The sequence below is a fragment of the Lycorma delicatula genome, chromosome 1, assembly GCF_047948215.1.
Source record: "Lycorma delicatula isolate Av1 chromosome 1, ASM4794821v1, whole genome shotgun sequence".
In the NCBI taxonomy this organism is placed as follows: Eukaryota; Metazoa; Arthropoda; class Insecta; order Hemiptera; family Fulgoridae; genus Lycorma; species Lycorma delicatula.
Genome location: NC_134455.1, coordinates 224,847,820 through 225,413,993, shown reverse-complemented (window position 1 = coordinate 225,413,993; position 566,174 = coordinate 224,847,820). Strand labels below are relative to the sequence as shown.

The window sequence follows — 566,174 nt, the reverse complement described above, 5'->3', positions numbered from 1 at the left end:
ATTGAGTTAGAAGAGTGAAAATCTATCGTATTATCTGTAACTAAAAGTTATATTTTTAACAAAAAAATACATACAGAATTGCAAAATATGTCAATAAATAATAAAAAAGTTTCTTTTTACCCTGAAGAAAAAAAATTAGTCAAATTGCCATATATCAAACTATTTTCGGGAGCTTTGAATTTTCATTAGAAAAACAGTTTCTGTACAGTTTAGGACGCGAAATATTCTCAATGGCAAAACACATTTCTGAAAACCATTTTAAAAGTTTATGAGCCCGACAATGTTTTTAACATGAATGAAACTGGTGGTTTATTTCACTGTTTGTCCGATAAAACTCGTACTTTCAAAGATAATAAATGTTTTGGAGGAAAGCCTAGTAAGAACTGAATCACGATTGTCATTTGTGAGAACATGACCGGTAAGGAGAAATTAGAACTCCTTGTTATAGGAAAAAGTAAACGGCTACGTTGATTCAAAGGCTTGTACTTAACGTTGATAAATGGATGATAAAACAAAGAAGAAAAGTTTCTTCATTTGTTTATCATTGCCCGGTCCGTTCACTTGAATTGAACGAAAATGGACTAACATTTCATTTCATTTCTGCCTAATAAAACCGCTAAGTTTCAACCCATACACCAAGGGGTAATTAAAAATTCGAAAGTTCATTACGGAAAAAATTCTTAAGCACTTGAATTTTGCATTTGAAAAATACGAAACTACAGAAAAATTAGAAAATCTTCAATTATGTATAAACGCATTAGCCAAAGCATGGGAGAATGATGTCTTATCCAGTACGATAAAAAGAACTGTTTTGCTAATGCTGGTTTTGTAGAAGAAATTTAAGAAAAAACAGATCCAGAAAATACAAAAGCTGCATGGAAAAGACTGGTTACATTAGGACAAATAAATGACCGTATTGAATTCGAGCGAGTATTGCATTTTTATATGTGGACGAGAACTTAATTGGGTTGATTACCCCACCGATCAAGACGTATTGGATAACTGATTTGATCAAGATGAACCAAGAATATGATGGTGTTGACGATAATGGATAAATTGAAACGCTATCTAGAAAACAAAAAATTGTAGCATTCCAAACTGTCCGACACGACTTGAGGTTTATTTCTAACGTTTCTGAAGGAATTTTTACTTCAGAATAAAAGTGAATAATATTTTAAACGGGTTCTGCAAAAGATTCTGCAAAGGTTCATTGAGTACTTTGTCCAAAAATAAATAAAAATTTCGTTTCATTTTTTATATACAAGTATACATTTATTAGTTCATTGTAAACAAATATTTTATAAGTTTTCTTAACCATAAGAAATTAATTATATATAATATTTTTGTTGATTAATCAAATTTGGTTTTATTTATGTTTGATAACCTTCTTTGTGAACCTGTAACAGCAGAGAGATCTTCGACCTAAAGTGTATTGCGAAATGTAGTGTTCGCTTCGAAACAACACACAGATCTGGGATAGCACAATGCACACGATATCAGCAATATGGACACACTAAGGGCTACTGCATCCACTCATAAATATACGTAAAGTGCGCAGGTGAAACTACAACTGTGGCAAGAAGAATACCAATTTTTTTTTGAGATTGTTATTGTGATTATTATTGTTATTATTGTAATTGAGGTTAATTGTTATTATAATTTTAATTATCTTTTTAGCTTTGTTAATCTATTAGTTGGAGGCTAATTATACTTTTTGTACTAAAAAGATTTAAATTTTATTTTCCTCATCAGTAAATCGAAATGTAAAGGAATAATCAAATTACATCTACAAAGAGTCCACCACACCGCGACAACATGAGAACTCTGCTATTCGGATCATCCTGTAAATTACAAGGGATGTGGAGTACAAGGAGATCTTGGAAGAAAGGAGAGGCAAAGAACTACCTAAGAGAGGAAAAATACTCCTACGGAACGCAAGCGCGACCATTTGAGTAAGTAAAAGTAAATTTAGTTCTTTGAATAGGAGGTCGAAACAGGACTCGAAAAAAAAAAGAACAGTTTTTCTGTTCTTCCCCGATCTTATGCCGCGGTTACAAATAACAACGACTTTGTTTATTCTGGTGGCAAGGATAAAATAGACAACCTAGCAACTAAGATTGAATTCTTGGTGCAACAAATTGGTAGTCTTATAAGCTTACTGATAAAAGTTATTGCCAAGATTTGTTGATGGCAAGGTCTTTAAGAATTATGATCTGCAATAACAATGTCCTAGTGAATTGAAGGGAGGGATTGGAGGCAATGATAGGTACGGAATTTTTGGACTCATACTTATTTTCGAAACGCACTTTACTGACCGTAACAATTTCTGTGTTAGAGATTATATGGTCTACACCACTAATCACCAAGATGATAGAGCACATGGAAGTGCTACAGTCCTGGTTTATTTTAAGGCATCACCTGTTTCCAGTTTTTAGCAGAGACCATATTCAAGTGACTATGATTGAAGTATTGGACTGGATTGGACCTATAGTATTATTTGCAGTTTGTATTGTTCTCCTCATCGTTCAATCACAATGACTTGTTTCCGGAATTTTTCGGCACTCTAGGTCCCCGTTTTATTTTGGGGTGATTTGAACACAAAGCACGTATTCTTGGGATCTCGGCTCAAAACGACTCGAGGGAAGTCCTTGAAGGGTAGTATTGACAACCTACTGCTAAAGGTAGTTTCTAGACTGCAGCCTGATTACTGGCTTATAGATGTAACGAAGGCGCCTGACTAATTAGATTTTTATTTCTTCCCGGGAGTTTCTCTTTTTATATTAATGTTGTAAATAATTAAAATACTTCATCCGATCATTCGCCATTTCTATTGATTATTTGCCATTTTTATATAGCACAATAGTTATAAAAAATAAGAGATTACCAATATTGCATAATAACTACACACACTGAGAATAATGTCGAAGTTGTGTGAAAGACAGCCTGCCTAGAGCAGTTCCTTTGAAATGACTAAATGACATCGATGATGCGACTCGGCAAGACCTTGATTTTATAAAAGACAACTTGGTATTCGACTCATAAGGGGAAGCATGCGGGTCGGAAGGTACAGACTATCCAAGAGAAATAATGAATCTTATTGTCACTAAAAAAATATTTCGGAGAAGATGTGAATTATACACGAGGCCTAAAGATAGGACAGCTATGAAAAGGTGTGCTGGTAAGTTAAAAAATCTGATAACGACTATCAAGAAAGAGACGTTTAAACACTATGTGGAAATTCTTCCCCTTTCGAGTGGAGATTGGTGATGACCATTCATTGAAAAAGGTCATAAGGATATTTCTTCAGCCTCCGCTTTCAGCTTAATGGTTACCCGAATGGATGAGCAAGTAGTGACGGTGAGAAGGCAGAACTATTACCTGAACACATTTTTTCTACTTCCCTGGGCTGGCTCAACAATCAAGTATTATTCAACCCAGGGTAATACCTGTCAGGTATTACCCCAAGTCGCCGTGTTTCCTCCGCAGCCACAATACTATCTCAGGAATAAGCTTCTTTATCCAAGTCCCAGTTGCGACGTTCCACTTCTCTTGCCATTCTTGTAGCAAGAGATTAGTAAAATCTTCCTTGTCCATGCCCTCATAGATTCGTTTCATTCGGCTAGCCCGTGTCTGATTCGGTGGTACCCCGGCCAGGACTTCGCCGAATCCGCCGATACAGTTCGGTACGCCACCACGATCTTTAAATTCATTCGTCTCTGCAGTGATTTCATCATCTTCACATTCCTCTTGCTGTTTAGTGCTGAAAACCAGGCAGGCACTGCATACAATACCACAGAAGTCGCTGATCTCATAAATAGCTTTCGTTTTTCTGCTGTGGGTCCCCACTTAGCGCCATCAATCTATTCAGAAGGTTGACGATCCGATCCGCTCCGCTTTACTGCATACTTCATGAACACCTTCCTGAACACCTAACCAAGATATTTCGGCAGAGTGAGATGAAGGGAACAAATGATGGAAAGATTTATGGCTTTTTGGATAATCCAATTCCTCTGTGTCGACCTATATACGTTTCATATGTGCAGAAGTGTGTGCGGTTGCATCATGGTGGAATAGGGAGCTGTCCGGTATGAAGAGGGTTGTATGTCGTTTGCGGAGAGCTTCTCAACGTGAGAGTGATCCGGAACGACGGCAATCCTTGATGCTGAATTCAGAAATCTAAGATTTCATAACTTTCATAAAGTCCGGACTGCGAAAAGTGACTCCTGTCGTTCCTCTGCTCATGAACAGAGGAACAGGGATCCCTGAGACGTAGTATATTCGGTCTTGGGACACAAACGACGAAAGAACGTTCTTCTGTGGTCTCTCGAACATGTTTGGTGTAATTTTGGTTACTTCTGAAATTTTGCACAAATTTCTAGACAATTTACTGCCAGATGATAGTGAAGCTAGAGAGACCGCATACCATTTGTGGGTGCGGCGAGAGGTTACTCAGTTCCGCTGAGGTGCAGTGTCCTTGGAGATTACCGAGGCTGAGGTGCGTCAAGCTATTTACAGTTTGGGTAGGGGTAAGGTCCCAGGCTTTAATGGAATAACGGAGGAGTTTCTTGTTCGCTCGGTCGGGGTAAGTGTGAGAATTGTCACTCGTGCATTTAATAAATTTTTGTTTGGAGGATACTTCCCTGATTTTTGTTGGAAGAAGGGGATTGTGAAATTGTTGTTTAAAGATGGCGACAAGGATCTACTGTGTTCGTGGTATAAACTTCTGACGTTACTTCCGGTTATTGTCAAGGTTTTTGAAAAAATTCTTCTGTATCTGCGTATAAATCAGAGGTTAATCTCCCAAAGATTGTTGATGGAGAATCAGTACTGGTATCGTCCCGAAAAGGATACGGAGGACGCCATACTCCGTGTGATAATTGTGTTAACGACCAGTGAGACGGAATATATACTGGGGACTTTCCTGAACATTTCCAGAGTATTTAATAATCTATGGTAGCCTTCTGCTATTTACCAACTCTAAAAAAGAGAATATACTCTTAATTGAATTGCAAGTTATGCAAAGTTACTTCAGTCATCGGGATGTGCTGCTCCACGAGAGCAGCCACGAGGTTGGCAAGACGCTGTCTAAGGGTTGTCCCCAGGGCAACGTGTTGGGTCCTTTATTGTGGGTGGTGGAGTTTGATTCTCTCCTGCGGCTGAGGTTGCTCAGCGTGTGTTGCATCGTGACTTATGCTGACGATGGGCTCCTGCTAGTCGAAGGAAACTTGCGGAAAGAGGTTGAACTCCAAGCTACTCGGGCTTGCAGGATACTTGAGCTGTGAGGTCATCAACACAAGTTTTTGTTTAGCCCAAAAAGATCACGATGATTCTCCTCAAAGGCCGTTTGGCAGTGAGTCGGCGAGTCTATTTCGATGGTAGGCCAGCGTATAAAGTATGTTCAGGTTCAAACGTACCTCGGGGTGTTTTTTGATGAGAAACTGCAATTTAAGAAGCACCTTCAATACGTCGCAGAGGGGCCCTGCAATGTCTTCTTCAGTATTCGATGTGTGGTCAATCCTGATTGAGGTCTTAACTTTAAGACCATGAGCATCCTGTATAAAGGCGTGTGCAAGGCTATTATACTATACGCGGCGCCTGTTTGGGCGGATATGCTAAAATATAAAAGTTATTGGGACATATTATTAAGGGTTCAACGCCTAATATTGTTAGCGATAACGGCTGAATACTGTACTATTTCACGGTAGGCAATCTTAGTGATTGCATGCGTGAAACCGATAGACTTCATTGCGTCTGAGAAGTACCAGCGGTATGTTGCTAAGAAGTCCAGTGAGTTGACTTCGAATAATTTGAACAAGAGTTCGAGAAATTGAACAACATGGCATGCCTTGCGGCAGGCGAGATGGGATGAGACAGTGGGTGGGTGTTATACGCATGATCTCTTTCCAAATGTTGTTGGTTTGCGGGACGCCTCTTGGGTACACCCTAATAAATGTGACGAAATTTCTTTCCGGCCGTGGTGCCTTTAGGGACAGACTGCAAAAATTCGGCCTCGTAGATTCTGGGATGTGTCCTCAGTGTGGACAATGGGATGACACCTACCGTGTTCTTTATGAGTGCTCGAAGTACGAGTTAATGCGCACGGAGACAATGTGTTGACTTAATTTTATCGGGTTTGCGTTGGATCTCTGTGTAAACTGGAGAAGCCAGGCCGAATGGACAACAGGGGAGAGTTTTATAGTGTACTTAGCAAAGGAAAGGATTGCTGAGGGGATATAGAGCTCTGCATGGATTTCTCTTGTATTCTGTTTTTGTTGAGGTTTTTTGTATTAATTATTTTTTGTAGTTGTTTTTGTCCGTTGCATTGTTTCACTGTTACTGTGTTGTTATTGTTCCTTGTAATATTTTTATGTTTCGTGTTGTGTGTTGAACTTATATTTACCTTCTACGGATAGGTAATTCAGTTCCTTTGTTTAGTTAGGTCCTTTCAGTCTTACTTAAGAATCGGTAGGATGTGTTTATTTTAGAGTTCATTAAATAGTAGTACACAGATGGAAATCTCAGTCATGGCATTCGCATCGGTGTTAATCTGGCCGAGGAAGACTGAAATATATCAAAAGCTGAGGTTTTGAAGATGACCTTTGGTAATGTCAATAAAGGCCAGGAACGGAGGGGGTGGTGAAGGGTGTCTTTCCCTACGGGGGTCAGAATGATCTTCCTTGCACAGCAAATATCATTCTTGCGTCCTTTGCTGATTACACTGCGATTATGACGTTGATGTTAACCAACAATAGCGTCGGTGAAAATGCAATCGGAGTTAGAACTTTTCAGTGAACGGCTAGCTAATTGGAAGGTAAATTTAATATTACCAAGTCGAGTCATACGACGTTTGTGATGAGGAGGGAAGTCTGCCCACGATTCTATTTAGACTGAATGCACATCCTTCAGTCGGACAAGGAAGGGTATCTAGAACTTCATTTGGATCGCCGGCTAACAAGGAAAAATCACGTGAGGGAAAAGGGAAAGCAATTAAATATTAAACTTAGACGGTTGAACTGGTTAGCGGGAAGGATTTCCGTAATATTGTTAAATAACAAACTATTGTTGTATATGGTGTTTTCAAAGCCAATATGAGCCTACGGAATCCAACATTGGGGTACGGCAAGCAATAGAAATATCGACATCATCTAAAGGTTTCAGGACAAAAATCTGAGGAACGTATCGTAGGCTCTATGGTTTGCAAAGAATAAGGAGATACACGATTACCATCTATTCCATTTATTATGCTATCTAGTATGCCATCTATTCGTGAAGAAATTCACCCGTTAAGCTCAAAGTTTATATTTAAGCCAAACACGCATGAAAGCCATCTGGCTGTTAACCTATTGTATAACAGTGAGGATGTGAGACGACTGAAAAGGTTACATGTATTGGATATTGAGACTGTTGTGCGGTGAATGTTTTACTTTGCTTTATTAAGAATTTAACTGTTGTGTTGACCATTTATCCACATAAATTTATGTGAACTTTTTTACGGACTTTGTGTGGATTTTTGTATTATTTTTAATCTTGTACTTTTAATTAAATTATTCTTTCTTTAAACTTTTATTCCATTGTCTTGGAAAGTATAACTGGATACGTTTATTTCACGTCATTGTTGCTTTAAACGATTTACTTGTTTCGTTATTAGGGAAAAGGATTGTAAATAAATCAGTATTAAAAAAAAATTGGCAACGCTATGCATCAGATGAGAAAAAGATTGATAATTTCAGTCTTAAAAATTGTCAAATGTTACATATCAACACATGAATAGCAGAATATTAATTAATATAATTGTATCAACTATTTTAAGTTTGGTGATTATTTTAATAAAGTAATTTTATACAAACTAATTCTAACGGTTATTCAAAGAGTTATTCTAATAATTTTTAGTAAAAAAATGATGAAAAATTTGCAATACGACTTTCTGTATATCGAAAATTATAGGTGGCGAATTTTTTTTTTTTAAGGATTCTACAAGTTCGGTATATAAAGGTTCGAATGTAATTCTAAAAACTGGCGTTTCTGTTATCAGCATTACATAGTTTATATTACGAAATATGAAATATCATATGATAGAGATTACTAGCAATTATGAGACCTACAGGATGATAATTTTAGATTAAGTTTCTATTTGTTACAGTTCAGAATTTTTGTCGATTAATAATCTGTAAATACGAATTAAAACTATTGAGTACTATAAACATACATTTCTTACTGGAGTATGGAACTACTTTTCATTCCCCAAAGTTTCACCTATCATTTTTTTATAATCACAAGTAAAAGTTTACACTTATTATATTATAAGAAACATTATGTACACCGTCTGCACTGTTGGCAACGATTGTGTGTGTGTGTGTGTGTTTGTTATTTGATACTTTGTATATTACAAAATTATTAAAACTAAAGATTTAACTTTTTGATTATTTAATTATTTATAACAATTTTTAAAACTATCAAATAATTTTTTTCAATCAAATTTATTATAATTTTTTTATAAAAATAATATACAACAGATCAGTGACCAGTTTCTGTGAATGCATTTATTTAAAACATTTAAACAATTTCTATTATTTCAATAATATGCTCTCAATTAAATAAAAACATTAATAATACATGTAAGACAAAGTTAACAAAAAAATCATTTCTAAGACTCTTGTTGTATAGCATACAAATATATTAGAGATAACCATATACATATAGTTCCTATACTAATGTGCGTGAGCCAATTTTATGAAATTTACATTTTGATAAACCAATAATCATTTTATTGATTATGTATATATATATTTTTTGTTTTTATAACGAGGGATTTTACATACGTCTTATTCAATTTAGCATACCATGCAAACTGTACCCAGATGGCATTCAATCTTTTATTAATTTGAATATTTCAGTTTTTTTTTTATAAAATATTATTTATAAAATTCAAATAAGTGATTTGCGCATTTAGTCAGTAATCTAACAGTTTACTTATTTTTGCTTGGCCATTCGTACTTATTTCTTCATTAAAATAATTTACAGAAACACATATCACTAGGAATCTGTTTCTATACTTTTCTGTTCATGCTATAAGCCTGTGAATGAAAACTATTTATCAAGTTGCATGATGTTTAGATCATTTGAATCCGAGAAGAAATGGTTCTGTACATGCAAGTTAATTATTATCAAGTAGAAGCTTCAGTGAGAGCCATTTTTACTATAGTAATGTGTGTGAAAAAATCTTGCTAAATCAGTACTTCGATGCAGAAACTTAAATTAAAAACGTTTTCCTCCGTCATAACATATACTATTTCATTCCACATTTTGTTTGAAGCTTTGTAAGCCCCGAATTCTGTGAACTTGGAATTTAAGTTATTGATTTAAAATGTTTTCACCATTTTTATCCATTTCATCTTTTGTTGGTTGCTTGTTTTAAGCAATGATCTCTCCCATCATTTCTCTACAGCTTCGTTTGCTGTTTTTTCTTCTCTGTTTTTTCTTCTTAGAAATAAGAGTATATAAGTTAAAAATAACGCTTTAAACTATACAGCTTTGCGAGGTTCATTGGTTTAATATTATCGATTCAAATTCTAATTAACATGTAACTAACAATTACTGATATATCGAACAATATTAGGTTTAATCAAAACTGCATGAAATTCCCAATAGAGTATGAAAGCCAGACTTAATCGCATTTTAACTACCACAAAATAATCAATTTCTTCATCATCGACAAGCTAATTATATATCTACAATATTTATTTATAACGAGGAATGGATAACAAAATTGATTTTTTTATGTTATGCTATGTAAAGGTTTCAAACGATTATAAAAATGAGGTACTTAATTTGTTTGATTCAAGTCAACTAAAAAAAAATGAAAATAATAGATCTATTGTTTGGGTCATCATCAAGAACTAAAAATAAGCAATACAAAAAGTAAACCATTAAACAGAAACAATATAATAGTTGAATTGAAGTATAAATAGATCCTTTGAAACCTTATGATCTTTGAGTAATGATTTGGTATTTTTAGTTTTATAAAAGAATAAAATAAAGTAATTTAATAATTAGCCAACACATAGATATAACAAAATCTGAAGGTAGCTTCTTAAAAAACAGTTTTTGTAGGTAAGCTAGTATTTATTTGAGGCAGTTCTAGAGAATAATAAAATTTGAAAATATAAAAATTTGTGTCAATGTTTTCTACTTTAAATTGCATAATACATAAGAAAAGTATATTACACCTAAATTGTGTAATTTTGTAAGAATATCTATTTAAATTAAATGTTAAGTGCCTAAATTCATTGCGTATTGTAATTTGATATAACTATTATATATGAATTCAACTTAATCCAAATCACCATATTTTTATTTTTTATGCTAATCATTAAATCCCACTTTCGTAACGACTGTCTTTTTCTACAGTTTTACTTGCTACAAGACTCTCCACTACCAAATTAACTAAACCCGGATATCTTAATTCATTAACAAACAACCTTGTATTTTTCGTTACAAGATTTTCAATCTATTCTGCCATTCAGCAAAGAAGCAAAGAAGATTTGCTGAAAGGAAAAAGGAAAGGACATTCATCTTCTGAAGGAAGACGAATGTTGAATTTTATCTACCCACGTAACTTTCAATATTGCTCTTAACATCAAATTTCAAAGGAACTTATTCTCTTCCTTTCTGTTTCTGTTTTTCCTATTGTCCATGTTTTACTATCACAAAAGTTCTATACTAAATAAAAATATTTATTTATAATTATTAATCCTGTATCTGACACTAGTTTTTTTGCATGAAAGCTTTCATTATTTTAAAAAGTCTTTTTCCTACCTTTTCATTACACATTATATTGATGTCTGCAGTATCCACCAGTTGAAAATTTACAGCCTAAATAACAAAATTCTTCTGCTTTTGATGATATGTTGCGTTTTTCTATTCTTATTTATTTTGGGCTGATATTCTCTCCTAGTAATGAATCTGTGCTCTTTACTAATTTCTACTACATCTAGCATTACCCTAGCAACCTCTTTTTTTCAAGAAACACAAGTTATTTCAATTTTATATAATTGTTATTTTTATTTCTAACATAATATTCTCCGATTATAAGAATTTCATTATTCTTTTATTTTCTGTTGATCTCTTCTTGAGAGGTCTCTACTTGGAGATCCCTCAAGATGGCTATTCTTAGCTTCAGAATATCTTACACAAGAGGTAAAAAAAAGAGATCACATTGATTAAAGAAAAAATAGAATGAAATGAAATAGGAAAGATTTCTTTGAAAAACACAGCTTTATATTCTTTTAGCCACACAGTACTCAACACCTAAAATAAATAAGCTTTAAATTTATTATTCAAATTTCATTAAAAATTTACTTAGCACTCTCAACAACTTTTGAAAGGATTACTGCTTCTTTGTAAGAATCCGGCTTTGTGGTAATTTATAGTCCAGCTTCCTTAGACATTAGCCTTATAACCAAAGATTCTGCTGACTCTTGCCAACTACTAACAATTCAGTTTGCTCCTCATTTGTAGGTGACTTACTTACACTAATGGTAGTCCATTATCATTATAGTATAGAACCGGTACAATTCTGCAGCTTCTGCAGTTTCATATTATAAAAATGAGGATAACTTCATGACAGACACTAATTCAGATGGTCATCAAACAAAATATTATCTTAAAGTAAATTTGAAGTATCTGTTCATCATTATGTGTATATTTCTTGATTAGCAACGTTGTCTCATGATACATGATCAGTAGAAATGCTAAAACAAAAATGATATAAACTTTTTTAAACTATTTTTTTCTGTGTTTAGGATATCAGGTAAAACGTTACTTGAAAAAAAGGGAAAATGCGCTGTACAAATTTATTTATTGTAATTTATATTTCTTTCAGTAAGGTATTTTTGTAATTTACTGTTATCAAACAACTTAAATAATATTAGAACTATTCAACACCTAATTTAGAGTAAAAATTACTAATCATTATGAAATTAAAATCATTAATAAATTAAATGACCTCCTGATACATATATTTGCTGGTATTAGTTATTTTACTGGTATCTGTTTGTTTATTTTTGAAAATAAAATGTTAATTTAAAAGTTTTGTTAAAATATGAAAGTTATGAAAAAAAATAAATTTTGTTTATATTTTTTACCATAAATGTTCAATATGCTTCTCCTCAGCAAGTTGGCAGCAGTGACATGTTTTTATTCTCAAATGAGATGTGTTATAAAACTTTTTGTACAAAGTTGGTTAAAACTTGTTGTACAATGTATTCAACATTTTATCCTACTTCCTTAGGTCATTAGTGTCCTAATGGCACTAATTTGGTTTTGTAAATTTGTGTTTCTAATACATAAAAAAAAATAATAATAATCCAGTGGAGTTAGAAACTTATTAAGCAATTTTATTAATCCTTTTTGATATATCCACGATTATAAAATGCGTCATTTAAAATTTATAGACATTAGTAAAGTGATGCTTCACCATTTTGCTGAAAACATAAATTATTTAATTATTTTTAACATTTTCCTGGATTGCTGGTAAAATCTACTTATAACATTATTTGATAATTTAAGATACCTTTAAAATTTCTATGTAAAATAAAGGCCCTAAATCCCTGCCCAAAAGTTTAGTATTTAAAAATTCCGCATATTATCCTCTATAATAAAGAAAAATCGGAGATTATTATTATATTGGAGACAAAAGTTATGTTTATTAATTAGACATTTACCTTCTTGAATATGATTGAATTAAACAAATCAGTATCTGTATAAAAGTTTTACATATACAACAGATAAAACTGATTATCAAAATTGTCCTCTAAAAATTAAAATTTTGAAAGATTGGCAAAATCCATAAATTTATTACTCTTCAGGGAGTATAATTTACTATTTTAATTTACACCTTTTGATTTGAAGATTACTTATTGAAGGGTAGTTTTCCATATAGTAGAATGAAGGTCATTAACCAATACTACAATACATTTAATAACTTTTCCAACTGATGATTGACTTTAGATTTTCTTTTTAGATTTTCTTGAAATCAAATTTTTTAATATTATTAGACAAGATAAAGCTTAATTAAAATTATTAGACAGACCCAAAAGAAACACATAATACGGTGTAACGTCTAAAAATCACTAGGTATTAGATTTTAGCTTGATAAAATTGGACCTTCCGTTTTTGAGATATCAGTGAAACATTTTCGTTATCTATAGCATTCTATGTAGCCGATATTTCACGGATGTTTATTGTAATTTGATTGAATTTAGAATGCTGTTAAAGAAATTTTAAATAACTAAACGTATTATGTTCATAATGTGACAACTAGTTAGAAATAGTAAGTATTTCTGACTCCTCAAAAATCTGTTATTATTTTGCTAAAGCATGTATTAAGGACTAATGCGAAGTATTTCCATGTGTAAATTACTGTACTAATGCTCTTAGTGACCCTTAATATTATCAAAATATTTACAAATATAAATTATTCATCTTCATCTAATAATGATTTTTTTCCATTGTTGTTAACTTGTTAATGCTAAGCTTATCAAAATGAATATCCGCTTATTTTTATTTTTATAATAAAAACCTCCAGACCAAAATATCTAATACTTAAAAATCATAACTGGTGAACCATTTCTAGAAAAATTCTTAAAATGGGCTAAAATAGTGAGAAGGAATTAGTTATTATACAATATATAAGCATATTTGTAAACTTTTTATCCTCTTACACGTATGAGAAATCGAGTTAGGTTGAAGTACCAAAAAGGTAGTAATAGAACTGCATAAATTGGAATGAGAAAAATAAGAGCTGCAGAAAAATTTGACCGATGTTATGAACCGAGTTTTAAGTTTCGAACTAATCGGCAAAATAAATTGTTTTTTATTTTTTTATTATAACGACACAGCAACTTAACAATTTGTTCAGCAAGATAATTTAAAAATAAGTAAATAAGATCTATATTTGAACTAACAATAAGTAATCACAGGCCCAGTGGCTGGGTTTGATAACGATAACAACGAAATGAAATAGAAGAGGATTCCGTACACCCAGACCATAAAGTCACCTAACTGAAACGATAAAGCCAACCAAGAAAATTGTTTCTTAGCAATCTTGAAAAATCACTGATCGTGTTATCCAATAAATTAACAGCCAAATAATTTGGGTGCCGATCCAAATAGTTTTGATACCGTAGGCTGATCAGTGACATTTCTGCCGAACGATTCGCAACTTAAGATCATTATATATCAGACTATTGCTTATGTACCAGAGTATGTTTAGCATTTTTCGTATTGTTTTTGTCTAGTAGCGTTCAAGTATGTCAATACTGGAGTTGCATGCTGTACCCCATAATTCAAGTCCGTAAGTCCAAAAAGGCTTCAAAAGTGTTTTATAAATCAATAATTTACTTTCTACTGTATGCCGAGATCTATGTCTTATCAGCCAGTACATGTTTTTTAACTTGAGATCAAACTGTTCCGCTTAAAATTTATATATTTCGCTCAAGTAAGTCGTCGGTCAAGATGGAAACCCAAATATTTACAGTCCTGAGATCTCGGAATCGGAACATTGAAGATAGAAACAGGAGGATAGTATCCTTACGAAGGGTGATCGTGACGTGCCGTAATTTTATTTAGTTTATTTTTATTTCTCAATATGTAAGCAACGATTCGAGGAGAGTGATATAATCTTGAACAAAACGAGACGCAGTAACCGGATCCTCGTGGATAGCAAGAATTGCAGTATCGTCAGCAAACGTTGCTACTGTGGTATCTTCCGTAATTGGCAAGTCAGCCGTAAACAGAACATACAAGATGGGTCCGAGAACGCTTCCTTGAGGTACCCCTAATTGTATAAGGAACAAATCCATCAAAACTTCTCAATGTTTAACATGAAAACATCTGTATTCTAGGGAAGGTTTTAGCACTACGTAGAAAACTTGTGGTAAAATCTTTTTCAGTTTACAGAGCAACTTTACATGCTAAATCTTGGCAAAACCCTGATTGACATCAAGGAAAATCGTGCCATACAAATAGTAATTTATTTAAAGTGTAGCAAGGATATATAATAATATAGGGTGATTAGATGATTCTTAATGAAATGTAAATTGCATTGTAGTCCCCTATTGTTGAAAAAGACTCACATTCACAAATAATTTCCTTACTGGAGACGTCTAGATACCATGACTACTGGAAAAAAACTGTTGGCAGAGCAATAAGATTTTATTTTACATTTCATTTCTTTAATATTAACTTAACGTCGATTAACACAAGCTAACAGCTGCATACTATCGAGGAGCAATTACGTAAAGAAAGTGCTATTTTTAAAACTTTTTATGCTTTTTGATAAATAAATGTGTGTATTTTATTAGTCTTTGCAAACTCTATTGTGCACATTTTTCTAATTTTAAATTTTCAATTAATATCTTTCATTAAAATTTATTATGTGTTAAAAAGTTTGCTATCGCCTGACGACATTAAAAACAATCTAAAAATATATGCGGCTAATTTTGATATTTCATCGTAACATTTATCTCATTGATGAGTCTAAAATTAAGACATTGACTATAGAAATATATAGTAAATACCAAAGAAACAGAGAGTGGAAAATAATTCGCTTCTATTTATTCGTGAAAAGAATTTCCTTTTCATTTCAAACGCGTCAAACGATTACAGACTAATAAAAACAAATCAAATAATAACTAATTACTGTTTTTAATCGATAATAAAATTATTAAACAAAAAATTCTTTGAAAGCAATTATTTTTTTCAATTTCGTTAACAGAAAATGAAGCAAGATTGGTTGTAAAATGATGGATTATATATTAAATTGTTTAATTAAAAAATTTTGTTTTACTTCTTTTTTTTTAATATCTTTTAAAGTAAGTTCTTCTTGTTTAAATGAAGGTTGTCAAGTGTTTTTTTTTTTATAGTTATTAAATGATCGGAATAAATAATGATAATATAAATGATAAGTATAACGGAAACTGTAGTGTAGAAAAAAAGTTTTGAGAAAAGTTTTAACTTAACTTTTAACATTTAATTTTGTTTTTACTTCCTTGTACGAAGTAAAGGAAGTTTTATGATCGCGAAAGAATTCGGGATCCACGGAAATATCAATTTGAGCATCCCTGAATCCTTGACTAGTTTCGGCGTGACGTCTGTACGTACGTATGTATGTGCGTATGTATCTTGCATAACTCAAAAACGATTAGCCGTAGGTTGTTAAAATTTTGGGTTTATGATTGCTGTAACATCTAGATGTGGATCTCCCCTTTTGATTGCAATCGACTGGACCAAAAGTGTCCAAAAAAGCCCAAAATCAAAAAAGTTTGGATTTTGAACTTTTTTTAACTACAGTAATAAGTCCTCCATTGAGAGCTTTTCAACGATACATCATAATTGGTACTTATGTTCATTGTATACCCAAATACAACCATTAACCATTTTATACCCAAATAAAATTTTAATTAATGAAAATTTTTGATCTTACTATGGGAAGGCAGATCGGTTCGAATTCGACCTTATTTCCTTTTTTTTTTAATTTAAATATATTGATTTATTAATAATTATTAACCTGCGATTGTTAAAACGATTTTTACAAATAATAATTCAATAATAACAATAAAAAAATATGAAAAAATCAGACTTTTTAAAGAAATAAAATTCGATGCACTTTTTATTTTAATTAAAAAATGTAAAATATGTATATGAAGTCGCATTCGAACTGATTCGTGTATGGTTGCGGATCCGACACGTTCTCACTTACATAACATAACTACTTGAGCGACGTGAAACAATATTAATAAATAAACTAATAAAAAATGTTGATAGGACACCACACAAAAATGTGATCCAATGTGATGTCCACCACAGTGTAATTGTGTAACTGTGCACTTTGTTAAAGAATTGGAGGATCGTATCTCACTTTCAAATGGAATAAGTTTAAATGAAGTGCAGCAAAAAATATGTATATGCAATTTAATAGGCGTACAAGGAAGTTACGTGGAGTCCACATCAGCTTTTTTTATCAATTTTTGTTGAATATTATTTTTTTTGTAAGTTTTCTGCTGTACCTACAATGTTATAAAAACTCAATAGGTACATGTAGATGTACTACATGCTGTGTAAAATTTTCACCTTCCTAGCTTCAGTAATTTTTGAGGATGTACCTTTGTTTTAAAAAAAGAAATTTGCGGGAATATTAAAAGTAAAGAAACTGTGACATAACTCATGTTCTTATCGCATTCCTGCTCCATATTCAGGATCATCTGAGTCATCTTCTATTCTAAGTCTTCTCTTAGATGTATTTGCTTCATTTCTTCTTGAAAGTAACTTTTCCACTTCCTTTCCTACTTTTCTCACACTTTGTGTATCAAACCGTTCAAAGCCTCGCAGTGTATTTCTCAGTCCCAGTTTCTTAGTCCCAGTTTTTCTAGCACTTTCACTCTTCCCACATTTCCATTATTGAAAGTTAATCGGAGTCATAAACACTTAATTCTAGTGTATTTCGTCCAAAAAATACTGATTTTGTCATTTTATAACGGAATTAAAACAATCATTAAAGTTTACGTTTGTAACAAAAAAAGAGAAATGGTAAAAACTGGTAAAAATAAATGTCATAACTAAATAAATGTTCATAATTAATTTTAAAGGACTAAGGTTTGTCCACTAAGATTTCTGGTACCGTGAGAAAGCCAGGTACATACATATATAAAGTTTAATAATTTTGTAATTTAATATAAAACAAAACGTAAAAAAGTTTTACGTTAAAAAATGTTTCTTGTAAAGTGAATAATATTTACTTACAATAACAAATAATTGAGCATTATTTATAATTTTATTTGATTTGTATGGTATATATTTTAATTATTTTTTTTAATGTAATGTAAAAGAATAATTTAATAATTTTTAAAAAAGACAAATCCATTTTTCTATTTTTTACTAATGTAAAAAAGTCCTTCTCTCGATGCAATTCCCCTTCAATCCGTATTCTGGAGGTTTTTAGGTGCTAGTGCCTTTTGGTCTAGTAGGAATGCGCCTGGTGGGCCGTAGTTTTGTGAAGGGACTAATGCACTTCCTTCGTTCAGATGGTTCCAAACAGTTTGTGAAGGTTTGTCTGCCTCTTAAATAGTTAAATGTGAAGAAAAGGGAACCTAGAGATTTTTTCTTCTTCTTCTGGTGGTCTGGGCGTTCCAACACTGCTTTCGTGAGATGGTCTTATTTCTATTGATTCTTCGTTCTGTTATTTAACCTAACTCTCCGTGTTTGTTGTTGTTATTATTTACAACCAGTAATCTCAAATGTCTTGCAAACACTGAAAAGAGAGTCACAGCTAAGAATGTAGATTTCTTTTTTTCCAGTCGAACGGTTGCTGAATTTCTTCTCAGTTTTTTGTTGCTGCCTTCCTGCGTCTTTCTTCTTTATTATTGAGTAATCGGATAGGACAGAAAAATCATAATACTTAGTTCTCTTTAATAAGTCTTTATGAAGGCGTATAGTGATATTTTCTTGTGCGCAAAGATGGGAGTTCTCACAAACGCGCTGAGACAAATGTAGTAGATGGATAAGAAAGCAGAAGAACGTTCATAATCCATGTATGGGAACTCAAGGACTTTAAAATGTTATTTAGGTTATAAGTAAACTGATGTCAATTTTTTTTTTGCGTATTCAAAATCGATTACGATCAAAACTGATTTTGAAAGTAAATTAAATCAATAAAAATAAAGAAAAAATTAATAAGTAGTTAGTATGAATTAATATCATATGGAAACGCGTAATTTTTAATAAATTCGTAATTATCATATCAAGCAATGGGGATTGCATAATTTCAAAATTGCTTTCTTTCTATTTACCTCTTTTATGAAAGTTATATATTATTTTAAACCGTTTAAATTTCAATACAACTCACTTTTATTTTTAATTGTTTGGAATCTATATAAAAATTATTACACAATCATTTTTAAGTTGGTTATATTTCACGGTACTTTGTTTATTATAAATATTATTTTTCTTAAATCCGTATTTTAAAGGCATATTACTAACCTTCATTACTATTACATTTGAGCCCAGATTTATATACGACATAATTAAATGTGATATAATGTAAGTAAAGGTCTCAGTTCACACGTCCTTTGCTTTTTTATCAATAGAGTTTTTAAATCTCAATTTTTGTTCTCATATGATGTACAACAATTATCTCTTCTCTAGAAGAGAAACTTGCCTGTTCTTCTCGGTAACATTTCTTTATGTTATGTGGATATTGTGAGTAATCTATTACTCTTTCTTGATAAAAAAAAGTTCTCTAGTTTATTCTTTATTTCTCCGGCTTAACTCACAAACTTAATCTGAAATAAGACTAAGCTTTCAATCTTCTATTGTATAGAAAACACATCTAAAAATCTCTGTGTTCCTTTTTACCCCAGTCTTCCTTCTTATTTCGTTTTCCTTACTGCTAAATTTAAATTTAAAAAAATAGTAACTTTTATTATATCAATCCAGTTATTTGAAAAAAAATTAAAGTACGTAACTTCAGGCTATTTTCAAACAGCCTTAAGAGTTAAAATGTCAATTTTAACGAGTTTCTTGTTTCCAGTTATTATGAACGGTTATTAATACAACCTCTGATTGTAAAAACCTTTTACGATAAATAATAATTCAGTAATAACAATAAAAAGAAAAACGTATGAAAAAATATCAGAAGCTATTAATGAAATAAAATTTTATGTACTTCCCATTTAAAAAAAAGTGTATATGTAATTTAATAGGCGTACAAGGAAGTCATGTGGTGTCCACATCAGATTTTTTTTGTGAGTTCAATAAAATATTCTTCCTATTTTTCTTTATCTAATTTAAATAAAATTTGCTAATAATATAGAATCGGACGAACGGCTTGTAGTTTACTACAGTCATACTTTACCGACCTTCAGCAGACATTTAAAGTTTCATTTTTTAAACTCATAAAAAAGTAGGAAGATAATATGCGTTGCACATTTACAGTGAAATGTGAAATAAACGTGGTGCAGGACCTGCAGGAATTAATTTGGAAAACAAATTTTACGTAACTGTCCGAGTGTGATTTTAGGTAAATGATTTATAAAGGATGATAATTCAATCTGAAAAAGTACTTTTTCACAACTCATCTTCTTCAAAGTGAAGTTCTTAATAAAGTAAGAACCTGGAGGATTATACTGGGAAATTTTTAATAAAAATTATTGAAATAAATATATAAAAATTATTCGTTTATAATATTATTATTATTAATATTATTATATAGCCTAGATGTATTGTATTGCACTACTTCGAACTATTAGTTATTCTAGCGCTATTATCTCCTTCTATTATAATTATAGCCACGTAATAACAGTTCTCAATATTCAATCGGCTGAATTTTCAAAACTAAACATATGGTTAAGTTTATTATTTTTTTAACAGAGAATCTAAACATTATTTTCACTGTTTGAGAGTAGATTTTAGCTGTTACTTTTTAAATATTTGATTATTTTTTTTTTTTTACAAAACCATGTTGCATCGAATTAGATTATTACAGCGTTACATAAAAGGGTTTTTACAAAAATTGAAAGAATCTCTGTTTAATAAAACATCCAAAGTCACTGTATTACATAAGAAATTATGTAAGTGTAGACAAAGACCCTCAGTGTTTTCAAGCTTTATTGTCGGTTGTCAGCCAGGGCTTCGTCATGGTTAATTACTAAGTCTATTTGTAACTTGAAGTTTTGCTTGTGAATAAAACATCATTTACTTACACAAAAATGGTAGTAATAATTTCCATACAATAAAGGTCTTGAGAAAACCTCTACCTTAAATTTTACGCATCAGCAACGGTTTTCTGTAGATTATCGGGTACGAACCTTTAGAGACTTTTCCTTGTCATACTGACACACCAATGATATGACACTTTAATAAACACTCCGGACTAATTGAGAGCTTAGATAGTTCATTTTTGCCTAAAAATTCAATAGTTACCAAGAATATTTCTTTAAAATATTTATTATTTTTATATTTTTTTAATTTTATATTTAAAATATTATGTTTTTTAATTTAGCATCAATAAACAAATAGGTCCTAAAGCTAAGTAAACGAAGGATGCATTTATCGTCTAATCTAAAAATAATTTTTCTTTATTAAGAAAGTAATACGTTTTCAAGTAAAATTAAGTGAAATGGTTTTATTTAATTTTTCAATCATAAAACAAGGATTGGGATGCTTAAACCCTCGTTAAAATCTCAACTTGTTTAAGCACGTCAAAAATTTCAATGATGAAAACCACTCCTTACTCCCACCAAAAAAAGCAACTAGATTGAACTCTAGAATACTTTGAACGCTAAAATACTTAGATTATGAAAGTAATTTTATGGTTCAATCGATTGATGTGTTAAAACAACGTCTAGGAGCGCTATACTTCACAGAACCTGCCTCAGAAAGAATCTTAGTCGTACGGTCATATGCGCGCATTTTATTTATGAAGTTTTAATTTGACAGTTGAGTAACATAATACAGTTATATCAGCCTCCATCAGGAAAAAGTAATGATATATGAACTGAATCTACTGATTAAATTTTTATCGATTAGAAATATATTGATAAATGATTTATTAATAAAAAATTACAAAATTTTATAAACTTTATAGTCTTATTCCTGACTGAATGGCCAAAGGCAATGTTTATAACTACGCCTATTATAATTACTGAAAATAATTTATACCAACATGTTATTTTTTCACGGGAATAATAAATCCAAAATGGATTTATTATTCCGTGAAAGGAAAATAAATAAAAAGGAAAATCTCCATAATGTAACTTTTGGCTGCACCAGCTGTGTAAGTGTTGCTACCACATGCATGAGTGTGTTTGTGTATGTGTGTGCTTGTGTGTGCAATAGTAATTTGATGTTACTAAAAATTACATTTAAAGTTTAAGGTTTTGTGAACACTTTTACTTATAATTCAGTACTATTTTCTTCACTGATTAAATATTTTTGCTGGTTACTGAACTTTGAAGTTATGGGTTAGAAAATTGGCTTATCATCAAGAAAAATTGGTATTTTTAAGGCTAAGTTAGAAGAGAAATATTATACTCAAGTTGATATTGCTAAAAGAGTGAATATTACACAAAACTTTCTATGTAGGATTAAACAAAGTATTGAATGTGTACCGTAAACCAACAAAATCGTGTCTGAAAGTGTGAGAGAAAGAAAATTTTGACCTAGAGAAGTTTAAGAAAACTGAAAAATATAGTTTAAATAATGGAAAATCAAAAATTAAGAACTTGAGAATGAAGATACATGGTTATGATGTCAACATATCACCTCTCAGTGTGCGTAGAATACTTTTCAGTGAAGGTCTCAGTGGTTGTGGACTACGGAAGAAAGCCAAGGATCAATCCAGCAACGGCAAGAAACCGATTGGATTGAGCAAAGAGTCTCAGACACTGGACTGTACTGATTTCACAAAAGGTAAATAAAATTACTCGTACATTTTATTTAAACAAACTTTTGGTTTTCCACAATATTACAATGCTTAATCACAAATGTACGGATAAGGTTAATTTTGGAAAAAATCAAATTTTATTAAAATTAGTAAAAATAATCCGCATAAAGTAGAGATACAAAAATTATTTGATAATAACAAAATTAGGATAACGGTAGAAACATTTGAAAATAAATTTTCTTAGGAATATTATTAATTTTATAAAAGAATATTTAGTTTCTAATGTAAAATATAGTTTGTATTTTGAACGTGATTTTTACGAAAGATTTACAGCAGTTGTAGCTGAATACTTTACGAGTTACCAATTACAATTAATAAGATGTACAAATAAAATTTTAGATACAGCAATGAAGAAGATTGCAAGAAATAATAATTTGCATATAGATAAAACCAATCACAGAGGGATACAAGAAACATAAATACATTAAACGAAAATATTGTTTCCCGAACTTAAAAGTCCATAAAAATATTATGTGAATAAATATAAAATTTGTTTAAAAACAAAATATGAAAGAATTCCTTTAAATTTAGAAATGAATTTGACTCTCACATCTTCCAAACAACTACAAATAATTCATATCGACAGTAATTCTTTTGAAAAACAAAATATTTTGTCAGTTGTAGATAATTTTTTTAGATTTTAACAAGTTCATTTGATTGCAAGACTACAAGCAACTGATACAAGTAGCTGATAAATTGTTAAATTATTTTACACATCATGGAATACCTGAAACAATTGTTTCTGAAAATGTTACCGAATTTAATAATAACATAATTAAAGAAAGAATTAATACAGTTACATAAAATTGAAATACATTTTACAAGTACACAACATCCACCGACCAACGGAATGTGTGAAATATTTCTCTCTACACTAATTGAACATATTGGAATTTTTAATAATCGACCAGAGTTTAAATTGAAAGTACTGTAAATAAAATAAAACATATAGTTATCGCGTACAACAGTGTTCATTACGTTAAAAAAATTAACACCATTTGAAATTCTGTACGGATATATTAATTCCAATTCATTATTCAAAGCAGATATACAACAGCATGTAATATACTATTATATTAACCATAAAAAAACGTGAAAAAATATATGAACATGTGAAGGAAATTAATGAGAAAAAAAACTAAAAATTCAAGAAAAAATAAATATAAATAAACATTTACCGAAATCCCACCTGATTTTATGTCACATAGTTCAAAAACAAAGTAAAAAAAATAATAAATATAATAAATAAAAACATCATTTCCATAAACAAACATCGAAAAACAGTAGACACTGAAGCAAGATAAAAATGAATACAAAAAGTAAAATTAATTTTTCGAAAATTAAACGATCTCGAAAAATTAAGCAGATGCCAAAGAAAACCCCTTCCTCCAATATAGAAACTAATTCTTATTTAAATCCTGTTGCAGTCCTTCCTGTTCCTAAAAGGAATTCATCCCAGAGCAGCCGAAATAAGAGACATCTATTGATTCCGGAATAGTCCCGATAGAATTAGGTCTAGCTAAATTAGAAGCCTCATTCATACATTTATATATTATTATAACTTAGATAAATTATTTAATTATTTAAAAAAATTTAATAATATTTATGAAAATCTATTAAATCATTTTAATAATAATTAATCGTATAATGTAAATAAAAAAGAAGATTTTGTAACCTATAATAGTCCATAGTCTAGAGATGAAAGTAATTATTTTAAATTTATTAATTATACGAAAATGTTGATAAATGAAAAATTAGAAATAGATTTGTTTAGTAGTAAAATAAGAAATAAAAGAGGAATTATTAATAGACTCTGTTTAATTGTTAAATTATTTACTGGTAATTTAGATTCATATGGTGGAGAAAAGTATGAAAAATGGTTAGAAAAAATAAACAAGATGATGTAGTAAGGCAAATTAATAATCAATACTCTGTTAATATAGATATTAATAATTAATTCGATAAAAAAGTTAATGTAATTGAAAATAATTTTAAAGAATTAAGTTATAGCTGTTAGTAATTAATAAAAAAGAGAATAATTTTATAGAATTAGAAAAACCAAGATATTTTCTTAATCAGTTAAATATTTTGTATAATATTATTTTAAGCTTAGTTTAAGATATTGATAATTTGTTAACATTTTTTTAAAATAGGAACACTGCACCCTAGTATTATAACTAGAGAATTATTCAGTAAAATAGAAAAGATTTTCAAATGTTAGGTAAGATAACTGTCATTGGAACCAAAATTAGAGAACATTTAAAATTTTGGAAATTCGTTAAAAGTTTGCTGTAAGTTTAGTTTTACGGATATAGTAGATTATCTTAAATTGCCAATTGTTGAAAAATTAGATTATCATTTTAATAATTTTATTTCTATTCCAACCCAAAAACATTTAGACTATATTACAATAATAACAAAAGTAAAATATGTGTCACAACAAAAATTAAAATTAGCTAAGTCAAAAACTATAGGCTTAGACAGTAACAATGATAAAATGTACTCAAAATATTTATGTTCATTTAAAAATATACCACATCAAGAAATAATTGTGAAAAATCTATTATTTCAAATAATTGTAAATATGTTTCTTTAGAAGTTAATAAAAATTTAATTAAATTGATACCAGAGATAATACTTCTTGGTAACACTGCCGCAAAAAGATAAAAGAAAAATTATAAGGAAACAATGGAATTTAAAGGAAACATTTCAAGGAAGTGTTTCTTTTACTATTTAAGTAAAATTGAATAATTTTAACTTAAATAGTTAATTTGTCGAATTTATTTTTGTCGAATTACATTCTTATATGTACTATTTTTTTCATTCCTGAACTAATTTCTGAACAAATGGTTTATTTGACGTAAAAATCCGTGTAAATTTTATTTATTTTTAAAATTACAGAGATGGTTGGTTATATTCTAAATAGGAGGTATTAAATTTCGTTGTTTTTTAAATATTAAAACATTCTTTACAAGAATTTTTAATATTAAAACATTAAGTAACACTGAAAAATCAAACAGAATTCAGCAATGGTTGTAAATCACATCACAGTATCCATAGTGTATGTGTATTAACAACCTGACCGTATTTTACATATCTTTTGGATGTTAACGGCGCAAGATTTATTTATCCGATTTCGATTTATTTCACTCATTTAAAAAAAAAAAAACCTGTGGATTCAATATTTTTTCAGTTTTTCTTTACTTTCTGATGGATTGATAACAGTGTCTGAACTATTCGCTATGTTCTTTAAAATAACAATAACAATTTGGAAATAATTAGGAAATACAAGCAAAAAACGCTTGGGCGTTATCATCGCCCGATAGTTATTACTAAAAGGATAATATAACTCCAAAATAATAAGCTGTACAAGGTGTAAACATAATATTAATCATATAATAAAAATTTACTAAAACAAGCGAAGAAGGCAAAATAAAACCCAAAACTAATACCACAGACAAAGTTGATAAAATATTAAAGATAAAATAATAGAATAAAGAAAGTATAAAAACTTACCTAACTGATGGGTTGTGCAAAAATTCAACCCCGGATAGTAAAATTAAACACATAGAACTAAAAAATCAAATCGAAAATAAAGGTTAAAATTATTAAAAAACTCTCCTTACAGAAAAACATATATGAGTATATTAAATCCTTTGCAGTAACCCAGTACTATGCAAAAAGAGAAACATTCGTTCCAAAACCCTGCCATCATTGCCCAAGAAATCACGAATGCTGCTGGGTATATTAAATTGACGACGCAACGCCGCATAACATACACAGTCCACGAGAATGTGGTGCACAGTCATGCGACAGTTGCATCGTGTGCACAGGGGTGGGTCTCGTCCTGAGATTAGATATTCGTGTGTGATCCTCGTATGCCCCAACCGTAACCGGCAGAGGACCACTTCCTCACAACGAGAGTTCCTGCAAGAGGAGCCCCACGGCAACACTGAGTCTTTAATCCGTCTTAACAATTAGCATTAACTTGGGAAATTGGGGAATATCTTACAATCGAGAATCTATTTCTATAAATAACACTAATTATCATTTTCAATCTGTTTTACAGGGCTCAAAACATAGGTCCCAACTGTGAGCGATAGTATTTATCCTACACCAGTAACTAACGCATCTTACTTTCCATTTCGTACGTAAGTATTGAGGAGGAAGTGAGGGCCACTCAAATTATAGCTTCTAAACGTTCGATTCGGGAGGATTTTGTTGTTGTTCATCTGCTCCTTGACCTATTTGTTTTATTTAATTTTGCACTTTAACTGATTTTCAAAATTATGGAAGTTATTAAAGTTATTTCTATTTTTAACTATAAGTACCGAAAAATGATAATCACTATAAGTAAAATGTTTAGAGCAGTAACAATTTAAATAGACAAAAATATGACCTTTTCTTGCTTTTACTTACTACTCAAAAAACGTTTTTCTTTATCCGTATACTTAACGCTTACAGAGAAGCAATGAAATTTAAAAAAAAAAAAAAAATAAGAAAGTTGATGAGAGATGTTAAACCTAAACGTTTAATCAATATCTTAACTTCCAAATAAAAATAAATATTTAATGCTAGTTTTTTATTGACAAATTAAAAAACTGAATCATTTTGACAGATCTAATGTTATATTGCCACCGGTGTTGTCAATTAAAAAATTCAAATTTAAAAAAACCGCAGTGTATATTTAAATTACTGCTTTAGTTTCATTTATACTTTTTTGAACAATAATTATAAATTAATTTTGTATGAACATGATGAATATAATTTGATTTTTAATTAATATTTTCAAATAAAGAAAAAGTAATTAAAATTACATATCTAATATTTAATTATTTTAGCTCAGATGAATGCAAAAACTCACTTGTGATTTTATCAATATTCAAAAAAAAATTCAATTTGAAATGAAAAAAGTAGCTATTAATAAAAGTAGCATAATCCGAAAGTTTTAATATATTATTATTCCTCAAATAGCTCTGCAGTGAAAGTCAGAAATTTTGGTAGTATATTAAAATATTTTACATTCTTAACATAAAAAGAAAGCACAACTAATTGTATTTCATTAATTTAATAAAGTGTCGCAGATGGATTTGTTTTTAAAAAACTTTATCAGGTTTCAATTTTATGAAAACAGTACTCTTGTTTTTCACAGTAACTTGGTGATATTTACATAATCTCATTAAAAAATATGATTAATATAAAATAACTTTATTACTTTGTTAACGTTTAATAACGCCAAGATTAAGATTTCATCATTTATTTTACACATTTAGCCTTACATTTCCACGTACTGACTTAAATGATGATTTTCATAAGCATTACCAACACAGAAGCGAGCTGCAAAATTCAGCTATCAAAGGTAAAATTGCTGCTGTGATTTGATAAACCAATGACATCGACCCTCATAATTTTATTTTTTGCTTCAGCGGAGGATTTTTACACAGGCTGATTTAAAACAGTTTTTCAGTATTTAATTCAGTATAATTTATATTTAATTTTATTTTTAAATCCTCTTTCCTTTGTTTCGCCGGACAAATTATTACGGAAAACTAATGGAAGTTCCTGGATGTAATGTGGTTAAATGTATGCTCCGCAGAGAAATATCTCTACAGGTAATTATTGAACCTGGATGAAATAGGAAAGCCTTTACCCAGGACAAAGGAACTTCTTAAAAATAAAAAATTAAAGGAAATTTTTACAGATGTTGACGCAAGGGAATTTGCTCCGAGCTGTTTTTTCTGTTTCAGTATTAATTAAAACTCGCTTTATCAGTAACTAATTTAAAGTATTTTAACGAAAGTAAAGTTATAATATATGAACTGTTGCTATTAATAACTAAACTATTAAATCAGTTATTTGTTATTATAGCCAACTGTTATTACAATATTTTTATATTATTATTTTTAATTTTTAACAGTATTAATAATATTTAAATAAATAATAAACAAAATATTATTTTTCCATCAGTCATTTGATCGGTTAGATTCTATTCCATTTATCTTTTCTATTCTGTATTAATTTTCAACCTCATCATAATTACTGACTGCATTCCATATCTTCAAAAATATGTTTTATATACTCCAATCCTAGGCTTTTTCTATAGGTTTAACCTTCTATCCATCTCTTTATTAGCAAAATAAGAATTGATTGATGTATTATCGTATGATCTATCGACATATTTCATCAAATTCTACCCATCTTCTTCTACTGGTGTTGAAATCTTCTCAATCCTTCTTATTTCATCCCAACTAATTGTCCGCTTCCTCCTGTAATTTCATATTTTTTTCTTTTCACCTTCTGTTTTCTTGTTGCCCTTGTTTCGCCTCCCTAAAGCACTGTCCCCTACACAAGCGATTGTAAGTAAATAATTGTAATTCCTAAACCCATAAGCCTAGCAGATATCTTTACAGCAAGACATTTCTCCTTACATTTGGAGGGTAGTTTTCAATTTTTTTCCTCACTACTTTCCTATCTTATTCTTCATTATTTTTGCCTGTTCTTAACAATTTACTAAGAAATATTGCACAAATTCTGTCACATTATCATTCAATATCTTAACTTCTCATTACTATCTGTTCTGTTACGTTTCATTACTTTTCTATGATTCTTATTTATTTTTTAACTAAATTTTTTTTAGAAAACTTTTTATTTCGTCTAAAATTTGTTTGGCTCATATTTGGCTACTACCAAAAACGAATTTGGCTGCACCAAATATGAGCCAAAAGAAATAGCTCGTAGAATTTAAAAATAGAAATTTCATGTGACAAATGCAGCTTTCATTCGAGAAGGTCTATAGTTATTAATAATGATATAAAAGTTTTATTTATCTTTCTAAGCATTATAAGGCTTTAATTTAGCATTAACTTGGGAAATTGGGGAATATCTTGCAATCGAGAATCTATTTCTATAAATAACACTAATTATCATTTTCAATCTGTTTTACAGGGCTCAAAACATAGGTCCCAACTGTGAGCGATAGTATTTATCCTACACCAGTAACTAACGCATCTTACTTTCCATTTCGTACGTAAGTATTGAGGAGGAAGTGAGGGCCACTCAAATTATAGCTTCTAAACGTTCGATTCGGGAGGATTTTGTTGTTGTTCATCTGCTCCTTGACCTATTTGTTTTATTTAATTTTGCGCTTTAACTGATTTTCAAAATTATGGAAGTTAATTAAAGTTATCTCTATTTATAAAACAGATGCAAAGCCCGATATTTGTAATTATAGATGGAGGCGCTCTTATCTGCTTCGGCCAAAAGATTTGAGCATTTATTGTACTCACGGTTACTCTAGGAAAAAAGTATAGAATTCTTTTGGGGAGTCTAATGTGATTAACTTATTGCAATTTTTTAATTATTTCAATGCTTCCAATTATATCTCAATATAGAAGATATATTACATAGATATATACATAGATTATTCAGAACTTTCACAAGTTTTGCTCATGAAATAGTTTAGTGGGTTTGGTTTTTCAGATAAATACATCGGTTAGTCGAGTTGAGGATTTCATAGTAAGTAGACGTGATTTTTCGCTCTGCGTTCGGATGTGTTTTTTTCGGGTTTTGGGTTTATTATATTAGTTTGGAGTATAAGGAATTGTTGGCAGAAAGTTAGTGGGCATCCATATAAAGTTTTATAAGTTTTGGACTAGGGATTCACTTGTAATTTCGTTTTTTCTAGTGTGTGTTTTTCTCCATTAGAGATATTGTAATGTAGGAATTTATAACGAATATAATTATAAATTACAAATGTAATTCAGATTTTTCTAGTCATGAGACAAGTTTGTACGAGATCATTACATATTCTAGGTTGTATACAACTATTTAGAATATTCCCATTATTCTACTAGTGAGTGAACATTTATTATTCTAAGTGCTACGAGAATGTAAACCATGTTAACGCTGTATGCTTATATGTGCAAATAGAGTAACTGACCCATGAAATATGATGTCTATATATCTTCTATTGTATGCAGATAAATGATTTTAGATAAATTGTATGTTGTATGATAAATGATGATAATGCCTATGTATTCTTTAATTGTTGTGACACAAATAAAAATAATGATGTAAAAACCATGTTTATCTATACTGTATTTCCTTGAAAAGAAAATGTGTAATAGTTGGACCTGGCCACCACACTCTAGGAGCTAGAGGCAACCAACCGAACAGAGAACTGACCTGTAACATACACTACTGGCGGATGGAAAGGCCAGCATCTCCTGCAAAACAAGACGAAGACTAACCAGAGATCGAAGGGGTGAAGGACAGCCTTCTACGGAGCCATCACTCGTCTGCACCTGAGCGGATGGGTGCTGATGATGAGGCACGGGTATTCTTGATCCCTTGTGCTTCAAAAGTCACCCCCGAGATTATGCTATGCATGACTGCTTATTCGGCCTCGGGTGGGGAGATACGGTGAAATAGGAGATTTAGTCGGGAGGGTACGGGCATACATAGGTTCTGATAACAACATCTAGCCGAATATGTACGAGTCCGACACTCCCCCACTTTTTGGGGGGTACGTAAATGGTATTTCTTCGCAACACTGTAAAAAAAGAAAAAAAAGTGCTACGAGAGTTTATAAGGGGAAACTACCTCCCTTTGTATCTCCTACACTGTTCCTTACTTTTCCTTCCCCTTCCAGATCTCCACCGATCCGGACCTTTCCGAATTTTTTTTAAACCCCCCTAAATTCGACCCCGGATTTGGGGAGATATATTTTCCTGACCCCCACCACCCCAACCACCCTTAAAGTTAGCTTGTGGGTTATGGTTGGACGCGGGACGAAGTTTATATCACAGATCCAGTGAAATTATCCGTCCAACCCCCCATAATGGAGAAAACTCCAGAGAAAGACCTGGAAACTATTATAGAGCCGTCTACATCGCGGCAGGAACACAAGGGGGCCCTGGCGATGCAGGCTACCACCGTTGAAACTACCCTAGAAGCTTTGGTCGAGGTTCTTCTCAGGTTCCCCTCTCCGATACCTTCTGGTATCGTAGAGGGGAAAATTAAAAGATCCAAATAGTATACGGTTTTTTTAAACTTGCTTTTAAAGAATTGAAATTTTAAAGAAAACTTAATCATTTTAGGGTAAATATAAGAATTGATGATTTTATACAAAATTTGGAATTGTATGAAAAATCTTTCAATACGTTGAATATTACAACACCAAAAGTACAAGACGAATAAATTATTATGTAATTTAATTTTTTTTTATATTTTAGAATGTCTATTAAAACTGATTTGGCAATTGAATTTCACAAGCCAGCTAGACGTAATTATCCTACTTGAAAGACGGAATTAAAGGGTCTAGACGACCTAGTACAAGCAGATATAGTGGAAATGCCTTATTCTCGATGCAATAAAGGCTATAAATATTTATTGACCATCATCGATTGTTTAACTAAATATGCATACGGTGTACCATTAAAGAACAAGACGGGTAAAGAGGTGCGTTTGCTTTGGAACCGTTATAGAAAAGACATAAAATGAAACATTTTCAAACAGATCAGGGAAAGGAATTTTACAATCCACATGTGAAAGCCTTGTTGAAAAAATTCAACATAAATCATTATTCCACCAATTCAGATAAAAAGGTCGCCATTATTAAACGTTTCAGTAGAACGTTGAAAACAAAAATGTGAACTAAATTTACAGAATATGGCAACTATAAATGGATTGATATTTTGCAAACACTTTCAGATGAATTCAATAATTCTATACATTCGGCTACATTATTTAAACCCAAATATGTAAATAAGACAAACGAAGCTCACGTTTTGGCAAATTTAAATAAAAAATACGATAGAAAAAAGTTGTAAAAATTAAATTTAATGTGGGCGACTGTGTTCGTATAAGTAAACATAAAAAAGTATTTGAAAAGGACTATCTACCAAATTGGACAAATGATGTATTTAAAATACACACTGTTCATACTGAATCCAATCCGCGGCGTAAATATGTGCTTCGGCTTCTTCATAGTTAAAAGCCGCAGTATCAATAATTTATTTAAATTGAAATTTATTTATGAACTAATTGATTCCCGCGAACTCATAAAAGGGCGTTTTTATCATCACGAACTACAAAAACTCAAACATAAAGATGTATGCCAAATTGAGAAAATTTTATGACAAAAAGGTGACAAAGCCTATGTAAAATGGTAGGGTTTTGATAAAACGTACAATTCTTGAATTGATTTGAGCAATGTAGTTTTGTAATGTTTTATTCAATTTATTTTTTTCATTATATGTCGATTGTTTCACTCTCGGCGTTGTTGTATTTCTACATTTATTGACATTATTACTCAATTACAGAGGATGTGAATAGAAACGAGATAAAAAAAAAATTTTTTACATCGTCAATAAAGTATTAATTTTAAATAATTTTACTTTATATATAGACTAGTAAAAATGTCTAATATTTTCGATAAATTGAATAGTTTAAATTATTGTAACAATATTAAAAAGAAATGATGCAAAATAGGCGTTAACGAATTCAAAAAATAGCGTTTATAAAAACAAAAAATGGAGATACAATTATGGCTGCAATTGAAGGATTTGGAAAAATATTTTTACCACAAATGTTCTTACGCTGTCAGATTTGAATGAAATTAATAATTCTAAAGATGTTTATATAATATACATGTGTATGAGAAAGCGGCTTATGGTCATAATTACCATGATATAGAATTTACATATGGTATTGTGTTGTATAAAAAAAGGTTAAAATAAAATAATCGAATATTTAAAAAAATTATTTATTGATGCAAATACACAATACATTTAAACTAGTTTCTCTCTTTTTTCAATTCATTTGGTGGTGAAGATCTTCACTACCAAAATAATTCATATAAAATCGTTTCAAAGGGTACAAATCCACTAGATTTAGTAATTTCTGGTATTTATTTTGTAATAAAGAATCTACAAAAATGTTAGAGTATTTTGTCCCGCAGATTCGAGTGACCAAAATAATTTATATAAACTCGTTTACTAAGATTATTGCCAATACAGAATTAATTGAGATTATTATTTACAAAACTTACTCGGCTGGAATTCCAGCCAACAAAATATATAAAGTGAATCCAAAGGGTAAAAAATCAATTAGATTAGTAATTTCTGGTTTTTAGAAGAAAATTTAAACTTTTCAATTACATTTTTGCAATTTTACATACTATTTAAAATTAACATTTTATTGTTGAATTTTACAATAATAAAGCTTTTCCTCATATATATAAGAATCGCGTATATGGGAAACGATTTAAAAATTGGATTCAAAATAAAGAATCTAAAGATTTAATCGGCTCGAGTTCCGATAGGGCAAACACTATTTATGCAGAAACTTTGGCTCCTTGGAATTCCGATGGGCAAACACTATATATGTAGTTAATAAAAATCAATTAGATTTAGTATTTTCTGGTTTGTAGACGAATAACTGATAAAATAATAAACGACAATTACAACTTTGAAACATTTTTCATTTATTTTGATTTACAATCATTATTAAACAAATAAATTACATTTTTACATATGATGTGGAAAAATTATAAATTCAACATACTAGATGTACTTGACGATCTATTTACGTAGTGCAAAACTATTTAAAAATACATTTCATTTCATTTTTCAACTTGCAATCATTTACAAGAAATTTCTCAATGGCGAGAGCAAATTTAAAATTCTTCGACAATCTTTACTATCTTGAGAATAATATTAGAGACTTTTAGATACTCCTAGAGACTTTTAAAGATTTCTAAAGACTGTTTAGAAACTAGCGGCAATTTTAAAAACTAAAAGATTTAACATATTTTTAAACTTTTAAAAACTGTTCGTTTTGACATTTTTAAAGACTTGAAGACGGTCCAAGACATGGCGGTATTCTCTAATTTTAAAGACGGTTTGCTCAAGTCTGTATTATGAAATAAAATGAAAATGTGTTTTTATTAACTAATAACCACTCGGTTAACTGTTGATTACTTTTAAATAAATTTTAAAATCGGGCATCATTACTTTCAGAAAAAAGCGGATGATGGATGATGGAGATTATAGATTGTTTATTTTATTCATTGATGAGATGGCTAATGACACCATGATTGTGTAAATTTTATTATGATGTTTGGTCATCACTACTTTCAGCAAAAGTGTAATATGGCATTGATTTTTTTTTAATGTAAGCAATAATCATTATTTAATGTCTATAATGTCAGTTTAAACTTCAAAATCATTGTTAGTTTTGATAAAAAAATGTAAAAGGGTTAATGGTACAAATAAAATTAATATAGACGAAGATGGGGCGTTTACTTTATATATTCCCTTTTCAATGTTGTTGAGTTTCGCCGAAGATAATAAGAAAATAATTATAAACAACAGGCAAGAATTGTTATTGAAACGTACTAGTGATGATGTAAATGCTACACTATCCACGGTTTCAGATATTAAATCTAGACTAAAAATAACAGATGTTGCATGGCTTGTACCATATTTAAAGTTATCAAGTCAATATCAGTTGTAATTGGTCAAATAGAGAGAAAAAAATGACGAATTGCGTATACCATTTAGAAGTTGGGAAATCCATCAGAATCCAACAGTGCCACAGACAAAATCTATGGTTTGGAATGTAAAAACATCATCATAATTGGCCAAACCTAGATACGTTATTGTAGGGTTTTAAACCGATAGATTAAATAAAGCTACAAAGAATGCGTCGCAATTTGATTCGTGCAACGTTAAAAATATTAAAGTATTTATAAATTCAAACTATCATTCATATGAGGATTTAGAGAGTGATCGGATGTTGATGTACAAAATGTTTGTCGATGTTAAACAATTGTATTATAAATTGATCGATTCGCCATATACGTTTTCAGACTATAAAAACAAATATCCCTTGTACGTGATTGATTGTTCGCGACAGGATGAATCGATAAAAATGGACATTATTGATTTGAAAATTAATTTCATAATTTTATTTCATCATCAATTTCAAATAATGATGAGAAAAGGGCGTATCTCGAGAACGGCTGGATGTAGGCGGATAGAAACTAGTGGAACCTACTGGAAACTAGTAGCTGTAGCTGTAGGTTCAAAAACCTGGAAACTACCTTTTCGGTTAAGCCTCTCAAAATCCCGTTAAAAATCGTCTAGGACGCACTGTTTTCCAGATACGCCCTTTTTTAAAATTTTATTTAAAATGGAGACCTTTTGGATTTAAAATGGGCAGGTGACTGGAAAGTGGCGGCCTGAGGTTCTCGACTAATCAGCACTCGTGAAAAAAATGGTGAGGTTCAAGCACAGGTGGTGGTAGGGGGTGTAAGTGTTGGGAGGAGTATCGACCAATCAGCGCTCGTGAAAAAAATGGTGAGGTTCAAGCACAGTGGCTGATGGTGGGGATGTGTTAGAATGTAAACAAAATATACTACTGTTATATTCTTTCATGTAATTTTAATAATCTCTTGCGGTTCGTGGTTCGTACGTTGTTCGTATTATGTTCATTTTTGTCATTTTTATATTTGGTTATGTTGGTTTACGATGTTTTTACGTTTGTATCATGATTGTTAATGTTCATTTCATGATTGTTTACGTTATTTTCGTGTTTGTATCTCGTTTGTGAATGTTTGTAACATGTTTCTTTCATGATTTTTTATGTTCGTTTCATGTTTGTTTAATGGTGGTTTACGTTCTTTCATGTTCGTTTATGATGGTCTAAGATGTTTATCAGTTTGTGCGATGATCGTTTATGTTCGTTTTTTATAGTATTATGTACATTTACGTTAGTTTCATGTTCGTTCATGTTCCAGTTATGATCGAATCGCATTCGTTTATTTTTGTTTTACATTTGTCTAATGATTGTTAACGTAGTTTTTTCTTTGTACGTTTATGTTTGTATCATAATCGTTTTGATGATATGTAATCTGTACGACATTGGGTGTGACGAAATGAGAGTGTAAACTACCCTGAATTACTTGTTGTTAAATAAAATACTTTAACTTATATATTATAAATAATATTACCTTATGTTTTATTATTTATGTTTTATTCTATTGTTTTGTTTGTATCAGACCATCTATCAGAGAGGCACAAGGACACCTAAAAAGTCCTTTTCAGGACTACAACAAACATTTACACATAAAACACAAATTTCCACATACATATACAAAAAAATTACACTCTAAACTCACTCGTACAGTAATGTACGACTATTGTTTTTTAATAATAGTTATTCCCATACCTGGTAGAAAAGGTTTCATGGCGTGTGATATATCTGATATTGGATCTGTTCAATGTCAAATTACATTACGAATAGTGGGAAGAGTGTTTTATACATTTATCCTTTTTAAATTAGGCGCAAGCCGACAGCTACAACAGCTGATGTGCTACCAACCTTTGAAATATTACATTTATATATAAAGTTTAAAACATAATTAGGATAACAGCACCCTGAGGGAATTTTGAAAATGACGGACTGTGATACTAGCGCTCCCTGCGGTCACAATGTTTGTTGTTTATGTTTCTTTAATGTTTGTTTATGGTCGACTTTTAAATTTATTTTATGAACCACTTTTATATATAGTGCAATGCCGCGTAAGTTGTTTGCGATATTTCGTTTCTTAGAAGTGTCAGAGATAAACATGTTCAAGGTTGACCTAATGTGTATGTGTGGGAAATAACGTTGTGTATGTGACCGGATTTATGTTGGTGATAAGCTAGTTTCAGCTGGTCTGATTGATAGACTTTCGTAACCTTAACCTTGATTCAAACAAATAAATGTTTTATTCATATAGTACACAAATCTTTCATTTATGAAACATATACGCATTCACAAGCATACGTCTTACTACATCCATCAGTTGCTGAGAAATAGGTTACGTAGGTTCCAAAAAACTCCTTGAGGTCTAGCTCCACACGAGTGCATGCACCAAGACTTACACAGAGTCCCCACAGAAATTCACTATTCATCCGATTGAACTGGTTGTGAGGGGTGGTGAGTGGTAAGGAAGGTTGGGTGGGTATATGTGTGTGTATAAGAGAGAGAGAGAGAGATATTGTAAGATAGAATGTCCTTGAACTTGCGCCTAAATGCACATTTCTATACTACTATCATAAAACGTAAGCTACTATAGAATAGAAAAAAGAACTATTCTCCTTTTTTGGCAAACAGTCTCGTCCACCGTTCCAACTTGAATTAGCGGTTCAAAAGGCAATCAATCCTTTTTTCAATTTAGATGTAGATTTTTGTTATTGTGATACTGTATCTACTATTTTATATAAACCTATATAAAATAATAATAGACGATTGACAAACAGTTTTTTTAACTATAATCCAGTGGTTAAAACGCCGCACAAATTTTTTTTTAATGTTAAATAGTTCGGGCTTGGGGTACACTTGGATGCACACATTATTATTCATACATTTAGGAAAATAAATTATGAATGTATTCCTATATACAGAATGATTCAGGCGGAAAGGGGAATAAATAATTTGGGAACTGATTCTGGAGACTGAAATAGGAAAAATCTTCATAAAACACGACCAAAAACGCTTTGTTATCGAGTTATGGCTAGCGAAAAAAATTCTAAAGAATAATATCAATGAGGTAATATTAAAATTTTTAAGACGTTAAATACGGAGTAGACTTAATAATTTCTTATGTTTCTTGACCTGAGAAATCGAATAAAAAAAGGTCCTCGAACTTCATTTACAGTACTTTTCATGTTATTTAACAGAAAACACAAAACTTCGGTGACGAAAGAAAAGGTTTTTAGGTTAAGAGTGCAATAACTTTGTTAAATGACATTCTTGTTTTTTATTGGAGCGCATTAAAGTCCCACAGTAAATACTATAAAAATATTCAGACTTTAAAAGTAGTCCGACCGAGATCAGCTGATACTGATATGTCAAGATCAATTCAAAAAATTTACATCAAATTTTAACATGTATATCTCAATTTCAGTAAAACTGATGTTTTCATTGAGACATCAAGTTTGCAAATGTTTCAAGTTAGGAGATTTTTGAGTCTCAAAATTTTATACATAGGCACTATTTTATATATAGGCACTAGATAACGACTAGCACTAGATAGGGAATCTTGGAGAGCTGCATCAAACCAGTCAAATGACTGAAGACAAAAAAAAAAAAAATATATATATATACATATAAATATATAGACTATTTAAAATACATCCGTCAAATATTTTTAATGATATAATATTTATACGTAACACTGCTCATACGTATAACCACGCTTTTTAAGAACAGAAGTTTCTGTTCGAATTTATTTAGTGATTTTTTTTTTTTTTTTTACAAAAAATATTATTTAGGAGCGAATATGACTCTATCTACATGGAATTCTATGGACGATTTCATCTTCAACTCTGCAAAAAATGAAATGAAAACAAAAAAAAATGTTAAAAAAATCTGCAAAAAATGTTAAGCTTAAACTTTCATTTGTTCATTTTTCTACTACATGAAGTTTCAAGTTTTGTATTTCAATATAAGTCTTTTTTTTACACAAGTCTATGCCTAAACATATTTTATTTTGCGGTAATGTTTTTGCATACCATTTATATACTAATCTCAACGAAAAAGATGTGATGAACAAAATGTATCTCATCTTATTTTTAAATAGTATTCTTAATAGCGTTTCGTATGTTACTGAATTCATTCTGTACTATTCGTTATAGGATAAAACCAATACGTCCCGTATTAAAATGTGATCACTATAGAAAAAATGGAAGACAAACTGGACTTTGACCATACTTGACCGGTTCGCCGGTAGTATTATATCACCTTTTTAAGTATATTACAGCTAATTACTTTCGCTCTCAGCGGATTTTGAAGAAAAACCTATTATATTCGTAGTTGTATAAATTATGCCATTCGTCTTCTTTGTAGGCAAATTTAGAAAATTTGTTAGTATATTTTTCGAAGTGGCACTATAGTCGGCTAAATATTTAGAATTGTTTCATGCTCTCATACATAAAAAGCTTACGTGGCGTCAAGTTTACATAAAAAAAACAATAATTTTGTTATATATCCTCAGTCTATTCACTTTATGTCATTCAGAGTTTTAGATTTTCAAATCGGAAATGTTTTTCAAGAGGACAATCGATATTTAAGACATTAAACTAGTGAGTTCATTAATCAACATGCTCTAATAAAAATTAGTTGTCATTTATTTTATTTTATGTTTTATAAATGGTGGCCCTAAGTTTTTTCTCTATCACTCAAAATGAATTACAGGTCTGTAATGCAGAAAAGAGAAACCTCAAAACAAAATAAGCTGATTACAAAATTTGATCATCATAGAAATTGATGTTTGTCATAAATGTTTTAGAGTAAAAAAAATATAAAACCTTAAACTTCAGTAATTTTTGACAATTTACCTACAAACGATTTACTGTAATTTCGTGTTATTTACTAAAAAAAGTAAACTAATATTTTAATGCCGTCTGAAATCCACGTATTTGTAGTAAAATTCGTTTAGTAAAACGGTTACTTATTCAGAGGAAAAGAAAGTTTCCCATATTTCCCAATTTTCTATAAGATGTGGTACACGATTCCTAATACTCCTATAACTAATTACGTTACTATATTTGAATTGTTACTGACTGATCACCAAGCAGGACTGAATATCTTAATCCTGTCGGTTCCGGTTTAGAAAAGTTTCGAGACTATGACCACTCTGTCGTGCTGTGTTTGCGGTTTGAGTACAAAATGTTAAAAGTTTGTACTTCACTGGTTTCATTAATAAAAACGAAATACGATATAACGATACAAGTATAAATTTCTGACTTGATATAATTTCATTAAAATGTTCATTGATTTTCAAAGGAATTGAAACGAGTATATATTTATAGATTATTTAATCTACACTTACCCTGTTGTAATTATATTTCCCTGTTACACGTGTAAATATATAATCTTCACAATTTTATAATATCAAAATTAATTTCAGAAACCCACTAATAATGTTAAAAATTTTCCTTTTATTTAAGGAAACATTTAGTTTGTAACATTTTCTTACTGAAATAAAAATATTTTATAAAATTATGTAGTTCAGTTATCATTTCTCAAAAACTACAAAATTTTCTGAAATTAACAAAGTTCTGTCATGCTGTTAGTACGAGTAAGTGTGTGTTAGTGTGACCGTAGCAATCGCTAACGCGATTTAGAGAGCATGTGGTATGTAGGTTTCTGAGTAAATGGGTGAGCTAAAGAGAGGCTAATGGGAAAGAAAGAAAGAGTGAGAGAGAGAGAGTGAGTGATTGAGAGAGAGAGAGAGCGAGAGTGAATCCCTGAACGAGTTGTTTGCATGTCATACATATACGTGTTCTAAGAAAATTAATACAAACTTCTATATTTTTTTTTTTTTCACTTCTGCCCTTAAAGGAAAATTATACTGCAATATGTTCGAAGGTTAAAATCATTCATGTAATGCCTCAACGCCTTCACAGTATATGGGTTCCAATTGACATAAAATATTCCGTCATTTCATTGTAATATTTACAATATTTACGTTCTTAATATTTACGTACTGTAATATTTACGTTCTTCTGGCACTGAACTCCTGTATCGACCAACTTCCCTTACTGGTGAAGTTACAATATAAACACGCACACAGGTTGGTAGGATTTTTCAACTCGTAAAACAAGCAAGTGATAAGAAGAATAAATTTGTAAAATTTAATCCGCAATTCCTGGGAACTAAATTTCAAATTCTCCCCAGTGCTAATAGTACTGCTGTTAGTTTTAAAAATACATATAAATTAAAAATGATAGTAAGTTAACTTATCGGCTCCAAGAAACTGTTTCTTTTTAAAAACAAAAAATATGTTTTTTAAATATTAAAAAGAACAAAATCCGTAGAAATGCATGATATATTAAATTTAAAACTTACAATATATGTATGTATACGAGGATAGTGCGTTGTATACATATACAGATATTGAATCATAAACGGATTTGGATTGGTAAACTTTGAGCTTACAAATAATTTTATTACTCTCATCGGATGTCATAATGGTGATGGTAATTAATGCCTTCAATTATATTTGGTTAAAACTTCTTATTATTGGAATGGTTATCAGACTTTTTACTGATAAAATGTAAATTTTTGTGAATGGATAGCATAAGTCTGTAAAAGCGGTTCATATTTCGTATGTCAAAATTTGTTGTTTAGTGATTAGAGAGATTTATTCACACCTGATGATTTGTTTCAAAGCAGGGGATTGTAATTATAATTATTATTATTGTGATTATGAACAAATTATCATAATAAAAATAAAAAAATAAAAAGAATTAATCTCTATTCCACAAAACATTTATACAAACAGGAAAGGTATTTTCTAAACGAAAGCTTATATCTTGTTAAAATAAAAATTAAAATATAGTGAGAGGAATTGAAATAAAGGTAGACTCAATTTAGCTGTATTAATTTTGAATTAGGTATTACTTTATCGCTTATGATTTATTATCGCAAAGCAGATAATAAAATCTATCGAATTAAGAATTAACTTTTTTCAATTTTGTTCTAATTCTTCTTTAACTTTTTTTAAGATATGCTGAAGAGCATTTTTAATTATTTATTCAAAATAAACCCTTCTGTTATGACAACATATTGTCATGATTTAGAGTAAATTCCTAACGAAGTAATTGTAATGTTAAGAATCTAACCGGTGAAGTGCTTGATTTGGAACTCATCTTGTAACTTATTTACTCATTAATATAAAAGTTACTTTAGTAAGAAAAAACTTTGGCTGTTTAGGAATATTTTTCATAATTGTTATATTACCTTAGCTTGTTTAAAGCATCTTACAAATAATATAATTTTCTTATTTTATTTTAATCATTCTTGCTTTTACTACTACTACTACTACTACTATGTTATTTTTTTTATCTGAATTTTTACGGGCATCGACTGCTAAGGTCATTAGCCCTCGTCACAATCTTTAAAAGAAATTACTATCACCATCTGGATCGTCATATGTAAGGGTGTAAAGGGCCCTTACATTTTATTTAAAAGCACAAACTACACAAAACATTAAGACATAAAAGACAAGGACAATCACAAACACTTACGGGCCCCGGTAAAGGGCCCGTAAACACTTACGGCCTCGTAAAGGGCCCCGGTATTAAAATTTGAAATAAGGTTCTCAAACGACCATGAAATTAAAATTAAAATTAAACTTATAAATACCATTTCTTTCTTTATATATATATATAAACTACCGTTAGAGATTTTTTTTTTATCACAGCTTTAAACTTTCATTTTATAGACTTTTAAGAAGTCCACTGGCGTGTAAAAATGTAACTATATTTCCTTCATTTCCATTATCCAGATCAGCAATAATATTATCTGTAAGATGGAACCTCTTTCTGAGGTCCTCATATATGGTACACTCTTCTATTAGATGCTCGATTGTCAATGTTTTATTACAAACACAGCACATTGGTCTCACTTCGCCGGTTAACAAATATAAATTTGTTAATCGCGTGTGACCGATTCTAAGTCTGGTCACCGCTACTTGTTCACGGCGAGTCAACTTAAAGTCGCTTTTCCATTTATAAGGAGAAGTTTTTACTGAGTTTAATTTTGTATTTAAACTCCTCCATTCAGCATTCCACTTGTTTTTTACTATGTTTGTTAGACGGTTTTTAACATCTGCCACTCTTACAGGAAATGCATCCAAATCATCGCAGACTGTTGCCTTTCTGGCAGCTTCGTCGGCGATTTCATTACCTGTAATACCAGCATGCCCCGGAGTCCATACAAATACGCATCGCTGTCCTCGTTGTTTTAGAACGTATAAAATGGACAGGATGTTTGCAATTAGGACATCCTTAATGTTCTTGTTCCGAATTGCGACAAGTGCACTTAAAGAATCGGAACATATTAGCACTCTCTCTTTGCAATAGTGTTCAGTGTAGCGAAGAGCTTGCTGAATTGCAGTGTGTTCTGCCGTGGAGACACTGGCCACATCTGGTAGTTTCCAAAAGTGGGCTTCTCCATTTACATATATTGAGCATCAACACCATGTTCGGTTTTAGAACCGTCGGTATAAATTCTGATATGTTCTTCGTAACTACTGACGGTTGCCAAAAATTCCTATTGGATGATCATTGCTGGTTTCTTTTTTATTTCTCCTTGAGAGAGAGCCAAACTAGTATTTACCGCTGGCAAGAGCCATGGCGGTATTTCTCTAGTAGAAATTGCCAATGTATCTGGAATGGCAATTTCGTATTTACTTCTTAATTCGTGGTACCTAATTCCGGTTGGTCTGGAATAGGTAGCACGACGTTCGTATAATGCAGCCATAGGATAGTTGTTGAAAAGTTTATTATTTATATGGGCAGGATAAACCCATATATTTGCTGCGTATCTTAGTAAAAGGATCTCTCTTCTATAATGTAGTTGCATTATTCCGGCTTCAGCCATCAGACTAGCCGCTGGACTTGTGCGGAAAGCGCCTGTTGCATATCTTATTCCGCTATTATGAACTACGTCTAACTTTATTAAATGCGACTGTCTAGCGGATGAATATACGATACATCCGTAGTCTAGTTTAGATTGAACCAATGCTTTATACAATCTCAATAATGTCTCTTTGTCTGAGCCCCAATTTAAGTTCGATAAACATTTTATAATGTTTAGGGCTCTTTTGCGTCTACCACTCAAGTTCTGTATATGTAATCCCCTAGTAAGGGATTTATCCAATACTAGTCCTAAATATCTTACATTGTCTTTATATTGTATTGGATTATCATCAATTGTCAACGCAGGACTTTGATGAGGAATTCTCTTCCTACAAAAGTGTACACAGAACGTTTTTTCTGGTGAGAATTGGAATCCGTTACTCCTTGCAACTTCATTTTGAGCATTGATCGCTCGTTGCACTTTGTACCTCACCATAGCAGTCTTCTTGCTGGCATACACAATTGCCAGATCATCAACATAGACGCTTTTGCTGATTTCTACTGGAATGGCTAATATCAATTTGTTAATGGCAATAGTAAACAAGGTACCGCTCAACGGCGAACCCTGCGGTATGCCATTTTCCAAGATTCTTTCACATGAATATTCATTGTTGACGCGTACTTGAAGGTACGGTCATTCATATAGTTGCTGAGCAGTATAGGCAGATTGCCACGAATGCCCCATTAATGTATCTGGAGCATTATACCATGACGCCAGGTCATATCGAAAGCCTTCTGAAGATCAAAGAAGACCCCGACACAATGTTTCCTTGTAATGAAGCTGTTTTATTTAATGTCCTCTAAGCTGATCATTTGATCAGTGGCAGAATGGTATTGCCGAAAACCTGCTTGATACGGTGATATCAGGTTTTCTTTTTCCAAAACCCAGACGAGTCGATTAGTAATCATTTTTTCAAATATTTTTCCCATAGCACACGTTAGAGAAATAGAACGGTAGCTATTGGGATCTGTTAAATTTTTATTTTTCTTTGGTACTGGAACAACATGAGCTTTTTTCCACTGCTGCGGGCACGTTCCATCCCGCCATATTTGATTATAAAGTTCTAATAATCTGCGTTTTGCAGTGGTATTCAGCTGCCTGATCATATTATAATGGATTTCATCCGGACCAGCAGCTGTGTTACCTGCTTTTTCCAACGCTTTCAGGAATTCTTCCATTTTAAATGGTACATTATATGAGTAATTATTCTCAGTTCTAAAATTTAGTAGACCTTCGAATTCTTCTTTTTTGGTTCGAAAACCTTCCTCGTAGTTGGCCGTTTTGCCGGCCTTCTCGAAGTGATTGGACAATAGCTCTGCTATTTCGTTTGGAGTATCCTTAATTCCATCTTCATCTTGAAGGCATCAATGGGAGTTATGGGAGCAAATTTTTTACGCCCACAAATCGCCTTCACTTTCCTCCAAACATCTGATGCAGTAGTGGTTCTGTCGATGGATGACACGTATTGCTGCCAGGATCGTTTTTTCGAGTCAATCATAAGACGTTTTGCATACGCCCTGTATTTTTTAGGGCAACAAGATTTTCTATGCTAGGACGCTTCTTGAAGGCGTTATACGCTCTTTTCTTTCTTTTAATAGCTTCACTTATTTCATCGTTCCACCATGGAACGGGTTTCTTCGTAAGTTTCCCAGATGTTTTGGGAATATATCTCGATGCCGACTCAATTATTGCATTTGTTATGGCGTCGACATCATCTCCGATAACTCCAGTTGTTTCAGGGAGTATCGTTCTAGCTGTGAAGCTCGTCCAATCTGCCTTTTCAAATAACCATCTTTTAGGGATGGGATATATTTTTCTTGTAACATCAGTTACAATTTGCACCGGGAAATGATCGTTTCCATGTAGATCGTCTAAGACATGGAAGCTGTACCTCGGTGCTATCGAACCGCTTATAAGTGCAAGATCTATACAGGACGTCGATCCATCTCTGGCATTGAAAAAGGTTCCTGATCCATCGTTTAAAATAATAAGTTCTGAATTCATAAGGAACCCTTCCAGTTCTCTTCCGCGGGGATCTATTCTTTGGGGATCCGATCCCCAAAGAGAATGATGAGCATTGAAGTCACCCACCAGTAAAACAGGTGGGGGAAGCTCAAAAATTAGTCTTGCTATGTCATCCTTATTTCAATCAAAATTCGGCAAGTATATGCTGCAGACAGGGATCTGAAGCGGACGCTTCATTCTAACGGCGACCGCTTGTAGGTTTGTGTTTAGAACAACCGCTTCGGTGGTAGCTCTAGTCGATGTTAATATAGCTACTCCACCTCTAACTCTTACATCGTCGCCCGTGTAGCTTCTGGTCCCCGAATCGGAGACCACCGAAGCCGCCGACGACGACGGGCATGGATCGGCCCCGGATTCAGGCGCCGATTGAGAGGCTGCAACCTGGCCGTTCCCCGACATGGGGATAGTACCGGTCACCGCCTGTGGGAGGGGGGACACACACCCCTGTGTGATTTTTTGTGGCCTCTGGAGTTTAGAGGCCAACTCAGTTGCAGGAGGCTTGGGAGCCTCCATAACAGTCTCTGTAGGTATCACCTTTTTCTTGCCATCAAGAATCTCACTGAGACGGACTTGACATTCTGCTTTGGCGCCGTTTTCTTCAGAACAAGAGCAACTTTCGGTGTTTTATCTTCAGGAGGCTGTACTAATATCTATGGCTTTATAGGATCTTTACTATTGAAAGGTTTCATTTTATTATCAATAATTCTTTCAATCATATTAGCCAAGATCGGAGCAAGTTTACTGATGAGTTGACCTTCATCGACAGCAACTGGAACAAGAGCAGGAACAGCAGCTGCAGCCTGAGGATAGGTTGTCGTTGCTCTAGGCCTGCGGGCATTAACAATCTTCTTAGCATCGAAGTAGCTGACCTTTTTCAGGGTTTTAACTTCCTGCACAACTACTTCATCTTTGTAGACAGGACAGTTCCTTGATCTACAAGAATGTGCTCCTTTACAGTTGATACATGTAGGAGGCTCTTTACACGGCTCTCCCTCATGTACCTCTTCACCGTACACGCATATTTGCGGTCTTTCACATCTAAGAGCGGTGTGGCCAAAGCGTTGGCACTTAAATCACCTCATTGGCTGTGGGACAAATGCCCGCACATCCAAACGATGAATCCCTGTTCTTATCTTTTCCGGCAAAGTAGGCCGGTTGAAAGTGAGGACATGAGAAGCTGAGGGTAAAACCTCACCGTTCCTTCTCATGTTCAATCGACGGCACTCTATTACTCCTTGTGCTGCCAGTTCCTCTACAATCTCTTGCTCCGAACAATTTAAAAGATCCCGACAGACCACAACACCTCTTGAGGTGTTGACTGTGCCATGGGAATCAACACGTACAACCAAATCTCCTATTTTTTCAGGCCTAGGATCGTCTGAGACTGTATATCATTTACAGTCTCTACATGAAGACCCGTGAAAGTTTTTCTTATTTCCTTAACAGGGCCTCCAGCGCATTTGGTTATCTCCCGAGCGATGAGAAAAGGACTCACCCTCGAAAAATTTCCATCCTCCTTGGTAATGACCAAATATTTGGGTTTCGGTACATTACTATTCTTAAAAAAAAGCTTTTCGTAAGCTTTTTCTAGCCTCAATCTCAATCTTTCTTGATTCAACACTCTTTCGGCGTTTCGCCTCAGGCGAAACGGCCGGTTCTAGACGAGAGTGTTTACGTGAACCCTCTGCCACGTTCGATTGTTCAACTTGCATAGAAGAACGATCCCTTCTGTAGTAAGGCTAGCCGCCGGGGTACACCCCCAATCCAGGGCTACCAACCCTGGAGGTCCGTTCCGGTACTCCGGTGGAACCGGCATATGTCCTGGCAGAGAGCGGATGCGCAGTCTCTGCACTGACTCCAGGCCCCTACACGCCGAGGCTTTCAGGGCTCCCATGCCCCGAACTACATGCTTGCCATCGCGAGGGGCATGTGGACAACGAAAGGTCTCCATTACACCTGCAAATAACTTCGACCGTGGCCGCCACATTGCCAGCTCTAAAGGTGGTATTAATCGATGTCCATAATCGTTAAAAGTTTCGTACATGCAGGGGGCCGCGAAATCCAGTCCTGGAGGTCAGCCTGTAGATGTAATTCGGCCGAAAATGAAAGTATCCGAGAATAACACTCGGAACCCCGTTAGCCAGCTATATGTAATGTACGTGAGTACAGCTGTTGCCGCCCTGGACGTGGAACGTAGATGTTGTGTTCCTGACGTGGGGATTATCTACCTCAGGGCTACTACTATGTTATTATTATGATTAATATTATTATTATTATTATTATTATTATTATTATTATTATAACCAACTTCCGTGGTACAGTGATAGCGTGTCTGCCTTTCAGAAGATTCTAGTTCAATCCTCGTCAAACATGACACTTATACTCAACGAAATTCATCTCTCTCAACTCACTCTAACAAAAAAAATAGCAAGTGTAATACAACGTAATCCTACAGTATTAAACATAAATAAATCAAATTTAATTCAAAACCAAAAAATAAGTGTCAATTTTTTAGTTAACCGTTATATATATAACGGTTAAGTAAAAAACGTATATATATATTGTTAACTTTTTAATTGTTTGTTCAATTTTTAATTATTATTAAGAGATTTATACATTCAACCCTTTTTTATAATGAAATTTGTCATTATATTGGAAAAAGGGTTTTTGAAAATTAAAATACACACAACAGCATGTGTATCAGCAATCTATTTTTTTTTACTGCAGCATATTACTGATAAAAATACTTTTTATTTGTCTATCTCGAAACAACTAGCGCATATATTTTTTTATCCTTTCAATGTAATAAAAAATTTTTCCGTCTTTTTAACATTGATCTTTGAAATAAGATTGTATTTACCATAATTAAAGAATTAATTTCAATGTTGTTGTTGTTTACGAGTTTCCATTTAATATCGCTGTAGTTCACAAAAAACACTTTTTTACCGGTATCATCGATAACAGCTAAGATAATGCTCGAAATATAGGCCAAAAGCAGAATAGTAGTGAATTATAAGACAAAAACTTTATTTAAAAACAAAATTGGTACGTTTATTATAATTACTTTAGTGATATTTTATAATAAGATAAAGTTTCACGATCCTAAGATTATAATTAGTTAATAAATAAATACGTACATAATATAATTAACTAAACCTAATTACTTTTAGTCTAACTAGTAGCATAAAGGTCCTTGGAAAGAGTTCTTTAGGATAACACGATATTCCTCGTAAAATTTGTATTTTTAACATCAATTAAATTATTGCTATTATAATTGGCAGGCATGATTGTTTTATGATAAACCAAGCGATGGAATTTAAGAATTCATGCAAACAAATGATTCAAGGATTAATATCTTCCTACTAATCATCAAGGTTTAAAACTGTAAACACAAGTGTGGGGAAGTTCTTTTATGACGTCTGAAGTAATCTTGCTGTCACTGCTAATAGTACAGTGGAGAGAACAGTGTGCCATGACAGAACGTCAAAGATAGTATGAACTCAGTCGCCAGTCCACTTTTTCATCTTCGCTCAGCAGTTCAACTTAGCTTTCTAAACTTTGAGAGTAATGTATACATAGAAACTAGGTTTGGCTTTAACTCAAATACAATTAAAATATCTCTTAATAAAGAAAGTATCAATTGGAAAATTTATTCATTCTAGGATTGTTGTTCTGAGAATAAAATTGTCATTTATTTCTAATCTTAATGGAAAATATATATAATGGTGATTAAAAACATAACAACATTTGTATATTCTTCTCTCTTTAATCACCATTATAAGTGACTCTATTGACCTTAAATATTTATAAATTCTTCAAATAATTGGATAAAAAAGTAGAAGTAGCAACTGCCAATTATCTATTATTTTCAATTTTAAGTTTGTTGTATTAATTATTTATCCTTTATTAATGCTATTTTAATTGTTTAATTATTCTAAACATGCTACTATCAATTAATATCTTATTTTTTGAATGGTGTTCACTTTTATACTATGTATATTATCAATTATTTAAATTTACATTTGAATATTTGACAAATGATAATTTTGCCTGACGAGCGGAAAACGTTACACTCACTTCTTAAGAAAAGAAAGACAAAAACAAAATACAATCAGAAACACCTAGAAATAATCATAATATAACTTTAAAATATTTATTAATTTTCTTAACTTGCCTTTTTTACTTCTTGTACGGAAGTATTGTAATTGCAAAAAATTTCGGTTTTCAGATTTCAACGGAAATATCCATTCTGACTATCCCTGAATCCATTTTGATTAGTCTCAGCGTGTCGTCTGTACTACGTTCGTATCCACGCACATACGTATGTATCTCACATAACTCAAAATCGATTAGTTGTAGAATGTTGAAATGTTGGATTTAGGACTGTTGAAAAATCTAGTTGTGCACCTCCCTTTTGTTTGCAATCGACTGGACCAAAAGTGTCTAAAAAAGTCGAAAATCCAAAATAATTGAATTTTGGACTTTTTCTTAACTGCAGTTATACGCCCTCATTGATAGTTTTTCAACGATATGTCATAAGTGGTACTTAGTTTCATTGGTACCAGAGTTATACCCCAATAAAATTTTAATTAATGAAATTTTGATTCTTACAAGGAGAAGGAACATCGGTTATAATCCGACTTCATTTCCTTTTTTTAACTTTTTATATTATTTAAATATATTGATTTATTAGTAATTATTAACCTCGGATTATAAAAAAATTACAATAAATAATTCAATGTAGCAAAAAAAAAAATATATGAAAAAAGTAATAAAAATATATGTAATTTAATAGGCGTACAAGGAAGTCATGTGGTGTCCACATCATATTTTTAATATTAATTTATCTAATAGAAAAAAGCAAAACGATATTTTCAATAATATTCATCATTAATTTTTCAATGGTTAAATAATCATAACGATATATATTATTTAAAAACGATTAATAGGAATATTTTACGAAATTTTGAAACAACAGGATACGTAATAATATATTAGGGCTGGTAAAAAAAGTCCAAGTTATAATTTAAAAAAACATTAATTATCTACAGTAATGTGATTAAAATGAACTCATTTTAAATTTGTGTCTCATTGATCAATAAAAGCTCTTTCAGTCTTTGAAACGTTGTGAGCATAGAACTAGGGTACGGTTGCAGTTCTACGTGAAATTTTTGTAATCTACAACATAGCAAGTAACCGTTGTAAGCCTATTTCTCCCTCAAAACACTTATATCCAGATTTAATTCCAAAGAAAAAAATAAAAAAATCATATTAATTCTAAGATGTACAGCTTGTTTAGATAACTTAGACATAAAGAGATGGCATTAACTAAGTTTGTGAGTATAATAATGTTTTACATTTAACATTTGAACCTATTTTTCCACCTACCGTCATTCAAATTATCATACGTTCTGCTTATAGCTTATTTTCCAATGTATATATAGTCTATATAGTAGTTCCATACGGCCTTTTTCATGTAATGTCGATAGGTATTGTCTAGTCGATCTAGAAAAAAAAGTAGTTGGTTAAGTTGTATTGGTTACTCGTTCCGAGCCTGATTAATTTCATATACAAAGAACCAAATTTTCCATCTAAATAAGTTATTTTTGAATACGTATAGATCCTTGACTTACAAATTTATACGACATATCCCACAACTTAAATGCTCATCTACTTTTGTTTACAACTTTGTTTTTGAAATTAAATATTTCTTTCGTTTAAATTTAAAAGAATAAAATTATTTAAACGAGTTTTGCTTTTCTGAAAAGAATAATTTTTGGTTTTACTAAATAGTTTTAGGTACCGCTTTATTATGTGATCGTTTTTAACATGGAGATAGTAAAATAACTTCTATATACGAGTGTATATATAAAGTAACTACATTTCTTTAATAAGGGATTTGCCGCGCTCTGCCCAAATAAAGCAGTGACCCGCTTACACGGTAGAGCGGGCTACCGCTGGTAAAAGCCTTAAAAGACCTTAAGGAAAAAAAATTCATACTGAAGTTTACGAAATGCACATTTACATCGGATTCAGTAAAATGTGTGGGTCACATAATACAAGATAACTCAGTGAAACCGTTAAAAGACAATATAGTTTTCATAAAGGGATTCCCTATTCCAAAGACTCGAAAAAATATCACACAACTTTTATAGAAGATCAACTTCTATCATGACTACATACCGAAGAGTGCTATGATCCAGGATCCACCGCATTATCTGCTAAGAAAAAATCAGAAATTTGTTTGGTCTGCGGAATGTCAGAGAACATTTGATACGATAAAAGCCTATTGTGCTCAAAACCAATTCTAGAAATCTTTCCAATCAACATTTATACGGATGCATCTTTGGAAGCTATTGGAGCAATTTTGGAACAGACACAATCAGAAAACACGGGAAAACCAGTGGCATACTTCTCAAAAAAATTAAATGAGGTCCGGAAAAAGAAAAAAGCAATATACTTAGAATATTTAGCAATTAAAGAAGCAATAAGATATTGGCAATACTGGTTAATGGGTAAATCATTTACGGTTTATTCAGACCACACAACACTGGAAAATTTGAATATAAAATCTAGAACCGATGAAGAGCTGGGTGACTTAACATACTACCTACCGCAATATGACTTACAAATAAAATATGCTCCGGAAAAACAAATTTGGAAGCAGACTATCTTAGCAGAAATCCAGTATTGGGATCGGATGAGAATTCGGAGGACAGATCGTAAACTGGATTAAACTGGAAGATATCCAGGCTGATTAGATCAATAATGAACATGTACAGGTGGACAGAGATAAGTTACTTAAGAAACACGATGTCTATTTCAAGAGGTTCAGAAAGAAAGAAAATATATTTTTGTCAGAAGAATTTAGTATCAAATCTATAAAAAGCGTACATAAAAACCTATGGCATATTGGAACCAAATGTGGAAATAGATCAGTCCACCATACACAGCCAAACATTTAATGAACAACATCCAGAAAATTTATAGAGGCTATGATGTTTGTATGAAAAACAAGTCAACAGGGTGCGACAAACGCGTCTTGCAGTGACCCGCTTACACGGTAGAGCGGGCTACCGCTGGAAAAAGCCTTAAAAGACCTTAAGGAAAAAAATTACATACTGAAGTTTACGAAATGCACATTTACATCGGATTCAGTAAAATGTGTGGGTCACATAATACAAGATAACTCAGTGAAACCGTTATAACTTTAAAATAACAGGGCGCTTGATGTTTCATCTAGCCCCGGCCACTAAACCTTTTATCTTTTTTAATCAAATTTATTAATCAATATACAGGATAAACGCTGGTCACAAGAAGGCTGAATCGAACCTTTTCCAAATCACAAAGATAATTCAAATTACTACACAACTAGGAGGAAAAGACAGAGAAAGTTGATGTCATTGGGAAAATTTAGGTGTGAATTTTCTTCCCCAAGCGGGGAGATGTAGAGAACTACATTTCTTTAATATGGAATTTGCCGCGCTCTGCACAAATAGAGCAATGACCGGCTTAGAGGGGGCTACGGTTGGAAAATGCCACATGGAATTTAATGTATATTATATACAAGTATAGTATATACAAGTAAGAAAAAGTATAAATAGTCTAAATAGAAAAATAAAATTTGAGTTACAAAGCAAAGAATTATAGTTTATTTGTTTAACTCAATACAAAAATTTAAAGATTAATCTATATATATATATATATATATATATATATATATATATATATAGTGAGCAGATTGTTAGTTTCTTTCTTCCTTCCTGTTATTGGTTTCACTTAGTTGTCTTTAAATTGCTGAGAGTTAAATAATTTGCTTCCCTTTCACTATTTATGACAACAGTAGTAAAATATAATTTTAAAAATTCTTCATCGAAATTTTTGTTCAAGAACACACTGATAGCAGATATATTTTTGCTACAATGGTACAATAGAAATGTCGTTTCTGGGAAGATCTTGGTTTATGTTCACCACGTGGAGATCACGTGAGCCATACACACGTGCTGATCATGTGATCAGTAACACTATCAAAAAATTCTCACTGATCAAAAAAATAAAAATAATGAAATTCTCACTTGCTAGAAATATGTAATAAACCGTGTTCGGAAATTTTTAGGAACGTGTGCAAAACACACGTGCTTGCTGACATTACAATAATGTTTTTTACTAATTACCTAGTTTATTTCAGTTACCTAGAGATAATAAATTTGCGTGAGTGACAAAGTCTGCAAATTCAATGATAAAGAGTCTGCGAGTTCAGGCATTTTCGTTGCTTCAGACTTGTGTACTTTTTTGTCACAACGTTATCGAATGATAATGCATTTGCGTTAATCATAACGCTTAACGGATTTATATAAATACCCGTCAAAATTTTCATTGAGATCTTTGTTTTTTTTGCTGTGTGTAACTGTGACTCAACTTCTTAATGTTATCAACGTCATCTTTGCTCATCGCTATCTTCATTACCAACAGGTGAGTGAAACGCAATTTTAAATAATAATTATGGATTTAAAATATTAAATAATAATTATGAACTTTAAACATATTTAAATAAAAATTACACACTTTAAATAATAACTATAAAATAGATATTAATTAGAAAATTATGCACTTTATTAAATGTAATTAAATAATACGTTACAAATAATTACGGACTTTATAAAGATGCTCTGATGAGGACGAAAAACGCCAGACGCAGATGTTAAAGAAAAGAGTTATTGCGACTGCTTCCCTCGTCGTTATTGTCCAGAAATCCATAATCTAATCTTGGATATTAGATTTTTTATCTTAGATATTAGATTGTTTTTTATCTTCTCAAGAAGATGACGAACGAGAGAGAAATAGTATTTCGTGGTTATCATCAACCTGTGTATGATAACGATGAAGGATTTATTTCCAGCGCTGACGAATGGGAATAAATCTTTCAGTTGGAAAGTTTTTAAGTGAAACAGTTTCTCCATTTTTGTTCGACCCTTTCCTTCTTTGATAATAATAATGCCGTATGTTCAAAATGTGTTACCTTTTTATCAGCACAAATTTATTTCTTTGTGTATGATAATTTAACAGTTAATCTAATTTCAGCCTATGTTATAAGCAATATAATTATTTATTTTATCGTTTTGGTTGTTTGGAGTGAGGATCTATTTTTCTGTTGTAGTGGTCGTTGTCATCCTAAGTAATTAAAGACTTACTTGTGAGCTTCGTGCAAAAACTCAAATTTAAATAAAACACAGAAACAAAATTTTATAACAATAAATTTTTAATAAACAAATAAAATAAACTTACTATGTTGGGATTTGCGAAACAATGTACAAACATAGTCCTATGTTGCTTATGCTTCTCTCTCAAGTAAAAAAAAAAATTACAATAACTTAACACATCGAAAAATATTTCTAACAGCGATGGATAATACACATGACTTATAAAAATAAAGAAAAATGACAATAAACATATTTGACTCAGAAGTCCCATAACTAGTCTACTTAAGTTCGTAGAACCGCTATTGGATAACTACTTGTATACATCAAAATTTAACAAAATATCTTATTAATACTTATGATAGTATGGAATATGCCAATCCAAAATTAATTTTAATTACAATTTTAAACATAATTTGTCATTTTAACATGTTATAATTTCAATAATAATATTTTTTAATGATATAAAAAAACATCGACGGATTAGAAATCTTGTGATAAATCCATTAATGTCTCTATGGAATGGCTTTGATATCAAATTATCATACCTGTATTCAGTAGAAATCACAGTCTATGATTTTCCTGATCAGTTTTTTTTTTAAATATTCACAACACTCATCTAACCACGACGAAGTCCCGCATATAACTGACGCTTTCCAATGGTGTCACAGGTCTAACCCCACCACTATTTCTCCAAATTGTCCAAGTCTGTGTACTCTCACAAACTTAACCCTATTTGTATTGAAGACGTTTGCTCATTTTTCACGCCTGATGTCATATTTCTTAAAATTTTATTTTAAGAAGGAATTTGATACCTAATGAATCATGCTGCTATTTATTTAATTTTTACGTTTATTAAGAAATCCATTTAAAAAGTAATTTACAATAAAATAAAATACAAATAAATTCACCAGTTTAAATAAGCCAATTCAATTTAATTTAAATTTAGGTTAGAATTTATAATGGTTACACTATGCAGTATATACTAATATAACAGTAATAACATCATCAACAAGGATAGCAGCCACATCAACAAATAAGGTAAGAATATTTTCTCAGATATATTATTTTGAAGTAGAAGGATTTATTTGTTTTAGTTTAAATTTTTGCATAAGTATTACCACTATTATTCTTTTAAAAAAAATTATTGATAATTATTACACGAAACAGCATAATTGAATAATGTAATATTTGATAAATAAGTTGTAGGAAATTGGATATTTATTAATAATTTTAAGTATATCTCTTTTATTAAAAATTCAATCAATTATAAGAACTAGTGAAAGGTTGAATTAAATTGTAATTTATTTCATATATTCTTTTCCAAACTACAGAAATATAACCGAAAACACGTCTAGTAAAAACGGCTTGCTGATTTGGAGTGTCTCTCTTTATTAAATATCTTATTTTAACGGTAAGCTTATTTACAATATGAAAGAATTTTAAATATAAATTTCAGTATTCTGCTTATTAGTCTGCAAGATGTTTGCAATATTTTGTATTCTGCTTATTAATCTGCTTATGTGTGCAACATGTTGCAGACATATTCGATTCAGATGGTGAAATTTTGATAGCTGCTTAAGGTAATGCTAGATACCAATTCCTCTTCCTTCGATTCCCCCGTCTGATTGGGAGTGCCCTTTATCAGTTTTGGATGAGATACCCCGATTGGGGAAGCGGTTACCAATATCTTATCAGATGCGCTCACCTCAACAGTCCATCTCCTTGTCGGGCGAGGAGAAGATTGGATTTTGAATATGAAGTAGCGAAGGAGAACAACCATCATCAGATGCTACGATTGCTCAGGCAGAACTTCTTCAGGTGAAGAGAGGATTGGATATAGATTTTGAATCTGACAGAAAGGAAAGAAAACATCCTTGGGCCGCTGAGGATGGAATCGAATGCTAAATGTAGTAGCTTAGCAGCTAGAGGCAGAACAAACATTAAGAATAAGCAGAACAAGGCGGTGTTGCAGCTGTCCAGGTAGAAGAATCTGTTTAAGATGAATCCTACCGTCTTAAATAATTAAATCATCCTCATACTCATTGAGTTCCGTCGCAGCTCAATTTAGAGTCGAGAGAGTCGTTAATCCTTAAGAACTATGAGTTTGAACACTTATTCATAAATGAAATTTTTAAAGATAATTAAGCAGTTTTAATTTTTTTCCAGGAGGGAAAGTCTTATAATTCCTGTATCATTGTGGCATGTGGCTTAAATACCATCGTGTACTTTATTAAGAATGTGGCCACGGAACTGACTTGTAACCTAATCACCGAAGTAAACAAAACAAAAATATTAATCGTTAATTTAAAAGAAAATGTCACATCATCCTTCATTGAAAGTTTTCCTTTTGGAATCAAACAAGTATAATTTTTAAATGCTTTAATTTGTGTGGGTTAAAAAACGAAATAAATAACGGATCGATTTTAAGAGTAAAAATTTGATGAGGTGTACCTTTTGTAAGTAAAATGTGTAAAGTATATTAAAAAACCTGCGGACATCCAATTTGTAATTCACATTAAAGAAAAAAACGATCCACTGATCGAATGTTTAGTATGCGGGGGGAATTACATTTTTTAAATAATTTTTTTTATAATAAGGATGTATGTTATTATATCATTTCTATTTTGTTTCTTTTTCAGTGTGGTAGTAGAATATCTGATAGTGTGTACCACATTCATCCTTATGAACAAATTGTCTTCATAGTTAAGGATGGTAGAATTGCAATCGAGGAAAAGGCACAAGTCTCGTGGAGCTTAGAGAGGAAGACATCAAGGAGAAAATATTATTTAAAATATTTCTAATATAAGACATCAGCATTAATTGTATTGATACTATGTGATCACACCTCATGTCGGAAATGCGCTACAGGAGTATTTGTAGGTAGATGGAGAAGTTGGAAATCAGTGCCCGTTTTGTAAGGAGATTGTTTTCTTAACCAGTAGAATTCAATAAATGAAGGTAGATTTAATTCAAAGAGTTAGAGTACATTACTTAAAAACTAGGTTTAATTTAAAACGGATTATAATAAGAAGTTTTTCTATTTTCCATGTGGTTTTGATATTTAGAGCGGGGCTGTGAAAGATAAAGATGGGTTGAAACTCAATAGTAACTATTCATGCATATACATTTGGTTATAATTGATATAGTATGTTTCAGCTCAAGATCGATATCACAAACGGGAAAAAACGCTATAGAAAAATTGAGCAGCAGATTGTATATACTTGCGAAAGAATTGGAAAAATTAATTAGAGTTTATCTTTAAACTTTATGGTATTAATATAATTTCGAAAATATTCATCTAAAAAATATTTGTCCCGTTTGTAGTGCTAAGTAAAAGTTGAACGCACTTCCGTTCAAAATGTTTAATGAATGTGGTTTAATTCGAAGTGAAAACATTGAAATCGTTTCGTGCAAGGAATGTGATTTGAGTGTAACTTCTGAGACTAATTTATTCATTATGAAATTGATCATAAAATGTTCAATCGTGCATGTAAAGTAGCCGATGTATTATATAGATATTACAGATTTTTTAAAGTGAGTCTAGTCTGCAATGACTTATTGTTGAATGCCTTTCATAACTGGACCTTACTTCTTCGAAGACAAAATTGATGGTGGAAGCGGGTCTCTATTTTACAGATGTTCTAGACGCGTTGCTTGCCATTATTGTTACTACAGAAGTATTTCAATGAAGTTTTAGAATGAAAATCTATTGGATGAGCATAAAAAATTAGCTCCGAACTGCCCAATAACCAACTGCATGGAAGAAGGTGGGTAAAAGAATCATTTCGATGATTGGTATCAATAATAAATATGTTGAATATGTGTTTGTTGACGTAATGATTTAATTTTATTGTTTCTGGCTATGTTGGAAGGTGAAGGTGAACAGATGTCTTTGTTCAGATATATACTTCTTCCTACAAGGAAGAAATGTTTACGACTTTGCCAGTTGGAGAAGTCACTAGATGGAATGAAGAAGAGAACCTGATTGGCAATACCTGGTCCATCGTTTACGTTATGGGTGGAAGAATCATATCAACTCAGTTAATCATCTCATTTTCATTCTTAAAAATAAATTTCCAAGATCGAAATTGAGATTAATATACTTATTCATTTGAGAACTGTGTGGTCGAGCTGAAACTTCATACTGTAATTTCATATGATGAATTGCTGAACTGCGTTTTGAATTAGATGAATATTATTTTGTTGAGTATTATTTAATTTTTATTTTTAAATAAAAACAATTGTGTAAACAAAATAAATTTGATGATCAATATATGGCTGTGATTATAAATAAATAGTTATAAGCAAATTTAGTCTCTTTCTTCTACTTCCTTTATTTATATCATGCACAAAATATTTACACCATAAATGCTATTTTGTTATTTTTAGTAATCGTTACACCGATGGTAAGTCGGCTGTGGCATTCGCATCGGTAGCATCATGGGCCAAGGTGTCAGAGATGTCATATGTCGAGGTTTATAACATGACCTCCGGTAAAGACCATCAGAGCTAGTTACGGAGGGAGTGGTTGGAAGGTGTCTTCAACTAGGGGATCAGGATGGTCTTGTGGTTAACTCGTCATCGTAAATCAGCTAATTTTGAAGTCGAGAGTTTTAAGGTTCAAATTCTAGTAAAGGTAGGGATTTGAATACCAGATTGTGGATACTGGTGTTCATTGATGGCTGGGTTTCAATTAACTACACATCTCAGGAATGGTCGACCTGAGATTGTACAAGACTACTACACACTTCATCTACTTTCATACATATCCTCATTTCACCTTCTAAAGTAATACCTAACGGTGGTTCCGGAGGCTAAACTGAAAAAGATAGAACGTCTACAAAACCTGTACGTCAATGCTGTACTACCGCTCCTTGTACCACAGGGAGCGGTACTTGTACCACTTAGCCGCTAGTTTATTTAGAGCGTTTTTTGGGGTGGGGTACGAGTTTGCAAAATATTTTTTTGAAAATATTATTTTTTAACTGTTAAAAAATGTGCCTAAGAAAAAGAGGACCTTAATTAGGCAAAATCTCGAGATACTGAAGGTGGCCTTGCTCTACAGCCTCACCCCTTTGACTCTTCAAGTTGAAGTTTGATGGCATCAATACCCCACATATAGAAATAATCTGACCAAGTTTGGTCAAAATCGGTCGAGTAGTTCTGGAGATATAAGGTGTTTCATACCGAACACACACACGTACATGTGAACATTTTCATCCGGTTTTTGTGCTTTTTGAGTTCCTTAGGTGTCAAAACGTAGAGATCCAGTGAAAACCGCGTATGCCCAAATTGGACCGATTACAATACTTTTCCTTCTAATGATATAGCGCTATGCGGGAAATTAATACATTATATATATATATATATATATATATATATATATATATATATATATATTTATCAACAAAATAATTAAATTTTTTTCTTGACCAAACACTATAGTTATTAACATAATCAAAAATAATATTCGACGCCATTGGAAGTGTTTTTCTATTCTTATAGGTAGCTAAAGTTGAAAACATCTTCCATGTATACTTTTTGTATCTATTAGTAAAATTTGTATCGTTGGGTAAACAGGTAAATTTGACATCACGACTATAGGCGTTTTATATGAGATTTCATTTCAACATTAACAACTAGTGTGTCACCAAATAATAAAGCCAACACATCACTATAGAATACAGAGTCTAGTCTACACTTCGATATTGTAAAATGTTTACCCACACAATTCATAAATGAAAACCGTTCACTTTTATTAGGGTTATTTACGTGCCCTGTGCTCCATATAAAATAACCTAAACAATCTATATAAAAATATTTCCCTGCGTCGATTGACTCTTTAGTCATACAGTATTCAATTTGGTATATCTGTTTAAGAATTTCGTTGTATATATTAAGAATTAAATTAAATCATCTTTAGGAATACTTTGAAAACATAACAATTCAAGAAATATTTCAGTTGAATCTTTAACATTTAAATACAAGTTCTTTAACTAATTTTTATTTTTACACTCAAACAATGGATCACTCAACAGGGTAATCAGGAAAACGTTTGAGTTTGGTAAAACATGTTGAGAACGGTTTTAAAATTCAAAATCTGCGTAAAAAACTATAGGAAGTGAAAGGGAATAACGAAAATGTTTAAATTCCAATACGTGCTGAGATCTCCATCTCTCTACAGGTCGGGGTGTATAACTTTTCCTGGAGGATTACTGCTGCTCCTTTTTAGATTTTTATTATCTTTTCTGCACTGTCGTTTATATCGTTTTTGTAGAAAGTGAAACATCTTTTACAAATTTTTATTGTGGTCGATTTTTTGATTTTGTAGTCATTGAAAATTTCGAAATTTAGTTTTAAACCTACATCTCTATACTCTCTTACTACAGGCTTTATTAAAATATTTTGTTTTATTGACCGTAACGCTATCGATTCGGACAGCAACAATCCGATTTTCCCCCTCGCTGTTGCTAGAAGTATCCAAGCATCTTTCTGATTCGTTATCATTTTTATAGTAGTATGTACTTAAGTTGCAGCTGAATGCATTTTCGATAAGGATAAGTCGCCCGACTTGCTCGACCGATGTAATTCTTGCTCTCTTGTAACGGTATTCTCCGTTACAAGTTTAAAGTAATTTTAAGTTAAAACATGAACATTCACGAATCGCATACATAACATCTATTCAACTTATTCACTATTGAGGGTAAATCTGTCTAGTGCCTCTTTTGAAGCCATTTTCTTTAGACATTTTAGTATATGCGGTTGAGATCATATCGTTGAATATTTCGAATTGCCGTCATGTTTATCGAATAAGATCTCAGCCTTCGTTTAATGTTTTTGCCGCGGTCTCTGCATGAAAGACTTTCTATCTCTATCTCTCCCGTTTCAAAAAGTCCCAGTTTCAGTAAATACTTGCCCTTCTTAGGCAGCGCTCGCGCTAGAAACTGTTTGTTCTGACGCTTTATATCAACCGATTGCGAGTGAGTTAATGGAATTCGTTGTGGGATTGCCTCTACGCCTAATATATCATCAATCGTTCGCTTTCTCATCAAGAGTTATAAAGAATCATAAAGGCTCCTAAAGGTAGAATCATGAAGGATAGAGTTTCATAAAATTCTATATTTCATCAACCTCAGTTCTTTCAAACAGTTTAGAATCTACCTGGTTGATTGGTCATGCTACGTCTAAAATTTTATTAATGTTAACGGATCGCAGAGGGCGTTCTCTAACGCTAACTAGTTATCCTCTTATAGCTAACGGCAGAAATATCCTCGTTTTAAAAATCTGGCTGAAGATGTTTAAAATTGGGAAGTGGGGCTGAAACAGTGGGGCTGTTTCAGCCCCATTTCCCAACGCCTCCTGCCACAAGACCAAAGACGTTAGACCATATATGTAATAACATTACAATTATAATGTAATAATATTTCAATTCTGCAATGAATAACTGTAATATACAATTATGTAATATTAGAATTAGAATTCGTAATATTATAATCACAATATAATGTTACAATGATAATGGATGTAATAACAATACACCAGTAAACTTATGTTTACGGCTATGTCCTCGTCTAAGGGCAATTGTTGCCCATTGGTTGAGGCAGGAAGAGGAAGCTGCCGAGCTTGACTGAGATAAACTGTTGTCTCCAACTGATGAAGACCTGATGGAACCGGCTACGGTTCATTGTTGCGTCTCAACAGGTTTTTAATATTTTACTCTGCTGCAGCCGGTAAAAGCTCCTCCACGTCAATAAGAGGTCGCTTTCTTCCACTTACTGATCTGGAGGGACCAGGTTGAGGTTCTTGAATGAGATGATCGACAACGATAACCTCTCCATCATTGGAAATGATGTGTCATCCTGCTCGAGACATCTACAGAAAAAATAACTGTTTCAGAATATGTTCTGTTATTACATTAACTACATTGGAATTAGAAATACCATAGCCTTCATCGAAAAGTGCGTCCATTTCAATTTTTGAAGCAATAAAAAAGCTAGCAGTTGCACATACGCAAGCTGCTTTTATCTATAGATAAAATTTTCATACCTATGAAGATAATCCGTAATCACTTTGTGAACAAAAGAGGATATAAATGCAATAATACCACAGCTATCGATTTTAATGTTAATCTATTTACAACAGCATAATTTATAAAAGACGAGCTGATGCGGATTAACGAAAGCTGCTTCCCATTTCAGACATCAAAAACGTTAATTTCATACTCTAACAATTTATTATTACTACACGCATCATCAGTTAAATGTATTAATTTGCCTATCCTGAAATACTGATACTCTTATAGTAGAGTTTATCAGGTAGCAAGTCCTGGCAAGCATTTTTTCAGCTAGTTTCTACTTTCATCCTACATAAACATTCATTAAAATAGATAATTACCATAGTTCCTACACAGTAGTATGACTTTAATCTCGCAAAAATCCCATATCAACCCTTCAAAATTTATTGCATATAAGAATGAATATACGAATTAATAAGGTTAATCTGTTGATATGTCATCGCTTTAGGTTGTTAGTATTAAGAGAAGAAAAAGCTGTGCTAGTTAAATTCCTATCAGTCACTGTTATCGACTCTTGATAGGACGGTTCCCGACAATACAGACCAGTATCAGATTAATGTGGTCTAAAACAAAGAAAACGTAAAATCTTTCTCAATCGTACCACAATTTAATTTCTTTCTGTACACATATAAATTAATGAATATACTTACGTTGATTTTATTGACGGTGGCCTTAATAACTGATAGAACGGAGAATGGTGAGAATAGGTTCGTTGGAAAACTAAAACAGAAAAATAAATCTTTACTGCAAAAATCCGCAACACGAATACAAAAGATTTTTTTACCAAATTATATTTAAAAGAAAGGCTGAAATTAAATTAACTGTTAGATACATTTCACCGACTTATTTTTGTTTAATTAAAAATAAAATATTTTGAATTAACCGTATTATTACCTTAAACGAAGCAATTGATCGGACTGCAAAACCACTATGCACCGATGATGTTTATTCACAGATATATCCTGCAAACGATTTGTAGGCATTAGGACAAAGAAAATTATTAAATAACGTAAGATAATTTTAAAGTTTGCATTAATTTATAAACATTTAAATATTATTTAAATTTAACAACATCCAATTTAATTTATTTTAAGTGAATAATTAAAAGCGTTTTCTTAAAATTTTACCCTAATTTGATGTTGCTATTCTTGCTGTTGATTTTGTTACTGTTGTACAAGTAGTGGTTGTTAAAGCACTGTAACAAAACAAATCCATTTTCTTTTTTAGTATTTAAAAGGACTAGTTTTAGAACAACCTATCATTAATCTTATTTCCAGCGCATTACTTTACGTCTAGAAGCGAGCAAATATAATATATTAAGTGCATAATTATACAATTTATTAATATCTTATTTCATAGAAACTAAACTCCTACATGTACATATAAGTATTATTTAAAGTGTGTAATTATTATCTGGATAATATAATACTAGTATATAAATTCACACCACAGACATACAAATCAGTATTAATTTTATTACTAAGCAAACATTATTTAAACGGTCAATTTTAACATCAACCACAAATATTAATTTTATTTATAATGTTTAATTAATATTTTATATTAAAGAAACTTAACTAGTACATTTTCTTATAAAACTTTCCATATAAATTTTGTCTATTGATTATTTAAGGTTCGTAATTAAACTGGAAAGCAAAATATACAAAGTACGTAATTTTATAATTAATATCTTATTTTATAAATATTATTTAAATTGTGTAATTTTATTTAACTATATTTAAAGTCCATAATCATTATTTAATATTTTAAATTGATAATTATTGTTTAGAAGTAGTTTCACTCACCTGATTGATAATGAAGATAGTGCTGAGCAAAATTAGCGCAGATAATATCAAATAGTAGAATCGCAAATGTAGTATACCACGGAAACTCAGAACATGGTACGATCAGATTGAAAATTTGTCGGGTATTTATTTATATAGATCCCCTAAGCTTTATTATTGACGGAAATGTATTAACATTCGATTACTATGTAATAAACAAGTAAACAAGCTTGATGCAACATAATAGAAATTATTGTATAGCACGTGAATTTGCAGGCTTTATAACTAATGCAAGTGCACCAGATAACTTTGAAATAACGAGGTAATTAGTAAATGAGTTTCCTGCAATGTTAGCGCAAGTACGTGTATTGTGCACACGTCCCTAAAACTTTCCAATCACGCGTTAAGACGTTTTTCCAGCTCGTGGAGATTTATTTATCTTTTTTGTTTCATAAGCATTTTCCCACGATGAGTCAGCTTTTTTGTGGCATTTTGGTGAGTCAGCATTTTTTCGATGAGTTAGTAATTTTTTTTTTTATGGCATCACTGATCGCGTGATCAATACGTGTGATGAAGTCATTGATCATATGATTATCTCACGCATACAAAGTCCTAGGTATTCTCAAAAAAGCCATTTCTATTATACTTACTATATAATTAATTCTAAATGAAAGCAAGATTTTTTCTTTCTTTGAAATGAAAGTATGATTTTTTAACTTAATCATTTCCTAAACTACCTCTTATATGAAATACCCTGAATTAAAACCCATTTTTAATTTGACTCATCTTTGTTTTTCTTCTTTATGAACTATTAAAACACAATATATTTGTGATTTAAAATCCGTTATTAATTAAAATGGTTATTAATTATTACTTTAGTAATAATACGTTTTACTAATAATTATTTACTTAATGAATTGCAAGAAAATTTAACAGCTTGTGAAAAAAATTCCTGTTGAGCAAAGTATATATATATCAATTTCATATTCTCTATAAAAAGAGTATATATGGCAATATACGACTGATTGAAGAGCAGCAAAGTTTATCTTCTCCAACCAACCTAACAAATCCCCATTACTAACTAAAGTAGCCGTCAACACTTCTTACTTTCAGTTATCTAAAAAAATAACTAACATAAGCCTTAAAATTATGTAGTAAAAGAGATCTTAAGGAAAGTAGAGTAAGGACAAATGAGTAGTATGCGTATACTGGATTACGAATGTATTAAGGATTCTTTTCTACGTCATTACTTTTACCTAAATTTAATTTAACGGAAAGAAAGATTATACAAGAAATCTTTAACGAAAAAATTTAATATTTTTAATATAAGAGTGTTTTATTTACAACTCGATAAAAGATCAGAAAAAAATGCCTTGTTACTTCAAACACCTAAATAATTTTGTTTATTAATTATATTGTTCTCGTATATTTATTATATTAGAAATTTAACAGGAAATCTATTTCAGTTTGCTACGTTAACAATAAGCACGTTAAATGTAAAAAATAAATAAATAACTTATCCAATTTATAAATAATAATAAAGTTTTTTTTTTTATCAAATCTGTAGTTAGTGAACCTTTTTGGGGGTAGATATATACTATAATTTTACTGGACAATAATTTATTCAAAACGTTTTATATAAAATGACAGTATATTAATGAGAATTTTAATAACTTACATACGTATTTTTTACTGCATTTTTCTTATCTTCGCAGAGGTGCAATAGAACAGTCTCAACTAAGACCTGAAGATCAACAACGGTTTTCGTAGCGTGAGGTTGTGTTTAGCTAGTGCTCCAGGTTTTTTTAACCCACCGGGTTGGTCTAGTGGTGAACGCGTCTTCCCAAATCAGCTGATTTGGAAGTCCAGAGTTCCAGCGTTCAGGTCCTAGTAAGCTATTTTTACAAGTAAGCCAGCTATTTTTACACGGACTTGAATACTAGATCGTGGATACCGGTGTTCTTTGGTGGTTGGGTTTCAATTAACCACACATCTCAGGTATGGTCGAACTGATAATGTACAAGACTACACTTCGTTCACACTCATACCATCCTCATTCATCCTCTGAAGTATTATCTAAACGGTAGTTACCGGAAGCTAAACAGGAAAAAGAAAGAAAGTGCTCCAGGTTTTTGTAGTGTATTTTCTTTTGAGTTACTTTTGTTGCTTTGTTTCGTTTTCATTCGTTTTTTGTCTTACTTGTTTTTATACTCTATTTTCTGGTGTTTGCCTTCCGTAACCAAAGATTGTTTGCTTGTTTACCCAGCTGTCAGTATTAATTTGCTTACATTAGAATTAATTACATAATTGACTGAGTTGATTAATTTTGTTTTATTTAAATTTATTTTATTGTTATTGGACTATGACTGAGCCAGGTTCGTCCGAGAGCATATCCCCACCTGTTGGAGTGGATTTTACTCCTGCTGCGAGAAGACGGTATGGAAGAAGGGAGGCTTTTCGGGTTTCGGTGGGTGAAGTCCCCTCGGACAGCAGTGGGACCGATAGTGCGGCGAAAATGAAGATTGTAGAATTTCGGCAAGAGGAACGACTGATGGAAAGACGCAGAGAAACCAAGAAAAAGACCCGTCAGCTCGGCGGCAGCGACAGGCTGTAATTTTAGTCGCTGCGGGTATCGCAGGTAGTAATAGCCTAGAAGGGGATTTATCGCCTTTTTCATAAAGTCTGATGACGATATGGCAGTGGGGCAAGGATTTTTGAAGACATCTGGAAAACATAGATTACAGCGTTCTCCACCGGTTGCTGAGGAAACAAAGAAGTCAAAGGCTGGTGGTACGGGAACTTTATACTCGGAGGAAAAGGCCTCTGAATTGGAGTAGTCTGGGTCATTTCAGGACATCTTCCGCATGGGGGTGGGGGAGTCGGACGGGTGGAAGAGTGTAGGTGGTGTACGTTTGAGCCTTACACTCCAGAACAGGTTTGCTTTGGTAATAATATGACTTTTGTTTAACCACATTAGGGAGTTCAGCTCACTTGTGCAGCAGAGCATACGAGCACGAAAGTAGAAATCAAGGAGTGCTCCGAACGCATGGTTGCCTCTGTTCATGTGATGAAGATGTTTCAAGTTGTTCTTGATGAAATGTACGTTGAGCCTCAGAAGGAACAATCAACTCGGTCGGATATGGTGGAAGAGGCTACCCAGACGTATTCATTGTCATAGACATGGCTTCGCAGACTCCAGATGCTGGTCTTGACCGGGTTGCGCCCTGATCAGATGCGGGCTCCGTCGAATGATTGATGATGGTGTTGATGACGAAGACCTTGAAAGACTGATCCTTCGGGACTGGCCTGAGAATGTTATCCTGTTATCCAGTCTTCAGTCCTGAAGGAGGACACCGTTGGAGTTGAAAAGGGCACTGGATTTGCATGGATAATTGACTTGGCGGATGGAGTCAACCACCCAAATCACACTCTGGTATTTCGTAAGGCACCATGGATTGGGGATCTGGCTCGTTCGGGTAAATTGACGGCGGGCAATTTACCGGTTCTTGTTGTACAGTCATCTGCTCGAGACCAGTTCAGGGATGGCGGTGGTTCCAAAAGTGACCTTCGTCGTACTGATTATGCCCTTACAATTGACTCGGTGGCTGGGGACCGTGAGGTGGTCTCCTTTGTCTGTCAGTCGGTTCCTCAGGTGATGAAGGATGAGCACAGTCGGGCAGTGCATTTTTCGGACATTCGGAACAAGTTGGCTAATTTTTGCGCCGCACAGTTGAATATTTCAGTCGACCCCTCAGGAAGAAGTATTTTTTGCACTTGTTAGTGCTGATACAGAAGGATGTCGGTAGGAAACGGCCGGTAGGCCCGCCGACAACAACAGTGGTAGTCAAAACTACCACTTTCGTTGGGAAAACTTAAAACCTCCTCCGCTCAGTGAAAGGAGCTGTGTCGCCAGGGAGCTCGGGGTCCTCTCCGCGCGTAAGGGTCAGGGTGAGGACCTCCACATCTGGATGCGGGCCAATAATGGTGTAGCTGAACGGATAAGCAAGGATATTTCCGCAAAGGTAAAGAGCGCGACTACAACTCTGACAAGGAGGGTTGGTAGAAGGGTCCACATCCTTGCTAAGGGTGTGGATATACTCACCTCTCAGGATGAGTTCATTGAGGAGTTTCGGAAAATCACAGGAGAGTTCGCGTCGATCGACGTTATGTCCATGCGACCGGCCTATGGTGCAACGAGGTGGTCGTTGTGACTGTGCTGCCCATCCTTGCGGATAAATTATTGGCTGGCTGATGAACGTATCCGCATTGCATAGGTGGCTTGTAGAGTTATGAGACGTCCATTTGACGACCTTTATTTTCGCTGCTGGAAAACGGGCCACGCGGCCAATTCTTGTATGGGGCCCGATCGTAGTGGTCACTGTTTTACCTGTGGTGAGGGCGGTCACCTACGGAAGGACTGTCGGCGAGAAGCTCGGTGTCCTGCACGGACACGGAGCTTCTCGGTCGGTTACATGACATCCACCGGTGGTTGGGGATGCAAGGCTTCACCTACGACCGTGGTTCCGGTGGGGATCCCCTTGGGGTTTTCCATTAGAGGCAGAACATAAAAACCAGAGTCCCGGTAAGGGAACTCCTTTTGAGGTCCTCTCATTAGAGGCGTGGCGTGTACTGCAAGACCGAGTTCCGGCTACCTCGGCAGGACCTTGTGTTCTGCCGAAGTAGTTTGAGGCGAAGGCACCCCCTCGAACTGAGTAATGCTTGGATTCGGGTCCGGCTCAGGGAGGTGAAGTAAATAAAGGTGAACAACAAAAGAAACTAAGGCCTTTGTTCACTGCATTCTCTGAACTGAAACAGTTTGAAGGAAATTAAAGTAGAATGTAAAAATACATATTCTACATACTATAGAAGTTACAGTAGAAGATTCAATTTTGTTTTAATGAAACAACATAAAATAAACAAAACACAAGAGTAAATAATTTTATAAGTATATATATATATATATATATATATATAACTCCATCAAGTGTATCACCGACAATTCATTAGGGAATATCACAGCCGCATGTAACACATTTTCGGCTAAGGACAAAATATGGCCAGAATAATCTGCCAAAGTCCACCACAATAATAATAATTGTTTCGTTATGATAACTGGACTATGAATAAAACAAAAACTGATTCGTATTAAAAATTATAATCTAATACATCTTGCGATAATACAGTAACATTGAATGCAACAAGTTTGACGATCGTATTACGTATTGTATTTATCGTGTTACGCAATATCAATTAATGAATAAAACACACGTCTAATAAAATACAAACAATTCATGTTGAAACGAATAAAAAACTAATATTTCAAATTACATTGTGCCAAGCAGCAGTTGCCTGAAGAAAAACAACAACAATAATTATAATAATAATATGGACAACCTAATGAAGAAACAATGGATATTCAGAGTGCGACCTAATTCAGGGAAAAAATTAAAAATGCATCATAACACCAGTTGCCTTAAGGATATGAGAACGTAACCAAAAACAAACAAAAAATGTTTTTTTTTTTCAATTATTGTCTGCACAGAGCCAGTGATTTATTATTAAATAGCACAACTCGATAACGCGAACTAAGCTCCTAGGTATTGCAATGAAAATGCGGAAACTAGAAACAACAGCGTAAAAAACTCTTACATAAATATTAATAAGTTGTAAGATATATAAAAAAAAAAACCCATAAAAGACCTTCTTGAGAACTCGTTTTACCTCATTACTGGAGCAATAATGTCAGTCTTTTTTTTATTCCTTCTTACGCGATTTTTTTTATATGTATGACCTATATTTGGTGTGCTCAGCTTAGTCAGTCATTCACATCGGTTTTTTTTTAAGTGTCTGTTTCTCTTACTAGTAATTATTTTTTCTTCTTCAATTTTAGTCCATAATTTATCTTAAGTCAAACTACTTTGATAATTTTATTAATTCATTTCAGTCCTGCCCTGGGCTTTCCAACTTGACTTACAATAAATATATTAACTACGCACCAGATGATTACCATCTACGCAAAAAAGTAAAAGAACTGAAATTATTAAATTTAATTTATAAAAATATAATACAATAACCGATAAAAAGTAAAAAAAAAGAAAAAAGAAAATAAGTAAAGTAGAATAAAGTAAAAAATTAAAAAGATAAAGAAATCAGTAATCTACAAAAAAAAACCTCATCTAATAAATATAAAACTATGTTATTTATTCAATTTAATCTTATAATTTCAAATTATTCAATTTAATCTTATTCAGTGTGGAATGTAATGAACCATCTACAAAAAATACGTTTTCCTCTATGAGCCCCATCGAGAAGAGGAAAAATTTCCTGATTGTTATATTTCTAAAGAAAAGAATATTGTTGGATAAAATTTGGTAAATTTATACACTGATTGGCGGACCAAATAATAATCAGACCATTTGTTTTACTCTGGAAATAACGAACTTAGAGTTCAAGCTGAAAAGTAATACCATACCTGCATTGTGAATTCGTTAGTGTAATATTTCCGTAAAAACACTAGTATCGTAAGGAAATAATTATACGATTACCATACGCTGGGTTTTAGTCTACCCGAATCTTAATAACCGAATGGTTGAGTTAGCGTTGAAACAATTTTTTCAGACTGCTGTATGAGAAAATCGAGTCCCGCATAGCATTGTTTAACTGGGAAATTATTTCAGTTAATCGAAAATAATCGTCCGATTCGAAAATAAATCAGTAATATGCTTTTAATTTGATGTATTTTTAAGCATATCATAAGTTATAAAAGAGTAAACTATTTACTGTTTTGTTATTTGGACGATACCTTTTAACAATGCGGCAATAAAGCATCTGGAATTTTTATTTGGACAACGGGAGGACTGACAGTAATAATCCGTAGTGGTATTGATTTAGGGATGCAGTAAATAAAACAGTACAATAAAACACCTGCATTTTATCCGTTTTTTATTTTGTGAATTGGGCTACTCTACTCGACGTTTCTCACAAACAAGCGACTTGACTGAAAAATCTGGTGGTGACTGGCAAACGACGTTTCTCGGTCTTGCCAGTCATTTTCTGTGAGTTCTTTGTCCATCACTATAAAGGCACATTGTTCTATGACATTCTTCTTTTACTATAAGCAGTCTTTATTTTACGCCTTATATGGCCATAAAGAAATATGGCCATATTTCTTTATGGCTTTTTTTATATGCTCCATATACCGGATAAATCTCTTGATTTCGATTGTTTTAATGATGTCTATCAAAATACCTACCTCTTCTCTGATTTTTCACGTAATATTTTGACATAATATTTTACTGTATTTAATCTCCCATCTTCATAATGAATGTAGAATTATTTCTGCGTAACTCAACATAAGATTTAGGATTATGAGAAAAATTTCTTTATTAAGATTGCGTTGCATTTCGATAAATTATCAAACAGTTAAAAGGTCTTCCCAACAATCTACCTAAAATAAAATTAAAAGATTTTTTATACGGAAAAAATATTACTCTTTAGATGAATTTTTAGATTATAATAATTAACTATTATTTACTTTATAGTTTTGTTAAATATTTAATATCTTCAGCTATTTACTTTGACTGAGATATAACCATATTTATTTTAAGAATTTTCAATGTAATTATAGTTTCCTTCCAGTCATAATATTTTATTTTTTACTCAATCTCGATTTATTTACTTATTGTTCACTTCTCTTACTGAACAGATTGTAAAGTTGCTATGATTACAATAAAAAAAATTTTTTTAAATCTCGATTTGTCAACAAGCATGCAAATGAGAGCATATAAAGCGCCATCAACCCTTCGCTTAATCTCTTCTCTTCACAAAATCTTAGAACGGATTTTATCTGTAAAATTTGATAGCCGTGTTAAATGATTACATAATCATATAATAGTATAGTGCACACTACTTGTTTTTTATATAACTAATACATAATACATATCAGCCGGACGTTTACATTTTTTTACAGAAATATTGTACGCTAAAACTTTTAACAATTTGCAAGTGTTTACAGATTTCTGGCTGGCTAGTAAATACTTCAAAGTATTAATCGAAATACTTCTGTCTTTAACTAGTATGGAGTACATTTTAGAACTTAAAATGCAATATTAAAATTAATAGTGGATGCAACGTGAGAGATTCATGACGTTTAATTGCAAGAATAAATAAATTGAATGAAGGACAAAATAAATGTGTAGTTTACTCTAACTGCTTGAGGAGAAAGATCGTAGAAAAAGGATACAATAAAAACTAGTTTCTTCAATTATTTAACGAGAAAATAATGTAGTTATATGCCGCATTCTGATACATGGTATACATATTTTCCGTAGATTCGTATTTTTTGCGATTGAAAGGAGCTTGGAAATAATAGGAACAGAGATTAACCAGTAATTATTACTTTGTTTCCAATTACTTTTGACCCTGAAGGTGCATAACGATCTTCCAATTTGTTGAAATAAAAGATCACTTACCGAAAAGCATGTGATGAATCGATGAAAAAGAATTCTTCATCTCTTAGTTACGATGACCTTTAAAAAAGTCATCCGAATTTCACGTACCCTAGGATGTAAATTCTTTATATTAATTTAAAATTTCTGGTTCTTAAATAGATATCAGTTAAATGTTTCTTCATATCATTTTCTCCAGGTCATTCTCATGAAAGAATGAGAAACATGTTAAACAGATGAAATATCTGACTGAATATATGCCAGCCGAAATTGATAGACGTTACATATTTTAATTTATTAACAGGTTTTCATTATTATAATTATCTTATTTCCAATTACGATACTTAACACTGTATAACTCATAGGATAATGTTAATAGAACATAAATAAAAATAAATTGGTTTTTTATTTATAATTAAAAACATAAATTACGAAGTAATTTTTCAGAGATTTCATTTAAAAACAAAGTAAAAATAAAAATTAAATTTTAAAAATATTACTGAAAGATAACAAAAACCAAAACTTAGCATTGTTTTATATAAATGGTATCAAGTACAATTAAATCTGAACCCACACTAATTATTTACTCGTGTTATATCCTTTGCGATGTGGAGGACCATAAAACCTTTGTGGTAGGTTTTAGAGCGAGTATGCATAGGCGATGAATTGAAATAACGCCTTGTTGCTTATTGAATTGTTATTTAATTTCCGTCGTCTTGACATTTCGATAACATATAATTGAGTATCTAACATATAACGTAACACATATAATAGAACTTAATAATATATAAGTATAGAAATAAAATAAGTGTTCATCCGAACATTAGTATGCGTGACCATCCGGACTGAATGTACAACACGACCGCTCAGGATCAGATTCTGGCGCCGAATGAATAGAAGCCGCTACATCATAATGACCACTCCTTGCGGTATTATGACGTAGGACATCGTATGTCCACGTCTAGCCCTCGCTATCTAGCAGCACCCGATGGCAAAAGTGGAACGTAACACACTGCCCACCAATTATAATTTTCTTAATTATAATTTTATAACATTATAAATTAACTTACAAATTGTTATAATTATAATTACATATTATACTTATAATTACATACAAATAAAGGCGTGATACATAAAATTAGTTACATATAAGTTTTAAATTAAAGTAAATTCAACAATACAATGTTGATAAGAGCAAATATTAAAAGCAAATAAATTAACGAATGAACAATTACATTAAGATGATGTTAAATAAGTATTATTGATTGCATTAAGAATCACTCATGACATCACAATCATTTAAATTTGGAAGGACAATCAATTTGTTAATGGTTCTTTTTATTATGGTATGGTTGGTTTTTACATCTGCTAATCTAACGAGTCCATCCTTACCTGAATGTACTTGAACAATTACTCCTAATTTCCACATCAGTGGAGGAAGGTTATAACTACATTACCAACACAAATGTTAGTATTTGAAATTTTGCACTTATTTCTGTGTTGCAGAGAATGTAAGTAATTATTAGACCATGCTTTCCGAAAATCCTTTTGTAATTTTTTTATAAGCTGCAACCTAGCGAGCTTATTTACATTAATACCTGAGAAATCAGGATCAGGTAGGGAAGTTAAAGAAGCATAAATTAAAAAATTTCCAGGAGTAAGTGGAGCTGGATCAGATGAAGGTAAATATAATGGTCTGGAATTTAAACATACTTCTATCTGGATTAACAAGGTAGATAACTCTTCGTAATTTAGAACGTAATCTCCCATGACTCTTCGCAGGTGAAACTTCATGCTCTTCACAGCAGCTTCCCATAAACCACCCCAAGTAGGAGAGTACGGTGGGATGAAAGACCATTTTATGTTATTTGAGGTGCAGAAAGATTTAATTTTGGAACTAGCGGTATCGGTTTTAAGAAAATCATACATTTCTTGAAGATAACGATTTGCACCGCAGAATTTTTTTCGATTATCCGAAAAAATATGAGGGGCAATCCTCGACGTCCTATAAATCTCGTAGGGTAGCTATAAAACTTTCTGTAGATAAATCAGTCACAAGTTCAAGGTGTACTGCTTTGGTGCTGCGACATACGAACAATGCAATATAAGCCTTAATAGTCAAAGGACTGGTAGATCGAGTACGCCGCTCAGCATGAAGGATAAGTATTAGACCAGCAGAATCAACATCAGTTGACTGGAATGGTCTGGAAATTTTGACTCTCCCTTTAGGCAGTTGACCAAGTAACTGACTCTGAAGCTGAGCTCTAAAAACAAAACAAGTTAAATATTTATGTATGACAGAGCGAATTATGATTTTGGAATTGACAATCCAATATTTCTGCCTAAGTGAAGAATGAATTAACTGTAATCCTCCATGGAATAATTTTAAATGTTCATAAAGAATAACCAATCGAATGAGATGACTATGAGGACTTAAAATCATAAGATGTTTAACAATTAAAGACAAGTTTGAAAAACTTAAACGACCTCCAACGCGAATAATACCATTTTGATCTAAAAATAGGTTAAGAGTAACTAATTTACTTTTCCTTGATACAGCAGAATTTTTGCTTAAATCGCTTAATCCTTTAGTAAAATATAATTCTTGTGTTTGACGAACAAGAACTTCTAACGTGGAATTGACTTCTTCTGGAGAAAGATCTGAAAACATACGATAATTTGTATTTCTTAAATTATAAATAAAGCGACGACAATATGAAAGTATGTTTAATGTTCGTCTGAACGAAGAAAATGGCTTTGAAAGTTCTACAGCTTCTGTAGTTTGAAGAGCAGCTAGAAAACACATTAGTTTTGCTAGACTTCTCTTCCTTGAGCGAATCTGGCGGAATCATAGAAATGGTAGATTGATTGGATGGCCAGGCGTTTTCATCTTCTTTCAGAAAAGACGGACCATTCCACCAAAGTTGTAACGAAGTTAATGCATCCGGCATACAACCACGTGACAAAATGACTGCGGGGTTATCCCTTGAAGGAACTGCTTCTATAAGCATTCCTTAGTTAACTCTTGAATTTCGCATACTCTATTTGCTACGAATATCTTCCATGTATTAGAAAGCGATGACAACCAATAAAGTACTACTTGAGAGTCCGACCAAAAATGGATTGAATAAAATCTTATACCTAAAGTACACTTAACCTTATTGAACAAACAAGATAAAAGAAGAGCCGCGTTCAGCTCTAATCTTGTCATAAAAATTTGCTTCACTGGCGCAACTCTAGACTTTGAACACAATAAGTGGATTCCAACGCGTTCATTGTTATCAACAGATCTAATAAAAAGACAAGCACCATATGCTTTACTACTTACATCACAAAATCCGTGCAATTGACAACTCTTACTTAAACTAATTTTAACTAATCTAGAAGTCTTAACAATACTTGATGATTTGAGTTGAGAATAGAGAGAATTCCATTTTTCAGCTAGCGAAGCGGGAAGAACTTCATCCCATTGAAGGTTGGTGCACCATAACTCTTGTATGAACACTTTAAATGGAACGATTGCAGGAGCAAGTAGACCCAAGGGATCGAAGAATGAAGGATCATTTGGTGTAAGAAGCAGTATTATCTTTTGGTTTGATTTAATAAATTAAATTATCTCCTTGAGGATTCCAATATAATCCAAGTGTCTTGATATTTTCATCCTTGTCTAATTTGATAAAGGAATGAGAATTGTCAAACATATCAGGCACATTTGAATGCCATTTATGCAGTGAAAGTCCGTATTTGCTAAGCAATAGCGAAATATCATTGTATAATTGTTTTAACTGATCGATATTGTCACAACCAATGAGCAAATCATTGACATAAAAATCTTGCTTGATTGATTGGCCACCTTGATGAAAGAAGGGTTCATTTTGATAAGAAATTTCAATCAAACATCTAGTTGCTAGAAACTTGAAGGTGCTAAACCGTAAGTAACTGTTTGAAAATTTTATGGAATAATTGATGAGTTTTCATTATCATACCAGAGGATTCTTTGCAATAGGAAGTCCTGAGGATTGACGCAAATTTTTTTATACATTTTAGAAATATCTCCTGATAGCGCACAGCTATGAGTTCTAAAACGAATTATGATTGAAAATAAATCTTGTTGTAGTACTGGACCAGTAGCAAGAATTGAATTGAGTGATTGGCCATTCGAAGTTTTCGCACTACTATAAAATACTATTCTAGTTTTGGTAGTGGTGGAAGATTAACGAAACACTGGGTGGTGAGGCAAATAAAAGGTTTGAGATGGAACCTTAGACTGAGATGAATCTACAGGTTGCATGTGATCTAATTCTTGATACTCCTTCATGAAATGGAAGTAGTCTTCTTTAAGTTTAGCGTTCTCTGAAATCTACGATGTAACAAATTGAAACGATGATTTGCATTCTCATACGAATCTCCTAAGGCACAGTTTTCCTTACGAAATGAGATGCAACAAATCTGCCTTGTTGATCATGAAAGGTATTTTCATCGAAATGTTTTTCGCAGAAGGATTCCTCCTTAGTCGGTAAACGATCTTCGATCTCTTCAGTTCTCCAAAATGACTCTAATTGAGAGGAAAGATGTTCGTTACTTACAACAAGTTATATTGAATCTGAATTATTTTTCCGTTTACTAGATTTAGTAGGGATTTTTGCCAGAGATTATGAAACCAAGACGAGTTTCTTGAAGTATGGTATGATTGGAATTATGAGTCAATTGAACAGACTCAAGTAGAGAAAGATAGCATTGAGCGCCTAAGAGAATATCGATTTGCCCAGGAATATTAAAATGAGGATCGGCCTGAAAGAGGTGAGAAGGAATTTCCCAGTCAGTTACGTTTACAAATCATTAGGTAACAGACCTGTAATAGATGGCAGTACATGACATTTGAAATTAAAATTAAAGTTTTCATATCTAGAATTAATATTTAAATCAATACAGCTTAGATTTAGTACCAACATTACTAATACCTGTGAACGGCATTAAAACAGGTTTGGTTTGAAGCCCAAGTTTAGCAGCAAACCTTTCAGCACAAAATGAAATCATCGAAGCGGAATCAAGTAAGAGCCTGGCTTCGATGAAATTACCCTTTTTATCTTTTACATCAACTACAGCTGTTGCACATTTGTTGGATTCTGATTTTAAAGTACAATATGAACTATTAGCTAGAGGAGCTTCATTCGGCTTAGAAGATTTAATTGCTGGCTCTTGCAGCGTTTTATCTAAATGAATCAGTGTATGATTTTTCTGTGAGCATTTTTTACATTTACTATTGCTTTGACATCTTTTTACAATACGCTGTTTAGTTAAACAATTAAAACATAATTTTTTCTGAAATACAAATTTTTCCTTTCATTAACATTATAACTTAAAAATTTATTACATCGATACAATGGACGGATGCTAGTTTTACATAATGTACACATAGAATTATTAGAATTATTTACATAAAATACATTTTTACAAGGTTTTGAATAATTATATTTTTTGCCGCCAAAACCTACATTAGGTGCTGTAGCTTTTCATTACATTGAATCGTGTCTGTGGATTCAAGTAGTTTACGCTTATATTCTAAGAAAGAAATAAGTTGTTCTAACCTTGGTAATTCATTATTTTCCAATGTTTTTCCCAGTCTCTTAAAGTATTTAAATTTTAATTTTCAGTAATTAATTGTATTATAATTAATTCTAAATAATCAACATTTAGATTCTTCAATGCATTAATATTTGAATTAATTTGGTCATTCAATTTAGATAAATTTTCAAAATTTTCTTTTTTTAATGGTTTTAAATTAATAATTTCGAAAGCATGTTTAGCTGCAATTAGCCTTTTGTTATCATAACGATTTTTAAGTAATTTATTGCAGTTTTATAATTTTTAGACGTTACTGATAAATTTTTTATTACATCTAAAGCTGTTGATATTATCCGCCAAAGATTACGAAACCAAGACGAGTTTCTTGAAATATGGTATGATTGGAATTATGAGTCAATTGAAGAAGCTCAAATAGAGAAAGATAGTACACAATACCATAGTTGTTTAATAGGGCACTTACTAAAAACGGGAGTGAAAAATTCGTTGGAAGATGAAAAAAACATTACCCTTTAAGAAATTTGAAAGGTAGTAAATTTTTTAACCTCAGAAAATTCTTTGCGGTTGTGAACTAAACTATTAAAAAGATCAAAGAATTTATGTTAAGCTCTCACATCACCGTGAAAGGGCTCAATTTGTATAGTTTTTAACGTAATTGTATTAGGTTTATTAATCATTTTATTTAACTCAGTTACCTCTGAAATTCTGAAAAGATTTTCTAATTTTTTATGTTTTAATTTAAGTTTGTCGAAAATATCATATCTGTGCCTATCCTGTAGGTATTTATCTGAAACATCTTTGTGTAATTCTATTTCAGATTGAGCTTCAAAAAATGCTTTTTCGTATTATAATACTTTGTTGAATTTAATAGTAAACAGATCGTAATCGTTTGATTTGGAGTTGAAGTTGTCAATGAATGTTTTTAATCTTAATATGCTATTATTTATAATACCTCTTTTATTATTAAATATTTTAATTCTATTTTGCTAGAATAATATTAACAGGGATAATACTGAATCTGTATGAAATGAAATTATCATAAAGTAATGGTACAAAAGCTGTTTAAAAAACAATACCTGAAAATTATTGTCTATGTCTAAAGTTGAATGAACAAAATAACTTGTACGTATATTTAATACGAGTATATCAGCTAACATCTGCCTGTCCAGGTCAATGAACAATGTGAAATTTGAACTATGAGCGTGAGCGTGAGTGCTCAGTACAGCTTTACAAAGAAATCTCACCCAAACCGGTAAGGAAGTTTATTTCGTATACCTGTTATCTTTATAGCCACAAACTTAACTTATTTCAAACCATTGAAATATTTAATCTGATTATTTCACTAATGTTAAGTGTATCATTAATGCACTTTTAATGTACCTTTTTATTTTTTAAATACACTGCTTATAAATAAATTATAAATACCGCTTAATCCGGTGGCTTGATTTGACCTTACGAAACTTGCGTTGAATATTGTTCTCCGATCCGACTACTTGACTATCCGGTGACTTGACCATGAGTAAATGCTGTAGCGGCGAAATCCGGCAATTTGACTATCCTGTCCCTCAATCCGGCAACACCTTGATCCACTTGATCCGGTCCGGAGGACCATAAAAGTATGTTATATCCTTTGCGATGTGGAGGACCATAAAACCTTTGTGGTAGGTTTTAGAGCGAGTATAAACTGTAGATGCATAGGTGATGAATTGAAATAACGCCTTATTGCTTATGGAATTATTATTAAATTTTTTTTGTCGTCTTGACATTTCGATAACATATAATTGAGTATCTAACATATAACGTAACACATATAATAGAACTTAATAATATATAAGTATAGAAATAAAATAAGTGTTCATCCGAACATTAGTATGCGTGACCATCCGGACTGAATGTACAACACGACCGCTCAGGATCAGATTCTGGCGCCGAATGAATAGAAGTCGCTACATCATAATGACCACTCCTTGCGGTATTATGACGTAGAACATTGTATGATCATAGCTTGCCGGAGTGTTCTAGCTCCGACGGCAAATGTGGAACGTAACAAATCGGTAAATAAATAAAATTATTATTTTTAATATATCTGATATTAATAACGTTTTTTTTTAAATTGATTAAAGAAATAATATTATATAAAAGTAAACAAAATCTGGATAAATATTTTTTTCGAGAAACTACTCTATCAGCATTGAAATTAAAATATATCTGGTTTTATGTACCTTAATATGTAAACAGAAAATTTAGATTTTAAATAGAATGTTTGATTTAATAAAAATAATAATCCAAATTACAATTAACAAAACATTATTATTAAACTTTTTTTTTAATTATTAGTAGTCAATAAATTTTATTTTAAATTATAAAATACGAAAACTACACAACCATCTCACATCTATTATTGGATGTTATAATAACTACAAAGTAGACGTGAACAAACAAACAAACAAAACAAATATTTTATAGCACTAGTATTACTTTTAAGAATAATATATTTTCCAAAATTTATAAAATTAAACTTCCAGTTTTGTGAAATACAAAATTCTTCGAGTTAAAAATAGAAACAAATTAAAACAATAACAAGAATACGAAATTTATAAAATGTTTTACCTTTTTTTAAAAAAAATAAAAAAATTATGTACATACTCTGAATACATCTACATTTATATTAAATAATGTTTCACTTTTTAGGATTTAGCGTTCACATATACCTGCATTGACAAAATATATATTTTTACAACATTAGATAAACATAGGTTTACATTTTTTATAATTACATTCGTATTCGTACAATACCAATCATTGATGATAAATACAATTATTTTTTTCATACCAATAAATGATTTGTTATATTTGTACAAATATAACAAACAGAAATAAAGAAAGCCTGATAGCAATAATTGAATTAAGAAAGTAAGAAAGAGTAAAAGCTAAATACCGGTTTTTAGAAATAATGTTTAAAATGAAAAATAAAGGTTAAGTTTATTCTCCTAAAAATTTTATTATAAAATACAAATCGGAGAATAAACAATAAAAAAAAATCATGAATAGTTACAGACTGATTAATCTAAATTTAAATATTTTTCTACATTAATCTACTTTTCAAGTACTTGGATATCTCAGGAAATATTTTTATAAAAAATATAATTCTACTTCCAATTTCCGGTGTGCTCATTTAATATATATTTTTAATAACTAGGAATAGAAAAAACTTTAATGAATGTAATACATACGATATATGGCACCATTCATTAAATATGAATCTTTATAGACTCGACCTTTGAAAAACATGAAAATTCTTTGAATTTTAATCTGTATAACATATAAACAATCTTGTGAAGTTGATACCATAGTGGTTTAATAAGACACTAAAAACGGGAGTGAAAAAATCGTTGGAAGATGAAAAATCCTAAACATATCATTCTTTTCATTTTATTCACAAATTTTTTGTTCTTCTATTAGTTCAAAAGCGAGATAAAAATGTTGAGTTATTTTATTTGGTTTTCATAAGCCGTCGGCTTACAATCAGAACCTGTTTTATCAATATTAAAGTAAAAATAAATAAGAAGTAAATTTAATTGCCGTTTTTTTATTTATTGCTGAGATAGACTACCTATTACCCACTCTTTACATGAAATGCTGAGATTCCTTGATTTTTCAACTACCAAATGGTTTTTGGATACTTGAAGATTTGTAAGAAGATATATAACGTCCGATCATGACACTTTTCTATTAGAAAATTTAGAAGATAAAACATTAACTCCACAATCACAGTACTCGTATAAAATCTATATCTCTCTGCCAACTGCCATATCACGCGGCCCCAGAGTGTTTTAACAATTGGTCTTTATTACAATTAAATTAATATTCTTGGTTATTCTGCTTCCCACCCAGTATTCCTGAAACATATCAGTTAGCAGATTTTCTATTTTCATGGTCGACTGAATTATTTACGTTTTACAACAAAACGTTTTTATTTCAATAAAAATCTTTATTGTAAATTCGTTTTTAAATGATGAATTTACTTACTAAAAAAAAGTAATTTGACTTTTTACAAATTTCACTATGTTTATTTATCTATGTTTATTTGTCTTGTGTATAAATCCTAACATTTATATTGCCAAGTAATAACCACATTTAAAAAAAGTAAACAGTTCAATTTTAACAAACTTCGTCTGGTGAGCTTTTTAAGTATACTGTTAAAAACTCTAAAGTCTAACAAATATTAGAGAAAACATAATTTAAATTAATAATCCATCTGGAAACTTAAACGGCAGATTTTATCATCAATTTTTGTATCACAACAAACACAGCTTTGATACAAAGTAAATATTAAACAGAAAAAGCAGGTTTCACTTTCATAAAACCACGCGAAACTGATATCGATAAATAAACGACTAGATGAGCTATATTATTTTAAATTTTCCTAAATTGTAGCGGCTTTAGTTAATTCTCTCGGTCAAAAATTACATTTCAACTTTGTATTTTACAATTATTGTAACAATCATAAAAAAATTAATTATCGTTGATAAATTACAATTATTTTTTTTTAAGTAAGCATATTGGTATAACATTACTGGTAATTTTACCGGTCAAAATGTAAAATTTTTAAGTATTTAAATATTTATTCTACCTCTGGAATTAGGTGAAAAAATTACTTATTTTGTGATTACCGTTTTATCTCTTGTAATTACCCAATAATTACAAGTCTTTTATACAAAATTTCCATTAATTTACACAAACTTTCTTAACCACTTTATTCTTATTTCACTCTTTCCAACAATTGGAGGAGGCTCACAATTCTACCCGTATATATTTTTGTTTTTTCTTTTTTTTATTGTGAATATTTTTATTCAATTTATCTATTCTGAACCATTCATTTATTCCACTCAATAATTTTTTCATCCACTTTGTATATGAAACTTAATTAAAATTATTCATATAGGTATGCTTCCAGTGACATCTATCACTCAATCTATCGTTAATGAAATAAATTAATTGATGATTGATGCTATTAAAATGATATAAATTTTAGTATTAGCTATATAATAAAAAAATAATAATATTTCAAAATTATCACACATCTGGAATTATGATACAGTAGGTTCAAACAATTTTTAAAAGATGTGGTATTATTTTATATTTACTTTGAGAAAAAATAGGAAAAGAAAATTACATTAACAATTTTGTAAAAGCTTTAATCTGATGTGCACTATAATTTTTTTTGTCTTCCATTAGAACCCCATACGTAATCAAATTACAAAAGTCTTTAAGGTTCAAAAATTTATTACAAAAATATTTTTGAATAATCTAAGATTTAAAAGATATCAAAGTCCTGTAATTCTGTATTTTTAGACAAATAAGATGAAATTTATTTACGATTTTAAATATTCAAAAACAAATTCTATTGTCCCAATAGAAGACTATTTGAAGACATTTTCTTTTCAAGATCATTGTTTATTATTTTATTGTTATAATATAATTTTATATGTAACCTGATGTAATTCTGATATTCAAAAGTATTTTTCAACAAAACTTCAAGAAAATTTGTAGAAACCAACGATAAAATAATAATGTCAATCTTTTTTTCCGTTCTATCATACGTTTAACTATGAAACTATATATGATATATATGAAACTATGAATATACGCTAACTATACGTTTAAAAATGAAAAAATCCTTTAATTAAAATTTAATAATTTTTCAAAAACGGTGGGTAATAGAAAGATTCTGAGTTCATATTCGTTTTTAGCATCAAAAAACAGGTTAAAATCATGTATCGCATGTAAGGAAACAAAAATTATGTTTATCAGTGTTATCTATGACAACGAACAGATTATTATTGCCTTAAGAAAAACCTTAGTAAATATCATAAATCTTCGAAGTTTTGGATAGTTTTGATTCAAAAAAATTATTCAGCGTATTGTTTTATAGGTGTTGAATTTTTTTTAAGCGAATTTATATTTTTCCAGTTAATATTTTCAATATGACTTTTAAAAAAAATATTTTATATAACCGAAGAGGTAAAAGAATTTAAAAATTACAAAATATTTTAATATATGTCCATTATATAAAAAATGATTAAAAAAATTATAATACATCTCCATTAAAAAAATAATAAAAAAGTAATGAATTAATGAAAATAAAATTAATTAAATATTTTTATAAAATTCCTTGGATGAACTTGCGTGTTGCTCGATATCAAAATACTCCCAGAGTGAGGATTGGATATTTATAATAATAATTAATTTGTTTTAGAAAAATTTATGAAACAGTAACTGTTAAATTACATGACAAACAAACAAAATAACTCAAAACAAATTATAATAAAATATCCACTATAGACATAAGTGAATCCGTCAACCAGATTGAAAAAATTGGACAAATAATACAAAAAAGAAATCACTACATAACTTAACTAAAATTTAAAACTTTTAATTGGTAATTAAAATCATAAAAATTATTTTATATGAAGTAAAACAAATATGAGGAGGTTAGGGTACTTAAAAAGTATGTACTGTTGCAGATTGTGAATTATTTGTAATCTTTTACTCGTATTTAAATAATTTTAAAAAGCTATACCAAAGCAATACAAAGTTAAGTAGAAATGGAATAAAATTTTATTGGTTAACCACACCAAATAGAACAATCATAGAATTAATATTATTATTATTACTTTTTTTTTTAATGAAATTAAGGCCTTTTATATAAAATGTATGTAAATTATAGATACATATGTTTATACTGTACATTATATATATATATATATATATATATATATATATATATATATATTGTCGCCGAATGGTTTCGATGGCGCGTGGCACTTACTAATCTTATGGTAGCCCTGAAAATGGCCGTTGTCGTTGAATGCCTTTGACGACTCGTAATTCATAACCTTGTGGTGGCCCAGAAAAGGGCCGTTTTTGCGTTAGGTCTGTGATGAGCTGTTGGGTCTGGAAGCTGGTCTCTGGCGAAGTCGGGGAATTGCGGCTCGTCCATTGAAGTCAGAACGGGCTTTCCCTCAGCATTAGTCGGGTCCCCACTACAGCGTGGCAGTGTGGCTCTCAGAGCCCCACAGTGTCGGGTCGGCATCAATCGTCCTTCGCCGGCGCGGCCGAGGCGGTTCTCCCCGAGCGATCCCATTCTGAGCCGACCATAGAAATGCCTTGATCGTAGTACCAGTTCATAGAATATTCTACTCAGAGATATCTTTAATCTTGATGGAATTACACTTTGTGCAGAAGCAGTAGAATTAGTTATTCTACGAATAATGATTAGAATTAATCAAATGAAATAATTCATTTTCTTAGATTTACTTTTTTTTCTTAGAACTCTACTTTGTTTAAACTTGGAATGTGAAATAGAATAGTCCGCCGAAGGAGCCGCTGGACGCGGACGCTACCTTCCCGCTCCAGCTCGCGGGGCTTCAATCGCCTTGGCCGGCAGACTCAGCTCCAGTAGCTGGCTCAGAGTGGGATCGCTATCTTCAAATTCAGATTATTTTATTTTGCTTTAAAATGTGATAAGCGAGTATCATATCCATCTGCTATAGTAAAACATAATTTATTTAGGTTAAAAGAGAAGTCATGGTACCCAACAATAGAGTTATTCGATTTTTTTGGTTTATATATATATATATTATAAATTATTAAATATTAATAAAATTGGTTAAATAAATTGGTTACGAAGTATACGTTCTTAGATAGAAACAACTAAAAGTTACACAATCTAAAAGAATATCCATTTTTTTATGTCTAAAATTTTGTTTTCATTATATGAAGATTCTCGTATTTCTACTTCTAATACTTGTAATTATTCATTAGTAGCTAATTTACCTTAGAGTTTGTTTTTATCTATTTATAAAATATTGAATTAAAATATTGTCAGTTTTATAGTTAATTTTTTTTTTCAAATATACTTTTAATCTGTACTCGTAATTTGTACTTATTTTAACTGATATTTTCTTCACTTAGAATTTTTATCTCTGTTTGTAACATATTTACAAGGTTTACTTGTTTAATTTTATTACATATGTGTGTTAAAACCCGATAGGATGTGCGTTAAAAATTAAATTTTTAAAACTCATATTCAGGATATCTTAAATTTTATTACATACGATGTTCACCTCGCAATGAATAGAATTTTTAGCCCCTAGCGTAAACTGATTGATCCGATCATAAACCTATCTTAACAAATACTTGAAGAAATATACTAAACTTGGCGTATGATAGTCTAATTTTGCTTTTAAACGTCACGTTAAATTATTATTTTGGGTAGTTGTGAATCTCTAAATCAATCCACACATCAGTAACTGAATATTTTATTTTTTCCGTTAAATGCATGATATTTATTTTTTCTGTAGTTATGGTGACACAATGTAGTGAAAATTAATTAAAATTCTGTTCTAGTCATCTTTTTATTGTTTTGCTGTGATGACAGAATTTTTTACGTTTATTATAAAGTTTTAGTACAATCGAATGTGGAATATGATGGATACATTTCTTTTTCATCGAAGAAAATATTATATGTAGTCATAATTTTGGCACTAGATTACTATAAAGACTAGGTAGACCATTTGAATTAAAAAATTCTGTTTAATCCGCAAATGGAACTGTAGGACTTGAGATACTTGGTAGATTATTTGTAGGTCTTTGTATCGTTTGACGAATCTGATTTTTAATTCCCAATACTCTCGCAAGACCTTCACTTGTCTTTCTGTCAGTAATACGTTTATAATTCTGATGGCGAGATCTGACGCTTACAATGGGGATTATATTCAACTTGGTGAGTGAGGGGAAACAGGCTAGGCTACTTCTAACACGCACTAGAAGTTTTAATGCCTGAAGATATTTTAATGCCTAAAGATTACAGAAAATTGGTCTATTAAAGTTTTCAATACCCTAATAGAAAACATTCTCACCTCTCAGAAACTTATCCTAACTCTTCAATACCGCCTTCTTACTATCGCTACTGTCATCAGAATCATCATCAATAGAGTCACTGACACTTCCTGCATTCATCACTTCCGACAAGAATTCTGTTAAAAATTACTTTTCTCCTACTCTTGTATATGCCTGCATCTTTGACATCATTCATCCTTATTTATAAATCTTACTATTTCTTGTTCTAAAATTGATATAGTAATCCAGTTTAAGTCCCATATTTGTTAGCAACGTGATTTTTTTATTCTTCTCAAAATCATACCGATGGGGTTCAAGTCGGTCGACGAAACGGAAGCTATAAACCACATTCAGAAAGTAAGACGTCTATTTTATATACATTGAGTTACTGATGAAAATAAATATGTAAGGATCTAGTTTTAATATGTTTTTTAAATCTAATTCTCAGTAAGATTTTTAGTCATTTCACTTTTTTCGTTGATTCTGATGCAGTATACGACTGAAAATTATGATAAGGTGAGTTGTTAAAAGTTAAAAGAGAGTTTGATTATAAATTTAAAATTTGTTTTGTTAATGATTTTTCGTGGTTTGGAAAGTTCAGAGAGGCGTGGAAATCGCAAGATTTTACCCACAACTAAAAATCAGGAAGAGAGTGTAACAAACATTTCTTCATCATCAGGCTGTAGAATAATCACTTTTTGCTTAGAAATTGGAGCAAGTAATTTTGCCATCTCTATGAATCGGATTTATTCAAGAACTTAAGAGAATTTTTTTTTTAGAGCGTGGAATCCAAGATAGTTTCGCATGTGTTTATAATTAGCTTACCTTTTGTTCTGTTCACTAACTTGAGTAGACATTATAATTTTTCGTAAATGTCACTTTTTTTAATTTTTAAGTAGCTTTTTCCATCTATACCTTAATTTTCTTATGACTTATGGCAAAGCACATTTTCCGCCTTCAAAATTAGTTCTGCTTTTTAAAATGCACAGTAAGCTTCTTAGTGTGGTACATTAAGCTAGTTTGTATTAAATTAGTTTATGGTTTGCCTAATATCGCAGAAATCGTCAATTTACGTTTTTGTTTTCTATCGAGAACTTTTTTGGGCCTGTAGAAAAGTTCAATATTCTTCACGCCTTTAAATTGTGATAAAAAAAAATACATATATATATATATTCAAACTATTATTTTTCAGCCTTACCACATTTTCAGAGGAAGGAAAATAGTTATTATGTAAATCGTCGGGACCTTCCTTACTTCCCTTTTTTTCTTTTTTTTTAACCTCTGGATCCACCGTTAGGTATTCTCCAGAGGATGAGATGAATGATTTATAGCATGTGTGAAAATGTCATGCCTGACCGGGATTCGAACCCGGGACCTCCGGGTGAAAGGCCAAGACGCTACCACTTGCGCCACAGAGGTCAGCAATAATAATAATATTAATAATACCCTGAGGTAAACAATCCTCACATCCGGTACACACCACTTACGTTCCACGTCCAGGGCGGCAACAGTTGAACATACGTACAATACATACAGCCGGCTAATGGGGCTCCAAGTATTTTTCTTGGCAATGTGTTCTTTTATTTGACCTGTCTTCTACCTTCAGGTTACCAAGTTGCATTGAATTTTTTCGGCCACGTGCAGATCATGTACATTCCAAATGATTTGGAAATGGACTAATACCACATTTAGAGCTGGCGATGTGGCGGTCAGGGTCGATTTATTGCAGGTGTAACGGAATCCCTTCCGTTTTCACATGCCCCCTCCAATGGCAAGCATGTAGCGAAGCTGCCCATGTATGTCGGTGCATGGAAGCTCTAAAAGCTTCGGTGAGTAGGGACCAGGAGTCAGTGCAGAGATTTCGCATCCTCTCTGCCAGGACATATGCCGGTTCCACCGGAGTACCGGATCGTACCTCCAAGGTTAGTAGCCCTGGAGAGGGGGTGTTCCCTGGCGGCTAGCCTTGCTACAAAAGGGATAAAATTTAATGGAACATCTTGAACAAATGCACTTGGCAGAGAGTCCACATAAACACTCTCATTTAGAAATAACCGATTTGCCAGAAGCGAAGAGGAAATGCAGTAAAGAATCTGAAAGGATTAAGAAAGGTACTGACAGAATTAAAAAACATTTGCGGAAAGTTATGTTCGGCAGCAATGCGCCGAACTTAGAAACTTAGACATCTAGTGATAACGAGAGAAAATGGAAACTACCAAAGTCAGTTCATTATTAATTGCTCGAGAAATTACCAATTATGCTGGTAGCCCTGTCAAGGAGATTCGCAAGACTTTTAACGGTTTGTACATCGGAACCGTGAACGAATCACTGCTTAACGATTCAAGCTTTAAAGAAGATCGGTGAGTTCCATGTATCTGTTCAACGAACAGTACCCTTAACTCATCGAAAGGAGTTGTTGTTTGCCATCACCTTCTTAATTGCACTGAAGAAGAAATAGTAGAGGAAATGTCGAGTGAAAGAGTGATTCAATGACGCAGGTTAACCATGAGGAGAAATGGTTAGGTTCTTTCTTCGGCGTCACATGTGTTGACCTTCAGTAGACCTAATCTGCCTGAAAGAGTACGTGCTGGCATCCAGATGTACTCGTACTTATCCCGCAATCTATGCGATGTTTTAAGTGCCAACATTTCGGACACACTGCAGTCATTTATATGACTGCCGGCGACCAGGGACCAGTCCCTAGTCGCCGGCAGTATTTATCTCATGATTTACAGTACCAGTCTCCGACCCGTCCTTTTGATTTTTCAAGGGTAATAATTTTCATTTTCCGCGCCTTCTACGCTTTTCTATACGCCCTTTTCTAGAAACAATAACTTTGTCATTTCTTTTAGAGTCTTCTTTCTTCATCTTCTCTTTCTTTCTTCTTTCTGGAAGGTTCTCTACCAGTTACAATATATTTCATTGTAATTATTATATTTTGCTTAATATAGTGTTTTTTAAAATCATATTTATATGCTATAAAGTAAATATCTAAGTTAGTTTATTTACCGCAAACTCTTTTAAAACTAATAATCAATAATACATTGAACCTAAAACATTATTCTATAATAAAAATTATAATAATAGCAGTATAACCCCTTCGATTAAATACAAGCTGCAGACGGCTATTAACAAACTTGTCGTATTAGCAAATATGAATGAATTTCGGTTTTCAACTGAGAAGACTTGTTTTGTGCACTGTACTAGGAAAAGCAAAGGCAAATATAAAATCGGTAAAGGAAAATTGTTAGTAGTAGAAAAACAACCTCGACCAACAACGACTTATACTGACGCAGCTGCTGCTACTTTCATCCAAAGATAACGTGGAGCAGTTGCTTTTCACGCTTACACCAAGTCTTACGACCATGATGGAAGAAATCATTGAAACAAAGATTGAATCTCGTCAATGAAAGGAAATAATTAAATAATTATACACAGATGGACACTAGGATCAAATCCTCTCAACGAAAAGAAAGAGCAAAACCCACGATGATGACACCACCAATCGTTGTTGTCCATAAGGATAAGGGAACATCTGAAAAATACAAAAACATCGCCAATCATAAGGCGAAGGAGGGTATGGCAAGAACTCAGAAAAAGGGTTAAATTAGTCCGATGGAGTTGCAAATAATAATGGAGAAAGCATCGGAGCTAGACGCTATAGAACCCGCACCTACGGAACCTCTAAAAACCCAGAGGATACCAAAGGAGAATGTGAGTAGTTCAGTCGCCTAAGTATACCATTAGAGATTGAATCGAGGTTGGATTCAGTAACATCCATGCTGACCGCTCCTTCTAAATTATCATCACCAAATGCCATCCGCAGAGCATCGTTGGTATCTGAAAGGGAGGAAGATGCTATGTCCGAGACTTCAGACACATTGTCATCTGAAGTAGAAGCTGTAAGGAGGATGGAAAAGAGACTCAAGAAAGGATGGCCGAAAGGAAAGCCGAGGAGGTAAAGCAAAACAATACGAGTGTGTTCAAGAATCATGCTTTAATGGTGATCGCATTTCTTTATTTGCTTTAGTGTATAATCAGGAATTGGTCGAAAGTAACAGTACTTATTTTCGTGCTAAATATCCCGATTTAAGTCGTTTTTTTTTTCTTTTTGATGTGGAAGGGCTAATAGTCTTAGTAGTCGATGCCCCTAAAACTTCAAGAAAAAAAAAATATAATAATGTCTTTAGAAAAGGGCCGTTTAATTATTATATTATAATAATTATAGACTGTAATATATTATTATTATTATTATTATTATTATTATTATTATTATTATTATTATTATTATTATTATTCTCTTGGGCAAGCCCAGTAAAAAGCATCCTGGCCGGCCCATAGGCAAGGCGCAGGAGCTATAACTATTGTTCTGACGTGCATTGTATATGGTAGCATGAACTATTGAAAAAAAAAAAAAAAAAAAAAAAAAAAAAAAAAAAAAAAACTATGGGTAAAATGTAAGAATGAAAGATAAAATACCAGACATAACAACTTATGAACTGCCAGATGTTAACGGCCATTGTCCCCCGTCTGCAGTTCCATCTGATGACGATCAGGTGGCCCCTCAAGAACAGGCGTTATCTTTTCGCTCGAGCTTGTGATGTACCGACGGACCAAGCGGCATGTATCCAGCAACACAGCCTTCTGCATTGGTCGGAACAGATTTGCTGGTGCTCCAACGGATCTTAATGAACCATGCAGAGAACGTGGAATCTCTCCCATCGCGCCCAAAACCACCGGGACCACTGTTACGCTCTCCTGGTCCCAAATCTCCCTGACTTGTTCTGCAAGATCCCTATACTTCACTAGTTTTTCCGTGTACTTCTTCACTATGTTGGTGGACAATGGGATTGTGACATCAATCAGGAAGGTGATTTTTTCCTGCTTCTTGGTCAGAACGATGTCTGGCCTATTATGCTCCACTATCCTGTCCGTCAGAACAGTACGATCGTAGTACAGTTTATACTGATCGTCCTCTAATACAGACTGAGGAGCATACTTAAAATACGGGACTGAAACGGAGAGAAGACCCAGGTCCAAAGCCAGTCTCTGATGAAGTATCTTCGCCACGTTGTTATGTCGGACTGTATATTCCCTTGGAGCTAAAAACTGACACCCGCTAACCACATGTTCGATGGACTCGTTGGTCGATCCACAGAGACGGCACAGGTCAATGGTTACAGCAGGATCCTTGACGACATGCTTTCTGTAGCTGAGTGTGCTGATGACCCTGTCCTGTATAGCAAATACAAGGCCCTCCGTCTCAGCAAACAACTCGGCATACTTCAGCCAGGCCACAGACGCACCTCGATCAACCGCTTCATCCATAAGCGCCGCATAGTACCTCCCATGCAACTCCCTCGAACGCCACCTATCCATCACACTGATCTCGGAGAAGGTATCCTCAAGGGGCTGAAATTTCTCATCCCCGAGGCGCAATGGGGTTAGATTACTGTCACTTTTTACTATAACCCCGTGGAGCAAGCTGGATTGGCTCTTCTCTAGGAAGTATTTCCGGAAATTCAGCAGTTGTTTTGCATGAACCTCCCGCAAATCCACAACGCCTCTTCCTCCTCTATTCCTGGACAGGTGGTATTATTATTATTATTATTATTATTATTATTATTATTATTATTATTATTATTATTATTATTATTATTATTATTATTATTATTATTATTATAATTATTATTATTATTATTATTATTATTATTATTATTATTATTATTATTATTATTATTATTATTATAATTATTATTATTATTATTATTATTATTATTATTATTATTATTATTATTATTATTATTATTTTTTTTTTTTTTTTTTTTTTTTTTTTTTTTTTTTGAGGTTTTTAGGGGCATCGACTACTTTGGTCATTAGCCCCATCCCACTTCAAAAAAAAAACAAAAAAAAAGGTTCAAAATTTCACATTTTATTGTTCAAAAAAAAATGATCAAAATTTTGCTTTTTCTTATAATTTCTGATTCAATTATATCACTTTCTAGGCTTTCCTTTCGGCCAACCCTTTTTACACCGCTTTTCCATTCTGCGAACGGCCTCAACTTCCGACGACAGAGTGTCTGAGGCTTCGGACATGGCATCGTCTTCTCTTTCTGACGCCAACGACGTTCGCCGGCTTACATCAGGTGATGAAAGCTTGAATGGTGCTGTGAGCATCGTTGCAATTGAGTCTAAACTTGCAACCGATGCACTTTCGGCGGCTGATGAACTCGATTCGATGTCTAAGGCTGTGCTTGGTCCGGCTGATACAGATGCTCTCGCCACAGTTGTTCTCTGAGCTTTTGGGGCCTCTGTAGGTACAGTTTTAATATCGTCTGTGTCTGGTGCTTTTTCGATAGTTACTTGCACCTCCATTTTGGTTGACGCAGATTTTTCCTGTACTCTTGTCACAGTATCCTTAGCTATATGACTCGTCGTCGGGGTGATCTTTAGATCTTTGTTGGATAGATCAAGATTTTTCTTCATTACGTCTATTGCTGGAGTTATAATCGAGGATTTTGGCCGGTTTTTTAAACTGCGCTGGTGCGGGTCTTCTGTCGGCGACGTCAGTCCGGGATTGAGCCTTCTCATGTTTACTTTGTTGTATCTGTTGAGTAGACTCGATCTTGGAATCAATGATTCTTTCTATTATTGTCGCGAGACTTGGTGCCATCGTATTAAGCAACTGCTCCACGTTGATTTTAGGTGTGGGGGGAGCAGCAGCTGCTTCTGCGTATGAAGTCGATGGTCTAGGTGTACGTAGGTTAACAATCTTCTTCGCTTCAGGGTAGCTGACTTTTTGAAGCGTTTTAACCTCCTGAATGGCTGTTTCTGATTTGTATACTGGGCAGTTCCTGGATCGACAGTTATGATGCCCTTTACAATTAATGCAGACTGGAGGGTCTTTACATGGATCACCCTCATGTATCTTCAATCCGCATATACAAATTTCCTGCGCTTCACATCTAGCTGCAGTGTGTCCGAAACGTTGACATCTGAAACATCTCATCGGCTGCGGAATAAATGCCCGTACATCAAGCCGATGGATGCCAGCTCGTACCTTTTCAGGAAGACTCGGCCTATTGAATGTCAATACATGAGAGGCCGAAGGAAGAATCTCACCATTTCGTCTCATAGAAAGTCTGCGACAATGTGTCACTCCCTGACTAGACATTTCCTGCACTATTTCTTCTTCAGTACAGTTAAGAAGATCACGGCAAACAACAACTCCTCTAGATGAATTGAGTGTACTATGCGGTTGGACAGTAACCGCAAATTCACCGATCTTCTTCAACGCCTGGACTTTCTGACTTTGCATGTCGTTTATAGTTTCGACATGTAATCCGTTAAACATCTTACGGATATCCTTGACAGGACCACCAGCACAATTTGTAATCTCTCTAGCAATTAAGAATGGACTTACCTTTTGGAAGTTACCATTCTCTTTTGTAATGACCAAAAATCTTGGTTTGGGAACATTATTACCAAACAAAGCTTTTCTCAAATCTTTACTGATTTTATCAGCATCTTTTCTAATCTTATCACTCTCCTTGCTTTTTTTCCGCTTCGCTTGTGGCGAATCGGCGGTTTCTAAACGAGGGTGTTTACGTGCACCCTCTGCCACGTGAGTTTGTTCAGGAAAATTCATGAACATTGATCCCTTCTGTAGCAAGGCTAGCCGCCGGGGTACACCCCCACTCCAGGGCTACTAACCTTGGAGGTCCTATCCGGTACTCCGGTGGAACCGGCATATGTCCTGGCAGAGAGCGGATGCGCAGTCTCTGCACTGACTCCAGGCTCCTACTCACCGAAGCTTTCAGAGCTCCCATGCACCGACATACATGGGCACCATTGCTACATGCTTGCCATCGCAGGGGGCATGTGGACAACGGAAGGGTCTCCGTTACACCTGCAATAACATTGACCCTGGCCGCCACATCGCCAGCTCTAAGAATGGTATGAATCCATATCCAAAATCATATGTTACTCCATTTCCTGCAGGTAGCCAAAAATCCAGTCCGTTTAGTGACCTGAAGTTGGAACCAGGTCAAACTTAACAATGCATAACCGAGGAATTTACTCGGAACCCCGTTAGCCAGCTATATGTGATGTACAAAGGTACAGCTGTTGCCGCCCTGGAAGTGGAACATAGATGTTGTGTTCCGGACGTGGGGATTATCTACCTCAGGGCATTATTATTATTATTATTATTATTATTATTATTATTATTATTATTATTATTATTATTATTATTATTATTATTATTATTATTATTATTATTATTATTATTATTATTATTATTATTATTATTATTATTATTATTATTATTATAATTATTATTATAATTATTATTATTATTATTATTTTTTTTTTTTTTTTTTTTTTTTTTTGAGGTTTTTAGGGGCATCGACTACTTTGGTCATTAGCCCCATCCCACTTCAAAAAAAAACAAAAAAAAAGGTTCAATTATTCACATTTCTATGAATCAAAAATGTTCAAAAATTTATGTTCTCCTAACTTCGAATCCACAAATTACCGCCTAGGCTTTCCTTTCGGCCAACCTTTTTTACACCGCTTTTCCATCCTGCGAACGGCCTCAACTTCCGACGACAGAGTGTCTGAGGCTTCGGACATGGCTTCGTCTTCTCTTTCCGACGCCAATGACGTTCGCCGGCTTACATCAGGTGATGAAAGCTTCAATGGTGCTGTGAGCATCGTTGCAATTGAGTCTAAACTTGCAACCGATGCACTTTCGGCGGCTGATGAACTCGATTCGATATCTAAGGCTGTGCTTGGGCCGGCTGATACAGATGCTCTCGCCACAGTTGTTCTCTGAGCTTTTGGGGCCTCTGTAGGTACGGTTTTAATATCGTCTGTGTCTGGTGCTTTTTCGATAGTTACTTGCACCTCCATTTTGGTTGACGCAGATTTTTCCTGTACTCTTGTCACAGTATCCTTAGCTATATGACTCGTCGTCGGGGTGATCTTTAGATCTTTGCTGGATAAACCAAGATTTTTCTTCATTACGTCTATTGCTGGAGTTATAATCGAGGATTTTGCCGGTTTTTTAAACTGCGCTGGTGCGGGTCTTCTGTCGGCAACGTCAGTCCGGGATTGAGCCTTCTCATGTTTACTTTGTTGTATCTGTTGAGTAGACTCGATCTTGGAATCAATGATTCTCTCTATTATTGTCGCGAGACTTGGCGCCATCGTATTAAGCAACTGCTCCACGTTAATTTTAGGTGTGGGGGGAGCAGCAGCTGCTTCTGCGTATGAAGTCGATGGTCTAGGTGTACGTAGGTTAACAATCTTCTTCGCTTCAAGGTAGCTGACTTTTTGAAGCGTTTTAACCTCCTGAATGGCTGTTTCTGATTTGTATACTGGGCAGTTCCTGGATCGACAGTTATGGTGCCCTTTGCAATTAATGCAGACTGGAGGGTCTTTACATGGATCACCCTCATGTATCTTCGATCCGCATATACAAATTTCCTGCGCTTCACATCTAGCGGCAGTGTGTCCGAAACGTTGACACCTAAAACATCTCATCGGCTGCGGAATAAATGCCCGTACATCAAGCCGATGGATGCCAGCTCGTACCTTTTCAGGAAGACTTGGCCTATTGAATGTCAATACATGAGAGGCCGAAGGAAGAATCTCACCATTTCGTCTCATAGAAAGTCTGCGACAATGTGTCACTCCCTGACTAGACATTTCCTGCACTATTTCTTCTTCAGTACAGTTAAGAAGATCACGGCAAACAACAACTCCTCTAGATGAATTGAGTGTACTATGCGGTTGGACAGTAACCGCAAATTCACCGATCTTCTTCAACGCCTGGACTTTCTGACTTTGCATGTCGTTTATAGTTTCGACATGTAATCCGTTAAACGTCTTACGGATATCCTTGACAGGACCACCAGCACAATTTGTAATCTCTCTAGCAATTAAGAATGGACTTACCTTTTGGAAGTTACCATTCTCTTTTGTAATGACCAAAAATCTTGGTTTGGGAACATTATTACCAAACAAAGCTTTTCTCAAATCTTTACTGATTTTATCAGCATCTTTTCTAATCTTATCACTCTCCTTACTTTTTTTCCGCTTCGCTTGTGGCGAATCGGCGGTTTCTAAACGAGGGTGTTTACGTGCACCCTCTGCCACGTGAGTTTGTTCAGGAAAATTCATGAACATTGATCCCTTCTGTAGCAAGGCTAGCCGCCGGGGTACACCCCCACTCCAGGGCTACTAACCTTGGAGGTCCTATCCGGTACTCCGGTGGAACCGGCATATGTCCTGGCAGAGAGCGGATGCGCAGTCTCTGCACTGACTCCAGGCTCCTACTCACCGAAGCTTTCAGAGCTCCCATGCACCGACATACATGGGCACCATTGCTACATGCTTGCCATCGCAGGGGGCATGTGGACAACGGAAGGGTCTCCGTTACACCTGCAATAACATTGACCCTGGCCGCCACATCGCCAGCTCTAAGAATGGTATGAATCCATATCCAAAATCATATGTTACTCCATTTCCTGCAGGTAGCCAAAAATCCAGTCCGTTTAGTGACCTGAAGTTGGAACCAGGTCAAACTTAACAATGCATAACCGAGGAATTTACTCGGAACCCCGTTAGCCAGCTATATGTGATGTACAAAGGTACAGCTGTTGCCGCCCTGGACGTGGAACATAGATGTTGTGTTCCGGACGTGGGGATTATCTACCTCAGGGCATTATTATTATTATTATTATTATTATTATTATTATTATTATTATTATTATTATTATTATTATTATTATTATTATTATTATTATTATTATTATTATTATTATTATTATTATTATTATTATTATTATTATTATTATTATTATTATTATTATTATTATTATGATTATTATTATTATTATTATTATTATTATTATTATTATTATTATTATTATTATTTTTTTTTTTTTTTTTTTTTTTTTTTTGAGGTTTTTAGGGGCATCGACTACTTTGGTCATTAGCCCCATCCGACTTCAAAAAAAAAACAAAAAAAAAGGTTCAAAATTTCACATTTTATTGTTCAAAAAAAAATGATCAAAATTTTGCTTTTTCTTATAATTTCTGATTCAATTATATCACTTTCTAGGCTTTCCTTTCGGCCAACCCTTTTTACACCGCTTTTCCATTCTGCGAACGGCCTCAACTTCCGACGACAGAGTGTCTGAGGCTTCGGACATGGCATCGTCTTCTCTTTCTGACGCCAACGACGTTCGCCGGCTTACATCAGGTGATGAAAGCTTGAATGGTGCTGTGAGCATCGTTGCAATTGAGTCTAAACTTGCAACCGATGCACTTTCGGCGGCTGATGAACTCGATTCGATGTCTAAGGCTGTGCTTGGTCCGGCTGATACAGATGCTCTCGCCACAGTTGTTCTCTGAGCTTTTGGGGCCTCTGTAGGTACAGTTTTAATATCGTCTGTGTCTGGTGCTTTTTCGATAGTTACTTGCACCTCCATTTTGGTTGACGCAGATTTTTCCTGTACTCTTGTCACAGTATCCTTAGCTATATGACTCGTCGTCGGGGTGATCTTTAGATCTTTGTTGGATAGATCAAGATTTTTCTTCATTACGTCTATTGCTGGAGTTATAATCGAGGATTTTGCCGGTTTTTTAAACTGCGCTGGGGCGGGTCTTCTGTCGGTGACGTCAGTCCGGGATTGAGCCTTCTCATGTTTACTTTGTTGTATCTGTTGAGTAGACTCGATCTTGGAATCAATGATTCTTTCTATTATTGTCGCGAGACTTGGTGCCATCGTATTAAGCAACTGCTCCACGTTGATTTTAGGTGTGGGGGGAGCAGCAGCTGCTTCTGCGTATGAAGTCGATGGTCTAGGTGTACGTAGGTTAACAATCTTCTTCGCTTCAGGGTAGCTGACTTTTTGAAGCGTTTTAACCTCCTGAATGGCTGTTTCTGATTTGTATACTGGGCAGTTCCTGGATCGACAGTTATGATGCCCTTTACAATTAATGCAGACTGGAGGGTCTTTACATGGATCACCCTCATGTATCTTCAATCCGCATATACAAATTTCCTGCGCTTCACATCTAGCTGCAGTGTGTCCGAAACGTTGACATCTGAAACATCTCATCGGCTGCGGAATAAATGCCCGTACATCAAGCCGATGGATGCCAGCTCGTACCTTTTCAGGAAGACTCGGCCTATTGAATGTCAATACATGAGAGGCCGAAGGAAGAATCTCACCATTTCGTCTCATAGAAAGTCTGCGACAATGTGTCACTCCCTGACTAGACATTTCCTGCACTATTTCTTCTTCAGTACAGTTAAGAAGATCACGGCAAACAACAACTCCTCTAGATGAATTGAGTGTACTATGCGGTTGGACAGTAACCGCAAATTCACCGATCTTCTTCAACGCCTGGACTTTCTGACTTTGCATGTCGTTTATAGTTTCGACATGTAATCCGTTAAACATCTTACGGATATCCTTGACAGGACCACCAGCACAATTTGTAATCTCTCTAGCAATTAAGAATGGACTTACCTTTTGGAAGTTACCATTCTCTTTTGTAATGACCAAAAATCTTGGTTTGGGAACATTATTACCAAACAAAGCTTTTCTCAAATCTTTACTGATTTTATCAGCATCTTTTCTAATCTTATCACTCTCCTTACTTTTTTTCCGCTTTCGCTTGTGGCGAATCGGCGGTTTCTAAACGAGGGTGTTTACGTGCACCCTCTGCCACGTGAGTTTGTTCAGGAAAATTCATGAACATTGATCCCTTCTGTAGCAAGGCTAGCCGCCGGGGTACACCCCCACTCCAGGGCTACTAACCTTGGAGGTCCTATCCGGTACTCCGGTGGAACCGGCATATGTCCTGGCAGAGAGCGGATGCGCAGTCTCTGCACTGACTCCAGGCTCCTACTCACCGAAGCTTTCAGAGCTCCCATGCACCGACATACATGGGCACCATTGCTACATGCTTGCCATCGCAGGGGGCATGTGGACAACGGAAGGGTCTCCGTTACACCTGCAATAACATTGACCCTGGCCGCCACATCGCCAGCTCTAAGAATGGTATGAATCCATATCCAAAATCATATGTTACTCCATTTCCTGCAGGTAGCCAAAAATCCAGTCCGTTTAGTGACCTGAAGTTGGAACCAGGTCAAACTTAACAATGCATAACCGAGGAATTTACTCGGAACCCCGTTAGCCAGCTATATGTGATGTACAAAGGTACAGCTGTTGCCGCCCTGGACGTGGAACATAGATGTTGTGTTCCGGACGTGGGGATTATCTACCTCAGGGCATTATTATTATTATTATTATTATTATTATTATTATTATTATTATTATTATTATTATTATTATTATTATTATTATTATTATTATTATTATTATTATTATTATTATTATTATTATTATTATTATTATTATTATTATTATTATTATTATTATTATAATTATTATTATAATTATTATTATTATTATTATTTTTTTTTTTTTTTTTTTTTTTTGAGGTTTTTAGGGGCATCGACTACTTTGGTCATTAGCCCCATCCCACTTCAAAAAAAAACAAAAAAAAAAGGTTCAATTATTCACATTTCTATGAATCAAAAATGTTCAAAAATTTATGTTCTCCTAACTTCGAATCCACAAATTACCGCCTAGGCTTTCCTTTCGGCCAACCTTTTTTACACCGCTTTTCCATCCTGCGAACGGCCTCAACTTCCGACGACAGAGTGTCTGAGGCTTCGGACATGGCTTCGTCTTCTCTTTCCGACGCCAATGACGTTCGCCGGCTTACATCAGGTGATGAAAGCTTCAATGGTGCTGTGAGCATCGTTGCAATTGAGTCTAAACTTGCAACCGATGCACTTTCGGCGGCTGATGAACTCGATTCGATATCTAAGGCTGTGCTTGGGCCGGCTGATACAGATGCTCTCGCCACAGTTGTTCTCTGAGCTTTTGGGGCCTCTGTAGGTACGGTTTTAATATCGTCTGTGTCTGGTGCTTTTTCGATAGTTACTTGCACCTCCATTTTGGTTGACGCAGATTTTTCCTGTACTCTTGTCACAGTATCCTTAGCTATATGACTCGTCGTCGGGGTGATCTTTAGATCTTTGCTGGATAAACCAAGATTTTTCTTCATTACGTCTATTGCTGGAGTTATAATCGAGGATTTTGCCGGTTTTTTAAACTGCGCTGGTGCGGGTCTTCTGTCGGCAACGTCAGTCCGGGATTGAGCCTTCTCATGTTTACTTTGTTGTATCTGTTGAGTAGACTCGATCTTGGAATCAATGATTCTCTCTATTATTGTCGCGAGACTTGGCGCCATCGTATTAAGCAACTGCTCCACGTTAATTTTAGGTGTGGGGGGAGCAGCAGCTGCTTCTGCGTATGAAGTCGATGGTCTAGGTGTACGTAGGTTAACAATCTTCTTCGCTTCAAGGTAGCTGACTTTTTGAAGCGTTTTAACCTCCTGAATGGCTGTTTCTGATTTGTATACTGGGCAGTTCCTGGATCGACAGTTATGGTGCCCTTTGCAATTAATGCAGACTGGAGGGTCTTTACATGGATCACCCTCATGTATCTTCGATCCGCATATACAAATTTCCTGCGCTTCACATCTAGCGGCAGTGTGTCCGAAACGTTGACACCTAAAACATCTCATCGGCTGCGGAATAAATGCCCGTACATCAAGCCGATGGATGCCAGCTCGTACCTTTTCAGGAAGACTTGGCCTATTGAATGTCAATACATGAGAGGCCGAAGGAAGAATCTCACCATTTCGTCTCATAGAAAGTCTGCGACAATGTGTCACTCCCTGACTAGACATTTCCTGCACTATTTCTTCTTCAGTACAGTTAAGAAGATCACGGCAAACAACAACTCCTCTAGATGAATTAAGTGTACTATGCGGTTGGACAGTAACCACAAATTCACCGATCTTCTTCAGCGCCTGGACTTTCTGACTTTGCATGTCGTTTATAGTTTCGACATGTAATCCGTTAAACGTCTTACGGATATCCTTGACAGGACCACCAGCACAATTTGTAATCTCTCTAGCAATTAAGAATGGACTTACCTTTTGGAAGTTACCATTCTCTTTTGTAATGACCAAAAATCTTGGTTTGGGAACATTATTACCAAACAAAGCTTTTCTCAAATCTTTACTGATTTTATCAGCATCTTTTCTAATCTTATCACTCTCCTTGCTTTTTTTCCGCTTCGCTTGTGGCGAATCGGCGGTTTCTAAACGAGGGTGTTTACGTGCACCCTCTGCCACGTGAGTTTGTTCAGGAAAATTCATGAACATTGATCCCTTCTGTAGCAAGGCTAGCCGCCGGGGTACACCCCCACTCCAGGGCTACTAACCTTGGAGGTCCTATCCGGTACTCCGGTGGAACCGGCATATGTCCTGGCAGAGAGCGGATGCGCAGTCTCTGCATTGACTCCAGGCTCCTACTCACCGAAGCTTTCAGAGCTCCCATGCACCGACATACATGGGCACCATTGCTACATGCTTGCCATCGCAGGTCATCACTATTCACACACACCACCACCACCACCCACCACCAGTCCCATCTTACTCACCACCCCCCTACCTTCCCCCCCCCACACATAACCCCTGACCCTTTCTTCCCCCTCAGACCCAAAGTACCACCCCAAAGCTGCTCTCAAAAGATCAGTAAGTGATGTACAAAGGTACAGCTGTTGCCGCCCTGGACGTGGAACATAGAAGTTGTGTTCCGGACGTGGGGATTATCTACCTCAGGGCATTATTATTATTATTATTATTATTATTATTATTATTATTATTATTATTATTATTATTATTATTATTATTATTATATTATCATTATCATCATCATCATCATCATCATCATCATCATCATCATCATCATCATCATCATCATCATCATCATCATCATCATCATCATCATCATCATCATCATCATCATCATCATCATCATCATCATCATCATCATCATCATCATCATCATCATCATCATCATCATCATCATCATCATCATCATCATCATCATCATCATCATCATCATCATCATCATCATCATCATCATCATCATCATCATCATCATCATCATCATCATCATCATCATCATCATCATCATCATCATCATCATCATCATCATCATCATCATCATCATCATCATCATCATCATCATCATCATCATCATCATCATCATCATCATCATCATCATCATCATCATCATCATCATCATCATCATCATCATCATCATCATCATCATCATCATCATCATCATCATCATCATCATCATCATCATCATCATCATCATCATCATCATCATCATCATCATCATCATCATCATCATCATCATCATCATCATCATCATCATCATCATCATCATCATCATCATCATCATCATCATCATCATCATCATCATCATCATCATCATCATCATCATCATCATCATCATCATCATCATCATCATCATCATCATCATCATCATCATCATCATCATCATCATCATCATCATCATCATCATCATCATCATCATCATCATCATCATCATCATCATCATCATCATCATCATCATCATCATCATCATCATCATCATCATCATCATCATCATCATCATCATCATCATCATCATCATCATCATCATCATCATCATCATCATCATCATCATCATCATCATCATCATCATCATCATCATCATCATCATCATCATCATCATCATCATCATCATCATCATCATCATCATCATCATCATCATCATCATCATCATCATCATCATCATCATCATCATCATCATCATCATCATCATCATCATCATCATCATCATCATCATCATCATCATCATCATCATCATCATCATCATCATCATCATCATCATCATCATCATCATCATCATCATCATCATCATCATCATCATCATCATCATCATCATCATCATCATCATCATCATCATCATCATCATCATCATCATCATCATCATCATCATCATCATCATCATCATCATCATCATCATCATCATCATCATCATCATCATCATCATCATCATCATCATCATCATCATCATCATCATCATCATCATCATCATCATCATCATCATCATCATCATCATCATCATCATCATCATCATCATCATCATCATCATCATCATCATCATCATCATCATCATCATCATCATCATCATCATCATCATCATCATCATCATCATCATCATCATCATCATCATCATCATCATCATCATCATCATCATCATCATCATCATCATCATCATCATCATCATCATCATCATCATCATCATCATCATCATCATCATCATCATCATCATCATCATCATCATCATCATCATCATCATCATCATCATCATCATCATCATCATCATCATCATCATCATCATCATCATCATCATCATCATCATCATCATCATCATCATCATCATCATCATCATCATCATCATCATCATCATCATCATCATCATCATCATCATCATCATCATCATCATCATCATCATCATCATCATCATCATCATCATCATCATCATCATCATCATCATCATCATCATCATCATCATCATCATCATCATCATCATCATCATCATCATCATCATCATCATCATCATCATCATCATCATCATCATCATCATCATCATCATCATCATCATCATCATCATCATCATCATCATCATCATCATCATCATCATCATCATCATCATCATCATCATCATCATCATCATCATCATCATCATTATTATTATTATTATTATTATTATTATTATTATTATTATTATTATTATTATTATTATTATTATTATTATTATTATTATTATTATTATTATTATTATTATTATTATTATTATTATTATTATTATTATTATTATTATTATTATTATTATTATTATTATTATTATTATTATTATTATTATTATTATTATTATTATTGGAGGTTATTATTGAGGTTATTATTGGAGGTTAGGAAGTGCTAGAGTGAAGAAGTGCTACTCGTTGTGCTACTGGAGTTTTGTTAAGAAAAGTGGTTTTTACTTCGATTCTCAGTGAATTATTGTGTTTGGTGTGTGTAGTAGTGTGTGCTGGTTGTTTGTATGTACTTTTTTGTGTTTGGTGTGTGTGTGTTTTTGTGTTTTGAGTGTTTTTCGCGGTGGTCTTACGGGCCACGTGGTGTTAGCTTTTTAAATTTTCCGTTTATTTGCTAAACATCCACACTCTTTCTTTCTTTTTACTTTTTCTTCATCTTATTTGTGATCTTTCGTGATTTCGTTTCCTCTTGTAGTTATTTATTATTATATTTTCTTTTTCTCCTAGCAGTCTAACCTATTAATTCACCTCGTGGCGAATATAGGTTAGGCAGCACCAGCTTCCCCACGGAAGTGCTGTCTCGTGCAGTTTTTGTGACGTGCAACTCTCTAGGCAAGTGACCTACTTATCCACCTCGTGGCGGTATAGGTTAGGAGTAACTGCTTTTTGAGGTTAAGCACGTGGCTTCTAGATTGGTTTGTACGGACGGTTGGCGCGCTCTCTGTGTGACGTAGTCCAGGGGTCGCTTTCCGGTATCGTCTGCTAATCTAGCAGCTGTAAACAACGCGGACAGCTGTTACGTTTTGGTGCGTACGGGATACGCCCTAACGCTCAGTTTGTAATATATTTATTCGGAAATAATAAATAAATAAACATACTGCAGACAGAGTTGAGGAGGTTAAACCCATCTCAAGTCTTACCTGCCCAAGCGTAAGGGGGGACTCTGTCAAAATTTTTTAACCGTATACAGGGTGTTACACGAATCCTGTCCCTTATGATATTTTTATTGTTTATTTTTTTTCTCGACTTTTGGTTAACCAAATTTAATTAAATTAAATAATTATTTACAAAATTTCTATAAGAAGATTTTGGGTACAATGGCGAACAGCCAAGATGCTGTTTCTTACTCTTTAAACACCTTGGAAGGAGGCGCTGCCAAACATCTACAAAGATGCAAGGAAATTATCAAAAACATGGTCACCGTTACAGGCAGACAAAAAAACGTGTCCATGGAGATAAAGAACGGGCTCGCTGAGCTTTCTGCCTTAATAGAAGACATTGAGGCGGAAAGCAGGATCACACGAACAGGAGTTGTGGTGGATGCTGCCACGAACACTGCGGAGTCGAAGGATAGTGTAATATCGACTAGCCAGAAGCAGTCCAAGGCAGAGAAGAAGAAGAAGAAGAAAAGAGACTCTGGTGGAAACAAGGCACCAATACCATCCACGAGCGGGACCCAACCGAGTCCCCTTACATCCGAGGACACTAGTGAATTTCATCCGTGGACACTAGTAGGAAATAAGAACGGAAAAAAGAAGGACCAGACCTCTGATAAAGATGTTGCAAAGGAGCCACAAAAATCTCCCAGAGGCAGCAGACAAAAGAAAAATCAGAAAAAGAGGAAGAATCTTAGAGAAGCGATTCTCATTAAAAAGACCGAGGGGAAATCGTATGCCGAAACGCTCAGTCAAATTCGGAAGGGGGTGAATCTGGAGGAGACTGAAGCAGAAGTAGCGGCAATAAGGAAAACTAGGGCGGGAGATGTCCTGATTGAACTCGGCAGGGCTACCAAAGACAAAAAGACCTTTAGCGCTGTCCTAAAGTCTGTCCTCGGAGAAGGAGCCGTAGTCCACAGTCTGGAACCGAGGGAGACCCTCGAAATCCGAGACCTAGACTGTGTCACAGAGAAGGAGGACGTGGAAGCAGCACTGAGAAGAGAGCTCGGAGATATAGGAGACTGCCGAGTTAGTGTTACCAGTGCTAATTACAGGGGGCAGAAAGCAGCATTAATACAAATTGGAGAGAAGGCTGCTTCCAGACTACTCAGCCAATCAAAGATAAGGATTGGCTGGTTGTACTGCCAAATCAGATCCAGGGCACAGGTCCCACGGTGTTTCAGGTGCCATGGGTATGGACATCTGGCTCGTGGATGCAAGGGGCCTGACAGAAGCCGGCTCTGCCATAAGTGCGGGTTAGGGGAGCACAAGGCTAAGGAGTGTTCGGCCCCCCTTCGGTGCATGCTCTGCCAAGAAAAAGGGGTGAACGCTTCGCAGCTGGCTCACGTACCTGGAACAAGGGAGTGTCAGGTCTTCCGGGCAGCCCTGGAGCAGGCGAAGAAAAGGCTCCGTTAAAATGCTGAACATAATACAGGCCAACCTTAACAGGAGCCGGCTAGCTGATGACTTGCTGCTGCAGCTAGCCAGAGACAGGGAGGCCGATTTGGTGCTGATCAGCGAGCAGTACCGGGACCGTGACGACTCCCAATGGTTCCGAGACTCGCTCGGGACTGCCGCGATATGGATTCCGTATCGCAGCAGAGCCCAAGTTCGGAGGCACGGCGCAGGCGAGGGTTTCGTTTGGATCTGCTGCGGTGAGGTGACGATTTTTAGCTGTTACCTCACCCCAAATGATTCGATAGCGGACTTTCGCCGGAAAGTTGACGCGCTGGAGGATGTCATCCTCGCTGCCACTGGTGAGATGGTGGTAGCTGGGGACTTCAACTCCAGGGCGGTAGACTGGGGTATGGCGCATACCAACTCCAGAGGGAAATACATTCTGGACATGGCGGCACGTACTGGACTCGTGATTCTCAATACAGGGAACACGACGACGTTCCGCCGCCCAGGATATTTGGAAACCATTCCTGATATTTCCCTCGCCTCCGAAGAGTTGGTCACGCTCGTCCAGGACTGGAGAGTCCTCGAGGATTATACCGGTAGCGACCACCAATACATCTCATTTAGAGTCCTAGATGGTACACGAGAGCGCCCGGGGCCCCCACAGCAGGCGAAAAGATATAACATCAACAAAATTGACGAGAATAAATTCTCCTCAAAGATCTCGTCAGGGGTGGTAGCCCCTGAAAACTTCGCCAACGGGGGGGACGCTGGCGCTGAAGCCGTAGTTGCTGCGACTATGCGGCTGATCGCTTCTGCATGCGACGCCTCCATGCCCCACGGGGGGCCGAGGCACCAGAAGCGACCCGTGTACTGGTGGACACCGGAGATTGCGGGGTTTCGCCGGGAGTGTCTTCGACTAAGACGAGTGGCGCAACGTGCGAGGAATCGCATAGACGCGAACGCCAGGTCAGCCGAGTACAAGACGGCAAAGAAGCGGCTCCGTCGAGCCATCAACGTGAGCAAGGCACGCTGCTGGAGAGAACTGACGGAGACCGTGGATGCAGACCCTTGGGGGCTAGGTTACAAGATAGTAACTCGGCGATTGGGGGTCTCGCGGTCACCAGCTCCACTAGACGAAGCTAAAGCGGAACACGTCGTTAAGACGTTGTTCCCGGCGCACTCGGTCCGTGCCGAGCGGGACTTCAGCGACGTGGGCGACTTTTCGCTCTTCTCGATGGAGGAATTGGAAGGAGTCCTACGGTCGCTGAAATGTAGAAAAGCCCCTGGTCCCGACGGTATACCGGCCGAGGTGCTCAAACTAGTGGGGCGCTGCAGGCCCCGTCTTCTACTAGACATGTATAATGCATGTCTGAAGGCTGGGTCTTTTAGCGCCAGGTGGAAGACCGCGCGTCTTGTGCTAATTCCCAAAGGAAAAGAAAACCCAGAGTCGCCGTCCTCCTACCGCCCATTGTGTATGCTTGACACAGCTGGGAAGGTATTGGAGAAGCTGTTAAAGAAAAGACTGGTTACGGCGATGAATCAGGCAGGTGGCCTGTCACCTAACCAGTACGGTTTCCGGCAGGGTCGATCGACCCTAGACGCAATTCAGGAGGTTGTTGAGGCGGTGCGGCGAGCAGAGGACCACAATCATTTTTCGCGACGTGTGGTCCTTCTCGTTACGTTGGACGTAAAAAACGCGTTCAACTCCGCACGATGGAGCGATATGATTCGGGCCCTGGAGCATTCGTTCCATGTGCCTCAATACCTTCTGAGAATGGTAGACGCATACCTGAGGAACCGCGGTCTCATTTACGAGACCGCAGCAGGCTGGCGTAGGACTACGATCACGTCAGGGGCGGCGCAGGGGTCGATTCTCGGCCCCGACCTTTGGAATGCCGTCTACGATGGCTTGCTGAGGCTGGAGATGCCTGAAGAATCTGCCTTGGTTGGGTACGCTGACGACGTTGCGCTACTTGTCGCAGATCGCGACGTGGAGCGCGCCCAACTGAGGCTCAGTCGGGCCATGCACAGAGTCGGTGCCTGGCTGGACGATCATGGATTGTCTCTAGCTCTCAGCAAAACGGAGATCGTAGTTCTTACGAAGAAACGTATCGACACCCTTCTTTCCCTGCGGGTCGGGGTAGAGGTTGTCGAGACCAAGCCGGCCGCAAAGTACCTCGGTATGATGATTGACCGGAAACTCAGCTTTGCTGAGCAGCTTCGTACAGCCGCCGACAAAGCTGCGAGAGCCGTAACTGCTCTCAGCCGGCTGATGGCGAATGTCGGCGGACCGAAGGCCAGCAGACGGCGATTGCTGATGTCCACGGTACATTCCATCCTGCTATACGGGTCGGAAGTGTGGGCCCAGGCATTAAGAGTTGCGAGAAACCGGAAGCGGCTCGCGCAGGTGCAACGCACCGCAGCCTTGCGAGTCGCTTCCGCGTATCGGACGGTCTCCGAGCCTGCAGTACTTGTGGTCGCCGGCGTCATACCCATTGCTACTTTAGCAAGGGAGCGCCAGGCGATCCACGGGAGGCGGCGGGCAGGCGGAGACCGGGTGACCATTGCCAACGAGGAACGCACTCGCACATTCCTCGCATGGCAAGAGACCTGGGACCACGAGACCAGAGGACGATGGACCGCAAGGCTTATTCCTCTGGTCAGACCGTGGACGGAGCGACGGCATGGAGAAGTGGAGTACTACATGACCCAATTTTTAACGGGTCACGGGTACTTCCGCGCTTACCTCCATGTCATAGGGAAAGCGCCGTCCCCCGACTGCCTGTATTGTCCCGGTGTACGGGACGACGCCGAGCACACCTTTTTCAAATGTGCTCGGTGGGCGGCAGATCGAGGGACATTAGAGGCGGATCACGGAGCAGTGAGTCCCCACAACGTGGTTGCGATGATGCTCCGTGACCTGGGCAGCTGGGAAAGCGTAGCCCGATTCGTCGGCAACATACTCAGGGCCAAAAAGGCTGACCTGGACAGTCCTGAAAATTAGGTAGCACCAAACAGGCTAGTATAGGAGGACTCGACCGGAAGTAATGTGATAAACGGTTCCGGGTCGAGCCCTGGTAGAAAGGGGGGTGGTTTTAGTCGGTAGTCCGCTGATGGTGATTGGATAATACCATCAGCGGGAGCCCGACACTCCGTGCGTAAATGCATTTCCACCTCCCTCCTCAAAAAAAAAAAAAAAAAAAAAAAAAAAAAAAAAAAATTATTATTATTATTATTATTATTATTATTATTATTATTATTATTATTATTATTATTATTATTATTATTATTATTATTATTATTATTATTATTATTATTATTATTATTATTATTATTATTATTATTATTATTATTATTATTATTATTATTATTATTATTATTATTATTATTATTATTATTATTATTATTATTATTATTATTATTATTATTATTATTATTATTATTATTATTATTATTATTATTATTATTATTATTATTATTATTATTATTATTATTATTATTATTATTATTATTATTATTATTATTATTATTATTATTATTATTATTATTATTATTATTATTATTATTATTATTATTATTATTATTATTATTATTATTATTATTATTATTATTATTATTATTATTATTATTATTATTATTATTATTATTATTATTATTATTATTATTATTATTATTATTATTATTATTATTATTATTATTATTATTATTATTATTATTATTATTATTATTATTATTATTATTATTATTATTATTATTATTATTATTATTATTATTATTATTATTATTATTATTATTATTATTATTATTATTATTATTATTATTATTATTATTATTATTATTATTATTATTATTATTATTATTATTATTATTATTATTATTATTATTATTATTATTATTATTATTATTATTATTATTATTATTATTATTATTATTATTATTATTATTATTATTATTATTATTATTATTATTATTATTATTATTATTATTATTATTATTATTATTATTATTATTATTATTATTATTATTATTATTATTATTATTATTATTATTATTATTATTATTATTATTATTATTATTATTATTATTATTATTATTATTATTATTATTATTATTATTATTATTATTATTATTATTATTATTATTATTATTATTATTATTATTATTATTATTATTATTATTATTATTATTATTATTATTATTATTATTATTATTATTATTATTATTATTATTATTATTATTATTATTATTATTATTATTATTATTATTATTATTATTATTATTATTATTATTATTATTATTATTATTATTATTATTATTATTATTATTATTATTATTATTATTATTATTATTATTATTATTATTATTATTATTATTATTATTATTATTATTATTATTATTATTATTATTATTATTATTATTATAAGCCTTTAGGAAGATGGAGGAGAAAAGAAGCAAATAAGGATGGCCGAAAAGTAAGCCGAGGTGATATAATTTTAGAAGAGATTGATTTTATGTTTTTTGTAGAATTTCTTTAACATGAACATTTTACGATGTGTTTTTTTTTATGTTCTTTGAACATCTTCTATTACAAGTGATGTGTGATCTTAAGTGGCAAGGGTGGCAAGAGTGAAGTTACACTCTTGTCATTTCGTGTTTAACACTATTTTTTATATATTAGTGTTTTTTTTTTTATAATTTTGTATGGTGATTTGCAGTGTTTACTTGATATAAATTTGATTGTTTGAAAGCGTTTCATAAGAAATGGTTTTTGTTTTTAAGTGGCAAGGACCATTTATACCCTTGCCATTTTGTGTTTCTAATGGGGTTTTAATCCCATGACAAGTCTGTTCTTTAGATGATCTCTATTGACAAGACTAGTCTACTGACTATGTCGCTTGTTTTTTACCGAGAGGGAAAAGTATGCTTTTATCTTTTTTTTCTTTTTGATGTGAAAGGGGCTAATGACCACATCAGTCGATTCCCCTAAAACTTCAACAACAAAAAAAATAATAATAATTTTTATTATTATTAAATATGGAACTCGCTGAAAGAAAAAAAAAAAAATAATAATTTGCTTCATCAATTTTGTTGCTTATATTCAATCAAATTTATAATTAAATCACTTTTTCATACACGTTTTAAGTTTTTAAAATAAGGTTCCATTATAATTTTGTACTAACAATCACGTTTGAAGGATGTTTGTCAACTTTAAAGATATACTACTAGTCATCATTGTCAAGCAAGATATATTACTTAAGGTAAGAAAATCAAACCTTAAACCTTCTTTTCCGTTTATAACAAAGTATTATATAACAATATTCACGATCTCCGTGGCGGAGTAGTAGCGTTTTGGTCTTTCATCATGAGGTCCCGGGTTCGAATCCCGGTCAGGCATGGCATTTTTCATAGGCTACAAAATTCCATTTTCATACCCCACGCACATTTTCAAAAAAAAAAAAAAAAAAAAAAAAAAAACTCAAAAAAAGTATGAATATACTTAAGACTAGTTTAGTTAATTTGAGCAATGAAATATTATAATTAGTATATATCAAAATAATTAGTTTTGTTTGTACTAGGTTTCTTCTCGAATATTTGTGAAAGCAAAGAATGTCATTTCTACTATTATGAAATTTATGGAAACGACAGAATTTGAATTTACATTACAACCTTCATTTGTACTCCACAAACTGTTAATAAGGATAAAAAATCTGATGTAAACACCACATGACTTCCTTGTACGCCTATTAAATTACATATACACATTTTTTTTAAAATGAAAAGTACATAAAATTTATTTCATTAACAACTTCTGATATTTTTTTAATATTTTTTTTTTTTTTTATTGTTAATATTCAATTATTATTTATTGTATTTTTTTACAATCAGAGGTTAATAATTATTAATAAATCAAAAAATTTTAATTAAAAAAAAAAAAGTTAAAAAAAGGGAGAAAAAGTCTGATTCGAGCCGATGTGCCTTCGCCTTATAAGATCCAAATATTTCAATTAAAATTTCATTTGGCTATAACACTAGAATCAATGAAAATAACTACCGCCTATGATAGATTGTTGAAAAACTCTCAATGAGAGCTTGTTACTGCAATTAAGAAAAATTCCAAAATCCGAATTTTTTGAGAATTTTGGGCTTTTTTGGACACGTTTGTTCAGTCAATTGCAATCAAAAGAGAAAAGGTGCACAACTAGATGTTACAACAGTCCTAAACCAAAATATCAACATACTACGGCTAGTCGTTTTTGAGTTATGCAAGATACATACGTACGTACAGATGTCACGCCGAAACTAATCAAATTGGATTCAGGGATGGTCAAAATGGATATTTCCGTTTAAAAAATCGAAATTTTCGCTATCACAATACTTCCTTTACTTCGTACAAGGAAGTAACAACAGTACAATAATTAGAGCATCGATATACTAATAGCTGTAGCGATAGTGATAAATGATTTTGGGAATCTCTTAAAAATGTATTTGATGACGTTTAGATTACATAACAATCATATTTTAAAATAGAATTTATAGGTGTTATTAACGATACTATTTTTAAAAAAATTATGAAATATTTCACAGAAATTCAAGTTATTTAAATTATTAAAAAATATTTTAGAATAAAGTTGTTTTCATCGTTTACTGAAAAAAAAGTTTACATTTGAAAAATAATCATTAATAACTTTAATGCATTTCGTAACTACCAGTTTATTCACTTAGAGAATAAACAGAAAAAGAGCAGTTGAGTACACGTGACATCGGTTGTGTAGTTATAGGGTCCTTTTGAAATAGGTAATAATACTGCGAGCAGCTAATATAAACGTTGCAGTAAGCAGATCAAATCGAGGAAAGATAATTAAAAATATAATTCTACTTTGATAAAAAACTCGATTACAAATTTCCTTATATAAAAGTAAAAAAAAAAACAGTAACGAAAATCTAATACAAAAACGAGAAATGGATTGAAAGTAGCTATTATATTAAAAAAGAAATAGTATTTAAGAAAATTATTGTAATTAAAATGGGCGACAGATAATTTGAAAATAAATAAAAAAATACCTAAATACGAAATTAGTCGTTGTTCTATTTCTGTAAATGATAGGAAAAATTATGGTTCTGGAAGATTCTTTTCGAATACTGTAACAAATTGAAGAATGACAAAAGTAGCTAAATGAGAGAAAGAATTGATTAACAAATTTTAATGAAATAATAGACTATAAATATGATTAATCCACGTATAAATTACATCAGTGGAAGAAGATAAGAGGAGCGTCAATGAAGATTTTTATTCAATAACCTAAAAAACAAAAGGAAGTGCTGGACGATGCTAATTCAAAATAATTTGATTAATTTAATTATTTTTGAAAATTTCATTTTTTTAATTTTTTTTTTTTTTTTTTTTTAATAATTACATTTTAATTTGAATATTACGACCGGTGGAAAAGTTTTACGGATGATGTTATTTATATATAGTGAGAAAAAAGCAACATGATTAGATTGAGACAATATCAATTCGTCAGCGATACTGGAATCTTCAAGTATTTCAATTGTTGCAAATGCATAAATAAATAAATGTAAAAATATCAATATTAAATATGGAAAATGTTGTAAAAAATTTCATTCCAAATATTACTGTAATGCGAAAGTGAAAATGAGTATCGTGTAAAGATTAAACAATAAATTAGAGTAATAAAGCTCAGGGCAGAATAAATGCTAATCCTAAAATAGGGATTTCCCTATTTTTCAACAGAGGTTAAATGTAAATGAAAACATAGCAATTAAATATAATACAAGCTCGTAATACAACTTTTATGAATGCTCAAAGCTTATTGAATAATTTTGTAATTACTCGTATATTCTCATTGATAAGTATAAACTAAATATTTTTTCTATTGCTAAGTGAGGTTAATATATATATATATATTAAGATGTTACAAATAAAAAAATAACAAAAATAAAAACTGAATGAATAATCTAAAGAAAAATTTAATTTTTAACCAATTACAAAAAGTGATGGATATATTTTTTTTTTCCAGCACGTCAATATATATCATTGACGTGCTAGAAAAAAATATACTGAATTTATAATTTTCGCTACTTGCATAGATTAAACTACTCGCTGGTTACATCCAATGTGTTATAAATAATAATGATTGGAATGTTTATGAGATTCACCTTTCACAGAGTGCAGATGTGTGACATTTTTAGATGACTTTATTGTTTAAATTAAGAGAAAACCTTAGGTTGAAAAGATAAACGTAATATTAATAATGAAACATTTATCAATTTGTATTTAAGTGCAAAAAGAACTTATAAAAAAAAAAATTCTAAGAATGAGTTCAAAGTTGTAGAGAAATATATGGTTCAAGTTTAGTAATTAATGGTACAGCTATAAATTATAAGAATGAAACTGTAGAGGTGTTAAACAGCTTTTTTTGTAGAGAGTGTTTCTTATATATATATATATATATATATATATATATATATATATACATATAAAGTTTTATAGTAAGCTGTAAAAATATACAAGATTACATTAGAGTCCAAGGTATCAACAAGTACGTACATTTTTAAAATTATAAAATGTAAGTACATTATTTTTAAAATAAAGTAATTTCAGTAAACTGCGCAATACATTAGCTTTAAGCCATAAAGTCTACAAAAATTGTATTTAAATTTAATAATTTTAGGTCATTTATATCAATTAACCGGCCAGTACGCTTGCGCACCGTAATGTTAGCTGATAATTATTTGCCTGTTATTGTTTCCTCTACTAAATGTAATAAAAATTACTAATTATAAATAATAATAGTAAAATAATAAAAATGATCATCACGTATCTCGAGATGAGAATTCGTAAGAGGAGTAAATTTGTATCAGTGAGTGATTATTAAAGAGGAATAAGAATGCATAAAACAGCATTAATTTTTTGTTTTGTTGTAGCATATGTAAAGATTTAGTACAGGATGAATATTAGTGTCAGTTGTCAAAACAAATTTTTCACTTCCTTCATCGTTGACGCGCAACTGCTGTAAGCCTGTAGCTTCACATATTGATGTTCACTTTTTATATTGATGTTCATACTTTTCACACTTGGTTGTTTTCTGAAGCTTCAATCTTCGACTCGATGTTACCGCCACCATTCAAAAAATAACAGCGCATGAAGTCTTACTGCCGGAAAAAACTTTCCTTCAGCCTTCTTCCTAGAAATAGGACTAAGTGAGAACTGTCTTAAAATTGAAATGAGAAAATAGTGTCACGTGTTCGCAGTTCAACAAGAATATTCAAAGATAACACAAGCAAGAAATTCCTACTTATATTTTATTACTATTAAATAATTTATACAAAATAGCAATTCAAATTAAATACAAGTTTAATTTAATTATAAATACCAAAATACAATTATTACTATACGTTTTATAATAACTAATAGAAACTAATATTTAGTTAACAATAAGATAACAATCGAGAAATCTACAATTCATTTTTACTTATAAGAAAGACTAACCCTATAGTTATGAGTGAATGGGTTAATGTTACTTTCACTCTTGTTCACAGATAACTCACGGAACAGCATCTTGTTTTCAAACATTGTCCAAAATGGAATACTAGTGACGCACTCTTCACTCGTTTGTAACCAAGCATTTACTGTGATTGCTTTTTCATCGCACGCCACACCAAACTGAAGCTTGAAAAAACTGTCTCTGGTCGACGGCAGTATTTATATCTCATGAGTTACAGTACCAGTCTCCGACCCGTCCTATTGATTTTTCAAGGGTAATAATTTTCATTTTCCGGGCCTTCTACGCTTTTCTATACGCCCTTTTCTAGAAACAATAACTTCGTCATTCCTTCTAGAGTCTTCTTTATTCATCTTCTCTTTCTTTCTTCTTTCTGGAAGGTTCTCTACCAGTTACAATATATTTCATCATAATTATTATATTTTCCTTAATATAATGTTTTTTTTAAAATCATATTTATATGTTATAAAGTAAATATCTAAGTTGGTTTATTTACCGCAAACTCATTTAAAACTAATAATCACGAATACATTGAATCTAAAACATTATTCTATTATAAAAATAGTAATAATAATAGCAGTAAAACCGCTATGATTAAATACAAGCTGCAGACGGCTATTTACAAACTTGTCGAATTAGCAAATGTGAGTAGATTTCGGTTTTCAACTGAGAAGACTTATTTTGTGCACTTTACTATGAAAACAACAGTAAATAGAAGCCCATATTTGATAATGGAGAATATACTATTAGAATACAAAGAAACAGTTTATTTCATAGATCTCACTTTGGACAGATATCTTTCATGGAGGGCGCACATAACAGAGCTAGAAACTAAGTGTCAGAAAGCTTTAAATGACATCAAGTATTTGTCAAATTTCAATTGGGGCCCTTATAAAGAAGTATTGTTGAGACTTTACAAAGCATTGGTCCAATCTACATAGAATCATGTAGAATAAATTATGGATCAATAGCGTATGGCTCTGCCAGAAAGTTTCATTTTAAGAAACTCGACTTGATCGATAACAAAGGAATCAGGCTTGCTATATGAGCTTTCCGTACCAGTCCGATTGACAGCGTATTGTCAGAAGCAGGAGTTATACCGTTGAACTACAGAAGGGAAACAATCCTGCTAAGATATGCAGCTTATGTCTTGGCCTCCCCAGGGCATATAAATTTTGTTTCAAAGCACAGTTTGGCTGAACAGTATTGGAAGAGACTCACTTTTTCTAGACCAGCTGGAATAAGGAGAATGGAGATCTGTGGAGGCTATGGTATTGATCTGCCAGAAATTCTCCCGGTCTCCAGAAGAGAAGCCTCGCCGTGGTTGATGTCTACGGTGGAGGGCCGAATAGACTTGAAGGAAAAGATAGAGCAGAGGTTGCTAGACGTTTATAATCCAAATGCTTTTCGACGACTCATTGCAGAATTTAAAAATTTTACCCATGTATTCACTGATGGATCGAAGACTGAGAACGGCGTTGGAAGCTCATTAGTCTTATATGACGAATCCCACTTTTGGGGCTTATCTGCAATAGCCTGTAATATCAGCAGAATTATATTCAGCTTCGTTATGTATTGCATTACAAGGAAGAGAGAGTGCTCTCTGCCCCAATTCCTTAAGTGCAATTACTGCTTTAAGGAGGGGATTCACGCATGATGCATTTGTTCAGGATATATTGGCAGCATTTAAAAACCTTAAAGATAACTGCAAACAATGCATCTTGATATGGACACCTGGCCACGTCGGTATTTCTGATAATGAAGCAGCTAATAAAGCAGCCAAACTAGCGGCAAACAACAGTCGATCTTCCATTAGTTCGACTGGATGACCTTAAAAACTGCAGTAAACAGGTTATAGGAAAGGAATGGATAAGGAGGTGGGGTGCGCTTACTAGGAGGCTTAATTGCATTAAGAATACCGTACTTCCCATTAAGACAAAAAAAATTCTAACTCGTCGAGAACAAGTAGCCCTTACAAGGCTTCGAATAGGTCACACCAGACTTACTTTTCGACCTATATGCTAACAGGAAAACAGAGACCAATATGTGGAAGCTGTGACACATATCTCACAGTGAAACATATAATAGAAGAGTGCACGTTGTACAGAGACCTCAGAATGAGGCTCAATCTAACCGGCAAATTAGCTCATCATTTATCATATAATGAAAAAATAAAATGATCAACTCAGAAAGCGGTTTATTGGAGCAATTATGACTCATTCATTATCATGAATAATCCGTTGAAAGCAATTTAAATGTGTTTGTGTCTTAACTCTGATTTTGTTTTCTCCAGTTTTGAGTTTTGGTGTTTTTCGTGTAATTAACGAATTTATTTAAGCATGTGTTTTAATAGTTGCGGGCCCTTTACACCCGTTTTGATATTTTAACGACATTTCTTCAGAAATCGATTAAAAACTTTACTTAACAAGGGCCCTATACACCGTTGTCACCTGATGTTAATCTGGGGTTTTATTGTTTTGTGACAAGTCTGCTTATCTGGATGATCTGTTTGACAAGACTGTCAGTTGACCTAGTCAGTTTCATGGGAGCGAGAGTGCTTTTAATTTGTGACAAGGGCTAATGACCATAGAAGTCGATGCCCAATATTTAAAAAATAAAATAAAAAATAATAATATTTTTAAATAGAATTTAATTAATTCATTTTTTAATTTATTCTTACAGTAGTATAACACAACAAATGATAGTGTAAGAAATTATATTAATGTAATATTAAAAGCTCCTTGTTGTCATTAATGAAAGTTAAAAAAATATTGAAAAACTTTCTTTGTGTACCAAAACAAAGAAGGAAGTGATAATAAACATTCCTATTCAAGTATAGTAGGAGTAATTTGTTTCATTTGGGAAGGATATTCCTATGGAGGAGGATTAAAAAATACTTAAATAAATAAAGGGACTAATTTTAATTGGCGCGTTATTTATAAATAAAATATAGTATATGTACAGCATATAGTATGTATTTCTGAGAAATATATATTATATTTTTTACTGATAAATTCAGTATATATTTCAGTATATCAATTAAGAAATATCTTAATTAATTAAATATTTGTAAGAATATTGGGTTTTAATTAATTATTTTTTTATTTTTTAAACAACCATACCTTGCAGCCACCTGCGTTAACTTAACTTTTCATAAAGTGTCTTAACACTACGAGAATGTTTAATCCACACTGGATGAATGGTACCATTCAATTTTCTAATAAAAATTTACAGTAACTGCCGAGAAATATTCGGCACTTACCATAAGGAGTTGGATACTTAGTTAATAAAGAGATTGAAGAATAATTTATTGATCCTTTTTTACAGCATGGGTCCAGTTTTTTTAGACACAACATTAAGCGTCGGTAGTTGTTTGGACTGATGATTTAACATGAAAAAACATCGGAAGATAATAAAATGGAAATAACACAAAAGAATACACATTGATAAAAAAGATATTATTTTCATAATTGAATTTATAAGATTTTAAAAATAAATTTTTATAGATATTAATAAAAGATCTTTAAAAAATTCTGCAATGTAAATGTAAATTCTAAGGGTAATAGGAAGAGAGTTTGCCGTGATTTGTGTGCTGTAGCACCTGAGGCGAGATGGAATCTGAATGGTGGCAAGCTTTCCCCAGGCCTATTTATCAGAGCCGTCTCCGAAGTGACCATCCTCAAGGAAAAGGACGATCTTATTAGTAGAGGAGACAATTATATGATTGTTGTGGAGGGTGAAGGCAGTGAGATGTTACTGACCTAGTGAAGGGCCTGGACAATATACGAGTAGTTGAAGAACATGATATAGTGTTTGCGATCACCAAGGGCAAGTTGGAGCTGACAGTTAGAAAGACACTGGAGTACTGGCTCAGGAGGCGAAACTTAACGGCCACACTCTTCCTAGCTGATGAGGGATCCGGATCGATCCTAAGGGAGGTTCCAAGAACGGCAAAATGGTGTTGCGCCAACAGGCACCACCTACACAGGCCTTTTTAGGACATCGGTTGGCGAAGCCATAGCTCAGGATATCCTGTACGTTAGGAAGGACAGGGGTGAAGAGCTAGAGGTTAGGCTTAAGGTCAGGAGAAAAGCGTCCCAGGCTTTGAAAGACAAAATCGTGGCTTCTATTCTTAGTGCGACAGTGGCTGAAAGAGGAGCCTTAAAGACAGCTGTAGTGCACATTAAAGTCATGAATGCCGAGGTGACGGGCGACGAGGTTATGGTCACGGTCAAGAGGTCACTAAGTGACACCACCTCTGCCAAGGTTACGTTGTTGAGGACGGCATTCGGTTGCACATTCGATGGTTCTATCACCAGGTGAAACACTGCGACTGACGGCCAACGGGAGAATACTCGTTGGTTGGCAGTCATGCCGAGCTCAGATCTGGAGGCCAGATGTAAACTGCTTCAGATGCTAGGAGGTTGGGCACACAGCGTCCACATGTAAAGGAATAGACAAGAGCCGCCCCTGCTATAACTGTGGTGGACCTACTATAAGGCAGACTGTAAGGAGAAACCTAGGAGTGTTCTATGTGGCAAAGCCGATCACAGAATGGGTAGACAGGAGTGTGAGCACAGTAAATGAGGTGCTTACATATGGAGAGCTAGATACTTAGGAACACACCTTTTACATGTGCATACGCTGGATACAGACAAAGGGGAGACTGGGACTAGGAGTACTCACTCCAGAAAATACTGTCATACTTCATGCTGACGGGGAAACAAGAATGACCTGCGGTTTGAAAGCTTGCCGCTAACAACAGCAAAATGTGGTAGAACTTCGAGGATTGATTGCAGATTAATGCGGATGTACCAGCCAGAATCTACGTTTGATCTACGTTTAGATCTACGTTTGAGCATAGATGCCTGGAATAAAACCTCCAGGGCTGAGGTGAAGAAATCGACTGGATAACGAAGGGGTGGAGGTCAGCTCCCTGCGGAGCCGTTGTTAGTCCCCGTTTGCGTTGATCAGGGACGGTGATGAGGCACGGAGACTCTGAATTTCCTGATCCCGATGGCACCTAACGAAACTGAGTGTACTAAATTGCGTGTCCGACCCCGGAAGGGGTGGTATGGTGAGATAGGAGATTTAGTCGGTAGGGCTCAGGTACCCATACCTAACCTTCACAACATCTTGCGGAACCTGTTAGCGAGCTCGACACTTCGCCCGTAATTGGAGTTCCTCCAACTCATCGAAAAAAAATGTTAGAAGCGTGGTTCGTTACGATCTGCAAGTTGGAACGTTGCCTTCTTTTTTAACTGCGCTATCTATTATCAATATTGTTCGCTGTAGTGTTTCCTACTTTGAGGATCATGATGACTGCATATGTTTTTTATCTAAGGTTCTGTTGATTGTGTAGCGATGTATTTTTCATACGAGCTTATGTACTATGAGTTGAAACTTTTCCAAAAGGAAACAAATAAAATAACGAAAAGTTTGTCTTCTAACGCAGAACTGCGTAAGAGATTTTATTTTGAATAATAATAAACATTTAAACAGGTAAGTATACGCACATTATTTTTATCAATATCCTCATCATCAAAAAATTTCATCTCTATAATTTAGTGTACAACCGCTGAAAGAGTAATTAAGTAAATAAATTTTTATTAGTTACTGAAAAGTTTTCTATAATCAAGTTACCAAACTGTACATGTGAAGAGATGAATTCACAGAATTTAAGCTGATTTTAAATAAGGTTTCAAAAATTAAATACATTGTAAAGTACACAGAATTATTATATGTTTTACAAAAATAATTTTCTATAGCTCTAAGAAAATCTCAATCATTTCTCAGCTTAATAATTAGAACTTTAAATAGTTATTAAAAAGTTAATTTAAGTCTGATTTCTAATTAATTAAATCGTGTTGCTAAAAATTTAAGAAAATTCTTCCCTGTTTCATGAAGTTCATATAAGTTTACTATATAATTAACAGCTTGTTATTTTTTATTTATTAATATCAATTTTTATTTCTCTTTATTATTTCTCTGTTATTAAAATTGTCTTCCACAGTTAAGCAACGACTAGCATTTTATTTTCTAAAGTAAATAAAACAAAATTATTATTATATCTTTTATGTTGACGATTATCTGTTTGGTTCTTTGCCTTACGGTTTCTGTCGTATATGTATACGATTGATGACATTTTATTATTATATTTTAAACGAAAATAACATACAAAAACAAAAGTCCAAAGCACAGGGAAGTGATTCATATGAAATGCTCTAGCTTTTGATGGGTACGGTCGGGTTTTCCTTGCTCCGTGTATTTGGTGTTGTAATTGGGTTTTTTCTTTACAATCTTGTTATTTTTTCGTTTTGTTCGTTTTTCGTTGTTTTATTCTGTTTTTATTGAATTTTTGTGTTTCGTTGAGTTTGTTTTGTTTACGGTAAATTATATTTGGTTAAGGATAATTTACTCGTTTTTTGTATTTTTTAGTTACGTCTGATTTTGTTACGTAAAGCCCGGGAGGATTGTTTGGAAGGATTACGGGCTGTCGAGCCGTCATTTGTACATGGTCTACCGAGGTGTCTTCAAAACTATGACCTATTATGCTGCGATCGTTTGGGCGTATAGGTTGGAAAAAATCAAGCACTTATTCAAAATTTAAGGAGTGCCCAGAGCAGAGCCTTAATCGTATGCACTGGTGTGTTTAGAAGAACCTCCTACAAGGCTAAAACCGTTTTGGGAAAGGCTTTCCCAATCGATTTAGTGGTGAAAGTTCGGGCGGCTATGTGGAAATTGTGAAGAGCTAGGGAGGCCAACGTATTTGGGATGCGATTTCGAGCCGGGCCTGTACCGGAGTGGAACGGTGATCACAATGCACCGGATCTAAATTTCGTTCAGGTGCCCATCTCCCAAAGCGTAAGAGGCAGCAGAGATTTGCGATAGAAGAATGGCACCGCACAACAAAAAGTAGGTACTTGTATAGATTTATACAGGACTTGGGTTGATAGTACGCCTCTAGTTCGTTTTTAAGGGCAACGGGAGCCCAAGTGTTCTCCAGCCACGTGAATTTGAACCAATATTTGTTTCGGTTCCACCTGGCATATGATGAGCTGTGCGTCTGAGTGGTGATTCAGTCGAACGAACACATGATGTTTGACTACCCAGCTCTTAGCGGGGCCAGAACTCAGGCCACCCTGGAATTTAGAAGTAAAGGGAAAAATTAGCCACTCATAAGCGGCGAGTCAATGTGGCGTAAGCCGCATTGTCAGACCGTGTGGGAGTTCCTTGATGCCGTTGCTTTGTTCAACCTGTAGTTCATGGTAGTTTCACCAGTAGTTTAAGGGATGTATAACTCCTACCACTCTCTGTAGGAAGCTACCGTCAAAAGATTGCTGGCCATCGTTCAAACATAGCTCCAAGCATTATAATATGGTGGACAGCTACTTGCTGGCATTCATGGACCTAGGTGTGGCAGCAAATTGCTGTCCTTGACGGAATAAATTTTAATTTATTGAGAAGTCATATATTTTAGTATGTAGACAGGGTGCTGTCTACATTTTATTGCACTACCCATTTTATTAATGTATGTCAAGTAAGCGGTGGGACACGCAAGCGAGTGGTGTAAGGCACCATGCTTATTCCGCTCCCGCAGTTAGGTAAGCTGTAGAAGCTAATTAGGATATTGGTCGCTAAACCGTTTTGATGAACAGTAGCCGTTTATGGTACGGACATTCAGTCTATGCTTTAGGCCGATCGAATGGAGTGGTGGTATGAGAAATGCCAGACAAACCTAAATCCCTGATGTGGTGATGGCGAATAATGTGATGTATTTTTGTGGGCCTGCTGGACGGGTCGGTGGAATATTTTGGTAGGAGGAATGGCTGTAAATTGTAGGTGTTCCTTGATGACAGGGCATCGAGTGAGCAGGTGCTTAAGAGTTGAGGGTTCCGAGGTTACTTGTTGTCAGATTGGCTGAGTCCATCATCAATTTGTATGACCTTTCAGATTCTTTACGAGGTGCGTAAGAGTCGTCTTCACCGAAGAGGCCGGTGGGGCCGCCTGCAGTGACCGTTGTCGTTAAGGCAGCGGGGAAGTCCTATGCGGATCTTCTGCGAACAGTGAAGGACAACGTATCGCTGGGTGAAACGTGTCCTGTCGGCCCGTCACAGTCAGGAGGAAGACCTTCTCCTTCGAGTGTGGGCCGAGGGGGACAATGCTGAGGGGCTCCGTAGGGAGATTGCGGAGAAGGTAGATGGTGTCACAATGGTGGAGGGAGATTGCGGAGAAGGTAGATGGTGTCACAATGGTGGTACGGGAGGTAGGCGGGTCCACGTCCTTATTAAGGATGTAGATACCTTATGCACAGAAGAAGAGTTCATGAGAGATCTTCGTAGTTTTACCGGTGTCTCTCTTACGATTGATGTGCTTTCGATGAGACCTTCCTACGGGACCACTCATGTGGTGACACTAGTTTTGCCTCCCATCCTGGCGGATTGATTGCTACACGACGGCCGGGTGCGGATTGGTTGGGTGGCCTGCAGAGTAATGCGCCGGTCGCTGGAAGAGCGGAGTTTCAGTTATTGGGATACGGGGCACATGACGAAGCTGTGTAGTGGTCCTGACAGGACCGGCTAATGTTTTAACTGCGGGGAGGTTGGCCATGTCAAGATGAATTGCCAGAAGGAAGCCCGCTGCACCTCCTGCAAAACCTCTGGCCACGCTTTGGGAGGCCGAAGTTGCAGAGACGAACACTGAAAGTGAGGTATACTCGTTGTGCAGCATAGAATTATGGTGGCTCCGGCACAGGATAGCCTAGTCCAGGAGGGCTGGGATGCTCCGGCGTTCATCACCGATGAGTGGACGGGGACTCCAGGTGGGGGTAAATAAGAACGTAGTCCCTGTCGGGGATCCCTTCGGGGGTCCCCATTAATAGTAAGGCAGGGGGAATGTAAGACCGTTGTCCCTGTGGTGTATCTCTCTGGGGGTTCTTCGCTAGTGACGAAGCGTAAAGACCGGAGTCCCGGCGGGGGATTCCTTCGTGGACCTCTCATTTGAGACATGGCGACTAATTGAAAGACCGGTTCCCGGCTCTCTGGGTGGAACCTTGTGTTCTGCTACGGTAGTTGCGAGGGCACCCCCCGGAGCTGTATGTATGCTTAATTGCGGATTCGGCTCTGGGAGGCGGGGTAAAAAAGAAAGAAAAAAAGGGGGCGTGATTTATAAATAAACAACCTACCCGGCCACTAACGTAGGTTACGTATAGGACACACAAAACCAAGACTCTTAAATTAAACTATTAAATCAAACTAAAACCGCAGAAAAACACAAACCAAAACAAAAATTAAACAATTCCTAAAAACCCTATAACAAAACTAGTAACTATTAATAAATGCTCAATAACTGTTAACCAATAAGTCAGAGCTAACTTAAGCACGACCTACTCCGTCAAAGTCACAAGCTGAACTTGACCGTAGAGATAATAAAGTTATTCCTAATCTTCAACTCTGTGATCTTTGTCAAACCCCAGAGATTAAAAATTTTAGTTTGATTTTCTATTCTAAAGACTACTGTCTAATGGTAAAATGAAGTTGTCAAAGCTTATTTAACTCGATTTGGCATCTATTTCGATCTGGCGTACGTTACTGTCTCTGATCAAGTTATAAACCTATGATATCGTAAAATGTCGTGAATTTTTGGCTTCTGGAGCTATGTCAAGTGCACTTTACAATTTCTACCATTCAATGTCACTTTGACAAAAAAATATTGTTATACTGATCTAGGCGTACTGTTATCATAAAAATCGGCATACGGTTAGAACTGAACAGTGTAACAGGTAACATATTATTGATGTTGCACAATACATCAGTTGATCCTGAATGGCTAACAGATAACTAGGGGTCATGTTGGAATTTTCAGTCATAGTCGTGTAAGAAGACTCCTCTATTCTCTTTACTGAGAAAAGTCATTGGTGAAGTTTCATCGTTTTATTTCCATGTTTTTAGCACGGCCGCTTGACAGTATTGATAAATCATACTGTTTCATACGGCCAGGCCTGAATGAGCTATCCGACGTTTTTGTCGTTTCAGAGGATTGCCAAGTTTCCATATCGACCGCTTCATTACTGAAGAAACTGGATTTGACCCGGGAACTTTATTTGAGATCCGAGTCACTGCTTCGCTTTTTTATGTTTACAAAATAAAAAAAATTAATTGCACCAATAGAGATGTCGATTACAAATACTGACCAACTTACAGTCTATTCATCGAGTCACTGAAAATCAGGAATTTTCTTACTTCATAGCGGTCGCAGTAACAAATATCCTACCAAGTAGAAAAAAAGTTCAGAGCTCAGCAATTTATACTATTATGAAAGATGTAGTTATGACAAATATTTCGTCATTATTATGGAATACAATCCTAATATAGTGTATTATATTTCACCTAACCGTATAAAATATGTGGTCTTCGTAATTTTACTTTCCGAAATAACTGGATAGTTATTAGGAAACTTAAAGAGAGAAAAAATTCGAGAAAGTGCAGACTAAATCTAGGTGGAAAATTGACAATGGAAGGAGCTGGCGTAAAACTTTTAACAGTAATTTTCTTCCTATTCACTGTTGAATTGAAGCACTGTATTTAACGCATTGTCTTATATCAAAAAGCAGTATATTAATTTGTTGCTTTATCCGTGCCAGTGTTTCTCACAGTAGGGACAGATATAAAGCTACTGGGGTACAAGACGCAGTTTTCGCTTAAAATAACGGCATTTTCTACTCCCTGTGGTAAGAAGAATAATGTTATCTCTTGTACGGCTAAATGTTTACTGCAGTTCAGTGAGCTTGCCCTGCTAATATACAGTATTAAATTAGGCTTAGTGAAGAAGGCAATGTGAAACCGCTTCACACCTTACTCTTCCTTAGTATGCTTGGAATGGCATGATTTTCACTATAAGAATTATTATATAGTTAGTGGGAGTGTCTTATTTCACTTACGTAAATTTATTTCAACTCTTACATTTACTGTATTTAAATACATAACAGTTTTCTTACTCAAATAGTAAGATTTAATATATATTTTCCAAAATTACTTTTATGTTTCTAAAATAACAGTTGAACGATTATTACACGTGAAATTAGAATAATGAAAATGGTAGTAATTATCTGTTAACATGGTTTCTTAAATACAAATTTATTACAACAAAAATTACATGGCAGTATTTGACGAATTGGGACTCTATAAATAGATTAATTTATTTCGAACATTACTTTACATTTATAAACACGACGACCTGGGTTAACAGGATGAACGGAGCTCTAAGTTGCAGTGTTAAAATAAATTGATTTTTAAATGAATGAATTTATTTACAATAACTAAGCACTAGGTGAAATAAGACAATTCTGACAAACTTTCTAATTTGTAATGTCATCTTTGTTAGACTGTAATAATTTAGCATTGGTTAAGAATAATATTCTTTGATGAAGACTGTTTCAGTAATATTTATAATGTTTATATCGATTCATTTTGGAAATAGTTGCTACTTTAGGAGTAGTTGCTACTCAGATTAATGAAGGAAAGGAGCGAGAATTAAGAATGAATAAGTAATGGGTAGATTTAAAATCAGAAAGAATAGTGAGAACAATAAAAACTAAATAAAATTGTTTTTCCAGGTCCATAGATAGCCTGAAAAAAATTGATTATATTATACTATACCAGTTTTAATACTTTTATCATATTTTACATAAAATAAAAATCGAATTACATTAAGGAAAAAGTCACAGAATGAACTTTTCTTTTGTTTTCTTTCGTTCTAAGATTTGGAGACACAATTTAACAATAGGATAAAATTTTAAATTACGAGGATGCAATTAGAAAATATATACCAACTACAGAATTTCCTGTATATATGCACGCCATTACACATTTAGTCACAGGAAAATTTATGAATATAACCTACTATTTTTAACTGCTTTATCACCAAGATTTTAAGCTTCCTACTCGAGAAAAAAGTTAATCTCAAAAATGAAATAGCCTTTTTTTTTAAGTAGCAAACATCTCATGCCAGACTTACCAGAAAATTAAGATCTGAGCTGATTTACCGTTCCTTTTTACTTTGCTACATACGTATTTAACTACACTGCATCATTCCAAGCCCATTAAGAAATGCAGGTTACAATCACCTCTACAAGTGACGTCTCACTCTATTTTTAACATGGACTGGTTCTGTACTGGTCTCAATTATTCTCAGAGAAAGCAATTCCAAAGAATTCATCTATTAAATATAGTAATTTAAGTTTATTGTTCGGAACGATAATTGGAATGAATAGTAACAAATTAATTTCCCAACAAATTAATATCTCCTTTCTTAAACTATGCCACAAAACAGTAACACTGTTCGGAAGACGACTAATATATCAGACACAAAATTATTCCAATATTTTTACAAAGTAATCCAGTGATTCACAAAGCAGCTTTTTTTTATCCTATGCGGTTAGAGGACTCAACATTACAACGGATTCATAAGAATGTGCTAATATTTGCAGTAGATTGGACAGCCGTAATGTTTGCAACAGATCTATTTAAAATTTACATTTTTTGTAATGGAAATATGTTGATAAATAAACATATTTAAATTATTCCAATACTCGAGTTTGAAGTGAAATGTAACATCCAATAAAAATTAACATCGGGTCTCTCTAAATAACTGTTTAGGATTAGCCAAATTTTGATTTTCAATATTCGAAGAATTAAAGAAAGTTTTAATACCTATTTTAATATTTTGCCCTTATGTTATTCATAGTACCTTTTAATCAAATCGTAAACTCGTAATTATAGAATTCTTTTTAGTGCATGTGTTGTTCAATGCAATTTTAGCTTTATCACTGTGACGAAACAAGAAAATAATTTATATTTAAATAATATTAAGCGGCTCATTTTAAAATTAACTCCTTCTATGAAGTATTGTATGTTTTTTTATTTTTTTATTAAACCCATTAATTGTCTTGAATGACTTTGAAGAAAATTTTCCATAATTTATAAATAACTCTATTTCCATTTTGCTGGTTTTGAATTATTGTTATCCAAACATAACACAAGTGCCAAAACTGTATTTGACTTTATTAATTTATAATTATATATTAGCTGTAAAATTGGAATTACATATCGACTATCGTCTGTTAACACCTCGTGTGTGTTGACACGTAAATTTATATTATATGATGATGTAGTTGAAGAAAAAAAGTTATTTAAACTGCAAAACTACATTTAGATTTAATTAATTTAGTTTAACTTTTTTCTATAAATGATAAACTTTTTGGAGGTTTTATCATAAATTTTCTTTATTTAGCGATTTCAAGTTTTAAGGTTTCACAGCGTGGATATTTCTTATTTGTAAATAACGATACAGCTGTTTAATTTTAAGATTAATTTTAAAGTCTAATGTTCCTTTTTTTCCCTAGGTACTTTGAAAAAGTTGTTATTTTAGATCTGACGACCCTCAGTTACTTTAAGGCAATAAAGAAACAAACAGCGTATTGAATTTAAACGATAAAAATAAATTATTCAGTAGAACTTTTGTAGTGCATGTTTTCTGTTGTAAGTTATTACAATATATTCTGTACATGATTATGATCCATTAATTCTTTGTGTATTAAGTTCATTTAATTGCTTTCTTTCTTTTTGAATGATTATTTAAATTTATTTGAATCTGACTTGAAGCCAAAATATGCTATTTTGATTTAAATTCAGTTATTTTTGTGAATGTAACAGCATTAAGAAGACTATTCACCTAGAATATATAGCTTTTTCAATAATTAAAAATAAATATATTTTAAAAGCCTGAAATCACCCTTTTATAGTAATATATTCCCACTGAACTTAAAAATCTGTAAAACAATCCTATCCTGAAAAGTAACAGCAAAACATAATAGTATATTAATAGTGACTGCAATATTTATTATTTTTCTATTTGTCATTTATTATTTTTCAAGTTCTTTAAAAGGTAATGGATAAAAGGTTATTGTAAAAAAAATAGAGAAGCAGAAAGGCATATTTTTCTTATTCTGAAAAATGTTTTAATTAGAATTAAAAAAATAAATTGTCGAGCGAAAATGTACGCTTTTATAATAACTTTTAATATACGTTTAACAAGAACGAACAAAAAGTTCTTCTTTAACGGATAATATTTAATGCGAACTGTTCATGTGTATTAGAAAAAATTGATGTTTACTTCATGTAATGTCGGTAACTACGTTAAAATGCGGGCCAGCTGGTGGTTAAGAATCGATATAAATATGTAACCGTAACCGAACAAATCGTTAGTATCTTTACAAAGTAATAAAAGTAGTGTTCAATATATTTAAAATTTTGGAAAAAAAAAATACATATATATACATATTCAAAATGGGACTTCAGTATTGCAGTGATTTTTTCTATGTACCAGTTTGATTTAACAAGGCTAAAAAGTCTCAACTTAAATGTAAAATTGAGTAAACCTCTAAAAAATGAAGATTTTAAGGTATTATACACTTAACCGAACAAAATCATTAAGGTATGTTTCACAATTTACAAAAGTTCTTTCTGAAGGTGGAGCCTTTCTCAGGGAATGTGTGTTGCCGTTTTCACTCGGATCTTTAAGTGAAATATTCGAATATATTAAAATCTGCAAAGGCTTACTCAAAACCTTTATTGTTTTTATTTTTTATGTTTACTTTTTTTACTGTAAAATGTCTCCTACCGTCTTTTAATAAAATTGCATTTATAATTTACTGCCCAAAACGGGACCAAGTTAGTCACTGATAATATAATAAAAATATTAATTCAACATGAAATAGCAATTTTATTTAGTCTTACATTTAATATTTTCAATTATTATAGACCTAACTGAGGTACTGGTGGATACCATTAGCTCAGAAAGGTGGCTACCACCTTTGTATTTACTTTAAAAGAATAAGTATGAGGTCATCAGCATGGTCTACTCTTTCTTAAAGTAGACCATAACAATATCTATAACGGTTTACAATATCTTTGATCAACTAATTAAATTTACATAATTTGTCCATCTTGAGTGTTAGACAAACCGTAAAAATTCGATTAACATAATGACCAGTGTAAAGGAAAAATAATGATTTAGAAAAATACTATACTATGAGGATGATGAGGATCTTTGTGCATGTATTAGCTTTTATGAAGGAGGTCTGTGCCACTTTGCAATCACATTCTCTCTCTCTTTAGAATGTTTGTTTGTGTGTGTGAGTGAGTGAGTGAGTGAGTGAGTGAGTGAGTGAGTGAGTGAGTGTGTGTGTGTGTGTGTGTGTGTGTGTGTGTGTGTGTGTGTGTGTGTGTGTGTGTGTGTGTGTGTGTGTGTGTGTGTGTGTGTGTGTGTGTGTGAGGAGGAAGATTATATTTTTATTAATTTAAGCCAAATATTAGTGAATAGTTTGATGACTATTCTCCATTTCTTTTTGTTCTCAGCTGTTTTAAGTTTACTAGAGAAAAAATATAACCTGTGAAATGTTTACAACACCAGTAGATAATAAAAACTTTGAGCATACTTGTAATTTAGATTTTTTTATCATGCAGACAATGAAATATGGAAATGGTCAAAGTAGTGACTAGAAAAAAGATAGCTAAAAATAAAAATTACGAAAAAACGGTACATGTAACTTTTTATACGGTATGATGCTACTTTAATACAAAAGAGAACGATTTCTAGTATACCTAAATTTAGTTCTACTACCTTAATTTCTTTATATCTTAATTCCTTTATTTACTTATTTATTTTTTATCTTATTTTATTTTTTACTGGATTTAACACAATATTGATGATGATTAAATGTTGGTAGGAGGCATAAAAATAATGTAATGTTTTAGGTCGACTGAGATGAATGAACGTCACATAATTATATAACGACTAAGTTTTTTAACGTAGTCATCAATACTATGCAGGCAGTAGCATACCAGCTGAAAACAGAAGTAATTAAAGGGAAACTTTAAATCAGGTTAAAAGTTAGGAAAAAGCAACTTATTTATTTTCTGAAGTGGAATGGACTGATAATTTAATTTACCTCATTATGGTTAGAATAGTATAACGAAGGCTTAGATGAGACATCGGTGAGTGACAAAATTTCTCTCAATGTTACCTTTGGTTGGTTTGGATTCAGTTTAACCCATGTTTGCAATTTAAACTTACGAGTAGTAAAATAGTTATCAAAGAGGAATAACGAATCGGGAGGGGTGCTATTTGTTCACCATGGTTCACGTAGTTCCTACCTAAAAACTTGGTATAGATTTAATCTAAAACTGACCTTGTTGACTTGCATTAGAAGTCAATAGTGGCGTTATCATTGATTAATCATTTGTCTTATGCATAATTTTGTAATAACTTTATGTCCTTTAAAATATTTTTAATATAACTGTATAACCGGATAAAATAAGGATAAAGAATTATCAAAGAATACATTATTAAATTATTTTACTATTGATCCGCCATATTCCGTAAAGATCATACGTTGATAAATGAGTTATCATCAATCAATTATTTTTTAATAGGTGTACTTTATAATAAACACTGCTTGACATAATATGTACTTTTAACCCGGCATTGCTTTCTTTCTTTTTCCTGTTTAGCCTCCGGTAACTACCGTTTTAGATAATACTTCAGAGGATGAATGAGGATGATATGTATAAGTGTAAATGAAGTGTAGTCTTGTACATTCTCAGTTCGACCATTCCTGAGATGTGTGGTTAATTGAAACCCAACCACCAAAGAACACCGGTATCCACGATCTAGTATTCAAATCCATGTAAAAATATCTGGCTTTACTAGGACTTGAACGCTGTAACTCTCGACTTTCCAAATCAGCTGATTTGGGAAGACGCGTTAACCACTAGACCAACCCGATGGGGTAACCCGGCATTGCTGGCTAGGCCATATCTTACGCTGTTACTGGCTGGTGAGCGCTCCGTTCACCGTTCGATTTTCTCTTCTGTAGCTCGATTATTGTCAGTTTTACGCAAATAACTATTTTTTATTGTTTATTATAGCTAATTAATGATAAAAAATTAATTTTCTGTTATGTATCATTTAATATTAACTATTATTTACTTACGTAAATTATGTATTTAGTTCGGATTGCTTCTGGAAATTTTAGATACACCGTATTTTCGTAACACAAGTAATTTATTCTTGCAGTTATTCTCATTTATTATACAAAAAAACAAAAACGTATGAGTTTCCAGTTTGAAAATTAAAAGATAATAGTCAACTGTTACAAATTATAAGAAACCCCTTTTTACACTACCAATAACTAATTTGTTTCCTAGAACTAAAAAAATTCAAAGTTCAGATTTTTGAAAAAAAATGTATCCATGTAGCTGAAATAGTTCAATTATTATAAATAGAGTAATATTTTAGCTAATCATCACTTTCGGTGTCTGGTTCCTTCTTTTTATTGCGTTTTGTGCAGATTGTAACTGTATGCTCTCTACAAATATCAGAATGACATTTTACGCACAAACTTACGTAAAAACGTAAGAAAATATTAAAACACATAAATATATACTTGAAAAACTGAATTTTTCTGTAACACAATTACTAGCTACTGAGCGCTGCGCCCAGCCCACCGATATTACTCTCAACGAACAAAATTTGCATACATCAACAGAAAATATAGTAAGATAAGAAATAATGATGACTAATATCTCCAAACGTCCAGTACAAAAGGTAAGAAAAAAAACAGTGAGAATACAGTAAGAAAAAACTATAACAAAAAATTCATGTAGGGTGAGCACAATGCTCTCTAGCCAGCAACGGCGGGTTAATATGATCAAAAGAATAACACTTAAAACAAAGCTTTGCTTTATATCCCTTGACTCGTTTTTCGGGCACTGTAATATTTTGCTTTCTTTCCATTATTCTGAACACGTCTAAGGAATAAGAAGTCTTTTAAGTATAGCCTCTTACATACGACATACATTTTTTTAAGAACTCAGCGCAACAATGACAAAATAAAAGAAAACAAACCAGATAATATGGAATACTAATAAAATGAATCGCATTCAAAGTAAAAGTACTAAACAGTATTAATCTCGGTACAATACTCGTAATAACAGTAATAATACAATCTAAAATTTTACTATAGATACCATAGAATATTTTTAGTTTATCTTCTTATGAGATATTCTTTTAAATTCACTGAGTAAATAAATAACATTTACCGCATAAAGGCCACCTAATAATTTCCGTTGATATGAGAACTTTATAAGTTAGCTTGTATCATAATATTGTTTTGTTTTTCACAGATAATACTGTAAACCAGGGCTTCTTAAACTGTGGGTCGCGACCCCCAGGGGGGTCGCGAGACTACTGAAAGGGGGTCGCAAAGATCTGATACTTTTCAATCATTATAAATAAAATTTTAAAATTAGTATACACACTACGTACAAATATAAATACAAATAAAAATCATACAAAATACTATTGTAGTTTTATTATAACTATTTTTTGAAAAAAAGTGGCAATGCAAAACTGTTATGTAGGGCCTATAAATGAAAATATGGAAGTAGCATTTAAAATAATAAATACAACGCGCTCGTTGAATTTTCAACTGAACGTTCGACATTGATGTCTGGCCGCCGGCGTCAGTGTTTGCAAGATAACTTAGTGATTATAAGTACCCAGATGCCGCGTCCCCTTACAGCTTATACATACAATATGGAAGCATTATCAAGCTAGGCTAGGCGAATTGGCATATTATTTTTATAAAAGAATAATAAAAAGAATTAAATGAAAGCTTCTTTTTCGGCGTCTTTGTGATACGGTGCCTTTGTGCGCTGCACACTTTGAACACGCCATGCGTCGGGGTTGATCTGATCGTAATTTGTTGTCATTGCACTGGTAAAGATTCGAGTGTAGTTATTTTTCTGTTTGTACTTCAGTTTGGACTCAGCTTTGTCTTCGTAGTGACATGTGTGTATTTACTGTGTAATTTTCAGTTGGTGTTTTTAATTATTACGTTAAAGTTCAACTACATTTTGTTTAATTATTTATTATTATTTAACCATCATGGATAAATGGCTAATTAAAATTCCAACTAATAAGTCTGCCACGCCGTCACAACCAAGTTGCAGTGCTTCAAATCCGACTTCTAGCAAAACAAAAAAAAGAAAATATGACGAATCATATTTGCAGTATGGCTTCACATGCTCTTCTCACAACAATGAAGAACAACCAGTGTGCTTAATTTGCAAAGAAGTTTTGGCTGTAGAAAGCATGAAACCGTCAAAACTGCAACGACATTTGAATACTAAACATGCAACGTTATCAAAAAAGCCAATAGAATATTTTGAGCGTCTTTTGCAAACATCAAATAAAGAAAAGAACACTTTGGAGAAGTATGTTACTTTGAATGATAAATATCTATTGGCATCGTATGAAGTTTCGTATTTGATAGCAAAAACGAAAAAGCCTTTTACTATTGGAGAGCAACTTTTACTACCTGCAGCTATAAGAATGTCTGAAATTGTTCATGGAAAACAGTATGCTGCTGAAATTAGTAAAATTCCATTATCAAATGACACTGTGTCCAAAAGAATTTCAGACATTAGCAATGATCAATTTCAACAGCTTCTTATGAGGCTTAAAGACAGCTCAAAGTTTGCAATACAACTGGACGAGTCGACAGACATTTCAAAAATGGCACAGTTGTTACTTTTTGTAAGATATATTTATGAGGGAAGCATTCATGAAGATATACTGTTTTGTCGTCCTCTGGAAGGTCATACTCGTGGAAAAGATATATATAAAAAAGTAAATGAGTTTTTTGAAAAAGAAGGATTAAATTGGAAAAATTGTGTTGGTGTGTGCACGGACGGTGCTGCAGCAATGACCGGACAAGATCTTGGTTTTACAGCATTTGTTAAAGCTGGAAATGATCATATTACATTTACACATTGTATGATTCACCGAGAGGCACTTGTTAAAAAAATTGCACCAGAATTAAACACTGTGTTTTTTGATGCAGTCAAAATCATTAACTTTATTAAAAGTCGAGTACTTAATAGTCGATTGTTTAAAAATTTGTGCATTGATATGGATTCGGATTATACAAGTTTATTGTTACATGCTGAAGTTAGGTGGCTATCAAAAGGTCGAAGTTTGAAACGATTATTAACTTTAAAAGATGAAGTTCTTATATTTCTAACAGAGCAAAATTCTAATTTGGCCGATTATTTTCAAGATAATTTATGGCTTCTCAAGCTATGCTATTTGGCAGATATTTTTGATAAAATCAATGATATGAATTTATCAATGCAGGGAGTCTGCGTTAATATGTTTATGTTAAAAAATAAACTTGAGGCCTTTGTTAAAAAAATTCTTATATGGAAGAACAGAGTGGAAAGTGGATCGCTCGAAATGTTTCCATTTACTGACGAGTATATAATTAGTAACAATATTTCAAAAAAAAGATACTCCTATAACAAAAATTATAGTTAATCATTTGAAGGATATGGAAGTTTACATGCATAGGTATTTTCCCAATGATATCGATACACAACAATGGATTTGCAATCCATTTTCAATTGAAATGGAAGAAATTAATTTTTTAAACTTAAAAGCACAAGAAGAATTTGCCGAATTAACAAGTGATACTACCTTGCGACTTAGATTTTCTCAAGTGCCTGTGCATGAATTTTGGATAGAAATCAAATCAGAATATCCCCTACTATCGGAAATGGCAATGAACAAATTACTGCCATTTTGTACAACATATTTATGTGAATCAGCCTTTTCCACATTAACTTACATAAAATCAAAATACCGTTTAACTTTAATAAACGTTGAAAATTTATTACGATCTGCACTAACTCAAATTGAGCCTAGATTTAATTATTTGTGTAAAAATAAACAATCACATCCGTCACATTAATATTGTTTGATGTTAATAATATGTTTTTATTAAAAAAATTGTTACAAAAGTTTATTTTTTCTATTGAATATATAGATATAGTTTTATGTTTTCTTATAAAAAAATTGTTACAAAAGTTTATTTTTTCTATTAAACAAATATATATATAGTTTTATGTCATTCTATTTATTGTGTTTTATTACGACCGATATCCCGTCAACGTTTCCAATTATATATATGTGAAATGAATGGGTACGTATTCTTTAATCCTTATTTTATTTACATTGTAAAATAGTGCGATATTACATCTACATCTACGGTTAATATATATTTCATTATATGGAGGAGGGGGTCGTTTAAAATTTCCTAAGCTTGAAGGGGGTCGCTATATAAAAAAGTTTAAGAAGCCCTGCTCTAAACAATTATTAATTTTTAATAAATTCTTAGAATTGGCAACGAAAAATAAATATCAAATGATATTTTATCAAAAACTTTTACAAAAAACAAATAAAAACTTTTACTAGGGATAGTATATTCATCTGGTTGATTTATAAGGATTCTAATTTGCGCATTCGGTGTATCGAATTTATCCAGAAACGGATAATGTAGTTTTTGTTTATAAATTAACGATTCGTCTCAACGTTAATTATTTTCAACACTTAATATATTAATTCATTTAATTATTCATTATAGAATCTATATAAGAAAAAATTAATTTTTCATTTCAATAATTCGTTGCTTTTAGTCGGCGGATAGATTTTAATTTTCCGCCATTGACTTCAAATTGTAGAGATTTTAACTTTTTAATGCTTTCGTACTCAATTTAACGTTTTTTTTAACAAAAACATCATTATCATCACTACTGAATAAAAGAGGCATATCATATCTATCTATGATGAATAAAATTTCAACTGCAATAGTTTATTTTTTTACATAGGTTGAATTACCAACAACGTGCTGACTTGTTCACCCTGCAAATTTAATAATTGTCGTTTTGATCGGTCAATTGTATCTTTAAATCGGTAATTTTTTTTCACATCTACCGGTAAAAATATAATATTCAATGGATATTCGTCAACCACATCACCGGGGTTGGCGACTAATGGAAACCCATACAAAATATTGTCTCGCTTACCATCTTTGAAACTACCGGTAATGATATTATATTTTACACGTATTTCATTTATAGGGGCGACTATTTATCCGTTGATCCGATACACGTGATAGGTTCTGTTTAAGTAGTCTCGATCCACAACCTGCCGATACTGCAACCTTTATCTGAAAAATCTATCCACTGTGATTTTAATTTCGGTCTGTATTGTATTGTTGTTCGCTTTAGTGGAAACGGTTTGTTTAAAGTTTTTCATTTCGGCTTGTATATATTCACCGATACCGTCAATCTCATAACTACTCATCGGTATGGTAATGTAATGTCTTTTATTTAGCACATATTTATTATTGTTTTCATATTTTTTCACATATTCTTCAAACGCGAAACAAAATTTATTGCTTTTGTTTCCTTCGACATTCGGAATACTGTTACCCGTCGTCAACAATTGTAAACCCATTTTATATTGACTTTTGAAAGATCGACTGATGGGTAATGTGTTTTTTAATCACCGAACTAGTACCATTAATCGATAATAGAAGTGTCATAACTCTAATAGAAATAAATAAAACAAATAATAATAATATACTATTTGAAACAATCCGCAAAAAACTATAAACATAATCGACCGCAAATTACATCGTCATCGGCTTGATATTAGTGTTATTGTATGTTACATTAGATTCTCCGAAATAATTCATTAATTCTGTAGGAGGCTGTACACCTCTGATACTTTCAAAATACTCTATATTTTTATCGATTTCTTTAAAACAAACCGAATGTGTACAAGTCCGTTTGAAGAATCTAAGTCCGCGTTCATTTTTTTTAGTTTTTTTCGTTAATGCATTTCGCTTAAAACGCCTCTAAAATGAGGAATTTTCAACTGTTTTCCCTATTCAACCAATTTGTAATTATATAAAGCGCGTTTCGGTATTGAATTTATTATTTTATTTTTTTTTTACTTTTACTTCTAACTTTTTTCTTAGCAACTTTTCTCTTAATCGTACCGCCGTCTTTCTATAATTTTAATCTACTACCTCTTTTCACTTTCAATCTACCGCCAAATTTAAATTTAAGTTTCATCGCGTTAGTTACAGCGTAAGCCGCCACTCTTTCAATTAAACTGCTATCTGGCGCGATCACACGTTCCCAAGCTCTTTGATTCGGTACTTTATCGGCTCCAGATCTGGTTTTATTATCTGAACATTTCTAATAAACTATATCGTGCAGTTTACAAGCATCATCCAATTTATTGATACCTTTGTCGCCACGCTTCAGCCTCTTATCTAATTTTTTACCCGGACCGTATAAACTGTAACCTGGAATATGCGCCTCAAATGGTAATACATCTAGTTTTATTGACTACAGAACGATAATACCACGTCCATTCTTCGTATTCTTCTTTTTCTTCATATCTATATATATCAAAAATTGTATTTTTATTCAAATGGATTATTGGTTACAGTTTCAAGCCGATGCTCAAGACCTTCGGCTTTAAACTAGGAAAAAGCCGAAGCCGGAATTCCGACCGCAACTTTTTATGAGATTAAATAACATAATATTTTATATAAATATACAATAATTTTTTCATTACATTTTTTACATTGTTTTTACACTTTAAATTTTTAAGGGTTAATGTTTCTTTATTGTTTCAGTTTGGGTCCCTCAGATTTGTGGGACCAAAATATTTCATATAAAACAAAAAAATACAATAGATTTATAGATGAAACAGATTATTTTGCAGTTTTGAAAAAAAAATATTATTTTTCATAAACGATATTAGTTTTTAATTTTATTTTGTTTTCGCAAATCATTTCTGTGATAATTGATTTAATCTCTTGCATTTTATTTTGATACCTTTGTCGCCACGCTTCAGCCTCTTATCTAATTTTTTACCCGGACCGTATAAACTGTAACCTGGAATATGCGCCTCAAATGGTAATACATCTAGTTTTATTGACTACAGAACGATAATACCACGTCCATTCTTCGTATTCACCGATCTACACCGCAGCTATTTATCTCATCATCTATATAGTTATCAAATTTTGTTTTAAGCAAACTGTTTGCATCTTTCATAAACTTTCTTGTTTCTTCAGCTTGTTTGTGCTTTTTAATGTTTGCATCATAGTCGGTTATCGTCTGATTCAATATTTCCAAACCGACAAACTGTTCACTGAGATTGATTGTGTATTCGTTAAACATATTTTTAAATCGTTTAAAATTCACCGCATTCACAATCGTCAATCAGATCAGATACATAACACAAGTTATGATTTTTCATGTTATAATTTCCATTATCAGTCATTAATAAACCGATTCCCGGAGAACCTCTTCCTCGTTTCCCCTTTTTTACCGCAACCTAATTTTTAAAGTGACATTGTATACACATAAAAAATAAAAAATAAAAACAAAAAACTCTATTCAAATTCAACGTTTTTCGATTCATTAATTATGGATATAATTTCATTTGAGACAGCGGTGTTTCCGGCATCGTATTCACTCACAAGTGTATACAACCTGTCCACCAATTCGTTGTATCGTACCAATACTTATAAACCGGATTATAATTTAATTTCGCGTGTAGTAGTCCGCTACCGCTGAACGATGTCGAAGGTGTTTTGTCGAAGGTGAAGCAAATCTATCGTTTCCTTTTGGAGGAGAAAGTGTTCTAATCACTTTAATTTATTTAAAAGATTTATTTATTTTTACTCCACCGGAATCTGTTAAGTGCGCAGCAGTATAGCCTAACATTCCACCATAAGTTTGCATGTGTATCGTGTGAATTTTATTAGGTCTGGATTTTTAAAAATTAACAATTCTAAAATACTAGGGGTGGGATTACACCAAGTGTCAACGAAATAGATTTTATCATCTACAAATTCAATTTTGGCGCTACCCGATATTCTTGTATTTGTATTTTTATCATACTTGACGCCATACACATCATCTAATGATGTGTATGGCGTCAAGTATGATTTAGAGCTGATTTTACCATTTCTAAATATGGTTTTGTAGTTTTTTTACTTGTAATTTCAAAAACTTGTTTAAATGGACTGTACCACAATATATATATTGTAAATTTAAGGGGTTCTTCATCACCATATGCGGTTTGAGTTTGTTCAATTAAAATGTTTTTTTTAGATGATATGATTGTTGAATGGCCTACAACTTCTTCTTCACCTGAATGTTCCAAATCTTGCGCCAACAAACTACAAGTCTGTTCATGACTTTCTGACTGAGCCGACAATTTATCACTCAATTCGCAACCTACTTTAGCGATATAAATTTCAGTATCAGTCAGCGGTGGTGGTGCCGACTGAAACTGAAATCTAGTTATAGTACGACTTTTTTATTAATTTCTTGAATAGCTTCGATTATCGATTTAAAGCGTCTGGCAAATAAAGAATCTTCTTCGGCCAAACCCATAATATATGCTGCATGTTTACGTTTAAAAGCTTTATTCAATATATCGATTTCGGCCAATTGTTTTTCATTTGAAAACATGGTTCTACAAAAAAAAATTGGTTTGTGTGGAACTACGTTTCGCACGAGATTTGAGCGTGACGTCTTGCAAAAACCGACGATATTCTTCGACCTTTGATTGTAATGTCGCAAAATAAAAACTTGTTATCCTTATGAAGTAAACACATGTTTTTTGAGAAACTGGCGTTGAGCTAGATGAAAATACTAATTAATTAAATTCATCCATGATTTGGATATTTTAAAAAATTACTTGTTTAAACAAACAAATTGAATCGAAGTGATTATTTAATTAGCTAATGAAACACGTTAATATTCCATTTATCATTTGATTTAATAATATTAATAATTTTTGCAAGTTTAAATTGAATGATTTATTCAAAGATAATTATGAACAATTTGTTATAGAAATAAACTTTAATCAAATCAATGTTGATAAAGTGTCAATCTAAAACGATGAAATTGAAATCATAAATCAAATTCATGAAATTGCTGTTTTTGAAAAGCCCGCCAAAACCTGCTTGACATGATAGTGTATTCCATTGCACGACGGTTAGGCGGTTCAACTTGTCATTAAAACTTCTAAATATTTTTTTTTAAATTCGTATTAAGTAAATCGAAATTCTGGTTAAAAAACATTAATATTCAATTTTTAAATATTATTTATAGTATTTGCAAGTTTAACTTAAATAATTTATTTAAATATAATCATAAATAATTAATTATTTACCTGTTTGATAAAATAGTCGATTTCCTCGCACGGCGGTTGGGCGGTTCACATTGTCATTTTAGACACATTGTTATGACATGTGTGAGGTTAAAAATTAATTTTTAATCTTACATTAATAACAATCATTTACGCACAATCATTTATTCCATTGAATAATAAAGAAAAGCAGTTAACTTTTCATACCATTGTTTATATGAATCATCATAATTTTTTAGTCAATTGTAACATAACCTATTATTACTGCACTCGCCGACCGATGCTACTTTTTTTTTAATAATAAAAATAAATACATGACATTATAACACTAATTAGATATTTAAAATGTAAAAATTATTTACCTATATTGCCGCATTGTTGTGTAATGAACAATGAAAACCACATTAACTTTTCAGTTCACTTTATCAACAGTTGACGAAAACAGTTCACGTGTAGGTGTAAGTTGTGTGCTGCTGCTGTCTCTCTTCTACTCGGACGCATGGGCCAATCGAGTGATGCATGGGCCAAGAGAGATAGATGCGGCACAAACCGAACGCTTAGACCGATCGTGCCTCTCTTTTGCCCGTGCCGCGCTCTCGCTCGTATGCTCGGCTCAGGCGGAACGGGACAATGAGTCATGCTTTTTCGTGCGTGCTGCCGGCGTTCATCGATTTATAAGACGTCACGTCAAAAAAAATTAACATTCGATAAAACAATATATGTCTTTATTATTAACATTACTCACAGCCTTTCTTTGTTTTATTTTATTGGGTAAATATATATATATGAAGAACCGCACAGTGGCTAAAAATTATTTATTCGTAACACTAAACCATCGATATTGATTAAAGGCCAACCACTGTCTTTACCTTAAAATTCAGACTCTTCAACTAATAGCTTTTCAAACGCTTCGTCTATAGCTTGATCTAAATTATTACAATTATTTATGGGGATATTTTTAGTTTTAAAAGCTGTCTTGATTATCGATTTGGTCGCTATGAGTTTTTTCATATGCACTTCCAATAATAAATTAAATTTTACAGCACTGTTGTGACGTGCGATATTAAATGTCGAAAACGCAATTTCTTATATTGTTTAAGAATAAATAAATATCTATTTTTTCATCTAAATGTTATTAATAATAAGTGATTAAATTATTTTTAAATGCGTTTTCTAAAATTTTAAATGAATTCGAGTCACAGATAACTAATCTGGTTTGTTTTTTTAGTGGTGTCATTATCATTCTCTAAACAAAAACGTTTTTCTGGCCTCCGTGACGCGAGTGTTAGTGCCTCGGCCTTTCATCCAAAGGTTCCAGGTTCAAATCCCTGTCAGCCACGGCATTTTCACACCACGCTACTTGTCATTCATCTCATCCTCTGAAGCAATACCTAACGGTGGTCCTGGAAGTTATAAGAATAAAAAGAAAACAGACACGTTTACAGTTCATGGTGTCTATATAATAAATGAATAGAATTGTAATGTATAATAATTAATATGCTATTGCGCATGCTTAAAAACTATAATTTACAGTAAATAGAAATCATAGGTCAATGCTATATCTGCTATATTATTAATATCTATCTTAAATTTAATTTTTATCATTTTCATTAAAGCAACTAATTATTATTTCAATGTTACATCGATGAAATATTGTTTGTTTAGTATGAATGATAGACAGCTGACGTCGTCGAAAACTGCACAGAAGAATTTCCTTGTATTGTGGAGCCCATGCAAAGTGCGGGTAGTTTTCTAACTAAACAAATTTTGGCCAATGTGATTCTTATCCGAATTTGGGTGCTATAATATATAGCATTATTTTTCAGTCAAAGATGTCCCAGCACGCACCCTTTTCGAGTATTTTTGGGTACCGAAGAAAATACATTTAACAATCATTAACTTGAAAATGATGCTTACGAAAGAGTGTGGGAATCTCCATCAAATTCAGATATATTAAAGAATCATTAATGAGAAAATTATGCTTGGAAAGATCGCAATTTTCCCTGTAAAATACTAATAGTTGGTTAGGTTTGATGTAATTTTGTTAAGGTAACTTAGGTTTGGTTTGATGAGAAAATTTGCGCTAGAACATACATAATATATTTACTTAGTACTGCTGTACTTAGAGGTTGTGATGAAAGTTATTAGAAAATTAAATTGTGAGTAGACGATACAAAATTGAGTAATTTATTCTTTGCTGATATAAACTTGCCGTAAACAGAAAAAGAATACTCGTTTTCATTTAAATTCCAAAGTTATCGGTTGAACCAAGATCACTTTTAAAGTTATTGGTCTTCTATTTTTGGAAGCCAAAATAGGAAATGATGTTTTAGAATTTAAAAAAATTATTATTGTCTTCGTAGTAACTTCCGCATGATTATATCTAAAATAAGTCGATTTAGATCTTTTAGTTGAGTCTAACGATTTGGTTGACAATAAAGTTAGATTATTTGATATAAATACTTATGCTCGTATTAATCCTCACATCACAAGTTTTACTTTGGATATATCCCCTGGAACATAGTGATTAGTTCTGCAGAAGAAAACGGTAAGGCTTATAGATAGATTGAATATAAAAGTACTTGCAGTAATATAGCAACATAACATGCTACTTCAATCACTTTTGTGTTTTATGCTTATTTTTTGTGAAATACACTACGTATTTACAAATTTATTATTCAGTTTAACATTAGTAAAAATTTATTGATTATTGCAAATTGTCAATTAAAATTAGGATGAGTTTACAGGATATCCCCTGTACGAAGTTTTAAGCCTGTGTATTTTGTTCCATTTAAAGATCAAATATTTTTAATATTTAAAGAGGAATTTTGCTGGATGTGATAAATAATATCAGTATCTTCAATATTTAATGTACGTATGTAATCTATCTGATTGAATGTTACTTGTAAGAGTTAATAGTTAAAAGTTAACGTTAATAGCTCTAAGAGGAAATAGTCGTGATTTTAATTTTTATATGCTTTAAAAGGAAGTAAAATCTAAGAAAAATAAATTTGGAATGACATTATCAAAAAGGCGAGTGCTGTTAGCGTTTCTTTTATTGCAAGAGGTTCTGGAATAGGTTCAAAAACGCAGCATTCAAATAGGATCTGCATAGAACGGTTTAAATGTCTCTTCATAAAGAAAAACGAAATTTTATACTGCTTTATATACTTTTTCTCCACCTCTCGATTCGTGAAAAATATGCAGCTAACAATCATACAATCTGTCAATCAGAAAATCGTTGCCTGCATTTAATCCTCTTCAAATATATAAATTACATGACGTTTAAAATGAAGGTTACCTTCACAAATAATAAAATTATTGATTTTATTGGCTTGATGTAGCATTTAAATGTTACAATGTTACTTGAAGAGCTGCTAGGATTTAGGAAGAAGTAAACTAATTCACATATTTTATTCATTAATTGATTTTCCATTGTCCTTTCACCAAACTTTTTTATAGCTGTTAACAGCAGCATTTTATCAACTTTAAAGCCTTTTTAGCCTAACTTTACCATTATCTATTTAATATTTATTAAATAAATATTTCTCGCAACCGCTTATTTCATCGACATCCATAAAGAGATACTAATGTGAGTTTCATAGGAATCATTAAAACGAATGTAAAAAGGTAAGTGTGAGTCCCTAACGACACCTGTCAAAAAGTTTAATTGAAAGGAAACTTAGAAAATGTATTTATAAGAAAACGTAAAATGTTTTTGTAAGTCTCAAGAAAATCTTATACTGACTGCATTGAGGTAAACAAAAGAAGTTATAAAAATTACTTCATCGAAAAAATAAAATAATTGAAAAATGTTAACTTTTTTTTTATAGCTTAAAATAACAATTTTTTTTTATTTTAAAAGTTACATGTTTTACGTTTATGAAATAATGCATTTATGAAAATAATAATCTACTAGTAATTCATCTAGCGGGAAAAATATTGCTTTGCACAAAATATCTTAAATAAATTTTATATAATTATCGTTCTAAAAAATTATTTTTTACCCGAAACAGTGCGAAGAAAAACTTTTTCAAATTATTTCTGACTGTTATTTATTTATATCTTTCTTGAGTTTAAAAAAATTATATTTTGATAATTTTCATCCATGGTTCTTAAAAGATTTTATTTCTTCATGTTTTAAATTTATTATTTTACATCTATGAAGTTATTTTTTTTCTATCGTTTATTTATAGTCGCATCAACGATTATAGCCATTAGCGATTTAAATGTAACTACATGATCATAAATAATTAAACAATAAGCATCAAACACAAGAAACAGTAAACACAAACTAAAACAAGAGTAATAAATGGATAATAAATATTGGAATATCACCACTAGTCCATTGCGCATACAGTATTGGAATATCACCACTAGTCCATTGCGCATACAGTATTCCTTAAGGTTACTCACGTAAGCAAAACCGCTAAATTAAGATCTTCATCCCACTATCAGAGAGAAACCTCAACAGTCTTTTTATGTTTTCCTTCTACTTTAGTAATCACTTCACATCTGAAACCAGGTTTAATTGTTGTCGAATAAACCTAAACATCGGGTAATCTATGAGTAAGTGATTTATTAACTATTTTACATGCACGGCTCACAGCTCTGCTGAGGAGAGCCAGACAGATGGGCGTGGGTTAGTTTTGTGTGTTCAATTCTCAGCCTAGTTACGATGAATTGGTCTCTTCCGTGTTGTTTGGGATAAAAGGTTTCTCAAATACATTCTCCCGTATGCTATGTAAGGCCGCGGGAGGACGTAGCAGCCAGAACTTAATTCCACTGAGAATATAGTTTAACACGGACTGTTTTCATGAAGTCGCTCTCAAATTCTAATCGGAGGCCATTTGTTGCTGCGCTCTTAGGTGCCTCATCAACCCGTTCGTTTCCGAGGATGCCGCAATGGCTCGTGACCCATACAAATACCATTGTCATATTTATTGTTGAGAGGGAGTTCTAAAATTTGATCACCTTATCTAATTACAAGTAAAATTAACATATTATATATATATATATATATATATATTAATACTAGATTAAATACTATGATGCGTTTACTTTAAAAAGTCATAATTGCAGAAATGGATGTAAAATAAAAGTTATTAGATACAAATCTTAATTTCTGTCCATTATTAGAAAGTCAAATTGTTGCTATCACTAACAGAATCTCTAGTCTACAGATTTTTAAGCTTCATAAAAATATTCTAAACTTCTTGTGATTAAGTAAATAGTTAATTTATCAACAAAATAAAATAACCATCTGTCTTAATTTAATAAAAAAAGTTTATTCTAAATCGTTCCTTCAGCTTAATACGCAGTTAATTACTTCAGCATAGATTTGATTTAACAACAAAATCAATGTCAAATAAGATAAAACAAAACGAACTGGATGTTAAAAATACTATTACTTCGAACAACATATCCCTTCCACAAATTTTTGGAGTATTTACATATAGTGTTCTTTTTGTTTATTCGCCGTTTATAAGTTACGACTATATAAATAATCGACTTTAAAAGATTTTTAAAGTTTTTAGGAGTTTAAAAGATTTTGGATAGCAAGTTGAATTTTCATTTCCTTAGCCCGGATGTACTACCTGGATATGGAAAAAAATTACATAATATCTGAACGTGTATCGGGTAAACGACAAAAATATAGGGAAAACACGAAGAAATATGAGTAGAAAGAAGGCCAGAAAAAATAAAAAGCAATAGTAGATCAGCGACTTCTTTATTACTAATTGTGTTTGTCCCAAAACTTGATTTCAAAAGAATCTCCATTTGAAAATCTATCTAATGATTTGAAAAATAACCTCTCTACATTTATTAGAGAGGAGATTGATTTACATAGAACCAATATATCGCAAGTTGATTGTTAATCGTCTCCTGCCTTTTACTATTGCAGAGAATCTGAGTTTGGTAGTCAACCAACTTCATAATAAGTTCTCCGTGCATCACAATTTTTTCCAGATCTGTATGATTGTGGATATATATGCGAAATGTGGATAGGGTGATACTGAAATATGAATTGTGGTCTAAGGATATACTTTTTTTGCCATTTTTGGGTCGTTTGAAACACAATTCTGGTGATGATACAGTTAACAGCAAAAATGTAAAACTTGCCGAGATAGTTAAAGCCATGATAATAGTCAATAAAATAATATTTAACAACATTTATGTTAAAATGTTAGAGGTATAGGAACTAAGGCCAGTAAGCTTTTTGTCATTGACGATTTGCTGTTATGCTACTGTCGCTGGGGCTGAAACCTTGTTTTATTCGAAAATACTGACACCTTATGATTTTCTGAAACTTTTTTCTGTTTTAAACCGGTAAAAATTTTTATTCGTGTAATAATTCAGTTAAAGGAGGTTCTTTTACGGTCATTAGTACAACACACAGTTTGCAATGAGACTGATCTTGAGGCATCTTCGGGCAGAAGTTAAAATATTCGATGGAGTTAATCTTCTCCCCGTTGGAAATCATTACTTTGTCCTTGTCATATTATCTAGAAGAATAAAGGAGTACCTTGGAAAACTAGAAAGAAAGCTGGATAATTTTAGTTATAGCGTACTCATTCTGAGCGATTTTAATACTTCTATGGTCAACTGGTCAGAACATGCGCGGAGAAGCATGAAATCTTATAAGAAAATTAAAGCCGAAATTGTATTGGTATATCTCAACTGAAATATTTCTGTAAGTGGGAAATCAGTGTTGGATCTGGTATATCCAAATGTTGAAATCGTGATAAGCTTTGAAACTTGTCTTGTAACATCTGACTAGTAGCATGGTCCACGAATTGGGTGGTTAAATGGGTGGCTATAACTGTGGTTATTAAATAGCGCTTAAAAGTTCTGATTTCTTTATAAGACTGTTAAAATACACGCTTGAAGAAAACTTTATAATGCAAGAGATATTTCAAGGCTGCAACTGACTATCATAATATTCTTAAATCTACTATTGTTCGTTAACGACTTTCGCTGAAAATCATGTTCACTCTTGTAGATAGTAATGAGGAGAAATGAGACAAACAATTCAGAAAATTATATTTTAACCTTATACAGAAAGTCCAACTCTACAAAGAACGGGAACTGTAAATGTATACAGAAAAATGATTATTAATAACAATCTCTAATACATAAAAATTCCTCCCAACAAAATGATAAAAAAAATTCGTTCCCTTCCTCTAGAAATAAAAGGAAAAAATTCGAATATAGATCGGTCGTAACATCTAATAAACAGGATGTGTTCATAAAAGGAGAACTCTGAGAAAAAATTCTTAGCCTTCTCTTTTGGACATAATTTTAACGTTCAATTTTAATTACAGAAATCGTTGATTAATGACTGTAAAAAATCCCTGGTAGCCATTTAATTTTTTTTTTTGGCTTGATGGGTGACCCAAGTAGAGAAATAATTATCTCCATATTCAACGGAAATTTATAGAATTTAATCTGTTCAGGTGGCTCTTCTTCAAAGCCGAATACTTTTACTTAAATAAAAGGGACTACGAATTGAAAAGTTGTATCTATCTGACCACTAACCACTATCATGGTTATTAATAAAGAAGAATTTTAAATACCATGATTCAACCGTCTCAGAGAGGCCACAATTTTGAAAAATCACAATGTCCTTTATTTTTTATCTCTAGAAACTCACGTAACATTTACAAATTCGAGATATGATTAGACGGTTATGCCTCATACCGTCTAATACGATTAGACAGTTATACGACTCATTCAGCAGTTGTTTTTTAATTATTATGTCTGCACCAATATGAACTGTTTATCAATTTACTAAATTTTTCATTTTTGTATAATTTCAAAAGCTTCTAGTGTTTTCTTTTCATGCTCCCTCCTATTATCAATATACTACTGTCATAAATCCTTGCACCACGAAAATATTACTATGTTTCTTTTGCGTTCCTGAAACTATGTTACTATTTTTCGTTAAAGGGTCTTCTTCCTTGAAATAACCGCCCTTTGATTTCTCATCATCAACGTAGGACTCAATTTTACAGCTTAACTAAGACTATTTTTTTGAAACTAATATAATAATATCTTCAGTTACAGCTTATACGTCAGTGATATCTTTCATTTTATCACAATTAGTTAAATCTTTTTTACCCATGTTTACTCTGAAATTGACTTTCTAAGCAAATCTATAAGTTCTGACGATAAGTAAAATAGTATAGTAGGGAAATATCTCATCAACTCTTAGTTTCAGACAAAAAACAGCGGATTTTAAAATCTAATCTTTTCCCATTGCAACGTTATTCAACGGTATTGTTGTTTATTGTTGTTTTGTTATTGTTTTTTAACGTAAGTCACCGTAACAGTTTTATTCTGAATACTAAAATAGATGAACTATTCTATCCTTCTTGATTTAAAAATCAAAGTAATTATTAGTGGAATAATTTTAATTTCCTACACAAATGTTTTAAATGTTTAAAACGTTTAGAGTTCAGTCAATCATCAGTCTTAAAAGTACAATAACTCTTAAAAATTTATAAATTCTTTTTCTTCTTTTAATATCTCGTTTCATACTTTATTTAACTTTTATTATTATTATTTTTTTTTTAACTGATAAAAAATTTGATGCTAGGAGTTCTAAGGGTGCTACAGGAGAGATAATGACATATACGTGATATAAAAATTTATTTGGTGTGAAATTTAACTTAATGCAGACTTTTCACAAATGAATTTACTTCGTTTAATTACGAAAGATAAATTTAAAATTATAAAGATAAATTGAGTATAAAGTTAATTTTGTTTAGGAACAATAGAAACAAAAAGAATAATTGTCTTATTAAGAGAAAGAACAGGTTATTTCTAAAAGAAATCTAATATTTTACATGATAGAAAATTATTGCTATAATGGATTTTTATGAAAATAACATTAAAAGATTCTTGTGATAATTAGATCTTAACCTTCAATTTTTTTCAAAAATCAATAAGTAAAATAACTCTATAAAAAAGGACATTTTTAGAAAAGAAGATTAATTCTTCAATAATATGGATATCAGGATAATAATATCATCTTTATATTGTACTACATACACTGTATGCATTCAATATAATTATTTTCAGACATGTACCAGTATTATTGTTGTTTTAAATATTTGATTTTTGTGTCTTGTAGTTGCTTCTTAAAAATTCAATTTTAAAAATTTCCATTTTCCTTAACTGAAGTTATCGAAGTTTTCCTTAACTATTCAGCAACAGAAATCTTTGTTTCTTTCGGTACAGTTCTTTTATAACTCAAGTCGGCTGCTTCTGTTTCTAGGTCTTATAATATTTTTCAGCTTTTTGCGACTTAATCTTGGCTTTAACATTAAATGAAATTACAGCAATAAAAGCAGCAAATGAGATTTTCGTAAAATATAAGATTTAAAAAAATACTCATTTCTCATAAAGGTGAAATAATTCAACGGCATATTGAATTGAAATATCTTTTTAAAATTAAAAATGTTTAATTATGTATCATGCTGCATGTATTACTGCTTTCCATATCATCGAATTAATTTTTTTAAAAATCAAATAGGGCTATTTTATTTTTTAAATTATGTATTCTCAAAATATTTTTTTATGATATTCATGTATATATAAAATATTTTATAATTAATTAAAAAGCTATTTTAATATTATTATTGTACAATTTTGTTACACAATATGAACCTTTTTGTAGAAATCTCGTGTTTAATATAATCTTAATACCTTAGAAGGCGTTTTCGATGCAAACTTCATCATCAGAAAACTTTTAAAAACGCAGACTGTTTAAATTGTAAACCCTACTCATTACGCGTCTAATAATAGTGTGATTAAAAATATTTTACTCATAAAAACTAGCTTGTTTAGGATATTAAGACTGGTGTAGTCATTTTATTAAAAATAAAACTATTAAATTTTACAATTATTACTGTTTTATTTTATAATAATTAATTATATTTATTTATAACATATATATATATTTATAACATACATATATAACATATATATTTATTTTATAACATAATTAATTTTATAATTAATAACTGAATTAATCGATATCGAATGCACCATGTTTCTAATTAGTTCTTATCTTTACAATAAAATATTTCCTCCCGTATTATGTATTTTCAGATATTTATAACATTATTTTCAAGTTTATTGGTTACAATTATATTTTTCATTTAATGAATTCATAATATATATATTAATTGTTAATATACACAGTTATTATACATTGTTAGTGCTGTGTATATTTTTTTATAAAATTATTATATTATTTTGTGTGTGTTGCTAAAATTTAATTTTAGGCTATGTATTTCCAGAATTATATTTATTTAAGACATTTTAAATAAATTATTACATTATATGAATCACATGTTTATTTTAGTAAATTTCCTTCAGAATATATTAAAATATAATTAAATATAATATAAAGTATTTTATATAAATATAAGTATATTCCTTAAATATGAATAATAAAATGAAATAAGTAAATAAATATATAGCAGTATTTTTCTTTTGTAATTCTTTAGATCTCTGAAACAAAAATTAAATACTAGCCTATAATTTTTATTTTCAGTTAAATGGAAGAATTTTAATTAAGTCTTATCCACTTTTTAACCTATTTATATATCTGACATCTAATTTTTTTATAAATTTTAATTCTGTCTAATTAATAATATTGAAATTTCTATATAAACTATAAATTATATTTTCACCTATTTATTTATATAAAAATAATGATATAGTTTAAAATTTTCTTATCTAAATTAATGTCATCCGTAAATTCCTGATGTCATTTAATTTAAAGACTAAGTAAATTTTATAATTGGATAGGTAATAAAATCTTACTAAAAGTAATTGTTTTATTATAATCATTTAATTAAATTTATAAACTACAGATGTTGGCAATGACGAAAAGGTGTTGTTTAAAGTATTTTTAAATGAGAGTGAATTTAAAATTAAACAATCACTACATTTTGTTTAAAATTCATGAAACTCTCTAAAAAATCGTACGAGTTACACACGCACGCGCGCACTCACACATACACACACACACAAAAAAACATATACATATATGTAAATCAGAACAATTCAACAACTAACGTTGTTGAAATAAAATCTTCAACATACATAGTATTATAAATTAAATTAACTGTATTATATGTTATTATAAAATAAGTTTGTATGATGTTCGAAAAATAATAAAAAAAATATATCCATACTGCTCATGAAATGAATTTTGTAGATATAATCTATATACAAACAAAATGTCGTGACTAATTCTTAATCAACAACCAGCAAAATCTACTAAAGATAGATTGATGAAAATCTGTATACACGTTCTTCTTAAGGTGAAGTGCAGAATAAGAAAGGATTTTTTAAATTCCGAGTTTATATGGAGTAATAATGAAATTTACTATTTTTTAATTTCTCGATAAAAATGAAGATATCAACTTGATATTTGGTGTGTAAATCTAAAACTTTTTAGATTTTTCGAAATTCGACCTTGAAAGGGGTGAAGAAAGGTAAAAAACTTTTGAATAATGTTTGCAAATTTTCCACTTTTACCACTATACTAAACGAGATATTCATTAGATTTGAACTTCCAATGCTCTTCCGACAAATATCCATTTTCGGGTTTTTTGTTTAATTTATTTTTTTTAAAGGTTGCGATGATGTATGCCACGGCCGTTCAACCAACACAATCGCTGCCATTACCTGTATGTGCGACGCGACTGGGTGCACCTGCCTCCGGTTACTAACTAAAAAACATAAAATAAAAATTTTTCTGTGACTGGAAAGCAAGTAATCATAAGCACAGGCGTACCACGATAACCCACCGGGTTGGTCTAGCAGTGAACGCGTCTTCCCAAATCAGCTGATTTGGAAATCGAGAGTTGCAGCGTTCAATTCCTAGTAAAGGCAGTTACTTTTATGCGGATTTGAATACTAGATCGTGGATACCGGTGTTCTTTGGTGGGTTGGGTTTCAGTTAATCACACATCTCAGGAATGGTCGAACTGAGACGGTACAAGACTACACTCATATATATCATCCTCATTCCTCCTCTGAAGTATTATTACCTAAACGGTAATTCTCGGAGGCTAAACAGGAAAAGAAAGAAAAAGGCGTACCATGATGGGGATGCTAGTTATATGTGAATGCTTTCTTCATATTATTCCGTAATTTTTTTACATCAATCACGTCAGGATTGGTTATGTGTGTGCTGTGAGGTAAAAAAAGTACAGCCCCAATATTTTCCTGGAAGTATTAATGGTTAAAGAAATCCGATAAACTTGAATACAGGAGCATTATAAAAATTAAAAAAAATAAAAGTATAAAGTAAAAGAAAATCCATATTAATATATGTAAATAATAATTTTAAAACATTTATAATGGTTATGAAAATATATTATATCAATGGTAATGAATTATATTGGTGTAAAATAAAATTAAGTTTTCAAGTTGTTCATCGAAAATGTTGAAAGGTATATTAAAGTAATTAATACCGGGATATACAGAATCCAGTTTACTTTAATTAAAATTACTTAAAACCTCATCAAAAGAGTAATAATACCTTTTTAAAGTAACATTTTCTTAATTTAATTATAAATTTCTCACATGTTTAAGTACCTTTTTTTTAAACAAAGATAAAGAATACAAATGCAAGAACATGTTATAATATTTAGGTAACTAAATATAGAAAATATATTGTTAGGAAATATCTTGTATAGGTAGTACAGAAATATGTTGTTAGATATACAGCAAGGAGGCTCACCATGTGTTGCCAAATAAAATTCTCTCGTCCATCTTACAGTTACGAAAAGAGCCATGTATGCATCATATCCAAATAATCAACTCCTGTTAAGCTTGCTTCACCGAAAAAGAGCTACTAGTAAACATGCAGTCGGGATATTTCACGAAAAAAATTTAATTTTGAAGAACTCTTTGCAGTCAAAAAAGTTCACCTTGGTTTTCTGACCCCAGTTACGGGCATTGTGTGTTTACTTTTCCTTTAAGATGAAATGTTGACTCATCGCTAGACAATACGATCAAAGAAATCGTCAGTTCATGCTGAAAAATTTCGATCGCGAAGTCGGCATGCACAGCGTAGTCGATAAGCTTCAAATCCGTATGCATATTCAAAACCATATATTTTAAGCCTTTTACAGCTGTAAACGGTATGGGCGCATATATAAGCGTTTCCTTACAACATTTCACAGTGTCCCACCGGTATCATATTTTGTGGCTGGCCTTCCAAATAGATTTTTTAAAACTTCGCATGAAAGACTGACTCAAAAAAGCAACATTATCTTCAGACAACCTTAGTCGTCCTACACACAGACATCCAACCGTTTCCACCTGATTATGCCACCAACGAACATTATTGTCACAGAGGAATGCAATTCAACCTTCTACGGAACGCACGTTGATTTGTAACTACAGATTCACATTTAGCAAACAGTAAAAGACTTCTGTTTAGAAGCCCCATCTTTGGTAGTAGCGCTGTCAAGTGGATAGACAGAGAATCGGCATTCGGTCATGCGCGCAATTAAAACTGTTCTTTTTGTACTTTGATTCTAATCATAAATCAATATTGTACACCTCATCCAATTACAACAAATAAGAACTTCGTTATTCTTTTTGTTCCTCTGTTGAAGTAAAACTGCAAAAAAATGTTTTTGGTTTTATAATCTAACTTAACAGGAATTTTAATTTAAAAGGATTTCCTTTTTATAGCAACAAACACTAAAGATACAACTACTTAAAACCAGTACTTAATACAATTATAAAATATACTGTAACATAACTACATAAATAGTTGTAACTAGTTTCATTTTTACAAGAAACAATAATTTAATAATCTTAATCATTATATATATATATATATATATATATACACGAGGGTTATTTTTTTTCAAGGTCCGATCGGTCGAGAAATAAAAACCCGCGCAAAAATCGGATGAACCTTTTCGCATATGTGTGTATATATATATATATATACACTATTTTTATTTAATCAATTAATAAGACCTTTTTAAGTTAACAATGTAGATGTTTCAATATTCTCCAATCTTTAGACATACAGGCCTTAAGCTTTCATTTACTACGTCAAATTTCGTAGGTGAGGGTCATATAAAAAAATAATTAAAGTTAATTAGATCACCATTTAGTTTTATGTAACATAATTTTTTGGAGAACTTCCTTCTTTTATTAAAACCACAAAAATCGACCAGTTAGCCAGTTACAAAAATAATGCAAAATCTTTTAATAAATCTAACTTTTTTAATGTTATTCTGCAAAGAAAATATCATACTAAAGAAAACTTTTCATGTGTATCTATAAAACGTTTCTTAAGTTTTATTTAAAACAAAATATCTGAAAATATTTGCACACACATAACACAATGTTTTATTTCTCTGAAAAATTACACTGAGACAATGCAATAATTCAGTAAATATATATAAAATATTGTTTTAACCCTTACCTTACCATTGCGGAAGGACAAAAACATCCTAAAATTAAATTGTAGCGTATTTAACGAAAGATGGCAACCGAGATTCAGCATTAAAATTGATACTTTTTTATAAAAGAACATAAAAATTATGTAATTAAAACCTGTCTGTTTTACCTTATTTTATTAATATTTCATTTAAATAGCAAGAAATGTGTCATTTATATTTTCAAGGCACCATGTGAGGCAGTCACAGTTCTTCGTAATATCATTTTTCAAGCTCTATTACTTTTAACAATAATTATGTTAAAATAAGAACATCTACCTTTATTTTCATAAAGTTTCAATTTTTTTTTTGGTGATAATTATTTTGGTGATAATTTGGGCTTTTCATAGAAATAAATTTGTGAAAGTAGTAAACAGTTTTACAAAGGCTATTTGAAAGTATGGCTTCCTAAAAAATTAGAATCACATCTATTTTACTTAACTAAAAAATTAATTTTTAAATTTTTGTTTCGATTCCGTCACTTGTTTGCATAAGACCTGAATGATGTAGGCCTACACTTCAGGAGTGCAAAAACTACAACTTGCATAAGAAACAGCAACCATATATAATGTAATTTACATTTAGAAACAGTTTTTTCTCTTAAGAATAAAACTGCATAATGTTCCTTTAATTAACCAATAGAAATATTGTTATTCTTGCCTATAACAATAATAAACGCTTTATAATGCCAACTAAAACAGATGTAAGAAAATATTAAATGAATTTTTTTATTATTAACAAAATTAAATTTATATCGGCATTAGAACTATGATTTGCTTTAAACGCTAACAGAATTATAGAAATATTTATTGTGAATTTTATTTGACATATAGATTGTTTTTTACGTAACATTTTTCTTTGAATAATAAAACTTCCTATCTCAAGTTTTAATAAAAAGAAGGTTATTACTATTCGTATAAACCGAGTCATTCTACATCTGCTGCAAAAACCTTCTACACCTCAATTCAATTTAACATTCGTTTCTGAAAAGGGAATTCTTGTTTACGCCCTATGTTTCATTCTCAAACCCTCTATTTTAATAGGCAAGATACTCGAGGTTTTGTTACAGAATTTTATTTTCTTGCACCAGATACCCATACGTCACAACTGTTATTTTGGCTGATTTTTTTCATCAGCTCAGTTCACAGATTGGATGCATATCGTATCTACATAAAATTGTTGATTGATTTTGTTATTATAAATTAAAAGCAATTTATAGGAGTGTTTTAGTACGGCGAGTAACGAGTTTGCGATAACTTTAAATTATCAACCGAAATTAATATGATCTACTGACCAATAACCTTTATTTATTTTTATTGTAGTACATTATTCTGTGAATTTTTCACTGAACTGATTATGGAATATCACCTTGTAATATTAATATTTGAAACTGGGAAACACAACACTACGTTAAAAGATGTCAGTCAGCGGTATCATAACAAAATTTAAATATTTTCTAATGGGACGGAATTAACTACCACGGATCATGATGTGTTTGTAGAATTGAATGTATTAAAAAAACTACTATAATCAAGAAAAAATTAGTTTATTTTTTCGTTGAAAATGTAAATTGTACACACAAGCTCTTTTCTTCGCTTCAAAAAATTATTAAACCATCTGAATTAAATTTTGTCATATATTTTTAACCAAAATATTAAATTTCACGTGAAATATTAGACTCTTTCGGAACATTTTTGAAGATATAGTTTTTGTGCTTTTGGAACTCATGGAGTCGTTTGAAAGCGTACTATTAAATTTATTTTTATTTTCTTATAATATTTTAGTTATTGCAATAAAGATCAGTTATGATTACAACACTACAAAACAGATATCTTATAATGAAAGTGGTAATACATGTTCCGTATTAGTAAGGGTGATTACAGTAATTTTAACATGCAACTATTCATTTTCCATTATCATCCAAACATCAGTCTGAAGTGGCAATAATTATACTCAGTATACATTGATACACAGAGTTCCAGCGTTCAAGTCTTAGTAAAGGCAGTTACTTTTATACGGATTTGAATACTGGATCATGGATACCGGTGTTCTTTGGTAGTTGGGTTTCAATTAACCACACATCTCAGGAATGGTCGAACTGAGACTGTACAAGACAACTCTTCATTTACACTCATACATATCATCCTCATTCATCCTCTGAAGTAATACCTGAACGGTAATTCCCGGAGGCTAACCAGGAAAAAGAAAGTATACACTGATAAAGGTATATTTTTCTAAATTGTTGAATGAGAGACGTATTATTCTTTTCAGTAGTTATGGAAATAATTAAGTTTATCAGTATAAGTATAATAAAAATGAAAATTTCAGAAGACGAAGCTAATGGAGGAAATGATGAGAGGATTAGGTAACTGAATTTCAGTTCTGCGGTTTGTCTTTTAAAAAAATTAATGAATAATAATCCAAAAGCTAAAAACAGATAATCTTGTTGTGGTACTCTCTACCGAATGTACTCTATCCGAATGCACGGCGTAGTAGCTAACATAAATGTTTTCACGCAAGAACATTGTTTCTGACATAGCACTATTCCTATAAGCTTTAAGAAATCTAGGATTATTGAGCACGGCTGATATATTTTGCTCTGTAATTGAAATAACTATTGATTCCGTAAAATTTTAACTTTATAAACTACACATTCTCTCAAATAAAATTTTGTACCTAAATCTTATTTATAATTATCATTGCTCGGCAACAATATTAATAAGTTTACATTGACATGTGTACATTGCAGTACGAAGTTAAAATTTATTAAAAGAGATTAAGTGGAAAAAACGTAGGTATTTATCAGTACCTTTTCATTTTATGAAGTTTCATATGTAATGAATTTTTTTATACAGAAAATCATAAAAATTTAAACAAATGAGTTTTAATTTCTTATGTTAACTTAAAATATGAGTCTGTGTAATAATTTAAAGATCAATATAAACAGTAAGATGTTAAAAATTAGCATAAATTCTTTCTATTTAAAAGACCATGTAAGTTAGACAATTTTCTACATTATCTCAATATATTTATTTAAAGAGTAAATTGCTTTTCTATCTCTAAAATACTAATTTCATAAAACTTATAATATTAATAATCTAAAACCAAGAACATGAAGGAAAAGAAATACAAGGTGTGTTAAAAAGTAACGAGAATTTTTGTTTTTTGGAAAGAATTCTATTTATTCGTTTACATTAATGTTATCCCCTTCCCCATTAGATATTATACACTTATGCCAGCGCTTTTTCCCATCACCGAAACACTTTTAGAACTTGATCTTTGGAAGTGATTAGCTCTTTCAGCTAATCGCTTTTAATCTCATCTATGCTTATAAAACGACGCCCCTTTAAGGTTCTCTAAAAGTCACACGGGGCCACGTTTGGAGAATATGACGGCTAGGGTATCATTACAGTGTTGTTTTTGGCTAAAAATTGACGAAGAAGTTTTAGCGTATGATGAAAAAATAATGGAACTTCATGAAAATCGGTCCCACTATTCTGTCGCTACAGTGGAAAACATAAACAAACATACCCATTCTTTTAAACGTGTTACCCTTTTCCTGATGATAATTCTGCCAAATAACAATAATTATGCCAAACTATATTTCTGATGAATGCCTTACCTACATTTTATAATAGCACGATTTAATTTTGGCCTTAAATGCAGCATACAGTTTATGCTGAATATTAAAAATCAGCAGGGATCCATCGTCTTTGCCTTTTTTCAGAAATGGTTTTGTCGTATTCTTCTGCCTAGAATGTCATCGCAATAAAAATTATTGTAACATAATTTTTACCCTTCATAAAATACCTGAAAACTTAAATCTAAATAATTTTTCAATAAACTGTAAATGATTTAATAAATTAGAGGCGATGGAAAATTGTGTTACGTTCATTAATTAGAAATAGCTTCAGAGAGAAAGTATTCATTCTAAGGAAGCTCTTATGGAAAAAAGAACAATTAAAATATATGTACCTCGCAACTTTGCTAGCTTAGTAAAATAAGCGTGAAAGGTTGTTAAAATTCTGCACTATCCAATTTCATTATTGAAAGGATTCTACCCCAGCTACTCGTTGGCAAGACCATTGGACGCCAATTGACTACTGACATCTCACAACAACTGACATACTGACGTATAAGCTTACTTTAAGCATGTAATGAAAAATATCATCAAAATGAAAATGAAAAATGAGGCTTCAGGCTTCTAGCAAATGATTATTTTCTGACTTTTTCATATATACGTACATAATTACATACATACTAGACTGTCTCAAAGATTGTCTTACTTGACTAACATTGTAAAAATGCAATCTTACTAGCCAATAGAGACGCGGCTGTGGAAGGCCAAAGGTAGTCATGGGCGTTGCTCGACTAAAATTAGTCGACTAATTTAACATCACACAAATATTAGCCGACTGACTTTGATAATTATTCGTTGCCTAGTACTAACACACTGACAATATTAGACCTTCACACTGACAATATTAGACACACACTGACCTTCATTTAACCTAATTTGACAATATGAGTTACATAATGTACCGTACTTAAATTTTGCGGTACGTTTGTATTTCGAAAATATTTTAAACGCAGGCGTATGATTTAAATAAACCTGTACTTCCACAGTTGTATGTTACAAATTCTCAGTTTTTCTGAAGATATTATATATTTACATTTAAATTAACATATATTTGTTATTCACCTGTTAATTAACTTGCTTAGTTTGACATTTTTCCGTTACGGACTTTTTCCATTAAGAACGTAACATATACTTCTATAACCACAACTTTTATCAATAAATAATAGTCTGCTAATGAGTCACTACTAAATTAAAAAGTCAGTAATTACACTGTATTTAGATTTTCTAACTCACAGCTCATCTTTTCCATTTAACTGAAAAACTACGGCGCCGTACTTAAACCAAACCAATAGTTATATGAAAGAATATTAAGCATCCTACTAATAAAAAAGGAGAAATAATATTAAAAATATAGAAATATCAAAAAGTTTTGCTGTTAGATAAAATACCATGAAAACAGGTGCTTCTGAAGTTGTCTGTCGCTATACATTTTTATTAAAAAAAAAAAGTTTGGCAGCATTTTTTGATCTGATCCTGCTTTTTCTTTCCGAAAGAATTTTGTCTACTTTGGTGAAAACTCTTTTCGTCTCTACAGAGGTACCAAGAATCTGTAAATATCTTGTAGGTAATACCAGCAACTATGGGAACGTCGCTTTATGTTTCATCCAAAATCTTGTACAACTCGCGTGTCTGTCCTCATACGGTTGTTCAAAACTTTCCTCAGAGTAATTAAAGAGTTGCTAGATGATTAATCACTTTTTGAAATTTCATGAAATTTACTGCGTAAAATATTCCGTAAATCCGATGTCTTTTGCTGTTTATTGGGATTCTTTCCATCTAGTTCTTCAGCTGTTAACTGCTGATTTTTTTCATCTGGTTTTAATAACAAAGACAATTCATTTGTCAATGAATCTACCATCTTTTAAGTTGCTGTCATTCCCAAAAGCAGCTTTTTGGAACCTATAAGTGTGGATGCAATAATTTTATTTTTTCCACATTTCCCAAGCGGTTGCTAATCCCAGAAATTAAACCTTTTTTTTACTTTTTCGCCTATGGAAGAAATCACGGTTTTCCGATTAACTGTATGCACAATTCCTGTAGCAAAGGAAATAATTTTTGATAAGGTGGGCTAATTTTCGGCAGATATAGATCTCTATTGCCATAAACTCGAATTGTTTAAGTAAATTTACATATTCAGTTAAAATATCCCCCTGAATATCTTTTATAGATTGTGGACTTTTCGGCAATGCTGTAGTGCAGCTGACAGAGATTCCTTCAGTTATATTAACCGTTCAAACATCACAAGCGTTGAATTCCACCCTGTAACAACGTCAGCTTTTAATTTTTTTTTCCCCCATTTGTGACTGTACTAGTCTTAATTTATCAACTGCAACCACACTATGCCTGAAATGCGATACAATATTTCTACTTGTTTTAATTAAATTTGGTATATGAACTACACACGGGATGATAAGGAGACCTAAAGGTTTTACGAAACATTTCATATTAGCGCCCCTATTAAAAATTACTGCCACAATTTTATTACTAATAATCCATTCGTGGAAAATCTCTTTTAATTTTTCGGCCAAATACTTTCCTGTATGATTTTCTCGCTGTTGTGTTGTACATTAATCGAAGGGCATTAACTCAACCCGTCCTAGTTCAAAAAAATGACTAGTTACGGTCAGAAAAGAAACTATATTTCTTGATCTCCAAATTTCCGTTGTTATAGAGAAATAAGAAATTTTGTCTAATATGTTTTTAACCATTGATTCTGCATTTTTATGAATGTTTGGTATAATAGAATCCATTAATTTTTTCTTGTTCGGAAAGTTGTAGCGCGGCTCGAATTCTTGTAACAATTTTTTAAACCCTTCATCTTCTATAACAGGCAGGAGCTGAAAATCTTTAAAAATCAGTTCTGCCACTAAATTATCAATTTTATTAACTTTCTTTACAGACAAATCTTTAGATTTACGTTGTAGGAACAACCGGGTTAATTGTTTAGAAAATATGGAAGATGACATAGACAACGGAAGAGAGATACGGAAGTTGATGTGAATGTCATGGACTGATTATTCTCACAATTTGCAATCTTTGAGAGTATTTCTGAACAGCTCGGCTCTCCCGTGGAATCGAAACATTCAGTGATTTTAAAATCAGCTTGTGGCGGTACAATCCCAATTTCGTAAACTCCTACAAGTTTTCGCTTTAGGCGTTCTCTTAAATTTGAGGTGATATTGGATATTTGAATTCTTTTTTACATACGTTATATATTACTGTTGTTTGAGAATTATTCAAAAAAATGTCAAATACCGGATCGTTTACTCATCTTAAAAAAAAAAAATATATATATGTACAACGGGAAGGCTAGAAACTAGTAAACTACGAGACCAGGTAATTTATAATTACGGAAAAAATGAATTTACTTATATACCGGACCTAATAAACTACACCGACAGATAATTATAAAATATTAAAGTAAGAATGAATTCAGTTTTTCCCGTCCAGCAAATATAAAGAGCAGAAATTATCATTAAACACACTGTTTAGTATAAGGTACGTTGCACTAAATATTTATGCGGATAAATAGAAACTGTGTTGGAATATTAATAATGTGTGGAATGATTTATTTGTAATTAATTGCACAATAATGGACAAAGCCGGCGTCATCTGAGCTGTGTATGGGTGCGCTTTATTTATTGTTATTTACTTTTACCGAATAACGACTAATATCAGTCGAAGAATTAAGCCTTCCGTCTTCGGCTAACTCAACTCCATACGGCTACTTCGACTAATATTAGTCGAAGTAGCCGATTATAGAAATTAGTCGCCGAATAATTAGTGATTAAAGAAATTAGTCGATGGTCTCATGCCTACCACAGAGTACTTATGAATGTTGCATTTATTGTTAAAATGAACATTTTTGAGCTAAAAGACGTTACTATAATCTTAAATAAAATATAGAATTTCTACACAAAAATGTGATGTAAATGCATCCTCACTTTTAGGGACCGGAAGAAAGCAAGTGTACGGAAGATATTAAATAAAGCTAGATTAATGAATTATGAAAAAAAAAATATGAATACCAGTTTGATTCTACACTATTACAATGAAAGGTTTCCTTTTACTGTACTTACCATTATTTTGTAAATTAATAATTTATTACCATACATCACTGAATTTTTTTAAAGTGAAAATCTGTATAAATTTTATTTACTGTTAATTATCTATGGTAAAAAATTGACATATGTATAAGTTTTCATCTGCTTCTGAATAATTCGAAATAATTAACAAAAATAGCTTTATACATAGTGAATCCTTACAAAAACAGTTTCATGAGAGAATGACTTATTCCAACTGTCAAATGGTACACGACTCTGTTGCTTAATCATTGTGTGTATTTCAGCAGAATAAAAGATGTGTAATATTGATTTTTTTAACGTTGTACAATGAAAAGTTGTATAGGGATTTACAATTTTTCTGTGGATTCTTAATGCTTGTTCCACTTTGAAATACTAAATCGAATCTTCCGATAGACGGTATTCAGATGTAAACGAGCCAGATAATTCGCACGTAGGCTATTCAATAGTGAAGTACTCAATGTAGCTTATAGTCTAAATTTATTTAAAAAACAATCATTTAAGAATTAAATTCAGTTGTAATTCCTAGTGCTTTTAACTGAGAACAATGTCTATTTCTTACTCTATATAAACAATTAAAATGTATTTTAATTATACACTTTTTAAGTGGAATCAATGATCGTCTACAAATCAACGTAAAACGTATATAGTGATTTGTAGACAGGAAAACGAAAACTGAATTTTTGAGTTATTTTTACAGGAATCTTAATGATGAAAATAATAGCGGAACATCCTAGAGCACTAGCCCCCACAGGAGCCTAAGTTTTCAGAGAGTGGCTCACTTTCTGCAAACAGCTGGGCCCCAGCTGTATAACTGTCGATTATTTTATATTGAAATTCCTAGTATTAGTTATCAGTGGCCTAATTGAATAATTAATAAAAAAGAATCAAAGATATAAATGATGTAATACAAATTTCGAAACTTAAGGTTTATATATTATTTATTTAAGATAAATCAGCAGAAGGAAAACCTTTAGCGGCCGCAGAATCGTACCAATACAAAGCCTACATAATTTGAATAATGTGAGCTATATTATTCGGGTTTAAAACATTACGTCAAATGAATAACGTGTTGGCTCTTGCTAAAACATATTCTTTTAATAAGGGATGTGCTATAATTGCATTTATTCAATAAGAGTTTTTTAATTGTTTCTTTACTTTTTGTAAATATAAGTGTCATCTGGACATAAGTCTAAGTAAAAAATCATCATATGTTTTAGACAAAACGAACTGATTTTACTTTGATTATTTTAATATCGTATCAACGGAAATAGTTACAATTACTCCAATGGTGGAAGTAGTAACTTTACTGTCAATAATTGATTTTGCTATTATTTTCGTGGGTACGAATATTAATTAGTAATAACTCGACAACTGAACTAACTGCCAGAAGAGACTGACTTTATAATGATAAAAAACTTCTTTTTTTGACTTGAATTTTGTTACTTTAGAATTGGTTTTCAAAAATTTATTTGTGTTTGATGGACATTAATAATAAAATTTTTATATCCTTAATTTTACATTTTATGTAAATTTCTAAAATAAAAATAGAAGTTAGTAATATCTTAAAAATAATACTGTAATATTTATCATGAAAGGAAAGGTAGAATTTGTAATAATATTTTTCAGATAGTGAAAAATTGAGGTTTTACTATGTTATATCTTTCTGCTGCTTTACTCTTGAGAGATCCTCAAGAAAGATTATAAAAATTAGGCCAATTATGCATATAATGCACCGCATATAGCACTTGGTCAATGGGAGTGGTGTAAATTCAACGTTTCCCATTCCACATCTTCATTAATACATTATATACGTTACATAGTATTATCTAATTCTATTAGAAAATAATTTTTATATTTGTCTGTTTAAATACGATGCCATTTAAAAGATAAAAGCTATTATGGTTCTCGCTAAAGACAGAATTTCCTGTCGCTAAACTATGTGTTTTAAAACATTATTATTGTACAGCATTTCATAATTTTAATCAACAATAGGGTAAAAATCTGATGTAGATAACACATGACTTCCTTGTACACTTATTAAATTGCATTTACACATTTTTTTTTTTAAATGAAAAGTACATAAAATTTTATTTCATTAAAAACTTCTATCTTTTCATTTTTTTTTGTTTGTTATTATTGAATTTTTATTCATCGTAAAACCTTTTTTACAACTAGAGATTAACAATTATTAATAAATCCAATATATTTATTTTTTTTTTAAATTAAAAAGAAAAAAAGGAGATAAAGTATGATTCGAACCGATGTGCCTTCCCTTAAGTTCATTAATTAACATTTTATTTGGCTATAACTCTGGACCAATTAAGTTAAGTACAACTTATGATGTATCGTTGAAAAGCTCTCAGTGAGGGCTTATTACTTACTGCAGTTAAGAAAAAGTAAAAAATCCAATTATTTTTTTATTACAGAGTACTGTGAAGCATTTCCGTTCATTATCAGACGAATAAGTTTGCAGAAATTATAATGAAAGATTCTCTTTCTTTAACAATCCTTTTGTGTTTTTAAATCAAAATTATACAAGTCTACATAAAAAAAAATAAATTTTTAAACACATACTTCAAAAACAAATTCGTTTTTTTACCAAGAGATGAAATAACATTTTTACATCATGTTTGCTTTTGTTTCACCTTCTACATTTCCTTCCATTACTAAATCAACTAACCCTACATGCTTTAATTCATGGCCTGCCAAGATAGTTTTTTTCTGTAAGACTGATATTTTATTATATTCACCTGCTTCTTACAAAATGTATTAACCCACATAATTTTCGACAATTTATAAAATTCTATAATAGCCACATTCCAAAAGTTCTATGTTGTGGAATGATATTAGATAGATATAAAAAAATTCTATTCTATGTTATTTAGTTTTTCTGGTTTTTTTAATTCTACTATTAAATAATTGTTACACTTATAGTGAAACGTATAAATAAATAAATATATATATATATATTATTTTAAACTCGAGACCTGTATTTATATTTACTTAGATTCAATGAATATCTTAAGTATAAGAAAGCATTTTATTTTTTTCAAGAAAAAATGTGTTTCGACTATTTTCATTCTTTAAGTAAAATTTATTTTAAGTGCAATGTTTTCAGTTTCCTGAGTTTTTTCAGTCTCCAGGACGCGTGTGGTCTGCTGGAGTGGTCTATTATATCGCCGGATCTCGTGGGACCAATATTTCAGTTCCTTCAGTAAATTCTATGATGGTTGGTGATCCATCTGAAAAAACCACCAATTTCAGTCTGGTGAAAAGGCCTCGGTCAGCTTCGTCTGACGAGGATAATCTTGCTATAGTGGACGAAGATGGTGTCAGGTGTAACAATGTTCGCTTTGTTGTTCTTCGAAATAATCAGGAAGGTAGCTCCCTTCAAAAGGTCTCACCTTTCCTGATTAATAAATGCGTCACAGGTTGTATTGGTTCTCCGAGGAACATTAGGAAATTACGTGATGGAACAATTGTGGTGGAAACATTTAACAATGAGCAGAGTCGCTTCCTATTACATTTCACCAATATGGGCGGCATAAACATAAGTACGACATGCCACAAGACCCTAAATAACAGCCGAGGAGTTATTTTTCGTCGTGACCTTCTGGAAATGAATTTAAGTGAAATTGCTGATGAACTTCGTACTCAAGGTATTGTAGAAGTGAAACGTATAATGAAACAGCAGAACGGAACAGAAAAACCGATACCGTCTCTTATACTGACATTCAGTCTTCCTGTTCCACCAGAGAAGATTAAAGTGGGTTAACTCTCCGTTCGGGTACGCCCATTCATACCCAACCCACGGCGATGTTTCAGATGCCAAAGGTATCGCCACACTACAACATCTTGCTCGAGAATGGAGATCTGTGCTCGATGTGCTAACGAAGGTCACAATGATACTAACTGCGAGAAAGTGAAAAATGTGCGAACTACAGTGGTTCACATACAGCCCGTTCCCGAAATTGCCCAACCTTTAAGGAAGAAAAGGCAATTCTCAAAATCTGTTCTGAGCAGAAACTATCTTTCCCGGCTGCACGCAGGGAATATAGAAAGATAGTTAACTCACGGAACCTCGTCAAACCAGATGTATCTTTCGCCACCGCTACGTCAAAACAAACTCCTTCAAATGTTCATAATCAGCAGTGCGGATCCTGCAATGAACTTAAGAAACTCGTTCAGATGCTTTCTGATCAAGTTACTTCGCTTGCAGCCACTATATCAGAGCTGACTAGATGAATAAAAAGTCCTACGTCGCAGTAAATGAATCTAACAGTATGGTCCATACGAAAGTTCCTGCTCCCAAAGTCCTACCGGTTCGGGCAGAGACTACCACAGCTGGCAGTAAGCCAACTAATAAGCTCTCCGTAAAGGGAACCCACATAACCACCCCCTCCGGGATGTCAAATTTACAATGCAATCGCTAAGTTGAGTAATCGCAACACAGAAGTAAGTTTTTGCTGGGTTCCTAGCTACGTAGGGCTTTCCAGGTAATGAACAAGCAGATTATGCTGCCAAAGAATCGTATATTCAACCTTCTTTCACCACCGGAGTTACTACCTTTGATTTTATTAATCGTGTAAAACAACCACTGAGGGCAAGGTGGCAAAGTGACTGGGCGACTAACGTCGATAATAAACTCCGACGGATTAAAGATTCAGTGTTGCCATGGGACTCCTCTTGCAGAAAAACTCGTCGTGAGGAAGTAGTCCTCTGCCGATTACGGATAGGACATACGAGGATCACACACGAGTACCTAATTCAGGAGGACACGCACCCCTATGCACACGATGCAACTGCCGCATGACTGTGCACCACATTCTCATAGATTGCATATGTTATGCGGCGTTGCCTCGTAAATTTAATCTACCCAGAAACATCCGTGGTATCTTGTACAATGATAATGAAATTTTGAGCCGACGTTTCTGTTTTTGAGTAGTACTAGATTACTGCAAAAAATTTAATATTATCATATATATTTTATGCTAGAAGAGTTTTTGATAACTTTTGTTCCTTTACTTTAAATTTTGATTTTGTTGGTTCTATATCTTTAATTTTATTATCCGAGTAGGGAGCCTTTTGCACTCCTACCGGAATTAGTTAAGTTTTGTATCGTTTCCTATTTCTGTTATTTTAGAGTTTATATTTTAATGACTCCGTCTGCGGTATTAGTTTTGAGTTTTATTTCACTTTTTTAACTTTCGTTTTAATAAATTTTTTATTATATAATTTATATTAGTTTTAAACCTTATTTACTTTTATTATTTCAGTGTTATTTTACCTTTTTATTAAAGAAAATTCCGGGCGATGATAAAGCACAGGCGTTTTTCGCACCCCACCCCCCAAAAAAAACCAGTTATAACAATAGATCTTTAAAACATTATTATTGCACATTAATTCATAATTTCAATCAACAATGGGGTGAAAAAAGGATGTTAAAGGAAAGAAAGGTTTCTATTAAGTTTCTGACTGATTTGCGTAATACTCGTATTTTTCTTTAATTAAAATGATTTGTATACATTAATTCCATTATTAGATTAATTTCAAAATAAAATCTCATGTTATTTCTACCTTCATTACTGCGTTACACAATGCTACAATGGCTGTCACATTTCTCTAAAATGATTTGCAGTTAATTAATCTAATATTATTGCTTAGTATTTAAACAATAACGGAAAACTATTTCTGAACATAACAAACATCGTTTTTAATGAAAGTAATTGGTAATCTATTATTATATAACAAATATTTATACAAAATTATCCGTTTATAAATAAAAATATTCTATTATTTAAATTTATTTGTATTTAAAATAAACTTTCATAATATTAAAAAACGGGCATCAGAAAGGCAATAAATTTTATTTTCCTGTCTAGCACTATAGCAGAGCAACAGCTTTAGGAGGCAAAGTATTATAATCGGTCTAATTTGGGCATATGCAGTTTTCACCGGATCTTTATTTTTTTAACTCCTAAGGAACTCAAAAATCCCAAAAACATATAGAAATTTTCCGGTTGTTCGTATGTACGTATATATGTTCGATGTCGCTCTCTAAATCACCTTATATCTCCAGAACTACTGAGCCGATTTTGACCAAACTTGGTCAGATTATTTCTATGCATGGAGCATTGATGTCATTAAAGTTTCAACTTAAAAGGTCAAGGGGGTGAGGCTGTAGAACAAGATCAACCTCAGCAACTCGGTATTTCGCCTAATTAAGGTCTTATTTTTCTTAGGCACATTTGTTAACAATTAATAAATAATATTACCAAAAAACGTTTTTTTTACATAATCGCACCCCATCCCAAAAAGTGTACTAAACAAATTAGCGGCTACGTGGATATACTGCGTCAATAGTTCCTTCTCTCACCACAAAGAACGCTAGTGTAGCACTGACTTACAGCGGCTGTAGTGAGTACGGCGGCTGCTATTTTGTGACGTTGCAGGTGAGCGGTATTATAGAAATATATTTAATAAAATTCTAAATATTTTAAAGTTAGTTGTGTGTGTAAGCCTTACATCAGAAAGAAAAAAAATGCGTTACAAGAAAGTCCTACAAACGTGTTGTCAACTTTTTTTTAACTAAAATATAAAATTCATCACTAAATAACACCATACAACTTCTGCAAAATTTTAGTATGTTAAAATGTATGCATGGATGTAAGGGTGGGAAACCTTTTTCTGAATTATAAATAATAATTAAACTTTTTAAGCTATTGATTTGATAAAAAAGATTTACTATTTTCTTAATTTCTCGGTAACAAATAAAGATGATGATTTTTGATATGTGTAATTTTCATACGAATACACTAATTTCACTACCTAATTTAGTATAGAGTTTCATTAATTACATTATCTAAACACTTAATTCTAGATTTTTGAAAATTTCGAGTTTAAAGAGTTAAAATGAATTTTGAATTATTCTTTAAACCCGGTTATTTATTTTAATTTCTCCGTAATAAATGAAGATATCAACTTGGTTTTTGATTTGTATAATATTCATGTAAATATTTTTTTTTAAATTCTAGATTTTCAAAATTCGTTCTTAAAAGGGTAAAGAAAGGCAAAAAGAGAATTGAATAATTATTGCAAATGTTTCCCACTTCCGATTATACTAAACGAGATATTCACTGATTGTGGAAATACAAATACTCTACAAAAAAATATCTAAAAACCATTTTTGGGTTTTTTTAATTTCGATTTTTTAAGGGGGAGCGAGGGTGTACGGCCGAGGCTTAACCAAAACAGCCACTCTTACTTTATGTGCGACGCGACTAGCTGTACCTGCAACCGGTTATTTGATTAAAAAACATAAAATAAAAGTATTCAATTTAAAAAAAAAAGAAAAGACAAATGAAGTAGTCACCTGCTAGTGGTGTTTGTCGGTTAACTCTAAGAATCAGGCAAAATACATTTTCGCCCGTACTTCGTACGGGTAGCCAGTTATAAATAATCTTTTTAAGATGGTGGCAGACTGTTTTGAGATCCATATTCTTAAAGTACTCAAAGTTTTGTGTCCTGTACTGACCAAAATGTTGCTCTGCAGAAATTGCAATACACTGATATTTTTATAAATTGATCAGGCTTTAATTTTTATCTTAATTATTATTCTCACAAGCATGTGTTGAATGAACACAGTAAGGTTCAAAGGTCAGAGCCCTCTGGCTAGACAAAGGCGAGCGAAGCGAACCGTGACCGGCTAAATATTCCCTTACCGCAACTGCAAACGCAAATAACCATATAGTGCGGGCTAAGCTGCGACCATAGGAAAGGGGGTAAACTTTTTCTTTTACATTTTACATTTTTAAGCATTTCTCCTTGGGAGGGGTGAAGAAAGGTAAACAAATTTGAATAATAATAATTGTAGATTTTTCCCATTTCCTACTATACTAAACGAGATATTCACTATATTTGGGCTTGAAAATACTGCTCAGACAAATATCTAAAATCCAGTTTCGTGTTTTTTGTAAATTTCGATTTTTTAGGGTGTGCTATGATGTCGGAACAGCGGTTCAATCAACATAGTCACTGCCACTGTTATTGCATGTGCGAGACGAGTGGCTGCACTAACCTCTGGTTACATAACTAAAAAACGTAAAATAAAAAAATTGACCGCGATAAGAAACGCAAGTAACCATATGGAGCGGACGAAGCAACGAGGTCGATGCTATATATACGTACACACACACTGTTTGTGTGTGTTTATTTCAAAAAAGATAGACAAAGTGCCTGATTATAAAAATAAACTTTTCTTTTTAATACCTTTTACAACATTCCTTACAATCAAATTTAATTATTTTCACTTAAAATATTATGTAATTAACGTCCCAAGTATTGCACTTTAATAAATAAAGTTTTAGTATTCATAGATAAACAATATAAATCTATAAATAATAATGCAAAATACAACAATTAACAGTTTTTAATTTTTTTTTCTTTAGAATGATCCTTTGTGTAATCCGTAAGCGCAAAACGAGATAAGATATAAGATTATATATATAATAAGATATATATATAAGATAAGATAATATGTATATATATATATATATATATATATATACTATTTGCATAAACAAAATATATATTTCGGGATATATATTTTCGGTACCATTTGTAAATATAAACAGATATAGGAATTCTAAGGGAACAACACTTTTAATTATTCCTAAAACTGTGAAGTATTTGTACATAATTGAAATAAAAACCATACGATTAGACTCACACTAATGGTATTAAAGTCTCATGTGAATTTTTGTTTTGAAGATATATTATAAAAAATATACTTAATTTACCGGAAGGATACTACACACTTTGTAAGAGAATGTCATGTAACTTAGTCGCATCTAATTTTGTTTCATTAATGATAGTTACTTTCGAGCGTTCGCTCTTCTAATTTTCTTTAGAATAATCTGGCAAAAAGATTTTAATTGTTTACACAATCCCAGTCTGATGAAATGTAAAAAATGCCTTCAGACCTGTAATTAATTCCTTAAGGAAAGTTTATCAATTGATAGGCTGTAATTAAGAACGAAGAGCAAATTTATCTATGTTCGGCCATTGACTGGACACCTAACTTTTTTTAACATTTGATAATAACATGTGTAACTAACAAAAAATAAACATAAACTTTGCACATATAATGAAAAAAAATAAAAACACTAATAAAATATTTACTGAAAACATCAAATGTTTATGTACCTCCTTGTTTTCATTCAAGTTATTCCTAGTCAAAATACCTAAGCAATATCAACAAATTTTGGAATGGTTTTTAAAGCATCCATACTTAGCTTAATAGTGGTTAAGTCTTATCTTCTGGAAGTTATTAAAAAAAATAGGCTTAATCTATAAAAATAGGCTAAATTTTTATAGATAAATTTATTAATTTATCTATAATAATAAATGTATAAGACAGAATTTGTCTTACAAAAAGATTTCAGTGATTATCAGATACATGATTTAATCTTGAAACCTGAATATGATTATCGTTTAAATCAGTGAACTATTACTTTATAAATGCATTACTATCAATAATGCATTATTGTTCATACTACTGTTTTTTTAAAGAATAACAATTTGCAAGTCAACTTATGGAAAATTGTACTTGAAAGTTTTTCTACAATGCTCATTTTTAGAAAAACACTTTAGATAATCAACAATTTTCTACCAAGTTCCCATTTTGAACCGTGTTGGTAAACAGACCCACAATAAATAAAAAATAATCTCTTCCTAAAAATAAACTGAGTTTTTTAGTTTTAGTATATTATTCAGCGACTTACAATTAGGTCAATCCCAATTTAAATTTAAATAAATCAAAAAAATTGTCATTTATTTATTTTTTTAATAAAATTAGAAGATTAAAAGAACTTGTTGAGGATGCAACTTATTTAAACATAATAAAGCATGACTGCAATATTGATTTAAAAAATTAAAATAAAACCTTAACCGGAGATCAAATATAGACTATAATAGTTCAAAATTGTTAAAAATGTCAACCAATAAAAATGTTAACCCTAGTTTAAATTTTATCAATTCATCTTTTAAAAAAAGTATTAAAGATTTTTTTTGCACATTTTCAATACTACTATCTTGAGTCTGAGAAGTGGAGTTATGCAAAATAAGGAAGTGTAGTATTAAATTAAATGTTACGTTCAAGAACATTGCAGCTAGCTAAACTAGGCTAAATCGTTTTGCGTTTAACTCAGATATTTCACACTTGCAAATAACAAGCTTTATGTTACCCCTTAGCTTATACCTTTGTGTGAGTGTGTGGATATATGTATGTGTATGTGTGTGGAGAAGAAAAATGCGCGTCCCATTTTTATTTATGTTCTTGTATTTTATAAAATGCCTTTTTACAAGGATAAAAAAAGGAAACAACCTGAAATTTATCTCATTAGGTAGAAGGTAATTACATAAAAGACTCGGTTGACCAACTTTACTGTCAAACGACAGTTTATCATTAAGTTTACAATAATTATCATTACAAATTTTAATTATATAAAATAAAAATTTTAAGTTAAATACTATTTATCTAACATTTTAATCCTTACTGAAAATTTTACGAGTTCAAAATCAACTCCCTGAAATAGAAAAATTAATACTGTTAAAACTTCGATTGGAGAAAAAAATTAAGCGCTACCATGACTTTTTTCGACCAATATTTTTAATGAAATTTGTGATTGGATATTTCAAGTGTGGGTTGGGATGGATAACCTTTCTGCAATTTTATAACATAAAATTCTACTGTTTTAAAAAATTACAACAGATAAATATTAAAAAACTTGACTGCCAAAAAAACATTGCTCATTAACATAGTATAATTAACGAGCACGCAATTAAAAATTTTGTATATCGTACAGACTGTTTAAATTTATTTAAACATGTGTGTGTGTGTATATATATATATATATATATATATATATATATATATATATATATGCATATTTATATAGCCTGTGACAATCCCGGTAATGCAAAATCGGTTCAGCTGTTGAGCTGATACGGTGGAACAAAAACACATACATATCCAAAATACATTACACTCCATGTTGGGCATTCGTATAAGAATTATTAAATTGCAGTCTAAAAATGGTATTATTTCTTCCTTCTTTTACTATTCCAATTTTCAATAAATAAATTTTTATAATGCACGACTTCCTACAGTATTACCGGTTAATATTTGTATGTTACCTGCGCTAAACTAATTTAATTCTCTAAATAGACTGTGTCTAAATTAATAATGATATAAAAAAGTTTCCAGTATATATATATCACTCTTGTGAACACGATAACTGCCATAATTTTACGCAAATCACTTTCAAATTGATGCATAAAATATAACGATCCAAAATCTCGATTGCGTTCGTTAATGAGTAAAATCGGACCATGGGGGTTGGAAATGGGAGGGGGATATTTTTTTCGAAAAAAAATATCGCTATAACTTTCTTATTAAGTAAAATATCGATTTAGTTTAAAGTTCTTACTATTCCTTGGATAAGGGCCAAAAACGTATTTAAGTATAAAACTAAAAAAGTATTAAGTATAATGTTTTTTTTATATCACCAACCATTGGCTTAGGGAGTGGAAAATATTGTGTTTCAAAAACAAAAAAAATCATACCTCCCTTAATAGGCGCAGTATCGAATCGGTTTAAAGTGGTCGTTACCTGAAACTTTTGTCTGAAATAAGTTTTGATATGACCAGCCCTCACGGCAAGGGATGATCAAAATATTACTGGAATTGTAAGAAGATGGGAGCTAGTCGTATGCTAAACATGTAACTTATTTTCACATGGAACCATTGTCGTACTGAGTAAATTTGAAGTTTTTCTTAACTTTAAGGTGGAAATATTTTTTATCCGCTACTTAGCACCAGTGAAATCTCCGCCTTTCGGCGTGCCGAAAGGGATTCTTTTTAATTATTTTAGCTTAAACGGTTTATGTTTAAAAATGTTTAAAGTGTTCTAAACAGTTAATATCTTTTAAACTGGATATAGACTCAGTCACATAAAAATTTTCAATCTCCTTAAACTTTGTGGTGTTTTAAACATTTTTTTTTTAATATGCAATCTGTTATTATTCCATAAAGAACTACTACTAGATCCTATAAATCAGATGTAAACAGGTATGATCCTAAACGATATTGTATTTTATTGTCGTTAGACTATATTTATAGTTTTTAGTCAGTATAATCTTTTACTCTGAAAGGTCAGTATGTATCTAATGTGTTTGTGGTCGGATGGTTAGAAATTTAAACAGTTCAGATAGTTACTCGGTCATTAAGGAATTCCTAATAGATGTTACTTTTATGTGTCAATTACTTTTTAGAAAGGGCTGAAAGAAGTATTCAAAACTCCAGAATATTACGATTTTTTTCTTTGAAAATAGTAGTTTGATCAGACTAGGTCCAAGAATGTTTTAATAGCCTTTATCTAGACACAAATTGTGTTTTTTTTTAAATTTATTTACGCGATCAAGACTATATACTTGAGATGTTTTTTTGTTTTTCATTTGTTTAATTCTCAAACATTTCATACAAAGCCGTTCCTTTTTTAGCTTCTCAGTAGAACTCCCCATCGAAATATTCTTATCAGTTAATAACTTCATAGAGTTTCTTATGTGGTAGCAGTTCAATTACTTTGTCACTTTACACATTATATGCTTCGAATAATGACAAGTACTAGTTTTATGCAGGAAGTTATGGCTGAATGTTTCCCCTTCATGGATACTAAGTAAGTAAATTATTATCTTCTAATAGCACAAACAATACGTTCTCTATGAATTATGACATCAGATTTTCTTCATTTCCACTCTAATCTATTATTTAGAAAAACGATGATAGAACTCCTGCTGAAGTGATTTTTTTTTTCATTTTCACTAACTCAATCGCCATCTCATTTCCATGTATTTCTTCTATATGCGATGGTATTTTTTGAGTCATCGACTTGGTTCTATCTCCATTTCTGGAAAAGAGAACATCTTATTTATTTTACACTATGTGTGAAAGAAACACACTGTGTTATCTGGTCTTAAAGCGACATTGTTGTTCGAATGACAGAAACAGAGTCGTAATATATCACAGCCTTTTTGTACTCATATCTGATTGAAACTTGTTTTTAACAATCAATATTTTTTTACATGTGTAATAAGCGATCAATGAAGATGAAAAACAATTTAGTATACAACATTAAGTTTATTTTTTAGATAAGTGCTTTAGTTGATTATTTTATTTTTCATTAGATTATATTGCTTTTAAAAAATTAAACTTTAAAAAAAATTTGGTGTATCAGCAGTTTATGTCTAGGATCCAGATTGCCAAAAAATTGTTTTTCTTACGAGGTATCAGATCGTTTATCGTATATTAGGTATTTCGAAAGCAGCAATGTTGCTTACGTTTATCAACGCAACGTTTTGCTGTATTTACGTTGTAACCACCATTAATCATTTCCCATATTTTCCACACTGGCATTTTTCGAACCCTCTTAAACCATTTTCAGAGATTATTTTAATATATTATACAATATTATAACACACAGAGGCCATTAAATATTAATATCTTAAGTCTTGTTAATCGATATTAAGGTTAATAATAAAAGTAATATACTAAAGTAAAAAAAAAATCCATAATTGCCTAAAATTGTCAATTTTTTTATATTTCATTTAAAAAACTATTTTTATAACTGAATTAGTAAAATTATTTAATACATGTAAACCTGTATCATTCAGTACACGGAAAACTTTTACTTGAGAGAATAGTTTTTTTTTAAGTTTCTTACTCTTTTATAGAAAACAATATTTTGAAAACTAGCATAAAAATACACCTATTCTTCTGAAAGTATTTATAACAATAAATATATATTTCAGTAAAGTTAAAGAACACAAAGAAATAAACGAGTAAAAAATATTTTTTTTATTTTGTATTTAATCATCCGTAACTATACTATCACTTAATCTATGCATTATTAAATACGTCATTAAGATTTTGTACTAATGAAGAATTCATTTACTTTTTAGATGATGATATTCAACTTTTCCATCCAACTTTCTTAGTATCCATCCATAATTCATTAGCACAAAAACTTTAAATTAAGCCCATTCTATGCATCAGAAAAGAAAAAAATATCTGTCTTTTACCTTCCTTTACTATCATTTTTAAACTTATAATGTTTTATAATCACCCACCAATAAAAAAAAAAAACAAAGTAATATAATTATTTTTCAATGAAATTAAAGTATTTATATTAAATCTTACACAATACTTAAAAAAAAAAAACAGAGAAGAAACGAAATAAGATAAAACACAACTTTGAAATTGTTTTTTTTTTACAAAATAACTAGCGAAGAGTCGCTCAAGAACTATTTACTAAATAAATACAAATTAGATTAAAATTTCACAGTTAAACAACGAGAAAAGTTAATAAAAATAAATATACATTCAAAAACTATACTATTATCATATGATCTTGCTGTTTACGTATTTATTTATTTTTTGCAATGGGCGCTACGACAATTTGATAGGAAGTAGTAAAAGAAGATATTTACCTAAAAAAGAAACTTACAATCTCAGCATATGAACGGACAGTTGAATGAAATTGTTGGAAATACTAGCGTTAGTAATACATGACCCATGGATTAGACCCGTTCCTTGTAGACTTGATGGGTAGGTTTTTAGTGGGTGTGAACCTCACGCTAGTCGTCAGAGCGGGCCTGGGCGAGGCTGGTAGTGCTTTTCCTCCCCCCCCCCCCCCGCGGAAAACAAAATCCACTTCTATAATATAAGCGTAACTTATCAATATTTTGCTATAAATTACTTTTAAGTAAATTTCTTATCAATGGATTCACGAAATGAATAAATATTGTCAGATGAATGGCCTCTGACTATTTTAAACCTCAATTATACGAAAATAAAATAAGTAAAAACCAAAAACCTTTCAGTGTGTAATATGATTAGAAATATATATTCTAAAAATGATTTCATGATTATCAAAAGTTACAACTGCTATATCAATAATAAAGTTATTTAAGTAATAGAGTACCTATTGTAAAAAATATATATGTAAAAAAAATAAATTTCTGTCATAAATAAGCTCGTTTGAACGATTGATCGCATTATCTCGAAAATGCTATTAACTCTTTCTTCATATTAGTATTTTATTTTGTAAAATAATAGATTTTTATTATTCTTAACGGTTCTAATACAATTATTTTGATAAATTGCACATTATAGCGCAAAAATAAGTTTCATATGGTTTTTTTTTTTATAATTTCTGTGTAGAAGCGTATGAAACCTTTTCAATCTTTAAAATTATTAAAAAAAAATAAGTTTTTACTTACGCACATATCTCCTCGGGAAATTAATCATCCGTTGTACTGAATATGGAAGAAAATTGTGCACAAAATAGTTTATTTACATTTTCACTCTTTATTCTGAATAAAAATGAATTATGATTGTTTATTATCAAAATCAAATGTATACTCGACTAAAACTGAAAAAACAACTTAATTTATTTGTAATTCGCTAATTTTACCCTCTCCTGTTTATATATTGTTCAATTGGTAGATATACATTTGAAGCGATATATACTTCAAATATTATTGTTATATTTTAATTTACTTCAATCGATATACAATTAAACATAATCTTTTTGTATTTAACTTTTTATATCTTTTATTAATAGTTATTCAAAACAGCAGATAAAAAAGTAGTATGTAAAAATAATCAATAATACAGTTTACTAAGCTTATTTAATTAGTGAATTATTTTGTATTAAACAATTAAAAAATCTACATTGAATAATTTTATTTTCCGCAGAAAAATTTTCAATTAAATAAATTCAAGATTTCTTATGAGAAGTTTCATCTTGAAGTCGCTAGGGGTTTTTTTAATAATGTAATTTTACGTCTGAAACCTTTTTTCATTTATAATTATTACTGATTTATTTAATGACTTTTCATAAAGCGTATATTTCTTTTCAAGATTGCAGTCACAAAAACCACAAACTACACGTTTCTAGTGCGTACAATAAGTATAAGTAAAACATAATTTAATAAAATATATTGTCTCACTAGATAAATAGATTACCCCATTTTATTTCAAGATATCCCGAATTTTAATTACTATTTTCTTCTTAAAAAAAAAACCGTTAAATTAATACGCGGTCGTCAGTGTCGTTAATTATTAAGGATAAATTATTTTCACGGTTATTTCCGTGAAAATATAACAGTGTTTAGAGTTATTTGAAATTAATATAAAACTTAAGATGAATTTATATCTTACATTTCATATGAATATAAGCTTACAATGTATTATTAATCACATTTTTAATTATAAAATAAAAACTGAATTTAATCTACATTTTTGTAATATATACATTTAAATTATTCCTGACTTTTAATAACAAAATTAATTTAATGTGTCCATAATTTTACTATTACTTTTAGTTTTGTAACTCAAATTACCTGAGAAAAAGAGAGAAAGAGTGACTGAGAGGGTAAAATTAGAAATCCACTATAAATCAAAATTATAAAGTTCTTTCACACTTCAATATACTACAGCGACGATAGTGCGCCAATTTTTGCGCTCGAAGATACAACACTACCGTATTCGTTGCCAACTAGGCGGGCTCTGAGAGAGTCGGGAAGCTTTGTAACCAGCAGCGCATGCTTAATTCTTCACCGATTATTTCTCCTCATCGTAACCAAATTTATTTTGATCAGTTTACTTAAGATATCATTTCTTGCTATTATAATATTAATGGTAATTAAACACACTATTTATTCATCACTTCTAGCTTTGTTTAACATATCTTATAATAGCCCGTGGTGCTCAGATAGTATCGATTATTCAAGTTCACACAGCAACCACATTCAATAAAAATTTCTAATTCAATAGAATGAAATTCTGTTGAAAGTTTTTTTTTCTCTTTCGCTACCTTAGTACACTTCAATAAAATAGCAAAAGTGTAGGTTTTTTTTTTTTTAATAAAGTTTTTCCATAAAAATTTACTTTTATAAGGCAATTTATCTCATTAAAATCAACTTTTAAAAAGTTCTTATATACCTCTATTAATTTTAAAATGGTATTCTCTCTAGTAGGGATCAGTCTAAGTGGCTTTAACTCGGTAGGACTCTCCCATAATTCTGTATGATAATAATAATAATAGTAATAATAATAATGATAATAATAATAAGTGCCTTTATTTAAACCGAAAGTCTTTATATTGCACAGAGAAAATTGTATCATATAGAAGCAAAATCAAGGCAGACTCTTGGTCATAAGATCGGTAAAGATAGAGATCTGTAAACAAAAAATAAACGAACAAAAATTTATTACATCCCAGTACATTAAAATAAACAAATTAGCGTCCAGAAAAAAACATTATAATTAAATTTTTTAATTAATAGATAGCTATTCTTCCATGGTACATGAAAATATTGACTCAAAGCATCCCAGTTTATTTACCATTAAGAAGTTCACCTTCCATTTTCAAACCTTCGAGCAAAATACCTCGGGTTATACATAAATCATAAATTTTATTTAATTTATCATATTCTGCAGACCAAAAATTTTTCCTTTTTTATAATTTCTTCAGCCAAAATACACCACCATTCAGTCATTTAAGCACACACTGGGCTACTTTAAGTTGGAATTTAGAGTATAAATAAAAATTGTACAGATCGTTCTTATACTAAACAAAGTTCAATGTGTTTACCAGGAAATAAAAATCTTACTTCCGCTTATTAAGCGTTAGGCCGCTTATAATATCCTAGCGTTATTCTATATCCAAACTTCTGAGCCTGTAACGGACTATCGCTCTCGAAACTATGTTAAACACCTGGAGATTGGCCGAAAAAGGAATCTTCCAGCTGAGCATAATACCACTGAAAGAACTTAACGGTAGTTTCTTTATGAAGTGCTTATACAAAGACAAATTTGATGACAAATTAACTCCCAACTACAGATAATTTTTAACCACTTCTATCACATCATTTCCGTACCTCAACTCTTCACTTATTTTAACCTTAGAACCGTCTGAAAAATAATTAAATTTCTTATTCAGCTTTAAATTCCTCAACTCATATTAGAAATCCAGGTCATTAATCATTAATTCTAGCGTAATTCTATCAGGCGCCAGAAAACGATATCAGTGGCATAGTTTTATCTAAGTATCATTTGTTATCAATCCAATATAAAAATATTGATCAATATCATTAGTAGATAGGGAAGGAAACACTCAGTAAATAATCCAGCATAAAACTGAATCTCGTTTCAAAGTGTCGAATAATCAGTCCTTTGTCATGCATACAGATGCACTCGAACCGGTATAATAAGTTTTAATACTCTGAAAGACGTACTTCATTCTCGAACTACTTGTAAAATACAGCATCTGTCTCGAAGGCTGAAGTAAAGTCAGCAAAACCTTTTGACACCTAGTTCTTAATTTCAATTCATCTAATACAGTTTAAGAACTGATTACCGTAGTTTAAAAGCCTTTTGATCATTTTAAGAAATGATTAATAAAAATAATAATACAATCTCTTGCAAATAAGTGTAACAAATATTAAGTTTTAATGATGCAAGGGATACTAATACATTTTTCTGACTCAAGAAACACTAAAATTGTATAAATTAAGATTGGCCCGATTTCAAACTGGATGCCACACATAATTAATCGTAAGCCGCATTTAGTACCGTTTATCTAATTTATATTTTAAAGATAATTTTTGTTTTTAATTTCAGTTTATTTACCGTCGGTTTCATATGTATAAGCCTTGAGTAAATAGATCACCCGCGCAATCATGTAATAAAAAGTTTTACCCAGCGAAACACCTTAAACGTTATATACTAGTATTACAAAGAACTTTTGTGGCAAACAGTTCATACACTAAGTAATTATGAACAACATTTAATACCTAACAGTAAAACAAGAGAAAGCAAAATAAAATAAGTCATAAATAGAAAGAAAAACTATAAAACAATGAAGAAAAAGATAAGGATATACAAGAAATTTGAAAATAAAAATCGAAGAGATAATGCACAACACTTACAGCTGAAGTTGCACTTAAAACACTATAAAATCACTTAAGTCCAGAACGTAAAGCCATTTTAATCGTCTAACGTCATCCCCGATGTCTAGAAGGTACACAGCTAAATGATTTACCGTTAAATGAAAGTTGGAGTCGCAGTTCGTACTTTGAACTGAAATGTTTTATTTCCTCCCGGACGTATCTTAAACCTAAATACTCGTGTATTTCACTGTTGTTTGCAAATCAAGGCGCCTCTATTACACACCACGCCAGTTTATTTCGAAACCGCTGTAAGATTTCAACATTGAACTTGCTCACAGTACCCCAAAGTTGGATCCCATACGTCCAGATAGGCTTTAGAATTGTTGAATATACATGTACCAGCGGCTTATTAGATAAAAATAATTGAGAACCTCTTCCCAACAACCAGAACATTTCCTTGAACTTTATCTCAAGTTGCTTTCTCTTTTGTCTTTCATGAACATTCTACGTTAGTCGACGCTCAAGGTGTAGTTCGAGATACCTCACTCTCAGTTTCAGAAATTACAACGGATCAAGGTGGATCCGTGGGAAATCACTTCTCATCGTGAATGTTACAACGTTCAATTTTTGTTGGTTAATGCAGATTCTCCGGGTACTAGACCACTTGTTAAAGATATCCAACTCAAATTATAGGCTATTCGATGATACATTTGAACTGGTATCAACAGCGAGAACAATTGTGTCATCTGTAAAGGAAGTGAAAGTAACCTCGTCTGTAGTCGGAAGGCATGCAGTAAAGATGGAGTATAATACGGGTCCCAAGTCAGAGCTATGAGGAACCCCCGACTTGATTTCGAAGAGCATGGACAATTCCTGGTATAATTAAATATATCTTATATATATACACACACATAATATATATATATATATATATATATATATATATATATTAAAGGTTATATATTATTGTTCCCCGTATGCTAAGAACGTTTTTGTTACTCCAAATCACTGGCTGAGCGTCGCCGTAAATTTATTAAGATGAACATACGCTTTCTTTAATTCATATTTTATATTACATTATGTATGTTCACGGTAACAGTACGAATTTGCAGCTAACGGGAATTTACTTGTTACTTAACCAGCAAGCTGAAATTACATTTGTTTGTTATAATGACAGTAAAATGTCATAAAATACTGCAGCATTAAAATATATTTTTTAATAAGTTTAAGATTAAAACTACTGCATTAAAATTAAAAGCTGAATCGTTTTAGATTAAAACATACTTCAATTCACTAGAGGAGAGAATGGAATGCTGAAGAAAAGTGGGATAGTTTTCAGGGACTATGTTAAAATAAACCAGTTGACTAGAAGATATATTTGTTGTTGTTATTGTGTGTTTTTGTAAATAAACAGTTTAATAAACCACAAACTCGTTTTTATAATTGTAATTTGCTTTTGAATTGAGCGTAATTTTTTCTACCTACATTATATCTATGATGGATGTAGTTCAGTTTCATAAAATTAATAATCCCGTCAACTGAGAATGCTACTTTGAGATACAATGCAAGACCAGAAATAAAAAATAATTTTTGTAGATTATTAAAAATATGTTTAAGTTATTATATGATAGGTCCAATTCAATAGATGAAAATCTTTTCTGATTCAAACTCGGGACCTACGAGGTCTGTAAATAAAGTAATGTGCCTGGTTAAGAAAAACTCTTTATTTGCAATACAAATATACATAGACTCTATCACCTTCGAAATAGTTTCCTTAGGAAGCCACGCAACGCTTCAAACAGTTTTCCCACTCTCCATAGCAGTGTTGGAACTCAGAAACCGGAATATCCTTCAGATGGTCGGTTACATTTTTTAAATATTTTTTACTGTTCGAAAATGGTGTTCTTTGAGGTGTTTTTTTAAAGTCGGGAACAGGAAAAGTCGCAGGGACTCAAGTCAAGTGAATAAGGTGATTGAGGAACTGCAGGAATGTTTTTCTTTGCCAAAACCTCATTAATTGAGAGTGCATTGTGACAAGATGCATTGGCTTGATGAAGCATCCAGTTGTCTTTGATGGATGGTCTCACGCGGACAACTCTTTTCCGCAGTCTTTCAATAATTTCTCGGTACATATTGATTTAAATATCGGAACATGTTGATTTACAGTCTGTTCTGTAGACAAAAACTCCTTGTGGACAATGCCATTAATATCGAAGAAACTAATTAGCACGGTTTTGATTTTTGATTTGCTCATTTGTTCTTTTTTGGGACGTGTGAGATTGAAGTGTACCACTCTCCTCCTTACTCTGGCGTTTTGTTTCTGGGTCGTACTCAAATATCCAAGATTCATCACCACTAATAACATTTTTTTAGAAAAACAGGATCAGTTTGAATTCGCTCTAGAAGATCGCGACACACTTCCACTCTGTTGGTTTTCTGTTCAACAGTGAGGTTTTTTGGAATCAATTTTGCACAAACTTTTTTCATGTCCAATTCGTTTGTCAACATTTGATGGACTGTGATATGGTCTAAATGCAATGTTTCTGCAATCATTCTGATAGTTACTAGCCGGTCGTACCATTTCAAGTCTCTGATTCGCTCAAGATTGTCCTCACTTTTTGACGTTAACGGTCCTTCAGAGGGTGGATCTTCCGCAACTGATTCCCTGCCATTTGAAAGTGATATAAAAAGCTTAAAAAGCTGGGCTCATGACAGAGCGTAATCTCCATACGCCTTTTTTAATTCTGAAAACGTCTCAGTAGCATTCTCACCTAGCTTAACACAATACTTTATTGCACAACGTTGTTCGTAATTAGTATCACAAATTTTTGTAACGCACAACAAAAACTCGTTTCACGAAAAGTTTGTTTACTTCTCACGCGACAAAAATAGGCTAAAAATATTAATACCTAATATAAATCGGCTGTTCACATAACTATACGTTTACTAGTAACTTTACAGTGTTACCACTTTGGCCGCAAAAAACTAATCTGATTAATTTATTTACTGACTTCGTATATTTCATTATGAACAATTAAGTTTAAAAGAAATAACAGTATAATTTTATATTTTATTTTGATTGAAAATTATTACATATCTTTATGCTAACCAGGCAAACTAGACACCAGTCATTAAATTATGATGACTAGTTTATAGATAACTAGGTATCAGTTTTAAGATTTTATGGCACTTTTATTGACATTTCTTGGATTCACTTTAAAATAAAATATTATTTATTGCCCCCTATAACCGTTACCAGATTAGAAAAGAGCTCCAAAGTATTTTATGGTCTTCCTCCTCCTATTTTCGTTAAATAGATACTTTATTTACTCTTTCCGTAATTGGAAAGAAATTATTTAGTAAGGAATTGACTGCAACAATGGACTTTTTTCCTTGTTTGTCGGATCTATCGGTCACTTCACCATGGTTTGGTAATTTTTAACATCCTACTTTTCTTCGATTAATTTGAACTAGAAATTTTAAATATTTTCCAAGTCATAAAAATTAACCATTTTTTATTAATTTTTGAAATTTGTTTATAGCCACATGATATTTTCTTTTTATACCATCGTATTAGGATACGATCGTTTTTCACGCATTAATATCTCTTTTTAGATAACACAAACATAAATTACAAGTTTCGTTGCATTACATACTTTATCTTTGTTAAGTTCAAATAGTAACTTTTCTGGTTGTTTACTCGTTACAGTATTTAAAAATAATAAACTACATTTTTTTGCAAGTACACTGTAAAATTATTTTATTATACATTTAGAGGCTAAACTTTTTAATTGAATTCATTACTAACTGTGGCCTTGATTTGTCTAAATATATATTTGGAGATAAACATAAAAAAGAACAGATAAGCCAAAAAATTTTTAAAATTCATCACGGTCCTTCATTGTAAAATTAACTATTAAAAAGAAGTGTATGTATTTAATGAAGTAAGTGTATTTAAAAAAATTATGAAGAACTTAATTGCAAATTCATGCAGGATAATATTGTAATAAATTAATGTATAGTTGATAAAAGCTTTTTTAATCCTTTATAGAATTTGAAAGTGGAACGTTTGATCCCTTAAGTAAATTTTATAAAAGCACTGTTAATTTAATGCAGTTTTAATGACATTTTTTTTTTTTTCATTAGACTGCATTACCTTTTCGTTTCTTTTTTTCTACATTTCGATCAGTCATCAAGAAAATATAAACAGTGATTATCCTGGAAAAGAGATAAAATCATACAAAAAGTTCGTTGAAAAATAATTATTATTTTAATTTAATTACTAGCCTCACTAACAGTTGACGAACCATTCTAACGAAAATTAACGCATTTTATTGATTTACTAATAACTTAAAAACAGATTTTTTTATTAAATAATTCCATACTATATTTTCAAATACATGCTTTGAGGTTTCATAATGAACTCATCTTCTAAAAATACAGTTAATTTCAGTATCCTCCTCTATGGATCATGAGACCTTGCCGTTGGTGAGGGGGCTTGAGTGCTCAGGGATACAGAGTAGCTGGACCGAAGGTGCAACCATATCGGAGAGGTATCTGTTGAGAGCCAGACTAAGGAATGATTCCTGAAAGAGGGCAGCAGCTCTTTCAGTAGTTGTTAGGGGCGTGAGTCAGGACGACTTAAACGGCCGTATCAACATCACTCAGTCCTCTGAGTACTGCGCAGCTGAAAGCAATGGAAAACTACAGCTGTTTTTTTTTCCAAGAAAATGTGGCTCTGCATTTTCAAAAGCAATAATGGAGGCGCCTTCCTTGGTAAAATATTCCGGAGGTAAAATAGTCCCCCGTTCGGATCTCCGGGTGGCGACTACTAAGGAAGGGGTCACCAGAAAATTAAAAAATAACATTCTACGAGTCGGAGCGTGGAATGTTAGAAACTTAAAAAAGGTTGGTAGGCTAGAGAATTTAAAAAGGGAAATGGATAGGGTAAACGTGGATATAGTAGGAATTAGTGAGGTTCGGTGGGAAGAGGAAGGCGACTTTTGGTCGGGTGACTTTAGAGTAATTAACTCAGCGTCAAATAATGGGCAGGCAGGAGTAGGTTTCGTGATGAACAAGAAAATAGGGAGGAGAGTGGAGTATTTCAAGACGCATAGCGATAGAGTCATTGTAATAAGGATAAATTCAAAACCTAAACCGACAACGATTGTTAACGTCTATATGCCTACAAGCGCCCATGATGATGATGAGGTAGAATGTGTATACGAAGAGATTGATGAAGCAATTAAACACGTAAAAGGAGATGAAAATTTAATAATAGTTGGAGATTGGAATGCAAGCATTGGAAAAGGCAAGGAAGGAAATATAGTGGGTGAATACGGGCTGGGCAAAAGGAATGAAAGAGGGGACCGACTTATAGAGTTTTGCACGAAGTATAATTTAGTAATTGCCAACACCCAATTTAAAAATCATAATAGAAGAATATACACTTGGAAAAAGCCAGGCGATACTGCAAGGTATCAGATAGATTATATCATGGTTAAGCAAAGATTTAGAAATCAACTCGTGGACTGCAAAACTTACCCTGGAGCAGACATTGATAGCGACCATAATTTGGTGATAATGAAATGTAGATTGGGGTTTAAAAACCTGAAGAAAAGGTGTCAGATGAATCGGTGGAATTTAGAGAAGCTTGAGGAAGAAGAGGTAAAGAAGATTTTTGAGGAGGACATCGCTAGAGGTCTGAGTAAAAAAGATAAGATAGAAAATGTAGAAGAAGAATGGGAGAATGTTAAAAAGGAAATTCTTAAATCAGCAGAAGCGAACTTAGGCGGAATAAAGAGAACCGGTAGAAAACCTTGGGTTTCAGACGATATATTGCAGCTGATGGATGAACGTAGAAAATATAAGAATGCTAGTGATGAAGAAAGTAAAAGGAACTATCGGCAATTAAGAAATGCTATAAACAGGAAGTGCAAACTGGCGAAAGAAGAGTGGATTAAAGAAAAGTGTTCAGAAGTGGAAAGAGAAATGAACATTGGTAAAATAGACGGAGCATACAGGAAAGTTAAGGAAAATTTTGGGGTACATAAATTAAAATCTAATAATGTGTTAAACAAAGATGGTACACCTACATATAATACGAAAGGTAAAGTCGATAGATGGGTGGAATATATTGAAGAGTTATACGGAGGAAATGAATTAGAAAATGGTTTTATAGAGGAAGAAGAGGAAGTTGAGGAGGATGAAATGGGAGAAACAATACTGAGATCTGAATTTAAGAGAGCATTAAAAGATTTAAATGGCAGAAAGGCTCCTGGAATAGACGGAATACCTGTAGAATTACTGCGCAGTGCAGGGGAGGAGGCGATTGATAGATTATACAAACTGGTGTGTAATATTTATGAAAAAGGGGAATTTCCGTCAGACTTCAAAAAAAGTGTTATAGTAATGATACCAAAGAAATCAGGGGCAGATAAATGTGAAGAATACAGAACAATTAGTTTAACTAGTCATGCATCAAAAATCTTAACTAGAATTCTATACAGAAGAATTGAGAGGAGAGTGGAGGAAGTGTTAGGAGAAGACCAATTTGGTTTCAGGAAAAGTATAGGGACAAGGGAAGCAATTTTAGGCCTCAGATTAATAGTAGAAGGAAGATTAAAGAAAAACAAACCAACATACTTGGCGTTTATAGACCTAGAAAAGGCATTCGATAACGTAGACTGGAATAAAATGTTCAGCATTTAAAAAAAATTAGGGTTCAAATACAGAGATAGAAGAACAATTGCTAACATGTACAGGAACCAAACAGCAACAGTAGCAATTGAAGAACATAAGAAAGAAGCCATAATAAGAAAGGGAGTCCGACAAGGATGTTCTCTATCTCCGTTACTTTTTAATCTTTACATGGAACTAGCAGTTAATGATGTTAAAGAACAATTTAGATTCGGAGTAACAGTACAAGGTGAAAAGATAAAGATGCTACGATTTGCTGATGATATAGTAATTCTAGCCGAGAATAAAAAGGATTTAGAAGAAACAATGAACGGCATAGATGAAGTCCTACGCAAGAACTATCGCATGAAAATAAACAAGAACAAAACAAAAGTAATGAAATGTAGTAGAAATAACAAAGATGGACCACTGAATGTGAAAATAGGAGGAGAAAAGATTATGGAGGTAGAAGAATTTTGTTATTTGGGAAGTAGAATTACTAAAGATGGACGAAGCAGGAGCGATATAAAATGCCGAATAGCACAAGCTAAACGAGCCTTCAGTAAGAAATATAAGTTGTTTACATCAAAAATTAATTTAAATGTCAGGAAAAGATTTTTGAAAGTGTATGTTTGGAGTGTCGCTTTATATGGAAGTGAAACTTGGACAATCGGAGTATCTGAGAAGAAAAGGTTAGAAGGTTTTGAAATGTGGTGCTATAGGAGAATGTTAAAAATCAGATGGGTGGATAAAGTGACAAATGAGGAGGTATTGCGGCAAATAGATGAAGAAAGAAGCATTTGGAAAAATATAGTTAAAAGAAGAGACAGACTTATAGGCCACATACTAAGGCATCCTGGAATAGTCGCTTTGATATTGGAAGGACAGGTAGAAGGGAAAAATTGTGTAGGCAGGCCACGTTTGGAATATGTAAAACAAATTGTTAGGGATGTAGGATGTAGAGGGTATACTGAAATGAAACGACTAGCACTAGATAGGGAATCTTGGAGAGCTGCATCAAACCAGTCAAATGACTGAAGACAAAAAAAAAAAAAAAAATTTCAGTATAAGAGTATAACATTTCAGTGTAAATAAAGTTGTTAATTTTTTTTTCATTTTTAAAAAATTGGGATAGCATATAATTTTCTTAATAAACTGGTTTTAACAATCTATCGACCGTTTGAACTTATTTTTACAGTTTAGTAAAAGCAGCTCACAGCCACTGTGTTGCTCACTTTTTAACGCCCAACGCGGGTTGCATGTTACTTTGGAAGCAGGCGTTACTTTGGAAGTAAATTTGTTCTGCAAATACGTAAGAATACAACAATTTACCGCGAATTTTAGTTTTTATTCATTTGTCTGTTTTTATTATAATACTATTTTCTCTGTATTATTTCATAACTATAAAAATTACTATTACTTTTATTATTATTTGTTCGGTGTTTATTCTAGAACGAGATATAATAATTCATTCTTTAGTAGATCATTTTCTAATTTTATATTCTTCATTGAAATGTGTAACTAGATCACTTAATAAATCACATTTCTCATCTTGGACGGTATCTTTCATTCACGTGAGTCTGATTTTTTCTTAAATGAAGAATAATTATGTTTATTATTTTTTTTAATAATTTTATTTTATAGTCCCATCTACAATTGAAGCTATTAGTGACTTGTCACTAACTGTAACTAACTGTACCGGTAAACGTTTTAGTCTTGAACAAATTCAAACCGATCATTCCTGAGACATGTGGTTAATCGAAACCCAACCACCAAAGAACATCGGTATCCACGATCTAGCATTCAAATCCAAATAAAAGTAACTAGCTTTATTAGGATTTGAATCCGTGAACGTCGACTTCGAAATCAGCTGATTTACGACGACGAGTTTACCACTAGGCCAACTCGATGAGTCATAATTATCTTGGTTTTACCCATTAATATAATAAGCTTTTCATTGTTTTATAAAATTAGATTAACCTTTCTTTTACACAAAAAACGTAAAATTGTCTATTTTTCATTAAATATAATGAAACATTATATAAAGCTGTTTAGTTACTAAAAATAAACAAACACTCAAAATACCATGACTATTCTTCCAAAGACTCGTTGGAGCAGATATTAAGTCCAAATATCACTTATAAAACAAGTTTCGTTATTCGAAAATAAGTTTTTATAATTTTAAATTTTCTTTTTTCTTTTCAACTTTTTCCTTGTTCTGTTTTTCCTACTGCTGTTATCCATTCTAATTCTCAGTTATTTATCCACCTTTCTACTTAAGGGTTGTAATCAATTAATTTTAGTAGTTTATTAATTTATCATATAATTAAAACTTTACTAGAAGTTTTTCTATATTTTTATAGTAAATTCTTCCTAAAATTCAAGATAGTTTTCAAAAATCATCAAATTTTAGATAATTTTGAATAGTTTTATTGGTCCCTGATGGTGAAAAATAAGAAAAAATATATTCGTCGTTGTGATACTAATCCAGTGAAATAATTTCACTAAGGCGGAACTAATGTCTCATAACATCAGCCATATTATTTTATAACACCATTAAAAGAAGTTTTTATGAGCTCACAAAGTAAAATGGTTATAAGCGATACGAATGAGGTAGATGACATATGCCAAATGTTACATCGAGAAGATAACAAGTATATTAATATCGTAATCTGAACTCTCTCAATCCGTTTGTTCATTAATCCTGCTACTATAATATAATACACATACTATCCAATTACCCACACCACAGAGGCAAAAGTAAATTTACTTTTGGCTTAGTGACACGTATGAGCATTATGATATTAAACGTTATATCTAGTTTAAACAAAAATAACTAAAATGCGGGGTGTTATTAAAACTATCGTTGAATAATAATGCAATATGCGTATACCATAACGTTTTAACTATTATTAATTGAATTATCTGAATAAATTGCATGTAAAAGATATTCATTTCATTTTTTTTTGTTGTAATTTATAAAAAAATTAAATTTGTATAATAATAACAACAATACAGTTACTAATAAATTATTAATATTTTGTTTGATGAGAAGAAACAGTTATCGACACGAAAAACATACCTAATATTTGTAAATGTTAAAAATACATATGTTAACATGTTTCAAACCATAAAACTATTTTTATCGTTTTCTTTTATTAAATAGAATATAGCAATAGAAATTAGACAACAGAGTAGCGTATCCAACAATATTGATATAATTAGTTTTTTAGGCTTCTCTCTGAACCAAAAGATGTGTTAAGCTAGAGTATATACTGCTGATATTTAACGAGAATTACTGGTTGCGTAATGTCGAATTCGTAAAATTTTCGTGAAATTTTCCAAAACTGCTTCTTTTTAACGTGTAAGCTTTTTTTAATTACAAGTTATAGAATAAAAACTAAATTAAATGAGGTTTTTTGTTATAAAAAATATTTCTAATACACTATGATGAATCCTATTAGAAAGAAGTACATACGAATAGAGCTGAAATGATATTTTCAAGATTATGGAAAAGAAAAATCTTGAATACCTGGTAAGACATAGTAATTGATTTTTTGATTTTATTAGAAGGGGTATATAGATCAAAATATCTTTTACATAAACAATTTAGATATTGGGATACTCAAAACAAAATATTTTTTAAAGAGTTGTTTAAAATATACTTTTCAGGAAATTACTTAGTTTTTGTTTTGTGTAAAAGTTACTAGATTATAAGTTCATATTATAGCACATTATTTTACATAAAATCGTATTTTAGTGATTGTATCTTTGCATTAACACACATTAGTATTTACGTATGCTAGGCTATACATAAATATTACAAATTTTGGGAGTTTCAGTGTAGAAAATAAATTAAGACGGAATAAATCGAATAAAAAAATGTTATTTAGTGTCATAAAAGTTTTATCGACTGTCAAATGAATTTTGGTATAATACTGATAATTCATATTTTCGATTACTATGAAAGCGACATAAAATTTTGTTCAAAAGTGAGGTTTTCTGATGCTATCAGAATAATTAGCAACTCTGTATGAATTTTCGATCATTACAAGCCAATTGGAAAAAAGTTTTAATTAATTATTCAAGGTTTTTGGTGGATTGTTTTAATGGAAAATTATACTTTCAGTTGCGGTTGGAAATTATTTGCTGCTTGAATCTTATTAGTTTATCACTGTCCACTTTGTTCATGACTCCAATAATATTATTTTTGACCAGTTAGTTGATATCTGTCTCTTTTTAATATTCTTTCACCAGTTCAAAACGTTCACACCTTTCTGCATATAACGATTCCTCAACTTAAAGATTTAAAATTGTTTATTTTTCATTAGGTACAATGAAATCGTATATACAAAACTATTAAACTATAAAACAAACTAAGAATTAATTACAAATTATAAACAATACAGTTTCAAATTTTCGTGATCATTCTTCTACAAAACTAAACTTAACTTGTTGGACGAAAGATCAAGTCCCAAAGTAACTTATAAGACAAGTTTCGTTAATTTGAAAATAAACCTTTATAATTTTTTATGAGTTAAAGGTTTTTTCTATTCACCTTTATCTTACTCCTTCCTGGTTTCCTTTTTCCTACGGTTATTATCCATCATAATTCTCAGCTATTTATTCACCTTTTTATTTGAAGATTGTAATTAACTAAAACTTGTAGTTTATTAATAAACTCCCATGTAATTGAAATATTACAATAAGTTTCTTTCAACATTTATCTCGCTTTCTAAAATTCAAAATAGTTTTTAAAAGACCAGCAATCATTTATATAATTGTAAATAGTTTGTCTTTCTTGGATAATTATATAACAAGTAAATAAATCAAATCTTACTGGTTTCAGCATTAAAAAATATCGCGAAGATAGGAGCTTTTATAAAATAAAAAAAAGATACAACTATGAGGAATAACTGAATGTTTTTTTTTGTTCTCTAAAATTCAATTTTTTTAATTTCGCTAGTCTGGTTTTAGGCCCTCCTTATCTCCTTATAGGGATACAAAAGAAAGACATGGAACTAACTAAGCATAGGTAAAATTTTATTATCACGAAGTTCGTAAGAACATCGCCGGTAAGAGTCCGCAAAACTGGACGGCACGGCGAAGTCAACGATCTACGTTTACAGTTCAAATATGACCTAACCTAAAAATGAAATGAAAATGGGAAAAAAGATTAAAAAATAAGCACTAAAACATTATATTTCAGTTCAATTAGATTTATAATATAGAATACTTTTAAAAAAATACCTCGAATTTTGTTAGATAATAATTTTTTCTTCCATTTGATGAATCGCGGGACTCGAATATATCACTTTTCCTCAAAAAGCTGGGCTTACGAATCCCGCCGCTAGGTAGCAGTACTTGATAGTACTAGGTAGCGTATAAAACGTCGATAATGTACTTGAAATAATAAAATTTAAACCAGAATATACTGCAGCTTGTTTTAACAGTAAATACTCTTGTGTAAATGAAAGCAATGAAGATGAAACAATTTTTTAATTTCCATCACTTCATTAAAAACAAATAAAAGTATTAGTTTAAAAGAGATTATAGCCGCTAATAAAACACAAAAACACGAACAGTAGGAAAGTGTTGCAAATGTGACAACAAAGATTTGTTACATAAAACAGAGATATATTCGATTGGTAAAATCTTTATTCTACAATTAGAACTATTTGAACTAGTTGATGGAGAAATAAAAAAAAAATCATTTAATAATAATACAAAAAATTGTGCACAACGAAACGATAAAAATCAAGGGTTATACTTGCAAATAAGCTGATTTTATTTGGGCTGTTTATTGAGTAGCAAACGCATAAAGTTCGCAACCTAATTGTATTCTAAGTCTAGGATCTATCTCTTCAGTTAATATGTCATTTTAGTATCAGTGGCCCTAGTGTGACTAAACACTTACTTAAAATTAAATAACAGATGAGCTGGATGACTTTAGCTCCCACTCGTAGTACAAAAGTGTTTAACAGTAAATAAAGGATATAGATTTCAACTTACGATAAATAAAATTAAATATCACATTACCTGACAGAGCTACTGGCTTCACCTACCACTTCCTATCTGTTGGTAGATGACTAATCGATAAACCGGCCCATTCATTTTTAAAGTATGTCGCAGGAGGGGCTTGTTCGCTCAACATATTCATAGAAAAAAGATAAGAAAAACGATATGAATCAAGAAAAAGAAGATACTGTAAACCGGCCCTGAATATAAATGTTAAAATGAAACTAATTTTCAATTAATAGGCATGAAAAGAGAAAAAGTAAAAATTTTCAAGAGAGCTACATCGACTTGCTGGAAGGAAGATAGAACGACTTCAGGATATGTTAATGAGGGTTAACAGCTAAAGAAAAACGTTCTATACTAGTTACAAAGTAGAATCAAAAAAGGAATAGGTGTGTTAGCAGAGAATAAACAATTTATTAAGATAATAAAGTAATCGAAGCCAGAATAAAAAATGAATGTGAAAATTACTGAACCAAGGGGATTACTCCCAAGAATGATAATATACGAAATACTAAAGGAAATGAAAGAAGATTTTGTAAAATGCATCAAAACAAAGAAATCATACGCAGAAGACAAATAAAAAAAAGTTTTAAATAATTTTTAAAGATAGAAAAAAGTTACAATCAGTGGCATACTATATTATAGAATGCATTACACATCAAAAAAATTGTTGACATATTTTTACAAAGAATCTTCTGTTCCTAGATGAGAAAAAAGAAAGGATAACTGTAGAATAATTCGACAAACGATAGATAGTATAATACACAATCAAAAAAAATAAATAAATAACCAGACAGAAATGACAAATAATTGAAATTAAGTGAAAGCAATTTTCGGTTTATGACAAACTTATGTATAATTATTACAAAAAGCGTATAGAATATTAAAGAAGGATTTTTTTTTGTCTTCAGTCATTTGACTGGTTTGATGCAGCTCTCCAAGATTCCCTATCTAGTGCTAGTCGTTTCATTTCAGTATACCCCCTACATCCCTAACAATTTGTTTTACATATTCCAAACGTGGCCTGCCTACACAATTAAAGAAGGATATGTGAAGACATAATATGTTTAAAGATGGCTAGAACAAATGAATCGCATAAGAGTAGCAGAGAATAATCACACATTAATGTGTGACTATTTTTTTTTGAACATAGTGTTCCATGCCCTTCGGCAGTGCAGCCGCAACCCGCCTACAGTGTCATTTGTTAATTCTACAATGCTATGGTCAAAACACCGCTACACCTCTCGGCTGCATGACATGCCATGCTCATCGGCAGAGCAGTCGCCGTTCCACCGACAGCTTAACAATTCAATTGACACCTCATATCTGACTAATCGTGGCTCGCTGCCAAAGCGCCTACCTTCGGCCAATCAACTGTCCAAGCGGACCCTACCCACCCAGGGTCCTACTCTACTACCCAATAAATGCAGTCCTGCGCAGGGCGAGTAAACGAAGGAAGCCAGATATGATTATCCAGTCTCTGCGAATTCTCCAGTTGACCCGCAGATCCAAGAAGGAGTTAACTCTCTCAAGTTCCCTAACAACTCTGGTAGTCTCAGCTTCGTACCGGAGACAGACATACAGGACATCGTCCAACCTATCATCGACCCTACAGTCCGGACACACGCCGGAGTAAACCAACCTAAACCTATCCAAACTATACCTAAAAGCACCATGTCCGGAAAGAAATTGTTTAGTATGCCGATTGGAGGATACCCAGCTAATCGCTCACAACTCTCTAACATTGGGAAAAATACCATAAGCACATCAATCAGTAGAAGAATCGTTCCACCTACCTTGCCAAGAATCAAAACCTTGGTCTTCGATTTACCGCATACGCCCTGACGTAAGAAGGTCTCCCTTCTTAGAAATGTACCGTTGGCTAAGTTCCGTAGCAGAAATGTCCAGGAGTTTTTTGCCAGCGATCACAGTTACTGCCTCTCGCGAAACAGTCCTGTAGCCGCCGACAACAGCTAACAATAGAAGACGCTGGGCTCGCAAAAGAATGCCCCTATGGCATTGCAACTGTAAATGATGAACCCAGACGAGCGCAGCGTACAACATTATGGCCTCACAGACACCTTTATAAAGAATGCGCATGGTACGATAGTTCAACATCCAATCCGGATGAATGACCCTACGGACACCGAAGAAAGCATCAATGGCCTTCTTCGCTACAAACTAGAGGTGATCCTTGAAGAGAAGTCTCTCATCAAGGATACACCCAGATACTTCTTAACGGTGACACACCTAATTGAAAGGCCGTTCATCACAACCCGCGGGTGACGAGTTGCGGCCAGATGACCCTTCAGAACATCATAGTGGTTTTCTCCGCACTCAAAACCATCTTATGCTGAAGACTACACAACCTTAGCACCTTACATCCCTGTGTCGCTCTGAGCTCGATCTCGGCACCCGAATGCCCTCGACCAGCAGCAGCCCATCGTCGGCCTAAGCCACAATGCGACAGCCGCTGGGCATCTGCAATCGCATGAGAGAATAGAACTCAACGTCCCAGATGAGTGAACCTAGAACACTGCCCTGTGGACAACGTTTAGACAGGGTCTTTCCTACTTCCAAACTGGCATCACGAAGAACAACAATCCTGTCGCTGAAGTAGCTCAAGAAAGTTCTGATCTCGTTTAGCGTGCAACCACGCTACTGCAGTTGAAACAAGGCAGAGGTCACCACAAGTTATTGAACGCCCTGGATATATCTAAGAATACACCGAGTACATACTTGCACTCACTGGCTGAAGCCAAATCCATGACCCTAAGAAGCGCGACCTTTGTGCCCTTGCCAGGGCGAAAACCATACTGATCGTCCATCAGCATGTGATTAGAAGTTAACCTGCTGTTGTTAATGCGGAGGTACAAGACCTTCTCGAAAACCTTACCGGAAGGAGGAACGTACAGTGGGATCCTTGTCACCACCCATGAAGAGCAAATTCAACACATCACGTTTCCAACATGCTGGGAAGTGCCCAGCAGACAGCAACCTATTGAAAACCCTAATCAACGGGTAAGAATAACAGGCAAGTTGTGAACAAAAAGCTCCATCATATATCATTATAGCCAGGGACTTTATTCCTAGCCAGATTATAAATTACTTGACGGACTTCCGCCTCAGTAATTTCTGAAGACCTAATCTCAGAGCGAACTTCCCTTCAGACACTGCGATGATACCAGGTCTTACCAAACTTGGTATCATCTGTAAGTAGATCCTCCATCAGGTAAGTGAGGACAAGATCTTTATCTATAACTGGGTCGAGGGAGCCGACAGAAGAATGTCTTTATTCCGCTTATGACCAAGAATTCGATAAACAATAACCCACGGGTCTTTATTCACCTGCTCTTGCACAAAAGAGCGCCAGGAATCACGTTTAGAAGACCTAACCTTATGAAAATACTCGGTCCTCTTCCAACTATAATCTGCAATAAAGACTGCATGTCGATCACGATCATCCGCACTCTGTGCGGCTCTCCTGAGCCGGCCTACAGTCCGCTTCATCGCAGTCAATTCCTGAGTCCACCATCCAGCAACTATTTTTCGACCCTCACTTCTGAGAATAGTGTTCAGCGGCTTCAACTACCGCAGAAGTGAAATTCTCTGCCAGGTCTTCTAATGGGACCTCGTCCAGACTACGAGTAAAAACTCGCAGCCTGGCCGCATGAATGTTAGAAAACTTGGGCCAATCTACTCGCTTGTGCAGGAAGCGCCTCTGCTGAACAATAACGTTCGCCCTAAAGACATCGTGCATCCCACCTACCCAATCAAAAACTATTATAACCGACCAATTTATCTTCACGTTTGAAAATTGTTCAACTTGCATGATCTGTCTCTTCTGTAGCAAGGCTAGCCACCTGGGAACCCCCCCCCCCAATACTGGGGGCTACCAACCCTGGAGGACCGACCCGGTACCCGGTACTCTGGTGGAACCCGCATATGTCCTGGCAGAGAACTGATACGCAGTCTCTGCACTGACTCCAGGCCCTTACACACCGAAATTTTCAGGGCTCCCAAGCACTAACATAGATGGCCACCTTAACTACATAATTTCCATAGCGGGGGGCATGTGGACAGCAGAAGGGTCTCCGTTACACCTGCAATCACTTCGGCCCTGGCCACCACATTTCCAGCTCTAAAGGTGGTGTGAACCCTTTTCCTTATTCATTACACTTTTTCATATCTGTAGGTGCCCGAAAATCCAGTCCCTGTGTTAAGGCCCTAGGTGGAATCAGGGCGAAGAAAATTTCATTTCCGAGGGAAAACATTCAGAGCCCCGTTAGCCAGCATTATGAATAGTATATATGTACAGCTGTTGCCGTCGTAGACGTGGAACGTAGATGTTATGTTCCGGACGTGGGGATTATCTACTTCAGGGAATTATTATTATACGAGCCTGCATTACTGATGGTCGCCGGCTTCATACCCATTGCTTTTTCGGCAAGGGAACGCCAGGCGACCTACAGGAGGCGACGGGGAGGCGAAGACCGGGAGACCATTGTAAACAAGGAACGCACTCGCACGTTTCTCGCATGGCAAGAGACCTGGGACTACGAGACCAGAAGATGATGGACCGCAAGGCTTATCCCTCTGGTCAGACCGTGGACGGAGCGGCGACATGGAAAGGTGGAGTACCAGATGACCCAGTTTTTAACGGGTCACGGGTACCTCCATGTCATAGGGAAACCCCCGTCACAGGACTGCTGTATTACCCCGGTTTACGGCATGATGCCGAGCCCACCTTTTTCAAATGTGTCGGTGGGTAATATCGAGGGACACTAGAGGCAGATCTTGAAGCACTGAGCCCCCACAACGTGGTTGCGATGATGCTTCGTAACCTGAGCAGATGGGAGAGTGTAGCCCGATTCGTCGGCAGCATTCTCAGCACCAAGAAGACCTGGATAGTCCTGTAAATTAGGTAGCGGCCTTCTCAGACCAGTATAGGAGGACTCGGCCGTATGAATATGTTAAACGGTTCCGAGTTGAGTCCTGGTAGAAAGGGGGTGGTTTTAGTCGGTAGTTTGCGGATGGCGATTGGATAATACCATTAGTGGGAGGCATTTCCACCTCCCTCCGCAAAAAAAAAAATTATTATTTTTATTAAAAGTGTGGCTCTTTATTCGGATCTTTGTTGACAATTCATTTTGCATTAATTAATTTCTTTCTGGTAATAATATTATTTATGCTAAAAATTAATCCTTCAAATAGTTAATTTTACTAATGTTCAAATATTCTCGTAATGTGTTTTAATGACGTTAATACGATATTGGAAGAGTCGGTTGTTTAATAACATAATTTAAAGAAGAAAAATATATAATGCAAAAACTAGGAAAATATTGTTAAAATGGTTATTGGTTAAAGTAACTACTGAAGAGGGTATAAAGTGTTAAAAAGTACAGTTAACACAACGAAGCTAGTGAATAGGTTGTGGCGCCTGAGTTGACCAGAAGCACTTATTTAATTTAAAGAACTAAAAAAACTAAAATAACTCTTTTACATCAAAACAGACATCAGTTTGATTAAATTCAATACGATAAATGAATGAGATAACATAATATTATATTTTATCTTTTTTTCATGTATTAAAATGATAACAATTTCAATGTCATGGTTTAGATACATAAGTACATAAAATATGTAGTAAAGATTAAATTTAGTCAATCTCCAAACGAAAATGAAGAGTGCAAATTTGCTGGTTGAAGTGTAAACCTAGATAGAAAGTACAAAAAATAAATAATTTTTGTGAACTTTTGCAAAATGTATCCCTGTCTAGTAGGTCATAAAAACTTGTTTCATCTAAAATGACTGTGTTACGACTAGGAGTTTTATTAATCTGTTCTTATATTTATCAACACTTAGACGTGCTGCATATAAATAATTTTAACGAGGAGAATGAACTGGATAATAATGATGGTAAAAAATGTCAGAACATTGCCAAGAATCAAATCAAATCATAGTAAAACTGATCTAGCAGTCACGGAAGGGAGAAAGGGTTCTGAAATATAACGGTTCGAATTTGAAGTATTATAATAAGTGCTAATGTAAAAGATTGGGACTATTAGATTCCAAATTTTACGACGTTATCAATTTTTTTTATCCCTTGAAACACAACAATTTGTTAATAAAGCAGTTCGAATTTTTCAATATTTAAATTTTTATTAAAGATCCTCCTTCAATAAAAAGGATACTGTTTATGGACAAGGATCAAGGACCTCTTTCATATTATGATCATTTTAAACTAAAATTAATGTTTTACTCTTGAATCTAGAAAGATTCAGAGTTCTAGCTAAAGAATGATTTTTGATAACGCTTAACGTGAGAAAAGATTACAAAATTAATTTTTTTTATTTGAGGGGGCCAGGAAAGCTACAGTTCTGGACTGCAAAGAAACTCAAAACCCCTTTTTGATCTCAAAACTATGGGATTTTACAAGCTCCCAGAGGAGGAAACGCGTGATAAAGAAGTGTTTGAATGTTTTCATTTTTTTATAGATCGAAGAAGCTCAAGAGGTAGAGAATTTGAGAGAAAATTAAGACGGAAAATCTTTGATCCTACGATGTTGTTTACTTACGTCAGAGGATGTATGAGAAAAATAATTGATATCATAATATTTTTAACTGTTATCCATCTTAATCTATGGGAAGGTATAAAGGAGGTTCTCGGGAACTGAAGGTTGCTCTGAGAAAAAAATGGTGATGGTCCTCTACTCTGATTTCAAGAATCAAATACCGATGACCAGTAAAAGTAGATCTAGGATAATTATTTTTAACCCATCGCGTTTTATTTTTTAATTATCACATATTTTATACATGGTATTGTCATATGATACAGGGAGAGGTAGAATGTCGTATTCGCTACACATATATCTCATTTACTTCTGGAAATAAACAGAGAAAAGATAGGGACGCAGAAGGATGATTTTTTTTTTAAATCAGTTCAGATTATCCCGAACAAAGCATTGAATGTAATAATAATACGTGTAAATATCACATTCTAAATTGTTTCAATAATAAATACAATTTAGTTGTGAAGGTTAAATTTAATGTTATAATAAGTATAGTAAACATCACATCAAACTAAACATTTAATCACTTACGCTTCACTCATTTAAAATAATATTTTTTTTAATGTTTCCAAATTATTTCATTGAATTAAAATTGTAACAGTATATTCTACTTACCCCAAAAATTAAGTTTGGCTGAGTATGAGAAAAATAATAAATAATGAATAATAAAAAAAAAATTCTTAATAAAAAAAACACACAAAACAACCTCAACTCTTCCACAAAATAAGGCTGTTAATTATGTACATTTTAAAAGGGTTATTAATTGAGAACACATCCCGCTCCACTAAAATTATAACCACTTTTTTAACTATTACACGATAAACAAAACACAATCAACTACGTTTTTCGCATGATTTAAAACACCTACAAAGCAGCATACATTTAAATGGAAATAAAGCTTCGACTTAATTAAAACTTTTAATTGAAAGGAAACCGAAATTTGATGAAACTCTATCGAACGTTTAGCGTGAAATGCGACCGCCTTAACAATTTATCAAGCGAGAATAATAGATACAATTGTATGACCAAAACAATACACTAAACTAAAAGTACTAGAGATGGATTAACGACTAAAGTTGTAGTGACTTCCTACAAACACGGTAAGACTAGCTGCCGATCGCGGAGTTAAAGAGAGAAAAGAAATCGGGCCGGCTACCTTGTCAAGGATGAATGGTTGACAGCATTCTCATAAAAATTCTAAAGGAGTCTGCTAACTCTCCGAAAGGTAACATCAAATAACTAACTAGACTATTTTCTTAATGCTTCATTTCAAAATGAAGATTACAACAATATTTTTTAAGAGAAAATATTCCCTAACATAAAAAGAGTCCTGATGTTACGAATAGTAACTATAATTAATGGAATTACTTTTTAAATATTCAAGAATTTTTATTAATGTACTTCTTTTTCAACCTAAATAAACTCGTTTTGAATAACTTAATTATTCATCGATTCTGAATCTCGGTTATACACTCATTCAAAGGTCAAGTATGAGTTGTAAATTACATATTAATTTATTCAAAAGCATTTACCTGTTACTAGTCCATATAATAGTTTATTCCATAAAAGTTTAAAACCCAGATAGATTTTTAACCCCAAAAAATGTCCATTTCAATTAACTTCTTTTTTAATTAATTTCTTTTCAGTTGATAAATTTTCAATTTCTACAGCCCATTTGCATATTTTTAATTTCCTTTATTATTGTTGTATTTTGGTATTTCTGTGTACAGAAATACCAATTTAAATGTATGTATTTAAACAACCTGCAGTTAGTAAAAAAATTTAATTGAATTGACTAATTTTTTTTTAAGTTTGATCACTTTTTGTGTACCAAAATTAATTCAAAAACAAAGATACTAATGTTTGAAAATAGGACAATAATTTATACAACTCTCTAAAACAATAGAATTTCTATTCTGGATACAAACATTAGATTCTGCGTACATTATCACTCCGTATACAATCTGTACACAGGGTGATGCAGGAGGATAGGGCAATACTCATAGTAGGAGGATAGGACAACTTATTCTAGAGGCTAAAAATAAGAAAAAAGTTCAGATAAACATATGTCCGAAAACGCTTCGTTAACAGGGTGAAAGATTTCGCCCGAGTTTCAGTTCCTCCGGGTAAATTAACGCCTTCTGAAATTCTGGGAAGGTCAATTAAGGGGCAAATTCAATTGTTTCTCATGGGTTTTGAGCTGGGAAATCGAAAAAAATAGATTCCAGAACTGTATCTCTCTTAGTTTCTAAGATATCCTATGTAAACGCCAAAAATAGGGTCAAAAAACACATTTTTTTACGTTTGACGTACAATAACGTTGTTAAATTGGTAATAAATCATACATTTTTTAAACATATATTGTAGAGAATTTAATTATAAGAAGATTGATGTAAATAATCTCAACAGAAAATAAAATTTTAAACATGTCGCCTCTTATTAACAACAAAACCGACGAAAACTTAGAAGAAAATGTTACAAAAAAAGAAAACAGATGTGTCTAGTAGGTACAATAATTTTAGACCTACGGAAAGCAAGTTGGCAACACTGATTTTTTTCATCACAATTTGTTTAAATATTACTACTCATTGTTGTCAGTTAATTGTGGTAATGTGTTAAATAACCTTTCGCTGATCAATCGTGTTTGCAGTATTACGTCGAATTCTTATCGTAAAAATTCAGAAAACTGTTAAGAAGTGTAATTTTGTACTCATTTTATAGTGCATAAAAATCAGGTCTGTTAAAAAAGTGAAATTCTGTTTAGAAAGGAGTTATATTAAAAACCGGAAACAGGCCACGAGACGAAGGAGAAGGGGTGACCCAGCAACATATGAGAGTGATATAGCACAAAGGAAGCAGGCCCGAAAACAACAAAAGGCGATCATCAACGCTAAACTGGAAAGATGGAAAGAAATATGAAGCCTGTAAAATATGTACGCGTTTAAATAAAAAAAAAAGATGTTCCCTTCGGAGATGCGTATCGAATTGTTATGGGCAGATTTATAAAAGCGATACCGAGGTTGCCGACCGCACAATTGGTCGAGGTCGTACAAGAACTCTTTCCTAAGGATTTAAGTTGAAAAAGGAGAGAAATTGTCGCCGAAGAAATTCCTCGACTCACAGTTGAAGAATTAGGATTTGTAGCTAGCAAGCTTGAACCTCGGAAGGAACCGGGACCAGATAGGATGTTGGCAGAAATTATGAAGGTATTCGTTGAGGCGTCACAATTGACATTCCTAGAGATGTTTGATACAGCTATCAACCAAGAAAATATATCCAGGAGCTGGAAGTTGGCCAGATTGATTTTGGTACTTAAGAAGAAGAAGGGGTATAAACCCATAACACTAATCAATACATTAGGGTGGCTCGTCGATTGGAGATCGAACTAGAAAGGCATGGCTTCTTCTCAGACAGCCGATTTGAATTTACAAAAAGGTCAACCATAGGAGCGATCAATATAGAGCAATGTAGTCGGTGAATGTGGTGGCGGTATATAACATAGGAGAATACCTCTAATGAACCTAGTTGACACAGAAAACGCGTTTAATAGTGTTTATTGGGACGCAATTTTGAGACCCTTCATGGAGAGGAAGGTGACTGACTCCCTATCTGCTCAGGAGGTCCAAGAGTACCTGACAGGTAGGGAAATGATCGCTGTTTCAAGATAGGGGGAGGAGATAATCGTAGCTAGGGAGCGGGGGGTTCTCCAAGGGTCGATAGTGGGGCACCTGCTGTAGAATATTTGGGTTTTGATGGCCTTTTGAGCCTAAAAATTCCACCTGGAGTGAAGCTAACGGCGTTTACGAACGACCTGGAGATGGTTGTTAAAGCACATACGGTAGAGCAGGTAAGGCAATTAGTAAATAAAACTTTAGAAAGGGTGGCGAGATGGATGGCTGAAAACGGCTTAACGATCTCAGCCAATAAAACAGAAGTGGTGCTCATGACGGGGCGGAGAAGGGTGCGACAGTGGGAGTGGAGGGAGCCGAGATGACCCCCTCTAGGAAAGCCAGGTTCCTCGGTGTCTGGCTCGACAAGACGAGGGGGTTCACGGCACACGTGGAAGAGGTATGCAAGAAGGCTGGAAGAGTCATCTCGGCGGTAACCAGACTGATGGCGAACTTGGGGGCTCAAGAACATCTAAGAGGAAAGTTATAGCGGCCACGGTGACCTCCGTCATGATGTACGCGGCACTGGTATGGTATGGAACCCTTAACATTAAGCGCAATAAGCAAAGGGTGCTCAGTATTTATCGGAGACTGGTACTCAGAGTAGTCCAGTGCTAAGAAGGGTGTCCCTAAAGGTGGTCCTGGTGATCGCAGGAATGCTACCGGTGGATCTCCTGTAGATATGAAGGAAGGGATCCCAAGGAGGCTAGGAGAAACGATGTGGAGACCGGAAGATGGACGCATCGTCTAATACCATCCATAAGGGCCTGGATCAATAGGGGACATTGGGAAGTGGATTTCTGGACGGTCCATTGGCTTTTGATCTATGAATCATTTGAGGTCTACCGCCTTGTCAGAAGAAGTCTTGCACGACGATGTGCAAGTAATCCAAGGGTACGGACCAAATATTGCAAGTATTGCTAGGGTACGGAGCATACCTTTCGCGGTGTCCAACATGGGAGGCAGAAAGACCATTCGATGAGGACGTATCACCTGAGGCGGTGATGGCACCGACAAGTTCTAAACCTTTGTTTAAAAACTTTCTTATTTTATTTATACCTATAAGTTAATATATTAGTGAATACAATTGAGCTTTTACAAGAAATTTTATCCCTAATTCTTAAACTCATTTAATTTAACTTCATATAAACTAATTTTAATTTAATTTAATTAATTAAGACATTAAATTGTACTTTATATAAATTAAACATAATATAATAAATAATTTTATTGTATTATATTAAATTACTTCTAGTTTAACCTCTTTACTTTTTATCTTAAATATTCTACGATAGACTTTTCATCGAAGTCAAAAATAGTTAAATAACTTAATATTAATTTAAATTTTAGCAGTACTCTTCGGACGATTCTTTCTTAATGGAAAGCTATCTAATCCGAACCCGTCCTCCTACCCCTCGTTCACCCTCACCGGAGTTTTCTGATGGAGGAGAGGATGACGGTGTGGGGGCAAGAAAACGTCTAAAGTGTAGGTCGGTAACCACGGGTGATCAACCCTCCGAGGAGCCCAAAACTACGAGGGGCAACTCAGAAACGGCAGCTGCCACCATGGAGGTTAGCGATGGAAATTCCTAGCAATCTCCGGTCACTAGGCGGGAGAAAATCCCACGTATCATGCTGGACTGTCCCAAGGAGTGGCCAACGCTGGCGAGAGCAATCTCCGCTATTATAAGAGAGCGCCTGGTAGCCAAAAGTACCGGGCTATCTGTAAGGCTGCAGCTAAGCAGCGAAGGCGACTTCAGGAAAGTACAGAGTTTTCTGCATTCCAAGGGAGTCGCCTTTCACTCCTTTCAGCTCCCAAAAGATAGGGAGCTCAAAGTGGTTATCCGAGGCATCTCTTATGGAGCCAACCCGGAAGAGGTAAAAGAGGAGCTGATCTCGCTCGGTTATGAGGCAGTTTCAGTTAAAAGCTGACGACAAGGGACGGAAGGCAGACTCCCACGTGCCTCGTCGCCTTAAAACGAACGCCAGCCACCAGGGGCATTTATGACCTGGAAAACTTATTCTATTATAGAATTAAGGTGACCGCATTTGTGTCTCGGGGCGGTGTGGATCCGCCCCAATGCCACAGATGCCATAAGTTCGGCCACTCGTCGAACTATTGCCGCTTAGCACAGCTCTGCATGAAATGTAGTGGAGACCAGGACACGACGACGTGTATGAAGCCACGCGAAGAGCCTGCCTCGTGTGCAAACTGTAAGGGGCCCCACACCAACAAAGCCTAAACTGGCTATATATAGTTACAAGAAAGGTGGAGGCAAAAAAGCCGAACAAGCCTTCGACGAAGTCTGCTGGCAGGGAAAAAAGGCAGCCGAACAATCGACAAAATCAAAGAGGGCGGGTGCCAAACCCACGACGTCTAGCAAACACACCAAGGTCCGAGAAGCCCCACGCCCCACTAAAAAGGCGTTAACGACTCCCGGCCCCTCCAGCGGCAAAATAAATATAACCGCAATCCCGAAGGAGAGTTCCGGCAAGGATTTCTTGTCACGAGTGACAATTAAAGATGTCCTACCAGAAATTCTAGCAATATTGCTCCGCCTGCTCCAACCAAAATCTCATAAGGACTGCATTCAGTCCATTATAGAGTGCCTCATGAACCTGCTATCTAGGTATGGTTAGGCAAACTCTCAGATTACAACAGTGGAACGCCAATTCGGTAGTAGGCAAGACGGCAGAACTATGCCGTCTGGTCGAGGATCTACTAATAGACGTGATACTGTTGTCTGAGACGAGTCTGAACGCAAACAAACAACTGACCATTCGGAATTACTTTACGTATAGGACGGATAGGCCAGTACGACCCGGACGCCCTGTCAACGGCGGAACCGCAATTTTAGTCCACAGACGCCATATACACACGCGGGTCGACCTCCTCACTAACGTAATGAAGCAGACTTGTGTACATGTGGAGCATCTAGGCACGGTGTATCGGCTGATTTCGGCTTGTAATAAACCAAACTCAGCAGTACCCGGCGCAGATCTAGATGCAGTGCTAGAAAATTGGGATGGGCCCATGATACCCATGGGAGACCTCAACGCTAAGCACGAGTCTTGGAATAGCAATCTGACAAGTGCAAATGGCAGATTGCTATACAAAAGGGCACGAGCACGCCGGTTAGTCGTCATAGGCCCCTGGTGCCCACCTTCGTTCATCGAACAGGCAGATCGAGACCTGATGTACTCGACATCGCAATCATGAAGGCGGTAACAACTGCGGTCATGATTGAAACGATAGAAGATCTCAGCTCGGACCACTCTCCTGTATTATTGGACTTGGGCCAAGTAGGAGGCGGCCGAGACCCCCCGACTATACCCCGAAGGTCAATGAATTGGAAAAGGTTCTATGAAACGCCCCAACTGGATTAAAGACCAGCGCATCCTGAACTCCTGACCACACCGGAGAAATCAACGACACGGTCGAACGCGTCACATTGTCAATGACCGAGGCTCTGTTAAACAGCTCTACGGAAAAGTCCATGTGGCCTATCCCTAATAATCTTCCACCTCAAGTCTCTGATGCTATAGCATATAAGCGCCGATTGAGGAGGAGATACCGAATCACCCTGTCCCTCGATGATAAAACGGCTTTTTATATTCAAACGGACAGAGTGAAGCCGCTGCTGGCACAACATCGAAGGGATTCGTGGAACGAATACCTCGCCTCAGTCTCAGGCGATCACTCCTCGGTGTTCAGGCTAAACAAAAAACTACGAGAAGGAAAGAAGCCCTGCCAACAGGTGGTGGGGAAAGGAGTCCTTCTGGCATATTCGAAGGCGGACAGGGCGGAGGTTTTCGCCGACACACTGGAGAATCAATTTACTCCAAACCCCTCTCCCGCCCAGAACGACGACTACACAACGGACGTGAAGTCCTTCCTCGTAGATCATTTAGCACAGGTGGAGGACGCCCCACTAGAAATAGACCAAGTAACTGAGGCGGAGGTTTCCACTGCAATCAAAGCAACACGCCCCGACAAGGCTCCGGGTTTTGACGGGATCAGTGCCCGCGCATTCCGGAATGTTCCACCCACTCTTATAGCGACCATAACCACAATATTCATGTCAATTTTGTAAGTTGCATATTTTCCTAATTGCTGGAAAACTGCAAAAGTGGTATGACTACCCAAACCTGGGAAAAGTCTGCTCTTTCCCCAGAATTGCAGGCCAATTTCCTTATTACCAGTGTTAAAGCAATTCGAAAGGATTTTCCTGGAGAGACTTAGGCGACATTTGGAAAAGGAGTTCGGCCTGAGCAATTTGGGTTTAGTGAGGGCCACTCGACGACCCTCCAACTGGTTAAAATAATCGACGGTCTTGTCGGAGGCCTAAATAGAAAAGCGGCAACTGCAACAGTTTTCCTAGATGTGGCTAAAGCCTTTGACAAAGTTTGGCATAGCGGCTTACTGTATAAACATGCATATATGACGATTCCCTATCGCTATGTCAGACTGATACGGTCTTATTTACTAGACCGACAATTTGTTGTACGCGTAGGGGGAACAATCTCCTCCACCAGATACGTAGCCGCTGGAGTCCCCCAAGGAGCAGTGCTTTCGTTGTTCTTGTACACGGCCTACGTCAACGATATGCCGCTGTCGGAAGGAGTCAAAACAGCTCTATACGCAGAGCTGACGTATATATATGCCGTAATATGCCGTACGACACGGCATATTATTATGAATCCGGAAGTGTAGATTACGCGATCGAGAGACTCCAACGGCAACTGGATCTATTATAGCCGTGGCTCGATATGTAGAATCAAGGTCAACGGTGAAAAATTGGTGGCAGTGATGTTCACATACAAGACACGTGCTCCAGCCAGGCAGCTGGAAATCTCAGGAAAGAAAATCCCCTTTGGGAAAACAGTCAAGTACCTGGGAGTAGTCCTGGACAAACGGCTTACCTTAGGAGAACATGTTAAATGTGTGACCCAAAGGGCAAAGGCCGTCAGGGCCTCACTATACCCAGTACTGAACAGTGCCAGCCCATATCCACTGGCGACCAAATTGTTCATTTTTCGGCTATAGGTCCTGCCAATTCTAACATATGCTTACCCGGCATGGGGAGCTTTGTTGAACTCCACGCTTCAAAAGAAACTAGAAGCCATCCAAAATATTGCGTGCGGACGATATTTGGAGCACCGTGGCTCGTGAAAAACGTCACTCTTCGCTACGATGCGGAAGTACACACCATATCCGAGGTGGGAGTGGTGCAGGCACGCAGACTGTTCGGGAGAGCGGCCGTGTCCGAACACGGCCATCTCCGGGACATCTGCCGAGAGGACCGTACTCCACAGGGTATAAGAAAACGGTCTCATGCCGAATTAAACGAACCATCGTGAAGAGGCAGTACGAGAGTCAAAAAAATGACAAACCAGGCTTAGGAACCTCTATATTGCATAACCTAAAAAATGAAAACGGCACAAAAATTCCAGCCGCGAAAGTGTACGTTTTCGCAATTAAATTTTGTTAAAACTATAAGAAGCTAGACATCACCCTACACCGTCCCCCGAAGAGACCACAATTTCATTTAGTCAGCATATGCGACTCCCTCTGGAGAACAGGGCGCATTTCACCCTCCAAATAACTAGAGCTCCGTAGGCTCACTCCTGCTAGCCCATAGGTGCTGCTACCGAAAGTACTTCAGTGGAAGGACTGAAGGAGAATCACGCCGGGATTACTAGGCTCAAAAGCTTAGTCTATCACGGTCAGAACCAGTAAATAAATTACACCATGGTCCATACGGACAGGAACGCAAATTATCAAATCCGTCCATAAATAAAACTTAAAATTTATAACCGCCACTAAATACCCCATGCAATCCGCCCGATAATAGAAAGATAATAGCAAGGGGCATTGTGCAGGCTCTGCGATCTGAAGGGAGAAATATTGAAACTCCCGCCATTCTGCGTTCCGTTCCGAGAAGTGCCCGTTGACACGCGCGGTAGCGACGAATACCTGGGAGTAGTACCGTTGTTGCGTGATGGGAGGGGGAGGGTTTTTAATGGGTCATTGCTACGGCAGGAAACACCACACATCATCCAGCAGTACGGGCTGCTGGGCGTTAGTTGCAGATTTTCCTTCCTCCTACGTAAAAAAAAGCAAAAAATTAATTGTAGATGTATAATAACTGTAGAAGTAAATATACTTCTACAGTATACTTGAATATAATGAATATACTTCTACAGTATACAGTATAATGAATATTCTTCTTGGTATAATCATTGATCGGTACTGCATATTTTAGTTGTTATAATCAACCTGATGGCAAATTGATAATTGTGAGGCTAATGCTAAAACAACATTTAACGAAATTCAAACAATAAAGTGTTATTAAATATTAATTTTAATGGGTTTATCTTTCCATTCCGAGATTTAAAAAAATATTTTATAAATAGATTTTACTTTACTCATGAAAGCTGCTAAATATCTTGAAAAATTCCGGTTTAATTACCAGTTATAAATATCTAAAATGATAGAGATTACACCGGATTTTGTGAATTTTATTAGAAAAAGAAGAAAACGAATTTAAATATTTTAGATTATTCTCTAAGATCTAATATCAAGTTAATTAAATAAATATGCATTAGTGATTATTGTCCGAGAGTTTACCTCTATTTCATAGTATAACTATACTTTGAAATAATTCTATTAATTACAATAACTTATAATCAAAGTAAATTATTACTTTGATTATAAGTAATACATAAAAATTAATAATTTTTAATTAATTTTAAATTAATTTTAATTAATTTTTAATGTATAATTTAGGCCACATCCATGTATCTAAACGCTATTTTTTTCTTAAAAGAATTCCTTCGCAGGTTGGAAATTAAGGGATCTCTATTTTGTAATGGTTTCAAAGTTTCGTTCCATGTATCGTAAAGGAATTAATGATCAATGCATTGGAATGTGCAGGCAATTCTTCTCGAGTCCGATATTACCGTTTCTCACGCTAGGAATTTTAGCGAAGTAGAAATTGTAAATAGATATTGTGGTATTTCATATTTTATCAAGGAATACTATGACATTTAAGGAAAATAAATAAGAATAGGCCTCCGTGTTTACTCAATTTGATTGCTGTTTGTAGTGATGGTTATTGCTTCTTCTCGATTTAATATAAATCAAAAGTCACAACTCAAAAGTTGTATTTTAGTATTTAACTCCCTCAGTCGCAACATACATAGGAGAGAACATGGAAGAAAAGAAGTAATTTTTCAATCAACCATCGGCTTGCATCTGAAGTATAATATACATTGATACCCACTATCGCAATTCCATTAACATTGTAGACAAAGAGTGAGTAACCTTCATATTGTCGATTGTCTTTTACTGTTTTAACACAACTTATGTGAATATTAAATTGATCCAACTATATGAATAAGGGTATAATATCTATATATATATATTTTTTGTCTTCAGTCATTTGACTGGTTTGATGCAGCTCTCCAAGATTTCCTATCCAGTACTAGTCGTTTCATTTCAGTACATCCCCCTACAACCTGCCTAAAAATTTGTTTTACATATTCCAAACATTGCCTGCCTGCACAATTTTTTCCTTCTACCTGCCCCTCTAATATTAAAGCAATTATTCCAGGATGCCTTAATGTGTGGCCTAAAAGTCTGTCTCTTCTTTTAATTATATTTTTTCCAACTGCTTTGTCCTTCATCGATTTCCCGCAACACCTCTTCATTTGTCACTTTATCCACCCATCTGATTTTTAACATTCTCCTGTAGCACCACATTTCAAAAGCTTCTAATCTTTTCTTCTCAGGTACTCCGATCGTCCAAGTTTCATTACCATATAAAACTACGCTCCAAAGATATACTTTCAAAAATCTTTTCCTGACGTTTAAATTAATTTTTGATGTAAACAAATTATATTTCTGACTGAAGGCTCGTTTCGCCTGTGCTATTAGGCATTTTACATCGCTCCTACTTCGACAATCTTTAGTAATTCTACTTCCTAAATAAAAAAATTCTTCTACCTCCATAATCTTTTCTCTTCGTATTTTTACATTCAGTGGTCCATCTTCGTTATTTTTACTAACATTTCACTACTTTCGTTTTGTTTTTGTTTATTTTCATGAGGTAGTTCTTGCGTAGGACTTCATCCATGCCGTTCATTGTTTTTTCTAAATCTTTTTTACTCTCAGCTAGAATTACTATATCATCAGCAAATCGTAGCATCTTTGTCTTTTCACCTTGTACTGTTACTCCGGATCTAAATTTTTCTTTAACATCATTAACTGCTAATTCTATGTATAGATTAAAAGCAACGGGGATAGGGAAAATCCTTGTCGGACTCCCTTTTTTATTACGACTTCTTTCTTATGTCCTTCAATTATTACTGTTGCTGTTGGTTCTGTAAATGTTAATAATTGTTCTTCTATCTCTGTATTTGAACTCTAGTTTTTTTTTAAATGCTGAACATTTTATTCCAGTCTACGTTATCGAACGCCTTTTCCAGTCTATAAATGCCAAGTAGTTCTTTGTTTGGTTTTCTTTAATCATCCTTCTACTATTAATCTGAGCCCTAAAAATGCTTCCCTTGTCCCTATACGTTTTCTGAAACCAAATTGGTGTTCTCCTAACACTTCTTCCACCCTCCTCTCAATTATTCTTTACAGAATTCCAGTTAAAATTTTTGATGCATGACTAGTTAAACTAATAGTTCTGTATTTTTCACATTTACATCTGTATTTTTCGTAAATATTACACACCAGTTTCTATAAGCTATCTCTTCCACACCTGCACTGCGCAGTAATTCTGCAGGTATTCCGTCTATTCTAGGAGCCTTTCTCCCATTCAAATCTTTTAATGCTCTCTTAAATTAAGATCTCAGTATAGTTTCTCCCCTTTCATCCTCTTCGACTTCCTCTTCTTCCTCTATAACACACATTTTCTAATTCATTTCCTCTGTATAACTCTTCAATATATTCCACCCACCTATCGACTTTGCCCTTCGTGTTATAAATCGGTGTACTATCTTTAACACATTAATAGATTTTAATTTATGTACCCCAAAATTTTCCTTAACTTTCCTGTGTGCTCCGTCTATTTTACCAATGTTCATTTCTCTTTCCACTTCTGAACACTTGTCTTTAATCCACTCTTCTTTCGCTAGTTTGCACTTCCTGTTTATAGTATTTCTTAATCGTCGATAGTTCCTTTAACTTTCTTTATCACTAGCATTCTTATATTTTCTACGTTCATCCATCAGCTGCAATATATCATCTGAAATCCAAGGTTTTCTACCAGTTTTCTTTGTTCCGCCTAAGTTTACTTTTGCTGATTTAAAAATTTCCTTTTTAACATTCTCCCATTCTTGTTCTACATTTTGTACCTTATCTTTTTTACTCAGACCTCTTGCAATGTCTTCCTCAAAAATCTTCTTTACCTCCTGTTCCTCAAGCTTCTCTAAATTCCACCTATTCATCTGACACCTTTTGTTCAGGTTTTTAAACCTCAATCTACATTTCATTACTAAATTATGATCGCTATCATTGTCTGCTCCAGGGTAAGTTTTGCAGTCAACGAGTTGATTTCTAAATCTTTGCTTAACCATGATACAATCTAGCTGATACCTTGCAGTATCGCCTGGCTCTTTCCAAGTGTATATTCTTCTATTATGATTTTTAAATTGGGTGTTGGCAATTACTAAATTATACTTCGTGCAAAACTCTATAAGTCGGTCCTCTCTTTCATTCCTTTTACCCAGCCCGTATTCACGCACTATATTTCCTTCCTTGCCTTTTACAATGCTTGCATTCCAATCTCCAACTATTATTAAATTTTCATCTGCTTTTATGAGTTTAATTGCTTCATTAATCTCTTCGTATACATACTCCACCTCATCATCATCATGGGCGCTTGTAGGCATATAGACGTTAACAATCGTTGTCGGTTTAGGTTTTGATTTTATCCTTATTACAATGATTCTACGGCTATGCATTTTGAAATACTCTGCTCGCTTTCCATCTTGTTCATTACGAAACCTACTCCTGCCTGCCCGTTATTTGAAGCTGAATTAGTAATTCTAAAATCACTTGACCAAAAGTAGTGTTCCTCTTCCCACCGAACTTCTCTAATTCCTATTATATCTACATTTATCCTATCCATTTCCCTCTTTAAATTTTTTACCAAACTTTTTTAGACTTCTAACATTTCACGATCTGTCTCGTAGAATGATATTTTTTAATTTTCTGGTGACCCCTTCCTTAGTAGTCGCCACCCGGAGATCCGAACGAAGGACTAGTTTACCTCCGGAATATTTTACCAAGGAAGGCGCCTCCATCATTGCTATATGAAAATGCAGAGAGCCACATTTTCTTGGGAAAAAGTAGCTGTAGTTTTCCATTGCTTTCAGCTGCGCAGTACTCAGAGAACTGAGTGATTTTGATATGGCCGTTTAAGTCATTCTGACTCACGCCCTTAACAACTACTGAAAGAGTTGCTGCCCTCTTTCAGGAATCATACCTTAGTCTGGCTCTCAACAGATACCTCTCCGATATGTTTGCACCTTGGTCCAGCTACTCTGTATCTCTGCACTCAAGCCCCCTCACCATCGGCAAGGTCTCATGATTCATAGAGAGAGATATCTATATTATTTGATATCAAAACTCTGGCAGTAGGTTCCGATCACCAGGCTGATTCAGAAAGGATCACCAAATGCACGATATCCACAGAAAAGGAGGATTTTCCCTTGGAGAACAACAAATGGAAAAGCAAACCCATCTCTAAAAAAAAAAAATTGGAAAAGGAAATTCGTCCCGCTTCGCTACAAATCATACAAATAAATAAAGATTGAAATATTTAACGACCAGTATTTATAACCATTATTACGATGAATTTGCTGACAATAATCGTTGATAACAGTCAAATGCTTTAAAAATCTAAACGAATTATTCTTATCCATCACAAAACTGATAAATTACTCTGAGGAAGAAAAAATAATCTTTTTATCTCAGGATAAAATGTATGATTCTGATAGTATCTTTTCTTCTGAATTCAAATATGTATTGGGTTTTCCCCATCACAATAGGTTTCCGAGAAACAGGCATTTTTAAAATATTTTATAAACATTTTAATACAAACAATTTTAATACTTAAAACATTTTAATACTTTCTGCATTCTTAACTACACAAAATTCAAATATTTGACTCGCCTAGAAAGTGAGAAATGACGCTATAATTCGCCTCTGGAGCATCCCTCTTGATGGTCAAAACAATAATCGACCAGTATATTAGGATTCCATTTCCCTTGATACCTCTTTTCCATAGCTGAAATCTCCTGATGAAAGTGTCCCGTGCTCATAAACGCTCACTGCGCCAAGTTTTTCCGATAAGAAATCTAGATGTGAGTGCAGGAAGTGTACCTTTAAGGACATATTACGACTCAAATTTTTATAAGATGTTATAAATTCGTTGACAATATCAAGGTAATTTTCCGCCTTTCGATTTCCCAAATAATTCTGATAAACATTTTTGAATGCTTGCCAAGCTGCTTTCTCCAGTGGATTCAGTAGTTAAACTTTTCATTATGCATAAGTGATCGTATTTGTGGACCCACAAATATCTCTTCTTTAATTTTTGCATCACCAATTTTAGAAAACTTTTGCATTAAGTACATTAAACCAGGAGTATTGTCCATGTCCTTTACAAAATTCTTCATTAATCCTAGTTTGATATGTAACGGAGTTAGATTATACAACGGATTACTTAGGTTACATTTCTAGGATTACACAACGGATCTTGTTTCACATTTTTCTGTTAAGAAATGAGTGATTCGTGTTTAGGTCATTCTTTTCTAATGAAATTTTTTTCTGCCCCTACTATCCCATTCACACAAAAAATAACAGTACTTTGTGTAACCAAGCTGGAATAAGTGCAATTACCTTCAAATCATTACAAATATTCCATTCATACACTGCATGTTGAAGTTTTTCCAATATAAATTAAAGTTTTCATATGTTTCTTTCATACCAGTAGAGTGAGCTACAGGTACTGATGGGAATTTATTGCCATTATGCAGAACAACAGCTTTTAAACTAACTTTAGAGTAATCAATGAATAAGTCCCATTCTGTTGGGTTATATTCATTACTAAGTGTCTCCATAAGAGAAGAATGTCATTACAGAACACTAACCCATTTTCTTCAGAAAAGTAGTCTTCAAAATCAGAATGACGATTACGGTAAGTTCATATCTTTGTATTATTTTGAAGAAGATTCCATCCTTTTAGCCGGGAAGTAAGCGTAACAGACTGTTTTTTGAATAACTTTAAATCTCGAATGAGATTGTTAAAATTTTCATGAGTCATTAAATAACGCTCAGAATCTGCTTCTTTTTCTTCCTTACTTCCATCAGACTCTGAGTTCTCTTCATCTAATGTCTCATGTTCTGAAGGCTTTGGTATGGGCAATTCTTCGCAATGTGGAACTGGTCTCATTGCAGATTGCAAGTTAGCATACACCACTGTATGTTTTGATTTTGACGTAATCCATTTAATGTTTGTTAAGCAGAAATAACAGTCAGAAGAGTAATCTTTGGGTTCCCTCCAAATCATTGATATAGCAAATGGCATGTGGCGTGTCAATTTTTTCATACAAATGAAAAGTCTAGAACACGATAAACAACAGATATGTGGGGCCCAAGCCCTTGTTTGGTTCCCGACTTTACCCCCAAAATAAAGTTCATAACCATTTTTTACTTATGGAGTAAGGTTTTGCCTTTGGGATTGAGTGTCACTTCCCCACATACATAACAAAAATTGTTAGGATGATTTAAACAAATTCTAGGCAATTTGTAACTAACGACTAATTAAAAGAAATAAAGTTGTAAATATGTAATACACAATAATTCAGACACACAAAGCACTTACAATGACGTGCTTACTGGTTCACTACTATCTTACAACTGACATCGTTCTGATGAAAGTGGGCTACGCTAGATCACGTTTGTACGTGTCTATACACGTCTGAACCTGCACAATAGTAGCAACGCTACCCTTTAAGTTACCTCATTTGGCATATTCATCATATTTACAATGCCCTAGGAGGTTTTACTTGACAATTAACAAATGGACGAAAAAACGTTTTAAAATATTAAAAAAAAAAATAAAATAACAAAATAAAGTGTGGATGATGGAGAAATTCCGAATACATATTTGAAAATAGAATAAAAACTGCATTAAATACACCTATTGGTACTCGTGAAACAAAAAACATGTTGACCATTGTTATTAACTAATAATTTTTTGCCTTCTATAATATAGAGGCCTAGTTTTACATACCGCCTTTCGTTAAATTGCTTTCACAAATTAAGGAAAGTAATATAATATAAAAATAACCCCGAATTTTAATAGATTATACTTGAAGCATATTAAAACCTACAGGTAGAAATAAATAATTTTACTTCCAAATATTTCGCTCTATAACAACCTTGACTTTTAACCTAGTCTGTCACAGAGGTAAAGGTTACCCATTCCCCTCAAAGTCAAGGGTTGCCCCTCCACAAACCAATACAGTATTTTGGTCAAGCCCCTCCGTCACCTTATCACTACTCTCAGTTATTTAAATAAACAAATTTCAAAACGTTTATCTGGGTAACGGTTGGGCGTAGTGCGATGGAGCAAAGTCTCCTGTGATCAGGATGACGTTATCTATGTTTTTTTAGGGAGAGAGGTACTAGGTTTTCGAGTCGGGGTACACTTGCGCTCGAGCATACATGCACGAGTGTTGTTTCGAGAGTGTGTGTATTAAATTAGATGTTTAATACGTTTAAACCAAGTCGCGCTATAGAGTGTTGTAGGAAGCAACTGCCAACAAACAATGACTAATGTAGTGAAAGCAAATATCTTTTACGCCATTAGCTAGCGGTACCACATGGGGTTTTAAGTTTTTGTGTGCGTATATATGTATGTATGTATGTGCGTGTACGTGTAACTGTGTCTGTATATATATATATATATATAATATATATATATATATATATGTTTATGTGCGTGTGTGTGTGTGTGTGTGTGTGTGTGTGTGTGTGTGTGTGTGTGTGTGTGTGTGTACGAGTTGTGTTATAGTTCTGAAAATCACTTTTTTCAAATATCTTCACTCGATAAAAGAATTCAAAAAGTTCCGATACCGTGTCCATTCTTCACAACCGTATTCTATTAGTAGCTCTTCTTCAGAAAGCCCTACATCGATGATATTACATTTTCCATATTCACTAACCTCAGGTCCCTTCATTCTCCAGCATTATTATGTTGTTGCGTTTCCCCAACACAACAGAAATAAAATTTCATGTAATATCAATCTTGAGATTTTTTTACGAACGAGTGAAATCTCTCCCCAGGAGGCCTACAATAAAACACTTAACATTTTTATTTGTTATATTTTTTATTATTTTATTATCACTGAACAATTAATTACAGTCTCAACCGAATATTATGCGTCTTTTTATCATTTTTCAATCCGAAATAAACCTGTTTCTTGCAATAAAATTTTGTTCTAAATCTTCGTCGCTAAACCGATTTACATTTTTAGAAGTTAAATAAACTTAAAATTCGTTCTTTATCGTATCGTCGCAACGAATATTTTGTAAACACGCTTTCATGTCCCATACAGTATATTCATGGAAAAAACATTGTATTCTTCTAACTTTTTATCGAATAAATGATTGTATACGAGACGTCGTTAACGACATAGATGAACATGACTCTATTCATTTGGATGCTTGTTAACAGCTTGATGATACTCTAAAGAGCGATAAAATTTACCGAATTCGTAGGATTTGAAAAATAAACCCTCCACTTTCCATAGCAGAATGCGATAAGCGTCTTTTTTTAGAATTAGTCTTGTGATTGCGCAATTTCTTGAAACAAATTTTCCAACTCTTTAGCGTCAATGACTCGACCGTTTTGTGCTCCCACAGCAGTTCGATTACATTTTCCGTGCATGGATCTCAGTATCTTGACATAACCCAAATATAAAAAATACAAAAATTTTGGAAATATTAAAAATAGAAAAGTTTGTTATAGAAAATGGAAATAGTTGGTTATAAATTCACACGCGCCTACGAGTGCACACAACCAACCAACATACATACACACATATAGATGGTGTTTGACCGCACACTAAAAAATATGTACGTTAATATTATAACAATTATGTGCGTTAATGTAGTATAAAGTAGGTTAAGACATACTCTCAAAAAATTTTAACTTCTCATTCTTGCAAATTATTGTGTCGCCTTTTTTTTACTACGATCTGTTACGACGTTCATTGTATACAAAACTCATTAGATGATGAATCATTACATGGTTAAAGTAGGTGAAAGGTAGGTGAAAGTAAATTTTAGGAAATCGTTTATTTTAAAAATTTGAATATCGTGTCAAATTACACCCTCTAACCAAAGATATTGTTTGGCATTAGTCTTTTCTACAATTTTATCGGCTTGTGAGGTTTTAATTGAAATTCAACAATCAATTTATTAAAATCAGATTAGGACTAAGCAGAGGCCTCCATGTCTTAAATTGAAATCTTCCTCCTACCACCATGTACAATATCATGACTGCTGAACTATATATAACGTTTCTATTTCAAACACTATTTCAGTGACTCTGAATATACTTTTACAAAATATAAAGTACACCTCAGTATTTTTTTCTTAAATTTACCAGTGTGGATAAAAAATTTGAAAAGAAGTATTATGACTAACATAGTAAAATTAATTACTTAGGTTATGTATAATTATTTCAGATATTAAAGGGGATATTAAGTATAAATTAACTCAAATTTGATTTTTTTGCCTTGTGTTACTGTAATTTGGTTTCGGGGTGCAATTACTTATTTAAGATTAGCTTTTTTGTAGACTACAAAATAACCTATTCATGAAATTGGGTTACGAATCTGTTTGTAGAGTGTATGCTGGTATAACAAAAGATAATGTTATATTGCGAAATTCACTTAGCTTAAAAGCTTTACCGCTCCTTTATTTCGGAATTTCTGCGTTTGGTTGCATAACATTCTAGTAAAATCCAAAACGTAAAACAGTTCTTCTCATGAAATATCCATAACTTTAATAGACCTAATAAATTATTAGACGACATATACATCAGTTCTGCGCAACGTAAGAATTTAAATTGTAAGAAAAAGTTAGCGTAACTTTTAGAATGTTATCTAAAACAATGTAATCTGAATTGAAGATTTATGGCAATTTTTTTCTAAAATAAATCCAAACCGCACCGTATTGTCTTAAGCTGGGCCATTATCATTATTGTGTGGTAATAATCATTTCTATATCAATATTATTTAAATAAAGCTTCTTTTTTTACTAAATCTGTATAACGCAAAGGGAGGAGGCGCTCATCACAGGCAAGAGCTCTACCCGTGCCCCAAACACCTCTACCTTAACTTGTCTGTTGATCAAACAATAGTCGTCTTTCTTCCTTGGAACATCTTTTTCAATGCAATATAAATCCATAAAAGTTGGTTATAGATAGATCCACATACTGTAATCAAATACACTTATGAAATTCATTTAATATATTTTAATCATTACAAATATTCCTAGGCTTTCTTTCTACTTAAATCATCATAATAGCCATACACATTAGAAGGAAACTCTGCTAAAAAAACAATAAGTAAATTTTAACCACGTATTCTTAAATTTCTCACCCTCTGAACCCTTCATCAATGAAATTGCTTTGAATCTCTATCGTTTCCTACTGAAAATTAAATCTAGTCTCATTTAAACTCAATCTTTAACTCTACGAGTGGATAAAAAATATTTGCATCGTCATCACTGAGGTCCCTTGATAACCAGAATAAGATATCAAGAATAATTTCTCACTGATGTTTGAATTTTCTACTCTCATTTAATACCTAAGACTAAAAATAATGTAGGAACTGCGTAACTGCCTACAAAGAAAGGTTCATTTGCTGATTAATCAACGAATAGAAATGCGAATGAGAAATGAACAAAATAAAGCGATGCTTATACCTCATCAATAGCACTGCCATACCTTTCCTTCCGCAACTCCATAATTTCCTGTTCTGTAAACATAAAAACTACTATTTTATGCCAATTTGCTACTTTCTTCGTAAATATGCGTCGTAACAAAGCCTCCTGACCATTTGAGGTATATTTTAAGAGCCATTGTGAATCATTTTTAATAAAACCTAAAACATAAATCAAAATTACGATTAGAATCCATACTAGAAGTTAAGTTCTACTATAACTAGTTACATTTAATAGTGACACCTGAAAAAAGTCAGAATTATACTGATTGATAACAATCTTTTATTTAGACGGAACAGAAATTTAAAAAATAATAATGACAAAAAAATGAACATATCTATATTCAGTAAACCTTATTTTGAAAATCCAGTTAAAAATATTTTGTAAATATTACATATTAAGATTGAATCCTAATTTAACGCAGATAAAGAGCTATTTTAATGCCTATTGAAATAAATTGTCAAAAAAATAACGTTAGTGTCAAAAACCCGTTTTTAAAACCACATTTACTAAAAATCTAAACCCAGATTGCCATTTCCATTTTTAATCAATCATCATCAATGACATGACTGAAAAAGTATACATATATAAAAATGAGAAAAGTTCCGATATAATAATAACTAAAATAAAAATAAACAACTATAGTCGCTAATGACTGTAATTGTTGATGCGACTGTAAAATATATATATTAAGAAACATTATAAAGTAATTTCTTTTTGTCTTCATTCATTTGACTGGTTTGATGCAGCTCTCCAAGATTCCCTATCTAGTGCTAGTCGTTTCATTTCAGTATACCCTCTACATCCTACATCCCTAACAATTTGTTTTACATATTCCAAACGTGGCCTGCCTACACAATTTTTCCCTTCTACCTGTCCTTCCAATATCAAAGCGACTATTCCAGGATGCCTTAGTATGTGGCCTATAAGTCTGTCTCTTCGTTTAACTATATTTTTCCAAATGCTTCTTTCTTCATCTATTTGCCGCAATACCTCTTCATTTGTCACTTTATCCACCCATCTGATTTTTAACATTCTCCTATAGCACCACATTTCAAAAGCTTCTAATCTTTTCTTCTCAGTTACTCCGATTGTCCAAGTTTCACTTCCATATAAAGCGACATTCCAAACATACACTTTCAAAAATCTTTTCCTGACATTTAAATTAATTTTTGATGTAAACAAATTATATTTCTTACTGAAGGCTCGTTTCGCTTGTGCTATTTGGCATTTTATATCGCTCCTGCTTCGTCCATTTTAGTAATTCTACTTCCCAAATAACAAAATTCTTCTACCTCCATAATCTTTTCTCCTCCTATTTTCACATTCAGTGGCCCATCTTTGTTATTTCTAGTACATTTCATTACTTTTGTTTTGTTCTAGTTTATTTTCATGCGATAGTCCTTGCGTAGGACTTCATCTATGCCGTTCATTGTTTCTTCTAAATCCTTTTTACTCTCGGCTAGAATTACTATATCATCAGCAAATCGTAGCATCTTTATCTTTTCACCTTGTACTGTTACTCCGAATCTAAATTGTTCTTTAACATCATTAACTGCTAGTTCCATGTAAAGATTAAAAAGTAACGGAGATAGGGAACATCCTTGTCGGACTCCCTTTCTTATTACGGCTTCTTTCTTCTGTTCCTCAATTGTTACTGTTGCTGTTTGGTTCCTGTACATGTTAGCAATTGTTCTTCTATCTCTGTATTTGAACCCTAATTTTTTTAAAATGCTGAACATTTTATTCCAGTCTACGTTATCGAATTCCTTTTCTAGGTCTATAAACGCCAAGTATGTTGGTTTGTTTTTCTTTAATCTTCCTTCTACTATTAATCTGAGGCCTAAAATTGCTTCCCTTGTTCCTATACTTTTCCTGAAACCAAATTGGTCTTCTCCTAACACTTCCTCCACTCTCCTCTCAATTCTTCTGTATAGAATTCTAGTTAAGATTTTTGATGCATGACTAGTTAAACTAATTGTTCTGTATTCTTCACATTTATCTGCCCCTGCTTTCTTTGGTATCATTACTATAACATTTTTTTTGAAGTCTGACGGAAATTCCCCTTTTTCATAAATATTACACACCAGTTTGTATAATCTATCAATCGCTTCCTCACCTGCACTGCGCAGTAATTCTACAGGTATTCCGTCTACTCTAGGAGCCTTTCTACCATTTAAATCTTTTAATGCTCTCTTAAATTCAGATCACAGTATTGTTTCTCCCATTTCATCCTCCTCAACTTCCTCTTCTTCCTCTATAACACCATTTTCTAATTCATTTCCTCCGTATAACTGTTCAATATATTCCACCCATCTATCGACTTTACCTTTCGTATTATATATTGGTGTACTATCTTTGTTTAACCCATTATTAGATTTTAATTTATGTACCCCAAAATTTTCCTTAACTTTCCTGTATGCTCCGTCTATTTAACCAATGTGCATTTCTCTTTCCACTTCTGAACACTTTTCTTTATTCCACTCTTCTTTCGCCAGTTTGCACTTCCTGTTTATAGCATTTCTTAATTGCCGATAGTTCCTTTTACTTTCTTCATCACTATCATTCTTATATTTTCTACGTTCATCCATCAGGTGCAATATATCGTCTGAAACCCAAGGTTTTTTACCAGTTCTCTTTATTCCGCCTAAGTTTGCTTCTGCTGATTTAATAATTTCCTTTTTAACATTCTCCCATTCTTCTTCTACATTTTCTACCTTATCTTTTTTACTCAGACCTCTTGCAATGTCCTCCTCAAAAATCTTCTTTACCTCCTCTTCCTCAAGCTTCTCTAAATTCCACCTATTCATCTGACACCTTTTCTTCAGGTTTTTAAACCCCAATCTACATTTCATTATCACCAAATTATGGTCGCTATCAATGTCTGCACCAGGGTAAGTTTTGCAGTCATCGAGTTGATTTCTGAATCTTTGCTTAACCATGATATAATCTATCTGATACCTTGCAGTATCGCCTGTCTTTTTCCAAGTATATATTCTTCTATTATGATTTTTAAATTGGGTGTTGGCAATTACTAAATATACTTCGTGCAAAACTCTATAAGTCGGTCCTCTCTTTCATTCATTTTACCCAGCCCGTATTCACCCACTATATTTCCTTCCTTGCCTTTTCCAATGCTTGCATTCCAATCTCCAACTATTATTAAATTTTCATCTCCTTTTACGTGTTTAATTGCTTCATCAATCTCTTCGTATACACACTCCACCTCATCATCATCATGGGCGCTTGTAGGCACATAGACGTTAACAATCGTTGTCGGTTTAGGTTTTGATTTTATCCTTATTAGAATGATTCTATCGCTATGCGTCTTGAAATACTCCACTCTCCTCCCTATCTTTTTGTTCATCACGAAACCTACTCCTGCCTGCCCATTATTTGACGCTGAGTTAATTACTCTAACATCACCTGACCAAAAGTCGCCTTCCTCTTCCCACCGAACTTCTCTAATTCCTATTATATCTACATTTATCCTATCCATTTCCCTCTTTAAATTTTTTACCAAACTTTTTTAGACTTCTAACATTTCCTGATCTGTCTCGTAGAATGTTATTTTTTAATTTTCTGGTGACCCCTTCCTTAGTAGTCACCACCCGGAGATCCGAACGAGGGACTAGTTTACCTCCGGAATATTTTACCAAGGAAGGCGCCTCCATCATTGCTATATGAAAATGCAGAGAGCCACATTTTCTTGGGAAAAAGTAGCTGTAGTTTTCCATTGCTTTCAGCTGCGCAGTACTCAGAGGACTGAGTGATTTTTATATGGCCGTTTAAGTCATTCTGACTCACGCCCTTAACAACTACTGAAAGAGTTGCTGCCCTCTTTCAGGAATCATACCTTAGTCTGGCTCTCAACAGATACCTCTCCGATATGGTTGCACCTTCGGTCCAGCTACTCTGTATCCCTGAGCATCAAGCCCCCTCACCAACGGCAAGGTCTCATGATTCATAGATGGGGCCTATAGAGTAATAAAATAAAATAAAATTTGAAACTGGTGTACATGTACACTACATCTTCTACAAAAAAAAAAAAAAATAGTTGAAAATTTTACCTTTGAAAATCCTAAAATTGTGGTTATTAAGACGTTTTTACCATTAATACCTCCGTAAATATTAGTTTTTTTAATAATTCGATATAAATTTGTTTTATTCGCCAAAATGTTAAGCTCTGTAATGTTAGTGAAATAATACCTCATTTGTTTAAATCTGTTGAAAAACACTTGAGATATGGTTGAAATTATTCAAGTGTATGGCAAATTATTATTTGCAGTCTGTCAATTTTTTGCCCGTTTTCACTTCACTAATTGAATTAAAAATATTTTCTAATACAATTATATATATATAAAAAACACAAAATGGCGGACAGAGCGAAAGTAAAGCGAAGTAGGACATTTGTCCTGATGAACTTATTTATTTATTTTTGCGTCATATATGCAATATATAACAATTTTGTTGTTTTATTGACGTGACGTCTTTTAAATCGATGAACGCCGGCAGCACGCTCGAAAAATTGTCCCGTTCCGCCTGAGCCGAGCCGAGCCTAACCAAGCCGGACCGTCGTGCAATGGAATATACTATAATGTCAATCAGGTTTTGGCGGGCTTTTCAAAAACAGCAATTTCATGAATTTGATTTATGATTTCAATTTCATCGTTTTAAATTGGCACTTTATCAATATTGATTTGATTAAAGTTTATTTCTATAACAAATTGTTCATAATTATTTTTGAACAAATCATTCAATTTAAACTTGCAAAAATTATTAATATTAATTATTATTATTATTAAATGAAATGAAAAATGGAATATCAACGTGTTTCATTAGCTAATCAAACAATCACTTCGATTGAATTTGTTTGTTTAAACAAGTAATTTTTTAAAACTTCCAAATCATGGATGAATTTAATTAATTGGTATTTTCATCTAGCCCAACGCCAGTTTCTCAAAAAACATGTGTTTACTTTATAAGGATAACAAGTTTTTTTTTTTTGCGACCTTACAATCAAAGTTCGACGAATATTCTTTTTTAATTATTTATTAACTTTCTTTAAAAATTTCACATGTAATCTGCCATAAGGACAATGGACAATATAAAAAAAAACTGAGTGTTACTTAAAATTGCATTTAAGTCCTACCCTACTAAAGGCACTTGTATGTGTATCTGTCTGTGTATGCGTTCCTCTTAGCTGAGAACATGCTTTCATAATCGAACATACTGCCCGTCAAAAAATCATGTTTTTTCTTAAATCTATATAAACAATAAGTAAGAAGAAGCAACACCAGCAAATAAGAGAAAAAAAGAAAGAAAATATTTACATGGTTGAACATACTGCCTGTCAAAAAATCATAAAAGTTTTTCTTAAATATTTATAAACAATAAATAACAACAGTAATAATAATTGCAAAATAAATTAATAAATTTTACTATCCTAATTCATTCATTTAATATCGCAGCAGATCTTAAACAACTACTCTCTATACAAATAAATCGATACTGAAAATACTATGAACACTAATACCCGAATAATAATAATAATAAATAAAACACAATAGAAAATAACAAAAGTATAAATAATGAGGGTTAAAATCCTCATTATTTATACTTTTCATTATTCAATTACTTTACTTTTATATTTTTTCATTATTTATTCTTTTGAAGGATAAAAATAATGAGGCCTTGCTTTCATTTAGAATCGTAAACATGACTTTTTTTCTGCATTGCAATTACAACTAAACGTACATATAGGCTAAACACGAGAGTCAAAAAAAATGGTAAACAATAAAGGTCAAAATTAGAAGAAACAATAATGGTCAAAATTAGAAGAATTTTGAATCCTATATTTTTCCTCCTTAGCGATTTATTGATTTTTAAGCTAACTTCTCTTTTGTTATTGTGTCAAGGAAGGTTAGTTTTATATTACGATAATTTGTTTCGTAAACTGGATATAATATATAACGAATAAATAAATTAATTTAATTTATATTTAAGCTTCCAGCTCTCGTATTGAGTGAATTTACATATGGATATTATAGATCTTAATGAAAATGTTGAGAGTGTGCAATCTTTAAAAGATGCCTAAGCCGATCTAATCCAAATTTAATTGGAAAGATTTGCTGCTATTTTTTCGCTTTTCCTTGATCAATTTTCATCATTCAAAAAAAAATTTTACTCAAGAGGTAATCAATTTTGTACACCTAATAATCCCATTCCTAGACGTCGCCCGCAAGGACGACGTCTGTTAGCGTTATTTTTAGAAATCTGTCTGTTTTTTTACAATTACCATCTGTTTTTTTTAAATCATTATTTTTAATAGTTTAATTTAAAATCTGTCAGCGTTAGTTTTAGAAGTAATAATAGCTTTGATTAAAAAACATAATAAATGAACATTTTTTTGTAAATAAAAATTATAAATTTATGATTTCGCTATTGTGTATTTTATCGAACTCCTTAACTTTGCTATAAGGTTCTGTTTATGGCGTAGTTTATTGATAATCGTCTAGTATGCCTTCAGCTCTTTGGGGTCGATTTACATTGTCGGTCTTTGCAATACGTTGTCACGCTCAAATCTCGTGCGAAACGTAGTTCCACACAAACCAATGTTTTTTTTATTTAATTATTGGTTCAAATATTTATGTACATTGTTTATTATAAGTGTAATTAAATGAAGATTGATCTTACAAAAGTTTACTTCATAAAGTTTTATAATCTTTAAAACCTTTAAAAAGCACGCATTTTAAAAATATGACTCGATAAATTAAAGCTACTGCTTACCGCTACTGCTTATTCAGTAAGTTTATATTTATTTTTTATATAAGAATGCTGAAAATTATGAAATAACGAGCAATTAAACTACCACTTAATGCGAATCGAAAGAGGGAAAATGAATTGTTGAATTTTATTTTACTGAAAAACAAAAGAAATTGAATACCGTTAACATAAAACAAAAGAAGCAGAAAGTAATGAAAGCTTGTTCAAGTTGTTAAATGTAGGAACCAGAAGATAAATTTGGTAAAAATACTATAAAATAGATGAGGTGCCATTAAGATTTGCTGAAACATTAGGGAAGAGTTTTTTCACACGTTAATAAATAGTAAATTTTAAGCTTAAAGTGATAAAGATAGTGATGTTTGTCTACGGCATCCATGATACAGATTCCAAAACAAAGAAAGTGATCTCAAACAAAATAAACACACATTTAATAAACTCTAAAATGAAAAAAAAACACAAATAGTTAGGAAAAAATATATGCTGGTTGTATTAGGTAGTCACGGATAGAATTTTGATCCCGTACTAAATGAATAACTTCAGTTCTATTGAAATTATTAATCAATAACCCTTATGAATCTTTAGCTAGTTTGTAACTTAAAAAAAATGTGTACGCTATTATTGGTGATTAAGTTCTGATGATAATGCCATCATTTGGTGGAATATTGCCTGAAGTGATAGTAATATATTGATTTGTACTCGCGTAAGTTTAACTAAAATTATGAAATTAGGGTTAGAAAGTAATGTTCATTTAATGAAAACTACCTAATGAAAAGGCAAACCTTTACTAGACACTGAAATACTTAAACGAACTGCAAAATTCAGTTTTGATAAGCGTTCATGTTGATTAATTCTTTTTCATGTTTTGATTAATTTTATGTTGATAGCAGTCACACCGGTATGGCTTATTAAAACAGACTTCACTTAAAAAGCGAGGGAAATATGAATTTGCAAATTAACAGTTTTATTGAAATGGGTGATTTTATTTAAAATAAACCTTCTATTTTGAAATAAAAGGAAATTATTGATGTTGATTTAGAAAGGTGAATGATACTCTTTCTGGTTTCAAATTATCTAACAGAAACTGTGTTTACAATTAAAAAACACAAAAAATAATTTTTGTATTTGATTATTTCATTTGTAAATTACATAATAAACAAAGCTGTCAATAAACATCGATTAAATTTAAATATATAATTATTAATACCAAAATTAGAAATAGGCAGCTTATTTTGTACGCAGTACTGTAATTTTATAAGGCAAGAATCATGCTAATCCGTAATTCTGACTTTGAACCTACAGTTAGTAAGGATTTAAACGTTTATAATGAGAAACTTAATTTACAGTAGTTACATGAAATTATTCTATTTTTTTTATCTATAAAAGCCGTTTCTGAAATGTTTGGAAAACTGTTGTATAAATTATGTAAATAGGGAAATAACGTGGTTTGATCTAAACTGATCTTGATTTTAATAAAATGATTTTCAGTTACATTGAATTATTTACAAATTTTAAAACGAGACAGATAAAAAATTAATGGTAAAATTATCAGAATTGACATGCAATTTTTAGCAGTCATCGGTAATGTAGTTACTAGATTTGGAACAACGGAAATCAACAATACTAACTTTGACCTAGGATTTCTGACATTTGTGCATAGCAGGTGGCATTAAATATATTTTTAACAATTTGTTTTGTAAATATTGAATCCCACAGAAAAAGGTAAATAACTTAAAGTTAAGAATGTGAATGATTTCAGATTTAGTAGATGTTTTAATTTATACAAGAAAAGGATATTTTCGGTGGTAGACTAGGGATTTAATGGTCCCTTAAATCTGATTTTACAGTGAATTTAAAAAAGTACTTAATTTTGAAGATGTTTATAAAAAAAAATTGAAACTGGTAAACGCATTAAAGCACAGATTATGATTCATCATGCTTTATGATATTATTTTCATAAAGTGTATCCAGTTGTAGTGATAATGGGGATAATTTTGGTACATTTATTAGAATAATTGAGAAACATATTATTAAAAAAATTTGTAATATATTAAAACATGAAATACCGTTTCAAATTTGACTATTCTTTCCCAAAGTTTATAAATTTAAAATTATATAATCTCAAATCGCAAACTCAGTGTATGATATAGCTTAGCGATATCATACATATCTGTATATATTACATACGTACATGTATATATTAATAATATATACATATTATTCAACACTGTATCTGCGGTCAATTACATAAGACGTAGTGTTAAAAATGTTTTTAACATTAATGCAACTGGCTGTATTAATGTTTTCAAATAAAATGTTTATTTTTTAATTACTAATGTATTTTTATTTCAGTATTACTGCTGAAAACATCCTTTTTTTAATTATTGAGGTACCAATGAAGATTTACAAGTAATATGACATTAATAGTACTACTATTTTTCCCTACTTTAACAACAGATGGAACGGGATCTTGATGATTTTGTAAAAAAAATGATGAAGACAGAGCAGAGTAAAAAGCTCGATATAGGTATAATAAACGAAAAGGTAAAAGTGTGGCTAGTGATTAAACGTAAACAATTTTTTCTTCTCTTATTAATACTTACTTATTAATTATGATTACAGCAAAAATATATTAAAATAAAACCTAAAGCTTCTGTGGTAAAAATACTCTGAGCTAACCTTGTACCACCTAAAAGTATTTTTTCAAGGACACTTTATTTATTTACTACCTCTAATTTAAATTTTAAATTTTAAAATAATTTCAAACCATAACTTTTTTATTATGAATAATTTGAGAAGACAGCGTTACTAAAGCACATTTAGATGACTAGCAAGATATTTACACCGTGCAATCTACGATGAGGATAAAATCATGACACTATTGAAAAAGTAGTGCACCGTGGTAACAACGGTTATAAATATGAATTTTCTTGATATCCATATTCTGATATCTTGTGCTAATTACAGTTGCAGAAAACAATCTCTTTGCTAATCAGTCTATTGTAATGAAAAAGAAAGACATCACCGATTTAGACTGTGTAATCAGAAAAAGGATTAAGATAAATACGGCCAAAGAAATGATAATAAAAACTTTTTAGATTTTCTCTGAATGAAACATTACCAATTTCTCTATTACACAGTTTCTCTATTACACGTTATTTAAATTTCTATTCCTTTTGAAATTTTCTTTACGTATCACACTGGCTTTCTTTGATGCAATTAATTTATCAAAAACTCATGGAATGATTACCAAGAAAATTTTCATATAGGAACCAAAGGAAAAAATTCACTACTGATTTATAAATCACTCACTCTTGATAAGAAAATGCCCCATGACTCTACAATTCATGTTTTAAATATATACAAAATATCTTAATTTCGTTTACAAGATGGAGCATAGTTCGAAAAATTAATTTTATCGCAATTAAGCTTTTTTCTACTTAAGCTGAAGATGAAGAGATGGAAGTTAAGTTACGTTTCGTAGGAAAATTATGTACCTATTTTAATATTAACATAAAGTCCAATATAAAATCGCTCTGTGTTTACGATTTTCATTAATAAGTAAAATATAGTCATTCTTCAATGAATCTGTGGGTCTTTTATCTTATTTACCTGTGTATCTTTATTTTATTAATTAAATTATAATTCCTAGTTTACTGGTTCTACATTGCAAAAAAAAACTGGTTTGATTACATATTTTTAGATTCAGCGTAGAGTAAATATAAAACCGCAACAGAAGATCCTTAAAATTAGTTGCATGTGAAAAACATTAGTACTTGTCTCAAACAGCTGTGAAATATTCCCTATAAAACTACAGAATAAGAATGATAGACCTTAAGAAAATAGGTTGTTTTACTCAACGTCTATGTATATTTTTTATCAAAAAGAGAGAATCTTATAACAGGCAAAGTCATCAAATAGAGTGCAGTTTAAAAACTATGAAAATTATACAAAAAAGACCTTTTAAACATCAACTTCGAAGCAAAGTTTAATACGGAAAACACTGAAGGAATACTGAATAATAAAGTAATACAGAAATAATAAATCTAAGATAAAATGTATGGTTGGAAAAATAAGTTCCAATATGCGACTGATTTTGGTTTACATATATAATATAGATTTCTACGATTAAATATGCAATAATATTTAGGGATAATTAAAAATTGGAAAAAAAACAAACAATTTTTGATAAAATTAAAACTACACAATTAATGACAAAACAAGTTTCAGGAAACCGTGTATATAAATGTCTAAAATAATAGACATATTTGATCCTTCTACATACTGGAAGTACAGTCTTATTTTTACATATTTTAGTACATTAATAAAATAAAAAACAATTTTCCAATCAGGTGCAAACAAAATCTTTCATTTGCAATATGAAAACTAGAAATTTTAAAAAACTCCATGTACTATTTCTGTTAAAATATTTAATTGCCAGGAAATCAAATCATGTAACAAAATTATAAAATACAGGATTTTTATATTGACACATGTAAGCTGCTGGATTTAGCATCATTTATATAATGTTATTTTAACGTGGCGCTGTACTGGCTGTTACTATGCTGTGATTTTTTAATTTTCGTATTTCGGTATTTCATGTAAAATATACTATACAAATATAATTTTATGCATTTTGCATTATAGCAAACCATGAATTATAACTTCAGATATTAAAAAAAGATACACAGGCAAACATACAGCTTTTCATTGAAGAATGTTTATATTTTATTTATTTATGAAAATCGCAAACGTAAAGCGATTTTATATTGGATTTTATGTTTATATTAATATAATTACATCATTTTCCTGTGTAACATAATTTAACTTCCACCTTTTCAGTTTCAGTTTAACTAAAAATTTTATTTGCGAGAAAATAGAATTTTCGAACTGTTCCAATCTAGTAAACAACAAAATTAAGATATTTTATACGTATTTAAAATATGATTTGTAAAACATTTTTTCCTGGGTCCCTATAGGAAAACTTTGGGTTACAAGAACGTTTTCTTGGTTTAATTTCATGACTTAGATTTCCATAATTTTATCATTGTACCTAGTCTTATAAAATGGCGATTACACCCACCTGTAGCAATGGAATTCTGTTTTGAAAGAGACATTAACAAAGTGAAAATGATAAAATTATCGTATGTCTGAAAACTTTTTTGTAACTCAAATTTTATTAATCCATTCAAAAATAAAGTTTAATTTTGCAAAAATATTTTTAGTTATAATACAGTAGTAATTAGAAAGTATTTTTTTCCTACAACCAAAAAATTAATGTTAATCTTGTTTACTGATCTGCTACTAAAAAGTTGTTTAGCTCTTAAGAAAATGAAATTAAAGATTTTCTAAGAAAAAGGAAGTGTTAGATCCTTACGCTTTTAAACGAGCTGTAGGATATATACTTTATTTCGCTAAATATTTATATCTCAAAAGAATGTTTTATATTTCCCTAAAGTTTAGATAATCTTAAGATTATTATTTTAGAGAAAATTTTGAAATAGTTTTTATAATGGAAATGGCTATTATCCAAATCAATTAAATCCATTTGAATATAAATAATGTATTTTGGCCTATATATAAGATTAAACAGATTTCACCATTTTTTTTTTTTAATTTACCTTACCACAGGATGGTCCTGCGCCGAAGCAAATTGAGCAGCAACAGTGGTTGTCTTGGCCTCTAACCCCCAGCGGGACTCCATGAGATCCGGCTATGCCGTGCCTCACAGAGGATCCCCCGCTGGCCGACACTCGGTTCTTTTTATGTTGCCTCGCCTCTAGCCGGTGCCCTCCCGTGAGTGTGGGCTCCACCCGGGACTACGGTCTTCTGCTTCCCAGCAAAAGGGGTCCTCGGTCGCTCATCAAAGACGGCCCACCTCAGCCAGCCGCCTTCTCCCGAGCAAGGCTACCCTCGAAGTCCCTATCTAACAAACATCCCAATCTTTAGGCTTAAGAATCCGCGTAGTTAACTCTACAACCGCTCCCAATGTCTCCTTCCAGTTAGCATGTATTCACAGGTCAATTCAGGGGTGAGCCAACTTGGCTCCAAACCCTGTCGGACAACGTCCCACCTATTACACTGAAAAATAGTATGTTCAGGTGCGTCTAACATACTACAGTACCTACAGTCAGAGAAATTCCTATTACCAGAGCGATGAAGATAGGCTTCAAAATCCATGTCCAGTCTAAAGTTGGGAAAGTTACGTAAAAGCCCACCGCCCCAAATCCTCGCTGCATCCAGCCATGTATTCGGTGTATTATTCGCTTCGTCCATACTCCCATTGCGGAGGCATTCCACTCGACGAGCCATTTATCCAGTAAGACACGTTTAACTTCAGTCTTAGGCGTGCCGTTGTTTACGTAAGTTAACATCTTAGCAGATGTACAAGGCAACAGCATTCCAGACAAACGCATATAAGTATTCAGTTTCCTTAAGTAAATGTATGTGCTATATTAAGTAAATAATTTAACTGCATAGTTAACTGAAATAGTTGTATTAGCTCAACGGATGTTCAACTACTGTATTTCTGTTAATAAAATAGCTGAGACGAATAATATATCTTTCCTTTTTACTTATTGCCGCAATCATATTTTAATTCTTTTTCATCTTTCTGGATGTTTTCTGAAAACAATTGAAGTAAAGACGTCAGAGTTTTGAACTAGTAGCAGCTCTGATTTGTAACATTCACGTGTTCCTTTCTAAGCTTCATATGTTGTGTTAGCTGAATCCCAAACATAGCAAATGGTGCAAAATCGCCGCACACTGTACAAAACATAACATATTGTAACAAGATCGGTATAGCAAGCCTATACTCGCTACAACCGCTTATTATTAGTATAATAATTGAAAGAATTCAGAAAGGGGCAAAACGGAGTACCCTTTTGTGTGGTTAATTGAAACCCAACCACCAAAAAAAACTGATATGCATGATGATCTAGTATTCAAATCCATATAAAAGTAACTACCTTTACTAGGACTTGAATTCTGGAATAATCGGTCCGTTTTACAATCATCTTTTGTTATACTGCCCGCTGACACATAATGAACACCTATTGTATGGCGAGAAGAGACCAGGTTTGAAATTAATGGGAACAAAAGCCTCGGTCGACTGTTCTTATACTTCGACTTGGGTCCGGTCCGACAAGTAAAGAGGCTAACAGTATAAATAGCCTAATAAGACCAGCTAAAAGACTGTTTCTATTAGAAACAGTCTGAGAGGCGAGTTGTGTGAGTCGACGGAGTTATGCGAACCAGTCCAGCGACACGTTACGACGTCAGTCCAGCGAGGAAGTCCTGAATCCAGTTCGATACGAGTAAGGTGACGCCACTAGTAAATCCAAGTATACAAGAAATACTATTGGTGAGTTACAATAAAAGTATAAGTGTATAAGTCAAAGAAATAATTCAATAGACTTCATTCATAAACTGTTAGGGTAGAGAGCAAAGGTATTTGCAGGTGAATACTATACGATTGTTTGTTTAGACAAGAGTAATGGTCAGAAAAGGTTAAGACTAGCGGTTTCATTTGTTAATGGGTTTAGTTTTCTATTTATCTACCTGGAATAAATTTCAAACGATTATTTATTTTGAACTGCCTTATGTGTAATCTGTATTTACAACGTATTATTTACATCTGTAATCTATATTATTTACTAATGACATTTATCACAATTTGTATTTAATATCTTGATTGTTATTCTTTATTGATTACGCACTGTTTTTATTATGTATTGACATGTAAATTGTTATATATTTTATGTTTGATTTGTTGTTATTGACATGTAATATTATTATCGTTTACTACTATTATCCTAATTATTATTGCGGTTGTAATTACTATATTAATACTGATGTAATATTTTTGTTTATTAATTGTTTTATTATTGTCACTTATTATTATTATTATTTTTTTTTTTTTTTTTTTTTTTTATCTGGTATTTTACGGGCATCGACTGCTAAGGTCATTAGCCCTCGTCACAATCTTTAAAAGAAATTACTATCACCATCTGGATCGTCCTATGTAAGGGTGTAAAGGGCCCTTACATTTTATTTAAAAGCACAAACTACACAAAACATTTAAAACATAAAAGACAAGGACAATCACAAACACTTACGGGGTGTAAAGGGCCCCGATATTAAAATTTGAGATAAGGTTCTCAAAAGACCATGAAATTAAAATTAAAATTAAACTTATCAATACCATTTCTTTCTTTATACATATATATAAACTACCGCTTAGAGTATATTTTATCACAGCTTTAAACTTTCATTTTATAGACTTTTAAGAAGTCCACAGGCGTGTAGAAATGCAACTATATTTTCTTCATTTCCATTATCCAGATCAGCACTAATATTATTTGTAAGACGGAACCTCTTTCTGAGGTCCTCATATATAGTACACTCTTCTATTAGATGCTTGATTTTCAGTGTTTTATTACAAACACCGCACATTGGTCTCACTTCGCCGGTTAACAAATATAAATTTGTTAATCGCGTATGACCGATTCTATGTCTGGTCACCGCTACTTGTTCACGGCGAGTCAACTTATAGTCGCTTTTCCATTTATAAGGAGAAGATTTTACTGTGTTTAATTTTGTATTTAATCTCCTCCATTCAGCATTCCACTTGTTTTTTACTATGTTTGTTAGACGGTTTTTAACATCTGCCACTCTTACAGGAAATGCATCCAAAACATCGCAGACTGTTGCCTTTCTGGCAGCTTCGTCTGCGATTTCATTACCTGTAATACCAGCATGCCCCGGAGTCCATACAAATACGCATCGCTGTCCTCGTTGTTTTAGTACGTATAAAATGGACAGGATGTTTGCAATTAGAACATCCTTAATGTTCTTATTCCGAATTGCGACGAGTGCACTTAATGAATCGGAACATATTAGCACTCTCTCTTCGCAATAGTGTTCAGTGTAGCGAAGAGCTTGCTGAATTGCAGTGAGTTCTGCCGTGTAGACACTGGCCACATCTGGCAGTCTCCAAAAGTGGGCTTCTTCATTTACATATATCGAGCATCCAACACCATGTTCGGTTTTAAATCCGTCAGTATAAATTCTGATATGTTCTTCATAGTTATTGACGGTGGCTAAAGATTCCTATTGGATGATCACTGCTGGCTTCCTTTTTTACTTCCTTTTACTCTGAAAATTCTTAAATTAAAAGTTATTCTTCAAATGAAAGTTAACTATAACAGTCATGTCATAAGCTATCAAAATTAAACAGCATATGCATGCTACCCATAGTGTGAGATACTAAATCACTAAATTTCTGTCGTGGTCCATGTGATTCAATCCTGACCGAGATTCGCATTTAGAAACTTAAAATTCAAACAAGTGACATTTCCACTGCAGCTAATCGCACTGCTAGGGTAACCTTTTTTGTAGGTTGAAAGACTGATAGTTATTCAAGAATAGAAGGGAATGCTGACAATATACTTACTAGAAATTTTCTTTTCCGAATGCTTATCGGAAATAAAAATAGTTATAAAGTACATAGTAATTTGTTCTAGCCTAGAAACACTTCGCGAAGACTGTCACATACATGAGTTCACACAAGTTTTGTATATAATTATTTTAAAGTATTAAAAGGTTTTGTATTATACATTAAAACCAAATTATATCAAATGAAACGTGTTACAAACACTTTTAAAAGCATGTGGCAAACACGCCAAAGCTACACTTTTAAATAAAAGTAGATACTCGGCGTTTCTTCTGATCTGTTTTCCGCAAGTCTGTTGTCATGAAAAAATCTGTTAACATACAAAAACATAACATTCGTTAAGAGGTGCTTTTTTTAATCAAAAGTACATTCTAGACATCAAGTAAACAGCAAAATTCTATGAGAAATTTTAATAGATATATTGTAATTAATTGAAAAAAGGCAAAAATCTTTGACAGCCGAAAATTTTTATAATTCCTTTATTCTTTTTTTATTTTATTATTCATTTGGTTAAGATTAATACAATTTTTCATAAAAAAAAATAACTCTGAAGCCTGTAACTTACAAAAACGTTGTTTTATTTATGGTTATTATTCATTTATCTATTTTTTCCGTTTCTTTATTTTGTTAATCTATTTTTTATAAAATAGAAAATATAATGAAAATTTTAAAAAACCTTTCCTTTTTGTTTTAAATATAATGTTTTTTATTATTTCTCAGTTTAAAAAAATTCTGTATCTTGTAAAAAAAATAATCTTTTTTTTATTTACATCATTACTAACAATATATATAAGAAACAAATAGCAAAACACTGCCATTAAAATTTATTTTTTCTTTTCGTTTTCACTTTTTTTTTTTATCTTGCAAGAAGTAAAATTATATTATCCAAAATATTATTTGTACAAGCATATTTTTAAAGTAATAATAATCATTTTGTTTTATTCTGTAAATCTTTCTTATTATATATTACTGATATACGGTGTAAATCAAATAAATATTACATAATAATAGTTGTAAGTACAGAAATATATATTTATAGTTTAAAAGGCTATTATTTACAAATTTTAAACTTTGTCTTAAGAATTTTTTGTTATCAGGAGCTGAGAAATACACCATCTAACGAGTTTAATAACGTCAAATTTTCGACTGACGTTTTACACTATTTAATACGATTAATCATCAAACGTTACTAAATCAAATATGTAACAAAGAATTATAATAATACTATTAAAATTTGGAATTAATCTAATTACTAAAACAAGTTATAAATTGTAAAGCAAATGATTTACAAAACCCAAAATTTTTTATGGTGATTCAATAAAGCAGATAACAGATTTTTGCAGAAATAAATAAATTAATATAACGATGACCATCTTTATTTCTGTCGTAATTCTCACTCCTACCAAGATACATCTGAGCACAAATTTAAACGATTTGAAATGTCAGGAATTAAATAAAATGATACGAACACGTAGTGTAGCTTAACAATAGCTGAAATAATTGACGTTTCAGGCAAAATTGTACCGAAGGCTTTATAGTAGCTTTTTAAAATTTCTAATGGACACACTGTAAGAAAAATAAACTCAGTTTAAAACAATGACTTACCGAATAACAAATATATCGTTTTAGTTATAATAAATATACTAAAAAATAAGCAGGGTTCAACAGAATTTTAATCTATACCAACATAAATATATTTTTAATAGATCTATCTATTTATTTAACCACATTACATAAGCAGATTGACATTCCATTATTATTATTGTCCTTCTTTGTTGTTATACTGATCAAGTATAAAAAATAAGAAATTGTGGAAATCTAAAAAAGCCAGTTTTGAAGAAAAAAAATTGTTTTAATTTTTATTTTTTCATTAATAAGAGAATTATAAGGAATAATATAAATTTTTAAATATTACATACAACAATAAAAATAGAAGTGTACACTGTATAACCTTCATTGTGTTTACGACAAATAAAATAAAATAGAATATAACACAAAGAACCCAAATAGATAAGGCGGAAGATATTTATTTATACATTTATTGAAAAGCTTATATTGTTATTTGTGTTAATCTGTTTGAGCGTGATAGAATTGTTTGCGTTCTATTTCTACAAACGTAATTGCATATATTCTCTCCATTACAGCAAAATACCGTTTGTACCTATACCCTCCGACAAGAAAACCATAAAACCACAGTTATTCAAGTTGTATTCATTACGTTAATAAATAAATAGCACGCAAAATAAATATATATATTGAAACAACATAGATAAAAATATAATTAAGCAAAATAATAAAATATGAAACAAGCACTAAATTAAATTTAAAAAAAAAACCGAAATAGTAGTAGTGGTAGAAAAATTAAAATTTATGAAAAAGTAAAATTACACACATTTAAACACGGTGTAAAAAAACTATTTAATACCTATTTATTCTGTTATTAATGAATCGAAATAAATTGAAACCATAATTCTTACAGTTTTTCACTATGGGTATTCAATCTGAACCTTTTAGTCACGCGGCACACATCCAACCGATAGGAGAGCTCGTCCCATACCCTAACCAAGATTTCTGGTATAATGGAAACGACCGCTACTTGAATTCTGTGCTTTAAATCGGGTAGATCAGTAGCTAGCGGAGGCACATACACAAGATCATCGATAAAACCCCTTTCGAAAGAATCAGATGGGATTAGATTAGGTGTTTTTGGAGACCACCACAAACAAGTTCTGTTATCAGGTTCATGCCGATTGATTCAACGTTGAAGAAAACACCATTTAACCAATAGTCGTACAGCGGGGTTTTAGTGATTAGGCGCACCATTCTTTTGACAAATAAAATTCTCTGATCCATCTTGCCGTTGAGGAAAGTATGATGCATGCAGCTATCCGAATAAGCATCTCCTGTTACAGTTTAGCGGAAAACAACTGCACAAAAACTTTCTGTCAGGATATTGCACGGAAAATATTTCATTTTGGGAATTTTTTTTACATTTTAAGAGTTCATGGGGATTTTCTGAACCCCAGATACGGATATTATGTGTGTTAAAGTTTTCACTAACATGAGATATTGATTTATCTTTAAACACAAAACGGTCAAGGAAATCGTCATCTTTTTGTTGCAATATTTCGATTGAGAAGTTGACACGCATAGCATAGTCAGTTGGTTTTAAAGTCTATAATAGCTGTAAAAGATTATGACGATTATGTAAGAGACTCCTGAAGCATTCCACATTGACATCACCGGCATTTCTAGTTCTCGTCTGGACTTCCTAATAGACTTTTTAGGACTACGTAGGATAGACTCCCCCTGATAAGTTCAACAGTTTCTTCAAACACCCTTTGTCATCCCATACTATTCCCTTTACACAGACATCCAATCGTTTCTTCCCTATGCCATCGATAAATGTTGTTGTCTCTCGGAGAATAACAATTAAACTTTCTGAAAAACGCACATTGTATAAATACAGATTCACAATTAGTGAATTGTAAAACATAAAAGGCTTTCTGTTCAGGGTCGCTCTCTTTGCTAGTGGCGTTGGAGATCACTTTATTGTCATGCGCTCAACCAAAAAAGTCTTTTCTGCTCTGTCATTCTAGCCTTAAATCAGCACTTTACACCTCACCCAAAAAATATTATAATCAATTAAAACCCCGATATTCTTTTTTCTACACCCGTTATATTCTATCTGAAATAAGAAAAGATACATATTATATACTCGTAAGTTTGTGTTTTATTAATAAAGTTCATTATGTAATAAGATTCAAATTAAAAAAATAAAATAAAATTATGTTATACGAATTAAGCAACTAGCGAGTAAAATTTCTTTATATAATCTAACGATGGTATAAATAAATTGTTCTTTTGAATATTCCAGAAGTAAAAACTTTAGTTAAATTTTAATGAAATAAGAATCAAAGTAAAGTAATGATTCAGAGAAATAGTATTATTACTCGTACATTTAGTAATAAAATACATCAAACTGGAGCTGATCTTTACTGCAAAATATTAAGGAAATTTTTGTATTGTAGTTTCTTTTTTGAACTGGAAGTTAATGAAAAAATGTACAAATTAATAAAAAAAATAAATAAATAGGAAAGTGCGGTATGTATAATGGTGCAGAGATTGAGAACAAAAAGCCTAACACGTATACAAAATTACTTTTAAAAAAGAAATGTCCTTCAATAAAAAGTACAGCATGTATGGAATTGTAAATTTTTTATAATCTCTTTAGTCGACAATCTTCTTCAACGTTGTTTAGCAAGCCCAAAGTATTAAAATATTTCGTTTACCAATTTGGATTTACTAATTTTTATAAAAAAACCACTCAGTAAATTATGAAGCATAAAGACTCGGTCGTCAATTCAAGTTGTAATTCTTCATATTAATACAAATTAAAAGTGTATTGGTTTGTCTGGCGTTTCTCTCACCACCACCTCATTTGGTCGCCATAAAGCATAAGACCGAATATCCGTACCACAAACGGCAACTGTGCATCAAAACGGTTTAGCGACCAATATCATAATTAGCTCCTAGAGCTTACCTAACTGCGTGAGCGGAATAAGAGCCCTACACCACTCGCTTGCGTGTCCAACCACTCACTTCTCATACATGACTAAAATAGGTAGGCGCACCCTGTCTACATACAAAAATATATGACTTGTCAATAAATTAAAATTTATTCCGTCAAGAACAGCAATTTGCTGCCGCGCCTAGGTCACTGAATGCCTGCAATTACCTGTCCACCATATTATAGTACTTGGAGCTATATTTGATCGATGGCCAGCCATTTTTTGAGAGTAGCCTCCTACAGCAAGCAGTAGGATTCTTATATCCCTTAAACTACTGATGCCGGTTGAACAAAGCGACGGCATCAAGGAACTCCCATACGGTCCGACAATGCGGTCACGCCACATTGACTCGCCGCTTATGAGTGACCAATTTTTTCCCTGACCTCTAAGTTCCATGGTGGCCTGAGTTCTGGTATCCCCAAGAGCTGGGCAGTCAAACATCATGTGTTTGTTCGACTGAACCTCCCCGCAGACGTACAGCTCATCAGCTAAATGGTAGAAACGAAATAGATATTGGATCAAATTCACGTAGTTGGAGAGCACTTGTGCTCCCGCTGCACTTAAAAACGAACTAGAGGCGTACCATACCCCCAAGTCCTGTATAAATCTATACAAGGACCTAGACCTACCCTTAGTCGCGGGATGCCATTCTTGCTGTCATACTTCCATCGCGAAGATGTAAAGCCTCCTCCGCAGGCGGGTGAAGGGGAAATGTGCGAAATTTAGAACCGGTGCATTGCGATTACCGTTCCGCTCCGGTACAGGTCCGGCTCGAAGCCGCATCCCAAATACATTGGCCCCCCATCCTCTTTGCAATTCACACATGGCCGCCCGAACTTTCACCGCTAAATCGATTGGGAGAGCCTTTCCCAATACGGTGGTAACCTCGTAGAAGGTTGTTTTAAACACACCAGTGCATATGATTAAGGCTTTGCGATGGACACTCCTTAAATTATTATTAACTGCTCGATTTTTTTCCAACCTATGCGCTCAAACGGTCGCAGCATAAGAGGTCATACTTTCAAAGAAAGCTCGGTATACCATGTACAAATGACGGCCCGACAGACCGTAATCCTTCCTAGCAATCCTCTTAAGCGTGTACATCGACGCGATGGCGTCCGCCACTACTTGCCTAATGTGGTTGCTCAAACAGCAACTTCTCATCAAACAAAACACCTATGTACTTATGAACTCTAACTCGGCTAATTGCACAGCCATTATACTTAATATGGGGGGTTACGACTATACCATAATTTGTCTGCACCCTTGAGCAGCAGACACTTTCTTTTGGGCACAGAAATCTTTAAATTTTGCATGTCCATCCAGCCCTCTGCGGTTGACAAAGCCGCCTCCACCTTGTCTTCTCGCTGTGGTCGAGAATTACCACGAACTAACATAAGACAGCAGCGAGGAAAGCCTGAGCTGTGACCCATTCTGGGAATGCCAATCCCAGAAATCCCTCGAATGCCATATTCCACAGCAAGCTACCGAGAACGGAACCCTACGGGCATCCCCTGGCAACTGATTTTTTATAACTAGGTGCGCATCCTTAAACAGAACCATACGGTTAGACAAATAGTCTCGTACCACTGACTGCAGGTAGTGGAACATGACTATTTGCGGCGGTGAAACATTGCGGCGTTCCAACTCATAGAGAACAGAACTCCAACACAAGGAAGGAAATGCTGCCTCTATATCTATAAAAATTGCCAAAACATATTTACGGTCGGCGCATTCCACCTCAGCAAGAGCATTTAAGATTGCAATCCTCGGCGCTAACCCCTTTCATGAAGCCGTATTAGAAAATCGTTCATATCGATGTCTTCCCAAAGCCGTTCCACAATCAGCCTTTCAAGCAACTTGCTGATTACCGGCAAGAGGGCGATGGGTCGAAAACTGCTGACCTCACTCGGATCCTTTCCTGATTTTAAGAACACCCTCACCAAAGCCACCTTCAAACAAGTCGGAAAGAAACCCCAGGTAAGGATCCCCGAGAACAGCCTGCCAAGCGGCTCTCTTATGACAGATGATAGAATATATCCGGGTCAAGCTGCTCAATCCCATGTGTCTTTCTCAGTGCCATTCGAGAAACCATTCGGTCTAAATCTACAGGATTCACAACCCGTAGGCCAGGGAATGGTGTCTCACCCGCCCTGACGCCGATTTCTGCTTCACTCTCCGGACCATCTGGAAACAAAGTACCCAGGAACACCTAGTAAGTCACCACAGATGTTATAGTGTGGTCTCGACCACCAAACCCGCATCGGGAATATGACAGCGAGCTGCCAGGGGCTACGTTGCAACTCGCGCATAGAATCATAGGATCTGGCTTCCTTGATGGCATGAATGTACTCATTACGGGCGCGCCAAAAGATCCGCAGACCCTCAGCCCGCACGTCTTCAACGATAAACCCCGTTAGGGGGCGACGCTGATATATTCTACGCGCGGTTCTAACTATTGCGCGCAGCACGCTCAGGTCAGAGAACCTCTTTTTCCCGGTTTCCCGCCTGCGTCTAACAGACGACTTCCCGGAGGTCATGACGTTCCAGGCACTCGCAGATCAGAGGACTGGCTACTACCCAAGGGTCCGTCCATTGGCCTAGGCCGCCTTAGAACCCTATAGGAGCCAGTCTTGATGACCCGGCCGAGTTTTCAGCCATAAATTCCACCTCCTTTCTGTGCTCCATGCGCCATTCCAACTTCAGTAAGGCAGCCACACACTCACGCCGCAGCCTATCCTTATACAGGCCTCTTAGATTATAGCGACCCGAAACTGGAGCTCTTAGACCGCCTCCATAAGCGATCTCATGTGTTATAAGCGTATGATCACTCACTGCCTGGCCTAGGGCCAGACAGTCCAACTACTTTTACTAAAAAATGGTGGGCTTATAAACTAAAAATGGTGTACTTTTAAACTAAATGAATGATGTAAACTAAGGTGAATGGTGTATTTTTAAACTACGAGTGTAGTTACAGTAGGTCCAGAATTAAATATCAACTAGAAGAAACAAACGTTCATAAAAATTTATTTTAAAAAAGAATAAAAAGGAACACCCATTTCCTCCTTATAGCACTAACAGCTGTCGCTGACAGCCGTTAATTTTTTACTTACCAATCAATTCCAAAGAATGAAATGATTGTAAAGCCACCCGGTTTTTTTTTTTTTGTTGGACGGAGTGGATACCATGTGCTACGATCGTTCCGTCAGGAGCATAGTCCTAATGATGTTCTCTGGGGCACACAAGCCTATTCTCCCCTGCATGCATGCATATCTCATGTAGAAGGCGGGCTCACCTCTGTTGAAAGAGGGGCGTCAGCTTAATTTTTTTTTTTCCCCCCTACATTCCTGGGCCGGACATCCACTCAAGTATACACGGCCCAGGAACGTGTTCATGCGACTCGAAGGAGGCCTCCCCATCCACCGGTTTTACACCCGGCACGGCAGGTTGGCCCACCCGGTTCCGGATCTTTTCTTTTCGCCTGACTCTAATCCCCCACGGGCGATACGTGGTCCGGCTATGCCGTCCACCGCCCCCCTCACCACAGGGAACCGGGTCTCGGTCTTTACGCCTGCCTCTAACCTGTAGTGCCAGCCCCAGAAAGCGCCGTAGCGCCCCCGAGAACCGACACCACCGGCCGGGACTCAGTCTTTACGTTTTCCCCTTTCTGAATTCCCCAGGAGTTCCCACCTCATCACCGGAACCCGCATACCTAAGCATAAGGGCCCTCCGAGGTGGGACTGACTGTCCTCCCTTTCCTATCTTCCTACCTAATATCTCCGGTATTTCTCGTCATCCTCTTTAGTTTTAAGGGTAATACTCACGAAGTTAGCAAACCAGTTCCAGTTGTTGTTGTTTAGCAGTAGCCATCTGACCAAATTATCAGGTGTTAAGTTGTTATTCGTTATCTTATATCTGTGTCGTTCCCATCTGTAGCAAACAAAAACGGTGTGCTCTGCATCATCCTCTTCTTGGTAGTACATACATTGCGGCGTCGGTCTTTTTCTAATTCTGTGTAGATATTTACCAAACGACCCATGCCTCGTCATAATCTGAGTCATGTAAAAGTCTAGACTACCTTTTTTCTTACCCAGCCAATATACCAAGTTGGGTATTAGTCGCCTTGTCCATTCTCCCACCAGGGAGCCGGACCATACGGTTTGCCAGTTGTTCAAGGTTATGGCATCCGCCTCGGATCTGGGCGCGCCTGCCGCTTTCATACTTCGACTTTTGATTTGCATCTCGATAGGTGGTGTTTCGGCCAGGACACATAAAGCGTCATATGATATAGTGCGATATCCTGCAATAAACCGTATCAGCGCGATCCTATGTACACTTCTTAATTTGCGTGCATTTCTTTATATATTCATCGCAACTCCCCACACTGGAGCCGCATACAAAATCGAGGACATCATTGCTGAGGTTATTAACCTCCTAGCCGCCAGTTTCGGTACACGATGATTATTAAATAGTCCCCTTAAAGCTTTGATGGTGGGGGCTACCCTTTTACATATCATTTCTATATTTTGACCAAATTTAAGACTCTCGTCTAAAATAACGCCCAGGTATTTGGTGTTGTTAACTTCCTGTATATGTTCCCCTCGTATTTGTACGTTGATACCTCTTACTCTTCTCCTTCCAGAGAATAGAATACATTTGGATTTTGATGGAGATACCTGTAGCTGATTGTTGTCCAGCCATTCATCGATCAGCCGTAGGACCTGATTGGCCTTAACCTCTAGATGTTTAACTTCTCTATCCTCTACCAAGACATCAAGGTCATCCGCGTAGCCAACTATGATCACCCCCTCCGGATAGCGGACCCTGAAGATTTCGTCATAAAATATGTTCCAAAGTAGGGGTCCTAGTACAGACCCCTGTGGAACCCCTCCGAACATTTGGAAGGCTACTGTGCCCTCGACCGTTCTTACTTCAATATGTCGTTCATGCAGATAATGATTGATCTGATTTATTAAGTATCTACTAACATTCATCCTTGTTACTGGATTAATTATCGCAGGCCACGGGACCGACCCGAAAGCGTTCTTAATATCTAATTGCACCATTAATGGGAGTCTTCTTGTTCTTCACGTGCCCCTTCGAGTTGCTACTGCCCATTCAGTCACTCTTTTTATTGCATGTAACGTGGAGTGTCCTTTTCTGAAACCGTACTGCTCATGATGCAAGTATTTCTTCTCTTCTAGCTCCTGCTGCAATCTACCGGCTATTAGTCATTCCACTGTCTTCCCCATGTTGTTGATCAAGCTAATGGGACGAAACTCGTCTTGTCCAATATTAGCTCCTGACTTGGGCAGGAAGACAGTTCTGGCTACCTTCCAGCAGCTCGGGAAGGTACGGTGTTGCAATCCGTAGCTGGCAACATCTACCACTTCCCATGGGACTGCTTCTACAAGCCACTTTATGATTGTCGCCGGGATCCCATCTGGTCCCGGACTTTTTTTGTTATTAAGTTTTTATAAGCAACGAGGTAAATTCTCCCGCTTTTTGTGTTCCTTTGATCCTTACTTCCACCTCCTGGTTTCTGCCTTTCCTGATAGATAGCACCTTGCCTGCCTCTTCTACGTTGACTTTGTCCTTCATTGTTTTAACCAGGTCCGTGTACGATTTACCCTGGGCTTTCACCACTATGGTTTTGCTTTCAGTTATCGGTGGCGTTCCTCTCCTTGCTGAGGTCGACCTGGACCTAGCCCTTGCTTGTTCCCCCAGATTGGGCAGGACCATTCTGGGCAGTGTCCATTGCATCGCCAGCGAGGAATCCAGCGGCGATCTGTCTACAAGTACCTGACCCGGTTTCATCGGACCTCCTCAAAAATATAACCAAAGCCAGGATCCTGGTGAACGCCTGCTGCACGTAGATATACTTCGAGCTGGTAGGCAGGTCGATGTCAATTGTGTTGCCCGCCTCATGGTAGTTTCAAACGGATTGCTCCACGAGCTCCGACTTCTGGAAGCAATCAGTCGACCAGCTTTTAGAAATAAGGTTCACAACCTCGTCATCCCAAAACCGCTGTGAAATAACGGAACGTAGTTCATCGATCCCCTGCTTTCTTATGGCCTGGGTGGCAGCTCCCGCAATCTCTTTTCTTCTGACGACACATTCTGATTCCTTGTTGGGAGGAGATCATCAGCCGCTTGAAGGAAGCGGGCACCGCTTTCCTTAATCTCCCACTTGATATTGGAATTAGCTTGCACCAAGACGTGAAGGGATTTGATCTCCGATACCAAGCTAGAGATAACGGTATCAAGTCCTAATGAGAGGTAACTCCCTGATCTGGACTCAGAAGATTTAATTAATTAGTTTATTTAGTTTGTTATTTTTATTAGATTATTTTATTTTATTAAATTAATATAAATAGTTTAATAATTGTATTAATTTCTATTAAAGTTAATTAATTTTATATAGCTTTAATTATTATTATTTATTTTATTTTAAATTTATAAAAGGATATTTAGTTAACGAAAGCGTAGGAAAAAGGGGTAAAATAACAGTTGCCGTAATCAGGTAGAACTCTGCTTACAATTGAAAGATTTCCCCCTCTCTTATATAAAGAGAGTATATATAAAGATTTCGGCATATAAAGAGTTCCCCTCTCTTATATGCCGAAGGTATTCAACTCCCACCACTCTGTATAACTGATAAAAACAACAAATCGTCGCCGAAAGCAAAATGCAGCTGACCGCTAGGGCTAACGCACCAAGACCGCAACAGCAAACCCCGAATCACAACGCGTAATTATTACTAAACAAGCACACACTGCTACATGTGCGAACACGGAGATTGGAACGAATAAAACAACAAAAACAGTGAAAATTCTGGGAGCTTCAAAAAGCGCTTCTCCCTACGTCAGTATCCACAAAAAATACTTTATTTTGAACTCTATATCGGTACCTATGAAACAAAATATCCGACTAATGATAACACTAATAAACAAATAAAAAGTTTTTAATATTTCTCTAAGAGTGATACTATTTCTTGAATTGCTTTTCTGCGTACGTCACATATCTACATATACAATTTTTCTATCACCTTTAGTTTTAAGTAAATTACACTTCAAAAACAATTAAGGGAAAATATAGTTAAAATCTATAAAGTTTATAACTTTGCATGGCCATACATGTGTTACAATGATTTCGGTGATGCTTTTCTTTTATAAATAGCTTCAGGCACATCCCGAATTAATGTCCAACAGTAATCGACTGGCATGTTAGTATTCCATTTCCCTTTTTAGCGGCTTTCCATCACCGAAATGTCTTGATGGAAACGTTCCCCGAGTTCGTCACTTACGTCTCCGAGGTTATCCGGGAAAAATCCAGATGTGAGTGGAGGAAATGTAATTTTCAAAAACATATTACATCCCATAAGTCTGTATGAAGTAAGAAGTTGATTAACAATATCGTGGTAATTGCCAAGAAAATGTTTGCAAAAGTCTTTAAATGTAGCCCAAGCTGCACTTTCTACATTATTTAACATTAAATTAAATACATCATCTTTGAGCAACTCTTATTTGAGAACCAGCAAATACTCCTTCTTTAATTGTTCCTTCACTTAAATTCGGAAATTTCTGCCTGATGTATAAAAATCCAGGACTATCCTGCATTGGTTTTACAAAATGTTTCATTAGTCCTAGCTTGATATGGAAAGGGAGTAAAAATAATTTTTTGGGTTCAACTAAGGGTTTATGAATAATATTTATCCCATTTGGAGTTAAGTTGTCTCATTTCTTCCACTCTTTGGTAACATAATAATCCCTAGCTCGGCTGTCCCATTCGCAAAGAAAACAAATGTACTTAGTATAGCCTAACTGCATGCCTAACAAAATAGCTGTAACTTTCAAATCATCACATATATTCCAACTATGTTTTTTATAATTTATTTTTTTCAATATAGTCTTCCATCACACCGTATGTCTTCCAAATTAATACCGTAAGCGATTGGTATCGAAGGATATTTGTTACCGTTGTGTATTAGAACCACTTTTAAACTATACTTTGACGAATGGATGAAAAGGCGCCAGTCCTCAGGTTTATGAACTTGTCCTAAATGCAACATAATTTCATCAATACTTGTGCAATAAAACAAATTATTTTCATCAATAAAGTACTGTGTAAGTTCTTTTCTTCGGCTTCGAAAGCCCAAAATTTTTGTATTTTTTTGAGATAAATTCCAATCTTGTAGTCTTGATCCTAACAGTTCAGCTTGATGTTTTTGATAAATTTAAATTCCTAACTATGTGATTTAACTCACCTTGTGATATAAGATGTTGCTTATTGGAAGATAATTCAAAATGAAAATCATTGTTGTCATCTTCATAACTGCCTGATTCTTCATTGCTGTTTTCCAAACATACATTCACAAGTGGCTCAGGAGCTGGAATAATTTCACTGTGAGGTACAGGCCTGATTGTAGATTATAATGAAGGATATTTTACATATCATGTGATATTTGTCATATGAAGAACATACAGACATATGAAGGATAGTTTACATTTTTTTGGAAATTCCAGACACACTTGTTAAAAAAGTAACAATCGGTTACATGATCCTTTGGTTCACGCCAAACCATAGGAACACCAAACGGCAAAGCCTTTCGGGTACTTTTCAGCCATCATCTTAAATATACAGAACAATTAGTGCATTCCATATGAGGAGCCCACGTCTTGACCTGATCACCAATTTTACACTGAAAGTACAAATGACATGCTTTTTTAATTAAAAGTATAATGTTTTTTTCTATTTGATTTTACGGTAAACTCACCACATAAATAACAAAAGACATCCACATCATTTACACAATTTCAAGGGATTATGACACTGCAATGTTAATAAACTTAAGACAGCAATAAAACGAAATAAAATTAATTTATTCCTAAATCCAGTGCTTAATACCAACAAAACAGCTGAATTTTTAGCTACAAGTTTTGACTTGCACAGACGTGATATTGTCCATGAAGGCTCACTCTTCACTATTAGATATGATGTCATAAAATGTAACTATGATATGATTTAATTAACAATGTTAAACAATAAGAAATGTGCTAAGAAAATACAATATAGGAGCTTAAAATGCTAACTATACATTAAAAATGAAAAAAAATCCTATAATTAAAATTTTCAAATTTTTATAAGATTGGGGTGATAGAAAGATTCTGCGTTTTCGTTTTCTGTATAAAAGAAAAAAAAACAGATTAAAATCATGTGTCGCATGTTAGAAAAATTATGTTTATCAGCGTAATCAAACCCAGCAGAAACTATTGAGGTTTAAATGATGAAAATTTGTATTCACATTCTTCTTATGGTGTAAGTGTACACTAAGAAAGGGTTTTTATAAATTTCGAGTTTGAAGGATTATAACAGAATAGCTATGCATACTAATACGAACAGTGCACATATTATTTAATATTGTCTTAATCTAATTGTACTGCAATAAGTATCTCCGAATTTGTAGTATATTTTTTATCGGTTTCCTACGTGCGTGTGTAAATTTAATACTACATATTCAAAAAAGTGTCATATTTTCACGCATACACAAAAACATGCGTACTTTAATCCGTATTATTTACACAACTTCAAAAGCCTGCCTATTTGCGTGCATACACGCACGTATAGTGAACACAAATGAAAAATAATAACTCAAAAAATACAAAATTATACTCACAAAAAAAATTATAAAATAAGAACAAAGCTTAACCAGCACCGACACCTACTCATTACTTACCTATACAGATGATGAGAAATGATGGTGATGATGGGTATCCACTGTTATCCCAGACTTTCTTCAGAAAATGCTGGTTTAACCGTAAAAATCAGTGGAATAGAGTTTGAAAATAGATGGGTAGTTACTTACAACCGTATTCTATCACTATTTTAGAGGCTCAAATAAACGTAGAACATAGTATATCTGTGCAGTCCTTAAAGTACGCTTGCAACTACATCAGCAAAGGTAGTTACAGGTAGCTTTCACTTTGAACAGTGACAAAATCAATGACATGAGGATGTACGAGACTGGTCATTTATATCTGTAGTTCAGAGACTACCTGGAAGACTTTCGGAATTCTACTATAGAATTCCGATATTCGACTTATATTATTTGACTTTTATATTATATTTCACTTATATATATATATTTCACTTATATTATTCGACTTATTATTTGATATTCGACTCTCGGAGATTCTACTATAGTTCATCTCCACATACATAAATCTTGATAATAGTCAGCATCTATATTTCAAATCAGCAGTTTAGTAGATAAGATCACAAATCCACCTAAAAAACACTTTCTTTCGAGTTATCCAAATCTGATGAATTTGCAAAAGCTCTTTTGTAGCTTGAGGTTTCTTCATATTTTATGTAGCAAACAAAACCTATGTTAGAAGAAAGCGAGGCGATAATATTGGAAGGAAGAGTATACCTTCCTTCCAAACAATTTCGAATATTATCATTGTCTACATTTTGTTTGAGGACCAACGTCTTTATCCGGTTTAAAAGTAGTTGTTGTATCCTACTTCAGTGTGTAAGGTAGTAGGTTTACTTTAGAATGATAAAAAGTGGGATTTTACATTGGAGGAAGCTGGCTTAATACAAATCTTCATACAAATTTCGTGATCTTCTCAGCGTGATACTGGTTTTTAGTCATCCTTTTGAACCAGTAAAAGCATAAAGGCAGTCTGTCTGAGTATATCATTTGTCAGTTTAGTAGACAACGATAGAGCTGTACTCAAGCAGTTGATGAGGTCAATAATAAATTTTTGATTGAAGTTACAGTTCTGGCTTTAGGAAATCAAAGCTTGTTAGAATATGGCTTGTCTCAACCTAAAAGGTATAATGAAGTTTTAAGGAATCGAGTATATCTGAAAGATACTACTTACGAAAACATCATTAGCTCAAGTTGTATCTATTGGCGAAGCTTCTTTAACAAACGAACAGCTCTTATCGTCAGATCCTAGAAACTATTCATTCTAAAACTGAACAAGTATTTTTCTAAACACCCCTACTTGTACAGAAAACATTGCTGTTCAATATACTTCCGGCCGAAATAATATTATATAACTCAAGTTATGGTATACATATAGGTTCTCTGACCCCTGTTAATCCCCCTGCAAATGTTTAGTTGTGGACCTTAGGGGCTCCTCTGTATAACTGATGGAATCGTTCTAAGCTTGTTGTCAGTTGGTTATGTATATTTAAAAAACGGGCTGTGCTCTTCGAGTGCCATTGTAATCTGTGTTGCAGGGGATGCTATCCTGTCGTGTAGCTACTTTTTGTGTTTTCTCTTCTTCATGTATCGTGTTTAAGTGCAAACGGTGTAGTGGTGGTGTAATCGTGCTAGATTTCAATGTGTTTTTTTGTGTTGATCGTCTAATGCAGCTAATGCTTCTATGTGTTCATTTTATCGTGCTATTTTAGGAAAAAAAATATGTGTATACTTCGGGTGCTGCAGAAGTTTGTATTGTGGTGGTGTTATCGTGCATCGTAGTGTATCGTGTGTTCGTGTTGTATATAGTATCGTGCGTGTTAGTTTTATCGTGCTATAAAAAAAGTATATATATATATATATATATATATATATACTTCGGGTGCTACAGTAATTCGTGTTGTGATGGGGCTATTGTGCAAGATTGTAATGGTTGTATTATATGTGTGTTGCATTTCATGAGGTTTAATGTTTCTGCTTCTCGTTCTTCATCATTCCATGGAAGAGGAAAAAAGTGCGGAACATAACATTGTTCAGTATATGAAAATTATACTGAACAATTATTTGCAATTGTGTGGCCGAAATTATTTGGGGTGGCCGTCTTTTCAGAGGTGGTGACCTCTTACAAGTGGGGACTGAGTTATGCTTAAAAATTGGGTCCGGTCTCCACCTGGTACAATTGCAAAAAAAAATCACATTTTACGGAGTTAGCAACATAAAACCGAACCCACAATGAAACGCTACCCAAAACTATTTATGAAAGACTGTCACACAACTAATGCGACTAGTGGATGTCTATGTTACTACTGATTGTTGCTGCCGTTTGTCAGGTGGTTACCTGTCAGTGCAGTATACTTTTTGTTGCAGGGAAGTATTATGAGTGCAGTTGTGTTTGTGTAAAATGCCTTATTCAATCCAGGAGAGGATAGCTATAGTTGAGGCCTATATTTGTTCTGGATTGTTTAAAGAATCATGTCAAGTATTCGTAGAAATATCTCGAATGACTGTATTCCAACGACAAGTAAAATACACGATTTAGTAAAAAAATGGTGTACAACAGGTTCTGTTTCCAATGCAAAACGAAATAGGCAATCTTCGGTTAGGACTTCACAAGCCATTGCCAATATTGAAAGGAAAATTAGCCAATCCAAAAAATCACTGCGCAAGTTATCCCAAAAATCTGATGTTAAATAAACATCTTCTCATAAACTTCAGTCTCCTGGGGAACTTCAGTCCCTGTCGAATGGGGATGTCTTTGAAATGTAGACGTTCTCTGTATTCCATTCTCTGTTTTCCAAGAGTTTGTACGTGTTTGCTGTTTTGTTTTTTGTATAAATGTTTGATCTTGTGTTTACACAGAAAATAAGAATCTCTGTGTGCGTGCGTCCGTGCGCGCGCATTTTTTTGGGTGATTTTAATTTTTTTGAAGTAATACTTACTGGTCTTTAAGGCCTATTATTGCTTATGTTGAAATAAGAATAAATATTTTTGCCTATTTGCAAAAGACTTTATAAAAATTTGACTAGTATAAAAAGAGGAATTCTGTGCCAGTGATGTATTCATAAATAAGATGGAGCTTGGTATTTTCTTCCTTATAACACAGAAAGGAGGAGTCCGATAGCATTGAAGGATTTCTATCAGTTAGGAATAAGTGATATGCAGGGCCCTTTAATAGAAGGGCGAAGGTCATCAGAACACTTTTAACCACGCCGACAGATAGTGTGACGAAGTTGTCACATGTGGATATGTCTATGGTGGAATCATCTTCAATAGCAGCTTAGGATGTGGTACGAACATTTGATTGTGATCCAAAATGAAAGCGTGTGGAGGAGAAGATGAACAGTGAGCTACCAGCATAATTGAAGATATTGCATCAACCTTCGATGACATATAGATAAAATTACAAAAAGGGAGATAAAACAGGTGGAGGCCCAGCTAAACATTTTTCTAAAAGAGTTAGTTAAGCATAAAAATGCATTGGTTGCTGTAGATAAAAGCACGATTGCGACCCAGACCGACATTTTCCTTATTGCCTCAAGCATTAGGGGACTGGTTGAGGAAGGCATACCGGATAAAGAACTTAAATTAATCTTAAAGAGATGGTCTAGTTCATTGATTGAACTGATATGAACTTTAGTTCATAGATTGAAGTTCATTTAGGAGATGAATTAGTTGTCTGAAGGTGAATACAATTATGTTTACATATGACTTGCCCAGAGGAACAAACCAACAGTGGAACAAAAGAGATGGAGAGGTCACTATGTTTGATACAGTTATTCAAAGATAAGAAAATTAATGTTGGGCAACTCATAAGGGAAGAAAATGATGGTGCCGTCTAATTAGGTGAGGACTTAGCAATTAGGACTGAAGCTGTGTTCATTTTAATGCTAGACACAGCCAAAGGGAAGAAGAAAGTTATGTCTAATGTCAGGAAGGCAATGGAGAAGTTCTTTGATGAGTTGGAGAAGATGATTTTAGCTTGCCCGGGAACAAGATCGCGATGTCCTCAAGGAGGAAGGAGTAGAAGGAGTAGAGGAGAAGAGAACAAATTACAAGAGTTCATAAAGGACAAGAAAAAAGAGGGTATTAATAAACTGAAGAAAATGTGGGTAGTAGAGAGTAAGATGCTCGTTGTCAGTGCAGCCGGAAAATCCGATTCCGAACTTTTCAAAGCGGTAAAGGATAATATCCCTCCCAAGAAGTGGGAGAAATGTTGTCACTGCTAAAGGGTGACAAAAAAAGTAAAGATAAGAATTAACGGAGAAACTAGGGTTACGAAAGCTCTGAACAGTGATACAAAATAAGATGGAAGCTGTTGAGATGAGCACCGGAGTAGAGCTGACAGGAAGTGTAGTACATATCACATATTAAGAATATAAATGAAGAAACTGAGGATCCTGAGAAGTTGGAGGATATATCCAAAGCCATCAGTATCGAGGAGACTTTTAATCTGTAGGCTATTAGATTTTCTTACGGTAGCACAAAGAACTACAACATTATATTAATAGGAAGGCCTGCAAGGACAATTGAAGACCAGAGTATACGGATTGGCTGAATGCACTGATGTGAGCTCCCAGCAGAGAGGACGATGAGAGGCGCTATAGGTACTGGGAAGGAGGGCATGTTGCATCAAAATGTGCAGATCCTGATCTGTCCTCCCAGTGCTTCAACTGTTGTAAGGCCAAGCACAAATGGCAACAATGCACCGAACAAGTTATTTGTGTGTGTTATACATGTACTGAGCCAAATTCGTGTAAATGTCTCATATTCAAGGCAAATGAATAATAACGTTATACCAAAAAATGTGTTCACAACAGAATTTAATCCTAGTTCCTTAGTGAACTCAGAATTTTAGTGAACTCAGAACCACTGACTTGGTTCTGTATGGACTCCGGTCTGGTCTACCAGGGAGAGGGGGACAGACCTCCTACTCTCACTCAGCTCCATCTCAGAGTCCCACGTGGCATTTGCTTTACTTACTACCACCGGGTAGTAAGTGCTACTGTATTATACCCTTACAGACGTTCTGCTCAATGCGAGGAAAAGGAAGAAGCCAGCCACAATTGTCCATTATCTGCGAGTCTTCCAGTTGACTCGCAGATCAAGAAAGGAGTTCACTCTCTCCAGCTCCCTAACAATGTTGGTACGTTCAGCCTCGTACCGGGGAAAACATAAAGGACCGCAATGTCATCGACCCTACAGTCCGAACACCAGCCCGTATCAACCAAACCAAATCTAGCCAAACTATTTCTAAAATTTCCATGTCCGGATAGGAACTGAGTTGTGTACCGATTGGGGGAGACCCACCTAATTGCTCACAGTTTCTTAACATTTGAAAAAATAGCATGCGCGTATCGACCAGTAGAAGAATCGTTCCACCTAGCTTGCCAAGAGTCAAAAAAACTTTGTCTTCGATTTCTCGCGCATACGCCCAGCAGTAAAAAGGCCTCCCTACTTTGAAAAATACCGCTGGCTACGTTCCGTACCCAAAATATCTATGGGTTTTATGCCGGTGATCACAGAAAATGCCTCTCGAAAGACAGTTCTGTAGCCATCGACAACAGCTAACAATAGAAGACACTGGGCTCACAAAAGAATTTCCCTACAGCATTGGAATTGTAGGGTACCCGCTCATCAAGGATAACACCCAGATACTTCTGAACGGTAACATACATAATAACGGAACATTACAACCCGCGAGTGAAGGGTTGCGGCTAGACAGTACTTCAAGAATTCGCACTGAAAAGCATCTTATGCTAAAGATTCCACAACCTTAGAACCTTACATGCCTGTGTCACTCTGGGGTCTATCTCGGCACGCTAATTGGCCTCAACCAGAATCAACCCATAGTCAACATAAGCCACTGGGCATCCGCAATCGCATGAAAGAATAGAACTCAACAATACAGACGAGTGGACCTAGAACACTGACATGTGGACAACCTTCAGACATGGTCTTTCCTACCTCCAAACTGCCGTCATGAAGATCGACAGTTCTGTCGCTGAAGTAACTCAAGAGAGTTCTAGTCTCAATTAGCGTGCAACCACGCTGCTGCAGTTGAAACAAAGAAGAGGGCCACCACAAGTTATTGAATGCCCCGGATATTTCCAAGAAGACTCTCAGTACATACTTACACTCGCTGGCAGAAGCAAAACCCAAGACCCTAAGTAGCGTGTCCTCTATGCCCTTGCCGGGGCGGAAACCATACTGATCGTCCATCAGCATATGGTTAGTAGTTAACCTACTACTGATGTGGAGGTACAAGACCTTCTACAAAATCTTACCTAATACAGGCAAGAGCGTCAGAAGACGGTAAGAGGAACTTACAGTGGAATCCTTCTCACCATCTTTGAAGATCTATTTCAACACACCACGTTTCCAGCACGCTGGGAAGTACCCAGCTAAAATCAACCTATTGAAAACCCTAGTCAATACGGGTAATGTGCGAACAAGGAGCTCCACGGTGATACCACCATATCCGGGGCTTTATTGCTAGCTAGACTACAAATCACTTGACGGACGTCCGCCTCAGTAATTTCTGAAGACCTCAGAGCGAAAACCTACAACTTCCCTATGTAGATCAACTTCCCATGTAGATGATAAGAGGTCTCACCAACCTCGGTATCATCTAGAAGTAGATCGTCCATCAGAAGAGTAAGGGCACGATCTTTTTCTATACACCATGCTGGTTTGAGAGAGCCACAGAATAATGTATTTTTTCGGCTTATGACCAAGAACTCGATAAACCATACCCCACGGGTCTTTATTCCCCTGCTCTTGCACAAAGGAGCGCCAAGAATCTCGTTTAAAAACCTAACCTTATGAAAATACTCGGTCCTCTTCCAACGATAATCCACAATCAAGACTGCACGCCGATCAGGATCATCCGCACGCTGTGTGGATCTCCTGAGTCGGCGCACAGTCCGCTTCATCGCAGTCAATTCCCGAGTCCACCATCCGGCCACTCTTTCTCGACCCGTACGTCTGGAGATAGAGTGTTCAGCGGCTTCAACTACCACAGAAGAGAAATTCTCTGCCAGGTCATCTAATGGGACCTCGTCCAGACTTCGAGAAAAAACTCGTAGCCAGGCCACAATAATGTTAAATAACTTGAGCCAATCCGCCCGCCTCTGCAGAAAGCGCCCCTGAACAGGAACGTCACCCCTACAGACATCGCACAGCCCACTACCCAATCAAAAACTATTAGCCGATGATCGTTTTCGCAATCATAGACGAACGACCAATTTAGAATCCTACCGGAATATCCTTACCAATGATAACATCAATGTCGGTAGCATGGAAGGCTCTCCGCAAACCAACTGCACCGTCAAAGGTAGTTAATTCGCCGGCTACATTGAAAACATCAAACTGATGCTGCGGGATGAAACCTTCGATTAATTTGCCCCCATCGTCCGTGATTCCACAGTGCCAAAGATGCGATTTGGCGTTCGCATCACTTCCTAATAGAATTGGACGACCAGCTACCAACCTAACAATTCTATCCGATCTTTCCAAGTGCTGTTGAGTGGGATCCCTGTACTGAAAGTACGAACTAACATCGACCAGGTCCAAACCATTCAAGGCAAGTTAACAACGACGTGATGCGTGTCAGAGTGCTGCCGTATGAAGACTCTATCTATAGACTTCCTGCACAGAACGGCGAATTTGTTATCACCAACGAAAAACTTACTACAGCCTGAAAAATCTTGCAGATCAACCTTAACCACATACAGGTGCTGTAGAAGAAAAACACCGACGCTCCGTTTCTCAGCATCCTCACCTAAATCAACTTGGACTGCATAGGCCCCATGCGCTTTAAGCTGACCGACCCTAACCAACGAAATTGTTAAAATACATCTCAATTGCTCTCAAGCAACAACCACACTCCTTACTATTCACCGAGTGCCTATGACTTTTGCGCAACCTTTACAGTTAACGCAAGACGGAGCCTCTTTTTTCTGCGGACCTTCCTCACGCTTGAGACCCTCCTAGCCACAATACGCAGAGACCGACGCATACTTACAGAACTTGACCCTGTAGCCAAACTTACAACACTTGAAGCTCCTGTACACGTCAAGGTACTCCTTAACGCGACAGAATGCAAAATACAAGAAGATTCGTCCCTACGACACGAACTTCTAGTGGAGACCAGCCTCTAACTTACAAACTCCGTAATACCTCGGGGCATCACACTTGCCTGTCTTGAAGACCAACCTACACTGGTTCTTGAACGAAGTTTTTAAATTATGACCCGGGGACTTCTCAATCGTTTGAGGTCAACCTTGAACCTAAGCTTCCTTACAGCCGGACACTCCGTGACGACTCGGATAGTCTCCTTGTTATCGGCAACCACAACCAGCCCTTTGCTGGTCTCTTTTATGTTCCTAATGCAAAGCTCCTTTCGGTTACCGCGAAGGGAACCTGAAAGTCGCACTTAATTTCCTGGCTCGTGGTCTTCGAGCTCTCCGCCCTGTTAACAAAAATCACCTCTGGGTTCTTAGCCACCTTACTGGCTTCCTGTTTGGATTTACGGACGTCTGCGAAGCGCCTGGGCTGCGCTGGGGCCTGCAAAACGTTAGGGGGAGCCACCATGACATCTTGCGCTTAGAAGCCAAGGATTCGAAACCATTTGCTAACGCAGACACCACCTCTTTAATTTTTAACAACGTCGGAAGTATAGTCTTTCTCGTCCCAACGCTGACCCGCGAAAGGAAAGAAATTCTACGAGGTAGTCCAGGAGGACCTGGACTAATTTAGATAGCGGGGCAAAACTGCCAGGTCTGCCCTTTCCTTTTCGGAACTTATCCACAGCCGGAAGTGTTTTGATCCGGGCGGGTGCGCTCGTGGTTAGCTGGAAATATTCCAGCTAACACAGCGTAGATCAAGAACAACGAGTCTATAATTTGATGCCACCGTTGATAAAGCACTCAATTCAAAAGCCAGGAACTGCAGAAAGAACACACACGACTGCAGCTCAAAACACAGATAAAGAGACTCAAACTCAACGTAACTTTATCCGCATCGAAGGAAACCAAAGTCCAATGCTAGGCTCCGTGCCATTTTCCCAACTCCATCACCACAACCAGAACAACACCACAACGCCACACCCCCACCACACCCACGACACCGCCATCACCCACCAGCTCCACCACATTCCCCCACCCAACCCCTTGGGCTCACTCTAAGCCCCCCACCGCATTCCTACCATATCCCACCATTCCCACCACAACACCACCCACAACCACTTACCCCGCCACAATACCCATCAATTCCCCCACTACAACCATCGCCTCCTACCACCACACTCTAACCTAACCAAACTGTTTCGTCATCTTGGAATTTTCCTTTTTTCCCTGTGGGAAATTTACTTTCGCCTCGTCCGTTTGACCGAGATATTTTAAATTCCGCAGGATAGCCAACGTAATAATTTTTCTCGCTGTAAATACTACTATTTATTTAAAAATGTTGGTAGCATATCAGTTGTTGTCATCTGCTATGACGTGTGACGTCACAGGTGAGCGGTAGAATTAAGTAAATAAATAATATTTAAAGCGATAAAAGTAACTGGCTAGGTTTCGAACCGGTTGACTACGGAACGCGGCTGACTGACGCCTTAAACGAATCGACTACAGTGGCTCTCTGAGATATTGAGTGAAAATTGTTCTACATACGTCACGCGCGGTAGTACTTAACGACATCTTGTAACGTCATAAACCGCTCCCCATTTAATTGAATATTAAACAAGTAGATTCCCGCAGTCTAACATTTACGTAAAAAAAAGTTTCATCTGTCTTGCTATAGAACAATTAATCAGTTTTCTAAAATAAAATAAATGATTAAATATACTCATAAAATTAAATAAAAATTTAATAAATTAAACAGATAATAGACTAATTTTAAATAAAAAAATAAAAATAGGTAAATATACTAATCGTTTTTCTTTTTCCTGTTTAACCCGGTAATTACCTTTCAGATAATACTTCAGATGATGAATGAGGATGATATGTATGAGTGTAAATGAAGGGTAGTCTTGTACAGTCTCAGTTCGACCATTTCCGAGATGTGTGGTTAATTGAAACCCACTACCAAAGAACACCGGTATCCACGATCTAGTATTCAAATATACTAATCTAATGAGATAAAATTTAAAAAAATAATACTATTTTAATAAGTCTCATAATTAAATAAATTCCCTTAAAAAATTTCCATCCGTCTTTCTATGGAACAATTAATCATGTTTTATAAAATAAAAGAAATAATTAAATATCCTTATATAATTCAAAAATTTTATCAATAAAATAACAAAATTAGAAATGAAAAAATAAAACAAATAAATAAATATAAAAAAATATTAAAATAAATAAAATATAAAAATTAATAAAAACAAATAAGGTAATTAAATTAGATATACTAATTTCAAATTAAAATAAGGTACATATATTAATAAAATTAAATTAGAAATTTAAAAAATAAATAAATGTAAAAAAATATTTTAAAAAAATTATGAAATATCCTAATAAAATAAAATAAAATTTTTAAAAATTAATAAATTAGGTATACTAATGCTAAATTAAAAAAAAAATCATCTTTCTGAATCGTAAACCTCTTTTATCTGATTAAGTTCCGTAAGTAAAAAAAGATGTACAGAGTAAACTTTTCTGAGAATTTTGGTGTAATTAGATTTTTGATACGACGAATAGGTAATATATAGAATTTTAAAGAATTAAAATAAAACTAATTTCCCGACATCTTGTTAGCTGTTTCCTCTCCGTATATAGTGCCTGTATACGTTGCCTGGCAACGAATGCATAAAAATACACTGCAGCTTAGAAAACTCAATCTTCATTGGTCATCTTCAACAATAATAATAAACTTATGATAGAACGAAAATATTATTTTGGAGTTTTCTTCACTACATTGAATCTGGGTTCGTAATTTACATTAGCACCATTAGCTATGTAAGATTATTTGTTTAATTAGTTTTACTTTGTTTTTTTGCCATATCAGTTATTTAAACATTATGAATAAAGAACAATTATTAAGATAAATAAAATCAATTAAAGCATCCATTACAAGAATTGGACTATTTGCAGACAAATTTGACGCGTCACAAGGTAACAGCTATGCCTTGTAAGTCAAATTACGAAATCTGCTTGAATTCTACTGTAGATATGATTCCATTCAGTCACAATTAGAAATGAATGTTGATAGTTTGGCTTTAGATCGAGAACAAGTCGAAAAAAAATTGTGCAACATGAATGTACGTTGCAGCATTTATTAGTCAACATAAAGTAATCAAGAACATTCTGTAAACACAGCTATTAAACAATTACAATTGCAACCTATTAACTTACCATTGTTTAAATGTGACATTCTTGAATGGCTCACTTTTTTATTATATTTAATGATTTAATCCATATTAGAAAATATTTAACAAATATTAAAAAATTACATTATTTACATTCGTCGCTAACAGACGAAGCCTTAGCAATTGTTCAAAATCTTCCAATAACAAATGAAAATTATAAAATAGCATTAGATTTATTGATAAAACGATTTGATAATAAATTCATAATTGCATATTTTAATGCAGATCGCAGTTTAAAAATAAATTATTTGAAAAGGGAATCGTTAGATCTTCTATCTAAATTCATTAATGATGCTTCTTCATTTGTCAACTCAAAGCAATGAAACTTCCATTTAACGTATTCGAATTTATTGTAATTCAGTTTCTAAAGTAAAAGCTAGATTGTAATAGTGCCAGATTATGGAATGAAAGAATATCAAATAAGAACTGTTTAAATTTTCAAGAGTTCCTAGAATTTCTTGAGACCAGACGACATATCCTGGAAAATCTTAGTTTAAGAACTACAACCTCACAATTCAGTATTTTTTTTCTTGAATTTTTACGGGCCTCGACTACTAAGGTCATTAGCCCTCGTCACGTTCTTAGAAAGAAATTAGTATTACCATCAAGATCGTCATATGTAAGGGTGTAAAGGGCCCTAACATTTTATTTAAAAGCACAAACTACACGAAACATTAAAACACAAATAACAAAGACAAGCACAACATTTACGGGGTGTAAAGGGCCCCGATATTAAAATTTGAGATAAGTTTCTCAAAAAACCATGAAATTAAAAATACAAGTTATCAATACCATTATCTTCTTCTACCTGTCTCGATTATTTGTTAATTTTAGCACCTTCAGGGCGACCAGAACCGCCATTAAGCAGAATATCAGTCGCGCCAGGATGCTGTGGCAGTTGACTCTCTATATAAACAGGCTACAGGCATGCATTGCGCCCACCCCTAGCCTCGCGCCTTCAGTCCACCCTTGAGGATCCCCCATGCCATCATTGGACACACCCCGACTCACTGCTCTTGAATGCAGACAAGCCAGGGTGGCCTAGGCAAGAGGGCTACCTCCCGTCACTATACGTGCCACGCTTCGAGACTCCCATATATGGATGAAAGTACCTCTTAGAGACTCTTTAACACAGCTTTAAAATTTCCATTTTTATAGACTTTTAAGAAGTCCACTGACGTGTAAATATGCAACTATTTTTCTTTCATTTCCATTAGCAAAATCAGCAGTAATATAATTTCTTAGACGGAACCTCTTTCTGAGGTCCTCATATATTGTACACTCTTCTATTAGATGCTAAATTGTAAGTGTTTTATTGCAAACACCGCACATTGGTCTCTCATCACATTGGTCACAGCTAATTGTTCTCGGCGAGTCAACTTCACGTTTTCCATTTATATGGAGAAGTTTTTACTGAGTTTAATTTTGTATTTAAACTCCCCATTCAGTATTCCACTTGTTTTTTACTACGTTAGTTAGACAATTTTTAACATCTCCCACTCTTACAGGAAATGCATCCAAATCATCGCAGACTGTTGACTTTCTGGCAGCTTCGTCTGCGATCTCATTACCTGTAATACCAGCATGCCCTGGAGTCCATACAAATATGCATCGCTGTCCTCGTTGATTTAAAACGTATAAAATGGACAGGATGTTTGAAATTAAGACATCCTTAATGTTTTTGTTCCGAATTGCAACAAGTGCACTTAGAGAATCGGAACAAATTAGCACTCTCTCTTCGCAGTAATGTTCTGTGAAACGAAGAGCTTGCTGAATAGCAGTAAGTTCTGCAGTATAAACACTGGCCATATCTGGCAGTTTCCAACAATGGGCTTCCCCATTTACATATATGGAGCATCCAACACCATGTTCAGTTTTAAATCCGTCAGTATAAATTCTGATATGTTCTTCATAGTTATTGACGGTGGCTAAAGATTCCTATTGGATGATCACTGCTGGCTTCTTTTTTTACTTCTCCCTGAGAGAGATCCAACCTTGTATTTACCGCTGGCAAGAGCCATGGCGGTATTTCTCTCGTGGAAATTGCTAGTGTCTCAGGAATAGCAATTTCGTGTTTTCTTCTTAATTCGAGGTACCTAATTCCGGCTGGTCTGGAATAGGTAGCACGACGTTCGTATAATGCAGCCATAGAATGATTCGTAAAAAGTTTGTGAATTATATGGGCAGGAAAAGCCCATACGTTTGCTGCATATCTTAGTAAAAGGATCTCTCTTCTATAATGTAGTGGCATTAATCCGGCTTCGGACATTAGACTTGGCGCCGGACTTGTGCGGAAAGCGCCTGTCGCATATCTTATTCCGCTATTATGAATAACGTCTAGCTTTCTTAGATGCGACTTCTAGCGGATGAATATACAATACATCCGTAGTCTAGTTTTGATTGAACCAATGCCCTATACAATCTCAATAATATCTCTTTATCTGACTCCCAATTAATGTTCGATAAACATTTGATAGTGTTTAGGGCTTTTTTGCATCTAACACTCAAGTCCTGTATGTGTAATGCCCACGTAAGGGATTTATCCAATACTAGTCCTAAAAATCTCACATTATCCTTATATTTTATTGTATTATTGACGATTGTCAACGTAGGACTTTGATGAGGAATTCTCTTCCTACAGAAGTGTACACAGCACGTTTTTTCTGGTGAAAATTGGAATCCATTATTCCTTGCAACTTCATTTAGAGCGTTAATCGCTCGTTGCAATTTGTATTTCACAATAGCAGTCTTGTTGCTGGCATACACAATTGCCAAATCATCAACATAGACGCTTTTGCTGATTTCTACTGGAATGGCTAATATCAATTTATTAATGGCGATAAGGTACCGCTCAACGGCGAACCTTGTGGTATGCCATCTTCCAAGATTTTTACAGATGAATATTCATTGTTGACACGTACTTGGAAAGTACGGTCATTGATATAGTTGCTCAGTAAGACTGGTTGATTGCCACGAATGCCCCATTCATGTATCTGGAGCATTATACCATGACGCCTGGTCATATCGAAAGCCTTCTGAAGATCAAAGAAGACTCCGACACAATGTTTCCTTGTAATAAAGCTGTTATATATAATGTTCTCTAAGTTGATCATTTGATCGGTGGTAGAATGGTATTATCGAATACCTGCTTAATATGGTGATATCAGGTTTTCTTTTTCTAAAACCCAAACGAGTCGATTATTAATCATTTTTTCCAGTATTTTTCCCATAGCACACGTCAAAGAAATAGGACGGTAGCTATTGGGATCTGTTAAATTTTTATTTTTCTTTGGTACTGGAACAACATGAGCTTTTTTCCACTGCTGCGGGTAGATTCCATCCCGCCATATCTGATTATGCAGTTCTAATAATCTGCGTTTTGTAGTGGTGTTCAGCTGCCTGATCATATTATAATGGATTTCATCCGGACCAGCAGCTGTGTTGCCTGCTTTCTCCAACGCTTTCGCGAATTCTTCAATTTAAAATGGTACATTATATGAGTAATTATACTCAATTCAGTATTAGAAATGTTAAAGGATAAGATTACAACAATGATTTTAAATCTCATCGCAAACATCCCACTTCAAACTTTAACAAGAATCATAAACAACATAATGTTAGTTATTATTCCACATCTAACTTTAAAAATTGTTTATTTTGTAAGCTCAGTCATCAGTTACAAAAATGCTATATTTTTTTAATTTATCCAGAGATGAACAAAGAGACGATTAGAACATAACAATTGTTGTCTCATATGTTTTCACAAAGGTCATACTAACAATCATACTTAATTAAATAACTTATGTGATTCATGTCAACAAAGACACAACACATTCGTTCATACTGATAAAACTGATTTTAAATTAAGTAATAGTAAATATAATAGTAATGACTATTGTTCACAATTAAACAAAAATGTTTGTTTACTGTTGTATGTAATGTAGATGATGTTTTGGTCATTCATAGTCTTGTTAGACTCAGGCAATCAATAAATGTTTGCACGTATAAGTATGCTCGAAAATTGGGACTTCAACTCAATAAAGATATGACTATTTCAGGCATAAATAATGCATTAGTATCAAATATTATTGTGTCGTACTTACATTGCATTCACAATACAAAAACCTTTCATTCAAAGTGCATTGTGCTTTGCCAGACATAACTAATAACCTTCCAATATGTATTTGAAACTTCTCATCTTAATGTACATCAAAATCTCTATTCTTTGAAAATCCCAAATTTAATATATCAAATAATATTAATATTTTAATTGCAGCCCATATTTTTTTTTAATTTTATTTTGCCTCGTAAACTTATTCGAGATTCAAGATATACTATTATTCAAGACTAAGCTAGGATATATTCTTAGCGGTTGTCTTCCTACTAAATTTAAACATAAGAATGCTGGTACATCCCTTTTTATAAACAACAATAACTTAGATCATTCAACTATACTTGATGCTTGTGTTTCAGTTAATGAACTTCTACATGTGAAACACTTCCAACTTCATACCACTAGGAACAATCAAGGCAGATTTATCGTCCCATTACCACGTGAATCTGATAAACTCCGGCTAGGTGATTCTTTCAATAACGCTAAAAATAGGTTCTTATATCTGGAATGAAGCTTATGCAACAATTCTAATCTTAAAGCAGAATATTCCGCCTTTATACAAGAATACTTAAGATTAGGTCATACGTCATTGCTTAATTCTGACGATTTATTAACTAATGAATCAGATATATATTACTTACCACACCAACCAATATTTAAGCTCACAAGTCTAAGTATTAAAATGCAAGTTGTATTCGATTGCTCAGCTGAAACCTCTAATGATTTATCTCTTAATGGTACGCTATTAGTTGGGCCTGTTGTCCAACAGGATTTATTCTCAATAATACTTAGATTTACAATCCATAACTATGTCATTACATCTGACATAGCGAAATTGTATCGGTCAAATACTATTTAAACCTTAATGACATTAATTTACAACGCATTTTGTGGCGTGAACCTCCAGATCATTAACATTTTGCACTTAGAACTACAAAATATGGAACCGCTTCTGCTCCATACTTAGCCACTAGTAATCTAATCCAAATATCAAATGAAAACCAAAGTAAAATCATTTCACTTAACCCATTTCTGGATGACTTAACACTACAAAGAGTAGGAAGTAGATTACAACACTCTTATGTTATCAAGCTAAACATCCTATTATCCTACACTCAAAGCAAATATAATTAAATTAATCATTATTGCTTTGCATTTACGTCTTTTACTTTCTGGTATACAATTAACGCACCATTCATTACGCCAGAAATACTGGATTTTAAATACTAAATCTTGATTTAGTATTAATCATTAATAAATATTTGAATTTTTTCGTTTTACAGCAAAAAACTTAAGTGCAAAAATTAGATCAGTTACCCGTGGTAACATTCCCGTCTATTTTTGTCTGTGCAATAGACTATGGAGGGCCACTTACAATTTTTCATGGCGGGCAGCGGTCCAAAGCCATAAATAAATCTTATATAGCACTTTTTATATGCCTCAGTACTAAGGCAATTCATTTAGAATTAAGTCTCAGATTTGACTAGTCATCCACAGCAACTCTCAAGAAATTAATATCACAAAGAGGTATTCCTACTTAAATCTTTTCCGTTAATAGTTCCAACTTCCGATCTGCCAAGAATATTTTGTATGACCTATTTAAATTTTTAAATTCGGAAAATCTAAAATCAAACATTGAAGTACGTCTTTTCATCCAAATAAAACATATCGTGGTTATTCATTCCACCCTCTAAGCCCCATTTTGGTGGCTTATGGGAGAGCGCAATTAAAAGCGTGATATATCTACATCGTTTTGTAGGATAAACAATCTTGAACTTTGAGGAATTGCATACGGCTTTAACACAGGTTGAAGCATGTCTTAATTTTCGTCCCATTTTTACTGTTTCTACAGATCATAGGGACGCAGAACCACTATCGCTTGGACATTTTGTTATTGTTTGTTCACTTATGTCTTTACCAGATTACAAAGAAATTCAAATTAATCAACTAGGTCCTTGGCATTTACTCCAGAAATTCGTCCTCTCCATTTGGAAACGAAGGTCTAAGGACTATCTTCATTATCTCCAGCAGAGAAATAAACGGAGTTTTCCTTCGCGCAATCTGTCTATTGGAGAGTCTGTAAGGAAAAATGTTGACCAGTGCAATGGAAATTCGGAATTATCATTAAGATTTACCCAGGTTCTTACCAATTAGTCGTTGATTTAAAGACTGCTGATGGCCAACTCCGAAGAGCTGTACATAAGGTGTTTGCTGTCCGTGTCTGATAATTAATTGAATATTATTTATTTAAAATTTAAAAAAAATACATCACATGTTACTAATTGAGAATAATGTTAAAATAATTAATATTATACTTATTGTAATTTATTTATTGAATTTTATTAACGTGCCTTAAATTGTGATTTATATTATGGTAAAAAATGTTCTTATTAATGTAATATTCAGATATATTTATACCTTACTCATATGCTCTTCTAACACTCTACTCTACAGACTAATTATTATATTACATTTAAATACACATAAATACTACATGCAAACACATACTCAAACAACACACACACACACAACATACAGACATTGTATGTATGATGCATAAGTCACTAAATATTCAATAGGTCGTCATTATTTACACTTTAAAACCAATGGAAACATGGTTAGTCGGACCATTGGACACATCTTCTCCTGCGTCACGAACAACATAATTAAAGAAATCCTAATCGTTATAGATTATAGGTACAAGTGTGCAAGAATATATATATATATATATATAACAAAGTAATTAATATTCTGAGCATTATGATTATTCTGATATTGTCATTGTATTACTATTATTACACATTCTTATGATCACCACTATTATATATTGATAAAATATATATATATAAAATAAATGTATATAACTGTATTATATAACAATGTACTTGGTTTATCTTGTATTATTGAATAATATTCATGATATTTATATTTATATTACTGTAACATTTATGTACCTTACATTACATTCTCATGTTATTATAAGAAAAAAATAAACTCTTTTTACGGGCAGTATTTTCAGATTCATGTGTTTTTTTCATACTCTTGATAAATGTAAACATATCCTGTCATTTTCTTATTTCTTGTTTTTTAATAATGAACGACTGTGATCTTAAGTATTATTAAGCAATTAATAACTTATGACCTCATTTTCCTTTAAAATAAGAACTAAACAACATTACTAATTTTATAACAGTTATAGCTAGACAGTATGTTTAATATTATTTAAAAATGTGTATTTAACTAAAGTATAGAATTTTTGGATTTAATGTAATGATTACTTAACTCAATGTAAATTTAAAAGTAAATAAAGGAAGTGTAAATTATCCATAGTAATTATCCGGTAATTGCTTAGTGTATTACCACAACCAGTGCGGCTGGAATCGCTGTACAAATAGTATAATATATTTGATATATTGAAACACGCTAAACTAACATCTTCCATTTTACGATCCATGTCAAGTGCGTATAGTTTAACAACATTATTTTGTAGCTTGTACAGTTTAAGCAACCGTTGAAGTTTTTAAATCGGACATACTTTTCCCGAGTTATATAGATTTATATTTTTATGACCCGCGCGAAGTGTGGCTAGTTTAATGGTATTATTCTGCAGCTTGGACAATTTAAGGATCCGTTTGAATTTTGAAAATCGGATTAACGATTGCGGAGATATAATAAGTGGACTCTATACTAAAAAAAATTAACTACCAAAATAGGCCTTTCATGAACAACTTGATGTCACCAAACGATTACATTTCGTGAAATCAGGTAGGGTCAGTGACTAGCCAAGGGGGTCGAAAAATTTTTTTAGAGTTCTAGGACCAACCGTTTTCGAGATGATGGCAATTTTTGTCTGAGAATTCGGCTTCGATTAAAAAGTACTAAATTTTCCCAAAATTTCAGTAGCTACTGTACAGAATATCTATATTAATTTTTATATGTAAATAATTATTACACTAATCTTTATATTTAATATCTTGATGCACTTTTAAACAGTACTGATGGTGATCTTTCAAAGATTATTACCAGGGTTATTTTTTTTCAAGATCCGATCTGTCGCGAAATAAAAACCCGCGCAAAAATCGGATGAACCTTTGCGCAGCGTCTCTAGTATGGCCATCAATCACGCCGCGTCACTTCGTTTAGTTCTGAACACGCAGCTAGCACGTAAGCATGTCTACAACAATAGCATCTCTCGCCAAGTGTGAAGTGCGTGCGGTAATTGGATTTCTTCAGGCTGAGGGGTGTAATGTAGCTGAAATTCATCGACGAATAACTAATGTGTAGGGTGAAACTTCAATGAGTGACAACAAAGTGCAACAATGGTGCAGGGACTTTAAAGCAGGACGTACAGATGTTCATGATGCAGGCGGTCTGGGAAGGAAGCAGGGAGGGATGCAGGCGGTCGTCAACCGATGATCTCGTTAGCGAGTGGATAAGGCAATTCGAGAAAATCGACGGTTCAAAATTTCTGTATTGAGTGATTTGTTTCCTGAAATTTCAAGGTCAGCTCTCTTCACCACTGTGAGTGAAAGACTTCAGTACTGCAAACTGTGTGCGAGATGGGTTCCCAAGATGCTGTCCGACCATCACAAAATAATGAGAATGGACGCCTCCCTAACGTTTCTCCAGCGCTACCACAATGAAGGAGAAGATTTTTTGAACAAAATGTCACAGGGGACGAGAAATGAGTCTATTTCAAAACTAAAGAAACAAAAGAACAATTCAAACAGTGGATGCACTCTCGTTCTCCCAGTAAACCAAAGAAGTTCAAGCGAACCTTCTCCAACAGAAAGTGTGTGGCTACTGTGTTCTGGGACCGGAATGCAGTTCTCTTGGTGGAATTCATGGAACGTGGCACGACCATCACTGCAGCCTCATACTGCGTGACTCTTCAACGTCTACGAAGGACAATTCAGAATAAGCAGAGAGGAATGTTGTCATCAGGCATTGTCTTTCTCCATGACAATGCTCTGCCGCACACTGCAGCTGTAACAAAGAAGCTCCTACAGAGTTTTCGTTGGGAACTGTTTGATCACCTACCATACAGCCCGGACTTGGCTCCATCCGATTTCATCTCTTTGCTCACATGAAACTCTGGCTAAGAGGACAACATTTTGGCACAGACATCGAGCTGCAAACCAGCGTAGAAACATGGCTGAAAACACAGGTTGCTCCGTTCTATGACGAGGGTATTGGAAAGTTGGTACCACGCTACGACAAATGTCTAAATCGGAGTCGCGACTATGTAGAGAAATAGCCTAACTATGTAAGTACTTGTTACAAATAAATTTTTTTAATTTTCACTGTGGTTTTAATTTCGTGACCGATCAGACCTTGAAAAAAAATAACCCTCGTATTTGATATTTTTAACAGTATATAAAATACATCATTAGATGCTAAAATAATTACAAATTAGTTGATTTGTCTACGGTATAATTAATGAATGAATGTTGGTGTTACACAGAACCTTCTCATTAACTTAAGTACTCTCCTCAATGTCCTCAACCCTTCCCCTTCGGTTAGCACGCTGTAATCTCCTACGAGCTCGTATGCACTTCAGCCTGGCCACAGGTACCTCGGGAGACCACCAATAGACACCTTTTCTATAGGGCCTCTTCGTCTGCAAAGTATCCTCACAGGCCTTTGCCGCTACCTTCGTAAGGAACTCCGAAGTAATCGCTTCCATATGTCCAATTCTTTCATTTATAAGATCCATTACTTTCACCAGTCCCCGCTTACTTATAGCTCTCGTAGCAGACTTCACCTCACCCAGCGACCACGAGGCACCAACTTCAAAATATACCGCCTTGTAGTCGCTAAGTCTCTTCTTCCTTCAAAACCGACCAACACCTACCCGTTCTCGCAAGTCCCGGTGAAACAAATGACACGTCTATAAAGGACACTTCATTTACCCGGACTAGGGTTGGTAACTCACCATCATTGAGACAAATAAATCCCAACCCCGAACTAGTGGAACTGAAACTGTACAAGACTACCCTTCATTTACACTCATACATATCATCCTCATTCATCATCTGAAGTATTACCTGAAAGGTAATTACCGGAGGTTAAACAGGAAAAAGAAAAGAGGATTAGTATATTTACCTTACTTTATTTTTTAAATTTAAATATATTCTATTATCTGTTTAATTTATTTAATTTTATTAGTATATTTAATTATTTATTTTATTTTAGAAAACTGATTAATTGTTCTATAGAGACAGATGAATTTTTTTTTACGTAAATGGTAGACTGCTGTAAACTACTTGTTTAATAGTCAATTAAATGGGAAGCGGTTTATGACGTTACAAGATGTCGTTAAGTACTACCGCGCGTGACGTATGTAGAACAATTTTCACTCAATATCTCAGACAGCCACTGTAGTCGATTCGTTTAAGGCGTCAGTCCGCCTCGTTCCGTAGTCAACCGGTTCGAAACCTAGCCAGTTACTTTTATCGCTTTAAATATTATTTACTTAATTCTACCGCTCATCTGTGACGTAACACATCATAGCAGATGACAACAACTGATATGCTACCAAACTTTTTTAAATAAATAATTAGTATTTACAGCGAGAAAAATTATTACATTGGCTACCCTGTGAATTTCCCATCTCCCGGTCCAATAGGACGAGTGAAAAGAGACTTTTCCACAGGGAAAAAAGGGAAATTTCAAGATTATGGACAAGTTAAATTAGGTTAGAGTGTGGTGGTAGAAGAAAAATTATGCGGGCCGGTGAGGGTGTGCTTAGGGTGCTTGGTGGGACGTATGGCGGAGGCGTGGTTGGGGAAGTCGGTGGGAGGTGGTGGGTTGTAGTGGGGCAGTGGGATTGTTGCCGGGTGTGGGATTAGTGAAAGGGGCGGAGCCTAGTAGTGGAGGGGGTGAGGTCATGTGAAGAATGCTGCAATCTCATTGGCTAGTGGCGCGAGATCCCCACTTTAGCACTACGTTTGCCCTTTATATTTTTAAAGCTTTCATAAAGGTTACCTAGAGCATTAAATAGAATAATTGTTAATTTGCAAAATGAAATAAATAAATACCTCTAGCAAGAATTTGTAACCGTTATTTTCCTTCCTATTTTATAAATATGAATTTCTAGTGGACAGAATAAGATGAATTATTGAATTCACTTACATGAGAAAAACATTTTTATTCGAATTCAAGCAATAAAATACTGCTTTATAAAAATTTATACACGAGTAATAAGGAGGGTAACAGAAACAGAATAAACTTTTTCTTATTTTTATGAAGATATAATCTATTACACAACTCAACACTTCCAATTGTGTTTTAATTTTCATCAGTCATTCTACTTGTTTGATCCACTTTTCCACCTCTCCTGATCTCGCCTAATCTCTTAATTCAACATGTCTATTACTTTCTGTATATTCTTTAATTATTTTAATATTTGTCTTCTCTTAATCAAAACTTTTCTCTTTCAACCAGTTTTCCTTAACGATTGTTATCGTCGAATTATGTATTCCTAAAACTTGATACATTATCCATCTCTTTTTCTGTTATTTCCTTTACTAGATAGATAGTAATAAATTTCTCAATTAGATAGGTAGATGATCTATTTTATGACTATCTATCTGTAACATGTCTACTGTTATCCGAGAGTTTCTTCCTATCACTGGTCTACTCTCTTCCTCCAATCTCTTGTGATTCTTTAACAATATCCGGTTATATTCATCCATTTACTTTTCATTGTACATGCTAGTGCAGCGATTTATAGATCTGCTACAACTAACTGTTTGCATAAATTTTGCCTTTCCAAGTTAGTTAAATAAACTACTATTTTTATCCTTAATAAAATACAACAGAACTATCTATTAAACAAATGTAAAAAGAAACGAAAAGCACTTATTATATAATCTTATTAGTAATTTCATAAATACTAGAATGGCACTGTACACATTCCTTACCCATACAATCTAGTAGCTAAATTAACGTACAATCTGTATTACTTAAATATTTACATGCAGTATAGTCTTCTTCTCAGGAAACACGGAAAGTTAATAGAAAAAACGTAATATTTTTCAAATAATTTATTACGAAAAAAGTAAAATTATAAATAATAATAACAAAGTACAAAAACATTACATAAACTTTTAATTATAACGATAAAACCGTGTATAAACAAAATAATAAAGTTTAAAGTAACTTTTCAAAATACGGTAAAAAGATATAAGTAAGCATCACAAGTCTTCCTTTAGATCTGTCGCAGATTCTACATCTTTTATGATGTTTAAACCTTTTCCATGTCATCTATTGCAACAACCTGTAAAAATAACATTTTTTTTCTTTTTTGTTAGGAAAATTCTGCTTCTATTTAAATATATTATACTTCATATGCTAAAAATCTGAATTACAAACTAAAGCTTTTGGTATTTTTTATTACTATTACACTTTACAGAAAATATTACACTTTACAGTGTAATATTTTCTTCTAGTAATGATAAAAGCAGATTTTTCTTTTTACTGATAAAGTTTCTTTCAGTCAAAAATATTTTTTTCATTTTTTGGGCACATATTGTTTTTAACAATTCTAAATTATTTTGTTGATAGAAATATTTTTATCCTGATAACCAGATAAGTATGATTCATTGGCTGAATGATTAATACATAGAGCAGCAACATACCACAAATTACTCAACTGTATTAATGTAATATAATTATAAATCAAAAACTAATGAATGGCACTAAGGAGTAAAATGAAAAAGTAGTAAATCAAAGACATTCCGGTCAAATTTAAGAATAGAATTTATCATGTTTTTAATTTCTATTTATGATCGTGAGATAATGAACGACGTTAAATAATTTTGTTTACGTATTTCAGTTGAATATAATTGAAGATTTATTACTTTTTACAAATACTATTGGAAAGATAATTTTAAAAAAGGTAGGTGAATATTTCAAAATTATTCTTAAGGCTATTTAATTTTCATATTGTGAGACCAAGTGGTGCTATAAATAAAATTCAAAAATATTTATTCATCATTAAAATTGGCCGTAAAATACTTGTTATGCAACACTTTAATTTGATGAATTATTATAAAACGAACCGAAAAACCCTACTCTCTTTCAATTAATTTTTTATAGGTACAAATAATGAAACAAAAAAGAAGTTAACACAAAATATTAATTAGACGGTTTTGTGAAGAATACTAAATTTTCTTTACGGTAATTAAAAATAATTTAGAAGATTTAGCAACAAAAAAAATATCTAACAGTGCAAATATTTTGCTTTTTTTTATCAATACAGAAATTGCTATGAGAGTAAAGATTTATCTTATTTCTTCTCTCGTATTATATATATATATATATATATATATATATATATATATATGAGTAAAGTACATACATAACATATTATAACAATATGTACGTACATAGTACAATATTGTTTCAGACTAAATATTTTAATAACTTATTACATAGTGGAATAGAAATCGAATGTATAAAAACGGATGCAATACACCAAAATCGGGACATAGAAGTTCTCAAAAAATACTTTTAAAAGATATACAAAATGTTATAAATAAAAGTATAGAACATTTTTAAACATTCAACTAAAATCCAACTCGATAATATTTAAACGTACATAGTAGAAAGGAAAATGTATTATCTACTTCTTGTTAAAGAAAAGAAGGAATATTGGAGAGGAAAGCAACAATTCGTGTTAGCTAACATGCAAAACGTATTAAATAACAAGCTAACGTTTTATGTTATTTTAAATTGCTGCTACTTATATAACAGTCGAGTAAAAGAAATGAAATTCTAATGAATTTCTAACCGTTACTAGATTTTTTTAACCATATTCAAATTAATTCACAATTCAATTAAATTAATTTTTTTATAATTTAAAAAAAAATTGATTTATTGTTTTTTCCTGATTATCTTTGAAACAGGCATCAGAAAGCGTTAAATTTCTAGTGTAATTCCTATGTTAATCGAAAGGTAATAAATTTAATAACGGGCTTTTGTTCACGCGTTTCAAGTTACAGAACCCTTATTTGTTAATACTCTCGCTATATTCATTATTACACCAAATATCGTAATGCGAGATAGTTTTCAACGTTAAGTATTTTCTATTTAAATGGAATATTTTAAGAATATATTATTTAATTTACTTCCACCGGAATATGTTTCAAGTCTGTACATTCGCTGACTAACCGTGAAGTTGCAAATTTGGTAGGGTGAAATCTGTATTATTTTATTTAAACATACCGGTCGATAAGTGTATCCTCACCTTAATAGATTTATCTATACTTATAAAATATTTTCTGTGCCGCATGAGTTCGATCAGTGATTTTTCTGGTTACATATTTCTCCGATAAGGAAGTAAGAAAATTGTGGTGGGTTACCATGATAAGAGCTTTTGCTGAGAACGGAGAAGTATTGTTTAACTGATAAATGAACGATCAACAGCTTGAACATCAAATGCAGCTCTGAAAACACATTAAATCAAACTAAAATCGTTGTACATACTTCCCAATATATTGCGATTCAGTTACTATACTTCAAGCATTATTATACGTAGATCTAGGTTATAAAATAAAAAATGTCTGTAATTATTGACATCCAACACTATCTCTTTCAAAGAAGACACATGCCAATTACTAATGGGTTTCCATCCGCATAGAAATCTCAGGAAAAGGCAATAAACAGTCGTTGTTGCGGACAAACAAATTTTTTCTCAGCGGATCTATACGGAGCTTGCGAAATATTCCGAGCATCCGTACTTTATAAAAAATTGTATGCAGGACTTTCAGCATAGTGAGCGGTAGACCGTTATCGACAATCAACTACGACATACAAAATACTGTATGTAGTATGAAGGTGTATCTAGTTAGTGTAAAATCGTCACAATAAAGAAATTGTGCGAAGACGGTTGAACTGGAAACAAATAAGATAAACATTGCTTTGTGATGTAGTCTTTTAATGTTCATGTCTGCTCCGTAGATAAGTACTTATAAACTGTACATCCTGCTTGCCTATTCATTATATCTTGGTGCTAAAATTTGTTTTATCTTTTACATCATTATACATTTTTACTTTTGACATTACTAGAAAAATAAACAAATGTAAACTTTAGGACGCAGTATAGGGGTTTTTCTATTCTTAATCGGTTATTCAAAAGTAACCTAAATGAAAAAGGTTTATAACTTACAGGATCATATTAACTCATCACTGAATACAGTATATCTTCAAATTTAATTTCCGCCTAACAGTGTTAGATCCCGAAGTTCTTAGTTGGTGGCACGCGCGAATGAGTACTTCCATCAGTTATCATGGAGTTGTATACCGGTCCAGAGCGTGTTCAGTGTTTTTCATGGTCTCATGAATCCAAATAGACTACTATACTTCATGACTACATATCGAAAGTACCACTACAAATACAGTTTGTTATTGAACTGTACAATCGTTTCATTGAAATATGTTTTGTGTCACAAAGGACGCCAGCTCAGGGTGGACCTTAAATTTCTGAAGCGACAATCGAACAAGTGTGGCAGAAATTCATTCGTAGTCCGGTAAATCAACGGGACGAACCAGCTCAGAATTGAATATTCTTAGGTTTACAGTATTGAAAGTATTGCGTAATCAATTATCATTTAAACCCTACAAATTACAATTGATACAAGCTTTGAGTAAGATGACAGAAAAAACGAACTGAGTTTTCTTTAAATACGTTAAAATTGAGGTTAAAGATAATTATCTTAATAAATTTATGTTCAGTGATGAAGTAACCTTCCATGTCAGTGGTAAAGTGAATAAACATAATGTTTGGATATGGGGTAAGCGGAATCCACGTCACACAATCGAAAATGTACGAGACTCGCCTAAGGTAAATATTCCTTGTGCTGTAAACTGTCATAAAATGTATGATCCTTTTCTTTTTTCGAGTCAACTATAACTAGCATACCGTACCTGGACACGCTTGAACATTATCTAATACCGCAACTAAAATAGGATTTGGGCATTAAATCTATTTTCCAGTAAGATGGTGCGCCACTACATTAGCTTTGCGCAGTTGTCGCATATATCAATAACAAAGTTCCGGGATTTGATTGGACATGTGGAACAATTTCCTGGCCACCACGATTACCTAATTTAACTTCAGTGAACTTCTCTGTATAGTGTTACGTTAAAGACAGACTGTTTGTTCCTCTGCTTCCAGGAAATGTCGACGAACTGCGACACCGGATAACAGAAGCAGTTGCCTTCATAAATCATAACATGCTAATTAGGATCTGGCAGGAAATTGATTGCAGATGGGACATCTACCGAATTACAAAATATAACTACACTGAACATTTGTAAATGAAGCTTGAAAATATACTGTAATCAGTGTTTTATCAATTTTTTCTGTAAGTTATTTACTTTTTTCTTTATTAAAGGTTACTTTTGGGTAACTAATTAAGAAATATCTTGTATTTTGATTTTATTCGGGTGAAACCTCTCTAACTGTTCGCACAATAAAAAAAATATATTACCTTAAAAATATTTGATACTCCTTCGTACGGTTCAATTTGTCCATAAAAGTATTTGTGGTGTCCAAGGTGTCTAATTCGATACTCTCCAGGCGGTGTATCTTTAGGTACAGTCCATTCGATTCTTGCTTGGCTGGATCCAAGAATGAATGATGAACGTTCCCAAATGAACCTGGTAAACCAATAAAACAACAATAAATTCATATTTTATAAACGGTACCGATCAAAAACTTCTAAAAATGAATAAATAAATCACTTATTCTGATCGTTACGTTTTTTATAAGATACGTAATTATAAATATAATACCGTAAATTATAAGATGAAAAGTAGATGCGATTAAAGTTCAACTAATTTAAAATATAATCACGTGAAATAATGTTAAGAGAAATACGGTTAGATGTAAAAAATTGCTACAACATAATTCAAAATTCAAAGGGCTATATCAAAAATAGCACCTTTTAATCAAAAAGGCAAAATAAAACTATTCTATCATATATTTATTTTCACATTGAACGCGATGAAGAAATCAGGGATTTTTAATACATTATTGTTATTATTTAATATACTAATATTAAATAATAATAATAATAAAAAATTTTGCAACAATAATATATTTTCTGCAAATATATTCCCGTTAAAACTAATATTTAAAAAATCTACAAAACAAAGAAATTTATAATTCGTATTCAGTTAACCTTGCGTGAAACAAAAATTAATATTTATCACCACTGGTGCATATTAATGCACAGAGAAACGAAAATGTTAAAATAAGACTCACACTGAATATTCCATAAATAATTTGTTACAGGCTTACAAAATTTTATATAATGAAACACCGAAATAGAAATAAAATTATAAATTTATTTATTAGGGAACGGACGATGAGCAAAATGAGAGCTAAAATAGAGATTCTCTTTAGTCTCTAGGATAATCTTGCCAAAGAAACAACCAAATGAATCCTAATAAATTCCCAAAAACAATACTTAAATTTTAGTGAAGACTAATGTAATCGATTAAATTTTAAACAAATAAGCTATGAAGTCTAACGAAAAAGCTGATCAAATTACATACTGGTCCAGAAAAAAAAACAAAAAGTAAAATAACAAAGTAAATACTCTTCAAGAGAGTCTGCTTTCATTCGAAAAATCTGAGAAATAAGCTTCAATTTTATTATTTCAATTATTCAATAAGGTGAAGAAACAAGACTACTCATTTGATTAGTTGTGAAAACGTATTATATCAAAAGTATGTAATTATATTTAAATTATATAACCTGGATATTTTATTATCTACTAGCAACTGATGTTTTGTATTTTCTATCACAACAGCTAGCGTCTAAAAAATTAACTTTCTTATTCCCTTTCTAAATAAGAATCTAAAATGACTCTATTTTAAAGTTTAAAATTCTCTAAATGAATCTAAGACTAAAGCAGAGTCTTTGTGATCTAATTTTATTTCTTTATTAGATTTCAAGGACGAGTAGTTTTCATTTTATTTAATTTTATGAATTAATTGGTAATTTGGAATCATATAAAGATAATAAAAATACATTACGCAATAACAAAATAAAATAGACAAGAAATAATGAATAATTCAAAAGTAATGAAAGATGTGATTATTATTAGTTTCAAATATACGAGAAGAAATATTTATTTTAATAATAAAATGAAGTTTCTGATAAAGTTACAGTAAGTAAATTTACATTCTTTATGTAACTCGCTTGTAGAATATAACTGAGTTTACGAAACTATGTACATATGCGTTAACAAAGATCGGGTAGATTTCTTGTCAGATTAATTGTAGCTACGTGTTACGGATCAGTAATATTACGTTTGGAGAAAATTTCTTTGAAGCGACAGCAATTTTATAAAAACGATAGATGGCTTTTATCGTTCTACTCTTAACTTTTCCATGCATTAAATTTAATCACAATACAAACGACAGTAGTTTCTAGATAGAGAAGACAAGTTAACTAATAAATTCATATAGCCTTACAGTAAAATTTACTTGGAGAAAACTTTCAACTTTATATTTTCATTCTGAAAAAGTTTTATTAAAATTGGACAAATTCATCGTAACATGAAAATTTATATAACAAATTATTCCAAGAATTAACTACTGAGACACGGCAACACTTCAATAATTATAAGCTCATCGTAATGATGAAAAATATTAATATTATGATAAAACACAGAAGCTAATGCAATTAGTTCACGATGTGAGCTAATGTGATTAGTTCACGAAAAAACAAAGAATGAGATTAATGAAGACTGGCAGAATAACTGGTGTCAAAGAGTGAAAATATAGAAATGTTTGAAAACGGAAAAGAGTGAGCGATCTGTTTATTTTCTTTTAATTTAATAATGAAACTAAACTTATCTTTAAATATAAAACACAAAAAATTATGACAATAAGATGACAACTGATCATTGGTGTTTAGCGCAAAGAAAAAATATTATTCGGCTGCTGGAGTTATACGAATCAGCATAGTAAATAGAATTAAAAATAAAAGAATTTTGTTTTTTAGAATTATAAATAATCTGTTGAAACAACTACTTTTTCGTTAAACTAAGTATAAAAACATTAAAATTAAAATAAGTAAGAGTTTATACAGATTAAATCAGAAGAAAGATCTTTTTTTTTACTTTTAAGACCATAATAGATCACTTTAGTTCATTTTTTTGCCATGTTCTTTCTTTTCTTGCTGATTTTTTGTTTTTCAGTTTTCTTTTTTGCCAGTAATTTCTAAGGATTTCAGATCTTCTTGCCCTTTCTTGTTCAGAGTACACCCGGCTTATTGTTTTCTTGGGTTTTGATAGGAATCTTGTTTCTTTATTTTTTAATTTCTCATAGTTTCCGGTTTTCGTTTTTAGGTTTTCACGGGTTATGTCTAATTCCTCCATGTCTTTCTGTACTTCGCATAACCAGTTCGGTCTGCTTTTGTTGTTCCCGATTTGTTGATGTTTTTCCCGATGCATCGTCGTAGAATCTGTCTTTCAATCTTTTCCAGTTAGTCGGTAAACCTTGTCTGGTACGGTCCAAATATGGTTTCGCATCTGTAAAGTACTTCTGGTTGAATAACGAGTTATAATGTCTTATTTTTGTGTTTATGGACATGCATTTTTTGTTATAGATGTTTTGTGTTTTTATTGTGGCTTCGATGAGTTTATTTATTCTTTTATTCCAGTTTGGATTTTCTTGGACGTTGTGTGTGATGTTTTGCCCTAAATATTTAAAGTTTTCTACTAGTTCTATGTCATTATTGTTTATTTTTACTTTACTTATGCATAGTGGGTCTCTCAACATGAAATTAGTTTTTTCGTATGAAATTTTTAGACCAATTTTTCCTGCAATCTCTTCCAGTGTTGACAGTTGGTATCTGGCCTCTTCTATATTTTGAGCTAGTAGGGCTAAATCGTCCGCAAAGCCTAGGCAATTTACTGAGATATATTTTCCTATTTGAACGTTATCTTTATTTAATTTTTTCCAATCTCGTATTATAAATTCAAGGGCACAGTTGAATGAAAGCGGTGACAGACCATCTCCTTGTCTCAGTCCTGTTTTGATGTCGAATGGATCAGATATTTCTCCCCTGAATTTAACCTTGGATTTGGTATCCGTTAGTGTTAGTCCGATGATTTTGACTAGTTTTGGGTGAAGCCCTAAATTTCTCAGGATTTTTAGCAGGGATTCTCGATGTACACAATCATATGCTTTCTTTAAATCAATAAAACTCACTACCAGTTGTTTATTCCTTAGGTTATGATACCCTATAATTAATTTAATATTTAGAATTTGTTCGCAGCCTCGCCGTGGTCTAAATCCCCCTTGGTATTCCCCTAGTTCTTGTTCCAGTTGGTCTTTGATTCTGTTGTAAATTATTCTTGATAGAATTTTGTAAGTGCGATCTAGTAAGGAAATTCCCCTATAGTTGTTAGGGTTGGTTTTATCACCTTTTTTATGTAAAGGGTGGCTTATTGCCGTAAACAAAGATCTTTGTTTAATAACTCAATTATGTAAATCAACAAAAAATTTATTTTTATCTCGCTGAATTAATATCCGACAAGAGCGCTGATTTATTGCTTGCAAGCTTTAAAGTATAATTGTTCTCTATCTAGAAAATTGCGAAAGATCTATTATTTCTTCTCAAAATTTTATAAATTACAAAATACCTGATCTCTACTGCAATGACACTGATTAAATGAAAATGCCATTATTTACAAAAAATTTTAACTAATCATTATTCTATTTCATGAATAAATTCATTCAACAATTGGATTTTACTTGGAAGAATTAAACAGAAAAGAAGGTATGTCGGATATGAAAATATTACGCAATGTAATTTGCAAATTTATGTAGTTACTTAAAAGAAATCTAGCACTGAAAATTTCAATCTTCCAGGATGGGGATTAATGGGCAGTAAACTTACTTCACTTTCACTACGATTATCGAGAGAATGCTTTAGAGAATTTTACATCACAGTTGTAAATTTCATAGCTCGAAGGATAATTATGATCTCTCTAAGAAAACCCGTAAAATTGTAATTACTGGTGGCGTGTGCAAGTAGCATTCCTGTTGCAATCATCCCATTTCAAAATTTTCATTATATCTCTTCACATTATCGTTTAATTGTTGGACCAAAGAATTGAAAAACTCTCTAATTACTTAATAAATACTTGTATGACAAAAGACAACAGGAATTTGGTAAAATAAACAAATTTAATAGTATAAATAAGTTGAAATAATTATCGAGTTAATTTGTGAGGCATCATTTATTTAAATAAGTTAGAATCTCTAAAAGAAATTGTACCCATATGCTAAGTAAAAAGTATTAATTTGATTCTTTATTTTGGATTTTCATCTTCTTCTATTTCCTTATAAAACATTTGGAAAACATGATATTTTTCAACTTTTCACTACTTTACATAATTGTAAAGGCAAGCAGAATTTAGGAACTTCAATTTTTAAATTAAAATTGTATTTTTTGTCATACCTAATAGGAAACAGACACTTTTTAAGTCTGAATTAAATTATTTTTCTCCTAATGAACATATTCTTAAAATGCAGTTTTCAATACTCTACCCATACATAAAACTTAAACAAGAGTTTTTACTCCTCTTTAATTCTGGGTTTTTATACCTTAAAGTTTTAACTCAAATAAAACAATACTTATTTCTTAAAAGGAGGAAGGATTTATTTTTGTTACTAAATAAAGTCGGGGTGTCTTCCTCATCACAGTAACGACAATCCACGGAGGGTGGAGTTAGTGAACGCGCCCACAAGTACGCTTGAAACAACTTCTACCCTAGTTCCCCGAGTTTTAGGCACAGCCATCTCTAAAGGTCCAGGATCAGTCTGTAGGTCTATTTGCCTTTTGTCAACTGAACCCATCTCTCCTGCCACCTCACAATACATCGCCTCCCTCTTCCGAACGAATAAATTCAGGGACGCATCCGGTCACTACATCGGCGGAATCGCTGCCGGCTAGGTACTGTACCTGTACTATACACGAAGGGAGACAGCCCTGTGCACCCTGCTAAGAGTTGCACGGGTTCTTCCCCTCTGCAGCGCGGCGGACCAGACTAGGGGTCCATACAGTACTTTTGAGAGCAACACCTGAGACAAGACCCTCCGTTTCGATGTGCAAGGACCCCCCGATGTTGGCCATTATCCGACCGATCGCGGCAGCCGATTTTCGGCTTTGGCTTACACGTCTTCTATGTGCCTCCGGAACGAGGCTTTCTTACCTATCCACAAACCTAGATATTTCATGTCAGGGATAGAGCACACTACCGCAGTACCAATTATAATTAAACCGGGGTCAGCTTAAGCCTACCCGAGACTAAGACCACTTGAGTTTTCGCGGTGAATGCTAACACCGGATAACCTGCAGGAGCGAAACAGTAATGATTATCGCCTCGTTTCCAGTGTTTTTCACCGTCCAATCCGACTTCGGCGTCCCAATAAGGGCTGCCCCAACGAGAAGCGCGACGAACAGAGCTTCGTCATAGTGATATTTCACAGTGTTGTCCCCTACACTGAACTCTGTGGAACATCACAACTCATCCAACTCATCCTTATACTCGGCGGAAATATCCAACGTCGACTTTCGGTGAGGTAACACAGAATTATCCTCTTAGGTATGGACTGACCCCACGACTCTTCAGTGGAATATCTCCCGAATTTCGTAATATCGTGCCCCACAGTACTTTGGTGAACTCGTATTTTACATGAAACAAGATTACTGCCGGAATCAAACGCGTATGCCTAGAGACTGATCTGGCCTCCCGGGCGTTCATGACATAGATATGGCATCTATAGTTGACCTGCCCTTACGGAAGTCAAGTTGGAGTCACTAAGACCACCAGTTACCTCCAGCTGTTGGTTGAGCCTGTTAACTAGCACCCACTTAAAAAGCTTACTCAGTTCGTTGAGCAAGTAGATCGGCCTACAGGATGCTGGTTCGCTGCCTTGCCTCTCCTCCTCTCTGAGGAGCACAAGCCGGACTTCCAGGAGTCTGGGAAACATTTCCGAGTAATAGCATAGTTTTAGGCACCAAATCAACCATGCACCACGAAGTTAGTTTTACAATTGGTTCGACCGCCTCCTAGGGCACCGCGCTTAATATTACAACTCGTCTCCACGAGCTTTTCTGCGGTGACAAGTGGGATGTCAACGTCAGCTACTTCCTTGTGGTACATCTCACCGCATCTAGGAAAGAGAACCTCTTCAACTTAATAGAGCCTGTCAAGTACGGGTAGACGTCTACCAGATTTTTTGATAACAATTTTGTAGCCAGTTACAATCGTCGAGTGAATCACAGTATAGCCCTCCATTTCTGCCGTTTGCTCCTGGATATTTCGTATTTCAGATCCTCCCTAGATTTTTTGAGCTTGTCCCGCCAGTAGGTACAGAGTTTGATATCATCCCTCACATTGGCCCTCTGTAGTCTCCGCCTGGCGTCCATGCAAGATCGCCTTGCAAGATCGGCAGTCCATCAACAGGCATGTTTCCTATGGTGGCCTGCCAGACTGCTTCACTGAGTTTCCTTGAAGGTATCAGCTAGGATGCCCAAGAGTCTGTCAGAGTCCGTGAGGTCACTATCGCCGAGAAGCGCCAGGAATTTGGCTTGGAATGAAGTCAAAACCTCCTGACTGACTACAGAACGAAGGGTCTTCTGCTGTTCCCTCTCGAAAGAACTGATAGCATACAGAGTCGCGTCATGATCTGACAGCGTCTCGTCCTCCAGAACTTTCCACTCGTGGTTAACACTTTACCTCTGGGTCTCAAGAATATTGCGTTAATGTAGGAGGCGAACTCACCTTTGTTGAAAGTAAGGACATTACCTTGATTAAGGCAGGTAACTCCTGCCCCAGCCATCCCCTCATAGAAAGCGCAGCCGCAGCGGTCACTCACCATTCCGCCCTAGAGCGGGGAATTTTTAGCATTGAAATCGCCTCCTATCAAGACGGTTTTTGCCAACTGTCTAATTCCTCCAACATTTAATCAAAGTGATTTGCCGTTAGAGGCAAGATGGCCCGTATGCCATCATTTAAAACACTTGGATTCTTCCAAGTGTTCCTTGAATTCCTGGCAACACGTAGTTGACCCATCCGATTTTTGATCCTGCCCAAAGCGTGGAACTTATGAGCAGCATCCAGACAGTACCACAGTCGCCTTATGGGTATTGCCATAAGCTTGAGGGTCGTAACCGACACCGAAGTTTTGTCCCCAAGGGGACGCAAGACGCCCTTTTGCAGATCTCAGAACGCAGTCTCGGCATCTAAGTTCTTCACGTGATCGAAATACTTCTTATCGGCCTTTCTTCTGAAGGTCATATCAGTTCCCATAACCATTTTCTTTATTATCTCACGTAGCGTCTGGACAGCGTTGCTTTTCACGCGGATTTGCACTTCGTCGTTCCTGCTCTTCCTTATGGACAGGATATCTTTTACCTCCATATGGGGGAACTCCTGCCTAACTGACCTCAAAGGTAAAAGGAATCTGCTACCGCAGATTCCTTTCACCTTTCCTGTTATCTCCCACCACTGTTATCTCCCTTACGCTACGGCGTAAGGGAGATAACAGTGACTATCTGCCAAGCAAAATCCCAGATGATCATGATGATAATTTATTTTTTATATTGAATTTAAATTAAACATAAATAACAGAAAACTATAGATTTTGTTGCATCTTACTTCCTCTTTTAGTATTGCTATTACTATCGATTTTCACGAAAGTTAAATGCAGGTAAAAATGAATTAAGATAGTTGTCTTGTTCCCAAAAGATGTTAAGTTAGTGAACTTAATACATTTAAGAAACATCCTACTGATTAGTGCAGTAGGATATTTCTTCGTAACCAACCGGGTTGGTCTGGTGGTGAACGCGTCTCCCCAAATCAGCTGATTTGGAAGTCGAGAGTTCCAGCGTTGAAGTCCTAGTAAAGTCAGTTATATTTACACGGATTTGAATACTAGATCGTGGATACCGGTGCTCTTTGGTGGTTGGGTTTCAATTAACCACACACCTCAGGAATGGTCGAACTGAGACTGTACAAGACTACATTTCATTTACACTCATACATATCATCCTCATTCATTTTCTGAAGTATTATCTGAAAGGTAATTACCGGAAGCTAAACAAGAAAAAGAAAAGGTAATTCTTGGTAATGAGACTACTTGGTAATTGATCTTATTTTCAGTTCTGAGGTATATATTATAGTATGAAGTTTTTAATCATGTTGTATACACTTTTTTTAATCATTGTATTGAAAAAAAAAGCATAATTAAGAGTAGCAAGGTTTTGATGCTGTATATCATATACAATAAATAAAATAGTTTAGTGAATAGGTTTAAATTGATGGTGATAATAGAAACAAAAGTTAAAAATTACTTTTATTTGTTTTAATAATTTTATTTCTAAAAACAACTGGTTAGATAATTTGAGGTAAGCTATTCTCCAGTTTGATAATTTTTATCATAGAAAATTATTTCCAAACACAGTATTTACTTTTTTATTTGTGAATGTATCTTAATCGTGAAGAGTGTTAAGTTTCATGAATAATTTTCATTTTAAAAAAAATCATAAATATCATACTAATAGTATACGACTCGCTATTTATCTTTAGTCATGGTGATAAAAAATACATTCCTCTTTAAAAGAAAGATTTTATCACAGTTTGATTATTTTTAATATATAAATGTTACTGCGTAACAATTTTTAGAATCACGAAACATCTTAGAAAGGAGGTTTAAATTTATGGAATTCCTTATATTTCAGCTTCACAATTTATATAATTTTCATTTTTATATTTTTTTATTCCGATTATTTTATAGCTGAAAATTTTTCAAAGTAAATATAAATAACTTAATCGTTTTCTGGATAAATTTTCATAACCTTATATTTTTAAAAATGTATGAGTTAATGAACACACAATCGTGAAGTAAACATTAACGTCTTTATTTTATGGTCGTGCAAGATATGGCTGGCTATCAAATTTTAATATATAACTTAATACATTTTCATAGAGGGTTGATGTTTGAGAAATAAGGGTTACAGAATTCTCAATTCATACTCTGGCGTAGCGCAAGATGAACTTATTGGAGCCGATAATATTTGTAAGAAGGAATGAGTTAACTGACATTAGTATTGTTTTACATTGCTATTCGCTTACTCATAGTGTTTGGATGTTATAAGATACAAAAACAAATAATTCAATAACGAAAAGATATGTATAGCGTTTCCAGATTTGGGTAAACAAGTGTAGATTACCTAACTTGGTTTGTCAGTTGTTCTCCCCCTTCCCCTAACAACAGTATTTAGTAATTCATTTTGTTTACTTTTTTATTGTTATGACATTGACAGACACATCCATTTTTTTCGGGGAATATGAAATTAATAAAATAATATCAGATCAATACCTGGAAACACTGTACATATCTTTTCGGAATTAATAAACCGTTATTGATTTATTTGTATTGATATCTTTTATTACGGTCTAGTTATTTCTAAATAACATTTATTTTTTTCCAGAAATTTCATGTTATTAATTGTACTACATATAGTCTGATTAATTCACTTTTGAAAGTGAAAATTATTATGGCATTTTTTCTAAATTCTGTTGCACGCAACCATACAATAAGAAGAGGATACATGTTTTATCCTTAGCCAGGAATTGGATTTACATTTTTCGCACATTGGGAACATAGTAACGCTACATGCAGGTGTATAATGATACAAAACTATTTTCGATTGCTCATACAATATATGATTTCTGAACGATCGTAACTGACATTTGTGAATCAAGGTAGTGGATGTGAAATCATGCGTTGTTACTAGAAATACTGTTGGCAGTTATTATTGTTATCCGTCGTGATATTCCAAGGTTGTCGCTGTACATGAAACGGATGTTAAAAAAATATAATTAAAGCAATATTTCATTGTCCGTGAAGATATCAGATCCTTAAGATGAATCGAGCCTAATACCAGCTGTTCTAAAAGTTATCAACTTTACCCCAGTAATCAACTAAACCTCTTGATCCGTCAACGATGTTAAAAATACTTTAATGTTGGTAACATGTTTAGAGAAACCTTGTAATAAAATATACTATTAGTAATTTTTTCCTCTGTATGCTACATTGACCTAAAACAAAAATATGTTTTTTACAAATAAATAATTTTTAGCTCAAAGATTAAATTATTAAGACATCAAAAGAGTCTGTAGTTTTACTTCTCCATTGCTGAAAATTACAATTTACATAAGGCTCAGACAATAACAAAAAGGTCTATAAATCAAAAGTTTGGTATATTAGAAGTTCCGTTCCCTTTTCTCGTTTCCCTTTGAAGTAAAAATTAATATTAATTACGATTAATTTTATTTAATTTATTCTGGGAAATCAATAAATTATACCCACCATGTTTAAACTAACAATCGTCATTCAGTCGGTCAGAGAAATTCACTTACAAAAGCAATTAAACTGCTGAAACGCTTCAAATTATTTTCCTTTTGCTACGTTATTCCTTTGTTTCAGTTTAATTTCCGTTGAATTTAAAACCATTAGGTCGACTTTGCATTTAAATTAATATTTCAGCTCCTTCTCAACTAAAAAATTATTAGGTTAAAATTAAAACGGGCCGGTAAATTGTGAATAGTTATTCTATCAAAATAAATCAGTGAGAATAGAACTACAGAACAAAGTAAAGAAAATTTGTAATTAAACAAATTTTAAATTACCTACAATATTAGGCAATAAAAGTATTTATTACTAAGCATGTACACGAAGTATAGGGAAAAATTTTGTGGTAAACGCTCATTAAAGTACTTCATCTTGTTCTAAAACAGAATATTCCAATAATCTTCATTTCGTTCAATATTTAATTAATAGTTACTGAAGTTCCGATATTCAGAAACAAACGATAAACTAGTCTTGCAGGAAAATTACCGAGTTCTAAGATTAACTCACAAACAAGTAAATGAATTTTACTTTACATTAATCACATTCAAATAAAAGAACTCAATCTTATTCGTTTTCACATCAATTCATAATTTATAAAAATAATAACATTATAAAATTCGTAATATATATATAAAATAAAACAAAGCAAAAAAAAAAATCACTTTTTACGCAACACGAAAGCATAGAATTCTTCAATCATTAAGGTAATTTGGCTTAGAGGCACTAACTCTTAATTGCAATTAGATAATTAATAACAATAAGGTAATTCTGTTTAATGATGATAAAAATATTAAGCAGACCTGATACGATGTTGCGTAATGGCTGAGTCTAAAATGAGTGAAAATATTTTTTTTTGTTATAGAAATAATGTAAACATCAGCTTTACCGAAAGTTTTGGATTTTCAAAAAAGTAAATTTGATACTTCATTCCATAATACTAATACGGAAATTTTATATTATAAGTACTATAACGGAATACATTGAATATCATTATCATTTTAATATCATCTGCAAAACATTTTTCATCGAAAACGTTATTAAAATAATACAATAATAAATATTATTGTATAGTTCATATTGTGAACAAAAAAACAAAAAAATATGAAATTAAAGCAAAACAAAAAATCTGATATGTAAACCACATGACTTCCATGTACGCCTATTAAATTACATGAACACATTTTTTTTTAAATGAAAAGTACATAAAATTTTATTTCCTTAATAACTTCCGATATTTTTTCATATATATATATATATATATATATATATATATATATATATATATATTATTGTTATTATTGAATTACTATTTATCATAAAGATTTTTTTTTATAATCAGAGGTTAATAATTATTAATAAATCAATGTATTTAAATTTAAAAAAATGTGAAGTCTGGAACCAATGTGCCTTCTTTTAAGACCCAAATATTTAATTTGACTATAATTCTGGAACCAATGAAAATAAGTACAACTTATGATATTTCGTTGAAAAGCTCTCAATGACGGCTTATTACTGTTGTTAAGAAAAAGTCCAAAATCCGAATTTGTTTTTGGATTTTAGACTTTTTTGGACACTTTACTTTAGTTGATTGCAATCAAAAGGGGAGGTGCACAACCAGATGTTACAATAGTCCTAAATCCAAAATTTCAACATCCTACGGCTAATCGTTTTTGAATTATGCGAGATACATTCGTGCATACATACATACATACATACATACGTACGTACTGAAACACGCCGAAACTAGTTAAAATGGAGTAGGGATGGTCAAAATGGATATTCCGTTGAAATCTGAAAACCGAAATTTTTCGCAATCACAATACTGCATAGAAGGAAGTAAAAATAAAAATAAAATATATAAAATATTTTTTTTTTTAATTTTGTGAATAATTTTTTTATTTTATATTTGGCAAATGTAAACTTTTCATGTATACATATAAGAAAATGCAAACAAAAAGTAAGAAAAGGGTTATTTGTAGACGTCCATAACTGTATAAAATAAACCATATTTACTGATTAAATTTTCTAAAATAAATTAGTATGACTAAAATTTTCTAACGTTAAATTATTTAAAAGCAAATCACATCGCAGTCATTGGGTTGGTTGGTTTAGTGAAAAACTCGTCGTCGTAAATCAGATGATTTTGAAATCGAGAGTTCTCAGGTTCAAATCCTAATAAAGGTAGTTGCTTTTATATGGATTTGAATACTAGATATTAGATACCGTTGTTTTTTTATGGTGATTGGGTTTCAATTAACCATACGTCTCAAGAATGTTGGGCCTGATTTTTTGAAGACTACACATTTACCGGTAAAATTACATTACACTGGTAAGTCGCTAATGACTTTAATTGTTGATACGTTTATAAATAAAAATATAATAAAAACATAATCACATTGCATTCTCCGCCATTATCTGAAATCAGCTTTCCACTTTCAAATTAAAAATCATCAAAACATTGCTCATATTTATTGTAGAAAGAGTTATTGCTCATATTTATTCTAGAAAGAATTCAACAACTAATTATTTGGATGATATGGATAATGGCAGAAACATAAATTACAAACTGAATATCTATATAAAAAGTTCAAAAATTTAATTGTGATATTCTATTAAGGTAATAAAATTAAAGGTTGTAATATTATACGGCAAATATGTTTTGCACAAACTGAGACATTAATACAATATTGTATAATTAATTTCCTGCTGAGTAGCATTAAACAGTCATATTCAGAAGTTGTTTGATATTCATAATCATATATTAAAAGCGCTTTCTAATGAACCCCAGATTATTTTCTTTCAAACCCCTCTTTGAAATTTCTAATATACAATCTATATAACAGATTTATACAAAAATCTTATTTTTTTTTTAGTTAATTAAAAATAAAACAGTTTTCAAAACCATTATATTAAATACGTAGTCTCCGACCAGTTTCTAGTAGACATTCGAAATTCCTGAAATTAAGCTGACGATTTCAAGAAAACAATTTTTATACTACGTACATTTATATAAACATGTCATTTATTTATGTAAAATAATTTATTTATTTACTCATTTATTTTTTATTTATTTATATAAAAATACTTAAAATGTTTCTTTTGAATAAAATGTATTTAGAAATGTAGCAGAAATATTATGATTGGATTTTTAATATTCAAGTAAAGTTTGATGTTCTACATTACACCGGTAAAATGGAATAAGAAATTCAGAATAGACCATCAGAATACTTTCAAAAAAATTTTGTTTTAGGAAAAAATACAGAAGCAATGTGATTGATATTTATTTGTCCGTATCTAATATCTTCGGGCGTGATATCATCAAGGGAGCACTGAAGCAAATAATGAGGTCGGTTTACAACCGACTCGAGACGTTTGTCTGTTTCCGTTGTAGCTGCAATTATTAAGGAACCTCCGACCATGAGGAATAGGTAACAATCGGATTTTATTCTGGACGTATTCTACATTATCAGCCACATAAGGCATTATTAATTTGAAACAAAAATATTATTATCAGAGTAAAAATGATAAAAAAAATTGTACAGTTAGAAAATGAAAAGTATCTTCAAACTTTAAATCGTTATAATAAAGTGTAATGAAATAACTAGAAATATAATAACTAGAAAGAATAAGAATTTAAACTAATCCTTTTAAATCAAAATCTATATGCCTGTTAAGAGGCTTAATCGTAACGGATAAGTGAACTGAGACGAAACAAATTCACTTCCAAAACGGGTTAGCCATTTTCAAGAATAGAAAATCATTCCGTTATAGATTTGCTAAAGAAGGTGAGGAATAAACAGTCTCCTCTAGCCTTCTTCATTGAGATTTATATACATTGCGCATCAGTACGCCAAGCTCCAGATAAAATTTAGCACTTCAATCCTAAAAGTAACATTCACTGTCTTCATCACATGTATTGCCTGTGCAGTAAAATCCGTTACGATACAGTTGCCTCTTACGATTTTACCATAGAAACTTTAAATATGTTACAATAATGAACGAATGGACGGTTGATGTAAAGAAACAAATTAATAAATTATTTTTTGAAGATAACTAAGAATTACAAAAAGAAGCATTATTTGTTTCAAACGTTTATCTCACTACACAAAATGACATTATGAATTTTCTTAAATTTATGATGGCACATAAAGATATTTTATTGCAATACTAAGGGAAAACAAATCATCACAACTGTTTTAAAAGTATCATGACTTAAACCTTGTTTTTACCGAGGCATTTTATTTTATTACAAACTCCTAAATCCGTTATAACATAACAAGCAGTTTTATATTCAAATTATCAGATTTAAATGCAGAATTCTGGATTTAGATAACACAAGAGACCGGATAACATAGGTTTATAATTTTTTTTGTATGTATTTATTCATACTTAACAGTTGTCGAGCAGCTAAAACATGTATTGTTACAGCAAAATGAGAAACTACTTTAAAATATCCTTAACCTCTTACTCTATCTGAAACGGCTTTAAAAGTAAATGAGAAGTTATTAAAACCCGTATTATACGAGTAATAATATAATTCTATTTTACAGCTAAATCAGAATAAACATACGAAAGTTTTATATTAGCACATACATACATGGTTTCGAATTACATTAAAGTTAAGATTAGTGTAAATAGTAAAGCATTAACCTAGTAACATCTGTGAATTTTGTTACATCGACCTTTTAGTACAAATTCAAAATTAAGCATTCATTCCTATCCTGACCTCTTCCACATTGTTAAGCAAATTTTGCTTAAATTTAATGATTTAAAAGCTTGATCATAAAGTAGTAGGTTTCTTCACAATTTTCTGTGTTTTATGAAGTTTTTTGCAACATCAATAACGCCACCGCCAATTTTATCTAAAAACATTTAAGTACTAACCAAGAAAGGAGCAAAATAATAAAATGTGAATAGAACAACGGAAACATTAGTATTCAGGTAAATAAAGAAAGAAATTTAATAAGTTACATAGTTATCATAAAATGATGGCACAAAATTAGTCGTACTATCGTCAGAAATTATTGAATTAAAAATTGTCTACTGTCTGTTTGTGTTAATTTTTTCTCTCTCAGTTGTTTGTTAAAATTTTTTAATAATTTGTTTCCTGAAATAATTTATTGTTTTTATTTATTGTTTGTGATTATTTTTTAAATGACTGCCCAAAAAGTAGTGTAATGTATTTAGGGTATATGTATGTGTGTATGTTTTTTGTCTGTTCCACCTTAGTAGCTCAACGGCTGAACCGATTTAGATTTATGACCCGGGGTAGAATCGTTACCGAGAGAGTCATAGGCTACAGAAATATCTAAACACATGATGTTTAAACAAATTTTAAAATTAAAAAAAATATATACTATATACAAATACTACACTGAATTTTCGCCCGCACGCTCTATTACTATTCTATATTAAAGAGCAATGTTTGAAACGCAAGCGCAAGTTGTTGTGAAATGATGAGGATTATGAGAACGAATGTAGCGATTTAGTTGATAATATGTATGACGGTGAAGTCATTACCACTAGTATAAAGCCAATTGATACGATATACCAAATGTGAACTATAATTTACCTGATGTTACCAATGACCGTCCGATACCTATTTATCAGTTGAAGCATAAAACAGCTCCTGCCATCAGCGTTTTGAGATAACAAAGGGCAGAGGAATTGGCATGGGTCAAACTGTTTCCATGCGGTAGGAATGGTCAGTACCCATAACTCCACTTGACTACTTCCAATCAAAGGTAATGACTACCAAAAGGGGATTACAAACCGACGAGTATGTATTTTACGCTCTCTTAACTGTAGAGTTACATAAAGCTCAGCAAAATGTTTCTGTTTGTGGTTACTAACGCCAAAATGGAGTTGGGTTTAATAATGTTGTTCAAAATGTTTACTTTGTGATGCGTTACATTCGAGGGACTCAGTCAAATTGGCATAACCCACCGGGTTGGTCTACGGGTCCGGGTTGATGAACGCGTCTTCCTAAATCAGCTGATTTGGAAGTCGAGAGTTCCAGCGTTCAAGTCCTAGTAAAGACTGTCCTTTTTACACGGATTTTAATACTAGATCGTGGATACCGGTGTTCTTTGTTGGTTGGGTTTCAATTAACCAAACATCTCAGGAATGGTCGAACTGAGAATGTACAAGACTACACTTCATTTACATTCATACATATCATCCTCATTCATCCTCTGAAGTATTATCTGAACGGTTGTTACCAGAGGCTAAACAGGAAAGAAAGAAAGAAAGAAAGAAGTCAAATTGGCATAAAGCCTTCGCCAATTTAATGGCAATGGTCAGAAATTTAGGGGCTCCGCATTTCCACATTACACTGTCGTGTAATAATCTGCAATGGCCGGACATCCTTTTTTTTTATAATTTTGTTGTGGCAGTCATGTTCATTAATTTTTAACACGTTTAAAACTTGTTATATGTTTTGTTATTACGGTTATGTTGATATATACTCATAGAGAGGAAATGTAATGTAGAAAAAAAACGTAAACTATTAGTGTCGGTATTTCACGAGGAGTATATCTGCGTACTTTTTATTCATTCATTCATGTTATTATTCATCAATCCATTTATTTATGATTTCGATGTATGTAGGAACCGATTGCGAATAAAGCATAGTAGCAAAAAACGATTGTGAAAAAAAAGAATAATAACGTCATTTGATAAATAAGTAAAAATTTATATCGTCAGTTTTACTTTTAAGTAGGCAGACATTCATTTAAAATGCGATCAGAAGTAGAGTTGATTTCATTTGTGTCTGTTCATTAAATAATATCGTTGTGAGTTTGTTATATCTTTGTAAATAAATTCTTCTATAGTGAAATTCACTAGGCTTGGCCGAACGGTTCTCTGACACGTTATACAGTTATCCAAAGTATAAGTTTTGATAATTTAATTTCTAGAGTGTACTTTTACGTACTTTCTCAAATTTACAATTAATAGTCACTTCAGCTGTTGAATTATTTTCCCTTTTCTATCTGTACACTCGTTTATACCGTGTTTCTAATCTGTTAACAGACCTAGTACTCGTTTTTCCAACTTCTTGGGGCTGTATCACTTCACTTCAGGCTGTATAGCATTAATGTCAGAATACCTTTGTCCTTTTAGTCAATTCATTAATTTTTTTATCAGCAGAATTCACAAGGGATTAGAAAATCAAATGGTTTTCTTCTTTTAGAATGAAAATAATTTATCTTTTGTGATATTTTATTTCGGGATAGCGGAAATCGATTTCTGTGGTTATTAGCCCCTGTATCTTAAATTAAATTTCCCATCCTGATAAAAAATAGCAACCAAGTCAAAAGACACAATTATTACAAACAATTCATCCTGAAGAACAGAATTAACAGAAAACTTTAAACACCCCTAAAAAACCAGGTTACAATGGTGTATAAGAAGATTCTTGCGACTTAAAAAAATACAATCCATTTCTAAATAAATTTTGTCAAAACTATCAAATCGGATACAAGGGGCCTGCAGTTATTCAAAACACATTCTTAAAATAAATTCGTCACTAGTTTAGAAATCACAAAACACATAAAAAAATTAATAAACAGTTCTCTTGGCATTAAACGCCCAGGTTATATGTATATTGCCCAGGTTTTTTCCTTAGGCCAACCTTGTTTCTTCTCTCTATCCTCCTGATGCCCTCCACCTCTGAAGAAAGGATGTCTGAGGCCACAGAGATAGAATTTTATCCATCTCCGACAGCAATGGTTGTGGTTATGAGGATGTCTTGCAGTAGACATCGGATAATACCGGACCATCTCGATTCCCCCCACCCCGCGGGGAGAAGAACCCACCTCGTAGCGTGTCCGGTCGCTACACAACCCCCTCCGTTCCTAGCCAGCAGTGGCTTTAACGGAGGACTTCTTCTCGCCCTCAAACTGATGCGCACCACAGCTTACAGTTTAGGCCCCGCAGAGATGCTACCGATGCAGATGCCTCAAGGGACATCTACATCGGTAAAAATTCACCCCGAGATAGATTTACATGTTTATGCCTTCAGAATGAAGACAACGGACTCCTGCAGCTACCACGTTGCCCTCAAGAACTAAGCTAGAAACCTAACGGCGGAAAGAAGACCCTGCGCCTGGATCCTACCATAAAGAGCCACTATCTGAATGTCACAGATCCGCACTAACAACCTCAACAATAAACTTCCCACTAAAGTTTAACATCGAAATTTAGACCTACTTCCCTTAAGAACCCCGCTCAATACTCAATGAGTTTCTATCAGACTCCGTTCCGGTCTGCCCGGGAGAGGAGAATAAACGCCTACTCCCGTACAGCGCCATCGCGGAGTCCCGCGCGACATTCACCATCTTTCGCAATTGCCGCCGAGACTCCCCTACGTACCACCTAAGCAGCACCCAGAGAAGCCCCGCCGACAGTGACTTTAGCTCAAAATGCCCTCGTCGGAGCGCGACCGCACCCGCCGGGCAAGAATAATCTCGCCCGCCGGCAACGGCCGCAACTCCGCCGACAGCCTGATTCAATGCATACCACCAATACATCTAACCGAGGCACGCTGCCTAAGCGCCTACCTTCGGCCAGTCAACTGCCCAGGCGGTCCCTAGCCACCCAGGTTCCTATTACCTACTAAATTCCTTCGGCGGTCCTGCTCAGGGCGAGAAAGCGAAAGAAGCCAGCAACTATTTTCCACTCTCTACGAGTCCTCCAGTTGACTCGTAGATCCAAAACAGAGTTTACTCTCTCGAGTTCCCTAGTAACTCTGGTACGTTCAGCTTCGTACCGGGGACATATGTATAGGACATGGTCCACAGTTTCATCGACCCTACAGTCCGGACAGAAGCCGGAATCAACCAACCTAAACTTAGCCAATTTGTCCCTAAATGCACCATGTCCTGAAAGGAACTGAGTGGTATGCCGATTGGGGGATACCCAGCTAATCGCTCGCAACTCTCTAACATCGGGGAATATACCATGCGTATAACGACCTGTCAAAGAAGTGTTCCATCTAACTTGCCAAGAGTCAAAACCTTGGTCTTCGATCTCACGCATACGCCCAGTAGTAAGACCAGTAGTGCCTTCCTAGCAACATACCGCTGGCTACGTTCCGTAGCCGAAATATCCGCAGGTTTGATGCCTGCGATCACAGTCACTGCCTCTCGCGAGACAGTCCTGTAACCACCGACAACCGCTAATAGAAGAAGACGCTGGGCTCATAAAATAATGTCCCTATAGCTTTGGTGTTGTAAACGATGAGCCCAGACGGGCGCAGCGTACAACATAATGGCCTCACAGACGCCTTTATAAAGAATCCGCATGGTACGGAAATTCAACCCCCAATCGGGATGGACCACTCTACGGACGCCGAAGAAAGCATCAATTGCCTTCTTCGCCACATACTGAAGGTGCTCCTTGAAGAGAAGCCTCTCATCAAGGATAACACCCAGATATTTCTGAAAAGTGACATACCTAATAGACCGACCGTCCATCACAACCCGCGGATGGCGAGTTGCAACTAAACGGCCCTTCAAAAACATCATAGTGGTTTTCTCCGCACTGAAAACCATCTTATGCTGAAGACTCCACAACCGCAAAACCCTACATGCCTATGCCGCTCTAAGCTCGATCTCAGCACGCGAATTACCCTCAACCAGCAGCAGCCCATCGTCGGCATAAGCCACGACGCGACAGCCACCAGGGAAGCGCAACCGCATGAGAGAGTCAAACTCGATGGTCCAGACGAGTGGACCTAATACACTGCCCTGCGGACATCCTTTAGACATCCTTTGGTCATACTTTACTACTTGCGAACTGCCGTCACGAAGGACGACACTTCTGTCGCTGAAATAACTCGAGAGAGTCCTAATTTCTTCCTGCGTGCAACCACGCTTCTGTAATTGGAACAAGGCAGAGGGCCACCACAAGTTATTAAATGCCCCGGATATGTCCAAAAAGACACCGAGTACATACTTGCACTCGCTGCCCGAAGCCAGATTCAGGACCCTAATAATCGCATCCTCTGTGCTCTTACCGGGTCTAAAGCCATACTGGTCGTCCATCAGCATGTGATTTAAAGTGAGCCTACTATTAATGCGGAGGTAAAGCACCTTTTCGAAAAGTTTTCCAACAACTGGTAAGAGCGTCAGAGAACGGTAAGAAGAACTAACGGTGGGGTCCTTGTCGCCACCCTTGAACAACAGCTTCAGAATTCCTCGCTTCCAACAAGCCGGGAAATACCCGGCAAACAAACACCTATTGAATACCCTAGTCAACGGGCCAAGAATTACGGGCAGGGTGCGAACAAGGAGCTCCACCGTGATACCATCATATCCGGGGGCTTTGTTCCTAGCAAGGCTACAGATTACCTGGCGGACTTCCGCCTCAGTAATCTCCAAAGACACAGAGTCCGTAGTGAAACTTACAACCGCCGCTCAAACTCTCCGGTGATACGAGGTCTCACCAACCTCGGTATCATCGGGGAGCAGATCGTCCGTCAGAAGAGATAGAACCCGATCTTTCTCAACAACAACGCCGTCCTGGGTCGAGAGAGCCGACAGAAGATTGTCCTTTCTATGTTTATGACCAAGAACACGATAAACAACTCCCCAAGGGTCTTTATTCCCTTGCTCTTGGACAAAAGAGCTCCAGGAATCTCGTTTAGAAGTCCTAATTCTATGAAAATACTCGTTCCTTTTCTGACGGTACTCCGCAAACAAGGCCTCGCGCCGGTCAGGATCACGCGCACGCTGTGCAGCTCTCCTGAGTCGGCCCGCGGCTTGTTTTACCGCAGTCAAGTCCCGAGACCACCAACCAGCTATTCTCTCTCGACCCGTACTTCGGGGGATTGAGAGTTCTGCGGCTTCAACCACCGCAGAAGAGAAATCCTCTGCCAGGTTATCTAATGGGACCTCGTCCAGGGTATGAGTGAACATCCGCATCCTGGCCGCAAGAATGTTCGAAAACTTGGGCCAATCCGCCCACCTGTGCAAGAAGCGCCCCTGCTGAACAGGGACGTCCGCCCTAAAGACATCGCGCAGCCCACCTAACCACTCAAAGACAATGAGCCGATGGTCGCTTTCGCAATCATCGACTACAGACGAGTTCTGAATCCTACCTGGGATATCCTTGCCTATGGTAACATCAATGTTGGTACCAAGGAAGGTCCTCCGCAATCCCACAGCGCCGGCGAACGTTGCCGACTCGCCGGCGACGTTAAACACTTCTAATCGATGCTGCGCGATGAAGCCTTCTAGCAATTCTCCGCCGTCGTCTGTGATCCCACTGTGCCAAAGAAGCGATTTGGCATTCGCATCAACACCTATAAGAATAGGACGACCCGCTACCAGCCTGATAATTCTATCCCATCTTTCCAAATGTAATTCAGTGGGATCTCTGTACTGAAAGTACGAACTAACCACAACTAGGTCGAAACCATCCACAGCAAGCTTAACAACGACATGATGCGTGTCAGAGGCCTGCCGTATAAAAACACTATCAATAGACTTCCTGCACAGAACGGCGGATTTTGCTATCACCTACGTGGAACTTATTCCAGCCTGAAAAACCTGGCAGATCACCCTTGACAACATACGGGTGTTGAAGAAGCAAGACATCGAGGCTCCGGTTTTCAACGACGTTACCTCGACTTGGACCGCATAGGCACCCTGGGCATTGAGTTGACCGAACCTAATCATCGAGCGAGTTGAAGTAGACCTTAACCGCTCTCAAATAGCTACCGCACTCCCTACTATTGATGGAGTGCCTATGATTTCTGCGTAACCGCTTGCAGTTAACGCAGACCGGAACCTCCTTCTTTTGCGGACAATCCTCACGCTTGTGGCCCTCTTCACCACAATGCGCGCAGACCGACGCATATTTACAGAACTTGGCCCTGTGGCCAAATCTACAACACTTAAAGCACCTCTGCACAGCAAGGTGTTCCTTGACGCGGCAAGAGGCAAAATCGATAAAAACCCTACCCTCGGACAAAAACTTCTGGTGGAGACCAGCACCTAATTCGAACACTCCGTGATACCGAGAGGCATCACGCTTTCCAGTCTTAAAGACTAACCTACACTGCTCTTTGAACGTGGCCGCATCCAAATCAGTGTTCTGCTCTCGGATGAGAGACAGAACCTCCTTATCGGAGAGACTCCGCTCGATGTCATATATTATGACTCGGGGCTTCCTCAATCGCTTGGGGTCCACATTGACCTCAAGCTTCCGCACCGCTGCAGAGTCCTTGATGACCTGGACTGTCTCCTTATTGTCAGCAACGACGACTAAACCCTTGCTGGTCTTCCTAATATCTCGAATTCTAAGCCGATTCCGGTCGCCACGAAGGGCTTCGCGGAAATTGCGCTTCAGGTCTTGACTCGTGGCTTTGGAGCCCTCCGCCTTGTTCACGAAGATAACCTCAGGCTTTTTCGCCGCTTTGCTGGCCTCACGCTTGGTCTTCAGTACCTCGGCGTAGCGCCTGGGCTGCGCCCCGGCGCAGCCCAGGCGACCACCTTGAACGACCACTTTGGGAGCCTTGACCTCTTGGGGCTTGGAGGCCAAGGCCTCGAAACCCTCACTAACCGCCAAAAAAGCTTCCCTCAGCTTACCCAGCCGGGGGAGAATTGTCTGCCTCACTCCCGAGCTGAACCCGCCTGGAAGCGAAAGAAAATCTACTAAGTAGTCCAGGTCCTCCTGGACTACTTTCAACAGCGCGGCAGAACTACCAGGTCTGCCCTTAGAACTTTTAAATGCATCAACTGCAGGGGAGGACCGCACCTGGGTGGGTGCCTCTGTGTCCATCGCCTCACTTACCTCGTCCTCGGAGGAGCTTGTTGATGGCACCGGCGCTGGTTTCCTCTTCCGCCTGGACTGCTTAACTACTTGGAAATCGGACATGGCCGAAGTTTCCCTAAAAGAACTAGATCCGAAAGTCTCGCTGTCTCCTATAGCTGATTTGGGCAAGCCCACAATGTGACGACTGCCCGCAGCGAGTACGGGCAGCTGGAGACCCTTACGTTCTCCTGTCACGCTACGTACCTCTTCGCCGCTACTGGAACGATTGATTGTAGTACTAGACGTACAACGATGAACCACAGATTATGGCCCCCGCTCTGACAAGAGCGCAGAAGGACTAAGAGGCAAAGCCTCTTTTCTGTCACAGGGACTGATGACCAGCAGTCGTTGCCACCCTTTCGCCGCGTTGAGGCGAGTACGCGTCGTACAAATCCATGCTAATCACACCGTAGCAGAGCTACAGATGCTGAGTCTAAATTAATATGCGCTTTTATATGATAAAGCCTTAAATTCAGAAAACCTCGATACTGTCGGAAGGTACACACACGACCGACAGCCAAAAAGACACTGACAATAAGATATACCACTAGGACACTCTGAGACGCACAAGGGACCAGAGTATATATAATACCGGACCAGATGAAGCGAGGAGTATTGCATCCAAATCTCGTGGGGCGAGTGAAATTGTCGCCCTCTCTTTTGAAGACCTCTGTGCTTTTGGAAGCCCTATAGATGCATGATCAACAGCCCTTTTTATGTGCAATCACCATTCTATCGTTCTTCCGAAACCCTCTGACTGCGGTTTTCTCCATCTGAACTTTAACCTGCATCACATTAGGCCCAGACTTCTTCAACATCCTTGCCAAATTTTCCTTCACCTTATGACAAGTCGGAGGAATATTCTTGGGCTTTTCAAAAGTCTCTACAATACCTATTGGCGGCTGTATCTTGGCAGGTCTTAAAACTTCTTTTGGAAGGGGAGATTTCGAAATATTTGCAGATGGTTGAAACTTCCACGGTCTTATGCTTCCTTTTTATTGAGATTTCATTTTATTATCGATGATTTTCTCTATCATGGCACCTAAAATGCCACACAAATTTTTAAAAATTGTTGTTTGGTGGATAGTTCCCTCTGTGTTGGAAGAAGGAGATTGTAAAATTTTTGTTTAAAGGTGGCGACAAGGATCCTGTTGTTGCTTCCTTGGACGGCAGCGTATAAAGTATATTCAGATTAAGAAGTACCTCCTTCAATACGCCACAGAGAAGGCCTGCAGTGTCTTCTTCGGTATTCGACGTGTGGTCGATCATGATTGGGGTCGTAATTTTAAGACGTTGAGCAACCTGTATGTATATGCGACGTATACTGTATGCGATGCCTGTTTAGGCGGATAGGCCAAAATATAAAAGTAATCGGGACGTATTATTAAGGGCTCAACTTCTAACATTGTTAATAGTAACGGGTAGTTACCGTACTATTTTACGGGAGGCAATCTTGGTGAGTGCAGGAGTGAAACCGATAGACTTGATTACTTCTGAAAAGCAGCAGCGGTATGTTGCTCGGAAGTCTGGTGAGTTGACTTCGGATAAAGTTCTAGAAATTCAATAACATGGCAATGCCTTGTGGCAGGCCAGGTGCGATGAGACAGAGGATGAGCGTTATATGCGTGATCTCTTTCCAAATGTTGTTGGTTTGAGAGACGCCTCTTAGGTACACCCTAATAAATATATGATACAATTTCTTTCCAGTCATGGTGCTTTTAGGATCAGACTGTAGAAATTCGGCCTACTAGAATCTCCGTGTAGACTGAAGGAGCGAGGCCGAATGGGGTATAGTGGAGAGTTTTATTGTGTACTTGACAAAGAAACGGTTTGCTGAGAGAATCTAGAGCCCTGCTTAAATTTCTTTTGCATTATGTTTTATTTGATTTTTTTTATAAATTATGGTTTCGTTGTTGTTTTTGTCCTTTGTTTTGTTTCAGTGTACTGTGTTGTTATTGTTCTGTGTAAATTTTTATGTTTCGTGTTGTGTATTGAACTCACTTTTACCTTATACGGGTAGGTAATTCACTTCTTTGTTTAGTTAAGTCCTTTCAGCCTTACTTCAGACTCGCTAAAATGTGTTTTGTTTTGAGCTCATTAAATAGCAGTATATCAATGGGAATGTTACTCTTGGTACTCGCATCGGTGGCATCCTGGCCGAAGCGGACTGGAATATGTCAAAAGCCGAGGTTTCAAAGATGACCTCCGGTAAAGTCCATAAGGGCCAGGAACGGAGGGTGTCTTCCCTACGAGGGTCAGGATGACCTTATTACTTACGGTAGAATCAGTGGCCGCTGCCTGAACGTATATTGTCCAAAAGAGCCATAAAGCCCAAAAGAGCTTTTAAGCTCTTTTGGTTTCGTGAACCCTCAGCCACTATAAATAGTTCAAATTGCATAATAAATTTTTTCTTCTGTACCAAGGCTAGCCACCAGAATACATCTCATTCCACAGCACCAAGCCTTGGAACCGGTATATGTGCTGGCAGAAAGCGAATACTCAGTCTTCAGTCTCGCCACTGATGACTTCAGGATCCTGCTGACCGCTTCCACGCACCGACACACACATGGGCACACGTGCATATGGACAACGGAAGGAGTAATCCTTTCGTTGTCCATGTGCTGTGATAGCAGGTTTACACCTGCTATCACACCTACTCTGCCCGCCACATCGACAACTCTAAAGTTGGTGTAAATCCTTTTCTAAATGGTTCACATTAAGCATGATCAGCAGGTGACAAAAAACTTCCAACCCCTGTCGTGATATGAAGAGGGAGGTTAGGTGAAAAAATAATCACGAGTCCGAATACCTACTCAGAGCCCCATTAGCGAGCTGTTTGTGTTGTATTTATGTGCAGCTGTACCGTCCAGACCGTGAAATGGTGGTGGTATGATCCGGACGTGAGAATTTTCTGCCACAGGGTGATTATAATTATTATTCTGTGGAGACACGTGTCGTTTGTTGCTCTGCGTTATAACTCTTTTTGATCGGTTTTTTGGTCGACTTTACGGATACGGACGCTGGATAATGTGGGTGAATAGCTAATGGACACGGACACCAAGTTTTAAGATTTTCAGTTGTGGATTACAAAAGTTATAAAGGTTTTTTCGAAGATAGTTCATTTCGAGTGCTAGTGAAAATTTAAACATAATTAATGCTGAGATAGTGAAGAATTTACGTTTCATATAAACACTATATTATAGAGAATTTTTCTTAATTAATCTCACAGGCCAATATTGGTCTGTGACGTCACTCTAAGTAATGTAAACAAGGACTTGTAAAAATTTTTTGTAGTTGAGTTTCTCTAGAGTGAAATTCTCTAAGTCCTTAAGAGAATTATAAGAGGGAACGTATTTTCATCCATACCTCCTTTCACTTCAATCCTACATCAAACCCCCCAGGGATGTATCCGTCCCGGGCCTTCTCTGGTCCCTGCCCCCCCCCCACAATTTATTTTTCTCCCGGTGTTTTACATTTTCCTTGACCCCGCCCACCACCACCATAATTTTTTTTATTCCATTTTTCGACAGATACATTTTACCTACACCTCTCCACCAAAAAAATCCCGTCCCCCTTTTTCAACCTCCCCAAACCCCATCGATTAGGTACTCTGAGAACTTGGGTTAAGGCGCAGAACCCAGGAAAAATATAATGCGTCGACTTGGATCACTCCCGTTGAAGGAAAAGACGCCTCAATGTTCTGGGACGGCAGCGAGTTCCGCCACGAGGAGACCAGAGTCTGAAGGGAAGAAACGCTTACGGCAGGGATCCTGAGAGGAGAAGAACCCCTCCCCGGAGAGCCTGGGTGGATTAACATACCAACTCGGTATCGTTATGTCACCTGGGCTCAGGGCTGTCGAAGTACATTCCTGAGCACGAGAAAGAATTGAAGAAGATATATGAAGGCCTAAAAACGTTGACTGAGGTGTCGGCGCCATTAACGGTGATTACCCAGGCAACACAAACAGACCTCACTGTGGATGAAAAGTAGGTGACAGAGACACTATCAGGAATACTCACTGACGAGGAACTGGTCGAGTAAATCCCAAGAAGATGGCTCACGACATATAGAGACAAGCTCTGTATATTGAAGGAACTGCCGGAGAAGTCGTGTAATGCGTGTAGCTTACACGATATTCCTAAGAAATCTGGAGTCGCAGAAGTTACAACTCGCCGTTCAGAGCATAAACCAGGTGACATACTGAAGGACGATACTACAGTAATTGGCGAGGAAACTACAGAATTAAGTAAAAGCAAATATAGGATATTCTGTGACACAACAGTACCAGAGAAGTCTTCAATGATTGTTATCCTCGGAGCGATAAGAGAGTACTACAGCAGTCACCGGAAGTTATATTTACATTACCAGCAGGCACAATAGGAATTGCCGTTAAGAAGGCTCTTTCATACATCCCGAAGGACCGAATAGAATGAGTCCAGGTGTTGATTTCAACATACAGAAGTACCCAACAAGACAGGTTAGACCAGGACATGTCCCGATCAAAAAGGCCACTCCGCCTTCTGAATAAAGCAGGATTGTCATAGTAAAAGCGAGGGAAAAGTGTTTCGCAGACCTACTCCGCACAATGAAGGCTGCAGTAAAAAAATGACGAGGCAAGCGACGTTATCTCACTTCACAGAGAGAAGAACGAGGAATTACATGTAAGGATCCAAGGAGCTCAGAAGGCAGTGAACTTTGCAACGGCTCTTCGAGATAAAGCAGCTGATCTGCAGGAGGAGTTGAAGACGAGGGCTGGTAGAAGAACCATCGTGCATATTCGTGATGTGGAGATGGAAACATCTGAGTCCGAAGTCATGGCCGCCATTAAAGACATAGTGGTCATTATCAGTACTGACAAACGAAATTATGCTCGGAAACTTTAATAATAAGGCGATAGCCACAGATAGCAGTTACACGAACAGGCGAGGGGAACTCTTAGTCGATCTAATGGATCTGATCGACTCTTAGTCGATCTTCGTCGGGTCATTGTGTTAATGATGCCACGCCTACATATGAAGCCAGAGGGCACACCTCTGTGTTATATTTAGCTTTTCTAGACAACAGGTGGAGCCAGGAACAGTGGCAGTGGAGGATTCTCCCAGAAGATATAGAAGGTGATCACTTGGCCGCGCTTCTTATAATACAAGACCAGTCCTTCAGATTGTTCCAGAAAGAACCAACTATGAGATCTACGGCTAATCAGGTTGACGAAATAGTTGGGTGTGTTGCAGACAGACTAGCTGGAGTAGAAAACCTCACGCCAGAAGCATTAAGAAATATAATTCAAGAGATGGGTAGGGTCTTAACTGGAAATGTAAGAAAACGCAGAGTGTACTGGTGGTCACCAGAAATAGTTAATCTAAGGAAACCTCTCCAGTCTCATAGGAGGAAAAAACAGAGACTCAGGCGTACCGGAGGTGAAGCTTATGAGGAAGCGGCCTTAAGGTATGTTGAATACAGGAGACTACTCAACAAAGAAATAAGAAAATCGAAACGAGAACATTGGAAGCGATTGAGCCAAGAATTAGACAATAACCCAATGACCCAATAACCCTACAGGATTGACCCAACGGTTCAATCCCAAGTCCCAAGTCCAAACGGTTTGGACTTTGTTGGAAAGACAAACGAATTCTTTCTGTTTTCGGAACTTTTTTAGCCCTACCTAGTTAATATCCTTTAAAATGCTTCCTATTTCCAAAAACTGTTCACCACTTACGTATGCTTTTATTTCTCGGAGAATTTCTATGATAGACTCGCGTATAATTTCTTTGTACGACAGTCACTGATTTTGTTTTGCCATCCAGTACACACACTATGCTTTCTTTTGTGGCTACGCCCCGGTACAGAAGCCCGGGCTCACAACATCTTGGCTAGTCTATCGCATCTGCTATCTGATGGAGAATGTGTAAAGAAAACCTGAATTGTTGTCGCTTTAAGATTACCCATAAAAACTACTGATAGCTGTTGAATAATATCTGATAAGTTTATGAAAGCTCGGAATTCTTTTCAGGATTCCCGATAAACTATTTTTTACAAAAAATGTATCTTCTGACAACTAATCTCTATTTTCTACATGCAAGCATATAATCATCATAGTTTGCAGATTAGCCAGTTCGATTTAGAAAGTAAAAATAAAGGCTTACTTTAAAATGATAAGTTGAAAATTAAATTAAATAATGAAATCAAAACTTCCTTCTGATAACTAACATCTACAAGCACTCCCCTATACGTACGCCTTCTGTAATATAGACAACTGAGTTTCCCTAACTTAAATTATGTACGTAACTTAGGGTTTAACTTAAACCCTAAATTAAATGATATTCGTCTTCGTTTATCGTTAAGTTACTTCCTAAATAACAGCAACATTAGCCAAAACGACATTAATTTAAGAAATTTAATTAATAAAAACCAAACTAATAAAAAACATAATTGCTTTAATAAAAATCACTTTAGACAGGGAAGGTTCTGTTTATTAATCAAGATGATTAATATAAAATTAAAAAAATAAGTTAACTGTACTGTTTTGAAAATTTTTATCGCATAAAAGGATACAACAAAAACACCTACTAAAAATATTTTATTCAAAAGACTTTATACCTAAACTTTTATGCGCCTGTTTGTTGCTTTTCTTAACTGTTTTTTCTTTAAAATACTAATAGTAAATTCTAAGTCACCTTTTTTGCGTTTTATCTCGATCAGGGCCTTCTTCTAAAGTATTTTTTGAAGCGAAAAGCGGTAGACATCCTTTTTCTTGCAACGGTTCTTTCAGGCAGCTTAGTTCCGCTATCAATATAATTTCTATAAATCCCGTATAAACATCATTTTTATCATTAGCCTATGAATCTACTATATGATTACTAAAAATTGCTTGAAAATATAAAATTTCAACTTCTTTATACACAATTGCAGAATATATCGTTTTGAATGTTATCCCAATTTTTTTCTGTCTTTAATCTATCAGTTATTTGTTTATTTACAATTAATTATAATTGAAGGTAACAGGCATCAGCCCAGATATACCTTCTTAACATTAAACGAATAGATAGTTTTTTCGCATAGAAAACAATAAAATTTTTTAAAAATAAATAAAAATATAAAAAAATCTATAAACAATATCTGGATGGTCAACAACCAATATTCTTCAATGTATGTGAACCGCAGTAAATTTAGTTTAATGAGATTCAAAAGTTTATAAATATTTTATGCTGTTTAGGTCAGAGACAGTGAACAGAAAATGGAACACTGTAATACCTTAATTAAGTTTTTTTTTTTTTTTTGTCTTCAGTCGTTTGACTGGTTTGGTGCAGTTCTCCAAGATTCCCTATCTAGTGCTAGTCATTTCATTTCAGTATACCCCCTACATCCTACATCCCTAACAATTTGTTTTACGTATTCCAAACGTGGCTGCCTACACATTTTTTTCCTTCTACCTGTCCTTCCAATATTAAAGCGACTATTCCATGATGCCTTAGTATGTGGCCTATAAGTCTGTCTCTTCTTTTAACTATATTTTTCCAAATGCTTCTTTCTTCATCTATTTGTCACAATACCTCTTCATTTGTCACTTTTTCCACCCATCTGATTTTTAACATTCTCCTTTAGCACCACATTTCAAAAGCTTCTAATCTTTTCTTCTCAGATCTTCCGATTGTCCAAGCTTCACTTCCATATAAAGCGACACTGAAAACCAATACTTTCAAAAATTTTTTCCTGACATTTAAATTAATTTTTTATGTAAACAAATTATATTTTTGACTGAATGCTCGTTTCGCTTGTACTATTCGGCATTTTATATCGCTCCTGCTTCGTCCATCTTTAGTAATTCTACTTCCCAAATAACAAAATTCTTCTATCTCCATAATCTTTTCTCCTCCTATTTTCACATTCGTTGGTCCATCTTTGTTATTTCTAATACATTTCATTACTTTTGTTTTGTACTTGTTTATTTTCATGCGATAGTGCTTGCGTAGGACTTCATCTATGCCATTCATTGGCATATCAAACATTCTTAATTAAGTAAGATAGTTTAATTTTTAATATAAGTTTTGTTATTCGTTTTCTTCTTTTTAATAATATCCAGCACTGATACTTAAAACGGAAATTGAAATTTTATTAATTCGATTAAAAAAAAGCAAGTCTACTTTCCAATAGATGCAGTTGTCAAATTTCATTCATAATAAAATAAAACGGGAAAAAATAACCCTCAAAAACTCTTTTTGGTTCATTTCCTTTTTTATTTAAATTTTTTTTAATTTAAATAGTTTTTATGGTTATTTTAATTATTTATTTTTTAATTTTCTATTAAATAATTATTTAATGTTTATTATTTTATTTTATTTTTTGATTAGGTTTGAAAGTATAAACAGGTTGTAAAAAAGTAAAGTAAAGAAAATACTTAAATTAAGAAGTTTACCGTTAAACAATTTTTTCATAGTCTAATATGAAAAAATATTGCTTTGGACTATTTTTTCGTTTTTCGTGTTTATAATTTATTATTTAAGATCATGTAGTTATATCTAAGCCATTAAATGACTGTAATTGTTGTTGCGACTATAAATAAAAGAAAAAAACAAACAATTTGATCTAATATGTAAAATTTTCTACATCTCAAATGTCAATTTTTTTCAAACGAGTGATTTTCTGAATGTAAAATAATAAATATGGGTCGGCATTTTATGATCAATAATAACATTATTTTTACATTCATTACTGGTTGAACGATAATTTAAAATTATTTACATAAAACGAATCTGTTTTAATAAATAATACCTCAAAGAAAAAATTATGATCGTATTGAATTGTAACCAGACTTGAATAACTCAAGAATTTAATACACATCAACCTAACAAAAATAACGGAAAAAATTACGCCGTATTGGGAATTATATATTTGAGTAATGTATTGCTAGAAATAATCCTGAAATAATTTGAATTATTAAGCATATTCCTAGAAGTGATCCAAAGTTACATCATGATGAAATATTTGATGGTCTTGGTAAATCAATTAAGAAGGAATTTATTGGTCTTAATTTACGTATTGATTTAAACATAAGTTTTTTTCAGTGGCCATTTCATTGGTTGAGTAATATAACAGTACAGAAATATATTTACTAGTGATCGAATTCTATACGTAAATTAAACACATTAACGTATAAAAATATTTAACCTTTTACATACGTTATGTGTAAAAAGTAGTAAAATATTTTTTCATAATAAGTTTTCATAATAAAATTTATTTTACAATTAAATTCGCATTTCAATTAAAATCTATTAGAAAAAATTATTTTAAGCAATACTGAAATCTCATAAAATAAACAATATTTAATTGCCTTATTTTAGAAAATGCCAGTATTTAAAAGCAAACTCAACGATTTAAAAGAAATTACGTGAGATCTCTTACGGCATACAAAATGCACAGTGTAAATGACTAGTGGTGATGTTTCAATATTTATTTTCCATTTATTATTCTTGCTTTAGATTATTTTTTCGTTTTTCGTGTTTATTATTTATTATTTAAGATCATGTTGTTATATCTAAGCCATTAAATGACTGTAATTGTTGTTGCGACTATAAATAAAAGAAAAAAAAAACAAACAATTTGATAAATTTGACGTAAAACTTTGAATAAATAAATTTTTTACATGGATCAAAATTTTACTTATAAATTTACAATAACCTTAAAATAAACCACCCTAACATTGTTGAATTTATAAATAACTCTTCTTAGAACTACTCGTATTTTGTTTACTTACAACTAAATTTTGGAAGCTAATTTAATTCATTTAGCTGTTAAGGACGTTAGTGAATTAATTTGATGTCGCATTCAATTTTGATGTTAGTGGCCTGTCGATGATTTGTTAATTAGCTTATGTAGTATATACAATTCTTAAATAAGAAAAGTACATATATAAAAATCAAGACTAAAGTAAAAAATACACTTTTTTATCCTGTTGCGTAGACGATCCGTAGCCTTCAATAAAATGTAATCTGTCAATAAAATGGAATATACCATGCGAATGTAGCTATTACATTTTTCGGCATATTATATATATTTAATATAAATTTATATATATATTATTTAATTATATAAATTTATGTGTATCATCATAAAATGGCAATTAAACATTTAAATGGCCTATTCGATCGTTAAGTAACCATCATCAGTGTTATAATGAAGAAATAATATATAAAAAGATTAATAAATAGATAAATAAAAATATGAAATAATAAATATTAATTACTGACTACACCACTCTCAACGTAACAATCAAGATTAGTATGGAGCGTATTATTTGTGTTTTGCAAGTATTGTTTATTTGTTAATTCTTTATTAATTCTTTAATTTCAATTATTTATTTATAGATTATTTCCTTAGTACCTACTGATTATGGTTGTTTAAAAGCTAAAACTGGCATTTAGTTTTAAAATATAAGTTATGCTTTGTCAAAGGGCTTTTTTGATCTTTATCTTATTCTTTTGAAACTTATTTCGATAATCGTTTAAAACAGTTTTATATGCTGCTTCAAATATCGCTAAGCATTATGAGGTATTTTATTTATATTTTTGTACTGAACATGTAGATGTGCTGAACATTGGTTTCCCCAGTACACAAAATGTTGTTGGACAGAAACGTAATACCTGTTAAACCTGTTAATAAAGTCAGTGTTTCAAAAAGGAACAACTGTGAGATGTTTTACCAGAACGTCACGAGAATATGGATTATTGTGAGTCCCCCTCCCGGAAATCATCCATCAGAAGCAACAGCTTCTTTGTGACCAGCCCCTCAGTGGTCAGCTAGATATGGATCAGTAGATCAATGTGGCACGTGGCCATTTAGAATTTCCAAAGAAGTAAATTTCACTGCTCTGAATAATGTTCTGTATCGGATTTGAAACGTTTCTGGAGATAGGAAACTTCTTTCAAATATAAGTATTATTGATATTAAAAAATCTTCCTGCTAAACTGTACTCCAGAATAGAAAATTTTCCAAATTTTTAATTTCCTGCATAGATCCTATCATTTAGCTAGTTCTACTGATAAATACGTCCAAACAAACAAAACGTCATTTGGCACATGATGTATGAAATCCTCTTCGTCACAATATAGAATGGAAACAAAGCTATATGCGATCCTCAATTTTTTACTCTAATTTCATAAGTTTGGTGATGAAGGATTGTAACATCGAGGATTATATTATCAGTTCTACCAGAAACTATAATTATTAATTATATTTAATTTTAAATATTTCACGTATGCAAGGTAGGTGAAAAACTTTTTAAATAAAGAAGTCCAATTTTACCAACGTGGCCTAGAAAATAGTTCTAAAAATGATACATTATAAAAAAAGTGCATTGAAAACTTCAGTTCATAGATAAATAACTTAATTTTATTATTTTCAAAGAATAATTCTACAAACTTCATATTCATCTCTCCTTTACTTGTATCTATATACACATATATCTATCTATAATGATCTACATTACATTATATTACTAATAAATAAATTTCTTGTGGGTTTCTTATTCCTAGAATTTCAATTATATCTAATAACGTTCCTTTTCGATTTAAAAGACTTCAGTTTCCAGTTAATATATGTTTTGCATTGATCATCAATGACAGCTGGTGTAGATTTACGCACTGCTTACTTTTCTCCCGACCAATTGTATGCGGCATGTTCTCAAATAAGCAAGAGCAGCGAGCTCTTTATTTGCTGTGGTAACGGAAGAACCAAAAAGATAGTTTACAAAGAAACGATGGTGTAAAAATTTATATAAAAATATTATTTACATTATTCTACAGAAATAAATATTTCATCTATCTCTCTATTTATATGAATCGTGTTACTGCATGTCTATAAATATCTCAAAATTATCAAATATCGATTTTATGTATCGAGGATGAATCTATTACTTCATACTTTGGATACTTATAAATCAAAATAAGAAATATTTTATAGGTACTATTAGCGATCTATAAACTCAGAAACTGGTACAACAATCATAACTCGCGTGCGAAGCTGTGGGTACCTGCCAGTAATTTTAATATTGATTTTTTATAAGAGTTTTAGTCCTCCTATTTTTAGCTATTTTTCTTCCCTTTAGTTTCACGTTTCGTTTATAAGCGTGAAATAACTTTAGCTAATTCATACTTTGAAACCATGTAAAATTATTCGTAGTTATTATACAACTATAATTTTTCATTTAGCTTCTCATACGTAACTTTTACTACTTTTTCATTCTTCATGTAGGGTTCACAAATATATATATTCTAATTAATTAGGTTATTTATTTAACCACCCGAGTACGAAAGAGGTTAACATGTTACACTTCAGGCAATACCAACTCAAATTATATAACTTTTACACATAAATATTTATTTTTACTTCCTTGTACGCAGTAAAGGAAGTATTGAAATCGTGAAAAATTTCGGTTTTCAGATTTCAACGGAAATATCCATTTAAACCATCCCTGAATCCATTTTGAAAAAAAATAAATATTTCGATTTTGGACCTTTTTCTTAACTTAATAAGCCCTCATTGAGAGCTTCTAAACGAGCATAAGTGGTAGTTACTTTCATTGGTTCCAGAGTTATAAGCAAATATAATTTTAATCAATGGCATATTTTGATCTTACAAGGGGAAGGCACATCTGTTCGAATCCGACTTCATTTCCTTTTTTTTAACTTTTTTTTTTTATTTAAATTAACTTTAAGTTTTAAATTAATTTTAATTTTAATAATGTTTGTTTTATTAATAATTATTAATCTCTGATTGTAAAAAACTTTTATATTAAATAGTAATTCAATAATAACAATAAAAAAAAATGAAAAATCAGAAGTTATTAGTGAAATAAAATTTTGTGTACTTCTCATTTTAAATAAATGTGTGTATGTAATTTAATAGGCATACAAGGAAGTCATGTGATGTCCACATCAGATTTTTAACTAACGCAAATATGGTAATAACAGAGACCAAATTTACACGGTACACTGTGAGACGGTAAAAGTAAAAACAAATAAAAAGCAACAATCAGTTGACAAGCATCAATACGTTCGTCAAGTGAACAAGCAGAAAATATTAGGAGGTGCATCATCAAATACGTCTCTCTTTTAATATAAGATAATCATATTTTTTCTTTATCTTTGTAATATATGTATCTTTATTGCTACAGTAGTATTGAAAAATAGCTGAAAATCATCACTGAAATTCATAAATCTATTGACAATTACTGATGGGAGAATAACGGAAGAGAACCCGAAATATTATTAAGGTTAACTAATCCATAATTTTATTTGCAGGTATTTATAATATCGGCAATTATATATTTTGTATATTGCCAAAATAGAATTGAAATACTAATAAAAGCAGACAATTGATAAATTAACGCAGTAAAATGGGCATTATCCTACTTAAAGATGACCTTAACTTCTAAAAATTTTTTGTAAATTTTAAGTTTTTAAGATTTTAAATTTTAAGGTTTTTTGTTAAGGCTTAATCTGCTCACTGTCATAAATAACACTGATAAATATAATTTTTTTCCTGTCATGCGATACATAATTTATTCTGTTTTTTGGTCCTGAAAACGAATATGAACTCATAATCTTTCTATCACCCACCATATCTGAATAATTTTCTAATTTTAATTAAAGGAATTTTTTTCATTTTTCAACATTTTTTAGCATTATAAGTTCCTATGTTGTATTATGTTAGCTCATTTTTTATTGTTTCACTTTGTTAACATAATTTTTAAGCTATTAATAAACAATACCAGACAAAGAATTAAATCATATCATAGCCGCATATTATGACATCATATCTAATACTGAAGAGTGAGCCTTCATGAACAAGATTAATCACATCTGTGCAGGTTAAACATGTAACTGAAAACACAGCTGTGTTTTTTCTATTAAGCACTGGATTTAGGGATGAATTAATTTTATTCATTCTTATTGCTGTCTTAAATTTCTTAACAGTGCAATGTCATAATGCCTTGAAATTGTGTAAATGATTCACACCAAGGAGGTTGAACAAAACACCAATGGCCTTTAACTGGAGGTAGCTGCATTATGTAACCAAAAAACAAACTAAATCCACCGAATAACTTATTATTATTAATCATACACAGAAAATTATGAAATAACTATTTTTAAAAATGGGACAAACTTCAAAATGCGCAAAAAGTAATAAATAATCTCGTCTAAATACTTAATTAATTACTTAGACCCCATTTTGAATCGACGCCAAAATGCATGATCATACTTATGTGGTAATTGAATGGACCTGTAGATGGGGTATATAAAAAGACGTAACAATCCCAAACGGAAAAGTAATCAAAGCACATAAATATGAATTCCTCTGACGTAATATCGGAAGATGTAAAAATCTGATTAATAGGAAAAAGGTATGCATGCGTGTATAAACATAAAAGCCGGACGGCGAAAATCCTTTTTTGTTAATTTTCAGACCGATTTTTTGGGTTTAAAAGTGTTTCCAACGTCATGGTACCACCCCAAAGGCCAGTTGCGTCGATTGCAACAAGATTTATTTCAATCGGATAAATAGGAAAAATGTTATGCGCGAATAAAAATTTCAAAAAATATATACGGGTCGAATATTTTTTAACCTCCTTTTTTGAAGCCGATTAAAAATAGAATTATTCTTGATGGAAAAAAAATACAAACATGAAAATTTTGTCAACATTTACTTGTTCACATATTAATAATCTTTAGAAGGAAATAATATTACATATGCATTTCCGTGTATTTTCCAAGATTACACATTAATAATTTTTTAGGATCTCTAAATTATAATAATAAAGGGAAATTGTGATACTGATTCAACCGCAACAGACAACAGAATTTAACGGTTGTGATCAAGGAAAGCGTTTAGTAATCATAATATTAACATAATATTAAAAATATTATGTTACTTAAAATTAAAATTTATGACAGTATTCGTGCGCGGATATACTAAAATTATGTCGGCAAAATTAAACAGAATGTAGTTTTCTCTATGTACGAGTAAATACTAGACTGAAAAAATTATATAGACGTAAACGCTAACTAAAATACTTTCTCTGCTACTCACGTAGGACGGAAGACCGCGGCCTTGCGTCTTGGCAGGTCAGGTGGGACGAATACCCCACAGGTCGCTACACGCATGGTATATTTCCTTTAGTGTCTGATTTAGGTGCGATTGGATGGATCTCCCCCAATCGGTATATCACACAGTTTCTGTCCGGGCGTGGTGTCTTTCGGATGAGTTTGGCTAGGTTTCGTTTGGTAGGTACAAGTCAATGCCCGGATTGCTGAACTGATGATGCAGTGGACCACGTCCTCTACGTCTGTCCCCGATACGAGGTCAAATGTTCACGAGCTGTTAGGGTACTTGAGAAAATACATTCCTTTATGGATCTCCGTATTAACTGGATGATCCGCGAGGAGTGGTCTATAGTGGCTGGTTTTATTCACGCCCTGCCGTGTGTTGGTCTGCAGAGGAAGTTTAATCGAGGTACTCGACCGTGGTAGGATCCCGGATGGCTAGGGTTCCGGGTTAGGCATTGGATTGGTTGGAGGTAGGAGCATTGGCATCGTGCCACTGTTATATTGATATTGTTTGTGATTCGATTTGGGGCTCCCGTTGGTGGGGGCGGCGTCGTCGCCGGGTATCTTAACCCGTGAGACCTCGGTGTGGCTTCCTTTCGCCGGTGGCGGTCCTGATCGTGACTTGGTAATGCTACGCGAGACACCTTGATGAGACTGTGTGGTGGTGCGGGGTTTGTCCCCGACTCCTGCGTTGACCGGAATGAGGTTGCGTTCCCCTTGTTAGGTGATCTAAATTAGTCGACTTATTTGGGTGTAGGTCTGAATTTCTATGTTGCGCAAGACATAATTTTGATTGGTATGAGTGTAGTAATGATTAAACTTTAAACTCGTTCGTTTTCTGAGGCATTCACAGTCACTAACGGTGCTGTCAAATCTGGACTAGGCGCGGGTTCGTGCTTCCGCGGTTTCGGTCAGTTGGTTTGAGGGAATCATGTTAGGTTGGATGTGAAGATGTCCGTTTGAAGCCTACGTGAAGGCGAAATTTGATATGTATTTTACTGATGCACATGTCTGCCGAGGCATTTACATTGTGGCATCCCGACCGAGGCCTGGCTGAAGATTCTGAGATGTAATCAGTTAGAGGTTCTAAAGATGACCTCCGGTAAAGCCCCTCAGGGCTTGGAACGGAGGGGATGGTGTAGCGACTAGTAACGTCACAAGGTGGGTGTCATCCCCCTATTGGGTTGGGAGGATGTACGGGTAAATACTCGGCTGAATAAATTATATAGGCGTAAACAATAACTAAAATACTTTCTCTGCTACTCACGTACCTTGTTTCCCAGTCAGCATCTGTAGCAATTACTTTCCAGTCCTCCCCGATTCGACGCTCAACAGTCAGGTAGCTGCCTTCGTGCTGCAGATTATTTCTTGGATGACCTGAAACCTAAAACAATAAAAAGTTAGTTTAATCTGTACATTAATTATCTTAGTCCTAAATTTATATCAAACTAATATGACATTTTTTAGATTTTATAATTTTCCAAGCTACTTTCAGCTAAAAAAATTTGATTACGTTTTTACCTTTTAGAAAAAATGTATAAAACTTTCTTTAATAACTATTTATTTATATACAAACACACATATTTACAAATTAAAAATACGAGTATATGATATATAAACAAAAATCATTTAAAATTTATTTCAATTTTTTATTGAAATTTTTCTTATTTATTATATTTTTTATTTAGTAATACCTATATAAATTTATTTTTTATCCATCACAATTCACAAGGTTAATGAAGAAGCTTAATTTTAATTTAATTTTTCTTACTTTTTACTAATTTTGATCTTGGCAAGCGGGTATAGAAGAATTAAATTACATTACACAGCTTACCAGTTGTAATCAGTAGAATTAATTAAACTGTTACATCTTAAAATATATAATGTAACAGCTTTGTATGTTATTGATAAAAATGAAGTTAATTCAGGATGAAATGTCAATGAATGTTACTTTAGATACGGCGAATTATTAAACTAAACGCCAAAAAGTCCATAGCCTAAACAAAACCTACGGCAATCGAGTGGATTCAATCAGTTTTCTTGTGTAACTTTTTGCAGAGAATAAAATGTTTTCTTCCTTAAAATTATAGTTAGGTTAGTTAGAAACGCTCATAAAAAGATTATTTATATTGATGTTGAGTAATCTCTCAGAGGTATTGTAAATAATTCATACTACGTTTTCTTATATTTAATTATAATTTTTCTCTAATTAAACTGTACATTTTTTTTACAAATTTTCCAGTTTAGTTGTTAAAATATTTGCAGCCAAAGGTTTTATAGACTGACAAAACTTAACTTTTTTACGATAAATTTACGTTATTGGGAATTTTGATAGGTTTTTGTGCTGATTTCAAATTTGATTGATAAATTTTCTAGATGACAGGGTCTTTGAGTAACAAGTATTCAAAAAATGTAAATTTTTTTTCTAAAAATTACTTACTACCTTACCTAAGATATTATTTTAGTTGATATTCTGGTGTATGTAGCAATAAGGATATTTCTTTTACTTATTCGGTAGCAACTGACTAGAACGTTGATGTAACAATTTTCTTGATAGCGAGTTTCCATCGACGATGCATCCTGTTAGAAGAATTTACCTTCTGACAGGAAAAAAATATTTTTATGCTTAGCATACCAATAATCAAATATACTTCAATAGTTTACTAACGATTTCAAAAATTCCACCTTTCTAGTTTTACAGGAAATTTCTCACGATTTTTCGGAATGACATTCATCCTTCACACCTTTGTGCTTAGACTCTTTCGGATCCAATTGAAATCTTCTAGCCAAAAACGTTTTGAAACAACAGTTTAATTATTTTTAAGGAGTTATTAAAAATTATTTGAAGGGTTTTTTCCTGTTTAACCTCCGGGAATCACCATTAGTTATTACTTCAGAGGATGAATGAGGATGGTATATACGAGTGTAAGAGAAGTGTAATCTTGTACAGTCTCAGGCCAACCATTTCTGAAATGTGTGATTAATTGAAACCCAACCACCAAAGAATAACGGTATCCACAGTCTAGTATTCAAATCCGTGTATAAGTAACTGCCTTTACTAGGATTTGAAAGTTGGAACTCTCGACTTCAGAATCAGCTGATTTGCGAAGTTCACTTCGCAAATTATTAATAAATCAATATATTTAAATTTAAAAAAAATGGAAATGAACTCGCATTCAAACCGATGTGCCTTCTCATTGTAAGATCCAAATATTTCATTAATTAAAATTTTATTGAGCTATAACTGGAACCAATAAATAAGTACCACTTATGATATATCATTGAAACGCTTTCAATGAGGGCTTATTACTGCAGTTAAGAAAAAGTCCGAAATCCAATTTGTTTTTGATTTTAGGCTTTTTTGGGACACTTTTGGTTCAGTCGATTGCAATCAAAAGAGGAGATGCACAACTAGATGTTACAATAGTCCTAAATCAAAAATTTCAACATTCTACGACTAATCGTTTTTGAGTTATGCGAGATACATACGAAGGTACAGACGTCACGCCGAAACTAGTCAAATGGATTCAGGAATGATCAAAATGGATATTTCCGTTAAATTCCGAAAACCGAAATTTTTCGCGATTTCAATATAAGGAAGTAAAAAACCAACAAAAAGAAATAACTAAACAAACAAAAAAATATGATCGCGTTCATATTCCAAAATAACATTGGTAATGCACTTATTTTGTAAACAAAAGCTGAGGTCACAATTTTGGCGTTTACAAATATCTCTAGTGAAAACTATGCAAATAATTGTAATAATACAATTATATGATTGACGAATTTTTATACTGTTATTGTGTACTAGTTAATTATTGTTTTCCCATAACAATATTTATCAACTTTTGCTACAGTGATACTTCGATCTCATTTACTGTCGAAAGTAAAACAATTTATCCGTAATATTACATCATTGTCATCAAGTACACCAACTTTTGATTGTTCTTACTGTACACCACACACAGTAAGTTACTTCATCTATTTATTATTTTACAATGCCTAGATTCTATATTTACATCCGTAAAAATTAAGTGAATTGTTTTTTGTTTAGTATTTGGAAATAAAATTATCTTTATCAGTCTAAGCATTTTCACTTCAGCGATTTATAAAATCAGTTGCACTATTGATAGAAAGAATTGCAAGTCAGTATTATCTCATACGTTAGATAATTAAACCTTTTATGTAATGAAGATCATTATTACAAGAAATGCTTACTATAAAAATCTACTATCTTCTTCAAATTCTTCTTTAAGCTTCAAGAAGAGAGGCGATTTTTTGTTTACTTTTTTATGAAAATGTTCAGAAATGTTTAATGCCGTATTCACTGAATATCGACCAAAGAATGAATACACTAATATAACTAAACTTTAATTGCTTTTACATAAAGCTTTTGTTATTTTGTGACGAGGTTAAACCGAACTTTGTCCTAGCTCAAAGTAATCACATTAATAAGGTAATACTAATACTCTCACTTTACAATTAAAAGAGATAACTAGACGATTTAATTAATTTCAAAGAGAGGAAACTTAAAATTCAGAAAAAGACTGCTTTTATTAATTAATGATAATTAAAACTGGTAAAATATAATGATGAGTGTTGAATAAATACTCAGTCGTACATAAGCGATGCGAAAAAGTAGAAATTATTAGTTAACGCTCGGAGAAAACTTCAGGGGATTTTTTTTTTCAAATTTCTTCTTAACATCATTAACATTAATTTATTTTATCGAATTTTAATCATATTCTTCATTATAATTTCGCACATTTTCCATCAGCTGCAGCACTCATTATATTTTCCTTCATACACTCCTACAAAGTTTTACCAGCATTTAAATCATTCCTGATCTTTTTATTTCTAATTCCGAAAATGTATTTTTATCTTTCACAAGTTAAAATATAAATATCCACTTGTAGTCACACATTCCATTATATAATACGATACCAGATGCAAAACTGAAAGAGCTTCATTCATTTTTTGTGGATTTGTATAGTGTATTAAACACTGAATATTTATTTAAGTATAATTCGACTTGATTTTATGGGGTTCTGGCCAAGTAACTTTATTGCAGACAATAATTTAATGAATCATTTTAGAACAAAATCATTTTCTTTCTTTACAACCTAAGGTTTCCTGAAGGGTTATGAAGTAGCTGTGATCTTTTTATCACAGCTACTTCAGATCGTAAATCTTTGAAATCCCATTAACCTTTATGTCGTTCAAACCGATTTAAAATAAGAATAAATTTTTATTCAGCTCATAAAATATAAATAGTTATAGTAATACGCAGGTGACTTTAGGAGAAAAACGATGATTACTATTTTCTTAAAGAACGTGAGATCTCACGTTCTTCATCGTTACTTTTCAATCGAATTTTGTAATTGCTTGAAAAGATTAATTGAATGACTGTTATACAGAATTGAGGTGGACGGAAAAATCTTTTGTAAGAGTTCTGTTAACAAAATCCTCCGCCAAAAGACAAACCGTTCAACTGGAGAATTTCACAGCAGGAGAATTTCGTATGCTGCACAAACAAGGAATATCTAACCCCACTATCAGTATTATAAGTTCCTGATTTCGCTGGGAAGTCTGTTATTTTCTCAACAAGCCATTAATTTATGATTCCTGTAAAAGATGTAATATATTACGATTAATAGACATGAATGGAATTTTGAAATGAAATACAAGAGATACCGGTAAAACCCAGAAACATACCTGATAATAAGCTGGAGAAAATACACCTTAAATTGGCTGGACCAATTGAAAAAACAAGGTAACTGAGAGGGATTGATGCTCTGTCCAGAAGGCTGGAGGTAGAACACTTGAAATCCACCACCCCTTGGTTTATAAAATATAGAATACGTCCAAAGATAGCAATTAACAATGTTTACGGATTATACCAGGCAAAGAAGATTTTTCAAAAGAAACACTATAAAATTACTAAGCGAACTTGTAATACTAACATCGATAGTTTAGTTGGATGACTTATTTAAACCCTAAAACTACGATACTATAAAAAGCAATTAAAAATGTGAGAGCGCAATAGTAAAATTTAAATAATGTTTTATTTACTTACCGAAACGTTTCTTAAAAAATAATCGGAAGGGATATTTTATTTTGAACTGGTATTTTAAACCAATAAACGTTTTCACAAAATTAAAGCTGATTTGAGAGAATAGATGAAAAAATAAAATTTTTCATTATATTTTATCGATAAAATATAATGAAAAATTTTAACGAAATGGAAGTACGGTTAAAAAATTAAAAGCAAGCCTGATTCTAGCATAAATAGAAAAAAGTACAATAGACCACACTCTTATGAAGAAATATCCTTTGAGGAAATATTCCGATCAACTTAAAGAGAAAGAACGATCATTGACAGACAGTCGATCTGTTTAACAGACAAAAATTAAATATTTTAATAACTTATTTTAATAAGACTGAAAATAATTTTTCTTTAATTAGATTTTGTTACTTGATTAGGTTCCTCAAATTACTTAATTTATGTTTGTTTTAATTTTCACCCTTTGTAAATTTGAATAAGTCTGAGTTGAAATTATTTAATTTGCTATTTTATATTATTTTAACACCTATTTTTTGAAAGTCGGTGCATACCCTAGTTATAAAATTCTTGAATTCGTTTCTTTTCTTCTTCAGCGAAAACAAAGAACTGTGCTTTGTAGAAAAGGATAAGATTTAAATAATGTGTCATTATTTTATAATGCACTTGATTAAAAACAATGAAACTGTTAATAAGAGAAATTTAGTTAATTTACTTATAACATTCGTGTTTTTTGCTTCAACATTTCCGAACATTTCTTCGTTTAGATAGTTGATTTACTTTATACATTATTATTGTGCTCATCAGATGTGTGTTCATGAGAAGCTAAGTAAAACTGGATGTATAGTAACTTTTTAACTTAGCGTTTGGTGGAGTAATTACTTCGAAGCAAATTTTTATCGATATATTCGCTGTATAACAGAATCTACTCGCGAAAAGTTTCGTCTTAGTAGTAGTTATAATGTCTTCTTTTTAGGGTGAAACAGCAACTTTGTAACTAAATTAGCGGAAAAGATTATGTCGGTGGGGTTATAGCACTTATTAAGAAAGCTGCATGATCTACTTTAGTTTCCTTTTTTCATAAAAAGTTCATCACATTAAATAAAAAATTCACGGCGTTTGAAGTATGCACAGTTGAAGTTGAAAATTAAACGGTTGATAATTTTGTAACAAAAATGAACTTTGGATAAAGTTATACATGAACACCTAATAGAATTTTAAATAAATTATGTAACTATTTACGGTTTAAAAAGAATATGGAATTTGGCATTAAGAGTTCTTATCAGAAACAAGAAATATTTACTCCTTTTAAAAACAATAAATTTATTGCATTGTTCGGGAAATTCCAATAATCCAATTGTTTCATTAAAGAATTTTCTTTACATTATTTCGGTAATACAAAGAACCAGTTCTAGACTAAAATAGGTTTTTTCCATCGAGCTTTGATTTTTTTAATTACTAAAGGATTTTCTGTCTAAGTACTCCAGAGATATATTAAGCACAATAAACCATATGAAATGCCTAGTAAAACTCTAAACTCGGAAATTGATAAACTTAAATCTGAACTGAATAGTTATTAAATTGCATCTTTCTCAAAAAATAAGCTTAAAAAAAGCACGTGTGCATACACCTGAACACAAATTTCGTAGGCTTCCATTTCACATGAAATTTCTAACTGTACTTTTTCTTCATATTTCAGTTTATATAACCGTATTTATTCGCTACTTGTTGCTGAAGACAATTTTTTGATCTACTTTCGCCTTGATATTTATCCAATTTTATAACTTTTGCAATGACTAAATCAAATAAAATTACTCTAATGGAAGCTTTTCAGTATCCTACAGAAAATAATTCAATAACAAGTAGTCAGTTTCTCCATAAACTTTGCGATGAAATAATGGTTTAAAATAACGTTTCCTCAATTAACTAAAGTTCAGATAATATTTCAAATTAAATTTTAATAAGATCAGAAATCACGAAATTAGTTTATGAAATGGTACGGAATTACATTCAATTCACATTCAAATTAATTTAAACCAGTTCATAAAAGGTTCCATCTGCTATCGTGTAATGAAGTAGGTCGCTGCAGACATTTTAATGGAGAAGATTATTACTACAATGCTAAATCTTCTCCTTTTGATTGTTATTTGTAAAGAGGTTTAAGCTTTATTTATGTTGCATATACATCACTGACGTTTATGTTTATATTGAATTAAACTTACAGCCTTTGTATGTGAATATTTAATAGTACTGATTTCTTTTTTAATTCGTATTAAAAATATTTTAATTGAAATTTAATATCTTTTCTGAAACTGAACTCTGTTACTTTTTCATCGGTGTTAAATAAGAAGGTACGAAAAGAAATTGTATTCGAAATATTAGGCCGTGTATGTTCTGATAGAGCATGTCCATACAAAGGAAAATATAACAAGATTTTACAACATGCCTGTGTTTGCTTTCAAAGCATCTCTTCTTTACTTTCTTCTTAGATAAGTACTCGTTTTTATGTTTATACTATTATGCTGTTATATTACATTACACCAATACTTATATAGATAACTTTGCTAGCACATTCTTTGTATATTTCTTACCTCTTGTGCCACCATCATTGAAGCTAAATTCTCGTTGCCGAAGTTTTTATGAGTAACCCTTTATTTTTAAATAATACTAATGCTTGATTTCCATATTAAGTCTAACTGGAAGGCCTCAGTCATTTTCTCTAAAATTTTCTCGACTAAATATAAAAACTCCTTTGTCCAAGATATTAAAATAGATTAAAATTCCTTTATACTTTAATACAAATGGCGCTAAATTTAGTTAATTTTATTAACGTAACGAAATTTTCCTTGAGAAATATCTGAGTAAATAATCATCGCTCTATTTATTGTATAATAGAGTCTTTACTAGAGCGTGTCGGCTATGTTCCTTATGTTACACAAACTTTTGTGTACATAACACCATTTTGAGGTCCCGCTGAATTAAGGAACTGTACCTATTATCTAGTAAGTAGTACTCATATTACATAATAGTATATTATTATATTCGAACTGAAAGTCTTGAATCTGATAATGAATACGTAGAAATTTTAACGTCGATAATCTTCTAAGTACTTTTTTATGTTGACATGACCGACCCAAGTAAGGCGTTTATCAATGTGATGACGATGATAACGGACCTTGTCAGCTTGGGAAATTGGAATATACCCATGAAAACTATTAGGTAAGATCATTTGTATGCGTGAACGTAATCTGAGAGGTTTTTGTTGTGTTTATTCTGATGCCTCAGTCCTCGTAACTAAAATTAAATCACATAACGTAGAAGACTGAGAGAGAGGTGGAGCGTATTTTGAGCAAAATATGATACTACAACCAAGTTTACGTGAGTTGCCAGGAAGGTTTTAATGTAACTAATCAAGTCAGAGATGTGTATATTAGAAAAAGGAAGCTAAGATAGAATCTTAGAGAACACCTTTAAAATAGACGGGCAGCATGCATAATACTTTGAGAAATTGAGAAGTATTATCCCAATAGGAAATACTGAAGTACGTATTATTAAACGAGCAAGAAACCTAAAAATGTTCATTCAACCACACTATCTGTTTTCCTCAAAGTAAAAGATAGATATATGCACTAGAAGAGTGATCTTCCTAATGAGACAGGTTAAAATTAACGAAAATCCCAAACTAATGATCGGGAAGAACATCCATCATAAAAAAAAAGCATTATACGCTGTAGAAGGACTTACAACAAAGGTTTTTAGTACAAGAAAAAAATTAATTAGTGATGTAAGGGTGGAATAAATAACATAGGGTCAGGTCTACGTCATCTTAATTTTTTTGAACTTCCTTTGAAAACGAGTTATTTTCTTTCGGAGTTTCCGTTTATCTTAAATTTTTTAAAGGATCCCTGTTGCGAATGAACTCGTAAGCACGCGCAGGGGTATGTGCTTTTTTTTGAGGTGTTAACAGCGTTTGGTTTCTGCGTTGTGTAATTAGTCACGACGTAACGTGTTTGTGTCAAGTGATAGTTTTGAGTAAAAGTCTGTCATAGTTTACAAGGACTTTTTTTTTGTTTTTAATATTTTGTAAAATATTTCAGTTAATATGACTGAAGTAAATAGAATCATTAGTAGCAGTCCCTTATTTTGTGCGTAGTTGAAAATTAAATAATTTTAAATTATGATTATGTAGAAGGTGTCTGTAATTTTCAGTGATTTGTTCTTTAGACAAGTTGTTTTGATTATTACATAATCTCACACAACCAACCCAAATATAATTTAAATTACACATACTCTTAAATAAGAAAATAACACAGTCTTTAATAAAGAATTTAATAAGAATTTAGAATGAAAGATCAAACTTAAGAAATTATTTATAACGCTTATCTCAAGGTAATATTTCCTGTCTGAATGAAGTTTAGTTATTTTTTCACTATTAATTATTCTCATTACAGTTACTATTTGGCGATAGGAAAGTAAATATTTAACGAATAATAGATGTCGTCAGACTCCTGACTGGAATTCAAACAGTGAACCTTCCGGATGTTGGCCAGAAACGTTATCATCCTCAACGAAAATTGGTGGTGTAAAGAATGACAGAAAACTATTTACAACAATTAATTAATATTGTCAGTTTTTATCTTGTCAGTTTTTACCTTTAATACTACTTCAACCTGTTATTAACATTGATTTTTACCTGATTAGTGTCTGTTACAATGGACATTACATTTTGAAAGACGGAAAGGTGATAATGGTCGAGTACGAGATATAGTAGTTTGATTAGAAAACCAAGGGACGAAAGAATTCATGTGAGTAATTAACTACCGGATTCCATTGAAAATTATAACTTGTTTTTTGTCTGATAATAATTGCAGTCACGTTTTTAAACTTCAATATTTCCAATGTGGACCTGGTGATGAATCAATCAGATCGCAAATAATTGTTTTGATTTTAAGTATTCATTAAAAACATTATTTCCAGTACTTTTAGGTTCAAATACTAAGGTTTATGATTGTAGTATATATTGAAGCGATTAAATTTCTGTTCATTTTTTGTGTAGCCTGAATTATTTTACGAATCTAATATCTTAGGAAATAAAAAAAATATTGTATCTTCATAGTGTGTGTCGTCAAAATTGTATAAATTTCCTTAAAATTATAAACGGTTTCGAAGACAATTAAAAATAATGAACGTGTAAATTTATGTCATAAAATTATATTTTCGATATGCTAATTTTATATTCCAGTTAAGTTAATTCCTCTTTTTTTTTTCACTGAAGAAAAAATAAAATACTACAATGCTGTGAATCTTAAATTGGAGTAGTTGAAACTAGTGAAAGAGAACTTTTTTTTAATCTAAATTTTTTCTATGTATATCAGAGATTCTAATAAAAACTGTAAAATTGTTGCCAACCCACATTTTACACAAGAAGTCGCAGGCTGATGAAGTCAGCGACATTTTATCGTATAATGTACGATAAAATATTGAATGAACTGATATATTTTTATATATTCTAGTATTCAGTAAGTTTTATATATTCTAGTATATTACTTTTTCTGTAAATTTTAGGTTGACTATAGAAAGAACCTTCGATATACTCACAAATCGAATGTGCCGTTTGTTTTAACATTTATTTTAAAATTATTAAATATTAACAGACCCAGCAATTCTTCGCTATTGCTAGATTTGAGTACATATATATATATATATATATATATATATATATACATAATAGATTAAATAAACACAATTGAACGCCTGATATGGCTGCAAAATCATCACAATTAACATTAAGAAACTTACAAAACATTACGGAACTTCATAAAATTTAACTTTTCACTTTAAAAAGGTCAGAATGTAAATAAATCCAATTCTCAAAACAGCATTATCTATCGGATATATATCAAACTACTCAACAAACAGAACAGTCGGTTCAAAATAACCCCAACTTTCTTTCTACTAGTCAGATCGAGAATTTCAATAGCTTTAAACCTTCTCCGGACATCGCAGACTATCTTGAAAAAATCTCCGCGTAAATCGGTCCAATAGTTTTTTAGTCTATAGCGTACAAACATGCATACAATGCCTTTTATATATATATATATTTATATATATATAGAAGAAGAAAGTCTCTTTGTATATTTGTTTGTTTCTTAAATATCTCGACAACGGCACCACCTAGCGGGTATAGTTTTTTTTCCTTTTCACGTAACTAATAAATATTCTCAACATGCGCCAAATCGGACCATAAATGCAATTTTTCTAAATAACCCCAGCGCCATCTAACGGCACCATTTTTTGCAGAGATATTTCTTTCCATGTAAGTAACACATATTCTAAATATGAGCCAAATCGGACCATAAATAATTTTTTTGAAATATACCGACCCCAGTGCCACCTAGCTCACGGAACAAACAAACAAACAAACATTCATTCATATATATATATATATATATATATATATAGATGTACAGATATAATTTAATACCATTTTAATTTTAAATATCTACTTACAAAAACGACTTTAACGGTTTCTCCTGGATGAACTGTAGGAGGAGGTTGCTCAAGTACATCGCCGTAATAATGTTGCCAAACAGGAGTATCAAAAAGTACGGGAGGAATGAAAGAAAACAGATCGTTTAGTAATTCCGGTGGTTGAGGTCCGCGTTGCAATTCAGCTCTCTGAAAGAAAATTAATTTTCACATCAATTACTGCAATAAAATTTAGTAAAAATAAAAGATGTTTTTTATGAATAATTTTATTATATTACACTGCTCTAAATTTTGCAAAAAAAAAAAATTGTAAACCGAAACAAGTTTTGTAACCTTTCTTGTCCATACGATAAGAGTGAAAAACAAATCTCTTTTTCCCATCAGTCCCAAAATATTTTGTTATGTTCTTAAAAAACTGTAACCTCTTTTTGTAGAAGCCAGCAGTAACTCGTCATAGGTCAGTCCTAGCTACCTCCTTAAGTTGGCCTCTTTCCAGTACATTTTGGTGTAACTGTTTCCGAAGTATTCTGAGTTACTACAAAAATATCAAGATGGAAATGCAGATATTTATCAAATAAATTTAATTTATTCCGTTTATAGTTGAAATTCCAGTACCATTCAACAGCTAAGAACTTTGTGATACATTAAGAAATTTTTTTATTAACAAAACACTATTATCTGTTGTTTGTACTCTTTAAATGGTTTCCCCAGTAAAAGCTCAGAATCAACATGTTATCAATTGTTTAACATAAAGTAATTTTCTCCTTTAATTTTCAGCAAAAATTTCTTCCTGGGGTTAAGATCACTTTTTTCTTTTTCTGTTTAGCTTCCGGAACTACCGTAAGGTACTACTTCAGTTGATGAAAGAAGATATGTACGAATGTGAATGAAGTGCAGTCTTGTACAATCTCAGGTCGACTATTCCCGAGAAGTATTTAATTGAAACCCAACCACCAAAGAACAAAGGTATCCGCGATCTAGTAATCAAATGCGGATGAATGTTTTCTAGGATTTCAAACCTTTACTAGAATTTGAAGCTTAGAACTCTTAGGATTGAACCTTTGAACGTCACTTAACATCAGAACGATTTTAATTCATTACAGTACGTAAAATTTTAGTAACGTTCTTTAAAAGCTGTAACTTCATACTCAAATAATACCGTGTACATCAACTACGCAATGTACAAGTTTATATCCTTGAATGAAACGATACTTTTCAACAGCTTTTAACTAAGTATAATCGTCTACAGGATAAATTCGCAATAAATAATAGAACGATTAGGGCTTTGAGGCCACAGAATGTCCCCGCATTCTTCAAGATGGCGTGTTTAGAAAAGAATAGCCTTTCAATCATAAGGAGTCCATGAAGTGTAGCTCGCAGCACCATTTTGGTGAAATAAGGAGTTTTGATGCAGAGGATGGTTTAATTCAGACCCCGAAGAAAGCTTTCTAACATGCAAACATAGAGTTATGAACTTAACGAAACTGAACGGACGTCATCGTTTTCAAAGAAGTATGGCCATGTAATTTCAAACGACGAAGTGCTGCAGCAAACTATAACTTTGACGCTACAGTAAAAGAGGAGTTTCGTGTAATCTTTGAGGATTTACAATCACATAGTAACAAACGTTTTGCTTTTTGAGAAAGCCTAAAAGATGAAAATAAGTCTCATCATTCACTAAAATATTGTTTAGAAAAATGGATTAACATTAATGGTGTTCAATAACCGATGACAAAAAGCAAGTCGGCTTGCGTGAGCATTATCATTTAGTGCATGCACGATCTGAACTTTATATGGATGGTACTGGAGATCTTCGTGAAAAACGTTTCTTATATTACCTAGTCAAAAACGCCTAGTGATGCTGCAAGCCGTGAATATTGGGTAGAACTTTATTGAGTAGCGTCCACTTTTGCAATATTTACTGACGAACACAAACAACTTTCTAAGCTTCCAGTTTATCTTTTTAATGCCATTTTAAGATACGCTTTAACAGCACAAGCATGCTCCAAGACTCCATCGCGATTAAACGATAAACAAGGCCTTCAAAGTAGGCTTTGTTTAGCTTCTTAGTTACTACAGAATAGCTATACCTTCATTTTCCCTATTCACGAATGGTATTTGACAATTATAAAATTAAATTCACCTCTCGTGTACTTGATAACTTCAAAATTAAGGATAAACTATTGTACCTTTCTTTCACAAGTTCTTTTATTATAAAAGTACGAAGTATTTTATTTTTTTGGCACAAAATCACTGCTGTACGAGATTCTAATTCTCTTCTCTGTTACAAATATTTTGTTTATCAGGATTATAAATAAGCTGCTGAGTTTTTGAACTATTACAAACAATAAACGTCAGCCTGAAATCACTATGATCATACTTATTCTTAATTTATTACAATACAACCAACGATGAATCTACCTTTTTGTATATTAAACAATTAAAGTTAATATAGAAAACAAAGTAAAAACTTAAGAAAGTGATTAATTATATAAGTAATACAAGTTCCAAGTGATTATTACACAAAGCTTACATATAGTAATTTTGTCATCCTACACCTGAAAGTAAGCTGTATATGAAAAACTATTTAAATAATTCATTCACTCTGTCAATGTGTATTAGTCATTAAAAGTAAATAAAAATTTAGTTTTCATTATAATCATTTTCTAATACCCTGAATTTAAATTTGCCGTAATTTATCACACGTAACCATAGGCAAGACTAGAGGAAAGAGTTATCACTTTTGCCACCAGCAGAAATACCAAGCATTTCCCTCTCTCTATATCTGTCTGTATTAATCCAAATTTCACAGCGACTTATAGACTGATGACCATCAGGAATAAAGGCCGCCTGATAATATATCGGAAAAAAAACATGTGATTTTAAACGATAGAATAATCTTGTTTTAATTTTATATATATTATTTTAAATACAACGGTCGGGTTCAGAATAAAGGAAGAAAGTTAACCTCAAAGAAATTTAGTTCGTCGAATTTAGTTTAATTTTCATTTTCGACATCTAAATGCGACTATGTTATATTTATTTTACATTCTATTGTTAATGGTCCTGGTCAATCACTAAACAGGGCGACATCAATCGCCCTATACCTCAGCAAGAGCTTAAAGGCGATGGAAATTCTCTTAAACGCATATTAGAACAAACCTTAATTCACTTTCAACACCTTGAGTTTACAAACTGTGATTTCTTCCGATTTGGTGAGAAAGATTTTATCCGGTTAACGGGGAAAAATGATTTTGGGTATTATTCATGTTCGAAGATGGAGATTCTATTGCACTGAGAACGCAAAAATCTCGCCGGTAACGTCGATCACATCGTATAAACTGTCTTGAACTCGGCTGGTGGAGTTCTAAAGGATTTAAAAGCTTAACGAAAATTGAGTAAATTTCATTCTCTAATTTGCACTGCATCAACACCAACAAATCAAAACTTCCAGTTTAACATTACCATTCAGTATTTACAGTAAATACATAAGAACATAAAAAGATATGAAGAAAAAATTTATAAAGAAGATGGGCAAGAAACTGTTAAAAACACTAAACAAAAAAAAAAATTATAAATATTTTTAGCTATTTAAGCTAGCTCCATAATAGAAACATGAATTACGTGTAAGTGGCAGCAGTGTATTCGTGTTTCTTCCCTCTACTCACTGAAAAAACTACTAAATAAAAAATTTAATAAAATTACATCAAATTAACATTGAAATCAATCGCATTGATAACACTAACTGAACAATCATAAATTAATTTATTAAATAAATCTATAATTATCGATTATATAATTAGATTGATATTAAGGCCACTATTTCTCCCTTGTATTTTCGGCAGAATCAGAACCAAGTTGAAGACTTCAATTGTAGGAAACCATTAAGTACCTACTGAAATTAAAATCCACTCACTGTAGGATGCGGTATGGTATGTAAAATTTGATGCCTGATTTCGTCAGCACACTTTACATAATTTGTCAGTAATTGTTATACTAAGATAAAAAAATATTACCTATTTGAATTCTGTGAATTATCTCATTTAATCATAGAAACTTAGTAGTTAGATTGCACTCATTTAGTTATTTAATTACATAGACGATAAATAAATAACATCACCACTAGAAAATTTTAAATATTCTTTACCTCTTCCTCCTTCTTCCACCTCCTGCTGCTTTAGAAAGCGATAAACCAACTATATTACATTATATTAATAATGCAATAAAAAGGTAAAGCACAATAAAAATTATTCCCTACACTTATCTTTTCCACATTTCCTTCGTGATTTTTTTATTTTTGCAGTTTTGGTTACTGACACTTCAACAGTAGGAGTAGTCAATGGTTAACTGGCATTTGTCCCGCCACCATCCCATTCGGTCGCCCTAGAGCATATGACCAAATTCCGTGCCAAAAACGGCTACTGTGCCTCGAAAACAGTTTAGCAACCAATAATCTAATAGCTCCTAGTGAGCTTACCTAACAGCGTGAACGGACTAAGCGAGGTGCCATACACCACCTGCTTACGTGTACCAACCGCTCACTTGTCATACAATAAAACTACGGGGAGGCGCACCCCTTGTTATTATATTCAAAAGACAGTAATTTCCTGTCATACCTCGGTCGCTGAATGCCAGCTAGTACCTGTCCACCATTTAAGGCGCTTGGAACATTATCTGGTTGGTGGCCAGCCATTATCTCTGGATTAGCTTCCCACAGCAGTACGATAGGAGTCATTATACTTTACGCTTAAATAATTTACCAATGTCGGTTGAACAACGTAACCTAGTCGAGGAACTCCCATACGGTCCGACAATGCAGCTCTCGCCACACTGACTCGCTGTTTATGAGCGGCCAATTTTCCCTTGACCTCTAAGTTGCAGGGTGGCTCGGTCTCTGGCCCCCCTAGAGCAGGGCAGATACATCATATGCTCATTTGACTGGACCTTCCCGCAGACGCACAGCTCATCAGCTGTCAGGCGGAACCGAAACAAATATTGTTTTAAATTTACATGGTTGGAGAGCACTCGGGCTTCCGTTGCCCTTAAAAACGTAGGAGAGGCATACCATCCCCCAGATCCTGTATAAATCTATACAAGGACCTTCCCTTAGTCGTGGCGTGCCATTCTTGCTGCCATGCTTCCATCGCGAGACTGTAAAGCCTCCTCCGCAGGTGGGAGATGGGCAACTGTTCGAAATTTAGAAACGGTGCATTGAGATCACCGTTCCGCTTCGGTACTGACCCGGCTCGAAACCGCATCCCAAATACCTCGGCCTCCCTGCCTCTTCGTAATTTCCACATGGCCGCCCGAACTTTCACCACTAAATCGATTGGAAGAGCCATTCCCAATAAAGTAGTAGTCTCGTAGGAAGTTGTTTTAAAAACACCAGTACATACAATTAAGGCTCTGCGCTGGGCACTCCTTAAATTTTGAATAAGTGCTCGATTTCTATCCAACCTATGCGCCCAAACGGATACCACGTAAAAGTTCATAAATTCGAAGACACCGTGGTACGCCATGTACAAATGACGGCCCGATAGTCCGGAATCCTTTCGAGCAATCCTCCTAAGCTTGCGCATCACAGAGACGGCGTCCGCTGATGCTTGCCTAATATGGTTGCTAAACAGCAACTTCTCATCAAACAAAACACCTAGGTACTTATGAACTCGAACTCGACTGATTACACAGCCTCTATATTTAATACGGGGGTTACGACTGCATGGTAATTTGTCTGCACCCTTGAGAAGCATAAACTTCGTCTTGGGCATAGAAATCCTTAAATTTTTAATATCCATCCATCCCTCTGCGGTTGACAAAGTCGTTAGGCACCCCGAGAACAGTCTGCCAAGCGGCTCTCTTATGACAGGCAAACGATGATAGAAAATATCAGGGTCAAGTTGGGCAATCCCCGGTGCCTTTCTCAGTGCCATTCGAGAAACCACTCGGTCTATATCTACGGGTTCCACAGCCCGTACGACAGGGAATGGTGTCTCATCCGCCCTAACGCCAACTTCTGCTTCACCCTCCGGAGCATCTGGAAACAGAGTATCCAGGAACGCCTGGTAAGTTGCCACTGATGTTAAAGTGGGGTCACGACCACCAAACCCGCATCGAACCCCGGACAGCATGTGCAATGGCTTTGGCCGGTAACATGACTTCGCGAGCTGCCAGGGATTGCGCTGCAACTCACACATGGAGTCTTGCCAAAAATTGAGTTTGGCTTCCTTGATAGCATGAACGTACTCATTACAGGTGCGCCGGTAGATCCGCAGACCCTCAGCGCGCACGTGATCAACGATGATCCCCATTAGGGGGCGACGCTGGTATCTTCTCCTAGCGGACCTAGGTCTTGCGCGCAGCATGTTAAGGTCAGAGGACCACCACTATTTCCCGGATTTCCGCCTGCGTTTAACAGACGGCTTCCCGGAAGCAGCGGTCATGACGGCTCCAAGCACTCTCCGATCAGCGGATTGGCCACTACCTAAGAGTCCGTCCATTAGCCAAGGCTGCCGTAGGACTCTATCGCAGCCAGTCTTGATGGCCCGGCCAAATTGTTCAGCCATCAATTCCATCTTCTCCTTGTGCTCCATGCACCATTCCAATCCCTGCAAGGCAGCCGCACACTCGCGCCGCAGCCTGTGCTGATCCAGGCCCCTTAGGTTACAGCGACCCGAATCTGGAACTCTTGGACTGCCACCGTAAGCGATCTCATAGGTTAACAGCCTATGATCACTCACAATGGCCTCGGGCCAGACAGTCCAACTACTTGTACACCTAAGCAAATCGCCCGTCACCAAAGTGACGTCGATGTAACGTTTCCCCAGTTCGGAAGAGAAAGTCGGCGGTTGTTCTGCCTCGTTAAGCAAGTAGAGGTTCCTGGCTTCAACAAACTTTGCCAGACCAGTGCCTCTGGAGTCAGTGAGTGGTGAACCCCAGGCGGAAGACTTGGCGTTAGCGTCCAGAGCAACCAGCACTCTGATGCCCGGGAGACCGTCCAGAATCCGCCCCAACTTCGCCAACAACAAATCGATACTCCATCCAAGCTGGAAATATTCCGACGACAGTACAACATCGAGCGTACCCCTCGTGACTCGCACGACGATGAATTGCTCATCAGAAAACTGTGGCATTCAGAAGACACCCAACAAGACCGAGCCGACCATGATCGCAGAGAGCGGCCGTTCCCCACGAGAATGAATAAAATTAACCCGCGGAAGCCGACCACACAATCCCCGACTGTGTACCGGCTCCTGGACCAAGAGGACCTTAACAATCCTCATAGCTTCGTTGGTGACCGCCCGGGAATGATGCAGGTTTAACTACCCCAGGGGCAAGCGTTCGACATGGTGACGACCGTCCTCGAAAGCTTCTCCCAATTCAGGTGTCGCCATACGCCGTATTTTTTACGATCTTCGCCCGGGCAATGTCATTCGACCTGCATTGTTTGCCCCCGATTCGGTGTCCGGCATCAAAGCCTTTCATCAAGGCACAGGGAGCGCACTTTGCAGGCGCGGTCTTAATAGGGCAGTTAACTGCCCTATTAAGAGCAGGTGAGCGTTCGTCTTAGTTATTCCGAGCAAGCCCGCCTGTTCTCAAGCAACCCTGCTCGAAAAAGTCAAAGCTTAAAAGCTCCTAATATAGACCACCGGCGAGGTCGAAGCGAAATCGCTTCCCGAACCTGCCAGAGGATCAGAAAACTTGACTGGCTTCACGAACCTATGAAAATGGGGACACGATGCAAACAAAGGAACGTCCTTATTTACCCGATAGTGGCACTTCTGCAACACACTTCGCAGCTGTGTTGCCTAAACACCACAGCAACGCAGGTTGACTGATAGCCACTGATCGTTGTCAGCCCCGACGACGTGAACGTAGGTACGCTGTACTTGTTGAAGCAATATATCGCTATCGGTAGCAGTAAATACAAATTTTATAGCTCGGGGCCAGTGGCCGAGAAATGATCTCTCATGTAGTCTTTCATACTCATGTAGTCATGTAGTCTTTCATGACTACTAAGAGTAGTCATGAAAGACCATCCACTTTGCTTGAAAGGAAAAGATGAAGGGTTTCATCTTTGCTTTCATCTCCACGTTTTCAGATCTAACTGTACTGCAGTCCAGTAAAAAACATGTTTCAACATTTTCATTCAAACTTAATTTTTTGATTCGATCTATTAAATTTGTGTTTCTATAATGTGCTAAAGTATATTTTTTTAAAATTCAGCTAGATAAGTGTCATTGCAAGCGTTCGCACTTACAGTAACAGTGACAGTAAGCGAGTTAGTTAAGCCGCCGCGCTGTATACCGTCGCGCCCTTAAAAATCAAAATTCAAAAATTCCGAAAACGGATGTTATATATTTATCTTTGTAAGCCAAAACCTATTGAATATCATTTAGTAAATTTGGAAATGAAAAAAATTGTGATCGTGTTTTAATATTTTTATCTTTCTTCACCACTTTTAAGATCGAATTTCGAATAATCTAGTAATTGAATTTTAGATATTTAAGTGAAAATTACACACACCACAAATCAAGTTTAAATCTTCATTTGTTACCGAGAATTTCCAAAAAATATTCGGGTTTCAAAAATATACAAACATTTATTTTAATCCTTTATACTCGGAATTTAAAAAATACATTCTTAATGTGCTCTTACACCGTACGAAGAATGTATATACAAATTTTCATCAATTTATCTTCAGTAGTTTTTGGGTGTAGATTATCAATGGCTCACGACGTTTTATTTTATGTACTTGTGTATATTAAAAGATCCGTGCTGAGTGAAAAGATATTGTAAAATATTATTAGTTAGCTGCTAGTATTTTTAGATCTGAACATAAATTTCAATCATTATTAAAACCTGGTCAGTAGTTAAAACGTAACAAGCGGACAAATAGATAAACATCGGCTTGCATATTAAACCTGGATAATTTCTTTTAGTTTCTGCATGAATCACATAAATATACCCATACAGTAATAATGAATTTTTGCACTGAAAGAAATGAACTAATTTTTTTGTAAACAATCAAGAATGTCTTACAGACATGAATGTTTTCTCAGTAGGCTTGACAAAGACCATCACTTAACTATAAAAAATGTCCGTCTGGTGAACATGCTTGATAGTATTCGTCAAAAATCAAAATATTCACACTGTTATACTGAGTCCTTTCCTGAATTTTTTCTATTATAAAATTATATGAAGCAAATAATTTAGTGAAAGATAAAATTTTAATTTCATTAAACCATATGCTAGTTAACTCCAATAAGAATTTTACTTCATACTTGTTCTGTTACATAACGCACTATTTTAACTTTCTTACGTTTCAGAGAATTTCAAGAATGAAATTAAAACAGCAAAAAAATGTTCGCTGTTAGAGGATGTCACTAACCAAATATTAATAAATCGATGAGGACAAAATTTATTTTCATATAAAGCTTATCTTTGGTGACTTCAAAATATGTTTAGAAAACTTGAATGCGTAAAAGTTTTACCTTTTTATAAAGAACATTTTATGCTGTACAAAAAAAAAACTTTTAATATTAATCTGTCTTACTCGAAGATATATTGGTATTGGCACTGTGTAAAAAATGAAATCAACAAGGAATTTTATATTTAAGTCATTAGTACTATTTAATAATATCGCATTAGGATAATTATTACTGCACGATTCCATAGGGAATTTTTTTTTATAGTAAAAGTCCAACTATTTATGTTGGTCTTTCATAGAAACATCCAGTTATAAAACTTTTAAAAACATCTCAGCCGTTCGATTAAAAATTAATTGATATGAAAGAAAATAATTTTTCAAAATCTGGAGGTTCATTAATCCTTCAGTAATAGGAATTAGCAGACTTGTCAACTGATACTGTGGCAATCTACGCCACAGATATATATATATATATGTATATATATAACACGATTATCGTATATACATATATACATAAATTGTTATTTTTTAACGAAGTTGGGTTTTTAAAAAAGCAACTTTTATTTTATTTACACTTAATACTTTTATAAAATAGATATACATTCCATTAATCGTATTAATTATATAATGTTTGGCGTACCTGCTAAATTATTATTAAAATGTTAGATATACATTGTAACAGGTTGAGTACTATAAGAGAAGTTACATTTTCACTTGCTTAGAAGTAATTAAAACATTTCATAAAGACAAAGGCTTTTCAATTCATAGAAACAATAGATTTCTAGAAACACATTACATTATTAATGCTTACATCTCCTAAATACTGTATTTTAACTTGTATATATATATATATATATATATGTAGAGAGAGAGAGAGAGAGAGAGAGAGAGAGAGTGAGAGAGAGAGAATGAATGAAGTAAAAGGGAGGTTAACTTGCATTAAGCTTTATGGCTTATTTTTATTTTTCTAGCTATGTATTTTTATACTGTATACACACATTATATATATATATATATATATATATATATATGAATCGACACATTATATACTGCATAAGGGTATACTAATCGGGTTAAATTTTACATGCCGAGTTTTTGCAGATCTAGACCAACCAAAGAAGCATTATTTTAGCCTTGAAAATTCCGGAAGGATAATTAAGTTGTACGTTGGCTTGTTTTTTGCTTGATATAGAACGGTTTGGAGGAAATTTGCCGAAATGATTTCTACGTTTGGGGTATTCATGAAAATTAACTTTAGTCACAATTGGTCAAAGACACAGGAATATATGGACCTAAAAATAGTATTTTAAAATTTTACTCAAAAGGCAGGTAAATTTTTTCGCATAATTTGATGCCCCTTAAATAGCTGAGATACTATCTGATGGTATTTGGTTTCATTCAAACAACCATAAAGGGGTGCAGGCAAAAAACATTTTTTTTTTTTCATTTTTGTAGATTCTGGACTCAAAGTTCCTACTCAATGGAACCAAATCAGTTTCTGCATGAACGTTAGACCTTTTGCTAGCCTATTCATCCATTATCCAGCCTCGGTTGACCGACAAAATAAATGGTTTCTGCAGTACCTTACTGTTTGTGTTCAGCCATCAGGGTTTTATTTATTTATTTTTTTATTTACAGTAAAAAATTACCTGATAAGAACTTAACTTAAGTCGTCTGACTTAACGTATATTTAGTTCAGTTTGAAAATTCCATAATTTCATGCGCTAAACAATGCTGAGGATCGATGAGTCTTCTTTAAGGAGATCATTGCGTGTTCTCAGATAGCTACTTAATAACTGGAGGTAAATTGTTACTGTGTACATTTTAGCTAATTAATGTAGAATTGTCCATCACTAACGTGTTGCTCCACGATCCTCGAAAGTTCTGAGAAAAATCCCTCTTTCTTCCAAAAATATTTGGCGGAATCGATGTCCACGGTCTGGAAGTTCATTTGAAAAACCCTCTTTCGATGAAGATGTATTGGATACGTATTTCAGGTAAATGCCCACTGGATTTCTGCTAATGATATAAGGACTCTCCACATATGTATTTACTTCGTTTGGTGATGTGGTTCTACGTATGAAACTATCCATTACTTTTTATCCCCTAGTGGTTGCACAAATAATTTGTATAAACCAATTTTTCAAACATGGTTACCGCTGATATATTAAATAAATTATAAAAAAAATTGTTAAAAAAATGAAAAATCCACCTTACTAGCAAATTATAATTAATAATAAAATTTATTAAATTAATAATAAAGTTTATTATAATTAATTTGCTGTTAAGGTGGATTTTTCATGTTTTTATATTTTTTTTTATAACTTGGATAAAACGTTTTTTTTAAATTTGGAGTTGAGTTTTTATTATACACTTTTGATCAGTTATTCAGAAGAATCTATCATTTTTATTTTTGTCTTTCACCTAAATTTAATTTCAATAGTAAATATTATTACATTCAAATTAGAATATAATCTAATAAGCAAGTGTGTAACGAAATAATTGGCAGTAATTTTATATTTTTCATGAATTATGCAGGATTAAATCCTTCTTTTAATTCCAGAGATTTATCACGATAATACCGCAGAATTCATTGGTTAACATCTGTATCTTGAAAGAGTAGTTTCGGGCTCAGTGTATAAATTTGCATGAAGTAAAAAACTAAAAAAAAAAATTACCAATAAATAATTCTTTTACCAACAGAATCCGCAATTAACAATCCTTAATACTGTGCGTCTGCCGGAGCTACAGTCGTGGCAGCTGTGAGTAATTTGATACAAATTACGTTGGAAATACCACAGAGACTTCATGAAGTTTGCTTATTAATTGTTGCGACTTATCAAATACTGAACATTACTACACATACTAACGCAAGTCTCATTGCGTTAGTGGTTTTTGTAGTGGTGCATCAATTATATCACAACTATAAAAGAGAAGGTGATAGGACTGCAAAAAAAAATTACTTTACCTCTTCAGTCTTGAAATAATAAGGCGTAAGCCTTATATAATTACAGCTAATTGATTCAGAGTAAAAGAAATTTTCAATCATTATGTTGACTTTTGTACATCTTATCTTATCATTGTTAATAGTATAGATTTTTCTGAATGGGAAACTCCATTTATTATTCTACAATATTTAATTGCTACAGTATTCCAATATAGTGAATTTCCTTAATGTTATTTTAATACGTCATCAAGTAAAACTTTTTTTTTAAATATCAGAGCTTCTTTGTGGTTGAATCATCACCTACAGAATCGAAAACTATTAAATAATAATTACTTCATGTTTAGATTAAGTTAGCTTTGTATACGAAACAACAAGCGAGACTATTTTATTTAATAATAATAACCAGCATCAAGCAATTGTAAACGTTTCAAAATATTTATTTCATTTCAGAAAAAGGAGTCTGAAAGATACTTATTTAAATTAATAGCGAGCAGTTAAATATTGAATATACGGAGGCATATGACATATTGGTAGCTTAACTATAAAATTAGAATAAGAGATATTTTTCTTTTATATTAGTGGAAGCTATTAATAATTAGATTCACACTTTTATTTCGCAAAACTATCCTTAAACCTTGTAAACTTGTAAACCTTGTTCAAGATCATAATTGTCTTTTTCGACGTCCCAGAAATAATTCTTCTTGTGTTTTAAGTTAATATACTTACTGATGCTTTTAAAATAACAATCTTAATCCATTAGAGTTGTTGTTAATTATAAAAAAAAAACCAATTATATAAAATAATTCCAAAATCTTAGCCTATGAAAAAGATAAACATATACATACTTGTAAGGATGAAATCGCCATATTCTTGTAATGCTCTAAGTACAGACTTAAGGTGTGAGGCCCATAAATAGTGGATGCTCCCTCGTACCGCTGCAACTGAAAAAATAAAAAAATAAAAATATTACGTGAATAATCTACAGTTTTTTGGCAAACATAAACTAACTTCATTCTTTCTTAATATAAATATATTTTATATTTAGAAAGTATGTATAAGTTTATTACATCATGAAATTGTAATAATTATTTAACTTGTTTACAGATTCACAAGTATAATCTGAACTCCAGAAATCCGGTGATTAGATTGCTCCGATTTCTTCAACAATAATTTAAAAAACAATTAATAATCTTTCTACCATCCCATAATTGTCTAAATAATCAATTAAAAAGATAAATAACGCAGTCGAACTCGCAATCGCTCAAAAGGATACAATTTAAATCAATGTTGAAAAGTGTTTTCTTCGATGCAAAAATATAAAAATATCTGATTTCAGTATATTAGTTTAAGAAAGCAAATACTACAATTTGTGTATGTGTGTGTGTGTGTGTGTGTGTGTGTGTGTGTGTGTGTTCGCGTGCGCGCGCAAATATGTATAGATAGATTTCTGTTTCAATCAGTAATAGAAAATTCTATTATTCCTCATGTATTGCATACCTTTATCAATCTATTAAATTTACTTATATCTAGGTCATAAATAAATTAATATAAACTCATTCAATATAAGTAAGTCTAAATTACATTATACTCCTCAGGCGTTGTGATGTAATCACTGTAAGTGTTGCAGAGACCGGCTATAATAACTTGTTCTTCGGAAGCTAAACCTACTGCCTCTTGTAGTACTCTACGGAGTCGACGTCCAGCCATTGTGGTAAATTCTCCAGGAACGCAAGCAATGATTATGGGTCCAATAAAAGCAAGCTGAGTCGAAACTATTGCTGGTTGCCATTCCAAAGGAAAATTCATCTGAAGAAGAGTAAAATAAAAATTTAACTAAATAGAAAAATATTTTTTATATTTTAGTATTTTGTACAAGAGAATACCAAATACAAAAATTATTTAAGTAAATATGATTCATTAATCAATAAATAAAAAATTATGTATCTTAGTTGATAAAATTGTCCCTGATCTGGCTTAAATATCGCTTATGATTATTCTCATGCGCATGGGTGGCATTGTTGAAACCTGAAATAATTTAAAGAAAAATACTTTCTTCGTTTTTTTAGAAGCTTATGTACGGAGATATGATAAGAAAATTTTTTAAAATATCATGCTTGATCGGAATTCAAAACCTAAATCTTCCGAATGAATCAGCCGTTCATTATAGTCACGGCGAAGCAACCTCTTTTTGATTGCTCTACTCTTAACATTACAGTTATATTATTAAGATAACATTCATAAGGATCGTAATCGTTGTATGCAGAGTTTAAATTCAGTGTTCAATAATTAATATTAAAAATTCAATTACTATTAATTTAAAAATAAAATTGCAAAAAATATTTTTTTTTAAATTAGAAGGGAATTATTTTTTTTTCAAATAGTCTATTTTCTAAAACATATGAATTAAAATTACTCTGCTACGAGCTCAGTTACAAAATGTTAACATAATTTTAAATAAAGAAGTATTTCTTTGGAGTACTTATATATTTTATTTCTGTGTACAAATAAACCATCCAAGTATGAACTCTTATCCATCCAATTTTTTTTAAGAATACATTTAATTTATTGATTTCATCTTAAAACATATATCCCAAACTTAAGGCATAAATAAATTCTCAGAACACGTCGACTATTCATACTGATTTTTTTTTTTTTAATGAATTGACTGAGATGATGAATTTGGTTGTTCCATACTACAAAGAAACTTAAGTTTCTTTGTAGTATGTAGTATCATCAAGAGAATATACCACCATATCAAATAATGTAATAAATACATATTAACACAGTTAAATAATATTTATATATACAATTTGATAGTTTTCTTAAACATGGTTTCCGCTAATATACTTTAATAAAATAAATAAAAAGTGAAAAATGCACCTTACCTACAAATAAAAAATACGTTCTCTAGATCTTTCCGTTTTTCAAATCATCAGGAAATTAAAATATTATATAAAAGTCAAAAATTAAAATTCATTACTGTCATGACTGTTTGCTTATCAACAGTATACTGAAGAAAATTTCAAAAACAATTTTTTTTTTTTTTGTTATGACTATTACCTTTTTATGTTTATATTTATAAACATAAATATTTAGTATTAAAAATAATAAACCAGAAAATTCTAATTATGCTAAACATATCTTAGATAATGGTCATACATGCAATCCTAGTACTTTTATAAAAATTTTAGATATCTCTTATAACTATTTTAACACATGCAATTTAGAGAAATTCCACGTTTATAGGAACCATAAAAATCTAGTTAATGAACAAGACTATTTTAAAGAGGATAAATTATTTAAACATAACACATATATAAACAAAAAAGATAAGTTATAACAATTAAATTGTTATTCCTGATAACATGGTTTCTGTTAATTTTATTTTATTCCACCAGAACAGACTTTATATTTTCTTCAGTATATAAGCAAACAGTCATGACTGTAATTCATTTTAATTTTTGACTGTTAAATAATATTTTAATCTCCTGATGATGGTCTGAAAAAACCGATAGATATAGATAACGTACTTTTTATTTGTTGGTAAGATGGATTTTTCATTTTTAATTATTTTAATTTGATAATTATTTATGTATTTTTCGGGTCTTAATTAATGGGCAGTAGGAAAATAATTAAATTCTGTGAAAAGTGAGCTCCATTAAAAAAAAAAGTACTCCAACCTGAAATTTTAGGTGGACTATATATTTTAAATCAAAGCAAATGGAAAAGCGTTGTAGGGAAAAAGCAAGAATTGAGCTACAAATACGAGTATAATACCTATCACTTGAAACCTCCCTTTAAAAAATGTATCTTTGTCTACTGTGTAAAAATTGATACAATCAAAACAATATCACACTAATAATGGCAAAAATATTACCAGGGTTTGAAAAATATTCCCGAAAACTTGAGAAATCTGTTTTGAAAGTTAATAATAGCGTAGATTACTAGCTTTTAATGTTTCATTTTCATCGATAATTATAATTTATTTCATTTACTTTTTATAATTATTTCGTATTTTATAAGCTTGTATTATTACATACTTATAATACAAGTTTTTTTATTGATATAAATTTGTCACACTGATCGTATATATAAACTCACTGTATGTAAAGTAGATTAGAGTAGCACCTAATTTGTGTATGATAAAATTTTACTGTTTCTAAAACACTACTAAAATACTTCTTTGCTACAAAAAACACTTTCAGTTCTTTCAATTATTTAAAAAAAAAAAATATTAATAGCAATTGACAGCCCCGTGAAAGAAAAAGTTGCTAAAACACGTTGTTTAAGATTACTGTCACCCATTTCCTTTCCTATTAGTTTTCTACTTTCTTAATGACACCTTAGATCCCAACTATAGCCGTTGTCAATATATCGTTATGCGGCATGTTATTTGTTACTGTTCATTTAATAAATGTTCACTTCTTGACGCCTTAATATTTAATTATTAACCTTTGAATTTAATATAGCAAATACATTAAACCAGCAATATAATCTAATATAATTGACTCACTATAGTGATTACTGTTTAAATTAAGGTAACTATTAAAAAGTTAATTTTTCAATTTTTATTTATTATTCTGCAATTGATTTACTTGTTTTAATTTGTACTGGGTTAACGAAAAAAGAATGTAATTATCGAAAATACTAAAGGATAAAAAAGTTTTTTTTATCTAATTTTCTAACTCAAGTTTATAATATTCATAAACAAAGAGAGGTTAACCCCAGTTCCTGCTTCATATAATGTAAATAATTATTCTCATTACATCCCTACATGAACTGTAGAACTTCCTCTAGCAGTCATTAATAGAGTGCTAGAGAACTAGAGTGCTAGAGGATGAATGTATGTTAATACATTCATCGTTTAGTAACTGTATTAAATATAAAAATTAAGTATAAACAAAAATAATTTTATTCAATAAAAATAATAAAGTACGATCATTTAAACTAGATGGGATTAAACTAGCTACAAAATATGTAATTCTAGATATTAATCGGTAATGCAAGCCTATATACCCGTATTTTGTAGCAAGGGTTTTCTTGTTGAGAGAATTTGAATTACGGCTGAATACTGGAAACATAGCTTGGAGAAGCGGATGATATTGTTCACTGATAAAAAGTAAACAGATTAACAAAAGTACAGCATGAGTAAAAATTAATTTAGTTAAAAGTATTCTGAACATCAACAAGAAAAGTTTACTTGAGTAGTAAAAGTTCAAAAGAAAATAATAAAATTAAGAAATAAAAATTCAGTATCAGTAAATTATTTAGAAACCTTTTAATGAAATTATCTCACGTTTCAGTGTTAGTTATTTGATTGCTTACATTTTTTCTAAAAAAAAACAAAAAAAAATCTACGTATAATTGAAGAAGTAACTTTAAACATTATTGTATGCATTGGATTTGTTTGCCAAATTGAATCTGTTTGTTTATTAATTACACGGATATAAAATCTTCAACTGAAATTCTCCTCTTCATCTATATTATAAGTGAACAAAAGGCAATGTACATATAGCTTTTTATACGAAAACAAATTTAACTAATACTTTTCCTTAGCATTGTCGTAAAATTTGTTTTTCACTTCATCATAAAAAAAACTAGTAAACGCGATCAGGAATCAGTGTGTCTTTACTGTATGAATAGTTGCAAGGCAAATAATAAATAAAATAAAATAGAATAAAATTAAAATATGATAAAACAAAATAAATTGTGGTACATTCTTAGAAAAATTAAGTTTTTTAAAAATAAAAATTAAAATACAAAATTGACAATAAAAATACAAAGTTGCTTTACCAGAAAATTAGTAATAAGATTGTTGTTTGTACTAAACCCTTTGTTTTATTTTAGTTGGTAAAATATTATTTTTTGTGTTCTAAATCATTAGTAAAAAATAATTCAGTCTGAACATAAAATTTCAGAGAGTAACATGAGTGAGTCAAATTTGCACCTCGACATTTACAACCTTGTATGTGTAGTGTTAAAACAATATGCACCATTACTACATATTTTACGTGAGGAAGGGCGTGTAAGTAAACGAATCAGTTTCCATTCTTCAAAAAGTTTTGTAAACTTCATTATTTAAACTTTTATTTATCATTCGTAATTCATCTTTTTAATTGGTCTGTTCATCAACTGGGTGTGAATTTGAAAAGCGGAACTCTTCAGTGCCATCTATCAACTCCTAATTTTGTGGATATGCCATTTTCTTAAAAATAAAAGTATGTATTCCAACAATTAGCGAGAATCAATAAATTAAATTGTAAAATTATTTCCATCGCTAAATCTTTACCAATGAATTTAAAGTTTATTGATTTGTTTCATTATCATGAGACAAATCAATAAACAAACAAAAAAATATATATATATATAATTATGGTAAAAAATATTTTTTTACCATGATAATGGTAAAAAATATCTCTTTGATATTATTTTACTCCTTAATCATATTTCTACTAACATGATTAAATACTCTTTTCATTTACTTTCATTGTATTACTCAAATAAATTTTCAGAAACAAAAAGATCTTTAAAAAGTACTTTATTAATGTAACACAAATTAAGAATTTAAGAAAATGCTCTTATTAACTAAAAAATAGAAAATAGTTTAAGATCCACTGTTAGCTATCTAATAACTAATTTTTTTCTTATTATCTTCAGTCACTCTGGGCTTTTTTGACCAACGGATCTCTAATTTCCGTTATTCTCACTTAAAAGCAATTTCAATGATTATTACTGAAAATTACAGTAAATTTCGTTTTGATTAGCTCGATAAAAAAGGAGATTTATTATGACGGGAATGATGAAAATAGATAGATGTAAAAAGACATTGGTTTTGCGGAGAGGAACAGTACTGCAATCATTATAATAACATACATCAACAGTGGTAAAATAATGCCTCATAAGAAAATTGTAGCTACTCGTTTTCTTCCGACAGTATTTTTTTTTTTTTTTTTTGTTTAGCCTCTGGGTCCACTGTTAGGTATTGCTTCAGAGGATGAGATGAATGATTTGTAGCATGTGTGAAAATCCCATGCTTAACCGGTATTCGAACCCGGGAACTCCGGATGAAACTTCTTCCGACAGTTGCTGTAAATCACCCTCACGCATGAAAACATTTGTTTACTTTTTTATTAACAAATATCAGTTTATACGCGATGAAGGGTTGGAGCAACATAAAAGAATTTCAGTAATTTATAATTTAAACAAATTTTATTTATATCCCTCTTTTTAATAAATAAAAAAATCCGCTAATATAAAGCTCCATTGGATCAATTCGAGGTCAAATTATTATTATTATTTTTTTTTTTTTTTTATAATTTTAATATACAAGATAAATTTCTTTTTACATAAATAAGCGAAGGTTATTTTATATTGCTAATAATAAGTTTAAATAATTCAACCAGTTTTTTTATTTTATTAATATTTAATCAAATTTTCCTGTCCTTATCCGAGGCTTGTTTCCAATGCTTGCCACTAATTAAATAAATTCACTGGCCGCGTTACGAAGGCTGCGTAATTAAATTTAGTGGTAAGGCTACCGCATCGCTGCATCCAAACGTGTAGAAATGTTTTTCAAAGTTTACTCTCCTAGGGTCTTCCGTTCTCTCCACCGTTGAAAAATTTCCTCTTCTGTCTTCAAAACCGTTGTCTATTCGCCCGCTTTGGTTCGCCCCGGGTATTTTATTTCCTCGGTACCCACTATATCTGGTGAGAGTTCTCTCGTAGATGAGGTTTTTTCCCTAAAATTGTTAGTCGAAAAAAGACGTAAATTTAATTTAGAAACCTACATACCGTTTTTGGAATTTGAGAAAGCTTTTTAAAGGGTTAATAAGGCCCTTATATACAAAACTTTGAACAAAAAAGGCTTTCAAAAACAAACGGTTACAACGGTTCAGATTATGTTTAAAAAAAAAAAAAATTTTCATAGACACGGGTAGAAGTTGCTGGAAGACAATGAAATAGACCAAGGAGTTATACAAGGATTCAGAATATCGTCAATCCTTTTTTAAATTGTATATTAATGATATTTTAAGAGAAAGGAAAACAGCTGGTCTTCCAGTAAAGGAAAATTTTGTTATTAGTACAGCCCTGTTCGCGGTTAACCAGCTCCTTTCTGCAGAATCTTAAAATGACCTACAAAGATCTATTCGCCAACTTCAACTCCTATATAAGGAGTTAAAGTTGGTATAAGCAGTGGGAATGCAGAAGCAGATATTAGAAGGAAGCGAGGTAGATATTAAAATATATGTGGAACAATAAAAAGAGTCCTGGGAAATAAGAACAGAAGAGATATCCTGTTGATATTGCATTATGTTATAGTCGTCCCAATATTACTATATGACGGGTACTTAATAAAAGACACAAGCAAAACATAAAAGCTGCAGAAATGAGATTTTTAACAACATTCAAGGGATATTCCCGAATTAATCATCTTAGAAATGTGGATTTTCGAAATCAGTTGGTAGTAACTCTTATTCATGACAGAATATCAAGACACCAAGAGAGATAAAAAAGTCATGTTCAAAGGATAGAAAGTGGTAAAATTCCAAAACAGGTCATGGATAATAAGTCATTAGGCAGATGAAGTGTGGGTTGACCAATGAAAAAAATGGGAGGAGAATTAGCAATCCCGGAACAGTCCTATGCCTAAACAGTGGAAGGCAGAAGAAGAAAAAGATCAAATTTTGTACTACCAAGTTCGGTTTACTATTTCCTTAAATATTAACAGTAACAAAACCTGGTCCGTGTACTCGAATGGTTCACAAAACATACTGTCAACGTCAAAGGAAAGAAAAATGTCCTGCTTTTCCCTAATTTGTTTAAATATTTAATAAGGTGATTGAGCCAATAAATTTAAGAAATTTCAAGTTAGCGTTAATAAAATACAAAGCTTCAACTTAATCGTCTTTGATTTACCATTATTTGAATCCACTTGGATCTGATTATCTGTAGTGATTAAACCGTAAAATTTTTTACGCGAACATTGTAACAGCGGATAATTTAAAAATAATCAAGGAAGTTCAGCAAATCATTTTCAGAGGATTATCGCTTAGATAAATTAACGATCAGATTGTAAATCAGAACTTAAGTTAACGGCTAATTTACTTCTCTAGGAGTTCAGTTACGGATCTTAAATTGGCAAAAAATAAATTAATTAACTAGAATTTCTTCATCACCTTCATAGTTGGTAATGCATAGATAGAACTCAGTGCGTGGTTCCTAAATGAAATAATGAACTACCTATAACTTGAACCACCATACTTTTTAAACATTACATTCAATTAAACAAACCAGATTTGTCTGACAGAAATTAAAATTTTTTTTTTTTTTATTCAAATATTAAAATTTGAAACTTTCTTTAACTGTAAAAGTTAAAAGTTCAATTCAAAATGTTGAATGAAATTATCCTTTTACGTACAGTAAGGACAAGATTTTTTGAAAACTGAGAACTGTATAAGTATACTAAAATATTATAAAAAATTTGAAAAGAAAAATAATCAAAAAGCCTTATTAGAAACTAATTTCAAATTGTTGAACATAAATAAAATTATATGAGAGAACATAGGTTTGCATTCGAATTCCTTTTCAATAACTTTTGTGAAGGAAAATTATAACTTATTCTGCACTAAGAGTACTTAACTAAAAAATAACTGAGCAGTACGCATAGCATAACCTGGAAATAGGATTGTAGCTGGTATATAAAACAAGTAAAGCATAATCAATAATTAAATTTAAAATAATTCATCTTTTAAAGCATTTAAATATTTATTTCCGGTATGCCTGATAGGAAATTTTTATGGTCAGATGAAATATAAAAATACATTACATTACTGTTAAAATAACCGTAATAAACTGTAAAATAAATTGAGGAAGACTATAAATAATAACACTTTTAAATGTTAAATAGAAAGACTGAAATCGTGAAAAATAATTAAGATAACATTTTATTCTTAGAATTTTTGGTTACTTCAGACGTCTGAAAATATCTATTCAAAGATCATTACTGATTAACAAGTGACATGCAACATCCAATGAAATTTCGATAATTCACAATTTGTAAACAAATTTGAAAGTGTATTTCAAAGAAAATAAAAGATTTGTTAGACAAGTATTAATTTAACAACTGCACAATGTTCGGCAGGGCTAAAAGTAAGAGGCATGTGGTGCGGTAAATATAAACTAAAAGCAATAAAAGCAGAAAAATTAAAATTAATTTTTTTTCTTTTTCTTTTTTTACAAATATATAATTTTCTACAATAATAATAATCTCTTCTTTAACATAACTGTTTATTAATGCCTTTTTAATTTTGTTTCTATTGACGTTTATGACATTTTGTGTAACTGTTGAGTAAATATGTGCACGGTAATTGATCTTTACGTAGTATGCAACTGGTAATAAATACTTGTTTTTCATTAACAAACTCTTTTTTTTTACTCAGATTATGAAACCGACTTACAGGTTTTAAATTCTAAAATATTCTCACTAAAACAGTTATAACTTAAAAAAGTGACGGTTCAAACAATTATTAATCGGGTAGTAATAACGATATTCGTTTATCGGATAGTTGGATTAGTTTGAATTGAGCAGTTTATTAAATGGTCTGGGATAGATTACCGGGTAGAATTTGGAATTTTTTCACTTATATTTCATCCGTTTCATCCTTCTTAAAATAAAAGCAAGCGCGTGTCCGAGATCACAATAAAAATAAATAATTGGCTGTATTTTTAGAATTTTTGTACATATTCACACGGGCTTTCGTCTTAGGGGGAAATATTATTATAAAAGGTAATAATCTTCCTATAGGTTTTCTTCTTTTTCGAAAGAGAAATTTCAACAATTAGATTAAATTAACACATTTTAGCAGAAAATTGATTGAAGAATGATCCGCGAAAATTTTATTGATTATTATGAAGCGAGTTATCAATTTTAAACTCATCAGCCAAGATTTAGTGCGCCTAGTACAGTATTGGTCCATGAAAATTTGCTGACCCAAACTGTTTACGTAAATCAAATTATGTTGTATTATTTACTATTATGTTGTATCATTGACCAAGGTCAATAATAATAATAATAATAATAATAATAATAATAATAATAATAATAATAATAATAACACAACATCTACGTTCCACGTCCAGGGCGGCAACAGCTATACTCAAGTACATTACATATAGCTGGCTAACGTGGTTCCGAGTGTTGTTTCTCGGATATGCTTTTTTCGGTCAATTTACATCTATAGGCCGAATTACAAGACTGGACTTTACGGCCACCTGCAGATACAACATTCTTAACGATTACGGAAATGGATTAATACCGCCTTTAGAGCTGGCGATGTGGCGGCCACGGTCAAAGTTATTTGCAGTGTAACGGAGACCTTTCGTCGTCCACATGCCCCCCGCGATGGCAAGCATGTAGTTAAGGTGCCCATGTTCGGAGCATGGGAGCCCTGAAAGCTTCGGTGTGTAGGGGCCTGGAGTCAGTGCAGAGACTGCGCATCTGCTCTCTGCCAGGACATATGCCGGTTCCACCGGAGTACCGGAACGGACGTCCAGGGTTGGTAGCCCTGGAGTGGGGGTGTACCCCGGTGGCTAGCCTTACTACAACAGGGATTATTTGTTCATGGAAACTGAACAATTAAACGTGGCAGAGGGTTCACGCAAACACCCTCGTTTAGAACCGGCTGTTTCGCCTGAGGCGAAACGCCGAAAGAGTACGGAGATTAAGAGGATTGAGATTGAGGCTAGGAAAAGCTTGCAGAAAGCTTTTTTCAAGAGCAGCATCCCAAAACCTAAGTATTTGGTTATTATGAAGGAAGAAGGTAATTTCTCGAGGGTGAGTCCTTTCCTCATCGCTCGAGAAATAAACAAATGTGCTGGAGGCCCTGTTAAAGAAATAAGAAAAACTTCCACGGGACTTCATGTAGAGACTGTTAATGATATACAGTCTCAGAAGATTCTAGAACTGAAGAAAGTTGGAGAATTAGCTGTACGTGTTGATCCCCACGGCACGCTCAACACCTCAAGGGATGTTGTGGTCTGTCGGGATCTTTTAAATTGTTCGGAGCAAGAGATTGTAGAGGAACTGGCAGCACAAGGAGTAATAGAGTGCCGTCGATTGAATATGAGAAGGAACGGTGAAGTCTTACCCTCAGCTTCTCATGTCCTCACTTTCAACCGGCCTACTTTGCCAGAAAAGATAAGAACGGGGATTCACCGTTTGGATGTGCGGGCATTTGTCCCACAGCCAATGAGGTGCTTCAAGTGCCAACGCTTTGGGCACACCGCTCTTAGATGCGAAAGACCGCAAATATGCGTGTGCGGTGAAGAGGTGCATGAGGGAGAGCCGTGTAAAGAGCCTCCTACATGTATCAATTGCAAAGGAGCGCATTCTTGTAGATCAAGGAATTGTCCTGTCTACAAAGATGAAGTAGCTGTGCAGGAAGTTAAAACCCTGCAAAAGGTCAGCTACTTCCATGCTAAGAAGATAGTTAACGCCCGTAAGCCTAGAGCAACAACAACTTACGCTCAGGCTGCGGCTGCCGCTCCTGTCACTGCTCCAGTTGCTGTCGATGAGGGTCAACTCATAAGAAAACTTGCTCCGACCTTGGCTAATATGATTGAAAGAATTATAGACAATAAAATGAAACCTTTCAATAGTAAAGAGCCAATAAAGCCAAAGATATTAGTACAGCCTCCTGAAGATAAAACACAGAAAGTTGCTCTTACTCTCAAGAAAACGGACGCCAAAGCAGAATGTCAAGTCCGTCTCAGTGAGATTCTTGATGAAAAGAAAAAGGTGACTCCTACAGAGACTGTTATGGAGGCTCCAAAGCCTCCAGCAACTGAGTTGGCCTCTAAACCCCAGAGGCCACAAAAAATCACACAGGGAGAGCGAGTGTCCCCCCTCCCACAGGCGGTGACCGGTGCGATCCCCGTGTCGGGGAGTGGCCAGGTTGCCGCCTCTCAATCGGCGCCTGAAACCGGCGCCGATCCATATCCGTTGTCGTCGGCGGCTTCGGTGGTCTCCGACACGGAGACCGGAAGCCTTACAGGCGACGACCTTCTCCGCGAACATGCTGCTGTTCGCAACATGGAGAAGAAGCGAAAAAAAGGATAGCCGAAAGGAAAACCCAGACAATAATTTAATTAAAAATTAGTGAGTCGATAGTACAGTGGAACATCAATGGATGTTTTTCAAACATCCATGAGCTCCAACGCTTGGTACATGATGTAGACCCGATTTGAATCTGTCTGCAAGAAACGCATTTCCGCCGAAACCGAAGCGGTTGTTGTAAACACCAACCTACAAGCGGTCGCCGTCAGAATGAAGCGACCGCTTCAGATCACTGTGTGCAGCATATACTTACCTAATTATGATTGGAATAAGGATGACATAGAAAGACTAATTTCCAAGCTTCCCCCACCTGTTTTACTGGTGGGTGACTTTAACGCTCATAATTCTCTCTGGGGATCGGATCGAGTAGATCCCCGTGGAATTCAGAACTTATTATTTTAAACGACGGATCAGGAACCTTTTTCAATGCCAGAGATGGATCGACGTCCTGTATAGATCTTGCACTTATAAGTGGATCGATAGCACCGAGGTACAGCTTCCATGTCATAGACGATCTGCATGGAAGCGATCATTTCCCGGTGCAAATTGTAACTGATGTTACAAGAACAATATATCCCATCCCTAAAAGATGGTTATTTGAAAAGGCAGACTGGACGAGCTTCACAGCTAGAACGATACTCCCAGAAACAACTGGAGTTATCGGAGACGATGTCGACGCCATAACAAATACAATAATTGAGTCGGCATCGACATATATTCCCAAAACATCTGGGAAACTTACAAAAAAACCCGTTCCATGGTGGAACGATGAAATAAGTGAAGCTATAAAAAGAAAGAAAAGGGCGTATAACACCTTTAAGAAGCGTCCCAGTATAGAAAATCTTGTTGCCTTTAAGAAATACAGGGCGTACGCAAAACGTCTTATGATAGAATCGAAAAAACGATCCTGGCAGCAATACGTGTCATCCATTGACAAAACTACTACTGCATCAGATATTTGGAGGAAAGTGAAGGCGATTTGTGGGCGTAATGATTTTGCTCTCATAACTAGCCTTCAAGATGAAGATGAAATAAAAGACACTCCATATGAAATTGCAGAGCTGTTATCCAATCACTTCGAAAAGGCCAGCAAAACGGCCAACTACGAGGAAGGTTTTCGAACCAAAAAAGAAGAACTCGAAGGTCTACTAAATTTTAGAACTGAGTATAATTACTCATATAATGTACCATTTAAAATGGAAGAATTCGCGAAAGCGTTGGAAAAACCAGGTAACACAGCTGCTGGTCCGGATGAAATCCACTATAATATGATCAGGCAGCTGAATACCACTGCAAAGCGTAGATTATTAGAACTTTATAACAAAATATGGCGGGATGGAACGTACCCGCAGCAGTGGAAAAAAGCTCATGTTGTTCCAGTACCAAAGAAAAATAAAAATTTAACAGACCCCAATAGCTATCGTCCTATTTCTTTGACGTGTGCTATGGGGAAAATATTGGAAAAAATGATTAATAATCGACTCGTCTGGGTTTTGGAAAAAGATATCACCGTATCAAGCAGGTTTTCAGCAATACCATTCTACCACTGATCAAATGATCAGCTTAGAGGACATTATATATAACAGCTTTATTACAAGGAAACATTGTGTCGGAGTCTTCTTTGATCTTCAGAAGGCTTTCGATATGACCTGGCGTCATGATATAATGCTCCAGATACATGAATGGGGCATTCGTGGCAATCTGCCCATACTGCTCAGCAACTATATGAATGACCGTACCTTCCAAGTACGCGTCAACAATGAATATTCATCTGAAAGAATCTTGGAAAATGGCATACCGCAGGGTTCGCCGTTGAGCGGTACCTTGTTTACCATTGCCATTAATAAATTGATATTAGCCATTCCAGTAGAAATCAGCAAAAGCGTCTATGTTGATGATCTGGCAATCATGTATGCCAGCAACAAGACTGCTATGGTGAGGTACAAATTGCAACGAGCGATCAATGCTCTAAATGAAGTTGCAAGGAATAATGGATTCCAATTCTCACCAGAAAAAACGTGCTGTGTACACTTTTGTAAAAAGAGAATTCCTCATCAAAGTCCTGCGTTGACAATTGATGATAATCCAATACAATATAAAGACAGCGTAAGGTATTTAGGACTAGTATTGGATAAATCCCTTACATGGGGATTACATATACAGGACTTGAGTGATAGATGCAAAAGAGCCCTAAACATTACAAAATGTTTATCGAACTTAAATTGGGGCTCAGAAAAAGAGACATTATTGAGATTGTATAAAGCATTGGTTCAATCTAAACTAGATTACGGATGTATCGTATATTCATCCGCTAGAAAGTCGCACTTAAGAAAGTTAGACGTAGTTCATAACAACGGAATAAGATACGCAACAGGCGCTTTCCGCACAAGTCCGGCGGCTAGTCTGATGTCCGAAGCCGGAATAATGCCACTATATTAGAGAAGAGAGATCATTTTGTTAAGATATGCAGCACATGTATGGGCTTTCCCTGCTCATATAAATAATAAATTGTTTACGAATCATCCTATGGCTGCAGTATATGAACATCGTGCTACCTATTCCAGACCAGCGGGAATTAGGTATCACGAATTAAGAAGAAAATATGAAATTGCTTTACCAGAGACACTAGCGATTTCTACTAGAGAAATACCTCCATAGCTTTTGCCAGCGGTTAATACAAGTTTGGATCTCTCTCAAGGAGAAATAAAAAAGAAACCAGCAGTGATCATCCAGCAGGAATTTTTGTCAACCGTCAGTAGTTACGAAGAATATATTAGAATTTATACTGACTGTTCTAAAACTGAACATGGTGTTGGATGCTCGATACATGTAAATGAAGAAGCCCACTTTTGGAGACTGCCAGATGTGGCCAGTGTCAACACGGCAGAACTCACTGCAATTCAGCAAGCTCTTCGCTACACTGAACACTATTGCGAAGAGCACTATTGCTAATATGTTCCGATTCATTAAGTCATTCACTCGTCGCAATTCGGAACAAGAACATTAAGGATGTCCTAATTGCAAACATCCTGTCCATTTTATACATACTAAAACAACGAGGACAACGATGCGTATTTGTATGGACTCCGGGGCATGCTGGTATTACAGGTAATGAAATCCCAGACGAAGCTGCCAGAAAGGCAACAGTCTGCGATGATTTGGATGCATTTCCTGTAAGAGTGGCAGATGTTAAAAACCGTCTAACAAACATAGTAAGAAGCAAGTGGAACGCTGAATGGAGGAGTTTAAATACAAAATTAAACTCAGTTAAAACTTCTCCTTATAAATGGAAAAGCGACTTTAAGTTGACTCGCCGTGAACAAGTAGCGGTGACCAGACTTAGAATCGGTCACACGCGATTAAAAAATTTATATTTGTTAACCGGCGAAGTGAGACCAATGTGCGGTGTTTGTAATAAAACACTGACAATCAAGCATCTAATAGAAGAGTGTACCATATATGAGGACCTCAGAAAGAGGTTCCGACTTAAAAATAATATTAGTGCTGATCTGGATAATGGAAATGAAGAAAATATAGTTGCATTTTTACACGCCAGTGGACTTCTTAAAAGTCTATAAAATGGAAGTTTAAAGCTGTGGTAAAAGATACTCTAAGCGGTAGTTTTATATATACATATAAGGGAGTGTCGAAGCGTGGCACGTATAGTGACGGGAGGTAGCCCTGTTGCCTAGGCCATTTTGGCTCACCTGCATTCAAGAGCAGTGAGTCGGGGTGTGTCCGATGGTGGCATGGGGGACCCTCAAGGGTGGATTGAGGGCGCGAGGCTATGGGTGTACGCCGTGCATGCCTATGGCCTGATATAAGAAGGATTCAACTGCCACGGCACCCTGGTACGACTGATATACTGCTCAACGGCGGTTCTGGTCGCTCCGAGGGTGCTTAAACAAACTATAAATGAGACTTCGTAGAAGAAAGAAAGAAAGATATGGTATTGATAAGTTTAATTTTAATTTTAATTTCATGGTCTTTTGAGAACCTATCTCAAATTTTAATATTGGGGCCCTTTACACCCCGTAAGTGTTTGTGATTGTCCTTGTCTTTCATGTTTTAATGTTTATTGTGAAGTTTGTGCTTTTAAATAAAATGTAAGGGCCCTTTACACCCTTACATATGACGATCCAGATGGTGATAGTAATTTCTTTTAAAGATTGTGACGAGGGCTAATGACCTTAGCAGTCGATGCCCGTAAAATATCAGATAAAAAAAAAAAATAATAAAAATAATAATAATAATACTGACATTGCGTCACAGATTGTGCTATTAGGTAAAATATTGTCCTAATAACACAAAAGTTCTTCAGAATGACAAAATAAATGTTGAATGATATTAAATTTGTGATACTTCTTTGAACGACATCCTTCAAATCGGATTACACCATTTTACGTTAACGTTTAACTTCTGGAATTAAAATCCTTTCAGATTTGATACGATAAAGAGTACAGAAATTCATTCTTCCACTTTCATCAGTAAAAAATTATTAAAATTATGAGAAAGTCAATATTTAAATAAATTTGTCTGTTATAAAGAACGGATTAAATTACTTTCTTTTTCTTTATTCTCATGCACATATTTTTGGCAACTAAGGATAACATCTCTAATACAAATTTATACAAATTATTACGTCTTTAATTCTGAGGTAATAACTATTTTAAATAATTTACCTCTCCCGTAGCCAAGAGGATCGGTTTTATTCCTTGACATTCGACCTGATCTGAGCTAGGGCCTGCAATAAAGTTACGAATGATATTCCAGAAAGGATTTGTTGCCTTCATAGCTTGTTTAAAAGAGAACGCACCGGGTCCATCTGTAGTACCAGCAGCGAAGCTGTAACCCATTGCAGGCTGACAACCTTGCACCTGCAAAATAACAAAATTATTTTACTTTGATGATTCTTAAATTTTCTTTAACGCATACTTCGATCGATAGCCGCTAGAAGTCTTTTTGAAATATGTAATCCTTACCGGTACGACTTTCAGTTATGATTTCCATTTTTTTTATAAACGTATCAGATAACAGGCTGGTCTCATAAATTCCTCAGCGAATGCAACGAAATGAATAAACATTTTTAACAAGAAAGGTAAATAGCTAAATAACTATGTAAGGCTAATATGTTAAGTTCATTCAGACCTCTTTTTTTCTGTTTAGCCTCCAGAACTATCGTACGGTATTACTTCAAAGGATGATATCTATGAATGCAAATGAAGTTAGTCTTGTGCAGTCTCAGCTCGACCATTTCTGAGATATGTGGTAATTGAAACCCAACCACCAAAGAACACCGGTATCCGCGATCTAGTGTTTCATTTACATTCATGTATATCATTCTCATTCATCCTCTGAAGTAATACCTTACGGTGGTTTGGAGGCTAAACAGAAAGAGAAAGAAGACTAGATTAACCCGAGGGGGTTAGTTTTTCTTCGATGAAAAACAAAAAAGCAATAGTACAACAAATACAAAATAAATTATTATAAAAGAAATTGATAGCAAAAATATTTTAAAATATTTACCTGTTATTAATAAAAAAAAATAATATATTAACATACCGATTAAAATTTACCTGGCAAATATTTACCTTAAAAGAAGATTCAACTTAAGTTTAAATACTTAAAAGAAATAAAAAGTAAATAAAAATTTAGTTATGAAATCAAAGTAGAATACTGTACAAGCTTAAAGCATTTATTGATTTGCTTCAAGCAGGAGAATACAACATATCTCCACTTAGGGAGACATTCAACCCACTCAGGGCCTTTAATTTTCAATTGTAATAAATTAAATCATTCATTTCATCTTCATTTTTATCGTAAATTTTATTATCCTTGAATTAATATAAAGATTATTTATTTCTTCAAATACAACATTTTGTAATTAAAACCATCATTTATTTTACCACTTCGGCCAGTACTTGGTTAGTTATCAATTATTTTTAATATTAAATCCGTAATATAATAAATTAACAATTCCAGCAAACTATATTTTCGCAGAACACCAGAAACTGTTTATATTCCCAATAATTTATGAAAATTAGTAAACGCCCAGATGAAAAATTACTTTAAATTTTTTAGGCTAAAATTGTGAAATAGTTTTTACTGAATTTATTGTACACCCTTGATAACTGAAAAAAAGCCAACCATGTACCGAATATAAAAACCAAAATGAATTAATTGTTTACGTAGAAAAAGCAGTAGTACAACAAATACAAAATAAATTATTATAAAAGAAATTGATAGCAAAAATATTTTATTCTGCGTAGATAAAATACATTATTAAAACAAAATTAATCTGCTTTTTCGATCTCAGTTTGAGATAGAAAAAAATTAAATCATAAAAATCATTTTGTTAACGGAAAACTACTGAAAAACAATGTTATTTCAAAATTCAAGCAAAAACTTCAATTAACAAGATTTCATATCGTAGAATTTCAATTGAATGTTAATTTTAACTAATCTTTCAATCTCTAAAAAAATAAAATTTTTTATTAAAAATGTTTAAGCTACCCATAATTTATTTGTACGCATTTAACATTCATTACGGTATTGAAATTTTAGAATAATACAGTAGGAAGCATTATTTTTGCTTAAAATTAGCTTTAATTATCTGCAGTTATAATGAATTAATAATTCGATATATCATATGACATTAATGACATACTGAATCGGAATTCATCATTGAATGGGAATTCTTGATCTTTTTATACGTAAGTTTCCATTTATCCAGTTCTTCTTTTCTGTGCTTATTTCCAATATTACATCATTCGCAATAAAAAAAAAAAATCTCAAAAATCGGTATGATTGTACATTTACTGAAATCCATTACTAAATGCTTGGCAAGTATTACTTTTAATAGCATTTTGAATACTGTCAGATCTGTATTTTAATTGGAGGCAAATGCAGAATATACGTTTAATCTTAAATATAAGTAAATAATTAATTAATTTGGAAAAGATGTTGGTTACAAGAAAATTTTGCAAAGTATTTTAATTAAGAGCCGAAGAACAAGGTCGCTAAAGTTTAGTAGAATTACACTCTATCTAACATGAACGAAACTAAGCCGAGGATGTTAATATTTTTAATATTACTTTTTCATCAGAGGAAAAATTTAAAAAGAAATTATGAGATTAATTAGTACTACTTTTCATAGTACTACGCTATTTTATTTTTTATTTTCATAACGCTAACGCGACGTTGTCACGTTAATTTCCTTGCCTCTTAATGAATGTTTTTGTATCCACCTAAATCCCTCTTTCACCATATATTTTTCAGCAAAATCCACTCTTTACTATGAAAATTTAACAACAAACGCATATTCTCATCGGAAATTTACCCTCAGGTTCTGCATCAACAGTCGTAGTTTATTATTTAATGTACAGAGTTATCATAAAAGAATGGTGCGGTTTTGAACATGGTTTAAATTAAAACAGAATTACTTACAGTTTATGTTTTTTATTTTTCAAATTTGTCGTCTCAAAAATTTTTTTACATAATTAATAAATTTCAATATGTGCGCCCTTAGTCGCTCGACAAATGTCCAAACGATACTCAACTTCTCTCCAAACATTACTTAACATTTCTTCGTTAATGGTTGTCATTGCCTCATTAATCCTGTTTTTTAAGCGGTTTAGGTCGCGAATTTTTTGTGTATAAACAACGCTTTTGATGTACCCCCACAAGAAAAAATCGCAAGGTGTCAGGTCTGGACTCCTTGGAAGCCAAAGTATGGGTCCTTGCCGGCCTATCCATCGATCTCCAAATTTTTCGTTCAAAGCGTCCGTGACCAATGCATTGAAGTGCGGGGGAGCACCATCTTGTTGGAAATGAAGCCGATGAATGTTTTCGAGTTCATCCAGCTGAGGAAAGCAATAATTGGTTAACATGTCAAAGTACACAACTCCATTAATTGTTTTTTCAGCAAAGAAGAAAGTCCCTATTACACGATTTTTCATCACACCACACCAAACATTAACTTTACGCGAATCGCGTTGTTTCTCAATAATTGCGTGTAGGTTTTCAGACCCCCATATTCGTGAATTATGTCTGTTAACACACCCATTCACATGGAATGTAGCTTCGTCTGATGATAAGTGATATCATCTAAAAATGATTCGTTTTCACTTATTCTGTCCGACATTTCAACAGCGAAATTGTAACGTTTTACACCATCATCGGGTTTCAATTCCTGCAGTATCTGCATTTTATAAGCGTGTAATTTCAGTTTTTTATGTAAAACTTTGTGAACTGTTGATTTTGGAATACCTAATTCGACGCTTCGACGGGGGATGGACTTCCCAGGACTTCTAATTGTCGATTGTCTAATTAGTTCAACCGTTTCGTCTGGTACACTTGGTCTGCCGGTTGATTTCTGTTTCTTAACTGATCCAGTTTCTTGGAATTGTTTGAACCAACGTGTTATGTTACTTTGTGTGGTGGATCTCTTCCGAATTCACGTCGAAACGCACGTTGAACTAAAATTACGGATTTTAATTCAGCCATCAATAAAACACACTTTGCTTTGTCTTTATCCGAGAACATAGTAACTCACTAAATTCACCGCAACAACAATACAAGAACTGACGTTGTGGTTACAACTGCTGATAAACAAACTTTTTGGTTTGAGGCTTTCAGGGATACCAATATAACATCTAGAAATTTCCCTACAATCTTCCTATGAATTACTGAAACCGCACCATTTTTTTATGATAACCCCGTATTTTATTATATAGATACATTAAAGAATCGTAAATGAGATGGGGATTCCTAGATCTTTTACAATGGTCCGATTCTTGGAATTCCCCAAGCATCATTTTCTTTAATGTATCCTCTTCGGTGCCCAGTGCAGTTGACAATCACGTGAGCTGTTAATGTTTATAAATCAGACCGTCGGCATCCCAACTACCAAAATATTTCATATAAAGCAACAAAATTCAGTAAATTTATCGATGAAGCAGTTTATTTTGCGTGATCTACATCACTAATGTATTTTATTATATAAATCTGACGGGGATTCCCAGAATCTACTTCTGTAGATTTGCGGGACTAAAATAATTTCATATACATACACTTTAACAAATAAAATTAAAAAATATTTTCAATGTTAATGTAAAATAAATTAAAATTTGTGTCCTTAAGACCGAAGTGAAAACTTGTATGGGATCGCAATCGTTTCGAATTAATATATATTACAAGTAGTATATAATGTTTACATTCAATAGCCACTTTAACCTTTGATCCCTAGAACCAATTTGACGCAATATTTTTTTTTTTGTTATGAGAACGTATTGAAATATTTCATATAAACAAACACTTTGACATATAATAAACAAGCATCCCATTGTATATATGTATACAAGCACAACCGAGCAGCAACGTGGTACGGCTAACTACAATTCAGAGTCTATCTTTATCGTATACTAATCTATACGTATACGCATGTATATTGAGAGATAGTGAGGGAGAATTATTGTGAACACCGGCAGTTTTTTCTCCCACCTTCTATCCTCTGCTACTACATATTATACTATACTCATAAATGCGTATATATATTCTCGCTTCATATATATTTATTCATATATATTATTAATAAATTTAGTGGATGTTTTTAATTTGTAATTATATTAATAAATATATAATTAATAATTATATATATTAATAATAATAAAATTTAGTGAATTAACTATAAGTAAATTATTAGCAATTGTAAGTGTAAAAAAAAAGTTTATTCTTTTGAATATCCCGAATGGCGAATAAAATATATGCTTAATCTACCGCGTTGCGTTTTACTATGCCTATGTATATATTTATAGACGTATAATTTATTGCCTTCTTATTAGTATGTACTAATGTACTGTATTGTATGTATCTAGAATTTTAGAAATGTACAATATACATAGTGCGTCTTGGTTAGTTCTCTTAAAAGGCAAGAGATGGCGTTGATTGATGTGAGATTATTTGAACAGAGTTAAAAGTTATTAAGTAGGTATTTAATTAAAATAAATTATTACTGCTAAAAATAAATATTTTATCAATTCAAACTAATTTTTAATTGTTAAAAATTATTTCATCTCTAAATTAGCTAACACCAACAATTTAAAAAAAAACCTATATTAAACTATTTTAAAGTACGCGGTCACACATCAGCTCCATCTGTTGTATTTTTTGAGAACTAACGATTTATAATATATATGTAGCTCTAGCGTCTCGTGACGATTTTCGATTACGAGTCAGCTCTTTTTTTTCCCATGCAAAAGTCTATCCCAAAATCTCCGCACAACGCGCCTAAAGAAGTTTTCAGTTAAAAAATAATCTCTAACAGCGGCCTTGATGATAAATTTATCTATATGTCGGTCCTTCACGCTTCTTTTTAAATGAATTAAATAAGATAATATTACTATATTTGACTTATGATCTATTCAGCGACGGATAGTTTTATTACATTACCAATTAATGGTGAGTAAGCAACAACACTGTCATATATCAATAAATAGTACGCAATTATGTTCGGCTTGAAATTCTCTTCGGTTTCAATTTTAATTTTCAAATTGGCAACGCCTATTTTTATAGATTCATTTTGTCGCCAACAATCAATCACATATAACGGATACTTTTTTTTTTGTAATCTGAAAATGTGTACGGTGAATCGTTATTTCTATAATATGCTTTTTGAAACTCTATAAGCATATTATACATCAACATCCGATTCCCCTGTAAACCTTCATATGAGACTGAATTTATTATTATTTTAATATTTTTTCATGTTAGAAGAATCAAATTCTGACGCGTTTTTAGTAGCCTTATCTTTCCTATAGGTTTGAATACCTACAATAACATATCGTTTTGTCTAATTGTGATGATGTTTTCATGTTCCGTGTCATAAAATTTGTTTGCGGAATTGCTAGATTTTCATGAAGTTCCCAATTTCTAAATCTCATAGATAGCTCTTTTTATTTTTATTTCTAAATTTAACTAATTCCAATTTATAATCATACGCCGCCTTTAAATATGGTACAACTCATATGATTTCTGTTAATTCTAGTTTAGATTAATGGTCTCAAACTGTAGCACGTATCGCGTTCAAGACGTTATTTCTACGTTTCAACACCAATTCTTGTCTATTGTTTATGACTATTTTTTTATAGTCTTCGGCAAAACCCCGTTAATATTGATAATGGTATACATAATGTAAAATTACCATTATCATCTATATGAATTTTATTTTTACAATTAACCCATCCTGCTCTTTCAGGCGATGAAATTAAAGAATTTGTCATGGAATTCGCATTTTTCATTATCGTTGCACGCCTACATTTCTTGTGCTGGCTACTTCTTGCGTTTATAAGATACTGTACCTCCTCGAATAAATATGCTCCTGCAAAATTAACTAATTCTGATGTTGTTGATTTTTCCGGTTATCGCCTACAAGCTTTCCACAAATAATCAAAAAACTATCGCCAGCAACAGTATATACATCCGGTTGATTTATAGCAATTCTAACGTCCTTACCACATCAAAGTTACATATTTAAGTCACATCAAAGATACATGCATTTAATACAACAAACATTATCCATTTATGTATAACATTTGTGGTATTGTTTATATGTTAACGATTCATCTGAATGTGCATTTTTTTAACGCTTAAATAATTCATTATAGAATCTATATCAAAAATTATAATTTTTCATTTCAATAATTTATTGTTTTTATATTTTAATTTCCCATCAACGATCTCAAATCCTAGAGATTTTAATTTTTTAATGTTTTTTCAGTCAATTTGTTACATTTTTTAATAAAAACCTCATCATCACTTTCAGTATTGAATATCGTAAGAGGCATTATTTTATCTATCTATAGCAAAATAAAAACTCAATTACAATAGTTTATTTAATTGTTTCAATACCAACGACAAGAGCCCTCGCTCACCACTTAGATTTAATAAATTATCATTTTCGTCAGTTAACTATATCACTAAATTATAAATTTGTTTCACATCTACTGGTTAATTACAAATTTAATATAAAATGAATATTCTTCAGTCATGTCACTCGGATCTACACTTAATGGAAAATCATACAAAATAGATCTATATCTGCAATTTTATAACTACCTAAAATAATATTACATTTTACACATATTTTATTTTCAGGGCCGTTGTTTATCAGTTTATCGGATACGTGATTTACATTCGGTTTTAGCAGTCTCGATTCATAGCTCATCAGACGAACGATAATGTAATCTTTATCTGAGAAATCTATCCACGCCGAACTTTTGATTTCAGCATGTAATGTATTACTGTTTGCTTTAATTACAATAGATTGTTTAAAGTTTTTTTTTTTATTTCAGTTTGTATATATTCTCTAATATCTTCAATTTCATAACAGCCTGTCGGTATAGTTATGTAATATTTTTTAGTTAGCACAAAATTATTGATGTTTTCATCTTTTTTCACATCTTCATCAAAAGTGAAACTTAATTTATTGTTTTTATTTCTTTTAACATTTGGAATAATGTTAGCTGTTATCAACCATTTGAAATTCAATTCATGTTCCTCTTTCGAAAGGTCTGTTGGTAGAAAAAATGTTTTTTTAATCACTGAACTATTTATTACCTTCAATTGAAAAGCGTATCGACATATCAATATATATATATATATATATATACATATATATATATATATATATATATATATACATATATATATATATATATATATATATATATATATATATATATATATATATATAACAAAAGAAAACAAGATTAATATTTTATTTATTTAAAACATCTTTCATAACCGGTATCATTCATCGATATAATTAAAGCTACTTATCTCCGTCTATCTAAGAAGTAAAAACAAGATTACAAAACATCTTTCATCTGATCGCTTAAAAACTTTAAACATAATCGACCACAAATTACACCATCATCGGCTTGATATCTAGTAGAATTTTATGTTAGCTTCCGAAATAATAAATCAATTCTGTAGGGGGATGCGCATCCCCGATACTACCAAAATAATCTATATTTTTATCGATTTTTTAAAACAAACCCAATGTGTACCGAGTCCGTTTGAACTGTCTAAATTAATTATAGCGCGTTCATTTTTTTCTAATCTTTATTTGGTAACGCGTCTCGCATAAAACACCTCTAAAATATGGAATTTCCAAATGTTTTGCATATTCAACCAATTCGTAATCGTATAAAGCACGTTTCGGTATTGAATCAATTATATTTTTCTGTTAGTTTTCTTAGTAGTACCGCTGCCTTTCTTTAATCTTAATCTACCACCTTTCTTAAGTTTCAATCTGCCGCCAAATTTAGATTTAAGTTTCATCGCGTTAGTTACAGCGTACGCCGCCATTTTTTCTGTTAAACTGCAATCCAGCGCGATTACACGTTCTCAAGCTCTTTTGGCTACCGATCTGGTTTTATTATCCGATTATTTTGAATAAGTTATATCGTGCAGTTTACAAGTATCATCCAATTTATTGATACCTTTATCACCGCGTTTCAGCCTCTTATCTAATTTCGTACCCGCCCGCAATAATTGTAACCTGGAATATGCACCTCAAATGGCAATAAATCTACAGCCTTATTGACTACAGAACCGATAATACCGCATCCTTTTTTCGTATTCTTCTTTTTCTTCATATCTATATGTTAAAAAAATGTATTTCTATTCAAATACATTACTGGTTACATTGGATCGACTTTAAATTAGGAAAAAGTCGAAGCTCACATCTGAGCGGCGGCTTTTTTCATCAGCCAAAGTTCGAGCCGATGGAATAACTTCATTTTTTCACCATATTTTTACAATATACAACAATCTTTTACTACAAAATTTTCAGGGTTAATGATTCTTTAACGTATGTCAGTTTTGGTCTTTCAGATTCGAGTGGACAAAATATTTCGTATAAAGCAACTTTTTCACCACGTTTTTACAATAAACAGTACAATCTATAACTACAATTTCAGGGTTAATGATTCTTTAATGTATCTAATCAGTTGGTGAAGATCTTTACCGCTAAAATCCCATCGGTCGGAATTCCGGTTGATGATATTTACATTACTTTAATGAAGTTTGCTTTTTTGTTATTTCGTTTTCGAGAATCATTTCTGCGATAATCGATTTAATCTCTGGCATTTTATTTTCTACATATGCCGTGATGGTAGCTTTCAAGAGATCTTCTGTAACGCTACTATTTAACTCATCATCTATAAACTATTCATTTTTTGTTTTAAGCAGCTGGAAGAATCTCTCATGAACTTTACAGTTTCGTCTGTCGCCTTCAGTGTTTCATCCTCTATGTACTTTTTAATGATTTCATCATAGTCGATTATCGTCTTCATCAAGTCTTTCGTCTTCAGTCTTTCCAAACCGACAAACTGCTCGCCGAGATTAGTTGTCTAAGATTAGTTGTTAAACATAATTTTAGCCTGTTTAAAATTCAGCTCATCACGATCAGATACATTACACAATCTATGATCTTTCATATCATAATTTCCAACATCATTCATTGAAAAACAGATCCCTGGTGGGCCTTTTTCTCCCCTTCCCTTTTTTTGCCGCGTATTCCTCTACATGATATATATATATATATATATATATATATATATATATATATATATATATATATAAATAATATAAAAACAAATACTCTATTCAATAAATTCAACATCTTTCAGTTCTTAAATTATGGATATGATTTCATTTGAAACGGCCTTGTTTCCAGCATCATATTCGGCATTTTATATCGCTCCTGCTTCCATTTAATATCGCTATCTTTAGTAATTCTACTTCCCAAATAACAAAATTCTTCTACCTCCATAATCTTTTCTCTTCCTATTTTTACATTTAGTGGTCCATCTTCGTTATTTCTACTACATTTCATTACTTTCGTTTTGTTCTTGTTTATTTTCATGCGGTAGTTCTTGCGTAGGACTTCTTCCATCCCGTTCATTGTTTCTTCTAAATCTTTTTCACTCTCAGCTAGAATTAATAATATATCATCAGCAAATTTTAGCATTTTTATCTTTTCACCTTGTATTGTTACTCTGGATCTAAATTGTTCTTTAACATCATTAACTCCTAGTTCTATGTAAAGATTAAAAAGTAACGGGGATAGGGAAAATCCTTGTTCAATATGATTTTATAAAAAAAAAACATTTAATTCAAATAAATAATTTATTCGCAATACGCGACGTTGTTCAGCGTCGTTGCGGCGATGTTGAGCGTTCAATCATCGAAAATAAATAAATAAATAAAATAAATAAATATCTATTGATGCCGTTTCTACAACGACCTTATTTTTATTAGACTTTCTATCGATAACTAGAAAACCGTAATTATTCTTGTTTCAAACGTGTTCGCATAAAGATTTAAAATCATCAAACGACACATCGACGTTTACGTGTTCGTTGTAAATGGGTTGTAAGATCAGTTCGTCTTGTTTGAATAAAATTAAGAAATTACGACTGTCCAGTATCAGTTGTTTTAGTATTTTAGAATATATTTGCGCTAAATAAATACAATTGATTTTGTTATGACGACCTCTAGCAAATTAATCACCAATACTGCTTTGTTTTATTAAAAGAAAGGCAGCGGTTGTAGGCAACACCAACGTTTGTTTAAATACAGATCCATCTAATGCTTGCTGATTTTCAGTTGTGTTGATACGATCAACAAAACCAGAAACAGATACAATTTTTCTTAACTGCTTTTTTAATTCAAAATACTGTTCGGTTATATTTTCGAAAGCGCTATCAATGGATGATGTGTTTTGTGTAAAAAGTTTTATTTTTTTCCACTTTGGCGTTTGTAAAACGTTTTTTACCAATTTGTAATATAAAATATAAAAAGCATACAAGCAATTTTTTGGATGACAAACACCAATGATATTTCATTATTTGTAAAGGCAGCAATCAATATAGATAGAATTGATGTTTATTCGTCAAAATATCAATTATCTTTTCATATAAAACAAAATAATAATTTTAAATAAAAATCAAAATGATAACAGTATTATTGTTTTCGATTTATTAGCGTTAAATCAAATTCCTTTACATGAATATTCTTGGAATAAAAGATTTCAAGTATTGTAAACGTTTACGTCTTCCGTACGACAGTATTACAGTAAAACGTATATCATTGTTAGATGTGCAATTTAATCGTTTTTTCAAATAACAACGTATCGTATGATTATATAAAAACAAAAGGTTTATATAATGGTACGTTTTTTAAAAAAAATTAATGAATACAAATCAGTAGATACAGATAAATATAAATATAGAAATATAATCTCTAAAAAAACACAGAAAAGTCAAAATAAAAGACGCTACAAAATAAATTATGTTACAAAAAACTTGTAATGAAAAAACTAATAAATTTTGTGAAGACGTTATAGCATTATCAATACCGGATAGTTTATTGTTTACACATTCTAACTGATATTAATTGTACTGTACTTAAACATATTTTAACATGGATCCACTGTAACCAATAATGTATTTGAATAAAAATAAATTATTTATATATATATATATATATATATATATATATATATATATATATATATATATATAAACAATTAGATTTGAATGAAATTAATCAATCTAAAGATCTTTATATTCGTATATAAGGGTATTGATGTTACACATTTAGATAATGAATTAAATGTACATATATAACATACTTGCATTGAGATTGAAAAAAAAAATTAAATAAGATCTAGTTGAAATAACAAAAAGTTTTATTTTTTCTGCAATAACTTTTTTAAAAACGTTTAGTTAAATAGGCACTCTTTTTTTTGCTTACTTGGTCCGAGTACTTAGAACCATCATGAAAACACATCTAATATAAATAAGGTGAACAATTGTAATGATCGTATGGTATTGCTGTTAATATTTATTATACGTAAAAGATAATATGTAACTTATGTAATACAATTTTTACGATACATATCATCTTACTCGAGTTTCCGAATGGATTAAGGAGACAAATAGCCGCAACCCGCTGACAACTGGTTCGAAAGCCAGCCAGTTGATTTTTTTTATTCTTTTAATGTATGCGAAATGCAGATAATTAATAGTTTCTTATAAACATACATACCGGCAATAATTTTAGTTGTTTCGTCTTAATTATCACCTTTAACCTCATAAAAATACGATCCTCAAATCTGAGGTTCGGCTTTATTACTGTAAAATTCAATCAATTCTTTTGATTCCTTTCTTTATTATGATATCATGCTTTAAAAATCGTTTCCCACCATTTTTACATAATTTTGTAGTGTTAAAAAACCCCGTATTTGTATTGATAATTAGCTTAAAATTGGTGAAATACCATATGAATCTTTTAGTTGTTCGGAACCTACATCGATTAATATGCTACTGCGCATGCATAAAAAATTACATTAAGTAGAGATTAAAGATCATTGTTATTGTAATATCTGTCTAAATCAATATATGTAAAAAAAACAACTAATTATGAATGATTAACAGCTGCTATAGGGAATTCCCTGATGTCATAGACAGTCTGTAGTATGTTATAATAAAATACATTTATAACAAACTATGAATTGTGATGTAGAAGCTGTTTGATCGATAAATTTACTGTATTTTGCGGCTTTATATGAAATAATTTTAGTCTCACAAATCTGAAGGAACATATACAATAAAGAATCAGATGTTTTTACCCCATTTTCGTGCGGAACCTCATCGTAGTTTTTCTTAAATTTATAAGATGAAGAAGTAAATTTATTGAAAAATTGATAATGAAAAATAGATTTGAGTTGAACTGACATACGCGAATTTCGCTCGCGCTAGCAACTCGGGAACGGTTGGACCTAGATGCATGGGACCTAGAACCCATCGTTCCAGGAAGCCGGAAAGTGCCCTTCGATACAGCCTTTTAAAATCGCGTTCGATTTGGCCTAGGAGGCACCGTTTCCGAGATACACTCTTTTTTTAGATATCAATATTAAATATAAGATATACCCATTTCTTATATTAAAATAACGTCATTAGCTATCTCAACTATAAGAAAATAAACAATCCACAACCTTTATCAAACATCATCTCACTTTTGCTGAAAGTAATGATGACCGATTTTTTCAAAACTTCGTTATAAATTTAAAAGTGATCGAAACTGTTAACCGAGTGGTTACTAGAAAATAAAAAATATCTTTATTTTATTTCATCATCAAATACAAAAAATATTGTGAGAAAAGTGCGTCTCGAGAATGGTTGGACCTAGACGCATGAAACTAGCGGCTACCGTTCCAGGAAGTACTCTGAAACGCACCAGTACTGAACTGAAAGCACCCTTTCAGTTAAGCCTTTCAAAATCGTGTTTTAAAAATGCTCTAGAACGCACAGTTTTCGAGATAAGCCCTTTTTTTATTTATGATGTGATTAATAGTTAGTAAAGCAACAACAATTATTTTGAAGTTTAAACTGACATTATAGAAATTAAATAATGATTATTGTTTACATTAAATAATAATCAATGATATATTACACATATCGCTGAAAATAATGATGACCAAAAATGATAATAAAATTTACATTTAATCATCATGGTAATTACAGTTAAATTTCACGATGAAATATTGGATTCGATGAGAATATAATAGTAAAACAGTGGTTCCCTTTGTAGTTGAGAAATCATTATTAATAGAGACGGGGTAATCCTCATGATAGCATCAAACTATTCAATGAATAAAACACCTTAAACATATTTTTTACTATGAATTTTTCAATAAATTAACTGTTTCAATATGTACATTTAACGTGAATACACATTCATCATTCTGAGTAGCCGTTCTTTAATGTATCAAAAAACCCGTGAAAGGGGACCCTCAGGTTCAATAGCCAGTTCTTTGTTGTAATTTTGTGATGCATCTCAATTCCGTGTTTTACTATGTATTTTGCAGTAAATCCACTCTTTCAACTCATAAATTTAACAAGAAACACATGTTCATCCTGGAAAACATACCCTCAGGTGCAATAGCCAAAGAATCATTACTTTCATAGAAAGCAAAATGGGTATTGAACCTAAGGTTTTTATACTACTAACAACTGAAGATTATGAAGGATAGAAGGGCACAGATAGTTTTTTGCCCGCTCAAAAAATACGTGTTTTGACAAAGAAAGGTTTGAACATTATAATATTTTTTACCATCAAAATCGGGAAATAATTACTTTCAATTTTAATTAACTGACCTCCTCATCAAGTTAAAATCATCAAGAAAACATATCCATGAAAATGAAATAGATTGAAATAAAATTAGAATATACCGAATCACAAAAATGAAGGTGCTTAAAAGTATAAAGAATACCTAAATAGCAAGCAATACGATCCAAAGTTTTTAATGGTCTCGAAGATGGCAAAACGAAGGATTGAATATCTCAAGCTTTCAATTTGAATTGCAACGAGCTAGAGGCTCTTGGAAGGGCACATATTGGAAACAAGTTAGAACACATGTTTGGAAAGAATGATTCCAGTGTTGTAATATTTAAATTTTTGCGTATGAAGGGGCTAGGGTTATAAGCATTTAGTGAAAGCAATATGACCTAAATTGCTTTTATTTTTCTATATTCTATTTTAAAAATATAATACATTTTCAAAAAAGAACTGTTCGGATATCATACATTTCAACTTTTGTTGATTAGAGATGCTGAAAACAGCAACAGAAGAGCGACACAAAACAGAGAAACAAACACAGAAAAGAGAAACAAAACAGAGGAACGATTGTTTTAGCAAGAAAGCCTGAATTCTTCTTTTTCTATATATTTTTTAAAATATTTTTTGAAGATAGAACAAATTTTGAGAAAAGTACAGTTTTTATATCATAACACTTTAGTCTTGTTAATTTAAGGGGCGGATACAACACCTGGGAGCAAGTGAACTCCCGGATAATACTAGGTATTACATTTTTTTCCCGTAGAACAAATTTTAGAAAGACGATGGAATACGGTAATATTTCAAGTTTTGTTAATTTAGTGAAGTAGGAGATTAAAGCCTAGAAGTAAAAAAGATTTTATCCTCGTTGATATCTGTATGTTTTTTCTGTAGGAAAAACACATTTTGTAATGTAAGGATTGGTATACCATAATGCTTCTGATTATATTATTTTAGAAAGGCTGGGAAGCGAAATCTCTTTGGGAAATAAGAGAGATTTAAACCTCTTGAACAATTTTTTATTATGTAAGTAAAACATATTAAAAATAGTAATAAATAAACAAAACAGTTCTAATATCTCAGTATTTCAATTGTTATTATTTGAACAATGGTGGAAAATATGCGAGAAGTTCAAAAAGGCCTGAATACATTTTGAATATTTTTGATTTTTTTTCCAGAAGATAGAAAAAAATTTTAAAGGAATCTTTAGTATAAAAATACATCATTTAATTAATTTTCAGGGGCTTGGAGTTAGGATAACCCAAACACAAGAGAGAGCCTGAGAGTTAGGTATATTATAAAGTTCTCTTTTTTCTTAAGGTAAAACTTATTTAAAAGAAAAAATTGTGAAAATCGCTACGTTAAAATTTATTTATTTTAGGACGCTAGAAAAATAGACACCTGTGCCTGAACTTTTAATTCCATTACACTATTTTGTTTCTTGGTTTTTTTTGAAAGAAAACTAATTTTGAAAATGGAAATTCTATACACCTTAATATCAGAAGGGTCTTAGTTGATTAAATCGAGATTTATGTGGAGGAGTCTGAATAAAACTGAAGGAGTTAAAACCCTTTCAAGCCTGGTCTTGTTACCCTCCTGGTCCCGCAAAATCAGATTCTAAACTATAGTGGTGGATCTTGATAAGAAGTTTTCTCACTACAAGAGTATTTTTTTTATATACATATTATAAATCATACTACCATAATGTGATGATGCCAATTTCAACAAAACTGACAGCTATATGGGGATGTGATGTTAACACTGTATAGCCTTTATGCTTCGGGAAGGAGTAACTTCAAACGAGTATAGGAATTTTTCATATCGGTCGTGTAATTCTTGAGATTACCCTGAGCAAGTCAATATGCAAATATAAATATATATATATATATATATATATGTACATATATAAAACAATTAAGTGTGTATGTTATTATATAAATTTACGATTAAAAAGTGTACATCAAAACATGCAATAAACACTATGGCCACTATAATACACAGTAAACACTATGGCCTGAAAGGCCTGAATTTTGATTTATTTTACATTTCATGAATGGCAAAAATATTTGTGTAAAAAATATTTTAAAATTTGTGAAAAACTATGACATGTTAAAAATGTACACTGGGACTTTATAATTACAGAATTTTACTGCAGTTAAATATTCAAATCCTCTGTTTTGCGCTCTGCAAAGGGAAAGAAAATTACTTACAAGGCGGGAAGAAACTTTGTAATTCTATTGTATAATCATGTATTTCTTTAAATGTATAATTTTATGCATCTCAATTAAAAAAATTTTTTAAACGGTGCATCGAGATCGGGAAAAGTAGCCGATTAAAAATCGTATATTTGTTCGATGACATGTCAACTAACAGTAAAAAAATGGATACATTAAGTACTTGAACTTAGGGTTGCAATTCTGTACGTGGTTAACAACAATCAATATAGGAATAGTATTTACTACTTAAATTAGCACTCATAATCCGGGTGAAGCTGAATATTGCTTTTCTAACACTTAATAATAAAATAATATTTATTTTAATAACGTACATCTGTAAACCAAATGCTTAAGAAAAAATCAAATTATTAACTAGGTTTGTATTGATCATATAAATAAATATAATCAAATAATTAAATCATATAATTTAGATAAAATTTCGTTTAGTAACTCAATGAAACAATAATGTAAAAAACACATGTGTGATTCATTTTGCAGTACGCTAATAAAAGAACTGACATCGCCAGTTAAGCAGCATAACGAAAGTCGATTATGTTGTTATAAAGCGTCATTTATCTTTACAAAACGTTCATTATCAGTGCTATATTCTGATAGGAATTATGTAAAAAAAAATATATGTATGAAATTTTAACTGAACTGAAAGCTTTATGATCAGATTAGACCTATTATAGTCGTTCGAAAAAGAATGGTATGAATGTCATTTAATTACAAATAGCTGAAAATTTATCAACATACAGTTACTTATCGCGCATTTTAACGCATTTCCATGCAACTATACAGATGAACGTTCATTTTTATCCTACCACCGATAAATATTGAGGAATATGGATCACGTTTTCTTTTTAAGTAAAATCCATATATATGATAACTATTAAAATAATATTTTCTAAAACATCGTTTAGTTACTGAATTAAAAATACATTTCGTTTAAACAGACTTAGTCCAAGAAGTGTTCTGTATTATTTGTTATCAAATAATAATTAGCAGGTAATATTTTTCAATCTGTATGTCAAAATTAATTTCCCATGCAAACACCTGAAAGTTGCGCAAAAAACTATGACAATAAATAAGCTTCTGAGGGAGGCATACACTTCTAATTATATGACAAGATTTCAGAGTATATGTAGACCTCTGAATCCTTGACAAAAAAAATGTCTTCAATAAAGAAATTTTTTCTTTAATCGATTAAAATCAGAATTTACTGAAGGAAACATAATACTAAGAAAAAACTATAAAACAGAAAATTATTTTTAACTCTTGTAAGATGTACCAGCTGAAGGCGGTGAAGAAAATGAATAATCAATTTTAAATTGAATATTTTCAGGCAATTAGAACGTACATTGAAATTTATCAGGAGTCTAAAGAACCGTTAATTTGCAATAGAATGTGGACATAAAAAGAAATCATTTTTAAGTACATTCAATACATCTTTCATAAATCCGTTCGTCTAAAAAATTAAAAAAAAAACCAATGAAAGTAATGTTAAAATTACTAATTTATTTCTAATTAAACTTAAATTTAAAAAAATACTTTAAGTGTAAAATACTTTATAATTAACGTTCAAAAATAAGTAAATGGTGTGCTTTAGAAATCCATTTATGTTAGTGAATTATAAAGATATCAGCTGGAAATAGTTTAATGATTTTTACGAGCACGTACGAAATATTTAAGTAAAGGATAATGATGACAGTTTTTATGAGCGTTCTTGTGTAAAATATAGAGATTTCTGAAAGCCCTGGGTTAAGGTTGTGAAAAATTACGCCCGCTGTAGATTATGTCATGTAAAAATTATTAAATGTCATGTGAAAAATATTATTTTAACAATTTTAAGAAGCAGCAGTTTCGAATTTAAATATGACAGTTGTTAAGTAAAATTTAATGAATATTACTGGTTAAGAATAATGAATAAACTGCCGTGATAGGTTTGCTCTTTTTGGAGAAATTAAAGCTCTGTTACAGACAAAATGCATGAAAGCATACGTTAGTTATCGTCACGTTCAACATAATATTACTTTATTTTAATAAGAATAATAAAGAGAAATATAAAAAATAAGTTATTTAATATTGAAAGACAACATTTTTTAATATTTTTTTTTATATACAAAGGAATACTGAACAAAATTTACAAGCAGCAGCAGAAGCTGTCTAAATCAATCTTGCATACGATTCATATTTTGATTTTGCACACTTGTTTTAAAAATCTCGTCACTCGCAATGCAGATTGGCTCCATTCGCACGTCGCTCGTGTGCACCAAAACGAAGGTAGCTCCGCTCAAACGGCTCACCATTCCCCGGTTGGAACTCTCGGCTGCCGTTCTTCTCAGCCGGCTCGTTCGGCATGTTATTGACCAGCTCAAGAAGCCTGACATTCCAGTGTTTTTATGGACCGACTCCTCGGTAACTCTCGCCTGGATCAACTCTCCTCCTTCTCGATGGAAGGAGTTCGTTCGAAATCGAGTTGCCCTTATTCAGGAGCTCACGCCCACTGCTCAATGGCGGCTCATACTCCGGGAAGAAATCCCGCAGACTGCGCATCAAGAGGATTGTCAGCAGTTCAACTCATTCAATTTACTCTTTGGTGGTCCGGCCCTCCTTGGCTCATCCAAGAATCATCTCATTGGCCTGTGCTCGAGGTTACTCTTAATTCAGCTGCACCTCTTGAGGAGGTCTCAGGGACCTCTCTAGCATCCTCTCGGTCACCGCAAGATTGGGACTTAGACAGATATTCATCGCTCTCTCGACTCTTGCGTATTACGGCTATCTCTCATCGCGCCCTTGCCCGGTTCCGGTGCCTTCCCGGCTCCTCTCTGCTCTCGGCAATAACGCCGGCTGACCTGGAGGCCACTCAGCTCTTCTGGGTTCGCTCCACTAAAGCCACCCATTTCGCTGCTGAACTCAACCTTCTTGCTCAAGGCCATAAACTATCAAAATCGAACCCGCTCACCCGCCTCACCGCGTTTGTTGATCGGAGTGGAATACTCAGAGTTGGTGGCCGTCTCCAGCATGCTCTCATCGGGGAAGACGCTAAGCATGCCATCATATTGCCTCGTCACGCTCGACTCTCTCATCTGATTATCCAGGATGCTCATCTTCAGACTCTCCATGGAGGAACTCAGTTCACTTTAGCTCAACTTTGTCGTCGCTTTTGGATTCTTGGTGGCTGCGCGCCGGTTCGCTCTTTCATCTTTAACTTTGTGGTCTGTGCTCGCTTCAGGGGTCAGAGAACTCAACAACTGATGGGTCAACTTTCTGTATGCAGGGTGAATCCCGCTCGCGCCTTTCTCTCCACGGGAGTTGACTATGCAGGTCCAGTTTCTATTAAGGCTTGGAAAGGTCGCGGACATAAGTCTTTCAAGGGCTGATTGGTCATTTTTGTGTGCATGGTCACGTCAGCGGTTCACCTGGAGCTAGTATCAGACTACTCTGCCGACGGATTCATCTCGGCATTCCGGCGGTTCATCTCGCGTCGAGGTCGCTGTCAGTCTTTATATTCTTATTGTGGAATCAACTTCGTTCGAGCGGATCAACAGCTAAAACGGCTATTTTCTCGCGGGACTCTGGAATATGCAGCTCTATCGTCTGTGTTACTCAACGATGGCATTCAGTGGTCGTTCAATCCTCCTGGTGCTCCCCATTTTGGAGGAAAGTGGGATGCAGCCGTGAAATCAGTGAAGTTTCACCTTGCTCGCACAGAACGGGATGTTGTGTTCACGTATGAGGAGCTCAGCACGCTTTTAACCCAAATTGAGGCCGTACTCAACTCTCGGCCGCTCGAACCACTCTCAGAGGACCCGAACAATTTCTCGACGCTCACACCAGGTCACTTTCTCATTGGGGAAGCTCCCATTACGGTACCAGGACCTTCTCTGTACCAGCTTCCAATCTCTAGACTTACACGATGGCAGCTCATTCAACAACGTTTACAGTCGTTCTGGAAGGCCTGGTCATCTAGTTATCTTCAGCAGCAGCAGTCCATCTCCAAGTGGCACCACCCCGCTCACGATATCTCAGTTGGCTCCTTGGTCCTGCTCACAGATTAGCGGTATCCCCTTCAAAATGGCCGCTTGCTCGTGTTCTTGCTCTTCACCCTTTTTCTTTTTCCTGTTTAGCCTCCGGTAACTACCTTTTAGATAATTCTTCAGAAGATGAATGAGGATGGTATGAGTGTAAATGAAGTGTAGTGTGTACATTCTCAGTTCGACCATTCCTGAGATGTGTGGTTAATTGAAACCCAACCACCAAAGAACACCGGTATCCACGATCTAGTATTCAAATCCACGTAAAAACAACTGGCTTTACTAGGACTTGAACGCTGTAATTCTCGACTTCCAAATCAGCTGATTTGCGAAGACGCGTTAACCAGTAGACCAACTCGGTGGGTTGCTGCTCTTCACCCTAGGAAGGATGGGCTCATTCGAGTGGTTGCATTTAAAACTGCTACCTCTACTCTTACAAGACCTATCTCAAAGCTTGCTCTCCTGCCCATCTGCCTTCAACCCGGATAACACTAATAAAAATTCTCTGTGCCGACAGAAAATCGTCAACAACTCCATTGCTGACTGCCGGGGGAGAATGTTCAGTTTTGGTCAAGGTCGCAGACATAACGTTGTTCGAGAAACCACAGTTTTGCTGATTTCGCATTAAACGGACTGGGTTTATCAACAAATCAGTGAATGGTGTTATAAACAACATAACACAAGTTGTTTATTATTATTATTATTCTGAGCTGTGAACGAATGTCGTCACCAGCTGTCGCCAGTCTGCTCTGTGTGTGCTTTGGGCGTGCTAGTCTCGGTGTTGTGATCATTGTTTTTTTGTTTTTGACAATATATCGTCGCATGAAACTCTTTACAAAATTTAAATTTTACAAAGACTTTATTTAATTTTTACTTATTGCTCGCGGCTGTTTCCGTATTGTCGGATATAATATAAACTACTAAAATTACATTATTGTTTTAAGTAAATATGTGCTCGGTAGGACTGAAATTGCTATGTTTTTTTTCTGCTGTAAGTTATTTATGTGTTTGAATTCTCATTCTCTTTTTTATATTGTGAAGTAAGTAATGTATATTCACTTATTCTAAATTAAGTATTCTGGTATAATTATAAATTTAATTAACTTTAATGTTGAAGTGCTGTTTAATTTTTTATTTTCAATAATTCGTAATCACTACCCAATACACACCATCAGATCCTCTCAGAACATTTGTAATGTTTTATTAAATTTATTTTTTTTCATTTGCATATATAGAATGGCGATTCTTTCACTATTGGTGTTGCTCTTTTTATTGACATTATTACTCAATTACAGAGGCTGTGAATAGAAAAAAAAAATTTTTACATCGTCAATAAAATATTAATTTTAAATAATTTTACTTTATATATAGACTAAAGTAAAAATGTCTAATATTTTCGATAAATTGAATAGTTTAAATTATTGTAACAATATTAAAAAGATTAATGAAATGATGCAAAATAAGAGTTATCGAGTTCAAAAAGTAGAGTTTATAAAACCAAAAAAATTATTGCTGCAATTGAAGGATTTGGAAAAATATTTTTACCGCAAAGGTTCAATGATCATACACTGTCAGATTTGAATGAAATTAACAGTTCTAAAGACGTTTATATAATATACATGGGTATGAGAAAAACGGGTATTGGTCATAATTACCATGATGTAGAATTTACTTGTGGTATTGATGTTGCATATTAAATTTTTATTTTTTTCAATAAATATTCATCAATTTCTTATCCCCATATGGGAGTGTATCTATAAGGTTTTCCAATACGAATCTTTTGTCGTCATATGCAGAGAGCGCTTTTTTACACTGATCAATCGAGTATATTTGGTGGTTAAAGCTACGTGATGATTTCGAGGTGGAATACGAAATGTTTCTATTGAATAAACAGTCTTTATAAAGCTCGTGATTTAATACGTTTAAATTGTAATCTTTGTCGAATATACGAGAACCTTTTTTAATTCCCTTGCCCGTATTCTTTTGTTGTAAAGCTTCCTATCTATATCCTCAAATCATTGAATACATTTTTGCTCTTAACCCGACAAATTCATAGATTGGTTTTCCACCCATTTCATCTTTTAAAAGTCCTATATCATAACCGTGAACATTTCCATCTTTTTGATTCAATCGTTTAGGTGTGTCAAAATGTTCCTGTTTTGTTGGCACTATTGAGTATAATAACGAATCTGTATCTGTTATTAGCAGTTTTATGTTTTCATGACCATATTTAGGTAAAAAATGGTTATAATGGTAATCGTACATTATTAGTTTTGCCAAATTCGTCACTGTTAAACCTACACATATGGGTTTGTTTAAATATTTTTTTCAACATTGTTATTCCAACCACATTGCTTCCATAAATGTAATAATGTTTTACTCTCGGGCTGGCGTTTAATTTAAAAAATTTTTAATTTATTGTTGATTAATCGCATATCGATTCGCTTTCTTACATTTTCAATAGTTTTACCATAAACATTGTTGATTAATAATTTATAGACTTTTTTCAATCGGCTCTTTTGTGCGACACCGTTCAAAGAAATTTTCCAAATGTAATTTTTCAACCACGGAAATTGCCTAAAACTGACGGCTCTGTGTATTTTCGTCATCACCATTCCCTGTTGAAGATACAATTTTAACGTTCTATAATGTAAGACGTATTTGTGTTATCTTGCAAAGTCCACAATAGTTTTTTACACGATGCTCGTTTTTTATCCGAAAGAAATGGAGAAAGCATATTATTGGCAATGGATTTTTTCTCTGGTGCAAGTGGATAATCTCTATGTGTTTCATGCAAGTGAAACACATAGACACATGCAAGTGAAACACATTTCCTCGTTGTCTTACATTTTCCACATTTGTAAACAAATATTCGAGATCATTTTCATTACACCAACTGAATCCATCTACTGGCAACGGTTCCATCATACATTTTCCATAAAGAGATCGGACATCATAATATTTAATTAATTTCTTCGGTTTATTTTCATCATAGTTGTCTATATTGGGATCGCTTGCCAGTGCATAACGGTTGGGAATCATCGACACCCCGCCACGGATGCCTTTTTCAAAAAACAAAACATATCGGGGTCTGTAACAAGTTCCAATTGTACTTTTGTTGCCTTGAGTGCTGCAAACCATGATAAATGTGGAGCCGATATATAATGACAGGGATCCAAATTGTTTGTGTGAATCATTTTATTCCAAAAAATTTCAAATACATCAGCCATAACGTCCAATTTCATATAGAAATCATGATATTCACCAAGCGTCTCAATTTTAAAACTATTCCAAACATTTTGTGCATGACTATAATCATATTCAGAGATGTTTTCTCTCTTTAAATCATCATAAAACGCTTCGATGGGTGGTAATTGTCTTTCATTGAAAACAAATGTCGATGAAATATATGTATAGGGATAAACACCTTTTCGACAGATCAACATATTAAACAACTCTATTTGTTTTTTTCTTTTCTTCGCAATTTCTTTGTATATTTTCTTTAAATAATTTATGTTGTTATAAAAAACCTTTTCTTATTCTTACCAAATAAATGACAATGATCAAATAAACTTTGCACCAATTCATCTAAGCTATAATATAGAAATTGGTACGAATCTATAAATCGGTATGATATTTCATTCTTGAGTGTTATTGATACAAGTTTTGCACTGTTTGCAATACAATAAATTCCAAACTTATCCTTCCATTCATTCAGCGCCACTGCAATATGATGTGAATCGTAACCGCGTAAATTATGAAATACAACTGGAATAAATGTTGCGTGTTTACAATTTAAATTGAAATTTTCATGGGCTGGCCAAATAAATTTACCACTTGTATGTGAATCTCCACATATAACACGTTTTGTATTTTTTTCAAATTTTTTTTAATCTTTTTCCCTCATAATACACTCTTTATTACTTGACAATTCCATTTTGAAATATTCACATTTATTACATAAAACAATGAGAAACTTTTCAACTACCATGTCATCATCTGTAGTGGCACTGTATAATTTCGATTCGACAATACGACGGTTTTCGTCGATAATTAAGTAGCAATATCCAGATGGTTTATGGGTATATGTTTTTGATGTATTACTAGTACCCGGTTCGGGGTTTGCAATATGGTTTGGAATTATAAACGATTCGAAATCTGGATATATAACAAACGGCACGGATAATGTTGAAGAATAAATAGTCTTTAAACGATACTTCATTTCCTCGTCTACGATTCTCTCCTTCACCAATCCATTCCTTTGTCATTGTAATTCTCTGAACCTTTCCTTGTTTACAATCTTCAATATGTTTTGCAAGCTTTTCTTTAGCTTCGCTTTCACGTGACCAAGATTTAAAACAATGCAAACAATAGGGAAAATATTATCCTTTTCTAGGACATTTATTATTACTACTTAACATCCTTGATAAACCATTATAGTCGTTTGTCATATTTATTAGAGTATAATGGGAGCGAATTAATTTCACATCGGTTAATAATAAAAACCAAACGACAATTTTTCGATTATTATTCACACGTTTTATAAATACATCATTAGGATTAAACGATTCTTTGTCATCTTCGATATCATAACACAAGACATTTACACCAATATTTGGGTTTTGCGCTTCAAATTTATCAATATATTTAACAGAAACAGGATATTCTATTCCTTTCATGTTTAATCGATTTTCAGATTGTTTATAGGATGAAACACGACATGTGTTATTTTTGTTGGGAAATAGATGTGCTAGAATTGACCATAAAAAAACATTTTTCATCAACATTTTGTACATTTATAATAGCGTATTTTTTAATAGAGCTTTTGGTGTTTGTAAATATGTACTATTACCACGATATAATGGATCGAATTCTGATATTGAGAGATCCAAGACTAATATTTTATTCATAGCTCATCCACTTCCCATTTGAATAAATCTTTCAAAAGATTCGTTAATTTTTTCATAGGGTTATTATAAGTGTTGTTCATTCAAAACGGTTGGATTTTCACGTCTATTCAAAGCAAATCGAGTGCTGCTGTGCAAGTTAACTTTACAAAACTCACATTTATCACTCACACACTTTCCAACTCTACAACCACGACTAAATAATATTTAATATTGTCTCCTTTATATTTTTCAACTTGTAATCTTATAGCGTTAAATACCACATTTTTCATATCCAATAAAAATTCATAAATATCTACAAAATTTTTTTCACCAACATTCCATTGTTTTGTTAAAGAACCACCTAATGCTTGTTTTGTATCTAATATTTGAATATGCAACATCAATTCAGAAACAAATATTTCTTTATTTAGTTTGTGTTTCATTTCAAAATACTGTTCAATTAAATCATCAAAAGCGCTTTCAATAAACAACTTATTTCCCACGAAAAGTTTTATTTTTTCCAATTTGATTGATTTATAAAAGTTTTTTCCAAAAAAGTAAACAAATCTTTATTATATTCACACATTAATTGTATATTAAATGGATTAGAAATTTATTTTTTATACAATTGTTCAATATCACCATTTATATTGTGTAAAAATGTAATTAAATCATACTTGATGGACAGATTTTTGTAACAAAATACTAATTTACTGGCATTGTCAATTTGTTCAAAATTCCTGCTCTTATTATAATGAAAATAAGTTTAATAATGATGTGTTACTGTTGTTATGCTGGCACAATCACGCTTTAGCTGAAAGTAATGATGTCCAATTATAAAAATGAATTTAAACGTGATTAAAACTGTTAACCGAACACATTTTCATTTTATTTCAGCATCAGTTTCAAAAAATGTTGTAAAAACAGCGTAACTCGAGAACGGCTGGACTTGGGTGGATGAAACCACCGGCAATCAATTCAAAAAGTTGGGAAGTACCCTTTCGATTAAGTCTTTCAAAATCGCGTTAAACATGGGCTAGGACGCACCGTTTTCGAGTTACACCCTCTTTTTTAATTTTAAAATTGTTGGATTTTTGTAGTAAATAGTCGCTTTGGTGGTGAGAATTTAACTGGAAAGTGGCGGTCGATCTCGCGAAAAGAGTCCTGAGGTTCTCGACCAATCAGCGCTCGTGAAAAGAAACCTCAGGTTCGGCTGTAAAGTGGTGGGGGTAAATTACAGCCGAACCTGAGCTTTCTAAACTACTGTTTTGAAACTTTCAAATAAGTTTTCAATCTTGGTTATTTTTTTCTAAATGTAACTGCTGCAGTCTCTCAAAAGAGAAAACCAGTATGACGGCCAATATGATATTTTATATATTTTTAATGACACAAATAGATTTATAATGCTCTGGGTTGTAGATTTTAAGTGTTATAAAACTTTCAAAGGAAAAATTTATATTTTATTAAAGTTACTGAAATAAAATAATGAAAAATTACGTAACTATACAATGGTGATACAATAATGAAGCTTAGGTTCATCGTTTACGTACGTGGTTCCAAATGGATATCTGGTGTAGTTTCTACAAATTTAAAGTTGCAAATTTAAGGAAAAATATATATGAGTAAACTAATTTTAAAATTATTTTTTCTACCGAAAACTGGCAAAAAATTTGGAGTTACCAAAACAGTTAAGTTGACTGCTAAATTGGAAACACTAAAGTGAACTGAAAAATTCCAGTACCGCAAGTGTTCATTAATTAACTAGTTTAAGTTTCCATTTAAACATTTTTGTACTTAAAGTTTTAGAGGTTAACGGTATTATCACTCTGTATTATAATTCCTTAAATTTCATCGGCCTTTAAATAATGTTTGATACATATATGGGATTCGTTACCTATATAATGAGGAAAATAAAAATTAAACATTTTAAACGCTTTCACAAACACCAAATTATGCGAAATACGCAGACCAAATAAAACTGATATCGCTATGTTAATTACACTACCCTGCTATACAAATAATGCACGGAATTTTCGATATTCAATAATAACTCACACCACTCTATATTTCCCTTTATAATTTGAAAACAACTGATCCCATAAATAACGCACTTTTAAAGTACAACGAGTATCCGGGACAACATTTACATTTACCCATAACAAATCAAACAACCCATGTTTTTTTCCTCTAAATTATAAGTTAGTAGTTAAATTTAAGAAAATATTTACTTGGAAAAGAAAAATATCCAGATCTTTTTGTTAGTTAAGAATATACCACTTTCAGTAAAATTTAAATTGATATTTTAAATTTAATTACAAAATGGTAATAGAAGACCGTAATTTCCTCGTCTCAGCCGGGTATATATAATTAGTCTGAAAAATATAAATTCAAGTTAATACAAACTCGTTATAATCATAAATTAATCACATTTTCTTATTATATCATCACGTTTACAATTCACCATTCTTTTTCCTCAAACAGAATAAGTGTTCTTTCTTAATCCACGGGCTTACCCTCGATTATTTGAAGAGCAAAAAATTTGTAAACAATACACAATAATATATAAATTAATTTATATTATTTAAATACGTATAACATATAATGCATAGAGTCTCACATCATAAGTACTGAAACATCAAAACAGCTTAACATAAGAGAAATTCTCATACAGATCATCTTTGATTTAATTTCTGGGGTTTTAAATAGTTAGACATGTATGATTGATTTTTATTCACATAAAAGTCAAGAATTTTCTTCAACAATATTGAAATTTGTGATAATTTAATGACCGTTCTATTATCCTGCGTTATATTCCCTACACCCTTTCTTAACGATCAACTCAAGTTGAAACCACATAACAATGTTAACAATTAACATTAACAGTTAAATACGTCTCGACGATCAACTACACTGTGTTCAGCAAATCTGAGTAACACAAAAACTTGTTCCAATCATTTCAACATTTTGTTACCTGTAGTAGTAAACAATAAAAACTTATTTTCTATATTTTCCTCGCCCATAAATGTGTGGAAAAATTTATATTTTTATATTATCTAATCTAATTTAATTATATTAAATTAGAGATTAGATTTATTTATCGACGCTTATTTGCAAATTAATCAGGAGACTTTATTTATTTTAATGCAAGTACATTTCGAATCTGATGAGAAAGAAAAGAAATGTGAATATTTTGTTGAAAGTTCCTTTAGAGTTATTTTAAGAGTTATTTATCCATTCACTCAATGAAATTTTCCGTTTTTATTATTGTTTTTAAAAAGAAATGATAAACACAATGTTGTAAAAATTTCTTCATTTGACTTATTACCGTGAGTAAAATATTCAATAAGTAATAAAATACATTGTAAATTATGAAATTATATGAATGATATTTCTAAATACGTTATTACAGCTTGTTTCTGTTCTCAACACCAAAACATAAAATATATTGTTAGCAAATGAATACCATTTATCAAGTTACACTAATAAAATAACTTTATTGAAAATAAATTATGTCGTTGTTGCAGGGTAAGAAAAGTTTAACATTTTTTATTACTGTAAATAGACTAATCATTAATTTTAACACCAGGTAAAACATGAAACAGTATAGAAATATAACAAAAAATATACCTTAATCTTAGCTCCAGATTTTTTATCGGCTACTGTAGCAGTCATTTGTGACATATCAGCATATTGATGTAAAACACGGATTGATCCTTTTATTTCTTCTCTATCGTCGTTCCAAGTATCCTGTAAGTATTAATGAATTATAAGGCGCAAAAGCTGTTGTAAAAGAAAAGAGTAAAAAAAAAACAAACCTGTGTATATTTTACAGTTAGTTCTGCCATTATTTACTTTTTTTTCCACATGTATTTAATTTCATTCTTAATAAAATTTAATGACCAACACTAGATCCTTCGATCACGAAAGGTGGTATAAGTAAAGTTTTGTAATAATTTTTTTTGGATTAATCTAAAAGAATAGTTAAGAAACAAAAACACAACTTGCAAGGAAAATTAAAGTAAGGAGGTTAATAAGAAACAGCTGTAAGCAGATAGAGGAGAAAGCGTTATAAATCAAAACCAATGGAAATTTACAATTTATGAATCCATTTCAGATATCAATCCTGTTTATTACATATTAGAAAAGTGGTTGTAAACTACGTAATTTTATATAGAATTTATAAAGTAGGTAAATAAATAAACAGCTATTTTCAAAATCTGAAAAAACTTATCTTAGAATTTTATCCTTTTTTCAGCTAAGCACCATTTCATCGGAATTCCAATCATCACAAATATTTAAAAAACTGTATCAAATATTTTAGATATTAATACACATTTAAAACAATGTTATCTTATTATTAACGAAGGATACAAAAAAAGAATATTGGGGTTTAAAGCTATTTTAAACCTTAACTTACAGTAAGGAATCATAAATAAAATGAAGGAGTTTTTCCTAAAAAGCGTTCAATGTGAATACCTTTATCACGCGGCATACATCCATCCTGCAACAGAGTTCGTCTAATACTTAAACCGGCATGTCTGGAGTAATGGAAGATAGACGATAGATGTTTCAATTCTGTGCTTCAAATAGGTTGCGGAGGCACATATACAAGGTCCTTAGACAAACCCTCCTAAAGGAAAAAACACATTGGGGTCAGATCTGGTGACCTTGGAGCCATCGCAAAACAAGCTCTGTCATCGGGTCTATTCCGACCTATCCAGCCGTTGGAGAAAACGTTATTGAACCAGTTTCGTTCAGAGTAATACTAGTAAGCAGGCAAACCATATTTTTCCCAAATTATATACTCTAGTCCATCTTGAAGTTAAGGACAGAGCCATGTACGCAACGTATCCAAATTAACAATTCCTCTTACACTTCTTCAGTGATAAAGAATGGACCGTAAACTTGCCGTTGGGACATCGTAAAGAAGACATTTAATTTTGGCGAGTCTCTTTCGCCAAATTGTAAGATTTCATGGGGAATTTTTGACCACTACATATAGATATCAAGTGCGTTTAAACTGATTATGCTACCAATAAATGTTATAGTTACTCAGAAGGTCACAATTAAACTTTCTACGGAACGCACGTTGAACTATAACTACAGATTCACATTTAGCAAACTGCAAAACATAGAAGCCTTTCTGTTCAGGAGTCGCCGTTTTTGCTAGTAGAGATATAAAGCAGAAAGATAAGGGATTCAATCTACGACCATGCGTACAAATAAAACTGTACTTTTATCTCTTTGATTCTGTTCTTAATTCAAAAGTGTATACTTCATTCAGTAAACATTATAATAGATTAAAACCCCAATAACTTTTTTTTGTACACCCCTGTAATTAAAGGAGTATTCTGAAGAAAATATTGTCTTAGGAGTACAAAGATGTTGGTCGATACAAAATACATATCTCAGGCTTATAACAAACACTTATGATAGGATTAAGGGCCCCTTTAAAAGATCAAACACTTTCATGTTAATTTTAACTGTGTAAAAAAATAAAAAAATAATAATAAAATAAGTGACTGGTGGTTTACTACTAAATTATCGCTGCTTAAGTAGTAAAAGATTTAAAAATATCTAAAAATTATAAATGTTACAATTTATTTATTATACAATAAAATTAAAAATAATAAATTCTATTTTTTTAGTCTCAAATACTTTTTATTGTGAAACCATTTCGTTAAATTATTTAAAATTTAACCGCATAATTTTCAAACAAAATATTTACTTTTTTATTTCTCGAATTAGGTATTATTAAATAAAACAATAAAATACTTACCCAAGCAGTGTTAAAGATTTTTTCAGCGATAATTCGCGTACTTTCGAACATATCATTACCAGGTCCCTTAGAAACACAACGCTCATCCCTTTCAGGACAGGAACTAGTTAAATCATCACATGGAGTGCCAGAAAACTGACATCGAGGGCCATCAACGTTTGGTGAAACATCGCCAAGATTACTAGAAGCAAATCCTGCAACAAATTCACCCTGAAAAAAATGCATACTTTGCCGATCAATGTATTTTAAAATATCTTTCTAATTTAAAATTAATTTTCATTTAATAAAAATTCCTGTCAATAGAATACTTCATTAAAATCACTGAATGAAGTGTAAAAAAAGAGTTTTTTGCAGTTGTTTTTTTTTTTAACATTTTATAACAATAACAATTTATAGCGTTTCAATTAAGAAAAAAATTGAAGGATTTAAGATAAAAACGGCTTTATAAATCCACTGTAGTAAAACACAGGAAAAATATTTATTTTTCGACTTGATTTAGTTGTATTGGAAAGACGCTTTCTTTTACCGTCAGTTTGTATTAATATTTCCTAATTAAGTAATGTTTAGAAAAAGATCATTAAATTTAATACATAAAAGATCAGATAACACTGGTCAAACATTAAAGGGATTAAGTCAAAAGCAAAACATACCGTGGTGTACCCTAATTTGCAGTTGCAAGACTAGTTCCACACTGCGAAGAATTGCCCACACCAAAGCCTCCAGAACATGTGACATTAAATGAAGAAAGCTCAGAATCTGATGGAAGTAAGAAAGAAAAAGAAGCAGAATCTGGTGATACAACTTTTGAACAAAGCAGTTCTGAGCCTCATTTACTGACTCAAGAAAATCTTAACGATCTCATACGAGATTTAATGTTATCAAAAAAAAATTTGAAACGCTTGCTTCCCGACTAAAAGGGTGGAATCTTCTTCAAAAGAATAAAAAGATATGTACTTAACGTAATCATCATTCTAAATTTAAAGACTATTCGTCTAAAGAAAATGGCTTAGTGTTCTGTAATGACATTTCTTCTCTTATGGAAATACTTTGTAATGAACATAACCCAACAGAATGGCGCTTCCTCTAAAGTTGATTTCTCTAAAGTCAGTTCAAAAGCTGTGCTTCCGCATGATGGCAATAAATTCCCATCAGTATTTGTGGCTCACTATGTTAGTATGAAAGAAACATATGAAAACTTTAAATTTATATTGGAACAGCTTAAATATGCTGTATATGAATGGAATATTTGTGGTGATTTAAAGGTAATTACACTTATTCTTGGTCTGCAGATTGGTTACACAAAGTACTGTTGGTTTTATATGAATGCGATAGTAGAGACAGAAAAACCATTTCATTAGAAAAGAATGGCCAAAACGCGTATCACTCATTCCTGAACAGAAAAATGTGAAACATGACCCATTATGTAATCCTAAAAATGTGAATCTACCTCCGTTACATATCAAACTAGAATTAATGAAGAATTTCGAGAAGGCCATGGACAATACTTCTGGTTTCATATACTTAAAATAGAAGTTTCATAAAATTAGTGATGCAAAGGTTAAAGAAGGAATGTGAGTCCATAAATACGATAATTAATGTATGATGAAAAGTTTGAGGAACTATCGAATCCACTGGAGAAAGCAGCTAGGCAAGCATTCAAGAATATTACTCAATGTTTTTTTTTTTTTTTTGCGAAATCGATAGGCGGAAAATTACCGTGATATTGCCAACAATAGTATATCTTATAAAAATTTGGGTTGTAATATATTCTTAAAAGTACACTTCCTGCACTCGCACCTACATTTCTTCCCGGAAAATCTTGGTGCAGTGAGCGATGAGCATGGGGAACACTTTCATCAGGAGATTTCAGCTATGGAAAAGAGGTATCAAGGCAAATGGAATCCTAAAAAGCTAGCTAATTATTGTTGGACCATCAAGAGGATTGCTCCACAGGCGAAATATAGCAGGAAATCGTCATTTTTTACTTTCTAGGTTGGTCAAATATTTGAATATTGTGTAGTTAAGAAAGCAGAAAGTATTGCAATGTTTTAAATTATAAATGCTTGTCTCTCAGAAATCTTGCGTGATGGAAGAAAAACCGATATCATATTTGAATTCAGGAGAAAAAAATAATATTCAGAATCGCATATTTTTCTTCCTGAGACAAAAAATAATTCGGTTTTGTTCCCCAGTGTAATATAAGATTATCATTTAACTCACAGAAATCTTGTTGCCGAGATCTTTTTAACGGTCTCTTAAAATTTTCTTTAAATAAATCTGTACAAATTTGATATTACCTTACCGGGAAGTGGCAATTAAAAAAATTTAATATTTCATCCAGGCGTTAAGAAGTTAGATTACTCACAGTTAAAAGATTTACTGCAGACAAGAAAGAGGTTCCTAATTTAAATTGTTTCTTAAAAATCATGGTGTCACTTGTTCAGGTATTATTTTACAAAAAGGTGATATTCATTTTTAGTAAGCCGATATTCATTTAAATTACCGATATTAACTTTGTATTCAGGTGGCAAGAATATCTCAATATCAAACTTCGCAAACAAAATTTTATTGCAAAAATAACTAAATGCAGAGGTTTAAAAATGGGAGTAGAGCCTTAAATATTTATTTATATATATATAGAACTAAGTTAAGTATAACTAATTATAAGTTATGCGGCGTTGCGTCGTAAATTTAATCTACCCAGAAACATCCGTAGTATCTTATACAATAATAACGAAATTTTGAACCGGATGTTTATGTGTTTGCGTAGTACTAGGTTACTGCAAAAAAAATGTAATATTATCATATATATTTTTATGTTAGAAGAGTTTTTGATCATTTTTTCCCTTTACTTTCAATTTTGATTTTTTTGGTTCTATATCTTTAATTTCATTATCCGAGAATGGAGCCTTTTGCACAACCTATTGGAATTAGCTAAGTTTTATATAGTTTCTTTTTTCTATTATTTTAGCTTTTATATTTTAAAAACTCCGTCTGCGATATTAGTTTTGAGTTTTATTTCACTTTTTTGACTTTTGTTTTAATAAATTTTTATTATATGATTTATATTAATTTTAAACCTTATAGGTTTTATTATTTTACAGTTATTTTACCTTTTTATTAAAGAAATTAAAGATAACGCATAGTCGTTTTTCGCTCCCCCCCCAAAAAAAAAATAAAAAATAAAATAACTAAGCAATTGATTTACTTTCAGTATCAACATAATCTAAATTACCAATTCTTATCTCTTTAAGTAGAGTCAGCCAAATTATTTCACTATTTCTACATGACACTATCTAAAAAGAAAAAATTGCATAACTATTCTTTAGGTGAACTGTTTAAATATAAGTCATAATAACTGTACTGATTTATTTCAAAATAATGTAGCGCTACTATTTCACAATATTAAAAATAAACTGACTTCTGAATCATAAAATTTACAATTCTAATATTTTATTTAGTTTCACAACTAAATGTTAAAGCAAAGAGAAAAAATGCTGATTTGCTTAGAATTTCTCTCACCACGACCCCGGTCGCCCTAAAGCATAAGACCGAACGTCTGTGCCGTAAACGGCTACTGAGTCTCGAACAGTTTAGCGATCAGTATTCAAATATAGCTCCTAAAGCTTCCTTAACAGCATGAGCGGACTAAGCGCGGTGCCATACACCACCGGCTTACCAGTTCCAACCGCTCACTTGTCAAATATTTGCTAAAATAGGTAGGCGCACCCTGTCAACTATTAAAAATATATATGACATCCATAATAAAATTTATATCGTCTAGGTAGCAATTCGCTATCACGCCTAGGTAGCTGAATGCCAGCAAGTACCTGTCTACAATTTTATAGCGCTTCGAACCATCATAATTGGCTGGTGGTCAGCTGTACTCAGGGTTAGCTTCCCACGGCATTGCGGTAAAAATCTTTCCTTTAAGTAAACTACGGATGCCGGTTGAACAAAGCAACTACATCTATGAACTCCCACACTGTCTGACAATGCGGCTCTCGCCAAATTGATTCGCCGCTTGTGAGTGGCCAAATTTCCTCTTGAACTCTAAGTTCGTGAGAAACTCTAGGTTCAAATCAGTTGTTGGACCTCCCCGCAGACGCACAGCTCATCAGCTGCCAGGCGGAACCGAAACAGATATTGGTTCAAGTTAGAATGGTAGGTGAGCATCCGGGCACCCGTTGCCCTTAAAAACGAGCTCGAGGCATACCATCCCTCCAGATCCTGTATAAACTTATACAAGGATCTTCCCTTAGTCGTAGCGTCCCATTCCAGCTGGCTTCCATCGTGAGGCTCTGCAGTCTCTTGCGCAGGCGGGAGATGGGCAACTGAACGAAATTTAAATCCGGTGCATTGTGATCACCATTCCGCTCCGATACTGACCCGGTTCGAAATCGCATTCCATCTCAGCCTCCTGGCCTCTTCGCAATCTCCACATATCTGCCCAAACTTTCACCACTAAATCGAGGTTGGAAGAACCTTTCCCAATACGGTGGTTGCCTCGTAGGAGGTTGTTTTATAAACACCAGTGCATACCATTAAGGCTCTACCTTTTTATAATTGAGATAATTGGGTGCGAATTGCGGCATTTTTCCTTGTACTGAGACTATTTTTTTTTTTTTTACCTGCGGGAATACCATTAGGTATAACTTCAGAGGATGAGATGAATGACAAAAATGCCACGCCTGACTGGGATTCGAACCCGGGGCCTCCGGATGAATGGCAGAGACGCTACCACTCGTGCCACGGAGGCCGACACCGAGAGACTACTTAAATGAAAATACATTCACTCTTTTTTATTTTTGGACGGCCACTCAAAAATTTCAAATGGGACCAATTGTTATTTCATTTATCATTTTAGAGAGCCTGGTGAGACTAGAAAAATGTTACAATTAAAACTAAATTATAATAGCCCAATCCTAAATGGCGGCCAAAAATGTGTTTGTTACAGATAACTAGAACTATGTTTGTATCCTGACCTTTAATTTAAATGTTATTTGAGGTATCCCGATTCTCTCTTTTTAAATCTTCTCCAATAAAATAGGCTAACTCAATAAGCCCAAGTTTGGATTCTTACGCCTGAAGTGTTGGTGAAGGGGTTAGGGGTGGCTCAAAAATTTTAAATGGAGCATACGGTCATGTAATAACTTGTTTTAAAGGTCTTTGCGAGACAACCACAATCTAAAAGAATTTGATTGCTGCATGATAAACTATTAAATATTTATAAAAGTTAGAATATAATTTCATCATTTCCATTCTTATTATTTTAACTGACAAATTCTTATTGTGTATTTCATACAGATTTTGTTGATATTATCAAGTACAAATCATCGGCACATAATTAGTTATAGAATACTGAATGTAAAGAATTAATTATTAAGTACTACTAAACAAAATTTTATGTGGAATATTATTTTAAATTTTTTCTTTTCTTAAAAAACGAACTTTTGTTTTATTACACTTAAAATTTACGCAAAAGTATTCACTGTGCAAGTACAAGAGCAGGACTCTTAAATATAATGTTATGTGCTCATTCTAACAAAGCGAGTGCAATAGTAAATAAAATTACATACATAAGAAAAGCTTCAACATAACAAATATTTTTTTAGAATGACTACGTTCCAGGATCACGTACCTACAATAATGCTACTATAACTTATATGACATCACTTAAAATTTTACATATATTTAATGAAATATAAGTTTTTAATGTAATAAAACCAAAGATAATGATATATAAATACTGAATAATTAATTGAATCTCTAATGCGTGATTTAAGTAAAGAGATAATAATAATAACAATAAAATACAAAATATGAAGCGGTATTCAATGTAATCCTTACTGTTCGAAAACAATCAGCTCCATAAAGGCATAGACAACAAAGTTAACAGAAATCGTAAAGCGTCTATAAGGTGGGAGATACAGAAGAAACATAATTAGATAAAATATTAATTTATCCTGACTCTACTGATAATTCTACATACAACAGAATCAAATTATTAATTAAAAAAGAAAAATTATTTATTTATTAATGAACATAGAAATAAACAAATTGCAACTTGAAAAATGTCTTTTTTTAAAGTATAATTTTCAAACACTTTTTTGATAAAGCTTTATGGTAATACTTTTATCAAGAAAAAATAAGAATACAAATAAAGATTTTTAATATTTCAAACATTAATCTTTAATTAAACCGAATTAAAATCAAATATTGCAGATTAAAAAGTTGCTTTAAATGTAACAATGATAGAATTTGCTACCGTTGTTAAAAAGAAAAGTAATGACTGAAATAATGATTACATAAAGCTTAAAGGAAGATTTGGTTTACAAAATAATTCAGAAACATTTTTTCAAATTGCAGAAATAAATAATTCCAGTTTATTTATAAATTTACATATTTATAATAGTAAAAGCCTCACAAATTTCATTGAGTACAGCATTAAACTTAATCGTACACTTTCTTCGACGAAGAATTTGCCAAAATTTACCCGACTATAATTAAGATGGAAGCTGGAAAATTTCAAAAAGATACCTTCGGAAGGTATTTTATTGAATCTCTGATGTGGGATTTAAGTAAAGAGATAATAATAATAACAATAAAATATAAAATATGAAACGGTAGATTGCTGAATGAAAAGAATTAATTATTAAGTAATACTAAACAAAATTTTATGTCGAATATTATTTTAAAAACTTTCCTTTTCTTAACAAATGAGCTTTTGTTTTACTACACATATAAAATTTACGCATAAGTATTCACTGTGCAAGTACAAGAGCAGGACTCTTAAATATAATGTTACGTGCTCATTCTAACAAAGTGAGTGCAAAAGTAAATAAAATTACATACATAAGAAAAGCTTCAACGTAACAAACATTTTGTACGTGTTAGGAACACGTACTTACAATAATGCTACTATAACTAATATGACATCACTTAATTAAATTATATATAATTATATTAAAATTTTACATTTTAATATAATGTGAGGAAATCTTACATTTCCTCTTCCACTGGTTATGTCACTCGGTATTCTCAACTTCTGAGAGTATAAAAATGATGACCTCGGAATACCTGTGATAGTTGCAATCTTCCTTCAAACCTCACACATGTTGTATACGACACAACTCAGATAACCGATACATACGCCTCAAATCCAACACGCACAGCTGTACTTAACATACATGTTACCATACCTCTATTATCTTTTTTTTTACAAAATCATGCTGGTGGGAAACAGAATGTAGGCTGGGAGTGTTGAAACCTGCATGAGTTTTGAGATCCCAGTGGATTTAGGGATTAGGCTGTTTTGAGTTTGTTCTGCCGACGTCAAATGCTATTCCATTTCCCTAGTAATAATAAGCTCATAATTGGTACCTGTGTACCGCAGTTGTGAGAACCAGGAAATTTCTTTAGGGAGATGAAGAGCAAGAATCCTAACTGGGAGTGTTTATCTGTTATATACATGGATATAAGGCACCTCTAGCGACGAAGCTCGCGGAGGCTTGTAGTTATTCCACCTAATAAAAAATTAACAGCTCCTTCTTTTAGCGTGTCTGCCCACCATATAACGATATTAGAAATAAAAATGAGAGAATTACAAGGTTGTGGTATTATTTTTTGTAATATGGCCTACCGAGTAAGATAGTTCAGTGATCAACATATCCCCCTTTGTTACTATTAAAGTGATAGAAGTTAAACGTAGAAAATTAAAAAATATTCCCAAACTCCCTAATACATTTCAAAACTGGACAGAATTCCTGTGTCGATTATACAACATCGGACACTAAATAGCAAAGGAGTGGTATTTTACTGAAACAAAAAATGAAATTCTGTGTAAAGAGAATAGTTTTGTATTAGATTTAATTAAAGTGCTTCGTATTCCTACAAAGAGAGAGGCAGATTGATTAGTACCCAGACTACTGTATCGTGATTTAGCACTATCCTTCCGGAACGGATTAGAGTCGCAGTCGCAGTCGCAGTCGCCGTCATCATCAGTATTATTTAATTATAGACACATTACACAAATAATTTATCTTGAACGTTCGTATTAAAATTATGATGATTCTAAGGATACAATATTTCAACTAACGAGACCAAAATGTTCTTATAGTAAAAGTAACAGTTAAGAAGAAGCAATTGATAACAAAAATATTAAAAATAAGAAATAACGTATACTTCTACGATCGAACTTACGCTAACAAAGAAATCTCAATATTAAGATTTGAAACATTCCGTTGAAACCTATGATTGGCCGCAATACCAAAAGGATAATCAATTTTTAAAGTTTATATTAAACATTTTATTTTTCCGCTGCTGTGTGGAAATTCTGAAAACAGTAAATGCGGAATCAATTTTAGCAAAATTTTACCTCGGTTGGTGGAACTGTGCCCGCTTTTGCAAGAACAGGAAATTTTGATTCATACATTGAATTAAATGAAATAATGAAGTTTGTTAAATTATAAATAATTTTCTTACAAACGCACTGAAGGGAAAACTGGTAAATGATGAGTAACAATCACAGATAAATCCAAGACTTTATCATCAATGAAAGACTTTATTATCAAAATTTTATCATCACAACTTTTGGACAGTGTCCAAAAGTGTTGTGGTCTAAAGGTTGTTGCTCTTTAAAACAGGCAAGCCAAGCTGAAGGTGTAAGAATATTATTAAAAATGCTGATTATTCTTATTATTTCGATTCTTAATCCTTTGTGAACTCGCCTTCGGCAATTATAATTAATGTAACGATACCACTATTTAGTATTTTTAACTTGTACCAGTTTCGAACATAAATATTAGTTATTAGATTGTTATACAGATCACATAAGATTTTTCTCTCCCTTGTGCTTTCTATAGTTCTACAAATGTTATGCGTAAGACACATCACTCTTAGCATATTTTTGTTACTCATGCTTTTCTATCTGCTATTATCTTTTTAGCTAATTTCTTTTTTGCCATATTTATCTATTTAATCAACTTTACCCATTCATTTCCTTCTGAAACTTCTGTTTTACTAACTTCTAGGTCTGAACCTTTAATTTTTTCTAATTTTTATCCTCATAACTTTCTCTTTTAGCCAACACATCTCTTTATTTTCATGTTTTTTTTAAATTTAACTTCGACCTCTATATTTCATCATTACTTAGTTTTGGCCAGAACCAATAGCTGATAGTTGTGATTTAATAAATAATGAACAAAGCTACCCAGGATCAGCCACTCTTTTATTTTGAATAAGCATACTGTCCTCTAAATAAAAAAATATCATTGTTTTCTTTGGTTCCAAAAAATCTGCCTAATCATTAAGTAATATATTTGAATCTTCCTGTACTCCTTGGTCCCACCCATTTTTTTTTTTTTTTTTTTACTTTCCTTTAAAATCATTTCTCCCATAATTTTTCTTTTTTAAATTTTTAATCTATTAATTTTATTTGAACTATGAATATTCCATTCTCCAACTCAAAGAATATCATGATTCTTATATTTTTTCTGATGGCTTTCTCTTGAGTAGTCTTCAGTCAGAGGTCCAACCAGGGAACTAATTTACTATTGTAATATTTTACCTGAGATAACCATAATGTTGATTAAAAAATAAAATTAAAAAATTGAGTAAAAACATTTCTCCTGATAAAACACAGGTGTAGGTTTTGATTCCTTTCAGCCACATAAACTGCGATCCTACTGAAGGACATTTGTATGTGAGTCTGTGTGTGTCTGTCACCCTTAGCTTAGCACCGGAATGTACTGATTACTAGCGGAAAACTCCGAGTCATTAGAACGTACCTCGTGGTGACCAAGTGTATACTTGTTAGCCAGCCGGGCTGGTCAAGTGGTTAACTCGTCACCGCAAATCAGCTGATTTCGAGGTCAAGAGTTCTAAGGTTCAAATCCTACTAAAGGCAGTAACTTTTACATGAATTTAAATACGAGATCGTGGATACCGGTGTTCTTTGATATTTGGGTTTCAATTAACCACCCATCTCAGGAATGATTGACCTGAGACTGTAAAGATTATACTTCATTTATATTCATACATATCATCCTCATCCATCTTCTGAAGTAATACCTTACGGTGGTTCCAGAGGTTAAACAGAAAAAGAAAAAAGGTGTATACTTTTTATATTATTGTATATCGATATATATGCAAAATATATATTAATGATTTTTTTTACTTATTTATGTGATCGTTTTTCTTCTTAAAATAATGAAATGTAACCAAAAAGTAAACACTGGAATGCTCCGATCACTAGCGGATAATACCGATTCGTTAGTACCAATTTTTAGAGTTAAATTTCTAATTTATAACAATTCTCATCATTAAAAAAAAAAAATTTTTACATAAGAGATAATCAATTTTGGACACCTAATAATCCAATTCGTAGACGTCGCCCGCCAGGGCATCTTTACCGGAGAGCAGCGGAAAGCGTGCCTCTGCCGCTAGTTCCAACCCTAAAATAGAAAATCATTAAGTTTGCTGTTAGGGAATATCAATGATCAATTAGTTCATGCCTTAACAAAAATTGAAAGGGGTGCTGCTCCTTTTCAGAAATTATTTATTTCTTTTTTTGTTGGATGGTTCACACGTACCCACTCTACTATGGTACGTAAAATATGGTTATCAAATTTTCAAAGGCATAAGAGTTATGTTGGCTTATTTTTAGGCAGCCAATCTTCATCTTTAGTACAGTATCCTTATCAGGTTTCAAACATTTTACAAATCTTCTTTCTCTCCTTCAACAATACTCCAACACATCTTAGATATTGCTGCTCGTTCATGACTATTCATTTGGAATTATTTTTAATTGTAACTGCTATCTTGTTAATGGTCTTTCCTCTATCTGCACAATGAGGATGCACTCTGTTACATGTAGCTAAGCTCCTAATCCATAGCCAGGATTTGCTTCATTATAACATCCCAAATAAACATTAAAATAAATTGATTGTAGCAATAAGTATTCAATCCACATCTTTGTGTTGATCACATTTTTAATAATTTAATTTAGTCTTAGTATGAAGTTTGTTCCTTTTATAAAGAACAGGTTTTTATAATGGCATTTGGAATCGTTTTGTTCATAAAATATGTTTATATTATGCTCAAAAAAAGTTTTTATCCAATTTTAACATAAATGCAAATGTTAACCAGGCAACAACAGAATGAATAGTTTCATGTTTGGTCTTGCATTGCAGTATGTACGTATATCAAGAAGTTCGTTAGAACTTCGCCGGTAAGAGGGGCGCAGAACTATACGGCATATCGAAGTCAACGAACTATGTTTACAGATTTAAACATGACCGAACCTAAAAGTGGAATGAAAATGGGGGAAAAAATTAAAAATAAGCATGAAAACATTATATTTCAGTTCAATTAGATTTTTAATAAAGAAAACTTTCAAAAAATACCTCGAATTTTGTTAGATTACGTTTTTTCTTCCATTTGATGAACTGCGGGACTCGAATGTGTCACTTCTCCCTAAAAAAGATGGGTTAACGAATCGCGCCGCTAGGTAGCAATACTTAACGGCGCCTTTGAATTTGCGAATGATCTCGTACAAAAACTTGATAATGTACTTGAAATAAAAAAATTTTAAAGAAAATATACTACAGCTTGTTTTAATAGTAAATTTTCTGTTGTAAATGAAAGTGCTGACGGTGAAACAGTTTTTTTTTAATTCCCATCACTTCATTAAAAAAATAAAAGTATTAGTTTAAATAACTGAATAAATTGGTTTAAATATAAACATATAAAAAGTAGTTACCAGTATCTTTTAAAATGGTATAAACTCTTTAGTCAATACTGTGTTCAATGAAACTATTAAAAACAATAAACAATTTAATAGAATGGTAAGAATCATTCTTTCAAGTAATTTTTGTATTATTTTAATAAATCCTAATCCATAAATTAAAAGAAGAATGCTGGAAATAAAACGAAATACACAAAATAATAAACATAATGTGTAATAGCAGTACTGTAATAAATGTTTTTAATCAATAAAAATTATATCTGTAATAGTAAAATCTAGATGCAGGAATAAAAATTGTATTCAATTAAACTAAAAGAACAGTTTACTGTTTTAAGTAACATACAATAATTATTAAGAATTCTTTATAAAATAAATAATACAAAACCGTTGACAGTTTTTCAAATGCAAATTAAGTATAATCCCCTTCATTTTTTTTAACCTATTTCATAATAGGGTGATTTTTATATCATCTATTCCATTTTTGTTAAGTAGTCTATTTATTATGCCTATGTGTATATTCCAGTATGAGAGAAGCTATCTTTCGTGGCTCACTCAAAAAGTCAAAACAAGTTTTCAAGATAAAAAACGCGCTGTCAGATCGTTTGCCTCCTGCAAATATGAATCAACTAGATCGAAATTTTGTAAATTAAAGAAGCTGAAATCCGTGTTTTTCTCTTTATTAATGCGCAAAATATGCTGAAAAATAATAATCCCTTATTCTAAAAAGAAAAAAGTAATAGTAATAACATTCACCGCTTTCGTTTAAAATCATAATAAATTATTTTGGCTTTCGAGAGAGGATGTTATATGCTTCCTCTGCCATTTTTAAATGTTTACCAAACCTTTAAAAACTTTTCTACGGACTTATTTTAAATGAAATTAAACCATTTTTTTTTTTTACAGGTACAATATTACTGTCGACGAATTTTTAAATAATACTAATTAAAAAAACGTTAAAGAAACCTTGAACTTTCTCCACTTCTGTGTAACATGTAAAATAAATATTTGCTCAGATTAGTTTCATTAACGCCTACTGAATTGTGATTTATTTTGTAGTTTTTTTTTAATATGTATGTGGTATCCTCACTTACCTATCCTAATATTATTTCAGGTGTTTATTAAAGAATATGGGACTTTTACCACTCCTACATTTATATTTAATTTATAATAATTATTGTGCATTTTATGATGCTACTCTGATAAAGATTTTACCACAGTTTATCTTGATCCAACCGGGCAATTGATTGGGTTTATTTTCGTGGAATCCTACTCATTCTGATATATGAACTTACCAGAATAAAATATTTATTTATTCAGTATTTGAAACTGATGTAAACAAACCGTTCGAGGGTAAGGTTGGTTTAGTAAAACCATTCCAAGCGTGATCGATAGAGTTATGTATGTATGTCTGCCTAACAATATAATTAAGCGTTAAAACTGGCAATTTAATATTATATATTGATTAAGTATTGCTAGCAATTTTTAATATTAAACCTACAGTTTAATAATGTAGGTAGTTCCAATCACTTCAGTAAGTTCAAATACACAGCAGTTCAATAACCGAAAGGAGAGTATGTTTACATCAGCTGACTGATGAAGGAAATACTTAGAATGTATTAGCAGAACAAAATTTCATTTAATTTTTTATTTTAGTGAGCGAATAAACATAAAAACCACTATTGCTGGAACTTCAAACGCGTAAGAATTCTGCAGCTCAGGTTAATTAAATATATTTAATTTTGAAGAAACACAGAAAATAATTTAGCTACAAATATTTATAAATAACATTCAAATGGCAGTAGAAATTACTTTAAAGAATGGTGTATTTGTAATGATAAGACAGGTAAAGCTTGGTAAGTTTCGAAAGATACCTACAAATTCTCAGTGCACTGTCGACGTTTTACTCCAACGTCAGTAATTATTAATAGTACATTTAACTTTGTTAAGTAATTTAAACCTTTATAATGTTCAAGATTTTCATAAATTATTTAAAATTATATTATTATTTATATTGCATACTGTAGAATTAATATTCACTGTACTCATAGCTGATTGTATTGAAACGGCATGTAATATTGAAATATATAAAGTTGTGGATTTATAAACATTTTTCTTACCTTACCGACGAGATCATCGGGATTCATCTTCTTTTCAAATAGAACTGAGGCATATCCCATATTGTCGCTAGATATCAATGTATTTGTATTATTCATACTAACAGGATGAACAGCAAACCAACAAATTACGCCCATCGGTTTACCATTTTCTTCTTCTAATTGAAGTTGTATTAGCATTTTATCCACATTGTCTTTATACCTAGGTAAACAAATCAGAAATGTCACTTATTCTGACGTAACGTATAGGAAATTTCCCATTTTTAATTGAATTTTTAAATTTTTTTAAAAGTAATTTAAATATCAATAAACAATTATATTTTTTAATAATTTTTATTATCAAGTAATCATACACATATACGTATACTCAGCGAAGACGTATACTCATCTAGTCTTGTCATCATTTAATTATTTCATCAGTTAATTATTTTTTCTTTTGTAACAAATAATTATTCTTCAGAAATGTATATAGTGAAAGTACCCACGTTGAACTTCATTCAAATGGTGATGTATATTTCATACACCGGCTCATGGAAGATAAATAAAATTATTTCCACGATAAAAAAAAAATGTATAAATCCAAATAAAAATTTTTTATACTTTTTTGTTCTCAAGAGTAATCGTTTCGTTAAAATTTCAACAACAATAATACAGACATTTTTAAAGCTTTTAGCAGTCTTTTGAAATAGATTCTGAATGATTAAATAATTAAATACAGTGCCCATTTAAAATTTAACAAATTTTCTAACAATGTTACCAAACGTTTTATAAGCTGTGTTTTTCCAGTTATAATTATTTATTTTTTTAATAATTCCTGAATAATTAAATTAAATTATACTAGGTAAAAATATTTTAAACGGGAAAATGCTCTTACACAAATATTGTATGTTAAAAAAAAGAATATACTTCAGTCTTAGTAAAAAAATATTTATCTTTAAGCGTACAATTAGCAAAATCCCTTTCGGCACGCCGGAAGGCGGAGGTAGATTTCACGCTGCTAAGTAGGGGATAAAAAGATTTTCACCTTAAAGTTTAGAAAAACCTCAAATTTACTCAATACAACAACGGCTGCATGTGAAAAAAGTTTCACATGATTAGCATACAACGAGCCCCATCTTCTTTCAATTCCAGCAAATATTTTGGTCATTCCTTGCCGTAACGATTGGTCATATCAAAAATTGTTTCAGACAAATTTTTCAGGGAATGTTTAGACGACTAACGACCACTTTCAACTGATTTGATAGTGTGCCTATCGAGGTATGATTTTTGTTGTCTTCGAAACCCCATTTTTTCCACCCCCTGGGCCAATGGTTGGTGATATTAAAAAACTTTACTGAGATCGTTTTAGGCCCTTATCCAAAGAACAGTAGGAACTTTAAACAAATTCGATATTTTACTTAAAAAGAAAGTAATAGAAATATTTTGTTGTTTTTTTTAAACCAACCCATTTCCACCCCCATGGTCCGATTTTGGCCGTTAACAAACTTTACCGAGATTTTGGGTCGATTTATTTTTAGGAAACAATTTGAAAGTGATTGGCAATAAATTACGGCAGTAATCGTGTTTACAAGAAAGTAACATATATATATATATATATATATATATATATATATATATATATAAATGGATATACAAACGATTGAGCTGACGGTGGTTTTGGAGTCTGGGAGATGTGAAACACCTATGAAGTGAGGAGGCTTTGGGTGTTATTGCTGGTGGGCAAGTGGTTTGAAACTTAAAAACATTGCCTGTAATTTTACTGGAAAGTAGAACAAGCTTTAATAAAAGACCACATTGTATAGCAAGATACACATTGTTAGGTTTATAGAGTATAATTTTAATACAACCCACATCATAATTCAACCAATTTCTCGCTGGTCAATGATGACACACAGTAACCAGCGCTAACGTAGCCACGAATTTACAACATGAATGAATTTAACATAAATACTGTGATACTGATGTTCATACGGATCTTGTTTAAATAAAATATATGTATTTATATTTAGGGATATTTGTGTTGTTTCAATTCAGAGAAGATACAATGCGTTCTGAATTAAGAGCCACGTTTCCTTGAATTTTTGTGTTTGCAGGAACAACTTCAGAAGCAAATATAAGGTATTATTTTGAGATCTCATGAAACTACAAAAAGTCAGTACATATTTACCAATGGCAGTCTACTGGTAAAAAAGTAAGGCAAATCTTTGGATTAAAATATCAAACTGTGCATGTATTTTTGTCGGAAAATGATATCCACCTTCAACTAACAGGTTTCTCTTCTTAGCTGCTGAAATTTTTCATTTGCCTTATTTTAAAAGAATTTTAAATGCCAACTGGCTGTCTATTTCAATATTCAAAATTGTGTTTGCATAATGAGTTTTGTTGTTAACACTCTTTAGATGTCCTAGATTTATTCATGTACATATTAATGTTTTTCGAAATGTACTTTCACGTTCATTGTATTTTAACAGTAAGGGAGAAAGTTGTGTTTTCACATTTTTTTTCGATTTTTTTTTCCAATCTATCCCATTGGCTTAGTGAAAGTTAGTTTTGACAAAGGAAAAGCACATCAATAAATTCATTGACCAACCAGAACCGTCTGCAGTTGTTCACAACATTCTTTCTCTGTCAAATTTGTAGTTGCACCACCATCGACACAAAATCTAATAATACGTAATAATAAAGGTAGTAGTATGTTACATAATAATTTACTTTAATTTTTAGGAATTACTGCCTGTGAAATCCATAATCCACACTGTGAGTAGGTGATAAAATGAGGATGAATTATGAGAACGCTAACAGAGTGATTATTACGTCGTTATTGAGAGAGGATATTATTGTCGGTTATATAACAGCTATGCAAAGTGATTTAAAAGTACGGAACCCCTCAACAACTTCAAACCAGTTTGAGACAGAATACTTTAACTTTCAGGATAAGGTATTGGTCAATTACCTTACCTTTTTACAAGTTGTATAGTTTCAACCCCTTCTTGGGGGGGGTGGCCCAAGAGTTGTAACTCTTGGGCCATATTTTAAAGATGCTCACGTCCTTTGCATGACATCATTTTAAAGGTCTCTTTTGGACAAGAAAAATGGTATAAATAAAAAGTTGGTATAATGTCTGTACCCAAAATGGCGGCGGGTTAAATTTGGATTTTGAAAAAATTACATTGATAATTTAAGAAACTGTTATCGTAAATAAATTTATAAAAAATTGATTAGATGGATATTATTGAATAAATTTATTTTTTTTTTTAATTATTTATTGACCATAATGTTTGCTTATTGACTTACATTCCATTTTAATAAATGTTCAAAATGTCCTCCTTCTATTGTTTGACAGTATGCCAGTCGGTTGTAAAAGGATTATTCTGCATTATTCAATGATTCCCTAGTGACATTTTGTGCTGATTCTCGTATTCAATTTTGTATATCATTGACATCTTACGGCTTATTACGATAAACAATACTTTTTTAAGTGGCCCCATAGAAAGTAATACAACAGTGACAAGTCGGATGGTCTCGCTGGCCAATCTATTTGGCCCTTTCAGCCAATCCATCTTTCAGGAAAAATTTCACGTACCTGAAAATGAGGCGGGGCACCGTCTTGTTAAAACCAAATGTTTGGAAGTTGGGGGCCAGCAACTTTCAAACATTGTTTGAAATGCTATGTCGAAAGCCAACGCTCATATTTCACTTCGTTTAATTTACATCAATAAATACAGTCCCTATCAATCGTCCACCAACAATAACTGATCAAACATTTACTTTGATTGGTTACTGTGATCTGCTTCACGATGCCAGTGGGGATTAATATCAGTCCAGCATCGACAATTAACACGATTTACATTGCTATTTAACAAATAAATATGTGGCCTAGTCACCAAAAACTTTATTGTTTAATAAATTAGAATCTGCACAAATATTGTTCATCGTAATTTTGCAAACTCAAGTCTTCAATCGTAATTAAATTTAATGTTCGAATCATTGAACTCTGGCTAATGTTGTGTTCTTATGCTGCTGTTCGTGTCGATGAATGAGGGTTCCCAATAAATTTCTAATGATTTGTTATTATTTATTGCAGATTTAGGCCACCCTTATTTTCCTATATTATTAATGCTCCCTGTTTCTTTAAGTCATTTGATGGGTTTTGACGCTGTACCTTTTGAAATCAGTTACGATTATTAAATGTTGCATTAAATAATTCACAAACTTATACGACCTAACTCTATCACAAAATTCTCTCATCAAGTGTGACCCTCTCCAGTTCACTAAGTGACATGTTGATAGCAATGTTAGCAGCTAGAAATGAAAAATATGATTCGGTAAAAAACAATTATAGAAAAGATAAAACAAAATGTAAATTACCAAAGTGGCTTACAAATGTGGTAATGGTAAATAATCACAATTAGCCAACCGATCACAATAAATTCTCATAAGAAACTAACAGCCTAATAATGAAACAATCTAAATGGAATATTACACAACAACGGTAAGAAATCATCAATGATCACTGATTAGTATGATAAGTGACAATATTTTTATTTATTTACTCATTAAATTGGAACAAAAACAACTTTTTGTGTTAAAAAAAAAATTATTTAATTTTATATATTTGAACTTACTAAAATTAGTAATTTTCAAAATCCATCTTTATCACGCCGCTATTTTGAATATAGACAACGTACCAACAACGTTTTATTTATACCGCTTTTCTTTTTATATTGATACCGTTAAAGTGATGTATCACACAAAGGATGTTACCATTTAAAATATTTCAGTTAATACTCCTGGGCCACCCTCCAATAACGGATTAAAATTCTATTTCTCATCAAAATGTAAAGTAGTTGCCTGATACTTTATTCTGAAAGTTTCAGTATTCTATCTGGAACAGTTTTAAAGTTGTTGAGGAGTTTCCATACTTTTAACTCTCTTTTCAGAAGTTTAGTTGCTCTGCTAAAACGCGTAACAGGCTGCATTGAATAAGGCTGATCAAGTATTTTTGCTCTTTTTTAATAAATATAACTTAACAGTAAATGTAACTTAACAGTGGACTAAAGTACTGTGGTGTAGGTTCTTTAAGTTGCCTTATGAAATATAAATTTAACCCTCAAGTAATATTTAGACATTCGTAGTTTCGCACATACAAAATATTATGCAAAAACACGTTTTTGTAACATTTTTATAATTTTTTTATTTAATTATTTTTTATAACCATTAAATTTGTATAAATAAATAATACAATAATTACAATTATAAAAGTCGATGATTTCATATAAGATACGTTTTTCGGTTCAGAAATCATAATATTTGGAGTACTTTAATGGAAATATAGAAAACTAAAATTTATTAATAAATCAACCAATTTAAACAATTTTATCTAAACATTCTGTTTGACATAAGTTTAAATTTGACATTTCTAAAATACTGCTAAAGTTCGTAAGTTTTTCTTTCCAAGCAAATAATAATAAAAATAGAAATGATATACACAAAAATTATTACCTTTTCTACTCAAGTGCAAATCAACTTTGCGGTTTTTTCCGCAAACACAATCTATGTAACCTGAGCGCTAAGACTTAGAAAACATGTCATCAAAACAATCTTTTATTCTGTAAAATATTGATCTACTAGAGCGGTACTCAAAATTTATTTCAGTGGAAAAACTGCTAGAAAATATTAGTCAAGATTTTTATTATACCATGGAAAATTTCTCGAAAGTTTATCAGATTATCTATTAGATTCTGTTTTTTATTTTTAGTTCGTTAGTTAACTTTTTTCTTTATGGGAAACAATAGATATCAGCGACCAACCATTTACGAGAAGTTATTTATGTCCTGACGATGCGATTTTTTCTGAAATTTTGATTCTTTTCTTTCATTATTTACGTAATTATGATCGGATAGGAATTTACTATATTAGCAAGATCTTCTATTTAATTGTTTACTTACTGAAATTAAAATATTTTATTCTTTTAAATTGCATTTAGCAAACTTATAATAAAAAAAATAAATAAATAATAATATGAAAACACATCCAATATTATTATTACTAACATATCTTTTATGCTTTCGGATAATATTTATTTTTTGGAACATAACATAAATTTTGTGTAATCAAAAGATGCAATTTCATATCATTTACTAATTATAAATATGAAACTTATGCTAACAAATATTATCAAAATTTAAAATAACTAAGAAATGTAGTTTTAGAAGCGAAATAAGTATGTTTACAAAATTTTTTCACAGTAGATGTTTATTTTCAATATTTACATTTTTTCCCAGTAACACATTGCGGAAGTGTTACAGTGGAATATTTTCGTAAATATTTAGGATGAAAACACACAGATTAAAATAAAACAAATGACATTTCTGTTTATATTGACTTATAAAATGATATTTCAAAGTTACTTTTTTAGCTTAATTACAGTTGATATATTGAGTTTAGTATGAAATCAATAACACAGTGATTGAGTTTTAAATAACTTCAGGACATACTTTTAAATAAATAACTACATTGGCTTAATAGACTGTAGCCTATCAGTAAAAACAAACTGTAGGTTAATTAATACATTTATATTAAACGTATTAACTTTAAACGTATAACTTTAGGTTATTTAAATTCGAGTTGAGTCGGAGATATCATACTATGTGGTTGCGATATTTCCGCTCTGCGTTTGTATAGCATTTTGGGTTGGTTTTTCGGTTATTTGTTTGGATCTGGTTAACAGTTGTTATTGTGGACGGATACTTGGTGGACATTGTAGTGAAATTTCAAGAGATTTGGACGATGGAATCACACTGTATTTAGATTTTTCTGTTGTGTGGTTTTGCTCCATAAGAACCTGTGTATTTTTAGGTGTAACATAACCTACTTGAAGCGAAATTATTCTAAGTCGAACTACTAGTACTGACTGGAGTATGACGTCATTTTTTTGGCAAATATAAGGGCGTAGAAAATTTTTCTCGTTTTTCTACAGGTGAGTTTACTTCGATTATATTCTAAGTCCTGAGCCGTAGATTATAATGAGAAACTTCCTTTATCTTTATCTCCGCTATCCTACATCCCACAATCAAACCCTCTTGGATCTTTGTGAATCCCGACCTTCCCAAAATTTTACCCCGCCACCCGAAATTCCATCCCCGGATTTGAGTACGTACATTTTACGTACTCAATTTTAGCTAGAATACACGGTTTTTAAACTTAGACCACGTAAGAGTCCTGGACCTCATGGCGTCTCGACAAACATCTTCAGAGTTATTGCCGACACGTCGCCTTTTACACTGCTGGCCTCGTTTAACAAGGCCAACCAGAGAGAATATACTCCAAAGAGCTGGAAAGCTGCAAGACTTTTGCTTGTCAGGAGAGGTGATGGAGACCGATATCCCTAATAAATAGTTTGGGTAAGGTCTTCGAAGTTCTTCTGACAATGAGGTTGGAACTACTGCTTGAACAGCGGGGTAGGTTATTTGCGAGACGATTCGGTTTTAGAAAAGGCGGGTCCTCGGTCGATATAATAGCGAGAGTAATGGAACTTGTGAATGTGGCGGTAACGGGGACAAGGCACACCAGATGTGTACCATTGGTGATCTTGGTTGACATCAAAAATGCGTTTAATAGCATCAAATGGGATGCTATTTTGAATAGCTGTATAATAGAAAGGTGGCTCTTTATCTAGTTAGAATATCTTGTGGGTAGGGAGCTGAAGATCCTGTCGGAAGAGGATGAAAAGGTAATCGTGACCATGAAACAAGGGGTGCCTCAGAAGTCAACTCTAGGCCCCCTACTTTGGAACGTGGCTTATGACGGCCTACTGAGAATAAATTCACCACCTGAAGTGGAATTTTAAGCCTATGTGGATGATCTTGCCGTTGTAGTGACGGCGAGGAATGTTCAATTACTCTACTGGCTAACAGTACATTAGAGCGTATTATAAGATTGCTAGCGGACAGAGGACTCTCTTTTTCTGCCCACAAGATCGATATGATCTTGATGACGTGAAGGTGCCGAATCCCTAGGTTCTCAATCAGAATGGACGGCACCGATCTGATCCCCTCAAGAAGAGCCAAATACCTGGGTGTTTGGTTGGACAGGACGACTAGGTTTACGGCCCATATTGAAGAGACACTCAAGAAGGCAGAAAGGGTGACATCGGCGGTCACTAAACTGATAGTTAATGACGCCCGACCCAGAGCCTCAAAAAGGACAGTAACAGCATCGATGGTGACCTCCACTATCCTATATGCGCCCCGGTGTAGGGTTGCTCTGTAGACATATTAAGGAATAGAATGAGAACTAATAGGATATGTTCGAGATTGCAACTGAGGTGACTCATGCGTACCGCGCTATCTCGATAGAGGCAGTGCTGTTTATTGCCGGGATGCCGCCGGTAGATCTTCTGGCAGAGAAAAAAATGTGAAAGGTACGGACAGATATGTGGCCAGAGTCTCACTAATGGGTCATTGGCAGGAGAGATGGTGTAGGGTCTTAACGGGCAAATGGACTTTCAATCTGATACCTTGTATCGAGAAATGGATCTCCAGGAAATGTGGCGAGATAGATTTTTGGACGGTCCAGTGGCTGTCCGGCCACGGATCGTTCAAAGTATACTTATGTGCAAGAGGGAGACGGGCGTCGCCGGAGTGTCTGTCTCTATTGTGGTCTTGAAGACGATGCGGAGCACACTTTCCTTTCAAGATGGGCTCCGAATAGATCGTTCGGGAGAGAGATCTCCCCGGAGGAGATTATGAGCATTATTCTTGAATCCAGCGACGGTTGGCATCGTTGTACACGATGTTTCCAAGGTGTTTGGTCCGAAAGTGGGGATGGATGACCAGCCACCGCTAGTGGGCGGTTGGGGTCCAACAGGATTGCCTTTGCTGGGTGTCCCTGGAGGACACTGGAAGCCTTCACGGATGGCAACACTGGAAGAGCCCGCAGACACGCGCGGTGATGAAGTTATGCCGTAGGGTGGTTTCCGTCACCGCGACGCGTGTTGGGAAGGGTTTTTAGTGGGTCTCTGCCTCTCGGCAGGAAACCCCACACACCCAGTAGTACGGGCGGCTGAGCGTCTGGCTGCAGATATTCCCTCCTCCAACGCAAAGCAAAAAAAGAAGGAATTCAGTTCAGAATTTAAATTCAGTTCTCGTTTCAAATACTGTTTTAACGATTTGATTACTCAACAGTTATTAAAAAGATGCATTTATAACTCTGAAATGCAAACTTATGTAGACTTTAATAGAAAGACTGTTTAATAGTAATTAGAATAAGCTATTCTAAAGTGTTTATTGAATAAAATAACTACGCTAAAAAAAGAGAGAAAATTAATGTAAATGACTCCTGAGTTTAAATAATTAATTTATTAAAATGATTGGAACTAGTTTTTAAGAGTAATTACGTCATACAAAAATATTTTAGTCCCTGATTTTTATTTTATTAGAAAGCTTGAGCAGATTCAGAAGTTTTTAATAGAGGGAAATAATCAGAAAAAAAGAAATGCTGAACAATTATTGGATGTTTATCGCAAAGAGAGCCGCTTGAGTTCCATTTACGAAAGTAGATACCAATTTCGATTTTTAAACAATTACAAGCACGTATATTTAAAGGAAATAATTAAGTATAAATAGAAATGTAAAAACGCAAAACATGAAAATAAATACGTAAAATAAAAGCTAATTAGAATCTATTTCCTATTTAATCAATAATCTACCAAAAATATTTAAATCAGAAAAAAGTACGCAAAGCGTAATATTTAATCTTAAGTAAAACAGTTTGCGTTTTACTTAATTACATAATTACAATACATACCTTTTACAAAATTACATAAATTACTTACAAGTAAAAAGAACAATCAATTTATGAATTAAATGAACTTATAATAATCCTAAAATAAGCAGTTCCATTGCACTGGAACTATAAAAAATAAAGCACTTTAAATTACACTTTTTGAAATATGCCAGTATGAAAATACATGCAAGAAAACAATAATTTTCCGAACTATAGATTTCTGTGGAACACCAATCATATTACATAAAATATGAAAAAATTATATCAAAGAACAATTAAAAAATAAAAATAAAAAATAACAATACTAAAAACAAAATAAACTAGAAATCAATACAACCAAAGGGTGCAGAATATCCAACCGCATGCAGGAATTCCATTTTAATTATATATTCAACTGAAACATGAATTAGCAAAATATCTGCGATAGATATACGAACTCATAAGCACAGATATACTATGATTAAATGTGGTATGCACTGCATTATAGAATTTTGGTCCTAAAATTAAAAAAAAATATATTTTTTTGAGAAATAAACTGACTGGCTGGCCCTGTTCTTTTAAACAGATCTGGTTCAAACTCTTTCATTATCATCCAATGAATCCTGAAGTTATTACATATTCTAAAAATTATAGAAAGAGATTTTTGTGTTATTTTTTATTATTAATCTATTTTTTTCGTCGATTTTATGTTTTGAAGCTAAATTTATTTTTATTAATTCGTTTAAACCTGTTGATGTAAAGAAGAAAAGATTTTTTGTTATGTTTCTGTAAGACACAGTCTATAAATTGGGTTTTACAAACGATAGAACTCGGAAGTATATAAAGTCATTAGTGTTTTACATTAATTTAATTTATTATTTTTATCTTCATATTGAGTTCAAATTAAGAAAAATTACTTTCCAATGAAAAACAGATTATTAACTTAAAATCTATAAATTTTTGAGCTTTGAATAAAAAATAATGATGATACAATGTAAATAAAACTGCTCAGAATGATCCTGATGACACGAAACAATGTCTTTCAAATGAATGAATGATTCAGGACAAGTGGTTTGCTTTTAGATACCGTTACGCCATATAAACTTCATCAAAACTCATGAAGAAATCTTCAATAATAATGATCTATATTAATATACAAACATTTTCTCGTTAATAAACCATTCTATAAGCTTCTGAGGGAATACTGCTAATATTAGTCGATATTTATTATTCAAAAGCTCTTAATACAAGTAATTACTAGACTAAAATTCAATAAATTATGTAAACAAAAATTAAAAAAATTAGAAGAAAGTGTTAGATTTCCATGTTTTTATAACTTTTCACAAACTTTATCTTTTCTCAATTTTTTAAATAAAATCCAACTAGAATAATTATAATACACATCGTAAAGATGATTTACTATTTCTTAAGCATAGAACTAGATGTTTTGGAAAAACATCTATTCCGGTTTGCAAATTTACGGTAATATTCTTGATCCAATTAAAAAATAAAATTTTTTTTTTTTTTTGTTTTAATAAAACAACGTTTTTAAATTCATTGCTAACGTAGGAGTATCTTATTCAAAATTTTATTATTGAGTTAAAAAATTTCTTTAAGCAAACTAATACTGACTACTACCGATCAACAGACGAACAAATGAATCTATATATTATCCGTATACTGTTAATATATATTACATATATTCATTAGTATTAATATTATTGAATATTCTAACTTTATTTATCTACCCCGGACGCTAACATCCATCAATTGTCGGATATATTCAGTAAAGATTGTTTTTAGATAAAATTATTATTATTACGATGTCGATTGTCAGAAATAATAATCGTGTAGACTCCTCTAGACTCAAATCACTCCTCTACTGGATCATATCATACCACTAGAATACAACCTCGATAAAATATAATGTAATATTTTAGAAACCTATACAAGTATAAAATTGTTTAACAAACAAACACAACTTTTGTAACTTTTTATTTTTTTTAACTTTTGTTTTATTATAACTTTTGTTATAATATAAAATAGCTTTTATAACAGTTTTTCCTACGGAGTAGAGGCAGTCTACGCGATATGCGACAGTGTTAGTAAATAACTTAAAATATATCAAAAAAGAAAAAAAGTTATAGATATCTTTGGAACTACGGGACATCTTATTTTATCTAAACTACTAGAAATTTAACTCTGTGAAACAACAAAAAAACACTAAATCATTTTTTTGAAAAATCATAGATTTTTGCAATTTAGTTATACGAGATAATATAAATCAATATGTAATGCCTTCAATCAAAATCAAACCGTCATAAAATGAGCTAATATTTTAATGGAAAATCCCTCGGATTCCAGCACCGTTTTACAAGAATTGGATATTTCATTACAGGCTTCAGAATAATTGAGATTACATCATTGTCGAAAGTAAAGAGCAACGAAAGTTTCAAAGTAACTGAAAATGAAAGCTTTGGATGGAATACATAATCACTCCGACTTATAGTTAATTTTACTGGTGTTTTATATATTTATATATATTTATATATATATATATATATATATATAAAACATATATTTACATATATTATAACAATTAGTTATTTATATATATAAATAAAACAAATATTTTAATCAATTGTAGAATTGTATAATATACAATAACATATGTTGTGAAATCATATCTATAAACAAACTCACAGATACACTAATTATAACAATAGTCAATATTAATTCATTCCTTACTATAGAACCTGAAAATTTTACCCCAGCAAATTCAGTAAGAACCCAACCACATATTAAACCAGAATGATATTTTTTTTTATTTACATACGAAATTTTACGATCAGTTACTAGAAAATTAGGTGAAGCAATGCATTAATAATATCAATTTTATAAATTTTATTTTAAATTTTATGCACGTTATTTATATATGTATGTATATATATATATATATATATATATATATATATATATATATATATATATGTGTGTGTGTGTGTGTGTGTGTGTGTGTGTGTGTGTGTGTGTGTGTGTGTGTGTGTGTGTGTGTGTGTGTGTGTGTGTGTGTGTGTGGATGTATTATGGATGGATATATCGTTGTTTGGTATATCTTAAAATTTATGTTAAAAGATGTTAAGTGTTATATCTATTATTTAAAATGTCTCTTGCAACCTAGTAAACGTTTTGTAGTTGTTAATAATCTTCACGTAAATTTTATCCTAAATGAAATTGTTTAATGTGCGATATGTTTTCATATTATGACGTAACTAATATGAAAATTTGTTTATTCATTAACGGACACGCATATGTATGATACATGAATGCATTATACGTAATGTTCACATGAAACATCGGTTAAATGAATCTAAAATCTCTATTTAAGAAAATTCTCGTGACAAATAGAATATTTTTTCAAATAGTATATTTTTGGCATTTAATCGCGTATACAACACATAGGATTTGGGTTTTTCAAGTTTTTTAATGTAAATCTTCATAATCCAGTTAGTTTTGAGATAGTTCAACTACGAAACACGTTAATACAAGATTGAATACGACAACCATGAACAAATTATCAAAGACGATTGACCCGTCCAAAACAGACAATCCGCCAACTATTGAGGATCAAAAGCGTAAGAAGTGAACGAACGAACATTAAAGCAGGCAAGAAAGCGACTTTGAAGTTACAGTCACTGTTTACGATAGATCAATAGGATATATTTAATTGCTCTTATCAAGTGGAAGGAAACCACTCTATTTTAGCTCCTTTTAAATTAGCGTTAATAATTAAGGTAAATAATTAAACTAGTACAATAATGTTTATATTAATGAAGTAATTAATTACTAATAAAATTAAGAATTACTTTAACTCAAAATCACCGAAATTTATTCCCTTCGAAAATGTTCTTCCTTTTATTACTACAAAGTTTATATAATAGCATATCTGCTTAGATAAGGGAGATAGGAATTAAACATCAGCCGAAACTACGAATTTAATTCCGTCACAAACATCTAAACAGATCTACTATTACACAATCATTTTAGTGCATCTAAACTTTGACATCCCTAAACTGTATTTTGGAATTTATAATTTAATTGATAGTAGATTAATTTTGTTTTTAATTTGAATTACTACTTTATACATCACATATTTATAATAATAATAATTATTATTAGATTATATTTTTTATATATTTGAGAGTCATAAATTGTATTTATAAGAAATCTTTACTTGTGCTATTTCTCAATATCCTTGTCGAACAGCGAACACGCGACACTACTGTTACATGTGAGATATTGACAGTGCTAGGGTGAGTCAATTCTAGTTTAAGGTTTATATTTGTTTATAACAGTTAACAAGACAAGGAAGTGACGCATCGACAAGACGTTCTACAACGGAGAAGCCACCCAAATTTGACGGGAGTAAATCGAGGCTGTCTTCAAGAGGCACATCGAGGCGGCATTCAGACATAACAGTTGGACAGCATCAGAGAAAGCCGCGTTCCTGATCACCGAACTTCAAATACAAACAGCGGAAGTCGTTCAGGGTGTACCATCTACGGCCGGCAATGACGATGTCATTGTAGTTTCAGAGGTCGCCACGGACAGCACAACCTGGTGGCTACCTACAACTATGAGCTACGGGGACGAGTCCAGAAGACCAACGACACGCTACAGGAGTTCTCTATAGTTAGTGAATATAGATATAGCAAACCTGTGCTTTTTAAAATGAAAAGCCCGTGGCAGCACGGGCTCTAGTTGGGCTGCCATCAGCATATGTCCAGTAGGAGACAGCACACACGTTCATTGATGGGCTACGGGATGCCGAGATCAAGTGGCACCTTCTCCTCGGGTCAGCGAAGTCGATCAACGATGCCTGCCTCAAGCAGTGAGACTGAAGTTATCCTGTGCGCTGCTTCGTCATAGGTCTTGCCTTCGACGAATTGGAGTAAGGTACAATGTGAAGTCAGCGAACGACATCAAAACTTCTGTGAAGATGCCAGTTACGAAAACAATTGCAACGGGAGAACGAAAAATGCCTGGTACAAAACCGAAGGTCAAATATCGAACAGTCTGCTGGAACTGTGAAGGAACAAGCATTTGAAAATTGACGGAAGTCGACTAGGAGATTAAAAATATGAGCTACGGGGACAGGAATCAGTGAAGGAGAATACCAGCAATATCATCATCCTCACATCGCCAAATCTTGTTGAACGTTTCGACGGTAAGAAGAGGATCCAACGGAATGAACGTCAACGGTATAGTAGAAGATCGTCCATATCAAATAACAGTAGACATGGGAATATCCATATCAAATAACAGTAGACATGGGAATATCCATATCAAATAACAGTAGACATGGGAATATATTTTTGTCGATATCCTTCGCTAGACCAGACATCATCGGTGGATGTGAAAAGAAGATTCTAGACATCTTATATTATCAGTATTGAACCTGGAGATACTGTTATCATCGGGTCCGCGTAGAGTTACAGCTTGGTCACTGCTGCCTTCGTGTATGAATATTCATCTCTGAAATTAAGGATGATTTAATCTTTGGTCTGGACATCCTGCAGGCTTACGGCGCGACGGTGGACAAAGATGCCATCTCCTGCGACAGGAATATAAAGAAGTAAGGATCGCGAGTCCGAAAAGCAAACCACGTTCAGCAAGAGTGCTACTATTAAAGACGAAACGATCCCGCATGGTGCGAAAAGGTAGTGATGGTTCTGTTATCAATTCCTCTCAGAGCTACGGCAGGAATTATAGAACCTGAATATGCGATATCCTGCATTGAAGTTCAGATTGGCGGTTCATTAGTTTGAAATACAAGGAAGGTCCTCATCCGGATGGTAAACCTCGAAACTACTGAATTAACTGTGTCAAGAGGAACCAATCTGGGAAAATGTGAAATCCTATAAATTTGGAAGAGGAAATGCCGTAGCAGGCAGAACAAAATGAAATCAACAAAATGGTGATGAATATGAAAGATAAATGCGTCATTGAAGATTCGGATAGTCGTTGGTCTTTTCCTGTTGTTCTAGTCAAGAAGAAAAATGGTGAACTGCGTGCATTTCAGAAGACTGAACGATGTTACGAAGAAGGACTGCTTCTCTCTAGCAAGAATTGATGACACTCTAGACACACTTCAACGTGAAAAATGGTTCTCTAGACTAGATTTGAAGAGTGGATACTGCCAAGTTGCTGTGCGTCCAGAACACAAGAAGAAGACTGCATTTTCTTGATGCCTTTTGGACTACCCAAAGCACCAGTAACATTCAAACGAGTAATGGAGTCAGTTTTGCGTGGTTTAACCTACGAATCCTGCCTAGCCTACCTGGATAATGTGATTTTCGTGATAGTTCTGTAGAAGAACACCTTCAAAACTTACAGAAAGGGCTGCAAAATGCATATCTGAAGCTGAATCCGAAGAAATGTAATCTACATATTTCGTGAAGAAGTCCAATACTTGGGTCATGTCGTCTCAGCAAAAGGAGTGGCTACGAACCCAGAAAAATTAAAAGAAGAACGCGATTGGTCCCAGCCGAAGAACAAACACGAAGTAAAAAGATCCCTTGGACTATGCTCGTACTCTATTTTGTTTTATAAAAGGTTTCTCCAATACCGCTAACCCCTAACAAAACTAACCGAAGATAATAAATTCGGATGGGGTCAAGAAGAATTCGAATCGTTTGAACTCAAAGAGAAATTTATATTCAACTCCATTCCTCGGTTATCCTTTATCTGGTGATAGATTCATCGTTGATACAGATGCAAGCAACGTTGGAATCGGTGAGGTACTCTCACAAATTCATGATGGAGAAGAAAGAGTAAACGGCTAATTCAGAAAAACTATCGAAACGGAAAGAACTACTGCATGACTCGTCGATAATTACTTGCTTTAAAAGACACTAACAGATATATTTATCAAACACTAACGCATATATCTATACGGAAGGCACTTCACACTTCGCATTGATTATTTGGCGATCACGTGGCTGCTCAATTTTAAAAATCTCGAAGAATAGACATTGAGTTGAATATAACACCTACAAGGTATGACTTCAGAGCAAAGCATCGGCCAGAGAGGAAGAATTCAAATGCGGACGCTCTTTCCAGACGATCTTATAACGTCACTGGAGCCGAGGCCGAGACCACATTCAACAGAACCACGTGAGAGCACCATTCAAGCACGTAGCCATCGTTATTGCTGGAACTTTCTTGATCATCGACGGAAGAAATAATTATTTGCAAGTAGCCACGTACTTCACTAAATGGCCAGAAATCTAGGCTTTACCAAACGAAGAAGCATCATTGGTATCAGACGCTCTGGTGAATGAATTTTTCTACCGTTTTGGGGTACCGAGGAAAATACACAGTCACCAAGGCGGAACTTTGAATTTTGTCTTTTGAAGAGACCTTCGAGTATTTTACTGTACAAAAACTAGAACTACGTCGCTTCATTCACAGCCAGTTAGCATGGTAAAACGCTACATCAAAACTATAGAAGAACACTTAAGAAAGATCATCCCGGTAATCAGCCGACTGGGACAAGAAATTACTTCTGTTTTTAATAACTTACAGAGTAGCTGTGGATGAAACCACTGGCTTTACACACACAAAGGTGATCTCCGGAAGGGAGCTGTGGTTACCGCCTGCTCTTCAGTTCACCGCCTGGAAAGCAGCACACGAAATGGGTTAGCCACCTAACAGAAGTACATCATTTTGCCCAACATCATTTTAAGATGGTCAATGACCGCATGAAAGCAAGATACGACTTATGGGCAAATTCGTCTGAGATTTCAATCAGCAAATCGAGTCTGGCTCTACCGTCCAAGGAGGATAATCGGAAGATGTCCGAAACTTCAGACCAATTAGAAAGGACCTTACACCGTATCGAACAGAATCAGAGACGTAGTCTAAAGAATTCAGCACAATCCAAGAAAGAAGAAGATTATCGTTCATCCGGATCGCTTGGCTCCTTATCAGGGACTGTTCTGGATGAAAGCTTTAAGGAGAGGGCAAAGTAACGGATAAAGAAGCTTTCAGAAAGAAGAAACAGAAAATAGAGAAAGAAAAATCTAGAAGGAACGATAAAGAAATTCTTTCTAGAAAAGGAAAAGCGTAGAAACCACGGACAATAAAATTATTACGCTTGAACAATCAAGAGGACGGTTAGGTACTGGTACTGCAGATCAGGAGATATAAATATGGGGGCACAGCGAAGGAAAGTTAGTGGTTTTTCAAGTTCGAGTACGGTACAGAGTGCAATAAAAGCGAAAACATTAAGTGTTTTGTAATAAAGAGTGAAGAGTGCGTCACGTGTATTTCATTTTGCACAGGAATAAACTTCATTACATAAAAACATAAAATAAGTTTATTCGTAGATTCCAGGTAAGTATTGATAGAAAGTTCACCCGCTTATTATCGCTATTGCATCCTTATTAGTGTTTTACTATGATGTTAAATAATGCAACTACCACTAAAGTGTATTAAACATTCTATGAAGTCTATCCTTTCGCTTCGGAAGTTGTGTGAAGGCAACAGACCTTCTTTCTTTGTATTAATGCTGCAAAAGGTTGGGAATCTACCTATCCCTTGCCTTGCTGAATTTTAACTCAAAGTAATTTTTTTTATAAAATGAAAAAAAACTGTAATAAACATAATAATAATTTTAAATGTTAATATTAATAAAGTTGATTTAAAAACCTTGAACCAATGAACATTTATTCTCAAATTAATAAAAAATTATTTTTTATTTACAATTATTAATCGAAAAGTATTCAATAAATATCATATTCTTTATTTTAATCGTTTCAAATAAATCACATGTTATCTTTCAGTTGATAAATATTTTATAATGTTCATCTTTATAACCAACTGATTAAGCAAAGAGATTAAACATCATTTGGAAAAATATGGTATCTTCACAACACTGAAAATGACACGCTAAATTAGTATGTACATTAAATTTTAATTTAAGATATATCTATTTTATTTAACATTTTTCGTTATTTCTTAACAGTTTTTTTTTTACTTAATAAGTTTTTAAGAGTTCATTTTTTTTTAAACTTACTACAACAATTACCAAAATGAAAGAAATATTTTAAACAAAGTGCACTCAGAGCTCAAGCATGTAACAACAGTATAGAAAATAAAGGTTAGAAATGATTTATTTATGTGATAGGAAAATATATATTAAGGAATCCTACAGAACGAAAAAAATTACCAGATGAAGTTCGGGAGGAGGAAAAAGAAATTTATGATGATGTCAGAAGACAATCTATTTCAAGTCAGAGTTTGATAGAGCTGAAAAAGACTTAAATAGAAAGAAGGCTAGGGACAAACATATCAACAATGATAGTAACACAATAACCGTAGTTTTAAAAAATTATATTTTAACCATGAAACACAAGGATAATAGAAAGCTAAAGCAGATAATGGAGAGAATTACCACATTATCATTCTTAGCATTTCATAATCGAAAATACTCACCAGAAAAATTTAGGAAAATATAATCCGTACTAGATTTTGAAACCAGTTAAGTTTCAGAAATATCACGGATACAAGTCAGAATAATTTTCAGACGAGTAATTTAACTACGTCAGTCAAACATAAACCACACTTTTGTTTCTAACATTTATTAATACAAAAAAATTTTAATAATTAATAATTCTGAATTTGATCTCAGTGAAATAGGCGGACACTTTTATCAGTACTTTAATGAAGAAATTCAGTAAAATATTACATAATAAAATTAAAAATTATCAGACGGCTGTAAAGAACTCAACCCGAGAGCATCTTTTGAGTAAAACATTTCTTCTGATTTCTAAAGAGCATTTAGAATTTTAACTTTTTTTGGTGACTTGTTTTATTTTTCCAGAAATTAAAATAAAGTAAGTAGATTCGTCATTCGGTCCATTCTGTTTTTTTTATTTAATTGTAAAAAATTTTATTCTTCCTTCATCTATTCAAATTATTTTTTGATATATTTTATTCCATTAAACAGCTTTTACATTTATCAAGCAATACCGTTCAGATTTATAACGTCAAAATAAACGAAGAAAAAAATTAAATTATTATTAATTGACAGTAAACTTTTTTTAAATAATGATGTTATTACTGTTGTTGCTTGTAATGTACTTTTTAGAAATAACCACGCCCTTCTTCCTACTTTCCTTAATATGCATTATTACAAAAACAATATTTACTAATACAGAGAAAAACAAACAAAAAAAGTAGAATAATTAATAATTCTATAACTTGACCTGAATGAAGTAGACGGACACTTTCATCAGTATTGTAACAAGGAAATTCAGATAAATATTGCATAACAAAGATAAAAACTATCAAATCGTTGTAAAGAAATTAACATCAATTCAGTAGTTAAGGATAACAATCTGTAGAACAACAGAAAGTAGCTAGCCTGAACTAAACAAAAATTTAAAATAACATTTTCTCACTCGTAATAAAAAAGTTTATTTATTTTATTAGAAGAAAAAGACAAACTGCTAACCCTGACTGATCATGGATAAAGTTTTTATCCATGATCGGAACAAGATTTTTAAAAAACCGAAACGAATACATAGATGTTAGCAAAATTAACTCAAAATACTGAAAGAACGTAGATAGAATGATTACATAATTTTAAATACTGCTAATGATTTTGCTTACCTCGCTCTTTCTTCAGGTGGATTTTCTAGATAGGCATGAGGACTGCGATTAACACTGGCTCCAGTTACTTCACCCCGTGCAATAAAGAGCTTTCCTTTTTTTAACCTTGAATGTGCTCTTTCAATGCTCTGAAAAATATATATCCTGAATATCGTGGTTCGTAGTAAAAATATTTTTGTTTTTTAAAACATTTATTAGGTATTAAATTATTAGGTGTTACAGCACTAAATGAGAAACACAAACCGTTTTTCTCATTTCACATATCCGGTCGAACTGTTCATTAAGAAAATTTTTTCACATCTTTGAAAAATATTATTCAACTTCTACTAGTGAACAAAAATAAAGTAAATAGCAAAAAATCACGTTTACTACTTATTTAGTTTGTCGCTTTCATTTGCGTGTAATTATTTTGAGCGCTTTAATTTTTACGCTGAGTTTCTAGCACGTCTGATATAATGTACAGTTTGTCCTAATATAAAAATAGGCTTGGAAATATGAAACATTTAAGTAAGTATATCACATAAAACTGTGGTATATCATAACATAGTAGTTATAATTATCATAACTCTTACGTAACAATTCTATGTAACATCTGTAGTTACATAGAACTTTAACTGCATCACATAAAGAAAATATTATAATGAAATTAACAAACCATCAGACTACAGAAAGAGTAAATAAATCAGAAATTAATTATTCCAAAATAATTTACATTAATTTATGAAAGCTTAGTACATTAATTATACAATGTAATTTATTTAAAATAATGTTATTAAAAACAAAGTAAATACTTTATTTTTGTAATTAGCCACCTTCCCGTAGAAATTTAAAGTTTCAATCCAGGTACGTTTCCAACAAATTTATAAAGAACAAAGAAAAAAGTCTCTTCGAAGAAAAAAATGGTAGAATATTGCTTCGCTAAAGTAAACAGAAAACTGATAACTTTGGACACAATCAGTAACAAAAATTTGAATGAATTTTACGAAAATAAATGTTTAACTCATGGGTTGTTTATCAGAATTCTGTTTATAAGTAACACAATCACTCCTTTCTGAATATCAAACTTTCGTTTAAAAGAATAATTGGTAAGTAAAATTAGGCTAAATTCTCTGGTTATTTTTAATACTCTGAATGAGCAATTTTTACAAATTTTAATCTTCTAACGTTCTTTTGACAACATTTAAAAATAGAAAATGAAGGTAGGCTACAAAATTAAAGTTACATGTAATATAATGTCCGACTTCATATTACAAAGGGAAAGTTAGATCGTTTGTAATTATTATTTAAATATTATATTCTAAAATGTACACACTAGAAACATATCGACCCATTAACGTTTTAAAAAATATTTAGAAATTAAGCTTCACGATTTTATAAATTCTTACCCACATCAACAAATAACAGATATTGAGATGGAAAGAAGTGGCTTAATACTTCATTAAAAACTACTAAATTTCAATAAATTCATTTATTGAAAATATAACTCTTATTAAAACAATAATATTAATATTACATTTTCGGTAATACACTGGATTTTGATTATATATTAAATATAATAAAATAACTCACTAGTGGCCCGTACCTGCTCCACAGCGATATAATTACAAAGTAATGTTATATGTTTAAAAAAAATTGGCTAAAAACCATTTCCATTTACAGCATCTCTCATCCTAACCCGATTATTTTTTCTTTCCTGTCCTACCACAGGTAAAAATGCGTGCTTAAAACCTACTTCCAGTCCGTCTAGGCAATCTACCGGACGAAGATATATGTGATCAAGCATTGACAGACCTTCAAAGTAATTTTTCCTGTAGTAATAAACTCGGAAAATTTCTTAATAAGTAATAAAGAGGAGTTTGAATTCTCAGAAGAAGGTCAAGTTTGGAATCCGATGAACACTTGATGACATATCTGTGGGTTATTCCAAACAGAAAAAAAATCAGCCCGATCCGTCCAGCACAACGCCTACACGGACCGGAAATAGGTTTTCAGCTCAATTTTTTGATTATTTTAAGATTATTCAATTTCCAAAGTAAATTTTCAGCTAATATATCATAAAAATTCTAATCCAGTTAATCTTTTGCAATCAACTCGTTTTATTTTGATTTTATATATATATATATGTGTGTGTGTGTGTGGCCTTGCTCAGGGTAGTTAACTGCTGGACGCTCACATTGCCTTGTGTTAGGTGATTCTTACGTTCAGACTATTTGTGCCAGGCACTACGGTCGGTGTTTTTCTTTTCTTTGAGAAGCTATGGAGCAATCCGGGAGAGATTGCTTGAAGGACTTTATTGGCATAGCCAAGGGCCTGGTTGCCGGCCCTTTTTGATTATTTTAAGATTATTCAATTTCCAAAGTAAATTTTCAGCTAATGTATCAGAAAAATTCTAATCCAGTTAATCTTTTGCAATCAACTCGTTTTATTTTGATTTTATTTATATATACATATATATATATATGTGTGTGTGTGTGTGTGTGTGTGTGTGTGTGTGTGTGTGTGTGTGTGTGTGTGTGTGTGTCGGACCTCGCTGTTGGCCTGATCTAGGATCTTTTAGATTTTGACGTTTTGAGCGGGCCTATATGAGAACAGATGGCCTTGCTCAGGGTAGTTAACTGCTGGACGCTCACATTGCCTTGTGTTAGGTGATACTTACGTTCAGACTATTTGTGTCAGGCACTACGGTCGGTGTTTTTCTTTTCTTTGAGAAGCTATGGAGCAATCCGGGAGAGATTGCTTGAAGGACTTTATTGGCATAGCCAAGGGCCTGGTTGCCGGCGACCCCTTCCTGCCAAGAAGGTCACTCGGCAGGTCTCCGCCGAGATCACGGTCCTCCGAGAAGGAGGTCTCTACGAAGGCAGTACTGCGCCCCAGTGCACCGGCGTATGGTACTAAAAATCCTACCGAAACCACCACTACGAACTGTGCGGGGAAGGCTGTGGCTGGAACCCTGCAGAGAGTGCGCGATAGTGAATGGAAAGCCAAAGCCGAAAAGCGGCTCCCCACGAAATCAAGGAAAGTGCAATTCGGCGGTGTAGAGATCGGCTCGGTGTGGAATTTCCCCGAGGTGACTCCTGCTATGAGCACGTGAGCTCAGGATCCGACTCTATCGGGCGGATCGAGAAGATGAGGTTCGAATGGTGCAAAGTCTCCTCTAAGAAAGAGTCGCGTGTGACACTGGAATTTCGGCAGATGGTCGACTCCTTTTTAAGCGAGTGTAGCTTGATGGTTGCGAGTCTGGCATTAAAATGCGACGGACTCCAAGGCGCCAACCTTGCCGGGATTCAGTCATTTTGTGACTGTCAGGGAAGGTCGACCAGGTTGTGCAGGAAGTTCGGGATTTCAAACCGGTAACGGGTGAGGCTCTGGGCGAACTCCAGAAATCATTTCAACTGGTGGAAGAGAAGGTTAGGAAGCCTGTCTCTTTCGCCTCAGTTGCTGCCACTCCTGCGCCGAAGCAGGTTGGTCCACCGCCGCCAATTCAGGCGTCGATGGAGAAAATTAAGCAGGCTACTGCTAAGGTAGTCCCGCTTAAACCTGGTCCGGGGGCTTCGTCAGTAGCGTTGGAGCTAACCCTTCTGTTCTGGACCTGAGAGGTTCTGGACCTGAGAAGAGAAAGCATACAAGAGTCCCGGGTCACGAAAACAAAAGACCATGGCGTGATCTTGGAAGTTGTTAGTGAGCGGCAGGCGAAGCAGCTGCTGGAGGCAGACGTTCTGCGGAAGAACGGGCTAAAGGCTCAGTTGCTGGCCGAGCGTAAGCCGCAGATATTGGTATATGTATGCCTAGGGCGATATGGGTAGAGGAGGAGCCCGAAATCCTCAGAGCCGTCCACGGTAAAAATTCTTGGATACGGCCGTCGAGAGCGTCTATCGGGAAACCAAGGTGGTTCGGTAGCTGGGAAAGAAGGAAGCCGTAAAGAGTCATTAAGTTTTAGAGTCCTCGCCTAAGATCCGGTAGGTCTTGGTGGCCGGTGATCTGTTTTTCGATTGGACTTCATTTAGGGTTGTCGACCATATAGAAGGGCTTTGGTCACACGTCTTTCCGCTGCAGAGCGCAGTCAAAGATGTGTGGTCACTGTGCGCTTCCGAGGCACAGGGCAGCCAATTGCCCTGCCAAATCTGCGCCTGCCAAGTGCGCCGCCTGTACATTGGTGAAAGGCAGCGATGCTGAACACCAAGTCGGGGGTAGGCAGTGTAGGGCGTATGAGATTGCTCGGGCGATAGCTGTAAAGAATACAGCTTATGGAGACGCCTGAATTGGGTGAAGCCATTGAGGACGGACTCCACCATGTCAACGCTTGCGCCTGAGGCAGTTAAACCTGTATCATTCCCGAGCGGCCACCAGTGAAGCTATGAGGCTCCTTGAGCAATACAACTTCGAGGTGCTGTTGGTCTAGGAGCCATACGTAGATACAGTTTTCGGGTTCCACGGGGTGGATATTATTCATTCTCGTGGGGGACGGCCGCTTTCCGCGATCGTGGTTGACCCAGATTCGTTGGGTGTCTTCTGGATCCCCCATTGGTCTGATAAGTAATTCACCGTCGTACGAATTACGAGAGGAACGCTCGATGTCGTACTGGTGTCGGGATAATTCCAGCTGCAATGGAGTATAGTGACTTGCTGGCGAAGTTGGATAGGATTCTGGACGGTCTCCCGGCATCAGAGTGCTGGTTTCTTTGGACGCTATCGCCAAGTCTCCCGCCTGTGGTTCACCAATCACTGACTCCAGAGGCGCTGATCTTGAAAGTTTGTTGAAGCCAGGAACCTCTACTTCATTAACGATGCAGAACAACCGCCAACTTTCCCTTTCGAACTGGGGAAAAGTTACATCGACGTCACTTTGGTGACGGGCGACTTACTACGAAGTACAAGTAGTTGGACTGTCTGGCTCAAGCCAGTATGAGCGCTCATAGGCTTATAACCTATGAGATGACTTACGGAGGCGGTCTAATAGCTCCACATTCGGGTCGGTATAACCTAAGGGCCTGGATCAGGACAGGCTGCGGCGCGAGTGAGCAGCTGCCTTGCAGGGATTGGAATGGTGCATGGAGCACAAGGAGAAGATGGAATAGATGGCTGAACAATTCGCCCGGGCCATCAAGACTGACTTGCGATAGGGTCCTACGGCGGCCTCCGCCAATGGACGGGCCCTTAGGTAGTGGCAATTCTGCTGATCGAAGAGTGCCTTTAGCCGTCATGACCGCTGCTTCCGGGGAGCCGTCTGTTAAACGCAGGCGGAAACCCGGGAAAGAGTAGTAGTCCTCTGACCTTAGCGTGCTGCACGCTAGAGTTTGGTCCGCTAGGAGAATATACCAGCGTCGCCCCCTAACAGGGATTATCGTTGATGATGTGCGCGCTGAGAGTATGCGAATCTACCGGCGCGCCCGTAATGACTATGTTCTTGCCATCAAGGAAGCCAGATTCAAGTTATAGCAAGACTCCATGCGCGAGTTGCAGTTCTCTGGCATCTCGCAAAATCATGTTACCGGCCAAAGCCATTGCACACGCTGTCCAGTGTTCCATGTGGGTTTGGTGGTCGTGACCACACTTTAATATCTGTGGCGACTTACCCGGTATTCCTCAATACTCGGTTTCCAGATGCTCCGAAGGGTGAAGCAGAGGTCAGCGTAGGGCGGCGGCTATGCCCTTCCTTGGCGTACAAGCTGTGGATCCCATTGATATAGACCGAGTGGTTTCTCGAATGGCTTTGGAAAAGGCACCGGGGTTGACCAACTTGACGCGGATATATTATTCCATCTGCTGCCTGTCATAAGAAAGCTGCTTGGCAGGCTATTCTCGGGGTGCCTAAGCTGGGGCTGCTTCCCAACTTGTTGGAAAGTAGCATTGGTGAGGGTGCTCTTACAACCAGGAAAGGATCCTAGTGAGGTCGGCATTTATCGACCCATCAGCCTCATGCCAGTAATCGGCAAGTTGTTTGCAAGGATAGTTGTGAAACAGCTCCGGAAAAGCATTGAGGTGAACTGTTTTCTAAATCGAGGCCAGTATGGTTTCACGAAAGGGGTTGGCAGCGAGGATTGCATATTAAATGCTCTTGCCAAGGTGGAAAGCACTGAATGTAAAAATATTTTGACAATTTTTATAGACATAGAGGTAGCGTTTCCTTCCTTGTATTGGACTTCTGTCCTCTATGAATTGGAATGCCACAATGTTTCTGCAGCCCTACAGGCCGTGGTACAAGACAATTTGTCTAATCTTACAACTCTGTTTAAGGATGAGCACCTAGTTGTGGAAAAATCCGTTACCAGAGGAAGCCCGCAGGATTTCGTTCTCGGTCCCCTGCTGTGGAACTTGGTATTTCTAACTAACTTGGACGGATTTCTGAGATTGACATTTCCAGAAGAAGTCACGGCCCTGGCTTTCACTGATGACTGTCTCCTTTTAGTTCGTGGTAATTCACGATCACAGCTAGAAGACTGAGTGCAGGCGGCCCTGTCAACCACAGAGAACTGGATGGACATTCAAAATTTACAGATTCCTGTGCCCAAGACGAAGTTTATGCTTCTCAAGGGTGCATACAAATTATCGTACAGTCGTAACCCCCCATATTAAATATAAAAGCTGTGTAATCAGCAGAGTTAGACTTCATAAGTACCAAGGTGTTTGTTTGATGAAAAGTTGCTGTTTAGTAACCACATTAGGCAAGTAGCGGCGGACGCCGTCTCAGTGATACACAAACTTAGGAGAATTGCTCGGAAAGACTATGGGTTGTCGGGCCGTCAAATGTACATGGTGTACCGAGGTGTCTTCGAAAGCATGACCTCTTACGCGGCGCCCGTTTAGACGCATAGGTTGGACATGAATAGAGCACTTTTTCAAAATTTAAGGAATGTCTAGCACAGAGCCGTAATTGTATGCACTGGTACTTTAAAAAAATCTCCTACGAGGCTACCACCGTATTGGGAAAGGCTCTCCCAATCGATTTAGTGGTGAAAGTTCGGGCAGACATGTAGAGATTGCGAAGAGGCCAGGAGGCCGAGGTATTTAGAATGCGGTTTCGAGTCGGGCCAGTACCGGAACGGAACTGTGATCACAATGCACGGGATCTAAATTTCTTTCAGTTGCCCATCTCCCGCCAGCGGAAGCGGCTGCAGAGCCTCGCGATGGAAGCATGGCAGCTGGACACTACGACTAAGGGAAGATCCTTGTATAAGTTTATCTAGGATTTGGGGAGATGGTAATCCTCGAGTAGGTTTTTAAGGGCAATGAGTGCCCGGATGCTCACCAACCACGCTATCTTGAACAAATATTTGTTTCGGTTTCGCCTGGCAACTGATGAGCTGTGCGTCTGCGGGGAAGGTCTAGTCAAACGAACACCTGCTGTTTGATTGCCCTGCTCTTGCGGGACCAGATGCCGAGCCACCCTGGAACTTAAAGGTCAAGGGGAAAATTAGCCACTCACAAGCGGCGAGTCAATGTGGCAGGAGCCGCATTGTCGGACCGTGTGGGAGTTCCTAAATGCGGTTGCTATATTCAACCGGCATCCGTAGTTTACTTAAGGAAAAGTCTCTTACCACATTGGCGTGGGAAACTAACCCTGAGTATGACTGACCGCCAGCCAATTATTATGGTTCGAAGCGCTATAAAATGGTGGATAGGTACTTGCTTGCATTCAGCGACCTAGGCGTGGCAGCGAATTGCTGCCTAGACGAAATAAATGTTATTATGGATGTCATATATATTTTTAGTAGTTGACAGAGTGCGCTTACCAACTTTAGCAAATATATGACAAGTGAGCGGTTGGGACACGTAAGCCGATGTGTATGACACCACGCTTAGTCCGATCACGCTGTTAGGTAAGCTCTAGGAGCTACGTTAGTATACTGATCGCTAAACAGTTCAGCTCAATTGCCGTTTGTGGCACAGACATTCATTCGGTCTTATGCTTTAAAGCAACAGAGTTGTTCTAGGAGAAATGCCATGCAAACCAATCCACAATTAGTTTTACAAACATCCCCCCGTACGAGAGTAGATTAAGGGTGCGGGTGTAAAATTTCAAAATCTGCAAAACGGCTGTGCGGGGTTTTAAATCTAAATTAACCTACTAATTAAACTCATGCAATGTACGATAATAATTTGATTAATGTATGACTAAAAAGTATAAAGCAAATTTTTAAAATTCTTTAACAATTTTTGTAATATTATTTAAAAGTGACGATTCATTTTAGCGACGATTGCAAATTCATAGATATAAGCATGAAAGATACAATAGGTTATGATTCATACATATAGTTATATATAGTTATTTCTGAGATCTTTGCATTTTAGAAAAATTTCAAATGAAAAATCTGGAATGAGACTCTTCTCAACACTGAAACCATATAGGAAACCATATATCGCGCACAAAAAACAAGGTCTGCTAGGTTTAAATAAATTATTTAATGCAAACTGTTTAAAATAATCTGTGACATACATTCAATGAATTTTCAACTAAATTGTTTTTTTATGATCAAGTCTAAAAGATTACTGATCGGTAATTAGTCAAGCAAACAACACAACCTATAACTTCCGACTAACAATTTCTTTATTCTTTCTAGTACAAAATACTTTTTTGTGACTTTTTACCGGGTTAAATTTATCAAGTTTCGGGGAAATAATTTTTCACCGATTTTAGTACTCATTTTCTTATACTTAAGTTTCAATACATATGCATGTAAACGGTAGATTTCAATGAGATCAAGAGTTTTTAAACGGTTGGTTTTGAGCTACGATTGGTCGTGGACGTCTTTTGTAATGCTCCGTACTTGAGATCTTCTTACGTGTTTTTTTTGTTACTGTTGTTTTGTTTTTTGTTTTTATTATCGTTCTTTGTTTATTTTTTCGTTTCGTGTTATAATTTTCTGGTTTTTGTTACGTTTTTTCGTTTATTTTACTGTTTTTACCGTCGAAATTACCCCTGCTAATTGTTGTTGTGTCGGTTAGCAACGGTAGGTTAAGTGTTTTTATTATTATATTTTCTAAGATATTTTGGATTTACTAATTTCATGGACTTCATCAGTTGCTTATTGGACGGTGAATTACTATTTCCCTCTCCTTTGGGTTATTATTGTTATTTTTTGGACACATTAAATGACTTTTGCTTTGGCGATTTGTTTACATCACCACAGCTGATTTTTTGTTTACGTTTCGTTATCCATGTTTTTCAATGATGGCAGATTCTGGCGTACCCTTGCACGTGGGCGGGAAGATCGCATAGGTTTAAACCTATGAGCAAACGCAAGCCTACGCAGCGTGGCAAAGCTCGTGGGAGATTGTCCGGTGACACCGAAAGTGGGCAATCAGAGTCGGGCACTTGGGTACCTAAGCGAGTGCATAGAGGTTCGGGTGATTCGGCGGTCTTGAACTCTGAGTCCTACCGCTTGTACGAAGTATATGAACTCAAGACAAGACGGAAGGCAGAGACGTATAGGGCCACATTACTTAGGCGGAAATTACTGTGAAATGCCTCCTCGCCGATGGCTAGCGACGACTCAGGGAGGATGACACTTATAGAGCCACTGAATCACGCCTACCTTAGCGGAGTGGGTCTCAATCCCCAACTGCAGATATGTCATGGGCGCCGTTGATTCCTCCAGACGAGACTGCTTTAAATGCGAAAGATGATCTACCGCAGGTAGTACGACGGCAAAGCGGCGCCTACGTTTGTCTCCTTCGCTTAGGAGGGAGGGGAAAAATCTAAGGCTCATAGTGAAGACTCCTTCGCCTCGATGGAGAAGTTGGAAGATGGAACATCGGTTCGGGAGCTAGTTGGGCTTCATGAAGTGTGTTCTATTGCAAATATGGTGGGCGTGGAAGACCTTCCGGATCATAGTGGTGAGTTTAACTTAGTGATGCAGAAGTTGGGCGACCAAATTAAATTACTGAGTCGTCTAGTTGACGCAAACATTACTACAAAAGTGGAACTCAAACAAGTCGGGAAGAAGCTGAGTGCTTCTATGAAGCAGTTTGACGGCCACCGCCAGTCAAACTTCTGGCCGTTTACTCAAAAGCGAGGAATCCAGGTGGTGGAGGTAGCCACACAGAAGCCCGTTACATACGGTGACCAGGAGATCCAGAGGGCTTTGGAGAAGGACGTGGAGGAGTCGGTATTGATGGAATTGGTCGAAAACAGATGGCTGAAAGAACTGTTCAGTTATAGTAAGTTGGCGGAAGACTTCGCGGGCTTTGAGGTTACGTTGGTGGCATGGGTCTTTGACCTAGCGGCTGATGTTGGGCAAGGATTACGGAGGAAAGTGGTGACAAAAATACCCTGGATAAAAAATTAGCGCTCCAGAAAAAACTACAGGCGAGCCAGGTTATAGTGGAAAGGTTGAATGGCGACACCCTGGCGAGACACCTTGGACTGTGGGAGCTTAACGAGCTATATAATAGCAATTAACTCGGCAGAGGGTAAGGGTATTGTGAGGGATCTATCGCAGGCCATACCCAAGATAATGCAAAGTGATGGAAGGGCCTGTTTCACTGTGCCTGCCGGCAAGGTTGGACATATCCTAAGACAGATCATAGAGTACCTTGGATGGAGATGTAAGGAGAAATTGCTGGTCCACCTGGATGAGTCAGCTTTGGAAGGGAAGCAGTCAATACCCTTACCTTCTAAAGGTACCTTTACTGTCTTCTAAAAGTAGTAAACAACAATGTGTCATCTGACGTCGGCGGGATACCCTCAGTCAGGAAATACTACGGTAAGGATATTCAACTTAGAGTTAGTGCTGAGGGAGGAGCAGCGGAGAGACTCAAAAGTAAAATTGCGCAAAAATGTGCAAGTAGTGACGATATCAGCGGGAGGCTGATACCTGTGAGTTATTACGTTATTAACTAAACAGGAAAATCGATGTGGCCCGGACTTGGCTCCTTCTGATTATCATTTATTTGGGATATAAAATTACTTCTATAGTTATTATTTACTTCATTATTTTTAGTCGAGTTCAAAGTAATTAAATATCACAAAATAGATCATAAGAGAACGTCTGGAAAGAAGAAGCTAATTCTGAGAAGTTATCTTAACGTACAAACCACTACTCGGGGAAAATTATGTTTTGTAACGTATAAAACAGATTTGACGTTCTCTAATTAATGATATTTAATGATTTTACAGATCTGACGTCCCTAATTCATAACCTTCAATTATATACATGCTGTAAATATCTCCATTAGAAATATGCCATATTTTGAAAGAATGGTGGAAAGGTCTTTGAATTTTTCTGTCATCGATTTATTTACGTAAAAATATTACAATAAAAAACTTCTTAATAAATGTCTGCTTGATTTTTCTAATGTGTTTTTGTTAACTATCACAGTTAGTATTAAACTCTTAATACATAATATTACTTAAAGTATTAAGTAATATACTGGACTGAGCTTGGTCTTATGCAGTACGTAACATTATCATCCTATGTATTATATTAATATCCTATGTATTATATTATTATCATCCTAGTATATTATTACTATAATATACTAGAACAACTGCCAGAATTTCGGAACTTAAGTCTTATGGCTGCTATTGATGTGTAATAAAAGAGTTATCAACAATGTCGCTTTAATTATATAACAGTTTTTTACAGTTTCAACTCCGAACATTTTGACATTTGTTATACTTCCGTAAAAGTCAGATTTAAGTTTACACAGGTATGAGGTGTTTGACTTTGTTTTATCACTCAATTAAATATGATCTATATATATTAAAAAGTATTTAAGATAATTAATAAATTCAAATAAATACTACGTAAATATAGGCTATGTAAAAAAAAAAATTATAAATAGAAATTTTATAGATCCTGCAAATACTTTACAAGCCTTTAAAGAAAGAAAGGGCTTTTTTGTGGACCTCTGTGAAGGAGTGGTAGCGTCTCTGCCCGTCTCTCCGAAAGTTTCTGGGTTTGAATCCGATCAAATTTTGCATTTTATATGCTACAAAATTTATCTGACATCAAGAAACTTTAATCCGGCAATAACTTATTATATCCTTTTCTGGATAAAAAAAATAAGAAATGTGTAGTTAATGGTTTTCGACATTTTTGTAGACTTAATTAGTTTAATTTCTCAAGATTACATAAAAAAGAATATTATACAGGTTTTTCCAAGATATCTCGAACTTCGACTATTTCCACTTTTCCCATCTACAAAAGAGTTCGTTAAATTAGAAACTCTAACTGTATTATTCACTAGTCGTTTTTGCTTTTTTGCCGTTTCGTTTTCAAAATTTACTTATAATACTTATATAATTTACTTATAAACTTCTTTTATTTAATCTTCAGAAGAAAATTCAATTTTTTCTCTTTCTTAAATTAACTAAATTGATTGAATTTTAATTCAGTAAAGAAGGATAGATTTGGCTCAAAGAGGAAACGAAAGTTTCAGAGCTGCAGAATACTGCTGAGTAAAAACGGAACTTTTAGTACAATACCGTGATTTATTGTCTCAAAATCAGATTACCGATTTACCTTGAGAATTTAAAAATAAGAGTTTAAAATGTCTCTCGTCCAGTCCTTAGAGATTAATGAACTATAAATAATGTCCATATTGGTTTATAGCATTCGTTTAGTTATAATTTTATTGTCCCGATTGAGTTTTTAAGGGTTTTATCTCGTTTAATATCTTGGATATTTTGTTTCTATCGATTGGGTTTTATATATGCTACAAATAAATATTTTTGACGATAAATTACTAAATTCATCACGTCATTCTCTGTTGATTATTTCTTCTTAAGATTAGCAATGTGCAGAAATCTTTCTATGTAAAACGGTGTTAAAATATGAGATATTTTCTTAAGGATACATCAATTATTAACTGTAAAAAAATAACAATTAAAAAAAAATTACTCCGACAAAAAATTGATCATGAATTTCTAATTCTTTGCATAATCTTATACCTCGCAATACCTGTTCTTTTGTTTAAATAAGAAAAAGATGTACTTTAACTCAACGGCAATTCAGTGTTTTACAAAACAAGAAAATAATCAGTATAGCCTCATCTTATTTAGAACATTATCTTCAGTGTAATCTACATCGTTAACTTTATCCTATCCGTTATTATCTTCTTCATTAAATCCAGTTTACTTATTTTACGATATTGATTAGCTAGAGGCATTTGTTCATTGTCTTGATAAATTATGAAAATATTGAAACACAATATCCTCATTTTATTCTTAAAGATAAAAAATGACAAGTAATATGAAAAGGTTTTCATACGAAAATCAATAACAGTAAGGTTACATTCAGTGGAGCAATAAAGAGAAATTTAATAAAGTGATTTTTCTTATTCCAACGATATTCTCTTTAAAAATAAGTTCGATCTTAAAAAATTAAAATTTTAAGATATAATATTATGAAAAGTACTATGACAATAAGCAACTCAAATTTAAAATCAGCTGGTTTGAAACAAGGATTCTCAAATATATTAAAGGAAAAATTATCTTTTGTAATTTGAATTATCTAGCGTTTTAACCGACTTACCAAACCACGTCAAAGTCTATTCAAACAACTTAAGTGGACCCGACTAGCTTTGTGTTTAACGTCACTTAACTATTAGCTTATTTTGTTTACGTAAATAAACATCAAATATTTATTATCACCTTAAAGCAGCTGGCTTCATTCCTTTATATTTGTTCACTTGTACATGATTTAAGAGCAGTTCAGAGTAAAATTTGTATTAATAAAAAATGTAAAGTAATAACTACTTTTTATTAAATTTTAACAGTGTGAGAGAAAGTAATTTTTATTTTTCCATATTTAGATCTATTTTCTAAAGTCAAGTTCAATATGTACATCTTTGGTATTTCGACAGACGTCTAGCGATAATCTAAGTTCTACCAGGAGTTTTATTAACGAGCATCAGCGGGTTTATTAGACCAACAGTTTCTGCAATTTTCAATTTTAAATCGTCTAAATATCAAACCTTTCTTTGATACAGATAACTTTTAATAAATCCCGAAGCAAAAATGTCAAAGAAGTGCCACTGAAGTTCAACATGAGGGGCGAGATGAACATATTTTTGAAACAGAATCCTCTTTCCGTGAATCTCATCTGATAACTCAAGGTGAATTAAACTACTTGTTCCGGATTTGAACTTCTAGAAGAAACAAGCCGAGCTTCCGGGATCTAGGTTAAAAGGCTGGAATCTTCTCCGTACTGATAATAAAGTGTTTTTTAGTAATCGTCAGGAAAATGTTCAAGATTTATATTCTGAAGAACAGTTTACTGTACTGTAATAATAATTAATTATTAGATTAATCGACCTTCAGACGAATTCTTGATTAATTTCGATTATATACAATTAAAATATCGGATGATAATCATATGACGGAACGAGGTTGAACATTACAAACCATTAATATTCCAGTGTGAATTTTAAACGACAGCATTTTACAATGCAACCGATGTAAACAAACCTATCCGATATTAAAACCGAAAGTATCATATAAAATCCACATGAAAATCAATGAATAAAATAACTTAGTTCGATGATTTATGATGTGTATCGCGTAATATTTACATAGTACATAAGAGTACGAGTAAATGTTATACAGTATTTACATATTTCAATATGTTTACGTAGTGTAACGCTGTCTGGCGTCTTTATCCGTTCGGCTTCACCAGCTTCATACGTAGTGTAACGCTGCATATTTTTAATGAAACGATTAGTAAAAAATCATTACAATATTTTTTTCTTTTTAGTTTCATATTAGTGTACGAGTATTATAAGGTTCTTTTTTTATTATTTTGTGCGATAAATATATTTTTTTTTGCAAGCAAACATTACCAACTCAGTGAAAAATATGGAAAATTATGTGAAAAAAAGTTACAACATTTCACAATTTAACTTTTTTATTATGTTACAAGAACATTAATTTGACAAATATTACTAGAAGTATTAAACAAAACATTGATCTGTATGAATAAAGTTCCTTTAAGTTGATGGATTACCCCTTAGAAAGGATGCTAGATTACTAAATAAGTTTTCAAAATCATCGTTAACTTTAAAAAGAAGCAAAAAAAACATTATAAAAAAAGACTATTTATATAGTGTAAAAATAATCTATTTAAAAATCTAATAAATATTACCAAAAACAGTTATTTAAATTACATTGTTTATTCTAGTAAATATTTAAGCTTGTACTTATGATTTACTACAATATACTAAAATTCACAACGTAATAATATGTTTACGAATTAATCATTTTAATTATAATCAAATATATTTGATTAATTAATTAGGTAAAACTAATTAAAAAGGAACATTATCGATGAAAGTAATGCTCATGAATCCACATAAATTATTATTAGCTAACATATATACAAGCCAACAGATTAATTCTGTAGCTTCTCTAAAATATACTGTTCAATACACGTTTGTTTGAGGAATACGAAAAAAGATTCCGCCAAAATTTGAATTACTTTAAAAGATATTTCTTTTGCCTTTTCCCTTTACTCAACCACGAATAAATTAATTTCACATCAATTGGATTTTCTGCGATTTAAAATTCTGAGATATGGAAATTTTACGTAGAATTTGTACGTTTTCAAAAAAAAATAAGTTATAAGAATGTATCTATCATATTGAACCGGTTAATATAATTTAAAATCTCTAGTTCTGTTATAGTTCAGTCATATTTATTAGTTATTTACGTGCTTAATGCACGTTGTTTAACTGTTCTTTCGTTCGGCACACACCAAGTTCACAGTTACTGCGAGATGTTCAGTAATGACCACATAATTATGAAATATAGTAGAAACAATAGTAGTAAATATAACACTAAAAGTGAAAAACTAATCTTTCATCTATAATAATACGTTAGATAATAACGATACTAAATATTTCATTGCAGAAATACTCGATTACATTATTTTTATAGGACTGAATTATAAAGCTATTTGAAATTACTGTATTATAAGATTATTCTCACTTACCAAAACGATCCCTTTAACCAGCGCTTTGAAAGTTTCTGGAACGAAACCCAAAGTATTCAGATCAAATATTACATGCATCAGGAATCCACCCGGTGCTGAATGAGTATGTGTACCGCTAATCATGACGTTTCGCTCTGAATATAATTCCCTAAACTTCTGGGATAACTGACTCAATACCTGTAAAAGATATTACTTGTAATTAAGTTATAGCTCCAAATATCGCATGGTACAAATATAACAAAGATTTTGCGCTTTTTTTCAACAACTGTAATAAAACATTCAATTACAAAGATTTTTACACTTATTATATTATTATGAATATAAATTATGTTAACAAACTGTAGCAGTTTTCAAGTACAAAATTGATAGATACATATATATAATCTGCGGATAACCAGAAGTTTTACAGCCGTAAAAGTACTTATGTATTAAGAGAATTTTTCAATTAGAGACTCACAAATTAGCTATTACATAATTAAACTTAATTATAAGAAAGTTTTGGCTTCTGTCTATGTAAAGAATGCTTTTATAGCATACATTCTATACACCATGCAAACTATACACCATTCCCCTCTTGTATGGTACTGTGTGGGAGATTCAGACTGTAATTTATTCGAAAACGTACACATTATATAACATTATGTACATTTGTAGAAAATATACTCTACGTACAAATTACATTCGGCTTAAAATAACTCATTCAGTGAATTTTAAATTAATAATTTCAATCATTTTTCTCTGGATCTCAAATTATATTTACAATCAGTTTCGTAGGCAGAAACTATAAGTAAATTTCATCACGATAAGCAAATGTAAAGGAGTTTCCTTGAAGCAACTTAATTAAATACATTCTAATAATATAGGTACTAAATACAAATAGCAAAAGCAATGATAGAGTCTACACAACTAGGTACTAGAATCCATAAAATTTTCAGTAATACGAATAAAACCATAAGGTAAAAGAAAAACTAACATAATAACAAATGACCAAAACAATAAACATTAACATAAATACAATAATGCACAACTTAAGAATAGAAGCCTCTTCCTGATTATCAATATTAGGTTTCTACGTCTAATACATGTAGCCGCTTTAACCGTCTAATATCTTCGCCTTTGTTCTATAGGTTAACAGCTAGATGGCTCATGTGGTCATTAAGCTTTATTTTGTACTTGGTTGCTAATCTATTGACTTCTACCCGAACATACGGTAACTCTAAGTACTCACGGATTTCGGTGTTCCAAACGAACCAAAGCGCCTGCTTTATGTATCCCCAAATTTATTCTGGGACTTGCCATGCCCCAAAGTTGGATTCCGTATATTCAAATATATTTTACGACCACTTTATGCAACAGTAGCTTGTTAAATATGGAAAATTACTATTTCATGCCTGTTAACCATTATAACTCCCTAAATCTGATACCCGTTTCCCTCTACCTGTTTCCTTTTTTCCTTCATATTTAATATCCCCGTTAAACGACGATATAGGTGAATACCTAAATACCGAACACTCTCAGCTCGCGGGATGTAACCTGCACCCAAATGAATTCCTAGGCAGTCACCCCCTTCTCATCGAGAAAGTCATGTAAGTCGACTTCGTTTGATTCATTTTTATTTTCCATTTCCTCAAACACTGGTAATCAACTCAAAGCCGATGCTTTATGTGAGTTTTGCTCCTTCTCAATCACTTTTAGTACCTCCTTAAATGAGAAGGGCTTAATTGCAAGACTCATCGGAACTGGACTCTCTAAGAAGTTCATAATATCCTCTTTACCGGCGCCGTGGAAGTTAAGTGGTTGAAAGACCGACCACATGTGCCTAGAAAACAAGTTGGCCGTCTCACTGTTACTTCTAGTTCATGATTCATCTGAGTTCTTTAGTGCAGGGAATTGAAGCGACAGTCGTTGAAATTTCCTCGTGGCCTTTCAGAAAGAGTCGTCGTCCTTTTTTGAAGGTAAAAGATTTCTGAGGTAATTTTTAGTGTCTATCCTTGACAAACTTAAGCACTCATTTTAACCACTGAACAGCCCTGTTTAAAGAGTCTTATCCTCTGGTTTCGTAAATATTGTCATCTCCTTCTGAGACGCCTCTTAGTTAAAACGCGATCATTACCTCCCGTGGGTAGTCGACTCCAACTTGCCTCTCGTGCTTATCTCCACGCGTTAAGCACCAGGCTGCCTCCTGCAATACCGAAGTCAGGGATTAGTCGCATAGCCTATATCAGCCAAACATTTCAACTCAATGGGTACGACCAGTTCATTCTCGATCCAACTTCTGTAAGATTCCCAGTCTGCCCTGTTATTGTGTAGAATTGGGGAATTTTTCCTCCTAAATATCACCGTGCTTATAGTGAGAAGGACCGGCAAATGATCATACATTGAGTCGTTTCTAATTTTCACAGAAGTGTATATAGACGATTCACTGGAAGTTACATAAAGTTATGTAAGTCACATATCCAGTACGTTATTTAGATCCGATTGCCAATATGCTGGTTGTAACCCACATATCATATCGACCTGCACATTCACAATACAACCCCTTAAATTTCTACCTTGTGTTGTAATTATAAATCGTGAAACCCCCATGAACATGTTTACCGTTCCAGTCCCCACCCGCAGTGAAATGTGGGCATTAAACAAACTCAGAGAATAATTCACTCGAGACCATATGCCTAGGAGAACAGAAGACCGCCGATATTCTGAGAGACCCGAGTCAGTCTAAAATTTCCATTTCGGTCGCTTGGATATGATTTCTGCTGAAATTCGATAAATGATGATGTCTTTCGGTAAGTGATGGTATTCTTTATAAGCAGCTCAGTAACCCCTAAGAGAGTTTTTTCGAGCTACCGCAGTTTAAAAAAAAAATATGTTCTCGATCCGTCCAAAATTCGCAGAGATAGAGCGATTTTTTCGCACTCCACCGATTTGAAGTTAAGAATCCAGCTTTATTCGTTGACGACTGCCGCGAACCGCTTCCTCTCCACCAAGACTACCGCGCGAACACGCTCTATTTTTTTACTCATTTTTTCGAAGAAGTTTAAACATATTTTATACTAGTTTTTAGTCTAAAACGTTTCACCATTTGAAAGTACAAGTCTTGAAGAATAGGTTGTACTTAAAATGGACAAGAAAAAGTTCTTAAAACCCAAATAATCACAGTTGTCTGAATAGTCTTTTTACAGTATCAAATTACAGTATAAAACAAATTACAGTATCTCAGTTACGAATAAACCAATTTTCTTGTGTAACCACTCATTGAATTTGGAATTCCAAGAGCTAACATTTAAAATAATAAAAATAGTAAAAAAGTCATTTGTTCAATAAATATTTGCTTTGCAAATCATAGTCATTTTAACGGGTTTTCGGCTTTTTCTGCAGTAACTAATTAACAAAATTCAACGTTTAAGGGCTTAAATTATAGGTACTAAAAATTCCCATAACTTTTATTGAGAACCTTTTCGCCTAGGAAGTTTACTTTGGACTACAAAATTGAAAAACCGTTTTTTACCACCTTGAACGGCCGCCACTTTGTCCAGTCAGGGAAAACTTTGTCCAGTCACATATAAACAAGTTATACTTCTTACCCTAATCTGCAACACCGTATACTTCCCTAAATTCTTTTAATTTTCTTCAAATATCTACCTTTTTTCTCTCATTGACTTGACTGTTAAGACTTCGGCCTTACACACGGTTGCTATTGTTGTTCTTGTAATATATTAAATAAAATATGAAAAAATAATCAGCAGTTAATACGCTTCTCGTAGTCATCATGACCACCTACCGTTACGCTGAATTCGTTGAACTGTAAATTTGGGGGAAATCCTTTATTTATTTTAAAAACGTATAGAAACATAAATATTTATTATACTTTGTTTATTCAATAGATTGGTTTCGTTCCACTGTTTACTAACTTATACATGTTTATATTCCGATGAAAATATTCATGTCTGCTTATTAATGTATACAGCGGTATAACTATTATTATTTTTAGTTTAATTTATTTCAGTTTTAGGAGTTATTCTTCTTAAACAACTGAATGTTAACATAACCAACCATCTTGCATGTAAATGGCAGTACAAGCTGAGAAATTAAATTTAAAATAAAATTTCTAATCAGCTGGTGTCTGGATTTAAGCAGCCATAATAGCTGAAAAATATTTCTACTGAAAATAATTTAAATAAGTATGCAACGACAATTATTAATTCTTAACAAGAAAACAATACAACAAAAGATAACATCATACTTATAGTAAGAGTGAATATTTATTTGCTTATAATAATCTGTATGTAAGTCGGTCCCCGTATCCTAGTGTCCAGTTCATATACAATTAAATAATGATGTTATGAGATTATCTGAATGAGCTTTACTTCTCTGTAAAACATTATTATTCTAAACATCCGCTAAATTTCGTACGGACAATTTAAAAAAGAAAAGCATCTTTTCAACATTGCAGATCAAAAATTTTGAATTCCATGAAGCGGGAGGTAAGAATAGTGTAACAAAAATAATATTTCACGGTATGATTTATTTTAATTCATCATAAATTTGTCAAAATAATGAGATTAAAAAAATAATATTAATACTGTTCCTAGCTAGAGCTAAGGGCTCTCCGACAAGGTTGGTCAGGCGATCTGAATACGCCATGTCCTACGTCTTAATGCCTCAAGGAGTGGTCATTATGACGTAGCGACTTCTATTCATTCGGCGCCCAAATCCTGCAAAGAGCAGTCGTGTTCCACATTCAGTCCGTATGGACATGTTCGGATGAACGCTTATTTTAGTTTTTTAGTTACACGTTATTAAGTCACATGTTATTCAGTTTAATTATATATCAAGTTATAAGTTATATGCTTTATTAAGTTTAATTATACGTTATTGAAATATCAAGACGACAAGTAATTAAATAACAATTCAATAAGCAACAAGGCGTTGTTTCAATTCATCACCTGTGAATATACAGTCCAACCTCGCTCTAAATTCACCACAACGTGTTAACGTTCATAACAAATACCATAATTTAAGAAATTAAGCTCTTATATTTGGTCAAAATATAATTTTAAAACAAAGGTTACTTTTATTGTTAGAACTTTTGAATAACATTCCCTTTACATTTTCTTTTGAACTTTTTAATCCAATTTTATTTTATTTTAGCTCCAAATAAAGTACATAACTACTTTACAACAGTAACTGAGAAGGTAAGCACACCTTTCTATACTTTAACATGTTTTGTTAATCTAACACATACAATTTTATATGTTCTGTTCTGATGAACATGAGATCTCTGTCTCTCTCTATGTGTGTATGTATATATATAGTCTGGTATTTTAGCTCATATTATTCAGTTATTTAAGCTAGAATTTAAGGACTGAATTTTTAAAATGCAGCAATTTCATTTTAATAATTTAATTTTAAAGTAACAGTGTAAATAAATTCTTTTGTCCCAAAGATAAAAGAAAATTTTAATATTACTACGCGTAATAGTTCCGATAATGTTTTTTTTTTCAATTTAACTTACTACAGAAGCGTTTCCTCAAACAATTCAACTTAGTTTAACTTAAAAGTATAAAATCCATAGATAATACGGCAAGAAAAGTTAACTTAGAAAATCAAATTGTAGTAAAACAAAATTTAAAAAAATTTTTCTTGAAGAACTTTCTAGTCACGATGAGGAGTAGAAGAAATAAAGAAGTCATTCTTAAAAGTTAATAATTAAATTTAATTTATACAAACTCGTTTCACTTTATTATATCAGTCTGAATCTTAAAATTAGCTTCATTATTAACGAACATCTTATTTTATTCATTAATCACTTTTCTATTAAGGTTTGCAATTTCATTTGATGAACTTCATTTGTAAAAATGAAATCTCTATTTGTCTCATTAAAGATAAGGCAAACAAAAGTTTCCTTTTGTATCAACTTTTCAATATAATTCAACTCTTCCGTTGTATGAAACACGCAAAACAACTGCCTAATAAAAAATCATTTCTCAAAAGTTTAGTTTAGATACTTTGGACTCGCATATTTCTGGCTTTCAGCCATTCTGTATGTAATAACTATTTTGTTGAGCGTTATTATTTCGTTTTAGCTACAATTGTAGATATAACTCAATAAGAATACTGCTATTTTTATAAATAAATTTGAATATCTATTATTTTATTTACAATAATTTTTCACTAAACATGACCAATACTTTTATTATTTTAATAAAATAATAAAAATGAAATATAATTGTAAGGGATATTTACAATAAAACTGTAAATATAATTGTACAAGGAAAGTAAAATCAAAGTTGAGATATGAATGATATTGGACTCCTGGTATACTATCCTACCGTGTGTAAAATTAGCAAATATGAATAATTATTGTAGCCCAAGCTATAAAGATCAGATTATAGAAAAAAAACAAGAATGATCATAGTTCATGAATAGAATGTAATAAGGATTAAGGTCCGCTCTGTTAAAATGTAACATTACTGGCAAACGGATGCCAATATTTTTAACATTTTGGCTAGTCTCTTCGCATTTAAATTCCATAAATGTATGGCGTGCTGTTAGTCTTTTACTGTGTGTGTTTTGTTTTACATTTTTTTTATTTTATTTATTACAAAAATTTTGATGGACGAGATTAATTTTGAAGCAAGTGTAATTAGCCACGCCTGACCGATTTTCGAATCTAGAAAGTTCCGGATGGGAAGCAAAGAATATGCTATGAAGGATGGAGCGTTTGTTTTAGTTTATAACAAGTTTTGTTTTCGTGAATGTGGGAACTTTCATAATTATTACAGGAGTATCTTTATTTAAAAAAACGTTTGAACACATCTAAGAAGTTTAAGCGTAAGTTGCATCTGACGCTTTAAGGAGTCTTTATACAAACGAGTAATAAAACAGTGTACCGTAAATAGTATCTGACGCATTAAAGAAATTTGTGTAAAACCAGCGGTAAAATAAAGTGTTGCAAGTGGATATGTGACACCCTGAAGGAGCCCAGTAATTAACTACCCTGTTAAAAGTTGCGACTGACACTGTAAGGACAAATTACAAAAACTACAAAACTACAATAGCTTATTATGATTGTTCTTAATTCTGAAGGTTTATAACTACAAATCAAGCCACACAGCTAACTAACTATGACACTTTTTTTAAGTCTCAAATTTCCATCACGGCTTCTTTCTTCCAATTTGCTTCAACCGCTTTATTAGCTCTTTATCTGTGGTTAAATATGGAACGAAAATAATTTTTTCAGTCAGATTTGATCCAAAGAATAAACAAAAAAAACACAAACAAAAGAGAGAATGAAAAATAATTTGAGGTAGATGTTTAACCTTCTTTCTCGATTAAAGATTTATTATATCATTAATTAGAATGTTAATATTAAGTGACAGGATTTTATTTATGATAAACATACTTATGTCATCAAGACACATATAATGAATAAAATACAAAAAAGATATTGTAAGATACATATGTATTGCTTCAGTAGCAGTATCTATGTATGTACTTCAGTTGTATATCCAACAGAAGTAAATTCAATATAGTAAAAAAAAGCTTCCTTATAATAATGTTACGTCTACTTTGTAATAGCAGCCGTGAATTTAAACGTAATTCTATTGAATAGTTGGTCCAATACAAGAAACATATTACAAAATTTATTTTTTTTTTAAATTCATCTGGAAGATCTCGCAAGTAAAAAAAGTACCTAAGCACAAAGAAAAACGTAAGATCTCGCAGCCAAAAGTATCTAAACTCTGTGTAAAAAATAAATAAAAAATAAAAGTGTTTAACAAATTTATATACGGTTGTATTCGTGACGGATCGCCACAAAGCATTACTTTCGCTGTCAAATAAATAATGCCATCCAAACGACAAGCGATTGGTCACTCTACATCTCAAGTACAAGAGAAAAAGGCATTATGAGCTTCAGAAACAGACGAGCAACGGGAAACAAGAATGGAAATCGCTCAAGTACGCACTGCTCGATTCAGACGATCACTACACGCTGATTTAAATCTTGGTGTATCCCATTACGATTTTAATTATGATTACAGTCTCCATCCAAGTACGGTTATTGGAAAAATGGATAAATTATGCGTGTATTGAAGTGCCCTCAAATTTAGAATGAAACACCAGCTTTTATGCTGCGCGGGTGAAAAGTGAAATTGCCAGAATTACATTCACCACCCGAACCATTATCAACTTTGGTATCAGGTGACACAAGCCAATCGAAACATTTCTTGGCAAACATACGCAAGTACAATTTATGTTTCCAAATGACATCGATCGGTGCAAGAAATATCGTGCGCGATAATTTCGTTCCAACATTCAAAGTGCAAGGGCAAATTTATCATCGTGCAGGATCACTACTACCACTACCGAACGCAGATCACAAATTTCTTCAAATTTATTTCATGGGAACCACTGATGATCAAATAGATCAACGTTGTCGATTCAATACGGGCACCAAACAAGAAATTATCGCTGCATTACAAACTTTATTCCATCAATACAACAAATTAATTCGATCGATTAAAACTGCCCTTGAACAAATATCAACTGATAACTACAAAGTTTTAGTTAGAGCAGACAAAACACCTGTTGGCCAACACAAAAGACAGTACAATGCACCAAAAATTGATGAAGTGGCGATCGTTATAGTTTGCGAGGAATTTAACTCGTGTGATAAAATTCTTCAATGCAGAAATGATGTTCAGCGAGTCTCAGAAACTCATCGCTCATACGACGGATTGCAATATCCGATTCTATTTTGGCAAGGAGAAGATGGATATCATTTCAACATCAAATAGAGAAATCCACAAACAGATGAGGAATCGAATAAGAAAGTCAATGCCATGAATTACTATTCATATCGATTGATGATCTATGAAAACGCTGAAAATCATACCTTGAAACGTCGACAATTGTTCCATCAATACGTTATCGATATGTATGCAAAAATCGAAACCGAACTACTTGTCTATATTTGATTAAATCAAACGAAGTTCATTCCGAAGAATATATTCATTTACGTGATGCAGTTATTATTAATATTGGTAATGGGAATCCCAATGAATAGGGAAAAATGGTCATACTACCGGCCACATTTACTGGTAATCCACGGCACATGCATGAATACACATAAGATGCAATGACATATATTTGCGCATACGGCCGCTCAAATTTGTTTATTACATTCACATGCAATCATCCTATGTGGGATAAAAGACTGTTAACTGGACAATCATCATCGGATCGTCATAATATTTCCGCGTGTGTGGTGTTCAAACAAAAATTGAAATCTTTAATGGATTCTATTGTCAAGCATCATGTTTTTGGAGAGACTCGCTGTTGGATGTATTCCACTGAAAGGCAAAAATGAGGATTGCCACATGCACACATTTTGATTTGGTTGAACGAAAAAATCATACCAGATCAAATTGATCAGGTCATCTCAGCAGAAATACCAGATGTCGACACTGATCCAGACTTATTTGAAGTCGTCACCAAAAACATGATTCATGGTCCTTGTGGCTTGCTCAACAAGTCACCATTCATGTTTGATGGGGAATGCACGAGAAGATACCCAAGAGACTTACTTGCCGAGACAACACTGACAATGACGGATATCCACTCTATCGTCGACGATCAACTGAAGGTGGCGGAAAATCCATCGCTGTAAAATCCATGCTTCTCACATGGACAGTTGTATGTGGCCTTTTCTTTTTCCTGTTTAGCCTCCGATAACTACCGTTTAGATAATTCTTCAGAGGATGAATGAGGATGATATGTATGAGTGTAAATGAAGTGTAGTCTTGTACATTCTCAGTTCGACCATTCCTGAGATGTGTGGTTAATTGAAACCCAACCACCAAAGAACACCGGTATCCACGATCTAGTATTCAAATCCGTGTAAAAATAACTGGCTTTACTAGGACTTGAACGCTGTAACTCTCGACTTCCAAATCAGCTGATTTAGGAAGACGCGTTAACCACTAGACCAACCCGGTGGGTTAGTTGTATGTGGCCTGCTCACGCGTCGGAAAACCTTCTTATTTATTCGAGTACGCACCAGACGGAAAAACAAAAAAATATTGTGTATCCGAAAGCACTTCAATAAACAGAATTAAAACACAAACACTTTCTTTCTTTGAGTGACATCGCAACGCATTCCGGGTATTAGTTAGTATTACAAAATGACTTAATTTTATTTATCTAATTATTTAGGAAAAGGGATCGCTTAAAATATCTGAGAACTTCTAAGCAAGCATTGTTATTAATATTTTTCAAAAATGAATGGCAAACTGTCAGAATAAATTATGTTATTTGAACTTACTGAAGGATAGTAACATCTTTGGAATAACACGTTCGATAAATAAAACAAAATAATATTGCGAAAAAACGTCTAAAAATAAATCTCTAATCAATACGTATGAAAACAAGTCGACTAAAGAGAAGGAACCTATGCTCTTATAGAGTACTTATTTTAGGTAATTAATTTTTAATGAGGGATTAGATCGGTTTGTAAGTTTTTCTTTAGGCAGTAATAAGTATTAGATAAAGATAAAAAAACAGTCTATTGACGAGCGGAATATTTCACACAAAGATTACGCTATTACACGACTTTTTACTATGAATTTAATCTTTGAAAAATTAAACATTTTAAGAACTTTTAAGAACATTTTAAGACCTTTGCTTAAAACCTGTTTTAATTTCCACAATATTTCAAAGTTCATTACTAAAAATTTAATGTTTTAGGTTTCTTGATACCAAGTTCTTTTATAATAATAAAAAATATAAAAATAGTAGCAACTTGAATAATTTTCTAATAAATAAATCAATAATTAATATAATCCACCTTACCACCACGTTGATATGTTCTCTATATCTTTCGACTTATTTGGAAGTCATCATCAGGAGTTAAAATTAATGCATAAAGTCAGAGTTTAAAATATCATAGTTAAAATTTTAAAACAGTCAAGACTGTCCTGGTCGTACTAGTATAAGTATACTAGCAAGACCAGACTAGTAAACTCAGTATACTAGTAGGACAGGGACAGTCTTGACCTTTTTTTAAATTTTAACTAAGACTTTTTAAACTTTGACTTTAATGCATTATTAACTCGTGATGATGCTTCCAAGTATGCCGAAAGATGTAGAGAACATATCAACGTGCTGGTAGGTGGATTATATTATTATTAATTTATTTATTTAACACATCATCGGTAGCATGTTTGAGAAATTAAGTTTTCTAATACTGTAACACATTTTCAGAATAATATTAGACCAATTTAAAAATGAATTTATGTAATTGTCTACATATTTTTATTTTAAAAATAGTATTTATTTTCACTCGCCAAATAATTGGATAAACTTAAAAGGAGAGATTAAGGATGAAATAATTTAATTAGAGTACATTTTTCGTAGATTTTCAATTTAAATTTACTGACAGCCAATCAGTAATAGTGCTGTTGACAATAACTGTGCAAATTTATAAAAAGAAGAGAGCCCTAGAAATAGAATTTTATCATCCACTTTTTTTTAAACACAGGCGATTTAGATTTACTAACACAATTTTGATTCAAAAAGTTAATTTCTGCTTACATTATTTCAATCAAACATCACGCGAACCTGGGAGATGCCTCGCCTCTAACCACTCAGGACCCCCCGGCGCACCCAGCTATGCCGTCCATACCAGAGCAACCCAACGGCCGTGACACGGTCTTCTACGCCTTGCCTCAAGTGAAGGAACTCCAAAAGGGGCCCCGGCCCCCGCACCCGAACTACGGTCTGCCATTACCGTGCCTCTAAGTTTTTCGCATTTGGTAAAAATGTACCAACAATATAATTTACACCAGAACCGAACAAAAACAAGAAATAACAGTGAGAAGACACCATAATCCTGACATCGGGGCTAATCGAGGTAGTAAGCAATCATTGTGTTTAAAAACCGCACAATCCATAAAAGATAATTTTTAATTACACGATCAACCTTAGACAGAAAATCTGCCAATATTACGAGAAACAAACAGAACCCAAAGCAGTCACATTGTTATCAAGCACCACAGCAAATAATAACTTTAAAAAAGGATTATTAATCACCCAGATTTAAGGGGTAGAATTGAAAAAAAGAAAGATAATACAATAGAGCAGACCGCCAAAGTAAACTCACTAGTAAATTAAAAAAATTTAAAGGAAATTATAAAATAGAAAGTAAAGAACAAAAATATGCTTTTTTCGGTAATTCCCCTCATGCAGTAATAAATATAAAACAAATGAGCATGAAATAATGTCTAATACCCATGCAAAGAAGTTCTACCTTTAAAATTAACATAATCTTTGTAAAAATGCGATGTTGTGAAAAAGATTAGGACTTAATTTTTTTAAAGAAAAATATAGTCTTATATATATGTGTGTGTTCATAATCATAAAAAAATAAAACTTATTAGCTGGCACAATATTACTTTGACACTCTGATTAAATACTCATATTACAGAGACGCTAGTTTTAGAGAATTATAGAGCCAATTATACAGTTTAGCAGTGTAACACAGTATAACCATACTGTATGTAAGTAACCTTTGAAGTCTTGAAATCGAATTGCGAATTCAAAACGCCATCTTATATGAAATGAAGCTGAATTTAGACAACAGGAAAATATGACTGTTTTCAGAATAAGTGACGGAGTTTGACTAACAAAAACGGGACCGAAAATTTTCGAATAAATTTTTTCGGACGAAACGTTTTCTACAATTCCATTTTAAAGGTTTTTATACTAGCAGAATCCCAGCATAAATTTTTAAACATTAGAAGGCATCCTCGTCTGGACGACGATAAATTACATAAGAGCCCACCTATGCATTATGATGATTTAAATTGAGTTTTTTAACTCTAAACTGTCACGCTATTTTTGAAATGAAATTACAACTTCAAAATACTTATTATGAAAGCAATGGTAACCACGGTGTTAATTATAACAATTAACATTTCATATTAAAATACATACACAACAAAACATAGATATACCATGGTTTTATAATAAGTTGTTTGCTTTGATTTTAACGAAAAGTTATTTTCTACAACCGTCTTCCAATTTTAGCGATAATCTTGCAGAAAAGTATAACACTAAACTCTTTGCATCATAGTTTATCACACCTGCGGAACCAATTAGAGATAATTTCTGGATGTTACTCTAAATTTCATTTAAATATGCAGTGAAAGAATATTTGCATAGTTAAATGTTATGAAAAAAGTAGAAAATATATGTATATTTTATATGTAAAAATAAAATCAGATTAAGAGTTAAAAAACAAGAAGTATATACTCTCTCTTACAGACAAAAATGACTTAAATTAAGATCGACTTTGTACATCAATTAAATCTGTTTTCCTGGTATAAAATAAAGTACGTTGTTCAGCCTATCATACTGTCATAACGATTTTTAACAGAGGATAAAACATTTTTCTTGTTAAATCACTGACTGTATAAAGGAAAGACAATAAATTAAAAAATAAATAAATAGAAGGATATTATTGGAAAACTAATCCGTTATCAGTTTACGTCACGATAATCCAAGTAGTATGTCGAATATAAAATTTTACGGATTTTTAACTGCGTATTATACAAAATTAAAAATCAATGGCTTAATTTATTTCGCATATTATACCATTCTTTTTTCATTACATTCTATAGTCATTAAAACGGTACTTTGCCTTGAAAAGAAATCTGCTTTAATTTTAAGTGGGTTTTTTCATTTTTTAAACAAATTCTTTATCATGTAAAGCCAAAATAGCAGCATATCATCCATCAGAAAATCGTTCAGATTAATCCACAATAAATACTTGTTGACGTATTCTTTCATTGAACAATGTGACACTACATTTGTGCTGTTTTTCCAACAATTATATTGCTATCTTCGTCATCATTAGTTTCGTTTGTGATACTACTATCGACGGTATAACAATATTATCAATTAATATTTTATCATTATTCAGATTTTCCTTGCATAATTCGTCTTTATTTGAATAATATTGAAATTGTATAATTGATTTCGACATTATTCCTCTATTGTTGCTGCAATCAGGTCATTTATGACACTATTTTCGGTATAATATTCAGTGTTTCGGTTAGGGGAAAATTTGTCCATGTCTAAATCATAATTTTACTTTAAAACTCTTCCAATAAATGATCTTCTTGATAGATAATTACGACTCTTTATACATTGTTAGTTTACATTCTTTATTGCTGTTTCAGCGTCATCGTTCTAAGAAAACAATTGCAGGAAATACTTTTTTGGATCGAAGTTTTATGTTCGGAATAACATACTCATTAATCAATTATCCAAGGGTTGTTAGTAGGTAGAAATAGCTGCCAATCCTGACCATCCAAATGTTCTGCTGTCAGATATCCAGGAATGTTATCTCAGGTCGGCTTTTCCCTTCATGAATTGAAGTTTTATCTTGAAAAATTTCCAGCTTATTCAGCGACAGCCAGTGAAAGCTATCCAACCACTCAAAATAGTCCTTATTTATTTATTACTATTTTTTTTTAACTTGCTTTCTTTTTAAAATATCTACGGTTATATGACATCCTCTCGAGCTCTGTTGCAAAAGGAAAATAAAAATAGAAAAAATAATAATAATAATCCCTGCCGTCATTAGGCTGCAGCCCAACAATCTTTTTCCTTTTCTCCGGTCTTCATTCTGTTTCAAACTACTTAGATGAATAGTAACTTTTTTAATATAATAAATCGTAGATTTTTCAGCAGAATACTCAGCTGCTTATTAATTAATATTTGCTTCGTTGCAACTCACGTTAAAAGTACGCGATTAATACTACTACATCAATTAACGGATTGTAACCGATTCTACTTGCCATAAGCAATAAGATAAACATAAAAATACAGTAATGAATAAAGAGAAATTTAAATTTCTGTTAATGATTTTTTCTGAGAATTTAATTTTGGCTGAATGAATTTTTTCACACTCACAATTTTCTGGTAATTATAAAAATTATATAAAAATGCATTATATTATGGTTCATATATAAAACACATTACAATTATGTCGATACAGTTTATTGTGGATCGCAATTAAAAATTATAACATTATTAAAATTAATAATTCCATTTCATTAAGAATGTTAATTTAATAATTTTTTTTTTAATAACTGATTACCATTGCAATATGTATTATATGCCCCCCAAGATATTCATTATGATAACGTAAAGAATATTTTAAAAATTTAGGGAATAATTTAAATTAAGTGTGAGACACTGTAATAATTAAGTAAGTTTAACATGTTTTCTTGTTCATTATTATTATTATTTCCTACCCTTACAAAAGTAATAAGTCAATAATTGTCAATAAGATGAGCCATAAAACAGGAAACAATTTTTTTAAATGTCAAATAGAAGCCGATAATCTGGAGGGACGATTATTAAAGCTATAAAATATAGCTTCTATAGTGTATAATATGTATCGATTTTGCGAGCAGAGCATTCTACAGAATAACTTCTGTACGAATGTTGAGCCCTATTTTCTCTATTCCGAAAACACGGCTCACATCTCTTCAGCTGTGAATTGGAGAAATCACTTTATACTTTATGAAATATAAAGGTTTTATAATATAGAACCTGAAGTAAATATTAAAAAGAATTAATAAACTTTAACATCTCTTCAGAAATAGTTCATATACCAGTGTATACAAAGATTTATTGATATGATTTAATGTCACACTTGTTTTCGAAAATAAATTAATTAAAACTTTTCAAAGATATGATACATTATATCACAACAAATTGAAAAAAAATTTAAACTAAATGGATTAACAAGTAAAAGAAGCATGTGAGGAATTCTCTTCTCCTCAACCGTTAAACTAACTATGAACTAACTATAATATGAAGTTGTTTTACAGAAATTTGAAAAACATAAAATATTTATGAAGCCACTACTTAATCAACACTTAGTGCTAATTTAGTACCGGTCATCACAAATAATGGAATGCCACTTTATTTACTCCCTAGTATTTTATTAATTACTTTTCATGATTTTTTGTTTGTTTCGTTCAATGAATATAATTGAGCCATAGTCGTGTATTTTATACAAGTAAGGAAGTTCTTACAGGAATACTTTGGTTTTTTGAATATATATTAATTTAATAAATACAATTTTTTCTTCGTTAATCAATCTGAATTATATCACTCTATACAGTTGTTTTCTTAATTACACTCTCATTCACGGTTGTTGTTTTCTTTGGTGGCCCTTCACAAACTTCTTTCTGCAATTATCTGATTACCTTTATGGCGGTTAACCCGATAAAATTACGAACTATACTCCTACACAAATACACAAAAACGTACATACTTCAGGAATCATCGATATTTGTTCTTGGTAAGAGACCTTGGATGCCATTCAGATGCATATAAATTCTACCCTTTAGGTGGATACCTACGGAGACGACAAACAAAGAAGTGATTTTAAAAATTGGAAAAAAGAAGAAATGATTTCAAAAAATTGATTGTAATCGCCGATCATTGCTTTTAAGGGCGCTAACTAACTGACCTTTAATTTAATCCGAATAACCAAACCTTTTAATTTAAACCTCATATTAATCTTTAATTAGTAACAACTGAAATCAATAGGAAATCACAACGAGCAAAGAGTAAATGTTCTCTTTATTCTTTTCCTTAAGCAATTCAGTAGGCAGAGTTACACATTCTTAAGTTATAATTTTTATTTCTGAAGTACAATAGTCCTAATAATCTACTGGATTTCGTAAGGAGAAATAACCAGAAATACACCTACTAAGGTAGACTTTGATTCGGGGCTTTAAATAGAATATTGGAATGTAGGAAATACCGGGTTAGTTAAAAGTTTAAAAAAGAGCACATTGGATCTTAAGTGGATGAGTCGAGCTTAAATTTTGTGAAGAAGTAAAGTAAAAAGATTCAGCAGGATTTACTTTCGTGTTTATTAATATAAAATAAGATAAAGAAAACGCGGAAGTAAACCTAACAGTGACTGAGAAGGTTTTCGTTAACTATGTTCTATTATAAATATTAATGTAAGAGCATTATTTTAATCAGATTTCACGCTCGAACCACTCAATGCTGTAAGGTTTTACACCTACTTACTTATTCAACAGAGGATGTAGAAATATAAAAAAAATTGATCATAATCAGAAAAGGGGATGTAGACATTCATAAATCTCTAAAGAACAGGAAATATTAAAACAAAAATTTTTTTTGAAACGAGTACAGTAGAAGATTCAAAGTGATAAAACCAGATCTTGGATAAAAGGAGATAAAAGAATACAGACTATTGTTAAATACAAATACACGTTATTTAAACTACAAAATTTCTAAATCAAACAACTGATTATAAAAATAAGAACTAAAGAATGCCAAGGATAGCGATGATGAAAAATAGGTGAAAGTTTAATAGGTACGAGTAAAAAGAAATGCCGACTGAGAAACGGGGTACGGAAATAGAAAGTACGTAAATTATGTAGAAACTTACAAAAGAACCTCTTTGAACTATAGTTCAGAAAGACTATATAACATACATAAAATTACTCCAAAACCAGATACTATAAAAACTAAATGAATGACAACGATTTACCCATTTATTTTTTCCAGTTTATCTAGTTATTTCTAGTATGAATAAATTTATTTCTGTTTTTTTTTTTTTTAAGAAAAGAAAAGAATTAATGCCAAAAAAGGTAAGTAAATTTAAAGATAAACTTTTGTACAGGAAAGATATAAAACTTACTAGAAATGAATTATTATGAATAAAAAACCTCGTATTAAAGAGTTTCTTAATCATTTTCTATTTTACTAATAGAAAATAAAAAGAGTACTTTTTGAAAAAGTAGATGAAAGGAGTACGGAAATCACATAGAAAGTAGGACATAAACAAATGAGAGAAGTGGACGAAAATATAATTAGAATTTACTAGCTGCTCCAACACATGAATACCCGAATAATAAAATTATTCCTTAAAATCTTCTTGAATCTGTACACAATAAAATATTGCTGAAAGTTAAAAATTAGTAGTTTCAAAATCCCATTTACGATAACAAAATAAGATATTTTTACCCAAAATTTTAGATTCTAAATTATACTAACGATATCATTAACCGTTAATAATTTTTAATTTTAAATTCGATCATTCTGCTTTTAATTGTTTTAAACGTTTTCAGTAGTTTTCTCCAACCAGTTTTCCAGTTACTGACGGGTCTGCGCGCGCGCGTGTGTGTGTGTTTGTGGGCAAATACTATGCGCTTGCCAGGCCTGACGTAGGTGTAATGTAAGTATTAATGTACCAACAAACATGTAGACTGGAACAGACTCAGGTCGACCACTCCTGGTTATTAATTGAAACCCAAACATTAAAAAGGCGATCCAACCCTGACCAGAGGCGAGGAATTCAGAAGACCTAGTCCCAGCTGCCTGGGTGGTGGTTGCTGGGAACGGCATAGCCGGCCGAGTTAGAGGCAGTGGCACGCCTCCAGGCCAGAGTTATGCTGGAAAAGCGGGTCCGGCCTTGGGAGAGCGGGTTGACTAGAGGATAAAAGTTACTAAAGAACGCCGGTATGACAATCTAGCATTCAAATCCATAAAAAAAGTAACTACATTCACAATAAATTTTTCAGTTGCATTACTTTTATTTTTTTTTATTTATGTACGAAAAACCAAGCAGAATTTTGTTTACAATAAATTTACCACGCATGTGCGCGTGCACATCCGTACTCTCAGATAAATATGCATGCATGAGAGTTTCGTAAAAGATTTTCTTAAATTAAATAATCTCAAAGTATTGAGAATGGAATCATTTTTTTACAAAATACCATAGTGAAATTTTTTCATCTCCTTATATGAACTACCAATATTTGTAAAAATAAAAATAATATTTCTAAATACTTAAAAGAAATACAGGAACAGATAAATTCAAGAATTGCAGCTCGTAATCAATTTGTATTTTTATGAACTGATGATATTCACTAGCATATTTCACAGACATAAGAATCGGAGACGTAACGTATATTAAGTTATGAAAAATTCGGTATCATTAAACGTCAAAGGCAAATTGAAGAATAGTAAAATTACATAAATAACTTTTAGATTTCAGGAGGTTTTGGATTACGAGAACTTTGTAATAAAAAAAAGGGCTTTACAAAATAATACAGTGCAAATATATGAAGATAAAAAACTATTACATAATTACATTAAGTAGGATAAATACTGCATTGGTAGGCTCCATGAACAAGTTTATTAGAACTTATGATCTAATTACTAAAATAATGGATTATAGTTTGTTAGTTTTGTCTAGTTAGACAAAAATCAGAGCACAATACAGTAATTTGAAAGGAGTCAAGTGTTTGAATACCTTCATTGTAAAAGTGAATTGCTAAGAAAATATTTGAGCTGCAATGGAATAATGTTAGTAAAAAGATTCATCGTTACCATAGTAACAACATTAATTTTATATTTATTTGATTATAATTTAATTTACAGAGTATTGTTTTACATATTTTATTCGAGCGAATTGTTTTGTGTGTTGACATATTTATTCTGTACCCTAGAACGCCTTCCTTTTGACTCTTGGGTTTTTGGATAACCAAAAAAGTGCAAAAATCAAATATAGTTTAAATTAACATACAATCATATAATTAAGTTTCTAGGTTAGAATTAATTTTTTCCCCTCTACCCCGAATCGGATTCCACAGTGAAGCATAACCTAATCCGGGGGAGTGTCCTTTTACTCTAATAAGCCGGCTGGATCTTAACTATTAATGCCTGCCTCTTAACTTCTAGAGTAGGGTTACCAGACCCGACTATGTCGTTCCTGTTCCTCCACTCTAGGAGCCGGGACTCGGTTTTTATGCCTTGCTTGCCTCAAACAAGAACACCCAAAAGAGCATTCTCGCCGGGACTACGGTCTTTTCTACACAAAGACGAAAGAGTCCGCGTGCCTCATCACTGCTACCCATCTGGGCATGCACAAACGAATAGCAGCTTAGCAGGGAGCTGTCCCTCATCCCCTCGTTGCCCTTGCTGCTACCCTATCTCGTAGGTGAAGGCCCCTGATGTCCGTAACATCCCCAGTGAATTCAGCCGATTTTGCATTAAAATCACCAGCCACCACCAGGCTTTCATTCCGATGACGCCAAATTTTCAAAAATAAACTGTCCAGGAATTCAATGTAAACATCAAAACCGGAATTTGGGGATCAATAACAAGAGAATACAGTCAGGACACCAAGATTTGCTCAAACGAACCCCCTACCGGCCCCACTTGACACCACAGGCACGCCTGCCGTAAGAACCCTATTGCTGCCTTTGACGTACTGTCCTGTAACCACATTGCACTAGGAGAGACTGAGGCAGGTGACTCAGAAAGAATGACAACAACTGCAGATCATCGAAGCGCCACTTCCCAGCACACGTCAAGAGAGCGTTGACTCCTGCCAGTGCTGAGTTGCAAGAACCTCATGTTCGGGCGGCACAATCATCCATCTTGTGGCCCTCCGAAACACAAATGCCACATCTGCGTGGGCTGGAACATTGGGCTCAATGGTGCCCTTTCTGGTCACAAGTGAAACTTCGTGTGATCGGGACCCTTGCAGCCTGACGATATGTGTCCCAACTTCCAACACCTGAAGCACCGCTCCTCCGGGTCTCGCATGCGGACCCGGCAATGTACCCAGCCCACTTTCAACTGTTGAGCAATTATTCGTTTAGCCACCCCATATGTCGTAATGACAGTGGCATACTGCGTCATACCAAACGCAGGGCGGAGAGAAGACACACGAAATTCAGCGTACGCACCGGCCATCCGCCCCACTGCGTCCACCACCTCAGCTTCACTTACAGTCCTCAAGATCGTATATATGCACTATAGTGCGCCGGCTCTCTCGTGACAGTAGGTCAACCTGCAATCCTGGTGTGTAGCTACGGATAACTGATTTCAGGGCTGCCACCCTCTCGGTTCCTCGAACCCGTAGGCACAGCTCAACCCCGCTGCCAAAATATCTCGTACCTCCTGATTTGCCACCGACTGCTTGACCAGCCTTACTAAGTCAGCATACGACTGCCCGGTGGATCGAAAAATGACCGGTCGGCGACGAACATCGTGTCGGAGAGTTAATCCAACTCTCGGATCCCAACCTCCCAACCACGTAGGGGAAGACACTCGCCTAATGACGTTCCGGTCGCCACACCCCTCTCACGTTCATTGCCCTGATAGGTTTTAACGGAAATCGTCTATCGCCTCTGACGTTTTACAACTCATAGTAATAAGCCTGGATTCGTTAGGATGTCACCAATGTAAATGCCTCGGTAGGAAATTACATCGGTGATTTATTAACTCAGCTTTTGCCTTCGCTGTAGGCCTCGTCCGGACATCTTGAATGTCCTACATCGTTTCCCTCTGAACTATATAACCGAGTTTGCGGAAGCACGAACCCCGCGCCTAGTTCTACTTTATTGAGCCAATTTGTGTAAATGTCTCGAAATTCCAGGCAAATTTAAACACAACAACATACCACCAAAAATGTTGCTTGCAACAACGGAATTTAGTCCTAGTTCCCTTACTGAAATCAACATTGGTTCGTACTCCAGATTTGGGTTAAATTATGGACTCTGGTCTGGTCCACTAGGGAGAGGCGGACAGACCTTCTACTCCCATTCGGCTTCATCGCAGAGTCCCGCGTGACATTCACCCCAAAAACCATCGTCGAGATCCCGCTATACCTCACGGCTGCATGGCATCCCATGCCCTCGGCAGTGCAGTCGCCGTTCCACCGACAGCTTTAGCAATTATAATCACCTCTTATCTAACTAACCGTGGCTCGCTGCCAAAGCGCCTACCTTCGGTCAATCAGCTGTCCAGGCGGTCCCTAGCCATCCAGGTACTCCACTAGATCCCCTCGTCCGTCCTGCGTAGAGCGAGGAATGGAAGGAAGCCAGCAACAATTGCCCAGTCTCTGCGAGTCCTCCTATTGACTCGCAGATCAAAGAAGAAGTTAACTCTTTCAAGTTCCCTAACAACTCTGATACGCTCAGCTTCGTACCAGGGGAAGATATACAGAACATGTTCCACCTTGGAAATAGACCGCTGGCTACGTTCCATAGCCAAACTGTCAATGGGTATTATGCCGGCGATCACAGTGACTGCCTCTCGCGAGACAGTTCTGTAGCCACCGACAACAGCTAACAAGAAGACGCTGGGCTCGCAAAATAATTTTCCTATAACATTGGAATTGTAAACAATGAACCCAGACATGCGCAGCGTACAACATTATGGCCTCACAGATACCTTTGTAAAGAATAGGCATGGTACGGTAATTCAAACCCCAATCGGGATGGAATGACTCTATGGGTGCCGAAGAAAGCATCGATGGCCTTCTTCGCTACAAACTGGAGGTGCTCCTTGAAGAGAACCCTCTCATCAAGGATAACACCCAGATACTTCTAAACGGTAACATACTAAACCGAACATTACAACCCGCGCGTGACGGGTTGCGGCTAGACGGCAATTCAAGAATATCATAGTGGTTTTCTCCGAAATGAAAACCATCTTATGCTGAAGATTCCACAACCTTAGTACGTTACATGCCTGTGTGGCTCTGAGCTCTATCTCGGCACGCCAGTTGCCCTCGACCAGCAGCAGCCCATCGTCGGCATATGCCACGATGCGACAGCCACCGGGTATCTGCAATCGCAATAGAAAATCGAACTCAACGACTCAGAGAAGTGAACCTAGAACACTGCTGTCTACAACCTTTAGACAGGGTCTTTCCTACCTCCGAACTGCCGTCACGAAGGACGACCGTTCTGTCGCTAAAGTAACGATGTAATGATAGTTGGAAAAGAGAGTGATGGACAAGGTGAATGAAGTCCCGAAAAAATTGGAGGCCTCTAAACAAGAGGACGAGCTGTTTAGCCGCCCCAAATATTTTAGCGGGGAGTGCATCAAACTTGAACTCTGATGCATTGCTCACCACACTGTCTATGTCGGTATCATTTGATGCCGGCAGCAAGACATCCTCCGTGATTTACTGCGGAGAATCGGAAGATTTCATCTCCGAAGCCTTAGATACCCTGGAGACAGAATTGGAGATGGTCAGAATGATGGAGAAATGAAAGAAAAAATGATGGTCTTAGGAAAAACTCAAGCAGTATCGAAATTTGTTTTATAAGTTCTATATGAATTTAATTTAAAGATGAGTTAACATCTGAGAGGGCTGAGTTTTGATAGTCCGACAACATTTCTTTAGAAATGGATCAAATGGTTTTTTTAAGTGACAAGGACCCTCCTATACACCCGTGTCATTTTGTGTTTATGTTGGGGTTTTAATGCATTATGATAAGTTCGATATTTTTGGATAATCAGTTTTAACAAATCTAGTCTACTGTCTTGGTCGCTATTTTCGAGTATCGTGGGAATGTTTTGGTTTGATACAAGAGCTAATGGCCACAGTAGTCGATGTCAATGTAAGACAATGATGAGGCAATGGAAGTATGACTATGTCTGCTCATAGAAAGTCATATCCTCACACCCTCATCAGCACACTGCTCTTGGTTTTGGACGTTAATTTACCATTTCTAATAAAGCTTCTTTTCTCATCAATAACAAGACGAATTCAGAATTTGCACTTTGGTGTCAGCAACAAAATACAACTTTTATTTAGAAATCAGCAGGTGTAAGATCGAGGACAAACTGTAATTGGTAACAATTAAAGATAGAATAATTATTTACAGTGTATTCTTCAAATAATTATACGAATTAATAAATAATACTGATGTCACTTGGGTTCACATTAGAGCCTCTTCCGACACATTTTTTAGGTTATTCACTTCTGCATCTGTTTTAGATCTTCTTTCTGCCTTCCTTGATCACCAGAAAGAAAATAATTCTACCAAAAATATTTCAATTCATTTTCAATTTGCGAAGTTTTAATAAAATAAAAAGACATACTAATAAAATATGATTTTTTTTCAAAAGTACGTTTATGGAAAGTTTTTACTCATTTTTATGTAAATAATCCACTCCAAATTTTGTAATTTGTATTTAAGAAACACCCGTATTGTATGAACTTCTTATACTGGTATCAGGAAATTCTACTGACTTATTTTATACATCCGATGTTTCACAATGTAAATGTTCATAAATAGATATTAACGATAATTAACGCAGAACGTAAATGCACCATTGCTTTCAGTCGATAACAGATATAGAGATATCAATTTCATCTGATAAAAATTAGTATACTGCACATTGTCAAACGTCTTCTGGGAGTGTTTTTTAATATTTCCAGCATACCTATAGCAAAATATTGTGAACTATATCCGAGCTGGGAAATGCCAGTTTGAAATTTTAAATATTCCAACCAGTACCAAGACACTGACCGTCAATTAGCGGCTATGTACTTGTATACTGTGATTTCAATTAGGAAATAAATATGGGTTATGCTGAGGTTTCAAACTTACATTAGTTTATGTGATGTCAATTTTTGAGGAGATATCAAACTAAATCAAATAATTCAATATTTGTTAATGTTAATCTCTTAATAAGACATTGCACTCAATTTTCTAAGTGATTTTTCGTTTACATCGATGATATCTTTTCTTTTTTTTATTAATAACAAAGATGTGTACGATATCCTTCCCTGGTTTATTTTTTAAAATTGAGAGGTTGGTTAACAAATTATATTTTTTAACTTTTTATAAAATTTTAATGAGATTGTTAACTCGAGAAGAAGATTTCTGATGCTTAAAAGGAGAAAAATTACTTAACAGCGGACCTCAGTTTAAAAACAAAATATTCCAATAGTAACTTTTAATTTTAATTTCACTTCAAACCCTAGGGCGTTGAGTATTCTACGAAATAAAAGATGAAGAGAATAATTTTTTATATTTTCCTCATTTTTGTCTGTTCAATATCGAAATAAATTGTATTAAAGTATACTAAATTGTTTAATAACGGGATGTTTTTAATAACGGGTTTTTGTTATACAACAAAAACATCCTTTCGAACATAGTTCATGTTTTTATCCACTTCTTTTACGCTTACAGATTCATAAGATAAGAAGGTTTTTTTGGAAATATAGTTTTTAGACTTTAGCAAATGTTAATTCAGTTTAATTAACAAAAATAAAGAATTATAAGAATTTTCCGGAAATAAAATTATAATATCGGATTATAATAATTCAACAAATCAGGATTTTAGTATTTCAATATACACTTTATTCAATAATTAAATAACGAATATTAATTTTCTTGATAATTATTGTTTACCGTTAAATTTTGACTGACACGATGTAATAAGAACACGTAATTTTGTTTATTTGTCATGTCTTTAACTGATATTCATTATTTGCATCGTAATAACAACATTTCAACGTCAGCCAACATATAGATCATATGGTAGTTTGCGTCAAAATATACCCGAACAGAAATGTTAACGATCAATTTTCTATTATAAATTTTACATGAAATAATATTCTACAGAAATACGAGTAATATCTGCAGTTTATTTAATAGTGAATATATTGTCGCTATGTTCACTATTTGTGTCAAGTTATTAAAATATTAATTCTTACATGAGCTTAATTAATACTTTAAAATATGAAAATTACCATTTTTTTAATGTTAAACATCATTGTAATATAAATTTTGTTATATTTTTCAGTCAGTGTTACTAAATTAATATTTCCAGGAGAACACTTGGCTTGAATTTTGTTGATATATTAAAGTATGTACAGTACATACGATGAAAATAAAAGTTTGTTGATACGAGAAAGACATTCGCTGTGCAGTATTTATTATAGTATTTATTATAGTACTAGTATTATACAGTATTTATTATAGTACTATTTTCTAGTAACATTGGGCTGATTTAGAAACCGAGTATTCTGCAATACAGCATGTTTAACTATTTTCATAAACAGCAAACACTCTTTCCACAATTAAAAATCGAATATCATTTTGTTTAATTTCAGACAATAATTTATTTTAAAATATCTACTGTACTTATAAATATTTTTTACTGTATATGCAGTACAAAAGGAATAGTTTATACTAGTATTTATGTATTATTGTTACACTCTCACATCAAGTGAGTCATAAAATGATTGGCCCCTTTATACGAATAAAGGTTATCAAAATATTTCATTCGAGTTATATTTCTATGCACTTGTAATGGGTATTATAGTGTATGTATTTTCTGAAGACGTGTCCATAGTACGCTATGGTATCCCTTCCACTGCTCTTGACATCATTCAACGACTTCTCAAACCAGCAGCCAAAGTAGTGTATTCCAAAAGTCACTTCAATTAATTTGCAATGACTAACACCGTATCTAATTATTACATCACTATTATAGTAACGAAATATTTTCTGGTAGTTTGTTATAACAAATAAATTTATTTATTTCTAGTATTTTTTTCAAAATGTATATGAAGTAATTTATTTATTTCTTGAAAGTAAATGTTTTTTTGTTCAAGTATGTTAAAGTAAGGTTTTGCTGTAAACAAACAGTAAAAGTGAATTAATAAAAATGTATATCAAATGAGTTGTTTATTTATTATACGCTATAATATTCTGATTTTCTTTGACGTAGTTATTTACGAAAATTATTTCTAAATAGCGGGTACGCTCCAATAATTAATATTTTTTTGAGCTTTGTAGGCCTAAAACAACAAAATAAAAATATTAAATTATACAAAAAATGCAGAAATAAATAAAGTGTTAAAGAAACGTGAGTAAAAGTAAAATAATTACAATCATTATTAAATTTATTAAAAAAAAAATTATGAATCCTACAGAGATATTAAGTTCGTACTATAATAAACGTAAAACATAAAATGATTTACATAGTAGCTCAAATAAATAGATAAATACGGTAGAATAAATAAATACCAGATGAAATAAGTAATTAATAATTTAACGACAAATTCGAATAAATAAATATCAAAAATAAATGAATATAGTATAATAAACAATAATTACAATAAAAATAAAAACAGTAATAAATCAGTAGCACGTGCCGCAAACCGTGTTATAGGAGTGGTGTAAATAAGGTAAGTAGAGGCAGTTTGTAGGGAGGACCCGCCTTTAGACTTTACATATACTGTTGTACTGCTGAAGACGTTTATAATAATAATAATAAACAAATTATAATAATTATAACAAATAAAAAAATTATAATAAATTTATACTACAAATTATAATAATTTATTAAGAGCTTAGGCATTTTATACGTATTCATAGATAGCGAAGTAATTTTTTTCGCACTGTTGACTAATATTCAGTACTAATGTTTACTTTTCATTTTCAATAAACTGATTTAGTTCAATTCTTGGCGTAACTCAGTACGAATGGCATAGTTGTTTCCTTCTATAATTTGTTACGTGTTAATTAAGGTTTATTGAGTATTAATGAATTCATATGTTTTTTGGGTTTTTTTTTTCAATGACAGAATTTAAATCTATAATTAAGAATAAAAAGCTCCGTATTCAAGCTCGTGAAATAAATAATAATGTATACGATTTTATGAATAGAGAAACTATAAAGTTAGGAAAATTAGAAGATGACAAACATTTAATACGCAACAAAAATTGTGAAGAAAGAATCACTGCAGCTTGTGGGATTTGAAGTTCACAAGTTCAAAAACTCCGAAAAGAAAAGCAGGATCTTCTTAAATCTAAATTGCAGTCGTGCTCATTCAGCACGCCAAAGAAGAACAAACTACGTTCAAAACCGGTTAGCAGATTAGGCAGATTTGATCAAGGCGTTGTAAGAACAGTTGAAGAATTTCAACTGTAAAATGTATGTTCACACAAAACATAATGAATTGCCTACATGAAATAAATATGTGAAGAAATTATGTGAAATCAAAAGAGTATTCAATTTCAGGGTTTTAGAACTAGCAGCTATCCTGAAAGAGTTAGGGTTTAAGTGGTGGAAAACTGATAATAGCAAACTTTTAATTGAGAAAAAAGACATCCGGTGGATGAGGAGAGAATATTTAAGAAACGTGATCGATTTTTAAAAAAATAAAAATTCTTCGACTGTTTATTTAGACGATTTTTATGTTTTAATGTCCCATTCGATGACAAAATCGTGGTTGGTGCAGGAATAAAAGTTCGATTAATAAAGGTGATCGGTTAATCATAATCCGCCCTGGAGGAGGAATGGGGTTCATTACGAACGTGATGTTAACTTGAAAAACGAGTTCAAAAAACGATGACTATCACAACAGCGTCAACAACAATTTCATGAAGTGGGCAACTGAAAAATTAATTCCTGATCTTACCCCGCATGAATAAAATTCAACCACTAGTTAAGAATTTTTTAGTTTAAAAATACACCTAAACTAAAATTCTCGTTTTTTGCATCTTTATTTATTGAATTATTAATATTAACTACGTAATAATGAATTATAACCAGTAAAGCATGAAAATAGTAATAAATTAAACGTGTATAAATAAGACGATTATTATTGTTGCCCTATTAGATGGGTGTAAATGTTTTTAGATTCGGTAGTAATGCAGTTCGACCCTCTCCAACACAAGCTTTTATTTTCGTTGTACGTTGAACGTGTAGCTACAACACAATTTCCAACATATACAAATAACAAATATAAGTACCGCACTCAGTATTAAAATCAACCTGTGGAAAACATGTAGACGGTTATTAAACATATAGAAGGATACAATACAAAAAAAATTGTCTACATCATGCAAATTTTACAAATAGCACTTAAATACTACAACTGAAAAATATTAAATTTATATTCTCACTAAGTCTGACAAAACAATTTATGGTTCTATAGCCATTGGTGTGGCCAAAAGGGACCAGATCTTTAATTTTTTTTAAAAACATTAGACTGCTGTCTGAACTTTACTTATTTTTCCTAAACTGTGGTTATTATTACACTGGTTTACAAAATTTTTGATACATAGACAATTTTGCTTATCCTTATTATTTTTTTGACGGTAAATTCAAATATGACTTTCAAAATCTGTCCTAAGAACTTCATTTTCTTGTAATTGTAACTGGTAAAAGATGAAAATTTTCAAAACAATTTATTTTCCCTTTTTAAGGGCGTCGATCTATATAATGGAAAACGAATTGAGCGCTGTGACGTTGAAGCGGATCTTTTCTCGGTCTGTCAAAGTGGAGCACCCATCTACTGCCTGACTTAGCTCAAACTTACGAAACATGCTGTACGATAAAGATTATTTAACTCTTTTAGCGACAAGTGATTGGTGCACTTCTCGGCTAGAAAGAAGGGGAGAAAAATATCATTTCAACCACTAATATAATACATTTGTGATTATTTCATGGTTTTATGCGTTTCATTTTATCGTATTGCAAATAGACAGTGTAGGTTCTAACCCCAGACAGGATAGGGACTTGCCCCAGCCAGTTTTTATAAAGAATATCATCAAAATGATGATAACGACTAAAAACGGTCGTTGAAATTTGATTTCTTTATTGTAGCTCTCATCACATTTATGAATAATCACTCTAAAGAAATATCTTATAACCTAAAAACCGAAGTTAATAAGAAAATATAGTTTACCTTGGTTGCGTATATTATGCATACAATATTATGAAGTTGGCGAGTCTTTGAGTAATATTTAATCAATTAAACAAAAATGTGTGTATAAGCAGTAATGGATTAATTGAATTCGTGTATAAAGAAAAACAAAAACAATCGTTTTTCTTAATGGCAGTGCTCTAAATTTTCTGGCTCCGTCTGTTTGTATGGGTGTGAGAAATTTGCTTGTTATCCTAGATGTGCGTTCACTCTATACTTTAATCTCTAAAGTGTTACAAACATTTAAGAAGTCTAAACATTAGATCTTTCTATTTTAAGTGAATTTCGCTTTTTAAGGGTTCCCCAGGATTTTCACAAAAATAATATTTATCTTTAAGTAATAATGTTATTGCACTATTTTTCCAAATTGTGTCACTAAAGGGAAATTTCAAATGTGTCACTTCTTTGTTAATAAAATAACATCAATAACCGTAATCACACGTAATCAGATATCAATTTTAAAACTGAATAAAGTCAAAGTCAAAGTTTAGACTAACTTTCAGTGGAGTTATCTCCAATACGTGCTGTGAAAATTTTTGAATATAAATTCCTGACAAAATTTACTTTTGAATTAATGAACAACACACAATAATTATGGTACTGAATCCTCCACGTGTAAAAGTTAAGCCGTAATGCTCTGAATGCCGTAATGCATGAGGATTACTGAATTCAAATTCAACAACGGTGTTGTTGATTTTAGATATATAGAAACTCTTAACGAATTTCAAAAGAAACGAGGACTGTTTAGTCCTTTCAAAAGTAGCTAATAAGTTATTCGACAAGCATTTATTTTACAGAAACTATTGTAAAATGAAAAGTAGCAGCATGCTAATATTTAGCACAGCCGATGCACTGGAATTTTTTAGTTCCGAAGGGCATACCCCGTTTGCTAATTTTTTTTTTACAGTATATAATACCAGTTTATAGATTCAGTAGAGCAAGTAAATAAAGTTTAGGATGAAGAAGTTTTACTTATATTCATTAAAACAGATGGCATATCATTTTGGTCCGTGTAGAATAATCTTTATTATTGGATTTTTAAGTAATATTAAAACTACTAATGAACAGATTTCTAGCATTGGACGACTTTAGTTATTTTTTAACCGTTAAATATAGATAATCATTTATCTAAAGAAAAAGCTATTACTGATGCTGTATCAAGTATAGAGTTACGCTAATAAATTAAAAAATTAATTTTATTCGGAACGTGTAATGTGAAATAAATAAGATTATTTTTACTAAATTAGGCATAATACAGATGAAATGTTCATCTCTATTTAATAAATATGTATTGAAAACTACATTTGTAATCAATTATTCGTCTGTATTATTTTTATTAGTTTCTCATCAGTAAGAAGTAAAATTATATTGAAACATTTTGTGAAGTTGTTTACATATCCAAATCGCAGTAAAAATTTCATAATAAATTATTTAAGTACTTATTTATACAAATAACTCATTCGATTTTACAGCTAATGAGTAAATAAATATTACTGAATATTTCAAACATAATTAGATAAAATTTATTCATAACAACATTTCATAAATGAAAGTCTCGACACAAAACGCAGAGTTCAGAAAAATGACCAAAAAAAATGCGATCTTAATGAGGGTTGTGTCAACCACCGTCTAGCTCGACGTAAGAGAGTGGGAGAAAATCCGTAAATCACTGGACCTCGCTAATGGTACTTGGCTATAGTGTATGTAAAATCTAAAGGCGGGTCCTCCCTACAAGCTGCCCCTACTTGCTTCCTCTACTACACTCCTTTAACTCGTTATGTGGAACACGTGTTACTGGTTGCGACAAAAGAAAGACCTCCAAAATCATACAGACTTGTATTTCTTTTTTTTTTTATTGTAGTTTACCTTACTATATTTATTTATTTATTTTTGTTATTATTTATTTATTTAAATATGTCGTTACATTATTAATTTCATCTGTTATTTATTCATGCTACTGTATTTATTTGAGCGACTACATAAATTATTTTGTAGACATCATTAAATGTTTACGTTTATAAAAATACGAACTTAACATCTCTGTAGTATTCATAATATATTTTATAATAAATTTAATAATGATTATAATTTTATTATTTTTACTCACGTTTCTGTAAAGCTTTATTTATTTACGTTTTTTTTTTTTGTACAATTTAATATTTTAATTTTGTAGTTTTTTAGACTTCAGTTCAAATGAATATATACGAGTAGTTATTGGTGCGTACTTGCCATTTAGAAATAGTTTTCGTAATCCACCAGGTTGGTCTAGTGGTGAACGCGTCTTCCCACATCATCTGATTTCGAAGTCGAGAGTTCTAAAGTTCAAATCCTAGAAAAGGAAGTTACTGTTATAAGGATTTGAATACTAGATCGTGAATACCGGTGTTCTTTGATGTTTGGGTTTCCAATTAACCACACATCTCAGAAATGGTCAACCTGAAACTGTACAAGACTACATTTCATTTACACTCATACATATCATTCTCATTCATCCTCTGAAGTAATCCTGACAGTGGTTCCGGAGGCTAAACAGAAAAAAAAAAAATAGTTTTCGTAAATCATAACATTATACTCGTAGCTTATAATAAACCACTCATTAGATATACCTATGTATTGCGTCATTGTTGCTGTTTATTTATTGCAAAACCTTACGTTAACATACTTGAATAAAAACATACTTTCAATAAATAAATAAATAAATTACTTCATATACATCTTGAACAAAATGTAAGGCATAAATAATTTTATTTGTAATAACAAATTACCAGAAAATATTTCGTTACTATAAAAGTAACGTAATGATTAGATACGATGCAAGTCATTGCAAATTAATTGATGTGACTTTTAGAATAACTATTACGGTTGTTGGTGGGAGGAGAAGTCGTTGAATGCTGTTAATAGCAGTAGAGATGTCATAACGTACCACTGATCCGCCTTCAGATATTGCATACATTACAGCGCAATCAATATATATACATACATTGATGATTAAAATTACACATTTGTAAATATTTGTTGGGAGTAAATGTTAATATTAATAACGACACATGAATGGCTGAAGACATTTATAAATGGCTCAGACTGGAATTATTTTGAGGAGTAAGAAATGTTACTAATATTGTATTTTTTTTTTCTTCAGTCATTTGACTGGTTTGATGCAGCTCTCCAAGATTCCCTATCTAGTGCTAGTCGTTTCATTTCAGTATACCCTCTACATCCTACATCCCTAACAATTTGTTTTACATATTCCAAACGTGGCCTGCCTACACAATTTTTTCCTTCTACCTGTCCTTCCAATATCAAAGCGACTATTCCAGGATGCCTTAGTATGTGACCTATAAGTCTGTCTCTTCTTTTAACTATATTTTTCCAAATGCTTCTTTCTTCATCTATTTGCCGCAATACCTCTTCATTTGTCACTTTATCCACCCATCTGATTTTTAACATTCTCCTATAGCACCACATTTCAAAAGCTTCTAATCTTTTCTTCTCAGATACTCCGATTGTCCAAGTTTCACTTCCATATAAAGCGACCCTCCAAACATACACTTTCAAAAATCTTTTCCTGACATTTAAATTAATTTTTGATGTAAACAAATTATATTTCTTACTGAAGGCTCGTTTAGCTTGTGCTATTCGGCATTTTATATCGCTCCTGCTTCGTCCATCTTGTATTGTCAATATTGTATTACATCATAAAATGGCTTCCATACTAACTGTTTACTATGACTTACTCTTTCTGATAAAAGTAAATTTACCTCAGTAATATAATTTAATTGATAGCCTATATATTAAAGACATCATAATGGTAATCATTTTAATCACTATTTTTACTAAGTAATAAATTGCAATAGAGAATCAGTTTCTTTCTGGCGAATATCATCGCCATTTCATACGAATATCATCGTGGATTTGGTGTTTTGCCATAAAACTACACCAATAATTGTAACAATTACGAGGTATTTTATATCAAAATGCCTTGTAATTGTATAAATCATCCTATCACTTTTTGTGATGTGTTTGGTGAATTAACTTTTAAAACGCATAGAAAAATATTGTTCCTGTGGTTTAAAAATCGAATGAAGTCTATTTTGGATATAGAGTAGGAGATCAGGAAAAATCTTAGGTTACTCATATTTGCTGTAATTCTTATGTAGCTTTACTAAGCAGCAGGCTAGTAAGAAGCAGCGACGTATGCCTCTTGTTATTCCTATGGTATGGAGACCATTTTATTTTGATCACAAAAATCAAAGGCATCACAAGTAAACTCAATAAATTCTTTGCATATTCTAGTCTTCTTTCAGCCATAAGATCTTTTTCGCACAGTGAAGAGTTACCTATTCCAGTTCCGCCAAAAACATGGAGTTTAGAAGAAAATGTTGACGAGTAGAAGTATATGGTAAATTAGAAAGTAATGAAGAAGATGAGGACCCAGGTGAGAACACTGAAACTGAAATAAAATACTCCAGCAGAATTTAATGGTCTGGCTAATGATCTTAATTTCTTTAAAATGCTGTCAGTCACTGGATTCAAAGTTAAAAGAATGGGATTTCCTTGAAAGTGGCACTAAAATATGTTTTTTCTGTGTTACGCAGCAATAATTTCAGCAACTGTTCTCCTTAAAAGATAATATAGTGTACTGCAATGATATAAATGTTTTATTCGACTTACTAGGACAGTATCACAATACTACGAAATGAAGATTTTATAAAGATCATCGAAAATGAATCTGAAAGCCCTCTTCCTTCACAGTGGCAATGAGGAACCATCAATTCCCCATGCAGCAACGAATGAGACGCGTCACAGTATGAAATCTTTACTGACAATAATGCAGAATGAAAAATATTCTTAGCGTATATATGAAGATAGCCATTTTATTAGGATTCCAGCTCGGTTATACTAAGTACTGTTGTTTATTATGCAAGTGGGACAGTAGAGAAAAGGAAAACCACTACATGAAAACAAAAACCGCATTAAGAGAGAAGCACTCAATCCTGGGCAAAACAAAAACAGAACAATGTACATTGGTGAGCGAACTTCTTGAAAATTATTAAAAAATTTGAGATGCAATATGCCCAAACTGACATCGGTTGCATTCACATTTAGATGTCTTACATCTGCTTTTTCATTTTATTTTTTTTATGCTTATTTAAAGGGTTTTGTGTTTGGAAGCTATAAATAAATAACGTTACTGGTTATTCTTCCACAGAAATTAAGTAAATGATAAAATGAAATGTAAATAGATTATGAAATGAGAACGGCAATAACAAAAGCACCATCTGCAATACTGTTAAAGGATTTCACAGCTGTTCCAAAAGAATCTTCTATAAGCTAATTTCTATGAGTTATGAAAGTGAGCCGTTTTTACTTCTTTGCATGAAGTAAAGAAAGTATTGTGATCGTAAAAAATTTCAGTTTTCAGATTTCAATGGAAATATCCATTTTGATCATCCCTAAATCCATTTTAACTAGTTTCAGCGTGACGTCTGTACGTATGTATGTACGTACGAGTATGTATCTCGCATAACTAAAAAACGATTAGCCGTTTCCAAAATTCATTAGAAAGTGTCCAAAATTCATTTTTGGATTTCGGACTTTTCTTAACTGCAGAATTAAGCTCTCATTGAGAGCTTTTCAACGATATACCATAGGTGGTAATTATTTTTCACTAGTTCCAGAGTTATAGCCAATTAAAATTTTAATTGATGAAATATTTGGATCTTACAAGGGGAAGGCACATCGGTCCGAATCCGACTTCATCTCCTATTTTAACTTTTTTTTTAATTTAAATATATTGATTTATTAACAATTATTAATCTCCGATTGTAAAAAAAATTTACGATAAATAATAATTCAATAACAAAAAAAAATATATGAAAAAAATATCAGAAGTTATTAATGAAGTAAAATTTTATGTACTTTTCATTTTAAAAAAGATGTATATGTAATTTAATAGGCGTATAAGGAGGTCATGTGGTATCCGCATCAGATTTTTTACATTTGTTTTTTAAAGAAAAAATATATATTTCTTCTATGTAATAATAATATATATTTCTTTTGCTGATTAGAGTAAGTCCAAAGAATTTGTAGGAGTTATAAGTAAAATCTATATACTTACTGCATTACGCACTCCGATTCCGATCATTCCACAATCCGCTGTGACAAACACTAGTCTTTCAAAACCATCGTCGACAATGAAAGCTCTTGAAAACTGTCTTAGATGAAGCCCTTCACCTCGCTGTTCCATTTTCGCATATCCCATCTGAAAGAAATAATTCTGCCGAATTAGAATATTGATTTTAATTATCAAAAACACCATTCAGAAATGATTTTCAATCGTACAGTGAATGTTAGTTAGATTATTCTTTCCAGATCAGAAAACATAATCATTTTTAAGGATTCATTCTCTTTTATAAATACAAAACGTTTGATATTCATAATCCTTTATAATTGTTTATTCGACAACATTGCAGTCAAATCACTAAATTCAGTAATTTTTTAGGATAAAAATATACATCTACTTGTCATTCATGAAGAGAAGAATTTGATATTTTATAACAGTTCAGTGTTTTACTATATCATTTATTAATTTCAAGAAATAAATCTTCTTCTACTCTTGTAGAATCTATTAGTAATTTTAATCTGTAACTTACGAATATGATTAATAAATTATTAAATTATTATATGCCTAGCCTGTATTTTTAACCTCGTTACAAAAAAATTAAAAAACAGGATTTTCTTTTAAAAACATACCATCATTTACATAGTGCATATGGAGTTTCTTATAAAAAAAGATAACTACGAGAAATTTCTGATTTGGTTACACTGTTTTTATTTTCTTTATAGACCTGAACCTTTGTTATATGAGCTTTACACCTTGAAAATATTTTTAAAAACAAAAGAAAGAAAATTATTTAATACATTGTTATTTACAAAAGATATTCTTTATAAAAATTTTATTTACAAGGCAAAGATAATCGGTGTCGTTCTTCACAGCAGATATTATTTACTGAAGGCTTTGTCAACAGTGTTATCCCACTGAAATAATAGACAGTCTAAAAAGTATTGATCATTTTGCGCACGAGATAGCGTTAGCGTATTCTGGCAAAAATCGAGGAAGACCGGTATGTAAGCAGTCATGACTGCCAATGACTTAAACATCCATCGCCAAACAGTGTTAAACCATTTAGAAAAAGCTGGTTACAAAAAAAAAGCTCGATATTTGGGTGCCACGTGATCGAACTCAGAAAAATTTTCTCGATCGAATTTCTATCTGTGAATTTCTACTAAACGTAACAAAAACGTGCCCTTTCTGAAGCGGTTGATCACAAATGATGAAAAGTAGATAACTTACGACAACAATCTGCGAAAAAATCGGGGTCGAAGCAAGGAATAGCTCCACAGTCTATGACAAAAAACCCACACTGAAGCCCATGAATATTATACTGTGCGTTTGGCGGGATTGAAAGGGCATCGTACTTCACGAGCTGCTGCCGCCAGACAGAACGATAAACTCAGACTGCACTGTCACGACTAGCGTGATTGCACCTAGCGATTCAAAATAAACGGCCTGAACTGGTCAATAAAAAGGGTGACCACATGCTGGACATAAGGGACACCACGCTGACAACGCCAGACCGCTTATATCGTTAATGACGCGGCAGGTATTGAGAGAACTTGATTGGGAGGTTTTAATGCATCCACCTTATAGCCTGGACCTGGTACCGTCAGACTATCATTTGTTTCAGTCTCTGCAGTACTCTCCGAATGTGTTAAGTTAGTTTCAGAAGAGGCCTGTGAAAACCAGGTGCAAAATGTTTTCACTAGAGACCACAGAAGTTCCATAGCGACGGGATAACGATGTTGCGGGAAAAATTGTAGAAGGTTATCGAAAAAACGGTGCATGTGTGGTCTCGTAACGTTAGTCTCCAATAACAATAGTAGTAGTATAACGATAGATATGTTTACCTTAAAATTTTACTGTGTTGAAAATTCTACAGAAAATTTATTTTTTATATAAATATAACATTTACGTAATAAGTTTAACCGTATTTTATAAAGTTATTTTAGTTATGTTTTGTTTTCTATAAAAATCATAAACGACCGGTATTATAAAAAATAATAATATTATCAGAACGTTATTGATGGAATTGGAGATAAAATATTTTAATTAAAAAGTGATGCTGATATTAAATATACAATTTTATTGAATCGTTAAAAATAATTATAACATAAAAAAGTTAAATTTTGAAAATAAAAAATTAAATTTTGATCTTTAATATTGAAAATAAAAAAATCCTCTAGACTGAAATTTAAAAAAGATAGCTTGATAAAAGAATAATAGATGGCTAGCCTGTGATAGTTGAACGAATAGTCCAGCTCCCGCGGATGTGTTAATATTAACGTTGAAATTTTGCTTCTGAAATAAACCTTTTGATAATAAAATATCTGAATCGATTGAAGTTGTGTCAGGCTTGAGTTTGCGTCCTGATAGCCGCCGATCGTAATCCTTCAGGAACGATGTTGGAGTAGTGCAGATGAAAGATCCTTAAATGACCTCGGATATTCTCGAAGCTTCCTGTCCCTGATGACTGACTACTAAGGTAGAGTGAGAGTGATGAGTCTGACAGTCAAGAGAGTTGTTCCTGGCAACATCCGGGGCTTATATACGCTCAATGTCAGAACCCCGAGCATATATTATGTATTATATACGTATATATATATATGTATGTATGTTCTCCATATCAATAATTTAATAACAAATGTAGATAACTGTACTTCACCATAATTTTACATTTCATTTTTTTATTAATTAATATTAATCGTGTTAGATTAATACTAATTATTAAAAAAGAAAAAAAATAGCAATAGCTTTGATTTTATTTAACCTAATGCGGCATAAAGCCGGAATTAAATATAGATTAAAAAAGATGTTTATTTTAGTTTTTTATTGTAATATTGAATAAAAGATAGAAGGTAATAAAGGTACAGTAATTGAGTTACTATAATTTATGTACTTGACATGTGTACGTGTAATACTAAATGTGAAGAATGATTAAATACATTTTAATAAGCCAAGTAAAAAACAAAGTTACTAAATGGAAAAAATAGAAAAATATAAAATTAAAATAAGTCTCTTTGGTAAGCGCAAATTAAGTTTAACGGGAGTAATGCGATTCTATGAGGAGATATTTAAGGACTTATTTCCTGAGATTAAAATTTAAGTATTATGATAACTTCATAGAATAAATTAAAATAAAATGTAACAAAACAAACTCGATGCTTTACGCTTAGCTTAAAATAAAACGTGAAAAATTAATTTGTAATATCGCTATTTATAAGAAGACATATGAGAGTTACTACTGCTGGTTAGTACTTAGTATTTAATTAAGCTTTTTAATTAACAGATTAATTAATAAGTCCACATGGATACTGCAATAAATTGATATAGTTGTAGGTTGAAATCATTTTCAAAATCCCCTTTAAAAATCCCCTTTTTAGGTATGTTTTTAAAAAATTGCGTTGTTCTTTTTTAATAAAGAAAAGATATTTCTTTAATAAAAATATAATTTCTAATTATGAAGAGGGTGAAATGAAATGTATTATTCCTGCTTTTTTAACCGAATAACCCCTTTACAGTGTAGGTTAATTCACTTCCTTTTTTTAAACCAATTTTAATATAAAATTGTGTAGCCAGTCATTACATCACGCTGATCGAGCACAGTCATACAGTCCAGTTACTTAATCTAAAAGTGGAAAAATAAATAATAAGGTAAAATATTTTATTTCTTAATTTGTCAGTTGAATGGAATAATAAAATTATATTAAAAGTTTCATTTGTGTGCTAATATTAATAAATGAAAAAATACGACTAAATATAATTTATGAAAGTCATAATAATATTATTGAAATTAAATTAAAAGAAGTTAACAAAAAATAACATATAATTCCTTGGGGCTCTCTACGGGAGTCAGAATACCGCAACAACGACAACGGGCCACCATTGGGGATAGAATTGAAATATAAGATCAATGATGAAAAAAAACAACGATCGTTGCTACATTTTTAATAGCATTAAACTAACTTATAAGCTTACTTTCGAATCACAACATCAAATAAACAATGAAAATTTATAGAATTTTTTTATTTATTTGTATTATTTATTTTATAACTTTTTCTTTTGAAAAAGGTGAAGGCATAATTTATTTCAACTAAATAACATATTTTCTCTTTCAATACATTCCTTTAGATATTAGACGACTTTTTTGAAACATTTTTATAAATTACTGAAATTAACTTGTAAATATATAAATAATTAAAATTTCAAACCTTTTTTCTAATAACTTTTAATGCAAAACCAAGAGTGACTGGTTTTAAACGAATTATTATTTTTTAATTTTAATATTTGCTAAGTAATTTAAAATTTCACAGACACACACACACACACACACACACACAAACACAGATATACTTCTCTCTTGAAAGTATCATAATTAATGGAAACACAGGTAAAATAAATATCAAACTGAGAACTGTGTTTTTAATCAAAAATATCGAATATGGAGACGTTACGGAAATAAACAGATATAAATATGAATGGATTATCTAATTATTTCTAAAAAAACCATTAGTATTTTTTCAAATTGATAGTGTCTCGTTCTGGCTGACCTTTTGGATTTTATTATTTTTTTAAATTATTTTTACTTTTTATTAAGATTTTATTTTTATTATACTTCAACTTTCAACGAAGGGATTCAAACGCCAATGTGTTGCTTTTCCACAGAAATTAGGCCAATCAGTTCTTTGTTTCTATTAAAAATTTTATAAGTGTTTAATTCGTGAACTTGATTCGTGAAAATTTTCAAAATTCACGTTTCCTATTTTTATAGGCATGTATACCGCCCATTATGCGGTTAACTGTCCATATTTCTCATTTTTTTCTTAACTGAATTTTAACCTCTTTCAAAATTTCTGGAATGAAAGAGAAAAATGTTTTAAGAAAAATATATTAAACGTATATTCTTAGTTTAATATCAATGTTTAGGTCATTAATAGAGCTGGCATAACTTAATGTAATAATCCAGTTTTCTGAATCATTGTACTACATTTTACTATTACTCGTATATTACAATTAAAGTACGTTTTATACTTTATTATTTTTATTTTTATACTTTATCTTTGGCCACCATTGCATATCAAACATCCCAAAAGGAAATAATTTTTATAAGTTTAGTAAATTTAGTTTCTTGTTTTTGATTAGAACAGTGTATTTTTTATTTCTAATAACACAGTTTTATATTTAAAACGCGCACTAGTTTCCAGGATTTTTTCACACACCAGCACGCGCGCGCGCACACACACACAGAAATATACCATTTTCAAAAAAAATGTTATAAAAGAAATAGAACAAATAAATAGAAAAATTATTCATTTTCATTGCTTAATTTCATTGTTCATTTGTTACGTGTGTGATTAAAAACCATTCAAAAGTAAGCTTTTAAGTTAGTTTAATACTATTAAAAATACAGTGACGATCGTTAGTTTTTCCATCATTGATGTTTTATTTCAATTCTGCCCCACAACGTAATCTAATTTCTTGTACAATCAAGTATTTCTAACATCTGACGAGATTACAACATGTTCGCAATAATAAAATATGAGAATGTTTCTGCTTTTTTTGTATAAGAGAGACAATTCTAATATCAGACAGACTAATATATTACAAAATCCGAGAGTAAACCGATAATAATACAATCCCGGATTTATTCTACAATCGCAGTCTTTAATATTGATTCTCAAACATCATGAAAATTTACCATTTAGTACACGTACCCTGCTGCGTAAAATAGTGTAGAATTTCTGAAAAAGTATTTGCTTTTACACTCTGTAATTCTGTATAGCTGTTCAAAAACTTAAATTTGTGTGTAATGAAATCTCATAACGTTTGATTAAATATTTTTTTATATAAAATTAATTACTTAAGTAAAAAAAAAAGAAAAGAAAAACAAGGGAAGTTGAAGATTAGTTTATAGAATTCAAAGAATGTAAAATTATTGACATAACTATTGCGATATGCATATTTCAATTTGTAATATAACAAAACATAACATAGCTCTCATATTCATCTTGCAGCTTCATATTTAATATTAAATGTTTTTTTAATAATAAAAGTTGAAAGTAATTGAACTCTCTAGTTTTTATTTTTGTATTCGTGTTATCGGATAAATTCAACGTTTAAAGAGACAATTTGAAATGTCAAAGTTTAATCATTAAAAATAAAGTTTCACATGAAATTGTTTTAAATTTTACCTTCTCTGTAGGCAAAATTTGTGAATCGATCGCACAATTTTATTTCTTTATGATGACATCAACGTATAAGCATATTAGTTTGTAACATAATATGAATAGTAGAAATTTATGTATTGACCATCCAAATGTTTGAAACATAAATTATAATAATATTTAATAAATAATATGTGTAACTAGTCGGTCCTTCGAGCCAGATATTTTTCTTTTTTTTGTTTAACGACCGGGACCACCGTTAGGTATTGCTTCAGTGGATGAGATGAATGATTTTTAGCGTGTTTGAAAATTCCATACCTGACCGGGATTCGAACCCGGGACTTCCGGATAAAAGGCCGAGACACTACAACTCGCGCCGCGGAGGTCGACCCAGGTGAACTTCGGATTCAACTCAGGGGCTCCTTGAGGACTCGGAGAGCTAGAACCGCAGAGCTAATCCAGAGCCGCAGAGCTCGCTTCGCTCGCCACTTCCATGTTGCCATGGAGACCGATGCCCTGGACACCAGCACAGCTCGCTTTGGCCGCCAATCCCGTCTACGCAGATAGCTCCGCCCCAGACCCCCTCACTATTCGTTATCCTCATGGTTGTGAGAATAATACTGATAAATAACAATTGAAGTATTCACGCTTATAGAATCTTGAAAAAGAAAGTAAATTACAAAAGACAGAATAATAGTAATTATGGTAATATAAGTGCACACACCTTTCGTGAGGAAAAATTCATAATTTTATTTCTTTGACTTGATGGCAGAAATATGATAATGAAGTAAAAGGATTAATCTTTTTTTCCTTAATTAATATCTTTAATCCACATCTTCATCCTCCTTGGGGGTGAAGAAATGATGAATAATTTTAATATCTTACCTTTAAGGGAGCTAGGGTCTGATTTTATGACTTAAGACTTTTCCAGGGATGACGCAAATATATCCTGCAATTTGAATGCAATCACACGGTTAGTTTTCGCTTGATGTGAGAACAAACAAACTTTATATACATGTATATACTTTAATATATATACTATTATATATATATATATATATATATATTATAGGCTGGGTTGTGGATGTTACCGCGTTCTCTGATAGGATTGGCCATTGGATCAAGGACTGGCGGATTTGTAAGGAAGAGTTGGCGAGTTACCACTTGGCTATTATGTTCACGGTAGAGTGTGGAAGGTCGGGAATTCCTGCTCGTAGACAAAGGTGACGACCCTCAGAACTTCAAACCAAACGTATTGTGGACAGGATGGCTAATCGGTTGGACCCTGCTCGGACAATCACACCTGAATGGCTTATGGAGGAGATGTGTGATGAGTGCATTCGAGGCGGACGACCGAAGGGACCGGCAAAGATAAGATTCCACTGGTGAACTGATGAAATTGCTACGAGGAGAGCAGCTACAATTGCTGCAAGAAGGAAATTTCAGAGAGCAATGAGGAGAACTTCTAACGATGTAGACAAGTTACTTGTTGCGTAGCGACAAGCAATAAAGTCCCTTTAAGGCCATTAAGGAAGCCAAAGCGAAAGCCTGGGCGGAGCTAGTAGCAGTTCTGGACGTTAATCCTACGAAGGTGCATATAAAATTGTCAGGAACAAGTTTGGCACACCCATTCCCTCCCTGTCACGAGAGACAACAATTCGAGTTGTCGAGGACTTGTTCCCAGTAACTGAAGCTCTGTGGAATGAGATAGTCCCGGAGCACGAGCAAAGATTTTCCATTGAGGAGGTGAGACTGGCGGTCAAGAGAATTAGTGCAGATAAGAGAGGGGTTGGACGAGGTCCCTGGATCTCTCGTTAAATCAATGGTGACAAGACATCGTTGAATCGTACTGGACGCCTATAATGCATCTTTGGAGAGCTGTCGCTTTCCAAAGCTGTTCTAAGCTGTTTTTTTTTTTTTAGGAAGCGCGGTTGGTCCTGGTGCCAAAGAAGAGTGATGACATGTTTGGAAGAGGTATCTCATATCGTCCGATATGCTTGCTGAGCACCCTGGGTAAGCTGTTGGAGAGACTTATCACTGACAGAGTCTGGTGCGAGGTGGAAGCGAAGGGTGCTTTCGCTTCCACCTCGCACCAGAGATTTGGGGAAAGCCCACCGGCTTTCCCCAAATCAATATGACTTAGTTTGGGGGAAGTCCACAACTGACGCGTTGAAACGCATAATTGAATGGGCTAGAGATCGGAGTAGTGGTACCGGCCGTCGATGGAGGATTCCGTGCTTCTAGACGACGTATATGAGGCTTCTTTAATCATATTTTATGCCGTCTCTACGTGGGTAGAGGCTCTTGAAAAGAAAAGGAATATAGATAAAATATTCTCGCTTCAAAGACATAATGCGATAAACATTGCGACCGCATGGTTTCGCAAAATGCTATTGAGGTCATCTCTGGGATTCCACCAATTCGGCTGCGTGCATTGATGCTCCGGCGGGTTTATCTTGGTATGACAAAAACCGAGGCTAAGGACTAACTTCTAGCCGAACGGCAGGATGTCGGGAATACCTCACCTACTAGTGGATGGACAAGAGAATTAGTTCCGAGAATAGATGTATGGGTGCAGAGGGGACAGGATGAGACAGGTTTCTATATCACGCAACTCCTTTCTGGACATAGCAAGTTTGAAGCCTGCCTGCATCGATTTAGCATGAGAGCGTCTCCTCTATGCAGATACTGCGATCTTGAAGATACCGTTGAGCACACCATTTACCAATGCCAACGGTGGGATGTGGTGAGACAAGATGTCGGGTTAAGCTGGCTTTCTCCGGAAGAAACAGTTCCATACATGTTGATAGGAAGAGCGGAATGAGATAAGCTAGTACACCTAGCAGCAAGTATCCTGAAAACTAAAGCCAGAGAACGGGATAGAGCCTGATTTAGAACCCAGATCAGTAAGAGGACTGGGTAAAGATTACCCAGCAAGGAATCAAGAGTTGCGTATAAAAGACCTGAGACTCAGCCGAAGAAAGTGACCTGTGGGTGAACAGGAGAATGACAGTCCCCTGTGGAGCCATCGTGCGTCTGCACTTGAACGGATGCCATTATAGTTATGTACTTATCGATAAAGATTCCGATAAAGTAAGGTCGTGACACAAACGGTTTCGATAAATTTTTAATCAACGATTAAACGCTATATGATCGCTACACATCGATACATGAACACTACATCGATGTAAGATACAACTTTAATTTTATTAAAAATCTTGGCGGCTAAAGATGTCCAGCTACCAAATTTATTAACAATTTAATGAAACAGACATGAAAGTATGTCATTAATTTTGAAAGTAGCCAAATAAGCTGCTCTTTTACGGCGTATTTGTGGCGACCTGAAAATTATTGGCCTTTTTGATCTGCAAGGTAGCTTTAAAAAATACAGTTGTTTCTTATGTTTGTGGTACAGTCATGCAACAAGTGTACACTATGGTCAAAAGAATAGTAAAAAGAGAGACAATTTTACTTCTGGACCAAAAAGTATTAAAAATGTCCCTTTAGTCAACCCTCAGCATGTTATTTTGCGACATTTACATATAAGATTGGGTTTGATGAAGGATTTTGTTAAAGCACTAAATACAGAAAGAAAATAATTTAAATATTTAAGACAAGTGTATCCAAAGTTAAGTGAACCCAAATTAAAAGAAGGAAATACATTAGACTTCAAATTAGAAAATTACTCAATAATGAAAATTTTTAGATAAAGTTGAATAAGTAAAGTTGGCACCATGGAAGTAATTTAAGGAGTCATAGTCCATGGTTTTCTTGGAAATAATCAAGCAGAAAATAGTAATTTTTTATCACAAAATCTTTTGTAGAACTATAAAAATTTAGGCTGCTGATGTCAATAAAAATTTATTTTTTACAATCCCATCTTGACTTTTTCCCGACAAATTTGGTAGAATATTTTGCTGTCAGTGATGAGCAGGGAGAAAGCTTCCACCAGGATATATTGAAAATGTAGCAAAACGACATAATGTAGATGGAACGAATCGATGGTTGGTTTCGATGTAGATGGAATCGATGGTTGTAGATGTAACTACGGTTGATTTCTACAAAGAGAGGACCCTAACGTAAACAAAAGGAAGAAGTAATTTATTAATTCACCGATTACAGTCATCTAAAATTTTAGATATGTTGCTCTGTCTGTTATATTTTACAAGGTTTTTTTTTAAAAAGCAAAATAAAATTTGAGTACTAAATATATATACATACTCGTATATATATAGACTTTGGGGGTTGGCGTCCCCACGGGCCTAGCCTCTGCAGCTTTTCTTTCCACTACACACTTAGCTGCAGAATACTTTTCACTATACACGTATACTACACTAGGGACACTACATGAATTACAACATATACATTTACTCGGCTACACAACATCCAACACAGTTTTCTCTTTCACTTACACTTGGTGGAGTGATTTTTTGTCGTGACCTTCTGGGAATGAATTTGAGGGAAATTGCTGATGAACTTAGTACTCAAGGTGTTGTAGAGTTGAAACGTATGATGAAACGGCAGAACGGGACAGAAGAATCGACGCCGTCCCTTATACTGACGTTCAGTCTTCCTGTTCCTCCAGAGAGGATTAGAGAGGGTTACCTCTCCGTTCGGGTACACCAGTTCATTCCCAACCCACGGCGGTGTTTCAGGTGCCAAAGCTACGGTCACACTACAACATCTTGCTCGAGGTCGGAGATCTGTGCTCGATGTGCTACCGAAGGCCATAGTGACGCTAACTGCGAGGAAAGATAAAAATGTGCGAACTGCAATGGTTCGCATACGGCTCGCTCCCGAGATTGCCCAACCTTTAAGGAAGAGAAGGCGATTCTCAAGATCTGTACTGAGCAGAAACTATCTTTCCCGGCTGCACGCAGGGAATATAGGAAGATAGTTAAGTTAACTCACGGAACCTCGTTCAACCTGATGTGTCCTTCGCCACTGCTGCGTCAAAACAGACTGCTTCACCTGTTCATACTCCACAGTGCGGATCCTGCACGGAACTTAAGAAACTCGTTCAGATGCTTTCTGATCAGGTTACTTCGCTTACGGCCACTATTTCCGGGCTGACAAGCATGAGTGAAAAGTCCTGCTTCGCAATAACTGAATCCAGCAGTGTGGCCGTACAAAAGCTCCTGCTCCCAAAGTGCTGCCGACAGCCACTATTTCCGGGCTGACAAGGGTGAGTGAAAAGTCCTGCGTCGCAATAACTGAATCCAACAGTGTGGTCCATACAAAAGTCCTGCTCCCAACGTGCTGCCGGTACGGGCAGAGGCTACCACAGATGGCCAACTAACAAGGTCCCCACGAAAGTAACCCGCATGATCACCCCCTCTGGGATGTCAGTAGCGACATACTTTCATCTGTGCTTTGTACCTCTGAAAGTCGTTACTATATGACGAAGTGAGAGACACCGAGCGGAAAGATTTCTCTAAAGCATTTGCTACAGCCGAAGATATAAGGAGTTCTCCCTCATCGACGAGACCGAGAATAGGCCCTGGCGACCTGAAAATTGCATGGATTTTTCTCCACACAGTAGACGTGGGAGTAGTACGTGAGATGGAGTTCACATACTTCGTCCATGAATTCCTCTTAGCGGTCAAGAAGACCCGACAGCACACCTCCCTAGCCCTGCGGTACATATCTAGATGTTCAGTTGTAGGTCTATTATTGAATTTGCGTAGTGCTCGCCGTCGATTCCGAATAGCACACTTGCAATCATCATTCGACCACGGAACGGAAGGACGTTTAGGATTACCCGATGTTTGTGGGACATATCTGCTGGCTGTTTCAAGTATTAGGGACTACTGGTTTCACATTTTCACCCGACAAGACGAAATGTGTAGTCTTTTCTCAGCTATGGGACCCTTCTAATCCGCGGGTTTTGCTGAACAGAGAGCTTATTGGTGTCTCTACTTACGTCAGGTTTCTGGGTTTACTTTTTGATAGCCGTCTTACCTGGATTAATCATGTAAAGGAATTGAGGACAAAATGTTTCAAACTTTTAGATCTGATGCAGATCCTTAGTAACACCAACTGGGGGGGCCGATCGTTCATGTATGTTACGTTTTTACTACTTCCTTATTCGTTCCCGTTTGGATTATGGTTGTGTCGCCTATTCTTCAGCTCGTCAAACTGTACTTAAAATACTGGACGGTGTGCATCATGCTTTTCTTCGGCTTGCCACAGGTGCGTTTAGATCGAGCCCTATCGCGAGCTTACTTGTAGACAGTGGCGAGCCATCACTTTGGGATAGACGAGACCAGCTTTTGTTGTCTTATTTTGCCCGTCTCAGCGGACAGCCGAATCACCCACCTTTTGACCCAGTTCTTAAGAATCCTAATTTGAGGGAGTATGGGAACCGTCTACGTTGTACTGCGCCTGTGGGTGTCCGTACACGACGTCTGCTGCAGCGTATGAGTGTTGACTCTCCCTCGTTCTTTCCATCAGTCCGTGCTCGAACCGCACGTGGAGAATAAACCATATAAATTTTACGTTTGATCTTACAACGTACGATAAGCGTTCCACGCCACCTATTGTTTTCCGGCAGATGTTTCAGTTTCTCCTCGCCAAATCGAACCCAGCCGTGGTGATATATACTTATGGGTCGAAGCATGGCGGTAACGTTGGTTGTGCTTTTGTTATCAATGAATAGTCCTATATGTTTGGCCTACCCGGTGTTACGAGTGTGTTCACCGCGGAACTACTCGCTGTGGATGAGGCTCTAAGTATCGTTGGCCCTAAATATAGGAGCATTTTTATTTGCAGTAACTATTACAGTACTCTCCAGGCGTTGGAAAACATTTATTCCAAACATCCTGTCGTCATTGACATTTATGATAAAATCGCTCAGTTAAATAAACGCAACAGGGAGGTAGGTTTTTGCTGGATCCCTAGCCACGTTGGAATTCTAGGTAACGAAAGAGCAGATTCTGCTGCCAAGGGAGCGTGTATTCAGCCTTCTTTCACCACCCAAGTTAGTACCTTTGATTTTATCAATCATATAAAACAATCACTGCGAGCAAGGTGGCAAAGTGACTGGACGGCTACCATCGATAATAAACTCCGACGGATTAAAGATTCAGTGTTGCCATGGGACTCCTCTTGCAGAAAAACTCGTCGTGAGGAAGTAGTCCTCTACCGATTATGGATAGGACATACTAGGATCACACCCGAGTACTTAATGTCAGGAGGACACGCACCCCTGTACACACGATCCAACTGCCGCATGACTGTGCACCACATTCTCGTGGACTGCATATATTATGCGGCGTTGCGTCGTCAGTTTAATATACCCGGAAACATCCGAGATGTCTTGTGCGACGATAGCGGGATTTTGGAACGGGTGTTTCTCTTTTTACATAGTACCTGGTTACTGCAACGGATTTAATATGCTCATATATGTTTTTCTGTAAGGACAGTTTTTTTAATAATTTTAACCTTTATTTTCAATTTCATTTTTGATTCTATGTATTTAATTTTGCTGTCTGGGGAGGGGATTTTTGCACAACCCATCGGAGTTAGGTAAGTTTTATATACTTTCTTTAATCTATTATTTTAACTTTTATATTTTATCAACTTTGTCTGTGGTATTAGTTTTACATTTTATTTTGCCTTCTTAGCTTGTTTTAATAAATTTTTATTATATGATTGGTACGCCTTTTACTTTTATAGTTAACTATTTCGGAGTTATTTTACCCTTTTACTAATAACTACCGGGCGATGATAACGCCCAGGCGTTTTTCGCCTACCAACACCAAAAAAAAAAACCTCGTATATATAATACATTACATAATTTATCATACTAAAAACTTGGCCACTTTCAAAATTGCATATTATTTAGCAATTTGTGAAGGGTGTATAACAAAAATGTGATGGGTGATAGAGAAAAACCGACTTCCTTTCAGATTCAGCGCACAAAAAAGAACAAAATTCACTTACTGGTATTTCTATTCCGAAAATCTTTTTCAATTTGTATAAACCACTGTCCTTTCTTCTCTATTCTATTTTGAATATTAAATCACTTGCGGCCTTTCCTACCCCTTGCAATTTATATTATATTATCTTACAATTACGAGCATATAACATTAATTGTAAAAAGTTTGATTATTTTGCCAAAGGAATAGATTCAAGTATTAATTGGCCTTTCTAACCGTTATTGTTTTTAAATTTCAGCTTAACATCTAGCAATCTACTTTTTACATATTTTGAATTCAGTTTAATTCTAATGACTATTGTTTTGTAGATAGTAATCTCCAACCATAATGACTAGTTTCTATAACTGTAATTACACTTTCATATTTATAGGCCATAGTCAATAATAAATGACACACTTTCATGTATCACTGACGTGATTACTCCTAATTCCCTATTAAAATTAATCTGCGCGTTAAAATTAATGAGAATTCATAAAAAAATGTACGATTTGTATCTTGCTTTCGCATCACTTTTTTAAAATTCTGATTTAGCCTTTTCAAAAAAAATATTATTTGAATCTTTACTCAAAATTTATTTAACACCTTTCCCTTTTAAAAATGTAAAACTCAAAAAAGCCAACTTAAAAATGTTCTATTGTGAACGATACAATTCCATCGTTGTCGTCTTACACAATTGTTAATGTTTTCTTCAATATTTTCAATAATATTTTCTAAAAAAGTACTTTACCAATATTGGTCCCATAATGTATTGAAAATTATAAAATTGAATACTATTTTTACTATTAAAAATGTATTTTTCACTTGTAGAACTAAGTACAAACTAGCCTTTTTCCCAAAAGAATAAAAAAACACGATGACAACGACAACGCGATAATAAGCGAAAAACAATATGTTGTCGCTTAAGCAAAACGTTGTTAACATCTTTTTAATTTTAAATATTTTAATAAATTTTGGCTAAAAAAATTTCGTTGAAATAAAAAAATTTTTTTTAGCTGTTTTTTTTTTTTTTATAATAAAAATTTGGGAAATTAAAAGCATTGAAAGTTTAAAGCTGCTTGAATATCTTTAGGCTGTAATTACAATAGTTTTGCTTTTTTGACGTGACAACGTCTTATAAATCGATGAACGCCGGCAGCACGCACGAAAAAGCATGACTCATTGTCCCGTTCCGCCTGAGCCGAGCGTGCAAGAGAGAGGCACGATCGGCCTAAGCGTTCGGTTTGTGCCGCATCTATCTCTCTTCCACTCGATTGGCCCATGCGTCCGAGTAGAAGAGAGACAGCGGCAGCACACAACTTACACGTACACGTGAACTGTTTTCGTCAACTGTTAATAAAGTAAAGTGAAAAGTTAATGTGGTTTTCATTGTTTATTACACAACAATTGTGGCAATAAAGGTAAATAATTCTTACATTTTAAATATCTAATTAGCGATATAATGTCATGTATTTATTTTTATTATTAAAAAAAAAGTAGCATAATTCGTAAATATCCTGTAAGGAAATTAAACTACTCGCATTAAATTACTCATTACAAATAATTTTCTGATACTTACAAATGCGATTTCTACTGGAGGACCAGTTATATCTGCAATACCCACTCCAATTTTGTACTCCGAACCGGAAGTCCTTATGGGCAATGTAAAGCAGAAATATGCAAGCGTGATAATAAACGTAACAATTACTTCCATCCTGAAAACAAAGATCACAGTTGAATTTTTTTTTAATATTATGAACATACTCAACTTTAAATAGATTTAAAGAAACCTGTACAATAAAAAAAATTAATTTATTTGCTAGATGGCTAGATGGTGGGGTGAACAAACGAGCCCTGACCGGCTACTAACACACACACACACCATCACTCTCTCTCACTCTCACTCTCTCTCTCTCACTCTCTCTCTCTCTCTCTCTATCTCTCACTCTCTCTCTCACTACCTCTCTCTCTCTCTCTCTGGCTGTGTGTGTGTGTGTGTTAGTAGCCGGTCAGGGCTCGTTTCGTTCACCCCACCATCTAGCCGTTTGGGCTCCCAACGCGATCGTTATCTTCATAGTTGTGAGAATATTAAATATTTTACAGATATTCATTAAAGAAAACAGAATTAGTCATTTTACTTCATTTCATTTCTGTTGCCTTGGTGAAATATAACGAAGTAAAAGGATTAATTTTTTTTTTAATTTCTACCTTTAATATCTTAACCCAAGGGACTAGAGCCTCGATCTATGGCTTAAAACCGTCCCTGAAATAACACGAATGTATCCTGAAAATTTGAAAGCTATTGGTCAATTGGTTCTCGCTTGATGCTGTTGCAAGAAAAGTGGACAGATCCACAAACTTTCTCATGTATATATTTAACTCAAGTTAGGAATACAGTTTTTAGCACATGAAAGTATTGTTATTGGAATATGTTTCTCGAAATGTGTTAATTCTAAGAATTGTTATTATATTGAAGCCTTTATATACCTTTACAATATCGTGTACCTTTGCCCGTTGTATATGCAAGTAGAACCTTTTAGTGATACAGAAACAGATTATTCAACAATAGAAAAAGAACTACTCGCTATAGTTTGGAAAACGAAATTTTTTCGTCCATATCTTTACAGAAAAGATTTTAAATATTTACCGACCATAAACTTTTACAATGGTTATTTCCAATTAAGGAACCAAACTCATAAAGTTTAAGATGGCGTTTAAAATTATAACAATTTGACTACGAGATAGCCCACAAAAAACCAAATGCTGATGCTTTATCAAGAATATAATTAAATATAAGTGAAAAGACAAATTACATTTTTGAAACCACGGCAGGGGATACAAACAGTGAAAATCGCGACGAAATTCAATCAACTGAAAACAGCATTAACAAGCTGTTAATTAAACAGCAAAACAACATTAAGGTCAAGTCGAGGAAGAAAATGCATTCATACCAAACGATGCATTCATTCAAAATTTGAAGGTAACACAGTAACAAAAATACTAATAATTGATGAACCATTTAATTTTGAAAAAACAGAATGTATTAAAATTAGTGAAAAATAACTAGCATAAAGTAAAGGTACAAAAAATACTCAATAATAGCAAAATTAGGATAACAATCGAAATATCTGGAAATAAACTATTTAATAATATCTATTATTAATTTTATAAAATAATATTTAGTTCCTAATATAAAATATAGTTTGTTTTTTTTTGGAAATGATATTTACGAAAAATTTACAAAGTTTTAGAGATATTAATAATGAGTAGAGGAACACAGAAAAATTATCTACAAATTAAAAGAAAATGTTATAACTCGAATTTAAAAGAACATATTCAAAATTATATAAATAAATGTGAAAAATATATATAAATAGATGTGTTTTGTTTAAAAACAAAATAAGAAAGTATTGAAAACAAAGAATAAATATAACAAAGAAAGAAATCAGTTCATTAAACAAACAACGAAAAACAAAAATACTAGAAATAAAAGTCATTTGTCGAAAATTAAACGACCTCAAAAACTAAAGCAGTTGCAAAAGAAAAACTCGTCGTCCAAAATAAAAACTAATCCTTTCTTAAATCTTGTTGCAGTCCTTCCTGTTCCTAAAAGGATACCATCCCAGAGATGTAACTGTTAATTTGGGAATAGCTAGAGTTAGATTATATTAGCTCATATCATATATTTGTACGTTATTAAACAATTTATCTAAATTATAATTATAATTTAGAAAATTTGAATAATATTTACGTATATGTATTAAACTGTTTCACCAATAATCAATTATACAATGTAAGTTAAAAATAAGATTTTGTAACCGATAATAGTAATGAGTTTAGAGATGTAAGTAATTATTTCAATTTTATTAATCATACGAAGATGTTTGATAAATGAAAAGTTATAAATAGTTTTGTTAAATAGTAAAATAAAAAATAAGAGAAGAATTATTAATGGACTTGGTTCAATTGTTCAATTATTTACTAGTAATTTAGATGCAAATGATATAGAAAAATATGAAAAATTAATAGAACAAATAAAGTATAAGCAAGATAATATAAGTCAAATTAATAATAATCAATACCCTGTTAATATTAGATATATTAATGAATTCCATAAAACAGTTAAAATAATTAAAGATAATTTTAAACATAACAAGTTGTTAATTATGAATAAAAATGAATAATTTTATTCAATTAGAAAAATTACGATATTTTTTTAACTTAAAAAAAAAGAATTATTAATTCTTAAAATTATCAAATTTAAAGAACGTTTTCAAAATCATTTGAGCTGAAATTTTATTATTGCAATGATCACGCCACATTACGTTTGCGTAAATTTTTATATTCCGACAATGGACCTTAAGATTCAAAAGATCTTAAGATTCAAAAACTTTATGAAATTATACCTACTAAAGTAAATGGCAACAACATAAAAAATACTTATAACTTTTATTAAAGGAATATTTTATACTATTTTTAACGTTTCTATTTGTTTATTTACTTATTACTGAATTAAAAAAACCTACAGAAAATATATATTAGTTTAAGAAGACACAATATAATCCTTAAAAATTGAGTGCCACCAAGGTATAATGAAATAAAACTTGCCTAAGACGGTAGGGAAATCGAATAACACCAATTTTCATGTCGGCTTGCAAGGCACTGAATCTGACTTAACAGAAAGTGTGATGAACAACACCTTTGCTAAGATTTACACTGACAAAATAGGAATTCGTGAAAACTCAACAATTTTTAAAAATAAATATTCAGGTCACAAAATAAACCATAAAATCATTTTAAAATAGTTCGTATTTGGAAAACAAAAGCAAAACATCCTTATTATTTTTTCCATAAGTAAGATTTTCAAATCTGACATTATTAGTATGTCGAAATTGATGTATCTGCTGAATAATGAAAAGTTCAGTCCTCACCTAAAAAAAATTTTATCACATTCCTTTGTCATTAAAAACTCTCTTGATCTGCTCTATTCCTTCAGATGTTAGTTTTTTATGGTCAGTTATTCGTTCCTAAAAAAGAATCGAATCTCTTCATAGCAAAACTGCACCGTCATAACATAAGTAATAACGGATAACTTTTCTGCATAAATCTCTTCTGGCTTAATGAATGTTATATATAATATTCTCCTACAAAAATTCTTCTAGAAGATAAATCGTAAAACGGTAACTAAAACAATATTTACTCGTATATCACAATGCAGCAAACATTTTTTAAGGACATTTCAAACTTTTCAGTTCTTCACTAGCTTAACATGTAGTGACTCGCCCAAAATCGCTCAAATGAGTTGAAATCCAGCAATTCCTTGATGGTTAGATCTCGAATGCATACATGGGACGAACATATATCATATTAATTAATTATTGATATCATCCGTTACCTTGAAAGAAACTCTATTAGACAAATGAGTTATTAGGCATTTTTTTAGTTGTAGTTTAGATGGGAATACCATCCTTCAGTTGGATGTACGTACATGCCGTGCCTCTATTAACAAGTAAGTAAGGGGGAAAGTAAAGTCGATCTCCGTTACGTAGGATAACGTTTCTGCCTTTCATCCAGAGGTCCCAGATTCAAATCTCTCGGTCAAGCATGGCATTTTTCATACGCTATAAAAGTTTAATTTTCATACACTCAAGCACCATTTAGTTGTAAGGGAAACAGTCTTACCGTCTTACGCGGCCCGGTGATAATAATCATAAAAATTCTAATCGTTAATTGTAATGATTAATTATGATTAATAATCTTGACGATAAAATTTTTAAATGTTTTAAAATATTCTATTTCAGATTAGTTAATTTCTTATTTGTAGTAGTACTAATTCACATGTTTTTTTGAACTTAATATCATTCTCTTTTAATTTATTTACATTCAACCTCGTTCTTTTTCTCTTTAATCTCTTAAAATACAATCAACTTTTATTAAAATAAAAAATTTGAACAAATTAATATAATGCTCATTATACGGGTTCACTTCCGTTTAAGGTTGCTAGTCGTATAAGATATATAGCTCAGCAATATTTGTTACATGACATAAATAATTGTGGCATAAATAATTTGTGACATTTTAAATAATTATAATGGCCGTACCGCGGCCTTGAATAACTTCTATTTATTTTGTTCGCTAACTGTGAGAGTATTCTTTCTGAATGCCTCTATGAACTCTGAAACGGAATGCCTTGATGAAACGGAATGTTTATATTGACGAAAACGTTTTGTGAGTTAAATACATCTAGCTGAATAAAATTTAGGCGATAAGGATGAATAGTGAACTATCTTTGTCCCTGATAATATTGTTATTAAGGCAAATACTTATTAATGCCAACTATTAACAATAATGTTATATATTAATATTAAGACACGTTAAAAAAAATAATAAAAAAGAAAAACCAAAATAAAGACAGCATTATTTTTTTTATTATTATTAATGTATTGTCTTACCTTGTAATCGGCCTAGTTAGGGATCTATAAATTTTTACCTTTTATTAGAAACATTTGAACTCAAATATAAATTTCTCTTAAAAACTGGGTACAATACAATCTTATAAAAAACAATTATTTTACTATTAAAACCCAATTTCTTTTGTTATGTATATGAAAAAAGTTTGTCTAACTGCGTAAAAAGACTAAACCGATTGAATCACAAGTTAAATCACAGCAGAGGAAAAAAGTGCAGATTGCCATAATTTTATTTGCTATTATACAGTTTAAGGTGAATTTTATAAAAACTTAACTGGAGTCCATTCTAGATTTTAATATAAATTCGGCTTTTTTAGAGGCTATTACTGATAGCATTGAGAGTAACTCTGCCACTGGGTGCGGCAAAGGTGTTTGGAGGATCAAAAAAAGATACTCTTTGTTTTTGAAAACGACGCTCTTTGTGATGTGCTTGAATTTTAACAGGGTTTATCCTTATATTTTTCTTTTTATTTCGAGTTGCTCAAAGTATGCAAGTTGTCGTCTGAACTTCTCTTCCTTTACATACTCTGTAGCATGCCACCACCAATTTTTGTTAGTGATGGTTGTTAAGATTCAGGTTACATCTCATGTTCTTTAAATTGTATTAAAAGGAGGAATTTTAAATTTTATTATAAATTTTTTATAATAATTGGAACGGCTGCACGTAGCTCCCTCCACGCTAAAAGTAAGACTTTACACTGGCTCCCAACAGAACATTCAGTCTAGTATCAGCCATCAGACAGAGACTCAACCTGTATTTACCGATCACGTAAAATGTTTTTTTTCAACCTCCGGGACCACCGTTAGGTACTGCTTCAGAGGATGAGATGAACGAAAAGTAGCGTGTGAAAATACCATGCCTGACCGGGATTCGAACTCGGGACCTTCGGATGAAAGGCCAAGACGCTACCACTCGCGCCACGGAGGCCGGCATGTATAATTTTTGAAGGCCGGCTTATATTTCACATATATGAAGCATAAGTTTGAATATTATAATAAAAATAATTTTAAATGTAATCAAAACTAAGACTTTTATTTATTTCAATGAACCAGCGAATAACATAATATTTTGAATAGTTTAAACCCAACCGAGGAATTAGACCAAGGGGCAAATTATTCGACATTTGGTTCTCAAGCCGCGGTTGTAATCCATAACCGCAGATATAATTTGAAAATTTTTTAAAATCATCCTCTGCAATTTTGAAGAATCATCATCATTGGTCTTTTAGCATCGCGGACATAATCTGTAATTTTGAAGAATCATCATTTAGTCTTCCAGAACTGTGGATATAATCTAAAATTACTAGAATCTTAATACTCAACAAATTACTACAATAAATAGATCACAACAATTTCACATCATCATTTACGTAATATTTTTTTAAATTTATTACTACATTTAGTTTACGTTGTTTCATCATTTATGTAATATCATTGATTCATTTCATATTTAATCCAATTTGTTAATAGTTTACATAGTTAAATTAAGTTATTTAATACTAATAAAGAATTGGAACAAATAATAAGAGATACAGGGTCAGTAAAGGCCTCTATAACGACAATTGGTATTTTTACTGACAAATTTGATCCCTAACAAGATGATAGAATTGACTTACAAATTAAGTTAAGGAATCTTCTTAATTTGCAAGTCAAATATGACATCATTCAATCAAAACTTGAAATGGAATTTGATGATGATTTATCTTTGGATCGTAAACAAGTCGAGCAAGACTTGTGTATTATAGAACGCAAATTGCAACATTTAAGAAATGATAAAAAAAAATCTAAAAAAGGAATTAATTCAAATACAATAATTAAACAAACACAACTACAACCCATTAATATACCTGTATTTAGAGGTAATGTGTTAGACTGGCAGCACTATTTTAATATATTTATTGATTTAATACATAATAGCAATGATTTAACTAATAATAAAAAATTATAATATCTACATTCTTCTTTGAATCTGATTGCTCTAGATTGCTCTATTATTAAAGGTACGATTTGACAACAAATATATAATTGCATTTCAAAATTCTGAGCACATTTAAAAATCAGATTATATAAAAAGAGATTCCGTACATATTTTATCAAATTTATTAATGAAATTTCCTCAAATATAAATTCGCTTGAAGCAATGCAACCTCCTGTAAACAAGTATGAATTTATTGTCGTCCATTTTGTAACATCAAAATTGGATTACAATACTTCAAGATTATAGAAGGAAAAATTGTCAAATGCAAGATTTCCCACCTTCAAAGATTATATCGAATTTATTAATTCAAAATGACTTCTCGAAAATACTGATGCATTCATTTCAAACACGCAAGCGAAAACAGATAACAAAACCAATGGACAGCGTTATAATAATTCAACCAAACGCTTTACTTTGAATCCTAATAAGTAATATAAAGGAAATAATGCCAGTTTTTATTCAAAATTTAATTCTAGGCCATGTTTGTTTTGTAAGCCAAACAATCATTTACAACAACGTAAAGAATTCTTAAATTTGTTCATCAATGAACGCACAGACTTTTTGGGTCATAATAATTGTTTTATTTGTTTATTTATGTTAAAATATTGTTGTTTTATTTGTTTAAATAATATAATTTATTTGTTATAATTGTTTTTTTTTTTTGAGTATCAGCCATAGATACTCAAAATGTATTTTACAGTCATTTATAATTAACAACAAGGTTATATATATGTTATAACAACGTTACACATATGAAACATAAGTTTTGAATATTATAATGAAAATAATTTGGAATAAATCAAAACAAATACTTTTATTTATTTCAATGAACCAGCGAATAACAAATATTTAGAATAATTTAAACCCAACCAAGATGGTAAATTATTCAATAGTGATATGCCTTCACTTATCAAAAGAAAGAAGAGGAATGTAGACAAATTAAAAAAGAATGATATTATGTTCGAAAAAACATGAGAATAATACTACAAATAACTAAACTGAAGCAGAATATTTCAAATTATTTAAACATTTTATTGTCAGGATTATTAACCTTGATAATAAAACTAATTTATTATCAAAATTAATCTTTACAATTAATGATTACAATTTTTATGACTATTATCACTGTGAGACTGTTTGTCGTACAACTAAGTAGAACATGGGTATATGAAAATGGAACTTCTGTAGCATATTAAAAAAACCATGCCTGACCAAGATTCAAATCCAGAACCTCTGGATGAAAGGTTGAGACGCTAAACCTATGTCACAGAGATCGACTTCTTTACTTTCCCCCTTACCAGCTCGTTATTTGGAACACAGCATGTACTATATTTTATAATGTTACCATTGCCTCGTAATGTATTTTGCTATAAAAAATCTGTATCACTTGACTAAAATATTTTTCAGTGGATAATGTAAATATAACGACAACATGCGGAAAGAATGAACTTATCAAAAACAACTGGTTAGTACTGTCTCTAAACCAGATTATTGTTATTGGTTCATTATTAGTCTTTTGGTTAAGATGAGTATCATTAGAACATTCACTGCATTTTACAAATTTGATATTTCAATTAATTACTTTTATAATTTAATTTTATGTTTATTTTTTAATAACACAATTATTTGTTATATTAGTGTTGTTTAAATAAACTTATTTTAAATGCAATAAACAAACTTCATACGCCTCTCCTGACAAATAGCTAATTCATTCCCTTTTGTAAATTCAAACACTTGTCAAATATTCATCCTTTTATTCCCTCTACAGATTACTATATTACAAATTCCACTTATCTTCTGTTTCCTTTCTATCTTACAAATTACTGTTTCCTCAAAATATCACCTCTCCGTTACATGCATAACTGAATTTACATGTGTCCACCAAATACCATTCAAAAGAAAAACTTTTAATTCCTACATTTCATCAAGGACACACATCCTACAAGCTTGGTCTTGCAAAATAAATATCACCATCTTGCACAAAGACCATTTTGCACCTGAAAAAGAACCCCCATAGTAGCTCTTGATAAACCAACTGAGAAACTTCTACTATTGAATATAGTTCGTTTGAATACCTAAAGAATTACACTCTACAAAGAATTATGACACCACACTTACAACGTCAGTCAACTATTAGTAGGTGAGTAAAAATTTCAACTTAAATCTGATCCTAAACATACCACTAACTAAACTATTTATTATTGGAAAGTAATTTTCAGAGTAAAAAAATCAGTTAAAACTGCTTTAACCTTTTCATAAAAGTATTTCCATTATCACTGTTAATGATTTCAGAAGATAATATTTACATGAACTTTAATCAACATAAGATGGCTTACATTCAAAAAATGGAGTTCTATTCAACCCCACAAACCTACTCATTCTATTTCTTACACAATAATTAAAAAAAGTCTAAATTTCTATTAAACTGATCATTTTAAAACTGATTATTTTATCGCTTCATGATGAAAGAGTTGTTACTAACTTTTTCATCTTTAAAAGACTCTCTTTCGGTTTTACACTAACTTATTCTTTTTACATTACTGATGGCTTTCTTCATTAATTTAAATGCCTTCTAAATTTTGACTAAATGATGAGCCGCAAAACAGAAATATAATACTCTTTGTAAATTCATCTTACTCATTACAAAAATTATGATGGTAATAAGACATCAAAAACAAACAAAAGTCAAGAGTAAGAGAAAAGGTTTGACATGAGTTTTGAAAATTTTATATATATTAATGTAGATTATCATTTATAATAGTTAGAAATTTTAAATAAAGTATAAAAATTAGTTTTCTTATAAATTTTTGTTATAATTAACCATTACTTCAATTTATACAAATTTAATTAGAAAATTGCAAGCTTCATAATTAAAAATTCTGGTTATAAATTAATTTGTGATTTAATAACAGTTGTTACATGGTTTAATGACAAGATGACTTGTTTAGGGGAAAGGGATTACACAATCTGCAGTGAAATGTGACCCAGTTGAGTAATTAACTGACATATACAGTGATCTGAAATATATTTTTAAATGTCTCTAACCGTTGAAAAATTTAACTGGACTGCATTGAAACATTTTATCATCTCAGATTTTTAATGATTTTATATATATGTATATATATACACACATTTATTTATACATGTTACAATTATCACATTGAAACTACAATAAAAAATACTTGAAGTAAAAATTTTCCAAAATATATACTCATATAAAACAGTATATATTGAAATAAAATACTATAAAGGACTGTTCTGTTTAATGAATTTTGCACTAAACCTAAATTTTATTTTGAATCTGAATTTTACTTTGAAGCAATAAATAGTAATCAACATCACAATATAGTAATAAATATTTTGAAACAATTTCTTCTTTCATTTTTGTTGGAACAAGAACATCTTTTGCCCAGAAATAACATGACAGTAAGGGAATATTCTGTCATCATTTACTATTGCAACCCATATATTTTTGAAACTTTCTGATGAAGGCTTTTTGTCTGTTGTTACAGCTACTCATTGTGTTGTAAAGTTGCAAATCTTTATGACATAATAAGCCACAGAATTTTCTTAAAGTTAATAAAAAAATTTATTTTGACAATATGAGTTAATGTCACACAGAACAAATATATCAAGAAAATAACAGATGTACAACATATTAGAGACAGAATAATTGCCATTATTCTATTAACATAGAATACTTGAACTCTAGAATATTAAAAATTTAATTTAAAAAGAACCCTTGCTATATTTAACTTTACTGTTAAATTTATTTAATATATTTAGCCTTTAAGAGTAAGGTTAAATATTTTAAGGATGTTAAGGGTTGTACACACTAATGGTTAAATATATATTTTGTACTCATTTTTGTTCTTATATAAAATAAGGTCTTCAAAGAAAATGAAAAAACCCACCAAAACTCAAAAAATTATAATAACCTTAAATTTTACATTTATATCATTTTGTTATAATCAGACAAGTACAAAGAAGCGAAGATTGGTTTCTATTCTTTGTACTAAAAAGAATGAAAAAAAATTTGCTACTGTCAAATTGACTAAATAATTGGACTTTTTATAATTACTTTTTATAACTGGACTTATTAATATCTATATAAAGTGTAGAATTTTGGCAGCTGAATGTAGATCCAAAGAAAGACGGAATAGTGTTGAATAAAACCTTTTAAAATGTGAGAATTTTAAAAATTAGGTAGGTTGATAATGTACAAAATGAAAAGGTGAAAATTTTTATTCAAAAAACTGGATTAGTAGAACAACCACCCAGGGTTACTTAATTTAGTAATGAAAGAAAAGTAAAAGGGAAAAACAAAGTTAAAATTTATAATAGCCAAATAATAAAACATAAGATTTACAAACATTAGTGCAGAGCAAAAGGGAATGAAGAAGTTCAGCAAGAAGAAGACCAACAGAAAAAATATATGTAACTCACTTTTACATAAAAAACAGTTTACAAGCAAAGATGAAAACTAACACCAAAACTTAAAGAATTACCACAGTCTTAAATTATATTTATATCATATTCAGATAATGGAACAGTGTTGATATTTTTTTATGCAACACATCATAAAACACACCTTTATTGAGAGTCTGAATTGTTATTAATAACCCATGTTACTATATAAGGAAATACAACGATAGCATTGATTTCAGATCTCCTTTGTCTAATCTTCCATATCCCTGCCAAAAGAAGTAAGGTGTTCTCATGCTACTTGGTATTGTTAAATAAATTCAATCGCTACAATAAAATATCAGTATAAATTACAAATAACTTAAAATCTAAGACAAATAAAACTTCAGAATACACAAAAAGAATCTTGTTTAGTACATAATTCAGTGAGGTTTATCAATATTGATAGTGTGGTCTTAAATTTTCTATATAAATGGAATAATTTAAAAAACTGATTAATTATCCAAATAAATAAAAAATTTGCTCCTTAATTAATCGTGAGGGAGGGGAATGTATAAAAGTGTGATTCAAAAATATCAAATAAAACATTCATTCATCAATAACAAATTATATTCAAAGAATTTTTAGCCAGCAACATGTAACAGAAAGCATCCTCCCTAAATAATTGAAAAATTATTCCATACTGACTATCAAGTGCAGTATTTAATAACTATTATTTAAAACTAAATCATCAAGAAAACACAATATTACTGCCAGTCCTTACCAAATTTAATTTGTACATCTATTTTTTAAAATAAAGTAAATTTTTAATAGAAATATATTTTTATGAAAAATAAGGAACAAGAAAATCAAATTACTTTTGATTTTAGCATTATTAATCAGAAGTATCTTTATGGATATTCTTAAGTAATACATATAATATATATATATATATATATATATATATATAAGTGCATATACCCATTATCATTCATAGGACACAATAGATAAAAGTTGAACCTTATTTACAGAAATTAAAGACTGTTTAATGTTGTAATCACTGCACAAATTGTATTTATAATGCCAACCTCCATAGCTGAGTGGTAGTACTTTCACCCTGAAGGTTCTGTGTTTGAGATCTGATCAGGGTTGAAATTGTCACACGTTAAAATATTTCATATCATATTCCCATGCGTTGTTGTAATTTGATTAATTAATCATCTAAAAAAACTACATACAAAACATCTTTTTTTCAGAACCAATTTTGAATTGATTTTCTAAAGAATTTCCAAAAAATGTACACTTAGTAATTCATAGAAATTGTGAAATAACATGTGAAAGTGACAGAAGATTCAACTTAGCACGCCCTCAATCTTGCAGATATACGTATAATGGATGTACAGCACGGTGTGCTACAGTAGTATATTCTGTAGCACATAATGGAGACATTGCCTTCAACTTAAAGATAAAGAATTAATTTCTTTAGACAACCAATTGACCAGATAGAAAAATTAAAATAAAAAAATGTTATTAGAAAAAAGAAAAATACCTTCCTAATGAAAACACCCAGATGACTATCATAATTGTTAAAAAAAGGTGACAACACCTAGGTAGGTCTTTCCATCAGACATATTAATTCTGTTCTTTTTCGTAGTAAAGGTTTTTTATACCCACGTATTATGTCCCTAATCAATTAAACGATATTCTAAAATCGACAGTTTAGAAAATACCCAAAGAATTACAATTACCAATTGTAGTTCGATGTTCCCATCATTGTTTCTGATGCACGGCTTACACAACTGAATTTAAAATATTTATAATTTTATTTAAATATAACATTTTTCTTTTTATTTAATTCAATAATTCTGACTAAAGCACATGCGCATATCATATTTAATTTGTGAGAGTGTGGCGGAACTAACAATGATGGTCAGCACTAACTAAACTAATGTAATATCACAACTTACATAGAACAAATTTTACATGTACTGACAGTCTAGTGTAGCCATGAGGCTTAACACACCAGATACCAAGCCAACCAGGCAATCAAATTTGGTGAGACCTAGCCAGAAAGAGTTAATTTTTTTACACTTAATATATTTTTATTTTATTTAATTCTACCGCCCAAGTGTGTCATCACAACATAGCAGATGACTACAACAGCATTTTTTGGGATGGGGCTGTAATTTTGCAAACCTTTTTTTGCAATTATTGTTATTTTTTAATTGTTAACAAACATGCCTAAGAAAAATATCATCTTAATTTGGCAAAATCTTGAAATACTGAGGGCCACCTTGCTCTACAACCTCACCCCCTTGACCTTTTAAGTTGAAAATTTATTGTCATCAATATCCCATATATAGAAGTAATTTGACCAAGTTTCATCAAAATCGGTCCAGTAGCTCTGGAGATATAAGGCGATTTAGAGGCCAACACTGAATATACATACATACAAATTTCTGGATATGTAAATATGCAGAAAATGTTCATCTGGTTTTATGGGTTCCTTAGGTGTCAAAAATTCAAGATCCAGTGAAAACTACATATGCCCAAATTGAACCGTTACAATACTTTCCCTTCTAGAACTGTAGCTTTGCTATAATGCTATCTAGACAGGGAAGTAAAATGAACAAAAAACTAATTTTATTACAAAATAAGATAGGGAGTTTATAAAAATCAAAAGCAGGTTGTAAAAATAAGAAGTTGGAATCTTTACAATTGAGAAAAGTCAATACAAAAATTTTAAAGATATGGACAATCAATTAAGTAAGAAGTTATAGGGATATAACAAAAACAAATTTCTATCATGAAGAAAAACTTTAATTATAAAATAAGCCAGATCATAAAGAAGCAAAGTGTTTTTTAAAAAGATTAAATAAGCATTTAAAAAGGTAATGTTTAACAACCTATTTCTGATAAACTACTGAAAAGTTTTTTCTATCACATACAAGGATAAGGAAAATAAATTAAATGTGGATTAATCTGTTTTCTAATACAGTTAATTTTGAGAATCTTAGTCATAAATTGAGAAAATTAGCTGCATATAAATCACACAGTTTTTTTGTATATCTCAAAAAATATGAATGTACTAATTAATTCATTTTTATATCTAATTGGTCATCATAGCACTACTGTTAAGGGTATGTTAATTTCCATCTACTACCTTTATTCTTATGGAATGAACGACTCATTTTTTTAAATTCTAAACGTTAAAACCTAATGTTAATCAGCTTAACATATCTTCTTGATAGAGATAGCTAAAATAGTCATCTCAGGACATTGTTTAAGAATAAATTCTATCACTATTACTAATTGTCTGGCTTATTAATCAGAGACAACAGCTTTCCAGTGCTGGTGTACTAGTGATATTAGGAGCCAATAAGTTTATAGTCTTCATTGATGAGCCATATGTTCGGTATGATGCATCCCCTAGAGACAGCAGGAATTCAAAATTTGAATAAAATTGTTTGATGTCCAGGCTCTCAAAACTGGAAAAATATTAAGCATGCATTTTAAGATACGTCTAATTCTAGGGGTATATAAAACCTATGTATTAGTAAAATTTTAATTAGACAAGAATAAAAGACAGCAACAAAATGTCTTGAAATATGTGTGAGGCTTTACAGGAATCGCCTTACCTGAATCTCACTTTACAGTATAGGAAGATTGTCCTGGGATTTGCTAACAAAGTACTAATATGATCACCTGGGTGGCTAAAAGGTGAAATCAGTATCAGATACCTGTTAGACCATGCTACCAATATCTAACATTCTTTGGTACTCCAATTCACAAAAAGTAAGGATGTAATTTAACGCATTCATAGTATTCAGAATGTAATTAACCGACAGCAAGTATTTGATCCTGAAAGGTTTAATTAAACTTTCAAAAAAACTATTTAAAAAACTGGAGATTAGCTTCTACATTATTGACATGAAATGACCAAAATGTTCAGATAACTAATGTTAGATTAAGAAGCATAGATCATTAAAACAATAGGCAAGAGAATGATTGAAACTATATGTCATCTGTTTAAAATTACAAATTAAATAGCTGCTTAAATTAAATGGTATTGATTCTTGAATTTTTCTTAAACTAAAAAATTCACTTCTTATCATAAAAATTGTAGTTATCCGTAACTGGGCATAAGCCTGTAATTACTGGATGAAAATAAATAAATATTATTACTATTATTTTATTTGCAGATTTGTATTAAAATGGAATAACTTTATATAATTTTCATTGCCAACTATCACGAAAAAAGCTTTAAAATCTCAAAATTATTAAGCAATGAACATGTTTAACATAAATTAAAAACCAATGATTTATGATTGAATGTAAAGTAATATAAATAAGAATGCCCCCTAGAAGAAAGTGGACTCGTAATATAATGTATTGTTTCTCTACAGAAGAAATTAATTTGGTGCTTTAGACTATCTATCGTATCTCTTATGACAGAAATATATGTTAAAGCAACAGAGTTACAAGCAAGAGGCATTAATGATTTGCTTTCTTTGACAGTAATGTTGTTCACTACCCAACCACTACCTGTAATGAACAGAAGTTGTTACAAGTAGAACTAAACATAACCTATATATCGTAGTATATGTGTCATGCTAATACACAACTGTTTACTTAGTTTGGTAAACTTTGTTTTGCTTGATACAGAACCAATGCAAAACCACTTCAATCCTCTGTTTTTCTAGAAAATTTGATATGAGATTGTTATTATTCTTGAAAACAGCTATTTTAGTTTCAGAAGTGACTACTGCCTCAAGTCAGATAACTTTTTATTTATTGCTCTTAACACATATAACTTGCAAATAAAACTTATGATGATCAGTAGTTAGGTAGTAATCTCTTCTTACAATCTGAAAGTCAAACAACACCTGGTAAATTTCAGAAAAACCATGTCAGAGTTTGAAGATTAGAAAGTAAGGATAAAGGCCATACACTAAAATTAAATTTAGAGAGCAAATACTGTAACCATGTTTAATAATAAACTGGTTATCATAGTTCATAGAAATTAAACAACAATTGATGCAGTTTCACTGAATATGTTTATTTTTCAGTAGCTAATAACTTCACCAGTTGACAATGCTTTTAAAAAAGATTGGTAATGATTTAATTTTAAAAATAGTAAATAAAGTAAGAGAAGTGACAGTAGGTTGAAAGGTAAAGTTAGTAGAAAAACCATTATAACAAGTAATTTATCAGAACTGATGAATGAAGATAGATCGTATAAAACGTAATAGAGATGAATGCAGGAAACTTAAACTTTTTTTTTCTCTGCAAATAGACCTTCAAAGACCATGCAAATATCATTTTATGTAGTTTTTCTTTCTCTTCCAGAAGTTCTTCATTCTTTCAGACTGTTGTAGCTCTTTTTTCTTCAGTCCATTCTCATTTGCTGAGTTTTTTCCTTTCGCCTGGAGGAACCTTTAATTCAACGATTTTCTTTCTGTATTCTTTTCCATCTTCTAGATAGTTATTTTTTGTAATGTTGAACTTTTTGATCTCTTCTTTCATCTGTTTAACATAACCACCTTGATCTTTATAGTTCCACAGTTTATTGAAAATCTGTTTGTTTAGCACTGATTGGTTCATTTGGACCATGTGTCCATAAAATTTTTGTTTACTTATTGTTACTTCCAGGTCTTCAATTTTATCATATATCTCTTTGATCTCAGTCTGTGACCTTCTTGAGATGTTTCTGGACAATAAAGCCTTCTTAAAATTCTTTTTTCCATCTTGAATAAATTTTCTGTTCCAGTTATATTTGTAGTTTTCAAGCAGTAAAAGATGATTGCTCTTACAACTGTGCTCTAGTGCCTTAATTTTACATTTATAGAAAGGTTCTCTTTATTGTAAATATTTTTTATGTAAAAGTTTAATTGTTCTAATTTCTGTGTTTTGGTCTCAATCATCAGTTTATTTGTTATGTTTCTATTAATTATTTCTCAAAGATATTTAAAATTAATTTATTACAAATAAAAAGATAGCATTTATTAATAAGTCTTAGTAGTCAGATTCATTAGAAATAAAATTAATTATAAGTGCAAGCAGCAAAGGAAGATTGGTTGAGAGGCTAGGAGAATGTAATTCCACTATTAATATAAAAACATATACCACAAAAGATGTGTTATAATACAAGATTTAAAGAAAAAAATGAAAACATACTAATATCATAGGAAAAAAATTGTTAGTGAGAGAAGAAAGAACTAACAGATAGAATAAATATACTGAAAAAAAATGTAGGAAAAAATTATTTAATGAGGTTTTGAAGGAGAAAACAACTGGATTTTGATTTTGAGATCAGAATTTGGTAAAACACTAAAAGTTTTAAATAATAATAATAATAATAATAAGGAATTAGGAATAGATGTTAACATCAGAATTGTGTTAGTGAAAGAAAGCAGATAAATGAATAGATTATACAATTATCAAATACATAAAATTAATGACACTGGAGAAGTGTCATCAAATTTTAGAAAAAGTGTCATTTTACCATCCTGAAGAAAACAGAAGCAAATAAATATGAGAACTACAGCATTATTACCATTTTTATACTCAATGTGACATCTGATGCATTAATTTGTATATTTTCCAGATGAAAAGGACATGAAGGGGAAAATATATTTAGTTATGATCAGTTCAAGTTCAAAAAGAGAAGGCCGTTTCTGACATTTAATCTTAAAGGTAGGCTGAAGATGAAGAAGCTATCAAATTTGGAATTTATAGATGAGAAGTAAGTTTTTTACAATGTAAATGAAATTCTGAATTTAGCATAAAGAAGTGCTATCAAACAACTGACTGCAGAAATATAAAAAAACAAAACAACTCTGAGGGTACAACAGAATATTGCTACAAATGGATCCATTACTCAAAAAATTAATTACTAAACAAGAAAAATTATATAATAAAGAAGAAAGATTACACCATTGGGAACTTTCTTCCTTCATTTCATCCACTAGTAAAATTGAATAGCACTTCATAACAACACAGAGTGCAACGATCACTCTAGTGTATTTGAAATACTGAAATATCTTGTAATAAATCAGATATGGTCCAAATCTAATTCATTTTTCACCTTATCCTAGTAAGTATTCCATGGTTAAAAAGCTCGCAGTAATAACTATAGCATGCACAACAATTTTCTGATTGCAAGAGCTCTTTTAAGTTTTTACGTGAGTGAAGCATGTTTGTTGAAGTATGTTTTGGCATGAAATTAAGAAAAAGAATTTTAATTTTTTATTATTTTTATTTTGTTCCATCCTGAAATGCCTGAATAAGAATTTTCTATTATTTTGTAAGGTTATGTTTAGGATCCGCAAAAATTTGTTTCTTTTTGAAAAAACTACTATTTATTAGTATTTTGATATAACATATCCATCTAACCAAAACCTTTTTACTCTCTTCCTTAAAGAATTATTTGCCATTCTATTTTTAGCCATTTATAATCCTGATTCTGCAGTATATTAATTATTTAATTTTCTTTAATATGCCCTGTTTCTCTTTTTTACAGTTTAGTTATAAGTAAACCAGTATACCAAATACTTCTCTTATCGATAGGATTCAAATGCGTACTTAAATAATGACTCATGATTAAATTCCAGAGGTATGATGTAACTTTCTGATAAACTCAATTAACAGGCAATAAAAACAAAGCATCATATATCTTAGATGATTACTAAAGTTTATTTGTCTAATCTATGGCTATTATTTCAGTAGTCAATAAACGTAAAACTATTGCATATCACACAAGCTCAAGGCCTTTATTTATTACTTTATCACTATTAAACAAAATTGTAATTTTTAAATGTTTTTATAAGTTATGTTAGTAAAGCATAATGAACAGTAAAATTGAGTATTAGGTTTAATTTAACTATCTTAATAGTTTTATATTTACACTTTGAATAAATTAAATACTGGTGTCAGTTATTTTAATAGAAAGGACAAAGTGACATTGCCTTACATCCTACACATACCTCAACCCAATGATTTTCTTCTACTTATCTTTAATTAAGAATAGATAGAATAAGTTAAACATTTTAGTAGAGATATAAACATCTTGATGAGAAAGTGTGAAATAATGAGAATGGATGAAAAAAATTGTCTGGCTACTATTTCTGTCTAACAGATGGACAAATATACATGTAACAGTTTCCAAGAAAATTGCAAAAGAATACTGAAAAGAAATTGATAATTGAAAAGATCAACAGTATAAGTAAGTATAAGTCATTACATCTAAAAACTAGTTTTTTTTTTTCAAGAATAAAATCATTAATCTAAATAAAAAATTTTAAAAGACTAAAAACTTGATTTTTTTATTTGTTTTCTTCCAAAACATAATCTAAAATGTTTGGTATCAACCTACGGTTTTAACATAATGTAGCAATTAATTCTCATCAAAGTTTGAAGTGTCCAGCAAATTTTGCTCATCAGAACTATTTTTACATGCTTTTCTTTTGCTCACTTTCACTATGGTAGCTCACTTTTGTTCCGTGGTTAACGGTTAATGGACAGTACACATGCACAGAAGGTGGACAGTAGTAGACATGCGCAACAGGTTTTTGGGATGAACACCATTGCAGACAATCAACCAACATAATGCTTCAAACACCCATGTACGAGGTATCGAAAAATTGCTATTATATTTACTCACGTAAATATTTAAACATCATGCTAATAAAAAGTATACGATGACAAAAATTTTTAAAAACATGCTTTTAAAAAACCTAAAAAGTGGATTACCCAGTAAACATAAACGGAAGATAATTTTATTTTCAACAAAAAAATATATAAAAAGTTGTCATTTTCAAAAAACTACAATGTAAAGCAGGGGGCGCATTTCCATACTCAATATCTATATAAATTCTTTAAATATGACTAAGATTTTGATGCAAAATGGAAATGACAGCTTCAATATACAATATCAAGTAAATCTCTTTCGATGAACTAAAGTTGAGGTGCAAAATAGAACTGAGTTTGCGCCCCATACTTTTCATTGTGCTTTTGCAAAAATAGACAACTTCACACATATTACTTTGTTGAAACAAAGTTCTCTTCTATTTATTTTTACTGGGTAATCAACTTTTTTAGATTTGTTTAAAAGCATGATTTTTAATTTTTTAAATTTTTTTTTACGTTAACGATTTATGAAAATTTGCGCCAATTTAAGAAAAACGCCGCCAATGTCCATGGCGGGAATGGCATGTTTCTGCCTTTCATGCAGAAAGTTTGGAGTTCAAATTCCTCTCGTGCCTGGCTCTGCGCACATGCTATAAAATTAACTTACCATCCAACATCAAAAAAGTAAAGATTAATTGGTCACCCGCTTTGTTATGATATAAATAAATAAATTTTCATCCCAATTTAACCAAAATCACTTGATGATGTTTTGAGCGTTAACAGGATTAAGTGATAGGTGATTTATTAAAAGTATAAATATCGTGAAAAATTCATTACCGCTATGTAGTCTTTATGTTATGTTAAAATAATAAGTTAGGTAAAAATAGAACATTTACATAGTTTCTTTATATAAAATTATTTTCATCAGTTTTACTTTTTCATCTCTTAATTTCTTCTTTTCTAGTTCGAAAAATACAACTTTCTTTAACAGAAAGAGATTATTGATTTGTTTTTTTCATTTGTCCACTTGTTTAAACAATTCTGTTTCTTGGAAAATATTTAAATTAAGATGTATAAAGTTTTGTATTTAAATAAAACTGCATACCTTTTTAAAAAGAGAAAAGTATTTTAATTGTGTTCGAGTTAAGTCGAATTAATCGAGTTAATTAAAACTCGAAAAACGTTTTATTTACACTAGTCATCAAAAACAATTATGTATCGAAGAATACGTCTTTGGTAGTTTACACTTCGCTTCGAAGTAACGGATTTCTTTACTTATCTTTCGATAACCATTCTCTACAATTTTAGATAGGTTTCATAAGAAATCCTCCTACCTACTGCAACGGGTACCATGATTCGACTTCCGGAAAATTTCGACATATCTTCGCGTTTCAAATACCCCAGCCCCCAAAACTACCGTCAGTTCAAAAGTTTATATACACAAAAATATATTTCACTTTTTTGTGGTTACGATAACTGCCGTAATTTTGCACCAATCACTTTCAAATTGATAGAATATATATATTTTCGTTATATTTCATAAAATGTAACGACCCAAAATATCGGTTGAGTTCGTTAATGCGCAAAATTGGACCACGAGAGTGGAAATGGGGGGGCTTTTTCGAAAAAACAAAATATCGCTATAACTTTCTTATTAAGTAAAATATCGAATTTGTTTAAAGTACCTACTTTTAAAGTTTAACGTGGTCGTTAGTCCTCATTATCTAAAACCTTTGTCTGAAAACATTTTTGATATGACCAACCCTTACGGCAAGGGATGACCAAAATGCTGCTGGAATTGTAAGAAGATAGGACTTGTCGTATGCTAAACATGTGAAACTTTTTTCACATACAATCACTGTCGTAATGAGTAAATTTGAAGTTTTTCTTAACTTTAAGGTGGAAATCTTTTTTATTCCCTAATTAGCACCGGCGAAATCTACCTCCGCCTTCCGGCGTGCCGAAAGGAATTTTTTTTCAACATAATTAAATAAAAAATTAATTTATATTAAACTAATTATTTAAACAATATTTTTAAAAAATGCAAAACTAAAAATATGAAAAAGAATATTCATAAAAAATAGCCTACCGTTTATTAACTTTTTACAAATTTCGCAAAAGAAACTTTACTCTTCAATAATAAAGGTATATTAAAGAAATCAGAAATCGGCTAGAATAACTGGTTACTAGTTACAAAAATGGCAGTGCTGAAGAAGAAATATGTAAAACAAAGACGCGGAAAATCTCCAGTCCAGTAGTCGTACCGAGTTAACCCACCAGGTTGGTCTAGTGGTTAACGCGTCTTCCCAAATCAGCTGATTTGGAAGTCGAGAGAATTCCAGCGTTCAAGTTCTAGTAAAGCCAGTTATTTTTACACGGATTTGAATACTAGATCGTGGATACCAGTGTTCTTTGGTGGTTGGGTTTCAATTAACCACACATCTCAGGAATGGTCGAACTGAGAATGCACAAGACTACACTTCATTTACACTCATACACTCATATCATCCTCTGAAAAATTATCTAAACGGTAGTTACCGGAGGCTAAAAGGAAAAAGAGAGTCATACCGAGTGCAAGATATTTAAAATACTACGAATGAATTTTATTGGAGAGATATTTCGTTAACTGTGAGCATTTTATTGCTAGGTGAATGTAAATATATTTTACATTTCAACCGAAAGTATTTTACATTGAAACTATATTTATGTATTTTTCATTGACAATCTGAAATCCCTGCAATTATTGACATTTTTTGCATTAATAGATGTAATATTTTATTAATGAGGTGTGTATTTTTTTCGAGTTGAGAATTTTGTAAACTTAAATGTGATAATATATTACACCTACCATATTATCTACAGTTAATTATTTATATAACTATCGTAATTTTATATGGTAGACATAAATACACATCAAACTGTTAATACAATTAAATAAATATTGTATAAATACGTAGGTATTACAAAATTTATCATGTTATGGCTAATCACATAATAAGCGTCGGTAGGTATTGCGTTTATATTATGGACAAATTATTGCTACTTATGTAATTATATAGTTTTAATTTATTTTTCTCTGCTTAGAAAAACAAATTAAAAACTCAAAGTTCACGAGAAATAAAAATTCAAGTAAAAGATCTAATCAGCACTGAGCAAAAGTAGAAATGTACTCAAAATTCTTTTAAAGTGTCCTTAATAAGGAACGAAGATAGAAATTCTGTTTAAAACGGTAAGAAACTCTCATGAAAACTTATCGATACAAATAGGAAGAGGAGGTTACCGATAATTGCATTGAATTATGCACAAAGCAGCCGGCACATACTAACTGAAAAACTAAGAATTCAACTTTAACTTTCCATTAGTGTATTGAAATGTACGTAATAAATAATATTTATTTGTGTCGACTAAAAGACTTCGATAATTTCCTTCGAAACCTCAAAATAAAATTAAAAGAAATAAAAGTGATCGTAGTTCATACATCAAAAGCTGTCTAGGATAGCTGTAGAATACAGGCGTACAAGTATATATTCAATAGAAAAACTCTTTATAAGCCACTTCTAAAAAGCAGGAAGTGGATGATCGTGAAAGATATAAAAATTGAATGCACTTCCAAAGGCAGTATTCTCTTCAATAACAATAGAGTTAAAAGCAAGATTATTCTTTAAATAAAACAACTTAGTTATTTTCAAATAAAAACAGTTTTTACAATAGTTGTTCCTATTGCACAAAGATTTTAAACGATCGTTGATCATTCACATTGTAAAAAAGGAATAATGAATGTCTGCTGCCCATTAAAGAGAACGGTTATGCATTCGAACGCTTAATAAATGTTGAGAAATGTATAATTATATCATTTTTACCCGATAAATATTGTTGTGGATATAGCAAAAAATTATTCACGCTTCAATTCTCAATATTCGGAATGAAGCTATTACATGAAGTCGACATACACAAGTTGGTGGTGGAGATCCAAAAAACAAAAAAATAGTAATCAATCAGTAAAATTTTAATTAATAAATAAAATCAAATAAAAGCTGCAATCATTTATCAAACATTATTTTTTTTTAAATTAAATATCTGCAAACTGTTCCCTCAGAACAGTGAATAGATATGGTGAAGTTTTTATAATCGATTTGAAAGAGAGAAAGGCCAACAGCAAGTAATCCTTCTATATTCCATTTTATTCTGGCTGACACCCTGTTACAGCTGCTGGTGGATGATAATGAAATTTTTTAAGCGTCGAAAAACTGCAATGCCTGACTCGAACCCAGAATCTCCGGATGAATGGTAGAGACGTGACCGTTCTACCACAGTGATCAGCCAAACTAATAAATCAATTTAATTTTACAATTGAACATTTTTTCTCTTCAATTTCTATAGTTTATATAGTTTTGGTAGCATTTAATTTTTGTTTTATAGATTTTTAATCATTTTTAAATTCGATTAAAATTAATTACTAGATTAGATGATCATGAAGACATTAAATCAACAGCACACTAAGAAGAAAGAATGCCTTTCACGAAAGTAGCCCTGTCAAAATTAATCCGATAACAAAAGTACAATCGGTTTACTGTAAAACTCAAATGGAATTTTACGGTCGAACTCAATATATAGTCACCCATCTAAATAATCAGGTGTTACAGCCTGAAACATTACAATCTACTTAACTTTGAATAACAAGTAATAATGATTAAAATGTAACACTATTAACGAAACCAGATGCCCAGTGACTTATAATTTAAGATTAATTATTACGTCAATAGTGACATTGACGATAACAAAATTGTGATAAAATAACGTAATGAAGATATAACCTAACAATTAAAATATTAATGTTCAATTTAGATGGTTTTATCTGTAAAAAAAAATCTGTACAAGATGCAAGTCATAATAAGTTCAATTGAACTTAACTGAAGTTACTTGAAGAAACCGAAGTTACTCGAAAGTAAGAATTCAAACTAATAAAAGATTAGGATCTTAAGTAAAGAAAGGAAATAAAAACGAAACTATTTCTTTAGAAAGCGGTAAAACAGATTCCCATAAAAAAGTATATGAATATTTTTTTTTACCTATAAGTAATTAAACTAAATCATTAAATGCTAAATTTGAAAACTAATACGTACGAGATCGCACAAGGGAGAATAAAAATTAAGTGCGTATACCTACGCAGAATTAACCGAGTGAAGCAAACTGTTCACCTGCCTAAGGGAGTGAACAGTTACCTTTTAATTTAATTTCATTAAATATGTAATTATATCAGCATAATTAAACATTACATTTCTTTAAACATAACATTACACTCCTTTTAACCGCTCTCAAAATGTTGTTTTCTATACGAATAACATTGTTTATCGTCAAGCAAGATATAATAATAATAAAAATACCTAAGTTACTAAAAAAGATAATCATCTAATAATTCGTTCATAAAATACATTTCTAACATCGAGAATTTACTCGTATAAAGAAGGCTTACTTGATTAAATTTCACGCTACCTTTCTAGATAAGACATAATATTAATACACAGCTTTCTATCGATTTTTCAGTACCCTTTCTGATAGATACACAATGACAAACTGTTGATTCAAAGAATCGCCCTACTAAAAGTGAATAAGAAATTTAGAAAGGTTGTATAAGATATTTTTCTCTTCCTAGCAGTAACTGTGTTAATGGAATCTACATCGCCTCGATTAGTTTATCGGCCGCCTGAAAAGGTAAATCGGTATTTTTAAAATATCATTTCTTAAAGACACGTTTTATCCTTGTTACATGTATAAAAGAATGTTTACTTATTACATTTTTTCTTATAAGTTTACACCATGTAACAAAAAAAAATCCTTTATATTTTTATTTATCTTTTTTAATAGTTTTTATAATTATATTCATATATATTTTTACACGCTTTTAATTTCATATTTATTTATACAGTTATATATTTTTAATATACAAGTTATTAATGTATAAGTTATTAATAAAAATATTAACGTATTAATAATTGCATTTTTAATATATTTATTATTTTATATATTATTACTCAAAATTATCAAAAGTTACTTTTAATCAAAATAAATTTATAATTGGAATACGGTAGACGGCGCCAGTGCAGTCACTTTCAATTAGGTAGAAAATCATTTTCTATATTATTTAAAACCGAGAATCAAATTTTAACACAAACGTAGCTGATATGTAATAAAATGTAAATTTACGGTTATATGCATAAAATTACAAATTTTTCTACATTTATTTCATTGGTTTTTTTCTAACCTGTGTCTTCAACACAGTATAACCCTTCACATTTTTTCCTACAATATATTCACCTTAGATATCATAATATAAACCACATTACTTTACCTTTCTTTCTTTCTTCAATATCACACCTCAAACTTTCTTCTCCATTTCGTCTTTGCTATTCTATTTCGTTTTAAATCAGCAGCTAATATAATTTTCAAAATATACCTTAAAAATAAAAATGTTTTATTTAACCTCTTGTATTTCATTAAATCCTTTTTTATTTAAATATCGGAATTTTTTTTAATTCCCTTCACACTACTAAGTTCATAGCTACTGCGCTGGAGTAGACTGTAAATTTCGCACATCCTAGCCGGGAATCAAACCCGGGATTTTCAGTGTAGCAGGCTATCACTTACCACTTATGCTGCTAAAGTGGTAATCATAAATTTTTAATCCTTCATAATATTCTTCAGAATTCCTTTTTGTTTTATAAATTTGTGTTTGATTTTAACACACTTTTTTGCAGAAAATGATAACTTGTACCAATTTTCCCCTCACCTCCATAATTATACTACCTAAATAACAGAATTATTCACCACCTAGTACGTGATGAAATTTTCTCTGAGCACTTTATATCGTTATTTTTTTACCTGTTACATTTTATCGTCTCTATTTCTCACTGTTAGTTTTCAAGATGAATTTCTATCCTAACAATAATACTGTGACAAATTTGTTTTGAATCGGTGCTCTAATCAGTTAGGTGGATAGACAGTCAAAAAAACAGCAGAACATGACCTTTTTTTTTTTTTCACTTATATGTAGAATTATACTATATAATTAAACAGTATAAGGGAAAGTAAGGTAATCGGGTCAAAGTTTTGTACGTCGAGTTTTTCGCAAATCTTTACGTTTCATGGCCCTTTCTAGCCAAAAGACACAATTTTAGCTTTAAAAATTCCGTAAGGATAAATGTACATACATAATGTTGGCCTGTGTTTTTTTTTTTGTTTTTTTATATCTCCCGACTAAATGAATCGATTTGAATGAAGATAATCAAGACGATTTCTGTTTAGGAGACGACGGTATTGATGCCATTTAATTTTGGTCACAAGTGGTCAAGGGAGTGGGGAGATTCGGTCACCATAGATCCTGTATTTCAAAATTTTACTGAAAAAAAATACAATAATTGTTTTACATAATTATTTACTTACATACTTATACACATTTTCCCCTTAATTTTTCTAACTAATACTCTGTCGAGAGCGAAGCCCTCGGTAGCCTGAGTTGCGACCCTTTGTCGGTTTTTTACATTCTTGTATTCTTATTTTCTTTTAGATCCTTCATATTTTTTTCATGCGATTAAAAATCGAAGTACTTACCCGACTCGTCGCCTCTCCTACTATAATTACACATATCTGAACGTAGTATAAATAACCAATAATTACTATTTTATATTACATTTCACATTGTTAAATGTTTTTCAAGATCAATAGGTATCATTTAGGAGTAAATAGGATTTACGTTTCTACTACAGAATAACTAATGCTGTTCTTTTTTTTTGCTTTTTAAAGTCCTTTCACGAATGAAGTCTGCCCACAAAGAAACAAATCAAGCGCCCAAATACATTGCACATTGTTATACGACAATTTAACACTATTTCTCGGGTTTCTTAGGCGTCTTTCTCACACTTTTCGCATGCCGTTAAGTTTTACGATGATCTAAATGAAGGTATCTTCGGTGGTCGGTGATTTTCTCGTTGAAACAGACAAAGCTACTAAGTGATAACGAATGTGTAGATATGTTAAATTTTGTTTTTAACGGGAGAAAACATTTTTAATATTTATAGAATGTTATAACACAGTAATCGGATTAATAAGTACTGTTAAGTGTTGTTTAATACGGTTTAAGAAAAACTGCTGACAAAGGAATATCTGCAAAGTCTCAAAATCAGCTAGCTTTGATCAAGTTAAAAAAATCTGATTCATCCGATAAACTTTACGTTGATTACTTTACAGTTTTTAAGAGTTTGTAGTTTTTATAACAAATATTTTTTTATACGATACTTTTTTACGGTATCTTGGGTCAAACCTAAACATATAAATATTATTTATCAAGGTTTTATTTATTTTTTCCCCTGTTTAGCCTCCGGGAATCACCGTTAGGTATCACTTCAGAGATGAATGAGGATGATATGAATGAGTGTAAGTGAAGTGTAGTCTTGTACAGTCTCAGGTCGACCGTTTCTGAGATGTGTGGTTAACTCAAATCCAACCGCCAAAGAACACCGGTATACACGATCTAGTATTTCCGTATAAGTAACTGTCTTTACTAGGATTTGAACGTTGAAACTCTCGACTTCGAAATCAGCTGATTTGCGAAAACGCGTTCACCACTCGACCGACCCGGTGGGTCATAAAGGTGTTATTGTTTTAAATGTACGTAACACGAATGTTTAAATTATATTAGACATTAGTTCACTTATATCATTTCAAAACTGCAATACCTAATGCTGGAGCCTTATTAGACATGTTGTATCCTAAAAGAAATACAGTTAGACAATACGTGACAGGAACGGTTACTTACGTTGGTAAAGCGAATGATGTCTTTCCTGCCGGTGTTCTACCGGAAGAAAACAAATTCAACCGATAAGAGTAAAAGAAATAATTAAATACAAAATCAGGTAAATTCATTTACTAATAAACAAAATAAATTATTACAAACTCGCTCCACTAAACAACGGATTGGGGTTGAAGACCCGAAGCGGGTAAAGAAGTAAAACTAGTAAAATTTGTTAAGGTAACTGAACAATAATTATGATGAAACGATTTAAAGCTAAAGAAAACGCATAACGTACAGAAAAAATGGAGAAAGGTAGAAGAACTTTTTAGAAGGAACATCAATAGCAGATCATCCGTTTCGCATGAACAGACTCTAACGAGTTCATAAAATTCACATACATTAGTTTCTAAGGGTAGAAGTAAAAAAAAAAATTACTTCTAGAAAATAATTGTTTCTGGTTGCATCACGTTACAGTTAAAGTTGTCTTCCGACAAAATGTATTTATAAAATCGAAGTGTAAACGTTCCCTTTACAGCATATACACTGTTCCGTACGTAAACAAATACATTACCGAATAAGTCTTTTTATACATATTAAAAGGAAAAAGGCAAAACTAATCATTGAAAAATGTGTTAAGAAGCTAATATAACAGGGAAGAGATTCTACTCCAAAGCTACAGCATTATCGGTTAAGGAAATTTAGCGGCTCCTTTCCTAATTAGGAGCAGAGAATTTAAAAATAAATAAATAAATAAGGGGTGATACTGTACCTCTTACGGATGTCGCTACTACCAACGAACAAATGGGGCTTCACCCTAAAGCCTTTACAAACAAAAATCTAGAGCAAACTACTTTCTTCAGTGTGATACTTTCTGAAAAGAAGGTAATACGTCAAGTATTCGAGCAATCCTGATTAGAGTTACAACACTGGTCTACAGCCAGGAAAAAAGATATAATAAACACATATCTATCTATAATGAAAAAAAATAACACATTATTCAAAAAATAATGATATTGTAGTTGGTATGACTACTATTAGTGCTGAGTAGAATGAAATAAAATCTTTATCAAGCGGTTTCATAACCAATAAACTTTAAAAACAATAACTCGTTATCAGAATGGCTACCATTAATTTCTCATAAATGCTTCTTCCTTTCGCATTATCAGCTTAATTACTTGAAAATCCAGCACAGCTTTTTTGCGTGTTAATAAATTAAATCAGATATTTGCAAGAAAGTAACAAATGTTAATTAATACCCCAATAAAAAATGAATTTATAAGAAAAACCCTTAAATAAAAATATTATTGAAATGTTATTTACCCTAAATTTTAATTAAGGCTAAGTCAACCTGAACGTTTCATTAAAAATGAATAAGCTATTCAGGAATTACATATTATAGTACATATACATTTTTTTCAATTAAATTTTAAAATTTGGTTGATTTGTACAACTTTAAAGGTCACTTTGTCCTTAAATATATACAGTTTTGATGAGAAAGTTATTTCACTTAAATTGTACATATAAAAAGGTTTTAAAATAATGAATATTGCATTTATATTGAAAATTAATCCTAATAAAGTCAAAATTCTATTTAAAAGACAAAAATATTGATTCTGATGATACTGCAACACAAACAAAGAATTTATTAAGTGGAGTAAGCTAAATTTCAGAGAATTAGTTATCTTTTATACACATAAATATAGAAACACTTCTATTTTACACAAATTTATATTCGGGAAAGTCCTCGCCGATTCGCTCATTAGTAACTCTTCCACTTCAGGAAAGCAAAGTTAAAAAGACGAAATTCTGTTAATTCTATTTCTTCCTAAAGAAGAAATTTTAGGAAAAAATAAGAAAGTTATTTTAGTAAACAATCCTTAATGGATTAATAAGACTGATATTGATGAGTTGCCGGGAATGAAATTTGGTAATGGGAAATTGCAATAGGTAGCTTTCTTATGAAATCTACCTAAAAAACGAAGCTGATAGCATATTTTCGTATAATTTGCAATATAATTTTGATAGAAACTGTATCCGGCTTTAAAAGTAATTCCAACAATAAAATTAGAAGTCCCCTTTTGATAAGTTTCTAAAGGCTGAAACAGGATAAACAAAGATTCCTTAATGCTCGTAGATATTTCTAACTCGTAAGAAAATAAAAATCTGTCACAGATTTTAAAAACGCAATTCTACGAATAAATAATTTCTATGATGAGATTGGATGGATTTTTGTATTTGTATTCTACATTGCGAAAGCTCTGCAAATGTCGATCTCGGTAATAAACGAGTAAAAAAATCTTTGCTGAGATAATCCTACCCGAAATGACGTACTTTGAAACTTGCATTGCATTTCAAACATGCATTACACGTGACAATCGATGTCATAAAGATATTATGTTAACTTGTTTTAATATGATATTAAATACATTTTTTCGTTAAGGCTTTTACTATAGCTTTAAATAAAGAAATTTTATTTTCTGTAAGTCACATCTGATATTTTATTTATATTGAGCATTGTAGAAAGCAAAGTTTCATTTACAATATTTCTAGTAGAAACTTAAGCTACCAGCACAATGTAGACATTGATCCGGATCAATTGCTGCGGATTATCGTAGCAAATATATTTTACACTAAAGTTTTTGCATTAACAAGATGATCGAAATTAAACAATATGCAGGTATACTTTTCATTTAGAACATCTAAGTAATCCCACCTCACCAAAAGTAATCAATACTTCCAGTTTTTAATTTGCGGTTATACATAAAACTATAAAAACGTAAATATAAATTAACACAAAATTTAAAAAAAATGTTTAATTGTTAAAAATAAAGTATGCATAAGCAAACATTTTTTAATAATTTTCTAAAATGTTATGTAACTCCGCCTGTAATCTTAGGTCTGAAAGACCTCCGTGTGAAAATAATTTTTTAAAGTAAGTTATGTACGAGGTAATTATAAAAGGAAATACTTTTTATTACAGTCTATTGGCATAAAATTCAGGACCGATTGTTAAAAATAATTTTACATATTATTATTTTTTAGTTTAACTGAACATCTAATTTTGAACATAGAGCATGGGAATGCAAGTGAAAAAATTTTAGCGTACAAAAAAATATATATATCTATGTACAGAAGGCCAGTCTGATTGCATCGACTGGTTAGAATCTGGTCGTGTCGAATAAAACTGTTAAAAATACGTTTCCTACTAAATTCTGTTATGAATCATTCACGGCAGGAAATAACTATAGATAATAATTTTTTTCAAAAAATGTATTGTTCTATAAAAAATTAAACATATAAAACACGAGTTTACTAGTACTTCGCTGGATTCCTTTGAACTTTAATATTCGTAAATAAATCAGTCACATTTTTCATCCGTATTATAATAAACGATTAAAACTATCTATTAAATTTTATTTATACTAATGATTATTTTTATGCAACCTGCCAAAACAATGAGACAATGAGTAGATCGATTTTTTGTATCATTATTTGTTTGTATCAGCCGTTATATTCTAGAAACACCTTCTCTTTCGAAACTCGAAGGAATCAGAATATTAAAAAACGGTTCAAAGCTAAATTCAATTTTAAAATAACTTTTTGCGAGGGTTAATCTGCTCTCCCTAAAATGTATGTTTGTAATATCTAAACGCTATGGACGACTTTTGCCGAACTCGGAGAAAACATTAGGTATGTTGTACGAAGATTGAAAGTTTTCTTTTCTGTTTAGGAAAATATCTATTTTACCTTTATTTTATGAAATGCCTCTATTTTAGGCCGATCAACACTCCGTGTATGAAAGTGAGATGTAATATATGGTTGTGAGATGTCTGCAAGATATTAAGAAAGGCAGTTAAGGTTCATAACCCAAGTAACTCCATTCAGAAGAAAATGTTTCTCACCACGAAATGTACGAGGCAGTTTTAATATACAAGTACGTTGTCATCTTCATATTTCAACGAAACTAGAAAGATTAGTTAAGGTTTGATTTCCGAAGAGCACTAAATTTGATATTTTCAACAAACCCGATTTGAAATCCGATTGGCCTTATATAGTACCCAACGGTCTTAATTGTCTTCTTATATTTTACTAATTTGGAACTATTCATATTGTAAAAATGTCATAATTGCTTTTGTATCGCAACAACATGCAAAAGCGATCATAAATATCATTTATTAATAGGAATAATTAACAACACTGGCTATTTCGATTTCAAATTTCCAATTCCCAACATCCTTTCTTTCTTTTTCTGTTTAACCTCCGGAACCACAGTAAGGTGTTACTTCAGACGATGAATGTCGATGATATATACGAATATAAATGAATGTAGTCTTGTCTCGTACAGTTCGACCGTTCCTGAGATTTGCGGTTAATTGTAACCCAACCACCAAAAAACACCGGTATCCACGCTCTAGTATTCAAATCCTCATAAAAGTAACTGGCCAGGACTTACATCTTAGAACTTTTGGCTTCGAAATCAGCTGATTTGCGATAACGTGTTCACCACTAGACCAATACGGTGGGTTAATTCCCAACATTCTACCACAAAAATACTGTAACGATTGAGTTAGCACTATTAAATTACGTATTAAACCTAATTATTACGTAACCTTAATAGATTACGTACAACTAAGGGGTATTTTTATATGTATCAGCCACCTTCGTTTAAAATGACCTGTAAATTTATTTTAATTAGTTAATTTCGATCGGTTTTTTTATTATTAAGAATCAGAAAATAAAACGTTTAACTCAAACTGCTACTTTTCACATCTACAATATAACATAGCCCCCTCTCGCTCCTTTTCCCGGAAAGAGTCTGGTCTTTTTTCATCACTGAAAAAATGCCAGACCTTTTCCACAAATCATTTCTTATTTCATTTTCATTTTTCATTTATCTCATCGTCTTCGTTAAGGTCAATGTATCCGAAGTAGTAAAAAATACATATACATATAACACACATTCCTTAGGAAGGGGAACGTATGAAAGGTTTAAAAAATGGTACTAATTTTTTCAGCTGTCATCTACCTCAGTCAGTCATCTACCTCGGTAAAATTTTCGTTAAATAACCATAAATATGAAACCATTTTAATATTTAATGTAAAATTATTAATTAATAAAAATAAATGAATGGTGATAATAAATTAATGAGAACTTCAGTACTCACTCATAATAACGATTAACTTACTATACTAATAATTATCGCATTAATGCTATTAATAATTATTAATGCGACATGATTGCGTTATTTGAAGGAAAGCCATCGTATGAAGGTTTAAAATATAAGGAGAGATTACCTCATTAGTAGTATAAAACCTGCATATACTGCGTGAACCCCTGCCCTTTCGGCTCACGGAGTATTTGAGGGTCCTTTTCCGAATACATTAAATAATCAACAATGAATCCGGCGTCGGTCAGCGTCGGCTCACGCAGTATATGAGGGTCCTTTTTCCGCAAAATGAAATGGTTATTTCCTTAAATTTATCGCTGAAAGAGTGGTTTCACTGACAAATTCACACGCAAAAGCGGGTTTTGATGTGTGGTGATTTAGGAATACATTAAATAATCAACAATGAATCCGGCGTCGGTTGTTGTAGTATATGAACGTCCTTCTGACCAATCAGCGAGCAGCATTATTATTATTATACATTAAAGAAGGACCAATCAGAGAGCAGCACGCGACATGACCAATTCTAGAGAAAATTTACATATTATGCAGCCTTTTACAGACAAAATTCACATATTTCACACTCTTTTGCAAACACAATTTTCTCATTAATAATCAGCTAATAATTATTATCTAAATTATTATTATTATTAAATAATTATCTAATTAACTAATAATTAGTAGAGACGCCAATGGAGAATACACGATTACGTTACCATCTCGCATATGAACATTTTATACCGCTTGCAATCAAATACAAACTAATACAATATCGAAGCGATTTAGCGTGAATACTGTATGAGGCTTAGTTTGTATTGTTGCATATACAGAGTGGCTTTTTCCCGACCCAAAATCGGCCGAATTCAGTAGACAGACAAAGAGTGTCCCTGCGACAGCTGTTGACCGTGGGTGATCGTCGAACGGTTCGGCCATCCCTATAGCCTGAAGCATAAATATATTTATATTTTTTTCGTACTCTTTTGCAATCACAATTTTCTCATTAAGGATTCGTTACTGAACAACATTTGCATAAACGAAAAAATAAAATATATTTATCGTTTTATATAAATAAACATTATATTCATTGTTAATGTTAAATTATCTAACAGCGCGGCCTTGATGATAAATTTATCTGTACATAGGTCATTCATTCAAATTAAATAACAGATTATTGTTTAAATAATAATCTATTGAGGGAAAAAATTATATATTTATTTATTGTATGTTCCTTCAGATTTGCAAGACGCTGCAAAATACAGTAAATTTATCGATCAAATAGCTTCTACATCACAATTCATAGTTTGCTATTAAATGTATCATTAATCAACTTACTTAAGCCGTGCACACTCTATTTTAGAGAAAAAGTTACATATATAACAAATATATAGAAAAAGTTACATATAGGCAAATTTCACGCAAAAGCGGGTTTTGATGAGTGTTGGTTTGATGGTAGTATTATGTTTATTTATCTATATGTAAGCAGTGAATGTTAATAGCAGTCCACTATGATTGTTAAATAATTCGTTTTTATAATATAGAGACGCGAGACGTAAGACAATTAAATTTAAAAGAGTTACATTATTAAACAATTCTAATTCCAATAAAATTGTATTCTCTTATGAAAATCTATCTAATGAATACGATTTAATTACATTTTTAGATAACATAGAAAATGATGTTAAACATTTATATGTAAATACAATGCTGTCGAAATAGCCATACAATTGAATTGTAAATACAATAAATATATTTTTGTTTCTAGCGGTAGAGTTCTTCATAAAAAGGTGATTGATGAAGAAATAAAACGTTTTACTGAAAATGAACCGTCTGTCGATAGCGCCTTTTCTAATATAATTGAACAGTATTTTGAATTAAAAAACAAATTAAGAAAAGATATATCTGTTTCCGATTTGTTGTTGAGTATTGTAATCGACGATAAAAGACAAGCTTTAGGCGGATCTATTCTCAAACAATCTTGGGATGTTAGCAATGATAATTTTAAAGATATTTATGAATTCTTAATGACTATGAAAGACAAGGTGTTTAATACGTTAATATTACAAGCTGAAAAATATAAAGGTAATGTCAAATATTACATCGTAGATGTTGAGATGAAGAGATGCGTAGGTAATAAATCTAATTTGTGTGAAGTTAATTTTCACAGCAGCACTCGATATGGCCTAAACATATGCGAAATCAAAACCAATTAAATGAACAGTATGTGGAAGCGTATGAAAAAATTAACGAATCTTTCGAAAGGTTTATTCAAATGGTCAGCGGATGGACAAGGAATAAAATGCTGAGACTGGATCTTTCAGCATCAGAATTCGATCCGCTTTACGGTGGAAATAGTTCATATTTACCATTACCAAAGGCTATAATAAATATAAAAAATAACGATAACAAGTGTTTCTTATGATCTGTCTTAGCACATCAAAAGAGCAGATCTTATCAAGTTTCATTCTATAAAAGATTTGAAAGTACTTTAAATATGAAAGGAATCGAATATCCAGTTTCGATAAAAGATATCGAAATTCGAACGACAAAACACAGATACCGGTGTAAATGTGTTGTGTTATGATATCGAACCTGATGATGGATCTTTTAATTCTAATAATGTGTTCGTGAAACGAGTACATAATAATAATAATCATCGGAAAACAATAGTGTGGTTGCTATTGGTAACAGACCTTACATTAAATCAATCTCACTATACTCTAATAAATATGAGAAATGGATATAACGGTTTATCAAGACTATTGAAAAATTCGAGTTTTAGAAAATGTGAATTCTGTCCTTACTGTTTGTACTGTTTTAAATCTTGAACTAGTGAAACGGAAGCAAAACAAAGACTCGAAGTACATATTCAGGACTGTAAGGAGGGAAAGGTTCAGAGAATTAGAACCCCAAAAGAATGGATTATTAACCAAAAAACAAAGGAAAAAATACGTGGAAATATTGTATCGTTTAAGGATTATTCTTCAACGCTACGCGTTCCTTTTGTAGTATACGCAGACTTTGAATCGTTTATTATTCCAAATCATATTGCGATTCCTGAACCCGCCACTAGTAATACAACAAAAACAGACACTCATAAACCATCCGGGTATTGTTATGTCATAATCGATGAAAACGGTTGCGTTATACAGTCAAAATTATACAGAGCTAGTTCAGATGATGATAAGGTAATTCAAAAGTTTCTCAATGATTTATGTGAAAAATATAAGTATTTCGAAAAGGAATTAATTATAAATACAAAAGGGTTCACTATGAGTGCGGAAGATCAAGAAAGATTTCAAAAAGACACTAAATGCGTAATATGCGGCGATAAGTTTGATAATGACGAGAATCGTGTAAGACATCATTCCCATACTGCTGGTAAATTTATTGGTCCTGCACATGAAAAATGCAATTTAAATTGTAAACGCGTAACATTTATTCCAGTTGTATTTCATAATTTACGCGGATACGATTCACATCACATCGTATTAGCGATGGACGAATTGAAAGATAAATTTGAAATTTCTTGTCTCGCAAACAATAGTGAAAAGCTTATATCTATAACGCTCAAGAATAAAATATCGTATCGATTTATCGATTCATATCAATTTCTGGCTTACAGCCTAGATGATCTGGTGCACAGTTTATTTGATTGTTGTGGTAAACTGACATTTAAAGAAATAAAGAAGTCATTGTTTAAAACAACATACTCACAGTTTCGAAATAATATACTAAAAAATCGTGATGAAAAATATAGAGATAGATATTTGATGAATTTGTTAATTAGATGTAAAGGTGTTTATCCATATTCATATATCAAATCGGCATCAGTTTTCGATGAAACACAACTTCCACCCATCGAAGCGTTTTATGATGATTTACGGCGAGAACACATCTCCGAATCGGATTATATGCATGCGCAAAACGTTTGGAATCGATTTAAAATTAAGTCGCTTGGTGAATATCACAATTTCTATATGAAATTGGACGTCATGCTGTTGACCGATGTATTTGAGAATTTTCGTAATAAAATGATTGACATAAACAATTTGGATCCGTGTCATTATATATCCGCTCCACATTTATCGTGGTTTGCAGCGCTCAAGGATACGAAAGTGGAATTAGAACTCGTTACAGACCCGGATATGTATTTGTTTTTCGAAAAAGGCATTCGCGGTGGTGTGTCGATGATTCCCAACCGTTATGCTATAGCAAACGATCCGAATGTAGAAGATGTAGAGGATGTTATGATGAAAATAAACCAATAAAATTCATCAAATATTACGATGTCCGATCTCTTTACGGGCACTGTATGATGGAACCGTTGCCCGTTAACGAGTTCAGATGGTGTAAAAAAAAGGAAATCGAATACTTGGAAATCGAATCACATCTAGACGATGTGAAAGATGATGCTGAAACAGGGTATATTTTAGAAGTCGACTTAGCATATCCCAAACACTTACATGAAACGCACAGAGATTATCCACTCGCACCAGAGAAAAAAATCAATTCCCAATAGTATGATTTCTCCGTTTCTCTCTGACAAAAAACTAGTAGCGTGTGAGAAATTATTGTGTAATTTGGAAGATAAACACAAATACGTTTTACATTACAGAACGTTAAAATTGTATCTTCAACAGGGTATGGTGTTGATGAAAATACATAGAGCTGTTCGCTTCAAGCAATCTCCGTGGATGAAAGATTATGTTGAGAAAAACTTCAATGCATGGTGTGAAACAAAAGATGAAATTGAAAAAAAAGTGTACAAACTTCTGATCAACAGTGTATACGGTAAAACTATTGAAAATGTAAGAAAACGAATCGATATGCGTTTGATTAACGACAAATCAAAATTTAAAAAAATAAACGCCAGTCCAAGAGTAAAACATTATTATATTTACGGAAACGATGTGGTTGGAATATCAATGTTGAAGAAAAATATATACTTAAACAAACCCATATATGTAGGTTTGACAGTAACGGATTTAGCAAAATTATTCATGTATGATTATCATTACAATCATTTCTTACCTAGATACGGACATGAAAACATAAAACTGCTAATGACAGATACAGATTCGTTATTATACTCTATTATACCAACAAAAGAGGAACATTTTGATCATTCTTTTGGTGATGATGATAATAAACGATTGAATGAACAAGATTATAACGTTTAAAGGCAACAAAGCCTATGTAAAATGGTTAGGTTTTGATAAATCTTACAATTCATGGATAGATTTGAATGATGTTGTAGTGTGAATATATTGTTACGTGGAAAAAAAATTTTTTTCATAATATAGATTCGATTATAATGTTGGAATTTATTGTTTTGGTAATTTTGATTTTACTGATGTTTCGGATATGATTTTCAATATTTCATGACAAATGAAATGATGTTGTATATATATAGATGCCTTCATTTCGCATAAAATCCGTATGATTTTGACATAAGATAACAAATTCCACAATAATTTTATCATAAGTCACCGAAATTGATGTGAGTTGAAATTTATGAATTTTTAACAAACTATTAGTTTGTTAAAAATAATTTTAACAAACTATTAGTTTGTTAAAAATTCATAAATATTTTTACAAGGGAGAGATATGAAGGAAGTGCAACAGAAAACAAAATTTCCCATCATGAACGTAATGAAAGGATACGGATTGAAAAAACGAAGTAAGCACGGTTTCCTCTTGCCAAACACTATCAGATGTATTGTATGCGGCCCATCGAATTGCGGTAAAACAAATGTGGTTTTCAATCTTTTAGTTCAAGAAAAAGGAGTACGCTTACAGAACTTGTACATTTTCTCTAAATCTCTCCATCAACCGCTATATAGAATGTTATCAAAGCTGATAATGTTGAATCCAGAATTGGGTTACTATGAATACTGTGAAAACGATCAGGTTCCACAACCGGAAGCGATTCAACCACATTCGATAATGGTATTCGAAGATGTAATCAAACAAAAGCAAAACAATATCGGTGATTATTTTTCGAGAGGTCGCCATAATAAAATTGATTGCTTCTATCTGGCACAAACGTATTCGAAAATACCAAAACAACTCGTGCGGGACAATTGCAATTTTCTAATTCTGTTCAGACAAGACGGTTTAAATTTACAACACATTTACGATGAACACGTAAACGTCGACATGTCCTTTGACGACTTTAAATCTTTATGCGAACATGTTTGGAACGCGAATCGGTATGGTTTTCTAGTTATCGAGGATCGCTATCGGAACGGTATGAATAAATTTATCATCATCGATTGAACGCAGCGATGCTATATTGAACGCACCGTCGAACGCAGCGATGCTATATTAAACGCACCGTCGAACGCGGCGATGCTATATTGAACGCAGCGTTGAACGCAAATAGATTATTTGTTTCAATTTTTTATTTTTTATATATAGAACAATGTATAAGAAGGAGAAACAAATGATGGAAATTGATAGATTGAATAAAGACTTTAAACGTAAACATGCGGCTTTCATGATGGGTTTAGCCGAAGAGGAAGCTTTATTCGCTAAACGTTTCAAACCGATAATTGAACCGATCCAAGAAATTAGAGAAAAAATAGATAAACCAAAACAGTCTCCTTCACCTCCGACCGATGGAAAAATTGATATAGATCGAGTAGGACGCGAATTGGGCGATAAACTGATGAGTAATTTAGAGAGACATCAAGAGAGATGTGAACAGAGTATATTGGAACAATATTTAGAACTTTCAGATGATGAAGAAGATGTAGCTTCTTCTACAATATTATCTCAACAAACAACTCTACCATGTGAACAAACTCAAACTGCGTATGACGGTGACGAAGAGCCTGTTAAATATATACATATTTTGCCAGACACTCCATCTACACAAATTTCTGAGACGCAAGAGACAATTACAGGTGAAGATTATTCAGAAGCTATAAAACCATACATACAAATGTTGAAGACTGGTCCAAAAGTATCTCTAGATCATGTATACGGTGTAAAATACGATAAACATACAGATACGGCTACATTGGGCGGTATTAAAATTGAATTTGTCGGTGATAAAATGCATTTGGGAGAGATGATATATTCGGCCATACCGGGCGTCCTCGAGCTGTTGTTGATTAAAAATCCAGATCTGACAAAAGTTCACACGGCAGATATGCAAACTTATGGTGAAATGTTGAAGCGTACCGGTGCTCACTTGACGGACGCCGGCGCAGTAAAAACAAATAAATCTTTCAAATACAACGAAGTCATCAGAAAACTGTTCCCTTCAAAAAGACCCGTTTAATCAATTTCGCCTTATAAGACACCATCGACATCGTTCAGCGGCACCGGGCTGTTGCACGCGCAACTCAATTATAATCCGGTCTATTTATATTGGCACGATCCAAACGATCTGGTAGCTAGATTGCATACTCTTGTAGGCGAATATGACGCTGGAAACAAGGGCGTTTCTAACGAACTGATATCCATAATTAAAGAATTGAAACAAGTTGAATTTGAAGAATAGATTATTTGTTTTGAATTTTAATTTTTGCAAATATAGAAATGTCACGATTAAGATTAGGTCGTAATGGACGTCGAACAGCGAGAAAACGAGGGCCTCCTGGGGAAGGTTTTTCGTCGACTAGTGATGGAAATTATGATATAAATCACCATAGATTGTGGAACGTGTCCGATCCTATCGGTGATTTGGATGCGGTGAATTTGAAACATGCCAAACAAATGTCGTCGGGTTTCCCCATCACAACCGATGGAAATTACGATATAAAAAATCATAGGTTGTGTAACGTGTCCGATCCTGTCGATGATGCGGACGCGTTGAATCTGCGTCGAAGCAAAAGTATGTTTGATGAATACACAATCCATCTGTATGAAAAGTTTATAGGTTTGGAAAGATTAAATGCATACGATGCGGTTATTAGAAAATGCATGAAAGATGAAATGGAAAGGCTTGCTAACGATACTTTACAATTTATAAATGATGAAAACATCAAGCTTAAAACAAAAGTTGATAGATATATAGATGATGCGATACAGAAAGCCATTAAGGAAATTTTGGAAGCGATTAATAAAAACAATAATGATGGCATAAAAATAAATTTGGTTCGTCATGATGAATAATGTATTTGAATGAAAAAATAATTTTTTTATATAAAGATATGAAGGTGAAGAAGAAAAATATTTCCAAGAAAAAAGGCGGACGCGGTATAATCGGGTCAGTAATCAATAAGGCTGTAGATTTATTACCGTTTGAAGCTCATATTCCAGGTTACAATTATTGCGGTCCGGGGACGAATTTGGATAAGAGGTTGAAGCGTGGTGATAGAGGCATAAATAAATTAGATGAGGCGTGTAAACTGCACGATATAGCATATTCGAAATATTCAGATAATAAAACAAGATCTCAAGCCGATAAAGCGCTTGCCGAACGGGCTTGGGAACGTGTGCTCGCACCAGATAGCAGTTTGACTGAAAGAGCGGCCGCCTACGCAGTAACTAACCCGATGAAACTTAAATCCAAATTTGGCGGTCGATTGAGATTGAAGAAAGGCGACGGTACGGCTAAGAAAAAAAAAATATTAGATTCAATACCAAATCGCGCTTTGTACGATCGCGAAATGATTGAGTACGCGAAACAATTGAAAATTCCACACTTCCGCGGTGTTTTTATGTTGGACGCTTTACCGAAAAAGATTTGGAAAAATGAAAGCTCGATAGTGAATTTAGACACTTCAAACGGCCGCGGTACGCATTGGGTTTGTTTCCGAAAAATCGATAAAAATGTAGATTATTTTGATAGCATACGCGATGCGCATCCGCCTCCAGAACTGATGAATTATTTCAGAAACTCCAATGTAACGTACAATTACAATAGATATCAAACCGACGACGATGTGATTTGCGGTCGATTATGTTTAGAATTTTTATCCGAATAAATTATACGTTTTTTGTTTTTTATTTTTTCTAAATAGATATGTCGTGTCTATTATCGATTGATGGTAACAGTTCGATGATCAAAAAATCATTTTTTCCACCGATCGAACTTTCAAAAGGCCAATACGAATTGGGTCTCAAATGGTTGATGACCGCCAACACTATCCCGAACGTCGAGGAAAACAAAAATAATAAATTTTGTTTCGCTTTGGAAAAGGATTTCAAACAAGATGAAAATAATAATTATGTGTTGACAAAAAAGCAATACATAGCAATACCAACAGGTAGTTATGAAATTGAAGATATCAGTAACTATATACAGAATAAAATGAATAAAATTAATCAAACCATCATATTGCAAGCAAACCCAAATACGTTACAGTGTGAAATTAAAAGCACCGTATGGATAGACTTTCGGATACAGATTGCAGTATCGGCAGGCTGTTGGGCTATGGGCCGAGAGTTCTCAAAGCGAATGGACGCATCTTTCGGATGAAATAATAAATATCGCTCCCGTGAATGTAGTACGCGTGTAATGTGTGTAACGTGTGTAATTATTTCGGGCAGTTATAGAAATGAAAATCAAGATCGCATTTTATATGAGTTTCCGCTGAGTGTAGATCCGGGCGATATGATTGAAGAATATCCTCCTCCTTATATTGAATTTCTGCCGGTATATGTGAGAGCAATTTACGATTTAGTTATATCGTTGACCGATGAAAATGATAATTTATTAAATTTGCGCGGCGAACGAGTAAACATGATGTTAGTTTTGAAAGAATCAAGGACCCATCGGAGTTTCTGAATAGAATATTGTAATTTGATTTTTATTTTTGTTATTTTAGATAGACATGCCGCTAGTATTTGAAAGTGATGATGAAATTGTTGTTAAAAAACGTTACAAATTGACCGAAGAAAGCGTTAAAAAATTAAAATCTTCAGGTTTTGAAATCATTGATGGGAAACTTAAAAGCACCATTACGTTATTGAAATAAAAAATTAAACTTTGTCTATAGAGATGAATTATTTAATAGTTAATAAGATAGCGCGTTCAGATGAGTCCCTAACATACAATCAATTTCACAATCATTATTCCTTAGCGAATAAAATCGAAAAGGAAATTAAAATCCCTATAAATCAACCGGACGTGTATACCGTTCCAGGTGAAAGTTATTTGATTGTTTCCGGCAAACTCGTCGGAGCAGACGGAAAAAAATAGACTACTTCAGAATTAGTAAATTTTGGTGTGGTCTTCTTATTCCAGAATATACGATATCTTATTAACGCGCAAGAAGTAGCTTCGGTGAGAAATGTAGGCGTGACAACTGTTATGAAAAACGTTCGTTCAATGACAAATTCTATGCTGCCATGTGCCGAAATAGCAGGATGGATTAGTGGAAAAAATAAAGTCGATTTAGATGAAAATGGTAATTTTAATTTATGCATACCGTTATCGATGCTGTTGGGTTTCGCTGAAGACTATAAAAAAATAATCATAAACAACAGACAAGAATTGGTGTTGAGACGTTTTGATAGCGATATAAACGCGATACACGCTACGGTTCCCGACCACAAATCTAAGATAGAATTAACAGACATCGTGTGGGTTGTCCCGTACCTCAAGGTGGCACCCGAATATGAATTGGAATTAGCTAAAATAAGAGATCAAAATAAAGATGTGCGTATGGCGTTCAGAGCGTGGGACCTTCATGAAAATACAGCGGTTCCTCAAACGAATTCTTTTATATGGAATGTGACAACGTTGTCGCAAATAGATAAACCGCGCTATGTTATTGTAGGTTTTCAAACAAATAGGAAAGATAAAGCCATGAAGGACGCGTCAGAATTTGATTCGTGTAACGTTAAAAATATTTGTGTAATGATCAATTCGAATAAATATCCATATGAAGATTTACGAGGGAACCAAGCGATGATGTATAGAATGTTTATTAATTTTCAAAAATCATATTATAAAAATATAGATTCGCCGTACACGTTTTCCGATTACAAAACCAAATATCCTTTATATGTGATCGACTGTTCGCGTCAAAATGATTCTGTAAAGATTGGTGTAATCGATTTGAAGATTAAAGTTGAAGCGGAAGAGAATTTTAAATCAAATACAGCAGCATATTTTTTATTGATATACGATAATGTAATCGCGTATTCTCCGCTGACGGGCAAAGTGATAAAGCAAGAATAATAAGTGAAAGGTCGCAGATATTTTTATTTGTATTACCATCAATAGATTGTTAGTTTTGTACTAATTATTTTACGAGAACAAAGGTCAATGCTACAGACGAGGGAATCCCCATGATGTTATGCATACGCTGTAGTATGTAATAATAAAATATATTAATATTATGTGATTTAATTCGTATGAATGAACTGCATGTAGATACATTTATCATCAAGCCATCTGTTTGAAAATCTTTATTTACATTAACATTGAATATAATGTTTATTTATTTTTTTTTTTTTTGTCTTCAGTCATTTGACTGGTTTGATGCAGCTCTCCAAGATTCCCTATCTAGTGCTAGTCGTTTCATTTCAGTATACCCTTTACATCCTACATCCCCAACAATTTGTTTTACATACTCCAAACGTGGCCTGCCTACACAATTTTTCCCTTCTACCTGTCCTTCCAATATTAAAGCGACTATTCCAGGATGCCTTAGTATGTGGCCTATAAGTCTGTCTCTTCTTTTAACTATATTTTTCCAAATGCTTCTTTCTTCATCTATTTGCCGCAATACCTCTTCATTTGTCACTTTATCCACCCATCTGATTTTTAACATTCTCCTATAGCACCACATTTCAAAAGCTTCTAATCTTTTCTTCTCAGATACTCCGATTGTCCAAGTTTCACTTCCATATAAAGCGACACTCCAAACATACACTTTCAAAAATCTTTTCCTGGCATTTAAATTAATTTTTGATGTAAACAAATTATATTTCTTACTGAAGGCTCGTTTAGCTTGTGCTATTCGGCATTTTATATCGCTCCTGCTTCGTCCATCTTTAGTAATTTTACTTCCCAAATAACAAAATTCTTCTACCTCCATAATCTTTTCTCCTCCTATTTTCACATTCAGCGGTCCATCTTTGTTATTTCTACTACATTTCATTACTTTTGTTTTGTTCTTGTTTATTTTCATGCGATAGTTCTTGCGTAGGACTTCATCTATGCCGTTCATTGTTTCTTCTAAATCCTTTTTACTCTCGGCTAGAATTACTATATCATCAGCAAATCGTAGCATCTTTATCTTTTCACCTTGTACTGTTACTCCGAATCTAAATTGTTCTTTAACATCATTTATATAAAACGATTAATATGTTTTATTTTTTCGTTACATTCCACACATATGAGATTGTTTTTGTAAATGTTCACTAATATTTACAATAAAGAATCATTAACTTAAAAAAAGATGCTGGCAAAAGAGTGCGAAATATGTGAATTTTGTCTGTAAATGCTGCATATATGTAAATTTTCTCTAGAATTGGACTAAGTCGCCTGCTACTCTCTGATTGGTCCTTCTTTAATGTATAATAATAATAATGCTGCTCGCTGATTGGTCAGAAGGAGCTTCATATACTGCAACAACCGACGCCGGATTCACTGTTGATTATTTAATGTATTCCTAAATCACCACACATCAAACCCCGCTTTTGCGTGTGAATTTGTCAGTGAAACCACTCTTTCAGCGATAATTTTAAGGAAATAACCCTTTCATTTTGCGGAAAAAGGACCCTCATATACTGCGTGAGCCGAAAGGGGAGGGGTTCACGCAGTATATGCAGGTTTTATACTACTCTCATTCCTTTAATACTCATGAACGTAAATATATTTTTATTACCGCTTAAGTAATATTAAATGAAAATTCTTTTGAAGAATTCTCCTCAAACCTTTCAGTTTTAAGACTAAGGATTACGTTTAAACTAAACTTCCAATCTACCTTAACTTCCTAGCTAGTATTAGACGCTAGGAAATCGTACGAAAAAAAAGAAAAGAAGAAATTTTACGATGAAAGCGCCATTTACAAAACAACAAAAAAATTGAATTATATCTGAAGCACTCAGTCGTATGAAAATTCCCATATCAATACAGTCTGATTAGTTAAAATTAATATAAAAAAGTGAGTAAATCACTGAAATTTTCATTTCTTTTACGCCACTTATGTACTTGACTTTTTTGCACACTAAACCTACCAACGCGTTTTTACGATAATTTGCCGATCTCCATGGTGAAGTGGTAGCGTCTCTGCCTGCAATCCGGATATCCTGGGTTCGAATCTAGATCAGACATGGCATTTTTCATTGGCTACAAAATTCCATTTTCATCTCCCGTGCACAGATTTTTCAAGCTAGGTGGCGAGATCAACAAAGAAAAATATTCTGATTTTTATACGGTTGGATAATTTTTTTTCTTTTTAATGCGAGCCACAAATTACGAAAGCGAATCGTTACTTACAGCAGCGCAAAAATTACATAAATGACAAATTGGTTCACTAATCAACGAAAAAAAACATCTGTGTTTCCAAAATTCGTTTAAAAATCGTTTTCTGTAGCAAATAAAATTTTTAGAGAAAATTATTTATTACAAAATACAGGTTAAAATTCTTTTGGTATTTTTTTATATTTCACAGTCCTCCGAAAATGTATTCGCCGATAACTTTTCTCGGATAAGGCTTTTCTTAAGTTGATACTTTTTAAACAATGCAGAAAAACATCTCAGTTTCTCATTTTATTTCATTTTTTCTGTCAAGATTATTATTTCTCTGGAACCTTTCAGATTCCTTCGGAATGTATGAATTTACTATACAGATAACACGGAATAAGAAATAATTTTAGAGTTAACTCAATATGATTAAAATTAAAAAATTTACTCATCTAATTTTACAAATGTTATCGACTCTAATAATTTTTTCCCTACTGCCGGAATCGGGATATACAATAAATTATTAATCATAGAAAAGTGAACATTAAATTTTTGCTTTATAATATTTGTTTCGACCTTTGTGCTTATATTGTATATGTAAAGCATCTGATGTACAAGCGGCACCAATTAGAATTAGTTTCTCTGAGAGCAATGATTTAAAATATATAGTCCGTTCCTGAGTTAAAACACGATACGAATGGGTCATTTAGATCGCCTTTATCGATTGAATTTGTTAGAAAACGACTTTCCAGAGATAGAATGTCCGATGAATAAGATCATTCGTTCAGATAGGTTTTATATACAAAGCAAAGCAGTATCTAAATACTCGTAATTAAATGAAGATTATTTTTAGCCAATATAACTTTTCTGCCATAAAAGAAAAATCTAAATTCTCTGAAATGAAATAATTTTTCTACTTTTTCCTGACCAGAAAAATTTCGATGATAGTCTATTTATTCAGGAAAAATAATAATTTTAACTTTTATAAAAATAAAATGATCAGCCCTATCGAATAATAAAACACTAAACTTAATGTATTAAATAATTAAAATAATATTTACGGTAAAGAAATTTAAAATTAAGTAAAGTAAATAATAGAATAACAATATTTTAATCGTTTTCTCCGGCTATGAACCCAGTGGGCAAGGACTGAAATTCAAAACGTAGGGATAAATGAGATTTTTAATAGTTTACTGAACATTTTCATCTGACAAATGTTATTATTATACATCCATTTATACGAAGTGAAATACCTCTTTTGGATGACTGATTTAAGTTTACTTGTATTTTAGTTTAGTTAATCCTTTCTTTTTTTTATTCAATTTTATTTTTTAGTTTATTATCCACAATATTACTCATTAATGTTAGAAGCTGGCGCCTAGAGAAAAAGAAATAAGACTAACAAGGAGAAACAAACCGGCAACCACCAGATAATTACCGATAGACGAGAGTACTACTCTTGTACTTTGACGACTTCGGATAACACTACTAATAGTAATATAGGTGAGTAAACTGTCCTGAGCAAATTTCGATTAAAGTTCAGCATTTCATCACAGTCGAAAAACTCCAAATTCGGGAAAGAAAATGAGAAAATGTTAGTGACATATTCTTAGAATTTTATTTTTGCTTTCACACGGACAAATCGTGTTACGTTAAAGTTAGTTGTAACTTTCTTTATCTTTTTTATTTTTTCTGTTTTTGAGACTAAATATCTGCAAAGAAATGAAATCGCATAGGTTAGTAGAAAACCGAGTTGGGAATAATGTAACACCATCAGCAACGATTGGTGATATCAAAAAAATTTACTTAGATAAGTTTTAGGCCCTTATCCAAAGAACAGTAGGAACTTTAAACGAATTCGATATTTTACTTAATAAGGAAGTTATAGCGATTTCTTTTTCGAAAGAGCTCTCCTATTTCCACCCGTTATTCGATTTTGCGCATTAACGAACTCGACCGATATTTTGGGTCGTTATATTTTATGTATCATTTTTAAAGTGATTGGCGCAAAATTACGGCAGTTATCGTGTCCACCGGAAAGTGATATATATATATATATATAAACTTTTGAACTGACGGTAGTTTCGGGGAAGGATGTGAAACGCGAAGATATGACGAAATTTTCCGTTAGTCGAATCATGGTACCCATTACAATAGGTAGCTTTATTATGAAATCTACTTTATTAAAAACCAGTCTGCGGTAAAATTTACCATAGTAAAGCTATCAATGATCGGTATTAATTAAATTTCTTCTAAGATTTCTTTAACAAAAATATATTACTTTTATCGTAATATTAATTACCAATTATGGTAAAAAAGGTCACTAATAACAAAGTAAAGAATGATTTATTTGTAAATGTACACAACATTTATTATACTTTTTTATGGCATTTTGTTGCTTTTCTCCTTGGAATTGTGGGAATTAAAATAACTAATACGATTAGTTGATGAAACTTAAAACTCAACTAAATGATTCCTTCATTTTATATTAATTGTCGATAAAGAAGATTCACACAAACGCAGGATTTAAATTTGGAGATTTTTTTCTAATAACGATAACTCATATAATTACTTAGTTTATTTTTTATCCACAAAACAATTGTTTAAGTGTATATTTGCTTTCACACATTATGTCGATGATTTTATAACTGCAAATGTTTCTTATATACTATATACTACATATAGTTACCATGTACATGTACGGTATTTTATACATATAAATACAATTGTTTATTTAATTAGCCAGCGTATTCAGAATTCCCTATTTGTTTACAGTAAAAGAAAAATTGTACAAATCTTAATCTAGACTAATATTTATTAGATAGTTTCATTTTCTGTACTTTAATCGCTTCTTCAAAGTACTTAACATTAGAATAAAAAATTTCAACTCATAATAATATTGGCACAAAATAGAGATAAATCGGAGGGAAAATAAACGATAAACTTTTTAAATAAATAAAAATAAAAGATTTACGTTTAAATCATGACAGAACTAAAACATTTTATCTATCAATAGAACACAGAGTAAAAATAAATAAACAACCGATTCTAACTTAACGTAAAACAAAGAAAAAGTATTAAGGATATAATAGAAAGATAAATCCTTCCGATTATTATTGTATTATTTAGTTAACATCATAAAATTAATAAAATAAAATTGTTATCAGAAAATTAGTCTACGCTAATCGTAATGGAAATGTATATAACTGACCTTCATTTGGGCTCTGTTAGTATCCGGTAAAATTTCTCATCACAAAGATTTTGCGATCAGTAACAAAATTAACAATGAAACGATATGTTTTGTAAGATAATTTCCGCTTCAAACATTACGCAATACATTTGTTGATGAATTAATTTCGCTGGCGTTGCAGCAAATGCGGTAAACAAAATTATCAAACTGCACACTTGAAGCTAAACACCGATCGAATTCATTATAAACAGAAACATAAACAACAGCGCGTTCGACTGGCTTTACCGATTTCCGAGTGCAATGACAGTATCAGCGGCTGAAGGGGCTCTGTTAGGCTACACAGCTGAGACGCATCACGTGATCAAACACAGCAGACGTCAGACATCTACCTTAAGCTCTTGTCATGAATCAGAGACTCGTTTCTTTGATACCGTATGACCCACATTAGAGAAATGTAAAGTTGAGTCATCCGTAATAAAAGACAAACTTGATAACACATTGTTAGTTAACAAAGAAACTGAATAACTACCTAAAACGGCTTTGCGGCTTATATTTTTGTCCGCACTACAGTTTAGTTATGAATGGTCAACACACACTACCACGCGACTGATATGGAATATAGGAGTGAAATTGAACAATAGCCGCGAGTTTCCAACAGTACACGTTTCAGAAAATTATTTTCGCTGTAAATTTTCTTTTCTTATATTCTTTTCAATCAAATTAATTCTAAACATATAGACTATTTTAGTTAGGCACATAGCCTATACGTGTTGCACTTTAGCCTCTACAACCCTTTCTATACAAATATTTTTATTTTAATATGAAGAATTAAAAAATGATGAAATTTACAAGATCCCAGTCTCAAATTGTAACTTAAATTAATAAAAAATTATATATGAAAAATAATTATTGTACTTACAAATAGCTACTTTTATGTTAATATTATTAAAAGTACCAATTAAACATTAACTGGCTTAATTAAGAAATAATTAAATTCCATTGCCTTTTTGTTTGGCACGTTTAGTTCTACTTATTACAATTCTGAAGAGTTTTAGAGAATAGTATGGTCTATAAAATATTGGGAAAGTGTAAAAAACATAAAATATGTTTTTTTTAAAATTGATTTCAGCAAAGAATCGCAACAAGATTTTTTTTTAAAGTTAAATAATTTCCTTAAACTCTGTTCCTTGTGCAATAAAAGATAAGTGAGCTATAACTTTTTACTTTACAATATTTTTTTCCGTTGTTTGAAAGATAGATCTTTATGCTAGTTTTTCGTGAAAAATTACAAAAATACAGATCTAAACTGAAAATATAAATAACGAAACAGAAGTTCTTCAAGTGTGTCCTTGAAAAGTTTTCAAGGACAAAAACTTAGAATCAAAGAGATTCAGGCCATCAACACTTCCCACAGTAAACAAAAAATTGCAATATTGCAATTTCATACTGTTCTTTCTAAAAAAAAAAAAGAGTATGCATTTGAGGGTCTACATAAAACTCAGCGATATGATTGAGTTCAGGATTCCTACCAATCCTAAACACCTAGAGTATTTGATCCTAAATTAGGAAATATTGCCTTTTGATATATAAATGCATCTTTCTAAAAGTTTTCTTACTTATAAGAAAACTTAATCTTATTCTTATTATACTAAAACTTATTCTTATCATAATTTTATAATGTGAAAAAACTTAATGGTCTAAAAAAGTAACAGGCCCTGTTATATGTGTATTCTACATTTTCTAACCTCCTTGTAGTACTCATTACTCAAATTAAAAAAATATTTTATCACAGCAAAATTTAAATCATTAATTTTATACAGATCATTACAAAATTTAAAGGAGTAAAGTTATTTTTGGGGGCTGATAAAAAATCAATTGTGTTATAAAGCGTGGATGCATATTTATAAAATCTTCTGTTAATGCAGATTCATTTTAACCCCCAACTGATAAGTTTTAAAAGATTAATTCTTTATGTGCAGAGATAGTATTCAATAACTAGTATTTAAGTATGTCAGATGAATCCTGTATTACTTGTGTAATAGATATAAATCATTTGGTAACGATTTCATAATACTGATGTCCATTCTGTAACTACAAGACCAATAAACATACCAGTCAAACATAATAAGTTCCATCTGATATAATTGAGTAAAATAAACAAAATTGGATTTAGTAATCAACAGTCCTATTCCAAAAAATGTTATCATTTTTTCTCACTTTATTGAAAAAATGAATTTTGATTTATCAATCATTATTGATACTCACCACTTTGTTTATTTATCTATGAAAAAATTAAAAACTAAGTATCTTTTAATTAAGAATATGAATCATTGAAAATTATTGTATATTAAAAATACATTGCAATTCTATTATCTTTGCCTTCATACAGACTGGAGTTTTTAACAAATAACATAATAGCATAACATAACATAGTTTTTATGTGTCTCTTGCATAGTAAAAGAATAGCAAATATTCATTTATTAACCCCTCAACAACATTACATAATACTGAGCTATAACCCTAGACTAAAATTAAAACCACGTTAAGGTTAAGAATTAATCAAAGATTAAATACTTAGCAGATAAAATTATTTTTCACATTGGTTTACAATAATACATTATCTAAATCACATTATTACAAAAGATTAAACGAAGTGAATTCCAAATGAAATTTAAATTGATTACAATATGAAGTAATTTCATACTCTACCTGCTAAGTATTGTAAAAAAAAGAATGTTTACCAATAAATAGAATAATGACATATTCTAATTACCTATACATTTCAAAACCAATTAAAATTCTTCACACAATTTCAGAAACCACAATTAAACTTCTAAGCCTAACATTAACTTGGCCTACATCCTCTTCATAGCCTACTTTGAAAAACATTTAATAGTATCAGTAAATTTTTAATATTTATAGTCAACACACTGCCATAGAAAAATATTTGTCTCATTCCTATTGTTATTTTTCACAAATGAGATTGCAAAAATTATTATTTTTTATAACTAGCTTACACGTTAATGTACACAACAAAATGATTAAACTTTGGAAAACATTAAAATTAAAATATATACCGACCTAGATGTTAGTCTTAATCAAAAGACTTTTGTTAAGATAACAAAAATTACACCATTTCCATTATTTTCAAAAACAAAATTTATTCTGCTGATTTCAAAACTACCAACTTGATACATAAAACATATATCAACAACATAGTATGGTGCAAATTGAACTATAGTGAATGGAAAAATTATTACACAAGGAAATTAGATCTGCATTCAATTACAGATAAAAAGAACTCATGCAATCATTATACATACATGATAACAGAATCAACCTACATAAATCAAATCACAAAAACTGATTTACAGTATTAACTTCAATAAACAGAAATTTCACACCAATCAAAAAATCAACACTTTAAATAATATGACATTTACAACCTCAAGTTTAAGAAATGCAACATAATAATAACAAGCAGTAAATGACTTTATTTAAAATGATTAATTGACAAGAACAATGCACTTACATTATTTAGGCAATATTCTTGGTCAATGACATTCGGAGGACTGATCAGACTACTAACATAAAATTTAATACCAACAACATACTTAAGTATTAATTCTACTTATTTTTCTTGTACATAAAAGTTGTTTATAAAAAAGCACATAATAAAAAAATAAACTTTGTTTAAAAAAATAAAATAAAATAATAACAAATGTAAAATATTATAACACAAAATCTGAAAAAATATTACACTTTCCTTCTGAAACCAAATGAAGAATAAATAACATTTAAATCAGCAGTATGAATAGCACAGAATCACCTTTACAAATTAGTCAAAAGTATCTGACTAATGCCTTAACCACTAGCCAAGGAAGATAACACTAATTCACAATTCAATAAAATAAATACAATTCCACTACATGTAAGGGTTTCGCTTGAAGATAAGTTACTTAACTTAGAGTGCTTAATATTTTGAATTCACGAGTAATCATAGCTAAAAAATTAACATTATATTATAATGATATAAGGAAAAAACAGCCAATAAAATGCAATTAAACAAAATAAATCATGAAAAATCAAATCTTTGTTTCCTCCTTTCAACAAATTCAATCATTTCAATAGAAATTAATATCAACACCTATATGTTCTTACACATTAAAAACGGTCTGAATAATTAGATTCCATTTTACTTATAATTTTCAATGGAACATCACTAACTCTAAAATTAACAAATATAATATGAGGGATATCAAATGAATTGCACAGCTCAATACTTGTTTCATAAATAAACCTTCCTATTACTGGTCTAAGTAAAATAGATATTTGATGCTTGATACTGAAATGAAGAGCACCACTTATGTGTATCAAATACAGTTTGATGTTGTGTAAAATGAGAAACATCTTTGTTTCCAGATCCAGATTTTAACATGGAACATTGTTTGGTAAGATAAATATTTTCTTAATACAAAATAAAGCTGAACCATTTCTACTTTATTTTATACTTATAGCTCCACATCTGAACACCACAGCTGTTAGTTGCTCTAGACATTCAGTTAAATACTACTTTTTTAGCTCATGAAATATTATTAAAAATTATACTATTTAGAGTAATCAATAAGAATTTTGAATTTTGCTATGCATGATTTATTTTTAAAATGCACCTCTAATGATAATCTTGATGAAAGAGTAATTCCTAAATACTTATAGCTTTTAACCATTCCCAACCTGTTGTTTATTTTACAATCACCTTTCATAATTGGCTGGTTTACCATGGTTTCAAAAAACTATAATTTTTTTACTTAATTAGGTTTACCCCAAAATTCAATTTCAAACAATATTGTTCAAATCCTTCCACACACCTCAATTCCTCATTCAACCTACAAATCATTCACATGATCCTTTGCATCATTTGTAACTCTTATTCATTTCCAGATGCTTATCTAGATTATTAAACTCCATTTAATTAGTCCTGTATAAATTTAATAGTTTAAAGACTGCCTCACACCTTGTAAATTTCCAAATAAAATAAACCAAGCTTGTTTGAAATTATGTTTATTGGTTTCATAAGTTTGCTTGCCACCATATTCATATATTATTTCACCTACACCATTCATATTCTGTTCAATAATACTCAATCAAATACTCTCCATTGTTAGAGCTTCTCTTCTTTCTTTATCTCTTCCTATCATTTTTGGTCCCACTTCAATAAAGGAACCCATAAAACTGTTCTGCAATGTTCTTTGCTAGCTGGACAACAAAGAATTCTTTCCTTTTCTTCTGGTTACCGTCATCAGTTCTTTCTCTTTCATGAATTACAATAACATTCTCTTAGTGCTGAAATTTCCCATCCATTATTACAAAATAAAAATAACTTTCCAAACTACTCCTAATCACCATTAATTCTTCCTGCTTCTTGGGTATTTCAAAATAATAATCCTCAAAATTTTAGTCCTTCAACTTTATTCATTTTGCAAAACTTGTCTAATTATCTGAATATAATACCTTTATCATTATCAGTTAGTATTCACCAGCACAAATAATTTAATTTGATTATCAGTAGTAAAGCTATTCAAATAAAGTAACTATCTGTAGACGGATTTTAAATAGCAACGAAGTAATTAGTCACTTATTCAATCTCAAATCTAAGATCCAGCAATCTATTAGCCAGTAGTGTGATTCACTGTAGTGAGCAGCTGTTTAAAACACAACTAGTGAAAAGCAAGTAATTTGAAACATATGCAGTTCTGGCAAGCCACCACGCTAAACAATAGAAAATTAATTACAAGCTTATGTTGGTACTCAACAGTTCAAGGCCTAAACTTATAATTTAACTCCCAATCAACAGCAACAACTAGCTCAAAGTTTAGTACAAATTCTAACTTCTTCACTACTATAATATATGTAAGTTACTCAGAAATATAAAAACAGCTGTAATTTAAAAGTTGCTCGAGTTCACACTGACATGCAACATACCAACATAATTTTAAAAAAATAAGAAGAAAAAACTGTACATTATATCTTACAGCACATTACTTGCACTAGAAATAATACAAAATTATAATTTTATGCAGACGCATTAATGGATTAATCACTTGCATCGAATTCAGTTTTGCCAACATCCATAAAAAAAGAATAAAGATAACATGAATCAAAAATTATCTGATACATTCTTACAGAATTTTCCAAGGAGTTTCTTAACATTTCAAGACTGGTATCTTTAACACTATCATCTCCAACAGAAGAAATGAGTAAGTTTTAAAAAGATTACACGACTGCACAATTTCATAAATTTAGAAATTTTTTTTTTATTACACTTTTTTTAATTTTGTCGTCAAAAACAAATATGTAAATTAGTTTTATATTAGTGATTTTAATTACGTCAATGTTGCATATAATTGATGAATATTTATTAGCATCAGAGAAATATATGAAGGGAACAACAAAAGATTTATTTGTCAAAAAATCCACAAACCAAGTGGCTGTATTACAGTACAACTCTTTAACACAAGATATATATAAACTCATGTTTTTCATATTTTTAGCTGCTATAGCACACTATAACATGCAGCTGTTTTGTTAGCACCGATTGATATTCCTTCCTGCTTTTAAATAAAATATAATTAAAACTTCACAAGTACATACAAGTTAATACTGTTTTAATAATTATCACAATGATCTAATATAAAATTAAATCAGTGATGATACAATTTTGTCAACTTGTTTAAAACAAATTACACAGAACAAAAGTAACTTACCAGAACATGATGGTAGCTGTAAGATAAATGAGGAAATGAACTTGAATACTGTTTGTTTCAATGTGATGACACATATGATCATATGACCAATCTGATACATGTTAGCATGAAATAGAAATACTCTTATTATCAATCATTACCATCAAAATTACTGTTCACCACTGATCACTATCATCCCATGAAGTGGTTCCTATTGTTATAAATCTATTATTTCTGTAATGAAAAGTGCTAGCTCTTAAAAAAATTATTGCTGAAATATTTTGACTACAAAATTTAAAAAAAAAATTTATTTAGTCTCAAAACAAAAATAGTGATAAGAAATTAGCTTATTTTATTTGAAAATAAAATGGCAATCCTTGTTATACAATCTATATATGTACATTTCACTAAGACAATTGGTCTGTGCAGAATGAGCAGCTGTTAATTTTTTCAGACATTGTGTGAAACAAACTTTAAAACTGTCTTTACATTTCTTCTCAATTATATTAGAAAAAAAATTTAAACAGAAAACTTCTATTTACTCAAAATACCTTTACTTCTTTTACAAGTCTGAAAAGTCATACTACACTGAAACTTTACATTGCTTACTACATTACTTTACATTGTACTACATTACTTTACATACTCGTACATTGAAACTTTTATAAGTCTCAAAAATCACATTAATTTATTTGATGATAAGGAAATATATTTCCATTCCAAATGAAAACTATAATTTTAATTTGTATTCTGACAGAGCCACTTCCAGTTTTTAGAAAATATTTTAAATAGCATTTATAACCAAAGAAAAGTTTCCTTTACAAGATCTCATTAAAGCAGTGAATTAGTTTTGCACTTATTAAGAATGTTGCATTTATTATTCTGTTATTACAAGATGTCATTACAGCTGGCGAAATACATATCTTACCTGCTAACTACAAATAGAAAGTTTCTTTTGGCAATTCGTTTCTTTTTTTAGCAAGAATGTCGACATAAAATGTAGGTACAAGACAGGGAATGGAAGGTCCCTGGCTTTTATTATTTTTTATTGATAATCTTCCTGAAAATAAATCTCAAAGCATTCATTGTTACCTTTTTGAAGATTACATTCAAAGATAACTATATTAGAAAGTCCTACGTTAACAGTTCAAAAAGTTATTCAGTAAATGGATAACTTTAAATGTGTGTAAAACCATGCTTCTCAGATAAGCATAACATTAAATAGAACATGGATGGTACTCCATTAATGACAATGATAATATTTATCTCATCCATGGTGTGAATTTTTGAGCATCTTGGTAGAAATTCTTCTGGAATGATTAAATTGATTCCATGTGCAACAAAATCAAACCATATTATTTTCCTAATAGCATATGTTAATAAAGCCTTATCAACCCTAATTAAATTTTTAATATGACTACAGTTTCCACCATCTAAAATATATTATCTCTTGAGACTAGTTCAAAGAGCCAGAACAAGTTTCCAAAATAAAAAAATAGCTTGTTAGTTCATCCATAAGTATGGATCATAGTATCATAAATATGAATGAATATAAGTATGGATCATGATTATAAATATGATCATGAAGACTAATTTAATAAATTACAAATTTTAACTTATCCATATGTTTATATTAAACTGCTAAAATTGGTTCATTTACTCTTAAAAAATAAAGTACTGTCTCTGTCAAACCAGACAACAAAGAATTTTTTCATAAATGAGCATATAATGTTCAAAACAACATGTTTTTATTGGTTGGTATTAAAGTACACCTTCAATGAATGAGAAAGAGCCTTTTATGTTTTATATTGTTATTTTTAACAAATTACCAACCCATTTAACACGTTCGCGACGGCTGCCAAAATACATAAGTTTTTTTTTTTTATTTGCTATAGTTACTTACACATATCCTTACAAAAATCCGGTAATTTTCTTTTTAATTTATATGAGGGTAAGTCAATTATTATCCGCAATGCAGTTATAAATTTTATTGCAATACAAAAAGGAAACTTATATGTACATCATTTTTCAACATAGTTCCCTTGCATTTCAGCGCACTTGGTTCATCGTTGCGCAAGCTTCCTGATGCCCTCATAAAAGAAAGTTTTGGGTTGAGCTGCGAGCCAGGAATTCACCGCTTCTTTCACTGTTTCGTCCGAGGTAAATCGACGGCCCCTTAATGCCTCTTTGAGTGGACCAAACAAGTGGTAGTCATAAAGGGCAAGATCAGGACTATACGGAGGATGAGCCAGTACTTCAAAGTTGAGTTTCTGGTACGTTTTATCAGTGTGGACAGTATGTGGAGGGGCATTGTCGTACAACAATACCTTTCGACAGCAGTCCTCGGCGTTTGCTTCGAATTCCAGGCTTCAGCTTGGCAGTAAGCATCTAACTGTAACGCGCACTGTTTATTACCATGCCCCTTTCCTCATAATGTTCCAGTATTGGGCCTTGTGAATCCCAAAAAAACCGTAAGCATCAGTTTTCCTGCAGATGGTTGGGTCTTGAACTTATTTTGCATGGCGAATTTGGATGTTTCCATTCCATACTCTGCCGTTTACTCTCCGGCTCGTAATGATGGATCCATGTTTCGTCACCAGTGATAATTCTGTCTAAGAAGATGGCCCCGTTCGTTAACATAGCGATCCAAATGTTTTTGGCAGATGTCCAAGCGCGTTTGTCTAAGAAAACCATGTCCCGTGCACCCTTAGTGTTTTCCTCATTTGTGGCTGTAAACGGTCGTCCGGCTTCTTCGTCGTGCGTAACACTTGTGCGACCATTTTAAAAATTTTTCAATCCATTTGTATACACTCCGTTGCGGCAACATACTGTTCCCGTACTGTACCGAAATTCTTCGATAATTTTCGTCTCCTGATACACCTTCCGACCACAAAAAACGGATCACTGAACGTTGCTCTTCTTTGGTGTAAACAGAAAGCGGAGCAGCCATGGTTAACGGCAGGGCAGCGATAAAGGAACTAACCTAGCACCATCACACCTGCACAGACATTTTTTTCTTTTTTTTGGGGCGGGGGGCGAAAAACGCCTGTGCGTTATCATAGCCCGGAATTTTCTTTAATAAAAAGGTAAAATAACTGTAAATAATAAAACCTATAAGGTTTAAAATTAATATAAATCATATAATAAAAATTTATTAAAACGAAAGTCAAAAAAGTGAAATAAAACTCAAAGCTAATATCGCAGACGGAGTCTTTAAAATATAAAAGCTAAAATAATAGAAAAAAGAAACTATATAAAACTTACCTAATTCCGATAGGTTGTGCAAAAGGCTCCCTTCTCGGATAATAAAATTAAAGACATAGAACCAAAAAAAAATCAAAATTGAAAGTAAAGGAAAAAAATTATCAAAAACTCTTCTAGCATAAAAATATATATATGATAATATTAAAATTTTTGCAGTAACCTAGTACTACGCAAAAACAGAAACATCCGGTTCAAAATTTCGTTATTGTTCAAGATACCACGGATGTTTCTGGGTAGATTAAATTTACGACGCAAAGCCGCATAACATATGCAGTCTATGAGAATGTGGTGGACAGTCATGCGGCAGTTGCATCGAGTGCATAGGGGTGCGTGTCCTCCTGACATTAAGTACTCGGGTGTGATCCTAGTATGTCCTATCCATAATCGGTAGAGGACTACTTCCTCACGACGAGTTTTTCTGCAAGAGGAGTCCCATGGCAACACTGAATCTTTAATCCGTCGGCGTTTATTACCGACGGTAGTCGCCCAGTCACTTTGCAACCTTGCTCTCAGTGATTGTTTTACACGATTAATAAAATCAAAGGTAGTAACTCTGGTGGTGAAAGGAGGTTGAATACACGCTTCTTTGGCAGCATAATCTGCTTGTTCATTACCTGGAATCTCTATGTGGCTAGGACCCAGCAAAAACTTACTTCTGTGTTGCGATTATTCAACTCAGCGATAGCATTGTAAATTTCAATGACGACAGGATGTTTGGAATAAAAGTTTTCTAACGCCTGGAGAGCACCACACGAGTCATTGCAAATAAGAATGTTTCTATATTTAGGGTTAATGGTATTAAGAGCCTTATTTATAGCTAGTAGTTCAGCGGTGAACACACTCGTAATACCGGTTAGACCATACATATAAGTTCTTTCATTGACAACAAAAGCACAACCAACGGTATCGTTTTGTTTCGATCCATCAGTGTATATCACCGCGTTTGGGTTCGTCTTGGTTAGAACACACTGAAACATTTGCCGGAAAACAGTATGTGGTGTTGATTGTTTATAGTATGTCGTAAGGTCAAATGTAAAATTTACAAGGTTTATTCTCCACGGACATGACGTAAAGAACGACGGATTGTCAACATTTATATGCTGCAGCAGACGTCGGGTACGGACACTTACAGGTGCAGTACAGGGTGGACGGTCCTCGTACTTTCTTAAATTAGGATTTCTAAGAACTAGGTCAAAAGCCGGGTGATTTGGCTGTCCTTTGAGACGGGCAAAATAAGATATCAAAAGCTGGTCTCGTCTATCCCAAAATGATGGCTCGCCACAGTCTACAAGTAAGCTTGCGATAGCGCTTGATCTAAACGCACCTGTGGCAAGCCGAAGAAAAGCATGATGTACACCATCCAGCATTTTAAGCACGGTTTGACGAGCTGAAGAGAAGGCGACACAACCATAATCTAAACGGGAACGAACAAGGGAATAGTAAAAACGTAACATACATGACCGATCGGCTCCCCAATTGTTGTTACTAAGGACCGGCATCATATCTAAAAGTTTGGAACATTTTGTCTTATTTCCTTTATATGTTTGACCTAAGTAAGACGGCTATCAAAAAGCAAACCTAGAAACTTGACGTAAGGAGAGATAGCAATAAGCTAGCTCTCTGTTCAGAAAAACTTGCGGAATAGATGGGTTTCGTAGCCGAGAAAAGACTATACATTTCGTTTTGTCGGATGAAAATGTGAAACCAGTAGTCCTGGACCGTCTCAAGGCGAAATATAGTGTTCTGTAGTAGTCGCTCTGCAGTGGGCGTTGAACGGCTCGCAATGTAAATAACAAAATCGTCAACAAATAGAGAACATGAGACAGGAGCCTGTACACAATAGGTAATACTTTTTATGGCTACAGAAAATAAGGTAGCACTTAATACACTACCTTGAGGTACTCCATTCTCCAAGACGACACTATCTGAAAGTGAATCGTCTACACAAACACGAAACGTTCGGTGATTTAAGAATCCCCGGATAAAAGCAAGCATATTGCCCTTGATTTACCATCTCTTGAGGGTGTTAAGAATACCACGTCGCCAGGCCGTCTCGTACGCCTTTTTTATATCGAAGAAGATAGCAACGAGGTGTTGGCGGTTTAGGAAGGTGTTTTGTATGGCTGTTTCCATTGATACTAAATGGTCAATGGAAGATCGTCCTTGTCGAAAACCACACTATTCCGAAGATAGAAAGCCATGTTTCTCCAAGTACCATGTAAGCCTGCGGTTTACCATTCTCTCCATTATTTTACACATCACGCTTGTTAAAGAAATAGGGCGGTAGTTTGAGGGATCGGTTTTGTCTTTACCAGGCTTTAGTACTGGTATAATAAATGCTTCTGACCAGCCGGGCGGAAACACTTGTTCGGAGAATAAACCATTGTAAATATTCAAAAGATGTTGTAGTGCTGAGTTAGGAAGGTGTGAAAGCATACCAAGGCGAACGTTGTCTGGTCCGGGGGAAGTGTCACGTGAGTTCTTAAGTGCGTGTAATAATTCTTTAAATTCGAATGGAGTGTTCAATTCACCAACCGAATCACCAATGTTTAACGACAATATTTCTATGTACCTCTTAAAATCGTTATTATATGATGAAGTGAGAGACACCGACGGGAAAGATTTTGCTAAAGTATTTGCTACAGCCGAAGATGATGAAAGTAGTTCTCCTTCATCAATGAGACCGAGAATAGATTGTCTCGGAGATCTGAAAATTGCATGGATTTTTTTCCACACATTAGTACATGAGATGGTGTTCACATATTTCGTCCTTGAATTCCTCTTATCGTTCAAGAAGACCCGACGGCATACCGCTCTAGCCCTGCGGTACAAATTTAGATGTTCAGTTGTAGGTCTATTTTTAATTTGCGTAGTGCTCGCCGCTGATTCTTAATAGCACATTTGCAATCATCATTCCACCATGGAACAGAAGAACGTTTAGGATTACTCTATGTATGTGGGATATATCTGCTGGCAGTTTCAAGTATCATGGACATAAAAGAGGAACATTGCTCAATGATGTTCGCACCATCGTCATACTGTGATTGGAAGGCTTTATGATATCCATCCCAATCCGCCCTTTCAACTATCCACCTCCGTGGCCTTCTCTTAACCTCGTGGCCCACACCAAAACCAATAATAGTTGGTTTGTGGTCACTGCCGTGAAAGTCATCACAAACAGACCAATCAAGATGAGGTAGCAAATTTGGTGAGCATATGGATGTTAGACATAGTACCAGATGATAAAGACATGAATGTGTGAGATCCATTATTCAGCAAACAAAGGTCTAAGTCTTGTCTCATACTGTGTACTATATTTCCTCGAATGGAGCAGAAGGTCAAGCCCCAGGAAACATGGTGTGCATATAATCTCCTACTATTAACGATGGGGATGATGTTTGTGTGAGGAGATTTGAGATATCCAGAGCACTGAACTCAGTGTTCGAAGAGAGATACAGATTGCAGATATGCAACTTAAGGGGATAGAGACCTTTACTGCAACAGCAGGAACGAGAGTGGTCAGTTGAATCCTTGTAGCCGATACCTCATCCTTTATAAAAATATTGTCCTATTGTCCCTCTATATTGTCCTATTGTCCCTCTCCCCAAAGATTACCAGCACAATTAGTAAGCAAAGTCGTTCATACTCATTCTACTGTCTTGGTCCAATTCCAAGAATGGATCTGATGTCAGTTGACCTGAAGGCCAGTTTGAAATACTACAGTCATATGTTGGACAAAGCCTAAGTATTGCTGAAACATTCTGGATATAAGACTTCTTACTACTTTTTCTACTTCAGAAGCACATAAAGCTACAAAAAAATACACATAAACATTGAACCATGATCACCATTCACACTAAATGTAGTTCATCAATGGATATTCTGGTAATTTTTATAACTTTTTACTAGTTTAAAAGCCAAAAAAATAATTTAAGTGTTCCTGAATATTCTATTATCACAGGATGCATGAGTACTATATAAAAATCTAAACATAAGATTTTGGTTTACCATACCATGACATCTTAAACTAACAAATTTTGATTGATTTCAGCTAAAATATTACATTGATTTACAAATTGCTCAATAAATTTATTGGGATTATTACCTGGTAATATCCCAGTAATGACCTCCTCTGGACAGTTATTTCTGCAAAATGAGCTCTACAGTGATATAGTGTTCTTAATTGGGAGAAGTTTATTGTTCATGGTAGTATCCCATTCACTTTGCCAGTCATCATGAACTACCCCCTTCAGGAAACAGACAAGATCATTAGAAGCAACGCAAATGGTAAAAGTAGGCTGTAAACAAGCCTCTTTTGTCTCACTATCTACACGCTCATTGCCTGAAATTTCTGTATGGCTAGGGATCCAGAAGAAGCTCATTGTTGTATTACATCCAGTCATTTGAAAAATAACAGACTGAATCTCACATACAATAGGGTATCTGGAGTATATGTCACTAATCGCCTGTAAGGCACTCATGGAATCTGAGCAAACAAATACATATCAAAATGTTAGGCTAATTATACTTAAGGCCCTATTAATAGCAAAAATGCTGGGAAGGCCAAACATGTATTGCCTGTTGTGAACCACAAAAAACATACTCAACAGAATCATGACCTTTAGAGCCATCTGTGTAAACCATAGCATCCGAAATCAAGCTATTTATATCATAAAATTTATTCTGCTGAAAAATCGGATTTGTGTCCTTTTTATTATACTGACTGACATAGATCAATTAATAAGAGAAGGCCGCCAAAGTCAGTGATAAGATGGAGCAACAGTAAGGACTGGAGGTAACTGTATACTCAGAGCTGAGAAAAGGCACTGAGTTCTGATGCCTAGCAGAGCAGTAGATCTCAACTGTTCATGGTATCGATTAACTGATTAAGCTGGTGATTGAATACTACATCAAAGGTTGGATGAGTTGGTAACACTTTAATCAGAGCCAAATAGGAGCATATTCTCTTGGGTATTTGGGGAGTCTAATTTTGATAAAATGTATTAACCACTAAATTAGTCATCAACTTATGAACGTCAAAAACAACACAAAACTACCACATTAAATGCACATAGATATATTGTGGCTATGTTTTAAACACAGTTTTCTAGTGTTTCATGTTTTCCAATTTTATCTTTGGAGGGGGGCCAATTTTGAATAAAATTATAATACTCCACAAGTTATCGTGAAGGCAAGAGTAAATAATGTACATGGAATGATTGCAAGAACTCTTATTCAGGACAGTATATTAATAACTCATTTACTGGTAGTCATAAAATAGATAGAATGGTGATTAAGATAATGGAAATTAGTGAATTACATTGGTTGGGATCAGATGTAAGTAATACTGATAAACATCTCTGAAACATCCACTGGTAAACATCTGTTTGAAGTAGGGATTAATGTGCAAATCAGTCATGGATCTATTAACATTTTTTTCCACCTGAGAACAAAGCATGCTGTCTAGATAAAGGCTACTTCTGCATGGGTGGATATTATTCAAATACCCTGACAACAAAACGGATGATGAAGAAAGGTAGCACAGTTTTATTTCCAGAACATTGATATAGTGAAAAAAATATCTAAACAAGATTTAAAATTAATAATGAGAGTTTTAATAGCCAATACAGAGTAACGGATGTGAGAGAGATTTTAAAAAAACAATAATGTATTATGCAAATAAGACTCATTAGTTTATAACACAAGAATATGAGTGAAAGCTTGCACTGGTGAAATCCAATCAGACAGAATTCAATTTTTCAGTAATTTCAGAAAAACGATTAAAAAACTGATTTTATTAAAAATTCTCTTTATATATATATATATATAACACACACACACATATATATATATATATATATATATATGTGTGTGTATAAAACATTGATATTATCATGGGATAAGGTGAGAGAGAATCATTTGAAAGCAAAGATAACTTAATTTTTAATAAAATTTTAAACCAAAGATAATTTGTCAAAAAAATGCCTTTTAGTTGTCAACTAAATGCCTCAAATGCCTTTTATTTGTAAAACAAACATAAAACAAATTTTTGATTCCAGATATCAACAAAAAATTAAATAGATGTGAATGACTAAAAAAGTACTGATCAAATTATCAAAAGAAGGATTTATTAAATTAATAAAAAGATATAAAAAAAAGAAGTTCCAAAATATTCAAAAAAAGTCTTAACATTTATGCTTTCTATGTGAAGAAATAAATTCTCTAAATTCACCAGAAAATAAGTTTGTTCAGTTTAAAGGATAATGAATATTTGAAATGTATATTCTTAATGCTATTTTTTTTTATTCCTGTTTTATAAATGAAATTAAAATAGCTTTTATAATGGCTATGATTAATAGTTAACATGATTTTTGCTGAGATATTTCATTTTTGGTTATTATACTACTGTTACTGAAAACTAAACACTTTAATTTATTTTACGATGTTATTTAAACTTGATTTGTTTTAATTTATAAAAAAATAAAATAAAGATTCCTGGTGGTTTTTTCTGACCCTTACCAGGCGCTATCCCCAGGTGGCAGATAGGGAAAGGCTATGGTATGCAGGGTAGGTGGGAAATAAATTACCACCCACCAACCAAAACAGACCCTTAAACTCAGTCTCAATTATTTCTGGATCAGGTGGCGGTTGGTCAGCATCTTGTCTCCCAAGGTTGTTAGCTCTACAGTATGAAATATTCTAGAGCTAGCAACCTTAGTTTTATATCTGAAAAGAGTTCATCTCTTTTCCACAATTTAATTTAATATCTTGAGCATGATAGAGACGTCTTTGAACAGAACTACTCCGGGGAGTTTCACTGTTGAGACTACACCACAATAAGTGGTGCAATTGAGCCAAAGGATTCTGGAGAGCCCAAACCAACATGCATCAGACAAAAAAGTAAATTACTTGGGAACTGTAAACATAAACACGCTTTTGTAAGTCAGTAAATTAAAACAGCTTACAGTTACCTTAAATCAAGAGAATATAAAAAATTTAGCATTACAAGATTTACAAGTTAAAACATCTTCGAATCACATAAATATAGAATTTTTAAAGGAAAAGTTGGCATTGGTATGAAAAATGACCTTATTTTGGGAACAGCTTTTGTTGTAAATAAGAATATTTTAAACTCAATAATTGATATTTACTAATCATCTTAAAGGTTGTCTTTTTTAACTTTAAAATGTGCAAATAAATATCATACCTTACTTACTGCCATGCTCCAATTAATAATGATAATAAAAGAGACCTCAGAAAGGTGAAAAACATTTGGGAACAATAAGAGAAGTTTCAACAATCCTATCCAAAAATGTTAATATCTTATTGGGGGATTTTAATGCCAAAGTAGCTTATAAAAAAGTGAGATCATCACGCTCATAATAGAATGAATAAAAATGGGGAAAGATTAATTAATTTATGTAAAGCTTTCAATCTAAAATTGATATCTACTTGCTTTAAAAAACTCTCCAGGAAACCAAAGATATGGAAGTCCCCTAATCAACTATTAGGTGAATATCAATATCAACCATATAGCAATTTCAGAAGCAAATGTGAAAGAGATCTTAAACGTAAAGAATAGAAAAAGTTGTAATATAAAAACAA

General features: G+C 33.0%; 1 protein-coding gene across 2 annotated transcripts; it reads right to left on the bottom strand.

The window, feature by feature from the left end:
* Positions 1 to 241,409: 241,409 nt before the first annotated feature.
* CDase (neutral ceramidase) lies at positions 241,410 to 548,872 on the bottom strand. Of its 2 annotated transcripts, none has more exons than XM_075373680.1 (15): positions 548,584 to 548,872; positions 498,144 to 498,279; positions 482,485 to 482,628; positions 446,769 to 446,945; positions 430,840 to 430,967; positions 410,401 to 410,599; positions 396,538 to 396,747; positions 394,386 to 394,505; positions 365,114 to 365,308; positions 348,899 to 349,123; positions 348,163 to 348,258; positions 334,965 to 335,132; positions 323,665 to 323,777; positions 283,519 to 283,687; positions 241,410 to 241,563 (listed from the first exon to the last, which is right to left on the bottom strand). In XM_075373680.1, the coding sequence occupies exons 2-15, from the start codon at positions 498,276 to 498,278 to the stop codon at positions 241,552 to 241,554; spliced, it is 2,091 nt and encodes a 696-aa protein (XP_075229795.1). In that variant the 5' UTR covers position 498,279; positions 548,584 to 548,872; the 3' UTR covers positions 241,410 to 241,551. The 2 variants fall into 2 exon arrangements, with proteins under 2 accessions (XP_075229795.1, XP_075229787.1); XM_075373672.1 differs by lacking the exon at positions 241,410 to 241,563 and adding an exon at positions 279,055 to 279,302.
* Positions 548,873 to 566,174: the final 17,302 nt, after the last annotated feature.

Bases quoted from the DNA above. Each gene is read 5' to 3' on its own strand.
- CDase (XM_075373672.1), bottom strand. From the start codon at position 498,278: ATGGAAGTAATTGTTACGTTTATTATCACGCTTGCATATTTCTGCTTT. The intron at 283,688-323,664 runs GTACGTGAGTAG...TTGGTTTACCAG, and splicing joins GATGCTGACTGGGAAACAAG to GTTCATTTGGGAACGTTCAT. The intron at 279,303-283,518 runs GTAATATATTTT...TTATTTTTACAG, and splicing joins GAGTATCAAATATTTTTAAG to GTTGTTGCAATAGATGACAT.